A 573,503-nucleotide genomic window follows, 5' to 3' on the forward strand; every position below is an offset into this window, starting at 1 on the left:
TAAAAGATCTCAGTTTATTTAAAGGTATTCAAAATCTTTCTTTGGTATTTCAAATTCTTCCTGGTGACATAAATGATATCTTGGTGACTTAAGCCCCAGTCTCCTTCTCCTTTTTATTCACAGTTTTATGTGGGATGACGGTATACCCATGTAAGCATCTTTTTGTATGTAGTTATCTGTGATAATGCAAATATATTTATGAATAAGGTGTATTAACTAGTGAACAATTATTGCAGATAAGGAGCCTGTATTTTTGGTGTAGTTAAACCAGATAATATTTTTGAAATTAGTTCTCATTTGTTTCCTGAAAAATCTTCTTTTGTGACTATTAATTTGTTATTCCTACTATTTTTGCAGACTGTGAACCTGAAAGCATTTCTGATTGGACTTTTGATGAAAATTGTCTGTTCTGTTGCTTGAGAAGAGATAAAGTAAAGGTAACCAAGAAACTTGTGAAACTTGTCTAGTGTGGTATTTTATAGATTTTATTTTCCCAAAACTTGGTTACTTTGTTGGAGGATTTGTAGGAGTACGGATTCCATGTTCATTTATAAAGGATTTGATAGTAACTTGGTTTAGCAATTTAGACTGTTTCTAGTCTGTTGTTCAGTCTGTTGAGAAATCTGTATCCCAATATGCAATGCTCTATTTATGTAGTTCACTAGACAGAATAATTAACTAGGTTTCAAACTGTTGTGTTATTTTAAATATGAAATGTAATGGGAGTCATTTATACAGTAACAAGAACCTAGATCAAGTAGTTATTAATTCATGTAGACTTACGATGGACTATGTTTAGGCCGTCTCATGTTTCTTCATAATATTTGAGCATGGATGCTGTTTGTATTCAGGTGTAGAAACTGGCTGTACCTTAGGGTTTCTCTTGTTTTATTGCTTTGTGTTAAACATAAAAAGAATTTTGGTTTAGACGCTTCAGTTGTTGGAAATTATTTATAATGATTTACAGTCTTATGTTTCTTTTCATGGTATTTCTACTCCATGGAAATGTTTAAAACGTTGGAAACAGTTTTAATTCCTTCCTTTTCCTTGTACACTTCTGACTTCAAATCATTGACCAGGTTGTATCAGTTCTTGTTTGTATTGAATATCATTCTTTCTCTTTTCACAGTCATCACTGTAGTTCAGACCATTAGCATTTTTCTGGGCTACTGAAATGATTCCTCTCTCTGTTTTTGTCAGTGTGTTAAACACTGGTACAGGGTTATGGAAATGTTAACCTTCACTCAGTCTGGTGACTTTACAGTTGTCTTTGGGATTCATTAGCCTAATGCTCAGAGTCTCAGTACCCTCCCAGTTCCGTCCACTTCTCTTACCAATACTACTAGTCTTCTACACAAAATCGGTCTGATCATTTATAGTAAACAACATACTTTTACCATTTGGACTAGGCCATTGCACTTGTTCTTTAAAGCTTGAAATTCTGCTTGCTCTTACTCTTACCTTAACTCCCCTTTCTTATAAATGGTATACCTCTGCTCTTACTGCTGGTTCAACACTTCACACTGTTGTAGTAAATATTACACCAGTTATTTGTCAATTAATATTCTGCTTTCTGTTATTTATCCTTTTCTGTGTTTGAATCTTGTGTTCCTGACTACATTGTCAGCTTCTGAAGACCACAGACCATGACTTATGCTTTTTTGTACCCTTGCATATAGCCGCTCTACCATTATTTACTAATGTTGGCAAGTTGCTTTAAAATCAAAGCTAATTTAAGAGCATTTTAATGTTCTTTTTTTTATGGCATCTTTTTCTTGCTTAAGTTCGTGAAAAAATTATTGCTATGACTATCCAGGATGGTCTGTTTTTATTGAATTAATGAGTAAAGTGTTTTGAAATTTACTGTGGTTTGGAAAAGACCGGAAAATTAAACAGCTACCAATGAAGTTTAAGTTCATCATTTTAAACTATGTGTCTTTGTGTGTACATTCATATATGTTGTGACCAGTTATTGAGCAAGTTATTTAATAGGCATTTTGGACAGAAGGAGCCAATGATTGATTACCTCTTTTTTTCAGAAGAGGATTGGGAGGAAAGCTCTTCTGTGGTCAATAATAGAGTACAGTATATTCTTGTAATATGGTTGAGTTTCCCATTGCTATAGGAGGATAAAATATTTCATGAATATTTTAAGAAGAAGATACAGAAATAGCAAGGCATGGAACCATGTAGCATTTAACCACGTAGCAGCTGTTCTTACTGTTTGTAATTCTATAATTTTTAGTTAGTATTCTAGTTAGAATATTTGTTTGAAAGGCCAGCTAGATCTGGGAAAGCTAGTTTTCTCCATTAGACATGTCACTAACTGTCTTTGGCATTTGTTTTTATCAGAGACAGCCATAGTGTCTGTGTATTTGAAAATAGAGAGAGCCTGGAAAACATAACTTGTCAGATACATAGCTTTAGTTGTGTTAGATTGAAAGTGATTGTGTTGAAACTCTTCCAGACATTTGTGCATCTTATCTGAGGAGTAGATCCGGAAGTTAATTTTGCCTACGTTGGGTTGAGACTTGGCTGACTTTGGTGGTGGTGGTTTTAGTCGCTAAGTCGTGTCCTACTCTTATGACCCCATGGGCTGTAGCCTGCCAGGCTCCTCTGTTCATGGAATTTTTCAGGCAAGAATACTGGAATGGATTGCCATTTCCTTCGCCAGGGGAATCTTCAGGACCCGGGAATCGAACCCAGGTCTCCTGCATTGAAGGCAGATTCTTTACCGACTGAGCTATGAGGGAAGCCCGTAAGATTCCACAAATGAAAGAAGTACGGGAGAGAGTGGTTAACAGCCAAGAGGTGGCAGCATAGAGCACAATATTGGAATTTTGATTTTGAGGTTGGCCTGGTGAGATGTCAGATAATGTTTGAAAAAGCTGTTAGAAATACTAGTCTGATATTTAAGAATGAGATGCAGGTTATTCCTAATTGTTTTTAGTTAATTTGATTTTCATTGGATACTATTAGAATGGATAAAATAAATACCTGCCCTTTCCTGGTGACTGAGTTGGTCAAACAATCTGCCTGCAGTGCAGGAGATCTGGGTTTGATCGCTGGGTCGGTCAGGGAAATCCCCTGGAGAAGGGAAAGGCAACCTACTGTAGTGTTCTTGCCTGGAGAATTCCATGGACAGAGGAGCATGGTGGGGTACTGTCCATGAGGTTGCAAAGAGTCGGACACGACTGAGCAACTACTAACACTTTAAAAATATCTAGTGAAAAATATGAAGTTGCCTTTTTGGAAAGTATAACAGGGACTTAGCTAGAAATTAGTAAAATGATTGTTCATCTACACTTCAGCAGTTAGAAAATATATTTTGTATGGGAAAGACAAGTAACATTTTTTTGAGCACCTACTATGTGCCAGTTACTTTTATTTGTTCCCATTTAATTCTCACAACAACATCCCTATAAAGTTAGTTATAAAGTTGGCTAAAGTCATCCCAGTTTTACAGATAAAGAAATGGCAAGGATCAGAGTCTGAGTTATGGGCAAAGTCACATAACTGGGATTGGATCCATGTTTTTAGAGTACATGGATTTTGATTACAAAGCTAGAAACATGAATATGGAAAGTGGTAGAGTAAGAATTAAATAGTATTTGAAGTTACTCAGTTTGGAAGAGGAAGAGAATAAGAGTGTAAATGGGCATGAGTATATTTGAAATAGCCAGTCTCAGTTGTGGTAGGAGTCTGTTCATGGGTGACTGTCTACCTGCCTGCCTTACTAGGTTTCTCCCTTCTTTCCTTCCTTTCCTGTTTGTTCAGCATGTAGTAGATACTCTAAAATATGTACTAAGTGAATAACTAAGAAGAAGTCAGTGTACATAATAAAGTTGGAGAGTTATAATATTATAGCTGTTTTGACTGCTTACGTATGCCAAGTATATACACAAAAAGTTTTCTGTGTACTGTACACTTAAGAGGCTTTTATACTTTTCCTTAGCTTCTTTTTGAAATAATTTTAGATATATAAAACACTTGCAAAAATAATAAATTCCTCTATACCTTGATTTCCCAAATGATAATGTCTTATGTAACCACAATACAATGATAAAAATTAGGAGGTAAACACTGATAAAGTACTGTAACCTGCATGCCTTTCAGAATTCACCAGTTACCCCAGTTAAAGTCATGTTTCTGGCCCAGGAGTCCATCTAGGACCACACTTTGCTATATGGCTGTCATGTCTGCTTTGTCTCCTTTAGTCTAATAGTTCTGTTTCTTTGCCTTTCGTTACGTTGACACTTTGAAGAATGCTAGCAAATTGATTTGTCTGATGGTTTCTTATAATTGAATTCAGGTTATGCATATTTGGCAAGAATTGCACAGAATCGACGTGGTGTCACCCTTAGTGCACCATGTCAGGAAACACATGGTGATGTTTAATTTGATCACGTGGTTAAGACTGTGTCTGCCAAGTTTCCTCTACTGCGGGGTTTCTGTTTTTTTCCCTTTTGTGCTTGATAGGTATCTTGTGGAGACATACTTTGAGATTTTGTAAATATTTTTTTCCCATCATAATTTTAGCATCAATTGATTAATCTTGTCTGAAAAAAATACTAGCATGGTGTTTACCAAATGATGCTTTCCTAGTTCTATTATTTCTTCAAACTCTATTTGTTGAAATCTTACTGTAAGGAAGATGTTTCCGTTCTCTGTGTTTTTGTTGTTTACCTGTCAGTATTGACTCATGAATTCTTATTTTGTTCTTTGGATTATAATGTATTGCAATCATTATTTATTTTGTAGTTTGAGTTGTTTTCCATTTGTCCATTGAAAGCCCATTCTGGTTGGCTTTTCATCCTTTTTTTTTTTTAGCATGTTTCTATCAATCTTTACCTTTTGGCCCCAAAAACTGTTCCACACTTATCTTTCCTTTCTCTATCAGAACCCGCCAAAGAATCCTCATTTCTTTTTTTTTCTTTTAAACACCAAAAACATTTTGCTTTGGGGTATAGCTAGTTAACAGTGTTTTGATAGTTTCAGATGACCAGTGAAGAGACTCAGCCATAAATATACATGTATCCTGATGCTGGGAAAGATTGGGGCGGGAGGAGAAGGGGACGACAGGGGATGAGATGGTTGGATGGCATCACCGACGTGATGGACATGAGTTTGGGTAGACTCCAGGAGTTGTTGATGGACAGGGAGGCCCAGCGTAATGTCGTCCATGGGGTCGCAAAGAGTCGGACACGACTGAGCAACTGAACTGATCCATTCTTCCTTGTTTTTTTTTTTTTTTATTTGGAAAATTGTGTAAGAAAGCAAAGTACTCGGTATACTCATTGGTACTGGAACATCATTGCTTTTAGACCTCCTTAGTTGTCTGAGCTAGAAAAGATGTGTTAATACTTAAATATATGTACACATACACCTGTATTTCTATATCAGAAGCTATATTGTGATGCTTTTATTAATTGTAGGATTGTGTTGATAGCATGAAGAGCTGATCCAATAGTAGTGAAGGAGTACTGGAGAGAGAGAAAGAATTAAAAATTACTTTCAGTATTTCATATCCCTAAAAATGGGCTAATTTTAAGTGATGAATCAGTGTATGATAATGGATGTTCTTGTACTTGGCTGAGATGGAGATAGCTATTATAAAGAGTTACAGATGTTTTAATAACTAAGGGTAATGTGAGATGGGATTTCATATAAAAATATGAATTGTTTATGTTAAGTTTATTATAAGGCTATTATTAGTAAGTTTAGTATTTAACAATGAGAATGTTTTAAGAAGTTAGGACTTGTGGTACATGTTTGAAGAATATATAGGTCTGGATAGACAGATACAGGAGAGGCAGAGAATTTATTTTTGTAAGTAACCAGCAATAAGATTGGAGTAAGTCAGGAAGATCCCCTGGAGAGGGAAATGGCACCCACTCCAGTATCCTTGCCCAGAAAGTCCTGTGGATGGAGGAACCTGGCGGGCTACAGTCCATGAGGTCACACAGGGGTGGGCTAGACTGAGCGGCCTCACTCTGGCTTTTCACTTCCACGATCATACCTCTCTCAGGCCCATCTGTTCTCGGGACTCGTGTAACTAGGTGCTTCCCATGCCTGTCATTAGTCTGCCATGCTGTGCTTACTTTGAACATTCCATCATTTCCTCTTTTGTGAGTATGCACTAATTAGAAGTTTTAGAGATATCCATCTTACATTTTAATTTTTATTTCAATTTTAGCACATTGAAACTTATAGTAAGAGCAGATGCTAAATCTAAGTTATTATTTTCTCATTGTATTCTGCAGCATGTATTCATGTTGAATGTATCTGTTTGGGCATATTCAGCACTGCTGATAATGCCTTCTCTGTTATCTTGTCCTAGAGAACCACAACTCAATAAGTATTCACAGTACCTATTATGTAAATGGAACTGTGGAAGAAAAATGTATGAATATAGTGCCTGTCTGTTAGGACTGAGAAAGAAGAAACAAATCTGAGAAGTTTAAGAGTTACTTACTTAGGAGACGACTTAAATAAATACAGAATAAGTTGAATGAATCCCACACATTAGTACATAATTAATTACTTATGAAGTTAAGTGTACAAATCTAAATTGCAAGACCTAACCTTGTTGTATTTCCAGAGGCTTTTATACAGATTATTTTAAAAGATTAAGGAAAACCACTTGACACGGTAAATCAGTGCTCATCCAAGATTCAGTATCAGACAGTTTTTTTTCTGGCGGGGAGGAGGGTGATTTGTGTATGCATGTGTGTGTGTGTGTGTGTGTGTGTTGTGTTTTTTTAATATATACTCCCAGTCTGTGGACTTTTTTCCCCTAAGACAAACATACAGATTCAGAGAAACCATTATTGGAGATCAGTTCTATCCAATATTATGTGGTTAGAATTAAGCAGATACACTAGTTATTTGGCAAATTTGTTAAACGTCTGATTCTTGGTAAATCAGAGAGTATACCAGAGAAGTAAAAAATGGATCCCTCCTTGCGTATGGAATATTGGTGGCTGATGAAATTAAAGGAGATTTAAATCCTCCAACCTGCTTTGTTGCTGTTGCTTAGTCGCTTCAGTCGTGTCCGACTCTGTGTGACCCTATGGATTGTAGCCTGCCAGGCTCCTCTGTCCATGGGATTTTCAAGGCAAGAATACTGGAGTGGGTTGCCATTTCCTCCTCCAGGGGATCTTCCCAACCCAGGGATCAAACCCTGGCCTCCTGCATTGCAGGCAGATTCTTTACCACTGAGACACCAGGGAATACTGACAACCTGCTTGCCCAGAACCAAAGCTCTGTCATTGAGACTAAAGTTCCCTGCTTCATTCTCATGTAATGTTTAAAAGGTAGTAGTTAGCAAAAGAAAATAGTTTTTAAAACTATACATGTCTAACGGAGGAAAAACTAACAGCAAGTGCTGATTATAGATACTGGGGAATTGAATAAAATAGTAGTAAAAGACGCTTACTCCTTGGAAGGAAAGTTATGACCAACCTAGATGGCATATTCATAAGCAAAGACATTACTTTGCCAACAAATGTCCGTGTAGTCAAGGCTATGGTTTTACCAGTAGTCATGTATGGATATGAGAGTTGGACTGTGAAGAAAGCTGAATGCCAAAGAATTGATGCTTTTGAACTGTGGTGTTGGAGAAGACTCTTGAGAGTCCCTTGGACTGCAAGGAGATCCAACCACTCCATTCTGAAGGAGATCAGTCCTGGGATTTCTTTGGAAGGAATGATGCTAAAGCTGAAACTCCAGTACTTTGGCCACCTCATGTGAAGAGTTGGCTCATTGGAAAAGACCCTGATGCTGGGAGGGATTGGAGAAGGGGATGACAGAGGATGAGATGGCTGGATGGCATCACTGACTTGATGGACGTGAGTTTGCGTGAACTCCAGGAGTTGGTGATGGACAGGGAGGCCTGGCGTGCTGCGATTCATGGGGTCGCAAAGAGTTGGACACGACTGAGCGACTGAACTGAATAGTCATTTGCTACTACTTGCACTTTAGGCTTAATTTCCGTGTACAGTAATAACAGTTAGATATACTGATAAGAATCATTTGTGGTACGTTTATTGGACGTTTTTAATACTGTATTTAACTCTTGATATGTAGGCAGGCTTCAAACTTCATCATTTGCCTATTCTTTAACCTATTGGTCTGCTTAACAAAATTGAAAATAATGTTGAAAGTGAAAGTCACTCAGTTGTGTCCAACTCTTTGTGGCTCCATGGTCTATACAGTCCATGAAATTCTGGGCAGAATACTGAAGTGGGTAGCCATTCCCTTCTCCAGGGGATCTTCCCAACCCAGGTCTCCCACGTTGTTGGCGGATTCTTTAGCAGCTGAGCCACCAGAGAACCCCAAAGATAACATTGACATACAGTAAACATTGTGTTAGGACTTCCCTGGTGGCTCAGCCCAGCAATTCATATTTAGTCAATGTAAAAAGCAGTAATTTACACAAAATAAGAAGCTTTCTTTTCAGATAACTGACCTTAAAAAAAACAGGCATGTAAAATGGTGGAGTCATTTTCCCTAAGACTTGATGGCATTTAAAATAATAAACATAGGAGAGTGGCATTTAAATCAATGAGTTGCATCTTGTCAGCTCTTATTAGCTTATTGCTTGAAATGTCAGTAAGCCATTGGTAGCAGACATGGCTATAGCTGTAGACCCATGTTCTACTTGCATAGGTCTTTTTAAAATAATTATTACAAAACCTGCATGCATACATATACTTCTGTTTCCTAGATTTACTATGTGGTATGGATTTTTTTTTAAATACTGTTTAAATTTGGAGAAAGTGAGGAGGGACTAAAAAGCCTCTTGATGAAAGTAAAAGAGGAGAGTGAAAAAGTTGGCTTAAAGCTCAACATTCAGAAAACGAAGCTCATGGCATTCGGTCCCATCACTTCATGGGAAATAGATGGGGAAACACTGGAAACAGTGTCAGACTTTATTTTGGGGGGCTCCAAAATCACTGCAGATGGTGACTGCAGCCATGAAATTAAAAGATGCTTACTCCTTGGAAGAAAAGCTATGACCAACCTAGATAGCATATTCAAAAGCAGAGACATTACTTTGCCAACAAAGGTCCGTCTAGTCAAGGCTATGGTTTTTCCAGTGGTCATGTATGGATGTGAGAGTTGGACTGTGAAGAAAGCTGAGCACCGAAGAATTGATGCTTTTGAACTGTGGTGTTGGAGGACTCTTGAGAGTCCCTTGGACTGCAAGGAGATCCAACCAGTCCATTCCTGAAGGAGGTCGGCCCTGGGTGTTCTTTGGAAGGAATGATGCTAAAGCTGAAACTCCAGTACTTTGGCCACCTCGTGTGAAGAGTTGACTCATTGGAAAAGACTCTGATGCTGAGGGGGATTGGGGGCAGGAGGAAAAGGGGACGACCGAGGATGAGATGGCTGGATGGCATCACCGACTCGATGGACGTGAGTCTGAGTGAACTCCGGGAGTTGGTGGACAGGAATGCCTGGCATGCTGCGATTCATGGGGTTACAAAGAGTAGGACACGACTGAGTGACTGAACTGAACTGAACTGAAATTTGGAGAACTCCATTACAGCGTGGGAATGATCTTGAATTTTGACAGGAACAGCTCTAAAATGTCACCCCATCAGTTTTGTATCACACTTCTTAAGTCTAGGCCTTCTTAATCTTTCCCAAGTGAAACTTGTTATTTTTTCTGTCATTACTTTTCCTAAGATGTTATGTCTTGAAAATAAGCAGCTATGTAAGTGACCTCCCCCATTCTTATTCCCCCCACGCAAACTCAAAGGTGACAGACTTTAGAGTTACAAAAGAAACTTTAAGAAATGTTAAATCTTTAATTTTTGTTTAAAGTTTAACTTTATTAACTATTTATTGCCCTGACAACTAACTACCATGCTGATACAGTTTTGTTGCTTCATTTATTCAGTTATGTCCTTGCTGTTTCAGGGATCAGTAGAGCTACTTTTGTATAGTTCTTAGAGAACTTTAATATTCTGTCAGGGATCAGACAATCCAGCCCACAGTTGGTTTTTGTAATGCTTACAAGCTTAAAGAAGTAGTTTTGGAGGGGGAAGAACGAGATGTTACAGAGACTGTATGTGACTTGCAAAGCCTCAAGTATTTACTCTCTGGCCCTTGCCAAAACGTTTCATTCTATTTTGATTATCTTCCATCAGGTTGTTGGAATTAAGAGAATGCTGAAATTTATTAATTTCCATATCCTATTTACTGCTCTCTGTGTTTTTCTTCCTCTGTGTATCAGAGCAACAACACAAGCAAATATAATTTAATGGCAAGAGAGCTAGGATTATAGAGAAGCGGGTAGGAGAGAAACAAGGAAGACTTGGCTTGTGGAAGGAAAGTAGGGTTCAACATTTGTCCACCCGACTTTTTTAAACTTTTAACTTTCAATAATTGCACATTTATAAAAAAGTTAAAAGAATGGCACAACAATTTCCGTGTGCCCTGTACCTAGATTTGCCACTTACTTTGCCATATTTGCCTTGTTAACTCATTCTTCTTTCTCTTTCACAAATATTGCATATCACACACACCCGCATCTTCCTGAACCATGTGAAAATAAGTTGTAGACGTCATATCCCTCATACCCCTTTCCTCCTAAGTATTTTCATGTTTATTTCTCTATTTCCTAAGACTAAGGATATCTACTTACTTAACTACACAGTACAGTTACCCAAAGTTAGGAAAGTTAGCTTAGGTATACTGTCTAATCTACGAATCTCATTCAATTTTTCCCAGTTGTCCCGGTGACTTAATAGTTTTTTGCCCACTCCTTTAACCCAGAACCCAATTCAAGATTGCTCATTGACTTCGAGATTCATTATCCTTAGTCTCCTTTGATCTAGAATGGTTCCTGAGCCTTTTATTTCTGTATTTTTAATGACATTTACATTTTTGAAGAGTATAGGTCATTCATTTTGTAGAATGTCTCTTAATTTAGGTTTTCGATTTTTTTCTTTTAATTAAATTCAGGTCATGATCTTTTATCAGGAATATCCAGTGATATCCTTATCAGTCCATCACATCATGAAATACACACAGTGTCAGTTTAGTAAGTGATTTTAACTTTGACAAGGTTTATGCCCATTGGGTTTCTCCACTGAAATGTTAACTGTTTTCCCCCTTATAATTAATAAGTAATTTGTACATAGGTACTTTGAGTGACTGTAAATAGTTTTTCCTCACCAAACTTTTATCATTTCAGTTTTAGTATTGATGGTAGTTTCTTGCTGGATTAAGTCATTTTTCCAGTGATTTGAAAATAGTGATCTTTCTGACTCCATTATTTCTTCTATTAATAAATTGTTTAATTGGCTTTAAAAGCTGGCTTAAAACTCAACAGTCAAAAAACTAAGATCCAATCCCATCACCTCATGGCAAATAGATGGAAAAAGTGGAAACAGTAACAAATTTTATTTTCTTGGGCTCCAAAATCACTGCAGATGGTGACTGCAGCCACGAAATTAAGATGCTTACTCTTTGGAAGAGAAGCTATGACAAACCTAGATAGTGTATTAAAAAAGCAGAAATGTCACTTTGCCAACAAAAGTCTATATAGTCAAAACTATGGTTTTTCCAGTACTGTACCAATGTGAGCGCCAAAAAATTGATGCTTTCAAACTGTGGTGCTGGAGAAGACTCTTGAGAGTCCCTTGGACTGCAAGATAAACCAGTCAATCCTAAAGGAAATCGACCTTGAATATTCATTGGAAGGATTGATGCTGAAGCGGAAGCTCCAATACTTTGACCACCTGATGCAAAGAGCTAAGTCATTGGTAAAAACACTGATGCTGGGAAAGATTGAGGACAGAAAGAGAAGGTGGCAACAGAGGATAAAATGGTTGGATGGCATCACCAACTCAATGGACAAGTTTGAGTAAACTCCAGGAGACAGTGCAGGACAGGGAAGCCTGGTGTGCTGCAGTTCAAGAGATTGCAAAGAGTTGGACACTGCTTGGCGATGGAACAACACTGTGAGGAAGAGTTTTCTCTTTCCCTCTGCCAGTTTGGAGTCAAGATTCTTTCTCTATTCAGTAGGTTATCATGTAGTGTCCTAGATCTGGTTAGTCAGGGCCTCTTCAAGCTAACCTCCCGTGTCTTTTTGACATGTCCCCGTCATTTTTTTATCTCTTTTTTATCTACTTTCTATTACAGGATATTTGGTCTTTTCTGTGTTTCAAAACTGGTTTCTGTTTTTGTAGGGGGGATCTGGTTTCTTTGGTAAGGAATTGTTAATGTTTATGTCGTCTGTGGGGTCACACAGAGTCGGACACTACTGAAGCGACTTAGCAGCAGTAGCAGCAGCAGCATACCTCCTTTTTAGTCCAAATAATATAGGTTTATTGGCAAAGACCAAATGTTGTGCAGTAATCAGCCTTATCTTCATTTATATCTAAGGATATAGAAAAAAGTATCAAAATGCCACCGTTTCTTGGCCATTGACATACCTAGTCAGAATACTATGCAAAGAAGTGGATGGCAAGTAAAAGATACTGTTTTTTTTTTTTACCTCCAAGTATGCTTGCTTGAAGAGAAAGATACATGAGTTTTTGGAAATGTGTCACATTTCTTTATGACTCTGAAAATGTAAGTAAAGGTCATTTCTTTGATTTCAAGTGGTAGTTCAGAAGTCACAATTCAGTGATACATTCAGTATCTAGCATTTTTGATACCCTGAATCTATTTTGAATGATTTTTATTGAGGTAATATTTATACACAATGAAATAAAAAAATTCATTTTAGAGTACAGATTAATGGATTTCGATATGTGTATACAAATTGATAACTGCCAGCACAATCAAGGTACAAGACAGTTTCTTTACCTTAAAATGTTTCCTCCTGCCCTTTTGAAATCAGTCACTTTATTGGACCCACAGACGCAAGCAATCTTTATAATTTTATCTTTCCTAGAATTTTATGTTTTAAGAATTATAGGTATATAGTCTTTTATTTTTGACTTCTTTCACTTAGCATAACTTTTAAATATTTATTCCTGATTTTGTATATGACATTTCGTTTCTTTTTATTGCTAAATAAGTCTCTGGGGGCGTGATATGCTGTTATTTATCCATTTTTTCTTTTTAAGTAGAATTTGAATTGTTTTCAGATGTTGGCTATTAGGCTTATTCACATGTAAGTCTTTTGGCATATATTTTCATTTCTCAGGGATACAATACCTAGAATTGGAATTGCTGGGTAATATTGTAATTGCACATTTAACCTTATAAAATACTGTCAAAGTGACTGAAACATTTTTGTGTTTCTATCAGCAGTGTATGGGAATTCCACTGTTGCACATTTTGCCAACATTTTTATATAACTGATCTTTGAAACGTCACCTATTCTGGTAGGTCTGTAGTGGTACCTCATTGTGATTTTCATTTTCATTTCCCTGATGACTAGTGTGTTGAGTGTCTTTCTTTGTACCTATCTCTGTGAAACACAGTATAAATCTCTTGCTTTTCAAAAATACTTGCTAAGCTGTAATAGTTCTTTATATATCCTGTATAAAACCTCTCATCAGTTTTTTCTCTTAAAACTCAGGATTTATGTCCTTTCCAAGAAATGTTTGCCTAATCCAGTGTCAAGCACAAGAAAATTTCATATTTTCTTCTGGAAGTTTAGTGATGTTAACTCTTACATTTTGATTTGCTATTCATTTCTAGTAAATTTTTGTATATGTTGTATGAGGTAAATATTGAGGTTTATTGTATTCTGTAAGGTGATCCAGTTCCAGCATCATTTGTTGAAAAAATTTCCTCCCCTGCTCCAGATGGAATTATTTTGGCATCTTTAAGTCAGTTGATGCCTACATGGTATACCATGTGGGCGTATTTTTGAACTTTGTCCTGTGCCATTGAACTGTATATGTCTATCCTTACATCAATACTACAGTGTCTTTATTGCTAATCTTTATATCTTGGAATCAAGTAGTACGAATCCTGTTTGTTTTCTTTTTCAAACTTGCTGTAGATCCTATATGTTTTTAAATTAATTTATCAATTCTTAAAAAAGACCTATTAAGATTTTATTGTTGTGCCAAATCTGTGGATCAGTGTGGAGAGAATTAGCAGTATTAAACCTTCCAATTTATGATTACGGTTTATCTCATTTTTATGCACATCATGTCTTATTTCCCTTAGCAGTGTTTTGTAGTGTCAGTTTAGCCTGAAGAATTTTATGTGGCATTTTTAGTAGTGCAGAAAGATAGCACTTTTTAGTTGTAGAGAAATGTCACAGAGTAAACCTATTTGGAAACATTTTTAGATGTTTATTTCTTTGTCATTCCCCCAAATGTAATAAAGATAAAAGTAAATTATATGGATTATATATTTTTAGATAACCAGAAGCTTAATACAGAATTTGAGGGCTTTTCTGTTGAAGAAGATCCCGACCCGTTCAGCATATCTTTTTTTCTGCTTTTCGTGATGAGTCATAAGACCACAAAGTGTTGACAGCTTACTGCAGCTCCCTTTCCCTCTACCTCTCCCTACCACTCTCACAGCTCCCTTAAAAGGAATTTCCTTAGAAGGATGTTGGAAAAGTGATGTAAACTGGTGAAGCTACCAGAGAACATAGCAGCTGAAATTGATGACGTAGTTTTCCCTGAAAGCTGTATACAGAATTAAGTTTTACACGCACATACATGCACATTGTTCATTTTGCCAACACTAGCACTTAGAAAATAAACATTTCATAATACTAAAATGTAAAATAATAAATATGTGGGAACTACGTGAGTAAACAACAGAATTTTCAGTTCGGTTCAGTTGCTCAGTCGTGTCTGCTCTTTGCAACCCCATGGACTGCAGCATGCCAGGCCTCCCTTTCCTTCACCATCTCCCAGAGCTTGCTCAAACTCACGTCCATCGAGTTGCTGATGCCATCCAACCATCTCATCTTCTGTTGTCCCCTTCTTTTCCCGCCTTCAATCTTTCCCAGCATCAGGGTCTTTTCCAAGCAGTCAATTCTTTGCATCAGATAACCCAAAAGATTGGAGCTTCAGCTTCAGCATCAGTCCTTCCAGAGAATATTCAGGACTGATTTCCTTTAGGATTGACTGGTTTGATCTCCTGTAGTCCAGTAGAATTTTGAGATCCATTAAATTTTGAGATAAATGTAAAGCAGTTCCTGAAAAAGATGACTGGACATCTTTAAGGATATTGCTTTCTGAATTACTTTCTAAATACAGTACTAATCAGATCAAAACATGTCTTCTTTGGAGAAGTGGTGGTGGTGGGAACAGAATTGACTGAGTGATTTTAAATGCAGTCTGATGGAATAAAGGTTGAATAGCCAGGACATTTCGGAAAATATAAGTGACAAATGGAATTTGCCTTCCCAAATACAAAGTGTAACTATAAATATGTAATAGTTTTTAAAGTATGAACTGATGATGCTTTTTTACAGGTCCTTATTTAGGAGAGAGCTTTTAAAAAACATAATGACTACTCCCTACTCCAGATTTACAGAATCAAAAGCTCTGGGAGTATGTTCTAGGCATGTATGCCTTTAAGAAGCTCATAGTAGGTTCTGGTAGGACAGAATTACCTCTGATTATGAACCAACCAGTCTGCGTAGACTAATTCTTGAATTCTGAGGGAAGCAACTCATAGGTGATATAAATTCCAGTTCTGATCTCGTTTTATTCCTGTTTAGTTCTGGGCCAAGAATTTGTTTGGTAAGGAATGATAATAAATGCAAAGAACAGTGGGTTTTTGTTTATAGAAGAGTGTGTCATATCATTTTGTTGTTTTTGCCACACAATGCATAATGTTGCCTGTTAGAATTCATGTATGGGGTGGGGGGGGCGGATATCACATGAGTTAACCTCCTGTCTCCTGACTGTTGTGTTAGCTTTTTCAACTCTGTGTCATAGACACATTCTTGCTCTCGTTGGTCCGTTTAATTTTGGCATGCTTAGCTACAGTGAGGGAGGATGAGCTGCGCTTTGTTTATACGTCGCTGTGTAAATTTTTAGCTTCATGGCCAGATGCACTTGGAAAAAACACATGATTTTGTGCTGTATCTTTCATCTTTGGTTGTAATATGGTTAGGATTGTTTTAATTAAAACAACTATTTGGTGAAAATTATTTTAAAAGAACATATAAACTTGGAAAATAGTTATCGTAAGGGCACAAAGCAAATGGAGAATCATTTGTTCAAAAAAAAAATTAATCTATTTAATCTCTGTAAGAACAAGAGTCTAAGACATTTGAGCTATGACCCACTCCTACTCACTTCCCTGAGCTCAATCTGAGAGAAGCTCTACTCTGAACAGGAGGGGAAAACTGTGGGCATATTTTATACATTCGGGATTCTTATTGCAGAAACTTTCATCCAGACAGATCAAGTGAAAGGGCCCAGGACCCCCTTTCCTCACTCAGCCTTTATTGTGAGTGGAAGACTAGACATAGCAGGCTAAGAATACTAGGCCTCAGTTGCTGGGCCAGGCCTCATCCAAGAAGGGCAAGTTACCTGGCACCCCCACTCACAAAGCACAGATGTCACTCTGAGAGAAGTGAGTCACTCTCCCAGCCCCCAGTTCCTGTGCAGAGTGTCAGAAAGGTTATTCCTAAGGGAGAGGCAGGCCTTAAGAATAGAGACCTCTGTAGCTCTCCTAAGGAGACTAACTTTATTTGAAACAGAGCTTGCGACAAGTTGTTGAAAATTATGATCTTTGTGGTGAACAGTTAAAAGGAGGCTTATAGTTCCTTGTGCTAATAGCAACAAGTGAAATGGCAGACAAGTTAGAAGTTTAAAGAGAGAATCAGAAAAACAGCAAGAAAGTGCCCTCCTGGGGTTCGAACAAGCCTTAAAGACTGGCAACACCCTGCCCCTGCCACGAGGCTCCACTTTTATTGGATCAGACTGAGGTGCAGTTATTCTCCAGGGTGTGGCAAAAATAGTAGAACAGTTAGTAGAGACTGTTATCTGGGTTTGGGATACCGCTATAGGCAGATCAACCAGAATCTTATAAAGGAGAGATTCAAGAATAAAACTGCATAACGGAGCCAAGCCACACCCATAGTTACTCCTGGTGGACAGAGACTCTGCATGCTTAAGACGGCATCCTCTGAGAAGTGGTATCAGAGGCTACACACTGCCGGGGAATCAGAGATAAAGATGGACATTTTGAGAAAACAACAAAAGGGTCAATCTATAACTATATTCTCTCCTAACAGTAAACCCCCAGAATGCATGAAGCAAAATGCTACAGAATTGAAGGGAGAAATAGACAATTCAAAATAATAGGTGGACACATCAGTAGTCCACTTTCAATAATGGATAGAGTATCTAGGCAGACGATCAGCAAACCTGGAAGACTTCAACAACTCTATGAATCAACTAAATTTAGTAGATATCTATAGAACACTCCACCAAACAAGAGCAAAGTACTCATTCTTCTCAAGTGCACATGAAACATTCTCTAGGAGAGTATCTCCTGGGCCATTAAAAAAAATAATAAATTTTAAAGAATTGCAATCATATAAAGTATGTTTTCCAGTCACAGTGGAATGAAGTTGGAAATCAGTTACAGAGTAATGTAAAGAATTCACAAATCTGTGGAAATTAAAGCACTTCTAAGTAACCAGTGGATCACAGAAGAAATCACAAAGGAGTAGAAAATGGTTTGAGATAAATAAAAGCGAAACCAAAATATACCAAAACTTATGAGATATAGCTGTCAGTACTTAGAAGGCAATTTATAGCTACGAATGCCTACATTAAATGAAAAAGCTTTCAAATCATTATACTAACTGTCCACTTTGGGACTAGAAAAAGAAGAGCAAATTAAACCATAAGTAAGCAGAAATAAGGGCATGAGTAGAGCAGAAATAAATAGTAAAATAGAGAATATCATCATAACTAAAAGTTGGTTCTATGAAAATGTCGATAGTTGAGAAACCCTTATTTAACGCCGATCAGAGTAAAAAGAAGATTCAAATTACTAAATCACAAGTTGATACGGGGAAATCACCACTGACCTTACAGCAATAAAAAGGATTGTAAGAGGAGTACAATTGATAATATGTATGCCAGAAGATTAGATAATTTAGATAAAATAGGTACATGCTTACAAAGACACAGACTACTGAAACTGGCACGAGAAGAAATAGAATATCTGATCGGACATATGTTGCAGATTGAATTGTGTCCCCCTTCCCCCCAGAAAGAAAATGCTGAAGTTCCAATCCCTGGTACCTGTGAGGGTTAGTCACTCAGTCTTGTCCAATTCTTTGTGACTCCATGGACTATATAGCCCGCCAGGCTCCTCTATCCATGAAATTCTCCAGGCAGAAATACTGGAGTGGGTAAGCTATTCCCTTCTCCGAGGCATCTTCCTGACCCAGGGATTGAACCTGGGTTTCCTGTATTGCAGGCGGATTCTTTACCATTTAAGCAACCAGGGAAGCCTTAAGACATTTGGAAATGAGGTCTTTGCAGATGTAATGAAGTCAAGATGAAGTTTTACTGGATTTAGTTGGGCCATAAATCCAGTGACTGATATCCTTATAAAGAGAGTTGGAAAGACAGACACACATAACATAGGGAAGAAGGCGATGTAAAGATGGAGGAAGAAATTGGAGTTACGCTGTCACAAGCCAGGAAACACCAAGGATTGCTAGAAACTAACAGAAGCTAGAAAGAGGCAAGAAAGGATTCTCCTCTTGAGCCTTCAGAAGGAGCAGGCCCTGGAGACACCTTGATTTTAGACTTCTAGACTGCAGAGCTCTGAGACAAGTACCTTTCTACTGTTTTTAAGCCACCCAGTTTGTGATAGTAGTTACATTAATAATGTATATAATTAATAATATGTGTGTTAGTCACTCGGTTGTGTTTGAATCTTGGCAACCTCTGGACTGTAGCCCTCTAGGCTCCTTTGTCCATGGGATTCTTCAGGCAAGAATACTGAAGTGGGTTGCCATTCCCTTTTCCAGGAGATCTTCCCAACCCAAGGATTGAACATGGTATTCCCGCATTGCAGGCAGATCCTTTACCATCTGAGCTACCAGGGAAGCCCATATTAATGTAGCTCTAGGAAATTAATATGACCCAGAACAAGTAGAGATTGAATTAGTAATTTTAAAATATTCAGGAAAAAAAAGCATATGGCTAGTTCACTGATGATTTCTACCAGATATTTTTTTAAAAGAATTAATACCAATTCTTCACAAACTTGTCTAAGATATAAAGAAGGAACATTTCTTTATTCTGTGAGGCCAGTATTATTTGAAAACCAAAACCAAGCAAAGACATCATACAAAAAAAAAAAACTGCAGACCAGTAGCACTAGTGTGTAAAACTACACACTAGTATAATCACAAAAAATCCTTAACAAAATATTAGCAAACCAAATCTAACAATGTATAAAAACTGTTATATACCACCATTAAGTGAGATTTGTCTTAGGAATGCAAGGTTGGTGTAACACCACAAAATCAATTAATTTGTAATACAGTGTATTAATAAAATAAGTGACAGGAATCACATGGTCATCTCAGTAGATGCCTCCCAAATCCAATACCTGTTCATCATAAAAATGCCCTGCAAACTGGAATAGCAGGGCACTTCATCAGCCCTACCTACAGAAATGTACAGCTAATATATCTGTTGTTATTGTTTAGTCACTAGGTCATATCTGACGCTTTTGCAGCCCTATGGACTGTAGCCTGTCAGGCTCCTCTATCCATGATTTCCCAGGCAGGAATACTGGAGTGGGTTGCCATTTCCTTTCCAAGGGGATCTTCCTGATCCAGGGATTGAACCCACATCTCTTTCATTGGCAGACAAATTCTTTACAACCGAGCCCCCGGGGAAGCACAGCTCACATCACACCTAATAGTAAGACTGAACAGTTTCCCCTAAAATCAGGTGATCACTTCTCTGTTTGGTGTTTTACAACAGGTTCTAGCTTTGGAAGTTAAGTGATAAGAAGAAATGAAAATTACCCCGATTATTAAAGAGGAAATAAAAGTGTGTTTGCAAATGACATGATATTATATGTAGAAAATCCTAAGGAATCTATAAAACACTATTAGATTTAACCAGAATCAACAGAGTTGCAGAATACAGCTTTTTTTTTTAAAAAATAGTTGAATTTCTATACATTATCAGTGAACAGTCTAAACATGAAATTAAGAAAATTCCATTTACAATAGCATTAAAAATAAATATTAGAAAGAAATTTTAACAAGTGTAAGACTCATACACTGTAAGTGACAAAATATTGTTGAAAGAAAGATGTAGATTAATGAGAAGGCATGCCGTGTTCATGGATAGGAAGTCTCAATATTGTGAAGATGGCATTTCGCCCCAGATGATGTGCATGTTCCCTGTCAAGACCCTAGCTGGTTTCTTTGCAGGAATTGCCAAGTTAATGATAAATTTCATATGAAGATCCAAGGGACTCTGAATAGCCAAAACAATCTTAGAGCAAATTGACAGGTCTTGCACTTCCCAGTTTCAAAACTTACCACAAAACTGTAATGATAAACACAGTGTGTACTGGCATAAGAACAGGTATATAGAGATTGATGGTACAGAATTGAGATGCAGAAGTTAACTTTATTGCTGGTGATTTTTCACAAAGGAAGTTGGACCCCTTCCTTACACCATACAGAAAAATTTAGTCGAAATGGATTTTGGACCCAAAAGTAAGTCCTAAAATGGTAAAGCGACCCCATGGAGTAGCCCGCCAGACCCGTCCATTCTATGGAGAACGTCCATGGAATTCTCCAGGCAAGAGTACTAGAGTGAGTAGCCATTCTCTTCTCCAGGGGATCTTCTGAACCCAGGGAATGAACCCGTGTCTCCCGCGTTGCAGGCAGGTTATTTACTGTCTGAGCCACCAGGGAAGCCCTTTTAGAAGAAAATGTAGGAGTAACTATTCACAGTCTTGGGTTAACCACTAGATTTTTTAGATACAATAGCAAAAGCACAAATGGCCAAAAAGAAAAAAGACAAATTGGGATTCATTAAAATTTTAAAAGTTTTGTATTGTTAAAATAGTATCAGTGAAGGGTTGAGAAAGCACATGGATGGGAGAAAATATTTGCAAATTATATATCTGATAATGAACTTGTATCCAGAATATCAAAAATTCTTAGCTCAGCAAAAGATAAATGTGGTGGTGGTTTAGTTGCTAAGTCGTGTCCAACTCTTTGCAATCCCATGGACTGTAACCCTCCAGGCTCCTCTGTGCATGGCATTTCCCAGGCAAGAGTACTGGAGTGGGTTGCCATTTTCTTCTCCAGGGGATCTTGCTGACCCAAGGATCAAACCCACAAACCTGTGTATTCTACATCGCAGGCAGATTCTTTACCCCTGAGCCACCAGAGAAACCCCAAAAGATAAATAGCCCAGTTGAAAACCAAGCAAACTGTATGAGTATATATTTCTCTGAAGGAGGTATTTGAATGGCCAGTGGGCTTCCCTGGTGCCTCAGATAGTAAAGAGTCCACCTACAGTGCAGGAGATCCAGGTTCAATCCCTGGGTGGGGGACATCCCTCGGAGAAGGTGTGGCAGTGCACTCCAGTATTCTTGCCTGGAGAATTCCACAGACAGAAGCCTGGTGGGCTCCAGTCCAGGGAGTCACATAGAGTTGGACACAAGTGAGTGACTATCACTTTAATTTTCAAGCAAACAAAAAGATGCTTAACACCAGTAGTCATTAGGAAAATGCAAGTCTAAATCATGAGATATCACTTGTTACATATTAGGATGGGTGTAATCAAAAAATTACAAATATCCATGAGTATGTGGAGTGGAAACCCTCATTACTGTTGGAAATATCAAGTGGTACACAACTTCAGACATGATTTGACACTTCTTTAAAATGGTAAGATAGTTAACCACGTGATCCAGAAATTCCACTCCTACCAAGAGAAATTAAAATATATATCCACACAAAATTTGTACATGGATATTAAAAGCACCATTGTTCATATCACAGTAGGCGAAAGTAGAAACAACATAAAAGTTCATCAGCTGATGAATGGTTAAAATGTTTAGCCTTACAGTGGAATGTTATTTGGCAGTAAAAGGAAGTAGATATTGATACCTGCTACAACTTGAATGAACCTTGAAAACATTATTCTAGGGAAAAGAAGTCAGTCACCAAAACCCAAATATTGTTTAACTGTGTGAAATTTCCAGAACAGATAAGTCTGTTAGTGGTTGACTAAGATTGGGAAAATGGAGAGTGACTGTTACTGAATATAGGGTTTCCTTTGGGGGTACAAAAATGTTCTAAAGTTAGATTATGGTGATGGTTCTGCTATGGATATACTGAAACATTGAATTTTACTTTAAATGAGTGAATTGTATGGTGTGTGAATTACAAACAATGAAACTATTTACAAAACAAAATGAATAGATATGACTACAATTATTATGAACCAACTAAAAAGTAAGCTGTATATTTCAGAGTACAAATTGATAAAATTTGTAAATGTTTGAATCAAGAAAGGACATGTAGCAGTTGCCTTACTGAATTCTAGATTAGTTGCTCTGTGTTGATTTAGGTTAGAAAGTAGCCTGAATGCTACATTAAACATAAAGTGTAAATAATTCTGTTCAAAGTCAATTATACTGACTAAATATAGGGCTAAGGACCCTTAAATAGTTACTCCATGTAATGTCTGATTTTTAAAAATCAATAAACAATGAATGGCATTGAAGTGTAATAATGCAAATAAGGATTTTATCAAACTCTCTAATACCTGTTCCTGATACATTTTAAATGTTAAATTTATATCAAAATTAGATTGTGATTCATTTTTAAAAGATACTTTCTTAATAATTTCCTTCATCCATAGAAGAGAATGTTGGCAAAGAGAACTGTAATACAGGTTTTTATAATGATTTGTAACACTTAAAATATTTTAAGAAATTTTAAACTTATGTGGCAAACGTACAGTGTCGTACGGAAAATGTTAAGAAATCATTGTTTTAGTTTGAGTGTGCAAGAGAGTTCTTCATAGTGAACTATTTGTTTACGATGTATAATGTCCTTCCAAAAGCATAGTTTGAATTGCACTGTTGACACAGTTGAGTCATGGGGAAATCATGGAAAGTAGATGGCATATATCATTGGGTGTGTTTAAAATTTTTGAGGAAATCACTTGTGAATTGCAATGTGCCTTGAACGTTTACTTCCTTTTCACTGTGCCAAGGTATGTCCCGTTTTCTTTTAGTATTTAGAGCACTTTAAAGTTTTTCATGATGCAAGTAAGTGCATGTGTTGATGCATTGCAGTGAAGTAAATTATAAGCACTGGAACTAAAAATATGTACTTTGTTTTTCTTTATACTCTGTTTTCTGTCATCATAATTTACTATTTATTTATTAACTGCAAAGGTGGAAGTGAGTACAAAGCATTGTCAGCCTAGACCAGGTCTTCTGCCATCTGAGAGCATATTCTGAGAGGCATCTAGAATGGCATTTTGAAAGTTTGATCAGGACCCACATTTTTATATTACAAACATTCAAGCATATATATAGATATATATAATGTTGAAATGTTTACCCTTAAGATAGCGAAGTGTTTAACTCTTTTAATACAATGCATTCTATTTTTCAATTTTTTTTCCTAGTGCTAGTTTTGACCCATTAATTTCACGGCCCCCTAAAGATTTGAAAGCTACCATTTGTAAAATAGTACTCTAGGGACAGAATTATGAAGTCAAATACCTTATTTTTGAGTTTCTCTCGTAATGGCCCTTAAAAAAAGTGTTTTGTGTCTGGAGAAAACAGGTTATGCTGGTAGGGCGAACATGATTCTCAAATGAGATTTGGTGTTTAAGATACCTTTTCGTGTGAGTTAGATACCTTTTTGTGTGAGTTGGGTTGTCTGTAAACTGTTGCTATAAATGTAACAAGAACCAATGCATTTGAATGCTCAAAGAAATTTTCCTTTTGGTAATTAGAGTTTAATTAGAGTTAACCTACAAAATTAAGCAAAATTCATAATCAGAAAACACCCCGAATAATCTTTTATATTCATTTTGCTTTTATACTTTTGTGGCGATAAATACTATCCTGACTTGAAGTTCTAAAATATTTTAATTGTATTAAACTGATTTATCTGTTATTAACATTTGTCTTTGATTTTGGATCTCTGCTTTTGATATTGAATGGGGAAGGATTTTTGTGCAAACATTTCGTCAAATATTTTTGCAGGGACACTTAGTCGGTCTGGATGAGCCAGCTTCGGGAGCTGGGCAAGAAGCTCTGCTTAAACAAGAGCAAGCAAAAATCATTCGATTCGAGAGACAAGCAGAAGAGTTCCTCAATGCAGTCTTTTGTAGAAAAGGTTGGTTCCAGTGAAGAATGACATTTAGTATCTGCTTGTCTTATCTTAGTCTCCTTAATTTCAATGTCCGTTTTTAAAAGAGTTAATTTTAAACACATTTTTCTTTATTGATAGTATACTTTATAATTTTCTATATTCCTTTGGTCAAGGTAAATTGGAATGGGTAATGCAACCCTCTCCCTCCTTTTAGCTGTGCAGTGATGGTGCCGTGTAAGATTTAGTTAAATAATTCTTAAAATTATTATGAATGTGTGAAAATTGTAAGGTCTCAGTAGTTCTGTATTTGTTAGACAAATTTTCTTAGCTAAACAGTCACTGTTGGGAGTTCCTTGATAGTCTAGTGGTTAGGATTCCAGGCTTCCATTGCCATGGCCCAGGTTCATTCCCTAGTCAGAGAACTAAGAATCCCACAAGCTCACAATATGGCCAAAAAAAAAAAAGAAGTCACTATTTTAGTCACTGATAACCATAAAACTGTATAGAATTTTAATAATTCCTCATTGAAATTTCATTTGGAGGAAAAAGTTTTATCTTAAAATTAGATCTGCAAACTTTCTTTTCTCCTTGATACAACCTTGTTTTACTACAAAATTTAAGTATTAAAATTAAAGAAATTCTTTCTAAATGAATTTGTTTTCCTTATTTATGCCATGTCTCTAGTTCCTGCCATGTCTCTAGTTCCACAATGGTGATTACTATGATAGGCTCTAAAGTTTTTTTTTATTTAATCTTCAGCAGACTCAATGATTCTATTTTCTTTAATATTTCTCCATATGTTCTGGTTTACACCTCTCATTCCTTTGAAAGTAGCCTTCTCTTTTCCAAAATCTGAAGGGTAATGTTTGTCTATACAGTAGTTATAAGTCTGATAAGTGCAGATTCCAACGGGTTGGTTACATACACTTGGAGACTAGCTGAGCTTCTGTTTAATGTGATCGATATTTTCAAAAGGGAGTGTGAAGTAAAGTGACATACGAAATTAAGGAGTACAGAAGGGTTTTGTTTTCAGAGGCACTTTTTCCCTTTTTTTTTCCATCAGATCTCCAGATAAAATTAAACCTTTTACTACATCCTCACTTCCTTTAATATCCTCTAGTACCCTCTGACCTCGAGCTCCCAACCAAGGCCTCCATGCTCACCATTTCATTTCCATAAAATACCCTGATTCCAAAGCTATGTTCAAAACATTAGGTTTATAAACATTTGAGTGTTTTATTAAAGTAACTCACATTTAAAGTATAAATGACTGATATATCAGTTGTGAGTTTATTAACTAAATAAAATATCTTTCCAGCTTCTCTGCTGATCCTCTCCTTTAGGAAGTGTACATGGGTCTAATGCTGTAGGAAACGTCATTAACTGAAAAGAGGAACTCCTCTTCCTAATTTACATGGAGGAACCAACCACTTTCCTCTCTGCTTAGGGGGAGTTAGTGAGGTTAATCACAAGCAGATTCTTGAAGAGATTTCTAGCCTGCTTCTCTACTAATCCCATCCCTTTGTTGTATAGGAATAATGTAGGTTAAAGTTTTTGTGTTTTTACCCAAAAATTAAATTTAGGGGTACATACCCTTTAGAGGAGGAATTCTTACCTTGGAATAGGTCTTGAGAGATGAGAATCCTCTGAAATTGTAAAATTGTTTGTATATTTGTCTGTATACTGGCATATGATGCTTAGAAAAAGAAATACTGCTTTGCAGTTGGAAGTTTCCCCTTTATGTATTAATATTGTTACTTTTAGATTTTTTATTAATCCTCTTGGGAGTGTCTCAAAAATGGGCATTTGTAGGCTTAAAATTGATACCAAAAAATGTTCCAGAGATATAACAGGCAATTTAATCTAAGGCGAATATTTTGTTTTTAATAAATAAGATATTTGGATTTAGTTATTTGTTTCCAGAGTATTACAAATTGTTTAAATAATTGAGTATGAACAGGTTATCTGTAGCTAGGTAGGAACATTAGTTTAAATAAAAGTAGGTTTTTGTGGTATGGACTCTATATAATAAATTCCAATTTAAGGACAGTACAGCTGTCATAATCATTTCTTTTCATCTGGCTTTGTCACTTGTCTTAGAAAATTTAACAGTTTCCTAAAAGTTAGATTTGCATTTTAAAAACATAACAGGTGGCTATGATGTAGCATTCGCGTGCTTTTCTGTGGTTTTAACTTTGACCTGATATGTTGTTTTTATTTGACTCAGTTGTGCATGTTTCCCTGAGGGTGGCTAGGTTTATAGATGTTGTGTTTTAAGTAAATTAAAGAATGAAAAATTTTCAAGAGACATAGCAGGAAATGATCTTTGATCATAATCATGAACTGTTTCATGATTTTTTTTAAGAACTGTTTCATGATTATAGTAGTTCTTCAACAGAGAGGCAGAATATGCTACAGACATTTAAAGATCAAAAGTAGCAATTTATGGTTTTCATCCTAAAATCTTTGACTCTTTGCAAGTCTGTTTAATATTTATTAATCTAGTTAAACATAGAGATATCTCATAAATTCATTTTGCTTCCTGTTTGGAAGCTTTCTTCTTCATGTATTATTCTCCAGCTTTTCAGAGGATAAAAAGATATAGTAACATATTAAAACTTAAAATTATATACATTCAGAGGATTTTATGTTATGGAAGGAAAAAAAGTCAAATGACTTTCTGCTTCATAAGAAATTCTAATAAGAAAACCCAGAGTAGAGGTTGAAAAAAGCAATACATGGCTAAAATGGTCATTAGAGCATTTAAGGAACCACTGTCAGTGATGGTAGTAACTTCTGAACCTTAATGACCTAGTTGAATATGTTTATTCTTTAACCATCTAGCATACCCATAGTCTTTTTTATAGAGAGGAAACTTAAGATTGAAAATACTTTATAGTAGAACAGAAATGTTATTATTGATAGAACAAACTGTATTAAACTCCAGAGAATTAAATATTCTGACTTTAGGATATGACTGTCTTCTGATACTGAATATTGTCCTTCAGGAAAAAAATTTGTTCTTGGGAGTCCTGTTTGATTTTAATGATGTGTTTGGTTTTTAGATTTTAGTGATAAATTAATAGCAATTAGTCAGTTTTTCTGACTAATCAAGGTTCCTTACAGCTCCAAAATACTATAGGTAAAGTAACTGACCTTCTGTGGTTAATCTTTAAAAGAGTAAGGAAACTCAGGTTTTCTGAGACCCATCTTCTAAAGCCTAGGAAGTGTAGGAAGGAAGTATAAAATATGGGTGGAACATTTTAATCAAGGGTCTATCACTAGCCATCTGTACAAAATTGAACAGGCCATTTACTCTTTAGATCACAGTTATCGAATTTGTTGCTTTTTTTTTTAAGAACTGTTTGTTGACTGATTTGATATTGATCCATTTATTAGTCAACTAAATACAAATGCATACTTCGCACCAAGGTTAGGTGCTGAGAGTACAGGAGTAAACAGACATTAACTCTGCTTTTCTCAAACAACGTTTAATCTCCCTGATAGTGTGTTAGTGACAGAGACGTGATGATAATATATTTATGCAAAATGTTTTCCCTTTTATTTTACTTTCAGGGTCCCTTCCAGTCCTGAAGGTTTTATAAGTTAGTGAATTCATATGGTCTTTATTTTAAAATTAACATTGATTAGAAATTGATAACTTAGATGTTTATTACTTCCTTTTCTATTGTGTTCAGTGGTTGGTAGAGCATAAAGAACTTACTGAAAGTAACTTGGTCTTAAAGTTTTGACGTTTGACATTTAAACTCCTAGCCTAGAGATTCTAGAAGTGTAGTCCCCAGACCAGCAACATCTAGAACTGCTAAATCAGTAACTCTGGAGAAAGGACCCAGCAATCTCTTTTTACAAACCCTCTAAGTGGTTGTGATGAGTATTAAAATGTGACATCTGTTGCCCTGGCCTATCATGAATCTTAAGTACCAGATGTGATCGATAGGTGGTAAAGAGGGGAGTAATCATTTCATTAAAAAGGGGTTTTGGGATTTCTGTATCAGGTAAGTGATTCTTACCCATATGATATACTATTTGTTATCCCTTTATTTGACTTCATATTCGGGGGCGGGGGGTGGTATGTAGAAATAATTTTATTAAAAGTTTATTTTTAAAAATCAACTTTTATAAGCCTGCAGATTAAAAATATAGCTCTGAGGGAATACTATTTTTAGGATATTGCATTTTAAGAAAGAAAAATAAAATGAAATTTTGTTTGCTTGAAAGCTGTCTCTTTTTAGTACATTGTCCCACTTTAAAAGTAAATAAATCTTTGTTTACAGACAGTCCCTGGGTCTCCGACCCCAATATTCCCCTAGTGGCCCGTGAGATCATGCAGCGAATGATCCAACAATTTGCTGCTGAATATACCTCAAAAAATAGCTCTACTCAGGACCCCAGCCAGCCCAATAGCACAAAGAACCAAAGCCTGCCGAAAGCATCTCCAGTCACCACCTCTCCCACGGCTGCAACTGCTCAGAACCCTGTGCTCAGCAAGCTTCTCATGGCTGACCAAGACTCACCTCTGGACCTTACTGTCAGAAAGTCTCAGTCAGAACCTAGCGAACAAGGTACGGTTTGATGTCAAGATCTCCTCTGTCCAATAGAATACTTCTAGTTTGGGGAGAAAAAAAGGTATTGGCATGTAGAGCATCACTAATGTGATTTTTAAATTATTCTGGACTCTGCAGTGATAGAGAAGAAGTGGCTACCTTACCCATCAGTAGTTCATAGTCATGATTGATGTACCACCTGGGAACGTTAGGTGGTTATATTGTTACTTGATATTTATATAAGTATTGCATACTTTACAAAGCATTATCATATCCATTGTTTTTAAAATCCTTTTGAAAAATTAACTTTCCCCCCTTTCCATCAATGTTTAGGATTAGCACCTACCCGAGAAATAAATACATCTTGTTAGGTAGGAGTTAAACTCTGCATGTGAGATCATGAGGCAAAAATATATATTACTTGCATTTTTAAAAAACTCAGGGGATTAGAAATATTGAGAAGATAGTAGAAACACTTTGGGTTGTTAAAATATATTCAGTATTTTATAAATACACATACATACATTGTGTTATGAACTAGTTAGAATATTTTCAAAAGGTAGTCTGTTGGTGAGGGTGCCAATTAAGAGATTGAGAGGGTATCAGTTTTGCAGAGCAGCTATTTCTTGAGTCTTTGGAAAGGTACTCTCTTAAGTATATCTTTGTTGCTTTGTGATCTCATTTTACCTTTACTTTCACAAAGATGAAGTAAGCATTTCAACTTGGCCACTGTTTGAACCGCTACAAGTTATAAATTAGTGATACCTGTATTACTGAGATTTTATTGCCATAGATGTCTCATAAAAGTGTGAATTTAATGGTGAGAAATAGATTTATTTTTCAAAGTAAGTTTAATTCATGTAGGAATCTCTTTGAAAGAACTTTATTTTGCTCGTTTTAAGTAGTTTATGAAGTAATGACATATAATGGGCTGGCTTTAGTTGCTTATTAAAGAATATTTTTTTGAATAGCTTTCCTTTGCCTTCTTTCTCTTTCTGTGAGTGAACAGCAGTCAAAATCTCTAAAATTTCCTAGCAGGAGACCTTCTAGACCTCCTTTGGTTACCATGTTGTTTATAAAGTTATTCTTTTCCATTTTATAGAGAATTTTCTTTACCACAGATTGGTAGTTTTCATTAACAGTCTATTTACTCTAAACGTTGCATTTCAAACTTCAGGTTTACACTAGGAGAATGATGGCATAGAGGTTGTGTCTAAAATATTAATAATGGAGATTAACATACAAAGATACACATTAGTCTGATTTAACTTCTTATAGCAACTGTTATACTTGAAAGGTATGTTGTGTTGACAGCAGGAGAAATTTGCACTAGATGATAGGATTATAGTACATCAACTTCAAATGAAACCTTTCTAAAATTATTTTTCCTAACGAATTTTAATGTATTTTCAACTTAAATCACAATTTTTCAGTGGTAGATTTGAAGTATGTTGCCTATAATATGATTAGACTATGAAAATAATACTGTCTTTGGTTGGAAATATTTTAAGTAGTGCATTTTCTTGTTAGGAATCTAATTGGATTAGATCTCTAATGGAATACTTGGTTCTATAAGATTTCAGTTTATGTTTTTAGAAATATTAGTGGCTCTGAGAGACAACACGGTGTCCTTACTTTGTATGAGTTGTGGGCTTTTTTTGGTTTATAAACTGAGTTGCAGTGAAATAGGGAGTTACTTGACATAGGGAGTTACAGTGTCCTCAGACACAAGTCCCGAGAGAGTTCTGTATTGGCATGGTCTTTAATATAGCCAGATAGCAGGCCTCTCTGCCTACCAACTGAAAATCAGAGGCATTGAGTATTCCAGTTCTGAACAGAACAGCAGCCTTAAAAGTTATCCAGACTATGAGTTTTCTTTTCTAGACATGTCTACAGGGGAAAAAATGGCTTTTGGATAGAGTTAAAGTCTTCTATTTTATGTTCTAATAACATGAATTTGTGATTTTTATAGTAAAAGAAAAATGATTATTCCCCCAAGGCTCCCATCAGTATCAAGGCCGTGTTATTCTTCTTTCTTTTCTTAAACTTTGCCATCAATTTATAGTAGCTTATTAATTGAAAAACCTTGCCTTTGTAAATATGAGCAAGTAAATTTTGAATCTCTGCTGATTTTCCCCAAAAGCTTGAATCCAAATATACAGACTTTTGCAGATATGTCCCAAATAGTAATTTGAATATGTGCAAATTATAAACAGTTAACAACTGATTCATCTTGCATATTATCTTATACAGTATATGTCTACTATAACCATATAAATTTGTTTTTTAAATGAGTTTTGCATTTAAATTTTTCTAAATCTAACTTTTATGTACCCCTGATACTTCAGGTAGCCTTAGCTCTTGAGAAATTTGGTTTTATAATTTGTATGACGTTATCTCATTAATCTCATATACTTAGATCAAGGTAATTTAAAAAATGGCATGTCATAGTTCCATCACGGAGCCTCATATGATGTAAACTGCTGTTTCTAATATCTCACTGTATCTTAACATCTTTAGTGTTATGCTCTAACTTTTCTTTTGTCCTATTAATAAAATATTTAACCCTTGGAGATAGTAGATACAACAGACTTTGATAAGCTTATGTCTCTTTGGGAGAAAAAATATCCTGATTCTATTAATGAATTGGTTTTGTAACTGAAAACGTATGGCTAGTTTTATCTGTTTAGTTGAGTAAGCCTACTGCTTTGACACTTTTAGCCTATTCAGTTCACATTGCTCCCAGTTTTTAATATTCTCAGGTGTTTCTTTGTGTCTCTGCAGACGGTGTACTTGATCTGTCCACTAAGAAAAGTCCGTGTGCTGGCAGCACTTCCCTGAGCCATTCTCCAGGCTGCTCCAGTACTCAAGGGAACGGGTAAGGGAAAATATTTGTGGCCTTCCACAGTCTTATAGGGGACAGTTTATCAAAGATTGATGTCAGTCTCCCTTGTCTGCTTTGAAACAGTCCATTAGAGTAACACTCCTGTGGTGGGTTACAGTCCATGGGGTCACAAAGAGTCGGACACAACTAAGCGACTAACACTTATAGGTGGACCGTTAGTAAAATTACTTTTAGTCTGTCGATCAAGTAAAGGCACAATCTGTGAAATCTAGAATTGGCAAGTATAGTCAATTTTGCCCGTTTAGTACAAATAGTAAAGAATTAGGAATATGGCAAGAATGTCTTTGGGTTTTTTGTTGTTGAGTGTTGAGGAATATGAACCCAACCTAAATAATTCCAGAGTTCACATGTAAAGGCAGTGTTTTGTATGCTGAAGTTGTTGAATGAAAATTGGGTTCCAATCTTTAACTTGGTATTGCTAACGGAGTATAGGGGCTATTCGTTTTTTCCTTGCTTGGTTTGGTTTGGTTTGGTTTATTGACTTGAACTGCAGTTTTAACTCTTGTGTGGCAGTTCAGAAAATAATTGTGTGTATTTTTTGTTTTTGATTAGATAAGACTGGTTGTCGGTGTTGATAGATAACCATCTTATGCTTCCAAGACAGTATTACATGATCAGTTTTGAGAACTATTACCAGACTAAAGAGGATTTTCTAATCACCCAATTTTATAGTGTAAGAATTATCTAGTTCTCTCTGTATGTGTACATAGTAGCCATTTTTAAAAGTCATATATTAATGAAGATGCTTAGATGCCATATTGGGAAGGCATTTCATAAAACTGTGTTCTGACCAAAAATGAGCTTCATCTAGATATGAAACATAGTTAATTATTTAGGTTTATTTAACTCCTAGAATGTCGACATGGGGAAGATGCTTAGATATCGAAGGAGTAAGTAGGCACTAAAGGGACTAACCTGTTGCAACTTACTCTTAATTACCTTCACATTGAAGGATTCCTTTACTGACTTCTGAAAAGCTCCCTTTATTTTCTCTACAATTCCATCATCTTCTCTCCTCCTTTATTCAGTCTAAAAGTAACATTAATTTAATTCATTTTGCATAGTTTACTAATCATTTTTTTCTTAAGCCCTTTTTTCACTATAGTTCATTACTGTATATATATGTAAGTCATCATGGTCCCAAATCATTTGGTTCCATTTATATATCAGAAAACTTGAGTTGTGTAAATAAGGACACGTGTAGAAGCCTAAGTGCTGTTTGCATAAATACATCCCTTGTATAAGATTTTCTTTAAACTTGGCCACCAGATCTGTGTACTGTATGGTTGAAATTGCTGTGTTTGTCCCTCTGAATGGAAAGTAAATGCACTCATTGTGGTAGAGTTTTCTGGAAGACGAAAGCACCAACAGTACTGCCCACCTTTTAGTTGAATTGTCATCCCTACTATATTATTTACTGCTAACAGCAGAGTCCCTGTAGACTTTCGGAAAACATAATCTGATTTACCATTATTTCTGCAAAGTTCTGCTTTTGTGCCTAGTTAATGTAATTACTCCCCTTGGGCATGCCTTAGCAGTTACCAGTTTTATCACTGATAAATCCTTCTCTACTGTAAAAATGAAAACCTTATGAATTAACTTTATGTCAGTAGTTAATTTTTTTTAAGCATTATTTGAAAGTTACCCACTTAAAATTTGAAGATTAATGCTTGGTATTTTAAGAAGAAGGTTTCCTTCAACTAAGAAAATGCTAAAAAATTGTTTCTGTAACTCTGACAATAATTACTTTGAATAGAACTTAAGGAAAAAAGTTTTTGGGAAAATAAAGGACAGTTTCTTTAAAACTTGGATTATTTCAAATGGAAAAAATGAGTGGTATTCATGTATCTGCAACAAATAGTGTTTTAAATGAAGAAATGTGGTAAGTTATAATTTGATGGGTAAAAATTTCATTGTTTTGGTTTGGGGTTTCCCCCCACCATGGGGCTGGTAGCCATATTTTTTTTTTCCCAAGCAAAATAAGAAATGTCATTTGGAGTTACCTGATTTTTGATAAGAACATCAACTTGTTTGTGGGAATAAATGAGCAGTTATCTGTGGGTTCCACCAATGTAAATTGTTCAAGTTTTATAGCTGGTTGTCATGAATGTTGAATATGTTGCATTAAAATAAATAATTTGGCTTACTCTTTTATTACTGTACTTGTTTAGTGGTAACGTCACATTGGTAACACAATTCTTTGTAGTATGGAGACTTGATGATTACTTTGTAATTAGTAATTAAGGTGCTATTTTCAGACAGTTGCGCGAAACTTTTTCTCCGAATATTTGTGAACCCAACCAGAGACTAGCTGACAGGTTTAATTTTTCTTTGCCCAAAAGCTCCTGGTTTTTTTTTTTCTTTTTCTTTTTTTGTTTTTTGCTTTTGTTTTTGTTTTTTGTGAACAAGTTTAAAACTAACTGCTGAGACCTTTTTTTTTTTAAATTTTAGAGAAAATAAATAAATAACACAAAGTGATGTTACCCAAGCAAGGCGTTCTAATAAAGGAGTGGTCCCCTCACCCATCCCTCCCTACCTGTGCAAGTCCTGCTCACATCAGTTTCCTTCCATCCAATTAGGCGACCTGGGAGACCCAGCCAGTACCGCCCAGACGGACTTCGGAGTGGTGATGGGGTACCTCCAAGAAGCTTTCAGGATGGAACCAGGGAAGGCTTTGGACACTCCACATCACTCAGAGTTCCACTGGCTCGATCCCTGCAGATTAGTGAAGAACTACTGAGCAGAAACCAATTGTCCACAGCTGCCAGCCTTGGGCCGTCTGGATTGCAGAATCATGGACAGCACTTAATATTATCCAGGGAAGCCTCTTGGGCAAAACCACATTATGAGTTCAACCTCAGCCGTATGAAGTTCAGGGGAAATGGTGCACTCAACAACATCAGTGACCTTCCTTTTCTTGCAGAAAACTCTGCCTTTCCAAAAATGGCACTTCAAGCAAAACAAGATGGGAAAAAGGATGTGAGCCATTCATCTCCTGTAGATTTAAAGATACCACAAGTTCGAGGAATGGATCTTTCTTGGGAATCTCGCACTGGTGATCAGTACAGCTATAGCTCTTTGGTAATGGGTTCACAAACGGAGAGCGCGCTTAGTAAAAAATTAAGGGCTATTCTTCCAAAACAAAATAGAAAAAGCATGTTAGATGCTGGACCCGATTCTTGGGGCTCAGATGCTGAGCAGTCTACCTCTGGACAGCCATATCCCACATCGGATCAAGAAGGAGATCCTGGCTCCAAGCAGCCTCGGAAGAAAAGAGGGCGTTACAGACAGTACAACAGTGAGATACTGGAGGAAGCAATCTCAGTGGTTATGAGTGGAAAAATGAGTGTTTCCAAAGCTCAGAGTATTTATGGGATTCCCCACAGTACACTGGAGTACAAAGTAAAGGAGAGGCTGGGCACTTTGAAAAACCCTCCAAAGAAAAAGATGAAGTTAATGAGGTCGGAGGGGCCAGATGTTTCTGTAAAGATTGAATTAGATCCCCAGGGAGAGGCAGCACAAAGTGCAAATGAATCAAAAAATGAGTAGGAATACTGTAGAGTGCCAATTACTGTACAAACTGGGTGAGCACTACTGCATTGTTCAGCTGTCATTGCTGCACCTAACTTCATTTACTGTGACACTTGTTTCTTTGCAGACTTTGCATTGACCTGTGTGTACAGAGATGAAAGGTGCATTCTGAATGTTGCATATTTTAAATTTTTCATGTGCAGTATGGCTCGAGATATTGTTTGGCCTTTTTGCATGTTTCTCTACAAAAGAGAATTGAGTTACCTCACAGAGAACAGATACATGGAAGTGGACTCCTTGCCTGTAGAGCCTGCATGCGTTTCTTTCTTTTTTTTCCTTAAGTTATATTTGCCTTTATTTAAAAAGAAAAGAAAAAAGCCCCCTTTTAGAAACCACCTGTCGTTTTGGGAGCTTTATCACTGCAAATTGGAAAGCCATCTTATAAAATTATTCACATTTTTTTCTTCAGAGATTCAACTCATTTAAGGGTTAAACTAAAGAAACTAAGGACAATGAACCTTTGAATTTAAGAAATTTGACTGTTCACTGATAAATAATTCTTTGGCTCAATTAACATTTTTATGGTTTCCCTTCTCACTGCTAAATTTACTTAACAAATTAGCAATCTGTTTAGTGCTCACCCAGAGGGGAAGGAGGTGGACAATGTGCACACACTACCTTCAGAAACGCTTGGGTTGATTACGTTGTGACACTACCTTTGCTGTAATTTCATTTGGGATTTTCTAAGGGTAGAATTTGGTCTCACCCAACAAGTGAGGATATAGCCTTATCTCATGGAGGACGAGCTCCGTTCTTACTCAGGAGCAGTCAGGGTACATTACAGGAAACAATAGAGGATGCCTCATTTTAGCAAACTGAGTTTCTTTGTATTCTTAAATCTTTTTACAGATTTGATCATGTGCTAACTAATGACTGAATGTCAGTTGCAGCAACTATTTAAAAATTTTTAAGATCTGTTTGTTGGGGGGATGGGAGAAATAAGGGGGAAATGTGTGTGAGTAATTATAATAATGCGAAAGTGGTATCTAGATTTTACAGCCTCGGTAATCTGCTCAAATATCCACACAAGTGAAGAATCTGTGTTTGTGGTGAGAGAAAAAAACACAACCCCAAAGTAACCTAATGTGATTTAGGTTGCATTTCAGTTCTAACAATAATTCAATCAGAAATCAAGCTCCTTAGCAATTCTTTTTTAACTAATTCAAATACTAGTAGAAGGCGGGCAGGGATTTTTAGTTTTTAATTTAATTTGTTGTTTTGACTTTTTTTGGCATCCTACATACTATCCCTTTCTCAACTTTTCTGCTATTTAGCCGATTTTTATGGTTGTTTAGCACACTGTTAGCACAGGACCTTTCAGATTATGTTCTGTATAAGCACTCCTTAAAGAACATCTAAGCTTTTTTTTTTTTTGAGATGGGCTTTTAAAATCACACTGATAAGGCTTGTGACATTTATTTTCTACAATTTCTTTTGCAAGAATAAGAGGTAAATAAAGCCCATGAAATTTATTTCTGCATCATGACCAAATTAAAAATACTCTTTCTTCAAAATAAAATCTACCATACATGACCCTATATTCTTACCTACTGAAAAAGGTGATCAGGCCCTTCTAAATGCTTAACCAAAAACAAACCCCAAAAAAACATTGGATTTTTTTTTTGGTGAAATAAAATCAAACTGGGAGCGTTAAGTTGAGATTAATGATTTCTGATGGATACTAACAGTTTGAGGAGTAGGTCCAGATATTCCCAAGGCATAAATTCTTGCCTGGACACTTTGGAGCAGTTAATTAGGTTAACGATAGTTTTTCCTTGGCAGCCTGTGTGTTCAAAGGTTAGGCACACCATTGCTGTTATTAAAATACACACATTCTTGGCATAGCCTGGGCTTGGGTTCCTCTTTTGGTTTGGTTATTATGTGTAGCAGTTTGATCAGTGGATGACTGAGCCTGTTTCCTCTTAGTTTGCTAGTCTTCTCAGCAGAAAAAGCAGTTTGGGTTCGGTGCAGTGTATGACTCTGCGGTATTTTCTAGCCTAGCTGGAAGTTGCAATAAAAATACTTACTGAAATGTATGGTTTTCATCTGCAGTTGAAGGAAGTAGTAGAAGTTTTGCTAAAAGCAAAGGACTAAGCTTATGAAGGAACGCCTCCTTTGTTCCACACTCGATTTGTCACACACAATTAATTGTAACCATGGTGCCTTTTTGCATGATGTTTGGGGGCATTCTATAGCCCAGCATTGCTGCAAAAAGGTCCTTTGAGCAATTAATTTGTGCTTCTTTTTAATCCCCTCAGAAAGGCATCAATAAGGCCCATTAAAAAATCTGGCCCTAAAAGTTCAACTTTTGTAGAGTTTTACTGTTCAGAGAGGTTTTAATCCCATGTGGTAGTCTCTAAAGTGACGTATGAGTTGAGTTATGTAAATTTTGTCATTGTAGTGTAATGGAGTGATCATTTTACTAACATAAATATTTTCTATGTGTGTTTCAGTGGATGACAATCGAGCAGCAGAAGAATGGTGTGCCTACCCTTTAATGCTGCAGTTTAAATAAGAGAACTTGTATTGTGTCATTTCAGATTGTAGGCTGAGAGTTGTAAATAGTGAAAATTTGAGTACTTCTATTATTTGTTTTGGTTAGAAAGTGAATTTAAAAAACAAACCAAACTCTAAACTTTCTCAGATTAAAAGTCCTGAGACCTGAAGATTGTAATATTCATGTCTGTGAAGCTTTTAAACATTACACTTGAGATCAGTCATGACTTGATATTCAGGTAAATTTTCTTTTCCAAGAAGCTTTTGAATAAGCATATTTCCTCCAAAGGTCGGTTGGTCTCTCTTTTTCTTTTTGAGTGTAGATTATTTTAAAGCACTAATTGCATTACATTGGTAACTGCAATATAAAATAGCCATTATTGTTTTGTGAAGCATGGTTGAAATTAGATAGTGGTCCCTTTTAAATTTCATGAGCCTCTCAAAAAAAAAAAAACTTTAAAAAAAATACAGAAAGCTGCTGAATATTTCAAAAGATATATATTTTACCTTATTGTAGGTTTTGTAAAGTTAGTTTGTAATATTCAGGTGCACTTTTAATGTTAAATTTTGTGTTCAGAGTTCCATTATACCATGTGTTCCTTGGATGTGGCTCATCACATGGCTGGCTATCAGTCTTGGTGCCGCAGTGATCCCGTAATATTTGATTTCCCTCTTGATTTGCCACTATTCTGTATTGGCACTTTCAGTGTAGATATTCTAGTTTGGGGACATCCTCATAAATGTGTAATAGCGATTGGTCCATTCGCATGCTTAATTTCTGCTAATCAGAGTTTTGCATGGCCCAAACAACAGTTGACCATTTTTATGGTATGGGAAAGTATAGTTCACAACTATCTTTGTCACAAAAGCCTTTTCTCCTTTCATTTTCCAGTAGGCAGATGATGACATTACTTCAACTGTATGTTATTCAAACTAATGTTAGAAAGAGAGAGTGTATTTAAAATCAATTCCTACATTTTTTATGAGAAAACATAGATATAGAGTAGATAAGCTATGGCACTATAAAGTCAAAAAACACTAATTCTGTGGAAGGATTTCTAGCTGGTATTTTTATCATTAGCATTCTCAGTTCTGAAACAGAGTCATCAAGCTTGACAGTAATGTATTTATCACTTGTTCAGAAGGCTTACAAGTGACTGAACTGTGTTCGTGATGAGCTATACGCTTTTTTCTGTTCCCCAGATACCATGAAGGACAAGGTCTCTCTTTCAGGAAAAATAATTTATATTTGTGTATAATACTTTTTAATGTTAAGTTTGTTGTTACTCTGAAGTTTAGATGTTGCTTGACAAACCTTTGCTGCAGCAGATCTTGGATGTGAGTAAGGCTTTGTGTGATAATAGGGGTCCTTATGTGAAGTTAATTACTGTTCAGTTCTGGTGAGCAAGCTCAACAAGTGTAAAGTGTATATTAGCTTTATTTGGTACACTTTTACTTTACAATATTGAAGTGCTTTTAGAACTCTGGTTATCTTATATAAACCATTACCTCAATCAATTGGCATTTCCATTCCCCAGCATTTTACCTGAGCTATTTATAAGATGAGCTATATGGGATCAGATAGTAAAATAGTAAGGCACAATGAGAAGTTTAGTTCCCAATTTTCTGGAGAGAACTCTAAATTAGACTAAAAATGACTACCTGCAAAGGCTCATACCATAACTGCCTTTTGTCATTAGGCAGTACGTAGCAAGCTTGGCGCTGCTAGTGAGCTGTGTGTTCTCCCCCTGCCCCAAGGAAGCACATGGTGCGAGGCTTGGCTAAGCCTTTGTGACTCTTTATATTTCATTGACCCATAATAGTGACGCTTGGATTCAGTCAGTTATTTTTATAAAACAAATTATTGAGTCAGCCCAGTGTCAGAACCTGAAATTATTTTGAGTACTTACAGCTGATATGACAGCTCAGTGTCATTTTCTAAGAGCTGTTATCTCTGTAGATTTAGTTTTGAAACTACACATCTTTCTTTTGTAATTATTCTTTCTTTAACTAAATGCCAGAGTTTGTTTTTATGTGAACCACCCTTCTCTATGTATTCAGGTTGCTGTCGTTGGTGATGGAATATGGCAATAGACTGAATTGCTCTACTTAGTCTTTTATAGGAGACATTAAAAGTTATAGGTTAAATTTTGACCTTCATGAAGATATCAAAGATTCTTTTCCTTGTTACTTTCCATTATAATTAGGTCTTCATTAATACTATGGTCAGGCCAGTGTTATTAAACTTAATGGCTTTAACCAAACAGCCCATTTGGAAACTTGATTAAGCTATATAAGGATTTTTTTTTTTTAATCTAATTGCTTTCAAGCACTACTGAAAAGGAAAAAAGTATAATTGTGGTACAAGGAATGCAGACCTCCAAAGTTGTCTTAGTTTTTTTCTGGATACATTCTGTCCTTGAGACTTGAGTAGGATTTGTGAACACGGTGACTGAAGGGAAAATAGAGGAAATTCTTTTCATATTCTCTGTCTCTCATTCCCAGATAAACTCGCAGTTGCTTTTTAACGAAGCAGACATTGGCCCTGTAGCTGTGTGCCCTATGAAGGAGATTGGAAGAGGGAGTTGGGAAGTAGGGTAGGGGAAGTAAGTGGAGTTGAAGGAGGGATTCCGCCCTGCAACTAACTAAAGCTGAGTTGCGGGATAGAGCACATGGTGCAGCTGGGCCGCCTTCATTTGATAGTCAGAAAAATCTTTCAGATTATTTGAGAAGTGAGAATCAAGACAAAGTAATGTTGGCTTGACAGATAACAAAATTTGAGTTAATTCTGCAACTATTGGGGGGGTAATTTTAAGGTTTCCAGTTCACGTAGAGCTATATCAAAAGCTGAAAAGCAAGCACTTTTAGTTAATCGTAGATTTATTGGATGTAGCAAATATTATAATCATAATATTTAATCTTTATTGTTTGAATATGAAAATAAACTCTTTACCCCATCTTGAACTGTCACTGAGCAGGTTCAAGATGGTGTTTTCAACACTGGAAATGACCCTACACACATACCAAAAAAATCTAAAGCAGTAAGACATATTTTAAGATCCATACCTCTTAGACTTTTTAGATTTGTCTTGGGAAAGAATTTATGAACCTGTAACCAGTATTAGTGCAGTCTTGGGTTCCTTGTTCTGCATAATTGCACCCTTTCTCAGGTATGTCCTGAAAACATAAATCTTAAAATAATCTCTTTAGAGATTAGATTCTCAGTGGATAGTGTGTAAGGGGGCGGGGTGGGGGGTGGGAGGGTTGAACACAGGACACTGACACGGTGGAGCAGGGATCTTTAACATACAGTCGCCAAATAGAATTTCAACCTGGACTATTTCACCCCCTCGGAAGGAGCTGAATAACATCTGTTATTTGGTAACTACTCGGTGCTACACTCCTAAAAGTCTTTTCTTTCAATCCAGGTGACTTTTTTTCCTGCTTGGTGGAAGGGTATATGGTGAACTTTACCGTCACTTAGGAAAGCACTTGTCTGAAATGTTTAAAGTACTAGAAAAGGGATAATTCAGCACTTTTTCTGTTACAACACTAAAGTCTTAATTTATCTTCAGAGTCTTAGGTACTGTAAGTTTTAGGGTGATTATTTAAAAATATAAAACATACTACATATTATGGGATCAGATCACATTTATATAAATAATTCTTGTCTTAAAGATTTTTAAAAAGACAATAACATTTTGTACCTTTCAAGCAATTCCAAGTGATTGCCTCATTTTCCCCATTTCATTAAGCATTTCAGGCTGAGAATTTGGAATTTGAGAGGAGGTGAGGGGGAAATTCCCCAAAATGAAAAATTGTGTCAGACAGTTTTAGAAAAATAAATCACTAGGAAAATGGGTAGGGATTCTCTCTCCCTTTAAGTCTTCAGGGAATGAGCAGTATTTAGAATCTTTGGCTGAAATTCAAGCCTTTTTACTGTGTAAATTTTTAATATTAATTCACTGACATGCTTTTTACATCAGAGGACTGAAAATGGATCTTAATGTTTTTAAGTTGTGGAAGGGTATATTTCTAAAATGAGGGGGGGATAATTAACTAGGTTAGTATACCAGCATTAGTAAGTTTAAGGAATTTTAGTATGTAATAGCAAAGTGTTTGATTAAAAGTCTAATCCTATATTGCTAGTCGAAATTAGTTACATTCTGATCTAGGAAAGATATAGTCATTGGATATTGATACGCTGTGCTGTCAGAAAACCAGACTAAGATAGAAACCTTTATCTGACTCCCACATGTTGCTTGTTCTGATGGGATGTATACTTTACAGCAGCTTATTGCTGCTTTGAGAAGAAATGTATAAACTATACATTTGGAGTGTTTGCATATAATTCTTTATAACCTCCACTTTAAACTGTCAGACATTGGTATTTTATCAGTCCACACTGTTAAATAAAGCTAATGTTCTTAGGAATCCAACTTGTACACACTGTTTAAAAACCCTCAGGGACAGTTTACACACTATTCTCACTCAATTCAGGTACTTTGATGCTATTCTTAAACCTAACAGTGACTTGTATTTTTCTGTTTTGCTTTTATTTTGACGTGCTGGTAGCACATCCTTGATGAATGTCAACTTAAAAAACTCAGTTCAGGTATCCAGGTATAACTCAGCCAAACAGATTTTAAAGCTGCATAGAACTCTCCAGCACACGGTGCCTCACACTCTTATAGTGGCATTCTATATATTCAGTTATTACTACTGAGCAGATAATATGGGGGTTCCTGTTAACAGTGTATTTAAAGAAACAAAACTGCATAAATGTATAGCCAGCACATGCAACACACGTATACACAGTTAAACTATCTATTTTTAAATGCCACTAATAGCCAGCACAATTAAATGACATTCCTTGCTGCTTCTGTAAAATATGACAGATGCAGTCCTTCCTCAGTGTGGCTCTTGCTTCTTCACCATACTACTACTAAATTCAAGCACTGGTCCTTGGGTGTCTGACCTCTACATTCTAGTTTATGCAATGTCTTTAGAGAATTCTGTGCACTGGCCACTGTGATGGAACCGTTGGGCCAGGAGTGCTCTGAGTTTATTAGTAGTGATTCTGCCAAAGTTGGTGTTGTAACATGAGTATGTAAATGTCAAAAAATTAGCAGAGGTCTAGGACTACATATCAGCAGACAATTTTGTCAGTATATTTTGTAGCCTAGAAGCCCTCAATGACAAGTTTCTGATGTGAAGTTCTAATTCCAGCTTTAGCCCTTTGCATCTTCTAATGTTAAGACTTGTCTGCTAGAGATGTTTATTCTTTAAAACTACCTTTGTTTTCTGCAGTACTATCTGTGGTTAACAAAACAGATTATTCCTCTGCTTTAATATTTGATATCTTACATCTAAAAGGCATTCTCCACATATAAAACCTATAACCTTTGAAGATACAGAAAACGGCATCTTTCAGATTTCTAGAAGTTTGAGTGTCATGCAACAAAACAGGAACCCCCTTTACTCTTATGGACCTCATTTCAATATACTGTTTACAGTTTGACGGAATTGTATAATTTAATATTTCTCTTGTACTGTAGTTTATATTTATTTACAGATTTTTTTGTACGGTGTGATTTGAACTTTTTGTTCCTTGCTATGATCAATGTTTATGTAGTAGAGCACTTATGATCACAAATTAAGTTCTTTGGTTTGATTGCACTACATTAAATTTTTTTAATGCAGTTCTGATTTTTGACTGGACTAAAATAAGCTGTGTCTTAATGTATGTGATGAGTACTTAAAATTTTAATCCATGTGGTCCCCCCCCCTTTTTTTTTTGCATTGTATGTCAGACGCGCTAGTTCTTTCGTGCATGTGTAAGAGTTAATGGTTCCATTGTATTATTTGACCATGACATTTTGGAGAAACATTCCCAGCTGTAATGTTGTGTATGGTAGTTCTCACTGGATGCTAGACTTTTCAAAACCACTATTCTTCTAATAAATTTTGTTGTGAAAACTGTTTTAAAAGCTTGGTTTCTACTTCTTAAGGGTATAATACTCTTTAAAAAAAAATCCACAAAGGGGGTAAGATTTCGAGGTGCACTATAAATGCACGTGGTAACCAAAGGTTGTATTTTTTTTTTTCCCCTTGGTGATAATTTATTTCCATGAAATCTCTTAGATAACCAGAAATTGCTGCTTCAATATTTGGATTCGGTACTGCCTTGTAACTGTCTTTACTAATTTGATACTCCCCTATCTCAGTTCTCTGAATTGGATTATTCACTAACTGTTATTAATAATTTTCATAATACCTGCTTGCTGAACTTAATTTTTCATAATTTTCTTACAGTAAAACTCTAATCTGGAATTACCAAGAATAATGATTTACTCATTTTTGTTTGCTCTTTTCTAGAGGCATAAATATGAAAGCACTGTCAGTCAATTAAGGTTATTTTAGCAGTTCTGATTCTTGGGAGAATGCTGGTATTTTCTTTTATCAGCATGTAGTTGTTCAACATTTACATTGTGGTTTTAGAAACCAGGGATATTTAGAAGTTTTTTTATTACAGAATGATTTCCATTGTCAGATGGTTAAAGAACAGCTGAATTATAGTGATAAAGATAGAAATGGTACACCAAATGTTTTAGAAAGCTGCTTTTTCAAGCTTGTGATATTCATGTTGTATAAGCTGGTTGAAGTGATTTTCAGTCACTTCTAATGGCATTTTCTATTTTTTAATAATGTTATTGTTGGTCTAGGTTATCTTTTAGTTAATATTTTTTTTGTCTCATTTCTTTGGCTGCCTCACTAGCACTTTCCTACCTTTTGGCTTGATGTTTATAAAATTGGAAACTTTGCTGGCACTACAGGCTTGTTCGTTGGCTTCACTTGGTCCCCTTACTCAATTATGTCATGTGTCTATAGAATGCTTTTCTGAAAACCTAAGTATTATTTCTTTGTACAAAACTGTACCTACATGTTTCTTGTCATTATCCATTTTTAACTGGTGACCAGGTCAGTTGTGGTAGGATTTTAATCTGGCATCTCATCAATGAACTTATCCTAGTGATCCTATCTTCATGTTGATAGCTCTTCAATTATGACCTGATTTTTAAAAAGGACTTATTTCATCTAACGCAAAATTTTCTCCTCTGATTTTGCTGATACTTTCGAATTAATTCAAGAACTCTTAGGAATCAGAAATCACGTAAGGGAAATGGAGTGCAAAATGGTCTCTGCTTTCTGAGTTGTGGAGGTATTTTTTCCTCAAGGACTATGAATTTCTCTCCCCAGACATGTGTATTCAAATGTAAAAACATAACCCAAGTCATAAGATGTTAGATTTTGTAGCTGAAATGAGTGAAAATCCTTTTCTTAGCAATGTATAAAGTCACATAAGAGATAGCTGTTCTTATACTCGATTATCACTTAGTCATTATTTGCTTCTAAGTGGTAAACATTTAACACAGAATTTTATTCATCATATTCACCTTATAAGTTGGATGTTTTGCTGTTTAGGGAGAAGTGGTAGTGTTGGTATCAAGCTGTGTTTGTAACTAGAGTAGACAGGCTTGTTTTCAGAGGTTAGTGGAAAAGAACTGTTCTCAAAACATTTTTTATTTTGTTTATCTTTTTTCAAAAAATACTTTATTTACTTACTTATCGGGCACATGGAACGTGGAATCTTAGTTCCACAACCAGGGATCGAACCCTCGCCCCCTGCATTGGGAGCTCGGAGTCTTAACCACTGGGCCACCGGGGAAGTCCCCTGGAAACATTGTAAAAGATACATGAATATGTAATGAGTGGTTTAAGTCATAGTTTGGTTAGAGTTCAGCTTGGAAAGTAAGCTAAAGTGTATTAAAATCTATAGGTATGAAATCTTTATAGGCATGTTGTTGTCGACTGGTAGTTTTAAAATGTTAATTGTAGTGTTCTTGCCAGTTTTATTTGATCAGCAGTATGGAGTGATATGGAATTATTTGGTAATATAAATTCTTGCAACTTGGTATACTAGAAAGATCACTTGCTTTTACATCTGTAAAGTTGAGAATGCTGTCCTGAATGCCTTTTAGGCCCTATTTAAAACTCTGTGCCTATTAAAACTGCAATTGAATGTGAGACAGATACACCAATTGTATCTGTTCAAATATTGAATAATACAGTAGCAACCCTTTATTTAATACTAGGGTCTTGTAAACCTTAGGTCTTATCTTTGCGTTTGCAGCATTTTCAAAAAGAAAAAAGAATAGGTCTGAATATCATTTTAGATGACTTTCATTTAAAATAAGCCTGTTTTGTTACATTTTTGTTATGAACTGTATGAATGTGATGATCTTTTTGCAAAAATTAAGCAGTTACTTTTTATTCTGATTAATTTTAAAGTATTGATATGTTCATAATTTTTGTTTCTATTGTGTGCAGGCTAGTTCTGCTTTGAATGTTAGAGCACAAAGAGTTCTGGGGCTCATTGGATATAATTTGTCTCAATCAAAATCAGTCTTTTAACAGTACAGATGCTTGAATCAGTTTATAAGAGTGAGACGAACATGTTACATATTTTCAAATTGTAACACAGGTTTTTTTGGGGAGGTGTTGCATTTTTAAGTTCATTTATTCAGCAAATCTTTTTTTTTTTTCTAATTCTGTCAAAAGACATAAAGTTAGTTTTAACCATTTTTAAGCGTATAATTTAGTAGTGTTGTGTATATTCACATTGCTGTGACCACAGGAGGTATTTTATTAACCCACTGATTAAACACTGTTGGTTCCACCCTAATCTCTTATTTTTAAAGAAAAACATGGAACTTGGGGTCTTTGGGGGACTTGCCCGCTCTCCTAACATGTAATGAGTTGCCCTTAATATGATTGCAAACCATTATACTTACATTTATACCATTTTGGCACCCTTAACCTAGAATTAAAGTGAAGGATTTTATAATTTCCTTTTAGATTCACTTTTAACTAATTAAATCAGCTATTCATTGTTGAATAAATAAATTACATTGCTTTTTAGGAAGAGAGTTTAATCTGTGTTATGAAATTGCCAGTAAAGAAATGTGAGGTATTTAAAACTTCTTTGTTAAATAGAAATTAGCATTATTGACTCTGTGATGGACGAGGTGAATCTTGAGGAGTAGGTAGAGCATAGCAGAGTGGAGACCACCTCAAGTTTAAGAGAGAGAATCTGATGAGCCTGGCTTAGCCTTTGTACTTTGCCAGAACATGGTCTTGAAAAGTTTCTGAGCCTTTCTGAACCTCAGTTTTCGTCTGAGTAATAGGGGTTTATACCACCCACCTCAGAGATTTGCTTTGAGGCTGAAATAAAATTCTGTATGTACAATACTTAGCACTATGCCAGGCTCTTTGCAAGCGCTCAATAAACGAGCGTTAGAGAGATCACCTGGTAGGGGTTAATTTAGTGTGAGGGGTAAAAAGAGAAAATCAGTTTGAAAATTGTGGAGGACGTTGTTTACATTAATTAAAACTTTGAATGTGAGGCAGGTAAGTTTGTATTAGACCAGGGCATTGTTCGGCCATCTTGTTTTAACTTAAATCAGAGACATAGAAATGGTAGAACTGCAGTTGAAACACGAAATGCTGCTTTTCTGATTGCTTCGTCCTATTTCAGAGGAATGTTATCAAACTATCAATAATTTTTTGTTTCTTTTCAAAGATTAAGTGGAATAAAAGTTGTTTGGAAAGTAGATGTTTAAAAAGTATAAAGTTACGTAGAATTTATCTTCCTTTCCATTTTTTTTTTTTTTTTTTTTTTCATGGTTGAAATTTTACGTGCTTGGAATTTGTAGATTTTTCATGATGGTGGTTTGAAAAACACAGTGTAAGAGCTAGGTGGGATGGTGGAGATGTGTGTGTGCTTGTGTGTTTAATCATCAGACCTTTAGTTTTCCTGTAAAAGAATTTGGGGACTACACTGCCTTTTCAGTGAGATTCTAATTACACTCTTAGTGAATGGGAGTTCTCTGCATTTCAAACAGATCATAGCTAGCACAGTTTAGAAGTGTTCATTTCAGTGTCTGTTAAAATGACTTGAGATGTTTTCCCCAGGATAACCTAGTAGTGTAATTTTAGCTAGATAGAAATGGACTAAGAAGAAAATCAGGATAGCAGACTCTTGGGAGGGGCTAGGAATTGGTGAGTCTGTGTAAACCAGCTTTTCAAACTTTAATCAACTGGTTATAGCTTACTAGTAAATTATGAGATCAGGGAGTTATAAACACTTTAAAAATACATTAAAAAGAAGAAAAGCCAGTCAGAGAACATAGCATAATGCACATAAATACTGTTTTGTTGAATCTTACGTGTTACCATACACATCCAAACTAGAACGTGTGTATTGAGTCATTTATTTATTGTCCTTGGCTTCAGTCAGAAAGTCTAATTCTTCTGAAAGCCATTATGTAAACCATACCTTTCCACCTTTTTTTTTTTTTTCTCCTTTTGGTACTAGCAATCTCCTGCATGCCTACAGGTAGGAGCCTATCCTCTTGCTGTCTGGCATTCAAAATTCCTTCCATTCCCTGCCTCATCAATTAGATTTGAACTCATTTTCTTTGAAAACTTTTTCTTTTCCTTTCTGATTGTCAAAATATTTCCTCTTCCCTTTTTAGTTTCTCTGAAAAAGGAAAGAAGGAAAATGGCCTTTGAAAAAGGTCTTAGGAAAACTATTTTCACTACATAGTAATTTATTCCGTTAGCTTATTCATCACTTGTGCCTGAGATGAGCTAAGCCCCTGTTTGTAGGCAGCGAAACCACCATGTTAAAAAGGCCAAAGTCCTGGACCTGTAGGAAGATCTACAGTCTAGTGGAAGATGTAGCCATGTCAGCTACCGTGCTACATAAATGCTATTTAGGAAAGAGAGACAAACTGTGAGAGTAGAGTTAGGGATAACACAGCCCACGGGGAGAAGGTGCTAAAGGAGAATGGACTGAGCAGTGGGAAGTTGACTGAAATTTTATGCAGAAAAAGTGACAGGATCAGATTTGGGCTTTAAGAAGATAGCAATTCTGGGTGATGTACAGCAAACTCTAAAATGAGGAGAATTAGTTGCAGGGAGCTTACAATGTAGAGTTTTCCAAAGGAAGTCGAATCAGTATAGGTGAAGTGGATTGTATATTGGAAGCAAGAGGAGTGACAAAACTAGGGATAAACACTGAATAAACATTGAGATAGTGTTAAGTACCTAAGTTGAGTATACATGTGTGAAAATGTATATATGTTTGCTTATATTTTGTCTCCCAACCTTCCTAAATAAAACCTTGAATATACAGATGATTCTGTACAGTTCCCCTCACTCCAGTGTATCTCCGACAGTAGCCTTGAGTGTTTCCCAAGAAACATGGGGTAAGGGATGGTTATAAAGCACTATTTATTCCAAGAGCACACTCCAGAGAATGGCAGCTGAAAATAGTTTTCTTATGATACTTTAACTTCTAAAGTATATATACCTCCTCTAACAGTCATGAAGTGAACAAATAAGAAATAACACTAAAGTTTGTATAAGGTACCTTAGGAATCATTTTAAATCTTAAATCCTTTTACATTTTGCAGAGTTGTCTAGGTCCTTTGCATAATTGGTTAATACTTAGGAGTGCCATCATTGTGTCAATTTTAAGTGGTTTATTATATGACACCAAAAGTAGAACTTGCCACTTTTAAGGATTATACCACAGATTTATATGGTTTCAGGCGTGGAGACTAAGAACTGCAAGTGAAGATATAGACGATCCCATAAAAATCACAAAAATATACTAGACAACTGCTTATTCGGATATTTATGTAATCTGCTACTTCCTCCCTTCCTTTCACTCAAAAAGAAACCAGGAATATATGTTGAAAACTTACCACTTCATTTCTTCAGAGGGAAAAAGCATTTCTGCTGCAGGACTCTGTCTTGTCCTTCTGGTTTTTGTGTGTGCCAGTTCCCCATGCCTCCTTTAGTCCTCTCTCTGCATACACGCTGCCCTGCAAAGTGATCATTTGGGGATTTGTTAGAGGTTATTGGTATTAAAAAGAAATACATTCCAACAGTACTGGAAATCTTGTCTAGACTCCCTCCTCTCGGCTCCACTCCAGGGAAACCATACAGGGTTCTTGGTCACTGTTGGGTCTTGACAGATGTTTCTTGCCCCTCACCCCTCTTGAACAGAGAGTTGTGACACAGTGCCTTTTCTCTCACTTGGGGAGTGAGCATCTCTGCCTAAACAGTGGTACTTTTTTAGTCTGTCATCGTCCTAGTCATTTTAAGGGAGTTGAAGAGCAATTTCCCCCAAAGAACAACATAGATTTGAATCCCCTACGTGACAGATACAAAGACAAAAAAAAAATAGGCCAGACTTGCTGACTTGTCATGAGCTCTCATGTATCCTGACCTAAAATGTCAAGTATGCCTTTCAGATCAGATCTCTCTTTAATCTGGTTTCAGTAACTCCGTGAGTCTTGGGACAGACACTTTTTCAGTTCAGATCAGCCCTGGGCAAAGATCTGCCTTCTTTGTCTGTAATTACTGTATTATTTTCTGAAGTCTATTTTAAAGTGTCTTCTAAGAATTTGTAATTATAATACTCGTAATTAGGTTTGTGTTCTCATCAAATGAGTAGGTATATCATTTAGGGATATTTCTTCCCCTGTGTCCGGAAACTATCATTTTTAGAACATATGCCATCTCGTCCCAAGTCCCCTGTCTTTCACTGCCACTGGGCCCTCCCTTCTTTTGTTTATATTGATTAACAAAAGTTGGAGAAGGAAGTGGCACCCCACTCCAGTATTCTTGCCTAGAGAATCCCATGGATGGAGGAGCCTGGTGGGCTACAGTTCACGGGGTTGCAAAGAGTCAGACACGACTGAGCAACTTCACTTCACTCACTAACAAAAGTAATGTATTTAGTAATATATTTAGTCTTGCATGCAGAGCCTTACCTAGGATTATAGAAACAGAAATCAATATGATGGAGGGGGATGGCGGATAAAAATTTTTCAGAAGTAAGTAGATTGGTAGAACTGTTTATTTTTTGAGCCTGTTACATTCCTAGAGAGGAGATGGAGGCCTTGGACTATTGTGGCTAATGACACCTTGTTCTGACTTCTGACTCACCAATGTAACTTTCTGATTATATTTTGGCTTCCCAGGTACATTTGCCTCTAGGGTGAAATATGTTAAAGAGTGAACATTAGGATCTTGATAATTATATTTTTATTGTAATTTAATAAAGTTGACATTTACAGGACATAAAAGATACAATATATAAGCCTTTCATTCAGTCACTCAGTCGTGTCCCACTCTTTGCAACCCCATGAATTGCAGCACGCCAGGCCTCCCTGTCCATCACCAACTCCTGGAGTTCACTCAGACTCACATCCATCGAGTCAGTGATGCCATCCAGCCATCTCATCCTCTGCCATCCCCTTCTCCTCCTGCCCCTAATCCCTCCCAGCATCAGAGTCTTTTCCAATGAGTCAACTCTTCCCATGAGGTGGCCAGGGTACTGGAGTTTCAGCTTTAGCATCATTCCTTCCAAAGAAATCCCAGGGCTGAACTCCTTCAGAATGGACTGGTTGGATCTCCTTGCAGTCCAAGGGACTCTCAAGAGTCCTCTCCAACTGCTCCTATTAATATCATATATGTAGTCCAAATAATAGCCTTTTATTAACCCCTGAGATACAGAAAAACTAGCAAACTATCCAGTAACCACTCTCTGAATCGCCTCTTTTCCCTAGTTTACAATATTCATAATGTTTTGAGCCTCTGTTCTGCCCTGTTTTTAGTAAACTTGGTTAAGAACACAGTAAACTTAGCTATCAGAAAGGGATTGGATGTCTTTTGTTTTAAATCAATAATCCTCAACTATTTGTCCACTCCACACCTGAGCAAGATGCCGCATTGCCATCAGCAAGAATGACTCTGAGTACTCCTACAGGGTGAAGAGACACAGATACATCTTGGATTTGACCCCTCACCCAACACACACACCATCCCCCAAAATTCTGATCTCTGTTTAATGCCAAATTTGAAATCATTTTGTCTAAATCCATCTAAATTCTAAGTCCAAATTTAGATAATTAGGATTTCAGTTCAGTCACTCAGTTGTGTCCGACTCTTTGCAGCACACCAGGCTTCCTTGTCCATCACCAACTCCCAGAGTCCACTCAGACTCATGTCCATTGAGTCAGTGATGCTACCCAACCATCTCATCCTCTGTCGTCCTCTTCTCCCGTTTTCAATCTTTCCCAGCATCAGGGTATTTTCAAGTGAGTCAGCTCTTCGCATCAGGTGGCTAAAGTATTGGAGTTTCAGCGTCAACATCAGTCCTTCTAATGAACACCCAGGACTGATCTCCTTTAGGATGGACTGGTTGGATCTCCTTGCAATCCAGAGGACTCTCAAGAGTCCTCTCCAACACCACAGGTCAAAAGCATCCATTCTTCGGTGCTCAGCTTTCTTTCTAGTCCAACTCTCACATCCATACATGATTACTGGAAAAACCATAACCTTGGCTAGACGGACCTTTGTTGGCTAAGTAATGTCTCTGCTTTTTAATATGCTGTCTAGGCTGGTCATAACTTTCCTTCCAAGGAGTAAGTGTCTTTTAATTTCATAGGATTTCACCCACCTGGAAATCAGGTATTAAGCTGCCTGATTTTAAGAGGCCACTTTCTATGATCTTAAGAACTTTATTTCTCACTTAGCACTTTTACTGTTTCTTGCTTCAGTTCAATCGCTTAATCATGTCCGACTCTTTGCAACCCCAAGGACTGCAGCACACCAGGCTTATTAATTACCCTTTTACTTTTTATCCTAGTTCAGTTCTGGGAAAGAAAATTTGATTGTTCAGTAGTTTACACATACAACTGTACATGGCCTTTTAAATAGTGAAAAAGACCTCCATACCCCATGTTTTAGCTTCTCCACTACACACAGAAGCACACACAGTTTTGTCATAAACCTTAGTGTATTCCTGTATCCAGGTATGGAAGATACACAGGTGTGAAATAGCCAGAGGTAGATGCACTTCCCAGTAAAGGATGAGTACTTGTCAGCAGGCTTATCCAAGCCTTTGAACATACTTATATTTTCAGTGCTTGAAGGACTAGAAGTAAGGAATGAGGAAACATAATTTCAGACTATGGTCTGGCAAAAATTACAACTCTTTCAGCAGGGCTAACAGTGCATTTTGGTGTTTTCTTGTATTTAAAGAGAAAAATCAAGCCAACTTTACTTACAGCTCTTGACTGTTGGGTCACTCAGTCTAAACTGTTGTCTCAAGCTTTCTCTCCCCTTCTGGTTTCCTGGGATTATCTCTTTCTCCTTCTAAGATTAGTTCCCATCCAGACATCATTGACTCTCCCTCTTGGTCTTTTTTTCAGTCAGAAAGAACATATTTTGGTCATCAGTGATGTTGCATTTGCCATCGGTAGTTCTAGAGCAGATACTGAGAGGCTACCTGAATCCCTCAGTTCCACATTCTAGACTCTTAAAATTGTCATTTCAGCTCTCGGCCACATCTCTTGTTTATTTGACCTTTTACCCCAAGAGAACCTAGGCCTGGACCATCCACCATTTATATTAACCGCTGGAATGTTATCCTTTGTAAATTTAAGTGTGGTGGTATTGACAAAGGAGGCAAAGTCAGCTCTGTCTAATCTCTGATCTAGAAAAATATCATTGAGTAAATCATTAAAGATAAGATTGTGAAACAGCACATCATTCTTAAACTGTGCCTTTCAAAGTTTTTATGAATATTATCTTATCCTTCTGCCACACCCTTAAGAATCAGGCACTGAATTGGGCATAGAGAGACAAAGTGTTCGAGGTCACACAGGCCATCTCTCAGCAGGTAGAGAAACTCGGCACTAATCTCGGTCATCGTTGTCTTCTGTAGCCCTTCTTTCCATTTACCAGTCCCTAGGATCTCACTGCTCTTTCGTGGTGGTGGTGAAGTGTTTCTGACTGATGAAAAATTGACTTAACTGTTAGTATCCTGTTGTTGAACAGAAGAAATGTGAAATCAAGCAAGTGATTTCAAAATCTGTGATGACTTACTGTTATTTTAAAACTCTAATATAGTCAGATGTGATGAGCATACTATGATGTCAACTATAATCACTGAACTAATAATAAAACATAGTGCTTCTGCTTAGGTCGGGTTTGCATGAGTAGTCTGTAGGACAGAAGCTCAGCCCTCTCTGATTTCCTTATTTCCTCTTTAAAAAGTAATCAGGGCAAATGCTGTATTTAGGCTCTATTGAAGGCCTGAGACTATGGGAAGCATTGAATAGAAGCAAAGGTAGAGACCAGCTATTTGCTGCCAGGCAAAGCTGGCCAGCATCCATTTCTTTAAAATATGAAAAAAGAATAATAGAATTAAACTTCAGAAAGTTGATGTTAATTTTTAAAACAAAGTAGTTGAATGATATGAAAAGAAAAATCATCTAAACATAGATTTTATTGAAGAAGTTTCCAGAGAAAGTCAAATAAGGTAGGAAGCTGGATAGTTTAGAAGCACAGTCAAAAGTAATTTTATTACTATAGTTGTAAAGTTAGGTATTATAACAGGGCCCATTTAATGACACTTGGACAAAGGTTGGTATTAATGTGAAAGTTCTCAGATTCAGGTGAAGCTCCGTGGGCACATACCTGTGTGTCCCTGGTTGCCTACCAGACAGATTCAGAATCTTATAAACATTTCAACTCAGTGTGTACAGAACAGAACTCTTCAGACACATAAACCCCTACAGTCAGCAGTTGCCAGCTTTGTCGTTTGTGTTCCTATCTCAGTAAACGGTGCTGCCCAGGATGAAAACCCGGGAAGCATCCCTGATGCTCCCTTTCCCTCCCCTTCTTGTTTTGCTAAGAGGAAACAGAAAAACATGAAATGTGACCCCTGCCTACACTCAAGTAGTTTGCATCTTCTTGGAAAGCTAAGACGAAGAGAAGACTTAAGTCAGTAACAGATACAAATTGTGGGGTAAATGTACAAGACCGCTATCATTGCCAAAGAATTTTACAAACCACTGTAGCTTCAAATTTCAGGAAAGGACACAGTCACTCTAAGATGATACTTTCGAGGTGGCCAAGGATCCTTCCTGCTTACTCTGGTGACCTCTGCTTTACCAGTACATTGTCCCTGATCCTTTTTACCAGGAATGTACACACAAAACGACCCTTTGTTGACGTCTCTTTCTCACAAGCAAGGCTGCCATTTACAGTTTTAATGTTTGCATCGTCTCCTGAGCATCCCCAAACCAGTGTTGTAAATGCCTGTCAAGGTTGGGATGGTCTGTGTCTACCTCGCTGATGCTGTTTTTCAGCTTCCAAATGCGGTTCTGCGTTGTTCCAGGTTAGAGTTAAGTGGGTACTAACCATGTGTCTCCAGTATGCCTTAGTTGTGAAGACACCACTTCCACGTGCCATAATGCTGAGAAATAGCTAACACCAAGAGGTGGCTGGTTGTCTGCTTTGTCCTCGGGGACTAGCCACATTGCCATGGTCATTGCTTCAGAGCTGATTTGGAAGATCTTACATTAGTCAGGGGTAAATAAAATATTAAATCACTATTAAATTATTGAGACATGTGGGATAGCAGGAGATCCAAGTTTCACAACCATAAAGGAAGTTAAGTATCATCTGAAAATTAATCATTATTCAGTTTTTTATTCTCTCTGAGCATCGCTTTAGAAGCAAGTGTCTCCTCAGTTTTTCTTGAGAGCACTCTGTACTTTTATTGGGCACACACCTTGATTTCAAGAATCTCAAGGCCTATTGTTAACTCCGAACACAAATCCTGCTTCCAGAGCACTGCCGCAGGCATGAAGCAGTTGCAGAAGATTTTCACAGACTTTACCATTTATCTCTTCATTCTTTTCGACAATAAGATGCCAAGATATTTCTTAATCCTTCTCATAGATCTTTGTCAACTTTCCCCCCCTTTCTTGTATTGCTAAAATGTACCTAGGATATATTCTTTGATGCATTGAGAAGACAGTTAATATCTCACTCATTTGTAGCCACCTATCTCAGAAATAGCAGGAACACATCCTTGAAGTTGTCAAGAAATCTATGTGGCTTACTTACAAAACTCTTCCTGTAGCCTTCATTCAGAGCTTATTTGTTTTCACTTAAGGTACCAGTCTAGCACTTGAGATTTGAATTCACAGCTAGTGAGCAGAAGTACTCAACTAAAGGTGAAAATGAGACTCCTAAACATAGCTGCTCTTTTGGAAGCCAGTCAGAAGAAAGCTTTTTAAAAAAATACAGACTGCCACCTGACTTTTTTGCATTTAAGCAGTAGATTTACCTACTTGAGTGGCTCCCAGAGCTATCAATATATTTCAGTTCAGCATAATAAAAATAATAGCCAAGCTTCAATATTAGTGTACATGGTAATGACCCTTGAGTCATTAAGAAAGAACAAATTACGTTCACAGGAAGAGACCATTTTTTAAAGACTTCCACCAAAAATACTTAAAATTTTTAATGTTTTTTGCTTGAAGGATAAACTTTGATTATCTAGAAAATCCACTTTGTGGGGTTGTAAGAAAGTATTAATGTACATTTCTGGTCTCTGAGTTATTTTCACTGAAGCATGTTTAATGTGATTGGCTAACAATAATGGTGACTGGTATTTGTGTAAACTTTGTAGGTTTTCTTTTGCACCTGTCTTAAGTGATCGACGGGGCAGGTACTCTACTAAGATCTAAAATGGTTCAGTGTTTTGGCCAAAGTCACACAACTAGCAACGGGTAGACTGCTGTCCAGTGTCTCCCAGTCTACATCCTGTAACACATAGTAACAGTAGTTGGTAACACTAGGTGGACCTGGACACCAGGTACCTCCTGGGGGAGTCCTTCAGCAGGGACCTCCTGACTTCCCCGTGAGCTGCAGAGTCTGCAGCTTGCTGGAGGAGTTTGTCAAGTCCCCGTGTGTATCTCATTGAGCCTGAGAGTTGAAAATGATTTTGCAGTCACTTACCCAAGGGTGTCACAGGTGTCTCCCCTGCTCTAAAGGAAGGGAGGAACTTATGTTTTCATTGAGTAGATGCTCCTACTCTATTGAATAAAAAGCATATGGGCCCTGAGAAGCAGTTTTGGACAGAGAATAAAACATAAGTAACACTGATGAATTTCATAATGTAAAAATGGCTCTTTGGAGAATGATCATACTGATTTCTTCTTTCTCTTTGTCTGTCTAGTGAGAACTCAGCAGAGGCAATAGCAGTACACTCTAACCATCAGTCGAAGTCCCCACTGGAGAAGTTTATGGTCAAACTGTGCACACACCATCAGAAGCAGTTCATTCGTGTTCTGAACGATCTGTACACTGAGTCTCAGCCCGGCTCTGAGGACCTGCAGTCTTCTGATTCTGGAGCCATGGACGCCTCCACCTGCGATGCTGGCTGTGCCCAGCTCGGCACCAGACATACAGAAAAGGATGCTCTGTGTCTCAACATGAAGTCTTCTACTTCTGTAGACTTGCCCATAGACTCTGGAGGCTCCCACAGCCCTCCACATTTGACAGAGCAGGCCCTAAAGGAGCCTCCGCCTGAGATAAATTCTGTAGATGGAAGAGAGAAGACTCTGACTATTGTCCAAAAAGATTCCTCTGAACTTCCAACCACTAAACCTAATTCAATGGATAATTCCACTCTGGGATACCTCACTGCACCGAATTCTTCCTCATTAAACTTCCACCGCATCTCTAAGAACTCGGAGGGGCAGACCACTGAACAGGAGCCAGACACAGGTGTGAAAATATGTGAAGATGGTAAAGACCACGTGCAGAGCGCAGCTTTAGTAGAAAACCTAATTGCAGTAAAAGCGGCAGCTGAAAATAATGAGGAGAGCGACAGCTGTATTGTTTCTCAAAGAAATTCATTCAAAGCTTTATCAGAAGAGGCTTGGGACTCAGGGTTTATGGGGAATTCACCTAGAACTGCTGACAAAGAGAATGCTTTACAGTGTAGCTCAAAAACACCTTTACGCCAGGACTTAGAGGCATGTGAACAAGATTCAAGGCCAAAGCAAGAGAACCATCTTCACTCCCTAGGAAGAAATAAAATGGGTTACCATTTACAGCCCAATGATAAGAGCCAGTTTGATCATTCCAAAGATGGTTGGTTAGCCCCCAGCCCCATGCCACCTGTACACAAAGCATCGAATGGACACTCACGAACCAAGATGATATCCACCTCCATTAAGACAGCTCGGAAAAGTAAAAGGGCATCAGGGTTGAGGATAAATGATTATGATAACCAATGTGATGTCGTTTATATCAGCCAGCCAATAACAGAATGCCACTTTGAGAATCAAAGATCGATATTATCTTCTCGGAAAACAGCCAGGAAGAGTACTCGAGGATACTTTTTCAATGGCGATTGTTGTGAGCTGCCAACCGTTCGCACGCTGGCCAAGAATTTACACTCCCAAGAGAAAGCAAGCTGCTCAACTGTGGCATCAGAGGCAGTGGTCACTCCCAAGCGGACCCTTGTCACGTCAGCACCTCAACCTACAGTAGAAGTAGAGCATCCCAGAGAAGACAAGCCCGAAGAACCTAATAAAGAAACAGCCCCTCTCACGGAAGGAGACAGAGGTGCGTCACCTGAAAAGGAACCTCAAGAGCCAGAGGCTTGCCTCGTGACGAATAACGCAAACCCAAGTGGCTCCCCCACATCAAAAGAAACAGCAGCCTCCAGCCCGGTGTGTCCCCTCCCTGCTCATCTTCCTGAAGAGGACCCACCAGAAGGCAGCTCCATGGCCTCAGCTCCCCCGGGAAGTGAGATGTCTTCCCCTGAACGAGACCAGCAGCCAGCTGAACTGCTGAGTACAGAGGAGATGAGTGTACCCCAGGACTGTTCCCTACTTCCCTCCACAGAGAGCATTTCTGAGGGAGACAGTGACGATGTTGCCCCCAGGCCTGTTTCCCCTCCTGAAACAGCAGAGAGAGAGGAAAGCCCTCTGTGTTCAGAAAGTCAAAGTCCCTCCGCGGGCTTGGATCCTCCCATGAGCCCAGGAAAGGCCGAGGAAGAGCCAAGTGTCGCTACTGAGGCTGAGACCGAAGACACTCAGGAGCTAGATACCGACCCACTCTCGAAGGAGAGCAGCACTTTGACAAATGAAAACCCCAGTGAAATTGAGGACAGTGAGGCAGCAGGTGGTACAGAAAAATTAGAGGAAGAGGACGGTGATGTGAAACATCCTTCAGAAAAAGATGCATGCGATCAAAACACCGAGTCACCTGAAGAAAATCTGGACAAGAAGAAGAAAGGTAGAAAATTCCCGGAGGCCTCTGATAGGTGTCTCCGAAGTCAACTTGCAGATTCTTCCTCTGCCGAGAGGTGCCTAAAAAATCAAAGTTCAGATTCTTCCTCTCCTAGTGCTGACATCAAGGTTTCTAAAAGTTCTGGTGCAAAACGCTCTAAAAAAGAAGGGCACCCTGTTGGGACAACACCCGAGAGCTTCCTTACTGAAGGCTGCCAGGCAAAAGCTCCGGGAGACACTGAAAACCCAATTGTCAACGAAAAGACCCCTGAGAAAGACATTGAGCAGGAGGTTGAAGGGGGTCGGGTGATCACCAGGCAGACTTTTAAAAACATGCTGGTGAAAGAAGTCAAGGGGGAAGAAGGAAGTATTTTCCCCAGCAGTGATCCCTTAGCCGCAGTTGGCCAGCCCCAGCCTGGAGAGAAACTGGAAATCTATGTTCAGTCTAAATTAGATGAGAACAGTACTCAAGAGCCCTCTGAAAGCATTCCTTATACTTTCCCAGAACAATCACAGGGGAAGCCAGGACCTGTTCCTGCACAGGAGACGGAGGAGGCCGTGAATGAAATAGACAGTACTGACAGCCAGCATAAAGATGGTGATAGTGATGACGTGCCGCCTAGCACGCTGGGATCATCAAGTAGTGGAAATGATGACACAGCAGTGCCCCCAAAATGGGCCCCGAGGCTTACAAGACTGACCTCCTCCACCTACAACCTAAGACACACTCATTCTCTGGACTCTTTGAATACTATAAAAGTGACTTCCGAAAAGGAAGCAGCGCAAGGAAGCCCAATCCCAAAGGAAAATGCAGCTTCCGAGAGTGGAGACCCCATTGATGAGGGTGACGTGGACACCGTGGTGGATGAGCCGCCGAAGTTTGTGGAATGGTGTGCTGAGGAGGAGAACCAAGAGCTCATTGCCAACTTCAATGCCCAGTACATGAAAGTTCAGAAGGGCTGGATCCAGCTGGAGAAAGAAGCCCAGCCAACGCCAAGGGCAAGGAACAAGTCCGATAAGCTGAAGGAGATTTGGAAAAGCAAGAAAAGGTCACGGAAATGTCGGGGTTCACTGGAGGTTCAGAAGTTTTCTCCTATTCAGATGCTGTTTATGACAAACTTTAAATTATCTAATGTCTGTAAGTGGTTCCTAGAGACGACTGAAACCCGCTCTCTGGTCATTGTGAAGAAGCTCAATACTCGTCTCCCAGGCGACATCCCACCCGTCAAGCACCCTCTTCAGAAGTACCCTCCTTCCAGCCTGTACCCCAGTTCACTACAGGCTGAACGCTTGAAAAAACACTTGAAGAAATTTCCCGGAGCTACTCCTGCCAAGAACAATTGGAAAACACAGAAGCTCTGGGCTAAATTTCGAGAGAATCCTGACCAAGTGGAGCCAGAGGATGGCAGTGGCATGAGCCTCAGCTCCAGTCCTGCAGAGAGTGTAGAGGAGACCAAGGAAGGCAGAAGCAGCCATCCTCCCACCAGCTCACCGACCCCAGCCAGTACCCGCATCCTTAGGAAATACTCCAACATTCGAGGAAAGCTCCGAGCCCAGCAGCGTTTGATCAAGAACGAGAAAGTCGAAAGCCCACTTGGTCCGGCTGTGGAAAGCAAACAGAGTTGCAAGAGTGTGTGCATCAACCCTCTGATGTCCCCCAAGCTCGCCCTGCAAGTCGGTGCAGATGGGTTTCCCATTAAGCCCAAGAGCACCGATGGAACGAAGGCAAGGAAAGGGAAGCAGGTGCCTGAGGTCTTGCCAAAAGCCGAGGTTCAGAATAAACGCAAGAGGACAGAAGGCGGCAGCACTCAGGACAGGAAGGACAAAGGGCCTGCGATGAAGGCCAGCAAAGAAAAGCATGTTGATGGGTCCACCAGAATCTCCGCTGCCAAGAAGCCAGCCGCAAGGGACAGAAGCAGCCAGCTGCCCAAAAAGACATCTTCAAAAGAGAATAAAGTGAAGATCCCTAAAAAATCACCTGGGAAGAGCTGCCCGCCCTCCAGGAGAGAAAAAGAGAATGCAAACAAAAGGCCTACCCAGCCCTCTGCCTCCGATCCAGTGACAAAATCTGCCAAGCAAAAAGGGGCAGGTGAGTCCTCTTCCAGGCCACAGAAAACCACAAACAGAAAGCAGAGCAGTGGAAAGACTCGGGCCAGACCCTCAACAAAATCCCCAGAGAACAGTGCGGCCCAGAGAAAGCGAAAGCTGAAGGCGAAGCTGGACTCTTGCCACAGCAAACGGAGGCGGTTGGATGCAAAGTGATTCGCAGGGCGGTAGCCCAGAGTTAAAACTGTTCTATAGAAGTAACCCTTTATTTTGCATTAACTAAATCTGCTTTTATAAGCTTATCAAGCCTTTCAAATCTGCAGTTAATGGAGAACACCACAGTTTAAGATGTCAGAAAGTGCGTCTCAGATGGAGAAGGGAACTTGCAGAGTCTTTCTCTGAGGCTGAGTAAGGGAAGTTATATATTATATTCTGGTTGTTCCTTGGGTTTTAAACTTGGAACCAAGCAGTTTTAGTTTTTAAAAGTACAGTGCCTTATTTATCCTTTTTGTTTTTAAATTTACAAAAGCTAAAAAGCTGATCTATGTGATTAAAGGCTTGTATTTTATACTTGATGCACAAGCACTTGTACTGTAGCCAAGAAGACCACCATCATGCACATAAAAGTAGCTTTTCAGCAGCCACCCTGCAGTGTCAGTACACGAACAGATGCTCCTCTGCAAACCCCAGCAGTGAACTTCCCTCTGTCTTGTTTGTTTAAACGATATTTGAAAGCTAAACCAAATCATTTTTACAGTATGTGGAGAATGCAGAGGGAATTTATAATTATTATAAAAGGTTAATACTTCTGTTACCCCTTTTTAAAAATTCATATTCGTTGTTGGTCACTCATCTCTGATCTTTTGTCATTTGAGGAAATATATTCTAAAGTATGTGCTCATGGGACAAAAGGTGTGTCACAAGGTGTTAATATTGATATATGAGCTCTGAAAATTATTCACATCCCCCAAACTATTTGCATTACTGATTCTTCCCATCCTTTTCATTTTTGATCTTGCACACTTGCTAGCACACTAATGAGGTTTTCATCTTACTTTGGGAGAAAAAAAAAGCTAATGTCTTTTTGCTGTAGTTTGACAATTGGGATAAGAGTGACCATTCTAATTATTTTTCTTGTCTTGAGTACTTCTGTATTCAAAGAAAGCCAAAATGTTATTTTCAGTAATAGGAAAGTTTAAGAGAGTGTGTGTGTGTTTGGGGGTATTTGCATGTGGTTATAAAGCCACAAATGTCTCCCATTCCCCCAGTTAAATTCTTTCTTCTCCATGCAGCGTGATAGGGTGTTCATGAGCTGAGTAATTAGCATAGGCCAGATGGCTTAAATGAAGCCTAGGGTCTCTATGAGCATTCCCCAAATCACTATGGCACCAGACTCAGAATTATAAAAAGGTCAGACCAGCCTTTCAGTTGGAGAAAATCTCATTGTGTGCCCACACACATCCCAGTACCAGGAGCTGATGCTCAGCTGGTATTCCAGTGTGAAATGTACATGTTTAGAGTGGATGCCCTTTCTGATGGATTAACATCATACTAGTAGTTAATGCTTATAGAATCACAATGGCCTCTATCACATCGGGCTCTGTTCCATGGCTCAAAAGCGAGAGCTGCAATATTTGTAACTGATGTTGTTTGAGACCTGAAATAAGTGTATTGGCTTTACCTTGGTGCCTATAACATTGCTCCATTATAACACAGTGTGTACTCGGCATCTCCATTGGGCCACTCTGCCAATAAGTCTTGGTTGCTAAAGCTTCAGCCAGCTTCTCTAACATGCTCTGTCCCCAAAATAGGCTCGTATGGACAGCTGCTATTCCGTCCTTTTTATTAAAAGATTTTCCATCCCTATTGCTTGAAATCTGTTTGGATAAACCCAGATGTACCTGTTTTCATGCATTAGTTCATTCAGATCGTGATAAAACAAGTTTTCTACCCATTCTGTTAAAGTTTTGCTGTATATAATGAAAACTTCTGGGATAGGATTAGAAAACAGTGTTTGATTCATGGGAAACTGAGCACGGTGTTGAATTTTGCAGATAGTGAAGCTTACTATCTTCAAAGAAGCCTCCCCCCCCCCCCCCACCCGCCCAGTATCTCCTCTATCCCATGAGTCGTTTTCTCTTTTCTTTATCTTTGACCTTGGCCATTCCAGAGCTACCTATATTAATGAAACTGCTGAGTGTGTGTGTGTTGGCAACCTTCCTCAGCATTAAGTTGCACAGAAGCATTAACATGTTTTAAGTAGGTTCATTTAATCTATGTAAGTGGTTTTTAAGTTTTTAAAAAAATCTTCTCATAGAGTCGTCACTGGATATTGTTTTTGTGGTGACTTTAACAGTGGAGGCTTGCCCACATCAGGTGTGCTGATCTCGGTACATACGTTCAAGGCGCCCCTTAGCTGCATACAGACTACCTTGTAAGGGTGCTTGGGTTAGGTTAGGGAGAGATGCCAGGCTGGAGGTAGGTGGCACTTTTCCAGTTGCAGGTTATAATCCATTCCATTCCTTTTCTCATTTCTTTTTCATTTTTGAAAGCTTATCACTTCAAGATCATAGCCTTCTCTCCCATTCTAGACAGCATTGGGGAAAAGATATCAATGTGCATCTATTTATTTTATATACCTACTGATGCAATGGCTCATCTTTAAAATCAACTTACAGTTTATAACAGACTACACTTAAACAGACTAGGATTCTACATAAGTACGACACTTAAAAGTTTAGAATTATATTTGTTGAATCTCACTTTTGCTGATTCAGTTAACTTTACTAATAGAAGAAAGGGAAAAAGCAGACTTGAGGTCCAACTCTGGAAGGCCCATTTACACTTATAGCAGATGCTGGCAAGCCTGTCTCTCAGACATTTCCAAGCCTAGACTTGGTTCTGACTCAAGACTCCCCTTGATCTCCCCTCCTTGCCAGACCTTCCTGTAGCCGTCGTCCCAGTGTGGCTTGCACTGGATGCAAAGGCAGTCTGTCCCACTTTCTGGATTCCAAATTTAAAAGGAATACCGCTCCTGTACCTGTACTCAGAGAAGTAACTTTTGGAGCTGACGCTGATGAGAGAACATCAGTGTTCCCTCTGAGCTTCTGGGGAAGCTGGAAGACGCCTGGAAAGCAGTCACTGAAGCCCCACCATAGCTCCCCAGAGCTGGGGCCTCTTTAGGAGGCCCTTTTCCATCTCCCATTTTCTACTTTCTGAGGCTCCCCGGGTTTGGAGGAACCACCTGGAATCTGCGCCCTTGGTCAGGGTCCAGAACCTTGCCCCTGGCACTGGCACAGATATGTTAACAGTCTTGCAGCACAGCAGGAAGGCCATGAACCTTTGTTCTGCTTGTGAGGCTACGTATATAAAAATGTTAGTCATGTCTGTTAACCTGAAGTTGCTAGTCCCTTGGCTCCCTTTGGTAGACCAGTTCTGTTGTGTCTGCACTTCATTAAAGACTTCTACACAAGCCTTACTTTTAAAATAATCTTAGGCCGTTTCATGCCTCCTTGTTCCTGTGTAGTATAGATGGAAGAGGTGTAGTTAGTCATCACTTCGTAAACGTGGTTCTTCTAATGGGGTCCTCTGTGCATCGCAAGACTGTGCAGGTGAATTCCTCACAGTTCAGAACACATCACTTGATGATGGTCATTTTGAATTGAAGTTTGGACTCTTCTCCCTTGGGATGAATTCTGTAGTGAAGACTGAAGCTGCCACTGTCATTTGTGGGCAGCTTGCCTATTGGGCAGTGGGCCTAGGAGCCAAGAAGGAAAGGCCAACGTGCCATGTGAGGCGAGCTGGAGATGCTGTAGCGTCACCATTGGTGAGTGTGGTATCCGGTCGCTTTCCCTGGGGCAGAACTGGAATTTCCCCAGGTGCTGGCCAAGGGTACCCCAACCGCCTGCTCCTTATGGTTTCAGGTCAGCCCATGCAGGCCCTCATTTGGCCTACAGATGATCCTTCACTGCTCTGCAAACTGTGGGCTGGTCATGCTTTTGTAAATAAAAGTGTGTTGGAACACAGCCATACCCATTCATTTAGGTATTACCAGTGGCTGTATGTATTTACAGCAGAGTTGAATATCTGTAGCAGAGAACACATGCCCCACAAAGCCTAAAATATTTACTACTTGGATCTTTGAGAAAAAGTTTGTTGACCCATGCTTGAGAGAAGAATCTTTTTTCAGGAGGAAAAAAAAAAAAAAAACTTCACTGGTTTATCTTCTCCTTTCTTCTGCCTCTTTCTGTCCTCTTCTTCTTCCTCCTTATCTTACTTCAATTTTGTTCCTTTTATATCTTTATTTTTTCTTGCTACGAAAGAGACATGTTGCCACAGCACATCAAATACCATCTCCTGAAACCTGGACTGCCTTAGCCTCACATCCTATTAGAATCACCCATCACCTTTAGCCTCTAGAGTCAGAATACATGAGCAAATAGGAATTTGGAGTTGTAGAAGTATGTGGCCTTGACCTCTCCTTTCATTCAGTTTTTATCATAGACTTGACTCTGGCTTCACTTCATGTTTATTACTAATCAAGTAAGCGAAGATTTTATATCTTTCAAAGTTAATTGAGACTTCGTTAGGTGGATGTTCAGTTTTCTGAACCTTACGTTTAGATATGAAAAGCCTTTTCACAAAGGGGAAAAAAAAGTCCAGTCACAAACCCAAATTGTTGTTTATTATATCATAGTTCTGGCCAGCTTCTAGGAAAATTTATTGACACTGATTTTTTTTTCAGTCACACACTCTTCTTTCAAAATAATTATATTAAAAGCAAACCAACAACTGAAAAACAAGCTTGAAGTGCTTTAGAAAGACTAATAGAAAATTGGAGCATATTATAACCTGAATGTGACTGAGAAGTTATGGATGATATCTTTAGATTAAATCCAGTTAACTTCCAAGGTGGTGTCTTTTCCCTCCCCAGAACTCAAGGATCCGTTTCTGTGCTTTTTATCAAAATGAAGGATTGATAAAATTTTGTCAGTGGCTCTAAAACAATGACTGTTTTGTATGTTTTGAAACATAATTATCATTTGAATTGTTTACTATGAGTTTTTATCTTCTTATGGCTTGATATCCACTGAAATACTGAAATTTTTCCAAGTATGAAGTCATGTCTGTGTCAGGCATCCGCAAGGCAGTCCTCACATCCCAGCATTGCGTACTTTGCCACAGGCTTGCTCCCTAGTCCTTTTCAGAGAAAAAAGAACAAAAAGATTACTGTAGTTAAAACTAGCAGAGTTTTGGGAAGCCTGTTGAGACAGCCTTTGATACAGCTCATCCCTTGAAACATGAGAGCCAAGTGCTGTCATCTACAGTGGATGGGCTGCAGGACACAAAGTTCTGACCTTCCCTTAAAGATGTTAAGTCATGCTGAGGCAAAACCCCAGAGCTCTCTGATGCTGCTCCCAGCTCAGGCCTCACCACGCTGTACTGAGGACCCAGGGAATCACCTGGGGCACTTTGCAGGCATCCTTGCTCATGCTTTTTTGCCTCTGGTTTGAGCCAAAGCTGGCTATTCCTTGCAATACCTTCCCTTTGATCCTTTTCCCAGAGCCCTGGTGGTTTACGTCAGTGCTCAGAGGGGCCGGTGAGCACGGTGACAGAGGCTCTTTGACCTATGTGGGACCATTCCTTTTAACACGAAGTGCTCAGTAGGCAAGCCACATGGAAGTAGCTTTTTTCTCATTAAAAGCTACTCATTTTTTGCTCATTAAAAAAGATCCAACTTGCCCATGGTTGTATAATCTACCAGAGATTGGAGGAATGCATTAAACAAGGTTATGTTTTAAAGAAAAAGAGACCCTATGTGGCCCACATAGCCTAAAATGTAAACTACTTAATACCTGACCCTTTTCGGAAAAGGTTTACTGATCCTTGCCCAATCCTTGCAATATGTCATTCAAGATCAAATTGTGTGGTCAGTTAGGCACAAATATATTTTTTTCATGTAGTCCAGCACTGCAACATTTCTTTCCTTTTAGATTTTACCGTTTCTTGCCTTTTCATCTTAGCACACAGCTGCTATCCCACATTATTCCTAAACAATGTTCGTGTATTAAAGAACACATCTCCGTTTGTGGATTGAATGTGTGTTGAATTGTGGACATTGAATCTGATCTACCAGAATACCAAGTTAAAGTGAAAAGTACAAAGTCTTTTAAACTAAAAGTACTACAATTGTCTTCATGTTTATGAGTTAAGGTGAACTTGACTCTCATAGAACAACATTCCTCAACAGCAGTGCTCAACACAAACGGGTTTACTCATGAACTCAAAAGCCTAGAGTACAGCCCCTCCCAGCAGGTACAGGGTGTACTGGTTTCACCCCCCAGAAACCATACAGTGTATTTGTGTACAGTATGTTTGCAAGTTTATCACTTCCCAAGCTTTGGTCGTTACTTGTGAACATACATGGCTGGTCTTTGCTTGTTTGAACCTCATTCCAGATCCCCCATTCTCAACTCTCTTAAAAATACCAGCATGTCAATGGCACCTTGTCAGCACACCAGCAGCTTTAGACCGAAGTTCAGGGCTCTCCAGCCTGGGCAGCGAAACCCACTCCTGCCTGGTCAGGCCTAGCTCACCTCATTTTAAGGCCCCACCTTTAGCATCTTGCCTCTTCCCTCTTCTGCCCCCAGCCCCCTTCCAGGAGGCACCTTCTCCAGGAAGCCACCTACCTTTCGAGTGCTTCACTGAACATGTGTATGTCATATTAGAAGCATTTCATGACTTTTTCTTCTCATACTCAGCCATTGGGTCCAAATGCTATTCAGCCTATCAACTTTCTCACTCAAGTTGTTTTCTATAATCTACACTTCATGTCATCTTATAGCTAATGCTGTAGAATTTGGGAGCTAGTTTGTGGAAGAGAGTCTGTACAAACAAGATTTGCATAATTTTGTATATTTATACCACAGGTAGGGATGAGTTAGAGCCCTATAGCTTAAGGTTGTTAGTTTCACCAGTGATTTCTTCATTCTTAATAGCTCTAGGAGAGTGTGTGACTATGATTTCAAATATATATATATATAATACATATTTATACATACCACTGTGAAATTTATTTCACTGTGTAGATAGTGGTATTTTCCTGTTCAAATGCTTCTATAGAAAGTATTTATTTTAACAAACAAAAATTGTCAAAAGGGCTTTCCAAAAAAGTGTTCTTTCTAGAAAACCCATCCTCCCCAGCTCCCATGCTCAGCCATTGAACCCCCAAACTATATCATGAAGGCAGAAGGGTGAAACCTTGAAGCCCTCACTGTATTGGGGCAGACACAACTGCATCGGGAACCTGAACACATTCCCCACTGTCACCCCATCCCAGAACAAAGTGGGTCTCCCATGATGGGGTCAGCTGTGCCAGCCATGGCCTTGGGACTTGTCTCAAGCCACCCACTCCTTACATACGCAGTTGGCCCATTCTACTGTACATTTCAACAGCCTGTGCAGGGAGACGAGCAACCCCAAGGAAATCCAAACCTATACCTGTGGGATATGGAGAGACCACTGGTTGCCTAAAGAAAGCATTAAGATGTATTTTAGTCTTTCTCACCTTCAGGAAAGACACCTGTTCCCACTCTCTTAAACCAGGGGAGATAAGCTTGTTTCCTCCCTCACCTTGACAGTGCTGAGCACCTTAGCTCACAGCCGTTGCCTCCTCCTCCCCCACCCCCTATCTGTCTCACAAGCCTCGGCACAGATGTGGGTCAGCCCCACCTATAACCGATGGTACAGGATGAGGCCGTCTGCTCTAAGATGTATGCAGCGTTACTTCTCAGGAGTCCTGATCTGCAATTCAGTCCCCGTAGATGTAACGGAACCGATGCTTTCCCATCGTGTTCCTCTTCCCTGTGCCCCATTCCTGGGCACCCCTGTCTGAGCCACAGTTCTCTTTCTGTCCAGCTGGCTGGCTGGCCTGAGAACTGTAGCTCCATGCCTGCGGAGAGCTTGGGACTGGACACAGGGATTCGTGTCATCCATTTGAACCATAATTTGCCTATTTACTTATGGCCTCCCTTTGTCTTTTCTAAACAAATGAGGAAGACACTTGAACAGTAATGCTGGAGAATGTTTTTTCTAAGATACTGTTTGTAAGCAAATCTGATTTTAAGATGAAATGTGAATGGGTAACTAGGTGCCAGGGAATTTAGCACTGAACTAGACAGTTGAATCTTTTTTAACCTTTGCAGGAAAAAATAAACTGCTCTCATCTAAATGTTCACAAGAAATAATGTTGTAAATAGTTTTTTAAAAAAATATTTATTACATGTGCTGTATACAGATTCATGTTCTGAGTGATGTTGGTTTGCATTGTAGTATTGTAGAAGAATATATTTTGAGCAGTGGACTTCCTTTCATAACACAGTACACACATGGAGAAAGAACAAAAATGAGCAGGTTGAGAGCTGTTCGGGGCATTTGATCTGTAATGTTACATCAAATCCAAGCTTTAATTGCCCCCCTTCTCATCTGGTTATGGTATATATTATATATATATACACACATGTATGTATGATGAACTGGTCACTGGTCAGTCCCCAGAGCAGATTTCCAGGTGTTCTTTCTGATGTGTTGCCCGTAAGCAATAAGATTCTAGGTAATAACATTTATTCCGGGCTCTGCGTTAGCCCTTGTCTCAGAGGATAGGGTGGGGGGTAGGACAGCTCTTGCTAAGACCTCTTGCCTTTGCTGGAGAGGTTGCTGTACTTGAATTTTTGCTTCTGTTTGTCTGCACGCTCCTTCACATTATACAGTGCTAGCAATGGGTGAGAAATCTGCCAGGACCAGACACCTCAAAAATTGGACGTAGAGACTGAAAAATTACCAATTTTCCATGAATTTTTAGGGTTTACAGAATCTAGTTGAGGCAAAGCTCATTTGGTTATAGCCTAAATGTAAGAACTTTTTGCATTAAAAATGTAAATGGTCAATACAAAGTCCCTTGACTATATGTCTGACCTACCTTTAAGAGCTAGCCCATTTCCTGTATTCCTGTGTGCCTGGGTTTGAAATGTCCAAAGCCCCAGTGCATATCTGGGGTTAAACCCATTTAGGTTCGTGCAAAGAGGGCAGTTGCTCCTCCAAGTATCCCAGCGTGTCCAGTCCAACAGGTTTCTAAGCTGTTTAGCAACCTCTCCTTGTGACCGTCCTGAACTTTATGAAAAATACCCCACACCCAGAAAACCATGAATAGAATAATGTAGTTTTTTAGGCTTTTTGAAATATGTCTTCTCTTTTGTATTTATGATGGTGTTTGGAATTTTTCACTAGTGTTTTTTTAGATCAAAGTGGGTGCATTAGGATAAAACTTTCCATTGCTGCACCTGAAAGCAAGCAAGAGGAAAGAAATGGACCTATGTGTGTCATTGGGAAGGTGACTACTTCTTGTGGTGGGGGGAGGGGGGAGGGAGCATGGTAGATTATGTGGGGGTAAAATAGAATTCCGGCCTGAGGCTCCTCGAGTCTTATTACCTTGTAATAAATAATCCCTTTATTAGCCTCACTTAATCTCAATAGAAGCCTGCTGTTTACCCTCAGGGAACAAGTAGTTTTCAAAATTGAGCTCCTCCAAGGTCACTGGCCAATGCCTGCATGCAGGCATGGGTCCTCTTTGTGAACTCATGGCATTATTTTCCCATATGCATTATGATAGTATGAAATTCAACCCCAACCTGTATGAAAAGCACAGCCCAGGGTCCTCCTTTCAGGCTAGAGTTAATGCCTTTGAGAGGCCAGAGCGTCCTAGGAGGCCCATGCAATTTAACTGAAGCTCAGGTGCCGTGTTGGGATTTTTATTCTTTTTAGGCCACAACCTTCAGAATGAGTTTAGGGCAGGGCTGCTGATCCAGCTGTGGATCCAGGGAGCTCTCAGATGAATCTCTGCCGTTCCTGTAAAGGTCTTTCTGGTTCTTCCCAGTGTTGTCCTTGCCGAGGTCAGTCTCGTAGCTGTTCAGGTGTGCTGTCTTGTGAGTTGTAGCCAGCGATCCAGATGCCCAAGGACAGTCTCCAGAGGGCCTCGCTCCTTCCCGGTACCATGTGTGTGCTCCTGACCTGTGTGAAGATGGTCTTGTCAAAATTAGTGACATGAGCAATCCTGCAAATGGTAATCCGGTGATCAGCATGTTTCTCTTGGGCCTGGATTTCCACTATGTTAGTGAGTGTAGGAAAATACTGTGTCTGTTATGGATGAAAATTCAATGTATGCTGTGAATTTGTTGGTCTGAAACATTGAAAAATTTTCATTAGACAATGTTTACATACCTCACCTGAAGAACCTTTGAGAGTGTATATATGAAATTTAAAATATATTAAGTTGCTTTAAAAACAATATGTATAGCTATAAAAGTTGGAGTTATTTTAACTTTGAATATGTACCAAGTCTCAAATATTGAAATCTTGTGGACTCTGTGCTTCTGTGTTTTGCTTTGCTATTAGACTGTGTAGGAACCTGTGTTCTTGTTACTGGTAAAGGGGCCCTCAATGAAATCCAAGCTTGGAAGAATTTCCTAGGTTGTTTCAGATTTTCTTGTTTGGTTTTGAGGGATGGGGTATGAGCTGGAGGCTGTGTGGGAGGGATTTCTCTAACATTGACATCTATTCCATGAGCTTTTCCTAGGCGCTTATTTTATTGCAGTGTATTAAACTTCTTTGATATTAAAATGTGTTTGTGTAGTTACTGGAGAGGGTGCAGAACACATGGAAACCCAGCATTCAACTCGTAGACTGTGGCAAATGTGTTAAGTTGCCAGAGGGAACCAGAAAGCAATACTTCCTGGGACATCTCTCGTGGTCCACTGGTTAAGACTTCCGCCTTCCAGTGCAGGGAGTGCAGATTTGATCCCTGGTCGGGAAGCTGAGATCCCACATGCCTCGCAAGCAAGAAACCAGAACATAGAATAGAAACAATATTGTAACAAATTCAATAAAGATTATAAAAATGATCCACATTAAAAAAATCTTTAAACAACTCCAGAATACTTCATATGACTTTGGCCTGGGCCACCGATACCGATATTGGGACTTAAATCTGTTTGCTAGATCTCTGGCCATTTTGTGAGTTATGCCTGAGTTCAAGGAATAGGAAATCCAATGAATGGTCCTTGGGAATTCCCATGGCAGGACTGAGAAGGCACTGGTGCTTCATCTTGAGGTGCAGGGAGCACCTGAATCGGTGCTCCTGGCCTCATTGCTAAATCTAGGGGGTGAAGTGCACAGCATCCCAGCTCCCTAGCCCATGCTCAGTTGTGGCAGAAAGGTGGCAGGAAATCCTTCCATCTGCTTGCCTCATGACCTGTTCCATTATATTCTTTCAACTCTCCTGCGTGTGTGCTAAGTTGCTTCAGTCGTGTCCATCTCTGTGCGACCCTATGAACCATGGCCTGCCAGGTTCCTCTGTCCATGGGATTCTCCAGGCAAGAACACTGGAGTGGGTTGCAATGCCATCCTCCAGGGGATCTTCCCAACCCAGGGATTGAACCCACATCTCTTACCAGCTCCTGCATTGGCAGGTGGGTTATTTACCACTAGGGCCACCTGGGAAGTCCTTCAACTCTCCTGGAGATGGGCATGTGGATGGATCCAGTAGGCCAGTGATTCATGGAATCAACCATGGTTTCACTGACAGATTCATCTGACAGTGGCCACTGACACGCAGAAACCAGCGGAAACAATCCGGCAGCTGGCAGTCAGCCTGGAGACTTACCTTGGAGAATTACCTTGTTCAAGATTAGAACTTTCTATCGTTAAAATAGTTCTCTTTTCCTCCAGTATTCATCCTGTGGTAGAAGAACTGAAGTCTGACCTGAGAGGTGCAGACTAGCTTGGGATGAGGGGTCCTCTCTAACTCTGAGGGCTCAGGACATAGGGAGATTCATTATCACCAACAGCAGGGAAACTTGGCAACTCTGGGGCTTCCCTAGTGGCTCAGTTGGTAAAGAATCTGCCTGCAATGCAGGAGACCCAGGTTCAGTCCCTGGGTTGGGAAGATCCCCTGGAGAAGGGAATGGCAACCCACTCCAGTATTCTTGCCTGGTGAATTCCATGGGCAGAGAAGCCTGGTGGGCTACTGTCCATGGGGTTGCAAAGAGGCAGACACAACTGAGCAGCTAACACACTTTGGCAACTCTAGTTGAAAGCCTGGGCATTCCTTTGACTGCCTCCACCCTCCAACCAAGCACTGCTGTGCCCATTCCTCTAGCTGGGCATTTCCTTAAAACTGAAATCTGCCACTGGAACTCAGAGGTTGCGGACTGGTGACTGACAGTTGTGTTTTATTTAGCCCAGTGTTTAAAAAGCAACATCTAAAAACTGAGTGCTTACATAAAAATTGATTCCTGGCTTCTCTTTTTGAAAAAAAAGATCATGAAGACCTAACAATTAGCACATGGTAGGATCCGCTGAAGCTGGGTAGGTTGGAAAGCGTGCCTTTCAGGTCATTACAATCTCCATCAGTTACCGTTTGTCCCTTGCTCTTTATAGGAGGGAACGAGGTCCCTGCCCTGCTGCTGTAGCAGAAGTGGCAGTACAGTTGATGGGCAGGGGGCTCAGGTAACCTGCTGGCCTCCCCAAACTCGAGCTGGCAACGCTATTTGAACACTTTATCCCCTGAACCTGGTTCATTACATTTCCTCCCAAATCCTTGATTACTTTGAAGGCACTGCAGCTACCATCACCATCCACATCCAGGGTGACAGTGTGCTGTTTCCATGCCTTAAATGAACATCACCACGAATGGGAGATTGGTTAATGCATCAGGGGAGGGCCAGCTGGGTCCCCTTGGTGTCAGGGGCCTTGTCCAGCCTGACTGCCTGACTCAGCGGGCCCAATTGCCAGGGCCTGTCTCCCCCTAGACACACAGGTCATACATCCTACATAGTGCAATTCTGTGGTCTGAAATCATAGTAGAACTACTGCAGAAGAACGTTTGCCTCCTTTAGCCACCGATGCCTAAGAACCACTGTTCTGGCGCCTGACAGGTCAACCTTATGGGACAGTTTGAGAGGTCACACTGCTCTAATCTGTTGCCCTGATACTCTGAAACCTTCAGAGACAGGTTAAATATGGGTGTGGCTCAGTGCACAAACTTAACAGAAGGTGGGTGTGACACTTGAAGAGAAGATAGGATGGACAGTGTCCCCAGATTCATGTGTGCTGTGTCGTGCAGGGCCCTGACGCTGCCATCTCCAGGGAGCTGTGACCAAGCCACCCCCCAGACCTCCCCTCCCTTCTTCATGACAAACAGACCTTCTCTGCCACTTCAGGCAAACCAGAGAGTTACCAGGGCAGATGCCCCCACGTGTGCTGCTTCTGGGCTCCATCTCTCGATTGTGGCTGGGGATGGGCAGCCCAGAAACTCCTGCCTGTGTGAGGGCGTGTGTCAGCAGCCTTGGCCTCACCCGTGATGCAGAAAAAGACATCAGCAAGGCAGAACCCGTGTGAATCCATGTCATGTTCACATGAAGACAACAGACAGTATCCAACATGTTCTAAAACAGCTTCTCAGGAAAGGGCAGGTGGCTCCCCATGGGCTTGTTCTAAACCAGTCTCTTTAAAGAGTGATAGAAACAAGACTACAGAAACTCCCCCACCCCAAAACAGAACATCACAACTACGTAGCATCTGAAAATCAAAACAAGACACTGGATGTTGACTTTAACATATAAAAATACTATAACAAAATGAAATACAAATATATATTAGAATCTGTTAAGTATTCTGTATAAAGAGATACTTTCATGGTTAGGCTAACAGCAGGCAAAGAGAAGATAAAGTCCAGCCTTTTCCGTTTCCGACACCTGCAGGGGAAGCCCAGGCCACTGCCACTGACATTGCTGACCAAAAGCAGCAGCACCCACGGGACTGGCCCTGCTTGTGTCTCTTCAGTGGAATCAGCCAATGGCAACATCAGAGTGAACTGGAGGTCTTTACCAAAGGGGTGACAAGGCTTGGAAATGATTTCTCAGGTGATTTCGCAGGAGCTTTCTCCCGGGACTCAGTGGGCCCAAATGCAAATAGGCCAGATGTGTGGTGGTCCAGATCCTTAGCAACTTTTGGGTTGGTGGTTCAGTTGATGAAAAGTTGATCCTGGGGCACACAGGTCTCTTGGGCCCCCTTGCTGTACTCACTCTGTGACGTATCCCAGTCTTCCAGCTTGACAGAGGGTGAGAGTGGAGCTGGGCTGGGGTGGGGTGGGGTGTAGGGTTGGATGGGGACAGCAGCCAGCTCACAGAGTACTCCCTAACACTCCAAACAATCCGTCCTCTGCCCTCCCAACCCCAGGACTGCAGGACTCCTGACAGCCAGCACCTATCTGCAGATGTCCTTTCCACCTTCTGCAGAGTGAAGAGGCCGTGCCTGTCAGTGCCCCTCAAGCCCAGGGAGTGGCTTCTGCAAGTCAGCGGGCAATGGTGGTGGCTAGGGGAAGGTATGTGTCTCAGGGTTGGTGGGTTCCATGGAAAGGGGCAAGTTAGCTACACTTGAGCTTTCATGCTGACCCAGCCTGGTGCTGGCTGCTGTCCAGGGTCCCACAGTGGCCCAGAAAGTCTAGGTAAGACAGGGATACTATGCAGTCTTAGGAGAGGCCCAGGCTGCTGCCTATGGGTGTGAAGGGCGCTGTGTCCTTGTTCAGCATTTCGAGAAAATAGAGCCTGGCCCCTTTTGAGGGGCAGATCCAGCCATGAGGACACCTCCCCAAGTAGGCAGGGCAGGGTTCTTTTCCCATTGCAGGGCTCCCAGGACACAAACTCACTGGCCTGAGTCCCAGGGGAGTGGAATGTGCCAAGTTCAGTCAGTTGTAGGAGGCCCTGGAATACCCAATATCAAGGACTTTGCCCACTGCCCACGGGCACAAGGCCCACCTCAACACAACCCCCTAACCCTGCCTTCTGTTTGCAGATAGAAGGAGCCAAGAAAGGGACATGCTCACCCTCCTTGCCCATCAGGGGCCCCCAGGGGCACACACTCTTGGGGAGATACTGGGATGGGAGAGCATGACCTATCCTCCTTCCAGCCAGCTTGCTGTTGAGGTGAAAAGACCATTTTTCTGCATCTTCATTATGCACGGAAGAGAAACACTTGTAGTCACACGGCCATTTATTCGATGGCTCTTTAGATACTGAGTCCTTCCGTGCAAACACCTAGAGTGAGCAGCTCTGGCTGGGGCCAGGGTCTGTGGGTTGGAGCCCTCACTCAGCTCAGCTCTCTTCCCAGGCATCCTGGTCACTCCTGTGACGCTCAGTTCACGTCCGTCTGTGAGGGCAGAACACCCACAGTCCCCAGCCCTGGTTAGGCACATAAATACTTGCTGATGTGATTAATGAAAATAGATCTTCCAACTCCTCCAGGTTCTCTCCTGGAGCCACAGTGGGTCTACCTTGTCGCTCAGTCATCCCACCTCCCCATCAGCTGAGCAGACTGAGGCCCACGGGGAAGAAGTTTGCCTGGAGTGAGAGAGCCAGCAGAGGTTTCCTGATGTCTGAGCCACTGCTCCCAACAGGTCTGCAGTACAAGGAGCTCTGAGGCCAGTTTACACGGGAGGAGACCTCTCCCTGGGCCTTCAGCCTGGCCCAATCCCCCTACACCCCCAAGGACCCCTGCCAAGGGCTAGCCAGCAGCTGATGGCTGGCTCGTGGCTGGAGAAGCCCAGGACCAATGCCTCCTTGGTGGCTAATGTCTGGAGGTGGTGATGTTTATCCAGCTGGAACCAAGAACCCCTCTGTCCTCTTTGGTGGGGTCCACACCCTAAGCCATCCCAGCGGTCATTTCCCTCCACACGAGCACCCTCCTTGAAATTGTTAAGTCATTCCATAACTTTAGGATTCAGAGGTCTGGTCCTAAGATCTACCGCCACCCCGAGGCCCATTCCCAAGCAAGCTGTGGCTTCCATTCAGCCCCAGGGGACAGGGGTTGGTCCCGTCCTGGCCAGCAGGAGGGCACCCTTCCCCTCCGCAGCCCGGCCTACCACCGGCAGACGCGCAGCAAAAGCTAAGAGCCAGGCTGGCTGTCCCAGGGGAGGTTGGGAGTACTTCAAGGTTATCTGCAGTGGGCAAGGGGGCTTCTGGGGCCTGCCCGGGCCACAGGCGAGAGGGGACGTCTGGTTTGGGAAGGGGCAGTCCCTTCCTGAGACCCAGGAAGCAAGCAAAGAGGAGGTGTCACCATTCTGCACTTCTTGGCCTGACCTCACGCACACATTCATTCAACAAATATTTATTAAGCGCCTATTTGTGCAAGGCACTTCCGGAGAGGGCGGACTGCAGCCCGGGCCACGCCCACCCGCCCCGCCCCGCCCCGCCCCGCCCCGCCAGTTGCGGCGCCCTCGGCTTTAGAAAGGTGGTTCTGGCCCGGCCCGACACCGGAAGGCGGGGTGCCTAGGTCTCTCCGTGGTGATGACCAGCACCCCGGCCCAGATACCGGCCACTCGGTCTCTGCTGCGGCCGCGCCCCCTCTCCCGCCCTCTCCCCTCCCCGTGCACTCCAGGCGCTACGCGCAGAGGGCACAGCCACACTTGGAGGGCTTCTCCACCTCCTCGGCAAAAGAGGTCCCGTCGCTGCACTCAAAGGGGAACTTCCTCCGCTTCAGCCGCAGGCCCTGGCAGCAGCCCTGGCCCGGACATGAACCCCGGCACTCCACCCACGACAGAGGGCGCGTGGTCCGGCAGATGGCATAGCCCCTCTGGACCTGGTGAAAGTCCCGGACAGGGTACCCCCGGCATTCGGACTCTGGATGGGACAGACACCAAGAGAAATCCTCAGGGCACACCCGAGAGCCGGCACTGCCCTGGGGAGGCAGGAGGAAGAGGAGGAGGAAAAAACGAGCAGGAGTCGGGACAGCATCCTTGGACACAGCCCTCTAGCTCAAAGACCCCACCTCCATCCCCGCACCCTCCCCACCCGGCAAGCACATGCACATGCCTCCTCCTGGGCCCACAGTGAAGTCAGCGGAAAGGAGGAATATTCTAGCCGCCAAGAACCTCCAGGACAGATTGGGCTGGCCAGTAAGGTGGGTTCAAGAAGTGGCTAGAAGCCTGGGAGACAATGATGTCAGAGACGGGATTGGAGCCAGAGGGTCTGGTCTAGGGGACCTGAGGGTGCCTGAGTTCTGGATTTCTCAGGCTCCTCCCTCCCCCTTCAGTGGAAGCCCCTTGACCATCTTGGTCATGTGGGCCAGAAGGGCCTGGGAAGGAGTCCCCAACTCTCAGACCTCCTGCTGCTCTCTAGGTCCCAAAGTGATGGGCTAAGATGCTATTACCCTGGTGGTCTCTTCTGTAAGGAGAGACCCCAGCCAGAAGGGGCACTGAACCCAGATAAAGGGGCTGCAACACAAGCTGGGCCAGAGAGAGACAGAGCATTGGTCTGGGGGTGGGGCTCAGAGCCCAGAAGGTTGGGGGCACTACTGCCCAGAAGGAGGGGAGACAGGCACAGAGGGGCAGCTGAGGTTGGGAAAAAGAAAAGTCAAGTCGCTAAAGCCAGCTGTGGGGAGGGACCCTGGAGAGGGCATGTCAGGAGGGGGGCCCCTGACCTTGCTCACACAGCTCGCCCGAAAAGCCGGGGTCACACACACAGTGTGCCCCCTTGGTGGCTGAGGCCTGGCAGTGGCCACGCAGGCACCGCAGGCCCCCACAGGGGTCTGCAGGTGCCCCGGCCTGGTTGCACAGGGCCCCCGAGTACCCATCCTGGCACTGGCAGCTGTAGGAAAGAGCATCCAGAGGCACGCACTTCCCATGGACACACCTGGAGGGACAGAGAAGAAGCACTGTGAGGACAGGCCAGAGCCAATCCAAGCCCGCCCGAGGGGAGCCCTCCCCACACCCCGAACAGCCCCCCAGCCCTGGGCTTCATGGGATGTTATTCTGTTCCCAAAACTGAAACAAAGGGAGCAAAATGTCCTTCTGTGTTTGTCCCTAGGGTCCTTTGCCTGTTAATTAAAAACTGAAAACCAAGAAAAATTAATAAAACCCTGTGTTAGGCTACATGTTCCAATCTGGGGGTTTAAATGTATAGTCTTTCCTTACCATGGGGGCTTCCCTGGTGGCTCAGACAGTAAAGAATCTGCCTGCAATGCAGGAGACCTGAGTTCGATCCCTGGGGTCAGGAAGATCCCCTGGAGAAGGGAATGGCAACCCACTCCAGTGTTCTTGCCTGGAGAATTCCATGAACAGAGGAGCCTGGTGGGCCCCAGTCCATGGGGTCGCAAAGAGTCAGACACAAGTGAGTGACTAACACTTCCTCACCATGGGGAAGTGGAACTTTCGGGGGAGGGAAGGGAACCCACAGGTGGGCAGGGCTCACTTGTGGCCATGGCAGGGGCCGTCGGCTGGCTGGTCACAGTGCAAGCCCCCCCAGCCGGCCTCGCAGTGGCACATGGGCCCCGGGGTGGCATTGGGCTGACAGATGCCGTGCAGGCAGTAGAGTTTCCGGCAGGGCTCGCAGCCTGGCACCACGCCTGGCTTCATCCGTGTCTTGGTGAAGTCCTGCAACTCGTTGTTGATGTACAGGTTTCGGATGCAGCCGTGGAAGCTGGTGCCATTCAGGATCTGCCACAGGCGGAAGGCAGCCGAATTCACATCCACCGGCATCCCTGGGATGGAGGGGAGGGGTCAGAGCTGGGCTGAGCTGGGCTCAGACCATGCCCGGCACCCCACTCTGAGATCTGCTAGGCATCTCTACAGTGTCCCCTAGTGCCCTCAGCATCTGTCCCCCAGTCTGTGCAACCCAGAGCCAATGTTTCTTTTGCCACCTTAGAGGGGCCAGACTTCCTTCCCAGGAGAAATAGAAAAGTTCTTTTCCTTGTGATCAGCTGACAAGAGATGCTCTGGGTGCCTAAGCCTGGCCACCCTCATCCAAGGCTCCTGCCCAGAAGCTCAGCGTTTACCTCCCAGCAGCGAAGGACTCAGGCCTCACACTCATGCGTACAGCACTTTTTCACCCACTTTCGTGGTCATGACCTCACAGCAACCCTCTGACTTCAGAGCTGCTGAAACCCCTTTGATTTCTGTGCTCAGTGAAATTGCATGACTAGTAAACAGCAGAGCTGGGTTTAGCATCCAAGACCCCATCCCTCATACCTGTCCAGAGTCTCAGCAAGGCCCTGCATAGCACTGAGATGGCCCCGCTGCAGCTAGAAACCTGTCTCGTCTAGACCTAGAAACGTTCTCAGGTGCTGGGTGGGGTTATCTACCCCTGAAGCCTGTAAGCCCCGTTGGGAGGCCCCCAGCTGATGCAAGGAGTCTATGCATGGGACTCCCAAGGGCCCCGAGAATGGACCCTGAATGACCGCCAAGCCCCCTTCTGGCCTAAAGGCAAGAGGAAAGGTGGCTACCATGCAAAAGGTGGCTGGGAAAGGCCAAGCCCCCTTCCCCACCAGGCTTCAGGTCCAACCTACACTTCCATCCTTCTTGGTCAGTCTGGGGCGGGCAGCGAGCAGAGTGGGCTCCAGGCAAGGAGGACAATCCACCTGCAGCTTGGCCATTCACTAGGACCTCCCCACCCCTACTGCCACCTTGGAATGTCCCCCACAGGAGAGTCCTGATCTGGGCAAGAGAGGCCCCACCTGGAGTAATCACCACACAATGGAGAGGCCGGGGAGGGCCAGCTGCAGCCCCACCCAGGCCTGTAGGTCCTCACCTCCCACATAGAGGGGGGTGTCGCTGTTCAGTGTGTAGTGTTTGCCGAAGTTGTCCATGGTCATGGGGCTGCCGCCATCAATGGAGAGATTCACCATCTGGTCAAAGGTGACCAGCTCAACTGTGTGGAACTGCCCATCGTTGATTGTCTCAGTGCTGGAAGGAGACGAGGTGTTCCCACCCCAGGAATGGCCTTCGGTTTGACCCGTCCCTGCCCAGGCACTTCCCCAGAAAGGCCACTGGTGCAGCACCTGCTTCCCAAGAAACCAAATCTCCGAGAGAAAGGATTGTGGGAACTCGGTAGCCTCTGACCTGGTCCCTCCTGTTCCCCTTCGGGGGACTCTCTTGGGAAAGCTGAGGGGTTTGGGGCAGGGCTTTCCAACTAATCAGCCTCCCCTCCCCACTGTGGAGCCCCCGGTGAGGTGGTGGTGGGATGGGGAAGCTTGGGACCACAGCTCAGGCCCCAGATCCTCAGACCCAGTGTGGGACTGCACTCAGCGGTTTGAATGCCATTTCCACTTGGGCAGCCCAGATCTCTGGGGATCCTGATAACCACCTGCTCTTGGCCCAGAAGACCTCTCTGTGGCAGCAACGACTCCCCCACCCCCCCGCCCCCGCCACCAGCCCTTGAGGGCAGCTGGTGGGCAGGAGGAAGCACTACCTGTAGATGGCAGAGCTGGGGTAGCTCCCCGGGTCGTAACTGACACGCACATGGCCCTGGTAGAGCTCCACTGCAATGTGATCGTTGTCCCCATTGTACAGCAGGATTCCGTTGTCTTCTGCCGTGGAGACCTATGGCAATGGCACTTTCTCTCCCACCCCACCCCACACAGCAGCAGCACAGGCTGGCGGGTGGGGCAGAAGGAGGACCCACCATTAAAAGAGAAATGCGGGCGAAACCGTCCTCCCCTGCCTGTGTGAGTGACATAGCCTTCAGCGGGTGCTGACCCAGGCTGGAGTCCTCTCTCCCACTCCCCCTTCCCCCAACCCCACTAGAATCCCATCCACTGCCAGTCGGCCATGGCCAGGCAGGGAGGACAGATGGGCCAGCTGAGGCCTGGAAACTCTGTGCTGGGGGTATGTAAGAGCTTGGGACCACGTGCCCAGAGAGAACAGTTAGAGTAGCTGTGGGGTATCCTATTCTGTGCGCCTCAGGAAGCTGCCTTGGGACCAGGATGGAACCTATAGAAAGGACAGATTCAGAAAGACTCTCAAATAGCTAGAACAACCGTGGAAGCAAGCGCTTGTCACTGGAGCCGCGCAAGCAAAAGCTGGCGTTGTGCCTCGGGAGAGAGATTCTGCTGTGATGATGCTGCAGGAGCGGTGATGGTTTCCTCCTGCTCTGTCCCTCTTCTGGGAAAGATGCTGACCCCCTGGTCTGTAGAGCCGACACATGGGCTGGTCTGGTCCAATCATAGTACCCCGTCCCCCCTGGACTCAGTGATTGGTCCAGGGATGGGCAAGTAGCCTGAGACAGGCCAATCAGCGATCTTTCCTGAGGTTGCTGACTGTGGTCCAACTAGAGTTGGCAGGGGAGAGCCAGCAGCCGGAGAGCAGGCTAACTAAACCGAGCCTCTCCAAGGATGTGCCTGAAGCAACGGCTGAGCCGGGTTTCCATGAGCTTTATTTTGTTGAGCAGTTAAGTTAGCTGTGGTCTTGCATGTGGACAATGTGAGTGGACAGGATTTTGGAGAGGAGATCAGGGGATGGAGGGCAGAGTGAGCATGTTTGAAAGGCTAAAAGGTTCTGAGGAAAAGGAAAGGAAAGAGGACAAATGAAAGAGAGAAGAAAGGTGTGGAGGTTGGGATGTGTGTATGTTTAGCCGTGCAGTCATGTCTGACTGTGACACCATGGACTGTAGCGTGGCAGTAGGGACAGGGAATGAAATTTGGGGGAAAGCGATGACCAAAGAGGGGTTCATTTTTTTATCATGTGATATGCAATGCTCTCCCTCCTCCAAGAAATGTTTAGCAAATGGAAGTGGGACTTGCTTTTCTTTCCCTCAAATAATGATGTACTGAGTGGAATTTAAGACATAGAATGGCAAAATAAGGGAACACAGGGCTAGCTGTGGTCGTATTCCAGCCACATGGAGAAAGCCTGTCTGCAGCACTGGAGGCTGAAGCTGAGGAGTCATTGAGACAAGAGATGGTGGGAGGGGATCCTGGTAAGCTTGATTTTCTGGATCCAGTCACCCATGAGACCACCTCCACCCCTGCCCTTCTCTAAAACTGGTTTTGTGACCCAATAACCTTTCCAACTGTGCTTAAACTAGTTGAAGCTGAGATCTTGGTACCCGCATCCAAAGAATTTTGGCTAACAGAGTCCTCCCCACTGTCCTGATGATGCTCTGACCTGAGACCAGGGTCCCCTGTTGCTCTCTGACCACCCTCTATGACTGGGTGCCCTGGGCACGCACCTGCAGCGTGATGTTGGCCCGCGGCCAGTTCTGCAGGTCCGTGAACTGCAAGTAGGTGTCCCGATCCACGAAGTTAACACTGAGCAGCTTCTCACATTCAGGGCCGCCAAAGCCTGGGAGGCACTGGCACACGGGCCCGTTGCCCTGGTCCACACAGTTGGCCCCATTCTGGCACTCAGTCCCTTCACAGGGGCTCCTGGGGGCAGGTGGTCTGGGAGGGGTCTCACAGAGCTGACCACTGAGAGGGAAAGGACTCAGATCAGAGAGGGCAGGAGCAAGGGGGCATCTTCCTTTCCCACAGTGCTGGAGAGAAACTCATTAAACATCTTGGGACGCTTGCTTTAAAGCAATGGAAGATGCTCCTAATTGAACACTCCCTATGAGAACTAAGAGCCAGAAGGATGCTGGGAAATGAGGTGAGAAACAAGTGTGGTCCCTGGACCAGCAGCATCAACATCACCTGAGCACTTGCCAGGGATGGAAAGCCTATTGAATCTGGTTTTTAACAAGATCCCAGGTGACTTGTGTGCACATTAGCTTTAAGAAGCACTCAGTGCTCATATTAGCAAACTTTGGTAGCAGGTTTTACTATACCAACTTTGCAGAAAAGAAAACTGAGACTTAAGACACAAAAGAGAGAAGACTTTGTAGCATCAAATATGCACAATAACAAAAAAATAAAAGTAGAAACAACTCAAATGTCTATCAACAATGAATGGATAAACAAATGTGGTATATCCATACAGTGAAATATTACTCAGCCATGAAAAGAAATGACATTCTGATACATGATTCCACATGGAGAACCTCTAAAACATGATGCTAAGTGAAAGTCAATCACAAAGGACCACAGATTGTTGATTCCATTTATGTGAAATATTCAGAATAAACAAATCTATGGACACAGACATTAGTAGGTTGGTGGTTGCCTAAAGGTGAGATGGAAGAGGGTTGTAGTAACAGATAAGTGTGGAGTTTCTTCGGGGTAATGAAAATCTTCTAAAATTGATTGTGGCAATGGATGCCTAACTCGGAGATTATACAAAAAAGCACTGAATTCTACACTTTAACTGGGTGAATTATATGGTATATAAGTTATATCTCAATAAAACTGTTTTTTAAAAGAAGATACAAGCAGAACATGGGAGGTGGGTGACCAGAAGGAAGGCAGGTGCCTTTCCCTCCCAACCTCCCAGAGAGGCCAAGATGCAAAAGTAAGTGACCTTTAATGACCTTTAATGTCTTCAGGGATTCACTGGGCAGGTAAGTGATGGAGCGCTGCCAGTCATCTATGCCCACCTCCTGCTCCCTCCGTCAGTCAGGGCAGGCACCCTCTGCCCGTGCTCTGAGCCACTGAGTAACTCTCCCCAGGCCACACAGATGGTGACTGGCATAGCGACAGTTAACTCTCCCAGGCTCTGCCGTTACTCATGCCTGGGGGCTCCTGCCAGCCCCTGCGCTGACAGCTAGGAGAAATCAGTCACTCCTGGTGCCTCCAGAGGCCGCTCACCTGTAGCCCTGGGTACAGAGGCAGGAGTAGCCATTGACTTCGTCCACACACTGGGCCCCATTCCGGCAGCGGTGGTCCCTGCAGTCATCCTGGTTCTCAGTGCAGTTGCCACCCGTGTAACCTGGCGCACACTCACACCTGGGGTGGGCACAGGTGATGGACATCAGCCCCACATGCGGCTCTGGTCACATATGGCTCATCCATCCCCCTTCCCCAGCCTCCCAGCTGCACAGGCCCCGCCTCCTGGGCCTCAGTGGGGCTAGTGCTCGCCTCCCCGTGACCTTCTGGCTCCAGGCCAGTTCTCAGCTTCCCAGCTCACACTGTGGCTCACTCCTCTCCTGAGTCAGTCCACAGGTGCCAACTATTTGCCTATCAGACAGAGAGCATACCCTCCACCCTGTTCAAACATGACCTTGCCTGATGCTCCCCATCCTGCTTCCCCCATAACAAGCCACTCCGTGCTCATACCTGTCTCCACGGGCAGCAATCTGCACCCTGCTACACTTCTCTGCCTTCACACCTGTTGACTCTGGAATACCCTCCTCTCTCCCTGCCTCGATCCAGCCAGGCCAATAGTTCACCTCCTCCAGGAAGCCGCCAGTAAGCAACCCTTACCAGAAACCCTTCCAAACTACAGACTCCACAGCTCAACTACACAACCTGGCAAGTAAGTGCGCCTGTGTGATTTTTTTAAATCTCATTTCCAGTGTTTTTCAAGCAGTAAGAAATACCTTTTACCCAGTAAACACACACACACACACTCCTCTGAAACCAGTTTTATGCCACAATACACTCCTTACTATATAAAAGGGTATGATGCTGTCTGATGTTTTCTTTTTTTTTTTAGGTTAATCTTGGTCCACCCAACTGATCATAGTCCATTACTGGGTGGGTCTTGAGCTGCATTCTGAAAAGTGTGACAGTAGCTACGCTCCCAACCAACTAATTCATTGACATTTCACTTATCCATTCATTCAATGAATGAATGCATACTGAATACTTGGGAGGTTCCAGGCGGAGCTGAGTGTCTGGCAGTTCCCACCTTCCTCCAAGACAGGAGGTTGAGTAAATATGCACTGTACACCCACTGAGTGCTCCGTCTCTGCACTGTGAAGGACTGCCTCAGCAGTATCTGACTGACGATGCGCAGTCCTGCTTCAGTCCCCGAGGTCCAGTCTCTCCGAGGAGCAGGCATGCCACTTGCTCAGCCACTGCTGCTTGGTCTGCTCTGCCAAGCCCACCTGGCGGCTCCACGAGGAGTGCAGCATCTGTCCACTTTCTGGATAGAGGCTCCTGTGCAGCCCCTACATCTAATATCTGGGCCTCAGTGTCCCCCAGCTCTCACTTCCTGCCCATGAGGCTCTGGCAGCTCCTACTTGGCTAAGTTCCTGGGGGACTCCAGCCCCTGCCCTGGCCCGAGTGGCTGGGGTTTGGTCCCTTAGCCACAGACCTGAAGAAGCCCTCCCACTGTCCTGCCCTGACAGATGGAACAGGGTCCCAGAATTGAGACCTGCTTGCAAAACTGCAGATGGGAGCAACATCTGAAAAACCCATGATCTTCACATTGCAGTCTGCCGGTGACAAGTACTTCTACATAGGCCAGTAATAATGATGGTGACAACAGTCAAGGACCCCTTATCCAACCCTCCTGAGGCCAGACAGGTTTTGAAATTTGGGACTTTTTGGATTTGGGAATGGTAATACAGTGTTTCATTAGTGTTAGTCGCTCAGTCATGTCTGACTCTTTGCAACTCCATGGACTGTAGCCCACCAGGCTCCTCTGTCTGTGGAATTCTCCAGGCAAGAATACTGGAGTGGGTTGCCATTCCCTTCTCCAGGGGATCTTCCTGACCCAGGAATTGAACTCCGGTCTCCTGCATTGCAGACGGATTGTTTTTTCTTTTTACCATCTGAGCCACCAGGGAAGCCCCGGTACAATGTCTATAACTGTGTATTACGAAACATGCCAGTTGAATCTGGGGTGGCCCCTTAATTAAACATGCGCACATTCTACTGCAAACTCTACACATATTCCCTCTACATGGGATGAATGGTGACTGTAAGCAGCCTCCTATCAGTGCAGGTCAGTTTTTAATACCACATACATTGATTGGATCAAATTTTGCTACCAAACGGACATTTGGTTTTCAGAATTTTGTGCATTTTGCAATTGGCAATGAGAAATTGTGGACCTTGACTAGCTATTTATTGAGTACTTTTCAAATGTCATGCATTCGCTTATATAATCCTGCCAACCACCCAGGAGGAAGCTACTGGTGCACCCAGTCTGCAGATGAGACCACTCTGAGTGGTTAAGCCACCCATTCCAGGTCACGACGTAAACTCAGGTCTGTCGGACCACAAATACCACCACCCTGCCCCTGGCTCTGACTGTACAGCCAAAACCAACCCACCTGACAGGTAAGGAAACAGGCTGGGGAGGGCAGAGGGGAGGTGACGTGGTGGCCCATGCCCTTCCCTGGCCCCAGAAATGGGCAACACTGACCTGGGCCCATCGAGGGTGCCCACACACTGGGCCTCATGCTGACACGGGTTCAAATCTGGAGCGCAGAAGTCCACCAGCAGCTCACAGGCCCTTCCTGGGGAAAAGATGGGGGGAGCAGGAGAGAAGCTGCCCCTCGAGTCCCACCAGGCGGCCAGCCCAGCAGAAAGCTCCTGCAGGCACCGAGGCAGGGCCCTAGCCTTCTGCCCATAGAACCAGGCCTCAGGGCACTGGGTCTCAGCTTCCCTTGATCCTTGAGCCCTGCCAAGCTTACCCGAGTACTGCAGGGGGCACTGGCAGGTGTAGTTGCCCACGCCGTCCACACAAGTGCCCCCATTGGCACAGGAGTGCCCCATACAGTCATCCGTGTCTACCTCGCAGGTTGGCCCTTCAAAGCCGGTGGGGCAGGAGCACCTGTGGGGAGCAGGGAGAGGTGGGTGGGCCCACAGCCAGGGTGGCAGCCTTCCTGAGGCACTGGTGTAAGCCTGTGGCCAGTAGTCAGGAGCATCAACCCAGAGTTTCGGTCCCTACTCTGGATCAGGCCCTTGTTAGGTGCTGAGGGTTAGAGGTGACCAAGACTAGCCCTGTGCTCACGAGATCACTCAGTCTAGTGGGGGTGATGACAGGGAGACTGGCGACCAAAGGAGAGACTGAGGACCAGGGTGGTGCAAAACTGATGCTGGAGAAGGTGGACAAAGGGGCAGAGGTCACCTAGCTCCTCCCTGGGGGGAGTGGTCAGGGCAGGCTTCCTGGAGGAGGTGGTGAGTTAGCTAAGGACTCTGACAGGGGAGAACAGGAAGGAGAGGGAAGGCAGTGGGGGTAAAAGCCTGGGGGAGAAAGAGCCTTACAGTCCACCCCACAGTTTCCTCTATATAGTTCAGGACTTGAGGAGCACATATTTCAGGGATGGGGTAAGAAGACGGCTGGGGGGTAAGCAGGAGTCAGGTCCTGGATATCAGTCATCTTCAAACTGGGGTACACTCCCTCCTAGGGCAACTGTGGTTTTCCAAAGGATTTGCAGGTCACAGAGGTCTGAGCACTTAATTTCCACATTTTCAAGTTCTGCATGAACTCCTCCCTTAACTGACCTGCCCCAGAGCTCCCGAAAGGTGCACAGGTACCTATCCCAGCCTGAAGTCAAGGTGCGCCATGCCTGGGGCCTAAGATCCTCTGGTGCCAAATAAAGGGACAATTAGGAATATTGATGTTTCCAAAATGAAGGAACAAATGCTTTTGCAAGTCAAGAGGTTTCCAGTTCTGTGCATTAAAAAGTAATTGAAGGAAGACCTCATGGAACTATCAGCTGATAGAGCATTAAAAATAATTTTTGATAACCGATCACTCTGGGTTTTTGATGTATTAACTTGGAAGTGTTTCAAGTAATTGAGAGACATGGCTATAATAAAACTCCTAATCCCACTGGTTTACTTATGTGAACAAACATTCTCAGCATTTGAGAGAGAGAGAGAGAGAGGGCTATATATGTATTTTAAAAAGGAATAGATTGGCTGCTAAGCCCTCTGATATTCCATAATATTCATGCCTGGACATAGGAACCAATTAGGAGGAGAAAAGGAAGCACATCCACACACAAAGCTCCATCTGTCTCATTAAGAGATGCAGTCTAATAAAATGTTACTTTTATGTGTAATAATTAGCAATCAAATTTTGGAAAACAGTTATGTTATTCTAATCAACTGTGTATTATTGATCATTGTAATAATAATGCAAAAGAAACTTTCATCAGAGGTTTATGGGGACAAGAAAGGAGTGAAAAAACTTTCCATTTAAACTTAGATACCCATGTTGAGGCAGGAAGGTATGACAGGGCGCTCAAGAAAACCCTCTCTAACATGAAAACATATTATAGTAGAAGAAAAAGTCAGGGAGGGTGGTGGTGAGGGGAATAAAATAGAAATACTAGTTTGAGAAAAAACACAAATGACATGAGATGTTGCAGCTTGTTCAAGAGGAGCTCCTTCGTGTGATTTTAAAATGATTTTTCGCTGAATGAGAAAAGAGTGATTTAAAGAATGATAGCTTTATTTTTAAGTGTTAATAATATGTGCAGTATCCTGGAAATGACCTTCTTTGCAATGAAAAATTAAATTTACCATGAAAAATTTTAGCTGTCACTTAAGAATGCATGAAGCAGTTTGTAATTTAAAAAAAAATCTGTTTGGGGGAACAGGTATGTGAACAAAAAGGTGTGAAGCCTGTTGCAGGGTGTGTCCTGGAATTTCATTCCCCCTGCGAGACTGCGTGGGACACCAGAGAGGTCTGAAGCGGGTTAAGGGGATCTCAGCTAAGTCCCCTCCAGTAGGGCTGGGGGTGGATAACAGAAGAGACCCTTGTTAAGTCTCAGGGTTGGGAGGTAACTCAGGGAGGCACCCCTTTCTGCCAAAAGAACCCTTCCCACAGCTCCCCCTAGTCTGTAGGAATGCCAAGTGTGAGGGGCTACCCCCAGCTGCACCCCCTCCTCCATAGACATGCCCCCCAGTAGCCTAGCCAATGAAGTGGGGGCTTTGATGGAGCTGCTGCCAAGCCCAGAGGAGGTCAGAGCCTATTGTAAGGACGCTGTTTCCAAGGCGACGCTTGCCACGAGGTCATTTAGTGTTTTCTTTTTTACATCTGGTAATTTGGGTTTGCAGAGACACGTTGACCATTTCTGCCAGTAGACTTGACATCATTTTCTGAAGAGTCAGTTTGCTCAGCTGGCAATTTATTTTCAGCAAATAAATTGTGCTCCTTAGAAAAGCTCTGGGTACAGGAGAACTCTGGGAAGATGAGGGGCTCGAGAGACTCTGGGGGAGCAGGGTGAGTGGGGGGCTCACATGGCGATGTCAGCACCGGGAGGACTTGCAGGATGAGCTGTGGAGGATCTTGGTGAGGTCCAGCCCTTCACTGAGCAGTGGGAAACCCGTGCCCATGGTGCGACCAGAGTGACCCACGAGCTGGTGGGGGAGACCCCGGAGGCAGGACCAGGACTTGCTCCCACCTGTGGGCAGGCTTCCCCAGCCCTTCCCAGGGGCTCAGGTGGAGGTTTGATCCTGAGGAGCTGGCTCAGGACCCTCCCTTCAGACAACATTGGCCCAACAAGCAGGTGTTTGGCTTCAACTGGAGGTTAATAGAAACGACAGGCGTTTAAAATGTCCCCAAACTGCTTCTTGGCACTGCCACTGCATACGCCCCAGGGGACAGTTCCCAGTGCCATCGGAGGACTTGCCTGGTGCCTGGCAAGAGCAGGGAGAAGCCTGGAGCAGGAGCTCTAAGCCCAACGCCAACCCAGCCTGCTGGGTGACCTGGTCATCCCCCAGAGTCTCTGTGCTTCCACTGTCTGTGAGCATCGGGGGCTTGGCCTGTGGGGGCGAGGGGATGGTGTGTGGAGAGGCCTCTGGCTGTGATCTGGAGTGAATGATTGCTCCCCCTGAGCCTGTCCCCACCATCTCCCAGAGCGCAAGGGCCCTGGGCCATCCCATTCAGAGAAAGAAGGCTCCGAGGTCGGACCGATCAACACCCTGCCCACCAGGGTCCAGCCCTGGACCCCAAGTAACTCACGTGAAGCCAGCATCCTCGCCCTCCTGTGAGTGGCAGGTCCCACCATTTCCACAGGGGCTGCTGGAACAGCTGTCCAGGGACACCTCACAGTCTCGGCCCTGGGGAGGAGGTCAGTGATTGGGGGGTACCCCAGGGAGAACCAGGGGCCGGTGACTCAGCAGAGCCAGCCAGCCCCCTCAGCGACTCAGCCTGCCTGTCCCGGGAGTTAACTTGTCTACCCATCCACGTGTCAGGTCATGATGACACACCCACTGGGGCTCCCGCTCTGAGCCAGGAGCTGCCCTGGCCCCCGTGGGCTGAGTGATCATAGGATAGCCCCAAGCCTGCCATACTCGAGCAGGCCCCCAGCCTCCTACTTCAGCCCCCACGCACCTTGTAGCCACTGGGGCAGGCACACTTGTACACCTCAAGGGGGTCGTTGCGGCAGGTGCCCTGGTTCTGGCACGGGCTGGACAAGCAGGGATCACACTTGGCCTGGACAGTCAGGGTGGGGGGACCTAAGGCAAAGGGGAGCGTTAGTGCAGTGGGGAGGCAGGGGGAACAGGGCTGGGCAGAACTCCACGCCCCTACCCCGGCATCCTGGCATGCAGGGACGCGTGGTGGCAGCCCTCTCCCCAAGGTATTTCCTTTGTATTTCCTCTGGATCACGCTCACCCTCCCTCACATCCACCTCTCCAGCCTCCGGACCCTCCTCTGTAAAAACAGAGTTAAAAACAGCCCCTGCCTCATGGGGCTGGAAGGACTAAATGAGATAATCCCAAAAAAGAGCTTCGCAGGCGGGTGTTGGATAGTAAGGAGCTCCCACGTGGCGGGCAGAGCAGGGGCATCGGTGTGAGAAAGTCATGGTCGCTATCATAGAAATCAGCTGAGGTTTTCTCCATCCCCTCACACCCTTCCACAGCAGCCACCTCAGCCCGGTCACTTGCTGGCCTGGACAGCAAAGGTGGCCACTCCAGCAGAGAAGAGATCCGGCTCTGAGAGGAGGCCATGCTTAGGAGAGAAAAGGTCCATCGCCCAGAACTTGTTTCCAAGGCTGAATGGGGAAAGACCGTTTCCTGTCTCCTCTCTGGCCACAGGCATGACCTTCTCCAGCCCTTTCAGGACTCACTTGGTGGCCCTTCCTTGAAATGGGAGGTGGGTGAGGAGCCGGCAGCCAGACTGCCTGGGGTGACCCCCTATGAAGAGCATGAGGACCTCACAAGAATAAATAGTAAGACCAGCCAGTTAAGTTAGGTTTCCACTTCAGAGGGGCTTCCCTCATAGCTCCATTGGTAAAGAATCTGCCTGCAGTGCAGGAGACATGGGTTCGATCCCTGGGTTGGGAAGATCCCCTGGAGAAGGGAAAGGCTACCCAGGCCAGTATTCTGGCCTGGAGAATTGCATGGACTGTATACTCAATGGGGTCACAAAGAGCTGGACACGACTGAGAAACTTTCACTCACTCACTCACTCCACTTCAGACTCTTTCTAGAAGTAGAGAAACATGAGTTCCACTGAGAATGCGTGAGTTTGACTAGAAGGAGAAACACTTTCTAGTAATAACTGCAGGCGAATCCTCACGGGTTACAGGTGGGGCTCTGTTTCTTGATCCGGGTGCTGGATACCTCAGTCAGTCAGTTTAGTCGCTGAGTCGTGTCCGACTCTTTGTGACCCCATGGACTGCAGCACACCAGGCTTCCCTGTCCATCACCAACTCCCAGAGCTTGCTCAAACTCATGTCCATTGAGTCAGTGATGTCATCCAACCATCTCATCCTCTGTCATCCCCTTCTCCTCCTGCCTTCAATCTTTCCCAGCATCAGGGTCTTTTCCAATGACTCAGTTGTTCGCATCAAGTGGCCAAAGGATTGGAGTTTCTGCTTCAGCATCAGTCGTTCCAATGAATATTCAGGACTGAGTTCCTTTAGGTTGGCTGTCCTTGCAGTCCAAGGGACTCTCAAGAGTCTTCTCCAACACCACAGTCCAAAAGCATCAATTCTTCGGCGCTAACCTTTCTTTATAGTCCAACTCTCACATCCATACATGACCACTGGAAAAACCACAGCTTTGACTAGACGGATCTTTGTTGGTAAAGTAATGTCTCTGCTTTTTAATATGCTGTCTAGACTGGTCATAGCTTTTCTTCCAAGGAGCAAACATCTTTTAATTTCATGGCTGCAGTCACCATCTGCAGTGGTTCTGGAGCCCAGAAAATAAAGTCTGTCACTGTTTCCATTGTTTCCCCATCTATTTGCCATGAAGTGATGGGACTGGATGCCATGATCTTAGTTTTCTGAATGTTGAGTTTTAAGCCAACTTTTTCACTCTCCTCTTTCACTTTCATCAAGAGACTCTTTAGTTCTTCTTTGCTTTCTGCCATAAGGGTGGTGTCATCTGCATATCTGAGGTTATTGATTTTTCTCTCAGCAGTCTTGATTCCAGCTTGTGCTTCATCCAGCCTGGCATTTTGCATGATGTACTCTGCATAGAAGTTAAATAAGCAGGGTGACAATATACAGCCTTGACATACTCCTTTCCCGATTTGGAACCAGACTGTTGTTCCATGTCCAGTTCTAACTCTTACTTCTTGACCTGGATAGGTTCAATTTGTGAAAATTCACTGGGCCTTTCATTAACTATCTGTGTAACTTTCCATGATGCACGTTGTATTCCAATAAAAAAATTTTTAAGGAGCTTTCTTTTTATATATTATTTATTTACTTTTGGCTCTGTTTTGTCTTCATTGCTCCATGGGATTTTCTCCTGTTGCGGCAGCTGAGGGCCACTCTTCCTTGCTGTGCCCAGCTTCCTGCTGCAGCGGCGTCTCTTGTTGGGGAGCAGGGCTCTGGGGCACGCAGGCTTCAGTAGCTGCGGCACGTGGGCTCAGTAGTCATGGCTCTAGAGCACAGGCTCAGTAGTTGTGGTGCACGGGCTTAGTTGCTTCGCGGCACGTGGGATCTTCCCAGATCAAGGATCAAACCTGTGTCTCCTACATTCGCAGCCGGATTCTTTACCACTGAGCCACCAGGGAAGCCCCCAGTTAAATTTAAACACACACACACACACACACACACACACACACACACAAACCTCTCATCAAGTACCAGTCCCACCCCATTAAATAAATACTGAGCAAATATTTCAACATAAATTGGCCTGCTCCCAACAGCTGCCAGCCAGGCCACAGACCGGACCCTTCTGAAGTGTTGCTCCTGTGATAGCATCCTGCACACAGGGTGGCCTGGGGCTTCCTCATTAACCTCTGGCTGTCAGCTTCATTTGCACTGGTGGTCTGTGAGCTTGTGGAGGGCAGGAGCCGTGCCCCACGGCCTCCAGGGCCCTTCTGCAGCTGTACCCCTGCATACAAGCCAAGCCTGGAGCAGCCACTCGGCCACTGCCTTCTGCTCGGCTGGGTTCCCTTGGCCTTCAGTCAATCAGTCAATCAATCTCCGAGCCTGTGTTTACAAACGCCCAGGGTGAGACGCCACCAATCACACCAAGCCCTGGATTTCTAGAGATGTCAGGAGGGTAGCAGCTGGGTCCAGTGCTCAGGGGTTTAAGCTAATTGCTGAGCACAATTCCTACCAAAGGGAGGCCTGAGTGCCTGTACTGCTAGGAGGCTTGGAGCTTCCAGAAACACTGCTGCTATTTTTATTTTCCTTACATAACCCCAGGGAGGGATTAGAGCCCTTATGGCCTGAGATTTTCCGCCTGGCTTTTTTTATTTTTTTGCTTGCTGTATGTCAGGACAAGAGGGCAGTCATGCTAACAAGCAGCAGGGGCCACATTCTTGCCATCTTCCCCCCCTCCCCCCAGCCAGTCACCACAGGGACACAGAAATGTCTGGAAGGCCCTGCCACGGTTAATGGGGAAGCACGAAGTGGGGGATGCAACCCAGTACCCGCCATCCCTTCTAGCGCTCCTGGGCTCACCTTGGCATTCAAACTTCTTGGCAGGCGTGGTGAGGAGCAGTTTGCCTTCCATGTCCGGGGGCCCAGCGCAGCGGGCAATGCCCGGTTCCTTGTAGCCTGTCTTCACCCAGCTGGACAACCAGCGCAGGTGGCAGTCACAGTACAGGGGGTTGGCACCGATGGCCCTGGGTGAGAGAGGAGAGAGGACAGACGTTACAGCTTCATGGAGTTCCTCACCCATTGGGTACCAGGTATCAGACATTATGCCCAGAGCTGGCAGAACCCTAACAATCCCCATTCAGTGAGCACTAACCATGCAGCCAAGATAGATTTAAGTACTTTGTACCTGTTATCTCTCTTAGTCCTCATCACACCCTACTAATCCCGTTTTACATGTTGAAACTGAAACTCGAAAGGTGAAGACACTTGCCCAAGATGCGCAGAGAAAGGGGGGAGGTAGGATTTGAACTCAGGCTGTTGAGGCCAGAGCTTCTGTCGGCACCGCCTCCAGGGTGTACCCGGGAGAGAGGAACCAACATTTGCTGCTGTGACGAACCAGCTTCTCCCACGTTAGTGCATCTAATCCTCTCATCAGCCCCACAGTATAAGCTTTCTCTTCTCCATCTCAAAGATGTGGGAACTGAGCCTCTCATGGAATAAGTCATTTTCCTGTGGTCACACAATCAGTGAAGCACAGCCCCCGATCCAGACCTAGAGCTGTCTGACTTCAAAGCCTGTGTTATTTTTTTAAAATATTAATTAAATAGTTATTTGACTCCATCAGGTCTTAGTTGCGGCACGTGGAATTTAGATCCCTGACGAGGGATGGATCCCTGGCCCCTGGCATGAGGAGCAGAATGTTAGCCACTGGACAACCAGGGAGGTTCCCTCTTTTTTTTTTTTATAAGCCTATACTCTTAATTTTTCTCTTCATTTTCAATTAAACAAGAAGCACATAAGCACATTCTCACTGTAAATCATTTTCAGACATGGCACACAACAGTCTCACTTTAAACGACATTGTGAGAGTCCTCAATACCACTAAATTGTATTCATTAAGATGGTTAATTTTCTATTCCTTGAATTTCACCTCGATTTTTTAAAAAAGGCACATTCCTATGTTACTGATGGGAATGCAAGATGGTAGAACTCCAACAGAGGGGTATTGCCTGATATGTATCTAGTCAGCAATGCAGTTGCCTTTTGACCCAGTAAATCTGTTTCTGGCACACCTCACAGATCTGTGCCTGCATACGTGTGTAAAGGGATCTGTGCAACAGTATTGATCCCAGCATTGTTTGTAATAGAAAGACTGGAAGCCTCCCGTGTTCATCAGTGGGGGAGTGGTTAAGTAAACCACAATACATCCACATTACAAAAAAGCCCACTGTCCCTGCCAAGCACAGGACCCATGGTCACGTGGTCATCATACTCCATGTGTAGCCTTCCAATCCTTTCCCATATTTACACATACGGTCGGTTCTTCATGAGAAAGAGATTATATCCATCCAGCACACATAGTCACTGAGCAGCCTGCTTCTTGTCACGAAACAGCATGCCTTGGAGATCTCTCCCAGTCAGCTACATGGATCCATCTCATTTTATCAAACTGCTTCAGAGCATCCCAAAGAATGGACACTTCATAGCTTTCACTGCCAGACACTCCAGTTGTTTCCAGAGGCAGTGAACACTTTGTCCAAGCCTCTCTGCAAGGAGAGGCCACTTCTCTAGAACAGATGCCTAGAAGCAGGATTCATGTCGCAGAGGAAGTGCATGTAAAATGTTCACAGTGAAGTGAAAGTTGCTCAGTCGTGTCCCCATGGACTATACTGCTGCTGCTGCTAAGTCACCTCAGTCGTGTCCGACTCTGTGTGACCCCATAGACAGCAGCCCACCAGGCTCCCCCGTCCCTGGGATTCTCCAGGCAAGAACACTGGAGTGGGTTGCCATTTCCTCCTCCAATGCGTGAAAAGTGAAAAGTGAAAGGGAAGTCGCTCAGTCGTGTCCGACTCTTCGCGACCCCATGGACTGCAGCCTACCAGGCTCCTCCGTCCATGGGATTTGCCAGGCAAGAGTACTGGAGTGGGATGCCATTGCCTTCTCTGATGGACTATACAGTCAATGGAATTCTCCAGGCCAGAATACTGGAGTGGGTAGCCTTTCCCTTCTCCAAGGCATCTTCCCAAGCCAGGGATCAAACCCAGGTCTCCTTCATTGTAGGCAGATTTTTTTACCAGCTGAGCCACAAGGGAAGCCCAAGAATACTGGAGTGGGTAGCTTATCCCTTCTTCAGGGGATCTTCCCACCCCAGGAATTGAACCAGGGTCTCCTGCATTGCAGGCAGATTCTTTACCAACGGAGCTAACAGGGAAGCCCACAATGTTCACAGCCAGCCTCCAAAAAAGGTTGTAACGACTTAAACTTGCTGGCAGGGTGAGGGTGTGCCCACTCCCTCGCATCCCCACACTGACACTGACATGGTGCACTGCCAACCTCTTAGGCTTTGGCCAGGCTGGTGGGCAAGCTCCTAACCCTCTCACTAAACCACACTGAGAGATTCAGAGATGAACAAGACATGGATTTGGGGGAACGGAGGTTGCCAGTGGTCTTTGAGCCAGCAAATAGAAAAACCAGAGCCTCGTATCTGAAGCTCATTTATATTGACATTATTGTGAAAACATAAGGCTATATACTGTTCAGGAGAATGAGCACATTTATTAAGCACCAAATGGATGCATTGTCGTTTTCTGCCTGTGTCTGGGCAACACAGAGGAAGCGGTTCCCCTGGCAATGTGTTGGGTCTGATAAAAGCAGCAGTGACTCTGAGCAGGAATTCCCCCAAATAGCACAGCTGATGACGGCCCATCTTATAAAGCAGGCTCAACACTCTTGGACTCCGGCCTCTGGCGCAGCTGCTCACTGCCCGGGTGACCTTGAGCGGCTCACTTAACATCTCTGGGGCTCACTTTATGATTCGATAAAGAGCCTGCAATCTGGAAGGGGGAGAAAGACAAGCACATCAAGCCTGAAATGGGTGCCAAGGGAATAACGCAGCTTGGAAAAAGAAAGCCAGTTCAGCCTTGATGTGTATTTCACTTTTTCTGTCCTGATCTGCTGACAGCATCCATCCTGGCTAATGGGACAAGGCAACACCTTCCTCTTTTCCCTGAACACTGCCAGGGCTTCTCAAAGGTAGAGGCAGTTCAGACACTTCGATCTTCTGAAGCTCCATTGCGTTAAAAAAAATAATAATAAAGACTTAGAAAAATAACAGGACTACAAAACAGTGGTATATTTAAAACATCTATATTCACCAGACTGATATTTTTAACATAGTATGAGGTAATGTAATTATGCTATTCAAAAGATAAATATATAATTTATTGAAAGTATTTTTGTACCACACTGCAGAAGTGTGTTCTGCTAATGAGCCACGAGTAAGTAGAGAGTTTATTCTGAAGGGCTTCTTCGCTCAGTCTTGTAACTCATTTAGAGAAAAAGTCCAAAAGACTAAATCTAAAGCTGTTGTAAATGTGGGGGCTCTTGACACATCTTAGGATGTCACAGTTCCTAATTCCTGCATAAAGCCTCCCCATAAATGGCAACAAAGTCATGCCATGCCCTTTTCAATTTTTCATATATATTATATAATATATATGTTATTCTCTATTTATATATATATTAATTATTCTCTATTATATATATATACAATATAGAAATAATAAAAGCTACCAAAGTCACACACAAAGCTATTGAAGATTAGGCATTCTGGCTTGACCAACACGTTTTACTTGGTATACAGAGCAGATGGAGAGCGACTCCTGATTTCAACATTTCAAGCTTTTATTTCTCCAAACACTATTTTTTTTCTGACTACTTTATTAGTTTGAGTAGTTCACTTTCACCTGGAGTCCATTTCTCCCGATAAAATGACCATGAACTCCCAGCGCGTGGACAGCCACAGGCCCTGCTGAGACCAGTGATGGGGACAGCCAGGCCACTCATCAATCCAAAAGGACTGTGGAGTCAAGTTCCTCCTCCGACAAAAGTATAAATAATCCTGTGTTGTTGATATTTGGTATAACTTGGAAATAGATGAAACAGTAGCTATTTCATCTGTTTGTGCCAAGGCCCGCTGGGCTTCTTCTACTAACATAACCAAGCCAGAAATAGACCTCCTATGACAGAAGTGCCAACTATAGAGTTTAGCATATACTAAAACTTCAAAATCTCTTCACCTGAGCTATTCCTCCTCCCAGGCAATTTATTCATGTGCATCCCTGCCTCCTTCTACTGGAATGAAGCTCCCTGAGAGCACGTGTCACCAATCCCACATGGTGCCTGAACCAGCAGAACCCCCCCGTTTGCCAAATGAACCCCTGCCTACAAGCAGGAGAAATGCACAAACCTCAGTATGAAATCAAAAGAAACTAAAAAATAGAGGAATCCTCTACCACTCCATAAATGTGACTAATTTAATTTTCATCTATTCCTTTCTAGTTCTTGTGCTCATGTGTATATACACACATCACTGAAATCAGAGTATACCATCTTCTTCATTCTGCGTTTTCATCAAATAATAAAGTACAGTGTCATAAATATTATAACTAACTACTTTTTATTTTGTCATATGGGCATCCCATGATTTACCTAATCATTTCATATTCACTTTTCACAATGAATTTTTAATGAACACAGAAGTATAGTGTTCCCGCAGGCAACAGATTAGGGGCAACAAAATGCCAGATTATAGACATGAAGGATGACCCTGGGGAGCCTTGCCACAGGATTTGGCACATAGCAAATACTGGCTGATGGAAGGATGGATGGATAGACAAACGGAGGAAAGACGAGTTAACTGCAAATACCCAAGTGGACAGCAGCAGAGATGTGCAGGCAGTGAGCAGTGCTCGTACTCATGATGGCCTGATTATGGCATGTAGTTAGAACTCTAGTGGACATGATAAATAACCTGTGTACAGACGAGGAAAGAACCCGAAGAGCTGAATGAATTGTCTGAGGTCCTGCTGCAAGTTGATGGCAAGACAAACACCTAAGGCCACATCCTGATTCCTACTCTAGAGTTCAAGGGGTTTAAATATGGTGGACCTCACCCCCCCACACACACCCTCAACCCACCCACCCACTTCGCGTGTTGCCAGTGACGAAGAGAGGCCCAGGTCAGAGTCACACCAAGAACAGGGGGCACGTCTGGGAGCCAGGAACACTGGGCGCTCACTCTTGGGCAACCCCTGACTTGGGACAAAGCCACGGGCACCTCCTTCCCTTCAGACGGCCTGTGGCCTCCGCGAAGCCCAGAGAGAATGCAGTGAGTCTGCACTATCATTTCGCATTCCTGACCCCTTGTACTTGCTGAGGGAATACTTAAGAAATAGGTGCAGCTTCTCACGCAGAAGAAATAATAGCTACATGTGTGCACAGGCACACATATCCCATCAGCATTAGATGGGCACACACCTGAATACACACATATGCACACTTCTCAGGCTGCTGCCTCGTTCCATCTGAAACCCCGGGTATAAAGGGAAGAATGTATTCACAAGGTTGCTTCATAATAATGGAAGATTTCTTGCACATAGATGCTATTTTAGGGAGAAACAGGGCAACTAGCAAACATATCTAATTGGCAGTGCTAATGCCCTGTTCTACAATTACCACTTCCACTGAGCTCTACCAATTACCACTGAGCTCTACTTACTGTTTTTTGTTTTGTTTTGTTTTTTCTAACAAGTTAGATCTGGATCTGGCTTCTAGCCTGATATCACTGTTCTCCTAACATCTGAATTTATAGATAGGCATGGGCTCAAAATCTGGCTTTGCAGCTTCAGGTTTTTGTTCACACGAAACATATGTTGTCTTCCTCTTGAACCCCCCTTCCACCTCCCTCCTCACTCCATCCCTCCAGGTTGTCACAAAGCACTGGCACTGGGTGTCTTGCATCCATATCAAACTCCCACTGGCTATCTATTTTACATATGGTCATGTGTATGTATTAAAAAGCAGAGACATTACTTTGCCAACAAAGGTGCATCTAGTCAAGGCTATGATTTTTCCAGTGGTCATTATGGATGTGAGAGTTGGACTGTGAAGAAAGCTGAGCACCGAAGAACTGATGCTTTTGAAATGTGGTGTTGGAGAAGAGTTTTGAGAGTCCCTTGGACCGCAAGGAGGTCCAACCAGTCCATCCTAAAGATCAGTCCTGAGTGTTCACTGGAAGGACTGATGTTGAAGCTGAAACTCCAGTAGTTTGGCCACCTGATGTAAAGAACCAACTCATTTGAAAAGACCCTGATGCTGGGAAAGACTGAAGGTGGGAGGAGAAGGGGATGATAAAGGATGAGATGGTTGGATGGCATCACTGACTCAATGGACATGAGTTTGAGTAAACTCCAGGAGTCAATGATGGACAGGGAGGCCTGGTGTGCTGCAGTCCATGGGGTTGCAAAGAGTCGGACACGACTGAGTGACTGAACTGAACTGAACTGATGTTTCAATGCTATTCTCTCAAAGATTGTTTGAATCAGTAAATTTCACTTGAAAATGGAATTGAGAGTTTGATATATCATTTCAAAAGACACATTTTGTTCTTTCTCTATCCATAAATATGTCACAACGTCTGAATGTTCTTTTTCAACAGGAGAGAGGGGACATACGTACACCTCCAGCCGATTCATGTTGATGGATGCAAAAACCATCATAGTACTGTAAAGTAATTACCCTCCAATTAAAATAAATAAACTTTTAAGAGGAAAAACAATGTTGTTTATTTCCCTTTTGAAAAGCAAAGCCTCTAGATTTTGAGCTGAGAGCAAGATCAGAACATCCTTGGGCATCATGCAGTTTTCACAGCGAAGGAGGAGAGGTAAAGCCCAGGCTAAAGAGATGGCGTTCCCAGGCGGTGCTAGCAGTAAAGAACCAGCCTGCCAAAGCAGGAGACAAGAGACGCAGGTTTGATCCCTGGGTCGGAAGGTCCCTTGGAGGACATCATGGCAACCCGCCCCACTATTCTTCCCTGGAAAATCCCATGGACAGAGGAGCTTGGCAGGTTACAGTCCATAGAGTCACACAGAGTCAGGCTTGACCGACGCGACCTAGCACGCACACATGCAAGCAGGCGAGACACACGGAGGAGGAAGAGATGGGCCAGATGCTTGGAAAGGCCCTTCCTGGCAAGGGGGAGAGCTGGAGCAGACGGTCAGCACAGCCCACGGGTAAGCAAGGGAGGAGAGCAGCATGGGCCCAGAGCAGCAGCAGAGCTGGCCCGGCAAGACACACACGTGAACTCACTAGAGAGAAGCATTTCCAGTTCAGGTCCTCAGAATTCCTAACATCAGCAAACAATGAGCTCACAACCAAAATTTACTAAACTTAGATAGAATCAAGGCCCTGTGAGTGGCATTCATCAAGAACAATGAGCAACACGGCCCCTGCCTGGTCTTCGTCCAGAGCCACCGTCTCCAGCCAGGCTCCCTCCTGACTCTTCCCATCCCATCCAGCTTCCATATGTCACCATGGCTTTCCAGGAGTTTCCACAACTTAATTCTTCCTTGATTCCCTTCTATCTACAGACCAAAACTCAAACTTCTCAGCAGAGAGACCTTTTACAACAGAATGGCAGGGTCCGTTTCTATACTCCTGTCTTCCTACCCCAAATTTCTTACCTAACCCAACTCCCTCTATCCACATATTACACGCACAGTAAGCGTGTGTGTGTGCATTCATTCAGTCATGTCTGAGTCTTTGTGATTCTATGGACTGTAGCCCACCAGGCTCCTCTGTCCACGGGATTCTCCAGGTAAGAATACTGGAGTGGGTTGCCATGCCCTCCTCCAGGGGGTCTTCCCGACCCAATAACTGAACCTGCTCCTCCTACACTGCAGGTGGATTCTTTACCCCCACTGAGCCGCCTGGGAAGCACGCTGGACAGTATAGCCTCCCTGAATATGTCATTTACACTTTCTTGCCTCCGTGCCTTTGCACAAGCTATTCCCTCTTCCTAGAATGTCTTTCCCTATCTTCTCCAAATGGCAAATTCCTCGTGCCTTTTCAAAGGCAGTAAAGATGGCACCGCCTCTCTGAAGGTCATCTGACTTCCCCAGAGTTAGTCACTGCTTTCTTTGAATTTGTTTTGTAATATCCCAGATGGTCACAGAAGGCAGCAACCTTGTGTTAGTAAATTCTTCAGCATTTGACTCACTGTGGTTCCTTGGGACATATTTATTGAGGCAATAAAGAATAAATAAAGAGCTTTGGAATCACACACACCTATGTTCAAATCCTGTCTCTGTCATTCCCTAGCTTTATGACCTAGGAAATCTGTTTGACTGAACCTGAGACTATAAAATGGATATAATAAACCCTGCCACAGAGGACAGAACCTCTTATCTCTTCCACTCCCACGGCAGACATCACTAATCAATCATTGCACTCTGCCCACCAAGTCCTAGAACCTTCAGTGTGGATTCAAGGCAGCCCCTGTCTTTATGAAGCTGGCACAAAAGCTACTTTCCATCTGGAAGTAAAGCCCTTGTCCCAAGCAAACTCACAATGAGTGGCACTTATTGCTATTTTATTTCCTCAAGTCTAACGTTGTTAGATGCCTGCTATGGGAAAGGTAGAGAAATGTTACCATATTAAGTACCCACAGATTATCTGTCTGATCTCACAGATTAAAATTTGGAAATGATGAGTCCTAAAGCTGAGAAAATCCAGGGAGATTGTTGAGTGAATGAACGTCAAGCAGAGATGCTGGGGATCCCAAAAGGCTCTCTGATCTGGATTTGCCTGCCTACTTGGGCCCTGGCTGCTTGGCTGTGAGGCAGTGAGCATGAGGATGTGGTAATGCCCAGGGTCCCAGCTGCATCTGTCTGGCTGAACATGACCTTGACCTATAGATGAGACGATAGGAAAGGACATATTTGCTCTGTGCCTGGCCCCACCTTCAGAATTAGAATGACCCTAATTAATCATAATTCATGGCCTACTGCTTTTATACTCCCTCATTTTAAAATTATGGTAAAATACCTATCACATAAAATTTGCCATTTTGACCATTTTAAGTGTACATCTCGGTGGCATCAATTACACTCACAATATTATGTAACCATCACCACTATCTGGAGAAGGAAATGGCAACCCACTCCAGTTTTTCATGGACAGGGAGGATTTCACGGACAGGGGGGATTTCACGGACAGGGGAGATTTCACGGACGGGGGCATTTCATGGACGGGGGGATTTCATGGACAGGGGGATTTCATGGACGGGGGGATTTCATGGACGGGGGGATTTCATGGACAGGGGGCATTTCATGGACAGGGGGGATTTCACGGACAGGGGGATTTCATGGACAGGGGGGATTTCATGGATGGGGGGATTTCACGGATAGGGAGGATTTCATGGACGGGAGGATTTCATGGGTGGGAGGATTTCATGGACGGGGGATTTCATGGACAGGGAGGATTTCATGGACAGGGGGGATTTCACGGATAGGGGGTATTTCACGGACAGGGAGGATTTCATGGACGGGGGATTTCACGGACAGGGAGGATTTCACGGACGGGGGGATTTCACGGACAGGGGAGATTTCATGGACGGGGGGATTTCACGGATAGGGGAGATTTCACGGACAGGGGGGATTTCACGGACAGGGGGGATTTCACGGATAGGGGAGATTTCAGGGACAGGGGGCATTTCACGGACAAGGGGATTTCATGGACAGGGAGGATTTCATGGACAGGGGGGATTTCATGCACAGGGAGGATTTCGTGGACAGGGGGGATTTCATGGACAGGGCAGCTCAGTGGGCTACGGTCCGTGGGATCACAAAGAGTTGGACATGACTGAGTACACAGCACCACTATCTGGTTCCAAAACTTTTTTTATCACCTTGAACGGAAACTGTTTACCCATTAAACACAAATTCCCTTTTCCTCTTCCTCCTAGCTCATGGCAGCCACCATTCTTCATTCTGTAGCTACAAATTTGACTAGTCTGGGTCCCTCATTTCAGTGGAATCACACAATATTTGTCCTTTTATGTCTTATCTATTTCACATATTTTAAAGGTCTGCTCACGTGTCAGAACTTCATTCCTTTTTATGGCTGAATAATATCCCACTGTCCCATATTTTTTTCCATTCATCTGTCAGTGGATACTTGGGTTGTTTCTGCTGTATAGTTATTGTGTGAACAATGCTGCTATAAACAGGGTGTACAGGTATCTCTTTGAGTCTTTGCTTTCAATTCTTTGGGATTCATATTTAGGAGTGGAATTGCTGGGTTATATGATACTACACTCAGCCTTTTGAGGCACTGAGCATACTGGGTTTTAAGAATGCTCTTGGTGTTGCCAGCTAAATGGTTTTGGAAGCCCTTCTGCATTCAATGAAAGTGAAAGTCGCTCAGTTGGCTCCGCCTGCAATGCAGGAGACCTGGCTTCGATCCCTGGGTTGGGAAGATCCCTGGAGAAGAGAACAGCTACCCATTCCAGTATTCTGGCCTGGAGAATTCCATGGACTGTATGGTCCATGGGTCACAAAGTGTCGGACATGATTGAGCAACTTGCACTTTCATTTGCATTTCATTTCAGCATCCAATTACACCAATTACACTCCTTGGCGGTACTAAATTTCCAGAGCTTATCACCTACCATGTGAAGTCAGAGGCACAATACTGGCATCGTGCTTCAGAGAACAGGCTTTGAGACTGAAGACTCAGCCCCTATTGTTGCCCTATGCAACTTTGGGTGAGCGTGTCAAGTTTCTGGACCTGCCTCCTCATGTGGAAGATGAGAATAATGGTAGCTATGTTGTAGGAGTGCTGGGGGGTTGCATTAGCTGATGGAGGTGCAGGGCTCGGCAGTCAACACAAGGTCATGACTACTTTTATTATTGTTCGTGAGGAACTGTTCTCAATCCCATTGTTACAACTGATGGTGCACTGAATGTGTAAGAGTCTGAAACAGGGAGCATTTGAAGCTCATGAGCTAAATTAAAAGTAATAATCTCAAGAGGCAACATCTTTCTTGGAATCCAAGTTCCATTTAAATATAAAGAGGTGCTGAAGACTGGGTCAGAGTTACTTACAGGTGAGACAGGGAAGTCACGTCTGCAAAGATGCCCTCTTGGAGGGTGGAGATGTCATTGCCATGCAAGGACCTGAAGAGAGAAGAGGCCGTCAGGACTCAGCCTGAGACAGGGACTCAGGAGGGGTGTGTTTGGGGGAGAGGGCCCCTGAGTGAGAGATTCTGCGAGGATGGCCACAGGCCAGGAGAGGCTAGCACAGACTCTGTGACTATCACAGACCACGCCAACCCTCAGCCTCTCTGGAGGCCCCTGCTTATGCTGTCAAAACTAACCCACGCACCACGCCTGTTCACAGGACAAATGGACACGTGCCCTCCCAAGCTCAGCCAGGGAGCCCGAGGGGGACAGGCTTCTTCCCGATAGGGAAGCTACTAGTGGACCCTGGTTGAGGGTAAAGAATGCCCCCCTGCCCCTGGTGGCTGCCAGAGGACTTGGGGCAGGGATATTCCAGAGGCCGTGCTGTGAGCATGGGGCTGTGAGCAGAGGCCACACCTCGCAGTGGGAATCCCTTAGAGCAGGTTCAACATTCACCATTTGACAGGAGGCTCACATGCCAGCAAGGGGCTACCTTATCTTGAATGCCTAGGAACCTGCCCCCGCACACATACGGCAAACACAGCTTGGGGCCAGCAGCAGCCCCTGGTTGCTGGATTCTCTGAGACAGAAGATTAAGCCCCTACTGTCTATGCAATTTTGGGTGAGCGTTCCCCAAAGTTTCCCATGTATTCCTGGGCCTCCGTTAGGGGCTCTAACGAGAGTGGACTGGCCTTCCACTTCAGACGCAGTTGGCCCTGCTGGGGCCCTGGACGTGGGGATATTCCTGCCCAGCAGGGCGGTGAGGAGGGACGCAGGGACATTCCTGTCCACCAGGGGATGAGGAGGCCCCTCGTGGGGCAGATTTCCCCGGAGGAATGGAGAATGGGAAGACTCACAGCAGGCGCAGGGAGCGAAGCCCCTGGAAGGCCAGAGGAGGGATACACTGCAGGGCGTTGTAGCTGAGGATCCTGGGGGAAGGAAGAGCGAGGAAGGGTGGGGGTAAGGGGGAAGAGTTATCAAGGGTGCACTTCTGGTGCTGATGCAGATGGCCACCATCTTGACCGTGGTGATGATTCCAGGGGCATGAACGTAAATCAAAATGTGTCGACTTTTACACTTTGAGAATATACTATTAGATATTAATTATACTTCACTAGAGCTATTTTTAAAATAACAACAAGAGAAATGAGACATTTTTATCACAGGAAAGGGCTGTTTCTCCTTACAGCTGCCAGGATCGCCTGGCCCAGGATTTCTCAGCCTCAGCACTGCTGACAATTCCTTGTTGGCGGGGAGGGGGGCTGCCCTGTGTGCTGCAGGGGTGCTGAGCAGCATCTCTGGCCTCTGAAGATGAAATGCCAGGGGTTTCCCCTGCCCTCCGCCAGCTGTGACAGCCAAAAATTCTCAACTATTCCCAAGTGCCCCCTGGGGGGCAGAGCCGCCCCTGGTTGAGAGCCACAGGCCAGGGCAGCTTCACACAGGCTCATAAAGAAAAAAAATTGCCTGCTAATCCCGTTCCACGAGGACGGTGCACCCTGAGGGGAATTCAGAGAGGAGAGATGGAAAACATTCTGTGCTTTGAATATACTGGCCTTTAGAGAGTTAACACGCAAATCTAAGGAAAAAAATTCAAATGACCCCAGACTCTTAGATCTTCGCATAGGTAGAAAAGCACTAAAGTCATTCACTTGAGATATGTTCTTGGTGATTAGCAGTAACCTTTTGATGTGTGACTCCATGTTTTTCTCAGAAAAAGCGGTCCTCTGTATCCTGGCCCCTCCCTTACCTCTTCAGAGCAGTTCCTCAGACCCATCTGAGAGGCTTTCTCTGGGCTAAACTCAACTTCTATGTTATGTATTTTGCTTTCAGTCAATAGGCTCATGAAGACTTTGAAGTGGGAACCCAGGGCAGGAAAGTGCAGCGTTTCATGGCCTCAGGCCCACATTTTGTTCCTGGGGGCCTGCCTGGGTCAGGAACCTGTCTTTTTGAGATACTGGCTCTGCTATTTGACCACAGTAGGACCTAAGGGGAAGTTCTTAAGTTCTCGGCACATCATCTGTAAAATGAGGTGTTGGGAAGGTGAACAGAATACATTCTTAAGCAGGCAAATAAAAGCGATGCTCATTACTACTTTCCAACGAATTGCTTGGAATATAAGTAAAGCAATCATTAAAATATCTTAGAACATAGGCACAAAAATGTTCAGAGTCACCATTCACAACAGTCCAAACTGGAAACAATCCAAATATCAATAGTAGAATGGATGAGGAAAGTGTGGCATATTCCTACAAAGGAATACTATATAGCGATGAAAATGAAGACACAATGGTAAATAAAAGAAGACAGACGTATAAGACTATATCCTATGTGATTCAATTCATATAAGGCTCAAAAATGGGCAAAATTAACTTCATTGTGTAGAAAAAGCTATGTAGATGGCACTATGAGACCAAAGAAGAGATCACTGCGGAAGTCTGAGTAGGGACCGCCTCAGGTGCAGGGAGAGAGAAGAAGAACCAGGAAGCCACAGGGGGACTCTTGGGGTGCTAGCCGTGTTCCGGTTTTTGCCTTAGGTATTTATACATGTGCTAGTTTTATGACTATATGTTAAACTATATGTTTATGTTTTTTGCACCTTTCCATATATATGCTGCATTTCACAATTAAAAAAAAAATGTTTCTGAAAAGTCTTTTTGGCCAGCAGGCCCTGGCACCCTCCCTGGAGGCTGAGGAGGCTACATGGGGACACCTGCTCATGACCGAGGCTTGGGGAGAGTCCCGGTAACCAGGAGCGCCCCCCCCCCCCCCCGCCCCCCGCGGGACTCACAGAGTGGTCAGCTGGCTCATGTTGGTGAAGGACGAATTGCTTAAGGAACTGATCTTATTGTTACTCAGGTCCCTGGAAAAGACAAAAGAAAAAAAAGTATCATCATTTAGAAAGAAAGGACTCCTCCCCTTCCCCACTCTGGCCACAGCCATCCCCCAGCCAGGTGGGCAAGCGGTTCTAACCACTGGCAGCTGGGAGCTGATGGAAGAGGCATTGGGTTCACAACCAGTTACAGCTCCCCAGCTCTGATCCCTGCACTCCCTCTCTGTCCCCAGGGTTCCGGGTCTCCATTTCTTCATCCTGCACCCTGGCGTCGCCCCTGCCCACCATGGAAATACTCCCACCAAGGGCATCCGGGTCTCTCAACTGCCAGGTGTGAGGGGCTCTCTTCCTCTCTCTCTCACTAGCACCTCACGTGGGTTTGTTCACTCCCCCTCCCTATAATCCTGCGGGAGAGGTAGAAAACCCATTCTACAAAAGAAGGGGCAGGGTCTCGGGGTGATGAGGTGACCCACCCAGGGTCACACAGCTAGGAGGAGGTTCAGCCAGAGTCAGACCCTCGTCCATTGGCCCCGAAGGCCCTGGTCACTAAATGTGCTCTGAGTGACCCTGCAGTGCTGACCCTATTGACCACCCTCTTCTCAAGTCTCTTCTCCGACTCCAGTCTTCACGCACTCCCCCTTACCGCTCAGCTGCACTGCTTTCTCACCCACCCCTAAGGGATGGTCGTCACTAAGCCCTGTTCTTGCTCTTCCTCTTCCTTTAGTCCTTCAGCCCTGCCGGGTGTTCCTGGATTCCCTCCCCATCGGGCACAGACGGTGTCCTCCTCTGTGGTCCCAGCCAGACTTCTCTTTCCCCGTGATAAGGACGTGCTGGTATTTCAGACCCAACAGGCAGTTTCATAGTACTAACTGCCTTGACATTAGTCCCCTCTCCCTCCCTTCCTCTTCAAGCATATCCACATCACTAGTGAAGCTGCCTCAAATTAGACCAAAAAGTGTTGTCTCTCTCTGTCAGCCACTGCTGCTGCTGCTGCTAAATAGCTTCAGTTGTGTCAGACTCTGGGCAACCCCACGGACGGCAGCCCACCAGGCTCCCCCGTCCCTGGGATTCTCCAGGCAAGAACACTGGAGTGGGTTGCCATTTCCTTCTCCAGTGAATGAAAGTGAAAAGTGAAAGTGAAGTTGCTCAGTTGTGTCCGACTCTTCACAACCCCACGGACGGCAGCCTATCAGGCTCCTCCATCCCTGGGATTTTCCAGGCAAGAGTGCTGGAGTGGGGCACCATCGCCTTCTCTGTTGTCAGCCACAAAGCACTCTACCTATCATCTTCACCTCGCCACTGGAACAGTCACTCAAAACACAATGGCTAGGTCATTAGCAAAGACAGAAAAACGGGAGTGTCAAAATTCTGTTAAGCCAGTGCTACTCCATGTGAACTGAATGTCCCCAAATAAGGGGCCTGTGCCAAAATGCAATCACCTGTGGGCCTTCCTCGTGGCTCACACGGTAAAGAATTGGCCTGCAATGTGGGAGACCTGGGTTTGACCCCTGGGTTGGGAAGATTCCCTGGAGGAGGGCATGGCAATCCACTCCAGTACTCTTGCCTGGAGAATCCCCAAGGACAGAGGAGCCTGGCAGGCTACAGTTCACGGGGTTGTAAAGACTCAGATGTGACTAAGCACAACACGATACTAAACACACAATTTAGCTAACATTTTTTCCATAGCAATGCTTTCCCAATGAAGGAAGAAACTGTGTTGATAAAAATGCTGATGCAAGTTCTTTATCTAATTGCAGGCACATTACAAAGAGCTCTCAAGCTGCCATTGACCCACAGACAACACTTTGAGTAGCAGTGCTCCAAGGCACTTAAGATGAAATATTCTCTGGGCTTCTTTTTGACGGAATCTGGCCAATGGGCAGACAAAGACAATTGAAGTGAGCTGTTAATCAAGCTGGAAGGCTAAGAGGAGCTAAACTTATTCTGAGGCTTACTTTGTACATTTTCATGAAGTAGAAAAGTCAAAGGTGGAAATAACAGAATAGTAGATGTTAGCCTAAAGAAAAAGCTAGTTACAGATGCGTATTTGAGGCTGCTGTATCTCATATTTGGTTTGGAAGCCAAGGTTGGATTAAGAAGTTTCCCATAACTCTCTACTTCTGCTCTGGCTCCTACCTTTGCAAGGATAACCCTCATTAATAGTAATTATCAGCTTCAAGGGGCACTTCGGGGGATGGTGTGGGCAGAAGCAGACCCAGTCCAACTCCAGCCAGGGACAATGCAATTCCCAAGAATGGCCACTAGGTGGCAAAACAGGTCTATGCACAGATGTTCCCAAGAGGATGCTGTGAAATTAAAAAACGGATCAGTACCAGACAGGGAACATAGCCAAGGTTTATAATAACTATAAATAGTGTATATTCTTTAAAAATTGTGAATCACTATATTGTACACCTGTAACATATACTATTGTACATAAACTATGTGAAGTGAAGTGAAGTGAAAGTCGTTCAGTCGTATTCGACTCTTTGCAGCCCCATGGCCTATACAGTCCATGGAATTCTCCAGGCCAGAACCCTGGAGTGGGTAGGATTTCCCTTCTCCAGGGGATCTTCCCAACCCAGGTTTGGGAGATCAAACCCAGGTCTCCCACATTGCAAGCGGGTTCTTTACCAGCTGAGCCACAAGGGAAAGCCAAGAATACATGAACTATACTTCAACTAAAAAAGAAAAAATGGGTCAACCAGAATGGAGTCTGTAGGGAATTCCAGGAAAGCTGGAGCAATAATAGCTAGATTCCAATGGCCCTCCTGTCCTCTGAGATGGGCCAGGATACTCACACAAGCTGCAGGTACTTGAAGGTGGACAGCTGTGCTGGAACCAGCGTGAACTGGTTCCCGTCCAGGTAGCTACAGGAGAGAACAGCAAAGTTAGTGCAGCCACCTCAGCCTCAAGCAGAGTCCAGCACTGCAAGAACCTTCCCCTGCAGCCAGGGCCTTCTCACCCATGCCCTTTCCTACCTATGGACTACACAATTGGCCCTGAATCATTAACTGGAGGAGAAAATACAGGCCATCAGGGAAGGTGCCACCAAAAAACGGTAAAAGCCATGGACACATGAAGCCTCCTGTGGCTTCCTTCCTGAGCCCCTGCCTGGCCCCCTCAGCATCCTCCCTGTCAGTGGGCACCACAGGCTCAATCTGGGACCCTCTGCCCTTCGCTCTCTCCTCTCCAATCTTTCCAGCCAAATAGGTCTGACTGGCATGTTAATACCCACCTGCCAGCCCGCAGCAGCACGCAGGTCCCTCCCTCTGTCTGCTGGTGAGGTGCCTGAAGCTGGTCCCAGACCCCAACACTCCCAGACCTGAGTTCTGTGTTTTCACAACCACCTGGGCTTCCCCTGACTCCATCAGCGCCACACTGCATGCTCCTAAACCATCCAAGTGCAGGACGCTAACGGGAACCTCCACCTCCCTCTGCAGCCAGTTCTGTGACTGACTGAGCTTCTCCCACCCCCTGGTCTCTCATCGTTCCCTTTTGTTCCATTTTCACATGCCCCTCCCTGACTGCACCAGCCCCCAGGCCTGGGCTCCTGCAGCAGCTTTCTTCTGTTCTCCGCATCTGGGCCTCCACTCTGCTTCTTACTACATACACCACCACCAATCACTGTCCTTAAAGCCCAGGCACTAAACTCCTTGTCAAGTTTCCCAGGGCTCCCCTTATCTACAGGGCAGAGCTTGGGATTCAAGATGCTGTGACCTGCCCTCCCACCCCCATGACCACCAGCCATCGAAAAGCTGACCTGAGCTCCTGGAGCTGCAGCCCCACCAAGAGCAGCCCTTAGGATGCCTTGTCTACCCTCCAGAGGTCCTGGTCACCCTCTCCTCCTGCCAGCAGGCGGGGGCTACTCACAGCTCTGTGACATTCTTGGGGATGCCCTTGGGCAGGGTCTGGAGGTGCTTGTTGCTGCATCGAACCACAGTGTCCAGGCAGGCGCACTCCTGGGGGCACTGTGGGCGGGGCAGGCAGCCCCCCTCCTCCTGGCCTGGGGAGGAAGGTGAGAAGCCACATCAGGGAGGGGACAGGCCTCCTCAGGGCCTCATGCAGCCAGCGCCCCGCTTCAGGGCGCCTCGGAACAGAGGCCTCTTGCTGATACTGCGTTGTGCACCAATCAGTCCTCTCTTGGCTGCAGCCCTCCTCCACCACGGCCAAAGCCCCTTGGATCTGTTTTGAGGTTGGAATTGGTCTTGGGTTCACCGCTTCCACCTCAGACCTAAGATGGACCCGGGCATAGCAGCGAAGGAGGATGGTAGCCACATCATTTCTTGAGCACCTACTGTGTGCCAGACACTGTACCAATATAATTTCTTTAATGATGCAGTAAACGGGGACCACCATTGCTCCTAGAATGTGAGCATCGTGGGGACGGAGACCTGTGTCCCTTTCTTCTTCTCTAGTCACTGAAGGGGCCCAGCACTGAGAGCAGGGCCTGGCCCATATCAGCCTCCAGACAGGTCAGTTGAATGAAGGAATGAAGGACTTTCTACCTTACTGCGATTGGGAGAGGTTAAATAGCTTGCTCAGGTCAGGAGGTTGATCAGAGGCAACATGGAGTCTGTACCCAGGTCTGGCTGGCCCAGAATCTCAGCCCCTTCTATCCCAACATCCTTCACAGATTCATTCATGTATTGAATAAACAGTACTGAGCACCCTCTGTGTTCCTTCCTTCCTTCTGCTTGAGTGTAGGACGGACGATAAGGACACCAGGGTCCCAGGAAGCAGACTGGAAAGGGGATAGGAGGTGCTGAGAAAGGTGGGGAGAAGCCAGGAGGCTGAAGCTGAAGGCAGGCGGAGAAATCGCCAGTGCCGGGGCTCCTGAACACAGACAGCTGGGCCAAGACAAGACCTTGCCCTGTCACTTTGGGTAAAAATCTGCTTCCTACAGTTGCCTCTGTATATGATGCTCTGGAGGGGGAGGCGGGGGATGGAGGGATAGGCTGGATTCTGTGCGTTTAGAGAAAGAAGGACATGACCCCGGGAGAGAGATCGAGGACTCAGGGAAAAGACAATACTGACACAGGAAGTGACCCAAGTGTGGAGGGTGGGGCCCCTAGAGAGTCCAGGTGGGTGCTGCACAAGCTGAAGCCACGGTCTGGAGCCCTCAGGAACAGCTAGGAGGCAGGTCTCTGGGTTAAACTTACTTTAAGAAATTACACTAAGATGTTAACTATGATTTTCTCTGAGTGACGAGCTAATAGGTAACATTTATGCCCTTCCTTTGTCTGTATTTCCCCATTTTTTAAAAACAGCAAGCCCACCATTGTTCTTACAATCACACCGGAGACCCCACCAGGCCGAGGCAGGTGTAGGACTGAGTGGGTGTCCATGCTCCTCGCCCCTCCCCTCCCCAGGGGACCCCTCCTCTCTGGGGCATGACCACGCCCTATCCCCCCACCACCCGGGGGGGTGCCCACGCATTACCTTCTTCACACCTGAAGTCGGGGGAGGCCACGTCCTGCAGGGGAATCTGCCGCAAGAAGTCTGGGTTCTGGCACCGCGGGTTCCCCGTCACGATCTTCCTCTTGCGCAGCCAGTCGCCCAGCCACGCCAGCTGGCAGTTGCAGTTGAAAGGGTTGGCCAGAAGGTTTCTGGAAGAAGCCAGCGATGTGACCACAAAAGCCCCCCCGCGAGACTCAGTTGTCCCGGCACAGCCGGCTCCCGCCTGCCACTTGCTGGCCACACAGTCGCCCACCACTCCAGGACCACCAGCAGCGACTGGGAGGTGGCATGTTAACGCGTAAAGACCCAAACGCCTGAGTCCTTCACAGTAACCACAGAAGACCGTCCACGTCCTGCAGACAGGACGAGTGGCCGGGGCTCCAGGGTTCAGCCCCGCCCGCGCCGGCCCTGCGCCCTCCGAGCCGCACTTACAGCGTGGAGAGGGCCTGGAGCGTGTCGAAAGCTCCCGGGGAGATGGTGGCGATCTGGTTGTCGTAGAGCGAGAGGAGGCGCACGTTGCGCAGGCCCGTGAAGCTGTCGTTGTGGATGCAGCTGATGCGGTTGTTCCTTAGCATCCTAGGGCCGGGAGAGGTGGGGGAGCCGGCGCTGTGCCGCACGGCCATCCGCCTGCCCTGTGCTTGGGCCACCAGCGGCCAGTTCACAAGTTCTCTTCCGGGGACGCTGAGCCACAGAGAGGAGAGCCCGGGGCCACACCAGCGCTCCTCTCCCTGCCTGCCTGCCTCTGAGATGCCTGCCTCTCCACCCTGCCCACACGGGCCCTCTATGCTGACGACCATCACCTTCATCCCTGGGTGCCCACAGCCTCCCCAACCTCCAGGCCACGCACCATGGTCAACACCTGAGACTTGCCTGAAACTTAAACCCGGCCATGTCACTCTCCAGCCTAAAGCCCACAGCAGCCTCTAAACTGTGCACAGAATCCTGTTTAAACTCTTTACTACCCAGCCCCAGACCAGCACCTGCCCACCTCCCCAGGGATGGTCACACTCTCCACCTCTCTGTCCTCCAGGCTTGCTGCCCAGGCCGGCATCCCCACACCTTTCCCCAGCTATGCTCTCCTTCCGAAACGACCTTCTCCTCATTTATAGCTGCAAAAGTCTCTGTTTGTCCTTGAACACCTGACTCTATTCCCTTTCCCACACAAAAAACTAAAATCAAGCCTGACATAAAATAGGCAATTCACAAAAGAAGTTGAATGGTTTAAATTAAAATGGATGTACTAGGTGAGGGAGATTAAAAGGCACAAACTTCTGCTATAAAATAAATGAATCATGAGCATGAATGGACAGAAATAAAGTTTATGAACATTCATTGAAAAATGTTCAAACTTACTAGTAATCAAGGACATTTAACTGATATTGCATCTTTGCCTGCCAAATTATAAAATCATTAAAAACATAATAATAATAACAATAAGGCCCAGGCTGGCAAGAGGGTACGAGGATGGGCACCTTCATGACAGCTGGCAGGAGAACTACTGGGGACCTCCTGGAAGTGTGCCTGGTGAGATGTACCAGGAACCCTAGCCTGGCCCTCTGTGCTTTCACCCAGCAGGTCTAGCTTTAGGGATTTATCTCTAAGGTAATAATTCCTAATGGGCATAGAATTTCATGACGAAGACATTAATCACAGCATTGCTTGTAATAAAATTAGAATTAGCCTTAATCTCTAATAATTATGCAGAAACTCCTTTGTCCATGGGGATTCTCCAGGAAAGAAAACTGGAGTGGATTGCCATGCCTTTCTCCAGAGGATCTTCCAGACCCAGGGATCGAACCCAGGTCTCCTACATTGCAGGCAGAGTCTTTACCGTCTGAGCCACGAGGGACGCCCTATGTAATATATATAATCATTCAAAAGAAATCACAACAATGCTCACATTATGTTTAAGGGAAAAAAAAGATTACTAAATAAAATGTATTCAAGGATTTCATTAAGATATATCTGTATGTTTGCATGCATGTATGTGGGTGTATGTGTGTATGCATGTACGTACACGTGTATGTGTGTATGCATGTATGTACACGTGTGTGTGTGTCAATAATTACCCGTGACCAGTGGAGGGGTTATGGGCACTCCTTTTCCTGTGCAGCACCATTCCTGCAGGCACCAGCCCTTCCTCTCTCCTCTGTCTACTCCAAGTCTTCCTTGGAAAAAACTCAAGTGACTGGTTGAACGCCCACAGCACCCTGTCTCAAGGAATACTGCATGCGTGTTCAGTTGTTCAGTTGTGTCCAACTCTTTGCGACCCCATGGACTGTGGCCCACCAGGCTCCTCTGTCCACAGGATTTCCCAGGCCAGAGTACTGGAGTGGATGCCATTTCCTACTCCGGGGGATATTCCTGACCCATGTATTGAACCTGTGTCTCCTGGAACTCCTGCATTAGCAGGCAGATTCTTTACCACTGAGCCATGTGGGCCCTTTAAGAATTTGTAGGCACGTACAAAAAAGAATGAGGCAGCCATCTATGAAGAACCTGCCACACCAGTGGGAAAAAAAAAGCTGCAGAACACAGTGCAGAATAAAACCTTTTGTAAAACAGACAAAAATCCACAGGGAATCCTCTCATGTATTTGTTCACCTTACATAAACTCCATGACACGTGCTCAGAAAACAAATCTATAGCCTTACTGCCATCTGAGATTTAAATCCAGGCAGGTGGCTTCTAGAGGTGTTGTCCACATGGTAGACATTACCCACATGCGACCATTTAGATTTAAATTAATTAAAATGAAATGAAATTCAAAAGTCAGTGCCTCCATAGCCGTGTCCACGTGTCAAGTGCTCCCCAGACACTTGTGGCTCCCAGACTGGACGGGGCAGATATAGGACACGTCTGTCCCTGTGGCAAGTCTGACAAGACAGCACTGTCTCTCGGACGCGCTAAAGGGCCACACGATCACCTGAAGAGCTGCTGCTGCCTGGACCGAGATAGGCGCTCCCTGCAGAGTCTTGGGGGAGTGGCTGGTTCCCGACGTCTGGAGAGCTCTGCCTGGGCTCTGAGTCATGGGGTCCCAGACTCCCACCTACACCCGCTTGAGTCACCTCTGTGCCATGTCCCTGCCTCTGTAGCACCGGCCACTCCTGAACTAAACAGATGTGCTGTGATATCGCAGCCTGACTGCAGGGCAATCACAGGACGTCCCCATTCCCTCACCTGCCATGAACCCCACACCCCAGGGAACAAGAAGACAGGCCTCGTGCCACAGTGACCGGCATCTGATGACTTGGTACACATCAGCCAGGGTCCCGGCCACAGCCCCTCAACTGCTGCAACCTGGGGCTAGGGTAGAGACACGCCCTCGCTCTTCCCTGCCCTTTAACGCAGGTGCCCACGCTGTGACTTGGCCTCCGATCCTGCCCCCCTGCTCCCTGGCTGCACACTCACAGCGTTCTCAGGCCGTCCAAGCCCCGGAACATGCCGCTCCGGATGGACTCCAGTTGGTTGGCGGTCAGGTGCAGCTCGCTCACTGAGGCTGCGCCCTCAAAGGCCCCATCTTCAATCTCCGACACCTTGTTGTTGCTCAGATTGCTGGGAGAGGATTGTGGAGTTCAGGACTCCCCTCCCTGCACCCAGTCCCCATGCATAGAGCCCTGACCCCCACGAGGTCTGAGGATTTCCCTTCCCCATCCTGCCCAGCCTCCTGACTGCACCTTCCCGCCAAAGGGTAACTCACATTTTCTTCAGATGGGTGAGTTTTTTAAACATCCCTGTGGCCTCCAGGATGGAAATCTCATTGTTGTTTAACCGTCTGTAAGAGGCAACGAAGGGAACTTTATACATCCATAAAGGACAGACATTAAAGTATCTTCCAAACTGAGATTATTTGGGACTCAAACAAAGGGGACTCCTGGAAGAATTTCTCTGGCCGAGCGAATTGATCCTATTTCAAAGGAAGTTTGGGCCAAGTGCTGGGGGGTACAAGGGGGATAATTTTAACATGAAGAATGCCATGAAATGTACATATGTAAATAACAGGCGTGTATAGGTATCCACACACATGCATAGACATGTGCACAGATCTATATTTTTAAAGAAAGAACAATAAAGGAATGGCTTAGACTACAACTTGAGCTAACGGAATCAGGTCCCCACAAAGAAAGCAAAAGCATGACTGAGAGAAGCTGCCCTGGCTCAGGCTGGTGACCTGCTCTGGGGCCCAGAGACTGCCCTGGGCGGGGGTGGGGGGAGTGTGTAGGACTGGGAATCAGGGCTCAGGGGCCACCCGCTGCCGGAGCCAGCAGCTGGCATGCTCCTGGGGTGGGGTCTCCAGTGGTCCCCAAATAAAGCTGCAGCAGAGGAAAACCCAGAAAAGGCCCAGGAGGGTCAGTGGGAGCTGGGGGGCAGCTGAGGGTGTGGGGCGGCTGGAGACCCTCACAGCTCAGCCGTGGCCTGGGGTACGCGCTCAGGGATCTTGGTGAGCTTCAGGCTGGAGCACTCCACCATGCTGGCCTCGCAGCGGCACTTGTGGGGACAGACCACGTCGCTATTGCACTCGCTGTTCAGCTGGTAATCCTCAGTGCCTGCGGTGAGAGGGCGGAGGCCGGGGGCAGAGGGGCTGCCAGCAGCCCTGCCCTGCCCACCCTGGCCTGCCCGCCCCAGCCCCCTGCCCACCCACTGGCACCATCCCACCCGGGCTGGCCTTGGTGCCCCCTCCTACCTGGAATGAAGTACTGCTCTTTGGCTGAAGAGAGAAGGAGAAACACTATGATGCTGGGATTGTCCAGGACATGCAGGAACAGCCCAGGCCCCCACCCTGCTGCCCAGCAGAAGCCATCCCAGGAACCAGGCTAGGGTCGCAAATCAAGGCCCTGGAGCCCACCCACCCAGCTCCTGTGTGCAGGTCTTGCTGCTGAGCACGGATGTTCCTTGCCCAGACTGATGGGAATGGGGATGGTACCGTCCCCAAGTAAACCCCCCCCCAGGGAGCCCCAAAACCACGACAATGTTCACAGGTGTAAATGGATAGCATTTGGGCTCAGAGGCTGACCCCCTGCCACCCCAGAGCCTGGACGAGGCAGCCATCTCTCTGAGGAGAGTTCCCAGGCCTCCTGGGTGTTTCCTAAGTCTTGAAAGAGCCCTGTCCTGGGAGTAGAGCAACCTAGGTTCTTGCCAGTCCTCCCTGGGGGACCTGCAGCCAGCTCCACCTCCTCCCCCGGCCTCAGTATGACAAGGGCTGAGAACCTGTAGATCCAAGGCCACAATGTGGGTCCTACACCCTCCAGCATGGGTCCAGAGAGGTCCAGTCACCCTTGTTGGAATCACCCAGGAAACACCTCAGGGTCCCTGAGCAGACTGAAGGCGGGTGGATGACTACCTGAGCACCGGAACTTCTTGCTTTTGATCTGGCTGATGCGCTTGTTGGCGAGGCGTCGGGGGCTGGCACAGCGGGCCCCACTGGTCTCGATGGGGTTGGAGCGTAGGAAGTCTGCCAGCCACTTGAGGTTACAGTCGCAGATGAAGGGGTTCTGGGCCAGATGCCTGTCCAGAGGGAGCGGATTGGGGATGAAAGACAAAGCTGCTTGCTTGTGTTGGTGGCCACCTGGATGGGGCCTTGCTAGCTCATGGCGGGGCCCACCTGGCCCCAGCGGAGAAATGCACCTCCTGGGGATACCACCTGGGGGCGCCCACCCTCTGCCAGAGCCTCACAGTGGGGCCAGACCTCCATCCCCCTGGACCTTCCAGCTGTCCCTTCAAGCCTCACTCTGTCCCCTCTCCTACTCACGTGTCCCTCCCTCTGTGCTGTGACAGGAGAAAGAGACCGGCCAGGGTACCCCTGTCCTTGCAAGAGCGAGATGATGGAAAGGACGTTAGAACCCAAGACAGTCAGCATTCAAGGGCCTTTGGGCCCCCGGAGCTATGCATCCTGGACTGTCCCCTCCCGGTGGCCCCAGGCAGCAGCAGTGTCTCCCCCACAGCCTCGGTCAGGAGGGGGTGGTGACCGGGCTGGCAAGGCTGCGCCTGCAGCTGGGATGGGAGGTCTCCAAGTACCTGCTGCAGGTCCCTCAGCTTTCAGTGGAATCTCCATTCCCAGCCCAGGCCATGGGGCTGCCTCCCCTTGACTGTTTTACAGGACGTCTCTTGACATAGGAAATTCAGAAAGCATTGCTGAGTAGCTACTTACTGGGGAGCCACTCACATCTTCTCACTGGCTCCCTGCGTTATCAGCAGGATACATGTGGGGAGGGGGCAGCTGACAGGTGACACCAGCTAAGAGCACCCGGGTCACTGTAAGTGACCACAGGGGGGCCTTTCCCTTTGGCCCTAAAGACTCTGCAGGGCTTCCCTGGTGGCTCAGAGGGTAAAGTATCCACCTGCAGTGTGGGAGACCTGGGTCCGATCCCTGTGTGGGAAGATCCTCTGGAGGAGGACATGGCAACCCACTCCTGTATTTTTGCTTGGAGAATCACCATGGACAGAGGAGCCCAGCTGGCCACAGCCCATGGTGTTACAGAGAATCGGACATGGCTGAGCACGCATCCTGCAGGCTCAGATCAGCCACTTCTGAACCTCCCAGCAGCCGGCTTGCCCACCTGTGTCGGGGCCAGTGGAGCAGTGCACACCCTGCTATCTACACCGAGACAGCCAGGAGGAAAGAACCCAGCCCTTGTCCTGGCTCCTGTGCCCAAGAGCCAACGCCTCTGCAGTGACCAGCTCAGAGGACGCACCATGCCGCGGCCACTCTCCCTCCATGTATTGCCATCAGTTCCAGTGGTCTACGTATTGGTCCCTGCTGGGGTGCAGAGCTTTCCAAGCAGAGAGGCGAGCCCTTGCCTAGAATCTGCACCCAACTCAGCTCAGAACTTGGCCACTCTCTCTCCACCCCTCCCTTCCCGGACTCCAGCCTCTGGTCACTGGTCAGGATGCATGGTGACAGCCTTCCCTGCCAGGTTGTCCCTTCACTCTTCTTTGCAGTGCCCGCCCCCCTTTCCTGCCTGAGTCCTGCCAGACCGCTCCCACGCCTTCTGCCTTCTGCTGGATAGTTTGTTTCCTGATTTGAACTGCCAATTTACCCAGAGATGTGCTTGCTGACTCCCCGGGGCAGAACTTGTAGTTAATCTGAAACACACTAGGATTCCGGGGTTACTCTGGGATTGTTCCTGCTGCCAGTCACATCTGTCTGTACCTTAGTACCCAGCCTCTGCCTGAAAGAATTGCTTGCCTCTATCACAATCTTGGCAGAAAACTCTGTTTAAAATCAACTCAATTATGTTATTCAAGCATGTATTAAAAATGTCCAAGGGGTGCAGAGTAGAATACATACTTTTTAAAAGACAGGCTATTTGTGTCAAAGGCAGCCTATAAAAATGCAACCACCCACCAAGGCAAGTGACTTCTGTATAAAGCTAAGTATTTGACATAAAGTCAAATTTTTAGCAGGTGTAAAGAGAGGGCAACTGGGGAAAGAAAATGCTCAAGAGGATAAAAGCGTGTTTGGGAAAAAACAATCTCGTTAAAGGCACACTCAGAAATAGGCTGCACAAGCTACCCAACAGTTCTTTTCATGGACATTTCTGAAAGTGGAAGATAAAGGGGAAAACTGATTCCCGGTCTCTTTCTTGGATTATGCATTAAGGTGTCACAACTAAAAATCTTTGGGGCAGACACTCAATATCATTAGTCAAATTAAACCCACAATGAACTACCATTTCACACCTACTAGAATGGCTATAATCATAAAGAAAATCAATACCAAGTGTGGGCAAGGATGTAGAGAAATGGGAACCTTCATAACGTTGCTGGTGGGAATGGAAAATATGTATAGCCACTTTGGAAAACAGTGGCAGTTTCTTCAAAAGTTAAACATAAATTTCCCACGCCATCCAGAAATTCCAAGAGAAATGAAACCTTCTGTCTTCACAAAGATGTGTGAGCAAATATTCACAGCAGCATTATTCAAAATGGCCCCAAAGTGGAAATGACCCAGATGTTCATAAACTGGGAAGGAAAGACAGAATGTGCATAAATGGAAAATTATTTGGCAACAAAAAAGAACAAGTACTGACACATGCTTAAAATATGGAGGAACCTCAAAAACATTATGCTATGCAGGCCAGGAGGCAGCAGTTAGGACTGGACATGGAACAACAGGCTGGTTCCAAATAGGAAAAGGAGTCCGTCAAGGCTATATATTGTCACCTGCTTATTTAACTTCTATGCAGAGTACATCATGAGAAACGCTGGGCTGGAAGAAGCACAAGCTGGAATCAAGATTGCCAGGAGAAATATCAAGAACCTCAGATATGCAGATGACACCATCCTTATGGCAGAAAGTGAGGAAGAACTAAAAAGCCTCTTGATAAAAGTGAAAGTGGAGAGTGAAAAGTTGGCTTAAAGCTCAACATTCAGAAAACTAAGATCATGGCATCTGGTCCCATCACTTCATGGCAAATAGATGGGGAAACAGTGGAAAGAGTGTCAGACTTTATTTTTTGGGGCTCCAAAATCACTGCAGATGGTGACTGCAGCCATGAAATTAAAAGATGCTTACTCTTTGGAAGGAAAGTTATGACCAACCTAGATAGCATATTCACAGCAGCATTATTCAAAATGGCCTGGTTTTTCCAGTGGCTATGGTTTTCCCAGTGATTGTGTATGGATGTAAGAGTTGGACTGTGAAGAAAGCTGAGCGCCAAAGAATTGATGCTTTTGAACTGTGGTGTTGGAGAAGACTCTTGAGAGTCCCTTGGACTGCAAGGAGATCCAACCAGTCCATTCTAAAGGAGATCAGTCCTGGGTGTTCTTTGGAAGGAATGATGCTGAAGCTGAAACTCCAGTACTTTGGCCACCTCATGCGAAGAGTTGACTCATTGGAGAAGACTCTGATGCTGGGAGGGATTAGGGGCAGGAGGAGAAGGGGACGACAGAGGATGAGATGGCTGGATGGCATCACTCTCTTGATGGACGTGAGTGTGAGTGAATTCCGGGAGTTGGTGATGGACAGGGAGGCCTGGCGTGCTTCAGTTCATAGGGTTGCAAGGAGTCAGACATGACTGAGTGACTGAACTGAACTGAAGCAAAAGAATTCAATCACAAAAGATGATATATCATATGAGTCCATTTTTGTGAACTATCTAGAAAAGACAAATCTATGAGACAGAAATTAGATTAGTGATTGCCTGGGGATGGGCTGGAAATAGGAATTGATTGCAAATGGGCACAAGGGATTTTGGGGGGTAATGGAAATGTTTTAAAATTGAATTGTAGTGATAGTTGAACAACTGTAAATTTACTAAAAAATCATTAGACTGTACACCCAGAACAGGTCAATTTTATGGTATGTAAGTTATACCTCATCCAAGCTTTAAAAAAAAATTTTTTTTTAATCTCTTGGGGCAAGTAAAACTACAAAATCAATACTGTGACACAGGGCCCTCAGCCACTGATATCAGAGCTATCGACAAATCCAGCAAGATTTGGTGAGTTTAAATCTGCTTGGTTCTGACATAAGACTCTGCCAAGGGTTTAACTAACCAAGGCTATAATAAGACTATCTGATTGTACCTTGGGTTTGCATTTCTTTCACTCTTGTTCTGAACTGTACTTCAGTTGTTAATATGTAATAGTTGTTCGTGGAAGTTCAGTTTTGTTTTACAGCCTTGAATAATGAGACGGTAAAGAATCCACTTGCAATGCAGGAGATACGGGTTCAATCCCTGGGTTGGGAAGATCCTCTGGAGAAGGGAATGGCTACCCACTCCAGTATTCTTGCCTAGAGAACTCCATGGACAGAGGAGCCTGGGGGGCTACAGTCCACTGGGTCACAAAGAGTCAGACATGATTGAGCAACTAACACACACATTCTTAGGGAAAAAGCACAATCTGGGGGCAAGCTACTTAATTTCTCAGTGCTGGTGAAGAGATACCCAAAGACAAATGCCTGCTCTACTAGGTGTTAGGTGACCTTGGGTCGGTCTATCTCTGCCTCAGTTTCTTAGAAGTAAGGCACCTACTCCATAGGTTATTGTGTTAAGATAATACACACAAAGAATAGTGGCCTGGGGTGGCCAGGGGTGATTAATAAACAGTGATTAATTATCAGTAATGTGATCAATATTAATACTGCTATCACCTCTACCTATGGGAAACCTTCCTCTTCTAACACGCAGCTCCAGCTCTGTGCCTTCATGGCAGTGGCCAAGATCTCAGGTACAGTGTCCAGGAGGGCAGAAGCCCCCTTGAAATCCAGCCAGGTAAATGGACACAGACAGAATCCACTTCCCGTGAGCACAATCTATTTGATGAAACACTTCCACCTTGAAAGCGAGACAGCACTTCACAGGAGATCCTCAGTCCCATTCCCTATCTGCAAGCCTTTCCCGTGCGTGGGTCCCCAGCCCTGAGATCTCCTTACTGCATTGCTCTCGGATGTTCTGCCAGCTTTGTAAAATAACCCATCTTGCCCATGTCTCTCCACGGCCTCTAATTTCACATGCTTGGCAAGATTTCCTCATGGTGTTCCTTCCCTCTCTCCCTGGCTATACATAAGTTAATTAGCAGGAGTGGGCTGCAGGCGGGTGCCTGAGCTCTAATGAGTCTGTCTTTGTGGCCGACATCCCTGCTGACATGCAGGGTCCCCAGGGAGCAGGAGCTGTGTCTTCTACTTGGTCTGTTTCCCAGCCTCCATGCAGATCTTAGCTGATGGAGAGCACTGCCCAGGGGGTGAACAGTGGTGGGGGTGAGAACGACAACAGCGGCTGTGGTAATATGAATAAGTGCCCAGCAGGCACACATCAAGGACCCATGGGTCAGCACGCCAAGTCAAGCTGCAGGCTCACAGCTAAAGATGTGGAATGCAGTGCCTGAGTCTAACCAAAGAGTAGAAGTTTCCCTGTACAGAAGCGTTCCACCTAAAAGATAAGAACTTTTTGTAAAGGCACAACTGCACCAGCATTATCAAATGGAGAAAGAATGTTAAAATTATCATATCACCACTTCAGGACCCCTAATAAAAGAGTGGGTCTAGAAACTGAAATCAGTGGCGGTGTTTATTAAAAAAGAAAGAAAATCAGATATCGTGAGCCTCCTGATGAAAGTACACAATACAATGAGGTCATCTTGCCAGAAAAAGAAAAAACAGCCGAGCCTCATGCAAGCTCCGAGATGAAACTTTCTATTTGCAGACATAGAACAGAGAAACATGTGAAATGACACCATAGGGGATGAAGTCAGCAAGTCCAGACTGTGGGGAACTCTACAAATCCAGAAAAGCCGTGTCTTCAAAAAACAAGTGCAAGGGAAAAGGAGATGGAGAGGATACCTATAGGTTAGAAACAATTTAAGCGGTACACCAACAAATATCAGTCAATTATATCGCATAGACCTTATTTATTTATTCATAAGGGAGAGGATTTTAAAATGCTCTTTATTTAAAATTTTATTTTTATACAGTTCTTAAATGTTACTTTCCATAGTTACCACAAAATATTGGCTATATTCCCTGTGTTGGCATCCTCAGTTTGTGCCTCCCTCTCCCCTATCCCTGCGTTTCCCCTCCCCTCTGCCCCCGGTGGTAACCATTAGTTTGTTCTCTGTATCTGTGAGCCTACTTCTTGTTCATTATAACCACTAATTTGTTGTGTTCTTTAGTCTCCACATGTACGTGATATCACAGAATATTTGTCTTTCTCTGACTTATTTCACTTAGGATAGTGCTCTTTAAGTCCACCTGTGGTTGCTGCAAAGGGTAAAATTTCATTCTTTTTTGTGGCTGAGTAGTATTCCATTGTGTTTATAGCATATCTTCTTTAGCCATTCATGTTCTCTTGGACACTTAGGTTGCTTCCATATCTTGGGTATTATAAACAGTGCTGCTATGAACATCGGGGTGTAACGTATTGCATTAGTGTTTTTGGTTCTTTTGGATATACACCCAGAGTTGAACTGCTGAGTGATATGGGAGTTCTATTTTTAGCTTTTTGAGAAACCTCCATGCTGTTCTCCACCATGGACATACCCATTTACCCTTCCACCAACGGGGCATGTATAGGCCTTATATACATCCTGACAGAAACAAATTATTTTTAAAATTGTATAATATGTAGGAGACATTTGGAAATTTGAACATTAATTAGATAGTTGATGATTTTAAAGAATTGTTGTATTTTTAGATATAACAAGAGTGTTGTGTGTTTTTAGAGTTCTTGACTTTTATAAATATGTATGAATTTTGTGTTGATGATAAATGATGTCTGGGAGGCATGAAAGGAGAGACATATAGATGAAGCAAGATTGACTGGCTGTGAGTTAAAGCTGGGAGACAAGCACTGGGAGGTCTGCTGTGCTACTTTTAAATACTTTTAGTTTTCTATAATAAAAGATTAAAGCTAACTCTTAGAATTTCTGCTCTCTAACTTTAATTTATAATTATCACTGCTGCCACTGTCTTTCACTTAAGACATTATCAATTGCAAGATGTACTAATATTAATATTTTACGTATCATCAAGAAAGAACAAAATGCTGCCAATTAAATAAGCCATCAAGTATAATATGCAATCCAATTCCACAGCTGTTACTGTGGAGACAACGCATGTCTTAGAATCAATGGGTAGTAATAATAATAAAAATTGTAGCCAACATTTAAGAAGCATTTGAAATGAGCTAAGCTCTGTACAAACATCCCTTTTTATCTCATAACATCCCTGTGAAGATGATGTTCTCATTTTATGAATGAGTAAACTGAGCCCCAGAGAAGCTAACTAACTTGCTTAGGGCCACACAGCCAATAAGAGGCATAGCTGGAATTTGAATACCTGCCTGTACCTAGAGGCTGTTATCTGCCTGAGATCCACCTGCTGGGGTGCGGGAGGGGCAAGAGGGCACTCACAGGGTCTGGATGGCCCGCAGGGAGGTGAAGGTGCCCTTAGCAAGACTCTGGATCTTGTTGTCATACAGGGAGAGCAGTGAGAGGTTCTGCAGATCCTGGAAGGCGTCGAGCCGGATGCAGTTGATCTTGTTGGCATTCAGGAGCCTGTGGGCAGAGCCAGGCAGGTGGTGAGGGGAGGGCCACAGACGTGGACACCTCGCGTCTTGGGCTCCTTCCTAGGCACCGACCATGCGTTAGGTCAGGAAGGAGTCCGCAGCAGCAGGCGCAGGGGATCTGGCCCTCTGGATGTCCACTCCATGCAGAGGAGCTGAGAACTCCGACTGCCTTCTCTATGCACAGGGACCATTCAGTCCCATGTGTCTCTCTTTCAAGGTACTGCTAGAGGTGCCTGCCCCATGGGATTCTGGGACAGCTGCGAGCACAGTGGCCAGGCCACCTCCCAAAGGCATTTGGGGGATCCTCCGCCTTCCCTTCTGCTGGGTTTCCCAGGCAGCTGAGAGGGAGTGTCTGGCTTCTGGGCGTCTCGGGTCCTGGGAGAGAACCTTGCCTGAACGTTCATGGTTCAAAGAGCCTGGCCAGGGTCTGGGTGTCCCCCAGAGGAGACAACTCCGTCCCCAGCAACAGTGAGCATTCAGGAACGCAGGCTGCATCTCAGGGACCTCTCCACTCAGGCATCCTGCGATCAGCTCTGAATCCACCTCTCTGGCCCCTCACAGCCCTGCCAGGCCTGCCGTCCCCCAAGCTCCTTGCCTCCAGTGAGTCCCACACCCCAAAGAGGCCGAAAGGGCCAGGCTGAGAGGCTGGAGGAATACTGCACCCCTCTATCGGTCCCACCCAAGGTCACTCGCATTTAGGTCCTTACAGGAGCTGTAGGGTGAACAGGCCTCCAAACACGCCCTGGGGGAGGTCTGTGATCTTGTTCCCGTAGAGGACCCTGGAAAGAAGGCAGTGGAAAGGGAGAGTTAGAGGACTGTCCCGCACAGCTCTCCAAGCCCTGCCCGCACGATGGTACCATCCCTAAGCCTTTCACACTACTGGTCCCGCCGGTGCAGGCTTGTCCAAGCAGCGGGCAGTAGATGGCAGTAAAGTGCACTGGGAAGGGGCCATGGCCCCTAATCAGCACAAAGGTGACCTGCGGCAGCTGCGACCCCCATTTCGAGAGCACTCCCTCACTCACTCTCTACCCTCACGCACGGATCCCATGGAAGCCTGCGAAAGGGCCCTTCCGGGGACGTTCATGGGAAATTAACCTGGTTAGGGATCCGAAAGGAGATTTTTCAGAGAGAAGAAAATCCCAAGGGCAGGAAAAAGCATTTTTTCAGAGAATTACAGGCAAAAACTGGGATCCCAGACAGCACATGCGGTATATGAGCTCCAGAACATCAAGCGACACTTTCCAGCACAGATGAAATATTATCACAAGAAGGAAACAGACCAAAGTGTTAGCTGGGCTTTGAATTGGTGGCAGAATTGCAAATGGGTTGTTTTATGCCTTAGAATTTACCAAGTTTCCTTCATGGAACATGAATTACACATATACTCAGAAAAAAATACAAATGTTCAAAAAAGACACACAGGCAGGAATGCGGTCAGACAGACGGTGGAAGTGTCATGGAGACCTGGAGGCACCCTCCCACCCCTCCAGGCACTCCTGGAAACACTCCATCTGAGTAGGAGCAGTGTGCTCTCTCTTTGAGATCTCTCTTGGAGGAGGGCACAGTGGGAGCTAAGCAGGTTCCAGGCTGGCCCGAGTGGACAGCTTCAGTATGGTTTGGGTGAAGGAAACAAAGTGCACTGTAGCTCGAATCTTAGCCAGTCAGCACCAGGAGGCCTCTGAGACATGATCTGATTTGGAAAGCTCCCTCCATCTGCTGGGTGGGGAATGGAATGGGTGGGAATTGAGGCAGGGAGACAGGTCAGGGCCTGCAAGGTGGACATTATCAAGGGGATCTTTTTGCATGACCTCAGCGTGAAAGTTCCTATATAGTGAGGAGGCGTGAGAGGAACCCACTTAGATGGCTTAGATGTCATGTTCCAATTTAGGAGGTGATTTATTCACTTTTCTGAAGAAGACCCTGCATTTTAGCAGCCATCTTCAGGATCTGATCTCAGCCAGTGATAGTGACCCATCACCAGGCTGTCAAGTACAGCTGTGCAGGCTGCACACTGCACAACTTTGTGTGACTCACAATGGCCCCACTCACTACCTTGGATTCTATTCCAAGAGAAGAGGGTGCACAGGGAAGGCACTGAACTGACAGCCTCCTGTAGTACCCTGGAGGGAGTCCCATTCTGTTCCACTTCCCAGGCCCCAAATCAATGCCAAGCATGTGTCCAGTTTTGCCAAGGAACAGGTTAAAATACTCATTTCCAAGAGTGATGAACAACCCCCATCAACAGGGAGCTTGCTTCACTACAGGGCACCCTGAGTTCACTCTCTGGAGACAATGTACCATGGGACCTCAGGGAGTGAGAGGCTAGGTGAACCGGGGAGTGCAAGCAAGGGTTCTTGGAAGAAGAAAGATGAAGCAACATTTCCTAGACTAATTTTCAATGCCACACAGTGTTTTGTAGATTGATGGGTCCCCAATAAACTGTTGAGGGAAGGGAAATACTGGACAGGGTTAGGGAACAGGTAGGCAGGAAACACGGTCTTCACCATCACCCACCACAGCCTGAGATCAGAGAACGTCTGGGACAAAAGATAAGCTGTGGCAGATTTCACAACTAGAGCTGGTGGTTGCTGCCATTCCCTAACCCAGGGAATGCTTAGGAGAAGAGTGCTGGGCCTCTGTGTGGAGGCAGGGCCAACATGAAGGTTGGACTGAGTCAGATGACTGCCACAAAGAATGCTGGGAAAATCCCCACTGCAAAAGGAAGAGCATCACCGTTGCCAGGGGCAACAGCTCTGCCTAGCTTTTCCATGCACTCAGCCCTTGATTCCCTCCTCCCCCTCCCAGCTGCAGATGGTCCACAAAGAGGAAGGGAAAGCTGAGCACAACAACCCTGGGCACTGCAGCCAGAGGGAGACCCACTGAGGCTGGATGGGTGGTGACATGTTCCTTCTCTCACAGCCACCAGAGGTGCCCTGGGGCGATGCCCTGGACCACTGCAGAGCCTTGGCACTGCTACTCACAGCGAGTTCAGGGACCGGAGGCCCTGGAAGGCATCAGGAGCAATCTCCGAGATCTGGTTGTTGCTCAAGTCTCTGCAAGGTGAGCAAAGGAGAGAGGGTGGCTGAATCCCTCAATGGCCAACGAGCCCTGCCTGCCCCCTGCCTCCCAGATACTATGGGAGGGCAGAAGTTTCTTTGACATTAGGAAAGAGAAGGGCCATATCCATCACAGGGGGCAACCCAACACACACCCCTCACAGCCTCAATTGCTCCTATTGGTGCCCAAGCTGAAATGGGAGCATGACAGTCAGTTCTGGTCATGTGCCAGACTCGGACTCAGCATCCTCTTAGGCCTCATGACAACCCTTCAAGCAGGTGGCACCACCACCATCGCTACGTCACAGATGAGCCTGGGAGGAAGGCCAGGTGATGGCTTGGCCCTGCGCACAGCCATGGGAGGCAGAGTCAGCACCTGCCCAGGGCAGTGGCATGCTTTGTCTGGGCTCTGCCCCATGCTGACCCCCAGGAAACAGCAGAAGGCACTCACATCCTCCGCAGCTTTCTGTAGGGAGAGAAGGCCCCCGGGGGGATGGACTTGATCCCATTGAGCTCCAGCCGGCTGCAGAGAGAAAACACAGAAGAAGGACTAGGGCAGGTCGCCCCATCCAAGTTGTTGAAACCAGGCCCTTTACCCATCAGTCCCTGCTCCCATCCTCATCTGGAGTAGGGGGGCTATAGCAGAGAAAAGGAGCTGGTTTTGAGTGCCATTATCCCAAGCTGGTGTGGCTGAAAGGGGCTCATGTGTGATGTTAATACTAAGAAACCAATTCTACAGACTGGCCCAGCTGGGCTGGACAGATGAACCACAGAGGGACACCCCTCCCCAACCTTCCAGAGTGCCAGCCTTGGGCAGAGAGCTCAGCCCAACTGAGGCAAAGTGTAGAGGGGCCTTGGGGTAGTGCCTGCTCTGGCTCCTCCCTGGACCACCAGAGCCTGGCCGGCCCTGCCTGTACTCACATCTCTGTCATGGCCTCGGGCAGATTGGCGGGGATGGCGGTCAGGCCTTTGCCACGACAATCCACGATGCCGTTGCTGCAGGCGCACATGGCCGGACAGGAGCCGGAGGAGAGGGTGCAGGAAGGCGCGCGCCCCGCCTCCCCCTGGCCTGCGGAAACAGCGCCCAACGTTTGCTGAACTTGACTCTGAACCTAACTCTGCCGCGTGAGGGTGTGAATTGCACACTAAGAAATCCTAGCCTCAGTTCTGAAGCTCTGGGCTCTAGTCCGAGTCAGTGGACACTTCTGGCTTGAATATAAGAAGGACCATATTTTTCCAGTGCATACTCTGTGCCACATGTTGTGATAAGGGTTGTGTGTGTAACATCTCATTGACTCCTACTGCACAACCCTGCAAAGAGCATGATCTCATCGTGGCCACTTTCCAGGTAAGAAGATGGAGTCCTCGATATCAGTCTGTGCAAGTGACACCGCTAATGAGTGGTGCGTTCAGGGTGAAGCCCGGTGTCTGATGTAAGGGCCCATGTGTTTTAACACTGCTATATCACTCATACCGAGTGTACCGTCTTTAGTGTAGAACTGATCCAATTCCCGCATATGGATACGGTCACAGAGCCACCCCCTCAACATGGAATATTTCTATCACTCAAGAAGTTTCCCTCATGTGCCTTCCCCGAGGTAGCTAGTGTTCTGAGATCTCTCACCAAAGATTTGTTCTGCTTGTCTGTGGACCTGAGCAAAACCAGACCGCAGGCTCTCTTACATCTGGTTTCTTTTCACTCAAGGTAAAATTTTTGAGATTCGCCGATTATACTGTATGAGTACACAGTTGTTTCTTTTTCATTGCTGAGTCGTGGTCTGCTGTATGGCTCTGCCATCACTGGCTAATCCAGTCTCTTGCTGGTGGACATGCAGGTGATCTCCAACTTTGGGATATCAGGAAAGAAACTGCTTGGCTATTCTCAGCCCTGTGTTTTGCATAACACACGCACATCCCCAGCCTGGAGCTGCAGGGTCGTGTCTCACACACACAGCAGCCCTGAGCACAGGGGCACCGGTGCTGAGGAGGAGGAGACAGCCACCCCACCCCATCCCCAGCTTCATGCTGAGGACAGGACGCCAACCTCTGTGTGACTGGTGGGCTCGGGTCCACAGGCTCGGGAGAAATGGGCAGCATCTGATCCCCTGTCATGAATCTGTGAGCTGGTCACTTACTCAGTGAACATTCCCTGAGCATCTATCTCTGTGTCGAGCGTGAGCAAAGCGCTAAGAAATGACCAGAGAATATGGCGCAGGCTCCCATGTGCTCATGCACCTTGCAACCAGCCCACAGAAGTCCCACCTGGGGCTCTGCAGGGTGAGGACCAGGCAGGGCAGCAAGGCGGGGAGGGAGTACCCAGCAGGGGAGCAGCCTGCCAGGAGGCCAAGGTGGGAGGCACCTGCTCCCGGGAAGGGCGGAGATGAGTCCCCGGGGATGGAAGAGCGAGGAGGCCACTAGATGGAGGAGGCAGAGATGGCCTGGCCCAGCCTCGAGGAGCCGGAGGCCAGCTTGGACTCTACTAGGAGCACCAGGAGGCCGGGTTAGGATGAAGCAACAGTAACCAGTCCAGATTTGTCCGTCCCTTTAGGTTTTTCTGGTTGCAGTGTGGAGACTGGAAGGACCAGACAGGAGGCGAGGTGGCCGGAAAGGAGGCCCTCACAGGACCCCCAGTGGAAGATGGAGGTACAGGCTCTGGAGTCTGCTGCTGCTACTGAGTCGCTTCAGTTGTGTCCGACTCTGTGCGACCCCGTAGACGGCAGCTCCCAGGTTCCCCCGTCCCTGGGATTCTCCAGGCAAGAACACTGGAGTGGGTTGCCATTTCCTTCTCCAATGCATGAAAGTGAAAAGTGAAAGTGAAGTCGCTCAGTCGTGTCCAACTCTTAGCGACCCCATGGACTGCAGCCCACCAGAGTCCTCCGACCATGGGATTTTCCCAGCAATCTCGCCTCAAACCGAGGCTTTAGGTCCAATTCAATGACTTTTCAAAGTAGCACAATGAGGGAAGAGAGAGGCAGGAATAGGAGGGGGCAAGGAGTGGAGGAAGTGAGGGGTGGGGGTTGATGGGCTGGAGGTGGGGGAGGGAGGAAAGGGCTGGCAGCACTGGGAAGAAGCAAAAGCGAGGCATTGAGTAGAAGGGATGGGGCAGAGGGACAAGGGGCAGGCAATAGGAAAGGACTGCTGGTGGGGACCAGAGGGGAAACACAGTGGAGGCGGGAGGTGATGCGTGGAGACAAAGGCAATGCTTGAGAGAAGGAGGTGACTGAGGACAGGAGGCAGTGAGTCTGGACAGGAGAGAGTGGGTGAGCGTAGCAGATGGCGTGTGGTCCAAGAGGCGTCCACGGATGAGGACAGGGGATCTTGGGTGGCCCAGATGGGAATGCGTGGTGACAGGAGGCCCTGGGCGGGAACAGGAGGCGGGCAGGAGGCAGGGGATGGGGGTCTGAGAGCCCCAGCAGGGCCGGCACCCACCTGAGCAGCTGAACTCACTCTTCTGGACCTCGGCCACGTTGAGGCCGCGCAGGCCAGCGGGGCCCGAGCACTGGGTGAAGAGCCCGATGGTTGGCCGCTGCCTCAGCCACTGGGATAGCCAGGCCAGGTGGCAGTCACAGAACAGGTGGTTGGAGTGCAGGCGGCTGCAGGGGATGGGCGAGGACAGGGAGGCTCACAACCAACCTGGGTCCCCAGCCCCTGGAAACACTGAGGCGGAGCCCCTCCACTCAGCAGGGGTAGGGGGTCAAGCCCCTGGCACTCCACTCGGTTGGGGTACAGCCTACACCCAGCCAGCTTCGCAGCTCAGGCCCCAGCTTGGAGATTATTTGGGCAGGGGGAAGCCTCCCTCCTCTCCCAGCACTGGGGGCAGCCCTTTGGCTAGAGTGTGCCCCATGAGGACACGCTCACTGAGCTCACAGACACCCTCCCCCATATCACTTAACTCACCTTCAAACCCCAAAACAAATTATCTGCTGTCCGAGGGAAACATCAAACGTAAAAGACATTCAATGTCCTTCCCTTTTAGATCACTCCCCCTCCCCCAGCTCCACTCAGCCCCCGCCCTGGGGTGACCTCTGGGGTGGCAGAGGAGGCTGAGCTCTCCCCACCCCCACCCCGAGCCCCAACACCTTCCCAGCTGGGCGTTGTGCTCTCGGGCGCCTCGGGCTGACTCACAAGGTCCGCAGCTTGGGCATGTGGTTGAAGCTGGACACCGGGATGGTGGTGATGTTGTTGTTGTTCAGGGTCCTGAGTGGGGGAGGCGGGAACCAAGGTCACTTAGCATCAGCCCAGCAGGAAGCTGTGTGGGAATGGGGGGACCTGGCTTCTCTCTCACACTGCGCTCACGGTTCACCCGCAAGGGACCAGCGCTGGGCTGGACCCCAGGGGTTATGCCAGAGAGCCACATTCAGAGGAAAACCCTGAGCTGGGACAGTGACAAAGAGGCAGCTGTGCCATAAACTCTGAGGCTGGTAGGAAGGGGGCGGGGAGCCAGGAGGGGAGGATGGGTGCAGGCTCTGGCTGGCTTGGAAGAAAGCGTGGGGCTCACACAGACAGAGGGAGGAAGAGGAGCCATTCCGGCCTTGTGTGTTAGAAACTCTGGAGAGACATAGCCACTCACGCTGGGGCTTCATCACAAGCAGTTTAAGCCTGGGTCATGCTGCCACAGGCAGGCTCCCACGAGCACGAGCCCTTCTGTCCGCGGGCAGCAAGTCCTGGCCTAGAGCCCACCCCCCAGGTACCCCCGCCTTCCGCGCAGCTGCTGGGTCCCTGAGGCCTATGTCAGCTTGCTCTCCTCCCTTTGCCACCCTTCCTAGGCTTTACTTACAGCACCTCTAACCCCCGCAGAGCCCGGAAAGCGCCTTCCTCAATGCAGCCAATCTGGTTCTTGTCTAGCTGTCTGTGAAGCAAAGGAACGTGGTAGAGAGGACAGCATGTTACCTATGGCAGGGATGACCCAGCATTCCACCCAGCGCTCCACTAGTTCCAAACACAGAGGCCTGACCCCAATCGTTTGTCCAGTACACACACAGCGATCCAACTGGTAATCGTTAATAAAAGCTTAAAGTCTTTCTTATTTTTAAAACAGTAAGTATAAGCAAGAGTTATATTATTTCCCTCTACCCAACCTTGCACATCTCCTGGAGACCACATCTCCTGGTCTCCTCCACTTTAGAGACCACCTAGAGGGAGCTGGCAGCTGTAAAACGAGAGTCTATCATAGGAGCCGTCGCAGCCAGAGCTGGCAAACAGATTTCAGCCTGAGGGCTGAGAGATACCGACTCAAGGCAGCTACCTGGCCTGCTGTGTCCAGAATAAACTTAAGATGTGATTGGGCTCCTTGGGGAAGAATGCAGTGATCGATTACCAATGTCTACTACAGGCACCAGGAGTAGGAGGAGGGTGACAAGCATGCCAGGCATTTGCTATCACTACAGCAGTCAGACCTGGGGTGGGGTGGAGTTTTAAACTTGGACTAGAATAAATACAAATAATAGGAATAAACCATTACATTTACACAGCATTCAACAGAGTGTATTCATCTCCAGGTCTCGTTTCAAACTCAGAGCAAGCTTGTGACATAAATATGATGCCCCCATTTTGCAGAACAATATATAGAGGCTCAGTGAAATTAACTGACTTGCAACAGCTTATACAATTTAGACTGCCAAAAAAAAAAGGGGACAGTCAAACCCAACTCTCCCCACCCGCCGAAGGGCAAGGGCACAGAGACTGTTCATTTCAATGTAACAAGAATCCCACCGTTGATGACACTCCTTTTAACTGGGTCCCCCAAGGCTGATGAAATGCCTTCAATATGGGCATCTCCCACCCCAGATTGTTCCAGAAAACCATGCTGGCATGAGCCATCTCAGAGCCCAGACCAGCTCCCTGGCTGCCTGGGCTCAGGAAGACCCATCAGGATGCTGCCAGGGGTGGCCCTGCAGCCCCAAGCCCCCTTCCCTCTCAGGCTTATACTCACAAATTTTTGAGATCTGTAGCTCCACGGAAAGCCTTTCTGGGGATGGCCTGGATGGTGTTCTCACTTAGGTCCCTGTGAGGACAAAGCCAGAGGGAGAAAAAAATAATCAGAAACATTTCTCCAGAGCACCCTGAAGAGCCAGGGAGGTCAAGCGAGCCAGACATTACCCAGACCAGACAGAGCTGTGTCCTGGCACGTGGGACAGTGCTCAGCACACAAAGATCACTGGCAAACATTTGTCAAATGAATGAATGAACGACTCAGAGCTCAGGCCCCCACCACTGCCTCTTTTCTGGGCAGAGGGTTTGCAGCTGGAGGGTGCAGCCTGGGGCAGTGGTCAGAGATCAGCTCCACCAGCTCCCAACCCTTTACGCCAGATCCGCGGGAGTCAACTTGGCCCCGAGGCATCCTCCAGGGCTGCAAAGGAAAGAGCAGGGGCTTCTCGACAGAGCCCCCAGCGGCCCCAGACCTGTAGAGAGTCTTCTGATAGCTCTCTCTGTGTTTTACTGAGCAGGAACGGAAGCTCCAGAAGAAGGCACAGCTGGACCCCAGGTAACCCAGCGGTAGGGAGCCCACCTAGGTCATGAACTCCAGGCTGGAGCTGACTCCAGGTGCTGCGGTCTTGGGGTCGGCGGTGACCAGGGCTGCTATTAAGCCTGGGCCCACCTGGGGACTAAGCATGCCCACCTAGGGAACGCAGGACTGCATCCTAGCCCTGAGGCGTGGAGGGCAGGGACCATCCAGGACTTCATCACCTTCCCCTTATTAACATCCTGAAGTGAGAGAGAAGGCACTGCATAGACTTAGCAAACCAGCCTCCCCTTCCATGGCAGGACTGGGCCTCAGGCTCCTGTCCACTTGCCTCTCCTCCCTCTCTCAAGCCTCACTGCAGACTTTATAAATGCCCCTTTGCTTCCCACAGTGGGGATAACAACCGCCCCCAACCCCTGCCCCGCCCAGCACATCACAGTGTGGGCCAAATACGATCACCATCCCCATTGCAGGAAGTGGGAGAGGGAGGCTCAGAGAAGTTAGGCAGCTTCTTTAAGGGAAAAAAGCTGGTGGAGGTGGGGTGGGGGTAGGGGGAGTGCTCCAGAAGCTGAACCTAGCAGCCAGGTCCCAGAACCTCCCTAGCCACTGCAGCTGATTTCTGACAATCTCTGATGGCCTGGGCTGCTGGTCCCAATTCAGGACCCTATGTGGGACAGTTCGGCAGACCTCAGACCCTCCTTTTGGGCTAGATCCATGGGGCTTTGACCATTTCCTTCCTTTCAGCCATTCAACCCATGAGCCTCAGGGTTTACCTTGAGCCCCAAGAACTCAGCCCACAGGGCTCCTCATTGGGAATTCCCTAAGCTGTGGGAACTACTCCCCTTGGCCTGAGTTTTTCTGGCTGAGACAATGAAACAGAAGTGCTGAAGCAGAGTGCACGGGGTCCTGACCTCAGAAAGGCTGGTTCGAATCCCATCTCCCCACTTCCTGGCTTTGAATCTGGGTCTACCCTTTTTCCTCCTGAGCCCTAGTTTCCTGTGTGCAAAGTGGGGGAACAGCTGCCCCTAAAACCCTGCCCCCCCAGACAGAGTGTGAGCCAACATCTCTGAGCTCCCTTCTCTCAAAACCCCAGCCCCTTCTGCCCCCAGCCGCCTAACCCGCCCCAAGCACCTGCGGTCTCAAGGAGCTTTGTCACCATCACACCCCACCTTCCCTGCTCACTTTCTCCTTGAAAGAAGGCATCTCAAGCCTGCAACATAGACTCTCCTCTCCTCCCTAACTACATTTCAGTTGTGTCTGGCTTCATCTAACCAGCCTGTCTCTGTCCCAGGTAGCAGTTCGCCCTTCAGCCAAGCCTGGCAGGGAACTCTGGGCTGAACTCCCCACCATTATTCCATTTAATCCTCACTACAGCCCTGCAAGGAAGGTTTTTTATTTGTATTGATCAGTGTATTGATTTAGGCCAACCTTGTTCCAGAAAGGCTTGCAGGTGGCTTATAGGGATTTATAAAACAGCAAGAGTGCAGAAGTAAAAAGTAGGGCAAAGGGAAGACAAATCAATGGTGGACACCGAGCATGCAACATCACATGACCCATATAGCTGCCGGGTCCGGGACTGAGGGTGAGTGTGAAGCTTTCTGAGAGCCCACGCGTAAAGGGAAAACTGGTCAGTTAATTGCATCCTCGATACATGTATAAACTCAAAAGAATCAATTTCTCAGGAGGATAGCTGTTTGGGGCACTAAGATGCGACAAGAATTTCTCCAGGGGTCTTTGTAAAAAATGACTGAGTGTCCTAATCAATAACGTTAGATCCATATAATAAATGGGTTTCATGTGTCTGTTTCTTAGAGTAGCATCGCATCAAAGTATGATTCGGGCAGAGCAGTTCTGTAAGGATGCACACCAGGAGCTAAGTGGGGAGAGGAGGGGCAAGAATGGTCTGTCAGAGGCAGGAGGCACAAGCCTGGCTTGATCCAGGAACAGCTGGGAGCAGGAGGGGGTGGGTGGAGGGTGTTGAAAGGAAAAAGCCTTGCCAAGCAGAGGAGGTGACAGTTACACCAGAGAGGGGTGTGATCTGATGGCCTTTTAGACATGGCTCTGGGGCACCAAAGCCTGTAGAGAAAAAATTCTGCCCCCAGTGGAAGCCAAGCACCCCTTAACGAGATGAGAGTCCAAGGCTGGCAGTGGGGATGGTGCTCATGCTGTTAGAAAGATTAAAGGAAACTGAATTTGAGACCCTGGGAGAGGCCAACGTCTAGACCTCAGGGAAACAGCTGAGCCTCGGCAAGTCGAGGACATGCAGAGCGCTAGCAGAAAGGGCGGCGCAGAGACTCCAACCTCTGCAATGGAAGGGTCCAAACGCAGCTCCGGCTTCTGCCATTTACAGCCGTGGGCCCCGGAAGCTACACAGTTGGGAGCTTCAGTTTCCCTATTTGTAGTATTAGAGTTAAACTATCTACTCTACAGGGCTCTGAAGAAGATTAAGAGAGTTCATGTATTTTCGCTTCTGTTCGAGTCCCTCCGTTTGGCAGTTTTTAAGAAATGTTGGCTTTGTCCCAACTGAAGCACGGCCCCCTAATCCCTTTGCTAAGGTTCTGTTGTTTCCAATTTTCTCACTAGTCACTAGGGGGCGCCAGAAGCCACCCCTGGACCTGGATGCCTGCTCAGCCATTTGGCAAACCCCAAACCATTCTTTCCTTTTTTGCCCCAGCCGATCTCCTACCTGGTCAACAACTATTTTGTCTTTCCCAAGCCTCTGGGAAATAAAGTTCCTCATCTCCATTTTCACACGTTGGCACGCAAACTCCAAAGGTCCCACCTACGACTCTCCTCATCGTATTTCCCCAGGTCCAGAGCCTCCTTCTCCCTGAAAGTTGGTCGTTGTTGCTCCCATTCTCCTGTCTCGGTGACCTTATCAGAGACCCTGAAGTGAGGTGCATGCGTGGCCCCAGGTGTGTCAGAGCAGGAAGCGATATACTGAGAGGGGCCATCCTGGAAGAAGAGGGCTCTGAACAGCTGGTACCCCGATCCTGGCCAAAGGAGGCCCAGGGCACACAGCCACAGGGCAGACAGCAGCTCAGAAGGCAGCCGCAGGCCAGACAGCAAGAATCAGATTACCAGAGCAAGGACGCAGCAACCAGACCAGGGACTGGTCTACACGTAAGAGTGAGGTCCTGGATTTCCGACAGGCTCCCAGAGATACAGATGCTGCCGGTCCAGGAAGCACACACTGAGAAGCCAAGGAGTAGCGGCCACTGGCTGAGAGCCACAACCAAGTGTCACCACGGTGACTTGAGGTCAAGGAGCCCTGTCTCACTCACTCAAATCGTGTTGTCCTGGTGAGTCACCTAACCTCTCTGGCCTCAGTTTTCTCATCTGCAAAATGGGGCTAAGAAGTGGCACCTACCTTGTAGGATCTGATGTGACAGGCACTGGGTGCTCTCCACACAGGCTGCCGTCCCCTCAAATCCCTTCCGCCACAGGACCTTTGCCCTTCCGTTTCCTCTGCCAAAACTACTCTCCTCCACTCTTCCCCTGGTAACCCCTATTCATCCTTCATATCTCAGTCTACAGACATCTCCCTGCATAGCTCCCCCTGCTACAGGTTCCCAAGGCCCCTGTGATTTTCCTTCTCAGCACAAATCCAGGCTTATAATGAAATATTTGTGTAATGAATGTAATAAAATATTGATTTTTTTTTTTTTTTTTTTAATTTAGCCTCCAATCTCTGGCTCCAGACCGTTGTATCCCTCCCTAGATGTAGTGCACGGCAGGGGCTCAGTAACATTTAGCTGAATAAAGTGGTTCCCTCCATGAGTCTCTTGCAGCAATTCCTCTGCATTTTCCTGACTAAACAAGGAGTTAGGACAGGCCTTGGGGTTGAGAGGGGAAAGCAGGGACCTGGGGCAGGACGGCTGGTTCTGTGTCAGTTTTGTGGGACCAAACCTCTTCCCGGACACAGGGTATGGTTGTCCTTTCTCTGCCTGACACCCAGCTACGGAGAGGTCTGAAGCGGGGGCGGGGCGTTGCGCTGGAGAAGCACCTGTGGCCACTGGGGTTAGAATCAACTTGCCCTTCCCACATCCTGACATAACTCCAGTCACCACCCTCCATGGCTCTGAGGTGGTCCCAGCTGCATGAGCAGAGGGGTTGAGGAGCCTCTGACGAAGATGACTGAGTAACTCTCGTGGGACCCAGAGGAGGAGGGGGAACTGGACCCCTGGAGTCCATGGAGGGGGTGGGTCTCAAACTCAGGGTGCAAATATTCCCTGCCTGAACACCACCCCCCAAGATGAGGGGCCCTGAGAGGCAGGCTGCGGCTAATAGCACCTTCCTGGAGTCTGGGACACCCCAGTGAGCCCAGCTGGGTCCCTTCTCTGCAGGGAGGCCCGCACCCTGGCTCAGGCACCCCAGTGAGCCCGGCTGGGTCCCTTCCCTGAAGAGAAGGGGCAGCAGGCCCACACCCTGGCTCAGGCACCCTCCCAGAAGCCCTTGCTCCTGCTGCCCTCCTCCCGCCAATCCCTCCAGCCTCCGCCAGGGCTGGGAAGGCGGGGGCTGGGAAGCAGAGGTTGAGACCCCATGTTCTCACTGCTAATCCCCCTTCACGCTCTAAGTAGATTGGATCCTGCCGGCAGCCTGGCCTCTGAGGGAATCAGTGGGGGGCCCAGCCAAAGCCAGACTTGGCCTGGGTTCCTGCCCCCACCCGACGGCCCCACTGCAGAGCTCGGGGCCTGCTTGGTCTGCCTCTCAAGACACGCGGAGTCTCTGGGCAAACTGGCCTGTCCTCTCGTCTGGCTGGTTATCCTGAGCTCACCCAGTGTGGAGCCTGGAGGAAACCAGCACAGCCTGACTACTCCAAGCCACCCAGCACGGGGCTCCTTTATCAGATTAAGGACCTAAGCCTTGGAGCAAATGAAGGCAGCTGAGCACCTACCCACTGAGGGACCTCATGCCGGTTTCCAAACCTCTAGAGCCTCTGTCTCCTCCTCTGTAAAGCGGGAATGATCATGGGGCCATGGCCTTAAACTGAGGCTGTGTGTGTGTGTGTGGTACTCTTGACTGGGGCGGGCAGTCGACTGCCACTGCTAATTGCCTTTACGGGCCTTGGGGCTGGGGGTGTGGGGGGAGTCAGGGCTGACAATTCTAGGACTTGGAATCTGGGACAGGGGTGAGGCTGGAGGCTGGCCTGCCGCGTGACCTCAGGCACAGCCTTCAGTTAGTTCCCAGCACCTTGGTCTCCACTTCCGAAAGTACCAGCCTTCCCAAGAGGTCAGGAGAATGGAATGACACTTGGGTGGGCCCAGCTCGGAGCAGCTTCCCTCACGCTGCTGCTGCTGGTGTAAGTGCCACCCAAGACCCCTTGGCGGGTGACAGCACCCACGTCTCTGGCACCTGGACCAGCAGCAGCGGAGCCACCTGGGAGATTCAGAAAGATGGACCTTCTGGCCCCACCTACTGAATCCGAATCTGCATGTTAGCCAGACCCCCAGTGATTCACATGTATATGAAAGTTTGAAACGTGCTGCCTCTGACGAGGGAAAAGTTTAAACCTGTCCCTGCTCTGTGCGTGCATGCTCAATCGTGTCCAACTCTGGGCGACCCCAGAACCTGCCAGGCTCCTCTGTCCATGGAATTTTCCAGGCGAGAATACTGCAGTGGGTAGCCGTGTCCTTCTCCAGGAGAGCTTCCCAACCCAGGGACTGAACCCAGGTCTCCTGCACTGCAGGCAGATTCTTTACTGTCCGAGCCACCAGAGGTTCCTATCCCAGCTGAGGCTAAAGGCTAGGGGTCATAGCCCCTGTGCCTGCCAGCATTTCATAGCCAGGAACAGAAGTGACAACTCCTATTTTTAGGGGTGCTGGGTTGGGGGAGGCTTGGACACAAACACCCCCACTGGGTAGAGAGAGGGAAGAGCAGCCTCATGCCACTGCCCACCTTCACAGGGAACAGAGGAGGCGCTCACCAGCCACGACATTAGTACCACTGTCCTCCCTGCATCCCTGCTGAGGTCGGGGCAGGGCGACACTTGCTAAGAGGGCGTTGGCATGGAGGAAGTAATCCGCTCCTTTGAGAAGGTCAAGAGCCACTGCTCCAGGTCAGGGCTCAGGCAAGGGGCTGGAGACAGAGTCCCAGGGGTCTGCTCGGCACCCCAAGTCCCTGCCGCAGGAGGACTCCAGGGGAAAGGTTCATGGTGCCCCAGGCTCATGACCACATCTAAGGTGTGCCTGGGACCTGGCAGGACCATCCCTCCTTTGTCTCTGCCTGTCCTTCAAGTCTCCCCTCAAATCCTACCCTTCTTACCCAGGAGGGAAATTAATTCTGCAATTATTCCTCCCTGCCCAGTCTCCCCAGCCTAGGGACAACATTCAGGTGCCCCAGAGTTACCCTTGGTGGGTATGTGGTATGTGTGCACACCTGTCTCCAGGTGACACTCAAAGCAGGTTCTTGAGAGACATTTGCTGATAAAGACAGGTAGAGAGACATTTGCCTGACTCCAGCCTCAAGGCAGGGACTGGAACTTTATCATTCATACATCTCAGGTGCTCCTAGAAGAGCAAACTGAAAGCTTATCAGAGGCTGATTCTCAACATGGATGGATTTGTTTTGTCTCCAGAAGTCAAGTTTGGGTTGAGGGAAGGGGGCAGAATGCAGAAGAGAGCAGGGAGTGGGATCAAAGGGCACGCTGCTGCAGCTGGTAGCGTGAAGGCGGAAGTGGCCCTGCCATCCACAGTCTAGTTTCCTTTGATTTTGGGCCCCACCCCGTCTGCTGTTGTCAAAACAAAGGAAGACACCCCACCCCACCTGGGAGCTACCTGGGCCTCCTCCTAAGGGTCCCGGCTGCACTAAGTGGCCAGTTCCCCTAGCCAATCTCTGTGCTCCCCAGATCCCCTTTCCTCTGCTCCCCTGGGGGCCTGAGTCAGGCCAGCTGGAATAAATGGCTGGGCCATTAGCTAAACTCATATCCCCCAAAAAAGCCTCACTGGGAGGAGGATGAAGTGCTGGCCAGGCAGTAGCTGGTCTAGGAGGAGAGCCAGGCAAATTGGATTCAAAAGCAAGTTCAGAATCAACTGACTGCCCCTTTGCACCTGTTTCCTCATCTGTAACATAAGCTTATAAGATAAATAGACAAAGGCATTTGAGCATATCCCAAAGACTATCTGGCACACAGTAGGTGACAACTGTGTTGCCAATAAGGCTTCGAAATGACCCCTACTAAATTGCTGGTGGTCCAGCTCTGACCCCCTCTCGTTCTCCACCTTCTCCTCCTCAGATGCTGATAACATTCATGGAATTAAAGCTCTCACATGCTCTGCGAAGACTTAAGATCTGTTAAAGCATCGAGCACCCAATATTTTCCCAGGGAACTCCTGATGTCCAGACTCCTGTAGGTGGTTTTGGAGGCTGACACCATGGATGGCGGGGCTGGACCTTTGCAGAATAAATAGGCGGCTCTGAGTGACAAGTGCGTGCCAGGCACTGTTGGCAGGAGAGACACTTTCCCTCTCATGCCCACAACCCCACCCCGAAGTCACACATCCTCCTGTGGCCAGCTGCCCTCTCCCTCCAGCCTCACTGAGTTAATGTTGCAGAAAACTCATTAAGAAGAGACATTAAACAGCCCTGGATCATGGCACTGTAAAACCAGCCTGGGTAACATTTCTGTGAACTGGGCTGTTTGTTATGCAGCTACCAAGCATCATTGCAATCAATTCCCACAAGAGATTTCAGAGGAGAGGCGCACACCCCCAGAAAGCAACCACAGAGCCCTGCCAAGGAAATCTGCTCAGAGGCTAGAGTCCCATTCAGGAGTGAGTGGCTCCAGGACAAGCAGGAAACAAACCAGCAGGCATAGGTCCCAGCCACCATGGCAAGGACACAGTAATGGCAATCGGGCAAATGAAGATGGCCGGCATAATGTAAGCCTCCCTTAATTCTTCCCCGAACTCAACCATTATGCACCAAGCCCCCAGGAAGCCCCAGGCATGCTGCTGAGTCCTAAGCAGGGATGCACTGGGGGAGATAATGCTCTTGTTCCAGACATCTTTGAGTAGCTAGGACCAATGACTTCACAGATTCCCAGTCCAGGCACAGGGAACAGTGAGACAGAAGGAGGAAAGAGACAGGGTGGGGCTTCAGCAGGAGAAAAATTTAAGACATAGGGGAAAGAACACGAACTTTGGAGCCAGATTCCAAAACTGGGTTTGATTCCAAGTTTCACCATTTACTATCTGTGTGACCTTTGGGAAGTTACTCAACCTCTCTGAATCTGGTTGTTCATGTGTAAAGGGGAGTTCATCACAGCTCCCTCTTACCAGGTTATAGCAAGGATTAGATACCACATGTGCCTTTCATATAAAGCACAAAAATAGGCATGATGAGTCTATGCTGTGGGGAGCAGGATCACGGTTACCCCATGCAGGGGGATTAATGACTGGAAGGAGGTACAAGAGGCTCCTGGGTGCTCATGATATTTTCCTTCTTGATCTGTTTGCTGTTGGTTATGTGAATGTGTTCAATTTGTGGAAGGTGAAAGTGAAGTTGCTCAGTTGTGCCTGACTCTTCGCGACCCCATGGACTGTAGTCTACCACACTCCTCCGTCCATGGGATTTTCCAGGCAAGGGTACTGGAGTGGGTTGCCACTGCCTTCTCCATCAATTTGTGGAAACTCGGGAGCAAATAAGCTCGTGCACCACGACTACTGAGCCTGCACTCTAGGGCCCAGGGGCAGCAACTACTGAAACCTGTGTGCCCGAGAGCCTGTGCTCCACAACGAGAGAAGCCACCACAATGAGACGCCCAGCACCACTGGAGAGTAACCCCTGCTCTCCACAACTAGAGAAAAATCTGTGCAGCAGTGAAGACCTGGCACAGCCAAAAATATAAATAAAGAAAATGATTTTTAAAATGAGTAAACATATCAAATGAGAGGGCGAAGCACGCCCTATAAAAGCCTTTGCATGTGTTATACATGGGCCTGGACTTTCTCCAGACTCTGAGGACATGGAGATTGCTATGCATACTGTTTGCCAAGACCAGAGATGAAAGCGAGCTTGGGAGAGGTGTGGCCTTTCCTGGTTCTAAAACCAAGCATAAAGGCCTCGTACGGGTCACATAAAGCAGCCGGATATTTAAAAAAAAAAAAAAAAGGGACACTTACCAACATCCCCAAAGGAGGCTCGAGGACATTAAGTTGCCCCCTTCTGAGTCACTTGCCTAGAAGCCAAGTCACAGATCAGCCAGTTCTCCAAAAGGCAGTTTGCTAAATTTCTTTGTTTCCTTTACCAGTTTCATTTTAGTTGGGTTGTTTCCCATTTGTCTTCACAAAGGCCTTTCAGGGGCTATTGGTTTTTTCCTGCCCCGGCTCCCTGCAGTCAAAGGAAGAGATTCGGGAGGCATTCACCATAGTTCAAACACCTGGAGTGTGGCCAGCGGCAAATGGATCAGTCCTTAAAGTACCATCATAAATGCAAAACGCAAACCAGTCAACTCACACCGAGGAGTTAAAGAAAGTAAGTCATTTTGATGAATTGGTCATTTGACAAATTGGCCATTCAGTGAATTGGCTTTGGGCAAATTGGCTTTTAGCAAAATGACATTTGGTAAATTGGTCTGCTTCTGACACAGCAATGTGTTTCACAGGGCAATGAGTTATAGACTGCCAGTCCAGGCTCACAGCCTGAAACCAGACCTCAGGAGAAGTCATTCTGCAGACAGGTCAGCCCCATGCCATGCACTGCTTTCCACTGGCCTGCCTTGAGCCAGGGTGGGTTTTAGAATATTCTGAGGGATGCATGCATGTAGGCCATCCTTCATTCATATCATTTTTCTCAGTGAAGTTTATGTAGACTCTGACGGCATATTCTTTGGGTTGTTCCCTCAAAAGGACCTGGGAAAGGTATAGGCAGGACCCAGTGAAGTTTGGGGAAAGAGAACCAAGCACAGGGACTACAGAACTGAGCAAGCAGAATCTAAGTTGTGCTGGAGGAGGGGCCTCCACTCAGGACAAGTGATCAAGTTGCTAGTCTGAGCTTCCCCAGGGAGAACTTGGAGGCCCAGCCAATGCAGCAGGGTAGCTAATGCCAGAACAGATGTTTGATTGAAGCCCATGGCAGCACTGGCCCACCAAGGAGGCCAATAGGGCATCACTGAGGCCCTGGGGCATTTCCGGTCTTCTCTCCCCTGGTCCATAAGGAGAAAATGGGGCCCATTTCTTTTACCCAAGACCTCACCCACTATCTCTCTATCTCCTTCACAGCAGCTTAAGCTCTGTCTTAGGAGTTTCTCAGAAGAAAAGGGGAGCTTGGGAGACTGGAACAGCACAAGGCCAGCCTCCCCAGAATATTTGCAGCCCCTCACTTCTTCTCCACGTACACTCCACATACACTCCCCTCCACATGCCCCAAGGGCAGGAGACCCTTAACTACCTCCAAGACAGGCAAAAAGACAGAGCTTTGCCATGTTATTGGGCAAGGAAGAGGTCTAATTGGCTGAGTGTGTTCTGCAAGTGGCAAGAGCGAGAAAGCCCAGAAAAGCCAGGATCTGCGGTTGATTTGAGGCAGCTGTCCATGGTGCTGAACCCTCACAGCAGCCCTTCCTTTGATCAAGATTATTCTACCTAGCCTTCACACCAAAACTTGTATAGTAAAGTTTTTTTCATAAGCCCACAGAGAGTCTGGTTCATAGCATACACGCAGAGGGTAGGGAGAGCACTGTTATGAGGATCAAAGGACCCATTCCTAGACTCAGGAGAGGCAAGTGCTGAGCACAGTCCACATCACTAAGCAACTTCTAGACAGAAGTAAAGCTTCTACCCCCACTTCTCCAGAAGTAAAGATCCTGCCCCACTTCCCCAGGAGTAGACCTCTCACTTCCTGGACACGGAGCAAAGCACAGAGAAGGGCTGAGAAACTGCCTGGCCATGCTGGAAATAACTTCCCCCAGATCCTTTCACAAAAGCCACTCATTTTATTTATTTTTTTATTTTTTATTTTTTAGGTACACAGAGAGACAGTGGTGAGAGCGTGCCACTGGTTTCTTTTTCTTTTTTTTTAATAAATGTAACTTTTTTTTTTCATTTTTTTTTTAAATTTTAAAATCTTTAATTCTTACATGTGTTCCCAAACATGAACCCCCCTCCCACCTCCCTCCCCATAACATCTCTGTGGGTCATCCCCATGCACCAGCCCCAAGCATGCTGTATCCTGCGTCAGACATAGACTGGCGATTCAATTCTTACATGATAGTATACATGATAGAATGCCATTCTCCCAAATCATCCCACCCTCTCCCTCTCCCTCTGAGTCCAAAAGTCCGTTATACACAGCTGTGTCTTTTTTCCTGTCTTGCATACAGGGTCGTCATTGCCATCTTTCTAAATTCCATATATATGTGTTAGTATACTGTATTGGTGTTTTTCTTTCTGGCTTACTTCACTCTGTATAATTGGCTTCAGTTTCATCCATCTCATCAGAACTGATTCAAATGAATTCTTTTTAATGGCTGAGTAATACTCCATTGTGTATATGTACCACAGCTTTCTTATCCATTCATCTGCTGATGGACATCTAGGTTGTTTCTATGTCCTGGCTATTATAAACAGTGCTGTGATGAACATTGGGGTACATGTGTCTCTTTCAATTCTGGTTTCCTCAGTGTGTATGCCCAGCAGTGGGATTGCTGGGTCATAAGGTAGTTCTATTTGCAATTTTTTAAGGAATCTCCACACTGTTCTCCATAGTGGCTGTACTAGTTTGCATTCCCACCAACAGTGTAGGAGGGTTCCCTTTTCTCCACACCCTCTCCAGCATTTATTGCTTGCAGATTTTTGGATCGCAGCCATTCTGACTGGTGTGAAGTGGTACCTCATTGTGGTCTTGATTTGCATTTCTCTGATAATGAAAAGCCACTCATTTTAATCCCTAGAACCTTAATGATCATCACTTATTCTTGTGGTTAACACACATTTACTGTTATTGATGATGATAGCTACATATACTAAGCATTAAGCCTGGCACTGCATTAGGCATTTTATATGTTTTAAATATATTATCTCACTTAGTCCTCAAAACAGCTTTCAGAAATCAATACTCTCACCACTCTGGTGTGGATATTGATGGTGGGAGAGGTTAGGGCATGGGATAGGGGAGTGTGGGTAGAGATGATATGCAAACACTCCATGCTTTCTACTCAATTTTTATCTGGACCTAAAATTGCTCTAAAATATAGTCTATTTTTAAAAAAGCAACCTCTCACCATATCTGTTTTCCAGGTAGCATAACTGAGGTGTTTCCCCGGCTGTCTGACTGCAGAGCCCACAAGCTAACCCACTATGCTACACTGGCTCAGCACATTAGAATCATCAAAGTGACAGACAGGTGGGTGGGGAGGTATCTAGGAGCATACACATGTCAGCAGTGACATTTGATACATGAACTTGGAGAGAAGAGGTGAAAGCCTAGAAAGCAGAGTATGATAATGAACATTCATAATGTTGACAGTGAGCCATCAAGAAAAGGTTAAATTATGTTCAGGACCCTCTGTTTTAGAACTTAGATAATCGTATAATAAATTTCAGATACAAGTCATCAAAAATGACACGATATCTTCCCAGAGAAGCCAGGCCCTGGGGAGAGCAGGATGCCAGCCCCTGCTGGGATAAGCATTGCCCAGGGACCTCTCCTTATACCTGGATTCCTACAAATATCTCAGAATCTGTCATTTCTTTCAAACCCCTGTAGACCTGAAAGACAAAGAGGTGAGCGTAGGAATCCTCTGGTGAGGGGCTTCAATCACAAGTCAGTGCAGGCATGCAGCATCCCCTGGGCCTCTGAGGAGGAAAGAGATCTGGAGCAGGGAAGCCTGGAGGGAGGATCCAAGGCCACCAGCCGCTGGCTTCTCACAGAGTCTCTGGCACACTCCCTGGCAGAATAAATGATGACCAGGGCTCCTGCCCTCCCCCATCTTCACCTAGGTGTGGGAAATGAGGTTAACTGCAAAACCTAGAACTCACAGGGCATCAAGACCTTCTGATGCAGTGGCTATGGCCAGCTTCCAGGAGAGACAGACAGAGGGTGGCAGGCTCTGACCAGCAGTATAAACACTAGAAACTGACGTCTACGCTCAGAAACTATCGTTTCAGCATCCCAGTTTACTCAATTCCCCATTCTCTAGGAGGGGTGTAAATACCCTCCAACTTTTAGGAGGCTCTTGCAGTCCTGCCCTCCCCCAGGGAATGGCTGGGGCGGCCAGGTACCCTGCTATCCTGCCTCATCCACTCCACACCCCAGACCAGGAGTCCCCCACCTGTGGGGCTACAGAGCCTCAAGGGCCCTACAGTTGTTGCTGCATCTGGGCATCCTCGCTCACCCCAGCACCACCTGCAGACTGAATGAGAGTTACGTAGGACCCTGGGCTCCACCTCTCTGAGCCTTCTTTTCCACAACTGTAAAATGGAAAGAGTAAGAGTGCTTAGCTCAAAGAAGTGCCATGAGGATTTGGTAGGTCAGTTTGCAGCTTAAAACTCAATAAATGGTTATTGCTCTTCTTATTTCTCTCACATAGGTTGTGATAAATAAGATAGATATCCAGTTAAAAGAACTGATGGATTCATAAGATCCTCTTCAAAGACACGATGTATTTTCTCAGCCACCTCTTAACCATATCCATGTTTTTCTTCTTAGCACTTAGCATAGTTTTAATCAATTGATTGTTCATAGTATTATTTAATGTTTATCTCCTCAATTAAATCATGCATTCCATGAGGCAAGGGCCATGTCTGTTTACTGCCTGTCTAGCAGAAAGGTGGGATTCAATAAATATTTGATGACGATTGTGGCTACTCAAAGATCAGACTAGCATTTGAGAGGTCCATGACATCGTGACATCAAAAACAGGTCCCCTCCAGGATGAGGCACGAGGCCCGCCACTGTGATCCCACACATGGCTATTGTTCCTCTGTGGAGCCTGTTGTCCAGCAAAGGGCAAAGGCTCTGAGATGGATTCACACCTCCTTGGTGACAGCTTCAGGTGGGAAGGGCCACAGCCCCTAGGGAGGAAAGCTGAACAGCCTCTCCAGCCCCGATTCTGACCATGGTCCACTCTCTGTTGGCCCACCTCGCCGTTCCGTCATCCCCCCCACTTACCCACTCCTCCACATCTCACAACACCCTCTGCTCTTTCCATCCCTGCACCTGTCACATTGCATGTCTGCGAGTCTCTCGCCTCCTGATAATAATAATGACAGCACAGATGTCGGGAAAGATACATCTGCCCTCTGCCTGCCTCCTGGAGGAAGGCTCACCAAGGCGAGGGGACAGGCTATCACTTGAGCCACATCAACAAGGGGGCACAACCACACCGCGACAGAGCAGGTACACAGACACACCCCACCCCATCACTCCCCACACACCTGCCTAAGTTCACCTTTCATTGCTTTCACCTCCTGCACCAAGCGCACATCCAGAGGCAGAAGCACTCCAGGTCTGATTTCAGCTTGGGGAGCCCAAGGCCTCTGGTCTAACTCTGTACTCCAACTCAAGATGACCAGAGCTCTGTACGGGGGTGGGGGTGGGGAGTCAACCTGGCCAATAGTCCCCATTTTTCATCTTTTATTGTTTGAGAACAAAGCCAGTTTGGAGAAAGAGCAATGGAAATGAGAGCCTTGCTTTTCAAAGTGGGATCAGAGAGGTGTAGGGTTGGTATTGATAGAAATACAGAATCTCAGGTCCCACACCAGACCTGCAGAAAAAGATCCTACATTTAATAAGGTGATTTATTCACACATTCAAACTGCAAAGCGCTGGATAGAGCCGTGGTTCTCAAACTTGGCTGCCTACTGGAACCATCTGGGGAGGTTTAAAAAATCCTAATACCTGGGCCCCACACCCCAGAGATTCTGATTTCATTAGTTGTGGGTGGAGCCTGGGCACTAGAATATTCCAAAGCTCCCCAGGAGATTCTTAAGTGCAGCCAGTTGCAGAATCCTTTCTACACAAGTGGCCTCTAACACTGTAACCCTCACTCCCCTCACCTGGCCTCCCTGACCCAGGACACCCCTCCCTTACAATGCCACCTCTTTCTCCAGTCCTTTCTCTCCCAGTATTTCCAGTCCCACTGAATGACTGGTGCTAATCAATACGGACGAAAGTGAGCCTGGTAATGACTGACAGCCTCAGTCCTCGAAGTACGCGCATTTTAAAAAGATTCCTGACTCAGCCTTCATCAGTGGTGACATCCTATGTGTTTGAGGAACATAAAGGAAACACTTTGAACAAAGACAACCTTCCTGGTCACCCTAAAATTATTAGCCTTCTCTGTTCAGCCAAACTTACTACTCAGGAAAAGAGCTATTTATAGCATGGGTGAAAGTTTGCTACTAAACTTAGCTGGTTGAGCAAAGTTACCTGTGTATGTATTTATCTGTGTGTATGTATCCAACTTTCTATCTCCTTCTGATACTGGGCTGTTCAGGACGTTTTAGGTTGGAAGGAGAAAGAAGAAAAGGGAAAAGGAGGGTTATGGAGAGAAGAGAGTTGAGCAGTGTGGGACTGACATGTACATTGCTATATTTTAAATGAATAACCAACAAGGATCTACTGTATAGCACAGGAACGCTGCTCAATATTCTGTAATAACCTACGTGAGAAAAGAATCTGGAAAAGAATAGATGTATGCAAAACTGAATCGCTTTGCTGTACATCTGAAGCTATGTACACTGTTAATCAGCTGTGCTCTGATATAAGATAGACATTTTTTTAAAGGGAGAGAGGGAGAGGGCATCTCAGGGGCCAGAAGCAGGTGCTGGGGGCAATGCTGGGGGTGGCAGCATCCAAAGGTGACCACCTCCATGAAAGGAAAGAAGTGCCATATCTTATACTTCAAGGTGGCTCTAGTATTTGTCCCTGCACAAATATACTACCGTCATCTCATGAGAGGCCATGGGAAGGGTTTAGACACCAAGGGAGGGAGGGGCTGCACCAAGTTTATTTATCAGATGAGCGGTAGAAGCCAGACCAGAAGCTGGAATCCCACAGGCTCCGAGCCTGCCAGTGCACCTTGGGCTGTATCCTGGAGGGAGAAAGTGCAGGAAAGCAATGGGTAGCAACCCTGCGAGAGCAGAGACCAACTCCCAGGCTCAGGTTCCGTGCAGAGCCATCTATGGAAAAGCAAGGGCACCAGAGACAGAAAGACAAGAGTTTAATAAAAAAAAAAAAAAAATGGGCAAGAAGAGAAAGAAGTGAAAGAAGCTAGATGAGAGAAAAAGACAAGGAAAGAGAGAGGCCAAGACCCCCAGACTGGGGATGAGGCTCTGAGGTGGAGATGGAGCCAGTGCTCGGCTCTGCAGAACAGCGAGAAGTGGCACTGAGTCCGCGTTGCGCCTGACAACCAGCTAAGGTGCAAATGAAAAGAGCTCAGTATGAGAGCCTGCTGGGGCTCCTTGCGAGTGCCGGGCTCTGCCACCTGGCCTCTCTCAGGCAGACCTGCGGCCCGGGGATAATTTGCCCATGGCTGGAGGTGTCAGGCTTGGATGATGAGTGTGAAGCCTGCAGGTGACCTGTCCAGGGGGACACATCCTACGTGACTAATCACCAGGCAGAGGTGGGAATGGAGTCCTGGCCACTGCAACCGTTTCCTGGCAGAATCAGATCTTGACTGGAGGGCTGAAGGGAAGGGCTGTCCTCACTCATGGCTGGGGAGAGAAGGGTTTTGGAGTGAGAAGGACCTGCAGCTTGGATGGCTGCAGGCTAGGGGACAAGACACTTGGAGGTGCAGGCTGCCATCATGGAGGGACAGGGTCACAGGGAATGGTGGTGTACAGAGTGCATAGTTCGTGTTCTCTCGTGCACACCACAAATCCAGCAAATTCCACATGTGAGTTAAGAGTAGAAACTCTGCAGCCAGACTGTTTGGCTTTGAAACCTGGCTCTGCCTCTTACTAACTGGGTGTCTCTGAGCTTGCTACCCAACCTCTCTATGCCTTGCTTTCTTCTTCTGTAGAGTGAGAATCATAAACAACTGTTCTATGTAGCTCACAGGCTGTCGTGAAGGCTCAATGAGTAAATATGTGTAGAGAGTTCTGATCAGTCCCTCTGGAACGTGGTTAAGTGCCGGGTTATGTGAGCTGGCATCACCCTTGCCACTGCTGTTCAGGCAGCTGCTGTGGATGCTGGGCTCTGGGCTGGGGGCTCAGGCCACAGTGACTGGGACGAAAGAAGTTCATGCTTCTGTGGGTTTCCATTCTGCTGGGGGAGAGAGAAAATGTGTAGTACAACCCCACACCCGCCAAGCTGATTTCAGAGTCAGATGAGGGCTTTTAAGGGGACAGAACAAGGTCCCACACTGGTGAGTGACTGGGAAAGAAGGAGCAGTCTGTGGTCAGGGTGGTCCGGGTCTGCGACGGGCAGGGGAGTCAAATGGTCAAATGGCGAGTAGGAGGGAGCCAGGCAGAGTGTTGGGGAAGAGCGCTCCAAGCAGAGGCAGCACTTCCCGTGAGGTGGGAAGGAGTGTGAAATGTCCAGGAACGGAAGGAAGGGCAGCACAGCCGGCTCGCCAAGCAGGAGCAAGGATCCGTGCTGGGAACGCAGGCAGGGACCAGCGATGAGGGCGTTGAGGGCGTGGCCGGGGGATGGGCTGGGCTCTGCAAGAGGTAAAGAGGGTCAGACTGGAGAGGCGTAAGATCTGATTAGCATTTTTCAAAGAGACCTAGCTGCCAGGTGACTGAATTATGGAGGAGCTGGGTAGAGGCAGGGAAAGCAAGCATCGGGCCCTCTCGACAACTGGGAAGTAGATTCTTCGTGGTGAGGAAACTGAGGCTCAAACAGCCGCTGCAAGGTGAAAGGGGTTCAGAGAGGGACCAGAGCGGCCACCGTTTATTGAGTATTCACACCTGGCAGGCTCTGTGCCCAGGTACTTGCCCTGTTGCCATTTACAGAAGAGTTTCAGTTGGGAGTCCGAGACCACGCAAATGGTATTGCAACATGGTTAGGCCCTCAGGTCAGGCTGACTTCAAAGCCCATGCCCTTGGCCCCTGAAGTTGCCCTCTCCTGTTGCTGGGGCTTGGGAGAAGACCCTCGAGGGGCCTCAGGTTCTGAACACATCCTCAGGGCTCTGTCCTGCTCCAACCCTAGGATGCCTGTCTACTTCACAGATGGAAACTCCCCACTGTGATGAGAGAAGGGTCATTCAATGTCAGAGGTGGGGCTGGAGGCAGAAAACCTTTATAGTGTATTTAGATCATTGACCTAAGTCGAGAAGATATCTACAAATTGTGCTCCTATCAAAAGTTCACTCTGGCTTGATATAATTCTACCATGTAGCCCCAGAACTCAGAATCTGTCTCTTGCAGAAGGCGAGCACTATAGATTCAAACCACAACTTTGAGGGTTTTTTTCCTACCTAACAGTAACTTTGCAGCTGCGTGAGAAAACCCATCACTGTAGGCCTGTTCAGACATGTTCCCTGAATCATTTCCACTGTCTTCTCCCTGAAAGGGAGCCTTTCCTGATGTCTCTCCATGAAGTTGGCTAGGCCCCCCAGAGACTTTACCTTGGTTTGAGTCATTACTACTGATCAGGGCCTATGCGCTGTGAAGCAGCTCGGGAACCTGTGGATTTTTGTGTGGTAGAGTAGCAAATTACTGCTGTCTGGTAGAAAAGATAATGTCAAGGGTTAGTTACTGCCTGTAAGATGTTAATCAGTTTTCTATCTAACTTTGTAATTTTATTTCAATGCTCTCTGTCTTTCACTGATTATAAGCTCTCAGCGCCTTAAATGCTCCTTGGAACAACTTTACCGTCCTGCTGGTTTTCTCATTAATGAGTTAAATAATCACAATCACTTTCTATTTGTATGAGAGGCATGTTTCTAACTTTTTTACAGTCATGCTTTGGCAGCAATTTTATCTTCATCTTGCAGATGAGACCCCTGGGGCTGAGAGGAGCTGGTGAACGAGCTCAGTGCACGGAGTCAGCAGGTGTGGAGGTAGGATTTGGATGCCCCTCGGTCTGATGCCAAAACCCCTGCAGGTCTCATAGGGCATCTGAGCTGACAAGTGCCTTCTTAGAATGATCTGATAAAACCCCTGCATTTTACAGGAGACCCTGAGACCAAAGGGAGAGAGAAGACTTGCTCGCAATCAGGCACTGCTAAGGAGAAAGGGCACCTTCAGCCGAAAAGATGTTTCTCCTTTAACTGCTGCCTCATCATCTTTCATGTGCTCCATCCTGGCCACCCACAGGGAGCAAGAAAGAGTGCCTGCCCCACAAGGGACTCACCCAGCTGCGGGACCACTGAGGCATCTCCAGCACAGAGCCAGTCCTCAGAGTGTCAGGCAGGGCTCTGACCCGAGTCCATAAGGGCCCCAAGGACCAGAGAGGGGCTGCCAAGGTTTGTGCACCCCTGGAATTGAGAGCAAGTTTCACCTATGTGCACAGTGCATCAGATTCTCAAAGGGATAGGGCTCCAAATAGATTATGAATCCTGCTTTAAGACTATCTGTAGAAGGTCCCTATTGGAGAAGGCAATGGCACCCCACTCCAGTACTCTTGCCTGGAAAATCCCATGGACGGAGGAGCCTGGTAGGCTGCAGTCCATGGGGTCGCGAAGAGTCGGACATGACTAAGCAACTTCCTTTTCCCTTTTCACTTTCATGCACTGGAGAAGGAAATGGCAACCCACTCCAGTGTTCTTGCCTGGAGAATCCCGGGGACGGGGGAGCCTGGTGGGCTGCCGTCTATGGGGTTGCACAGAGTCAGACACGACTGAAGTGACTTAGCAGCAGCAGCAGAAGGTCCCTGTGAGAAGCAACAGAGCTACCCGAAGGAAAACACATCAACCTCTACGCGTGTGTACAGTTAGCTGGTGGCCATGAGAACAATGCAGTTCAAAAGTTATATTTTGGGGGTGGCCATTCTCACATTTCATTCTTTTTAATATAAATTTATTTATTTGAATTGGGGCATTTCATAGGTCAAGCGCCTGAAAGGCTCAGAATCTCTACAATTGCATGTGAGAGTCTCAGGCCTAGAGACACATGGATGCCACTCTGATGGCTCAAGAGCAGCCAAGGCCCAGAGGGTCTTGCCCAGCACAACGGGACATCAGCTCCCTGAAGTGGGGGTTCTGGTCTGTTTGTTGATCAGTTATCCTAGCGTCCAGAAGAGAGCTGATATATTCTCAGTAAATATGTATTGTTCAATACATATTTGAACAGGCCTTGTGCAAAGCCCCAAAATAATAAGATTAAGCCAAGCCAAGTGCAAGACCCCAAAATAGCAAGATTAAGAGCAACTAACACTTAGTGAGCCCTTTGCTATCTTTCAGGCTTTACCTACCCCCTCTCATTCATTCCCACAATGACTCCCCACGGTTGCTGTTCTATGGGAGCTCTGTTTCACACATGAGGAAAGTGAGGTTCAAAGAGGTTTGGTGATTTTCCCAAGGTCATGTAGTTGGGGAGCCCACCCCACAACCTGAATCAGATGTGTCTTAATCCAGATCTTAACCAACACACAAAGACTACTGCCCTTCCTGGATTCATGGGAGAACTGGCAGAGGAAAGAACCAAAGCAAAGAGAAAGAAAACCATTAATTGGAGACTTCCCTGGGGTAGTCCAGTGGCTAAGACTCTGAGATCCTAATTCAGGGGGTCTAGGTTCTATCCCTAGTCAGGGAACTAGCCCCTGTATGCTGCAACTAAAGGTCCCACAACTAAGACCCAAAGCAGCCAAGTAAATAAAATAAATACTTTTGAAAAACAATATGAACCATAAGATCCCAATTAAAAACAGAAAACTGTTATGTGGAGTGAGGAGAGGGCAGTGCAGCGGTCAGAAGACATGATCTGTTTTGCAAAGCTCTGCTGGGACACAGTTTACAAGACCCCGGAAGGCAGTAGTAGAAAGGGAAGGGGGACTAGCAGCAAGATGTGGCAGAGGCTGCCGTGGTCTCCAGCCAAAACCCATTCTCCCCCTTTTCCTTCTGTTAAAACTGATTTTGGGGGGCATCAATGTGCCAAGAAAAAAACATACATTTCCTTCTTCCCCTGCAAGCAGGGATGGCCAAGAAGAGGTAAGCAGAAGTTGTTTAATGAAAAAGCTTCCAGAAAATCTCTGTAAAGAAGGCTGACTCATTTGGTAAAGGTTGCCTTTGTACCCTTGCTTCCCCTCTTTTCTGCTTTTCTCTGCCTCGAAGCCATATGAGATGAATAGAGCTTCCGCAGCCATACTGAACAATGAGGTGACCTTAAGGACGGAGGACAAAGCCCAAGAATGTTGGCACAAAAGACAGAAGGACCCTTGGACCTTGACTCCTAGCCGACTCTGTGCTGCCATAGTTTTATATGAGAAACCTCTATATCTAATTTAACCCATTGTTTCCTTTTCTTTCTTTTTTTTAAAAAAATTTTTCTGTTCTGATGAGCCAAACCCAATCCTTCCAACTGGTACAGAAATCCAGTTGACCTTTGAGGAGGTCAGGAGAGGTGTGAAGCGCTCGGCATCACATCTGTAGAAAAGATCAGATGGAGAGTCTGCAGAGCTGACCACAGCAAAGAAGCCAAGTCCTGAGATGAGGGGAACACGCCTCCTTCCCACCCCAGACTCTCTCAGGGCGGGAAACAAGGGAGGATGGGAACGCACGCGCAAAAGGTGACGCTGAAACAGCAGTGATGCCAGAGACTCAGAGACGAAGATTTCCAGAAGGTGACAAAAACCACCCAGGGCAGACTGTCCCAGCACCGAGACAGTCAGTCACTGTGCTTCCTCAGAAGAGGCAGCTGGGTGGGGCGCAATGCCCCAGAGGGTCCTCTTCTTTCTAGCTGAAAGAAAGGCCAAAGCTCCAGGGCACATTGACCTGTGGGACTATTTCTAAGCAGCAAAGATCTAGGGCTGGTGCTGGAGTCAGAATCTCCAGGACTACAGCCAGGTCAGAATTAGAAAAAGATGCCCCTTCTTCAAGACACTTCCATTTACTTGGAAATTGTCAAGATAAATACACTAATTTACATCTATGATGTGGATGTGTCCCTTAGAGATGGCACCCTTGAGCAGTGTACAGCCTGTACAACTGTGCACAATGATTTTACATACATATCTATCTGGTCCCACTGCACCTGCCTGTACTGACCTGCTGAATGTTATGCTCCTAAGGATGTCCCAGGCTTATTGAGCGATGATTGCATGAGACCATGTGGACCTCAGGTAAGAAAGCAGGAGAGATTCCACGCTAAAAAAATGGCATAATGCCAAATTCAGGTGCCTTTGTTAAATGTCATTCGTAAGGAAAACACAGCTGTGTGGAGCTGGTAACAGCTACACTAAGAACCAGAAATCATCGTATTTCTTGTCCACGACTGTGATAAAGACCAAGCACAGGCCCTAGGCAGAAATCATAGTCTAATAAGAATTTGTGGGCTGCGTAAATGTATAACAAAATAAATGGGGGTGTGACTACCTCAGAATTTTATTATAATTAATTAAAGCTACTTTGTGTCATTTTATTGGCTTATTTTTTCCCATGGAGGAAGAACTTTTACAATTTATGGAACTATTGTAAATAAACAAATAAATATATTTCCATAAATAAATTATTCAAACCTTAATTCCCTGTCCCACCTGCCAAAAAATAAAACTCCAAATTAAACTGCAACCGGGCTTTCCAGCCAGGGTCCAGCTTAACACACTTTAACGCTGTTCTCATGCCAATCACTATTCCCCACAGAAGGTCCCTCTGCTGGAGTCCCCTTGCTCTCCATACCCCGTTGCCCCTTGTGTCGTCTCACACCTTCCGATGCCAACTCTGGGACCAGAGAGGAGAGGTTAGCATGTCCGGGACGGAGGAGAGGCGGGACTGAATCAAGTGCCGCTGAGATTCGTAGCAAGCAGCAGGGTGTCCCCAGACAGTACTAAGTGGCTCCTGACAGCAGCACCCAGGACAGAGGCAAGACACCGTCCCATGGCAGGAAGGGAAGCTACAGCAGTACTTGGCGAACTGGCGCTTGTTCTGGGCATGATATTGGACATGAAGCTGAAATGATCCCGATTCGGAGGCCTTTTTTAATAGAGACCACATTAGCTGTGAGACCTGGGGTGAGTCCCTCTGCCGCTCTGGGTCTCAGTGTCCCCACCGGCCAAATGAGGGTCCTGACTAATCTGTGGGTAATGCTTCTCCAGCCGCAGTTCCCTGGGGTCTTGGTCACAGGTGGCCCCCGTGGGTCTGGGGTGGGCATGAGAGTCTGCATTGCTGACAAGCTCAGACATCTCTCCTGGACCTGGCCTGGAGCTTCTGCTTCATTCCTAGAGGCCAAGCACAAAAAGAACCCCTCACCCTCAGTGAAGCTGGCCACTGACCCCTCTCCGGTCACTACCCCAGTGCCCATTAGATTTCATCCAGCAGACAAAACAGCCAGCTGTGGACGGAACCCAGGGACCCAGCCAGCTGCCTTCTGCTTCTTCTTTTCCAAACAAAATTTGATCCGTCAGTGTTTTTTAAAGTCACAGAACAGAAAAGAAGTATTTTCTTCATATCCATCTCTGCTTCCCACTCACCACTTGCCAGAAACTAGCCTTGAAGTCTTCCTGTCGTTTTCCCCCACCCCCCGCACCTGTCACCCGAGGCTGACAGGGTCCCTCCAGCTCCCCCTGCCCTCCCCACTGCTCTCCAGCTCACCTCTGGCGGAGCCAGCTTGCCAGGCTTATTTTTAACAGCTCTGATTGAAGCTGGGATCCCGCTGACATTTACACTCCCTCATCATTATCAGCTCCAAGCTTCCAGCAGCCAAGCTAAAAAAGCTTCGCAGAGCGCAGAGCGGGAGGGGCCGGGAATGAAATGTCAGCGGCTCTGCACTGGCACCACCACCTCTTGGGGAGCTGTCCCCCACCTGCCCGCTGCACGGCCCACTCTCCCCAGTTTGACCGTGATGGGCAGGGGAGGGGGTGGGGGTGGAGAGACGGAGAGCCTCTGCCCCACACCAGCCCAGCACAAGGCACCAGAGATCTCTTGTTCTGGTGACCACATTTTCTCTCCCAAGAATCAGGCCACGTGGTGTGACTTAGAAATGCACAGAGGTGAAAAGATGCACAGAGGCAGAAAAATTAAATCCCATTTAGTTGTGTGTTTAATGAGAGCCACCAACAAGCTGGGTGGTTTTATCCTCATTCAGACAAAAGCTGAACTTACAGCCTCTGTGCTTCTCTCTTGAGTTCTGGAATACTCGGAGCTCTGTTTTCTCATCTCCAAAAGGGGATAATCCTTCCCGCTCATAGGGTTCCTGGGAGGATTAAATGAGAACAGGCAGTGGTGGCCGCAGCCAGGCTCCACCCCAGCATCCCACCTCCCACAGCCGGTCCTCTCCCCGAGGAGTCGCCCTCAGCCTACATATCAGACATCAAACACTACAGCCACAACTCATCCTTCAAGCTGCTGAACTGTTGAGCCTCAGAAAGAAGAGATGTGAGAGCGGGGAGTGCCTTGATTCTCCCTCATCTCTGAAGAAATCCATGGTTGTGTTTAATGTCTGCTCAGCAAGGTCAGAGTTCATGGAAACGTGTCTGACTCACCACTAAATAATTTACTCCTGGGTCATAACAGCAATAATTTTTACAGAGAAAGCATTTCCAACTCAATGCACTAAAATGCCAGTTGATTAAGATGGTGGGGGTGGGGAGGGGTTAGGAGGTGAGAACCAGGATCGTGCCGATGCTTTCACTGGGAGGAGAAATTAACTGTTAAAAGCACTGGAAGGACACACACCACTTAGATTTCTTTTCAGTTAGTTTGTTTGTCAGTAATGTCTTGCCCCTATGGACTAATAAAAAAGCAAACCTGGAAGATTTTGATACTGGATATCTTAAAATACTAAAATACTTTCTGTCCATCTCAAGGAGCTGCCTCCAGGAAGTCTTCCTAGATTTACCTTACTCTGAGCATCCAAGATAACATTGCAATCTTGAAGTACTTTGCTGTATGTATGATCTGGCCTGCAATCCACTGCCTCTCAAGCCAAACATTAAACTTCTTATTGTTTCTAGCATTTGAGGAGGGCCTTTGCCAGACACTGTCCATGGGCAGCCACTGGCCTTGTCCCTCTCTGTCATTCCCTTGAAGAGAGCTGCCAGGCTGTACTTGGCTTGTTCAAAGCACTGCCTTCCAACCACTTCCAGACACACAGCTGCGATCACCAGCCTAACAATTTTGTTAAATTGTCATTTTAATATTACCATTTCAAGCGAATCAGGCAGCCCAGTTTATAGTTCAATTTGCAAAATTCTGTTCACACTGCCAGCTATCAAGCAAAGCCAAAAGCCCTGAATTGTCATAGCTAGAACAACTATTCCCGGAGTGCCTTCCACATGAAAACAGTGATATTCCCAGTACCTAGGAAAGCCGGATCGCTCCCTGGGTGCCGTCATCGTCATGTCGCATCCTCAGGAGAGCCCTACAGTTAATTCAATGCCAGGACTGTCCCACAGAGCTGGTGTGTGATGAGGAGCACGCCTGGTACCCAGGGACCCTCTTGAACGCCAGCGTGCGGAAGGTGGACTCGAGCCAACAGCAATGAGGAAAGCTGGGGAGTTCTGAAAACGAGTGAGTGGATGGGAATGACGCCTTTGGAAGGTGATGCCTTGAAAGGATGGCTGTGGGTAGCAGAGGGCCCAAGAGGGAGGGACCACCTGGGAAGCCACAGTGGTCCTTAAAGAACGAGGATGGGGATCCCAGCTTGGAGGACCTGATTTCTCCTGGATGTGAAAGCTTTCTGGGCGGCAGATCAACCCAGCCATGAGCTCTGGAACTGGCTTCACTGAGTGGCCCTGGGAAAGCAGTTCATGTCTCCGGTTTCCTGAGCACTGAGACAAGGGCTCTTGCTACAGCCCCAGGAAGGGGCTGCCAAGGGACTGAATAAGCTCTTGTGTGTGCAGCACGGAGCCCAGCGCCTAGCTCGCAGAACCACTGGCTCATCGCACGTTACCAGAAACAGGCGGGCAGGCGGTCCTGGCAGCGCAGCGACTGCCCCTCCACCAGGCAGCAGGATATGTGTGACGGGGCTAAGGCGAGGAGTCTGGGTGAGCAGGCCTGATCTGGGGGTGACCGGGGGAAAGGAAAGGCAAACGTCAGGGGAGGCCATGAGATCTCCCAGGAGGACTCATGGAGGGAAGCAGAGTACAGGCATCGCCGCATAAGTTAGGTATTCGGAGTGGGTGCTTCAACCTTGTCTTTAACGTCTCCTTTTCAAGCAAATTTGAACACTCCTTGGGCTGCTGCCCTGACCCCGGAGTGGGGAAGGCAAGCTCAGAAGGCGAGGGGAACTCTGGCAACCCCTTGCCTGGAGGAAGCAAGACCTTGGGCGGTGGCCCTGCAGCCTCTGGTTGCCAGGAAATGGAATTTATACATGGAAATCAGGAGAGGAGCAGCCCTGGGCACCTCAGTCACGGCTCTGACAGAACTCACAGCTAATTTGAAAGCTCTGTTGGAGTCTTAGGTTGAAAAGCCATTTAATAATTAAATGCCTTATCTGTATTTAAATTCTTCTGACAATGTATACTTAGAGTATGGCCAGAGAACCAATTTTCTCACTTCTATCATCCTATAAGACACAATATTTGAATCCAGGCATCTCCCCCATTGACGATAAGTGAGATTCTGTCACTCAATTTGTATTGGGAGTATTTCAGCATCAGGGGGACTCTTCATCCAGGTTCTTGGATTGGATGCATCACCGAGACCCCGACTCAAAAATAAGGTGATGTGAACACGGCCCTTCACAAATCACTGAGTTGGGGCAGGGCGGGCAGGGAGTGGGGGAAGGAAGCCCTCAGCCTAGTGGGGTGGTCTGGGGAGGGGCAGTGGGATCTGCTCCCCTGAATGGAGCCAGAAGGTGTACAAGATCTGCAGAGCAAGAATAAAATTCTATAAATAATAAAGTATGTATTTAAATAATAATAAGAGAAAGTGAAAATGAAATGAAAGTTGCTCAGTCGTGTCCGACTCTTTGTGACCCAATGGGCTATACAGTCTATGGAATTCTCCAGGCCAGAATACTGGAGTGGGTAGCCTTTCCCTTCTCCAGGGGATCGTCCCAAACCAAGGATCAAATTCAGGTCTCCCGCATGGCAGGCAGATTTTTTTACCAGCTGAGCCAAAGCCCAAGAATACTGGAGTGGGTAGCCTATTCCTTCTCCAGCAGATCTTCCTGACCCAGGAATCAACCCGGGGTCTCAGGTGGATTCTTTACCAACTGAGCTATCAGGGAAGCCCAATAATAAGAGAAATCATAATGAAAGATGGTCTGCTTTTCATTTCTGCAATTCTAAAGAATTGCAGTTCTAAAGAATGTCAGTGATAACAGACCTCTCCCCACTAAGGCAGCTCCTGCTACCACCCGCTCGGCATGCACTGACTTGGCCTTAGGGACCATGAGCCCACGTGGCCTGGAAGCCACAGGGCTCCCGGGCTGCTCAGGGAGGGGAGAGGGGACTACCGGTTTCGAGGGAAGAAGGGAACTGTGCTGCTGTGTGTTTCAAGGATGGACAGACACGGGCTGGGTTTGGTCCTGTGAGTGTGTTCCGCCCACCCTGCAGGAGCAGTGGACTGTTAAAGGAGGTGACCTCGGGGCTCCCCTGGTGGCTCAAATGATAAAGACAGTCCCCAACACTCTTTCCCCAGCAGCAGCTTCCCAGGAGGTCCCACCAGGTAACCAAACAAGAAAGACACCACGGGTCTCCTTAGGAACCACTTCCAAGGCCCCCCAGTAATCATTCTAACAAGCTTCCAACTCTTCCCTGCAAACTGCTTCATTTTCACAATAATCATGCTCTTCTTTTCTCCTCTAAACCTTCATTTTAGCGCATCTGACCAGAAGAGTGTGATCTCCAAAGCAAGGCAGACAGTGATTTCCTCACAAAGTGCAACCAACGCCCTCGATTAATGAACCCTCTGGGAATGAAGTTCCTCCTAACAAAGACACCATTAAAATCAAAGCTGACTCACACGGCCCCTATGTGTTTGTCACCCACTCATAACCAGTTAAGGGGTGTGCACAGTGGGGGTGACGTGGGCATCTCAGAGAGGGGCAGGCTCTAGCCACTCCTGGCTGCTGAAGGAAGGAAAGGAGCAAGCTGAGGGTGAATCTGCAAGAGTAAGTATTCCAGGCAGCGGGAACGGCTGGTGCAAGAGCCCTGAGGCAGGAGCACCCTTGCTGTTCAAGGGAAAGCAAGGAGGTGAGGGTGGCGGAAGTGGGAAAGGGGGAGGGTGGTTGGAGGGTAGAGACTTTGGCTATCAGGCTAAAGGAAGTAGGAAGCCCTCAGAGGGTTCTCGACCAAAGAGCAACTTTGATTTAGAAAGTGATGCACTTAAGGTACTACCAACAGTACCTTGCAGAGAGTTCAGTAAACATCACCCTCTAAATTTCTACCTGGTTACCAAACATCTACAAACATATATACCACTTAAAGCCCTTCAGTGTCACCCCTCTGGCTACTGATGTGTCCCAGATCCTCCTGTCTGGGACTCCAGTCTTCAATAAGGCCCAGTGCACATACCACCCACCACCCCAACACACCTGCCCAGCTGCAAACTCACTCCCCCTAAACCTGCACACCTTTCTTCTTCTTTGCTTTCACCTTTCTATGCCATTTCCTTCCTCCAGGAGGCCCTCTCCTCTCAGCATCTCCTAACACCCTCCTCAATGTCACATCCATCTCAAAGGACACCTCCTCCATGAAGGCTTCCCAGATGAATGTCATGTCCCCAGCATCAGCCAAGCACGCCATGCCACTCACGGACCTTTTCATCTTTGGTTCTGCTCTCATCCTCCCACCGAAGGCCACCTCCAGCCCCTGCCACCACTCATAAGAAAGTTACTTACTAAGTTCTCTGCAGGGTTCAACCAAGGCACTGAATATACCATTACAGAAGTCAGCGGGTAATACAACAAAAGCCCAGCCCCTATTTGCCCTCCTCCTCTTGACAGAGACACGTCCAAAACTCAGCCAGGCTGTGCAGGGAGCAGAGTTGGCCTCTCCTGGCCTGTCCAAGGGGCTCGTGTAATTTCAAATGGAAATGGGGCAGGTGGGGGCATTCCTCTTTCTTAACACACAAACGCTCAATAGACAAAATAAATCTAACAACTGCTCAGTTCTGTTTGCCAGTCAAGCCCGAAGGCTTTGGCCCCTCTGTGACCACAGACGCAGGTATGTCACAAGATAAAAACAGCCACAGTAAAGAGGAGGAGATCAAAGACCCTGCTCAACACCACGCACACACAAAAGTCGAGCATGGCTACCTGGCCACATTCACGCTCTTGTGTCTGGAGAAAGGGCCGCCTTCACACCCAGGGGTCGAGGAGCAGGTGAGAACCCGCTGCTGTCCTTGCAAGGTCAGCAGTGGGAGCCCTTTGGCCACCAGCAGAGGCCTCCAGCGACTGAGGGGAGTGAAGGCGGGGGACATGGCTTGCCGCCCCCGCCTTTATCAGACTTACTGAAGAGCCTTGAACTCCCACGCGGTTTGCTGCCGCAGGCGGGAGAGATGTCAGATTAAACGGGGGTCAGGGTCTTCTAGATGACTGCTTACCCAGAGGCAGATAAATCACAGGCCATACAGCAGCAGCAGGGTCTGACGTCAGGGACTCAGGGTGAGAACAGCGTCAGGACTGCTGAAGTGTCGTCACCCAGGCCTCTCTGGGAGGCTCCCACTCCTCTCTCTCAAGCCATCTCACCAGCTTAGTTCCTGAGGGGGGCCAAGAACACAACAGACAACCAGCCAGGGAGGCAACGAGCACCCAGAATCTGATCCAAGACAAGGACACACGCAGATGGCTCCCAGGTCCCATAACTGGCACCTATGATGGACACCCAGTGGGTTTTCTTCTGCCCTGGCTTTGTCCACAGCATCAGCTCACCCTGCTTCCCAGTGATAATCCCAATTTTTTTGCCTGGGGATCCACCTTTCACGGTCAGTCAGAGATGAACCCACTCCCAACTCCAGGGTTGCCCTGTTATTTCTCTGTCAAGGTGGCCAGTTTGAGATGACTATGAAACACTTCACAGCCAACATGACAGATTAGATGAGACTTCTGGGACAGAAGCTATCGTTCTCTCTTGGTGGACCTGGAACTAAAGGCAGGAGCTTCTGCAGCCATCTCGGAACATGAATGGAGAAAGTGCTGAGAACGGGGTTAATGTGAAAGAGATTAGGGGAGGGAGGGAGAAAGACAAAGAGTGAATGAAGGGATGGGGCCCCCAATTCAAACTGAAGTCTTCTGACTCCAAAGAAGGGAAAGAAGTTCAAAGGCATTGAGTGGGACTTCCCTGGGGGTCCAGTTGTTAAGAATCTGCCTGCTAATGCAGGGTTCGATCCTTAGTCCAGGAAGACTCCACATGCCAAGGGGCAACTAAGCCTGGGCGCCACAACTGAAGCCTGCATGCTCTAGAGCTCGTGCTCTGCAACAAGAGAAGCCCCTACTACGAGACCCCCTGCACCACAACTAGAGAGCAGATCCCACGCGTCACAACTAGAGAAAGCCCTCGTGAAGCAACAAAGATCCAGAGCAGTCAAATAAACACACAAAATTTTAAAAAGAAAACTTATCACTCAAAAAAAAAAATAAAGGCATTGAGTATTTATTGCTGGGCACAGTGCAAATTTTATTGCATTTAATATCCATAATAACTCTGTGAGGTAAGCCTTATTTCCCTCTTTATTTGTAAACAAGTAAACTTGTAAAGAGGTTTTTAAACTGGCCAAGGTCAGCCAATTCACAAGAAGCAAAACCAGAGGGCACCCTCTCAAGCTTTGTGCTTTGGGTTCCACCTCAGGGCAAACAGGCCAGAGCTCAGAAGCAGCTGCAGTCCTCGGGAGTTCACATTTTGATAATGGAGCCGGAATAAGGCTGCCAATGAAATGTCTGCTCCAGGGGCTAAAACGGGCAGACAAACACTCCGGGAGAGAAATGCCAGGTCTGCTGGGATATGCCTCAGAAAGATCTCTCGGGGCTGTGGAAACCTGCAGAAGAGCAGCTGATATATGTCGCGCGCGCAGCCATCCTGGGGAAGCATGCAGAGTGGCAGGAATCTAAACTTTCCAAGCAGCAGTGACTCTGAGCCATCAGTTACCATGCAGGGGGGAGCCCTGAGAGTCCTCCAGGGCGACTGCCAAGGACACAGGTCTAAAGCCGGAAAAGGCTCAAAGCAGTGACACCACCGCAAAGGTGCCAGAAACAAAAGGCACAGCAGGTTACGGAGGGGAGAAAGCATCCCCCTGCTCCAGGGGTATGTGTACCTTCCCCCGGCTGGCACTGAGCTCTGAGGCTGCACAAGTTCCAGCAAGAACAACGTGTCCTAAAGCAGGAAGCCGTGGCTGCGTGTCAGCTCCATGCCTACTTTGTGAAGACTTGTTCTCCTTTGTTACATGAGTCCTGGGCTTTCCCCAGGGAGGGCAGGGCAGCTTGTCTAGGATGCCAGCTCCACTCCCTGGCCCTCTTCTCTTGGGCACCTGTATCCTGACTGTACCACGCACACCCCCAAAGGTCTGCTGATTGCTCCAGACTGTTTGGCCACGAACCAGCTCCTGTCCTCCAAGACATCACTCTTCACCGCCCAAAAAGGAATATCTGAAGGGGCAGGAAATACTAAAGAAGAAATTTGTTTTCCTCTTTGGAGATAACCAGGCAACACACCAAGGTCTGGTTAGAAAAGCTCAGTGCCCCCGCCCCGACCACCCTGCTGAGACCCTGCCAAAGGCTGGAAGACCCTGCCCCGCCCCAGGGGCAGACATCCCAGCTAAGAGCAGGGTGAGATGATGGAGGACACAGGGCCCACTGGGGACAGGGAGGTGGCAGGGCACTGCAGAGGGGGCCTGTGTCCCAACTTGGCCCATTTCACCCAGGAAAGAGGAGGAGGGTCACTAGCATGAGGGGAAGGCCAGAGGCCACAGTGTGAAGAGAGATCAAAGAGTGAGACTGCGGTTTCTGGGTGAAAACAAAAGTCCTTATTGAGCTATATACATGTGTACCTGGGTCTTTCCAGGCCGGGGCACTGCCATCCCCTCATCTGCCCAGGAGACTCCTCCTTCAGGAATTCCTCATGACTCCTCCCCTCCTCTTCTCTCCACCTACTGTGCCCCTTCACAGACCAACCTGGGCACACCCTCCCCTGGGACTACTCAGCACCTTGTAGGTACCTGTGTGAAGCACTTTCTGGAAAATAAGAAGTGGAGGAAGTGAAGTTAAGAGGGTAGGTCTCCATACCTATGTAAACCTATAGCTGCCTGGGTTTACATCCTGGCTCTGGCACTTTGTCACTTTAACCAAGTCACTTAACCTCCCTGTACCTCCATTTCCTCATCTGTAAAACGGGAAGAAAATTACTGTTGAGGGTTAAATAATCCTTGGAAAGCAACTGGCCTGGCCAGTACCTTACTTGTGCAAAAATATGAATTTTCATATCTCTAACTTGTCCTTTTTGTCCACAGAATTAAAAGCTTCTCAGGGTCCCAGGCTCTGTTCACCCCTGTTTGTGTCCCCAGCATCTCCTCAGTGGTAGCAGGAACAGCCATTCCTCGGGGTCATCACCAAGGGTTTGAAATGGAGTGAGGGATGCAGGTGAAGGCTGGCAGCTGTGCTCTGGAGCCAGCAGTCCTGGGTTCAAGTGTGGGGCCAGGGTCAGGGTGCAGTGACAAAGGATTAGTTCAATTCAGTCGCTCAGTTGTGTCCGATTCTCTGCGACCCCATGGACTGCAGCACGCCAGGCTTCCCTGTCCATTGCCAACTCCCAGAGCTTGCTCAAATTCATGTCCATGGAGCTGGTGATGCCATCCAACCATCTCACCCTCTGTTGTCAAAGGATAGGCCACTTAACTTATCTGAGCCTCTGTTTCCCCATCTGTAAACCCAAGATACAAATGACTCCTCATTATAAAGAGGAAATGAGAAGATATATTTAAGGAGCTTAGCACAGTCCCTGGCCCACGATAAGCCTTAATAAATGTAATGGTTCTATTGTTTTTCATAATAACAGTGCCGGCCTCACTATCAACACTGCACAGTGGGTACCCTGAGGCTGTTTACAGCCATGGCCTCTCTCTCAAGAGATGCTTCAAGGAAGAAAGCAGAGCAGAAGGACTGCTTCTGAGATGCTGGGGGAGGAGAAGTGCCTTCCCACTCATAGGTCTGATCAGAAGAAGGTTCTGGAAACCTCCGGGCAGGGACCCTTCCCAGTGAGAAGCTGCACGCCCCCGCTACTCTCCGCGTCTCTCCTCTCTCCAGCTCTGCTGGTTCCCTCCTCACTCAGCCGAGTCAATCAGAGAGAGGACAGCATGAAAGGATGGAGTCTGCAAATTAACATTTCAAAGTCAGTGTTGGAGGAGGGCCGCCCTGAGCTTCCTGAGTGGTCTGCTGGAGACCCCCGCCCCCGGAGGAGGAGGGCGGGCAGCGGTCGGGTGCTGTGATCCCCGCCTGATTAGTCATTTTGAATTTTCCTTCTGCGGCACATGAGAGAGAAACAACGGCAACCAACCTGCCCCAGCGACACTGAACCCGCGTTCAAACACAGCCCTGCGTTCCCTGCTCTGGCAGAAAAAGCCGTTTGGCTCCCCTCCTCTATCAGACCCCCATCAGGCTGGGTGTCTGAGATTCAGAAAGGGCATGCTGGATTCAGCCCGGTTTACTCAGACACCCACTTAAGCAGTGATTAGGCCAGACAGCTACTCACTTTCCAGACGAAGCACAGAAAGGCACCAGTCACTTACCATCGATCCACCATCCATCCAACAACTGCTGAAATTAGATTTTACTTGTGAAGTGTTTTCTGGCTCTTTCTCTGCCTGTCAGGGAATCACGCCTGGGGGTGCGGTAGGGGACGGGGGTAGACACAGAGACAGCCTCATGGCCCAGAAACACACAAAGGTACCAGCAGCCCCTCGCTCAGCACACAGTCAAAACAGCCACAGTGACAGAGATTATCCCGAGAGCCTCCAGAATGACACCAGGGAGAGCGGTGCAACCGTTTTGTAAACCAATTTGCTAACTGTTTTACACATGGCAGCGCACATATGTCAAGCCCGAACTCCCAGTTCATCCCACCACTTGAGGGACGGGATAGGGGAGGGAGCGGATGTATGTATACATATAAGCTGATTCAATTTGTTGTACAGCAGAAACTAACACAACTTTGTAAAGCAACAACACCCCAACAAAAACAACTATTTGCTAAGAGCCAGTAAAGCTGACAACACAAACGCCCATGACCTAGCCATCATATCCTCTAAGAATTCACCTACAAAACACTCCCAAACGTGGAGTTTGCATAAGGATGTTCTCAGCAGAACTGTCTGAAAAAACAAAATCCCAAACAAGAAAATGGAGACATTGTGGGAATTCCACACAATAGTGAAAATGCATGAGCCATAGCCACCCATGTCGTCATGGACAAATTTCAGAGACATACGCTGAATTTAAAAAATTTTTTGCAGAAGGATATGTATATATATATAGTTTGGTTCCTTTTATATAAAGTTAAAGAATAAGCAAAACTTTACTGCTTATATACACATACGTATATAGCAATACAACGAGAAAATCAAGGAAATTAAAAACAAAAAGCAGCACAGTGGCTCTCTCTGGGGCTGGGGGCTGGGGTGTGGAAGCAGGGGGACTTAGGATAGCACGGCAAGGCTTTTGGCTTAAATTAAAACCACTGACTCCATGGACACTCCTTTCATTATTTTGCTTTGCCACTAATATACATTAGTCATAATATATTGTAAACATGCTTTTGTATTGTCAAAAATTCTCTTTAAAATATTTTCGAAAAGAGGGCTGGCAAAAACATTGGTAGGGATATCTGAAGGCAAATAGTGGCTGGAACTCTGAGGAATGCTGAAGTTGAACCAGAAAACCACCAACGTACTGCCTGCTATGAACTGGGGTTATTAAAATCCACAGAGACAAATGAAGAATAATAAAAGCTGCTTTGACTGGGTGCCCATCGTGCCATCGGCACATGCAAGACTCTAGACGTAGGTTATCCTAAATCTCATCTGTGCAAGATGGGGGTCACGATAGCCACAGTAAGCGTGGCTCTGAGTGGGGAAGGGACAAGGCCAGGGTCGCCTCACGAGTCCTGCTGCCGAGTGCAAAAACAAACGCAGCCCGTCTGTCCGCGCCTGCAAAGACTGCGTCTTTCCACGATGCCAAGCAGCCTCTCAAATATTTATAGACATAAATGGTGAATGAACCAAAGCGCAATTCAATCCAACACATATTTATAAATATTTATAACCAAATGTTTTGCTTTGATAAGGCCTATTCTCTGAAGTGCCTGGCGTCAGACAAACAGGGCTTTTTCCGTGGGAGCAGTCTGCAGCTCACCTGGGAACATTCGCTTGTTTCCATGAACACACACTTCCGTCTGTGCTCACATCCGCACCCAGATGGCCCACCATCCCATTACTCATTGTCATCAATTTAACACACCGTGAAAATAAGCCTTGGTGCTCAGGGACCACAGGGTGCTATGTTTGTGAGGGAATTCATGCCTTTCTGATGCCCAAAATCTGCCAGAGGTTCCCCACTGCTTTCGGGATGAAATCCAAACCCCTCGGCAGAATGGCACATCCTGGCTGAACCCTCCCAGCTCACATCTGCCCTCACACCCACACCCTGACCAGCAGGTTGGGCTCCAGGGCCAGTTCTCAAAGGCATTGTGCTCCCGTGGCTGCCTGCCCTGCACAGGCTCACAGCCTCTCGCCTTCTCCCCCTCTCCCCTCTGCCTCTTCACCTCCCTCCCGGCCTGGCTAATGCCCACTGGCCACTCAGAGCCCAGCGGTGGTGCCTCCTCCTCCAGGGAGATGGGCTGAGCCTCCCTGCTAGCTCTCATCACTCCCACACAAACCACCCCCAACATCCACCTCTGCACCAGTGCTGTTTGCTTTTCTGGTCTGTCCTCCCCAGGACCCTGAGCTTCTCTCTCTGCATCTCTGACCCGTAGGCTGGGGAGACACGAATTCAGAGCTCACTCTACATAAATGCATGTTGTCACCTGCATTTCCTGTCCCAGGCTCGCATAAAACAACAGTGGGTGGCGAAAGACTGAGAGATGGTCCATTTGATGTGCGTGTGCCAGCTCTGCTGAGTCTTATCCAGTTTAATCCTCATAACCACACCATGAGGCACCCCTGTACCCATTTCACAGATGAGGAAACTGAGCTTTAGAAAAGCCCAGTGACCAGAACAAAATCGTGCAGCCAGTCACCTGCACCTATCAGACCCCAAAGCCCATGATCTTTAATTTTTTGCATAAGCAATTGAATGCCCTCAGAATCCAAAAATCAGAAGACAGTAGGCCTGAAAATCATCTTGGGAAGCAGTAACAACTTTTAGTAGTCGTTTCTCTGCCCCTGAGAGATTTTTAATCATCTGCAAAGATGCATTCGTGACAACACCTTAGATTTTTGTACTGCACGTTGTAATGTCAGAGGATTCTCCATGAATCAGCTTTTCTGAAAATTTCCTTTTAGGACTTTAAAGGTGGGTTTAATGGGTGGTCCCAAGGGTATCATGACCTCATATAAAGACCCTACCAGCAAGGAGGCCCTCAGCACTGCCATCTCTCGCTGCGACCTTCTTGGCAAGGTACCAGGTAAAGGTGAGTGACCCCCAAAGCAACACCGTCTGCCCGGTTCCTGACCACGCCCCCACGTGGCGGCAGCATTAAAAGCCAGGGGACCCACAGCACAGGCAAGAACAAATTACTCTAACCCTCGGAGCTAACACGGGGGCAGCCAAGAGGCTTCAAGTCCCCCACAGAATGAACGGCACTGGGCTCAGAGTGCATTAGGGCCAAGGAGGTGACAGGGTATTCTGGGGTCTGCCCAAGGGGGGCCACCCAGTCTAAAGAGGGGCCGAAGTGAGCCCAGAAACAGAAAGAGAGTCGCAGTGTACACTCTGAATTCTTTCCAATAAGGATGCAGAAGGCCCTCCGAGTACTATTCCTGGACACCAGGAGTAAGGCTGCAGCGCAGGCAGGGGCCGGGAGGCTTGTCTCCCCAGCCTCCTCCGAGCTCTCGTCAGCTACGGATTTTAATCAACCCCTGGCTACTCTGAGCCTCAGTTTTCTCCTCTCTAAAATGGAGATGCTGATAATTTCCACCTCATAAGGCTGTGGAGAGGATTAAACAAGACAAAGCACACAAATGCTTCAGCACAGAGGAGGCACCTGACGTATACATCTCTTGCCATTCGATGTGCGATACTCAGCCTCGTGTTACACGGCGACCGGGAGCGTGTCTATCTTGTCACCATCAGAGCCTAGTCACAAAGCGGGTGCTCAGCCAACAGCAGCTCACTGAGTGAACCATGAACCATCCAGGCATCAGAGGCCATTCTGGCGGGGCAGAAAGAGATGGACAACAGTGTGGGGCTGCCCAGCTCAGGAGCCCCTTTCCGCCTTCCCTGACCACCCACGCTCTGCTTGAACACACCCAGGGCCAGAGCACTCACCATTGCTGGAGGCCAGCATCAGCTCCCAGGCCGCCCTTCTTCAGAAGTGACCTAACCCACCTGGCCGCACTGATCCTACTCCTGGAGACCCGCTCCTGCGCACGCTCTCAGCGGCTCTGGCAACAGCATCGCCTCAGCCTTCTCTTCACTGACTGAAGCCTCTCCAGTTCCTTCACTGACCCTCACAGGTCAATGCTGGGTACTCATGGGTTTGGCAAACTTGCTGTCAAGGTGAAGAGTGTGGACGCTGGCACCACATTCCAGGGAAGGTTTCCACAGCAGCCCTCAGCCCCGCTGCTGGCCCCCTGAACTCCCAGTCACAGGCTGGGAAGACCCTGGGAATCCTGAAACCGGAGTCTCCCCCATCCTTCTGTGATGCGGAGGTCATTGCTGAGGCAAGGGTCAATAAACAAGCCTGGGTGTGATGTGCTTCTCCCCAGCAATCCAGTCCCTACTACTCAGGACACTATGGAACAGCATTTCTCTGCCCTTCCTAAGGAACCAGCACTCAGAAAGTAGCCTGTGTCGGATTCCAAATCTTCTGAAAATTAAGAAAACATATATTGCTCCTACAAGGACTGGGGAAAAGGGTGCTTTCCCACAAGGTCAGAGGTCTCTGTCCTTGTCAGGCAGAGTACAAGAGGCATTGGCTGTGTCAACTCACCTGCTGTGTGACCTTGGGAAAATTGCCTGACCTCTCTGAGCTTCAGTGTGAAAGGAGAATCAATAAGACATACCTCACAGGACCGTCATAAGAATACAATGAAATAATGTATGGAGAATCACTGGCTGGCCTGGGTCAGGGGAGGTATTGAATAATAGTCTTCAGTGATGATGCTGATGATGAACTAAAGGGATTGGGAGAGGAGGAGAATACTGATTCATCACCATCCCACCCCACCTCTTCCTCCCCTCCCCCACCAGAGAGGGGGACCGTTTCCTGAACTGTTGAAAACCCACTGCAAGCTTCCTGGTTCTTCCTTCCTATGAGGGGTCCTGAGGCCTGGGGTCAACAACCCTGTCCCACTTGATAGACCCGGGGAGAGTGGAAACCATTAACAGTGGGGCACCCCCAGCCCACAGGACTGGCCTGGCCTCCTCACCCTCCCCAGTGCTGATGACCAGGAGCCTGTCCTTGCTCCCCTATGCAAGTGGGAGCGATGAAGTCTCTCGCTGTCCCAGCTTGTTTCTAGAGACAGTGAGGCTGGGGGGTGGGCGCCTGCTCAATTAACACTCAAGAATGCCAGCGGAGCAGCTGTGGTGGCAGCCAGACTCCCCAGGGAGAGGGGCCCAGGTGTTCCTGCCTCCTCTTTGGTGCAGGCTTGGGGAAGGGGGAGGCCCAGGAGCTGCAAAGAGTCAGCAAGGCAGGTGCCTGCCTGCCAAGAGCCTGCCACCAGGCCCAAGCCCCGCCCCACGGCATCTGGGCTTTCTCTGCAGCAGAGGGGTAGGGGGAAGCAGCTGGCAGCCCATGGCCGCTCTGTGACCTCTGCCAAGAGGGTGGCAGCCTCTGGAACCAGAGATCCGGGGCTCACTGGTCACCCCCAGCTTATCACCTGTCTGGAAAATGACAACACACTCTGCCCCACACTGTTGCAAAGTAACATGAGAGCATGTGGCTTGGAACTGGGTCTACAGTTGGAACCCAATAACATGCTGGTTTTCTCTCTTGCCCTCCCACTCCTATTTAGAGTGGGTAGCAAAAAACACGCCAATACCTTGCTTTACAAACAGAGAAGATGGAATCAGAAACACACACACAAAAGTGATTTTATCTGCGTGCTTCTGAGAGACAAACTTGAAAGAAAGATGCCTGATGCAAAAAAAAAAAAAATTAAAAGAGGCTCCGACATCGAGAAACTGTACCCTGGTGATCTGAGAATAAAACACATGAACGATGTGTACATAAAATGAAGTAGATAAAAAGAACCAAATGTTGGGAATAAAGAACTTAGGGATAGTATCTACTTAAAAATCATAAGGAAAGACAGCTTCTTGCCTCTAATAATTTATTTGCTTATAAAACTTGCTCCAAACATATTATTCACTTCAATTTTGATTGATGTTTGCTTGCATTTAGTTAGTTTAATAAAGCTATTTATCTTTGTGCTTTAAAAAAAAAAAAAAGGATGTGACTATTCAAGGTGTAAATCCATGAAGCTGTGGATTTCTAGTAACATAACCCATAAGGGTCCGTGACACCCTCCTGCCACTTCATTACAGGGCACTTACATCGGAGGGATCAACTGGTATACGCATCTCCTTCGTTGCTGAAAAGGGCAGTGCGCCTTTGGCCATATCACCCACATGCAGCTTACCCCTCAGTCACCAGCCACTGTTTTTAAAAGTCAGAGAACAGAGATTCCCTTCTCAGCCCTCCTTGAAGGCAGCTCATTTCCAAGTTGCAACCTAACATTTCCCTTCTCTCTAAAATGAAAGTAGGGAGCCTAAAAGTGCTCTGAAGCCACTGCTGACACTGACATTTGAAAGTTCTCTGAATGCATTTCAGAACCCCCAGGCTGTCTGCCAAGGTGCAGATTTCCGGTTCCAGCCTCAGATTCTAAATTAGAGTTCTGGGGAAGGGCTCTGAAATCCACATTTTTAAAAATTAATTAATTTATTTTTTGGCTGAGCAGCATGTGGGGTCATAGTTCCTCAACCAGGAATGGAACCTGCGCCCGCAGCAGTGGAAGCATGGAGTCTTAACCAGTGGATCACCAGCAAAGTTTGAAATCCACACTTTGAACAAACAGAATTCCATCTCTAGTTTGAGAATGGCTATCTCAGTCCTTGGATGTAATATTTAAGATGTTGCTTTATTACATCTAGAAGTTTTGAGGTGTCTGGGCCCACGTGGTACCCTAACATTAAAGGCTTGAATATCACATAATACCCAAGGCAGCTCCACAAGGTCCTCGTGGTGCAAGAAGGTTTAAGGCCCATTTTGCTGATGGGGAAATGGAGGCTCAAAGCGGTGACACAAACAGCCCCAGACCACAGGAGGCGTGAGATGGGTCTGAACCTTCAGTTGTGCAATGTCCATCAGCATCTCAAAGACTCTGGAGCATTCCTAAGTAAGCAATGGTGCTCTCAAGGGCTTTCTTCAGCCTTGTGTGATACACTTCAAACTCCAGCTCAGGCTAACAGAAGATCAGCGTCCGCGGCATCCACCAAGGTGCTCCTCGAGCTCCAAGGTGGTCATTGTGGGTTCTGACAGTCAACCAAGAAAAACAAGCTGCAGCCACAACCTGTGCTCATCTTGTCTGCCCAGGAGAACACACATTTCTTAAAGAGAAAGAAAAGCTGGCTAGTCTTTCCTACAACTTTAATAAACAAGAAGCAATGATTCAAACCCCAGCTTTGTCACACACCTGCTGTGCAACCTTGACAAACTACTTATCCTCTCTGAGCCAATTTCCTCATCTGAATAATGGGGATTAAAAAAATTCTCACCTCATAGGGTTGCTGTGAGGATCTGTTATTTAGTCGCTCAGTCGTGTCTAACTCTTGGCGACCCCATGGACTGAAGCCCCCCAGGCTCCTCTGCCCATGGAATTCTCCAGGCAAGAATACTGGAGTGGGTTGCCATTTCCTACTCCAGGGGATCTTCCCGACTCAGGGATTGAACCTGAGTCTCCTGCTTGGCAGGTGGATTCTTTACCACTGAGTCACCCGGGAAGGCCAAATGAAATAATACATATAAGGTGTTACCATGGTGACTGGGATATAGTGAGTCCTCAATGATAGTTTAGAAAAAGGTATTTAGATACACTGACAACATATGACTTAGAAAGAAAAATAACTCTCTCTCTGACCTGCCTGTTTCACACTGACAGGCCTGCCCAGAGGCTGGCGGGGTGCAGAGGCAATAGTGTCTCGTCAAGGACTGCTAGGGGCAGGCGCGGTGCTAGACCCCGTCTGCTGTCCTAAAGGGCCAGTCTCCTCCACCGGGAAAAGTGTTTCTGGCTAAGTTAAGATTAAAAAGAGCTCCCCTTCCTCACTGCCTCTCCCACCTTGTTGTAAACCTGTAGGAAACTTCTCCGGGGAACCACCTTCAATGTGAAGGTCAGGGTGTCAGCTCATCACCTTCCTTATTACTACACAGACAGCAGGCAAATCCCGTTTCCGTGATCCTTGGAGGCAGGGGACGGGGGTGTCTATTTATCTTTTAATGGAAGGGGGAGAAGGAAAGTGAGCCTTCCTGGCCAACCTAACCACTGCTTCTGTGTTCTTCAATTACTGGTACAAAATGATTTGATGAGAGGAACCAAGCCGACATCTGGGTTTCAGTTAGCATCTGACATGGGGCCTCGCTAATTAATGTGGAAACATGAATTGACAAAGGCTTAGATCCGAGCGCAGTCAGGGAGAAAGCTGGCTGACGGGCCGTGAACAGAAGGTGGTGCGTGGCGGGCGGCACCGAGGTCACCGGGAGTGTCCAGGAGGACTCGGAGATGGCGCCTTGTGCTCACCCCTCCTTCCCGGCTTTGTCATCTGACCCCCAGAGGACGGGCAGGAGGCGGCCCAGCGGCAGCTGGAAGGGGCACAGCTGACACCGTCTCTGTGCTGGCAGCCAACTAGACAGACAAAGGGACCCAAACATTTCAGCCAGAGCAGTCGTGTGTTCACCCTGCCCAGAACTGGCACACTGTTACAGCTTCTCAGCTTCAAACCTTCCCCGTACAATCTTAAGAGTAAAAAACAAACAACATATATATATATATATACACACACACACATACATGTATACATATATAAATGTATATATATATGCACATATATAACACATGGAAATACATACACATTTAACAATCATTTATCAACTGATCACACACTAGGCACCATGCACGAAGTTAAGAGCTTTACACATTACATTATGACATTTAATCCCTATGCCAAACTGGTAAAGCTTTATCTCCACTTTACAATTGAGCCAAATGAGGCCCAGAGAAGTTAAGCTAGTTGCCAAGTACTGCACAGCAAGCAAGTACAAAGCCAGACTCCAGCCTAGGTTTGGTCAGAGAAGGAACGTGTGCCAGGCCCCCTGTTAGCACAGATCGCTCTCCACACCCTCCTCTTTCCCCTCCCCATCCCTACAATTGTCAATGTGACTTTTTTGCAGGGAGGGAGTATTGGAGACACAGAATCTCTGAAAATTAAGGCTGAGGAAGCCCCCAGATCATTGGTGGAGGTCCATGCGTATCCACATGGCTTTGGAGGCAGGCCTGAGCCCAAGGGGCAGTGAGCAAGTGGATGGGACCCCCACCCTCCCCACAAGATCTTTTTGGTATCACAGAGTTTTCTGTGAGATTTGGCTTTAGTTTTTCTAAAAATCTGTCACCTGTAAATTTTATGGCCTGCTGATTCAAATCCACCACCTACATTCTATAGCTAGAGCAACGAAAACCCAGGCAGGTTTTGTGACTGGAGCCAAAACGCAGGTTTCCAGACTCCAACACTTCCTGCTTCACACTGTGTCCAGTGGGCAGCTCCGAATGGAGGAACAGTCCCTTCCTGGCACTGCGCTTTCTCGGGCCCTGCATCCTGCTAAGAGCACGGGCAAGTGCCTCCTGCCTGGGGTGTTTGGGCTTGGAAAGCAACAGCACCTAGAGAGTGCTTGGCGCACAGCAAGTGCTCCATCAGTGAGAACTATTATCACCGTTTTGCTTCACTGCTCCATGATGCTCAGATAAAGGCTCCCATCAGCCGCTGGATGCTGGTCCTCCCTCCCCACCTCCCATCTCCACCCAGTGCGGGCAGTTGCCCATCTGAAATGAGAGCTGATTCAGACAAAATGCTTCCTTCATACGGTCCCTGGCTTGCAGAAGAACTCCATCAAGGTTGCTTAGTATTGTGGCGACCATTATTGTATTACCTATGAGTCTTCTCCCTCCCCTCCTTCCCTCCATGACTTACGAGACATCAAGACCCGTTTCACTGGCCTGAAAGTGCCAGCATCTCACACCTTTCTCCCAGCTGACAGTTGGCACTACTCTGCATTCTCTCCTTCTGTAGACATATTCATCGCTCCCCTGTTCCCTTTGGCTTTTGAAAATTAATTATCAGTGATTTGTTAAGTTCATTAGCTCTGCCTCTCAACAGCATGGAAGGCCTGCCATCTGGACCCGCATATTCATTTTTTATGCAAGTTGTTCCATAATTACACAATAAGCGGTGTAACCCTGCGAAGCCATGCTGAACACACTCAGCTTACCCCTCCTCTCTCCAGACTTACACAGTCTCTCCCCAGGACGAGCAGATCTTCCCGCCCTGCTCTTGGGGCTGCCCTCCCTTCAGACGCAGGGCCCCCTCCATCTTCCTCTTCTTAAACATTTACTGAGCACACATGAGGCCCAGATCTAGTGGAGGTGCTGTCTGAGGTTGCCATCATTAACCCATTAGCAGATGAGGAAACAGAGGCTCAGACAGATGAAGCAACTTGCTCACAATAAAGCATAATTTTCAAGTAGTTGAGCCAAGACCTGAACCCAGGTCCTAAATAAACACCAGAAAAACCATGACTGTAGCATGATCCTGCAAGCTCATCCCCTGCCTTTTGCCAAATCCGGTTTCCCTCCTGCTTTCCACTATAGGACCTCTCTAATGTGTAGCCCTTCCTGACTTCTATTTCGTCCACCCATTCTTGCCTGATCAGCTGTGGTCCAGCTCAGTTCCACTGCTTTATAGATGCCAGATTCTTGACATGGTAGACGCATGTGAAACCACATGAAGAATGGATTCTATGTATTGAGCACTCACTACATGAAAGTACTAAATGCCTGGGTTATCTCATTTAACCCACTCAAGAATCCTACAGGCAAACAACTACAGGAGTTGTCATACCCATTTTACAGAAGATAGACTTAGATCTAGAGAGATGAAGTCAGTGCCCTGCTGCTGCTGCTATTGCCAAGTTGCTTCAGTCGTGTCCGACTCTTCGCGACCCCACGGACTGTAGCCTACCAGGCTCCTCCATCCATGGGATTTCCCAGGCAAGAGTCCTGGAGTAGGCTGCCATTGCCTTCAGAACCAAGATGTGAACCGAGGCACTCTGGCCTCAGAGTCTGTCACACCAATCTCCCTCCCAAGGAAAGAGTCCACTACATGTCTGAGAGGCTGCTACATACAGAAGGACGCTGACCATAGGGAAGACAGGTGTAGCATGTCGTAGGCGAGTGCAGGCGACTCCCACAACTCCATTTTAGGCAAATTAAAAGCCATTTTCATGTAAACAATCAGTAGAGAAGACGATTCTTAGAACACTCATTCAACATTTACTAAACACCCACTAGACAGCAAGGGCCACGTCAGGTGCTGGGGACGCTGAGAACACCATAAATGTGTACCCCGTCCTCCCAAGATCCTGCACAGATCATTACAACATGCAAGGGCCAGATGCATGTCACAAAGAGGTAAAGTCAAGGGCATCAAGGGAGCACGTGGCAGAGGAACCCCATCCAGTCCACAAGGTGATGAGGGAAGGCTTTGCCAGGGAAGCAGTGTCCAGGCTGAGACCCAGAGGATGGCAGAAATTGTCCCAGTGATGTGTACATGAGCACGAGTGTGAGTGTGCCTGCACACCTGTGTATACAGGTTCGCACACCTCTCCAGGGAGGGGCGTGTTCCAGGTACAGAGGACAGAATATGTGCAAGTCCAGGGTCAAGCATGAGGATGGCACACCCGAGGAATGCTCAGAGGCTGGCACCACCTGGAAAGCAGCAGGTGATTCATTCCTTCCACAAACGTCTATTGCTCGCCAGCTATGCTCCCTGGGATTCCCTTGTCTGGCAGTTGCTTTGCCAGCAAACTTGGTCCAGCTTTGGAAGTCAGCCCTTCTAAAATGAGCTGCCTTGTTTTCTCAGTTTCTTGAACAATCTTTTAGCTTGGGCTTCACCAACTCTCCTGAAAATCTCCCTAAAGTCAAGCAGGTTCTCCCTAAAAACCTGGCATCTTTTACCAGCATGCCACATTTCAGCAAAACAAATAGATTCCTTCAAAAGTTCCATGGACTATAAAAGAGTGAGCCAGAGTGAGCCACCAGCAGAAGGGAAGGGGAATGATTGCCTTTCACTTGGCAAAGAATGTAACCCAGGGAGAGACTGGACAATTAGATTTCTCAGGAACATCTGGACTGTGCCCAGACAATCCAGAAAAGGCACCCACCATGTGCCAGTCCCAGTGGCAGGCATGTGTAGACAGAACAGAAATCCAGCGCAGGTGCCTGGAGTGAACCAGGTCATGAGGAGTGAACAGCTAGCATCGGAAATGCAAGGCACACTTAAGTGCCAAAGCAAAGCCCTAAAGCTGGGTTCTCAGCCAGAGCCTTGCCTACCTTTGGGCAGCACAGGGTGTATTTTTCCAAGGAGTCCTGAGAATCCACCATCAGGTACTGTCACCTGAATAAACAGTATGTCTCTCACATGTCTATAGACTCAGGGGGATGAGTGAAAAACACATGCTCTTAAAAGCAGGCCTGCAGTGGAAGCCTCACGGCTGAGGCCACACGTGATTTCACTTTCTATGTGATACGGTTCCAGGATATTTGAATCTGTATGACAAATATGCATAACCTTTATAAAACTTAAATAATCTAAGTAAAAATAGCACTGCATTCATGATAGCTATGTCCATGTCTATTTTCTGAAATGATACCTGTTCCAAAGTCCAGTAATGACCTGGCAGGGCAGTGGAGGGTGGCTAGGGCGTCTTTTGACATTCAGAAGCGACCACTGGCCTTGGGAAGGTTAGGCCCCAGGGCAGGGGCCTTTCAGCCCTGAGCTCCCCTCACATAGTCCTGCCCTCCCTCGAGCCCTGCTATTCCAAGGCTGAGGCCATTTCATGCCTTATCAATAATTCACGGGGACAAACAATAGTGCCAGCTGGGTAGCCTTGGTGGGTGGAAGAGGGGCCCCTGAGGAGGCTGGTGGAATAAAGCTCTAATCCTCTAGAAGCAAACAGCTTTGGAAACACTCTCAAAGCCCCCCACCCCAACATTCTTCTCAAAGTCAGTGGGATTCCCAGGAATACCCAGCATGATGCCCATTTACCCCCTAGGAGCACTAGGCATGGCCAGTCCAGCCCTCAGGCAGGGAGGCAGCATGGGCACTAGAAGGACCATTAGACCAAGAATCAGAAGGGTAGATTCTGGTCCTAGCTCTGCTATGTGCCTGCTGTGTGACCTTAGGTAAATGGCTTAACCGCTCTGAACTTCAACATCCTCCTGAACAAAACGGAGATGGAATAGAAAAATGGGCAAAGGACTCTAACAGGTGGTTTAACAACAACAACAAAAAAGAACACAACCTTATAAACTTTAAAAAGCGTGCTCAAGCACACTCATAATTTAAGAAATATTAAGTTTGACCCATTATACTTGTTCAAAAACAAAAAAACTCAAAGAAAAAGAGGTCAATCTGTGTACCAGAATCAAGCGGTAGGGGAGTGGGAGCGGGACCTGGATGAAGATAGACAATCACTTCATGGCAAATAAAAGGGGAAAAAGTGGAAACAGTGGCAGATTTTACTTTCTTGGGTTTCAAAAATCACTGTGGACAGTGACTGCAGCCATGAAATTAAAAGATGCTTGCTCCTTGGAAGGAAAGCTATGACAAACCTAGATAGCATATTAAGAAGCAGAGACATCACTTTGCCCACAAAAGTTCATATTGTCAGAGCTATAGTATTTCCAGTAGTCATGTATGGATATGAGAGTTGGACCACAAAGAAGTCTGAGCACCAAGGAATTGATGCTTTTGAAGTATGGTGTTGGAGAAGACTCTTGAGAGGCCCTTGGACTGCAAGGAGATAAAGCCAGCCAATCCTACAGGAAATCAACCCTGAATATTCACTGAAGGACTGATGCTGAAGCTCCAATACTTTAACCACCTGATGCAAAGAGACAACTCATAGGAAAAGACCCTGATGCTGGGAAAGATTGAAGGCAGGAGAAGAAGAGGGCAGCAAAAGATGAGAGGGTTAGATAGCATCACTGACTCCATGGACATGAATTGAGATATAATGGATGACATGTGAGCCTGGCATGCTGCAGTTCATGGGGTCACAGAGTCGGACATGACTTAGCAGCTGAACAACAAAAAACCAAAAGGCACAAACTTACGGTTAAATGAATACTAAGGATGTAATGATACGTATTTGTTGTTCAGTCATTCAGTTATGTCCGATTCTTTGCAACCCCATGGACCACAGCATGCCAGGCTTCCCTGCCCGGCTTTCTGCAACTAGAGAACAGCCCACGCAGCAACGAAGACCCAGCACAGCCAAAAATACATAAAACTATGTAAAAACTAAAACGGAAAAAGAAGAAAAATGAATTTGAAAGTAGCAAAAAAAAAAAAAAGTTAAAACCAGATGCTTTTTTACCCCATTAAATTGGCAAAAATTAAAACATTAACATTGCCCAAAACTGAAAAAGGTGTAAAAACAGATTTTTATATATTGTAAAGAGGGTATAACCTTTCTGAACAGCAATTTGGCAGAAGCCATCAGAAAAGAAAAGGCATCTCGACTCAGCATTTCCAGTTCTAGAAGTTTCTCCTATAGGCTTAAGTGCTGAAACAGAGAGGATACACCTGCGATTTACGTGCAGAAAATATTTCTGTAAGTCTGGATCATATGAAACTGTGTCAGTAGCTGCATCTGGCAAGGTGGCCAGGAGACTTGGAATCGGACATAGATTTCTTTTCACTTTATATGCCTTTGTCTTAATTTTTTCAAATAAGGTATTAAATTTTCAACAACTTTAAGACATTGAGTGAGTGAGTGAAGTCACTCAGTCGTGTCCAACTCTTTGCAACCCCATGGACGAGCCTACCAGGCTCCTCTTTCCATAGGATTTTCCAGGCAAGAGTACTGGAGTGGGTTGCCATTTCCTTCTCCAGGAGCTCTTCCCAACCCAGGAATCGAACCCAGGTCTCCCACATCGTAGGCAAACGCTTTACCATCTGAGCCACCAGGGATTTTGTTTTGCTTAGGTGGAGAACACCAGCATTTTGTAAACTGTAGAAGATCACACACATGCAAATTGCTATTAGTTTGCACACATGTACAAATTTCCACAGGCAGCATGGGCATTTCTTAAAAAAGTAAATCACTTTTAGGTCTAGGGGAGCAATGAATTGGGATGGAGTGCTCACTGCTTACTTGGGGTCACATCACATTCATCCCCAGGTTTTAATGGTTTGCCAAGCCATTAAAAGGACAGGGTCCGAAATGGCCTTTACCTAGGAGGTTCAGGGTAGGGTGGAGGTGAGGATAAACACCTCTTCATGGGCCTATTTCATCTGATGAACCCACTTCAAGGCCAGAGGCTGGCTCTCAAAGACCAGGGCTAAGGGATGCCTGAGGGCTCCATCTTGTTGTATAGTCACTCAGTTGTATCCGACTTTTTGCAACCCTATGGATTGTAGCTCGCCAGACTCCTCTGTCCATGGGATTTTCCAGACAGGAATATTAGAGTGGATTGCCATTTCCTTCTCCAGGGGATCTTTCCAACTCAGGGATCAAACTCGTGTCTCCTACCTTGGCAGGCAGATTCTTTACCACCGAACCAGCCACCAGGGAAGCCCATGAGGGCTTCATTTTACCATTTGACAAATGCCAACACCAGGCTGCCTGTGAGTGCCACCTGACAGCTGGAACTGGCCTGAAACCCAGTCTCCCCAACAGCTCGTTTGGTGCCAGGCACTCAGGACCCACTCAGAGAACACGTGTGGAGTTGGGTGGGTGAATGCACATCCATGACTAGGCGACCTGCTAGGAGCTCACACACTGTAGGACCTGGAAGGACTTTCTGGAAGCCTACGAGCCCCTCTCCTGCACAGTTTGAACTTGCCTAAGACCCACTGCAAGGAGAGACGGGGGTAGACTCATACCCAAGACCTGTGAGCTTACTTGGCGCTCCCTGCCCTGCCCTGAGTGTGCATGGAAGCCACACTGCTCTGGGCCCAACAGGCTGCCAAATACTCCTTCCACTGGCACCATGCTCAGGCTTTAAAGGTTTATTAAGTTGGTCTACAGTCTGACAGTCTTGTAAAGCATTCAGACCAGAGCCATCAAGTCAGCCGTATAATTCAAAACAGGAAAGGAAATGCCTGTCCCTACCACGTGCTGCATAATCTATACTGTCCCTACAAGATGCCAGGAGGGCGCAGCTCACTGGCCCCCTAGAAGAGGGACTCAAGGAATCTCCCCAGTGGGGTCAGAGCATTCCAGATGTACAGAAGCAACTCTGCAAAGGCCCCCTCAGCAACCACAGCCTCAGGGTATGAAGACGAGCTCCCTAGGCTCTCCCAGCTCACTCATCTGTATTCGAGCTCCACTCTACAAAGAACCATGCACCGAAGGGGGGCCTGCCACCAAAGGGGACCTGCTCCCCCCTGCCCCCCGGCTGGGCAGTGAACTCTTGCCACCTCTCTGGGCCTCAGTTTCCTCATCTGTTAAGTCAGGAAGTGCTTTAGCCCCTCTCTCAGCTTCTTTCCAGTTCATATGAGGCTAAAGCAATGATTCCTCGGGGATGAGAAGTGGAAAGACCCCAAAGACTGATTTTCAACGAACTGACAAGCAATAGCCCCAGACTGACCAGCTCCCGCACCAGCCTCCTACACAAGCTGAACAAAGACGCCCTGGGAAGCCACCACACCGTGTCAGAAAGAGCCGTGCGCTCTGGACCCCCTGCCCCTCCGCTCCACCACCTCACTCGAGAAAAGCCAGCCTCAGATTCCGCCGTTCTTTCAGTCCCCGCCATCTCTCAAGCAGATCTCTAGTCTCAGGACTCCATCCTTTCCCTTCCACGCAAAGCCTGAGCCAGAGTCCCCATGGGCGCTTCACGGCTTTTGAGGTGCAAACCTTTTGAACAAACATGTGTAATCGCAAAGATGAGCCCAGCAGGATAAGCAAGAGTGTTCATCTCACCTGGCACAATGCCTGCCTCAGGCAGCCCAGGCCCACTGTGACTACACACACACACATACACAAACACACACACTCCCCAGTCCTGCTCCCCTTCAGCAGCTCACCTCACCTAAAGCTCTTCCCTCAAACTCCCCAGAGCTGGCCCTCCCTTCTCCCCCTGACTCGGGGAGCTGGGGAGCCAGAGGTTAACACAACCCCTCCTCCCCAAAGCCCACAGCCTGCATTGTGTGTGGAGGAGCCACAGAAAGTATTGCAGCAAAGAAAGGCACGCCTGGAGCCAGGAGCCCAGAGCCTGGGGTTGCTGGTGGTTGCTAAGAGACAGAGGATGCCCAGCTGGAATCGTGACTGAGGTTTCTTGTTTATGCCAGAGCAACATGAAGAGGGAAGGAGAGGACGTGTTTGCTGTGATGAATTTCAGCCTCTATCAGATCCTGCCAGACGGAAAAAAAAGATCTCACTTAGGATTATACCCAATGACATTCTGTCTCTCCAGGCTTCTGGCAGCAGAAAATGCTATAAGCCCCATTCCTTAAATACATGCCCTGAAAAACTAAGCCTATAAATATATATATATATATATATATATATATATATATATATACACACACACACACATACACACACACATACACATCCTAGGAGAGGGTAAAAAGTGAGGCATTCTGTTTTGTAAGATACAGTGCTGAAAAAAAGTAGTTCAGCCTCAATCTGTAGACTCAGCCAGTCTCCATTCAATCCTGGCTTCCCTGCTGTGTGTCTTTGGACAAATCGCTTAACCCATCTGTGCCTCAGTTTTCACAAAGGTAGAATGGAGTTAATATACGTCCTTCATAATGTATTGTGAGCACTAACTCCAGGAACCCATGTAAAGCCCACGGCACAGTTCCTGTTCCCAGGCCCCAAAGATGCTCATAGTTTACTAAACATGGATTGCCAGAGCAACACCATCCATGGCTCCTTATTCCAAGATGAGGAATTTGAGGTGCAGAATGGTCAGACCAGGAGTCCTGTGACTGCCTGGAGTCCATGAGGGAAGAGAGGGTCATTTCCCTGCCACTCCACCATCCCTCTCTTCCGTCCCCTGGGAGAGGCAGCAGCCCATCCCCCCAGTCTCCCAAGAAGGCAACCCCGAGCCCCGGTCACCACAGCCCACTCCTGTCTTCATTCCTTCACTCAACACACGGGTCCTGAGCGCCTCCACCTGCAGAACCCAGTCAGGCCCTGAGCATCGCCTGAAAGAACATGACACCCCCCGCTCCCCAACAGATGCGGACTCAGCCCCTTCCAGGCACCCCTCCAGGTCCCTGACTAGGACCAAGGCCCTTCTCTCCTCAAAACCCCAGAACCTCTTCTCCTTACCAGGACCCTGTGGCCGATCCCCATGCCTTGCCTGGCCCTGGCATGGCCTCTAGATCCCAAAGAGGGTGAGGGTAACAAGAAGAGGGAAAGCAAACTCTCCCAGAAGGGCAGGAGGCAGGTTCAGGGAAAGGGGACTTGGGGAAAAAGAGAGAGGTTTTGGAAAGCATCCCCAGAGGGTAGATGAGCAACGTTTCTAAATCCTAAGCCAGGTGTGTGCTCTGGTGCCTGGATTTATTTGTGTAAAAATATGATGTTTCTTCAGGAAAAAAAATTAAACACAGAATTACCATTTGATCCAACAACCCCATGTCTGAATACATTCTTAGCAGCTTTCTTCACAATGGCTGAAAGGCAGAAACAACCCAGATGTCCACTGACAGATGAATGGGTAAACAAATTGTGCCATATCCATGCAATGAAATATTATCCAGTCTTAAAAAGGAAGGAAATCCCGTTGCGTACTACAACATAGAACCTTGAGGACATTACGCTAAGTGAAATAAGTCAAATACAAAAAGATAAATACTGTATCACTCCCTTTATATGAGGTGGTAAATCCTTGGAGACAGACAAGAGACTGGTGATTGCCAGAAGCTAGGGGTCTGGGGGAAAGAGGAAGTTGTTCTTTAATGGGTACAGGATTTCTATTTGGAAAGAAGAGAAAGTCCTGGTGATGGATGGTGGTGACAGTCGTACAACTATGTGAATGCATTTAATGCACCCAACCACACACTTAAAACATTCAGATGGTAAGTTTATATTATACGTATTTACCTCATACACACACACGCACAGGTGTCTGACATAATCGCATTCAGTCGCACACTTAACACAGTGCGTGCGTGTGCACTAAGTCGCTTCAGTCTGGTCCGACTGTGTGCAGCCCTACTGACTGTAGCCCACCAGGCTCCTCTGTCCAGGGAATTCTCCAGGCAAGAATACTGGAGTGGGTTGCCATTTCCTCCTCCAAAGGATCTTCCAGATCCAGGGGTCAAACCCGAGTCTCTTGCGTCTCCGGCATTGGCAGGTGGGTTCTTTGCCACTAGCCCCATCTAGGAAGCTCACTTAGTACAGACCCTCCTTGAAAAAAAACTGAAATTACAGGACATTCGGGAGCAACACAGAAAATCTGAGGGTGAGTTGTCACCTGGGAGGTGGAAACTTCCAGAAAACAGCATTTGAATAAAGCTCACAGAGCGCCAGTCCTGAGACCCACATGCCCCAGAGCAGCTGAGTCCAGGGAACCTGCAACCTTGGCTACTGGCGAGCGTGAGATGTGGAAGCAGGCGGAGGTCACAGGTCACTCACTGGGAGAGCAGCGTGGGCGCCGGGGCACAGCTGCCACCATCAGGTCTAATGCAGACGGGGCTCCAAGGGCCCTGCAGAAGGAGTCGGTGCCGAGGCTCACCTCCCACCCGGCCGGTGACCTCACACATCAGCTACCCGTGGGCTCAGTGTCCCCACTAGAAAAACTCAGGCCGATGTTCTCAACTCTACAGAAGTGTTAAGATTAAAGAAAAAAGGAGAGAAAACACAATGTAACAGAGAAGAGCATGAACTCCGGAGCCAGACTGCCTGGGTTCAGATCCTGGCTCTTTTAGTTTCTAGCTGTATGACCTTGGGCAAGTTACTTAACATCTCTGTGTGACAGTTTCCCCACTTATGAAATACGTGTAACTGCACTGACTTTGGATGGTGCTTGGGAGGATTAAATGAGTTGTTATAAGTTGGGTGGCTCAGACGGTAAAGAATCTGTCTGCAGTGCGGGAGATCCCAGTTCAATCCCTGGGTCGTGAAGATTCCCTGGAGAAGGGAACAGCAACCCACTCCAGTGTTTTCGCCTGGAGAATCCCATGGACAGAGGAGCCTGGCGGGCTAAGTCCATGGGGTTGAAAAGAGTTGGACACGACTGAGCAGCTAACACTTTCACTCATTTTCAAGCATCTGGAACAACGCGCAGCACATGGAAACGGCACTTCCGCACTGCTGCTACGACTGGTGGTAATGGTACCGTGGTGGCCGTCCTGTCCTGAGTTGAGGTGTCTGTCTTCTTTTCCTCTTACTCAGATTTGCTCAAGAAACACCCCCTGTGGTCTGGACCCCCAAGAAGCCCAAGTTCCCTGAGTGGGTAGGACCCGGGCCATGTGAACAAACCTTGTGCTCAAATCATGGGCGGCTGGGACGTTGAGCAGAGTCTGTGGGGCCAGGCGGACCTGAGGAGTGAGGCGGGCAGCGTGCAGCAGGCTCAGCGAGGCATGCGGACGATCATGACCTTGGCTATCAGTCGGCACCCGCGCCGGGCACTCCCTCCTGCCCGAGGGACGCCCAGCCTCTCCGTCTCTGTGCAGCTGTCCATCCAGGGCCCAGGAGGAGCTCCAAACGCCCTTTTCAAATCCTGCCAACCTCTCTTACCACACACGCTCTTGCCACAAACAGACCCGCTCAAGCAGCTAATTCAAACAAATTCCGCCTGGGCGCTGGCTGCACGCAAGGCCTCCCTTTCGGGCTGCGCCCACCAGCCCCATGCTGGTTGGAGGGGTAGGTGGTGGCTCTGGGCACACAGGCCCAGGCCAGCCGGCCGGTCATGGGCCAATGACACCATCACCACATTCCTCGCTACCCCCAAGAGGTGCCAGGCCCTGCAGAACCCTGCCAGCAACAGAGGCTAGTCCTGTGCTCTGGAGCCTGTGCCATGCCCCAAAGGGTTCCACCAAAGTGCCCTAAACGCCGAGTGCAGCCGCAGGTACTGAACTAGGAGGTCTCTTGTTCTATTTGACACATTCTGGTACATCTTGCATTCTCCTTAACGTCCCAGTTTTGGTTTGACCAACACTCATGATGACGGCCACTATGTTCAGAACTGCACTGTTCCAAGCTCTTTATATTCATTGCTTCATTTGTTGTAACAGGCCTCTGAGGCATCAACAGGTCCGATTAGTACCTAAACTAGGGCAAGGAAAGGTCAAGTAACGTTCCCAAGGTTACACATCCTATAAATGCAGGACTGAGATCAGAAATCCAGCCTGGGCCTCGGCTGCCCTCCACTAACACCATCTAAATGCAGTGTCCAAAACTGTTTTCAAACACTTAACTGTCCATTTCCCCCAAAACTGCAAGTGAATCTGAAGCTCGAGGACAAGAGCCCCATTTAGGCCCAGACTGGCTCACTGACTTGGCCCCTGAGGCAACCAAACTCTTCAAAGTTCAGGTTCCAGGTACTGAAAACTGAAGTACCCCTCTGCCAACCACATCCGCTGCCTCTGGCTCCCCGGACACTGCCCTCCACAGGCTCAGGTGATCCCAGTTCCCAGACTACGCTGACTTAGATGCCCCTGCAGTATCTGCCCCCTCTTCCTCCTCACGGTGAAAGAATTTACAGTGATAGCATGCTTTGATTTGCTGCCCTCTTAGGAGTCCCAGAACTGACCCCTACATTTCTCAGCCGAGACCAGACCCCTGGGAGTCCCCGTGGTTCCCTGAGCCTCAGGCCATATAATAGGCACCTGTGCCACAGATCCATAGCCGAAATCTTGGACCCAAATTCTGTCCATCTGAACTCCACCTTGGGCCTTCTTTGTGGCTCAGCTGGTGAAGAATCCGCCTGCAATGTGGGAGACCTGGGTTTGATCCCTGGGTTGGGAAGATCCCCTGGAAGGGGAAAGGCTACCCTCTCCACCTTGGCTCCCACCCCAGGCTACAAATCCAGGCCACAACCCCTCTCCCCTGTCCCAGTTCCGGGTACTATCTTTAGACTCCAAACTACAACTGGACAGAACCTAAAATGACAACTGCCCACTCACTGTATTTCCAAGGGCCACACACCCCAACTTTTCACTGTGCACTCCCCTACTTAACAGGAGTCCAGCTACCACTGGGCTCCCCAGAACCCACCAGAATGTGCTGGAAAGGACCGTGCCTCTGAGATGCTGTACCTTGTCAACCCAACTACATCCCCAGCGTCGACTGGGCCAGTACTCCCAGCTCCCAGCCCCCAGCCCACCCCTTCCCTGCCCAAATTAAGATCTTCCTTGTGCAGGAGAAAGGCCACGTTGCTAAGCAGCAGGAAAGATGAGCATCCACAATGGGTATGAAATAAATCACTGACAGTCCCGCTTCCGGAAGGCCTTGAGCGTTTGGATGAGGAGCAAGAAAAACAGTCACCAGTTGATGTCTGCAGGTCATACAGGAAATTGGAATGGAGAGAGGCATGTTCATAGCAGCGTTACTCACAATAGTCAAAAGGTGGAAGCAACCCACCCAGGGATGAATGGATAAACAGAAGGTGGTGCAGACACACAATAGGATATTATTCTGCTTGAAAAGGAAGGAGAGTCTGACACAAGCTACAACATGGATGAACCTTGAGGACACTCCACTGAATGAAATACGCTGGTCACAGAAGAACAAATATCGCGCGATTCCACCTACAGGCACCCAGCGTAGTCAGCTTCATAGACAACAGAGCGGTAGTTGCCAGGAAGTGGGGCAGAAGAAAATGGGGAGTTGCCTAAGGGGTACAGGGTTTCCGTTCTGTGAAATGAAAAAATTCTGGAGATGGGCTGCAAAATAATGTGACTATACTTAATATTAGTGAACTGTTCACTTAAAAATGGTCCAGATGGTAAGTTGCATCTTATACATACTGTACCACAATTAAAAATCTAAAAAATAGCATAAACTGAAAGTGGGGGAGGACGATTTTGAAGTAGATTACACACTCTCTATTTCACCTCTATTCAATAAATTGTGTGTATGAGAAGCTGTGCATCGAGGTTTGGGGAAGGAAAGATCTGGATACATCATGAACCTACTATCCTGTGACACCCCCACTCTGTCCTCAAGGGTCCTGGCTGCTGGGCCCCCTGGGTCACTCTGACTTGCCATCACTTGGGACAGCCTTGTGTCCTCGCTGTGCTCAATGTGGACAGTCTCTTTGCTCTGACCATGCTCTCGGGCTGTCTGGTCTGGAAGCAGACGTCCCTCCAAGTTCACTGAGTACTTCCTGGAACATCATAGCTCCATCAAGCCTGGGAGGCCCCCAGCTCCCAACAGGCAGCCCTGAACCTTGGTCAGGCCCATCACAGGCCTTCTGACATCCCCAAGAGGCTGTGGCAGCCTCACTTCCTCTCCCCAAAGGGGTGTGTTGGCTCTGCTCTGGTGGGGCAACCATTAGCCGGCCCCATCGAATGCCCCTTGCCCTGTCCTGTCCACCCAACTCCTCCCTCCAAGGCCCCGCGTCTCCACTGTCATTGGGAGCCACAGTTGTGTGACAAACGACTGAGGAGGTCCTGGGGCTGCCATTTCATTCTGCAGGCGTCATTGTGCCTGACCTAAACCCGAATACCCAGGCCCCAGTCTCCCGGGTGACACCTGAAGGCTTCAGTTTCCTGGCAACCAGGAACAATGGCCCCTGGGAAAAGCACACACAGTTAGGGAAAGGGGAGCCTTTCTTCTCTGCGCCCCTGGGTGTGATGGGGAACTCTCCTCCACCAAAGGCAGCGTCTGGAGGGAAATTCAAGCCGTGAGGGCGTTGGGGGCCTTCTGTGCCCAGCTCCCCACGATACCCTAGGCTGCAGGAAGTCTCCCAGTGCCCGGGGCTCCCCCACCTGGGGCTTTATGAGCCGCCTCTTAATAGAACAAAAACCCCCTTTAAGCAGACCCGCTGCCCCTCCTTCCCCTCGGCAGCCCTTCACTCCACGTCCCCTATGCTGACTTACGGCGTTCAGACTTCTGTTCTGATGGCCCCCAGTGTCACTTTTGCCTGAAGAAGTGACATTCACTTTCCCCTTTGGGCACCCTCAAAGGTCACTGGGAGGATTAGCTAGAGCTTATGTGATATACATAGCAGGTGCCCAATACATAGAAGCTGTTATCAAGGCCATGTTCTGGGGTGCAGAGTGTCACCTATTTCCTAGTGGAAGCAGAGGAGCTCAGGGACCAGAAAGAGCCTAGGCAGGTCCCTGGGCTGACCTGTGCCCTTCACCATACACCCTGAAACCACAGACATTCAGGAGGCCTGAACTTCCTGGGTGCAGAATCACTGCCTCTGGTTCCCCACAGACACAGCAGGCTCCCAGGAGGATCTCAAACACCTCTCAAAACCAGGAACTCTACAGTGAATTCTCCTGTCATAAGGTTGCTTCTCTGAGATAACTCTCGCCTACGTGCTAGGGAAAGGGGATGGCCCTTTTATAACTCACTCAGGTCCTGCTCATCTAAAAAATTCCTTCTGGCTAAAACCACAAGGCATCTCCTGCAAAATCAAGCAAGTGGATTTTGAAGAAAGGTGAAGAAATGGCTCTTCTTCTCCAGCCTTTTTGCTCTAGCTCTGGGGACTCCATGTTGTCTCTCATCCCCAGGAGGAGAGGAAGGGAGGAAACAAGCGACTCTGATTTGAAAGATGGGACACCGGAGTCGGGATATTCAAGGTCACAGCATTACCAAGGGGTAACGTCTCCACTGGGACCCATAGACAGCCAGGCGCACAGAACTCAGCCATCATGTTGCCAACCCTGTCCCAGGAGCAGAGGCAGGAGTCCAGAGCACAGGTTAGGGGGCAAAGGCAGCTGGTCCAGAGAAGCGAGCCCCTCTCCAAACCACAGACACAGGCAGAAGGGAGCAACAGAAATGCTCTGGGCTGAAGCCTCCACAACCAAGACTGTCGCGAAGCAGGAGGGCTGCAGGCTACCTGCAGTGCTGGTGAAGTTGGACGAGACCTCAGGTGTCACAGATGTGATCTTCTGAGCCTGGACGGGCACCAAGTCAGGCAGAGCCACTCCGGCGAGCCAGAGGGCAGAGAGCTGGGCTCCAGCAGCCCAGCGTTGGTGGCCTCCTGACTTTCCCTCCAGCCTTGCCCCACCGGGCGCCAGGGCCTGTGCTGGAGCTCCCGGAGCCGCGTCCTTCCCTTCCTGGTTTGACTGCCCTTCATGGCACAGGGCAGTGCACCGTCGGGGCCTGAAGTTTTGAATAAACCTCTAACTCGTGATGACTCCCACCCTCAACCGTGACCTACCAACAATGGAAGTTAAGACCACATCTTTCCCTTCTCACCCACAAACTGGACTGAGGTAGGCACAGAAATTTGGTGCTAGTGTTAAGTCGCTTCAGTCATGTCCGACTCTTTGCGACCCTATGGACTACAGCCTGCCAGGCTCCTCTGTTCATGGGATTTCCCAGGCAACAATACTGGAGTGGGTTGCCATTTCCTATGTCAGGGGATCTCTCCAAGCCAGGGATCAAACTCAGGTTTTCTTGTGTCTCCTGCACTGGCAGACAGGCTCTTTACCACTAGTGCCACCTGGGAAGCCCAGGCTGAAACATGGGATTCCCTTAGGAGGTGGAGACAGAGAAGCTGAGAACCATGCCAACCTGGAATCAGCAAGGGGGTGCTGTGAGGTTTATGCCCCGGGAACGGGAGCAACAGTGAGGATGCCCAGGTGGCAGTGGTTTCTTGCTGGGCAGCAGTAAAGCCTTGAGAGGCAGAGGCCACAAACCTGAAACCTGAGGAAGAGTTCAGTCCAGGTGGGATGCAATTGGTACCTTAGCTCAGAAGGGTCTCCAGCCTCTTGGCAGCTCTCGCTGGATGCTGTGCTCCAGGTCTCACACTGACAGGCTCTTTCCCCAGGGCAGCTGCTTGTCCAAGCAGAGGGAAGACTGCAGAAGGTATTTAAACACCACTGATGTGCGCTGCCTCCTGTTTCCAAAAATGGCGATGGTGTGGGGACCATTTTTCAGCTCAAAATGTTTCCCTTAGGCATTATAAGATACAATCCTGTTTTGCCTGCCCTTAAGAAAAACAACCACGAGTTGACATGCCAAGCCCTGGAAGAGGCAAGAAGCGATGGTGGCTGGTGAGGCCCCTCCAGACCCGAGTAAGCTCCTGAATTTCTGGGGTTCTTTGGGTGACTACGGAATTTAATATTGGACTGCAGTGCTAGGGCTGGCTATCCTAATGTGTCAGCTTCTGCACTTGGCAATGGTGGTGAAGAATGTAGACACACCAATAAAACCATATTTTGAATAAACAACCCTTCTAGTTAAATGAAAATGAGAACCGTTTCTGCCAGGCTTTTTACAGAGTGCTGGCGGGCGTGATTTGCTCACCGTGAAGGGCTGCTAAAACTTTGAAAAGAGCAGAAGGAAAGAAGTGATGCTCCCATGTGAACAAAGCCCTAATCTGAGAGCTTGTAAGATCTAGGGGCCCCATTCTTGGTGTGTAAAAGGCAACACGACCTCCTCAGGGCATGAGGTGACACGCCTGGGGGCAGCAGCTACATCACAGGGAGGCATCTCATCCCCCTCCTTTCTGGGTGTGAAAGTGAAAGTGAAGTTGCTCAGTCATGTCTAGCTCTTTGCGACCCGTGGACTGTAGCCCACCAAGCTCCTCCATCCATGGGATTCTCCAGGCAAGAATACTGGAGTGGGTTGCCATTCTGGGTGTGAGCTGATACTAATAATGGGGAATGGGCACAGATTGAACAGGGCCAAGTCCTTCCTGTTAGAGTAAAAACAGATGACTATCAATGCCTACACTTCAACAAAGCCGGATGCTCTTGGAGTTAAATGAACTGTGAAGGCCAGCATCCTTCTAACCTGAACCAAGTGGATGCCCAGCAAAGTCAAATAAGAGACAAAGGAATCTTTCTGCCAATTTAGCTCCAGCCCCTTGGTCAGCACTAAAAAAAAAACAACTGCATTTTTATTTCTTGAAAAATAATGTTTTTCTCTTTCTGAATAATCAAGGAAATCCTCCACAGAGCCTGTCTATCAGAAAACAGTAGGTGTTAATGGATGCACTTTGGAAAGAGGCATCATCTTCACGACTCATTTCTTTCTTGCTGGAGAGAGAATTTTCAGAATCTAGACATAATCTTCAGAATCTCAACTCGCATTTGGTTGAGAATCTCAATCAATTATCTTTGTTCAAAACAAACGAAAAAAATTACAAATCATCAAAAAACACCTTTGGAACATTTTGCTGTCATATATTCTAAGCAGAGAAATGAGGATAAGATGCTGATTGATTCTTGTGTCATCTTCATTTCCTACTGTTAGGAAGACTAGGATTTACCTATCAAGAAAAACACAGGCTTAACATTTCTTGCTGATCTACCACATGCAAAATGTGGCCTGGAATCCCAGACCCTGTCACTGGCATCACTTTCTTTTATCCCTGCTCAACAGTTTTGGCTAGGTCTTTATTATGTTCTTTTTCCAGATGAGAAAACAGTCTAAGCAAGATGAAGCAACTTGCCTGGGTAAACCAGGTAATAAGCAGCAGAGCTGTTGAATTCCTGAATCCAAACTCTTAACTTCCGTGTTATGCCTAGTCCTCAGCCCTGGTTATTTTGGCAGCATCAGATTATATACGTAGAAAGTTCAAACGGAAAGTGCCCCATGGCTTCCCCAAGTCAGGGTCTCTGGGACACCCGCACCTGCTTGTACCTCCACCACCAACAGATGGCGCTTATCAGCAAGCGACGCACTCCTGCTGGGAGCCCAGGGCCAGAGCCATTTGCAGTCTGCGGTCAATGTCCAAATGACCAGTTGTCCACAGCTTTCCCTTAGGGACAAGTGAGGTCTCAAGCCATCTCCAGCTGGCTGTGAAAGATGCTATTAAAAATCACTGATAAATGTGTTCCAGCTTTTGCTCACACAGTTTACTGTAAGGACCTGTCAAAAGTGATTTCTGGTCCTCTTTCCTACCAATGGATCTGATGACTTATAGCAAACGGGTTTGTTTTTTCCAGTTGCCTTTAGAAGAATAAGATATTTGGATGCCCAGGTGTGGCAACCACATTTCCATATATCTGACACAGAAGCATGGAAGTTTATTGTTCGAACACTGTAATTGACACATGTGTGTTTATCCCTGTGAAACTTTTTTTTCTCATTTCACTGTGAGGGGCTCTGTGAGGGGAAAAGCCAGGCTACCCACCATCCATCAAATTCTTTTGGTTTATACCCGCCACCTACTTATAAAATCAGCAACCACAAAAACACCAGTCAATACTCCTGCCAAGCCCAAGACCATAATCTAATTCATCTGATATTCCCCACACCCCAAATCACAGTAGGCTTGTAATAAGTTGGTTGGGTGAATGAATCTATCCATCCATTCATCCAGAGGGGGAAGCCAAGCCCAAGCTGGGAAAGTGAAAGTTGCTCAGTCGTGTCTCTTTGCAATCCCATGGACGATACAGTCCATGGAATTCTCCAGGCCAGAATGCTGGGGTGGGTTGCCTTTCCCTTCTCCAGGGGATCTTCCCAACCCAGGGATTGAACCCAGGTCTCCTGCATTGCAGGTGGATTTTTTACCAACTGAGCTATCAGGGAAGCTGGGAAAGGGGGCTGCCTATCAGCAAGGCAGCAAGGTGAGGAGCCATCTCCAGAATCACCATGTCCTTCAGGAGGGACACTCACCATGGGAGGACGTGTCCTGCAAGTCCTCGGGAGCCTGAGACCAGCTGCTGCTTTCCAAACATCGACCAGGAATCACACTAAGGATTCTCACCCACAGCCTGGGTGCAGAGCCTCTCACAGGTGAGGGCCCCATGGTACAGACCTCGGGGATGCTCCCACCTGACGAGCCGCCCTTCAGTAACGCTCCAGACCTGCCACTGTGGACAGATGTGCCCCCTTCCTCTTCTTCCCTAAATGGTCCCTAAAGATTATGAAGAGAGCTGGCCACACACACACAGATAAAAAGTCACTTTGCCGTTCTGTTTTCTAAGGCAAGAGTACTGACATGATCAAAAACAGTTGGTCTGTGACAGAAAACTAAAATCTCTACCCACAAACCACTGTTCTGGACTCCAGGGTACCCCTGGTTGTTTGGGGGAACCTTGTGGAAGTCATGAAGGTCCAAATACCAACTGCTAAGTGGCTTCCTCCAAAAGACTCCAGGTGATAAACACTGTCTCCTTTGAGAGCTGACATGTTCAAGGATTCTCTGAGAAAAGGTGGGCAGAGTTCCCATTGGAATGGTGAGTCAGTGTCTGTGTACTTACGGGGCATGAGGCCTTTGGCTCCCACTGGTCAGCTGAGGACTCCCAGGAATCAGCCTGGGTACCAAGTCTCTCAGAGGCGAGGGCCCCGGGTCTCAGCGCCCTCCACTATGCGACAGTGATGGGAACCTTCTCTCCCTTCGTTCCTGGCACTCAGCCTCAGGCTCTGGCTCCTGCAGAGAAGTGCTCGCCTCTTCCTCTCCACCCTTTCCGGGGCCCTGCAGGGCAACGGAACCCGAGCGTGGCTTTTACCCTTCCAGCCATCCCTCACCCCGGCCTCATTTCTTGAGAGTGGGAACATCTCTGGCGCTGGCTTTGGGGAGGTGATGGAGTGGCCGCTGTCCCCCTGCCAAGGGGAATGTCACGCCACCAGAATTTATGTGCCAGCTTTCCTTGCACCAGCTTTTCCCAGGTTACCTCCCCACCCATTACTACCCCATCAGTTGCCATGTGTTTTCCCCTAACTGTCACCAGCCCACACTGCCTCTTTGTTACCCTGCAGCTCTGAGGCCAGCCCCTTCCCAAGCAAGGGGCTGAGCTTAAACTCCACATTGTGAAATAGTTCCTCCCTCTCTCCTGTCCCCCCTTGCTGGCCTCCCCTGGGCCCCAGAGCCTTTAGTAAAACAAACCCGCCAAAAGGCATTCTCTGCTCTGTTTGCACAGCACGAGTGGGCCCCTGAGTTGCCTGGCGCCCCTCACCTTCCACGAACACACTTCCCCTCCTTATTGGTATTCAGTCAATACTTTCCTTTCCTGACCCTTCCCTGCTTGGCCTCTGAAATCTGCCGACAGAAGGGCCTTTGTTGAAGGAGCAGAGGGGTGCAAACACCAGGGTTCCAGAGACGCCGTGTGGACTCCAAAGGGGAAATGAGTCGTTGCTCAGGAGGTCGGCAGGGGCACCCAGGATAGCGGTTCCTCTGAGCATCTCCGGAAGCAGACTCTCCTGAAGACAAACGTTTCGTGTCTTCTTACAGACCCGACACCATCTCCAGAGCTAACTCATTGATTTTTATTGTTCCAAATTTGATTCCAAAACGTGGGCCAGAATCTGGGGTCTGGTAAATATTTTGTTACACAATTCGCTGGAAGCACTTAGCTATAAAGCATGGCTTCCAACACTGAGGTTTAGGCAAGGGGCCTCTCAGGCTCCCACCATCTGCCAATTCCATGCATCTGCAAGCAAACACCATTAGAACCAGGCCTCTCCCCTGCTCACGAGTCCTTCATGTGCCCCTGGTTAGGTTGCTCTGCATCTATAAGCACCCCAAGGCCTTCACAGCCAGGCGCCCCAGAGTCTCAGGCATGCTGTCCTGTCCTGGCAGGCGTGGATTCAGCCCCTTCTGGAACTCTCAGGGAATGAGGCGACAGGCCGAGCAGCCCACCCCCTGGCAGCCCACTCTTTAGGAAGGCTGCCTGATACAGAACAAAACCTACTTCTTCATCCTAGGTGTCCACTTCTGAAAGTCATGCTTCTGGAACAAATCGGTCCCTTGTCCTCATGACCATCTGCCCTGTAGATTTTTAAATGATTCTCAGGGTTCATCTATATTTGTTTTCATCACACCAAACAGCCTCGGTCCCTTGACTCTATCTCATATGAAACAGTTTCCAGATGACCCTTGATGTCAGCCCCCCTCCTCCAGAATATATCTCGTTTTCTCCCTGCAGCCTCCCACAAGAAAACACAAATAAATAAATAAATACACAATTTTACACAAGAAAATCCAAATCTTAGTTACGAACACTGTTCTCTGGATGCGCTCAAATCAGCATAGATTAAAACAGGCCTATCCCCTCCCCTGAAGAGGCTGTTTTGCCTCTATTAGTTCAACCTAAGACCGCTTTCACTCTTTTAGCCACCTTACCGCACTCCTGACTGATGTTCAGCTTGAAATCACAGTCCCTTTTCATAACAAGGGCTGCTAAGTCAGGTCCCCTCACCACCCCTCTTCAATGCTTTAACAGTCATCTTCATATTTATCAGCATTTCATTTCACCTCATTGATTCCCACCTAGTTCATGGAGCTCTTTTTCAGTCTTACTTCCATCATCTTGGGTATAATGGCAATCCCTTGCTGCTCTGAGTCACTTGTGCATCTGTTGAGCATCCTTTTTGTATGTTCACCCAATCCATTAATAAGAATGACAGAGCAGGGTCCAGAGATACTAATGACTTGTCTAAGGTTGTAGAGCCAGATAAGGACGGGACAGAGCCAGGTCTAGAACACAAGCCTCCTGGCTCCCAGTTCAGTGCTCATTTCTATCACACTCTACCAAAGTCCCCAGCTGAGACCCCTCAGACAGCTCTCACCCTGGCTATCTACCAGGCCTATATCCTTACTGGTCCATCCTGATTATAGACAGGAAAGTCTGGTAAAGCTGGGTTCCTTGAAAGAAGATGGGAAACTGTCCCCTGGCTGAAGGATCCTACTTAGTCAAACCATGCAGCTTCCTGCAGGGAGCCTCTGGAATAGACTCCCCTCTCCTCCACCAACAAACCTGAAAAGGCAAGGGGCTCTCAGGGAACTCCTTCACAAAGATGCCCATAAATGAAACAGAACAAGGGAGACCACTGAGCTTCTGGGGATCGTTCCGAACTTTGGAAAGAATCTGTACAATGACAGTTACTTACAGAAAGCTTCAGCCCTCTTACAAACAATTCTCATTGATCTGTCCTAGAAACATGACTGTTCCCTTTAAAAATCTGCCAAAGATAATGGCCAATTAAAGAGCTGACCCTTGGCTTGCATTCTTGCTCTGAGTATAACTCTAGAGAGCGCAGAAAGATCACTGGGCAAATATGCCAGGAAAACAAGTCAAGGTGAGCACAAGGATTCCTAATGATTCACCAAGACGAGCTGTCTTGTGAAATAGAGCACTCCCCTTCACCAACGTGTTTAAGTAAAGGCTGGAGTAGATTACTTTTATCCTACCTGGATCCAAAGATCAAAGCTCCCATTCCCTCTCTTCTACTGTGACAGGTTCCTTGTGATTCCAAGTAAAAAGCCATCACTGGGCCCAAAGAGCCAAAACAATTTGGAAAAAGAAGAGCAAAGTTGGAGGACTCACATGTCTTGATTTCAAAACATATTTAAACGATACAGTAACCACTTCCAGTGACCAAGAGTCCAGTGAGTACACTGGAGTCCACTGATCAAAACACCACCCTTTCACTGCAGGGGATGTGGGTTCGATCCCTAGTTGGGGAACTAGGATCCCACATGCCACAAGGCACAGTCAAAAAATAGAAGAAAAAAAAGATACAGTAATCAAAAGAGTGTGGTACGAAGATAAAGACAGACAGAAGGACCAATAGAATAGAACAGAAAGGTCAAGAATAAACCCTTACTTATGCGGTCAAATGATCTTTGACAAAGGTGCCAAGACCATCCAATGTTATTAATAAAAGGACAGTCTCTTCAACAACTGAGGTCCAGAACACAGGATATCCACATGCAAAAGAATGATATTGAACCCTCATCTCACACCATATTTTAAAATTAGCTCAAAATAGATCAAAGACCTAACATAAGACTCAGAACTATAAAAGTCCTGGAAGAAAACATATGGAGAAAGCTTCATGAAATTGGGCTTGGCAATTATTTCTTGGGTATGACATAGGCAAGAAAAGCAAAAATAGAAAAATGGGACTACACCAAACTTTTAAACTTCTGAGCATCAGAAGACACATCAGGGGCTGCCCTGGTGGTCCAGTGGTTAAGACTGCACACTTCCCCTGCAGGGGCATGGGTTTGATCCCTGATTGGGGAACTAAGATCCCTAGCATGCCAGACTAAGGCAGCAAAAAGGAAAGACAGTCAATAGAATGAAAAGACAAACTGTGGAATGGGAGAAAGTATTCAAAATAATATATCTGATAAAGAGTTAATACTTAGAATGTTTAAAGAACTCCTACAACTCAATAACAGCAACAACCCCCCAAAAAAGCAAAAAAAAAAAAAAAAACTAATTTAAAAATGGACAAAAGAAATTGCCCAAAAGCTTTGGGCATTTTTCCAAAGATGATATATAAATGGCCAAAAAGCATATGAAAAGATGCTTGACATCGCTAATCATCAGAAAATGCAATCAAATCACAGTGACATGTCACCTCACACCCATTAGGATGGCTGTCATACAAAACAACAGAGAACAGCAAGAGCTGGTGAAATGGTGCAACCACTGTGGAAAAGGGTATGCTGATTCCTCAAAAATTTAAAACTAGAACTACTATACGACCCAACAAGCCCACTTCTGGTCATATAGTCTAAAGAACCAAAAGCAGGCTCTTAAGGAGACATTTGCACACCCATATTCATAGCGGCACTATTCACAATAGCCAAGAGGTAGAAGCAACCCAAATGTCTTTCAGTGTCTGAGTGTATAAGCAAAACTGTAGTGCATATACATATGATGGCATATTATTCAGTCTTAAAAAGGAAAGAAATTCTTACCCATGTGATAACATAGATAAATCTTGAGGACATTATGCTAAGTGAACTAACTCAGTCACAAAAAGACAAATACTGTATGATTTCACTTACAAGGCATCTAGTGGTCAAATTCATAGAAACAGAAAGTGGAACAGCGGTTACCAGGAATTGAGGGTAGGGGACCCAGATAATCACGATGGTGTGATCACTCACCTACAGCCAGACATCCTGGAATGTGAAGACAAGTGGGCCTTAGGAAGCATCTCTATGAACAAAGCTAGTGGAGGTGATGGAATTCCAGTTGAGCTATTTCAAAGCCTGAAAGATGACGCTGTGAAAGATGATGCTGTGAAAGTGCTGCACTCAATATGCCAGCAAATTTGGAAAACTCAGCAGTGGCCACAGGACTGGAAAAGGTCAGTTTTCATTCCTATCCCAATGAAAGGCAATGCCAAAGAATGCTCACACTATCACACAATTGCACTCATCTCACATGCTAGTAAAGTAATGCTCAAAATTCTCCAAGCCAGGCTTCAGCAATACATGAACTGTGAACTTCCAGATGTTCAAGTCGGTTTTAGAAAAGGCAGAGGAACCAGAGATCAAATTGCCAACATCTGCTGGATCATCAAAAAGCAAGAGAGTTCCAGAAAAACATCTATTTCTGCTTTATTGACTATGCCAAAGCCTTTGACTGTGTGGATCACAAGAAACTGGAAAATTCTGAAAGAGATGGGAATACCAGACCACCTGACCTGCCTCTTGAGAAACCTGTATGGAGGTCAAGAAGCAACATTTAGAACTGGACATGGAACAACAGACTGGTTCCAAATAGGAAAAGGAGTATGTCAAGGCTGTATATTGTCACCCTGCTCATTTAACTTATATGCAGAGTACATCATGAGAAACACTGGACTGGAAGAAACACAAGCTGGAATCAAGATTGCCGGGAGAAATATCAATCACCTCAGATATGCAGATGACACCACCGTTATGGCAGAAAGTGAAGAGGAACTAAAAAGCCTCTTGAGGAAAGTGAAGGAGGAGAGTGAAAAAGTTGGCTTAAAGCTCAACATTCAGAAAACGAAGATCATGGCATCCGGTCCCATCACTTCATGGCAAATAGATGGGGAAACAGTGGAAACAGTGTCAGACTTTATTTTTCTGGACTCCAAAATCACTGCAGATGGTGACTGCAGCCATGAAATTAAAAGATGCTTACTCCTTGGAAGGAAAGTTATGACCAACCTAGACAACATATTAAAAAGCAGAGACATTACTTTGCCAACAAAGGTCTGTCTAGTCAAGGCTATGGTTTTTCCAGTAGTCATGTATGGATGTGAAAGTTGGACTATAAAGAAAGCTGAGCACTGAAAAATTGATGCTTTTGAACTGTGGTATTGGAGAAGACTCTTGAGAGTCCCTTGGACCGCAAGGAGATCCAACCAGTCCCTCCTAAAGGATATCAGCCCTGGGTGTTCATTGGAAGGACTGATGCTGAAGCTGAAACGCCAATACTTTGGCCACCTGATGTGAAGAATAACTCATTTGAAAAGACCCGGATGCTGGGAAAGCTTGAAGGTGGGAGGAGAAGGGGACAACAGAGGATGAGATTGTTGGATGGCATCACCGACTCGATGGACATGAGTTTGAGTCAACTCTGGGAGTTGGTGATGGACAGGGAGGTCTGGTGTGCTGTGGTCCATGGGGTTGCAAAGAGTCAGACACAATTGAGGAACTGAAGTGAAATAAGCCAGTCACAATGGCAAATACTCTATGATTCCACTTCAGTTCAGTCCCTCAGTCATGTCCGACTCTTTGTGACCCCATGGACCGCAGCATGCCAGGCCTCCCTGTCCATCACCAACTCCCAGAGTTGACTCAAACGCATGTCCATTGAGTCAGTGATGCCATCCAACCTTCTCATCCTCTGTCGTCCCCTTCTCCTCCCGCCTTCAATCATTCCCAGCATCAGGGTCTTTTCCAATGAGTCAGGTCTTCGCATCAGGTGGCCAAAGTATTGGAGTTTCAGCTTCAGCATCAGTTCCCCCAATGAATATTCAGGACTGATCTCCTTTAGGATGGACTGGTTGGATCTCCTTGCTGTCCAAGTGACTCTCAGGAGTCTTCTCCAACACCACAGTTCAAAAACATCAATTTTTCAGTGCTCAGCTTTCTTTATAGTCCAACTCTCACATCCATACATGACTACTGGAAAAACCAAAGCTTTGACTAGATGGACCTTTGTTGGCAAAGTAATATCTTCACTTACATGAGGCAAATTAGAATAGGCAATTCAAAGAGACAGATGGTAGACTAGAGGTTACCAGGACTAGGGGGAGAGGGAGGAAAGAGGAGCTACTATTTAACAGGTACAGAGTTTCTCTCAAGGATGGTGAGAACTTTTGGGGATAGATAGTGGTGATAGTCACCCAGCATTGTGAATGTAGTTAGTGTCACTAAATTGTGCAGTTGCTAGTGGTTAAAATGGTAGCTACTGTATGTGTGCACGTGTGTGCTCAGTCTTGTCCAATTCTCTGCAACCCTGTGGACTATAGCCTGCCAGGCTCCTCTGCCCATGGGATTTCCTAAGCAAGAATACTGGAGTGGATTGCCATTTCCTTCTCCAGGGGATCTTCCTCACCCAGGGATTGAACCTGAGTCTCTTACGTCTGGTGTGTTAACAGGCAGATTCTTTACCACTGGCACCGCCTGGGAAGTACCAAAATGGTAAGTATTAAGTTGTATATATTTTACTGCAAAAAAAAAAAAAAAGTTATAAAGGGAAAAAAATAGGGCATTAAGAGGCAACACTCGGTTTTGCCTGGGGAGGGAAGAACTGTGACAGGGAGGTAGCATTTCAGACAAACTAAGGGAGAAATGTGGGCCCATCTGTCCCTCGTGCTCAGGTGCAGACAGTAGAGGAGAGGAGAATCCTCTATGGTCCTCTGGCTATCACTCATTCCAGACTCCTCATTCTAAAAGACATAGCCCACCCACAACCTCCTCCCAGGTGGACATCCACAAAACACTCTACAATTGCGGGGCCCCTGCTAGGGGGGCAACTGCACCCCCTCCACCCACCTATGTCTGCCACACCCTTCAATACCTGACTTTAAACCTACTTTTCCAAAAGACTCCTGAGTGATCTCTCTCTTCTTTCTGTTTCTCTATTTTCTAAAATTTTCTATTACGAAAGGCAGTACAGCATGGTGGGTAACAACTAGCTATGTGACCAATTTACTTAACTCAACCATGCCTCAATTCTCAACTGTAAAATGGGGATAATCATCGCTTATTGACTGCAACAATTAAAAAGAGAAAATGCCCAGAAATTATTTGGCACATAAGTGCTTAACCAATGGTATTCAACTCTCTTTAAAAAAAGATTGGAATGATGGCTCAAGCATTTTTAAATGCCTTGTTTAACTGGAAAAAAAATAAATCTCTTCTCTCTTATCTTTCTTTGCTTTTCTCTATTTTCCAAATGATCAATATCACAGCAGAATTATTTATATAATGTTTGAGATAGTTTTTTAAAAATCCCCACACCCCTAGAAGTGATTCACAATTGCCCCTTCCTGTGTGCACTCCCCTCTGTTCTGAATCTTCTCGATGCTTATGAATTGTTTATTCCTTACCGATTTTATCAAGCTGTTTAGGAGAGAACTGACTGCTTTTCATTCCTTTGAGCCCCTCTAAAAGGTCCCCAGCAGGACATAATCCCTAAGGATGACCTATCCACAGCTCTTGCCTCCAGCTCTGCCCCAGGCCCTGGGTTCCCTGACTACCCTTATTTGTGAAGGCTCACAAAAGTATGGCTGTGAGGCAGTTGGGGGTAGAGGGGGGTGGGGCAGTGAGGGGGGCCAAGGCCGAGGCTGTGCTAAGGACATCCTTCCATGCTGGGCCATGTCAGCCACTCTGGCGTGCTGGTTGCCAATCTCACGCTGGCCGCCCTCTTCGATAGAGGCTCTGGGGCCGGCCCAGTGGGACGTGTGCATTTTCACTTGAGCCTTGACAGCAGGCAGAGATTTAATGATTGGAAAGCACTTTGAGAGCCCAGAGTGCTCCATAATTGTCAACTCATAATCCCCAAATCGCTCTCTGCATGGCAGCAAGAGGTGAAGCGTCTGCCCTTGGGAGGGTCTCTGTTCTTGGGGCTCTCACTCTAGAACCAACCCGTGCAGAGGCAGACAGGGGCTCTGCCCAAAGAGCGGTCCCCACCTAAGACTCAGCAAGCATGCTGGGGAACAAGGCTTCTCAGAGTGTGGAGCAGACCAGACTTACTAACAATGCAGATCCTTGGGCCCTTCCACACCCGTTAACTTGGGGTCTTTGATGACAGTGCTGATTCCCACACTAATTTAAGTGCTGATGGTTTAGAGATAAGAATGTGGGTCTGGGATCAGGGGGACCTGTTTTCAAATCTCAGCTCTGTCTTTTACAGTTATGGTTTTCTCAGGCAATCCCAGTAGTGGGTTGCTGGCCCATATGGTAGTTTTATTCCTAGTTTTTAAAGGAATCTCCATACTGTTCTCCATCATGGCTGCATCAGTTTACATTCCCACCAACAGTGCAAGAGGGTTCCCTCTTCTCCACACCCTCTCCAGCATTTACTGTTTGCAGATTTCTTTAGATGGTGTGAGGTGATATCCCATTGTATGTTAATGTTCATTGTAGCACTGTTTACAATAGCTAGGACACGGAAGCAACCCAGATGTCCACACACAGATGAATGAATAAAGCTGTGGTACACGCAATGGAATATTACCCGGCCATAAAAAGGAACACATTTGAGTCAGTTCTAGTGAGGTGGATGAACCTAGAGCATGTTATACAGAATGAAGTAAATCAGAAAGAGGAAAACAAAAATCATATATTAACATATATATATATATATGGAATCTGGAAAAATGGTACTGATGAACCTATTTGTGGGGCAGGAGTGGGGACGCAGACCTAGAGAACAAACTTTGGATACAGCAGGGAAAGGAGAAGAGGGCGATGAATTGAGAGATAGCACTGAAACAGAAGCATTACCATATGCAAGACAGACAACTATTGGGAAGCTGCTGTGTAACCCAGGGAGTTCAACTGAGGTGCTCTGTGACAGCCGGGATGGGTGGGGAGTTGAAGGGAGGTGCAAGACGAAGGGGACATATGTACACTTATGGCTGATTCACACTGTTGTAGGGAAGAAGCTGACACAACATTGTACAACAATTATCCTCCAATTAAAAATTTAAAAAAAAAATCTCAGCTCTCATCCTTACTGACTGTGGCCTCAGCAAGTTACCTGACACTAGACTCACAGATCTAGTTTTTCCCTAAAAATAAAACTTCGAAGAGTTTTGCAATCAGATCAGTTCAGCAACACCCTACATGTCCCCTACAAGTGGACTAAAGGGGCTGAAAGTAATTCCCAGAGAACCTTATTTGACCCAAAACTTCCCCAAACATTTTCAATGATCCAACAGATGTTGGCAATTTGATCTCTGGTTCCTCTGCCTTTTCTAAATCCAGCTTGAACATTTGGAAGTTCATGGTTTACATACTTTTGAAGCCTGGCTTGGAGAATTTTGAGCATTACTTTGCTAGTGTGTGAGATGAGTGCAATTGTGCAGTAGTTTGAGCATTCTTTGGCATTGCCTTTCTTTGGGATTGGAATGAAAACTGACCTTTTCCAGTCCTGTGGCCACTGCTGAGTTTTCCAAATTTGCTGGCATATTGAGTGCAGCACTTTCAACAAAGCTCCATCTAGTTAAAGCTATGGTTTTTCCAGTGGTCGTGTATGGACATGAGAGTTGGACTATAAAGAAAGCTGAGCACCGAAGAATTGATGCATTTGAACTGTAGTGTTGGAGAAGACTCTTGAGAGTCCCTTGGACTGCAAGGAGATCCAATCAGTCCATCCTAAAGGAAATCAGTCCTGAATATTCATAGGAAGGACTGATGTTGAAGCTGAAACTCCAATACTTTGGCCACCTGATGCGAAGAACTGACTCATTTGAAAAGACCCTGATGCTGGGAAAGATTGAGGGCAGGAGGAGAAGGGGACAACAGAGGATGAGATGGTTGGATGGCATCACCGACTCAATGGATATGAGTTTGAGTCAACTCTGGGAGTTGGTGATGGACAGGGAGGCCTGGCGTGGGGTCACAAAGAGTCGGACACGACTGAGCAACTGAACTGAACTTCCCCAAACCTTCCTACCTGTGCCAGAAACACCTCACTGACTTAACACCTCACAGACAAAGCTCATGAAATTCCTTTCTGGGAAAGGGAGAGTCTAGGGGTGAGGGATGGTGTGTTAAGGCAGCTCTGACAGGAGGGAGCCCTGTTCCTCATGCTCAGGGTCCGGGGCCGGTTCAGTCCCGCAGATCTGCTGCCTGGAGTGGGCGTGTCACAAAAGCGAGGTCACCTTCCTGCTTCGGGTAATTTCCCTCGGAGGCAAGACAGATCCATATTTAACAGTTCTTCATTTCAGCAGAGAATGCCCCCTGCCTCTGATGGGGGCTGGCGACCAGGACGGGGAGGGAGGCTTTGTTCTTCTGACCAGTGCTGACAGTTTAATTAAACCCAGCTCGAGACAGGGTCAGCGGGGTCAGGCATTCTTCAACAGGGCTCCAGCAGGACATCACAGAGGCGCCTCGCCAGCCACCACGGCCCTGGTAATGAGTTATCCTGGCCCTCACGGCGGGGATATAAATAAGGGGGAATAAATACCCCAGGCTGCCCTTAATCACCCACCCTTACTGCCTCCAGGCCCAGCAGAGACACAAAAGGTCAATCTTGTCAAGGCTAAAAAGAAGCCCAGAGGAGCTGGGTTTCCAGGAGCGGCCTCTGAATGAGGATGGGGATGAAACTGGCAAGAGGAGGATGGCAAGGCAGCAGGAGCGACTCCTCTCCAAATCCCAGATCTGGGAGTTCACAGGCAGTTGACACACACGGTGCTCCCCCAGCCAAAGTGGGTGAAGACTCGGTTTTGCTGCTCTGAGAGAAAGTTATTGTCGTTTAGCCGCTCAGTCCTGTCCGACTCTTTGCAACCCCATGGACTGTAGCCCACCCGGCTCCTCTGTCTATGAGATTTCCCAGGCAGGAATACTGGAGGGGGTTGCCATCTCCTTCTCCAGGGGATCTTCCTGACCCAGGGATTGAACCTGAGTCTCCTGTATTGGCAGGCAGATCCTTTACTACTGAGACACCAGGGAAGCCCCAGAAGAGAAGGAAGAAGGTTCAAATCTCTCTCTCTAACCCTAATCTTAACCCCTGCATGCATTTGTGAAACAACATCTCCGCATATTCGCGTGGAGGCTGTCAGGTGAGGAAGCTGATCTTAAATCTAGTTAACCTGCCACCAGGGTAGACACAGGTCCAGCCAGTTAAGCATCTGCTCCCTCCACCCAACACTGACACATCAAACTGCTGTCAGGTCAGAGGATGCAGGCTGCTTTCAAAGAGACTAGTGAGAAATCCTCACCTCTGGAGACACAGCGCCTACCCACTCCCAGCTGTCTCACACAGCCGTCAAGTGTTCTCAGCGCTGACAACAGTGCCTGGCCCATAACAGGTCCTCTGTAAATGCTGGGTGAGTGGGTCAGGGGTGGATGGGCCAGAAGATGGAAGGTGAGAGGGAAGTTGGATGCGGTGAGGGGAGGACAAGGGAGGGTGAGTGAGGCATGGGGGAATAGATGGGTGTGTGGTAGGTTATGGCTATGTTGGTAGACGGGTAAGTGCAGAGTGAATGGGTGGGTTTGGTGGGTAAATGAGTGAGAGACTGGATGGGCAGGCAGATGGATAGGTGAGTGGGAGGGTGTTAGATGGGAGGACCAGTGGAAGGAGATAGAGGATGGAGAGCTGGTCGAATTGACGATGGGTTGGTAGATGGGTAAATGGGAGCACAGAGGAGAGGAAGGCTGGAAGGGCTGTGGTAGATGATTAGGTGAGAGGTGGGTGGGGTACCAGCAGGTGGATGGGTGGGTGAGTAGGTGGGTGAGCAGGTAGGTGAGCATAGAAGGCGGTAGAGAGGGTGTGGGTGGGGCATGAGAAAGGACGAGCTTCAGCATCAGACAGAGCAGGGTTCAAATTTGACTCAACCCCTTGAACAAGTCACAAACCCTCTGAGTTTGCACTGCTTCATCAATAAAAGGGAAATTCACTGATTTTCTGAGCACCTACAATGTTCTATGAGCTTACACCTGATATGAGAGGAAGTTACACCTTTCTTTAATCTCCATAACAGCCTGTGAGGCAGACATTATCTGGTAGAAGAACCTCAGGTTCAACGGGGTTCAAGGAAGTACCCCAACATTATTTATCTAGTGTTGACTTTAATTCAGACAACAGAGGTTTTCCACTGCATACAAAAATGGGGAAATCTCCTATCATAAAAATAATGTACTCTGGGACTTCCCTGGGCATCCAGTGGCTAGGACTTGGTGCTCACGATGCAGGGGGGCCAGATTCCACCCCTGGTCGGGGAACTGCCTCAACTAAAGGATCCTAAACACCGCAGCTAGGACTCAGTGCAGCCAAATAAATAAATAAACATTTTTTAACATATATACTCCTTTTATTGAACACCTGGGAAATATAAATAAGAAAAAGTCACCCAGAGGTAACCCCTGTTGGCATTTTGTAGTCATTTTCCTGTGCACCCTTTGGAGTGATTTGTTTAGTGATCTTAGTCAAAACAAGTTTGCATCCTGGCCTCGGTATCACAAACATTTATCTGCATCACTCTACGCCTTTCATAAAGGCCATTTCTGACAAGGATATAAATATTCCACCAAGTAGATATACCAAAGTTTACTTAATCATTTCCCCAAGGTTGGACATTTTGGTTGTTATATTCTTTTCAATGTTCTACATTTCAACATTCTAAATTATGCTGCAGTGAACATGTTTGTAATCATATTTTATTGACCTTAGGGTCAATCCCCAAACGCTAGATTTCTACATCAAGGTTTAAGCCCATTTTCAGAGATTTCATGGTCCCTTCAAGGCCTGGTGTCTATTTCCAACCCAATTACCAAACTGCTCTGGGTCCAAACCAATCATCTCTCTGGTCCTGAACGTGGAAAGAAATGGGCTGACTAACCCACCAACTGGAGAAATGTTAGTGAGGAATAACCAGCCACAGGATTTTAACTGCTGGAAGCTTCACAGACAAAATCCGTTGTAATGTGGGCCACATACCACTTTGTGACATCACCTTACCCTGCACACCTGGTCTCTCGTTTTCATGCTGATATAGCATAATGACCCCTAAAAAAAAAAAAAAATCCGTGACTTGTTCCAGTTGAAAAGGATTAGTAACGGATCCCTCAAAGGAGAAGAAACGTCACCAGATGAGAGACCAGAAGCATCAAGCCCTGCCTCCCCTCTTACCCTCCTCCTAAGGGGGGCCCAGAGTGTGACTTCGCCAGACAGTCCCACTGCCCCCAACTCATCCCCTTGGCCCAGGGGTGAATGCCTGACTGAAGATGGGCCAATCGGATTCTTTCCCTAGAAATCTGGGCTGGGACCACTGACACAAGGGGATCTGAGCTCCAAGGTCACAGGAAGTAGGAGAGGAGTGAACATGGTGGTCAACCAAAGTCACAGTGGAACTGAGATGTTGCTGGTAAACTGAGGACACTGGTCTGCCGGGAGAAGTGGGACAATAAAGTAGACGGTCAGAAAGAACTAGAAATACCCCTCACACCTCTGGTCCCCACTGTGCCTCGCTTCCTGTCAAGAGGAGCCCATGAGTCTGCTGCTGATGCCCTTACAATAATACCCCAGCCCACCCTACCCCACCCCACCAGCCTGCAGGTCCTATTTCTGGAAGCAGGCATGCCCAAGTGCTCCTCAGCCAGACTACTGGGAGAGTAAACAGAGATGTTTGGAATGCCAGATGCTCAAGTCAGTGGATTGGGGATGAGAAGGATAGAAAAGAACATTAGCAAGTAAGTCTTTCGGCACTTGCTCCTGTGTCCTTCCCTATAACCATCACCAGGGGAAAAAATACAGGGTCCAGACACCAGGGACAAACATCCAGATCAATAAAAAGTCTTGTTTAATCATTTCCTCTCAGCATGTACCCTTTTTGAGATGACCTGAGCTGGAGAGGCATCAGGAAGTACTGTCCCTGGTCATGAGTTCAAGCTCTAGGCTGATCTACATGGGGAGTGCTGCACAGCAGTCCTTCCCAAAGACCCATCGGCCTGCACACCTGTGCTCACAGGTGGGCTTAAGAAATATCAAGAGGAAACAAAATGACAGTCTACAGACTGGGAGAAAATATTTGCAGATGATGCTACTGAAAGAGATTAATTTCCAAGGTATACAAACCGTTCATCCAGCTTAATATAAAAAAAGCCCAATCAAAAAATGAGCAGAAGCCCTAAATAGACTTTTTTCCAAAGAAGATATCCAGATGGCCAACAGGCACATGAAAAGATGTTCAATATTGCTAATTATCAGAGAAATGCAAATCAAAACTACTGTGGGGTATCACTTCACACAGTTAGAATGGCCATCATTAAAGAGTCTATAAATAATAAATGCTGGAGAGGACATGGAGAAAAAGGAACCCTCCTCCTACCCTGTTGGTGGGAATGTAAATTGGTATAGTCACTATGAAGAAGAGTATGGAGGTTCCTTTAAAAAAAAATACTAAAAATAGTGTTACCATATGATCCAGAGCAAACTCTAATTCAAAAAGATACATGTACCCCAATGTTCATAGCAGCAGTATATACAGTAGCCAAGACATGGAAGCAACCTAAAATGCCCATCAGTAGATGAATGGATAAAGATGTGTATATATAGTTAGCTAGTGTTAGTCGCTCGGTCTGACTCTTTGTGACCCCATGGACTGTACCCTGCCAGGCTTCTCTGTCCATGGGACTTTTTAAGCAAGAACACTGGAGTGGGTTGCCATTTCCTTCTCCAGGGAATCTTCCTGACCCAGGGGTAGAACTCAGGTGTCCTGCATTGCAGGCAGATGCTTTATCATCTGAGCCACCAGGATATACAACAGAATACTACTCACTTATTAAAAAAGAAATGAAATAATGCCTTTTGCGGCAACATGGATGGACCTAGAGATTATCATATTAGGTGAAGCAAGTCAGAAAGAGAAAGACAAACATGCTATGATATCATTTATATGTGAAATCCAAAGAAAATTATATAAATGAACTTATTTACAAAACAGACTCACAGACACAGAAAACAAACTTATGGTTAATTACTTAAGAGGAAAGCAGGGGGCAGGAGGAGATATAAATTAGGAGTTTAGAATTAACATATACACACTATTATATAAAAACAAATAACAAGGACCTTCTATATTAAATATCCTATGATAAACCATTATGAAAAAGAATGTATATATATATATATATATATATATGGGTATAACTGAATCACTTGGCTATACAGTAGAAAGTAACATTGTAAATTGACTATACTTGAATTTTTCGATGGTTAAAAAAGAGAGGAGAGCTAGAGAAAACAGTCTCCCTTCATCCAGGCCAGCTATGCTCTGCATAATGACTGGCTTAGTTAGGGACTAGATAGATAGATAGAAAGATAGATTGACATACACAGTATCCACACACACAGTAGAATATAACTCAGCCATGAGAAAGAAGGAAATCCTTCCATCTGTGACAGCATGGGGGGACCCCAAGGGATTATGCTAAGTGAAATAAGCCAAAGACAAATACTGCATGGTATCACTTACGTGTGTGCGTGTAAGTTGCTCAGTGTCTGACTCTTTGCAACCCCACAGACTGTAGCCCACCAGGCTTCTATGTTCATGGGATTTCCCAGGCAGTGGGTTGCCGCTTCCTCCTCCAGGGGATCTTCCCAACCTAGGGATTGAACCTGGGTCTCCTAGGCAGATTCTCTGCCATCTGAGCCACCAGGGAAGCCTGCTATCACTTACATGAGGAATCTAAAAAAGTCAAATTCACAGAAGCAGAGGAGAAAAGTGGTTGCCAGAGGCTGTGGGATGGACAATAGGAGAGGTTGGTAATAGAGTACAGTCTAATGTATGACATGATGACTATTGTTGATAACACAGTCCTAACATAATTGGAATTTACTGATAAGTAAAACTTGAATGCCTTCAATAAAAAGATAAATATGTGAGATAATGGATATGTTAAAGAACTAGATGGAAGCAGGGGACCCTTTTATCATGCATATGTATATCAAATTTTCACAGTACACACTTTAAGTAATTTCAAGTTTGTTAATTATACCTTAGCAAAGCTGAAATTTAAAAATAAATTTTAAAGTTTTTAAAAATAAAATAAATGATGGAGGATCAAAGCAGTGTCCAGAACTTAACAGCAACAAGGGCCTTGCTCCAGATCCTAGATGGTGAAGGGCATCCATGTGACCGAAGGGAAGAAAGTCAAAGCAGGTGAATAATGCTGGGAGAGTAGGGGCCAATGTGCAAAGGGCTAAGAGGGCTTAAGAGAAGGGGAAAGAAAAGCACAGAAGGAGACCAGGAGAAAAGATGTTCAGGATGAATTTTTGCAGAGAGTTAACAGAAGCAGAAGATATTAAGAAGAGGTGGCAAGAATACACAGAACTGTACAAAAAAGATCTTCACGATCCAGATAATCACAATGGTGTCATCACTCACCTAGAGTCAGACATCTTGGAATGTGAAGTCAAGTGGGCCTTAGAAAGCATTACTATGAACAAAGCTAGTGGAGGTGATGGAGTTCCAGTTGAACTATTTCAAATCCTGAAAGATGATGCTGTAAAAGTGCTGCACTCAATATGCCAGCAAATTTGGAAAACTCAGCAGTGGCCACAGGACTGGAAAATGTCAGTTTTCATTCCTATCCCAATGAAAGGCAATGCCAAAGTATGCTCAAACTACCACACAATTGCACTCATCTCACACACTAGTAAAGTAATGCTCAAAATTCTCCAAGCCAGGCTTCAGCAATATGTGAACCGTGAACTTCCAAATGTTCAAGCTGGTTTTAGAAAAGGCAGAGGAACGAGAGATCAAATTGCCAACATCCACTGGATCACTGAAAAAGCAAGAGAGTTCCAGAAAAACATCTATTTCTGCTTTATTGACTATGCCAAAGCCTTTGACTGTGTGGATCACAAGAAACTGTGGAAAATTCTGAAACAGATGGGAATACCAGACCACCTGACCTGCCTCTTGAGAAACCTGTATGCAGGTCAGGAAGCAACAGTTAGAACTGGACATGGAACAACAGACTGGTCCCAAATAGGAAAAGGAGTATGCCAAGGCTGTATATTGTCACCCTGCTTATTTAACTTCTATGCAGAGTACATCATGAGAAATGCTGGACTGGAAGAAACACAAGCTGGAATCAAGATTGCCAGGAGAAATATCAATCACCTCAGATATGCAGATGACACCACCCTTATGGCAGAAAGTGAACTAAAAAGCCTCTTGAGGAAAGTGAAAGAGGAGAGTGAAAAAGTTGGCTTAAAGCTCAACATTCAGAAAACTAAGATCATGACATCTGGTCCCATCACTTCATGGCAAATAGATGGGGAAACAGTGGAAACAGTGTCAGACTATTTTTGGGGACTCCAAAATCACTGCAGATGGTGATTGCAGCCATGAAATTAAAAGACGCTTACTCCTTGGAAGGAAAGTTATGACCAACCTAGACAGCATATTAAAAAGCAGAGACAGTACTTTGCCAACAAAGGTCCGTCTAGTCAAGGCTATGGTTTTTCCAGTGGTCATGTATGGATGTGAGAGTTGGACTGCGAAGAAAGCTGAGCGCCGAAGAATTGATGCTTTTGAACTGTGGTGTTGGAGAAGACTCTTGAGAATCCCTTGGACTGCAAGGAGATCCAACCAGTCCATTCTAAAGGAGATCAGTCCTGGGTGTTCATTGGAAGGACTGATGTTGAAGCTGAAACTCCAATACTTTGGCCACCTGATGAGAAGACCTGACTCATTGGAAAAGACCCTGATGCTGGGAGGGATTGGGGGCAGGAGGAGAAGGGGACTACGGAGGATGAAAAGGCTGGATGGCATCACTGACTCGATGGACATGAGTTTGGGTACACTCTGGGAGTTGGTGATGAACAGAGAGGCCTGGTGTGCTGCAGTTCATGGGGTCGCAAAGAGTCGGACACGACTGAGTGACTGAACTGAACTGAAAGTTGTGATAACTCCCGTAAGAAGCAGCTCGGAGAAAGGACAGAACAAGAGGAAACGAAAGCTGCTGGGGCTCAGTCAGGACAAGGCCAGCTGCCCACCAGGGACCAGTAGCAGCACGGACTTTGTGTGCAAGAGCTGGCCCCCAGGCTAAGGGGTTGCCTAGGCTGCTGGGAAGGATCTTGTGCCTTCAGCCATCAAGGAAAGAAAAGTCAAGCCACCCTGTATGTGCCTGGCACCAAAGGGCCAGCCTAGCAGTTATAAGGGGGCTGACAGAGAAGACCTAGCTCAAGCCCAAGGGTGGCAAAGGCCAGCAGAAGAGATCCTCACTGAGAGATCATCTCCATCTCTGTGGAGAGACCTCCAGGTCAGAAGAAGGACACAGGAAGTGACCAGAGAGACAGAACTGAAAGGGACAGTTTTGAAACTGGGGGACAGAACTGAAAGTTAGAGCTCTACCCTAAAACAAAACCTGGAAAGCAGGATCCATGAGAAATTCTGTGGCTGCCTCCAGACCATTGGGCTTACCAAGAAGTGGCAATCAGGACAGAGGTGGAAAGAACCAGCCATATTTAATAAGAGGAGAGAGATCAAGCTCCAGGCTCCCCAGGCACACCTCTCAGCACTCTGCAGCCCCATAGTGCCGACCCCCACCCAGCCCCCACCCCTTGTCTTACCCATTGCATCTCCAGACTTACCAATGGGGTCCTATAAGCTTCTTTAGGGAAGAACCGGCAGGCCAGTATCTCACACAGTGCTCTGCTGGGCATGCAGAAGGTCCAAACCAGTGGTTTTTCAGGTTTGTTAATGATAACTAAACCTCCCAGTTCAAAATTAGAAAACCTGAAAACTCCTCAAAATTGAACAAAAGTACTGTACTTGATTGTTCTAGATACTTACAGAAAGCAAAGCTAGAAAAATCAAAAATTATTAAAAACTGATTCAGGGCTCAAAATTAAGAAAATGTTTCTAATATGCAGATGTGTCCAACAATGGAATTGGCTGCCCAAGGAGGTGATGAACTCCCCACTGGAAGTAGCCAAGCAAAGATTAAAAGACTATACATACACTAAGAGGCTGCAGAAGAGATGCCTTAGGTAATCTCTAAGGTCCTGTCCAACCCAAGATCCCACAAGATGACATGTACAGAACAAATACAGACATATCTGGTAAATCATGAAGGCACAGAATTGGCCACTACATTTTAAACTTGAAAGAAGCACATTTACAACAAATAAAAGCATGACTTCGTGCCATGGTTAACAAGCTAGCAGACCTCATTACTCTGAGTTGAAAATAGATCCAAGAAGGGCTTATTTGAATGAATAAACATTCCACCCAAGGCAAGTTATCAAAGGCAGCAAGAGACGGATGAGAACGGTCCTCCCTATAAAGTCTGGCATCACGACTGGCAAGCGTGCCCACCCCAAGAACATCACCACACCACACTGTCAGGGGCAGCACACAGAACTGGACAGACTACCAATTCTATCAAGTGCTTGCCATGGAGAAACGTCCCGAAAAGCACTGCAGAAAGATGGCCTTAGATCACCTGGATGATGCCTGCCAGGTGAGGAGTGTGGGGGTCACGGTCATGGGAATGTCCAGGCTCCACTGACCACACACTGCTCGCCCACCCCCAACAGGGCACGGGATAAGACCACAGAGAGAGCTTTCATCCATGGAGCGCCACTCACAGCCTTGACAGAGCCTGGTTATTCTGGAACAGCAGCTCTGGTAACGTGTGCAGCAGGTTCCGGTTGAGTCGTCTGAAAAAGAAAAGAGTGGAGAGGTTGGAAGTGGCCAAGCTGTCCAGGAAACCCAAAAGACTTTTCAAAAAGCACAGGATTCAGCAGAGGGCCCAGCATTCAAATCCTAATGTGTCACTGTGTAATCCCAGGGAGTCACCTTCTCTGAGCCTCAGTTTCTTCATCTGTAAAGTGGGAAATCCACCATCCAACTTTGGGGAGGATAAGAATAGAACATCTGAAAGCCCCTCAGTGGAGGACCTGACATGTCCTGGGCAGTCAGTAAAAAGAGCATCTTTCCTTCCATTATTCCCTCCATGCCCATCATTATCTTCACTTTAGATTTCCAAGTCCCTGTATAATGTATCAGGCACTGATTCAAATGTTATCTGTTTGTGAACTGGATACCTGACTACCCTTGAAATGTGAGATATACCCTAATGGGACAGGACTGACCACAGGGTTCTGATTCTTTATTGCTTTCATCCACATTTGGCTCAAGAATGATTCAACAGTTTTATTGCTTTAGGTATTTTTTTCAAATTGAAAATATCACTATAGATTTTTTAATTATTTATGAAAATGCATGCTTAATATCTTTTAAAAGCCTCAAATAATAGAAGAGAAAGCATTAAGCCACCTGAATTTTTCTTACTCAACAATTTGCAGATGTCTTTCCGTGCCCTACAGGCTTCCCTGGTGGCTCAGACTGTAAAGAATCTGCCTGCACAAGAATATACAGTGGAGAAAAGACAAGCTCTTTAACCAGTGGTGCTGGGAAAATTGGTCAACCACTTGTAAAAGAATGAAACTAGAACACTTTCTAACACCATACACAAAAATAAACTCAAAATGGATTAAAGATCTAAACGTAAGACTGGAAACTATAAAACTCCTAGAGGAACACATAGGCAAAACACTCTCTGACATAAATCACAGCAGGATCCTCTATGACCCACCTCCTAGAGTAATGGAAATAAAAGCAAAAAAAAAAGGGGGGGACCTAATTAAACTTAAAAGCTTTTGCACAACGAAGGAAACTATAAGCAAGGTGAAAAGACAGCCTTCAGAAAGGGAGAAAATAATAGCAAATGAAGCAACTGACAAAGAATTAATCTCAAAAATATACAAGCAGCTCCTGCAGCTCAATTCCAAAAAAATAAACGACCCAATCAAAAAATGGGCCAAAGAACTAAATAGACATTTCTCCAAAGAAGACATACAGAGAGCTAACAAAAACATGAAAAGATGCTTAACATCACTCATTATCAGAGAAATGCAAATCAAGACCACAATGAGGTACCATCTCACACCAGTCAGAATGGCTGCAATCCAAAAGTCTACAAGCAATAAATGCTGGAGAGGGTATGGAGAAAAGGGAACCCTCTTACACTGTTGGTGGGAATGCAAACTAGTACAGCCACTATGAAGAACAGTGTGGAGATTCCTTAAAAAACTGGAAATAGAACTGCCATATGACCCAGCAATCCCACTGCTGGGCATACACACCAAGGAAACCAGAATTGAAAGAGACACATGTACCCCAATGTTAATCGCAGCACTATTTACAATAGCCAGGACATGGAAGCAACCTAGATGTCCATTGGCACACAAAGGGATAAGAAAGCTGTGGTACATATACACAATGGAATATTACTCAGCCGTTAAAAAGAATGCATTTGAATCAGTTCTAATAAAGTGGATGAAACTGAAGCCTATTATACAGAGTGAAGTAAGTCAGAAAGGAAAACACCAATACAGTATACTAACGCATATATATGAAATTTAGAAAGATGGTAACAATAACCCTGTATGCGAGACAGCAAAAGAGACACAGATGTATACAAGTCTTTTGGACTCTGTGGGAGAAGACGAGGGTGGGATAATTTGAGAGAATAGCACTGAAACATGTATATTATCATATGTGAAAAAGATCGCCAGTCTAGGTTCAATGCATGAGACAGGGTGCTCAGGGCCGGTGCATTGGGATGATTCAGAGGGATGGGATGGGGAGGGAGGTGAGGGGGGTTCAGGATGGGGAACACATGTAAACCCACGGCTGATTCATGTCAATGTATGGCAAAAACCACTACAATGCTGAAAGGTAATTAGCCTCCAATTAAAATAAATTAATTAATTTTTTAAAAAGAATCTGCAAAATAGGAGACCCAGGTTCGATTCCTTGATCGGGAAGATCCCTTGGAGAATGAAACGGCTACCCACTCAAGTATTCCTGGAGAATTCCATGGGCAGAGGAGCCCGGCTGGCTACAGTCCATGGGGTCGCAGAGAGTTAGACACAACTGAGTGACTTAACACTTTCACACTTTCGCTTTCTTTTCCAGGCCAGACAATAGAGGATGACAAATCTATTTTTAATTATGTTACTTTTAGTATGTCTGTCATTTCTAATTCTTCTATAGCTGGAAGATTATTTAGTACTATAGACATAGGCAGGAGTAAGAAGTTTGGTTCTGGAATGTGGCCTTATTGAGACTTGTGTGAGGAAGGCAGTGAAGTTTAACCTGACTCATCTTGACACCTTTGGTGACCAATTCTCTGAGACCGGAGTGCAGGATTCCTGCCCAACAGCAGGGGCTGTGGGAGGTGGGGGGGATGACACCTATAAAGTATGAACCTTCGGCACTCACACTGTGTCCGTGGACCACCTGCAGGGGCATCACCTAGGACGCTGGTGAGAGAGGCGTGTTCCAGGCTACCCCAGACCTGTTGATTCGGGCTCTGCATCTCAACCAGATCCCCAAGGGATCTGAGTGCACATCAAGGCTGAGAAGCACTGGTGTCAAATGCAGCCCCCGTCCTCTAGTCTACTGTGTGTGGGCGCTCAGTCGTGTCTGACTCTTTTCAACCCCATGGACTGTAGCCCACCAGGCTCCTCTGTCCATGGGATTTCCAGGCAAGGATACTGGAATGAGTTGACATTCCCTCTTCCAGGGGATCGTCCTGACCCAGGGATCAAGCCAGAGTCTCCTGCCTCTCCTGCATTGGCAGGTGGATTCTTTAGCACTGAACCACCAGGGAGCCCCTAGTTTACCATCTATTTTGAATTTCCCACAACCATCTCCTTTAATAGCTCTAGAGGATGATAAACCAACTGGGCCAAAGCTTTCTTCTGCTGGGAGGGAGGAGGAAATATAATTTGATGAGCTCAGTCTCATTGGTCTGTGGTTACCTCCTAGGAGGTCACCTTTCATCTGACATGTGAGAAAGGTACCATTTTCCAACACAGGACAGTTAGAGTTACAATCTTAGACCAGCTGGAAGAAGTTTACTCTAAAGGGCAGGCTCCTAGGGAAACACATCATTGCCTTGGGGGGAATAAAGGACCACCAATGTAATCCTTAAAGCAACAGGAGTAGATATCAGATCGCTCCAATTTCCTTAAGCTCGTCCAATAAATTAATCCTATATTTACACTGCATGGTAATCACTGGGTTTGGTTTGGTTTTGTTTTCCCCCAAGACTTGCTCACTTTCCTGGCTTCAGTTTCTGAAAAACACTTAAAAGGAAAAGACATTCAACTGCTAAAGTGGAAAATCAAAGGACACCAAAGGAGGGACCTAGCATGCGGAGTGACCTGCAGAAAGCTAAGAAAAATGACAGTGTAGTAAGGCCCCGACCAGCCTCATTTTGTGCCAGGCACTGGGATAAATGCATTGTAGGCACCACCTCAGCATCGGAGGGGAGGCAGAAGGAAAGGGTGACTTTCTCTCTTTGGAGTACAAAGCGTGCACGTAACCTCCCATCTCCTCCCTGAAATGACCCCGGAGAAGGTTTGACCATCGCCATCTCACCACGTGGCTGGGCTCTCAGGTTCTGAGAATATGTTTGTAGGCCTGGCTGAGCTGTCTCTTTGATAGCTAAGGAAAGTGGGATGTGAATGACTCCCCCAAGTCACCACCGAGTGGGAGAAGTGGGTTCTGAAGCCCACCTTTCCGTGGCCCCCACCCCACGTTACACATGCTCCTCCCCCTCAGCCCACTCGGAGTGACTGAGTGCTCTGCCCCCTTCAACATCAAACAACCAAACCCAGTGACCCATCCATCCTCACGGCCGGCAGCACCACCCGCGTCTGCTTCTGCGCTCAAGTCTGTAACTACTTAAAAGAACCAATCGTATCTGTTCCTGAACCTGCTTATGCCAGAGGTACTTATAATTATATAAATGAATGATGATTACATAGATGAATGAAACACTAGTGTGAAAAGAGAGTCATCTCTAGAAAAGCTGGTTGGCTGCCTTGGAAAGAATCACTATAATGAAAGATGCTAATTAAAGAGTTGTTGGGTAAAAGACTGGGGGAGATGGCAGGAGGAGGTCATAAAAGAAATTCACAATTTTCCAACCAGATTGCTTCCAAGGGCCCTCACTCTTCCTTAAAGAAACTAAAAAGTAAGACATTGGCAAAAATTGAAAATAAAAAGGGAGCCAGGTCACTAAATGCACATTTATAAGTTTTCACATCAAATAGATAGTTTCCATGACTCCCTACTTTATCCAGCTTTTATGATTAACTGATCCACCACTGGTCTCCAACAAGTCAGAGGAGAGGGTGTGGGCCATCCATAGCCGGCACTGGACTCCCCAGGGACAGAGCTGTCACACACCGCAGGAACAGCCCGCCCTGCAGCTGCTGGTGACTCACCCAGGAAAAAAGAATAGGAGAAGGAGAGAAGGGACAAAGGTCTCCAGCTACACGTCATGACTCGAAAAAGAGGCTCCTGCCCGCCCTCGGGTGTCAGCCGCAGTGTGGCGTGGGCCACCAGTCCTGCCTAGATTCCCGCCCACCTCTTCTCCCCCTGCAGGGCATGGCAGCTGAAATGGGTAAGGACCAAATCACCCCACATAGAAAGGCCATGAGCATGTCTTTTGTTCTGAGCCTTGGAAAGAAAATAAACCTGGGACGAAATATCTGTTGTAGCTCTGGGTTCCTTATGGCTCGGGTTTAGACCTGGATAAGAAAAAGTTCAGCTTGGTTTTTCTCCAGGCTACAGGAAAGCAATGAGACAATCACCTTCTTTCCATTTACTTAATACCTCATTTTCTTTGAAGTAAAAGAGGAAAGTGAGGTGTTAAATTACAGCCATTAAGAGCTCAGGCTTTGGCGGCAAAATGATCTGGATTCTAATCCCCTCTTCTGCATTTAATCACTTAATAATCATTTAATAAGGCAAGTGCCTTAACTTTTGTGCACCTCCGCTTCTCATCTGAATGACACCGCTGACCACAGTGTTGTTTTAAGGATTAAATGAGCTATTGGAGGACAAAGTATTTATCTTGGTGCCTGGCATAGAGTAAGGCAATCGATAAAAGCTATAATTATCATCATAAACTCATTGGGGGAAAAAAATCCACAAAAAAGGAAAGCACAAAGAATAAAATTAAAGTTAGCTGTTATCCCACCACTTAAAGTACCGAGAGTTAACAATCTCAATCATTTTCTTCCTCTTGTATTCTGCACACATACAAGTTGATTTCATTTAAATAAAAGTCACTTCCTCCCTTTCCCACTTAACATTATATTAAGTGTAGACACATTCCTATGGCCTTAACATTTCTTCAAAAATGTGATTTTATACCTTACATCTCCACCAGAATGGCTGTTTCCAACTTTTATTATATTTAAATAATGTGCAGTGAATACCCTGATATACATATTTTTAGTCCTGTTTCTGATTATTTCCTTAAAATAAAATGGACTCTCTGATTCAAAAGGCATGAACTCTTGACACTTGCCGCCAAACCAAAGCAGAAAAATGAGGCCAGTGGCCAACTTCACCTCATCCATACAACATTCCTTTTTTTTTTTCTCATTATTGTCAATCTGAAATGCAAAAATTGATCAAGAACTATTTTCAAACTCAAAAGCCCCCAAAGGAACAATGGATGCAAATCAGAGAATACCACCTTCAATTCTGTGCTGTGGCCCCAAGCACCCCAGACACTGCTCCTGGGGCATCCCTGCAGTTGGTCCCCTGGGCACCAGTGCTTCCTTTAAAGCCACACAGTCAATGACTGGTTACGTCTGGGGTATAAGATTATAGGAAGGAATTTTGCTTCCTCTATATTGTGTGGATGTTTTGCCATGATGTATTTTCAGGGAAAAACAACAGAGATCACTGTGTTTAGAATGTGGGGTGGGGACCTCTCCAGCTGTCTTTGCCATCATCTCACAGTGACGCTGCGACCCCTTCCACGCTGCCGCTGCCCCTAGCCCCCATCTGCAGGCAGAAGGCAGGCTGGGCGTGCAGCACTGGCTCCTCCCACCAGGCTCAGCCTGCTGCAGTCCCCTCTGCCAGCCCCCACCACCCTCCTGAGCCAGCACCCATGGATACTCACAGCCGCTCCAGCTCCTTCATGTCATCAAAAGCCCCCCGTTCCACCACTCCAATCTGGTTCTCCATCAGCTGCCTGGGGAAGCAAAGAGACAAGGACAGCTCCAGGGTGGTGGACAAGGACTCCTAGAAATAGCTGGCACGAGGGAGTGAAATAGGAACAGTGCCGGAGACCACACATTCCTGAGCTCTGGCCTGAGTTAACACTTCTCCCCAGCTCCACAAATTTCCAACACAGGCTCCTCAGCACTCAGCCCCAGCAGCAATTTGTGCTTCCAGCCCTGACCAGTACTGACCCTCTGAAGCTGTTAGCATGGCAGAAGGCCATGGGGAACCAGGGCAGAAGGCCATGGGGAACCAGATCATTAGGCCATTGCTCCAAAGGTAAGCTCAGGGAAGCTGGCACCCAGACAGCAGGGGCTAGCTCTGCACTCCTGGTGTGTACGCCCTTCTCTGGCCCAGAGGGCACACGTCCACAGGGCAGAGCAGGGGGAACCAACCAGTAGCGGGGGGAAGGGAACTTGTGCCAACTGGGCACAGCCCACACATGCAGCACTCTCTGCAGTTGGCAGATGACTCCCCCTCTGCCAGCGCCCCCACTCCGCCTGGCCACATCTGCTGCCAACTGAACCACCTGGCTCGGGGGAACTCTTCCCCTCCTCACCGCCAACGCGCCCTGAAACCCAGAGCATCTGGCTGACAGGGCAGCATTTTTCACCAGCAGATCACTTGCTGCACGGTAATTTCTGAGCTCATCGAGTATGTCTTTCTCCCATGTTTTCCCCTCCCTCCCCTCAAGCAGGTGGCTTATGGGGTCCCACAAGGGCCTCAGATGAGGTTTGGGGCAGGGCAGGGGCAGAAGCTGCTACCAGACGCTTCTCTTCCTCTGCTTTGTGTCCAAACACCTGGGCTGTTGAGGAGGTTATGCTGGAGGCTGGGGGTGGGGTGGAGGGGAGGGGTAACACCAAGATGGAAAGGGGGCTTCCCTAGACTCAGAGGAGGTTCCTGGAGCCTGGAAGGTTCCTGGGAAGGGGTCAGAGTCAGGGGTTCTGGAGAACCAGAAACCCTTTCCACAGTGATAGATAGCTATGATCCCAGAGAGGATCAACCGCAGGCTCACCAGCTCCTCCAAAGATCTCCGAAGCCACAAAGTCAATCGCTCTGAAAGAGCTAGGGCCAGGACCCCTGCATCACCCCGGGAGTAGAGAATGAGGGACCCTGGGACCATAATGAATTTCCTTGCCAGCCAGGTGGGATGTTGAAACTGGCTCAAAGCAGAAACTGAGTTGAAGTAGAGAAAATAAAGAACTGCAGTTCTCTGCACACCTGCGTTTGCAGGCTGAGACATTCAGAGCAGGAGAGGTAAAGAGATCCACCCCTTCCCCTCACTCCTCACCCCTGCCCAGCCTGACAAGGCAGGTGTCATGGATAACTCCTTTGCTGGCTGGTGGCCAAGCCCAACACAGCCATACCTGCCACCTCCAATGTCTGCCACTGCCAGCCACCTGAAGGGGTCGCCTCTGTCCTCAGCTGCCCCCCTGTAACTTCCTCCTCAAATCAAGGGGTCTGTGGCCTCGCTGGGAAGTTTTTCTAGGGCACAAGTTCAAAAGAGCTGCGGAGACTGTTATAGACTGCATACGGCCATTCTCCTCCCCAGAATTCACACACGGAAGTTCTTGGGATTCTGTTTAGAGGAAAGGCATTCAGGTACAGAATGAACGCTTAATGAGGTCCTAAGGGTGAGGGCCTAGTCTGCCAGGACTGGTGTCTTCATAAGAAGAGACATGGAGATGTCTGTGTGCACACACACAGGGAAGGCCACTTGAGGACACAGCAAGAAGGTGGCCAGGAGCAGAGGCCTCCCCAAACCAACCCCGATGGCATCCTGGCCTTAGACTTCTAAGCCCCTAGAACTGTGAGAAAATTAATTTCTCTTGTTTAACCACCCAGTCTGTGGCCTTCTGCTATGGCAGCTTGAGCAGACCTGGTCTTGCCTCACCCCAGCAGCCAGCCAATGGACAAGGCAGACCCATCTGCACAGGCCCTGCCAGGCAGTGACCACTGGTACCCGCTCCTCAGCCAGTTTTCTCAGCTATGTGTGAGGCAGTGGCCACTCTGGGTCAGGACTTGGCAGCACCTCGACCTCTTGCTCCCGTCACCCCAAGGCTGACTACGCAGGGGCGGGGCCCAGCTGGCCTACAGCCCTTCAGTCCACAGCCAGGGCTCTACCGTGAGACCACTACTAGCGGGGAGGGCAGGAGAAAGGCTACAAGGGGCGGCATCTCAGACTCACAGCACCCGCAGCTGCTTGAGTCCCACGAAGTCGTTCCTGTGGATCCGAGTGATGTTGTTGCCATTGAGTTCCCTGGTGGAGGAGAGGAGAGAAGGAGAGGGTGAGCTGCCCACGGTGGGCCTCAGGCCGGCGCTCAGCTCCAGGCTGCCTCTCCACGCGGCTCAAGTCAGTCATCTCACCAATGAGACTGCGTGCTTTCCTGCCAAGCTCCGGGACCCCAAGTCTATGCTGTCCTAGCAAGCTGGGGGGCTTCCCTGGTGGTCTAGTGGTTACGAGTCTGCATTTCCACTGCTGGGGGCATGGGTTCAATCCCTGGTCAGGGAACTAAGGTCCCTCATGCTGAGTAGGGCAGCCAAAAAATAAATAAATAAATTAATTAATTAAAAAAAATTAACTAAGACCTCTTTGCAGCAGGTGTTCAACCAACAGGAACACTCAGGGCCCAGGCTCACTACTGGGAGTGCTCCAGAACCCCAAAACATGGCTTTTGCCTTGAAATAGCTCAGTCTCACTGAAAAGACATTCACACAGGAAAGAACTTGGAAATTAGCTAGTTAGAGAGGCTCTTCAGGCAGAATTGCCACTGAGCCTCAGTTTCCTCATCTATAAACTGGGGATAACAACTGTTTACCTCACAGGATTAAAATAAGGCATAAACAAATAAAGAGCGTGGCCCACATGTGGAAAGGGCCCTTTTGGGGGTACTACTACCATCACCTGGCGGGCCTGGCCCCCACGAGTCATCCATATTCAGAGCAGGAGACAGCAGAGAGGGCCCTGACACTAAAGGAGCTGAGCAAGTGGGACTCAAGCTGAGGCCCCAAAGACAAGGCTGAGCCGCCGCAAGACAGACGGAGCGAACATTCCAGGGAAGGCGAAATCCGGAATGGGCTGTCAGGGGAGGAGACGCTGAAGGCTGGGAGCCCTGGGAAGCAGGATGGGGGGAAGGTGGGTCCCGATTGAAGCGGGCCTGAGAAAGCAAGCAGAGGACAGACAGGGAGCCAGCGTGGCTCCGGACAGGAGCTGCTTGAGACCAGTCCTGCAGAGGGGACAGGAGGACAAGGCCCAGGCAGGGGCCCCGATCCCAGGACTACAGTGTCTCCTCCCCTCACACCGTCCTGGCCTCCAGCTCTTCCTCCCTCCCAAGGCCATGCTCCTCCCTCGGCCCCCCAATCACGCCCTGGGCACCCTGGACATGGACCCCACCTCAGAGGCCGGCTGGCCTCACCTCCTTCCCCCTGTCACCCAGCCTCCCAGGAAAGCTCACTCAGCCTCTGCAGGCCATTCCTCTTCACGGGAACCCGGTCCAGCATCGGAAAGGAAGGCCACTCCAGGGGTCAGGCACTCCACTCCTAAGAGAGTTCGTCCACGGAGCCACACACAACAGACTCTCACTCAGGCCCAGCCCCAAACCCAGCTGTCACTTTCACACCTAACCTGTCTTCCTGTGCAGCTCCGTGCTCCCAGTCACATGGCCTCCTCCTCTTTCTCACCATCATCATGGTCCCTGACACACTTAACAACCCAAGAGCACCCATCCCGACGCACGTGCACGCATGTGCGCACAAACACACACACACACACAGAGTTACCCGCAGCTCAGTCTCCTCATTTACCAACTTTGATCAAAGGTTCCAGCTGTAGCCACTGTCCCAACCCAAGTCCAAGCTACTTTGGAAAACACCAAGTTCCCTTTCCTAAAAGTGTTTTGGAAGTGTGATGTTCTAGAGTTGCTTCCACCAAAAAGAAGGTGATATTGGTTTCCACACACTTCAGGAGCTGGGCTTTGTGCGCACCCTCAGAAGACGCTGGAAGGCAGTCACTGTGTCTTACAGATGAGAAGAGAGAGTCTCAGGTGCGGTACCTTCTCGAGGTCACACCTGGTGATGGAAGAGCAGGGATCCCCACCCGTGGTCATTGGACCCTGGAGCCCGGGCTTCTTCCTCCCACCAGGCCAGGGTCTCTCCCCAGGTTGACAAGCCGGTAATTCATTCAACCCATTGCTCTCTCTGCCCTTCCCCTGAGCCTGGCTCCTGATCCTTCAGAGCAGCTGGAAAAGCTCGTTCCCTGCTCCTTACCTCTTTTCTAACAGGATCTCTCTGAGGGGCTGGAGGCCTGTCCAAGGTACCCTTCCCGCTCTAAATGCTAGGGATGCCTTCTCCACTCGAGCCAAGTTCTTTGGAAAGTAAAAGACTTTTTGTTGAACTAACCACCCTCCCCTGAAACAGCCACCTCTGAGCCTCTCTTTGCTGCTCTTTCTGTAACATGACTCTGCTTCAAACAATGAGAATGTCTTCTTGAAGCCCTGAAACCTGGTCCCCTCCTTTAAGCGGGGGGAACTGTTGAAACTTTCATCCCTGAACCCCAAACCTCAAGGTTTTTGATTATAAACTTATGTTAGCTTTGATTATAAGCACAAAAATATGAAATTTAAGTGGAGGGTGACAGAGCAGCACTTCGTTAAGTTTCAGTGCCTCTGTGAAACTGAATGCCCTGCAGCCACTGAAAATGGTAGAGATTCCTTTGTGTTGACCAGGGAAGTCCCCTTGATGCGGCACTTGGGAAAAGGGCTTCAATACAGCTTGCACGCCCTGAGCCCCCTTATGTAAAAACTCACAGGCTATACGTAGAGGTAGATATGAGAGAATGAGTTTGCTGGGGGCAATTTGCCACATTCCTTTTTTCTACATTGTTTGAATTTTTAAGAGATCTATATTTTTTTAAGCCAACAAAATAGGCAAGTTATGGCACTGAAAAATAAGAGCAATATGTGTACTTTATTGAATTTTTTCCATTTCCTGAAGAATAAAGAAAAAATTCAAATCATACATAAGCTCATCAGCCAGAAAGAACCCCCTGTTAATATTCTGGAATATTTTCCCTCAAGCCTTTGGATATAAGTTTTATATTGTGGAGATAATTTGATAAATTTTTTTTGAAGACTTGCTATTCACAAAGCATTTTGCAAGGTTCTAAAGACACAACAGTGAGTGAGACGTAAATGGTGTACACATCTTCTACAATGTCATTCCCTGCTCAATCTCCACTTATGATTTTGATCGAAACGAAGGATCCCCTTCATTGGACATATCAAGTAAAGTACTTGTTACTGGAACACATGGGCTGTTTCGATATTGCTCAATAATAAATAATACCACATAAAGTTCAGTGGGCATTTGGGAGGAATACGTTCCTGGAAACGGAATTACTCAGCCAAAGGTCACGAGAAATCTGTTGAATTTTACAATCATTCACTCATTCCTCCTCATGGCAACCATGGTTCATCAGGCAATTGACTACAATAATTATTCAATTCACAGACGGCAAAATGAAGCAAAGACAGATGTTAAGACGTGTCTGAACCAGGCAGAGCCCAAATGGAGCTTAGAATCCCTGAGGACGGAATTCCCACACGCAGGCAGGCTGTGGAGGAGGATCGAAGGGGACTGGTGATGCTGGCATCTGTCTGCCTCTCTGCTCGCCTTCGCCACCAGGCTCCACTGAGCAGACTCTGGGGCGCCTTCCTCAGCCATCAGTGGACTCCAGCCTCTCCTCCTCACTTCCTGCACCCCCCCTCCACTCCCAGTCCAGAAAAGACCTGGGGCAGGCAGAGGACAGTGGTGCAGACAGCAGAGCAGACAGCGCCTCTCTCTGGAGGCCCTGCTGGGGGCTTCCAGGCAAGACCGTGGACAGAGGCCCGCCCACCCCTCCCGGCCTCCCCCATCAGCCTCGCTCTCTAACCCAGAGTCAAACTGAGCACCTCTTCTCAAGGGAGAGCCCTCAAGAAGGCAGCCTGTGAGGCAGGCGCGGCTCTCATCAGGCTCCAGGTCCCAGGCTGCAGCCTAAGAAGTTATAATGGCCACTTAGCCTGACAGAATGGCCTCCACTGTCCCCATTCTCTCCCCTCAACCGGGCGGCCCACCAGGATTGAGTTTTCAACCTGGCAAGGCCACGTCCCCTGGAACCCTCCACACAGGCTGCTGGAATGAGGCAAGGAGGTCATTTTTTGCCAGTGCCTGATTCCTATAACAGGTGGTCCTTGAGTGTTGCCATGGAGACCCCTCCCCAGCAAGCTGCCTGGGAAAAAACGGAGAAGCTACTGTGACCTTCAGACCTTTGCATCCAGAGCAGCCAAATGGGGCGAGCCCTCTGGGGGCAATTCCCAGCCTCGCTTCTCAGGAAGAAGTTAGGATGCAGCGCTACCCTGGGCTCCGCAAGGTTCCGGCCACCAGAGCCCACATCCAGCACTTCTCTCTACTGGGCACCTCTGTGTGCAGGCTCTGAGCCACCTCTAAGCATACTTCATTTCATCTCACCACACAGAGTAGCCTACGAGATGAATCATGTTTTCTCCATCTTGCTGATGAGGAAACTGAGGCAGAAATTGGTGATGAAATTTCCCCTGTGCCACGCAGCTCATAAGCAGTGGGGCTGGGACCATATCACACCTAGGCCTCTGCACGTCCAGCTCTTTCCCCTTCATCACAACGTTTTGCGTTGCTGGATTCTGTCTATCCCACTCCTCACCTTGAGCAACCGTGCCTTGGACAGAGCTGAGAACAACTTAGATAGGACATCTTGGGGCCCTATGATAAGACCATGGGCTCTACCCAAGCAACACTGTCAGGTGGCTAAGAGCTCGGGCTTCAAAGCCAGATTATCCAGCTTCAAATTCCTGCTCTACCATCGCTAGCTGTGTGACCCTGGGCACAAAGTTCAACTTTTCTGTGCCTCAGGTTTCCCATTTGTAAAATGAAGACAATGATAACACCCACCTCCTAGAGATGTGGTGAGGTTTAAATGAATGACTTGACTACTTCTAAAGCACCAAGAGCAGTGCCTGGTGTACATAAATGCTCTCTCCATCAATGTTGCCTGATGTGATTACTCTTACTACTACTGTTGGTGTTGTTTTCTTTCCCACAAGGACCATAGCCCCACTAGAAGGCTGGTGCTGGCCTAGCTGGACCACGCTGAGCAGGGAAGAGCCAGCTGCTCCTGCCCTGCAGACCCCCAGATGCTGCAGATGCCCTGAGATGGTCCTCCCTCTTCCAAAAGTAATGAGTCTGCATCCATCCTCCTCCCCGATCCTTCTCACCAGGAAGAAAGACACTCCAGTGGCAAATGGCCCTGATTCCCATCTGTTCCTGTGTGGTCTCAACCTGAAAGGAAAACCTCGGTGGGAAAAGATTTTGGAGAAAATCCTCTAAAGCAAAATTACCGAGGAAAAAACAAAAACACACCAGGATTTCTTGAATCCTCTCAGGAAACAAGAATCTGATCCCCAGCGTCTGGGTGTTTGTGATAAACCAAAAGAAACCCTTGGATTTCCTAAAGCTGCAGGAATAAACACCCTGGGCCCCTCTTGGGGTGTTCTGGGGGCTCCTCGAACTTCACAAGCATTTCTCACGGCGCCGGGGATGGGGGGTGGGGGTGGGGACAGCCACTCCTGGAGCTGGTTCTCCCACCAAGGGCCAAAATCTACAGTGGTGATGGGGAGGCTCAGCGCCCTCTAAGTTCCCTTCCTGCCAGGTCTCCAAAATCTGAACACACACACTCTGTGAACGAGACAAGCCTCGAGGCTGGGGGACTGTATTCCTTAGTTCCTTTGAAATCCTACCCTGGCCAAATCCATAGCCCTGAGTGTCTGTATAGTCAAATGGGAGAACCCAGGGAAGGAAGAACTTCGCTGCCCAGCTGCTGCCCCCACAGCAGCGGAGGGGCCCCCCACCCCCACCTGCGGGGGGATGGGCTGCATGGAGCGCCCAGGGTCACACAAGCAGGCTCCCCTCATTCCCTCTGGCTCCCTTCCAATCTGTTCTCCAGGCCACAGCCAGAGTGATCTTTTCAAGATGCAAATCTGATCATGTCACTCCCCACTTAAGCCCTTCAATGAACCCCCATTGCTCTTGGAATCAAGACAAAATCTCCTTAACATGGACTTCAAGCTCCCATGTGGCTGCCCCCATGTTCCCTATTCCGACTGGTGCCCTCGGATGGCAGGGCCTTTGAATTTGCTGTTCTCTCTGCCTACACACTCCCTCCTTCCTCTTTGACTAACTAAATCCTCCCAATTGGTCCAGCCTCCCCACACATGCCCACAGGGCACTCCCTCTGCTCTGCAGCCCCCATCAGGGGCAATTTTACATGGATTTGGGGGGGTTCCTTGACTGATGTCTCTACCCCCACCCCACCCCCGCCATGAGGGTATAAGCTTCCTGAGGACACAGGCGGTCAGTGTTTCCTCATTATTATCTCCAGGGCCTAACACAGTACATGCACCTGATATCTGAGAGATGTCTCAGTAGGTATTTCTTGAATCCAAGAATAAATCTGCATTAAAACAGACATATCCCAATAGCATTGGGTTGGGTGGGTTTTCCATGTTTCTCAACTGCTTGACTCAAAAAAAAAAAAGAAAAAGAAAACTGACACTAATTATGAAATACTCTCCCCAGATGGGCATCCAGCAAGGAAAGCTTTACACACAGAGAACACTGCTGTTTCACCAACAACCGTTCCATAGCCCACAGGTTAAAAGGCTGATTTTCCCTCAGTCCACTTGTTAGAAAAATACCAGCCCCCTGGCTTCAGCCACCCTGCTCCTCCACTTTCAATAACCAGCCCTTCTGTCTCAGGGCCTTTGCTCTCCTCCTCGCCACCAACACCCACAGCAAGCTCAGCCCTTATGTCCTACAGGCCTCAATTCAAATGTCCCTTCCTCTCTACCACCTCCTCAAAGACACTCACTTAGCTCCTCCTCCAGATCTAGACATGTGTTTAATATGAGGCTCCTCCCTGACAGGAGCCTCCTCTGACAGGCTATGAGAGGCAGAGGCCACATCTGTAAGTCATCACCTCTGAGGGTGCCTGGCACACAGTAGGTGTTCACTAAGTAGAAGCCAGAAGAACAATCCTGCCCAAGGAGCCTGGCTGCTGCCCACACATCGCAGGTAAGGCCTGGCACATACTCCCATCAGCTCCCAGCCTTCCCATAGTCCTCAAGCCTCAGTGGATCATGACCCAGAGGCTCCTCCACCCCCTCAGTGGAGCCCACGGACCTGGCGCTAACACCAGGACTGGGGCCGCCCTCCACCGTGTGACGAATCAAGAAACCCCAAAGATGAGAAGTCAGGGGCCCTGCACCGGAGCTGATCTGCTACACATCCTGGTCTGCCCAGACTCCTGGACTCCCATCTTGTTTCCTTGGCTTGAGGACTAGTGATATCTATGCTGTCACAAGCAAGGGGCTCATTTAAGCCTCATAATAGCACCTGGCTGTGACATAAAGCATTTAAGTAACGGCTCAAGATCAGCTAGCTGGTAAGGAGGTTGAGAACGTAAGACTTTGAACCCTAGCATGTCTGACTCCAGGGTCTGGGTTTTGGGTTTTTGTTGTTTTTCTTTTTAACTTTAATTGCTATAAAATACATATAACAAGATTTGTCATTTAACCATTTTTAAGTGCACAGTTCAGTAATGTTAAGTACATTTGCACTGTTGTACGACAGACCTCCAGAACTTTTTCATTCAGTGAAACTGAAACTCTACACCTGTTAAACACGAACTCCCTGCTCCTGACAACCACTTTTGTCTGAGAATTTGACTACTCTGGGTATCTCAGATAAGGAGACCTGGCTTATTTCACAGTGTCCTCGGGGTTCATCCATGGCATAGCATATGTCAGAACTTCGTTCCTTTTTAAGGCTGAATAATATTCCATTGCATGTCTACAGGTTTTGTTTATCTATTCATCCATCAGTGGACACTTGGGTTACTTTCACTCTATTGTGAATAATCCAGCTATGAACATGGGTGCACAAATATCTTTGAGACCCTGCTCTCAATTCTTTTGGGTATATACCCAGACACAAACTTGCTGGATTGTATGGTAATTCTATGTTTAACTTCTTGAGGAATCATCATACTGTTATCCACAGCAATTGCCCTGTTTTAAATTCCCAGAAACAACTCAAAAGGGTTCCAGGTTCTCCACATCCTCGCTGCCCCTTGTCATTTCCTGGTTTTTTATAGTAGCTGCCCTAATGGGTGGGAGGTGATCAGGGCTCAGCAATTAATCCCAACTCCATGGTGTATTCTGTTCTGAGGCCCAAAGTGCACCCCAGTGCCTTCACTACTGAGGTCCAATTTTCTTCTTGCCAATGCCATTCTCAGGTCTGTGGCCTGCCCCGAAACCACAACCCTAGAGCCAGGCCCCACTTCCAGCCACCAAGCCTCCACGTCCAGCACCTACAAGCCCCGTCTCCCCCCTCTCCCCAGGCCCCTGAGAGGGTACCCACCAGCTAACTCCCTGACCCTGACCTTCACCTGCAGCACCAACTGCCGGCATTCCCCAGCCCCTAAGCGGAACACCCCTCCCTATGCCAGCTTGCAACTTGGCTCCAGCCAGTAAACACATGCAGGCACGAATCAGTCTTGGCCCCTTTATGCCCTAGGGCTAAGCCCTGACAGAGGTTTGGTAGGTGCTAAATGAATGTCTGATGAATGAAAGAATAAAGCCAGGCTTTATCAAGATGGACTGTCAAATTTAAAAATTAAACACAGGATTTCCCTGATGGCACAGTGGATAAGAATCCGACGCCAGTGCAGGAGACACAGGTTCAAAGGCTGATCCAGGAAGACTCCACTTGCAGTGGAATAGCCAAGCCCTTGTGCCACAGCCACTGAGCTCGAGAGCTGCAACAGCTGGAGCCCGTGGACCGCAACAAAAGAAGCCACTGCAGTGAGAAGCTCACACACCACAGCGAAGAGTAACCCCACTCGCCACAGCTAGAGAAAGCCTGCACCCAGCAACGAAGACCCAACACAACCAAAAAAATAAACAAAGTTCAAAAAAACATTAACTACAAGCACATCTCAGAGCCTCGAGTCTCAGAGCCCCACTTACCAGCTGGCTGTTCGACCCAGGACAGATGGCTCCACCTCTCTGAACCTTCTCATCTAGTAAGCAGTGGTTAAGTGCAGCCTGCTTTCATTCCCCTTTTCTGGGGGTTCCAACTCCACAAAATCAACCAACTGCAGATCAAAAGTATTCAAAACAAAAAAAATTCCAGAAAGTTCCGAAAAGCAATGTCATTTACATTTTTATTTACAACTATTTACATCGTATTTATCTCACATTAGGTGTGATAAGTAATCTAGAGATGATTTAAAGTACAGGAGAGGATGTGAGTAGGTGATATGCAGAGAGTACACCATTTTACACAAGGGACTTGAGCGTGGGGGGTTTTGGAACCTTGGTGGTGGTGGGTGGGTGTATGTACTGGAACCAGTCCCTCGGGATACTGAGGGAAAATTGTAATGCCTTCCTCCCAGGAAGGTTATGAGTGAAAGTGGATGCTGAGTAAAGCATCTGGGTCGGAGCCTGCGCACAAAGTAAGGGCTGTGGATGGTGACCACCAGCACCATCACAACTCCCTCCCTGATGCCCTCCACCGCTGCTCTCTGGCCTGGCATAGGTCGATCCCGCCCCTCTCCCGAGGGCTCGGCCTCCTTTCCACAGTCGCCTGCCGCTCCCTCTCCCCGCGGCGGGACTCCCATCCACCAACCTCTCTGCAAACATCTCTGAGCGGCTTCCTGCGGAGCGCCTGAGCTTGTTCTCTGCTCCCGCAGACTTCCTCACCACCTACTCGCTCCCCACCATCTGCTTCCGCCTTCCACTTCTCCCGGGAAACCGTTCTGCCCAGCTTTGCCAGTGACCCCCAGCCCCAGCCCCAGAGCGTTCCTTGGCCCTCGTCCTCAGACAGGCTGGCTGCTCTCCACACGGTTAGCCCTCTCCCCCGCCCCATCTCCAAACGCCTTCTTCAGCTTTGGCAGTAGCTGCGCCGCCCAGGTGGGAATCACAAACGTTGAGCCAGGACCCCTGCATTAAATCCAGAATGAAAGCTCCTCTTGCTCCTCCCCAGCTCCTCCCTGGTGGCTCTCCCTTCCAGCTGCCCTTTGGGCGGTCCTCCTGCCTTCAACGGATGCACTTTCTTTACCAGGAAACCCCTGCACCGATTAGTGTTTCACAGCTCCTCCCACCGCCGAATCACCAAAATGGCCTTTGCCTTTAAGACCTGCTGACTCAACACCTCTGGGACAGGCCTGGGAATCTGCATTTACACCAGCTTCCCAGGAGATTCTTTTTTCCTCTGATGTCTCTGTCCCACTGCCCTCATGGACTCCACCACTTCCCCAGGAAACCCTCCCAACTGTCTCTCCATTCTGAACACTCAACAGAGTCACCTTCCCCTGTTCCTACCTCTAGGGTTATTTTTTTCACATAGTTTTTATTGGCAATTCAAACAAAAGAAGAGAAGCCAATTTCACGGCTTCTCCTCAAGGGTCAGTCACCCTCCCCAACTTTACTCTGCAAGGCTTGGGCCATGGGGTCACTCATGATGGTCCCATTTGCTCTTTCTGCACTCTCAGCCTCAGCCCAGTTCTGCCTCCTCTCATTCCCTGGCCTCTACAGTGCCTTCCACACCCTTTGAGGACTATAGTAGATGCCTGCTGCTGTAGCAAAGTGAAGTGAAGTCGCTCAGTCGTGGCCGACTCTTTGCGACCCCATGGATTGTAGCCTACCAGGCTTCTCCATCCATGGGATTTTCCAGGCAAGAATACTGGAATGGGTTGCCTTTTTCTTCTCCAGGAGATCTTCCCAACCCAGGGACTGAACCCGGGTCTCCTGCATTGTAGGCAGACGCTTTACCGTCTGAGCCACCAGGGAAGTCCACTTAAACACAAGACAAATGTATTCTCTTACAGTTCTGGGGATTGGAAGTCCAAAATCAATCTCGCTGGGTTAAAGTCAAGAGGCTCCCAGGGCTGCAGTCCTTTCTGGAGGCTTTAGGGGAAAATCGACCCCCTCTCCTTTCTCATCTAGAGGCCGCCTGTATTCTCGGGCTCGTGGCCCCTTCTTCACATCAGTCCAACCGCTAGCTTCCATCGTCACATTTCTCCCACTACTGACTCTGACCCTCCTGCCTCTCTTTAGGAACACTTGCGATTTTGCTGCATGTGTGTGCTCAGTGGCTCAGTCACGTCTGACCCTTTGTGACCCTGTGTACTGCAGCCCTCCAAGCTCCGCTGTCCATAGGATTCTCCAGGTAAGAATACTGGAGTGGGTTGCCATTTTCTCTTCCATGGGGTCTTCCCAACCCAGGGATCAAAAGCACATCTCTTTTGTCTCCAGCATGGGCAGGCAGATTCTTAACCACTGTGCCACCTGGGAAGTCCATGATTTTGTTGAGCCCTGTCAAATAATCTAAAGTCATCTCTTATCTCAAGATCTTCAAGTTAATCACATCTGCCCAGTTCCTTTGGCCCAGTAAGGTAACATATTCATAGGTTCCAGTGATTAGAATGTGGACATCTTAGAGGATTATTATTCAGCCTACCACAATGACCACATTTCCTAAAGTAAAGATCAGGATCATGAAATATCCTACCACAGGTTTTAAAAAAATTCATTAAACACATTTTTTGGAATAACTACGATGCACCAGGAGATGGAAATACAAAGATACATGAGACACAGTCCCTGCCCTCAGGAAACTCAAAACCCAAGGCACCCATCAAGAAAACCACCTTCTTAAAAAGAAATAAGATTTTTCTTCCCTACAGAAGAATTACAATTAATAAATGTAGAAGGAATGAGGGAAATAGAAAAGCAAAATTGGATAGTAATGGTTGCAGGCAACATCCATTAATGGATGCTAAAATTAGTAGGTGAGAATTTGAGGACAAAAAGGATATTACATACTCTCAAAGTATCTCCTCCCAAGTATTTAATAATTGCAAATGTAAAAATCACGTTATAGTGGTTAAACCTGGCAGACACCATCTTAACCAAAAGATCGAGATCAGCATCACCAGCAATGACACAGATCGAAGTCACCCACCTCTGACAGGATGCTGTGGGAAGAATACATCACCTTGGTAGCATTCTTGACAAAACAGAAAACACCAAACGCAAACTGAAGAGCAGTCTACAAAATAAATAACTAGTTATTTTTATAAGTGTCAAGATCATAAAGAACAATGAAAGACTTAGGAATTATCACAGGTTGAAGGGGACTAAGGAGAAATGACAATTAGATGCCATGCGGGATCCTGGATTGATCCTGTAATAGAAAAAGACATTGGTGGGGAAACTAACGGAATACAAATAAAGCCTATACCTGAGCTAACTGTAGTGTACCAATGTCAATTTCTTGGTTTTGATCAGGGAATTATGATTAAGAAAGATGTTAACCTGGGAAGCTGGATAAAGGGTATATGGGAATTCTCTCTACTATTTTTGCAAATTTTCTAACAGTCTAAAATTGCTTTGTTTTCTTCTTTTGTTTTGTTTTATTTTATTATTCGGATGCGCCAGGTCTTAGCTGTGGCAGGCAGGCTCTTTAGCTGCAGCGCTCGGGTCTAGTTCCCTGACCAGGGATCGAATCCAGGCCCCTTGCATTGAGAGCACAGAATCTTAAGCACTGGACCACAAGGAAAGCCCCTAAGATTGTTTTAAAAATAAAAGTGTTTTTTAAAAGAATAAAAACACAACAGTGATAGAAAATCCACTGTCAGAAATCGCAGTCACCATAACCAACTGGTGGGCTGCTGTCTATGGGGTCGCACAGAGTTGGACATGACTGAAGTGACTTAGCAGCAGCAGTAGCAGCTAAACATCAAAATAATGTACTAACATTATTACAAATTATAACCCAATGAATAAAAGAATAATCTGCAGTCCATACTATTATAAATAAATAACAAACAGATGGAGAAGTTGCAGTTCTTCCTTACAGTAGAATGCCAGGTAATACATAGAGAGAAAATGATGGAGTCAGAAATTCCTCATCAGTGGTACTAACACTAGTGAATGAAAGTTTGATGAGCAGGATATTTACATGTATAAGTATCTGCTGGCAAATTAATTATTAATAACAAAAGAGAAATAGTAACTTTTGAGCAGAGAAGCCAAGAAGACACAGAATTACCAAGTAATCTAAAGCTAAAATCACCAGTATTGGGACAAATTGACATCATGTATCTTCCGACATCACCCACTGAGAAGGGCACAACATTGCTTGTTTAGCATTCCAGGCAAAAATGTGTAACCTGAATGCAGTCATGAGAAAAGAGCAGACGAAGCCAAACTGAGGGGCATTCTACAAAATAACTGGCCAGTATTCTTCCAAAATGTCAAGGTCGAAAAAAATAAAGGCTAAGGAACTGGTCCAAATTAAAGGAAACTAAAGAACCATGACAAGCAGATGCCCTGTGTGATCCTGGACAGGATTCTGAACCTGGACAAAAAAAAAGCTACAAAAGACATTATTAGTACAATTGATGAAATTCTAACATGAGCCACGGAGTAGATTATAATATCGTACCAATGTTAAATTTTCTGATTTTCATAGCCTTACTGTCCTTAGAAAAATACACACTGAAATATTTGGAGGAAAAAAGTTATGTCTCCAATCTACTCTTAAATGGTTCAGGAAAAACAGTGTGTGTGTCTGTGTGTGTAACATATGATAAAGCTAAGTGGGCAAAGTACAAACAACTGAGTCTGGATAAGGGATATTCTTTTGTTGCAACTCTTTGGTGTCTGAAATTATAACAAAATAAAAAATTACAATGAACCAAGGAATCTTTTTGGGTGATGGAAATATTTTAAAACTGGGCCATGGTGATTTATTAAACATCACTGAATAGTAAAAAATAATAATAATAACCTCCAATGGCTCCCCATTCCTGTGGCCTGTGCCCACCTGTTACTTCAGTCTCCCCTCTCAGAACTCACCAACACAAACGTTCACCCCATCAGCTGGGTCTGCTCCTCATTCTCCTTCCCAAACGTACGGCACTCCTCTGGATGCCCCCAGACTCCCTTGCCTGGCTTCACCACTCGCCCACCTAATTCCTGCCCAACCTTCAAGGCCCGGTTCAAATCCCACCACCCACAGGGCTTCATCTTCTCCTCTATGTCTCACTTCCATCTCCTCATCTCTAACATCCATGGAGTACTTTCTACATGCCAACATTATTCTAACCATCTTACGTGCACTATTTCATCTGAAGTCACAGCCCTAAAAGGTAAATGCTCCCGTTTTACGGATGAGGAAACTGAGTCACTCGTGAACCGGCTGAGTTTTCTCAAGTGGTAGCTGACAAAGCCAAGATTCAAACCAGACCATTCTCACACCCAAGGCTGCCCTGGTCGCCCGCTGTGCTCTGCGTCCTGCATCCCTGTGAGCATCCCTACACATCTGTTCTTTCACAGACAGACCCTTCTCCAGCCTCCAGGCTGTAAGCTCCCAGAGGAGCGAGTCCGTACCCTGGACCACTCCAGACACTCTGCACACGGCAGGTGCCCAACAGCTGTTTGTCCGCCGCAGGCTGGGATCCAGAAAGAAGAGGAGGGGGTCTCGAGCTCAAAAAGAGGAGCCAATTCTCCACCCCGAGCACATCCCAGCTCCCTGGCTACTGCCCAAAGCCCGGCCGTCATCTGCTCTGGGTAATAAGTATTTGTATAGTGATAATTACAGCATTTGGGAAGAAAATCCCATTAAGCAAGAGCCCTGCCGAGCTGCTAATGCCGGCACAGAACTGGAGGCGGCAACTCCGCCAAGCTCCCGTCTGCTCCCAATAATGTGGGGGCTGCCTGTCCCCGCCTGCCGCCCATCAGCCAGCCCCCAAAGAGCATGGCCACCCCTGCTGGCAGCCTCGGGCAGCCTGGGCCACCACAGCCAGCCTCCTGCCTCAGGGAGGGGACACCACAGAAGGGGCAGCCCGGTCTCCATGTCCATCAGTGTTCCCTGGGGATCCAGAGCCCCCGGAGGATCCCTGGCGAGAGGGTAGGGCTGTGCTGGGATCCAGCATTGAGTGGTGCCCGAGTTCCTTTCACAGCCCTGCAATTCTCTGTCACCCTAATAACAATAATACCACTAACCGTTTATTGGGCACTTGCTGTCTGCCAGGCCCAGTGCAAAGTGCTTCTCCCAGCATCACCACATTCAACCCTCAGGACCACCCTCTGAAGCAGGTCCTGTCATCACCCCCATCTTACGGGCGAGGAAATGGGAGTCTCAGAAGCCACACTTATCCCAGTTTGCGATTACGTGATTCTTCTCATATTGTGTCATTCATCTCCATCTCCCCTGCTGGACTAAATTCGGAGAGAAAGGGGTGGTTTCAATTTCCAGCCGGGACTATTCATTCGGCACCATGCGGACACTCAAGAGACAGCTATCTGTTGAGTGAGTGAATTAAACCCCATAACCTGCCCATGGTCCCCACAGCTGCTGAATGGCAGAGAGGGGCTAAACAGCTAAGCAATCTGGCCTCAGAGCTGTCCACCTTGCAGAGAGGCCCTGCAGAACACTGACCTGCGCCCCAGATCCTCAGGGACGTGGGGTGGCCCAGGGAAGGAGCACTCTGAGAGCCAGAATCCAGCGTGCAGCCTGGCCAACACTCAAATGTTTGTCTCCTCCTACACTCTCTCCTGCCCCACCTGAACCCTCAAGCCTTCAGCGTGAGCTTCTCCAGTAATAAAAATAACAATCACCTCACCTAATGTTTGAATTACAAAGCATTTTCACACACGTAGAGTAAAAGTCTGGTAAAAACTCAGAGCTAGCAGGTGTCACTCTCCCCAGAGGGAGAAGGACGGCAAGACACCCAACATGTGCCAAGTGAGCCTCCAGGTCCTCTACATGCATGCCCTCACTTAATCCCCACCATCAACCCGCAGCCGTCACCCCTTCTACAGGTGGGGGAAGTGAGTCTCGGGTCCGATGGAGTGGCAACACCGGGCAGCACCACCCGCCACTCGGAGCCCAGCAATAAGCCCAGCACACCTGCTACTGGAGACACGAGCCTCACCAGAAGCCGACATCCCTGCGGCTCTCCAGTGCAGGAGACCAGAGTCCTGCCCAGAGAGCCCAGGCCCTGGCGGCAGACATGGCTCCTGTCTGGCCCCCTGAGCCCTCTCACTGCAGCCACCACCCAATCACTATTTGGAATTCCAAATAGGCTCCCAGACAATAAGCCTGAGGGTGCCCTGGGCAGTCTTCCTTAGTCACAACCACCCGCCCCCATTGAAGGAGGCTCCAGACACAGGCGACTAAACTGGGAGAAGGCAAGGGCCTCCCAGGCCTTGGCAACTGGCAGGGAGCTAGGGCAGAGGATGGACTGGCTAGGAGGCAAGGGAACTTATCAAGGAGGCAGGAACGTAGATCCCCAGGGCCCAAAGAGCAGGGAAAAGTGCTGGACCTGGAGGAAAACAGAAGCCAGCAGGCCTTCCCAGGGCCCTCTCACCATCCTCAAGCCTCTCTCTCCTCTCTGCATCCTACACCCACAAGGAGCATCAGTGGCAAGCCTGGAATACAAGTGTCCAGGGTCGAGGGGAGAAGTGGGGTCCACGTGCACTGCACACTGTCTGAAACACTCTAGTCCAAAAGATTTTTTTAATAAAAAAAAAAAACCAACTGAAAGCCAAGGTCCTTGAGTGGAAGAAAAAACAATATTGGCCGTGACGGGGTCCCCTGAGTCTGGCCTACAAAGAGACGAGCTCCCAGGCCTCCTCCATCACACTCCCAACCTTGCCCTGGATTTCAATTGTTCCTCTGCAGTGAATTATTCAGCATCCCTTCCCCACCAGCCCAACCAGCCCACAGACCCTCTGGGTGAACCCATTTCCTCAACAGCTCTGGAGCCTGCTCAGCCTCTTCCCAGAAGTCCCTGCAGCAAACCAATGACAATTTCTTCCCACATGAGGAGACGGGCTGGACCCTGAGGTATGGAATACATGATCATAAAGTTGCTGGGCTGCACAGGCTGCGAGAGAAACTGCCCGGAGGACAAAAGACAAACGAATGCACAGCTGCGGTCTATAAAAATTTCACAGCCTCGAAGAAGCCGCTGTTTCGGGCTCTGATACTGCATGACACCCATATTGATTAGACAGAGCATTTGCCACAGTTATTTTGAGTCTGCCCAAGGCCTCTTTTCAGGATGTGCTTTTCCTCTTCAAATGGCTCTTTCGCGGCCTGTCTGTTGAAAATACAGACTCCCTCGGCTTTCACAGCCTTTCCCACTCTGAGAAGTCATGCACATAGCAAGGTTCAGACCTGACAACTCCCTCCTGGGTCCCAACCCTGAAGTCTCTAAAGAAAAAATCCAGATAGGCCTTCCTGACCCTTCCCAACCTCAAGTCCCATCACATCCCCCTGGACGCGGCATGTTTCAGCCCTGGAGCAAACTGGTCCATTTGCCCAGCAAGCCGGGCATACTCACATTTGTAGGCCTTTCTCTCATGCATTCCCTGTCCGGGCCACCTGCCCCTCCCCTTGGCAAAATCTGACCCAATCACTGATGGGTCCCAAGGTACCCTCATAGAACAGTCTATTCTCTGAGAACTTCCTTCACCTGAGAAAAGGCCTTCTAGTCCCAAAGCTTCCCCCATGACCCCACTCTGCTGCCAGAGTTTACAGTTCCGTGTCCCCTGCCCCATCCTCTCAATGGTACATTCCTTGAGAGCGGGGCTTGCTCACTCCCAGGTGGAGCCTCAACACCCAGGGCAGCTACTGGCTCCCTAAATGTTTGCTGACTTCAGTAACAAGACTCTTCTCCTGATCCTATCATAATGAAGATGGCGCTCATTTAGCAGGCCTCACAATGTACTAAGCACTTCCCATACATTATCTTCAGTCCTCACAAGAACCAGAGACCTTATGTATCAACAGCCTCCTTTTCCTAATAGAAAACAACAATGGCTCAGAGAAGTTAACTAATTTGCCCAAGGTCACACAGCAAATGACTGACTTTACACCAGGAAATTTCACTTACATCACATTCTGATTTGCAAGAATTCAAGAGTTCATAAAAGTTAAAACAGACCTTGTCCTCAAATCTAAAGGTGGAGAGAGAGCAAGAAAGGAGATGACTTCAAGACTCAGACCCAAAAGCAAAGGAGAGGAGCTAAAATTCTCAGACCTAGGCTGCTACCAGGACAACAGCTACAGGAGAAATGCCCGAAGGACAAGGCAAAGGAACAGAGAGGAGGTCCAGAGGGAACAGGTGTGGAGGGTGACCCTGCAGCCTTGGGGATCCTCTAGAGAGATTTTTGACCTTCTGTTCCTCTCCAGGACCACACAGGATCCCCAAGGAATGTCAGTTTGTTCTAGCCTCTGCTGATGCAGCATCTTTCCCCAGCATCACAACACACACACACACACACACACACACACACACACACACACACACTTGCCTCGATTCCCATCTAGATTGCATCTAGATTGCAAATTCTCTGAACCCTCCACGGGAATTTTTCAGTCTCAGCCAATGTGCTCATTGCTGACCTTGGTACAGAGTTTGATCCAGGAGACCGTTCTCCCCAAGGTCAGATTTCTGCCTCTGACCAGCTGGGAGTCATGAAAATACACTCAAAAGTTCTCAAGAGCCACTGCAGGGGCCCAGGAGTGTGAGAAGGAGAAGGTGGGTTTCAAAGGGGCTGGCAGCCTCCTCCCAAGTCCAGTTCAAAAATCTCCCAAGGCAGCCACCTCTACAAGCAGCACAAAGGCCCCGCATGAGACCAAAAATCTACACACACAGCCCGTGGACAAGGAGATTCTCCCAGCTTTGTGCGAATGACTGAGGTGACCCCACAGATCCCAGGAATTCACACACACATATTCTGCAAGATAATTGGGGAAAACAAATTATATAGATCTATAAACACACAGGCAAGCTAACCACATACACACATGCTAACCACTCACACGCTACAAAGCTTAGCCAGTCTAGAAAGGGCTGAGTTTTCTCAAGAATTTAGAAGTGGGAGACAACAGGCTAAGAGAAATAATGTTTTTTTATGACTTGTCATGGTCAATGTCTTTAACCTCGTGTCTCCCACTCCTAGTTCCTGACCTCTCAGCATTATTCACAGACTCCTGGTCCAGGTCACATCTACCCCACTCTGGGTGCTGAATATAACATATTCCAAGCCTCAAACCCCAGTTCCTCAAGTCCATTGTCTGGGTTGGGGATGGCTGGATGTGTGGTGGGGGACCATGCCTCCCACCTGCAAGGGAAAAATTCTAAAGGCTCTGGGGCAAACAATGGGGAGCAACCTGGGTGTGGGGGGAGGAGGACCAGAAACTTCAACTCCATCCCCTCCTGCTGCCCATCAGCAACCTGCAAGCCCTCAGAGCCCAAAGGCACACCTTCCACTCAGAACACAGACCAAGCTCCATGTGCCCAGAAGGAGCCACGGTGCCTGGTGAGCAGGAGGCACGTCCCTCCTGGGGCCAGCTAGGCTTTCTGGCACCAAATCATAGGCGCCCTGGAGAAACCAAGTGCTGGCCCAGTGGGAAGGCCTGCGATACCGAGCGCAGGGTGCAGGTGTGAGGATGAGAGCTGACAGCCCCCCAAGGGCCCTTCGAATCCCAAGAAAGGGAAAGGGCAGCGCTCCTGGCTCCTGGCCCCTGGCAGGCACTGACTCCTTTATTCGCTGCAGAGCCCAGGCCCCCACGGTCCTGCCCCCATCTTTGGCCCTGAATTGCGTCGGGGTGGGAAGGCAACCTCCGGGCTCCCCGCGGGCTAAGGATGGGGGCCATACTCACAGGCGCTCCGTGTTCCGCGGGATGTTCTTGGGAACGGCCCGCAGCCCGGTGCCGTGGCAATCCACCGTGGTGCCAGCGCAGGTGCAGAGGGCGGGGCACCCCGTGGCACCCAGGCGCCACGAGGCTGCCCACAGCAGCAGCCAGAGCGCGGGCCGGACGAGCAGCGCCGAGGGCCCCCTCAGGGGTGTCAGCGCCATGGTGCCCTCACCGCGTCCCGCTTCCGTGCCAGACGGCGGCAGCCGCTCACCATCCCCGTCCGGGGTGGCCTCCAGGTGCAGTCCCGGGGCAGAGCCACCGAGAGACCGTGAGCTTGTACGCTGCACCCTTGCGGGCTGGGTGGCACCTTGCTCCTCCAAGCGCCGGCGCCTGTGCGCGGACGGAGGGAGCGCGCCTTGGGCGGAGGGCGCTCGGCTTCTCTCCGTTTCTCGCTGGCTGCGTCTCCCTCCCTCCCTCCAGCTCCCAACTGACTGCTGCGAGGAGGAAAATGGGCAGGCCCCGCGCGCGCACGCACCCCGCGCACACACACATACACACACACACTCACACCCGCACGCTCGCTCCCACCCGGCAGTCATCCATCAATCGAAAAGCACATAACCAGAGCCAGACTCCTCCCCGCCCTCCCCCCACGCCCCCTCCCCGCCCCCGCCTCCCGACGACCACTCGCCCGCCGCTGCCGCTGCGAGCGGGCTTACAGTTTCAAAGGTGGAACATCCGAGAGCGGGCAAGGGCTGCGGGGGAGTGGGGGGCCCACTGTCACGTCCCGACCTTCGCCAGCTTTACACACACACACATACACACAGACACCGAGGATGCACACACTTGGACGCAGGCACCCGGCACCCACAACCGCAGCTGCTGGTCCAGAGTAGGGGGAGGGGATCTTCTTTTGAAGCCTGGACCCTCTTCCCCAGGCGACAGCCCAGCTTTCCCGAAGGCAGAAACGGCTCTAGGGCCCCACCAGACTTGCTTTTTCAGTTCATGGTGAAGGGACGCTCCCGAGCCCCCGGTGACCTCTTTGAGTCACCTACATCACTTAGCCTGGGACTTTAAGGGTGGAAAAGGAGAACCAGGCTCTGTGTGTGTCTGTGGCAGGGGGTGGGGGTGGGGGCGGGGGGTGGCAAGGCACAAAGGCCAAAGGCCAAGCAAGTTTCCCCCCCTCCCTCAACACATTCTCTGACAAGATGGCAGCAACCCCACTTCTCCAAAGGGAGTGCAGAAGTTAACTCCCCCCAGAATGAGAGTGACTCTGGAAGATGATATTTCTGCCCATTAGGCGATGCTGGCTTCCCAGAATATCAATAGGGGTTGGAAATCCTGCAAATATCTTAGTGGGTTCACACCAGGTTCCTCCATTGTGAAGACAGATGAAAATGATCCTGTCATAGAAGGATCGCTGTTAAGACCAGTGTGGACCCAGGTGTGAACAGGAAATCCAAGTGGAGAGAGAATTCACCTCAACTCAGAAAAGATAAGGACCTCCCCCAAATCAAGGAGAGCTGTTGATATCTCCTAGAAAACCCAGAAGTTGTCTGTCTGTGAGCTGGGGGCCCTGATTCAAGGTTGCCTGGGGCCCAAGAAGAAGAAGCAGTTGAACAGGTCAAGAATCACCTCCCTTCACTGGAGTTGGCTACCCATGTTTCTGCTTGAGAGAAACCAGAAAGAAAAGGTGAATGATCCAAGAGGTGCCAGGGGTAGGTACAGCAGGGTACAGTTTATCAGAGTGTATCGATAGACTCCACAAGATTAAACCGCATCACTCACTGTGTACCAAGGCTCAAGGGTTTTCTTTTTCTTTTCTATCTTGATGAAAAATGTCCAGTATCTCTACTGTCATAGACAGAACTGGGACCAGTGTGTCACAACTACTGTGACTGATTCTATTGGCTATTGACGGTTCTTTTGAGTTTTCGCACAGTCCTGCCTGTGACCTCTAACTAGGGCCATGGGTCCTGGAGCACCAATTCGGTGACAGTTCAGGGGGAAGGGATTTTCTCAGGATCCCTGTGTGGTGTGATCTTAGAGAAAGTAGTGAAGTGAAAGGGTTAGTTGCTCAGTTGTGTCCAACTCTTCGTGACCCCACGGGCTGTAGCCCGCCAGGCTCCTCTGTCCATGGAATTCTCCAGGCAAGAATTCTGGAATGAGTTGCCATTACTTTCTCCAGGGGATCGTCCCAATCCAGGGATCGAACCTGAGTCTCCTGCATTACAGGTAGATTCTTTACCTTCTGAGCCACCAGGAAAGCCCTCTTTCTCGAGGGTCCCTGTGTGGTATGATCTTAGAACCTTCCCACAAGTCAGGCCAGAGCTTGCTGTCTGCAAGGGCCTTTTCTCTCTTCTCCTTCACAAAAATTCCTTCTCCTCCACAGGCCCTCAGCCCCTTTCCTCTTCTCAGACCTCCCCCCCTGCCTCAGGCAGAGAGAAATCCTCATTCCTCCGTTTTATCCCCTCAGCTGGATCTCTGTTTACACATGTGGCTCCTCCTCTGACACCCCTCCTGGGACAGAGGCACCCCTCTTCTTCCCCCGCCCCTCTGCAGCTTCCTCATTTACTCGCTTTGGCACTTAACCCAGCACCTGGCACTTAGTAGGCCTTTCACAGACGTCTGGTCTCCAACTTTCTGCTCCAGCGGTGCCTCCCTGGGCCCCTGACTTCAGAAGACTCCTCAGAAGCCAGGACCCATGTGGGGAGGATGAGAGTGTTGATTAACGGGCAACATGCCCTGGGAGCTTCAGAGTGGCAGGGTGGAGAAGCAGGCAGAGGGGTGAGAGCAGGCGGGAGGCTGCAGCATTGGCCCTGCCAGTGGCTCCTGAGAGTCAGCCACAGCCTTAGAAGCTTTCAGACCAGCCTGGACAGCGAATCCCAAGCAGGCCTTAAGCCAAACTGTCACTGCCTGGCAAGGCCTGGCCTTTCCTTTAAAGGGGAGAAGGAAAGAGGGCCCCTCAGACCCAGGACAAAGACTCCCCCTGCCAGCCCATCATGGGAGGCCCTGCCCCAGTGGCAAGGCAGCTCCCCAACTTGGCTCCCATCCCCAGTTCCTCCACCCTAGAACCTGGCTGGCTCCCCGATTCTGGAAGCAGCTCACCATGAATGAACGCAGCTCATTAATGTTCCCAGCACATTTACTCATTAAACAACCGCCTGGCCAGCCGCACACCCCCTACCCCACCCGTTTGCTCTTTCAGCTTCCTCTCCCATGCTCCTCCCTCTGTCGGATCTCCCTACCCCCTCCCTACAGTCGGGCCACCTGCTCCCTCTGCATGGCTGGGGAGGAGGCAGGCCTGTCACACTGCTCCTGCCAGGAAGGCTCCTCCAAGCCCCTCTCTGCCCACTGGCCGCCAGCAGGGCAAGCCCCCAGGGGATGCTTGGGGCTGGGTCTTTGTAGTCCAGCGGTGTGAGCCTCCTGGGCATCCCCTCAGCCTCACGTGCTCTGGACTTGAGGGCCACCTCCTGCCTGTAACTCTGGGAGAAAGTGCCTCCTTCTGGCTTTCTGCACCACCAGCCCCTCTGAAGCACAAGAAGGTGGGGAGCCTGGATGAGGCTCACTGTGGTTTGGATTTCCAAACTGCAAAAGGCAAGAATGAGACAGAAAGCCTGCTACTTAGGCATTGATTAGACACCATTTATTGACTACGTGTGTACTATGTGCATTGTACTGGAAGTCAGCAATTCAACAAGGAATACAAATGGCCCTGGCCCTCAGGGATCTGACAGTCCAGCAGGAGAATAGAAAGAAAAACCCACTCAGCGTGATAGGTGGCATACTCAGGGAATGTGGAATTGCTAGAGAAGCTAGAGTGTGAGACCTGGGGTAAGGCCAGAAGACTTCCTGGAAGAGGAGGCAATTGAGCTGATTTTTGAAGGATAAATAGACATTAACTATATATATATGTATGGATCTTAAGAATTGTTGTACTATGCTTAGTCCCTCAATTGTGTCCAACTCTTTGCAACCCCATGGACTGTAGCCCACCAGGCTCCTCTGTCCATGGGATTCTCCAGGCAAACATATTGGAATGGGTTGTCATCTCCATCTCCAGGGGATCTTCCCAACCCAGGGATCGAACCCAGGTCTCCCACATTGTGGGCAGATTCTTTACCACCTGAGCCACCAGGGAAGCCCGAAAATACTGGAGTGGGTAGCCTATCCCTTCTCCAGGGGAACTTCCCGACCCAGGAATCAGAAAAGGGTTTCCTGCCTTGCAAGCAGATTCTTTACCAGCTGAGCTACACTGGTGAACAGCAGAAGAGGAAGGAAGACTTTCTGCCCAAAGAGAACTGCATGAGGTAAGGCACACAGACAGCAGCAGCATCCTCAGTGGCTGAGCTGTGGCAAGTTCCATTAGGCTGGTACCTGCCAGGGGGTTCAGGTGGGGAGTACTGGCAGAGGTCTGGTGCAGCCATTCTCTCTGGTTTATTGGGCTTTCAGAATCTCATGGCCTGTCCCTGTGCCCAAGACATGCCTATATGAGTGTATGCTTGCAATGTCCCTTGAACCAGTGACAGTGGCCTCCAAGGAGGGGACTCAGTGGTGGCAGGGGCAACTTGAGCACATGTTGTTGTCGTTTTCCACTGTTTGGATTTGTTTACCTGTGTAGTATGACATCATCCTCTATTACCACCTAAACATTTTTTTTTTAAATTCCCAGGGATGCTTATTACAAATACCTATCCCTAGGACCCACCCAAGACCTTAATCAGAACCTTCACTGTTAGTAAACTGGAGCATGAAGAAGTGCAATTCTGACGCAGGTGGTTCCAGAGACAGTGATCTAAGAATCAAGGCCGAGTGTGCTGAGTTAATGAGTTTGAACTTGGCCCTGAAAACTCTGGGGAGTCATTGAAGGAAGGGGGCCTGGCAGGAACAAAGGGTCTGAGGCCTGCCTGCCTCCCTCCTCTCCAGTTTCCACACCCTTTTAGCCAGGATGAGACACATCAAAGAGAAAGATAGTCACGGGGGAGTGGAAGGGGAGGGGCGGGGCAGGAGCCTTGTGACAGTGGTCAGAGTAGCTCAATCACAAGATGTCAGAGCTGGAAAGGGATTCATAAGTGATCAGATCCAAACAGCACTGACCAGTTGGCGGCCCAGAGAAGAGAAGCAGCTGAACCTCACAAAGGAGTTGCAGGGGTGAGCCATGGACGAGGCTGCATCTTGCTCCACTAGACCCACACCTGGGTGGAACCCAGCATCAGTACTCCATCCCAGACTCTCCTCCTGACCCTGTCACCCTCACTGGGACTGAGAAATCAGGAGTCCCTGGAAGGTTGTGGTGGCAGAACCCAGGATATTTTGGCTTTAATCTCTAACCTCCTCGGTATACTCAAGTTTGAAGGAGGCTGGACCATTTGAGGCTGTCAATGACAAAGCCTGGAGCACACTCCTAAGGTTACTGGCCTTTATAGAAGCCTCCATTGCATCCGGAGCAACTCTGGCAGATGAAGCTGATATGAACGCCAACTCTGTGGGTGCTTCAGTGATGATTCTGCCCTGGCAGTGGGATGAGGCACCCCAGGGAAGAACTATTTGGAAATCCCTGGCCACTCTCTCTGTGTGCAGCAATTTTCTCTCCTCTCTCCCCTGAGACCGCTAGCCCCCTTAGCCTCCCAAACTCTCACCTTTGACTCTGAAACTCAGCTTCACACCAGATTCCGCCTGGGTGCCCCTTTGGCTCTATGGTCTGGAAACTCTCTCCAGACTACAAGCTGGAGGCAATTACAGTTCTCACCACCTTTGTTTTCCCTCTTAAAGGAATCATTGTCCCATATGACCAGTTGTCCAATGTCCAAAAACGATTGTTTCATATCTTTTTTTTTTTCCTTCTGGCTTTTTAGTTGTTTAAGACAGGATGGTAAAGTTGGCCCATTGCTCCTTCTTGGCCAGAAACAGAAGTTTGTGAGAGATTTTTTAGCAATCCTCTGTACCCTAAAAACACTCCCAGGGTGCTGCGGAGAAAGAAGCAATTACATGATTCCGACAAGTATCCTGAACTTGCCAGAGAGGAAGTGCCTCAGCCTTGCTGGGGGCGGTGGGGGGGAGCTGATTCTCTCAGTTGAAGAAGCTCCTCCCACTCTCTGTGCATGAAGGTCCCCAAGCCAGATCCCCAATCATCCTTATCCTAAACAGCATCTTCTCAGGGCAGCCTTCTCTGACCCGCTTAGGGGTTAAGTCAGCCTCCTGGCCTGTTGCGTGATCTCCTGGCTCACCATGCCTCCCCCGGAGCATGGAATCGTCATTTGTAATTACTTGTTTATCCATCTCTCTTCCCCTCTAAGCTGAAGCGACAGGTTTGCAGCTATCTTGTTCCCTCTTGCCTGTTCAGGGCCCTGCACTTGGGAGATGCGGGGAAATAAGTATATTTTACTGAATTGTAGGGAGGTCATTCTGGAGAGAAGGAATCTTGAGAATAAAGGCACAGAAAAGGCAGGCCTCCAGTCAGAGTGGAAGCAATGAAGAGGCACATTTGGGTAGAGAGAGAATTCCTTGAGGAACAATGAGATTGAATCGGGGTGTGAGAGAGCAGGCTGCTGAGGGACCGGAGGGCAGGCTGAAATCCTCTATGGGAGCCAGGCTGCAGGCCTCCAAAGTCCAAGAAAATGACAAAAACTGGCGTCTGGGAGCTCATTAATTCCCTTGTATCTTGAAGTTTTCATCTGTAAAGAATAATCCTGACAGCTAATATTTCCATTGTGCCTGTAAATTCTAAGGGCTTATACTATTTCAAGAGTTTTGCACAAATCATTTAATTCTCCCAATAAGCTTATGAGGTGGATGTTATTTTTACAAATGAGTATGTTCAAAGCACAGAGAGATTCGGTAACTTCCCCAAGGTCACACAGCACAAAGGTAGCAGAGGTGTGGTGTAAAATAGGGATAAGATCAACCTCCTAAAGAGGGTGTGAGATTGAATGGAAAGTACATATGAAAGTGCCTTATGCTGTCCTGGCATGTGGAAAATGTGTTCATTTCAAAAACACCCAAAACTGGTAAGAGTTTTAGGTTAGGGGAAAGGTCTGTCTAGAGATAATTTCTTCTGACAAACACTGTATTATTAATTTTGCAGCACTTTCTTCTCTCCTTTTTCTTCAGCTCCTTCTGCAAATGATGCTTTCTGTGTCTGCCTAGCAATGTAACTGACACAGAGTCCAGATATTCTTCAAGCTTTCCTTATCTTCATGGACCATGCACTGGGTCTTCCAACCTCAAAGGTAGTAATCATTCTCAAACTGAACAAAAACCTAAGTTCAGCAGCTCATAGCCTAAAAACATTGAATGTATTTCATTGTAAATCTAATTTTTTTTTTAAAGCATCAAAACAATAACATCATTGAAATTGTAGGTGATTTTTAGCCTCTTATTTTATACTCTTCTCTATTTCCCATATTTTCTATAATACACAGGCTATAATCAAAAATTTAAACATTATTATAGACATAAAAATGTAGTTACTAAATCTGTGATTATTGCCTGAATACAATTACCATTAAATTTAATATACCAAATCTAATGATTTTATGAGCAAATAAATGTGCTAAATAATACATTTTACATTCCTGCACTTTCAGAGCTGCTATAGATCTGCAGAGGGGGCTTAAAAAAGTGATGACTTGTATGAAAAATCTAGAACATACAAATTCATAGAAACAGAGAGCAGACTAGAGGTTATTAAGGGCCAGAGGGAGAGAGGAGGGGAAGTTACTACCTACTGAGTAAAGTTTCCATTTGGAGTGATAGAAGTTTTGGAAATAGTGGTGACAGTTGTGTAACACTGTAAATGTATTTAATGCCACTGAATCATATGTTTTAAACAAAGGTTAAGGGACTTCCCTGGTAGACCAGTGATTAAGACACCACACTTCCACTGCAAGGGGCATAGGTTCGATCCCTGGTCAGAGAACTAAGATCCCACATGGTATGGCAAAAAGAAAAAAAGAAAAAAAAATTTTAAATTTTAAATGGTTTGAATGGCATTTTTAAATAGATGTATAATTGAAAGTGAAATTCGCTCAGCTGTATCCGACTCTTTGTGACCCCAAGGAATTCTCCAGGCCAAAATATTGGAGTGGGTAGCCTTTTCTTTCTCCAGGGGATCCTCCCAACCCAGGAATTGAACCCAGGTCTCCTGCATTGCAGGCAGATTCTTTACCAGCTGAGCCACAAGGGAAGCCCATATGTGTAATTACCACAACAAAAAATAAGTGATGGCTCAGTTAAGGGAGTAGATATGGCTTAAAAAACCTTCTCCTCCCAAAGGTCCTTGTCTCCTGCTGCCCAGGAAGGGCTCGATCAATGATGAAAACAATAGTGATCACAAACGAGGACCACTGCCTGGAGAAACTTGCTCACCATGGACCACCGGCAGGGACAGGGGACTTGGACGTGAATGCACGCGGTCTGACTCCAGATGTCACAGCTGTAACCACTTCACTGCACGCCACCGTGACAGCGCTGTCGCTATAGATTTTCTCCAAGACATGAATCATCTGCAGGTAACCTGCGGGGAGGTGCTGTTATCCCTAGGCACAGACAGAATCAGAATGAGCTGGCTGCTGGTGTATGCAGCCAGGTGGGGAACCCGGGAAAGCTTTATTCTCAGACCCAGGCTGAAAGGTGGGCTGGTGTCTGCAAAGCCCAGTCAATGAAAGCGATTGGAAACAATTTGCACAGTATTGAAATTGAGTCGAAGGACCGGGGAGGAGTTTTCAGAGAGGGCAGGAAGAATTTTTTTAAAGCAATTGTTAGGCTGCTTTGGGCTTCTGCCAAGCCAGTCTGATTCCTTGGAGGGTCTCTCAGCATCTTCAGTGAACATTCATCAACTGGCCTGGGCTAGCTGGGGCAACAGCCTGGAACCTAGCGTTCTGGGATAGTGTCTGTTCACAGACACTTGCCCCCTTCTGACTTCCCCTTGACTGGTCGCAGATGGGGCATCGGGGGGGTTCCCAGGAGAGAGAGCAGGGCAAGGGTGCCCGGAGGACAGGGTGGGGCCATCTGGACCCGCTGTCTGCATCTGCTAAGAGGGGCTCGGAGTTTTTGTTGGATCCTCAGAACAACGTCTGTGGACAATTAGGGGTGGGGGCCGGTGGGACAGAGCCCCTTTGGGAGGATTCAGGCGCCATCTGCCTGGGACTGAGGGCAGATTTGCACCCAGGCGAGCAGGTCCAGCTCTGGGAATAAGTCTAGAAGCCCAGCCACTCTGTCCTCAGCTTCCCTTGGTGGGGACAGATACACAGTGCCCCAGCAAAGCACAGTATAAGGCTTTTGCTTCTCCGGAAACAAGTACTGCAATGCCCAGATTTTATAGATAAGGAGATAGAACCCCTAGAGGAGAAGTAAGACACCCAGGGTCAGGAGCTGATGGGGACAGAGCAGAGTGCCCTCTGTTTACCTCATCACCATGATGTGTACATTTAGACTATGTGTCTGCCTGCCTGCCTATCACATCAGCTTCCACACCATTCACGTTTACAGGCTAACACTCGCTCCAGTACCTGGAACTTAGTAAATACTCAATGAATGTTTGTGAAACAGAGATGAACTGGGATAGGAAGCCCAGGTCCTCAATCTTTGAGGAAAGACAAAATTTAGAAATCCAGGAATAGTAAGCTGTTCCCCACCAGAGTGGCTAGAGTGTGGATAAACAGAGCCAACCCAGCCATCTGGGGAGGGGTACCCAGGCAACTCTACTCCTTTCTGCAGTCAAAGTCGGTTCTGCTGATTCCCTGGAGAAGGAATTGGCAACCCACTCCAGTGTTCTTGCCTGGGAAATCCCATGGACAGAGGAGCCTGGAGAGCTACAGTCCATGGGGTCACAGAGTCAGACACAGCTGAGCATGCACACACGTAAACATTCAGTCCATAACAGTACCTAGCAGAACTGAGGGGTTTAGCTCCCCAAACCACATGTACAAGAATATTTATAGCAGCCTCATTCATAAAAGCCCAAGTTTGGAAATGACTCAAACGTTCAGCAACAGAAATGGATAAATATATTGTGGTGGATCATTATAATGGAATAATGAGCAAGAACAAACCACAAGCAACATGAATGAATCACACAGGCATTATGCTGAGTGAATGAAGCTAGATATGAAAATACATAACGTTTAATTCAATTTATATGAAGTAAAACATAAGCAAAAGTAATCTAAAGTGATAGAAATCAAAATAATTGTTGCATTTGAGAAAACAGTGATGAAAAGGAGCATAATGGAGACCCTGGGCTTCCAGAAATATTCTGTATTTTTATCTAGGTGATAGTTGTGTGTGTGTGTGTTTGTAAAATATACCAAGTTGTACACTTAAAATTGTGCTCTTTGTGAAGGCTATATCCTAATGAAAAAAGAAAAAAGTAATTTTTATCAGGGATGACATGTATGTGGTGGGCTTGCTACCAAGGTCCCCTCCCTTGCCTATTAATTGCCCATTACTATTAATTAACCACCACTGCTTTTTGTTGAGTTCAGCATCAGAACCATTCTCAATTCGGCACTCCAGCCAGTCTGCTTTGAGAAGAAAACAATTGATGTTTCTTCATGTATATACAAGTATCTTAATTAAGAGAGAAACTATGATGCTATCATCTTCGATTTGTTTCTCTATGCTTTGAGAAAGCCTGGTGGCAGGCTCCCTGAATATTATGTTCATTTCCCAGGAGAAAGTGGCTTGGGAAGAGTGTACTTGGAAGCTGGAGGATGAGGGCGTGAGGGGCACACACTGGGAGGGAGTCCCCTGACCAAGGGCTGGGGAAGTAACTCAGTATCACAGATAACAGAGTGTGCTCAGTCATTCAGTTGTGTCTGACCCTTGTGACCCCATGGACTGGAGCCTGCCAGGCTCCTCCATCCATGGGATTTCACAGGTACGAATACTGGCGTGGGTTTCCATTCCCTCCTCCAGAGTATCTTCCCCACCCAGGGACTGAACCCGCGTCTCCTGGCCTGGCAGGCAGATTCTTTACAACTGAGCACCTAGGAAGCCCCACAGATAACAGTAAGGCCCAGCATAGGCAAGAACTGACAGTACCACGTAAAACAAACTGATCTTGCTCTACTAGCAGAGAATGGGGAAGCAAGAGGAGGGAAGGAAAGGCTGGGCTGCAGGAGATGACACCTCTCGATTTGACCAAGGTCCTCTGGCAGCTGGAAACACAGCCACACTGCGAGCAGTCACCCCAGCTCCTGGTGTATTATCAGGGGTGCTAATTCTCCCTGTTCATTCTTCACAACTTACAAAACCTTCTAACGAATACCTTCTTTGCCGTACAACCACTTGATCTGAACAAAGTGGAAATACCTTTCCTCCATTTGAAATTTTAAAACTGAGGTTTAAAATGCTGGAAAAGGTATGGAGAAAAGAGAAGCCTCTTACACTGTTGGTGGGAATGTAAATTCGTCCAGCCACTATGATGATCGGTGTGGAAGTTCTTAAAAAAAAATAAACAATGCCTGTCATGCGCAGCACATGTGTGGGGCACCTGGATTCTTAGACGACCTGCTTCTGGGTCCAGGTTTCATACCTAGCAGAGCAGTTCCCTCACTGTGATCTATTGCAAGTCAGCCCTTGACCCAAGGGTTGGTAAAATTTTTTAAAAAGGGGGAGAGGGATTTTTTTTACTAAAAAATAGAGCTGGGATCCAGCAACCTCACTTTTGTACATAAATTAATAGAAAAACTGTAACTCGAAAAGACAGAGGCACCCCAATGTTCGTAGCAGCACTGTTTACAATAGCCAAGACATGGAAATAACTAAAATCTCCATCAACAGATAAATGGAGGAAGAAGATGTGGTACACGTGTGCAGTGGAATATTACTCAGCCATAAAAAAGAATGAAATAAAGCCACTTGCTGCAATATGGATATACCTAGAGATTATCAAATGAAGTGAAGTAAGTCAGAAAGAGAAAGGTAGATGTCATATGATATTCCTCATGTGTGGAATGAACTATTTATGAAAATTCTAATATTTATGTAACAGAAACAGACTCACAGACATAGAAAACAAACGTATAGTTACCAAAGAGGAAGGGTAAGCGAGAGATAAATTAGGAGTTTGGGATTAGCAGATACGAACTGCTATATATAAAACAGATAAACAACAAAATCTTACAGTACAGCACAGGGAACTGTATTCAATACCCTGTAATAAATCATAACAGGAAAGAAAAGAAAATACTATATATATATACACATATCCAAATCACTTTGCTGTACACCAGAAGCTAACACAACATTGTAAATCAACAATGCTTCCATGTTTAAAAATTAATTAATTAATTAACTAAAAGAAAAATGATAAAGACAAAAAACCCTGAAACTTACAGATATCATGTAATTCATAGAGACTTTGTTAACGAAGTTAACAATTCAAGATTCAAACCCAAGCCTGCTTTACTCCCAATAAAGGCTCCTTCTTTGTCTTTTCCTTTAGTTTGAGTTTTTATTTTTACATCAAAGCTATACATGCAGAAAAATGGCCAAATCATTCTATAAGATATCATGTAAGAATCGAATCGCCAGTCTATGTCCGATGCAGGATACAGCAGGCTTGGGGCTGGTGCACGGGGATGACCCAGAGGGATGTTGTGGGGAGGGAGGTGGGAGGGGGGTTCATGTTTGGGAACGCATGTACACCCGTGGTGGATTCATGTCAATGTATGGCAAAACCAATACAGTATTGTAAAGTAAAATAAAGTAAAAATTAAAATTAAAAAAAAAAAAGAATAACAACAGCAAAAAATAAAAATAAAAATAACAGGGCCCCCAACCCCCAGCCCTTTTGCTTTCCTCAGAGTCAACAACTTTGACCTCTTTAAACTGATTAATTTATAATTGATCTCCACCATATATAGAAAATAAACCCACACCAAAGTTGGATCACTGTGGGGTTTCAGCATACTAAGAGCACAAAAAAGATGCTACAAGCTTCCAGAAAGAGTAGAAATCATGTCACCTGCAAAGAGTTGGAAATTCTAATGGCCTTGATCCTCTCAACAGCAACACTGGAATACAGAAAGCAGTGAAATAATACCTTCAAAATTCTCAGTGAAAATGATCCTCAACTTAGAATTCTATACACAGCCAAACTATCAATCAACTGTGAGGGTAAAATAAAGATATTTTCAGATATTCAAGGTCTCAAAATATTGACTTCTCCCATCCCTTTTCCCAAGAAATTCATAGAGGATGCTCAATCCTTCCCAACTCACCCAACATTTTGTTACCATCAGCCCTTTTCTGTTATCCCTATTCTTGTAGATCTTACACCTTTAAAAAAAATCCTTTTTCTGTTAGTTTAATAGAACTCTAAGGGAGAAAAACAGAGAAGGCAATGGCACCCCACTCCAGTACTCTTGCCTGGAAAATCCCATGGATGGAGGAGCCTGGTAGGCTGCAGTCCATGAGGTCGCTAAGAGTCTGACATGACTGAGCGACTTCACTTTGACTTTTCACTTTCATGCATTGGAGAAGGAAATGGCGACCCACTCCAGTATTCTTGCCTGGAGAATCCCAGGGACAGGGGAGCCTGGTGAGCTGCCGTCTAGGGGGTTGCACAGAGTTGGACACAACTGAAGTGACTTAGCAGCAGCAGCAGCCAGGGAGAAAAAGCAGACCAACTCCATCAGTTATCATTACCCAGAAGTTATCTGCTTTTATTCATTTTCATAAGCCATGGACACTTTCCTCAAACAAAAGAAAGTGAAGTCGTTCAGTCGTGTCCAACTCTTTGCGACCCGTGGATGGTAGCCCACCAAGCTCCTCCATCCATGGGATTCTCCGGGCAAGAGTACTGGAGTGGGTTGCCATTTCCTTCTCCAAAATCTTATGTGAAAGACAAATATCGAAGACACACGAAGGTCGTGCGTATTGCACTGCCTGAAGCACAGTTTCTCCCCATTGGCTCACAGCTAAGAAAGTTGCTGCAGCTATTTAATGGGAAAGAAATTATCAAATTAGAACAACACCATTTTGTGCCCATAAGTTAATTAATGGATCTAGGCACTGAGTATCAGCTGCTGTTAACACCCCCTACAGCACTCACACAAAATGAGAATGGGACATTATATGTACTTTATGATGAGAGAACATGCTACCACCCAGAGTTGCCAAAGAATCAAAACCTGAAAAGTCTGGATCCAGCTCTCAATTTACTGGAATGACAGAAGGACAGAAGGACATGCTGAACTGCATCATCAGTGCACAGTCTGCAAAACCCAGACTGGGCAAGGCCAACTGTTCCTCCAAATATAAATTAAAAGAGGAGGAAAGAGGAATAGAGGGAGAATCTTGGATTAAAAGAGATTTAAAAGATACATCGAATCAGAAAGAGGGCAAATGCACACCCGTGTTCATAGCAGCACTATTCACCAAAGCCAAGAGGCGGCGACTACTCAGATGTCCGTCGAGGGATGAACGGGTAAATAAAATGTGGTGTAGAAGTGCAATAGAATGTTATTCAGCCTTCAAAAGGAGGGAAATTCTAATACATGCTACAGCATGGATGAGCCCTGAGGACTTTATACTACGTGAAATAGGACAGTCACAAAAGGACAGACACTGGATGGTTCCTCTTATATGAGATATCCAGAATAGTCAGATTCAGAGAACTCAGAGAATGGAGGTTACCAAGGGAAAGTGGAATAGGAGCTTGTTGTCTAGAGAGTTTCAGTTTTGCAAGATGAAAAACTCTAGAGACTTGTTGCTGAACAACGTGCCTACGCTTAACACAAGTGAACTGTACACCTGAAGACAGTTAAGAGAGCAAATTTTATGTTATGGGTTTTACTATAGTTAAATTTGTAAATTTAACTTTCAAAAGTGGGTAAGACTAAATGGAAGATTGAAGAAGGTGCCCGCGGTTGATCACATTGTATAGAAATGGAGGGAGGTGATCATCATGAAGGCTGGGATGGAATGAAGAAGGTGATCATCATGAAGGGTGGGATGGAGCCACTGGGAGAGGGGAAAGGAGTGGCATGTTGGGACAGGCCATGAAGAGGCTCCTGGAGCTCCTGACCTAAGTGCTAACTGACTAAAGTGGTCACCCAATAATCACCATCATGTTATGTATAACGTGCGTTTCCTGCAGGTTTCTGTATCTGTTTTGAATGCAATTAAAAAGCAAGACAAACATACTAAAGAAAAGAAAGAAAGTTGCTGCCATCCTGTCAGCATATTCTGGCCAAATAACTCTTTCATCTGAACGAGGAGAGTCTGGGAGCGAGGCGACTGGAATCTGGGTCTACCTCACCTCCCCATTGCTGAGCACTTTTGCAAAGCCCTGTGTCTCCCCACTGCCTTCAAAGCCCCAGTCCTGCACACACACAGCCGCCATCCACCCACAAGGGACATTCTCACAAAGCTACAACAGCTGAGCTCTGCCTGGGGTCACAGAGGGAAATAGGACTGGGCAGTGTGACAAGCCAGGGTTTCGCCCACATGAATGCAGAAAATAAGACTCGGACTCTTTTGTTGTCAGCTGTCAAATTTCATTTTCTGGTTCCCAAATTCTCTGATGTGAATTCTGCTGAAATCCTTGTACCACCGTAATGTGCCATCACAGGGTCACGACTGCACCAGCTTTCTGTCAGTCTGCACCATGAGGGTCCCAACACGGAGTCCTTGATGCTTACACAGCCTGCAGCATGCATGGGAGGCTGCTGGGGGTGTAGCTGAGAGGACAGCTCTGGCTCAAGCTGCCCAGCTTTAAGTCTGGCTTAGGTGACAGCTGCTTATGGTCTCAGGGCCTCTGTCTCCCCGCACATTAAGTGGGGCTTGTAAGTATTTCATAAGGTTGTTATGGGGCCTCAATAAGCTAAAATACATCAAGTCTTCAAAAAGAGAGCCTGGCTCAGGGTAAGGAAATGGTGCTTAGTAGTAGAGGTAGTGGTTATTGTTCCATTTAAAGGATGTAACCCTACAGAAGGCCTAAATAGACATTTCTCCAAAGAAGACACAAATGGGCAATAGGCACATGGAAAGATCTCCTCATGGCTAATTGTTAGAGAAATACAAATCAAAACTATAATAAGGGACTTCCCTGGTGGTCCAGTAGTTAAGAGTCTGCCTTGCAGTGCAGGGAACACAAGTTCAATCCCTGGTCAGGGAACTAAGATCCCACATGCAACGGGGCAGCTAAGCCCACACACCACAACCACTGAGCCCACGTGTCACAACTCGAGAGAAACTACATTCAATACTGTGTGATAAACTATAACGGAAAAGAATGTGAAAAAGAATGTTTATATATAACACTGAGTCACTTTGCTGAAGAGCAGAAATTAACAACATTATAAATCAACTTCAGTGCAGTTCAGTCGCTCAGTCGTGTCCGACTCTTTGCGACCCCATGGACTGCAGCACTCCAGGCTTCCCTGTCCATCACCAACTCCCGGAGCTTGCTCAAACTCATGCCCATCAAGTCGGTGATGCCATCCAACCATCTGATTCTCTGTTGTCCCCTTCTCCTGCAGCCTTCAATCTTCCCCAGCATTGGGGTCTTTTCAAATGAGTCAGTTTTTCGCATCAGGTGGCCAAAGTATTGGAGTTTCAGCTTCAGCATCAGTCAATGAATATTCATGAATATCCAATGAATATTCAGAACTTATTTCCTTTAGGATTGATTGTTTTGATCTCCTTACAGTCCAAGGGACTCTCTCAAGAGTCTTCTCCAATACCACAGTTGAACTATACATTAATAAAATTTTCAAAAATAATAATAATGCTGCAAGGTACAGGGGGTGTATTTATCTTTTTAAGTTAGTGCTTTCATTTCCTCCAGATAAATTTTCAGAATCATAAGTAACTCTATTTTAATTTTTTTGAGGAAACTCCATACTGTTTTACACTGCTTAAGCTGACCCTGGACGAGTCTTCTGTTACATTAAAAGCCACCTACAAAGACTAGGCAGGCAGCTGACACTTGCAAGCAAATGCTGATACCAAGCACCAAATCCCAAACCTTAAATCTCTTTCAGTACCACCACTTTCACCCTAAGATTTGGGAATGATTTTGCTCATTTTACAGTGAAGGGAGCTGAGAGCCAGAGATGGAAAGGAACTCGCTCTGTCACCCGCTAAGAGCCTGGTAGACTTAGAACTGAAACCTCTTTCTACACCTACAGTGTGGAAGAGTTTGGCCATCATGTTCAGGGGAGCTCGCCATCACAAGAACAAGAGACGTAAGCAGGGCCAGCCTCAACTTCAGATGGCATGTATTGGTTCTCCTCTCTCTCTTCTTTGCTTCTCTGTGACATCTTGCCCTCAGACCAGCTGCTCCTCTAGGCTAGACTCACCAGCAGCCTTAGTCTCACATCCCAGTAGCCAAAGGCCAAAAAGGACAAAGGTCTCATTTTTCCCAGCCTGAGTTTTATTGGCCAAATAAAACTTGGGCCACAATTCACCCTTGGGTTGCTCCTTGTATGAGTCTGAATCCTGGTTCTGTGGCTTGAGTAACCCAATCTCTCTATGCCTCAGTTTGCCCATTCTGAAATGAAGAAAATAACTGTATTTGCTTCACTGGGCTGCTATGAGACTGATTCTTCCATTAAAAACAAAAAACAAAAACACATTCCAACTACATGTTAGGCAATGCTTAGGTACTGGAGCCACGGTAGAGGACAAAGAGACCCCTCTCTGCCCTCATGGGATGTATGAGTGCGTGAGAGTGAAAGTCGCTCAGTCGTGTCCGACTCTTTGCGACCCCATGGACTGTACAGTCCATGGAATTCTCCAGGCCAGAATCCTGGAGTATGTGGCCTTTCCCTTCTCCAGGGGATCCTCGCAACCCAGGGATCAAACCCAGGTCTCCCGCATTGCAGGCATATTCTTTACCAGCTGAGCCACCAGGGAAGCCCCATGGGGTGTACAGTCTAACAGTAAAGACAGACATGAAATAGACAAATGCATGAACAAATATCATTACAAGTCTTGTACAGGACAAGAATAGAGCTCTGTGGGAGAGAAAGAAAGGGGACCTAGCTCCGATTAAACAAGCCTGACTCTGGGTGTGGTGTGGAATAAACAGTCTATGGTAGCTGTAACACAGGTTCTTGTTCAGCATCTTCTCAACCATCTGGCCTCCCCACAGCGACATCCCTCAAGGAGAAGAGCTGGTGATTTGGCTGCCCTGCTCTCCATCTCTGCGACCAATTTCGAGTCTCCTAGGGAGTGGAGAGAAAGCGCAACGCTTGTGCTGGGACAGCAGAAGTGCGGTGGGTCCCAGGCGGCTGTTCCTGGTGGGTAGCACTCACCCACCTCATCCGCAGCGGCAGCCCCTTCTGGCTCCAATGGAGGCCCCAACCGGGAAGCCTGCAGAGGCCCCGGTGGCTTCTAAGGCTGCAGGGTCTCCCCAGCTCCTTCCCCGGGCCCCAAGTCAAGCCCTAAATGAAGGCGTGCTGGAGAGAGATTTTCTGCATAACCAGCCAGCTCTCCACTCAGCAGTGCCAAGCTCTGCTGTCGCTGCAGCTCCTGGCCAGAGGGACGAGGGCCCTGCCTGGCCCCAAGCCATGGGGTTGTCTCAGTGTTTCCTGGTGACTGCCTCTGGAGGGACCATTTGCAAAACTTTTCATGATCCAGGATGTGTCTGTGGACATGCTGTGCCCTGACCGGGCTTCTCTGGGGCTGTCTTCCCATCCCTCTTGTGCAGACATGCTGTTTCTTCAGGGAAGAAGAGCCAAGATTCGCTGGGTTGGATTAATTGTCTCAGACTCTGACTCTGACTCTGTTCCTGTTCCTCTGATCACTGTCACCACCGCCCTGATCTCGGCTCAAGGACCCAGGACCCTAATCAGGACCCCAGGGGCAGCCCATCCAGTCCGGCCTCCTCCCCTTGTCCACCACAGATGGCCAAAGGGGCTGCCTGGAGCACACGTCACTCCATTTGCCACCCTTTGATGGTGTCTGGATCCGAATAATCTGACCCAGTCCCCTTGATGGAGCCAGCAGGGAGTTCTCAGCAAGTCGAGTGTATCATGCAGGGTTTGCCTGGAACGTCATACACTCTTTTCATCCAAGATTTTCCCAAAATGTGCCCTCATGCATTAACTTATCCATCGTGCAGTAATTTATCCATTAAATAATGACAGCCTTCTATATGCAAGCTCCTTTGCTGGGCCCAGGGATGTGATGGTAAGCCACACAGCCACTCCCCAGGAGTTCATGGTCCAGCGAAGGAGGCAGACATCACTGAAAAATCGAGAATCACCAGTTTATAGGAATCACCCAGTGTAGTGAGAGCTGAAGGAACCATGTGGATGCTGAGAAATTAACAGAAAAGCGTGACTCTGCTGGGAGTCAGAAATGAAGCTCACCCTGACATGGGATAAAGGGTAGGCACCATGCGAGGGAAGACTAGGGGGAGGGGGAGAGCTTCCGGACAAAAGCCCTGAGGCCAGAGGCCACCTGCAGCCTCTGGGGTCTGAGGACCTGGGTGGCAGGTGGGCAGAAAGCGCAGTGGTAGGCTGGAGAAGGAAGTGGTTACAGCCAGATAGGTGAGTCAGGAGATTGCTCTTGATCCAGAGGGCCCGGAACCCCTGAGAGCTCAGAGGAGCTCAAACAAGGCTTGAGCCCACTTGAGCAGGAGGGGTAAGAATGAAAACAGAAAATTTGGTGAGATATGACACAGGCTGGACTGATATCACCACAACACAAATGCTGGTTCAAGAGGACTTTATTTTTTACCTTTGTATTATGGGAAAAAATTTAAATATATCATTGTAGATATAACAGTATAATGAACTGCCCTGAAGCCCTCATCCAGCCGCTTCAGCAATAATCAACCCAAGCTTGCTTCAGCTACACCCCCCACACATCCCTCATCCCCACTGGATTGTATTGAAGCAAATCCCAGCTGTATATTTCACCATTAATATTTCAGTATGTACCTGTAAAACAAAAGACATTTTTGGTGGGGAGATCTTTTTTTTTTTAGTTGAGGCATGAGGAATCTTTATCGTCACCCTGCTTATTTAACTTATATGCAGAGTACATTGTGCAAAAATAATGAAGCACGAGCTGGAATCAAGATTGCAGGGAGAAATATCAATAACCTCAGATAGGCAGACGACACCACCCTTATGGCAGACAGCAAAGAGGAACTAAAGAGCCTTTTGATGAAAGTGAAAGAGCAGATTGAAAAAGCTGGCTTGAAACTCAACATTCAAAAGACAAAGATCACGGCATCCAGTCCCATCACTTCATGGCAAATAGATGAGAAAACAGTGGAAACAGTGAGAGACTTTATTTTCTTGGGCTCCAAAATCACTGCAGATGGTGATTGCAGCCATGATATTAAAAGACGCTTACCCCTTGGAAGAAAAGCTATGAGCAACCTAGACAACATATTAAAAACCAGAGACATTACTTTGCCCACAAAGGTCCATGTAGTCAAAACTATGGTTTTTCCAGTAGTCATGTATGGATGTGAGAGTTGGACTATAAAGAAAGCTGAGCACTGAAGAATTGATGCTTTTGAACTGTGGTGTTGGAGAAGACTCTTGAGAGTCCCTTGGACTGCAAGGAGATCCAACCAGTCTATCCTAAGGAAAATCAATCCTGAATATTTATTGGAAGGACTGATGCTGAAGCTGAAACTCCAATCCTTTGGCCACCTGACGTGAAGAACTGAGTCACTGGAAAAGACCCTGATGCTGGGAAAGATTGAAGGCAGGAGAAGGGGATGAGCGGATGGGATGGTCGGATGGCATCACCAGCTCGATGGACACGAGTTTGAGCAGGCTCCGGGAGCTGGTGATGGAGAGGGAAGCCTGGCGTGCTGCAGTCCAGGGGGTTGCAAAGAGTCGGACACGACTGAGCACCTGAACTGAACTGACTGCACTGAGGGATCTTCAGTTGCAGCATGTATACTCTTAGCTTCGGCTTATGGGATCTAGTTCCCTCACCAGGATCAAAGCTGGGCTCCCAGCACCGGGAGCTCAGAGTCTTACCCACCAGACCACTAGTGAAGTTCCATCTAAAAACAATGAAAATACAAAGGGAAATTTTTAAGGCTTGATGTGGTGATGGTTTAGTTGTTCAGTCATATCCAACTCTTACGACCTGTAGCCTGCCAGGCTCTTCTGTCCGTGGGATTCTCCAGGCAAGAACACTGGAGTGGGTTGCCCTTTCCTTCTCCAGGGGATCTTCCCAACCCAGGGATCGAACTTGGGTCTCTGCTTTGCAGGCAAATTCTTTACTAACTGAGCTGCAAGGGATGCCCTACTTATAATCAAACTACCACTCAGAAAAAGTCATCCCTCTCACTATTTCCTTGCACCGATGCCAGCACTTTCTTAGAAAAAAGAGATTTCCCCAAGTGCCTCATCCTAAAACATTAAAGAGAGCTAAACCTTAAATCCAGGTTCATTTCATGAAAGGAAGCAGCTACATTACTAAGTCTGTGGAAATCTAATGGACACCCCCAGGTGATACCATGTGCCCAGCAAGCAGGGTGCTCAGGACAGGAGGAGGTGGGCCCCTACACTCCCCACTGGCTTCCCGGGCAGGCCCTGGGTCAATGGGGCAGATGGAGAAAGGGCTTCCATAGCAGTGAGAGGCTCCAGAAACAACCCAGAGGAAACCGAGAGGGAAGGATGGTCAGGCGCTTCCTCCACGGTCAGGCCTAGGTGCCAACACCTCCCCACTTAGGCCTGCAAGTGTCTCCTGTTTGAGCTAAAACCTGGGGACTCTCTGTCTTGCCAGTCCTCAGGTGTGTTCTCCTGCCTCACAGGGAATCATTGGCCCCACGGTCACACAAATATACAGCCTGCACCCACGGGATTCCAGGTTCAGAGAGCAGTTCCCGTCTTCTGCGGTGAGAGGACAGCATCCGCAGTTCCAGAATCCTCTAGTTCCCAGAGCAGCGTGAGCCCTGGCATTACCCAGTTAGGATGGCCCTCCTAATACAGTCGTCTATTCTCAGGCCTCGAAAGAGGCAGCTTCCCTTCTTCCACGCCGTCCGTCATTTACAGAGCCTACTGTGCTCCGTGCATTAGGCCAAGCCTGGGAGACACAAAGGTGAATTAGACTCGGGCCCTTCGCGGAAGGAGCTCACCATCTCCAAGAGAGACAGGCATATGAACACGGTGTAATTGGTTGAGAGAGAGAATGCAGTCAAGAAGCTGCAGGAATTCAGCCCGTGGAACAAAGAGCTCTGCTTGTGAGAGCAAGGCTTCTTGGGGGACGTATCTTTTAAGCTGGGTCTTTTTGGGTCGGGGGTTCCACACCTCACAGCATGTGGGACCTTAGTTCCCCTACCAGGGATTGAACCCATACCCCCTGCATTGGAAGGTGAAGTCTTGACCACTGGACCACCAGGGAAGTCTCTAAGCTGGGTCTTGAATGACACTGGGGAAAGTCGGGGAGGGGGACTTGCCCCACGGATCCAAAGTGAATCCATGCTCCTTGGACCTGGGCAACAGAACTGAATTACACAAAGGACATTGTGTTTCTTTGGTCCTGCAATTCCACCTCTACAATTTATCTGATAGATTTACTCATCCACATGCGAAATGACATATGTTCAAGGAAACGTACTACAGCAGGATTTGCAAAGCAAAAGATTAGGAATAATCTGAATATCCATCAGCATGAAGATTTGCTTCCTGTAGCTGCTATAACAAAAACTGCCAACTTGGAGGCTTACCTCCACAGAAATGGATTCTCCCATAGTTCTGGGGGCCAGAGGTCTGAATCTAGCATTGCTGGGCTGAGGTCAACGTAATGGCAGGGTTGCGATCCCTCCAGAGGCTCTAAGAATTCTTTCCTCCCTGTTCCAGTTTTTGGTGGGGTGGCTGCTGGTATTCCTTGGCTAGTGGCCATATCACTCCGATCTTTGCCTCAGTGATCTCACCGCCTTCTCCTCTTTTCTGTGTCAAGTCTTCGACCTCTCCATTAACAAGGACACGTGTGATTATATTTAGGGCCCGCACAGATAATCCAGGACAATCCCCCCTCTCGGAGCCTTAATTTAATCATATCTGCAAAGCCCTTTTTTTTCCATAAAGGTAACATTCACAGGTTCCAGGGATTGCTGCTGCTGCTAAGTCGCTTCAGTCGTGTCCAACTCTGTGCGACCCCATAGACGGCAGCCCACCAGGCTCCCCCGTCCCTGGGATTCTCCAGGCAAGAGCACTGGCGTGGGTTGCCATTTCCTTCTCCAATGCATGAAAGTGAAAAGGGAAAGGGAAGTCGCTCAGCCGTGTCTGACTCTTCGCGACCCCATGGACTGCAGCCCACCAGGCTCCCCTGTCCCTGGGATTCTCCAGGCAAGAGCGCTGGCGTGGGGTGCATCGCCTTCTCCTCCAGGGATTAGATGTGCTCTCTTTTTCAGAAGCTATTATTCAGCCAACCACAGGATGCATCCACACGGGGGAATATTGTGCAGACATTAAAAAGAATGAGGTATCTGTACTGATATGAAATGGACCCCAAGGTATATTAAAAGCTTTAACATTTATATAATTTAAATTATATAAAATTTAAATAATTTTTTAAATTAAGTGAGAAAAGCAATGAATTCAAAGGCTTGTGAGCAGCTCCTAGAATGGGAAAAAGAAAAGCAAATAAAGAAAGTTGGTATCTTGTGCTACCAACCTATGTAAAAATTATACTATATATGTGTGTGTGTTTATATGTCATCTCCGGAAGCACACACAATAAACTGATAATAATGTGTGAAGGGAATGTGGAAGTGGGGGACCAAGAAACAGCTTTATTGAGATATAATTTACATACCGTGCATGACACCCATTCAAAGAGTACAATTCCATGGCTTTTAGCGTATTTGCAGAATTGTGCAACCATAAGCACAGTCAATTTTAGAATATTTTCATCAGCCCCAAAGAAACCTTCAGGCCAACTGGTAACATAACCAAAACTTCAAGAGACCATCCCATAGTTCTAACAGGCCAGCTGCTTCCAGGTTATATGACAAGTGCTGGGACTCGTGAATTCCTAAGAGAACAAATCCGTTGCTGCACTCACATTGCTCTGAAATGAGTTCCCTGGCCAGAAGCAATATCATATAGAAAGAATCCCGGGACAGTAATGAGGTTTTCTGTGAGCACAGATGGTTGGGCTGGCAGAAGAATTTCTGGAAGGGATAGCAAATTCATATCCAGAACAAGTATCTATTCCAATGAGGACTAAATCAATGCCCCACCAGGATGGAAGAGGTCCAGTGTAATCAATCTGCCCCCAGACGGCCAACTGACTGGTCCCCCCACCTCCAGCAGTGTAAACTTCTAAACTGGTCTGGAGGGCACTTTGTTTCTTCTGTTCTTCATTTGCTAAATAATTTTCTGAGGCCCCCTGGGCCCAGGCTTTATGCAGCATTGCAGGGGCTGGGCTCTCAGCCACTGTGTCTAGCTTGGGGCTTTTATACCCAGGGGCATGAGAAACAGTATGGCTGCAACTGCCACCATGTCTCAAACAGAGAGGCATGCTGAGCAGAGCAGTGAACTGGGGGTCCAGAGCGTCTGATTGCTAGTTCTAGGCTGGCCGTCAATACCATGGGATGCAAATGGAAGCAAGTTGCCTAACCAGGCCCCATGCTTGAAACAGAATGGAAGCCCCAGGATAGCAAGTACCACTGGTGGACCACGGGTGGATGCACAAGGGAGTCAGTTGTCCCTGGAGGATTTTTATAAATTATTAACTAATAGTTGGTCTGCTTTTTATTATTACCATATACCTTCAGTTCTAAAGAATGTCAGTGATAGTATGCCTCACCAAAAAAGTCTTTTCAGTTCTAAACAATTGCTACTGTTCTTATTGTTTTACTAACATAAGTAAGCTTTAAATTTACATGCTTTTACTACTTATCCTTTAATAAACATTAAATTTTATATGGATATTAACTTGAAGAACTCCCAGTTATTCAATTGGCCCAGATACACATGAACCCAGTTACATGTGTTTACGTCTAGTGTAGGTTTATCATGGAATCTTTTAAGCTTGCATGCATGCTAAGTCACTTCAGTTGTGCCCAACTCTTTGTGGCCCCATGAACTGTAGCCTTCCATGCTCCTCTGTCCGTGGGATTCTCCAGGCAAGAATACTGGAGTGGGTTGCCACGCCCTCCTCCAGGGGACCTTCCAGACCCAATGATTGGTCTCCTGCAGCTTCTGCATTGCAGGCAGATTCTTTACCGCTGAGCCACCAGGAAATCCCTCTTCTAAGCTTGAGTGAGTAAGTGATAGTAGCTCAGTCATGTCCGTCTCTGCGACCCCATGGACTGGAGCCCACCAGGCTCCTCTGTCCATGGAATTCTCCAGGAAAGAATACTGGAGTGGGTTGCCATTTCCTTATCCATCTTCTAAGCTTACTTCTGGATAAATTTAAAGAGAGATTGAAGAGAGGTCCCCATCCACCCAATCGCTAACTCCTAATGCTCTAAGCAGGGGGATGGGGTAGGTCGCCTGCGCCATCTAGTGGCCGAGATGGTGATTATCAGCACCTGTACCTGGACATTCTCATCCCAGAAGGCCGCTCAATGGAATAGGGTAGTGAGATGTGGAGGCTATTGAGTTCTTGAAATGTGGTTTATCTACATTGAGATGTGCTGTAGGTGTAAATTACATATTGGGTCTTGAAGACTTCATGCAAAAAAAAAAAAAGAAAGTAAAAGAACTTCCCTAGGGGTCCGTTAAGACTGCACTTCCACTGCAGGGGGCATAGGTTCCACCCATGGTCCCGGAACTAAGATCCAGATGACCTGCAGCAAGGTCAAAAAAAAAAGGTAAAATATTTCACAATTGTGCATAATGGTTAAATATTGGTTTTATAGTTATTTCATGTTAAAATGGTAGTCCTGGAGCAGGGGGGGCAGCAAAGGAGCTTAATCAGACAAAGCCAGCTCCAGGGCTGGTTGCCTCCCCTGTCTATCTAGACAGCAGTGCCCACAGACGTTCCTGCACCTCTCAGGGCCTTGGTTTCCTCCTCCTTAAAATGGATTAATGATACCACTATCATGGGATTTTGATGATTAAATGTGATAGGGCTTATTAAAAACTCCTCAGACAGAGTGGGTGTTCAGTGGAACTGGTTTCCTTCCTCTCAGAGCTGATAAAAATGCCAGGAAAACTATAGAGGAGGTGGCCTACCCCAGGCACTGTCAGAGGCACTCGAAGAGCTTCTCTTCTCGCACATTATTGCTAAGTTGCAGATACCTTAGCTGAGTCATCGGGTTCCCTCATTGTGGAGGATCAGCTCCAGCTGTGGGCCTCCTGGATGCTCCCCCCAACAACCATCAGCACCAACTGTGCACCCAGCACCAGGCACCAGCTCGCTCTGCACCCTGCCAGGCAAGGCTGAGTCTGCGGTTCTGCCTGGGTGTCTCCCAGTCCGCACACTTGCTCCTCCCCTTCCGCAGTGAGCCACGCCTCCCCCGCAGCCCCTGCATCCACACCCACGACTGGGCACACACTGCTCACCCACTGCCACCTCTACATCAGCAGTTCTCAGTGTTGCCCCTGGTCCAGCAACAGCAGTATCGCCTGGGAACTTAGAAATGCAGATTCCAGGACCCCGATCACCGCAATCAGAAACCCCAGGGGGCAGAGCTCAGCCACCAGGCCAGTTCTTCTCAGCTCCTATAGCCAGGTCTCGCCTTCTCCCCGCCACCTCCTCTGTCCTGTGACCCCCCTGACACCATCCTGTTCTCTCCGCCTTGCCCACATTGCCCACAGTGATCCTGACCACACTTCAGTCATAGCAAACCTGTGTTTTCTGTCACACGAGCCAGCCACTTTTCTATTTCTTACTCAACAGTTTTAAGTCTGACACTAGTTCAAATATGCATGTTAGCCTGGCCCTAAAGAACCTATAAATTCAGACGATATACAAGTTATATTTTTCCTTTGCACATTAAAATAAACCCTATTAAAATATGGAGTTCATCCAAAGCAGCACCTAAAAGTTATTTTGGGGAAACAGAGCCTTAAGTGTGGCCTGGCTCCCCCAGAACACACTCCACCCCCTGCCCATCCCCCAAAGCCTCAATTTCTCCTTCGTCTCTCATCTCACTTCACGCTTCTATCAATGCCCCCTTCCTGGACCACTGAGTTAGCTACCCTCTCATTCACCCGTCCGTGACTCTGATATCCCTGTGGACTCCCCATGAAACGTCACCAGCCCAATAAGTACATATGGGATGACTGAACTCTGGGCCACCAAGATGTGGCCAGAGCACCCCAGACCCCCTCCTTACACCCTCTGCTCTCTGCATTATCTCCAGAAAGTGTCCCTGGGCCTCCCCACCCGTCTTTGCACCTTCTCTCCAAGAGCTAAACCTTAAATCATTAGTACCCAGTCAAAAATAGCCTCCTTCATGCCCCTCAAAATCTAGTCCAGGCTGGTCTAGACTAGACACACACATACAGACAGACTTTCTGTTGGGGTATAGTGTATATTGAGAAAAGTACACATATAAGTTCTCAGTTCAATTAATTTTCAAAAACTGAACACACCTCTTTAAGCAGCACCTCAGAAGTTCTTGCTCACTTACTTGCCGTTAATCACTGCCCACTGTCCACCCCTATCCAAGAGTAAGCAGTCTATTTTCTAATAGCAAAGATTCATTTTGCCCATTTTTGTACTTGAATGAGATCAAACGGTATGCAGTTTTATGTCTGATTTTCAGCCATATTCTTACATGCAATTATAGATCACGTGTTCTCACGGCTGTGTACTATTCAAAACTCCGCTGTATTACTTTCCTATTCCTGCTGTGACAAAGTACCACAGATTTAGTGGCTTAAAACAACAGCTTCATTATCTTACGGTTCTGATGGTCAGAGGTGAGAATTAGATCTCCTTGGGCTAAAATCAAGGTGTTGTCAAGGCTACATTTTTTTCTGAAGGCTCGAGGGAGGAATCTACTTCCTTGCCTTCTCCCGTTTCTAGAGGCCACCCATACTGCTTGGCTTATGGCCCCCTCCATCCTCAAAGCCAGCAACGGCTGGTTGACTTTCATGTCACATACTCCAACTCTGACACTCCTGCCTCCCTCTTCCACACCTACAGGACCTTATGACATTTGCCCACCCTGGTAACCCAATACAATCTCTTTAAGGTGATGAAACTCTTAATCCATCTGCAACCTTATTCCACCTTGCTATGTAAGATAACACACTCACACAATGTGGACACCTGAGTGTTTGCCTTATTCTGCCTACCACACCCACCACATATCCGGCTACTGTACTGCTGATGGGCCCTTAGGTTGTTCCAGTACAAGAGTGTTGGTGAGCATATTTCTGTTGAGTATAGACACATCAGGGGACTCCTCAGGTGGCTCATGGTAAAGAATCCACCTGCCAGTGCAGGAGATGTAGGTTCGATCCTTGGGTTGGGAAGAGCCTCTGGAGAAGGAAATGGCAACCCACTCCATTGTTCTTGCCTGGGAAGTCCCATGGACAGGAGGCTGGCAGGCTACAGTCCATGGAGTTGCAAAAGATTTAGACGCAACTTGGCGACCCACTCCAGTATCCTTGCCTGGAAAATCCCGTGGACTGAGGAGCCTGGTGGGCTGCAGTCCATAGGGTGGCAGAGTCAAGCACGACTGAGCGACTACGAGACAGACTAGAAACTAAACAATATAACCGACCTACAGGCTAGGTGGCCAGCTTTAGCAAACTCTGCTGATTCTCCCTAAAGTGGCTGAGCAAATATAACACTCCCACAGCCACATGACGGCTGTTGGTAAAGAACCCATCTGCAATGCAAGAGATGACCTGCAATCCCGGAGACCTGGGTTCGATCCCTGGGTCGGGAAGATGCCCTGGAGAAGGAAATGGCAACTTACTCCACTATTCTTGCCTAGGAAATCTCATGGACAGAGGAGCCTGGTGGGCTACACTCTGTGGTGTCACAAGTCAGACACGGCAGTGCTAACCCACCACTCCAGCACATGTAAGCTCCCCTTGTGCTCTGTGCTGCAACACTTGGAGTTTTCCGTGGCTCTCACGGACACCACATGCTTCCTTGCCCCTATGCCTCTCTTCATGTCTGCAGTGCCCAAAATGTTTCACCCAGCCATCCACTCATTTCCATTGCGGTTCCCCAAAAGCAAAACACAGTCGGACAAAATCAGGCCATTTTCTGACCCAAATCATGAATTTGTGTGGCTATCCAAGGGCACTTTCAGTTCAGTTCAGTTCAGTTCTCTCGCTCAGTCGTGTCCGACTCTTTGCGACCCCATGGACCACAGCATGCCAGGCCTCCCTGTCCATCACCAACTCCGAGAGTTTATTCAAACTCATGTCCATTGAGTCAGTGATGCCATCCAACCATCTCATCCTCTGTCGACCCCTTCTCCTCCTGCCTTCAATCTTTCCCAGCATCAGGGTCTTTTCCAATGACTCAGTTCTTTGCATCAAGTGGCCAAAGGATTGGAGTTTCAGCTTCAGCATCAGTCCTTCCAATGAATATTCAGGACCGATTTCCTTTAGGATGGACTGGCTGGATCTCCTTGCAGTCCAAGGGACTCTTAAGAGTCTTCTCCAACACCACTGTTCAAAAGCATCAATTCTTCAGCGCTCAGCTTTCTTTATACTCCAACTCTCATATCCATACATGACCACTGGAAAAACCATAGCCTTGACTAGACAGACTTTTGTTTGTAAAGTAATGCCTCTGCTTTTTAATATGCTGTCTAGGTTGACCATAACTTTTCTTCCAAGGAGCAAGCATCTTTTAATTTCATGGCTGCAGTAACCATCTGCAGTGATTTTGGAGCCCAAAAAGATAAAGTCTGTCACTGTTTCCACTGTTTCCCCATCTATTTGCCATGAAGTGATGGGACCAGATGCCATGATCTTAATTTTCTGAATGTTGAGTTTTAAGCCAACTTTTTCACTCTCCTCTTTCACTTTCATCAAGAAGCTCTTTAATTCTTCTTTGCTTTCTGCCAGAAGGGTGGTGTCATCTGCATATCAACAAACCTATTACTTACAGAATCTTATGATAACAGCAATTTCAGGGGCCACATAAACTCCCTCCTCCCACTCAGAGCCATTAAGTCACAGGCACCACAGTTGGTCTAGCATGTGCCCTCCAGAAAAGCTTCCCCAGATCTCTCAGTTAGACCCTGCGCCCCCGTCTCTGCTTTGACAGCACTCAGCTCTACCTTGCCACTTCCTGGGTCATGTTAGAATCCACTGTCTCTCCCACTGCACTGCATCACAGGGGCAGAACCAGGAAGACTGGATGTAGCTCCAGCCAAGCCCAGGTCCTCCTGTGTTCCTCAGTGACAGGCACCAGCACCCTCCGCACATTTCCATCCAGGAAGGAACAGCTTCCCTGACAGATGATCCTTCTATTATTGGACAGGTCTGATCCAGTTCAGTACATTTACTAAGAGCCTTCTCTGTGCCAGGCACCATATGAAGCATCGTGGGAACAGAATATGAAGAACAGCTCCTGCCTTCAAGGAACTCAGGTCTCCAAAAGCCCAGAATCAGTCCTCTCCTTTCCTGCCATGGGTCCCAGAAATACAGAAACAAGGGCCCTCCCTCCTCCACCTCGAAACAGGTACAGTCAGCCAAGGAGTGAAAGGAGATATTGTCAACACACTCACTACAAATTAGGAGATGGGATTCGTGACATAAATAATCTCCAGTGACAGAAATGAGATGGCAGCCTGGGGCAGGCATGTGGGGGACTGACTGTTGAGTGGCAGGAGAGAACTTTCTGGAGTGATAGGGATGTCATACATCTTAATTGGGGTGTGAGCTTCAGGGATGTAGAAATCTGTCAAAGCCTATCAAACGGTACACTTGGTAGAGTTGACCTGAAGAGAGACACAGACTCAAGTGTCCCCACTGCCTCTCACTGCCGCTCACTCACTTGCTGGCTCATCTCAGCCCCAAGCCACCATCTTTCCAAATCTCTGTTTCTGCCAGTAAGAGTAAAACTCTTACTCTAAGCCAGAGACAGGGGAGCTCCCTGGCTGAAGCAGGCGTGGGAAAGCTGGTGTCCTCAGAGCCCGTCCCCTGTTCACAAGGACCCCAAGGTGCCACCACTACTGCTGAGGCCCAGACAGCTCTGACTGGCTCTGACTACATCTATCTCTGCTTGAGACTAAATATATCCTCCCTTTCCTCCAAACCAGATGGTTTCTAGACTCGTCTGGAAAGAGGAGGCTGGGGAAAGCGAAGCAGAGACCAGGAGGAGGGCCATGTCTCTCCTCTTCGCCCTAGTTCATTCAATGCAGCACACACAGCGAGCGTTCAAGGCTGCCATACAAGACCCCTCATTCAAGTGCTTAATAAAGCCTGGATGAGGCATGAGGTTTCCACTAAGTCCCAAGGGCTTTTCACCAGCAAGAGGCAGAAGGCCCTGGACCCAGACTTCCAAGCTGTACGGTATGCCTAATGGGTCCTTATGCCCAGGAGATGGGGAATGGGGGAGGGAGGTTACATGTTTAATGTTTCCTCTCCTCTGACCAGGCCAGCTTCCATCTCTGCTTTCAGTAGTCGCCTGCATCTAGGAAGAACCTTTTTAATACACACACGTTCCAGTCTCCGCAGTTTATAGCAACATTTTCATCCACATGGGAAATTCAGGACACATGCTCCCTACTGTGAATTCATTCAGTTAAAATATCTTGATGGATCACAGCATGGACAAACCCCAAAGGGCAGCGCCCCCTCTGGGAGAGGCAGGCAGCGCTTGACACACACCCTGAGCAAAGTCCCCTGGTAGGAACCTCACCGCCCCAGGGCTGCAGCCCATAGGTACTGGTGAGCTGGACCACGCTGAGGATTCCCAGAGCCAGCCATGAAAGGCAGGAGCCAAGCCCAGAGAAGCCAAACGATAAACCTGTCATTGCCTTTTTCTGCCCTCCCCTCCACTCCCCATGGTGGTCTCAGGACTAAAAGAAAAGAGGTGATGTGACCACAGGAACTGATGGAGTTGAGGAATAGGTTCTGGGGAAGAAAGAAGAGCCTCGGATTAGAGCCCCAGGAGCTGTGGGGGAAAAAGCAACATAAGTCACATATATAATTTAATATTTTCTAGCAATCACGTTAAAAAGATAAAAAGAAACAGGTAAGATTAATTTTAATGATATAATTAATCCAATATACTAAAATACCAAGGAATCAATATAAAATTAGAGACATTTTTATATTCTTTTTCTTATAAGTCTTTGAATTCTGGGGTGTATTTCACACTTAGAGAACATCTTAATTTAGACTGGACACATTTCGAGTGCTCAGTATCCACATGTGGCCAGAGGCTACCATATTGGGCAATGCATGTGGGAGAGCAACAAATGAGGACAGACTTTCTGGTGGGGAGTATGGTGTGTTTCAGTGGGCACCAACCCTCCTGGGTCTGAACACCGTTCCTGGAGGGCACACCACGCTATCATCCCAGAGCCAGCACTGGGCATCACTGGAGAAAGTCCTATGCAGACCTGGGTCCTAGCTAGGAGCAGCACAGCATCGTGCAAAAGATGCCACATGGGGCTTGAGAGCCAAAGCCAGACTGTGGAGGACTTGTGTTTGGCTCCCATGAGTTTTGGGGTTTTTTTTTAAGTGTCATTGTATTTTTATTTTCCTTTATACTTGGCCCTGTTCTTCCCAATTCACCCCTCCCCCAGTTTTGTGGACCTATTAGTTTTCCCCTCATGTGATAGCTCCCCTTTATTCTCATCTGTTTGGCTGTTCATTTGAAGATAGCCAGTGGGAGGAACTTGTATTACGATCTGTTTTTAATATTTATCTATTTATTTGGTTACAGGTCTTAGTTGAAGCATACAGGGTCTTCAATATTCGTTGCAACACGCTGGATCTTTAGTTGCAGCACGTCGGATCTAGTTTCCTGACCAGGGATTAAATCCAGGCCCCCTGCATCGGGAGCTCAGAGTCTTTGCCACTAAACCACCAGGGAAGTCCCCCCCATGGTGTTTTTAAATCTCTCAAAGCTGTTGTTGTTTTCATGACTTTACACTTCCTTCCTGGCTCCTATAGACACTGGGGTGTGTGACCCTGCTTAAGACCACAGTTCTTAAAGCCCTGGATGTTAACCTTGACTCCACCACTTTTTAGTTGACAATGGACAACATTAAACTCTTCATATGTATCTTTTACTATAAAATTGGGGTTAAGAATACTTCACAGAGATGTATGACTTTAACAAGAAAAGGAATTAATTGGCCAGCACAAAGCTTAGTACATAAGCACTCAAAAAATTGTGGTATTAATTCTTCATTCAGACGTGAATTCCTTACGGCCCCTATTATATTCCTCTTCCAGTATTGGAAAACTGGCAAGCACACGGGCAGGAGGAGCTCTTAAAAGCATCCCCGACTTTGGTGCAGAGGAATGGCTTCCGCACTTAAAACAGTCTGTTTCTGTTCTTTGTTGCCCACGGATATGGCTCTACTGAATTAAACATTCCTTGGGGCCGGAGCATCGAAAATTTTAAAAGACTGACTTCCAGTAATAAAAGGAGAAAGCTAACAATGACACCAAGGGCCCCTCCTACTAATGTGCATACTGGTTCCAAGGCTGAAGACTGGGGATCCGGGCACTGGATGCTTCCAATAAAGGATAAGATATTCATATCAACTAGGATCAAGACCTGGCCACTGCTCAACCCCAGTTTTTGGTTTTGCTTTTTATAGGGAACTGAAGAGGCTAGGACATAAAAGCAGCACCTATCAAACCTGATGGTCCCACCCCAACCCTCTAGCCTAGGTCTCAGGCCTCTTCACCATTCCCACTCTCTGTGCTTCTAATTCAGGAATCTAGGGGGGGCAAACATGGGCCACCTGCCATGGGGCACAAAGGCCCTGGCGGGGGAGAGAGCCGGCAGACTCTTCCCAGTTCCCTCTCTTCCCGCCGTGTGATGCACATCTCCTCCTTCTCTCCGTTCTGTTAGTGATTGATGCTCACGTGCTCATCACTGGACTAGACATCTTGAGCCTCTTCCTGTTTTTCAGAGTCACTCCTGTCCCTCTACCCCTTTTCCTTTCGCATTACTGAGTTTCCCATGTGCTGTTAAGAGTCCCTCCACACTTTAAAGGAACAGAACTAGCTCCTTTTTCTATTGCAAATAATGTGAACTGGTCCTTGGGGGATGAGGAGAGAGTGACAGACGGTCTGAGCAGCCCCTTAGGGAGCTAACACAGCTCAAGAGGAACACAGAGGCAGGTAATGGAGCAAAAACAAGAGTTTTTTATTTCTATTCTGGATGGAACTCATTTGTTATCAAAAATAACCATGTCAGCATCAGTAAGCCGCTGATTATAAAATGTGTCCTTGGCAGAGACAGAGAAAGTTAACATTTAATGACTACCTGCCATCTGCCAGGCACTAAGTAAGGCTAGTGGAGCTCAGTATTCAGCGGTCAAGGACTCCTCTGGGATTCTTATGGAGGCTCTGAAATCTCTTCCTTAGAAAAATTCAAACACACACAAAATTTTACATAGAATTACAGGAGCAAAAGGTTCCTGAAATCACAAACTCCAGATGAAAACCTTTGTGCTAAGCCCTTACATGTGCCTCTTGAGCATGGCATCGTTGAGATGGCATCGCCACCCACTACTCCCTTACAGAGTGGGGAACATGCCCAAGCCCACATACGTAAGTGACAGAAACAACATCTCAACCAGAGTTGTCTAAACACTGCAGCTTGCTGGCCTAGATGAAAATGTCACTTGGTTTTTACTGTTACTATAACCATCACTCCTTATTTTTAAGTGAGGAAATAAAGATTATGTGAGAAACTGAAATCTGGGCAAAGCATTCTAGACTCAGCCAAGGGAAATCAGGAAACTCAAAATTCCCAGAGGTTCCAATCCCATTTCCAATCAGCCAAAAAAGCCCCACTCCCCCTGAACCCACCCACCCAGCTGGAGAGCAAGCCAAAGACACACTGTTCTTAGGTGTCACAGTCCTCAGAACAAGAGGCCACCTCTGTCATAACAGCTCAGTCAAACTTGAAACAAACCATTTTTTTAAGAGGCAACCTCTCTTTAAAATAATCCATCAGTCAAATGTAAATGAAGAGACTGATCAAAGCCTATAGATATGAAACAAAAGAAATTTAATTTCAGAATATTACATGAATATAAAAGAAAAACAATACATGTTTCTTTACAGTTACATATATATATAGGATATAGCTGAATAAGAATGAAAAAATTAAAAATGGTTAGACAGTTAAGAAACCTTGCTTCTCTTGTTGAACGAGCTTGGGGGTAGTGAAAAGGCAAGCCTTGCTATGAAGAAAGGACCCTGGGGCAGGAGTGTTTTTCCCAACCAGTTCTGCTGGTCCCCAAACGTGTCTGGGGGAGTGCTCAATGGCACTTTAGCATCTGCTGTGGCAGCGCACACTCCAGTTTCCATGGTAACCCGAGCACTCAGGCTATCAAGTCTTAACTCCACCTCCTCGCCAGCCCTCCCATCCACTCTCCACCTGTAGAAACAGCTCAGCATGACCTGCGGAGGAAAGCCAGCTTTCCCACAGTGAGTTTTAGATCGGATTAATTACCACTGGTCTGGAAAGCTTGTGTATCTTATAAACCTGAATCTTCCCCAATTTCTACAGCAATCCTGCCAACTGCTGGTATCCAGCTTTGGATCCAGGTCCTGTCTTCAGTACCAAGGCTTCCAGATGGATGCGGGTCTCTCCTGGGGAAAGGAATTCTACTCAGAAAAGACTTCAGAATGAGAGCCAGCCTCAAGCATCTGTGTGAGGCTCTGCAGGAAGTAAGGAAGCAGATGAAGTCGAGACCACTCTGCTACCACAGGATGTCCTTGAAGGCAGTGTTTTAAACCGTATCCTAACAGAGGTTTCTATGAGGAAAGCTGAACAGAAACACTGCTGTTCCAGAGGAGAGAATGGCTCTGCTCTGACACTCTGCAACCACTGGCTTTCTTACAAGCCAACAAAACAGCCACCGCTGGAACATCCAGTGATCACTGCAGTTAACCCCAAATTGCTCTGTTTCCCAAGGTAGCCCACTGTCATTCCTGACTACGGAAGAATCGTTAGGGGTAATGAGCTGGTGGAGGGTCAACTACAGTTTCAGTTGATTCATGAGGTACCACCTCCTTGACTGTGTTTGGCACTCAGGTACAATCAGTATCATCTAATCCTCTTTCATTGCTGCAGTGGAGTCTTTCCAAGCAGGTGCGCTGCACCACCGTACCAAGTTGGAAAGTTAGAAAGTCCAGCGCCCAAGGTTTTCACTGACTCAACCAGGATGGCTCACCCAGTGCCAACTGATCTGAATTAAGGAAGTGGTCTGCATTTTTTATGCTTGACCCCACATAAGATATACTGCCCCCATTAATATTACATCAAAATCTACTGCAACTGACCCCAGAAAGAAAGGAAAATTTAAAAACAAGAGGCATTTCCAAAGAAATTGTTTCAACATGAAAAACAAACAAAAAACAGATTTATTAAATATTACATATTTTTAAAATTGTTTAATACTGGCTCAAAAATGCCTGCCCACCAAGTTAGAAGGGCAACAGTATCCTCCTGTAGCAAATGCTTAAAGGGTCTTTTTGTTCTCCCTAAGATTCCACAGGATTAGAACAGTTACATATTATAAGGCAGAAGAAGGTTATACTGTTTATTTCTCAATCTGGATTCCAACTAGATCACAGCTTCTGTTAAAAAACAAACAAGAAAAGACCTATCATACCCTTACAGCAAGGGAAATCATATTTAATAAATACTTTAATGAAACACACATACCCAAATACCTACATAAACTGCCCAAAGGGGCAAGCTATATAGAAGCACATGACAGAATCTCTCACCACCCCAGCCCCAGAGCACTAGCCTAGATTACTAAGTGCACTCAACCAACTAAATCTCAAATAGAACCTCCCTCAGACAGAACCACAGAAGCACCTCAATGACAAGGAGGTATGAGGCCACGGCTCGGCTCCCTCCACCTGTGCCAGACCACGTTTGGCAGACCACACCACTCCAGAATGAGACGCTTAGACAAACTAAGCGAGCAAGTATTGAGTTAAGGGAGGACACCATTTTCACCTGGTCATACCAAAAGGGGTCTGTTTGAATTCACTAATAGCTGGTGCAAGAAATTTTAAAAGGAAAAAAGTCAAATAGAACCCTACATGTATGAACTTGCTAATAAGTATTTTTTAAGAATGACATAAAACTACTGTAGAGAAAGGGACTTCTGAGCAGCGTTATACTCCTAACCATATATTATTCACAATCTATCAAGTTGGATGGCCAAATTTTCCATTTTTCTCCACTACTGTTGTTACAGTGGCAGAAGAAACAGAAAATGCAGCAGACAAGACTGACTTCCAGATACAAGCAAACTGTGCTCCCCAGAATCACGTTCTGTTTCCGCAATAACACACCAACAGTTTATAGACAGGGCAGAAGTCATTTGCTGGGCAACTGCCTTTGCCCTGAGGCCTGACTCAGCTCCGGCACGTGGGGTGAGAATGGTTACACGTCTAACAGAGCAAGCATAAGCTCCCTCCTGCCCCTGCTGCTCTCTGGACAGTGACGCCTCACACTGGATCAGAGCCTTGCCACTCTCCTCAAACACATGTGAACATCCCCAACGCAGTCAAAGCGCCAGCCCATCTCCAAACTACTCCCGGTGCCCGCTGTGACAAGGAAAGGGGCGGGCCAGCAGCCACTCCTGAACACAGGTGATAAACCACAGCTGCTTCCAAACAAGAACACTCTTTCCTTTAAATCTCTCAGTCCTGCAGAGAAAGATGCTCGCTTCCTTCCTCTGACTCCAGCTTGCTCTCAGGAGACGGATCAGCCTGCACACCTGATCCCTTAGAAGGATGTAGTATCATCTCATCCATCAGGAGTCATCCTGGCCATAAAGCCAGCTCCAGCCTAATCCTACTCCAGAGCTTCCACTACATACAGGTATTTCAGCAAGCCTCACGTAAACTGTTGGTGTCATGCCTTGAGTCACCGTGACTGGGCACAGAAGGCACCACATTGGCACCAGAGATGTTTTAGGTGAGAAGAATCTGAATGAAGGAAGGAGTTCAGCAACCACACGACTATTCTGACATCACTGAGAAAAGAGGAAGACAGGGAGGGAGACAGAAAGGAAGGAGGGAAGAAAGGACACAGTTTAACATCATTTGTTAAGATATTGCATCATTCTGAATTATTCAATACTGCAGGCCAAACACCTATAATCTCAGGCCCAAGAAATCATTAAAAAAAAAAAAAAATTCCCAGGAAAGCGATAAATTCTTTGGACACAAATAGGTACTGAGGAGTACAGCCTCATAAGACAAAGAGCTTAAGGTGAAAAAGAGACAAGACATCTGGCTTAGAGCCCATTTTAATTACCTATCCAAAATATGGCTTTTTTAAAAATAAGAAAAAACAAATAAACAAAAACAATACCCAACATATCCCCCAATACTATCAAAACAGAGAAAAGTCCAAACTATCAGTTAAAAATAACATCAATCCACTAGGATTGACTGCACTTTTTTAAAAAAATCACTGGAGCTGAGCACAAACTTCAAATTTTCAGAAAACAGAACCTGCCTAAACAAACACATGGAATAGGCGGAGGAGTCTGCCTAGTTCTGCTCATTGATTGTGCTGTGTGTAAGCTGGTTTGGCTGTTTAGTGGTTTCCCCAGAACATTTTTTTTAAAGAGAGAGAGAGTCGCTAGGACCGGTTTAGTAGGCAGAATCTGCAGACATCTCCGCTGAGTGAGGTTAGAGGTATCAGCTGAGTCACAGGATTAGTTGGCTTTCACAATTCAACACGCAGCAAGCGAGCTGCAAGTCCCAGCTTTTCTGTGGGTGGTCACGGCCCGTGGCCCACAGAAGAAAGAATTCTGGGTGGACAACAGGAAAACTCTGGATCCTTCAGAAGAATCCTAGGCTGAAAGAGAAAAAGGAACATTAAACACATTGGTAAATATTTCTTTCTGCAAATATCCCACCTAAAAGCTAGAGAAATCTATACTTAGTATTTTCTACAACCTGAGGGTTAGAGATCAATCCGTTGGATCACTGAAAAAGCAAGAGAAACAGAGAAAAACATCTACTTCTGTTTTATTGACTATGCCAAAGCCTTTGACTGTGTGGATCACAACAAACTGTGGAAAATTAAAGAGATGGGAATACAAGACCACCTGACCTGCCTCTTGAGAAACCTGTATGCAGGTCAGGAAGCAACAGTTAGAACTGGACATGGAACAACAGACTGGTTCCAAATAGGGAAAGGAGTACATCAAGGCTATATATTGTCACCCTGCTTATTTAACTTATCTGCAGAGCACATCATGAGAAATGCTGAGCTGGATGAAGCACAAGCTGGAATCAAGACTGCTGGGAGAAATATCAATAACCTCAGATATGCAGATGACACCACCCTTATAGCAGAAAGCAAAGAAGAACTAAAGAGCTTCTAGATGAAAGTGAAAGAAAAGAGTGAATAAGTTGGCTTAAAACTCAGCATTCAGAAAATTAAGATCATGGCATCTGGTCCCATCACTTCATGTGATGGGATACCAATGTATCCTTCAAAAATAACTTATGCTTGGGGAACAGAAGGGGAAACAGTGGAAATAGTGACAGACTTTATTTTGGGGGGCTCCAAAATCACTGCAAATGATGATTGCATCCATGAAATTAAAAGACGCTTACTCCTGGAAGAAAAGTTATGACCAACCTACACAGCATATTAAAAAGCAGAGACATTACTTTGCCAACAAAGGTCCGTCTAGTCATGGCTATGGTTTTTCCAGTGGTCATGTATGGATGTGAAAGATGGACTATAAAGAAAGCTGAACGCCAAAAAATTGATGCTTTTGAACTGCGGTGTTGGAGAAGACTCTTGAGAGTCCCTTGCACTTCACGGAGATCCAGCCAGTCCATCCTAAAGGAGATCAGCCCTGGGTGTTCATTGGAAGGACTGATGTTGAAGTTGAAACTCCAATATTTTGGCCACCTGATGGGAAGAGCTGACTCACTTGAAAAGACCCTGATGCTGGGAAAGATTGAAGGCGGGAGGAAAAGGGCATGACAGATGAGATGGCTGGATGGCATCACTGACTCGATGGATGTGAGTTTGGGTGGACTCCGGGAGTTGGTGATGGACAGGGAGGCCTGGCGTGCTGCGGTCCATGGACAGAGGGAAGGGGAGGCAGACGACAGTAAAGCACTGCAGAGATGGAAAAAAACTAAAGGGGAAGGAGGAGGAGAACAGTGTGAAGAGTCGGACATGACTGAGCGACTGAACTGAACTGAACTGCGGGTTAGAGAGTCTAATTGGGAAGTGTTTACTCTCTACCAAGTAAGCATCATTTTGTTCTCTTGCCCTAATCTCACTTTATTAAATCATGTTAATGGCAATAACACTACCTTTACTGAGTGCGTATTTTGTGCCAGGCATTGCTGAATTCTTTATGTATACTGTCTCATTCACCCTCACAAAAAACTGCATGAAGTAATGTTCTTGCCATTTTATAGGTAAAGAATCTGAAGCCTATACCAATGAACTTGCCCTAAGATATATAGCTACTAAGGCTGAGGACTAAAACCAAGTCTAACTGAACTCAAAGCTCATATTCTTACCACCACTACGTGTCTCACCAGCAAATGTTTACTAAATGCCTACTGGATGCCAGGTAGTCATTACAGTGCAGAAGAGAAGGGCAGGGGGTCACAAACATATCAAGTTTGGCCTTTGTCTTCCAGAAGAGAAACTAGTTAAAGAAGTAAGACAAAACATATGAAGTAAATAACTAAGATAAATCACATTAAATGTCAACATTTTAGCAATGTCAATAAGAGTTCAAAGGAAAAAGTACATTTGTCTGAGATAGCCAAAGAAGATTTTGCAGAGGAGGTAGGGTTTAGGCTGGCTAGAATTCTGACTGCTGAAAAGAATGCCCATTAATACATGGGTGCTAAATCAGCAGTTCTCATCCGGGAGTGATTCTGCCCCCTTCCCTGAAGGGGATATTTGGCAATGTCAGGGAGCAGACACTGGTTGTTACAACAGGAAGAAGGGTACTGGCATCCAGTGGGTAGAGACCAGGAATGCTATGAACTCTCACACAATGCACAGGACAACTCCCCACAGCAAAGGATTATCTGGCTTAAAATGTCAATAGTGCCACCTGAGAAACTTCAGGCTAAATACATGTCTTTGGGAATACACTATTGATTATGATAATAAAATTGCATTATCTTCTTCAAAAAAAAATGTGTTCCTTTAATAAAATCAACATCAAAAAAAAATCTAGTACTGTATTCATTGTGTAAAAGAAAGAGATGGCAGGTACTTGGATCTGTGGACCTGGAGACTAGACAGAGTTCAGATCTGGAGCTGCAGGCTGGGAAAGGGCATCAAACAGAGAACAGAACTGAGCTGCAGAAGTAGACCAGACTGCTAAGGGGACAGGCACGGAGGGGAGGGCAGGGACAGGCAGAGCCTTAAGACAGAGCACTGAAAAAAACATGAAGAGAGGGAAGGGGAGGCAGACGACAGAAAGGCACTGCAGAGATGGAAAAAAATTAAAGAGGAAGGAGGAGGAGGAGAACAGTGTGAAGTCATGACACCCACAGGTGTTCCCAGACAGAGCAAGCGAGCAGGGAGGTGAAGCGAAAATACCACTGCCTAGGCTGCAGACGGTGCGTGCAGCCACTAAAGACGCTTGCTCCTTGGAAGCAAAGTTATGACCAACCTAGACAGCAGATTCAAAAGCAGAGACATTACTTTGCCGACTAAGGTCCGTCTAGTCAAGGCTATGTTTTTTCCTGTGGTCATGTATGGATGTGAGAGTTGGACTGTGAAGAAGACTGAGCGCGGAAGAATTGATGCGTCTGAACTGTGGTGTTGGAGAAGACTCTTGAGAGTCCCTTGGACTGCAAGGAGATCCAACCAGTCCATTCTGAAGGAGATCAGCCCTGGGATTTCTTTGGAAGGAATGATGCTGAAGCTGAAACTCCAGTACTTTGGCCACCTCATGCGAAGACTTGACTCATTGGAAAAGACTCTGATGCTGGGAGGGACTGGGGGCAGGAGAAGAAGGGGGCAACAGAGGATGAGATGGCTGGATGGCATCACTGACTCCATGGACGCCAGTCTGAGTGAACTCTGGGAGTTGGTGATGGACAGGGAGGATTGGCGTGCTGCGATTCATGGGGTTGCAAAGAGTCGGACACGACTGAGCGACTGAACTGAACTGAACTGAACTGAAGCCAGTAGGAGGTCATTCATTATCTGTGCGCCTCCACTTTTCTGAACCACTAACATTTTTGAGAATCTTATAAAAACTATATATTCTCTCTTAAAACTCCATCAATAAAACTCCATCAATAATACCAGGAACTTTATTAGAGCCCTTAGAAAGTCCACAGTAAACAGGAAGAATCTTTGCTCTAAAACTTCTTGGTAAAATATCAAACTAGCTTATTTTTTAATGCATTTCTTTCTTCCAAAAGTAGAGCTGTCGACATAGACAGTATTTCTTGATTATCTTCAAAAATGAAAGCAATAAAAGGTGTAACTACTACAAACAAATGTATCCTTCAAAAATAACTTATGCTTGGTTTGGACTTGGATGATACAAGTAGACATCTTTAGACACATACACTCCAAACCCTGAACTTGGCTCAGTCAGTCAATTGAGCCTACAAGTCAGAGGCAACAAGGAAAGAAGAGAGAGTTCAGATCATTCATTCAAGGATAAGTAAGAAGACCATACTGAAATCTAATTTCGTAGAAAAGAATAAAGATTCATCTGTAAGGACTGGGCTTTTGTTCTCCTTCTATTGCTTATATCTCAAACAGTAAGTATGCTTGTATTTCAATGGTAAAATGAGCATATCAAACCAGAAATTACTTCATCTGCCATGCAAGCCTTATAGAACCAGACCACGTCTTGCCCAGTTTTCCTTAGTAACAATTACTACTGTCTGTTAATGCTTTAACAATCACAATGTGCTTTCAAAACATTCTTTTAATTGAGACTCACTAGAAATCTAAGAAGTAGATACAACTGTTAATATTATCTCCATTTTTGGAGGAGAAAGTGGGTTGAGAGGGAGTGGCTGGTCCTAACCACAGATCCCCTGGCCTTTCCAGTGAGCCATGTGGCTTCCTCAGAGAAAAGCGCAGCAGTCGGTGCCCTCCATCGGCTGAGCCTTGGGCCATCAGCAGTCTCGGCACTAAATTATCCTTTTTACCCTAAATATCCTTAAAAACATGTTGTATGATCTGATTTCCGAGTCCTTTAGCACAAGCTCTTTATTTGGAAATCCTAATTGAATAAACAAAGCTAAAGTCTACACAGAAAAATAACACAATTGTTCCATGTTTGCTGAGCACCTTCTCAGCACTCCTGTACTTGGTTTCACAAGTTAGTTTACACTTGCTTTTAATCTGCTTAACAAGTACTCTTAAAATATCCTTCCCATGTGTCCTGTCTGTCTGAGGATTCAGGAACCCTGTGGGTCTGTGTTCACAGCTCTGCCCTCAGCACCTGGGACAGTTCTGAGTAGATGTTCAGGAACCATCTGCTACATGAACTCCAGGGTAAGGACCCAGCCTTGTAATTTTTACATCACTTCTAACTACCACCATACCACACTAGGAATTCAAAACCTGCTACTGATTGACTAGATGCAGAAAGGAACTACATTCACTGGGACATGCAGAATAAGTACAACTAGTACCTTTTTTCCCCTCTTTCTTCCCCTCAGGCCATTTCAGTCTTGTTGGTGTCATCATGACAGCTGGAGAGCCAGAAAATAACTGTAACAAGAAAATTTCAGAGTGGCTTAAATGTCCTAATGTCATTCCTATAAACAGATTTTGCTAACAGAGGAATTATTTACTTGTTCAATTTCAATATGAAGAGTTTTACCAACATATTCATATCTCATTAATCTAACTGTTTTATTGCTGGCTTAATGAAGTAGCCATTCCTGGAGGGATGACTCCATGGCTAATGCAGCGCCAAGCAGGCCTGACTCAAATGTTGCCCACCCTGTGGAGCCTCCCAGTAAGCACTGCTCCCTCCAGGACTGTGTGTGCGGAGCTATTTCACTGCACTGGTCATTTCTGCCTATAGCTGGCTATGTCCTCCCTGAACTTGAAATGTGTTTGTTGAATGAATCAATGAAAGCCTACAGAAAGAAGACAATCAGCATAAATGAAAAGATCGAGAAAAAAGGCTGAAAGGCCCAAAGAAACACAGTAAAACAAATGACGGCATGTTAATTTTCTTCTGTTCCACAGATGAACACATACAAAGAAAAAGTACAAACAGCTGTATCTTACTAAGTCCATATTTTCTTTGCTGGCTCTCTTCAATTCACCAATGGCTACAGAATCCGGAGTAGGGTACTTGTTTTTCTTTTCTGACATCATCTGATTTCCCAGGACCTTCCGCTGATTTAGGAAAAGAAAATATTTGATTTATAAACAGCTACTATATCTATATTATATATACCTATACTGGCCTTCAAAACTACAGTTTCTTAAGTTAAAAAATCTCAGCTCTCTGATAAAGTCCCACAGGAATCTTACACGAGAGGTCAAAGCATGTTACTAAAATTCCCTTTCTTTAGGTGATCACTATTCCTTTAGTCCTCTATCTAAAGGACCGAAATGTTAAAAGAAACTTTATAGTCGATTTAAACCAACCAATATGGGCCAATTACAATGTTTCTGAGGCCATAAAAGAAATGCCAGTTACCTACCAGTATAATTTTTTCCCTAAAGACATGTCTCTGGCAGCTTTTAAGAGTCCCTCCTCCCCTCCCTACTAAGAGACACTTAACACAGGGCCCACTCTAAGATTTTGCTTCCCTGTCATGTCTTCCTCACACAGGATTGGAAAATTCAGAAAAATTCTCTAAGAGCTCCTATTATAACCACAAGAGGATACGGGCCTTCTTAAAAAGGTCCTGCGACTATACTGACATTCAACGCAAGACTAAAAACCCTTTGATCTCTGAACAGCTTAGAAGCTGATGTAACCTACTGTAACAGCTGACAGTGACAATTCTACCATCTTTGAAGAAATCCTCTCTTTCTTCTCCTTAGAGAATAAATCTGAATTCCAAAAAAAGAACATATCAAAACTAGAACATTAAACTTTACAATATAAACATCAGTAGGAATATTCTGATGCAATAAATCAGAGGAATTTTGGAGGAAAAAAGTCTAGCCAAAAAAAGGTATCAAAGCAGGAAAGAAATCAAATAGCTAAAACACAGAAATGCTGGAAAAATAAGGCCAGTCCATCTTCCTTTCAGAAGTCAGATAAGCTGAATAGGGGAGGCCAGGAGTCATAGGACTAGCTATAAAGCTTCCACTGAATTTTTAACAGACCTTTCACTATTCCTTTGCTGTCAAGCAGAAACCTACATCGTTTATTAGCTTGAAAGTCTCCTCATTTACAACGAAAACACTTAATCCTTCTGTCCTACAAAACTTGTTAACACTGTGTCTAAATTATTGTTCTGAAATGTTATCTCCTGATAGAATTATAAGCTCTTTTATAATTCTAAAGTTTTAAATTCTCTCTCAGTAAAGAAGAGGGCAGATGCCAAGAGAATATTATATTCTTACCTTTCAAGCAACAATTAGCAATACTTCTAGAACCAACAGCAGAAGAGCTCACTATGAAGAAAAAACTATACCCATCTAACTTCAGTTAAAGGAACATTTGTTTGACTAACACAGAGAAACATTTATTTAACTATTACTTTTCTCAGTACAACCATCTCTACAGCCAAGAAGAATGACAGACCTTCCTTGGCTTCTTTACGCCTGGAGATCTGAACCCCCATAACCAGCTATCTACTCCCACCTGCTGGTAATATCCCTTAGTTACAAGTTCAGATCATCCACGAAGACTGGAGTAAACTGAATATACAATCATGGCAGCAACAGCACAGAAGTATATGTTGCATTTGTTTTAAAAACAAGATTTTTAATGAAGTTTTAGACGAAGAAAAGAAAACAACTGATTAAAATTTGAGGTTTACCTAAAAGCCACTAGGCTATCAGAAAATCTATTTCTAGTGTCGGTCAACTTTTTCACTTCTCCTTAACTTCAGCAACCTGCACAGTAAATCAGGAAATGTCTGTCCTTAGCCCCAGAAGACAGCAAAGGACCTTTATTTCTCTTACCCCTTACTTCTCAAATCACAGAGTCCCTTCTCTGATTTGAAACACAGCAGAACGCTTTGAAAATTAAAAGCATTTCCAAATTCTATCCTTTTCTCTTTATAAGTGAACCCTTTACAGAACCCCAAGGAATGGAGTAAAACTGTTTATGCCTAAGAAGAGCCAGACTGTTAGACTTTCTCACGATCGATGCTGAAAATGCCAGCACAGCACGCCTACCTTGATGAGGCCACTGAAGGACCGAGAGCGAGCCCTTTTCCGCGCCGGGGGAGTAGAAGGCTCGCGTCCCGGTGTCTGGGTCCCAGAATGCTTATTAAACTAGAAGCAAACATCGAGAACATTCTGTTACAGTCTCCCATCAAGAGACAGCATTCTGTGACAATTAATAACTAAATGCAAATACCCAGAGACGTCCAGGAATAAGTGAATGTGTACATACATGGATTAGCAGGCTGGCAAGCAAATCACAAAGGCAGAAATTATGCCACCAAGAAGTCAAATTTTATTAAATTAGCCTGAGGGTAAGTTAAATACTACATACCCCAAAGCAATCAAATTGGAATCAGATCAAGCTTCTAGAATTAGATCTAACCACCAGTTTACAGCAAATACAGAGGACTAAGGAACATCTTAAATAATACCACAGGAATGCAATCAGCAAAATCCTGACTGTGGGAGACAAAACAATCTGCTTTCTTTCACAAATAAAGTGCAAAGAGAGCGGGAGGATGTGTGTCTGTGTATTTAAATGCAATGTGGTATCTGGACTGGCCTCTAGAACAGAAAAAGGATGTTAGTGTTAAAACTGGTAACATCCAAATAAAGTCTGCAATGTTAATAGTAATGTACTAATGTTAACTGCTTAGTTTTGACAACTAAGGCGGAACATTAGTTAACATTAGAAGGAACTAGGTGAAAGGTATGTGGGAATTCTGTACTATCTTTGCAATTTTTCTCCAAATCTAAATTATTTCAAATTTAAAAGTTTAGTCAAACAAACAAGCTTCAGCAGTTTTTAGGGAAAAAAAAAACAGGAAGGGGAGAGAAAGGACCTATGTATTAAAAGAAACCTAGTAGCTGTATCAGCTTCCCCCAGAGCATGCATACCCTTTGGTCATGCCACTTCTAGGAAATAATCTGTAAAGAGAATATTTATGAACAAAAATGTATAAAGTTAAAAAATGCCTAACTTCCCCAATATGTGCAGCAGAGGACAAACTATATATGTATCAGGTTACAGACAATGAAATACACAAGCATTAAAAATGCTCATAGACTTTTAATGACACGGGAAATGTTCTGATATAATGTTACATGAAAAGGGTAGGGTATTTTAAAAACGGAATATATGTTTTTACTTCAACTAAGCAAAAAAAATGTGAAACATATATTCATGGAAAGAAATACAAGAAGGAAATACTCCAAAATGTCACCAGTAGATTATAGATGATTTTTAACTTCTTCTTGACACTCTTCTGGAGACTGCAATATTTCTGCAAGTGAGTATTCATTATTTTTATAATGATGGAGAATAGTAAAATTATAGTTTTTTTCCAAAAATAAATGGCACTATTTTAAATGCAGGCAGGGAGTTTACAAGCATGCATGAGAAAACACTTATGCTATAATGGTTAATGAAAAAGGGAGAAATGAAAGTATATGATATGATCATAACTATGTCAAAATATATCCATAGGAAACAGACTGAAAGAATATCCAATATGTAAACACCGGTAGGATGAGTGATTTATTTTCTTTTAATCCTTCTCTATAATCTTCCAGTTTTCTAAGAAGAGCAAAACTAATGCTAGCTTTTCCCTTTGTATTATCTTTGACCTCAGTCTTCTTGATGAGAGAAGTCATTTACACTTGTCCTACCTGAATTACTGGCTTAGTTTCTACCAAGAATTAAACCACAAAACTGCTTCAAATCTGTAGTATTACTCAGCCATAAAATTCCAGTCACAGCACAATTTGCTAGATCTCAAAGTAACTTCAAACAGAGTGACAGAAAAATTTCTCTTAAAGGACTTTGTCAACTGTTAAGAACAGCTCAGTTAAACATTTTTGGAGCACTTGTTTTTGTCTGGCCCCATGCTTGAGATAAACTATAAAAAATAAAAATAAAAACACAGACTCATCCCTCAAGAAGGTCCCAGTTGAATAAGAATTCAAGAGGCTGACCTTACCTGTTTAGCTAAAATTCAAGAAGGTTGAGACAAAATAAATTTCCTGAGAAAGAAACTAACCATGCCATCAGTATTTACACTGTGAGACTCAAGATGGCAAATAAGAGACCTAATTTTGCTCCCACGGCTCTAAAATAAACAAACTTAGCCACTTGAACTTCTATTTTTAGTATCAGACTAGGCTCTTGATTTCATGTTTTCTAACTGCAAACAACTTACTGGCGAGAGCTACCACTTCTGTCCTGCTACGCCAGCCACTTTACATAGATTCTCTCTAATCTGTACAACCAAGGAACAGGGGCATTACAATTACCAATAAGAAGACTGAAATTCAGAAAGACTGGGTTATTTGCCAGACTTAAATGTCGTATATGACCAAGTTAGAAAAACCAACCACACTGGATCCTTCTGTTTACTCAAGAAATCCAAGAGCCTGCACCTCTTTCCCTAGTGGGGCAGCAGACAGAGATCACCACGGAGGTTCCATAGACAAGTCTGTTTTCTTGACTAAACCAAAGCTTGGACCAGTAAAAGACAAAAATTAAATGAAATTGTTCATGCTATTCCCTAGTGATTCTACAGGCAAAAATCACATCCCTAAAGCCCCGTCACTATCTCCCTGCCTTTGGTACCTGTCTAATGAGCTGTTTCTTCTTTGCCGACTCTGGCATATTGTGAACGTGTTGGAACAATTCTCTTAGTGCCTCTTCCGTACGCTGGTGGGTCTCCTCCTGATGAGAGCAGAAATCTACCCGGTTCCATTTTTGAGATCTTGCCAGTTGGAAAGACCTGGTATGACATGAAGCTATCAGATCAAGATCATCCTATGGAAAATTTAAAAGAAAAGTGAATTAATATATCTTGCCAGACATATTTGTTTCCAGATTCCCACAACCCTGGAAGAAAAAAAAAAGGGAGGGTGAGATGTGGGGTACATCTCAGATGTAGGAACAAGAAAAACCTAAATACTATCATCAGATAAAGAGAAACCTACAGTTAAAGACTGTATCAATAGCCTACTCCCATGACCTGCCCAGAAAACCTAAATCCATTTAGAATACTGCCATCAAAAAATATATTTATATAATAGTCCACTATTCAGAGCATCTTTTCATCTCATATTTCTCACTGTTATCCTATGGGTTAAGCAGGGAAAGTGTCATTATTACCATTTCACTGAAGTAAAAACTGAAGTTAAGTTGTAGGCTTAAAGTCATCTAGATACTAAAGTGACAGACCCATCCTGGAGACCAGATTCACTGGGTCTTGGCTGGCGCTCTTTCCCACACACGACAATATGTGATAACTACACAGCAATAGTAGAGAAGTAAAAACAACTTTCTAAGAAAAACCACACTCCAGTTAAACTAGTTAAAATAGAATACTGTTTTCCTGGTCACACCAAATATTTGCTGAATGAGAGGTAGAAACCAACAGGAGCAGGAAAAAAAACATAAGATGACAGCTGAAGTTTCTAATCAAGACAGACTAAACAGAAATTATCAAAAAGTGCTTGTAACATTTTTTTAACTTCTCACTTTTAAAGCTCAATAATCATATGTCGTCTTGTTAATAGGAGAAGGCAATGGCACCCCACTCCAGTACTCTTGCCTGGAAAATCCCATGGACAGAGGAGCCTGGTGGGCTGCAGTCCATGGGGTTGCAAAGAGTCGGAAATGAGAGCGAATTCACTTTCACTTTTCACTTTCATGCATTGGAGAAGGAAATGGTAGCCCACTCCAGTGTTTTTGCCTGGAGAATCTCAGGGACTGCGGAGCCTGGTGGGCTGCTGTCTCTGGGGTCACACAGAGTCGGACACGACTAAAGCAACTTAGCAGCAGCACCAACAGCAATATTGTTAATAAGCATCACACATTTGCTTTCTAACCTCATACAGTCTTAGGTCTTTTAGACATTTCAGTGTTACCTTACCAAGGAACTTGAAAGAATGTCTTAAATAAAAATGCACTTTTGTAGCTAAAAATATTTAAGACATTTGCTATTTACAAACTTTTCTTATACATTTTATTTTCCTATGTCTTCACATTGATTCTGTGCTTTGTTTTAAATCTCCACTTATCTTAATTGGCTCTCTCCTTGTTTGGGCCAAGAGCAATTTTCTATTCTTACCTTTGATGCTTGAGTTCTGGAACCCAAATAGTGCAATCTGGCACATTCCCGAATATAAGCAGGAGCCTGGGCAGGACATAAAAGAAAATCAAGAACAAATGGTTAGCAGTATCTAAAATTCTTGCAGATCATGAGGACAGTGGTTCTTAAAATGATCTGACTGATAGATTACTCTAGAAAAACGAAAGATCCTCAAAATGCCCTATTTCATAGTGTCACTTCTCTTGCGACCAAAAAGATAGCTCAAGAAATCTAACAGGAACATTGTGAGAAGACACGGCCATAGTTTTAAAAATCATATATGGCACCTATGTGTGTGTATAATTTTTTTCAAATGAACCAAAACAGACATCTATAGTAATGTATATACTTACAAAAACTACCCCCAAATCCTTACAAATTTCAAGTGGTCCCTAAATCACATTTTAGAAACACTGTATAGAAAATACCATTTTGAATTACTGTGGCGTACAACAGAAAAGGAATAATTTAGCTTACTGATATACTACTCAGAATCCTCTGATAAGTACCCTGAAACGGTGCTAGTAGAAGAATAAATAATATAACCACAACAGAAGAGAATCTGGCAGCATCTAAAAAAATTACGTTTTCATTTATCCTTTAAAACCAGAAATTTCACTTCTGAAAACCTATCCTGAAGATATAACCCCAAAAATACAAAACATACTTGCATAAAATTAATAGACACAACCAGATGTCTATTAATAGGAAGTTGGTTGAATAAGCTTTTATTAATATAATCCATACAATGAAGTGCTATGCAGTAGTTAAAAAGGAGAGAAGGGAGGGAGGGAAGAAACACTTTATGAACTGATATGAGTCTTTCCAGGACGTGCTGTTGAGTGGAAAAGTTACCCAGCAGTGTATAAAGTACTTGAGTGAGAAAGAAGAGGAAACAAGAGTACACACACATATATACAGTAGAGTCAGACACCACTGAGCGACTAAACTGAACTGATATAGTAATACGTTTTTACAAAACGAAACACTAAGAAAATTAACCAGAAAATAATGAAAATGGTTAGGAAAAGAACTCAAATTTCTCTAAATATACTTTTCTAAGAAGTTTTGAATTTTGAACCATGTAAACATACCACAGTTTCAAAAAAATAAATCCAAAAGAAAAAAAAGCAAACCCTAACAATAACCCTACTCAACCCTGTTTTGAGTAACAACAAAATAAGCATATCTGTACATCAAATTGACAATGTAAGCATAGCCAGACATCCTGGAATGTGAAGTTAATGGGCCTTAGAAAGCATCACTACAAACAAAGCTAGTGGAGGTGATGGAATTCCAGTTGAGCCATTTCAAATCCTGAAAGATGATGCTGTGAAAGTGCTGCACTCAATATGTCAGCATATTTGGGAAACTCAGCAGTGGCCAGGACTCAGGACTGGAAAAGGTCAGTTCTCATTCCAATCCCAAAGAAAGGCAATGTCAAAGAACACTCAAACTACCGCACAATTGCACTCATCTCACATGCTAGTAAAGTAATACTCAAAATTCTCCAAGCCAGGCTTCAGCAATACATGAACCGTGAACTTCCAGATGTTCAAGCTGGATTTAGAAAAGGCAGAGGAACCGGAGATCAAATTGCCAACATCTGCTGGATCATGGAAAAAGCAAAAGAGTTCCAGAAAAACATCTCCTTCTGCTTTATTGACTATGCCAAAGCCTTTGACTGTGTGGATCACAATAAACTGTGGAAAATTCTGAAAGAGATGGGAATACCAGACCACCTGACCTACCTCTTGAGAAACCTATATCCAGGTCAGGAAGCAACAGTTAGAACTGGACATGGAACAACAGACTGGTTCCAAATAGGAAAAGGAGTATGTCAAGGCTGTATATCGTCACCCTGCTTATTTAACTTCTATGCAGAGTATACATCATGAGAAATGCTGGGCTGGAAGAAACACAAGCTGGAATCAAGATTGCCAGGAGAAATATCAATAACCTCAGATATGCAGATGACACCACCCTTATGGCAGAAAGTGAAGAGGAACTAAAAAGCCTCTTGATGAAAGTGAAAGAGGGGAGTGAAAAAGTTGGCTTAAAGCTCAACATTCAGAAAACGAAGATCATGGCATCCAGTCCCATCACTTCATGGGAACAGATGGGGGAACAGTGGAAACAGTGGCTGACTTGTGACTGCAGCCATGAAATTAAAAGACGCTTACTCCTTGGAAGAAAAGTTATGACCAACCTAGATAGCATATTCAAAATCAGAGACATTACTTTTCCAACAAAGGTCCATCTAGTCAAGGCTATGGTTTTTCCAGTAGTCATGTATGGATGTGAGAGTTGGACTGTGAAGAAAGCTGAGTGCCAAAGAATTGATGCTTTTGAACTGTGGTGTTGGAAAAGACTCTTGAGAGTCCCTTGGACTGCAAGAAGATCCAACCAGTCCATTCTGAAGGAGATCAGTCCTGGGTGTTCTTTGGAAGGAATGATGCTAAAGCTGAAACTCCAGTACTTTGGCCACCTCATGCAAAAACTTGACTCATTGCAAAAGACTCTGATGCTGGGAGGGATTGGGGGCAAGAGGAAAAGGGGACGACAGAGGATGAGATGGCTGGATGGCATCACCAACTCGATGGATGTGAGTTTGAGTGAACTCCAGGAACTGGTGATGGACAGGGAGGCCTGGCATGCTGCAATTCATGGGGTTGCAAAGAGTTGGACACGACTGAGCGACTGAACTGAACTGAACTGAAGCATAGAGAAAGGAACTATTCCACCAACTTTTAAAACCTGTATTCTGACTATACAGTATACAGCCTAGTGAGATATATTCAAGGGAAACGGAACTGTAAGGAAATCTTAAACTTCAATCAGCAGATATACAGAAGTTTATTATTAGTAGTGATAGTTGCATTATTTTGAAACTAATTTGTTATATTGCAGGATAAAACAAATAACATATATAAATGCTATTAAAATCTGGAATTTGCAATGTAAAAATTTATGTAAGTATAAAGTAAAAGAAGTCAAAGAAAAAAAAAGCTCTCTAGTGTTAAATCTGAATTGGAAATACTACTGTGAACTAGGGCTTCCCTGGTGGCTCAGAGGTTAAAGCGTTTGCCTGCAATGCGGGAGACCCAAGTTCAATCCCTGGGTCAGGGAGATCCCTAGGAGAAGAAAATGGCAACCCACTCCAATATTCTTGCCTGGAGAATCCCATGCAGGGAGGAGCCTGGCAGGCTACAATCCACAGGGTCGCAAAGAGTCGGACACAACTGAGCTACTTCACTTTCACTATGAAATAATGATTTCCTTTTTAAAAAATTTTTGATCTACTTCCTTGCCTTCAAAGAGCCTAGAAGCAATGTCACCCAAGAAACAATAAGTAGGTACCCCCAGTATCAGTGGAATAATCTAAGACTCCCTGAAGAAAATAACTGATTCCAGGCCCAGGGCAGAGCAAGTACAAAGTAAGCTGGGGACATTCATGCCAGAATGGAAACACTCAAAGACTAATGGAGTCCTGTCAAAAAGACACAGCAGGAAGCAGCTTACAAGGGCTATTATGGGCCAAATTCAGTACAATTAGAATATCAAATTAACAATAGAAATTGACTAACACTTTGAATAACTAAAAATCCATGAGTCTACAGAGACTCATAAAAACAGAAAATAAGAGGGGACTTCCCTGGAGGTCCAGTGCCAGGGACACGGGTTCAATCCCTAGTTGGGGAACTAACACCCCACATGCCACATGCTGTGGCCAAAAAATAAAATTAATTTTTTTAAATAAGAAAGAAGAAAAGCTCTTGTCCAAAGATGAAAGTCAGCTAATAAAAGATTAAATAACACATTTAGAATATCACTATTTTGTAATACCCAATATAGTTACAGATGCCAGCAGGATTATCAGTGGATGCTAAAACCATTACACTCGGTGATCACCCTGCAGGTGACTTACTAACTGCCAAGGGGAAAATGCACCCTGATAATTGAGATGTGGCAGCAATTAGCAGAACTAGCACCACTAAGACAATCTGACATTCTGCGCCTCCTAATGTGATGCAATGTGATGCAGTATGTTGTACACAAGTATCACCTGTGAATCTTTGCCAAAAATGCTTAATCTGAATCTAATCAAGCCTCTAGACCCAACTTGTGGTTTATAGGAGCCACGGAGAAAGGGATAAAGGATAAAGGAACAAGCTAAACAACCCTGAGAAAACAATAAGACAAATTTAGAATACGGAATATTCTGTAACACAATAGGCCTGAATACTTCAATAAATCAATGACATAAAGAAAAAGGGCAGTGATTATTCTAGATTAAAAGTGACATAATAAAGCAAAACATAAGCCTTGATTAGTTTATGTTTTTAAAAAAAGGAACTATGAAATACATTTTTAGGACAGCTGGTGAAATTTGAATATGAATTGAATATTAGCTGATATGAAATTGTTATAAATTCTCTTAGATGTGATAATGATACTGTGAATATTAGGAGAATATTCATATTCTTAGGAGATGCATGCCTTTTCTTAATTGGTACTTCTGTATTACTATTTGACTTTTTTCTTTGTTTTTTATTTTTTGAATTATGAAAAAATGATAATATATTTATATACTTAGAAAACAGAGCAAAGTTACATATAGTTCTACTATATATTACAATTATTTGGGGGTGTTAGATAAATTAAGATTCTCAGTTGGAGTTTCAATAGCAAACGCTCAAAATTTTTTTTTTTTTCAAAATTTAATACAATGAATAGACAGAAGAGTAGTGGGATATAGTCATGCTTAAGTTTTAAAGGACAAAATACCATGTCAGTGATTCAGCCAAAAAATAAAAAGCATGAAATAAAGAGATAAAGCAAACATGCCAAATGGTGACATTCATTGAATCTGAGAGTTTTATTTCAATCTTTCAACTTTTCTCTATATTTGAAAAACTTCATAATGAAGTTTTCAAAAAAAAGAGTCTCACAACAAAGACATTATGTTATCTAGTTTAATTTTTCCCTTGGTAAACTACAGAAGAGAGCCAAAGGAAATTTCCTCCAAACAAGACTATGATAGCCCACATCACCTATTTTAAAACTTCATTAAAAAAAAAAAAAAAAAAAACAGGACTTCCCTGATGGCCTGGTGGTTAAGAATCCAACTGCCAATGCAGGGGACAGGGGTTTGAACCCTGCCCCAGGAAGAGTCTACGTGCCATGGAACAGCTAAGCCTGAGTGCCACAACTATTGCACCTGGGCCCTCGGGCCTGGCAGCTGCAGCCACTGAGCCTGTGCGCCGCCACTGCTGAGGCCCGAGTGCCCGTGGTCCTGTGCGCTGCAACGAGAGAAGCCATCACAACGAGAAGCCAGGGCACCCCAATGAAAAGCAGTTCCTGCTCACCACAAATAGAGAAAAACCCACACAGAGCAGCAAAGATATGGCAGAGCCAAAAATAAACAGATAATTTAAAAATCTTAAGAAACATAAAAACCATTGCCCCAAAAGGATACTATGAGCTGAAGGGATACTCAGAAAGCAAATCAAAAGTAATCAAAAGTAGATGGGTTTAAATGAAAATCTGAGGGTCTGAAGTATTTTACAGTTCACAGGAAAACAACAAAAGGCCAGTTCATATAAAATGGGGATTGGCCTTAACTGTGTGTGTGTGTGTGTGTGTGTGTGTGCGTGTGCACGTGCGTGTGTATATATCATATAATTTCCAAGAAAAGATGTGGTGACTCCTATTGAGAAGAGAGAAAATCAGACTGGGTCAGATGGACTTATAATAGTAGAAGACAGAACTTCAAGTAGTTAGGAATAATTTTAGGTGAAAAAATACAAAGTACACAGAATGAAATAACAAAGAATCTGAGGATTAAGAGATAAACAGTCCACCCAAGGAACCTGAGAACAAAAAGACAGAAAAACAGAAGATGAACAATCTGGGGTAAAGCAAGACCTCTCAGAATATAGAGCACACAGAACAATCAACCATTTCTTATCCAGGGAAAAGCTCAAGGAAGAACCTACTGAGCCGAAGCAGTGAAGCAGGTGCCCACAAGGACAACAGTTCTGACTCAAATCCAAAGATAAAAGTTCTAAGACCAAAACAAATCACACACACAAAAAAGAAAGACAGAAAGAAAAGACAGTCTTTGTCTCCTTTAGAGATCAACAGAGGCTCAAAGAGTGCTCACACTAGCCTAGAAACAAAGATAAATAGTGAATAAGAATCAAAATCCCAAGGATGAGAAGCTGAACGAGAGATCTACAGAAAGGAAAAGCAAAACTAGACACTGTTTGAAAGAATGCAATAATTAGAACTTGTACCAAGCCAAAGAGTCCAAAATGCAGTACTGGGATGCAACCTCAAAAACAACAGAATGATCTCTGTTCGTTTCTAAGGCAAACCATTCAATGTCACAGTAATCCAAGTCTATGCACTGACCAGTAATGCTGAAGAAGATGATGTTGAACAGTTCTACGAGACCTACAAGACCTTTTAGAACTAACATCCAAAAAAGATGTCCTTCTCATTATAGGGGACTGGAATGCAAAAGTAGGAAGTCAAGAAACACCTGGAGTAACAGGCAAATTTGGCCTTGGAGTACAGAATGAAGCATGGCAAAGTCTAACAGAGTTTTGCCAAGAGAACACACTGGTCGTAGCAAACACCCTCTTCCAGCAACACAAGAGGAGAGTCTACACATGGACATCACCAGATGGTCAACACTGAAATTAAACTGATCATATTTTTTGCAGCCAAAGATGGAAAAGCTCTATACAGTCAGCAAAAACAAGACCGGGAGCTGACTGTGGCTCAGGTCATGAACTCCTTATTGCCAAATTCAGACTTAGATTGAAGAAGGTAGGAAAAACCACTAGACCATTCAGGTATGACCTAAATCAAATCCCTTATGATTATACAGTGGAAGCGAGAAATAGATTTAAGGGACTAGATCTGGTAGACAGAGTACCTGATGAACTATGGACAGAGGTTTGTGACATTGTACAGGAGACAGGGATCAAGACCATCCCCAAGAAAAAGAAATGCAAAAACACAAAATGGCTGTCTGAGGAGGCCTTACAAATAGCTGTGAAAAGAAGACAAGCGAAAAGCAAAGGAGAAAAGGAAAGATAAAAGCATCTGAATGCAGAGTTCCAAAGAATAGCAAGGAGAGATAAGAAAGCCTTTCTCAGTGATCAGTGCAAAGAAATAGAGGAAAACAATAGAATGGGAAAGACTAAAGATCTCTTCAAGAAAATTAGAGATACTAAGGGAACATGTCATGCAAAGATGGGCTCAATAAAAGACAGAAAAGGTATGGACCTAACAGAAGCTGAAGATATTAAGAACAGGTGGCAAGAATACACAGAAGAACTATACAAAAAAGATCTTCATGACCCAGATGGTGTGATCACTCACCTAGAGCCAGACATCCTGGAATGTGAAGTCAAGTGGGCCTTAGGAAGCATCACTACAAACAAAGCTAATCGAAGTGATGGAATTCCAACTGAGCTATCTCAAATCCTAAAAGCTGATGCTGTGAAAGTGCTACACTCAATACGTCAGCAAATTTGGGAAACTCAGCAGTGGCCACAGGACTGGAAAAGGTCAGTTTTCATTCCAATCCCAAAGAAAGGCAATGCCAAAGAATGTTGAAACTAACACACAATTGCACTTATCTCACACACTAGTAAAGTAATGCTCAAAATTCTCCAAGCCAGGCTTCAACAATATGTTAACTGTGAACATCCAGATGTTCAAGCTGGTTTTAGAAAAGGCAGAGGAACGAGAGATCAAATTGCCAACATCCACTGGATCATCAAAAAGCAAGAGAGTTCCAGAAAAACATCTCTTTCTGCTTTATTGATTATGCCAAAGCCTTTAACTGTGTGGATCACAATAAACTGTGGAAAATTCTGAAAGAGATGGGAATACCAGACCACCTGACCTGCCTCTTGAGAAATCTGTATGCAGGTCAGGAAGCAACAGTTAGAACTGGACATGAAACAACAGACTGGTTCCAAATAGGAAAAGGAGTTTGTCAAGGCTGTATATTGTCAGCCTGCTTATTTAACTTCTATGCAGAGAACATCATGAGAAATGCTGGGCTGGAAGAAACACAAGCTGGAATCAAGATTGCCAGGAGAAATATCAATAACCTCAGATATGCAGATGACACCACCCTTATGGCAGAAAGAGCCTCTTGATGAAAGTAAAAGAGGAGAGTGAAAAAGTTGGCTTAAAGCTCAACATTCAGAAAACTAAGATCATGGGCATCCAGCCCCATCACTTCATAGCAAATAGATGGGGCAACAGTGGAAACAGTGACAGACTTTATTTTGGGGGGCTCCAAAATCGCTGCAGATGGTGACACCTTAGCAGGAAAGTTATGACCAATCTAGACAGCATAATCAAAAGCAGAGACATTACTTTGCCAAAAAGGTCTGTCTAGTCAAAGCTATGGTTTTTCTAGTAGTCATGTATGGATATGAGAGTTGGACTATCAAGAAAGCTAAGCACCAAGGAATTAATGTTTTTGAACTGTAGTGTTAGAGAAGACTCTTGAGGGTCCCTTGGACAGCAAGAATATCCAAGCAGTCAATCCTAAAGGAAATCAGTCCTGAATATTCACTGGAAGGACTGATGCTAAAGCTGAAACTCCAATCCTTTGGCCACCTGATGCAAAGAACTGAGTCATTGGAAAAGACCCTGATACCGGTAAAGATTGAAGGTAGGAGAAGGGGACAACAGAGGATGAGATGGTTGGATGGCATCACCGACTCAATGGACATGAGTTTGGGTAAACTCTGGGAGCTGGTGATGGACAGGGAGGCCTGGTGTGCTGCAGTCCATAGGGTAGCAAAGAGTCGGACACGACTGAGCAACTGAACTAAACCGAACTGAACCAAGCCAAATACTGTACTCATGTTTTGTCTCTAGGATTTGTATAATCTGTATTCTATGATGCTCCACAGTGACATGTTACCTGACACAGTAAAGTAACAGAGACTTTGCTGGTGTGATGAAGTTAGAGACCTTGCAGTGGGAGAGCATCCCAGGTTATCCAAGCAGGGTCACTTATAACCATAATAATCACACGGGTTCTTAGAAGCAGAGAGCTTTTCCCAGCTGTGGTTAGAAGGAAACATGACTATAGAGGAAGGATCAGAGAGACACAACATTGCTAGCCTTGAAGATGGAGAAGGGGGACTACAAGCCAAGGAATATGGGCGATCTCCAGGAGCTGGAAAAGACAAGGAAACAGATTCTCTGCTAGAACATCCAGAAAGGAATGCATCCCTGCCAGCACCTTAGTTTTAGCCCAGTGAGATTCCTGCCAGACTTCTGACCTATAGAAATGTAAGATAATAAATCTGTGTTGTTTTAAGTCACTAAAAAAAAATCCTTCACAGTGAAGTACAACTTCATTGTATACTTGAATTGTGTACGCTGGACCAAGGGCAAGAGAATGGACTCCACAGATAACAGATCAGAAGGTGGGAAAGCTAAACTGTGAGATGCAATGAGATCTCTGTGATCCCATCTCTCTTTCAACTTATGAGTGGCGGGCCACAAAAAGTTAACCCCATGGCAATGGTAGCAAGAGAATGCAAAAGAATGAGAGTTCTATTAGGAAGTGCACCTAGAAATCCCCCATTCTGATTCACAACTACGGCCTTACTCTTCATATTCACAACTCCTCTCAACTTATTCCCATAAAATCATGCTTTGGAATTAGTTCTTCCTCTAAATGAGGCATATAAGAACTGATTTGAGAGACCTTTGCTCACCATTAAAAACTGTTCTTTCTCCAGTTGTCCTCTGACTACTGCTCTAATTCACTTATCTAGATCTTGACTTCTAATTGATCATTATCTTTGACTTGGGCACCTAAGCCTCCAATACAGCCCTGACCCTTTGTGTTCCAGGCTACTAAGCCAAAGATTCTGACCTGTGTTTTCTATACTCTGAACTTTGGATCACACCATCCTGAATGGGTAAATTCTAGGGTGGCCTCCATGTTTTCATTCTGCATAACTCCCTCTTCCTAAGTGTGAATGGACTTGTGACTTGTTGCTAACCAATAGAATATTGGTGACTGAGTGTTACTCCCGTGATGATTGGGTTACATGATATAGCTAAACAATTGTGATTAAATTATGAGATTATATTTATAATACATGATATATGTAATATATTTTATATATATGTATAAAATACATCTCAATCTCCATCTTATTAGCACACACTAGAGAGACTCTCCTGTTGGCCTTGCAGACTATAAAGTGAGAAGAGAGACAAACTGAAGGAAAAACTGTTAAATAAAAAGGAACTAAAACTAGCCAGAGCAACTAGGCAAGCAAAAGAAGTAAAAGACAACCAAATTTGAAAGGAGTAAAATTATCTCTGTTCATAGATGATATGATCTCATATGTAGAAAACCCTAAATATTTCATAGAAAAATTGTTAGAACTGGTAAATTCAGCAAAGTAACAGGATACAAAGTCAACACACAAAAATCAGTTGTACTTCCATATACCAACAATGAACAATCCACAAAGGAAATTAAGAAGACAACTTCATTTACATATACCATCAAAAAGAATGAAGTACTTAGAAGTTAACCAAGGAGGTAAAAGATTGGTACAATAAAAACTATAAAAATTCACTGAAAAAAATTAAAGTCAACATAAATAAATGGAAAGACATCCCAGATTCATGGATTGGAAGACTTATTACTGTTAAAATGTCAATACTACCCAAAATAATCTACAGCACTTTCTATCAAGATTCCAATGATAGTTTTTGTAGAAATAGAAAAATCCATCCTAAAATTTATACAGAGTCAAAGGGAACCCAAATAGCTAAAACAATATTGAAAAAGAACAATGCTAGAGGACTCACATTTCCTTATTTCAAAACTTACTACAAAGCTACAGTAATCAAAACAGTATGATATTGGCATAAAGACAAACATACAGACCAACTGAACAGAAGAGGCTCCAGAAATAAACCGTCATATGTATGGATTTTCAATAAGAGTGACAAACAAGACTATTCAATGGGGAAAGGCAGTTTTTTTAACAAATGATGATGGGAAAACTGGATATCCACACGCAAAAGGATGAAACTGAACCATTACCTAATACCATATACAAAAAATTACCGAAAATAAATAAACGTAAGACATAAAACAATAAAACTGCTCAAGCATAGGGCAAAAGCTTCAGAGCATTGGATCTGGCAATGATTTCTTGCATATGCCACTAAAGGCATAGGCAACAACAGAAAAAATGGACAAATGGGACTTCATAAAAATTTTTTTAATTTTGTGCAGCAAGACACTATTAACAAAGTAAAAGCAATCCACTCAGTGGAAAGAAATATTTTCACATCATATGTCTGATAAGTGATTAATATCTAGAATATATAAAGAATACCTACAACTCAGTAACAAAAAATAACAACCAATTCAAAAATGGGCAGGAATTCTCTGGTAGTCCAATGGTTAGGACTTTCACTCCTGTGGCATGGGTTCAATTCCTAGTCAGGATAATAAGATCCCACAAGCCACGCAGCATGGCCAAAAAAGAAAAAAAAGAAATGGGCAAAGGACTTGAATAGACATTTCCCCAAAGAAGATATGCAAATCAGCAATAAAGACATGATAAGATGTTCAACATCACTAATCATTAGGAAAATGCAAATCAAAACTACAATGAGTTGCCACCTCATACCCAATAACACAGTTACAATCAAAAAAATCCCCAAAACAAAATAACAAGTGTTGTTGAAGAAGCAAAGAAATGGGAATTCTTGTGTACTGCTGGTGAGAAGGTAAAATGGTGCATCAACTATGGAAAACAGTACGGCAGTTCTGTTAGGCCATATGATCCAACAATTCCATCTCTGGTACGGAGTCGCGCCTCAGAATCCAAAGAGTACTGGTTCTAGGATTTCCCCATAGATACCAAAATCCATAGATACTCAAGTTCCTTATATAAAATGGTGTAAGCGACATAATCTTCCTGTATACTTTAAATCATCTGTAGATTACTTATAATACCTAATACAATATAAATGCCATGTAGTTGTAAATACAATGTAAATGATATGCCCAGGTTCAGAAAAGCATCATTCACAAGAGTTAAACATGAAGGCAACCCAAGTGCCCTCAACAGATAAGCAGAATGTGGTCGATGCAGTGAGTGAAATGTCAGCCTTAAAAAGGAAGGAGATTCTGGCAAATGTTGCAGCATAGGTGAACCCTGAAGCCATGCAAAGGAAGCAAGCCAGTCACTAAAAGACAAATATTGCATGGCTGATCCCACTTCCATGACGCACTTAAAGTGGTCAGAATCACAGACAGAAAGCAGAATGGTGGTTGCCAGGGCCAAGGGGAAGGGGTGAATGGGGGAGTTATGGTTTAACGAGTTTTAGTTTTTCAACTAAACTAACTTTATTGTTTAATGGCATTCTAGTTTAGGAAGATGAAAGGATGGTTCAAGAGACGGATGGTGGTGATGGTTTGTACAACAGTATGAATGTAATTAATACCACTGGCCTGCACACATATAGTAAATGTTGTCATATGTATTCTACCACTTTTTTTTAACAAATGCAAAACAAGGAACCAGAATAGAGGGGTCTTAAAAATTCTCAGCTTTTCCAGATGGCAAAAGACACTAAAATTAAGAAATTCACCATCAGGAAAGTACACTCTAAAGAAAAGACCAAGGATGTGACTGCAAAACCTTTTGCTAAAATACTGGAAACATCAAAAGGTCAAAAACATTCAGTTACACAAAGAGCCCTTTCAAAAGGGTAAAGGCGTGCCTCCAGAGCCTCTCAATACAACCAGAGGGCCTCCAGGAAGCTGAAAGGTACTGTCCCTCAGCCTTCTCAGCAGGAGTCCATGGAAGAGAAGGGTTTATCTTCAAATTTATCTTCTGAGTGAACTCACTAAAATCCACAGAGACCCACAAAGTTATTAAGAAAATTACGTTGGCAGAAACACTGCTAGTTTGTACTAAAAATGACTATGAATACAAGATAAAAGGAGGCTGTCAAATTTCAACTGGCAGGAAGCAAGCAGGATAAAACTACTACTTTGCTTCCAACATCTGCTGTTTTTCATGAAAAAGGAAGGATGACTCAAAGGGCAGAGCCAACAGTCCAGGAGGTGGAGCCCTGCTCAGCTCCCAGGTACCTTCATATTCTTCCCTACCTAGGTCATTCCCTCTCAGTTTTACCACTGTCTAATTTGGTTTCCAGTTCCAGTCAGGGCCTTTCTTACTTAGCCATATTTACAGCCCTCTCAGGATCCCACCTTGCTCCATCTCTTTAACTTCTCACTATCCAAATCCCATTTATTACCTACCTTAAAAAGTTTCTGAGAGTGTTTAATCATAAAAGCCATCCCATCATTTAATTTTGAGATATTCTCTTGAAGGTCATTTGCAGTGGCCTATTCAGAGCAAAAGAAAACAAAAAAGAGAGATGAAGAACTGGGAAGTGGAAGGCAGATACTCCCATATACTTATTAATAAGCTAATTCTTTCAAATGTATGATAGCATCTATCACCAAGAAAGTTGACTCTAATACAGTGCTTAATTCTGGAAAGACTTTTTGGTTCAGCAGGTTTCCACTTGAAATGATATAACCTAGGAAGAACCATGTGTCCCTGAAGTGACCAGGAAATCCAAGAGAACCAATTTTCCTTTTCTAATTCTGCCTGAGAATTAGACATGTATGCTGAAGATCATCTTTCCTGGGAAAAGGGACAAGAAGAACAGAATCCGTAGCAGTTACCAAGAACATTGCTCTCCAGAGAAACTAGTTTCTCCAAAGACAAAAGAGAACTGTCACTATGAATTGATGTTAAAGGTGATCCGTTTCTTAAAAATAGTCAAACGTCACTGACTCCCTTCTGTTTCCCCTGCCTCTTTTTTAAGCACTTCAGCGTCTCTACTATCCCAAAGCCCGCATTCTCAACATGCATCTTTGTTACTTAATGTTTGCTTGTTCTAAGACCTCTTAACTTTATAGTCATAGATCACTTGTTTATTTTCAGTCTCATTGAGCTGGTTCTAAAACTCTTTTAGTTATGAGGTTTTATCCCCTTAACATGGACAAATCTTGGTATGTAGTCTTTTTCCTCTCATATCCCTCCCCACATCAACCTTCCTCTGGGCAGAAGCTCTGTTTTATGAATGGACAGGAATATGAAACTACGGGCTTCCAGGTCAAGAATTAGTTCAATCTTTCCGCCATCTTTCCATGCCGCCAGAATGTCCTGGCTGACGCTCTCAAGAGTATCAACAATGCCAAAAAGAGAGGCAAACACCAGGTCCTTATTAGGCTGTGCTCCAAAGTCATTGTCAGGCTTCTAACAGTGATGATGAAGCATGGTTACACTGGTGAATTTGAAATCACTGATGATCACAGGCTTGGGAAAATTGTTGTGAACCTCACAGGCAGGCTAAATAAGTGTGGAGTGATCAGCCCCAGATTTGATCTTTATGCAACTCAAAGATCTAGAAAAATGGCAGAATAACCTGGTCCCATCCCGTCAGTTTGGTTTCATTGTACTGACAACCTCAGGGGGCATCATGGACCCTGAAGAAGCAAGACGAAAACATACAGGAGGGAAAATCCTTGGATTCTTTTTCTAGGGATGTAATACATACAAATAAAATGCCTCAGCGGGGAAAAAAAAGAATTAGTTCAAAAGACTATATAATTTACTTCTCATGTAAGTCACTAGGAAGGCCGTGGTCTCAGTTAAAGCACATTCAGGATATATATATATATATCTCTATGGCTGAGTCCCTTCACTGTTCACCTGAAACTACCACAACATTGTTAATCGGCTATACCTCAATACAAAATAAAAAGTTGAAAGTTGAAAAAAAAGAAAAAAAGAAGGACATTCAGCTTTATCTAAGGAGAGTATATCTACAGGATATAGAAAAGTTAGGACAAGGCAGTATCGCTCTATCTGAAAGCTCTTATCTAAAAGCTCAGTGATACTATCCTGTAAGATCATACAGCTCTGGTTTAAATTCATACCATCTGATCTTCAGAAATCAATTTGATTTCCCAAGAAGGCTTTCATGTTAAGAAGGAGTTTACACTGACCATCCAATATGAGTATTCTGGTATATTTAGTAGCTATAATCTTCCACTAAGAGTTTCCACTAAAATTATAATTCAGGTTTATCAGATTTATTTATAAGCAAGATTAACAGGAATTGGCGGTTTGATAACTCTTAAATGATCTAACAAAGTAAGTTCCTAACCTTATAAAGCTGAAGACCAGAACTTGGACCCTTGATAACCACACGAAGTACAGCTATAAGATGAGACCCAGCTCAAGAAAACCAAGCAGTCTTTCTGTTCCCCCCGACACTTACATTTTTTGGCCATAAGACATGAGGTGCAAACATAAGGGCAAGGTTATGGGCGGACATCTTATTCTTGTCTTGTTTCTTTGCTGTCTGGTACAGGAGATCAAGCAGTAACTTCAGCAAGTTACGATTGGGTGGAGGGAGAATGAGGAAGAGCAACTGAAGAGCCTCGATTTGCCGTTCCTTATCTGGTACATTGGTCTTGTTTCCTTTATCATCAAACTGCATCAAATCTTGAGGATAAAAGAGATGATTGTAAGGGATGGAAAATATACAAGAAAGAAAAAAAATCAATGTTCCTACTATGTTTCATCCTCCAATAAGAGAAAGAAAAAAAAGAATCACGTATAAACACAGATTTTGGCAAAATATAATAACAAAATCATATCAATATAATTTAATAATAAAAAGACAAAAACCCAGTCAAAAATAGGCAAAAGACTTAAACATTCCTTCAAATAAGATATACAAGCGGCCAATAAGCATTTGTATACTTGGTATCATTTGCTATCAAGGAAATGTAAATCAAAACCCCAATGAGATACTACTTCATAATCAGTGGTGTGAGTGAAGTCGCTCAGTTGTGTCCAACTCTTTGCAACCCCGTGGACTGTAGCCCACCAGGCTCCTCCGTCCATAGGATTCTCCAGGCAAGAATACTGGAGCAGGTTGCCATTTCCTTCTCCAGGGGATCTTCCGGACCCAGGGATTGAACCCAGGTCTCCCACATTGCAGGCAGACGCCTTAACCTCTGAGCCACCAGGGCAAAGGTGTGGCTATAGTCAAAAAAACTGACAATAACAAGTGCTGGCAAGAATGCTGAGAAAATTAAACTCTTCTACAAGGACTTCCCTGGCAGTCCAGTGGTTAAGACTCTGAGCTTTCACTGTAGGGGGTGCAAGTTTGATCACTGGTTAGGGAACTAAGATTCCACATGCCATACAGTGGAGCCAAAAAAAACCCCACCACTCTCCTACACTGCTGGTGGGAATGTAAAAAATGGTGTGACCACTGTGGAAAACAGCTTGGCAGTTCCTCAAAAAGTTAAACATAGAGTTATCACATGACTTAGTAATTCCATTCCCAGTTATATACTCAAGAGAAATTAATAATAGTCCACACACATCTCTGATAATGCCACCCCCTTCACACTTTCTCAACAAGATATTTTACTGCTAAAATACTATGAGAGTGAATCATGACCTGATACCAGGATGATCCAGGCAGCTCCTTACAGAGTCAGAATCATGGCTTCTTCTCTCACAGGCTATACAGGCTATCAATTAAAAACTGTCCCTGTTGCTGCTGCTGCTAAGTCGCTTCAGTCGTGTCCGACTCTGTGCGACTCCGTAGATGGCAGCCGCCCACCAGGCTCCCCCATCCCTGGAATTCTCCAGGCAAGAACACTGGAGTGGGTTGCCATTTCCTTCTCCAATGCATGAAAGTGAAAAGTGAAAGTGAAGTCACTCAGTCGTGTCAGACTCTTAGCGACCTCATGGACTACAGCCTACCAGGCTCCTCCGTCCATGGGATTCTCCAGGCAAGAGCACCGGAGTGGGTTTCCATTGCCTTCTCCCCTAGATCATCAGAATTTCAAAAGACACTGAAAAACATTTGGGTATAATTCATATAGACCTGAATATGATTACAGTGTGTTATTGAAGATGTTTAACTTCAATTATAATTCCAGGTTTAGGAAAGGCAAATAATATCTCTAGAAACTGTCTCCTGTTAATATGAAATTGAAAACAAAAATCCCTCCCTGTTATCAGTAAGGCATATCAAATGCTACACCTGTGCCACACCTTAGTGTGATCTCAAAGACCAGTGAATCATGGGGTGGTGGAGGGGAAGTTTCAGATAACTGTACTAAATTAACTCAACAGGAAAGCAAACAGAACAGGCATTATTCATGTTAACTCTTATAAAAAGAACTTATCAATATTTTCCATATCTTTTTCAAGGATCTAAAAACTTTTATTTCTCCCAAAAAAAACTGTAATGATATCGAGTGTTAGTCGTTCTGTCGTGCCCAAATCTTTGCAACCCCATGGACCGCAGCCCACCAGGCTCCTCTGTCCATAGGATTTTCCAGGCAAGAACACTGGAATAGGTTGCCATTTCCTTCTCCAGGGGATCTTCCCAACCCAGGGATCGAACCCGGATCTCCTGCACTGCAGGCAGATTCTTTACCGACTGAGCTGCGAGGGAAGCCAAAAGAAACTATAAAGCTGTATAATATTCTGGTAATATTTTCTCATTTGAATCATCTAAATTGTTCTTGGAAGTGCTAACAAAATCTAATCTTACTTTAGAAATTCAAAACCTATTTTTTTCTAAGCGGTAAAAATTATTCAAAAGAAAAAAATCTTCTATTTATTTTCCTTAAGATTAGAAGCAAGAGAGAAAGGCTCAAGGGTAGAAAACTAAGTAAATACAGTATGGATGTTGATGCTGTGTGCACTTAGAGCCTATAGCGGCGCAACTGCTGTGCAATTTAAGAATGAATTCCTTGCCACACAGGCATGAAAGGAAAAGAGGAAACTACTTATGAGATGAAAATGGAACATTCTCCAAGACACATTAAATAAAAAAAGCAAACCACAGAACCATGTGTATAACACCCTACCATTACATAAAAAGAGAGAAAAGAAATATATGCAGGTGTTTGTAAGTGTCTAAAACATCTCTGTAAGGACATATTAGAAATCAATAGTACTGGTTCTCTCTTGGAAGAAAAACTGAGTGCCAGGGAACAGAGATGGAAAAGAGGCTTTTCACTGGATACTCTTGGAACCTTTTGAATTTTAATTCGTGAGAACGTATTGTCGATTTAGAAAACAAACAAAATTACTTTTTAAAGAGCAAATTTCCAACAATAGAGATGATCTCAACTGAGGCATATTAATACTTAGCAAAAGTTCCAAACCAAGGCAAGTACATCAAAACTGTGACCATTGATTTGGGTGTGTCAATCAATCCAGTGAAAAGCAGACATTAATTAAACAACTAAAATGTTTAAAGCACAATGCTAGGACCCATCAGAAACACAAAAATAAACAAAACCCAGACTGTATCTTCAAAGAGGTTTATTCGACAAAAAAATTTGACTAAATCAAACGTAACTAGCCAATGCTTATGAGTATTCAGAGAGCCCAGAAATATCATGAAGTGTTAACCAATATTAGCAGAAGTTACAAACAATACAATATTGTTGTTTACAAACAACAGAATATTCCAGATGACTTTACTAAATTGAAATAAATGTACCTACAGCCCCTTCTCACCTCCGATACTCACCAGCAATTTTGAGGTGTGCGTGAAAATGTTTATGTGTCAGCAGGGGCTCAGGTAACTCTCCTAGAAACATCTTCAGCAAGGTAGCAACGTCATTTGAGTGAAACTCCCCTGATTCCAAGTCAATATCAGTTCCATTATTGAGAGCATCTCTTAAAATCTGCTGCCGGACACTATTCCCTGGTACTCTAAACAAACCCTCTACTCGTAAGTCTGTTTGGCATGGAAGAAGAACAGAGGACAGGAAAAAAGAAACAGAGAATTATGATTAAAATAAGTCATCTGTAAGACCACTTTATACTTGAAAGACCCTTCCAAAGACCCTGAAGGAGGAGTTAAGACCTACTGGTCCCTGGGGAAACTTATCTGAACATCCCTGAGCACCCAGAGATCTTCCAGGCTGAGAGATGGCCCACCCAGGAGTCACTGAACCTCCTTGAGGCACATCTGGAGACTGAATTTTATCCAGTCTTTTTTTAAACTCTTATTGAAATATAGTTGATTTAAAATGTTGTGTTAGCTTCAAGTATACAGCAAAGTGAGATATATATATATATGTGAACGTTGCTCAGTCATGTCCGACTCTTTGCGACCCCATGGACTATACAGTCCATGGAATTCTCCAGGCCAGGATACTGGAGTGGGTAGCCTTTCCCTCCTCCAGGGAATCTTCCCAACCCAGGGATTGAACTCAGGTCTCCCACATTGCAGGTGGATTCTTTACTAGCTGACCACAAGGGAAACCCATATATATATATATATATATATATATATATATATACACATATAAGATTATTTTGCATTATAGGTTATTACAAAATATTAAGCACAGTTCCCTGTGCTATGCAGTAGGTCCTTGTTGGTTATCTATTTTATATACAATAGAGCTTGAAAAATAAGCTGGAAGGAAAGCCACGTCTTCCTGAAGTCCCCTTCCCATGAGCCATCCCAGAATTTGTTGAAGGGGCTGAGTTCATCTGTGGAGGTTCATTGCTTCTATAAACAGTTTCCCAGCCTAAAATGAATCGAGGGTCTCTGCACTACCCCAGGAATTAGAACTCTAATCGGTCAGATCACCTTTCCATCTAAGAGACTTCCAGAAGCTCAGAGTCATTCCAACTAAACCATTCTTCCCTTCAACCTAGATTCTAAACTAATCTAAGGGTTAAAAAAGATGAGACACATTGTTTCAGTTTGATCTGGTAGAAGTATGAAAGTTCCTGTTTTCAGCTTAGGTATGTATTTCTTTGACTAGCTCCTTAATTCAGGTTTCCAAGTTGAAATGCCCACCAGCCACTCTGGCAACAGTAAATGAATGAACAGGAACCCTAACAAACTGGTAAGCACCTACCTGTGCTCCAGATGACTGCACCCCAGAGGCCACAGGGCTCAAGTATGCTAGATCTTCCTGTTATCCAAAGAAGGCGGGAAACCTGGACTTCTCCCATTTTAAAAGACTGGAAACTAGTTTTATTTTTAACTTAATCCTTTGCCAAACAAAACATGAAAGTAGATAACTTAAGCCCTTAGGCTGTCAGTTGGTAACCTCTGCTGTAGCTCCCAGCACAATGTCCCAGGTAGGGCAAGCCAAAAATAACCATTAGTGTTGAATTCATCATGGCATCACATAAAGCCACACATTTCATACACACTCAGCTGTGCCAAGTACTTAAAGCAATGACATAACCAGTATGACTACTAAAAAAGGGAAAAGGGAATTAAGTTGAGTGTATTTTAATCAGAGAATTTTAGAGTTGAAAGGTCTCTTTGGTGATAAATTATTATCCCTGGAATAAATGTTGAGACTCTTTAGAAGCAATGTATTTCTGCCAGAAGAAATGCCTCTCTTAATCGAGGGTGAAATGTGATTTCACAGACACTATCTAATGTGTGTGTGTGTGTATGTGTGTGTGTGTGTGTTTGAGAGTATAAAGCAAATCAATACATGAGATGAAATTTATAAGGAAATTTATCGAGAAACATGCCACCTGAAATTATCATTGATTAATGTCTTTGTTAACGGTTAACTGACACCTACTGACTCAAGGATATTAAGCTCCCAACAGAAAACTGACAACTGTTCATTAACAAAGAATGAAAACATTTCAAGTAGTCTTACTCTTGTGTAGATATTCAATTAGTTGGTATATCTGGGCAATGCCTTCCTCTGTCAGTGGGGATCCAAATACTACTCCTTTTTCTGAAAAAAGCCATACAATAGAACAAGGCTATATTTTCCACAAACAGTACAAAATCAGCATACTTAAAATCATTATACCCCTCAAGCATCCTATGTTACAGTTGAGCAAGTATGTTCACATGGTCAGTACAAAAAAACTTTAGAGTTGGAAGTGCATCAGAAAATGCAATCAGAACACCTTTCAATCAACTCTCTGCAAGTTTAATCTTAGATAGTAGGTTCCCTGAAGGCAAAGACCATCTTCTTCTTTAATTAACAATACTTGGAATATTGATATTTAATTTAAAAACAAACAAAAAATAGAACTTAGACCCATGAGTATCAGAACATGATAGATTATCCACTAGAGTTGGTATAGGGTCTAATCTGTTATGTTTAAACTTTTTTGCTGCCCTCGGGATTTCCTTATATTTAATAAAACAAAATAGAATCTCTTTCACATCTTATCAAAAACAGTATAATCATAATTTATGTATATAAAACTAATAACTTATTTCTGAGAAGGTTTTTTGAGTGATTCATAAGTATTAATATTTGCCTTATCAAAGCATTCTATGGAATGAAAACATTAGAGAACTACTGCAATTAAAAAATGGTCTAACTTTCTTTACTGCATTCACCAGCTGTATAACTTTGTTCTTTTAATATTGTTTTAGTATAGTATTAATAGAGCATGAAAATCAAGGTGCTCCTGATAACTATGTAAACTAATCATGCTATTTTCTGGAGACTGATATATATGCTTTAATTAATCTAGGTAATTTTTATAATTTTTATCAATATTACTTAAAGTTTTACTCTTCATGTAATGAAGAAAAATGACTAAAAAAAATGCTGTACAATAATAGTAACTCCTCCACGAATGTGCAAATGTTCAGAGTAGAGCCCAGGAAGCAACTGAGACCTGCCCCCTTCACAAACACAATTCCTACCCTTTCGCTTGAGAGACATTAGAGACCGGAAGAATCCTGATGCTGGGCCCGCCCCGCCAGGCAACTTAAGGTCTACTTCTCCCATCAGCTGAGCCAGCTCGGTTCCAGGCAGATCGATAAGTCTTGTAATATTGCTGACCACCAGCTCAGTGAACACCTCGGGTTTCTCATGCCGGAGCTTCTCCACAAAAAAGTCAGGATTGAAGATAATGGGCTGACTTTGAAGGGAAGAGTCATTGCAGATAACAAAATTGCAGATAGCTTCACTGAAAACAATGAAACAGAAGAATCTTTGAGAGGATCATTTTTATATGCGTTTTTCATTCCCCCTCAACAACACAATCATTCATTCTTTCTGTGGGCTCATCTACATATACCAGTCTTTTGAAAACCTAATATTTAATCTGTTGACTGCACAAAGGAGACAAGTGGGACTTGCTGCTGTTTAGGTTATACCCACACAGATACTCAGAAATTTAAAGAAAAGACATCAGATAACCTCTATGATATGACCTGAATTTGCCTCTTAATTTTACACATTCAGTTTACAAGAAGATAAGACCCGTACAGCCTCCTGAGTCTAACAGTATTTTAGAATTGGCAGCCATGTAGACCACATTTCCTTATTAAAAGTTAAACCCTAAACCATCATCATTGATAAATACTTTTAAAACATCAGACCTGCAGCTGTTCCCCCTAACATGGCAATGGGCAATTATTAAATTAAGGCCTTCTTAGATGTACATGCTCAGTCGTTTCAGTCACATCTGACTCTGTGTGACCCTATGGACTGTAGCCTGCCAGGCTCCTCTCTCCATGGGATTCTCCAGGCAAGAGTACTGGAGTGCGTTGCCAAGCCCTCTTCCAGATCTTCTCAACCCAGGTATTGAAACTGTGTCTCCTGGGTCTCCTGCATTGCAGGCAGATTCTTTACCACTGAGCCACCGGGGAAGCCCCCTCTTGGGAGTACAGCCAACACTATATGGTATTTCCCATCCACTGATCAACTGCTGATAGTACCACAGTCGGGCTACTGGCAAATGCCACAGAAACCACGTGACAGTAAGGATGAGGCTACTGAAGAGATAAAACTATATCTAGTGTAACAGACATTTTGAAGACATTTACTCTACCCTTAGGGTTTTTTGGTTCCTAGGTCCCTACACAGACAGGTGTTTCCTTATAATCAGTCCCTTTCAGTTGAGCCAAGTATCCCTGGATTCTGTTCCTCATAACCAAAAGCCTTCACTAGAATGGAAGGCACTTACAGGTATACAAAACAGATATTCATTCAGCCTTGCCCAGGTTCAGAAATAGGTTTTATTTTAAAATCCTTCGTTCTGGATGTCTCTGGCCCATCGTCTAAGTCCAAAGTTTGCTCAAGATCCTTCCACTCTAAGGCACTTGGAAAAAAATTCATATTTTGCTTCTTCTATCTCTTCTGTCACTGAGTAATAGCAGATATGTTCTGTTGGCCCCTGATCTTACCTGGTTTTCCACTCCTACATTATCTGGGCTATACTTCTGGAAAAGCTCCTTTGACTCTCAGAAATACTTTCTTCCTTATTGTTTTCTAATACATAATTACTAAATTCTTTTTACTTTTAGCATTATTCCATCTCTTGTAGCAGAGATATCACCGCCTGTTTGTATCTATTATCAATTATCTCTAATGGCTTGTTCTAATTCTCATTGTATAAACAGTCATCTATTATACAACCAATGAGCAGATGTAACACAAGCTAGAAAGAACAACTGATAACATCTGTCAGGCAAAGCTGAAATTTACCTGACTCAATCAAATAGTCCCACAATAAAACAATCACAACTTACAAGTTTCCACAACACCCTAGCTACCAAACCTCTGTTCCAGGAAAAATGATACCTCTACATATTAAATACAACTAATCTCTAAGACACTTTACCAATACTACCTGGATCTCTCTTTTTTTTTTTTTCCCGCACAGCATGTTTGGATCCTAGTTTCCCTGCAGTGGAAGCACACAGTCTTAACCGCTGGACAGCTAGGGAAATTTTACAAAGATCATTTTTAATTTGTATAATGAAAACAAGGTGTGGTTAAACTTCAGAGTTCATCTCTACGTCCTTGAAAAGTTATCACCTAATTTTAATCAACAGCCCAAGTCTTCAGTTGGTGACTACTAAATTTCTTTCTTTTCTCTAAAATGATAATATAAGAATTCACATAAAACTTAAAAATTATAAATATGTGTTCTCAAGCCAAAGTCTTAAGAAAGAGAACTAAAAATGCTCTTTCCTCAACCTTTTTACATACTAAGGCTAAAGATGCCAGTGATTTAAAGATGCCAATGATTATGATATGAGCCAATTAAAATTAAAAAGAATATTCATCCTAAGTCATTGACAAAGCCTCTTTTTATTTTAACTGTTGGCTTATTTCAGTCACGATATGAGTCAATAGATTATTATTTATAATCACTGCCAATGAGAAGTTACTGCTGTACTGAGAGTGCCAGAAAACCATGAAATGGATCAGCACCAAGAGTCTTACAATTTATCAAATCTAAGCTTTTACGGCCGTCACATCTCTCTTAATTCTGAAAAGAAATTTAGATCAAATTAATTCTACATATAAATGAACATTAACAGCATCTATTATATTCCTAAAGAAGAAATACATACATACATATAACCTCCAGATCTTCAGTTTATTAATATCCAGAGTAAGACTCGGTTGAGATTCAAAAACTTACATCAGAGTTGACCTTCAGGCACTAAACTGGATCAAATACACTAGCAGAAAGGAGCCAGAAGCACAAAACCCTACGTACAGTGTTTCTCAACAGAATCCTTGCTGACTCGCAGTCTGTTCCCGCACAGTTAGAAGAGGTGGGAGAGTGAGTAAGCTCAAGGCTGCCCCTACCTATTTACAAGGAGTACAAGAAAAAGATCCCTAAGGAGTCCTAACCCAGAAGTAACCAGTGAGCAAGCTCAGTTTCTTTTCCCCTTCCGCTTTTTCTCCCTTTCCTTCCCATAATCATTCACTTTTGTTCTGTCTCACTTTAATTTCTTTAACCTAATTCTTTTTTGTCCTCTTCCTCACTTTTTCTGAGTGGAGTATGTGGTAAGACAAAACTGGAGAGAAATGGTTAAGAAAGAAGTAAAATGGAAGATAAGAGGAGGAAAAGACAGTTATAGTAGGTTATGGTTTTAAATTATCCCCATATCACAAAGTCCAATAATGTCTTTCCATAGAATACATAGTACCACAATGTAAAGCTAAGAATATCAAGGAACATGGTCAAGAACTTAAGAGAAGGGCTAAAGAAAATAAATAAATAAATAAATACTATTATTAAGCAAAAACCACTTCCTCCCTCTACAGGAACTAATTTTAAAATGAACTGTAAAGTTTGTTCAAGTTTAAGAAAAAAATTAATTTCTTACATAAGTGCTGAAAGCTTCTGATGAGGCATTGGTAAATCGAAGAGACAGGAAAAAAACTTTCTCCTTGTTTGCTGTAACAAAGAAACCCTCCTTTCCTTGCCCTATCACAGCCTACACAAATTCCAGATAAGTTAGAGGACACAAGGCACATTATGTGGCCTGAAAGGCAGCATTTCTTAGGACTCTTAAGCATTCATCTGCAAGTAGGAACAAAATAGAAATTAAAAACTGGACCAGTTAATTACATTTGCCAACACGTAGATGAAGCTCAACAACAGTCTCCCATCACATTGAACACTGTATTAGACAAAACAATCACACAATATAAGAGTATAAGGACAAGCATATAAAGGGAAGAGAGATCCCTACACAAAAAATAAATTCCAGACAGGATAAACATCTAAATATAAAAAGTCAAACTTGGAAAAAAATAAATTAATGAGGCAGAGGAAAGCATTCCTAAACACAACATAAAATGCACAATCCACAAACAAAAGACTGAAACATTTAACTACATCAAAATTTTAAATGTCTGTTCAACAAATGATATTATAAACAAAGTTCTTAAAAAATGAAGTCACAGTACCTCTAGAGAGGGGAACTGGATGAAAGGACAGGAGTGGGAGAGAAACTTTTCACTGTATGTTGTTTTGCATTTTCTGGATTTTTGATTCAAGTGAACATATTAACACTACTCACTCATAATAAATAAATAAATTTAAATTTTTTAAGTATTAATAAGAGATAAGCCATAAGCTGAAAAAAAACTTTTATTCATATAAAAGGATTAGTATTCAGAACTTATCAATATGACTAAAATTTATAAGAAAAACACTCCAAGAAAATTAGTCAAAAGATATGACCAAAAATAAATAAATAAATAAATAAAAAATTTAAAAAAATATATGACCAATTCATAGAAGAGGGGTCTAAATAACTAATAAATATGAAAATAATCTTAACTTTAGAAGTTAAAAAGGTAAAGCAAATTGAAAAATGGTGTCTTCCCCCATCTATCATTTTGGCATAAACTATCAGATTCAGTAAAAGTGAAAGTCACTCACTCATGTCCGACTCTTTGCAACCCCCTGGACTGAACAGTCCATGGAATTCTCCAGGCCAGGATACTGGAGTGGGTAGCCGTTCCCCTCTCCTGATGTTCCCAACCCAGGGATCGAACCCAGGTCTCCCACTTTACAGGCAAATTCTTTACCAGCTGAGCCACCAGGGAAGCCTATCAGATTCAGGTGATACCAGATTAGGGTAGTATCTTCTTATTAGTTTGCTTAGGGTTATTTATTTATTATCCTAAGTCTGTGCTTCAGTTCAGTCACTCAGTGATGTCCAACTCTTTGTGACCCCATAGACTGCAGCACACCAGGCTTTCCTATCCATCACCAACTCCCAGAGCTTACTCAAACTCATGTCCATTGAGTCAGTGATGCCATCCAACCTTCTCATCCTCTGTCTTCCCCTTCTCCTCCTGCCTTCAATCTTTCCCAGCATCACGGTCTTTTCTAGTGAGTCTGTTCTTCGCATCAGGTGGCCAAAGATTAGGAGTTGTAGCTTCAGCATCAGTCCTTCCAATGAATATTCAGGACTGATTTCCTTTAGAATGGACTGGTTGGATCCCCTTGCAGTCCAAGGGACTCCAAGAGTCTTCTCCAACACCACAGTTCAAAAGCATCAATTCTTCGGTGCTCAGCTTTCTTCACAGTCCAACTCTCACATCCATACATGACTACTGGAAAAACCATAGCTTTGACTAGACAGACCTTTGTTGGCAAAATAATATTTCTGTTTTTTAATATGCTGTCTAGGTTGATCATAGCTTTCCTGCCAATGAGAAAGTGTCTTTTAATTTCATGGCTACAGTCACCATCTGCAGTGATTTTGGAGCCCAAAAAAATTAAATCTGTCACTGTTTCCATTGTCTGTCCCATCTATTTGCCATGAAGTGATGGGACCAGATGCCATGATCTTAGTTTTCTCAATGTTGAGTTTTAAGCCAACTTTTTCACTCTCATCTTTTGCTTTGATCAAGAGGCTCTTTAGTTCTTCTTCACTTTCTGCTGTAAGGGTGGTGTCATCTGCATATCTGAGGTGATTGATATTTCTCCCTACAATCTTGATTCCAGCTTGTGCTTCATCCAGCCCAGCATTTCACATGAGTATGTGCTTAGTACTATGAAAATTTGTTGATAATCATATAATTTTTCTCCTTTGTTTATGTAGTGAATGGCACTAATTAATGTTAAACCAACTGGGTATTTCTAGAAGAAACCCAATATTGTAATGATGTTTTATCATTTTTATATACTGCTGAGTTTGGTTTGCTAATTGTTTGTTTAGGTTTCTCCATATATGTCCCAAGTGAGATTATCATGGAATTGTCCTTTCTTATATTTTTCTCCATTGGGTTTTATACCAAGTTTGTGCTGGCCTACCAAAGTGAGTTGGGGACTGTGTCCTATTTTTCTATTTTCTGAAAAAGTTTAAGTGCTATTGTCATTTCTTCCTTAAGTGATGGAATTGGCTGATGAAGTCATGTGGACCTAGAGTTTTCTTTGTAAGGTTTTTAATTATATTATATATATTCAATTTATTCTGTGTTACAGAACTATTCAAATTTTCTATTTCTTTTTGCATTAATTTTGATAAGTTGTATATTTCTTTACTGGCATAAACTTGTTTGTAATAGTCTCTGAGGAACTTATTAACATGTCCAGGTTCCGTAGTGATCTGCTCATCCTTGTTCCTGATACTGGTATTTTTTTAAATTTATGGATCTTATTAGAGATTTATCAATTTTTATTACCACTGTCAAGGTTCTAGTTTGGGGGTTTGCTGAATTCCTCTATTACATGCTTGGTATTTATTCACTAACTTCTGTTCTGATCTTTATTACTTCCTTTCTTCTTTACTGGACTCAGGATAAGGTGCTACAAATCAGTGGGGAATGAGTGACCTTTTCATTGAATGGTGCTGAGACATCTGGACAACTATAGGGGGAAAAAGTGAAAATTGACACCTATGTCACTATGCTGCTGCTGCTAAGTCGCTTCAGTAGTGTCCGACTCTGTGCGACCCCACAGACAGCAGCCCACCAGGCTCCCCCGTCCCTGGGATTCTCCAGGCAAGAACACTGGAGGGGATTGCCATTTCCTTCTCCAATGCATGAAAGTGAAGTTGCTCAGTCGTGTCCGACACTTAGCGATCCCATGGATTGCAGCCCACCAGGCTCCTCCGTCCATGGGATTTCCAGGCAAGAGTACTGGAGTGGGGTGACATTGCCTTCTCCAAAACAGTTCCATATGTCCACCTAATGAATTACAGCTATCTTTCTTCAGTTCAGTTCAGTCACTCAGTCGTGTCCGACTCATTGCGACCCCATGAATCGCACCACGCCGGGCCTCCCTGTCCATCATCAACTCCTGGAGTTCACTCAGACTCACGTCCATCGAGTCAGTGATGCTATCCAACCTTCTCATCCTCTGTTGTCCCCTTCTCCTCCTGCCCCCACTCCCTCCCAGCATCAGAGTCTTTTCCAATGAGTCAAGTCTTCGCATGAGGTGGCCAAAGTACTGGAGTTTCAGCTTTAGCATCAGTCCTTCCAAAGAAATCCCAGGGCTGAGCTCCTTTAGAATGGACTGGCTGGATCTCCTTGCAGTCCAAGGGACTCTCAAGAGTCTTCTCCAACACCACAGTTCAAAAGCATCAATTCTTCAGTGCTCAGCTTTCTTCACAGTCCAACTCTCACATCCATACATGACCACTGGAAAAACCATAGCCTTGACTAGACGGACCTTAGTCGGCAAAGTAATGTCTCTGATTTTGAATATGCTATCTAGGTTGGTCATAACTTTCCTTCCAAGGAGTAAGTGCCTTTTAATTTCATGGCTGCAATCACCATCTGCAGTGATTTTGGAGCCCAAAAAAATAAAGTCTGACACTGTTTCCACTGTTTTCCCATCTATTTGCCATGAAGTGATGGGACCGTATGCCATGATCTTCGTTTTCTGAATGTTGAGCTTTAAGCCAACTTTTTCACTCTCCTCTTTCACTTTCATCAAGAGGCTTTTTAGCTCCTCTTCACTTTCTGCCATAAGGGTGGTGTCATCTGCATATCTGAGGTGACTGATATTTCTCCTGGCAATCTTAATTCCAGCTTGTGCTTCATCCTGTCCAGCGTTTCTCATGATGTACTCTGCATATAAGTTAAACAGGGTGACAATATACAGCCTTGACGTACTCCTTTTCCTATTTGGAACCAGTCTGTTGTTCCATGTCCAGTTCTAACTGTTGCTTCCTGACCTGCATATTGGTTTCTCAAGAGGCAGGTCAGGTGGTCTGGTATGCCCATCTCTTTCAGAATTTTCCACACTTTATTGTGATCCACACAGTTAAAGGCTTTGGCATAGTCAATAAAGCAGAAATAATGTTTTTCTGGAACTCTCTTGCTTTTTCGATGATCCAGTGGATGTTGGCAATTTGATCTCTGGTTCCTCTGCCTTTTCTAAAACCAGCTTGAACATCTGGAAGTTCATGATTCATGTATTGCTAAAGCCTGGCTTGGAGAATTTTGAGCATTACTTTACTAGTGCGTGAGATGAGTGCAATTGTGCGGTAGTTTGAGCATTCTCTGGCATTGCCTTTCTTTGAGATTAGAATGAAAACTGACCTTTTCCAATCCTGTGGGCATTGCTGAGTTTTCCAAATTTGCTGGCATATTGAATGCAGCACTTTCACAGCATCATCTTCCAGGATTTGAAATAGCTCAACTGGAATTCCATCACCTCCACTAGCTTTGTTCCTAGTGATGCTTTCTAAGGCCCACTTGACTTCACATTCCAGGATGTCTGGCTCTAGGTGAGTGATCACACCATCGTGATTATCTGGGTCATGAAGATCTTTTTTGTATAGTTCTTCTGTGTATTCTTGCCACCTCTTCTTAATATCTTCTGCTTCTGTTAGGTCCATACCATTTCTGTCCTTTATCAAGCCCATCTTTGCATGAAATGTTCCCTTGGTATCTCTAATTTTCTCAAAGAGATCTCTAGTCTTTCCCTTTCTGTTGTTTTTCTCTATTTCTTTGCATTGATTGCTGAGGAAGGCTTTCCTATGTCTTCTTGCTATTCTTTGGAACTCTGCATTCAGATGCTTATATCTTTCCTCTTCTCCTTTGCTTTTTGCTTCTCTTCTTTTCACAGCTATTTGTAAGGCCTCCCCAGACAGCCATTTTACTGTTTTGCATTTCTTTTCCATGGGGATGGTCTTGATCCCTGTCTCCTGTACAATGTCACAAACCTCAGTCCATAGTTCATCAGGCACTCTATCTATCAGATCTAGTCCCTTAAATCTATTTCTCACTTCCACTGTATAATCATAAGGGATTTGATTTAGGTCATATCTGAATGGTCTAGTGGTTTTCTCTACTTTCTTCAATTTCAGTCTGAATTTGACAATAAGGAGTTCATGATCTGAGCCACAGTCAGCTCCTGGTCTTGTTTTTGTTGACTGTATAGAGCTTCTCTATCTATGGCTGCAAAGAACATAATCAGTCTGATTTCGGTGTTGACCATCTGGTGATGTCCATGTGTAGAGTCTTCTCTTGTGTTGTTGGAAGAGGGTGTTTGCTATGACCAGTGCATTTTCTGGCAAAACTCTATTAGTCTTTGCCCTGCTTCATTCCGTATTCCAAGGCCAAATTTGCCTGTTACTCCAGGTGTTTCTTGACTTCCTACTTTTGCATTCCAGTCCCCTATAATGAAAGGGACATCTTTTTGAGGTGTTAATTCTAAAAGGTCTTGTAGGTCTTCCTAGAACCGTTCAACTTCAGCTTCTTCAGCGTTGCTGAATAAGCAACCACAAAGAAAAAGTTCAATACATTTGAGTTCATTAAAATAAGAACTATGTTATCAAAAGACACCATTAAGAAAGTGAAAAATATATCTACAAAATATATGGTGGGAAAATATATCTACAATATATATGGTCAAAAAAGGCTCATACCCTGAATATATACAGACTTTGTGTAATCAAAATGAAAAAATAAATAAATAACCAACAGAAAAACAAGCATGAGATTTCAAGAAACTCTCATTTTAAAAACTACTCAATACCACTAGACATCAAAGAACTGCAAATTAAAAATCAATGACATACTATCATCCAACAGAATGGCTAAAATAGACAATACCAAGGATTAGAGAAAATAATTCTAACTATAAAGTAACTCTAACCATAAAGTAACTCTTTTAATACAGATAGTGGGGCTATAACTATTTCATCTTATCTATAATATTAATGAACATGTATACCCTATGAGCAACAATTCTAAAAACATGCCTAGCATGTGCATGCAGCAACATGGGCACCAAAAATCCCAAGCAAGAATGTTCGCTGATACATTAATTTCTAAGCAGCCAAAACTGGAAGCAAAATGTCCAGCAGAATGGTTTTTAAAATGTGGCATATATAATAGCAATTTTTAAAAATTTTTATTTATGTATTGATTTATTTTTGGCTGTACTGGGTCTTCCGTGTACTGGACTTTTCTCTAGTTGTAGCAAGCAAGGGCTACTCTTCATTGCAGTGCATAGGTTTCTCACTGCAGTTTCTCCTCTTGTTCCGGAGCACAGGCTCCCCGGCTTCAGTAGCTGCAGAGCAAGGGCTCAGTAGTTGCTGCTCCTGGACTCTAGAGCACAGGTTCAATAGTTGCGGCCCATGAGCTTAGTTACTCCGCAGCATGTGAGATCTTCCTGGATCAGGGATCAAACCCGTGTCTCCTGCACTGGCAGGCAGATTCTTCAATAATGGCAGATTTTATAGCAATGAAAAAGGACAAAGTCCAGTTACATACACAATCATGAATGAATCTCACAGATAACTGAGCAAAAGATGTCCTTCTCTCTCTCTCTCTCATACACACACACAGACACACAAACTACTTACTATATAGTGCTATTCATATCAAGTTTTAAAAACAGGCAAAAAATATAGTTTCTAGAGATAAGTCTCCAATTTACAATGGTTCAACTTACAATTGTTAACTCTATGATGGTGTGAAAGCAATATGCATTCACTAGAAACTCTACTTCAAATTTTTGAATTCTGATCTTTTCCTGGGCTAGTGATATGTAGTACAATACTGTTTCGTGATGCTGGACAGCAGCAACAAGCCACAGCTCCCAGGTAGCCACGAGGTCATGAGAGTAAACCAAAACATTTACAACCATTCTGGTTTTTGACTTTCAATACAGTATTCAACATAGTACATGAGATATTCAATACTTTATTATAAAATAGTCTTTGTGTTAAATGATTCTGGCCACAGGCTAATATGAGTGGTCTGAGCATGTTTAAGTTAGGCTAGGCTAAGCTATCATGTTCAACAGGTTGGGTGTATTAAATGAATTTTCAACTCTATTGTAAAGCAAGGAAGAATTATACTTGCTTAAGTAGCAAATTGTAGAGAGAAGCAAAGATGTATTTACCATTCAGGATAATGGTTACCTTTGGGGGTTAGTGATTATGAGAAGACAAGAGGGCATAAGGAGAGTTTCTAGGGTGCTAGCACTGTTTTGGGAAAAAAGTATTAGGCTGTGGGGAAACAGGAGTGATTCATTTGAAGTAAATATGAAAAATGCTGAGATTTGTTGAAGCTGGGTATTAGATAGAGTATTGATTATATTGTACGTATAACCAATATCTTTCATGACAATTTTTTAAAATACCAAGTATAGATTTGACCTAAATCTTGCTACAATTTGATGTAAATATCATAGAAAATCAAAATACAGTATATACTAAAGGTTAATTTTCTCATCATAAAAGTTTTTGCATAGATGGCTAGTACCAGGAGAATTAGTAGTTAAGTATAAAGGCAAACAGAGATAGCAAAGACTTCAGTATTTAAGAGCATATACCAGGGCATTCAAAGCCAGTGCTCTGGGACAAAGCAGAGGGATAGGATGGGGAAGAAGGTGGGAGGGGGGTTCAGCATGGGGGTACACATGTACACCTGTGGCTAATCCATGTCGATGTATGGCAAAAACCACCACAATATTGTAAGGTAATTAGCCTCCAATTAAAATAAATAAATTTTTTTTAATTAAAATAAAGGACTATAAGAATAGAAGAAAAAAAAAAGCATATACTAAGCAACCATCCCATAGAGTAACAGAGGCAAGACTTATCCCTTAAAAAGGGTATTTTTTAATACCAATAGTCTGCAATGATTACTTTTACCACTAGATGGAACTCTACATGTAAGGTGATATGCTTAGTGAAGGACTGGAAACAAAATCCACAGCAGAAAAATCAATTACATAAAAATGAAATGCAAGTGCTTTTGAGGCATTTTGAACCCATGAATCTGTAAAATTCAAGGCAGTGGGGGAAAAAAAACCCCTGTATCCTACAGATGTATCTTTTGGCTGACTACTACCAAAAATGCATACCCACAAAACTAAATGTTTCCTCCCTAGTGAATTGCTTAACTTGATTTGTTCTCCAAGAACCACAATCTTGGCAACATCTTTCAAAATATGAGCTATATTTAAAGTTGTTTAAACCTGACTTACCACCCTGAGAGAAGTATGCACTCTCTTACTATGTTTTCAACCTTAGCTGTGAAACATGGCTTTAAATGTGTCACTTTATTGAAGACCTGTTAGATGTGAATACATACAAGTATTAAACAAGAGGCTATTATTTCTCCCTTTTTCTACCTGCCAAAGTTAAACTGGTACGACGAAAGTTGTACATAAACAAAAAGGATAAAGCAGGCTCCAGGTGTTCAAGCCGGCAGGTTTTTTATAACACAGGTTAAGGTTGATAAGTAGTACCACAGTTTTTCAGGAAATAATATTCAATTCCTTAAACAAAAATTTTGAAACACTTACATCCCAAGATCTGCCCTTAAGAGTAGCTGTCCAGGGTTTAGTAATATGGACCTCTTATCACTAATTTAGACTTCAGTAGTCTACAAAAATATATTTGGCCCCTTTATTTGATCCCAACTTGAACTAATTTCAGAGTATTAGAGCAACTTTATCTGAATTAAAGTGGCACATGGAGGAATTCCTGATCGTTTACCCTCTTAACCTAAACATTCTGCAAATGTGGTCAAGATTTTAACCCTATGAAATGACAATGGAAAGTTCTCAGTCTAAAAGACTAATTTGTCTTCCTCTGAGTACCAATAATGCAAGTTAATTAACATATATTTAATTTGTCAATTTTTATCCCTTTGGGTGTCACAGAATTGGTATTAATTCTGTTGCTGCCACTTCACTTACTTTTTCTCATCAAGACTGGCGAACAATTGGAAGAAAGTTTACTTGTACTGGAAAAGTAACATAAAAATTCCCTATTTATTTGGAGAAAGTTCTTAGGGTGCTTCACTGACAAAAGAGTATCTCTCTTATCATTACATAAAAGCTGTTTACCCCTCAAAAAAGTACAGTCAAAGCTTCAGGAGACTCTTTTCCTATGGACTTTAAATGCCATGAGTCTCAGGCAATTAAAACCAAAGGATTTCTACCTATGATCAGATTACCTTTCAAAAGACTACTTATAAATCCACTTCTTTCAAAGTCCAGAATGATACTATCCAAGAGACTACTAATGTTTTTGCTCTGGCACATGACTGTTCATATCTATACAACTTCACATATTGAAAATTCTTAAGAGTTTTAATCTCTTAGTCAGTACTCAGTGAACCTAATAGTAAGTCTCTTCATCAGCTAGCATAAGAAAGTGAGTTGCTTTTCTGAGGCACATATTAGCCAAACAAGAAATCAGTTACTCACGTGTCATTTAAATTCAAACTGTGATCTACCTGCTGCCGCTACTGCTAAGTCGCTTCAGTCGTGTCCGACTCTGTGCGACCCCATAGACGGCAGCCCACCAGGCTCCCCAGTCCCTGGGATTCTCTGGGCAAGAACACTGGAGTGGGTTGCCATTTCCTTCTCCAATGCATGAAAGTGAAAAGTGAAAGTGAAGTCGCTCAGTCGTGTCCGACTCTTCGCGACCACATGGACTGCAGCCTACCAGGCTCCTCCGTCCATGGGATTTTCCAGGCAAGAGTACTGGAGTGGGGTGCCATTGCCTTCTCCAGTGATCTACCTAGTGCTTTGTAATTTTAAGAAGCTGTAAGGTACAGGAACAAACTAAAACAAACTAAACTAAGTCTGTGGCGCCCAAAAGGTTAAATTTCACTGAATACTATAAGATGCTATTTTGTTTTCCACTATCTCTGTTTTCAAAAATACAAATGGTCAGCTATAGGTGCAGTTAGCACACAGGCACCCAGAAGCCCCTGTCAGAGGTCTTGAAAATTAGGTTGCAAACAATTTTTCTTTCACTGCATTTGCACATAGATGCTAGTCCTTTAACTGTTATTATTTTAAAGAGATCTTTGGGTATTTGCTAAAACTCCTTTGAAATTGGAAGTAATTATGAGGCTTTTTCCACTGTGGTAAATCTTAAGCAACCACCACTTTGGGTTTTCTCACTCAACACTTTCTGAATGACACCAACTGTTGAGATATGTGATATTGAAAAGATGGATTCTAATATATGAAATTTTATGGTGCATGAAATTTTTTAAATTTAAATATCCCAATTTCTTTTAATTGGGATATCCCAACACTTTTAAAAAGTTTTCTTTTTTTTTGGCCATATCTCGGGGCTTAAGAGATCTTAGTTCCCCAACCAGGGATTGAACCTGGGACCTTGGCAGTGAAAGCAGAGACCTAAGATCCATGCTGTTGTTGCTGTTCTGTCAATATATGGTGTCTGACTCTGCGACCCCATGGACTGCAGCACATCAAGCTTCCCTGTTCTTCACTATCTCCCAGAGTTTGCTCAACCTCATGTACATGGAACAGTAATGCTATCTAACTATCTCATCCTCTGCCACCCCCTGCTCCTCCCGCCTTCAATCTTTCCCAGCATCAGGGCCTTTTCCAGAGAGTCAGCTCTACACATCAGGTGGCCAAAGTATTGGAGCTTCAGCATCAGTCCTTCCAATGAATATTTAAGAGTGCTTTCCTTTAGGATTGACTGGTTAGATCTCCCTACAATCCAAGGGACTCCCAAGAGTCTTCTCCAACACCACAGTTCAAAAGCACCAATTTTTCAGCGCTCAACTTTCTTTATAGTCGAACTCTCCCATCCATACATGAGTACTGGACAAACCACAGCTTTGACTAGACGGACCTTTGTTGGCAAAGTAATGTCTCTGCTTTTATAATATGCTGTCTAGGTTGATCATGGCTTTTCTTCCAAGGAGTGTCTTTTAATTTCATGGCTGCAGTCACCATCTGCAGTGATTTTGGAGCCCAAAAAAAAACAGTCTCTCACCGTTTCCATCGTTTTCTCATATATTTGGGAATAGGTTATAAATATTACATAGATTTTTATACAGATTCTGTATATTAATATTAATATTATATTATATTATATTATATTGGAAAAGGCAATGGCACCCCACTCCAGTACTCTTGCCTGGAACATCCCATGGACGGAGGAGCCTGGTGGGCTGCCATCTATGGGGTCACACAGAGTCGGACATGACTGAAGCAACTTAGCAGCAGTAGCAGCAGCATTATATTTTATAATTATAGATATAATATTATATATAAATATGCATTTTAAATTATATATTATATAATTATATAACATATAATGTATAATCTTTTATATTATAAATATATAGATTATATAGATTAAGGACTTCCCTGGTGGCTCAGACGATAAAGCATCTGCCTACAATGCCTACAATGCAGGAGACCTGGGTTCAATCCCCGAGTCGGGAAGATCCCCTGAAGAAGGAAATAGCAACCCACTCCAGTATTCTTGCCTGGAAAATCCCATGGACAGAGGAGCCTGGTAGGCTACAATCCATGGGGTCGCAGAGTCGGACACAACTGACGGACTTCACTTGCCATTATATAGATTTCTCATCTATTCCCAAGCCATGAAGTGATGGGACCAGATGCCATGATCTTAGTTTTCTCAATGTTGCGTTTTAAGCCATCTTTTTCACTCTCCTCTTTCACTTTCATCAAGAGGCTCTTTAGTACTTCTTCACTTTCTGCCGTTAAGGGTGGTGTCATCTGCATATCTGAGGTGACTGATACTTCTCCTGCAATCTTCACTGCAGCTTGTGCTTCATCCAGCCCAGCATGTTGCATGATGTACTCTGCATATAAGCTAAATAAGCAGGGTGACAATATACAGCCTTGACATACTCCTTTCTGGATTTGGAACCACTCTGTTCTTCCATGTCCAGTTCCAACTGTTGCTTCTTGGCTTGCGTAGGTAGGCCAAGATTTCTCAGGAGGCAGGTAAGGTGGTCTGGTATTCCCATCTCTTTCAGATTTTTCCACAGTTTGTTGTGAACCACATAGTCAAAAGCTTTGGCATAGTCAATAAAGCAGAAGTTTTTCTGGAACTCTCTTGCTTTTGCAATGATCCAACAGATATTGGCAATTTGATCTCTGGTTCCTCAGCCTTTTCTAAATCCAGCTTGAATATCTGGAAGTTCACAGTTCACAGTTCACATACTGTTGAAGCCTGGCTTAGAGAATTTTGAGTATTACTTTACTAGAGTGTGAGATGAGTGCAATTGTGCGGTAGTTTCAACATTCTTTGGCATTGCCTTTCTTTGAGATTGGAATGAAAACTGACTTTCTCCAGTCCTGTGGCCACTGCTGAGTTTTCCAAACTTGCTGGCATATTGAATGCAGCACTTTCACAGCATCATCTTTCAGGATTTCAAATAGCTCAACTGGAATTCCATCACCTCCACTAGCTTTGTTCATAGTGATGCTTCCTAAGCATCTTGACTTGACTTCACATTCCAGGATGTCTGGCTCTAAGTGAGTGATCACACCGTCGTGATTATCTGGGTCATGAAAATCATTTTGTACAGTTCTGTGTATTCTTGCCACCTCTTCTTCTGCCTCTGTTAGGTCCATACCCTTTCTGTCCTTTATTGTGCCCATCTTTGCATGAAACGTTCCCTTGCCCATCTTTGCATGAAACGTTCCCTTGGTATCTCTAATTTTCTTGAAGAGATCTCTAGCCTTTCCCATTCTATTGTTTTCCTCTATTTTTTTGCATTAATCACTGAGGAAGGCTTTCTTGTCTCTCCTTGCTATTCTTTGGAACTCTGCATTCAAATGGGTATATCTTTCCTTTTCTCCTTTGCTTTCTGCTTCTCTTCTTTTCTCAGCTATTTGTAAGGCCTCCTCAGACAGTCATTTTGCCTTTCTTTTTCTTGAGGATGGTCTTAATCATTGCCTCCTGTACAGTGTCATGAACCTCCATCCACAGTTTTCAGGCACTCTGTCTCTCAGATCTAATCCCTTGAATCTGTTTGTCACTTCCACTGTATAATTGTAAGAGATTTCATTTAGGTCATACCTGAATGGTCTGGTGGGTTTCCCTATTTTCTTCAATTTAAGTCTGAATTTGGCAATAAGGAGTTCATGATCTGAGCCACAGTCAGCTCCCGGTCTTGTTTTTGTTGACTGTATAGAGCTTCTCCATCTTTGGCTGCAAAGAATATGATCAGTCTAATTTCAGTGTTGACCATCTGGTGATGCCCACGCTATGGTATTCTCTTGTGTTGTTGGAAGAGGGTGTTTGCTATGACCAGTGCGTTCTCTTGGCAAAACTCTATTAGCCTTTGCCCTGTTTCATGCTGTACTCCAAGGCCAAATTTGCCTGTTACTCCAGGTATCTCTTGACTTCCTCCTTTTGCATTCCAGTCCCCTATAATAAAAAGGATATCTTTTTTGGCTGTTAGTTCTAGAAGGCTTGTAGGTCTTCACAGAACCATTCAACTTCAGCTTCCTCAGCATTAGTAGTTGGGGCATAGACTTGGATTACCGTGATATTGAATGATTTGCCTTGGAAACAAACAGAGATTATTCTGTCGTTTTTGAGATTGCATCCAAGTACTGCATTTCGGACTCTTCTGTTGACTATGATAGCTACTCCATTTCTTCTAAGAGATTCCTGCTCACAGTAGTACATATAATGGTCATCTGAGTTAAATTCACCCATTCCTGTCCATTTTAGTTCACTGATTATTAAAATGTCGATGTTCACTCTTGCCATCTCCTGTTTGACCACTTCCAATTTGCCTTGATTCATGGACCTAATATTCCAGGTTCCTATGCAATATTGCTCTTTACAGCATAGGACTTTACTTCCATCACCAGTCACATCTACAACTGGGTGTTGTTTTTGCTTTGGCTCTGTCTCTTCATTCTTTCTGGAGTTATTTCTCCACTGTTCTCCAGTAGCATATTGGGTACTTACCGACCTGGGGAATTCACCTTTCAGTGTCCTATCTTTTTGCCTTTTCATACTGTTCATGGAGTTCTCAAGGCAAGAATACAGAAGTGGTTGGCCATTCCCTTCTCTAGTGGACCACATTTTGTCAGACCTCTCCAGCATGACCCCATCCATCTTGGGTGGTCCTACATGGCATGGCTCATAGTCTCATTGAGTTAGACAAGGTTGTGGTCCATGTGATCAGTTTGATTAGTTTTCTGTGATTGTGGTTTTCATTCCGTCTGCCCTCTGATGGATAAGGATAAGAGGCTTATGGAAGCTTCCACCTCATACTTCTCTATAGAATAGACCTAGGTAGTGTTGCAGCAAGGGAAACCAGGAACTTGGAGATAAGATGATTTTCCATGTGCCAGTCACCAACTTATTGCCTCTCATCCATCACTGCCTACTCTGCAAAAATGGAGCCAGAGCCTCTAAGTATACTTCCTTTTCTAGCTGGTATAATATTCAGCATTACTGATAAAGAACACTGCAGAGACAGAGCAGGAGGCAGGGCCTTTCCCTTTAGGATTTCAGGCTGCTCCTCTAGGCAAGCTCCTGTAGTGTGCACAACTTCTCCACTGACAGGCTCCAGGTTATAGCAGCCAGCTGCTTTCTACCCCCACACCCCCCCCATCCCTGAGACATCTCCCTATGAACAGCTTTCCCAAGTATCCTACAGTGGTGGGTTTCGGGAAGGTTCCTGAAGGTGAATTTCCAACAAGTTCTACCACATTATTTCTTTGCTATTCTGTGGCTCCAACGTGGGATCTCTGGCCTAGGGTATCTATCCCTTCTTGGCACATTCTATCTCAGCCCTAAGAATTATAGTGGATTCTTTTTATCCAGCTTTATCAACGTATAATTAACAGACAAAATGATAAGATATAGTATTTATAAAGTGTACACCATTATGATTTGATATACATATGCAGTGCATAGTTGACGCTGGTTTCTATCTGTAATTCTTTAGAGATCTCTTTATTTATTAGCCAATCCCTTGTTACTCCAATTTCCTGTTAGAATCAACAACTCTTTATACTAAACTTTCTTTGTTCAAATTACTGTATAGTTTCTGTGTCCTAGCTGAACCCTGACTGATATTATCAGGTAAAACTAGCAAAAAATCAGCACAAAATAGATGGACTCTGGCATTTCTAGAAACATGGTTAAAAAAATGTAATTAATAGGGTTTACTCAAGGTAGCCAGAAGGTATCTTCAGGAAGAAAGTACTGATAAGTGCTGATTAAATAACAAAAGAAAGCAATAATCTAATTAATCAACTGTAATAAGTCTCTTTCAAACATAAAATGGGACAACCTGACATACAGATCAGGTATATTCATTTTTTTCTTTTTACTGAAGCATAGTTGATTTACAATGTTTCAAAGTGTTTCAGTTATATATGTGTGTATGCGTATTTTTTTTTCAGATTCTTTTCCACTACAGATTATTAGAAGATGTTGGAGATAGCTCCCTGTGCTATTGACAGATAAGTCCTTGTTGTTTATTTTAGATATATTATGTGTTCTTTCTCCTTTGGTAAACATAAGCTTGTTTTCTATGAATCTACTTCTAGTTTGTAAATAAGTTCATTTATATACTTTATGCAAATTACCTAAATTGCCTTATCAATCAGCTTATGAACCTGAATGGAATCAGTCCTTAAATCTGTTTAACAGATAAAAGTTTTTTGAACTTGCAGTAACAAAAGACTGCTGCTCTCTGAGGACCTTCCACACAACCACCCAGAAACCTCCTTCTTCAACACTGTTTAACCTTACAAACTCTAAAGCTAAAGGTTAGAGGCAAAGAAAGGTAGGCCATTGACCAGTTTATAAAGATTAACTTTAAAATTCTATTTTCTTCTTCCCCTCTCCTTCCATCAAGAGTGCCCTTGCCTGTAAATAAACTCTCTAAGCCAGATAAACTGATAAAAATACAAAATAAAAAGATTCTGATTCAAGAAACATCCCTAAAGAACCTATTCCTCATTTCGGTTCACAGAATTTGACAGTACAAATAAAAAATTGGATTCAGGGAGTTCTCTGGTGGTCAAGTGGTTAGGACTCGGGGCTCTTGCTGCCATGGGCCCAGGTTTAATCCCTGTTCAGGAAACTAAGATCTCAAACACCTCACAGCTCAGCGGCCAAAAAAACTGGATTCAACATTTAAACCATGTTTTCTACTTTTACAAGTGAGAATAGAAAATTCTTCCTAAGATCAACAGGTTCTGTCTATCACTTTTCTTGAAGGGCCACACTGCTGTCTTCTAAGAGAAAAGAACAATGTAATTTTAAAAAGGGACTTTACAAAGTCTACACTGTAGTCATTCAGCAGGATCCAGGGCACTTTCCCCACCTTCAGACACCTTCCTTATCCTCCAAAAACATTTCCAAACTGGGATGTAACTATCCCAAAGTCTGTTCCAAAGTTTCCTACTATTCCTAAGTCCCAAGGGCAGGGCTACAAAACTCAGACACTGCTGGTATATTAACTATCTCCAACTTTTCATAAATGCTATCACTTCCATGACTTGCTCTGCCTCCCTCCACTCGTGTATGTTCTTGTTTGCTTTTTCTGGTTCACAGTGGGTTTCTTTTTTCAGGGAATATTGAGGTTAAAAAGCCTGTGACTCTTTGTTATCAATTTCCCCTCTTCATCTAATAATAGTTAGGACTTTCTTTTTATGCCTCTTTTCAACTAAAAAAATACTGAGCCATATTTCCCTACTGCCAATTATGTGGGTAGGTGGCTATAATTCTTCTCCTGCTTTTGTTTTTTTCTCTTTGGCCCTTGAGAGCCACTACTTTTTTTTCCTATTATTTTTATACTGCTACTGGTAGAATAGATAGCTTCAATTTGTGGATTTCCCTCATTAGATGCAGGCTTAAAATAATAATGAAGAAATAGAACTAGAAAGCTAAACAGTTCTAAACAGATGATCATATATTCTCCATTCAACTTGCAAATATATATTGATTTGTGCAAATCAGACAATTCTTTCCTCTTCTTTATAGACTACAAGGGACCATACCACCAACAGAAGATTAGAAAGGTTAATATCTGTAGAGCATAAAGTAATTTGCACAGCATTTATCACAAGGTAATATTTTTGTCTTAAAAATACCGAAAACTATTATTCATTCACTACTGACCACCTTGTTATTGTTGTTCAGTCAGTAAGTCATGTCCGACTTTTTGTGAACCCATGGACTGCAGGACACCAGGCCTCCCTGTCCCCACTATCTCCTGTAGTTTGCTCAAGTTCATGTCCACTGAGTTGGTGATGCTGTCCAACCATCTCATCCTCTGCTGCCCTCCTTTCCTTTTGTCTTCAATCTTTCAAAATCATCAGGGTCTTTTCCAATGAGTCAGCTGTTTGCATCAAGTGGCCAAAGTATTGGCCAGTAAACTGTAGCCTACCTACACAAACCTAATTGTTGGGAATACATAATAAAAATATACACGTTCAGTTCAGTTCCGTCGCTCAGTCGTGTTCGACTCTTTGTGACCCCATGAATCACAGCATGCCAGGCTTCCCTGTCCATCACCAGCTCCCGGAGTTCACTCAAACTCACGTCCATCGAGTCAGTGATGCCATCCAGCCATCTCATCCTCTGTCGTCCCCTTCTCCTCCTGCCCCCAATCCCTCCCAGCATCATTGCCTTTTCCAATGAGTCAGCTCTTCTCATGAGGTGGCCAAAGTACTGGAGTTTCAGCTTCAGCATCATTCCCTCCAAAGAAATCCCAGAGCTGATCTCCTTCAGAATGGACTGGTTGGATCTCCTTGCAGCCCAAGGGACTCTCAAGGGTCTTCTCCAACACCACAGTTCAAAAGCATCAATTCTTCGGTGCACAGCTTTCTTCACAGTCCAACTGTCACATCCATACATGACCTGCCCTCAAAAAGACCTTAGAAAACTCAACTTCTCTATGAATTACTTCAGGTTCAGATAACAGTCTGTGAATAGACTGATTATGTAACTAATACTATTGCCCCAAATTTAAATTCAAATAGCAATATCCTTTAAAGAAATTCAAACTATTCCTGCTGTCGAATGGTATTTTTTCTTCAGATTTTCATCACAATTCAAGATTTTAGAGCAGGCTAAAGGATGATCTAATCAAACTCATCAATTCCCTCTACAGTTTCTAGGGGAGGAAAGGACCCAACCATTTATAGGCAGCTCCAAGAGGGGAAAATTCTTCCCTATAAAATATGAAATATGGAATATCAACCACTCCCATCTGTGCTAAGTAAGGAGTCCAGGTCCTACCCACAAACCCAGCTTTCTGGGATGTGGATTCTCCTATTCAATACAAACAGCACCAACAGATACCAACCAAAAGTTTTACTTACTCATTTACACTGGGGCAATGTATACAACACAGGCCTGGCGGGCTAAAGCCCATAGGGTTGCAAAAAAGTCAGACTCCCATATGTAAAATAGATAGCTAAAAGGAATTTGCTGTGTATGGCTCAGGAAACTCAAACAAGGGCTCTATATCAACCTAGAGGGGTGGGGTGGGGAGGGAGATGGGAGGGAGGTCCAGAAGGGAGGGGACATATGTATACCTATGGCAGATTCATGTTGAGGTTTGACAGAAAACAACAAAATTTTGTACAGCAATTATCCTTCAATAAAAAAATAAATTTTTTTTTTAAAAAGAGTCAGACTTGACTTAGAGACTCAACAAACAACACTGTAAATAAGCTCACTCTACAGAATTCCAGAATGAATTAAGACTTCCCTGGTGGCTCAGACGGTAAAGCGGTAAAGCGTCTGCCTACAATGTGGGAGACCCAGGTTAGATTCCTGGGCTGGGAAGATCCTCTGGAGAAGGAAATGACAACCCACTCCAGTACTCAGAATATCCCATGGATGGAGGGGTGTGGTAGTCTACAGTCCATGGGGTCACAGAGTCAAACACAACTGAATGACCTCACTTTTTCTTTCACTGAATTTCAATATACATTTTCTCAATTAAGACAACTAAGTTCTTAAAGCTGGGGTAAAACCACCTAGAAATTCTTTCTAGGAAAAGCTAACTTGGGAGTGTGCTAACTTGGGAGAAAACACTCTGTAGAAACAAAGCAATGATTTCCTAAACTGATTCCTCTGATCTGTTCTTTAGTTCCTCTACTAGAAGAACAAAAAGCTATTAAGTATGGAGTGGTTATTAACTACTAGGTTCAGCACTGACAGCTTTAAAAGGATTGTCTGGTTTAATACTGACATTCTCTGGACTAGACATCATTATGTCCGTTTACAAATGAAGAAACTGAAGCTGAGAGAAGTTTAAAAATTAGCACAAGTATTTTATTCTTTTTAGCGCTCCTATAATTATGATTCTTTTCCTAATTTCCTTTTCAGATAGTTCATTCTTAGTGTATAGACTCATAACTGATTTTTGTATGTTAATTTTGTATCCTGCAACTTGAACCTGTTTATAAATTCTAATCGTTTTTTTTTTGTTAGCATCTTAAGGATTTCCTACATACAAAATCATGTCTTCAAAGAGGAATAACTTCATTCTTCCTTTTCTTATCTCAATCCCTCCTTGTTTCTTTTTCTTGCCTAATTGCTCTGGCTAGGACTTCCAATACTACGTTGAGCAGAAGTGGCAAGAGTGGGCAGCCTTGTCTTGTTCCTCGCCACAGTGGGTATCATCTCACACCTGTCAGGATGGCTATGATTAAAAAAAAAAAAGTATTGGTGAGGACCTGGAGAAACTGGAACCTTTGTACACTGTTGGTAGGAAAATAAAATAGGGCAGTGCATAGCTCAGTGGTAAAGAATCCACCTATCAATGCAGGAGACACCAGTTTGATCCCTAGGTCAGGAAGATCTCCTGGCAACCCACTCCAGTATCCCTGCCTGGGAAATCCCATGGACAGAGGAGCCTGGCGGGCTACAGGGTTGCAAAAGAGTCAGACACAACTGAAGAGACTAAACAACAGCAGCAGGTAGCCTAGAAGTTCAAAAAAAAAAAAAATTAAAATAGAACTACCTAGGACCCAGCAATCTTTTCTTTGTATTTATCCAAAAGTATGAAATTAGGATCTCAAAGAATTATTAGCAGTCTCATGTTCACTGAGGCACAATTAACAATAGCCAAGATGTGGCAACAACCTAAATGTCCATGGACATATGAATAGATACAGGCAAACTATGGTATATGCATAGAGTGGAATATTACTCGCCTTTACAAAAGAAAATTCTGCAGTATGTGACAGTATGGATGAAACTTCAGGACATTATGCTAACTGAAATAAGCCAGTTGCAGAAAGGCAAATGATTCCACTTATATGAGGTATCCACTTACACGAGGTGTCTAAAATAGTCAAAGTCACAGAATTACAGAATGGAATGGGGCTTGCTAGCAGCTGGGAGAAGAGCAACGGGAAGTTACTCTTTACTTAAAGTTTCAGTTAAACAAAATGAATAAGCTCTTGAGATTTGCTGCACAACACTACCTACAGTCGACAGCACTCACTATACTCTTAAAATTTTACCAGCAGGGCAGATCTCATGCTAAGTGTTTTCACTACTATAAAATTTTTCAAATGTTTAACTGGTCCAAGGACTCATATCCATATCTAAACGACACTCAAATCTGTGCTCCGAATTAATCATATAAACTGCCTCGGAAGAGATTAAAAAGTACTGACAGCGTTCTCTCCCAACGCTGTGCGAGGTTGGGGAATTCGCTTAACAGCTCTGGGCTTGTTTCCTCACCATCGAGATGAGTCTCAGTGCAAAGGCACGCAGCGTTGCCACCACAAACAGGTCGATTTGCAGCCAACCCCGCTAGTGGACCTCCCAATAACATCGGCAGGATCAAGCAGGGTCCTGGCTGTGGCCAGCGCCGGCGCCAGACCACCGAGCCTCAGTCCCTGCAGCCGCAAAGATGAGAAACGCCGCAGAAAAAAAGGAACAAAGCCTGGCCCCCTGGGTCACCATGACCCAAGAGAAAGGCGTCAGTACGACCAGCCCACGGCCTCGTTTCCTAGGCAGCTGGACCAAGAACTGGGCTCACCTCCGGCCAGGCTCCCGGGCTGGCACCTCCCCTTCACTCTGCGCCTCAGTCGCCATCTTAGTCAGCAAACTTCTTTCACCGCCCCCCAACCCTGGCCCCGCCCTCATGCCTCTGGATTGGCTAAAGTGTTACCCCCTTTTTTATACGATTGGATAACTTGCCCGCCCCTCCTCTACCCGAATAGCTTCACGATATTATTGGTCTATTCAAAAAACTAACCGTCATTAGTGGCCCCCTGTCGTGGCGGAAAAGAAAGGGGTGAGGGGCCAAGGAGGGGGCGTTGGGAAACCCAGCCCCGTGGCCTGCAGGGAGTTGTAGTTTCTTATTTTGATTAACTCCGGATTCCACCGACTTTTAGCTTCAAGTCAGAAATATACAGCTTACGCTCAAATTCTGTCCTGATGTGTAAGTCTCAGAATTACAGAATTGTCGAACTTGAAAGTGACTTCAAGAGTCACTCTCTAAACTGGCAAGATGAGTTTTCTGTCCTAATACAGAGGTACAGAGTGGCAGCCAAGAAGTACTTACTAAATTTGTTTCACAGCCTGCTTTCTTCAGACGGCATACCAGTGGGTCACTTCTTCATTCCACCCGCTCCCTTCTGGCTTCCCAGGGAAGCCACAGTTTGCCTCTCTGATCTGAATCATGGAGCCAAAACCTGCATAATTTTGTCCCTGGCTGAGCTTTAATCCTCAAAGAGAGAAAGAACCATAATTATGCTTTCCCTCCCTGCCTCACAGGCTTCTGGTGAGGATTAACTGAGGCAATAGATGCTAGACCATTGTAAACTTAAAGCATTAATTTCTTTCTCTGTGTTAGTTTCCTCTGCTGGGGTTTTCTATGGATATTTTTCCTGTTGTTCTCTCTGACAACCTTTCACCTGAAGATCACCCAGCACTCTCCTTTTCTTTCACTAAGTTCTATCCACATACATTTCAGTTTCTCAAAAGCCTTTGCTCTGTTGCTTTTCCTGGGTGGCCTGCCGTATTGCTTTTCACATCTCAGTTTAAAAGTCACTGGTTCAGGGAATTCCCAGGTACTCTAGTAGTTAGGACTCGCATATCCACTGTGGGGGGCCTGGTTTGATCTCTGGTTAGGGAACTAAGATCCCCACAAGATGAGTGGTGCAGCCAAAATAAACAAAAGACACTTATTCAGATGCCTTCCATGGCCCCCTCTGAATAAATCAGTTCCCCTACTAAACTTTCACATAGCACTTGAACTCTTCCTTCATACCTCTCACCACAACTTGTATAGTTTATGTGACCATTTCATGTGAGGGTTCCCAACTAGACTTCCCACCACACGTGAGTAGAGGCTACATCTGTTTTGCTCCCTGGGGCATATGGCACATAGTGGCCTTTTGTTAAATTTTTTTTGGAAAAATGCATAAGCAAATCCTCAGACTCTGTTATCCAAACCAAAAATTGAATCAATCATGTTTTCTAATAGATTGTTTCAATTGATGAATTTTGGCTAAAAGTGTCTAAATAAAATTGCATTTAGTTTTATGTTTAACAAAATGTCCTTATTGTGCAAATGCATGAAAAGAAAGGCAAAATTCAACAAACAGTGAAAATTTTCACTGAACTCCAGGCAGCCTTGGAAAATCCAGGTTGTATAATTTCTGCATATACGAAGAAGGGAACCCAAGGCTCAAATCCTGCCATTTCCCTGACGTGTGAACAAGTTTTTTAGGTTTTATTCCTGGTCCCATTACACCCAGGACATCAATTAATTGACTGAATTAAATTGATGGTTTCACACAAATGAAATGTTCAAAACTAAACTATTACCACTGCAACTAGAAGAATACCATACAACTGTATTTCTGGTTCATCTGTTTTGATGATTTTTTTTTTACACAATGTCCTTAATATTTGGGGAACTACAGCACTATAGTTAAGAGTTAGGCTGTAAAGTTAGTGAGCCTAGTTTCAATTTTTGGCTCCATCACTTCGAGTTGTGTGACCCCAGACAAGTTACTTGATTTTCTGATTCTGTTTCCTTTTCTGTGAAGTGAGGACAATAATAATCCTCAGATGGGTATTGTGAAGATTAAATGAGATCACCTCTGAAGAGCTGCTTCACAGCAGAGTGCCTAGCGCACACTAGGTCTAGATAAATGTTCAAGATGAGACGGTAAGTATTAAGAATGCTAAACTCCACAGGAATTCCCTGGTGATCCAGTAGTTAAGACTCTACCCTTCCACTTCAGGGGGCGTGGGTTCAATTCCTGGTCAGGGAACTAAGATCTGGCATGCTGCATCATGCGGCCAAAAAAAAAAATAGCTGAACTCCCTTCTCAGATAGCCCTTCTATCTCCATTACTGTGTGATAAGGACCATACATTGCACTTGTAGTTACAGTTTAATCGGTTACCCTGAAAAAGGGAGGGTTCCTCCTCAAAACCAACTGTTATTCTGTGACTTCTGATTAAAAGCAAGTATCATTGCTGACTGAGTGCTGTAAAAGTAGCCCGCAGTTGACAAGCCTGCACACCCTGTTTCTGCAAGGATGTCACGGCTCTCCTGAAATCATCCTTGCCCTGTTGAGTTATTGATTGTCAGCATGATGATAAGCACAGCTGTACAGCAAGCATTCATGAAAGTTCAGAAAGTCATCTTGTTTCCAACTGCTTGGCTGAACAAAAGGTCACAGAAAAGTGGCCCCAGGCCTCAAGGAGATTACAGTAAACTTAGGGAGACAAATAAACACATGAGTCATATACAACAGAACACAGTTTAGAATTATGAAGGTCTAAATATCGGAGTTGGAGAAGGAAATGGCAACCCTCTCCAGTTTTCTTGCCTGGAAAATCCCATGGATGGAGGAGCCTGGTAGGCTATAGTCCATGGGGTCGCAAAGAGTCGGACATGAGTGAGCGACTTCACTTTCAAATATCGAAGTAGAGAACAGATTGGCAGGAATTCAGAAATGTGGAGAAAGGAAGAAAGCCAGGGATCTAAAGGATGGTTGAAGAGCAGAGACGTGGACTTGAGTCCACCACAAATATGACTGCAAATCCATCTACCTATCCCAACAGATCTGGAGTTTGAAGACAGAGAGGTTATTTGAATCATCTTTGTGTTTCCAGGCCCTTGCCTCAAGGGAAGGGGGAGAAAAAGAAGGAGGAAATACAGGAGGAAAGTAAAAGAAGGAACAAGGTGGAAGAGAAAGAGGAGGAGGATCTGCCCATGATCCAACATTGTCCAGCAGTTCCAACATCGTCCTCTCCACTCCCACCCTCCAACAAGCAAGTGACTTGGAATTCCCTGATGCAACTTTCTGTTTTCCACTTTTGCTCCTGCTGTTCATTCTCCTTGAATTAAAGCGGGACATTTTGATGCCTAGGTCAAAATATAAAAATATCATGTGTACAATAAGCTTTTCTGAGTCTTGCATCAATATTGAGCCTGGTTAGGGAAGGGATGAGGCTGCTTATTGAACATTTGAAAAAAAGGAAAAAGGCCTAAAAAATGTAATGATTAGTTCTCTTGTCAAACAGGCCAGCAACTTTACCAAAATATCATGTACTCATCTGGAATACCCATTCTCTCCCCCTTTCCTTGCCAACTAACTTTTATTTGTTATGATAGTCTTTGAAATCAACATTTTAATGGCTTTTTAATCACCTGTTCATATTTAGTTCTTTTATTTTTATATTGTTTAACAATACAAATAATACATGAAGACATAGTCCTTGTTTTAAAAAAATACAAATAATTCTTGTCCCTCCTTTAAGGAACCCCTATTTTCTGTTTGATGTGTGTTCATTCAGATCTTCTGCTATGCAATACATTTACTCAACAAATATTTATTGAGTGCCTACAATGTGCTAGCCACTACTGTAGGCCTGAAAAGACAGGATAACAAAACAACATCACTCTCATGATTTCTCATTCTACTGGTAACACATACATACACAGAGAAATACATAATTTTTAAGTTTTAGATAAATGGTGAAATGCTGTACATATGGTACTTAGACTTGCATCTTAGAGATTTTTCCTTGTCAGAACACCTAGATCTGCCATAACTTTTTCAACTTTTTTTATGGTCGCATCTCGAAGCTTATGGGATCCTAGTTCCTGGACCAGAAATCAAACCCACATCCTCTAAAGTAAAAGCCTGGAGTCCTAACCTCTGGACCGCCAGGGAATTCCCTGCCATTGATCTTTTTAACTGCTATGTAGTATTCCATCTTATAGACGTTCCCTGGTTTATTTAAACCATCCCCTGCAGATGTACATTCAGATTTATGTCAAGCTTCCAGATTGGAAGCTCTGGAAACTAACTTTGGCTAACATAACAGAAACTGGATTCATTGGAATGAAACTAGGTTGAAGAGCTGGCAAGAAGGAAGGGGGCTAAGGAACAGGAAACCCAGCCACGGTCAGTCCACTTAGTGTCACTTGATTCTCAGCAGTCAACCCTCTGCTGATTTCCCACCTGTCCATGTGTCTCCAAGTCACCACTTGGAGAGGCAGAGTCATCAGAAGAAGAGGTCATTTGCCTCTACCTTTCTTCCTGGGGGAGAGCTCTGTCTCCCAACAAAGCTCACCCAGTGGGGGATCACCGGCAAAAATGGGGAAAAATTAAAGGACAAATGTGTGCTACAAATCATTCCCAATAGTTTACTTCCTGGGGCACATGGTTACTCTGGGCTGGGGCAAAGCTTAACTCTTGTCTCCTTCAGACACACTAAAGACTAACATCTACATATTTCACATGTTGAAAAAAAAAAACAAAACTGTCCAGCTTTGCTATGGAATCCTCTTCAAAACTGGCCACAGGGCCAGAAATCTGGGGAGGGAACTCAGTGAGGGGAAGGAGAGGAACCGGTTCTATACAGCTAAAAACAAGTTCGGGGCTGGAACCCAGAGTGAAAGTTCTGAGGGTCGTTTTCCCTAGCCAGGACTATAAGGTCAGAGGTAAGAAGCTGGCAGAGAAGAGGACTGGAAGCTTGCACAGTCCTAAAGCATTACTCACTGGGAGTCACCATCTGGGGCTACAGTGCTGAATAAGCCATGGATCCTACTCTCCAAAAACTCAGACTGTAGCTGGAAGGCAAGAGGGCCAGGCTGTCTGGGCCACAGCAGAGGCAAAGACCAAACTCTCTGAAAGCCTGAAAGTATTACAAGCAGCCAGGCTTGGCGTGGGGCAGAGTTGAGGGAGGTGGCAGCGGTCCTCAGTCTTGCAGGGTGAGTTGGAAGACCTGCAAACCGAGTGAATCATTTTGAATTAGAATCTCTCTGGTGCTCTAATCAAAAACACCCCAGTCCTCAGGTGAGGAGGCCCCAGGTGCTGATGGTAAGTTTCAAAGGAGTAACATGTATGTGATGTTCAGAAATGGACCAGTACATTATGAACTCTCTGTGCTGGATGTTATCTCCACCGTCATGTGAGCTGAAGCTGGGAGGGATCCTTTCTTCCTGCCATTATAACCCATTCTTGTGCAGGTTGTTTCAGTACACAGATAAATTTTGCACATGAAGCTTCTATAGCTACTAAGAAGAGTGAAGGTCAGCAAAGGCCTTATGACTTCCACACCTCTCCTGTCGTCTAGACAGGATCCTTCAGAGCCAGCTTCCAAGTGTCCCTCAGTCAAAATCAGAAAGTAAAGGAAACTGTTCTCTAGCCTCCTTAGGCCTCTGCAGTCATCCTCAACCACAGGATCCATCTTCTTTCAAGGATTTAGGAAGAGAGGGCTGCCTTGCTCATTCACACTTCAGCGTGAATTAAATCCAAAGGTACCTCTTCTGGAACATATAAATTTAAAGGACCAGTTTAACTGTGAAATAAAAGGCTCGTCACCCAGCTAAAATAATTTACAGGATCGTGTGAATTAGAAAACCTGAAAACCTTCTCGAGATTCAATCACTATGTCTCAGGTTACCATTTTGCAGCATTTCTAGGTTTCCTTTTATTATTGATTAGTTTTGGCTTCTCCCACTAGACTGTAAGTTCTATGAGTTAAGGACTATATTTGGTTTTTGCTTATGTAACTATTTTTGAATGAATAAAGGAACACGTGAACCAAATATATCAAAAAGGTATTAAGTAAAATAGTGAGGTTACAGAGGTCTTATGGAAAAGGTACATCCCACCTATACTTGGACATAGGTCTTTGTTTCAATGCACCCAGCATCTCTTTAGGGGTTCTATGCTCCCCTATTCTCTGTGTGTTTTGGGTGGCACTGATGCTGTCTCTGTCTAAAGAGAGTGGGCAAATTTCTCTGGTCGGGCAATCAAAGGACTCTCTGGATTTTACAGTCTGGACCAACCCAAGTTAATACAGAAAGCATGTAGTAAGAGCCCCACTGGGTGAGCTGAATGGGGTGAGAAGGCAGAGGCCAGGAGGAACCACCCGCTGTTGGAGGAGGTTTATAGCTGGACCAAGTAAGATTTAGACAGATAGAAATTTGGGGGAATAGTACTCTCTGCAGAAAGAACAGGACCAAATACGGGGAGACAGGATCATGTTAGATACATGTGGAAGCTGGCAAGGACCCAGTGTGATAGGAGCAAAGGGCTTCTGTGAGGTCAAGAGAAGGTTGGAAGAGTGGACCAGGACCAGGCCTCTGAGTTCTGGATATGATGTTAAGAAGCTAAGGGTTTTATTCAGGAGGCACTGTGGACCTATTCAGAGTGGGGGTGGTGGGTAATCTGAGCAAGACTGGGCATTAGGAAGTTGATCTGCCACAAGAGTGGATTCAAGGGAAAGAGGGTAGAGCCCAGAAGCAACTTGCAGGAACCCAGGCAAGGGAACATGAAGGGTATGGCTGGTGGGACCAGAAACAGGACATGACAATTAGCAGAAGCCCTGAGGGCAAGAAACAGGCCTTAGGGAGTAAGAACCAGGCAGAGTTAGAAGAACAGATTACAGAACCTGGGTAATGGTTTAAGAAGGGCACCCTCTGGCATCAACCAAAACCAAGTTTGAATCCTGGCTCTGGCACTGGCAGTTTGTGTTATCTTGCACAAGTTTTTCTTAACTCTGGGCCTTAGTTTTCTTGTCCATGAAAGAGGATAATACTAAATGAAGAAGTTATTGGAAGACTAAAGAAAATAATCTCTTTAAAGTGCTCTTGGGACTTCCCTGGTGGCCCAGTGGCTAAGACTCCCAGCTCCCAATGCAGGGCACCCAGGGTCGATCCCTGGTCAGGGAACTTGATCCCACATGCTGCAGCCACAAGTAAGACCCAGTTCAACCAAATAAATAAATAAATATTTTTTAAAATAAAAATTAAAATAAAGTGTTTAGCTAATGGGTACAAAATTTCTTTTTAGAATGCAGCAAATATTCTAAAATTAGGTTTTGGTGCTGGTTGCTGCTGCTGCTGCTGCTAAGTTGCTTCAGTCGTGTCCGACTCTGTGCAACCCCAGAGACGGAAGCCCACCAGACTCCCCCATCCCTGGGGTTCTCTGGGCAAGAACACTGGAGTGGGTTGCCATTTCCTTCTCCAGTGCATGAAAGTGAAAAGTGAAAGTGCAGTCGCTCAGTCGTGTCCGACTCTTAGCGACCCCATGGACTGCAGTCTACCAGGCTCCTCCATCCATGGGATTTTCCAGGCAAGAGTACTGGAGTGGGGTGCCATTGCCTTCTCCAGGTACTGGTTACACAACTGTTAAAAATACTAAAAAACACTGAATTGTACATTTTAAATGTGTGAATTGTATGATATCTAAATAAAACTGATAAAAATATAATCAATATGTGGTAGTTACTATTATCTGTCTCATTTCCTGATCTGAGTACATCTCATAGGCCTTGCCTGACTGGCATTGCCCGCCAAACCACCCTTGCAGGTTTTATTTAAATTGTATTCATTTATTCACATTTGGCTGCGCTGGATCTTCATTGCTGTGCAGGCTTTCCTCTAGTTGTGGTGAGTTGGGGCTACTCTCTGTTGCAGTGCACTAGCTTCTCATTGCGGTGGCTTCTCTTGTTGGGGAGCACGGGCTGCAGGGCACGTGGGCTCCAGTAGTTGCTGTATGCAGGCTCTAGAGTACAGACTTAGCAGTTGTGGTGCACGGACTCAGTTGCTCCACCACATGTGCAGTCCTCCCAGACCAGGAACTGAACCCTTCATTGGCAGGCAGTTTCTTAACCACTGGACCAGCAGAGAAGTCCTAAGGTCTTTTTCTGAAATACTGAACTATGCTACCCTGTGTCTTCTGATTTTCAATGTTGTTGACACCCGGGCATCCAGACACACACACAAAGCCTCTGCAGGTCTGAGACTGCCTTCCTCTGACACCTGCAGCCAGTCATCCTGCGAGTTCGAGTATCTACTTTTCTATTCTCACTGCCAGGGTTTGGCAAGGGCAGTACTGCCCTTTCTGCAGTCCCAGAAACAGGAGCACATGCATCAGCCTATGTAGGATCACCCTAACAGTCCCTGTAGAGATGTGTTCCTACATGGCCACTTTTTACCTATGATCAAAATACAATGAGAGTGTAATGGCTCCTTGTCATCTCTTCATTCTTTACATATTTTTAAAAATTTACTTAGATTGCACAACTCATAGCATGTAGGATCTTAGCTCCCCGATGAGGGATCAAACCCATGCACCCTGCACTGGAAGTAGAGAGTCTTAACCACTGGACTGCCAGAGCAGTTCCCCCCTCCCCGCCACTGACTTTTTTTTTAACTGTGCCCTCACAGCAGCCCTATTCTTAGGACAGCCCTCCTAAACTACTGAGAGGGAGACTGCTGTGTATCCTGACAGCCTCCCAGGTTAAAACTGAGCACAGGGAAGCAGCGAAAGCATAAGCCAGGATCACATCTCTCTATTCTTTATTTCTATTCTGATGGCAGACCTGACTGGGCCAAGCATAACCCAAAATCCATCAGAGACACTCATAGACCTTCAGTTTTTTCCACTGAGTCTCAGAACTACCCCCAGGAATCTTCAGTAAATTTCTCCATAGCTTACACATTCTAAACAATTCCTCGAAATGATTTGCGCTAGTTTCCTAGGGCTGTTGTGATAAATTATCTCGAACTTGGTGACTTAAGACAACAGAAACTTGTTTTCTGACAGGTTTGGAGTCCAAAGTCTGATGTAAATAAGGTGCCGGTTCCTTCTTAGGGACTCGGGGGAGAAGCTACTCCATGCTCTCTCTCGGCTTCTGGCAGTTGCTGGCAGTCCTCGGCGTTCCTTGGCTTGTGGTAGCATCCCTCTAATCTCTGCCTCTGTCCGTACGTGGCATCCACCTGCGTGTCTCTGTGTCCAAATTTCCCTCTTTTTAAAACATTTATTTGTTTGTTTGTGGTTGTGCTGGATCTTCATTGCTGCGGGGAGGCTTTCTCTCGTTGCGGTGAGTGGGGGTTACTCTAGTCGCGGTGTTCAGGTTTCTCATTGCTACGGCTTCTCTTGTTGTGGATGGAGCACAGGTTCTAGGTGCTCGGGCTTCAGCAGCTGCAGCTCACTGGCTCTAGCGCAAGGGCTCAGTAGCTATGGTGTGTGGGCTTAGATGCTCCGCAGCAGGTGGCATCTTCCCAGACCAGGGATCGAACCCATGTCCCCTGCATTGGCAGGCGGATTGCTAGCCACTGTACCACCAAGGAAGTCCCCAAACTTCCCTTTTTTCAAAGGATACCAGTCACTAGATGAGGGCTCACCCTAATCCAATTTGACCTCATCTTAAACTGATTACATCTTCAAGGACCCTGTTTCCAAGGAAAGCTCACATTTACAGATTGTCAATGGACACAAATTTGGTGGTAGCTGTTGTTTAGTCGCTAAGTCATGTCCTACTCTTTTTCGACCCCCATCAACTGTACCCATTAGACTTCTGTTCATGGAATTTTCCAGGCAAGAATACTAGAGTGGGTTGCCATTTGCTACTCTAGGGGATCTTCCTGACCCAGGTCAAACCCACATCTTTCGTGTCTCTTGCATTGGCAGGCAAATTCTTTAACACTGCACCATCTGGGAAGCCCGATGAATTCGGAGGGGATCCTATTCAACTCAGTACATTATTCAAGTCTCTACCTCTGGGGCCACATCCCTCAAAACCTTTCCAATCCTGAGTCCTTTATACTTTTATAAATGGCAAAATATTCCACATTACTGCATCACTGTTAGCCCAATCTTTTAATCCATTTTAACTACCGAGTTACAGATCTAACTGTTCCTAGCACCCTGTTTAACCTGTGGGCAGTTATCTTTCCCACCCTATGAGCAGCCTCTAAGACATTTTCAAATTTTGCCTTCCCTGGTGTTTCCAGCTTTCTCAGCTGCTACTCTACAGAGAGGTGTTTAATAACTCATTAGTACCTTTTCGCATCTCAATGTGAGTCCCTAAATCTCTTAAATTTTCTCTGTACCAATTCCTCCTCCCTGACCAACCCAGCTTCTAGAGCCGCCGGTTTGGGAGGCAATGAAAGGAGGGGTATAGGAGCAAGCCTGTGCCTGCTTTCCTGTTTCTGAGGCCCATTGCTCAAGGGTGCTGCTGGCCTCTAAAACAGCAGCAAGTCTCATTCCTGCCATATCGTTTGAAATCCTCCACAGTGGGCAAGAATGTAGTCAACCCGCAGTAGGCTGTGTACATCTTTTTAACACTGGATTGTGAATCTACACCATTGCCCTGTCAGGCATTAGGCAACATGCTGGCAGGGTGTACACTTCCTCCTGCCTTCCTTCCCAACAGTCAGCCCAGCGCCCCCTGTGCCCTAGCTAATTCTAAAAGAAGTCACAAAAATAGTTGCTCCCTTTCGGTGGCTTATTGTTTTTTTCCCCTCTAACATTTTACTCTAAAACATTCCAAACTGTCAATAAATTGGAAGGAATTTAATAGTGAACAACCCTATTACTCAGCACCTAGATTCTACCATTAATATTTCTTAGCATTTAAAAAATTGAGCTATACTTCACATAACAGAAAATTCACTTTAAAGTGGCTTTTGAGGTATACACTTTGGGGGACTCTCTGGTAGTCCAGTGGTTAGGACTCCATGCTTCCACTGCAAGGTCTGAGGTTCGATCCCTGGTCGGGAAACTAAGATCCCAAAGTTGCACAGCAAAATAAATAAATAAAATCAAGCGTAAACTTTTGAATTGTGCGCTTTAGTGGTTTTAAGTGTATTCACTATGTAGTACAAACATCACCACTAATTCCAGAACATTTTTGTCACCTCAAAAGAAATCTCATGCCCATTATCAATTAGTCTTAATTCCCCTCTCTTCCCAACCTCTGACAACTACTAATCCACTTTCTGTCTCTACAGATCTGTTTATTCTGGAAATTTCATATAAACGGAATCATACAATAGGTGGCCTTTTGTGTCTAGTTTCTTTCACTTTCAGGGTTCACCCATCAGTCAGTTCACTCGCTCAGTCATGTCCAACTCTTTCACTTATACTGTATACAGGTTCACCATACTGTAGCATATAACAGTATTTCATACCTTGTTTAATAAATTATTTTCCATTATATGAATAGATAAATTTTATTCATCCATTCATTAGCTACTTAACATTTAGGTTGTTCTACTTTGAGGCTATTATGAATAATGCTGCTGTGTAAACACTTGGGTACAACTTTTTGAATGACTATGTTCTCAAATTTCCCACGTATATACCTAGGAGTGGAATTGCTCGATTATACAGTGACATTAGCATGTCACTATACATGCTTTATCATATACCTACCTGTCCTAACCATCCTTCTATCTATGTATCAATCCATCTCATGGTTTTGGGCACTTGAGAATAAACTGCAAACATCAGTATACTTCACTCAGTGTGTCTATTAACTAGAAATCAATATTTGTGAACAGTTTTTTTCTTTTCACGTAAAATTCTAAGTGTAGGATTCAATGACTTTCCTGGGAAACCTGGAATCAAGATATCAAGATACAGAACATTCCCACCATGCCCTGAATCTCCTTCAGGGCTCTTCCAAGTCAGTCCCTGCTACTGCCCCAACCTCTCCAAAGGCAATCAGTTTTCATAAATTGATTTTACTTTTCTGGAACTTCAAATAAGGAGGATTAAGCCATATATGCTCTTTTTTGTCTGGCTTCTTTCAGTTAGCATACTCTTTTTGTTTTTTAAACATTTATTTATTTGGCTGCACTGGAGTTTGGTTGCAGCACTCAGGATCTTCAATCTTCATTGTGGCTTGCAGAATCTTTAGTTGTGGTATGCGGAATCTAGTTCCCTAACCAAAGATCAAACCCAGGACCCCCTGCATTGGGAGCATGGCACCTTAGCCACTGGACCACCAGGGAAGTCCAATTACCATCCTGTTTTGGAGGTTCATTCATGTTACTGCCTGTGGCGATGCTCCAGCCCTTTTTGCTGCTGAAGAGTATGTTGTCACCAACATCATGTGAATGTGCTATAGTTTATCCATTTACCTGTTGATAAATCACTTATGCACTTTCCAATTTATGGCTTTTATGAATAAAGCTGCTATATTCATCTGCCTATAGGCCTTGACATGGACCTATGATTTCATTTCTCTTCGGTAAATATCTAGCTTTGGAGTTATATCATAGGGCAGGTGTATGTTTAGATTTGTAAGAAACTGCCAGACCTTTTCCCAAAGTAGTTGTACCATTTTCACATACAGAACGATGCATGAGACTTACAATATTTTGAACCAAAAAAATCAAAACAAAAATTCTAAACTGCTGCTAATTATTTCCATTTTAAAATTTTAATTAAGTTCAGAATATTCTAGCTAATAACTGGCTGCGTTGACCACTCTCAAATGACTAATAATTACAAATGAAGGAATGTCTTCAATTTACATAAGGTATACATCAACTATAACTCAAGTAAAGATAAAGAGAAATGACCCATTCATAATAAAAAATGCTCAACAAACGAGAAAAAGAAGGGAACATCCCCAACCTGAGAAAAGGCCATTTATGAAAACCTAGAGCCAACATCATACTTAATAGTAAAGACTGAATACTTTCCCTGAAGATCAGGAACAAGACAAGGATGTCTGCCCTCACCACTTCTCTTCAATCTTGTTCTAGAGGTTTCAGCCAGAGAGTTAGGCAGGAAGAACAAACCCCATCCAGATTAGAAAGAGAGAAATAAACCTTCATCTGTCTGCAGATATGATCTTGTACACAGAAAATCCTAAGAAATCCACTAAAATAAGGTGATGATTTTTAAGACACCCTGTAGAAGTCCAGAATTCCAAGATTTAAAAATTCATTCGCTTTCTTCATACTGCCTCTTCCTTTATTCTCACATTCTTCCCTCCAAACTTGACAAAACTTCCCACCTCTTCCCTCCATGCCACTCCTCCCTAAAGGTTTGCTCCTGTTATTAGCATCTTGGAACTGCCCACCAAGACCCTTGTTTCTACTTACCTGGATCCCCAGGCTCCAGTTTCTTTCCAAATAATGCTAGTCCCCTGCTCCATATTGTAAAGTAGCTCTCTACTGCCTGGCTTCTGTGTTTGTATGTGTGTACTTTGTGGCTAATTGTTAAAACAGCTTTATTGACATGTAATTTACATGCCAATTAAATGAGTTTTTACCCTCAGAATGGGAGAAAATAATAGAAACGGAAACAATTGAAAAAGGATTAATCTCCAAAATATACAAGCAGCTCATGCAACTCAATGCCAGAAAAACAAACAACCTAATGAAAAAGTGGAAGTGAAGTCGCTCAGCTGTGTCCGACTCTTCCAGGCAAGAATACTGGAGTGGGCTGCCATTTCTTTCTCCAAGGGATCTTCCCAACCCAGGGCTCGAACCTGGGTCTCCTGCATTGCAGACAGATGCTTTACCATTTGAGCCACCAGGGAAACTCAATCAAAGAGTGGGCAGAAGACCTAAACAGACATTTCTCCAAAGACACACAGATGGCTAAAAAACACATGAAAAGAAACTCAGCATCACTCATTATCAGAGAAAAGCAAATCAAAACTACCATGAGGTATCACCTCACAGCGGTCAGAATGGCCATCATTTAAAAGTTTACAAACAATAAAAGCTGAAGAGGGTGTGGAGAAAAGGGAAACCTCTTGCACTGTTGGTGGGAATGAAAATTGATACACCCACTAATAGAACAGTATGGAGATTCCTTAAAAGACTAGGAATAAAACTACCATATGACCCAGCAATCCCACTACTGGGCATATATCCTGAGGAAACCATAACTGAAAAACATACATGTACCCCAACGTTCACTGCAGCACTATTTACAATAGCTAGGACATAGAAGCAACACAGAAGCAATCTAGGTGTCCACTGACAGACGAATGAATAAAGAAGTTGTGGAATGCACACACAATGGAATATTACTCACCTATAAAAAGGAATGCATTTGAGTCCATTCTAATGAGGCGGACGAACCTAAAGCCCATTATAAAAAGTGAAGTAAGTCAGAAAGAGAAAAATAAATATTGTATATTAACACATACATATGGAATCTAGAAAAATGGTACTGATGAATCTATTTGTAGGGCAGCAATGGAAATGCATACATAGAGAACAGACTTTGGACCCATGGAGTAAGGAGAGAGTGGGATAAATGGAGAGAGTAGCATGAAAACATACACATTACCATATATAAAACAGCCATTGGGAATTTTCTGTAGGACCCAGGGAACTCAAATCACTCTGTGATAATGTAGAGCAGTGAGATGGGGTGGGAAGCGGGAGACAGGTTCAAGAGGGAAGGGACATATGGGCCGCTCAGATGGTAAAGTGTCTGCCTACAATGCGGGAGACCCCGGTTCAAACGGAGAAGGCAATGGCAATCCACTCCAGTACTCTTGCCTGGAAAATCCCATGGATGGAGGAGCCTGGTAGGCTACAGTCCATGGTGTCACGAGTCGGACACGACTGAGCGACTTCACTCCACTCACTCCATGGATGACTCATGTTGATGTATGGTAGAAACCAACACAATATTGTAAAGCAATTATTCTTCAAAGAGAAATTGTTCAGTCGCTAAGTTATGTCCCACTCGTTGCAACCCCATGAACTCCAGAACACCAGGCTTCCCTGTCCTTCACTGTCTCCTGGAATTTGCTCAAACTCATGTCCATTGAGTCAATGATTAAATTAAAAATAAAATTTTTTTCAATAAATGATTTTTAGAAAATTTACCGAGTTGTGCAACCCTTACCATAATCCCGTTTTGGAATATTTCAATCACCCTGCTATTATCCCTCCCCTATAAAGGTTGGTCCACCAAAAATCTACCTACAAGGATAATTAATGTTCAGAAGTTAGGCCTGAGGGGTTTGGGATTTTTAATACAGGTTTTAAAATTCCAAACAATACGATGATAAAGAATCTTTTTCTATCTCTCTTTCTTTTAAAAAATGAAGTCTTGGTTAATCATTAAACCAACCAGGATATCTTGGAGGGTTACCATGGCCGTGTCTCCATTTCCATCCAAATAGCTGACCGTTTTCCTCTCCTGCTACCCATTTCAGAAAGGATACTCCCCTACTGGGTTGAGTCATTCTTCTTAAAAGAACTTTCTAGCTCGCCGCTCCTCCCAAGACGAGCAACCTCCTCTACAGTCCCTGTCCAGGTCCCCACATACCCACGCTCCCGATCAAAAAAACACGAATCAGTGGCTTTTCTTTACTAATTTCCAATCCGCCACCCCCCATCGCACCACAGGGTCCCCTTCCTTTTCATCTGTCAGCCTCGTTTCCCTAATCTCCAGACAGATCGCTAGCCTGACGCCTTCTCTCCATCACTCGCCTCACTCACGCTGCCATCACTTCCCAAATGCCGGCATCCCTAACCTCAAAAGCGTAAATGCCAAAACCAGACACGTTGACGCGCCTAAAGAAGTGTGTGGGTGTGTGGGTGTAAGTGTCTGTGCTTGTGTGTGGAAGAAACCAACAGAGGCCACGCCGGTGTCCATCTTCTGGAAATGTCAATCATGCCAGGCTCAGAGAGCGAAGATCGGCTCCCCAGTTTCCCCCGCAGACAGCATTCAGGGCTGTAAAGCTCAGAGGCAGCAAGGCTTCACCCAGGACTCTTGCCCAGAGGTTGCCCCGGCCCCCAAATGTACGGAGCACCCCTCCTCGGCGCGGTGGTAGGGCCCGGCGGCGACGTCACCCATTGTTTACAAATCAACCCGAGCCGGTAGGATTCCGGCTCCCGCGGCTGCAGGCGCGCGGCGCGAGTGCCTGGCGGGCTCCGGCTTCCGCGTCCGCCCGGGCTCCGGCTTTGGCCTCGGCACCGCGCCCGGCTTCGCCGCGGCCCATCGAGCCCCCGGGACAGCCGAGCCGCCAGCGACCCCCGCACAGCTCCGGGTGCCGGCGCGGGGGGCCATGCCGTGCCGGAGGGAGGAGGAAGAGGAAGCCGGCGAGGAAGAGGAGGAGGAGGAGGAGGACAGCTTCCTACTGCTGGAACAGTCGGTGACTGTGGGCGGCTCGGTTGAGGTGGACCGGCTGGTGGCCCAGATCGGCGAGACGCTGCAGCTGGACGCGGCGCAGGACCGCCCTGCCTCCGCGTGCGCGCCCCCGGGGCCGCCACTGCAGCCCCCGCGGCCCCCGGCGGCGGTGAGAGCGGACAAGGCCCGGGCGCCAGCGCAGCCGCTGCTTCTACCGGCCGTGTCGGTCGAGGCTGGGGGCCCGGCGCCCCCGGGGGCCTTGCGCTGCGCCCTCGGGGACCGCGGCCGCGTGCGGGGCCGGGCTGCGCCCTACTTTGTGGCGGAGCTCGCCGCAGGCCCCAGCGCGCTGTCCCCATTGCCCCCTCAGCCCAGCCTTGATGGGCCTTTGGGAGCAGACAAACGGGGTTCCCCGCAGCCCCTGTCGGGCCCTTGCCGGCGAGGTTGGCTGCGGGACGCCGCTGCCTCCCGCCGCCTCCAGCACCGACGCGGGCTACAGCCTACAGCCCGCAACGGCGACGACGACCCGCACCGGCTCCTGCAGCAGCTCGTGCTCTCGGGAAACCTCATCAAGGAGGCGGTGCGGAGGCTTCATTCGCGACGTCTGCAATTGCACGCAAAGCTCCCCCAGCGCCAGCTCCTGGGCCCTCTGTCGGCCCCAGTGCATGAACCCCCTTCGCCCCGCAGCCCTCGCGCGGCCTGCAGCGACCCCGGCGCGTCCGGGAGGAGGGCGCAGCTCAGAACAGGCGACAGCGTTATAGTCCCTGGCAGCTAACACCTCGAGAGTGGCCACTGCGCGAGCCTCTGCCTGAAGGGCAAGGGGTTCCCCTGAGGGCTATATCTCTACTCAAACTGGTGAAGTCGCACTTCCGGAAGCGGGAAAATAACTTACATGAAGATGAGGAATCGAAAAATTGAGAATGTGTTCGCGGGAACTGAGGTCTAGGGCCCCGACGTGGTTGACTTCGTTGGTGCCACTGAAGGCAGATTACAGAGTGCACCCCAAGCTCGCAGTCAGTAGGACTCCACACTGGTGTGACCAGCCCTGGTGGCGCAGCGTGCGGTTCCACGCAGCCTCTGGGGTACTCTAACCTGGCAACCACGTGGCCGGAGTCCATGCTTCTCAGGATCGCGGAGCGCCCAAAGGACAAGGATGACCCCAGTTACTTGCTTTACCTTTCCAAGGCTGGTTCCTGATTCACTTTAGGAGAGGGGAACATTTGTAGATCATTTAAGGGAGTACCTCAAACTGCCAGACTTGAAATTTTACGACACTTTAAAAAAAAAAAACCTATCTCGTGTATTTTGAGGTGCTTGTTCTTGGTATAAAACACGCGGCACCGTGAAAGGACATTTTGGAGGAGAACTGAATGGAAGTAACCTTTTCTCTGCGCACCCCCACCCCCACCCGCTTTGCCACTGTCCGCGTTTCTCAGAGCGGTGGGGAAAGGCGGAGCACCTGGGATGCTAATTGGACGTGGGGGTGAGAAGTCCTGGGGAAAGGTGAGGGCGCGGCGCGGAGTGAACCCGCGGTCCTCTTGAATGTGTATTTTCACAGCCTGTCCGCCCCTCCTCGGGTTCAAGGTCACCATTTCCTGGGCGCAAACGAGATTGCGGGGCTCTAGCAGGGCAGAGTCACCCGGTTCTGCCTGTACTCGGAGTAGTACGCGGTGTTTTGCAAGTGCTGGAGTCTTCTGAGGACACGGGCACCGCTGCCACCGCGGGTTGAGGGAGGTGGCGACGTGCTAGGCGCCGGTGCCTCCTGCGGGCGGCCGCGCCCTGGACTTTGACGGAAACTGCCCGGAGAACTGGCCTCGAGTCCCTCCTCTTCCCCTCCGCTCTGCTGTCCAACTCTAGCTGGTGGCGCTGCCGCTCCTGGGGGCCCAGGCTGGGGGCTGGGAGACACCACGTGATGGGGCACTCCAGGGACACACAGCCTAGCGCAGCAGCTTATAATGGGCTCTCCGGGGCCATTTGCAATAACAGCTGCAATTCCCTGGATAGATGGAGTTGATTTCCTCCTTCTGCCCCTCCCCCCAGCCGTGCCAGCTTGCCTTTGTAAGTGAAGGAAACCGAGTAAAAAAATGTGACCCTCCGAATGGAGAAGCTGCAGAATTTGCCATTGTGAACCTGGTGAAGTGCTCGTAACAATGTTAACGCAGTCTAAAGGCTCTAAGACGGTATTGTTGATGTTTTAGTTTTATAAGATTCAATGGCATGTTCGTCATCCAGATGTGGCTATTGACATACCTACACTTCGCACCGGAGTGTCTGGAATTGTGGCTATCCTGATTATAGGATGTTAACTTAATTGAAATATCTGTTTTTAATAAATGTGTTGGTTTTTTTGTTTGGTTTTATTTTATACTTGTCGGCGGTGGGAAAGATGCACAGAACACATTTCTCTGATCTCCATAAACATGAAAACACTTGAAATCCTTGTCAGGCCTGGCTTGTGGATGGTAATTAGAGCGCCTTTGTGTCTGAGCAGCTCCCTAGTTAGGGTCTGCGCCGGCTGGGTGTGTATTGGTGCTGGCATGAAATTAAATGAAAGTGAGGTCAGGATTTGGACCAGTCCCATTCACTAAAACCTTAGAGCTTCTGGATTACTAGTCAGTGCTGGAGAAGGACTGTATTAGCAAAGGACATCAGATCAGTCAGTCACTGCAGATTGGGAAGCTTATCGCTTTTTTCTTTCTACTGTGGTTATTAAGTGGACTTGTTCCACAAGGTGGCCCTTTAAGAGCTGGGGTCAGCTCTTGGTTAGGGGGTACTCAGGGTGCAAATGTGCAGTGGGAAAGCTGCCTGGGGGTGGGGCGGCAGGTATGAAGGGACTCCTCTCTTTGCCCTTGGCACATTTACTCCCAGTTTCACCCCAACAGCCCATCTCTATCCCTCCGGTTCTCAGTTATTTCAGTCTGTTTCCTCCAGGAAGAAGCCATGCTGGACAACAGGACATCCACAGTTCAAGTCCCCTTATTAAATGGGAACCTTGGACAAGTTGCTTAACCTCTATGGGCTTCAGTTGCCCCATTTGTATAAAAGATGAGAAATGAGATGATAAGGAAACGAGTTCCTTGTGCCTGGCACATCCTGGAGATAAAATAGTCTAGTCCCTACCCCTTCCTTCCCAGGACTGTCCCTTGGTAGCCAATCGACTGGATCCTTGGTTTGTCGTGAAACAAAGGCACACCATGACCCGAAGAGTGCTTTCCAGATAGAATGCTGTTTGATTTAGAACCCTGATTTCCTAACTCCCTTTTGGACTCAATGCCTTTTGTTTATACCTCCTCATTCTCTCCCTCCAAATGCACACACAGACCCTAATGGTAACTGCAGAGTACACCAAGGCAGCCATCTCCCTCAACCTCCCCAGGAAGGGTTGTGGGGGAGTCAGTCACGAGCTACCTAGCAAGGGAATGGTGACTCTGGAGGCTCTAATACAAACTGAAGAGGGATGGGGGGCGGGCTCCAATAATGCAGTGGGCTATCACCTCCAGGCACTGAGCAAGAGCAAACTGATCAGGTGTCAAATTCCCCCGGTATTGCTTCTACCCCTAAGGTCCTTGCTTCTTAACCTGGGTGGTATTCCTGGAGGTCAAGGAGTTAGGAGCAATCCAGGATCAAGTTGGCTGTGATTCAATGCTACTGTCCAAACCATGCTGGCTTCTTGTAAAGCTGGTTAAGGCTAGATTCAACTATAGGGTTCACGTAATACAACCCCCTTCTTCAAAAAGGAATACTGGAGAAAACAATGCTTACCATGAGGTACTTTAACTGCACTGTGCTTAGTGGCTCAGCCTATCTGTCTCTTTGTGACCTCATGGGCTGTAGCCTGCCTGCCTCCTCGGTCCATAGGGATTCTCTAGGCAAGAATACTGGAGTGGGTTGCCATGCCCTCCTCCAGGGGATCTTCCCAACCCAGGAATTGAACTGGGGTCTCTTACTTTGTAGGCGGATTCTTCACCAGCTGAGCTACTGGGGAAGCCTTAACTGCACTACAACCTTATAATCGTCACTGTCCATTTTTAAAAATGCTGCAAGGTCTTACTAGTCACCCCCAAGACCTTTTTTGGGATAAGTCAGGGTTTACATAATTTTTTTTAATTAGACCATTTTATACATAGAAAAGGGCTTCCCAGGTGGCACAGTGGTAAAGAATCCACCTGCCAATACAGGAGACACAAGAGACTCGGGTTCAATCTCTGGGTCAGGAAGATCCACTGGAGAAGGAAATTGGCAACTCACTCCAGTATTCTTGCCTAGGAAATCCCATGGCCAGAGGAGCCTGACAGGTTACAGTCCATGGGGTCACAAAGAGTCAGACACAACTGAGCGGCATAGGTGGAAAAATAGTTGGAAGGGGGCAAGGCAGAATGGCCTAGAAAGTCATTTACAAAGTCAAATATCTGACAGAATCTAGAAACCAGGTCTTTGGGTTCCCAGTTCAGTCCTCTTTCCAGTAGCCTGATGCCATCACACACAGTCCGATACTGCTCCCTGCACAACTGCTTACATATACTATAACGTGACTGACACCCCTGCAGCTGTCCAAAGGGATGATCCTGCCATTGGAACCACGGAAAACCATGCCCCAGATACCTAGGCTGAGCTAGGGAAAGCTAGGTATGCTGCAACCATTTTCTCACCTTCAGCATCCTATGAAGACAGCTGTCCACAGAAAACGGTCTGGGTAAGCTAAAAGACCAAAGCTATAAACTCAATGAAAAAAAAAAAAAACCTAAATAAACAAAAACACAGAAATTGACAAGTGATTTGGAGAAAAGAAAGCCATACTTCACAAATAACTCCAAAGTCTGCCACCCCAAGATTTCATTCTAAATTAGGCATAAATGCTACAATATTTGAATTCAATTTTACCATTTTTTTGCTCTTTCCTTTTCCAGCTCAGAAGCAGAAACATGGAGAGTACATCAGACACCACTTTCCTATCCAGCAAAGTCTGTGTCAAACCCTGTGATCCCTTCCTTCCAATCAGGAAAGAGTTACCCTGGCAACCAAATTACTAACTCACTCAATTAGCTCCCCCCAACACACCCTTCCACAATGCTCAGTAATCACAGAATGTCAGCCCGGGGAGAGCTCAGCCTTCAGTGGTCTAGTGCTAAAGCCTCATTTAGAGATGGAAGCAGAGAGAGGTTTCCACTCAGAGGTGCACTCCATTTCAACACCGAGGACGCTGGTGCAGGCAAAGCAGCAAAACTCTCCCATGCAGCGCTTCCTCCTGGTTTTCCAGCCATAACTGAAGACAGAACAAATGACCTGCCCATAACAGTGTTTCCCAGGAGGTGTAATGGATAAGAACGTGGGCTGTGCAGGCAGCTCTGCATTGCTAGTGTGTGATTTCAGGCAGGATCCTTAACCTCAATCATCTCCATTAACTCATCTGCAAAATGGGGTAAGAAGAGCACCTACCCTGGGATGTCCCTGATGGTCCGCAACTCCCAGTGCAGGGAGCCTGGGTTCGATCCCTGGTCAGGGAACTAGATCCCATGTGCTGCAATTAAAAGATCCTGTGTGCTGCAACTAAGACCCAGTGCAGCCAAATAAATAAAAAAAGTTAAAAAAAAAATAGCCCCTGCCTTGAAAAACTGAGTGAAGGTGAAATTAGATCTCTAATTTCACTCTAACAGCAAAACAAAACATCATTCCTGGAAGCTACTCCATTAAGATTACTACTTTAAGTCTTTTGTGGAAAAATCTTGCCTCTTAGTGACCTCTTCAATCTGTTTCTTCAAAGGCATTAACCTGTTTGCTCCAAGGATAACACATTTCTTAAACATGCACTCCTGTTGTATAAAGTGCTAAGGGAAGTGTAGGTAGGTAGGTTAGGTGGGTAGGTTTAGTCACTCAGTTGTGTCTGACTCTGCGTCCCTGCGGACAGTAGCTTGCCAAGCTCCTCTGTCCATGGGATTTCCCAGGCAAGAAGACTGGAATGGGTTGCCATTTCCTTCACCAGGGATCTTCCCAATCCAAGGATTGAAACCGGGGCAGGGTAGAGGAAGGGAATACTTTGCTGCTGCTGCTAAGTCACTTCAGTCGTGTCCGACACTGTGCGAGCCCATAGATGGCAGCCCACCAGGCTCCCCCATCCCTGGGATTCTCCAGGCAAGAACACTGGAGTGGGTTGCCATTTCCTTCTCCAATGCATGAAAGGAAAAATGAAACTGCAGTCGCTCAGTCATGTCCGACTCTTAGCGACCCCATGGACTGCAGCCTACCAGGCTCCTCCATCCATGGGATTTTCCAGGCGAGAGTACTGGAGTGGGTTGCCATTGCCTAGAAGAGATTTAATAGGAAGAGGGTTGAGGTCTTCAAATGGAAACTTGAAAACAGCTCACGACTGAGACTTGTACAGTAGGGGCAGTAGGGAATGTTAACAAAAGAAAGGGTTTGTGGGCAGAGCAACTGGAGGACACAGCTCTTAAATCCTCCATTCCCATCAGTGAAAGTGTTAGTTGCTCAGCCCTGTCCAAATCTCTGCCACCCCATGGACTGTAGCCTGCCAGGCTCCTCTGTCCATGGGACTTTCCAGGCAAGACTACTGGAGTGGATAGCCCTTCCCTTCTCAACCTTCCCTTCCCAACCATTCCTATCAGAAACCCTTCTAATTCGAATTCAGCACTCAGCTGAAGGTCTTCATGCCTGCCCTGTCCACCCCCATCTATAATTTGTACTGAGAAAACTGCAATGTCTTCACAGGAGGTGATCTTCAAGTTCATCTTGTTCTCACTCTTCATTTTATTTGCTGTCATTATAGGGTTATCTCAGGGGCTCATATGTGAATGTCTTCTTTTTCCAAAGAGATTATTTTATTCTTTGACAGCAGGAGTGACAAGTTTCAGGCAGATTATCAGGCGACACAGTGTAGGGGATGGACTGGGGTGGAGAGGGAGCCTTTACAGTCGGTTGGATGCCTATATAGCATCCAGGCAACAAGAGATAAGGGTCTGGGCTCAGAGAGAAAGGAAAGGACAAGAAGGGACACATTTCGGAAAGAAAACGCATAGCCTTCAGCACAGTAGCAGGTAGTTGTTAAAATGATGTCTCCGCCTGGGTCACAATCCTAGTTTGTTTGTTTTTTTTTTTTAAAGCTTCTTCTTGTGACTGTGGGCAGATTACTTCACCTCTCTCACCTCCAAGTCTGATAATAATAAAGTCCCTGCCTCATCGGGTTGGGAGGATTCATTGAGTTAATGATAGCAAAAATGTTTAGGCCACTGCCTGAAACATAGGTTGCATTTAGTAACAACACCTGGGTATTGGCATTTAGTAAATATTTGCAAAGCAAACAAATGGGCAGTTTCAACAGACTTGTGGAGGCTAAGAGAGTACTTGGGGCACAGGCGATGAATTGTGGTGTCTGGAGTTTGGAGAGGATGAAGTAAGAGAGACAGCAACTAAAAAGGGAAATGAGAATCAAGGGAAGGTTTGCTCAAGCGGGAGAGACCTGCACTCGTCCAAATGTGGATAGAGGACATGGAAAGGAAGGAACTAAAGGGAAGATGCTATAAAGGATGAGGCTCCTAAAGGAGATAGGAAGGGATGGGGCGCTTAGGGGGACCTTAGAGGTGGATGTCCCCTGTGATAGCACTCTAAGTCACACACTATCCTACCACAGAGACTGGGGACCAGTTGGCTGTTGAAACAACTTTGTATAACCCTTCATGCCTGAGATGGCTGGATATGTTTTTGTGTGAACGAGTCTTTCTTCTCTGTACCATACTCCACGGCATAATGAAATCTAAATCTGAAATCAAGGAGCTTATTAACTACTCCCCCTCCTCAATTGATTCACAAGAGGTAAAATTCACCACCCCCCATTGATATGCTGTTCAGGGAGTTTGTTTGACTTATTGATTTGCATGGGTTAAAAAAGAATCACAAGCTGGTTATCACCTTGTTACCTTTGCCCTACCTTTTGCCCATTTCTGTTTTACTGTCTGAATTAGATTCGGTTTCCTAGGTTTTCCTGAAAATCTTCCCTGGACACCAGAGACACCACCACCTTTCTCCAAATTCACCATAAATAGGACTTCTCTTCAGCAGGGTTAAGCAGGGCAAGGATTCAGTGTAGATGTTCAAAACACACTGCTTAATGGTGCTGATAAAGAGAAGTGGAAGAACTTCAGGATTAAAGAAAGATAGTGAAGGTCACTGAGCAAGATCTGATTCCATATACCCTGGACCTGACCACGGAGGTTATAGAGATCACGTACCTGTAGCTCTGCGTGTGCTTGTATGTGTGCACCTGTGCATGTATGTAGATAACACACACCCAACCATCCCTTACAGTTCACCCTTTAGCCTCCCTTGGCCTCTGGGTTCTACTCTTCGTCTTTGTAAAGTGCTTAGAACAGAGTCTGGCACTTGGTAAGTGCTATGTATACTGGTTGGTGTTCTTCCTTCCCAACCAACAGTGTCTCCCAGGCTCCATCCACTCATCCTAGCGCTAAGCACCTAGTCTTTATCTTCAGCCCTGATCGCTCTTCCAACTCCTAATCATAGATGAGGCAGCAGGCCGCTGTTGCTGTAACTTCCCACATGAAACGCCTGATCAACCCCAACCCCCCACCACCACACAACCAGCTTCTTACAACTTCCCTATTGCCCTTGTCCTTCTGGACTGAAGACTTGCAGAATGTTACCAGGGAAACCTAGGCCTCGGCTCAGATAGAATTGTCTCAGCTCTGCCCATGTCCATGTCCTTAGTTCTACCTATTCCTAGGGACTGGGAATATGCCAGCCACAATCAACCCTGGGCCAAGTGCTAGGAATGGGCTAGCCCAAGCTGCAGCACGTGAAACGGCCATTGCCTCCTTTGCACAGAGACCGTTTCCCAGGCCCAGGGCCAGGACTCGGCTCTCTACAGCCTTTGCAAATGGTTGATCAGTAGCTGGGGCTGAGGTTCAGGAGGAAAAGTGTGGGTAGGCTCAAAAAGGAGGTTAAGAGATTTGCCTCAAGAGCCATGAGCTCAGATTCTGTTCTACCACCCCCAGTTCCTACCTCTCCCCAGCGTCAACAGTGAAGGGCCATCTTGTTAAAGGTCCCTGGCAGAGTTCTGCATGAATGGGGCTGTTTCCTTCTCTACCTTGCTTTGTCAAGGGCTGTAGATCTTCAGGTCCTTTGGTCCAGTCACCATTCTAACTTCATTCCAGGCCATGCTGCAGATGTAGAAGACGTTTGCATTGGGTGAGACCTCAACATCTTGGCCTTATGCCCTCATCTTACAGAAGGCACAAGGTTCTAAAAGGAGCAGCCATTTACCATTGGTTATCTGTGCCTCTCTTAACACAATTCCTATTAACTTATGTGAAGGTCTCAGCCCCAAACCTGTTTGCAGGCTCTTCCAGGATGTCTGAAACCTTGTCTCATCCCAGATCCCCAGCACCTTGCATGTATGCAGCTAGCCTGCAAGAAAACTTTGTGAGAATGGTGATGCTACAGGGTTGAGGTATTTATTGGGTCAAGGTTTTTAAGGCTTAAATTCTCAAGGCTCTTAAGAATTTAATAAATCCAACATGGGAGAAAATGCCGTCAAAAACACCTTGTGGAGGTAGTACACAGCATGACTGGACGCTCTGATTAAGAACAGCAGGAGAACCTAGAGCCAGAGGGCCTAGGTTCAAACCCCAGCTCCTTATTAAAAGGTGGTGACTTCAGCAGCAAATCACTTAATCTCCTGGACCTCAGAGTCTTCATTTATTAAATGGGGAAAATAGTGCCTACATCATAACGAATGATAAAGCCATGATGGAATGAACAGTACCTGGCACATGTGTCAAGTGCCAACCCCTGTAATGATAACAGCAGAGACAGATCATTTGGAAGGTGTGTGGAGGTGGCCTTCTGGAAGGCGTTCAGGAAAAGGGACTTATAGAATACGGACGCAAAAGAGGTGGCAATGACTGTGATCACGGTGGAGATCAAGGGGTGTCTGAAGTGTTAGGACATGTGGAGCACATTGAAGAGACAAATAGGGGCCTGCTGAAAGAAGAGGGCGCAGTGGTGATGGTAAGAATCCACAGTTATTTTTTCAGCCCTAAAGTGTCCTGGACATCTCAGATCCTCATTACACTTGGCAGTATTGTTTTATAAATGAGAGAAAAATGCAGAGCTGTCACTTGCCTGGTATGACACACATGGTGAGCAGCAGGGCTGAGTCAAACTGAGTCACTGAGCACTAGCCTTCCCCTGCAGCCCATGTGGGAAGGTGCTGTGCAGGACAGGTGCCCCTGGGGCGAGTTACCAGAGCTGGGCTGTACCAAGTAAGGCTTCCTTGGGGGAAGGGGGCCCATGCCAGGGGAAGATGGGATGGAGAGCAGGGGACCCAGGAGGGCCACCTTCATGAACTGAACTCTGCCTGCTCAAACCACGCCAACTACCAGCAACATTGCTATAAAACCCTATTGTCCTTTCTCTAGGCCACAGCTCAAGACTGGGTCAAGTGTCCAAGATCAAAATAGTGAGGCTCTGTCTATACCCTCCCCATTCTTCAAACACAAAAAATTCAGCAAACTCACCTTCCTCCATCCTCTTCCAGGTATAGCAAATCACTTGGCCTCTGTCCTCCCTCCAGCCTAGAAAGTTTCTGGAATATGTTTTGATTCCACAAAGGGAGCTGAAAGCCCACCTAGCATGTTTTCTAAAACCTGGACTGAATTTTTCTATCTTGTGGAATATCGACCCAGAAACACTCTTGGACCACAGCTCCACCAGTCTCCACCTCCCACCTCGACCCCCCCAAGGGCCCTCTCCATTATAACTTCATTATGAAAGGTGTCACCTATGTGCTTTTCTTTCCCCCGCCTTCCACCAAAAAGCCAAACCAGGCTCCAAAACAAAAACCCAATTTATTCAGCAGACATTTTAATTAAGAAATCCTAGAAATCAGGACCACCACAATTTCAGACACTCCGGTGCGAAGTGTACCTCAACAGCTACATCTGAAGGATGAGCAAGCCATTGAATCTTTTTTAAAAAAGTTAGTTTAGCTCCCTTAAAGTTTGGAGGTGGCACCTTATTTAAAGCGCCCTCAAGTTTCCTAAGTTTCACATGGGTAAAACCAGCAGTTTCTCCTCTTGGAGAGTCACATTTAAAACACGGTTTCTGTCACTCACAAAGAGCTGGTGCCTAGAGGAAACAGAGAGGTGAGGACCCTCAGAGACTCAGGCTCATGGCTCCATGGAGGGCCAAAATAGAGCAGACAAACAGCCAGGGTCTCATCCATGCAGTGCAGACATCAGAAAGGGTCGAATAAGAAAGGCCAGGCAGGAGGACAGGAGAGACTCAAGGGATTGTTTATGACCGTTTCTGAGAAAGCTCAGGGTATGGCCAAGAGTGGCCTCACCGGAGGAGTTCTGGATAGAAAGAAAGCACGGAAAAAACAAGTAATTCTCCTTTCATCTATATGTCCACTCCAAGAGGTAGCAAAGCATAAACAGGACTCTTCTTGGAACAAGAGAAAAGACAAGACACAGGGGTGAGTTAGCTTTCCCAGGAACCCCACAGCCTTCCACCTACAGCACACTATGACCTTGAATCACAGGTGGCAAGGTCAAGGCATTTAAAAGTCCACATCCAAGTCGACCCACCTTCAAAATTCTCCACCTCCCTGCCCCAGACAACTGGAGTTCCCATCTCCCACCTCGATCAGTCATCGGATGAGGTGGGAGAGTAAGGGGGCTGGCATCCCAACCCACCCACCACCAAGCTTTTACATTCTTCTTCTCCCTGGAATTTCTTTGCACAGCGATTGTAGCACCATTTTCACTAAGCTCCTCCACCGGAAAATAAAGAAAATGTATTCGAGTCATCAGTTTTCAAGTATTGTTATAAAGCCCTCACGATTCTCGCCCCTTGAAGCCGAATCTTTAAACAATCCTAGCACACGACATCCCCAAGGGTTAAGTCAGGTACAAGTTGATGCAAATAGCTGCCATAGTTCTCCCAGTTTTGTCCCAGGTCCCTGGGGCCGGGGTTAATTCTCACGCGACACGAACGCGCCCAGGCCCGCGTATTTCTCCACGCTCAAGTTTTCTCCGACAGTCTCGCCGGGGCCACTAACTTCTCGGCTTGAGGTCTCTCTCCACGCGCCTCCTTGCAGTCTAGGCGGTCGCTCCAAGAACGGCAACGGCGGCTTCAGCTCAAGATTGGGGTAAGTAGGACGCCGCAGGGTCGGCGCAGCAGCTTCTTTTCCTCCCTCCAGGGGCCCCGGGTCAGTGCAAAGCGCCGGAGGGTTGAAGGGAGACAGGATCCAGTCGGCTGCGGCTAGCCCCCGGTCCGGGAGGACCCGCGGGGCCTGTGGCTGCCACCGCGGCGACTGCTCGCTGGAGCCTCCGCACGGCCTCCTTGATGAGGTTCCCCGAGAGCACCAACTGCTGCAGAAGCCGGTGCGGGTCGTCGTCGTTGGCGCGCGCCGCAGCTGCGGGCCATCGTCGCTGTTGCAAGCGGCGGGAGGTGACAGCGCCCCGCAGCCATCCTCGCCGGCACGGCCCGGGTAATGTGCTGGCTCCAGCGGCGAGCTCAGCCACAAAGTAGGGCGCAGCCCGGCCCCGCACGCGGCCGCGGTCCCCGAGGGCGCAGCGCAAGGCCCCCGGGGGCGCCGGGCCCCCAGCCTCGACCGACGCGGCCGGTAGAAGCAGCGGCTGCGCTGGCGCCCGGGCCTTGTCCGCTCTCACCGCCGCCGGGGGCCGCGGGGGCTGCAGTGGCGGCCCCGAGGGCGCACACGCGGAGGCAGGGCGGTCCTGCGCCGCGTCCAGCTGCAGCGTCTCGCCGATCTGGGCCACCAGCCGGTCCACCTCAACCGAGCCGCCCACAGTCACCGACTGTTCCAGCAGTAGGAAGCTGTCCTCCTCCTCCTCCTCTTCCTCGCCGGCTTCCTCTTCCTCCTCCCTCCGGCACGGCATGGCCCCCCGCGCCGGCACCCGGCGCTGTGCGGGGGTCGCTGGCGGCTCGGCTGTCCCGGGGGCTCGGTGGGCCGCGGCGAAGCCGGGCGCGGTGCCGAGGCCAAAGCCGAGGCGGTAACGGGAGCCCGCCAGGCACTCGCGCCGCGCGCCTGCAGCCGCGGGAGCCGGAATCCTACTGGCTCAGGTTGATTTGTAAACAATGGGTGACGTCGCCGCCGGGCCCTACCACCGCGCCGGGGACCGGGGGGACACGCGAGGAGGCGGCGCGGCGCGGGCAGTCGCGGGAAGGGCAGGGACGCAGCCGGAGCCTTTTTGTGTCTGCGCTCGGTGTCTGCCTAGGAGTGGATTCCGGGAGTGGGGAGAACTTCGTACTTCCCCGGCCCGATCAGCAGCACAAGAAAATGAAGACTCTTGAGGAGGCGTGTATTGGATTCTCCCACTCACGGACACACCTACCCACATACCCAAGCCCTCCTCCTCGGACGTTTCCTCCCTCCCCACGTGTCAGCACGGCTAGGGCCGGCCCTGCTCTACCGCCGCGCACCCGCAGTCACCCGAACCCGGAGTGGTGGGGGAGGGGCGGGCCCTGCGACCGGCCGGCTCGGAAAGGGTGGGGCTGGGGAAATTGGGGCTGGGGAGGGCGACGTCGCATTGGCGGGCCTAATCGACCTGAGGTGGGGTCTGTGAGCTTACCCCCTCCGCCCAGGCTTCCGGCCCTCAGGCCCAGCGCGAGAGAAGGACGCGCCACCGTATGGCTAAAGAAGAGCTGACTTTGTTCATTAAAAAAAAAAAAAAAAGATTTAAATAGAAATATAGGGCAATGGAAAAAAAAACTCTAATTATAGAACTCAAACATGGTTTACATATTAGAATTTTTCTTTTCCAGCCTTATTCTATTAAAAGTGTTATGCAAACAGCCATTCGTATACAACGTAATTCACTTTCCCACTAGCATTATACCATAAGTGGTGTTCGCGTTATTGCTTGCGCTTTGAGAACATTTAATGATTACGTAAGTACCCATGAAATGACTGTGCCATGAATTATTAAACAGCTCTTTTAACGTTTGCTGTTTACCTTCTTTCACCGTTGTAAATAAGTATATGATTAACATTTTTGTGCGCAGAAATTTTTTCCGTGTTGATTCTTTCCTAAGAACATATTGCCAGGAATGGAAATTCAGGTCACAGGATATGGATATTTTAAGTTTCTGATAAATGTACCAAATTGCTTTCCTTCCAACAGTTGGGTAAATTTATTCTCCCGTCATTCATGTGTAAGCATATGGTATTCACTGTGCCTTCAGGAGTACTTGAGTATTACAGTTACTTTTTTTTCTGGTTTTGTAAGTGATATGGATAACTCATTTCCATATTTATTTATTTGATCTTACTTAGGTAGAGGAGTTTTCTAAACGTTTATTAACCAATGTACTTCTTATTGGGGGGAATAGTTGTCTCATAATATTTTCCTATTGAGTTTTTTTTTTTTTTGTATTTGCATAACTCCTCTACATACCAGAAGCTAACTCTTCTCTTTCATATTTTGCTGTGACTCTTTCTTCCATTTTTGTTGGCCCTGTGCAGTTTTTTATTTTTCACTAAAACTTAAACTTCTAAAATAGTCATATCTATATAAAGTCCCTTCCTATGAAACTTTTAATACAAAGCTAAATTTAGAGTCTGGCCTCCAGAAAGTTATTAAATATTCAGTTATATTTTCCTGAGACTTTCCTAGTGTCTTGACTTTCTTCAAATACATCTGGATTAATTTTGGTCAATAGTGCAGGGAGATAATATGATGCCACACCCTCCCACCCCGAGGCTGCAGGCACAGCGGAATACAGGAAGGGCTGTATTTCTTCGCTGGCCCAGAGGTGTGTGGGTACTATAGACACAAGCTCTTCCCTGATGAGCTCCCAGCTGCTGGGTAAGCTGAAGGCTGTAAGGTCTGGGTGTGACTGGGAATATTATGATCAATTGAAAAAAAAGATCTGAACAGGTTGTACAAAGACCTAAACAGATTCACGTCTCATTCCTGCCACGTCTGGGTGTGTGGCTTCTGGCAAATCAGTTTACAAGTGAAAACACTTGTAAAATGGAAAAAAATAATCCTGGCCCTGCCTCCCCCTGAGGATTGCTTTCAGGATCAAATGAGATAATGAGAACAGGCTTTGTCAGGCATTACCAAAGTAATGTGGGATTAGGTCCAGTGGTTTACTAACAGAGGTCTGGCTTAACTCCAGCCCTTCCCTCAGGGTAACAGCTAATACATTCACGTTAAATTCTCCCCCCACCCCCCCTTGCAGCCCACTAAGTAAAATGTACCCCCAAGGCATTACTTCCTTGAACTTGACTGGTCCCTGAATTCTGCCTTCTGCTTATGGGACCTGGGATTGCTTGAAGTCAGTCCAAAGCCTCCCAGATTCCAAGGGGTGACCCCACAACTAGTTCTGCAGGTTTTGGTGACAGATCCTTTCCCAACGTGCAGACTTCCTCCTGCATCTCTGTGGAGGGCTCTTCACATACTTTATGGATGTGAACTGAAAGCCGTTGACCTCAGAGAGAGAGGAGTCTCATTTTCATTCTGATGACACTTACTAGAGAGAATTTCAAGGGGAATGAAAATTAGGGGAGGTCTTATGGATTTCAGCAGAGTTAAATGGTTAATTTTTTTCCTCTCCTCTCTGTAAGATGATGCCTGCCTGTAAGTAGAGAAAAGCAGTTTTATGCTCCATTGACTTTAAACATTAATGGGGTTGGTGTAGCTATTGTCTCTAACCCCGCATCCCTGGAAGTCGTTTTTTGTCTTCTTGTCAGGGTAATTCCCACAGTGCTCTTAGTACTATAGGAAATAGAGCTGAGATGGCATTCTTTTAAAAATCTTCCCTTTGTAATGTTGCTTTTGTGTGGAGATTGCTATGTAAATATGTGGGGACTTGGATATTATACTATTCATTATAGAGAGGAATTCATTACTGGAGACCAACTCCATTTTCCTGGGGGCACTTCTCTGGAGAGCTCTGAGAGAGGAAAGTGCAGTGCTGGACCAGTGGGAGGCAGAGAAGTGCCCTGGATTAGGAATCAAAATACAAGATGCTAGAGAGACTCAGATGCAATTAAAAGTAATGAGAGGGTATCAGAAAGGGAAACGATGAGAGCTGTGTGCCTGGCACGCTGGCCGTCTGCCTGGAAAGAGACATGGAGGGTATTCAGGATCACCCGTGGAAGGACACAGAATCCAAGGATTTTCTCCATTTGTTTAGACTGCATTGAAATTCTTCACAAGGAGTTTGCTTTCCACATGGACTTTGTTTTCAGTCGTCTGCATTCAGAGACGCCAGCAGGGATGAAGAGAGAGACTATAGGCTTGGAATCCCACCTGCATCCAGCCACTTCATCCTTCTGTCCCTCAGATTCTGAATCTGTAAAACGGAGGGTGATCCCTTCTTTACACAATTGTTATATTGCATAAGAATATGTATGGGAAAACTCATCGCATGACCCTGGGGGTGATGTTGGAATGAAGCTCTGAGAAGCAGAAATAGTCTTAGAGATGTTTAAGCCTGAAAAAAGGCAAGTTCTGTGCTGTGGTCCATTAATGGATGACTAGATAAACAGTGTAGCCACACAATAGAATATTACTCAGCCATAAGAAGAAAGGAAGTGATGGTGTGCTACATGATGCTCAAAAACATTGCACGAAGTGAGAGAAGCCAGAAACACAAGGTCGTGTATTGGGATTCCACTTACAGGAAATATCCAGAAGAGGTAAGCCCACAGAGGCAGAAAGCAGGTTGGTGGTTGCTTAGGCCTGGGGAGTGAGAATGGTGGGGGTGGGGGAAGACTGCTCAAGGGAGCGAGGTTTCCTTTCGGAGTGTTGAAAAGATTTTGGAACTTGATAGTAGTGGTTGCACAACTCTGTGGGTATATTCAATGTCACTGAATTGTATGCTTCGAAATAGCTAATTTTATGTTCTATGCATATCACCTCAATAAGACAAATCCTATGCTGCATCTGGTGTTTGATCTAGTTCTTTCTCTGTAATTGTAGCCGCAACCTACTAGCGGATGTGAAGTCGTCGCATCTTCACCATCCTTCCAGTGCAGGCCACAGATCTTTTTCAACTTTGAAGTCCATTGAAAATGCCAAATCGGCTGATTCCCTCACTCCTGCTGTGTGATTTCCTGACTGAGGTAAACTGGGTCATTGTCTTCCTTTGGCAAGCAAGCAAAAACTAGTCCAGCGGCAGCCAGGGGACCCCGATAGTCCTGATGAAGATCTTCAGTCATCTTTTCCAGCCTCCCTTCTTTGTGCTAAGGGCATAGGTTGGCATAGGTTGCAATTATTTTTAATAAAATGTCTACCTAGGTAACCATGATTAGAAATTGCCTTGGGCAAAACCATAGGATCAGATAGTGGATCAGTGATTGCCAAAGGTTAAGTTGGTAGAGGGAAGGCTGTAACTACAAAAGCAAACACAGGGAAATTTGGGGGGCCGATGGAACTGCTCAATGTCCTGATTGCAGTAATGGTCACACACATCTGCACAGATCTTAAAACTTAGAACTGTATACCAAAACAGCAAAACAAACTGTAAACACACATACCATATATTAATTATGGTGGTGGTTGCATGGGTATATATATATTTGTCAAAATTCAATGGACAGGGACTTCCCTGGTGGTCCAGTTATTAAGACTTTGCGTTTCCACTGCAGGGGCCACGGGTTCAATCCTGGTAGGGGAACAAAGATTCCCACATGCCATGGTGTGGGGGAAAAAAGAAACCCAGTGGAGTTTTTAAATGAATGAACGAATTATAGTATAGGGCTTCGCTGATGGCTCAGCAGTAAAGAATCCACCTACAATGCAGGAGACACAGGAGGCCAAGGTTTGATCCCTGGGTTGGGAAAATCCCCTGGAGAAGGAAATGGTAACCCATTCCAGTATTCTTGCCTGGAAAATCCCATGGACAGAGGAGCCCGGCTGGATACAGTCCTTAGGGTTACAAAGAGTTGGACACAACTGAGCAACTGAGCATGTACGCACACACGATTATATTATACCACAATAAAAAATTAATGTTCAAAAATTTGCCTTGGGACATGAAAGACATGCCCTGTACATTCTCTGTAAATCACAGATGGGGAAGTAGGAAAGATGATGGTTGGGCTGCTGGTTGTGTGACAGACCAGCAGGGAGTGGGTTGAGGGAGATCCTGTCAGGGTCATCGCAACGTGGAGCTCAGCTTGAGAGGCTGTGACTTCTGTTCATTCCATCACCCGGCACATCGAAGAGTACCTACATAGTGTCCTTACAGAGCCTAACAGTCTGTAGTGGGAAAAATAATGGTGCTACAAAAATGTCCATGGACTGAGCTCTGGAGCCTGTGAATATGTTATCTTATGAGGCCAAAGGGACTCTGCAGATGGGATTAAGGGACTCTTGAGTTGGGCAGTTTATCCTGGATTGTCCAGATGGGCCCAGTGTAATCACAAGAGGGAGACAGGACTTCCCTGGTGGTCCAGTGGTTAGACCAAGAATCTGCCTGCCAATGCAGGGGACATGGGTTTGATCCCTGGTCCCGGGAGATTCTACATGCCATGGGGCTACTAAGCCCATGAGCCAAAACTACTGAGCCCAAGTGCCCTAGAGCTGTGCTCCATAACAAGAGAAGCAACTGTAGTGTGAAGCCTGAGCACTTCAGCTAGAGAGTAGCCCCTGCTCACTGCAGCTAGAGAATGTCCATGCCCAGCTACCATAAATGAAAAAAACTTTTTTTTTTTTAAAGAAGAGGGAAGCAGGTGGATCAGAGAAGATGTAATGGTAGAATTAGAGGTAGAATGCTGTGATTCCTTTGAAGATGGAAGGGGCCATAGGCCAAGGAATGTAGGCAGCCCCTAGAAGCTGGAAAAGGAGAGGAGACAGTTCCTCCCCTACAACCTCCAGAGAGGAACACAGCCCTGATGACACCTTGACTTTAACCCAGTAAGACCCACTTCAGGCTCCTGACCTCTAGACAGTAAGATAATAAGTGTGTGTTGTTTTAAGCTTCTAAATTTATGGTAATTTGTTAAGAAACAATAGGAAACTAATGCACTGTTTAATGCAGAAAATGTATAAATAAACAATTTTCATACCCTACCCTAAACATGGGTCATAAAAGGATTGAGTACCAAGTGTGATGGTTCAAGCAAGAAGCCACTCAACCCACTCAATGAGTTAGGAATTACTTTCTACAAAAGTGACCCAGACTGATGCCTCAAGGATGGTGTTGCAACATGTTCATGAAAACCCATTCTTTCTTCCCTGGGAACACAGCTAGAATATGTTTTCCAGACTCGCTTGCAGCTAACTGTGGCCACGTGGCTGAGTTCTAGTCAGTGAAACCTGAGCAGAAATGACGTGTGCTGATCCATAGAAACCTCTTCATGTGCTCATCCAATGCTCTTTCCCACTGTGCTCACAGCGGTGTCAATGCCCAGGGCAATCTTGGAAGCCACACATGGAAAATGGCAACCCTGCCCCCAACCCGATCACCCAACATCTAGAAACACCAGATGTTTAGCTTTTCATGAGAATTTGAAAACAAATTTTTGTGTTAAGTGCTGAAAAGTTTGAGATTTGTGACAGCATCCAGCATGACACGAAGTAACAGGGATGGGGAAAGGGTAACAGGGATGGGGAAAGGGTAACAGGGAAGAGAGACGAGAAGAGAGTAGCACCTCTAAGCAACTTGGAAAAGCTCAAATATGGCTGGACCAGTGTCTAGAGGAGAAACAAAAGGGGGTATGTGAAGGATGGGGTGCAAGTTGAGCTGCACAGGTAAACACTGGGTGGGTTGTGAGCACAGGAGGGCCATGAGACCTGATTTGCATTTTAGAAAGAGCAATCTGGTAAATTCCCTGGTAGTTCAGAGGTTAGGACTCGGCGCTTTCACGGCTGGGGCCCTGGTGGTGGAATCACGCCATGCAGCACAACCGAAATAAATAAATGCATCAGTTCAGTTCAGTTCAGTTCAGTTCAGTCGCTCAGTCGTGTCCTACTCTTTGCAACCCCATGAATCGCAGCACGCCAGGCCTTCCTGTCCATCACCAACTCCTGGAGTTCACTCAGACTCACATCCATCGAGTCAGTGATGCCATCCAGCCATACATGTATACAAAAAATAAAAACAAGAAATAAAAGGAGCAATCTGCCTATAGGTGCCAGAGCCCAGAGGGAGTAAACCCCAAAGAAGTAAATATAAAGGCCAGATGCCAGTTTCGGATGATGGTGAAATGGAGGCCTTCCTGCTCAAGGAAGCGCTCTGATCTTATCGTGCGCAGCCCAGATGAGCTTCCGATGAGCCGCAGCCAGGCTGGGTTCCCATCCCTGTCCTGCAGGCCAGGCCAAGCATTTCACCATCTTACAGAATTTGTCCTATAGAGGGAAATTCACTTCTAGTAGGCCACTCTGGATTTTCCTGCCGGAGCAGCTTTGCTTCTAGTATCTTGAGGTGAGGGAAGAGACTGGTGAGTTCAGCATCTGGACTCACCTGTGGACCTCGACACGCAGGTGCGCTGAAGCCGTCTCTTTCCTGTTTCAGACTCCTGCAGGCAGACAGCGGACTGCCTCAGAGTCAGTGCTGGTCTCCACAGAAAAACCACACAACTTCACGTGGGAAAACAAGCCCATTTGGAAATGCAGACTTGAGGACGTTGTCTAAATTCATTCTTGCCCATTGCAGGCCTGTGTCCCTAGGTCAGGGACCGCAGTCTGTCTGGTCCTGACCAATGTTAGAGGGGACACCTCGTTGGGAGTGGGGTGACTTGGGTTCTTCTCCAGTAGCTGGATGCTGGGGACAGCAGTTCCAGCTCTGGGCCTCACGGTTCCATTTGTAAAGCCAGGGGTTAGACCCAACTCCTAAAGGCTCCCTTGATTCTGGGATGCTGGGCAAGCAGCTGGGCTATGATATCTAAGCTTGTGATTTCTAACTCTTCCTCATGGTCCTCTAGCAAAATTAGGATGGCTAGCAGCTAGTGCCAGAAAAGCTGACAAGGGCGCTGGGAGACTGTGCTTTTTACTGTTTCCAATTGTGTAAAATGAGTGTAATAAAATCATCTAATTTAGGATCTACTCTAAACAGGGAAGGAGGAGCCATCTGCACCCAGGGCTCAGCTTGCCAGCCCCAAGGAAACCATGACCCCACCCTCTTAATCCAGGCCCCAGGAAAGCACACTTTTAGAAATCTATTGGCCTTGATTTGAAGGGGCTCTTTCAGTCTCGCTGTATCTTTGGCTTTTATTATATAAATTTGTGAATGTCGATGGACTGTACATTTAAACAAATAAAAATTGCTCCCCCAAACAACAAACCTTACAAGATTAAATTAGATAAGAATTTAGGAGTGGAAGGGAGGCTTCAGAGGGAGGGGATGTATGTGTACAAATAGCGGATTCACATTGTTGTATAGCAGAAACAAACACAATGTTGAAAAGCAGTTATGCTCCAATTAAAAATAAAGCTATTGGGTCTTTCAGCAGCAAAAAAAAAAAAAATAATAATTTAGGTAATAATTCCTAACATGTATTTGTAGCTATTACTGTGCCATATACTGGGCTTAATGCTTTATGCATAGATTTTATTTTATCCTCAAAACAAATGTGTGAGCTAGATATAATTGTCTCTGAGGATATTATCTCTAGGGAAACAGGCTAGAGAAGTAAAGGAACCAGCCCAGGGTTGCGCAACTAGGAAGTGGGGGACTAGCCTTTGGGTGAATCACCACCCCAGTTTGCCTGAGACTGTCTGTTTTAGCACCGAAAATCTGCTGTCCTAGGAAGCCACCCTTATCTCAGCCCAACCAGGACAGCTGGTCTCGGTAACTCAGTGGTCCTCATGGGGGGCAACATTGCTGCTCAAAGGCATTCTGCAGTGGTTGTGATATTAATGGTAGCTATTATTATTTGTGTCACTATTACTACCACATGTAATTTTTTAACTTCTCATCCTCCCTCTCCTTACCACCACAATATACTGACAAAAGTACAATATTATCCACTCCCCCAAACCCCTTCCCATACTTCCAGAAAGAGGAAGGCATTGATTGGGAGTACCCAAGGTAAAAGGCAAGTACTTTTATTTTTTTTTTTACTTTTTTTACAGCTTTTAATCAGAGCCCACTTTTCTGGTTCAGCCAGAGCTTGGATGAGAGCTCTGAGCCTGCCCCATCCTATGCAGCCTTCGATCAGGAGAAAAAGCTTGGCTGAAGAGAAGAGCAAAGTGAGCCAAATGCATCGGTGAGTAACCCCCGCCCTGAGCTGTTGCTGCTGGTTGGGTGCTTCCCTCCATTAATCCTTATGAATCCTTAAAGGGGACTTTCTTATTTTCTTTTCTGAACAATGAAAGTCCATTGTAAATAAAATCACTTCAAAACATGGTTGAGTCATGGTTTCCACACAAAGGGAAAACCCTCTAAAAGGTAAACAGACCAATCAAACGTAAGGTAGTTCAAGGGCCAAGGGTCCTTAACTAGTGGCCCTTGTCCTATAGAAGTGGCTCTAAGCCTCAAAAAGTTAAACAGAAATACCATATGATCCAGCAATTCCATTTCTGGCTATATACCCTAAATTGAAAGCACCACATTCATAGCAGCAGTATTCTCAACAGCCAAAAAATGGAAGCAACCCAAATGTCCATCCAGATTTATGAATAGATAAACAAAAGTGATATAGCGATACAATGGGCTATCATTCCTCCTTAAAAAGGAAGGGAATTCTGACACATACAACAATGTGGATGAAACTTGAGGACATTACGCTAAGTGAAACAAACAAGTCACAAAAGAATAAATATTTAATGATTCCAGTCATATGAAATATCTGAAGTAGCCAAATTCATAGGGACAAAAAGTATAATGGTGGCTTCCAGAGACTGGGGGGAGAAGGGAAATGGGAGTTAACAGATATGGAGTTCCAGACTGGGATGATGAAAATTTTCTGGAGATGAATGGTGTTGATAAATGTTGCATAACAATGTGAATGTGAATGTACTTTATGCTACTGAACTATACACTTAAAATTGCTAAAATGCTAAATTTTAAGCTATGTAATTATTTTATCACAATGAAAAAAGAAGTACCAGTTGCCTGTAAAAAGGAAAAAAGACAGATGTTAACAAGTGTTGGCAAAGATATGGAGAAATTGGAGCCCCAATACATTTTTTTTTTTCCCCAATACATTGTTGATGAGAATGTGAAACAGTACAACATTTTGGCAGTTCCTCAAAAAGTTAAACATGGGCTTAGCATGAAAAGAGTGAAAGTGTTAGTTGCTCAGTTGTGTCCCACTCTTTGTGACTCTATGAACTGTAGCTTCTCTGTCCATGGAATTCTCCAAGCAAAAATACTGGAGTGGGTAGCCATTCCCTTCTCCAGGGGATCTTCCCTACCCATTCTGGTCTCCTACGTTGAAGTCAGATTCTTTACCATCTGAGCCACCAGAGAAGCCTATAACCCAGCAGTTTCACTCCTGGGCATATACTTGAGAGAACTAAAAGCATATGTCCGTATAAACACTTGTACAGAAATATTCATAGCAGCATTATTCATAGTAACCAAAAAGTAGAAATTACCCAAACGTCTATCAACTAATGGATATGAATAAATGAAATATGGTATACCAACTCAATGGACATGAATCTGAGCAAACTCCTGGAGACAGTGAAGGACAGGGATGCCTGGAGTGCTGCAGTCCATGGGATCGCAAAGTCAGACACGACTTAGTGACCGAACAACAACATCTATACATGGGGTGTTATTTAGCCTTAATAAGGAATGAGGTGGCTTGGCTTCCCCAGGAGCTCCTGGTAAAGAATCCCCCTACGATGCAGGAGAATTGCAGGAGACGTGGGTTTGATTTTTGTGTCAGGAAGATCCCCTTGAGGAGGAAATGGCTAGCTACTCTGGTATTCTTGCCTGGGAAATCCCATGGACAGAAGAGCGTGATGGCCTACAGTCCATGGGATTGCAAAGAGTCAGACAAAATTGAGCCACTAACAACAACAAACAAAAGGAATAAAGTACTAATACATGCTAAACATGGGTAAAACTTGAAAATGTTACATTCAATGGAAGAAGCCAGATGCAAAATGCCACATGTTACATAATTCCATTTATATAAAATGTCCAGAATAGGCAAATCCATAAAGACAGAAAGTAGACTTCCAAGGAGTTGGGAAAGGAAGTAAGGCATGAGGAATGACCACTTAACGGGTGTAGATTTTCTTTTTAGAGTGGTGGAAATGTTCTGGAATTAGTGGTGATAGTTGTAAGACATTGAATTATGTGCTTTGAAAGAGTGAGTTTTGGGAATTCCCTGGTGGTGGAGTAGTTAGGACTCCATGCTCTCAGTGCTGAGGGCCCTGGTTCAATCCCTGGTCCGGGAAATAAGACCCTGGGGGAAGCTACCAGGTGAGGCCAGAAAGAAAGAAGTCTGGCAGTTTCTTAACAGGTTAAATATAAACTTAGCATATGACCCAGGAATTCCACTCCTAAGACTCTATCAAGAGAAATAGAAACACATCCATAAAAAGGCTTGGACAAGAATGTTCCTAGCTGCTTTAGTCATAATCACCCACAGGTGGAAACATTCCTGATGTCTATCAACTGGTGAATGGATAAACACAATGGATGTCCATACATTAGAATATTATTGAGCAATAGAAAGAAATGTACTGCATTATGCTAAAACATGGAGGAACCTCAAAAACACGAACTACATTAAGTTAAAGAAGCCAGAGGCAAAACCCTACATATTACTTGATTCCCTTTATATGAAATTCCAGAAAAGGCAAATGTACAGAAAGAAAGTAGAGCAGCCTGGGGCTGTGGATGGGAGCAGAGGGTGACACCAAAGGGGCACAAGGGAAATTCTGCGGTTGATGGCGATGTTCTAAAACTGGAGGCTGGTAGTGGTTGCACAACTTTTGTTCTATTAAAAAGCCTAGAACCGTACATTTACAGTGGATGAATTTAATGGTATATAAATTATACATCAACAAAGCAGTTAAGGGCTTCCCAGGTGGTGCTAGTGGTAAAGAACCTGCCTGCCAATGCAGGAGACATAAAAAACATGGGTTCAATCTGTGGGTTGGGAAGATCCCTTGGAGGAGGGCATGACTACCCACTCCAGTATTCTTGCTTGGAGAGTCCCATGGACAGAGGAGCGTGGCAGGCTACAGTCCATAGGGTCACAAAGAGTTGAACACAACTGAAGCGACTTTAGCAAGCATGCATGCACAAAGCAGTTAAACCTTGCTCTAAGGATATATATTGATTCAATAAAAGAAAATTCTAGAGCTCTTTGATGGTCCCCAGCTACAAGACTATTCAGCACTTGAAATATACCCCGTCTGAATTGAGATGTGCTGTTTAGTGTAATACATACTAGATTTCATGGACTTAGCATGAATAACAGAATGTAAGCTAGTTATTAGTAATTATTTACATTATTACATATGTTAAATGATAGTATTTGGATATATTAAGTTAAATAAACTATATTACTGAAATGAATTTCACCTTTTTCTTTTTTTTGGCAATGCCATGTGGCTTGTAGGATTTTAGTTGCCCGACCAGGCCTCAAACTGGGGCCCCCCTGCTTTGAGAGCATAGAGTGTTAACCACTGGAGCACCAGGGAAATCTTCTTACTTTTTAGATGTGGCCACTAGAAAATTTCACAGGTGACTTGCATTATATTTCTATTGGTCAGTGCTGCTCCAGAAGCAGGTCTAGCTACAGGTGAACCTTGGTCTAGTAGCTTCACAATGTTACTCAAGATCTGATTTCTTTCTAGTTTGATCTTCCACAGCCCTGATTTCAACCTGGAGCTAGCTACTCTCAGTGTTGCAGCCAGCAGCTCTTAGAGGGACATGCTTCTCTATTCAAGAGTAGAGTCTGTGTATCAGCATTTTCTCCCAGACAGGCTGGGATTCACCTACTGGACTGTCTTAATTCATGTGCTCACCCCTGAGTCAATCCTGCGGACAGGAAGAGAGATTCCGCGGATAGTTCATGCGCCCTACTCCTACAGCTGGTGAGAGGGTCAACCTCTCCAGTATCACAGTATAATCAGAACTGAAATCAAGAGTGTACGGAAGGGAAAAGAATGGAATAATTGCTGGGGAAGAAACCAGGAAGTATTCCCACTGAGAAAGAAAGGTAAATAATAACAACACAGTGTGATGAGTGAAGTCACAGCGGTATAAACAGATTGCCTGTGGTCTGTTCTTGCTGTTGTTTCTGCTTTCTCTTTCTCATACTTTTTCTCCTTGTATGCCGGGTTATTGTTGATAGAATCCTGGACATTGCATTTGAAAAATTTTTTGTACAATAGAAATAATTTGGGAGCTAAGATGATGTTGTCATCCTCCACGTAAGATTTTTGTTTCTTTCTATCAAATTCATGAGGACACGAGCAGTCTGAAACCACCTTACTCCAAGTCCTAGCCTCAAGATTCCCTGGGCCACCCAGACTACTTGATGGTAATTTTCAAGTGTATGTGATACACCTCAGATTTACCCTTACTCCAAGACTGTAATCCATTAAGGTCCCAGCTGAAGATGTGTGTGTGATTTATTTGGGTCTCCATTCTTAGTGATTCCTAAACTCAAACTTTTATCCGCTTAACCTCACAAGACCCCTAAAAGTGCATTTCAGCCACACAGTTTGTACTCCACTCATCCACTCACACATAAGGTTGCCTTTTGCTGGACTCTCTGAGTCCTATTGGCTCCTGAGGCTTGGTCAGGTAATTCCTTGCTATGATGTTAGCTCTTTGTTGCTTTTAAAAAGCTGTGTTTGTCTTTTTAAAGGGTTCATCCTACTTCCTTTTTCATTTTTAGCAATAAAGTACTTTAAATTAAGGTATAGACTTTTTTTAACTTAAAAAAATTCATTTATTTATTTGGCTGTGCCAGATCTTAGTTGTATCACGCAGGATCTTTGATCTTCATTGTGATTGTGGCATGCAGAGTCTTTAGCTGTGGCATGAGATTCTTGCAGCATCAGTTCAGTTCAGTTCAGTCACTCAGTTGTGTCTGACTCTTTGCAACCCCATGGACTGCAGCATGCCAGGCCTCCCTGTCCATCACCAATTCCCAGAGTTTACTCAAACTTATGTCCCTTGAGTCGGTGATGCCATCCAACCATCTCATCCTCTGTTGTCTTCTTCAATCTTTCCCAGCGTCAGGGTCTTTTCAAATGAGTCAGCTCTTCACATCAGGTGGCCAAAGTATTGGAGTTTCAGCTTCAGCATCAGTCCTTCCAATGAATATTCAGGACTGATTTCCTTTCGGATGGACTGGTTGGATCTCCTTGCAGTCCAAGGGACCCTCAAGAGTCTTCTCCATCACCACAGTTCAAAAGCATCAATTCTTCGGTGCTCAGCTTTCTTTATAGTCCAACTCTCACATCCATACATGACCATTGGAAAGACCATAGCTTTGACTAGACAGACCTTTCTTGGCAAAGTAATGTCTCTACTTTTTAATATGCTGTCTAGGTTGGTTATAACTTTTCTTCCAAGTTTGGCAGCATGTGGGATCTAATTCCCTGATCAGGGATTGAACCTGGGCCCCCTGCATTGGGAACATGGGATCTTAACCACTGGACCACCAAGGAAATCCCTCGACATTGGTGTTTTTTTAGATATGACAGTAATGCACACTTAGCATAAACACAGCGTAACTTAAACATAACTCTTATGTGTGCGGAAACCAAAACATTCATGTTACTCCCCTGCCACCCTGTTTATTTTTTGGCCCCACCCACAGTTTGTGGGATCTTAATTCCCTGACCAGCAATTGAACTTGGACCCTCAGCATTGAGAGTGTGGAGCCCTAACCTCTGGACTGCCAGGGAATTCCCCTTGTGTTACCTGCTTTATTGTAATAGTATTTGCTTTTTGTGGTGGTCTGGAACCAAACTTGCAATATCTCCAAGGTATACCTATAATGTGCTTGACAGATTTTGAAATCAGAGTCATGCTAGCCTCATAAAATGGGTAGGAATGTTCCCTTTTATCTACAGTATGAAGGAATCTGTGCAAGATTGATGCAGTTTTATTCTTAAACATGTGCTGGTGAAGCTATTTGGACCAGGAGTTTTCTTTTTGAAGTTCAACTTTTTAAATAGTCAGAGGGTTACTCAGAATTTTTTTTTTTTACAATTCAAAATTTTTATAGATGATACTCCATTTAAGTTATTATGAAATATTGACTATATTCCCTGTGCTGCACAAGATGTCCTTGTAGCTCATTCTTTTTTTTTTTTTTTTTTTTGATGTTGGATGTTTCTGAATATTTCTTTTAAGTCTTTTATTTTTTAAAGTTTTTCTTTCTTTTTTTTTTATTTTTGGCTGTGCTGGGTCTTTGTTGCTACACTCGGGCGTTCTCTAGTTGTGGCAAGTAGGGGCTACTTCTCGCTGTGGTGCACAGGCCTCTTACTGCAGCGGCTTCTTTTGTTGTGGACCCCGGCTCTAGAGCGTATGGGCTTCAACAGTTGTGGCGCACAGGCTTAGTTGCCCCAGGGCATGTACAATCTTCCCAGCCCAGGGGTCAAACTTGTGTCCCCTGTGTTGGCAGGCAGATTCTTAACCACTGGACCACGAGGGATACCCTAGCTCATTCATTTCACAATGCATTCTAACTTTTTTTTTAGTTGAACGCCAGATAATTTTGAGCTGAATTGCCACAGAACTCCTCACCGATGACCTTCATGTTACTAAATTCGATAATCCTCAGTTTACTTGAACTTTAAACAGGTTTGATGCAGCGGATAACCTCTATCTTCTTGAAGTTTCCAGGATACCATGTTCTCCTGTTTTGTGTTTTATCAGTTTTTTTTTTCTTCCTCACTGGCTGTTCTTATCTGCCCTTAATGTTGGAGTGTCCCAAGCTCAGTCTTAGATGTGTTTTCTCTATCTACACTCACATACTTGTTGATATCCCAGTCTATTTACTTGAAACACACACACACATAGGCTCCCAAATGAATACATCTACCCTGGAAGCTCTCCTCTGAGTTCCAGGTTCATAGACCCAGTTGCTCTAGGGGCTCAGTCTTCCTTTGGATGTCTAATGGTCATCTCAAACTCAACATGTCTAAAACCGAACTCCAGACTCTCCAGCTCCCAAATGCTTCATCTGCGGTGTTTTCCCATCCCGACTGATGGTCACTTTGCATCAGGTGACCCCTAGATTCACAGTCGCCCAACGACTCCCCTTTCCACTGGGAGGAAAAAGTCAAAGTCCTTATAGTGGCCTATAACCCTATGCCAACTCATCTCCCTCTTACTGTCTCAGCTCCAGCTACTTTTCTTTGACTAACCTGAGCACATGCCTACGCCAGGGTCTTTGCACTTGCTGCTTCCTCCAGCTACAGGAGTTATCTAAGGGCTCACTTCTTCAAATCTTTAGCCAATTTAAAGTTGAAACCACCCCTCCCTCCCATCCAGTACTCCCTGTCCCCTTTTCTGCTTTACAATTCACTGTAAAACTTATCGTTTGCTAATGTATTGAATTCCATATTTATTTTGTTTCATTACCCCATGGAGGCTGGGTGTTTTGTTTGTTTTGTTCTTGATGTATCCCTAGTGCCTAGGGCAGTACCAGACATGCAGGGAGCAAGGATAAAAAAAAAAAATCCTATCTAGCCTGCATAGTCCAAAAACCCAGGGGCCCAGCTTCCCTCTCCTGAAGCTAAAGATCCCTCCGTGAACAGCACTGGACTTCAAGTTGCAGTTTCCAAGCCACTTCCAGCCACTTCTCACCATCTCCACCACTGAAACTACCGCTTCCCATCCCAGCCTAATGTACCATCACCCTCTTGTCTGGATTGTTAAGAGCAGGTTCCCAGCAGGTCTGCTCATTTCCTCCAGCCTGTTCTAATCTATGACTCACACAACAGCCAGTAATCCCTTTTTTTTTTTTCAAATGCAAGTCAAATCAGGTCGCCCCTGTGTATCCTCCACCCGCACCCTATTTTTGTTGGGCTAATCCAAGGCCCTGTAAAACACCCCCATCCAGCAGCTTCTCTGGTCTTCAGCTGCCCCACTCTGCACATGGCCCCCCTGGCCCAGCAACCTTGGCCTCTTGTCCGTTCTTAAGGGGCCATGTGTGCGTGTGTGCATGCTTGCTAAGTCGCTTCAGTCATGTCCAACTCTTTGACACCCCATGGACTGTAGCCTGCCAGGTTCCTCTGTCCATGGGGATTCTCCAGGCAAGAATACTGGAGTGGGTTGCCATGGCCTTCTGCAGAGGAGCTTCCCAACCCAGGGATCAAACCCATGTCTCTTAGGTCTTCTGTACTGGCAAGCAGGTTCTTCATCACCAGCACCCCCTGGGAAGCCTGAAGAGGCCATACTCCTGATTCCAGGGTCTCTGCACATGCCATGCTTAGTTTGGAGCATGGCCCAAAAGTGGGTGACAGGGGCTTTAGCAGCTCTGCCCCGGAACCCAACCACATACGCACACACAAACATACAACCTAAGCAAAAAAAAAGGCCTCGTCTGCAACAGCGCTTCATGACAGAACCCAGAAACCAGAATATGTTGTCACTTTGGTTGTTTACGCAAACAATCTAACCTAAAGCCTGCTCCACCCCAGGTCTTAGATAAACATCGTTCACTTCAAGGGGCCTCCCCCACCAAATCAAGTCCAACTCCCCACCTTGTTCAAATCCATCCCTTCATGGCCACACTTAGACTTCATGGCTAGTCCAATCATGTCTTTACTGATTTATTTTTAATTTATTTTGTCTGTCTCCACCTCAGAAATTTCATGAAGGCCAAGTTCCTATCTGCTTTACACACTGCTGAATCTCCCATGCCTCCCAAAATCTTTTTGTGGAAAGAAGTCCTTTTTTCAGAATAAATGCACAATGCCAGTGTGTGAAGAAAATGTTGAAAAAAGAAAAGATTTGCAGGCCAACTCCATCCCCCTCCTTGAAAGGGGAGGAGGAAGAAGAAAGAATACCATACATGCCCCGCCCCCCCACCCTACCCCTCCTGGCCCTCCCAGTTCTCAAGAAAGTCAGTTCTGGTCCAGCTCCACCCTTCTCTCACCAAGTACAGAAACCTGTTCTGTAATTAGTTTCAGTCTGAGTCGCCGGGCTTTGGGGGTGAAGAGCATTCAAGATGATGAACGGGAACAAACTCTGTTGAGACTCTGGTGTCCCAGCAACACCATGTTCCCCCAGGAGCTAAGTTACTTCTGTGGCAGGCAGCGTGGGCTAGAACTCTAAAGGCCTGGGTGGTCCCTAACGCCACCTGCTTAAGTTGCCTGTGGGGTCTCAGCTATGAAGTGGGATGATCATGAAAGTGAAAGTTGCTGAGTTGTGTCTGACTCTTTGCGACCCCCTGGACTATACAATCCACGGAATTCAGGCCAGAATACTGGAGTGGGTAGCTGTTCCCTTCTCCAGGGGATCTTCCTAACCCAGGGATCGAACCCAGGTCTCCTGCACTTCAGGCAGATTCTTTACCAGCTGAGCCACCAGGGATGATCACGAAGGTGAGCATCTTACCACAATGAGGCTCTCTACAGCTCGAGTTGTAGTTGCCTCTGTACACCTGTGCAGGTAACAGTGGATCAGGTGTGACTGTGCCCTGTGTGGCGTCCTAAGGGAAGGGATTCACATAACCCCTGTGATGACCCTCCTGTGGGCAGGGAAGGGTTTTCTGCAGAATAAATACTAGATGTCAGCTTTGCTAGCTGATTATTATTTGTCTTGGAGGTATACTCTACCCACTCAGAAGGAGTTGAACTACCTGCCAGAATGATTAAGGAAGGCCATTTTTAGATAAGTATTATCACACAGCGACCCAATCAATACACGCATACAGGCAGCCGCGTAAAAATCTGCTGGGGTAACACTGTGCCTCGTCATTTTTATGATTGTTTTATAACAGAGGGTTATTGGCCATGGATGTACTTCAGGTTCAATTGCCTCAAGTCCGAGATCTATGGCAGAGCAACCATTCTAGGGCAAAACAAGACTTTTCAAGATCTTGCAAGACCTCCAGAGGAGCCACTGGACCGTACAAGCTGTTTCTAGCATGGTTCATAAATCCATCTGCCTATAAACAGTGCCTCAGACCCTCTCTGAATGTCTGGATAAAAATTGTGTCAGCTCTGTAATTGGAACCTGCAGGTCTGCAGGGTGACATCCCTGGAATCTGGAAATCAGGCTGCCCTCTAGAATTCAAACCCTTCAGTCTGCACCGAAGTGAAGAAGGCAGGAGGCAAATCAAATCTCAGAAAAGCTTCTGGACAGAAGGTAAGTGGGTCCAAAGAGCCTAGAGGATACCAGAGAGGAAGGACTGGGCCTGTTGTGCAGTGGTACACAGATCCGAGAGGCACCCAATGGGCAGTATTTATATCCCATACACCAAGGACAGCAATGACCTTAGTAACATATCACTCACGTGATTCCCTTGCCTGTTTCACGCTCACAGAAGCCTCTGATTTTGACTCCTTTTTCAGGGGACAGTATGTCCAGAGCGGTCACCATGACACCAAGTCTCCGGCCCTGTAGCAGTTATTCTCGTTATGAGTTAATAAGTGGCAATTCTGACTAGGACTCTTGTGAGTCTGTTTTTACTTCACTGAACCTATCAACTCTGATTTTACTTCCTTTATTGTTTTAATCAACGCTGATTTTAAATTTATTTATTTTTATAAATAAACATTCGGACCTTCCCTCATGACTCAGTTGGTAGAGAATCTGCCTGCAATAGAAGAGGACCGCCTGCAATGCAGGAGGTGCGGGTTCGATCCCTGGGTCAGGAAGATTCCCCTGCAGAAGGAAACGGCAACCCACTCCAGTGTTCTTGCCTGGGAAGTCCCATGGACAGAGGAGCCTGGTGGGCTACAGTCCGTGGGGTCACAGAGAGTCGGCCACAGCTTAGTGGCTGAGCCACGTTTCTATCTTTGGCTGTGCTGGGTCTTTGCTGCTGTGTGCGCGCTTTCTCTGGTAGCAGCGAGCAGGGGGCTCCTCTTCCTTGTGGTGCGCGGCCTTCTCACTGCAGTGGCTTCCCTTGTTGTAGAGCCCAGGCTCTAGGGCTCTCGGGCTCCAGCAGTTGCGACCCGAGGGCTGTAGAGCAGACTCAGCAGTCATGGCACATGGACTTCGTTGCTCTTCGGCATGTGGGATCTCCCCAGAGCAAGGGTCTAGCTAGTGTGCCCTGCATATGCAGGCAGATTCCCGACCACTGGACCACCAGGGAAGTCCCAAGGCTGATTTTAGATTGCAAAGCTGATATCCAGAACTCAACGGGGATGAACATGCAGCCTGCGTATGCAGTGGCAAGCCACTATACCCTCACCCACTTTCTTAATCAACATTTACTCATTACTGACTACAGCTATAAATGGGATAAAACCTTCCTGGACCTGGATGACTTGGCCAGGCTCTAACACCCTGGTGAGTATTTCTAATGGCAGCAGTGACATTAAGCATGATTTCAGGAAATGGCAAGCCAGCTCACATTGCTCCAAATCAGGGTAATTTTCTGGAGCACAGTCATCTATCCATTCATAATAATGTCTAGCAAAAAATAGAACAAGGAGCAGTCATCGTGTCACTTTCTAAATATTGCTTTGCACATGACCCAGCGTCTAGTGAGGGCACTGTGCTGTGTGCTTAGTTGCTCAGTCTGTCCAGCTCTTTGTGACCCTACGGGCTATGGGCGAGCAGGCTCCTCTGTCCGTGGCATTTCTCTAGGCAAGAATACTGAGTGGTTTGCCATGCCCTTCCCCAGGGGATCTTCCCAAACCAGAGATCGAACCCAGGTCTCCGACATTGCAGTTGGATTCTTTACCATCTGAGCCACCCGAGAAGCCCAAGAATACTGGAGTGGGTAGCCTATCCCTTCTCCAGGGGAACTTCCCAACCCAGGAATTGAACCGAGGTCTCCTACATTGCAAGCAGACTCTTTACCAGCTGGGCTACCAGGGAAGTCCAGTGAGGGCATCAAGGAACAACATACTTATGGACTCAAAGACCATTTCTAAGTACATTGAGCTACATCTACCAGGCAGATATTTAAGCCAGGACATTGAAAACATGCTTATGAAATGTTTATACCTCAGTAGGGTAAAAATTTTGTGATAGCCAAGTGCAAGCTTAGAATATAAACTTGTAATTTAAAACTCTATTTTTGTGAAAAAAGCCCTGTGTTTAGAAACAAATGAAATATACTAGGATTAACAGTGAGAATTTGGTAGAAGGATTCTAGCCCATTTTTCACCTTTCTGTTTTTTCCATACTGGTTTTCATAACTTCTGTGACTCTTTACTTTTTTTGGCCGAGCTGTAAAACTTGTAGGATCTTTGTTCCTCAACTACGAGCCCTCAAGATTGAAAGTAAGGAGTCCTAACCACTGGCCTGCTGGGGAATTCCCAAATCTTTATTAATACTTATAAGTGAAATACAGAATACACTCCAATTTTCTAAGTTGCCTTTTGAAGAAACATATGCAATGAAGATAAATGAAAACAGGGGCTACTTTAATTCCTTAAGTAATTTTCTCACTTGTAAACAACAGAGAAAAACACAGGACCAAGCATGTGGACAGATGTAGGCTTGCAAAAGCACCAAAGACCTAATAAGATAACCTATGCCAGGGATGAACTGTGGGCAGAGCCACTACCACACCTGCTGAGGCCATCTTGAGATACATCATCTCCCAAGAAGGGGGAGGGTCGCTTTAACCTGACCCACCTGTGTCCAGAACGTTGTTAATAGGGGATACGAGCGGACTGCCTTTGCAAATCCCCAGAATGATGCCAAATTCATGGCCAGCACAAGCATTGCTGTTTCGGTGCAGTCAGGGTGGGTATGTTTTGTCTTCCGTTTCTTTTTTATTTTTTTATGTTTCATCATAGCTTAATTTAAATTGGAGTATGCTTGCTTTACAACGTTGTGATAGTTTCTTCTGTACAACAAAGCGAATGAGCTACATGTATACAAAGATCTCCGCAGCCTTGAGCCTCCCTCCCAACCCCGACCCCCATTTTACCCCTCCAGGTCATCACAGAGCAGAGCTGAGCGCCCTGTGCTAAACAGAAGCTTCCTGCTAGCTAGCTATTTTACTCATGGTAGTGTATATACATCAGTGTTTCACTCCCAATTTGTCCCACCCTCCCCTTCCCCCACTATGTCCAGATGTCTGTTCTCTGAATCTGCTTTTCTATCCTGCCCTGCAAATAGGCTCATCTGTACCATTTTTCTAGATTCCATATATTTGCATAAATAAATATACAGTATTTGGGCTTCCCGGGTGGCACTGGTGGTAAAGAACTTGCCTGCCATCACAGGAGACAAGAGATGCAGGCTCGATCCCTGGGTCAGGAAGATCCCCTGGATAAGGGCATGGTAACCCACTCTAGTATTCTTGCCTGGAGAATCACATGGACAGGCTACAGATCACAGATGGACATGACTGAATCAACTTACACCATATTTATTTTCCTGATTTATTTCACTCTGTATGACAGACTCTAGGTCCATCCACATCACTGCAAATGAGCTAATTTTGTTTAAGGCTGAATAAGATTCCATCGTATTTAGATGTATCACGGCTTTATCCATTCATCTGTCAATAGACATGTAGGTAGGTTGCTTCCATGTCCTGGCTAGTGCTGCAGTGAACACTGGGGTACCTGTGTCTCTTTGAATTATGGTTTTCTCAGAGTATATGCCCAGTAGTGGGATTGCTGGGCCATATGGGGGTTCTATTTTTATTTTTTCAGGAATCTCCATACTGTTCTCCACCGTGGCTGTATCAAATTACATTCCCACCAACAGAGCAATAGGGTTCCCTTTTCTTCAGTCTCTCCAGCACTTGTTGTTTGCAGATTTTTTTAACTTTTTGTGTTGGGATATAGCTGATTTGTTTGTAGATTTTGATGATGGCCATTCTGACTGGTGTGCAGTGATGCTTCATTGTAGTTTTGATTTGCATTTCTCCAATAATTAATGATTATTGAACACCTTTTCATGTGTTTGTTGAGCATCTTTTCATCTGTTATGTCTTCTTTGGATAAACGTCTACTCAGATCTTCCATTTTTTGGATTGTTTTGTTTTATATTGAATTGCATGAGCTGCTTGTATAGAGATTAATCCTTTGTCAGTTACCTCACTTGCAAATATTCTCTCCCATTCCGAGGGTTGTCTTTTCATTTTATGGTTTCTTTTGCTGTGCCAAAGCTTTTAAATTACTAGGTCTCATTTATTTTTATTACTTTAGGAGGTGGGTCAAAAAGGGTCTTGGAGTATTCTGTCTGTTTTCTTCTAAGAATTTTAGAGCGACTAGCCTTATATTTAGTTCTTTAATTCATTTTATTTTTGTGTATGGTGTTAGGGAATGTTCTAATTTCATTCTCTTACACGTAGCTGTCCAGTTTTTCCAGCACCACTTATTGAAGAAACTGTCTTTTCTCCACTATGCATTCTTGCCTCCCTTGCCGAAGACTTGGTGACCGTAGGTGTTGGGTTTATCTCTGGGCTTTCTGTCCTGTTCCATTGGTCTATATTTCTGTTTTTGTGCCAGTACCATACTGTCTTAATTACTGTAGCTTTGTAGTATAGTCGGAAGTCAGAGTTGTCTTCCATTTCTGAGGATGGACCCCAGAAAATAAAGCCCAAAGTCTCAGATTCTGACACTGCCAAAAGCAGAACAAAATTAACGTAGTAAATCTGAATTTGGGGGGGATGGCCTCCACTGTTCCAGTTGCCCTGGAATCAAATGAGCCTTGCACTGATGAATATGCCCAATTCTCCTTCTCCCCATAGACAGAGAAAAGCAGCACTGCCTTTCCTAACAGATGTTTCAAGCACCTGAAGTTTCTGAAGCAAGATTAATTCTTGCCTCTGCATCAAGATAATTTGCATTTGAAGCGTACTTCCCAAAGGATATGGAGTTTAACATATCACTAACATCTACCTTTCTAGGCCACCTGTTCTTTCCACTTTTGAAAGAAACAAAGCTCCTAGGAAAATACACCATGGTAAGCAAGTTGCTTCAAATTTTAAGACATCAATCCCGGGCAGCTGGGCAATCCTACCCATACTTATTTCACGTGACACTTTCTACTGCATGTGCTTGCATTCCTGAGAATGGAAACAGAAAAGGGCTGGGCCGGCTTAATTTGGCCCACCTTGTGTCCAGAAGTGTAACAAAGGGTGTCACGGTTAGACCACCTTTGCAAACCTAATAGCCACCTCTTTTGACCTTCCTTCCTCTCCAATTCCAGACTTTCTGTGAACAAGACATGTCAACAGCGCCACCTCTGGGCAGCGTGTGATTCCTCTCAGCTTCCTGGCCCCAAATCAGAAGAAAGGCCCTAATTTGGGGACAGTGGATCAAATTGACATGAGTTCCCTGAGAGGATGAGAGGAATGGTGCACAGGGTCTCCTGGGAGCCATTTCCAATGTGGAGACTTTGAGATAAGAAAAACTGTCAATCCAATGCCAGGGGACAAGCATAGTTCCTTATACCTGGGGGTGGGAAAGAGCGTGTGCTTCTTTGCATCTTGATTCCTACTGGGAAAGCACAAGGAGTATCCTGGGCTGACGGGATATACGGTCTTAGGAGCAATGGGAGCCCTGCACCACTCCCTTCTCTGCTCCAAACCAACAAAAGCTGGACAGTGGGAAACACACTGCGCTTCATACCACAGCTTGATCCATTTGTCTGGGGAAAAAGAATGTGAGGATGAGGAGGGTAGGTGATCAGGCTGTGCTTGGCACACAAGGGCTCAGTAAACACCCTACTGAGTCAGTGAACAAAGCTGCTGGGAGCAACCTGTACCCTGGGGCAGGCTGGGGCAGCCAGTGCTACAACTCCTCCTTTAGTCTGAGTCCTTGGTGCTCGAGCACGGCTCTGCAGACCAAGTTCAGACCGTTCACTGCCACTCTGGACGCTCCAAATGTCACCTTCTAACTGGGACGTTAGTTGGAAGTTGGGAAGATCTCAAACAGGTGGGTCAAGATCCAAAGCCTGACCCAGGGCTATCATGCTATGCCCCAGACTGGGTACCAAAACTGGTAGGGAAGCAGTCAAGCCAACTGGTGCCAATGACTAGGCACTGTTCTTATACCTGAGGGAGACAGGAGATAAAACACGGCGTTTCTAGGGACCACACATGGTGTTGCATCTTTATTCTATGTCTGGTCAAAGCAAACTTCACACGCTCAGAACTGCAGCCAGGCTGAGTGCCACAGGGCTACAAGCAGGTGGAGGAAAGGAAGACCATCTATCTACTCTGTTGTTTGCAAACACTCTGGATGGAAAGCACAGATGCCCCACTAGCCACTCGGCGATGACAAAGCCACATTCCCATCTCCAGACCCCAGGGGCATCTCTGAAGGGAGATAGATTCTCATTTGGAGCTTCCAAAATCCAGGGCACCTCTGGGACCCAAGCCTGGTTCCAACAAGTCACTCAGTCCAGGCTCCACTGCTGACAGGAGCATCTGGAGCTGGTGTCAAGGCAGCCTGGGGGCTGAAAAGGGCCTCAGGCTGGACCACAGAGCAGCTTGGGGAGGAGGGGGCCCTGGGGCTCAGGGCCGACGATCCTTCCTGCGGAGCTTGTGTCCCACGTGGGAGCCCCGCTGAGCAGCTCTCACCAGGCCCTTGAACTGCCCCTGTAGCTTCATCTTCTTCCTGGCAAGAACGAGGAATAGGAGGGTCACGTCTCCCTGAGACCAGGGAGTCCCCCTTCCCTTAATGTCAAGAGATAACCCCGACCCTGACCAGCTTGAACAGGGAGAAGGGGCACTGCCAGGAGGTGGGCAGCATGTGATCAGCACAGACCATGCCCTTTGTGTTTAATAGAGCAGTTCAAGTCAATAATACTTGAAGGTGCCCGTGAACAAGTAAAAATAGAAAACTGGAAGAGACCTGAGCAATTGAGTGGACAGTGTAACGAGCACGTGCCACCCCAGCCTGCACACACCGTACCTGCGGTTGAGCTTGGTTCTGTTGAGGGGGATGTAGGCGTAGGGGTCGAGCCGACCCTTCTTCTTCACGTCACCCTTTGCTTTCTGCTCACCCAGAGAAACAGAGTCAATCGGGAGTGTGGGTTTCCCTTTCCACCCTTGCCCCTGATGTGACAGGCCGTGTCCTCCCTTTCCATCATTCTCTGCCTCAGGTGGTGCCCAAGAACTCCTGCACCCCGAGATGGCCACCCAGCAAAGGCCTGGACCACAAGACGTCTGTGTGCCCCTCGGTGTGGCCTCCTGCTGGCTCCACAAAAGCTGCCTCTTGGGGTGATGATGGGCATTCGTCCCCAAGCCCCTAGCAGGGGAGCCCTTCCCCTGCCCCCAGCTCTTACCTTTGCCTTGTACTCAGCCCCGGGGATAGTCTTCTTGGCCACAGGGCGATGGATGCCAGAGCCTCCCGCTAAAGGGGGAACACAGAGGCCATGAGTCAGGCAAGGCCCGGGCACCTCCTCCTGGGAGAAGGCGACAGGCACCTTCTCAGAACGCTGCTGGTGAGATAAGTCACAGCCAGGACCGGATGGCTGTCCCCTAGCAAGAGGACGAAGACCATCCTCGAGAAAGGACTGTCTGGTGACTTGACAATCAGACCACTGGGCTCCTCAGACTGATTCGAATCCACATAAACCTACCAGTGACCTCTGGGAAATATATATATTCTCGACTAACATAAATTAGTGCATACTCTCCAAACTGGACCTTCTCCATGTTTTCTAGAAGAAAGATCACAGGCTTTGAAATCAGGCAGACTGGGCTTCAACTCCAGGCAAGACTCTTAACTTCCTGGAGCCTCTTAGGCTTATCTGTAAAATGAGGCGCTAAGGCTGGATCTCAGTGCAGCTTCCCATCGACACCGTGAGGTAGAGAGGCAGCTCTCATCCCATCGTACAGACATGAAAACTGAGGCTTCAGGACTGAAGTGCTTCCAGGGTCGGTGTCATTTCCAGTCCGGGCTTCCACACAGTCACGGATGGAATCCCAGAGTGCTGACTGAGGACACCTCTCTGAGATGACCCAGATGATCCTCCTTTACAGGTAAGAAGCCAGAAGCTCAGAGAGGTAGCGTGACCAGGCCAAGGTCACACAGCTGAGAGCAGCTGGGCAGGCAGTCTTGAACCCAGGCTCCTGCTGCGCTGTATGCTACTACTACTTCTGCACACACCTTCTTAGAGCAGAGGAGGTGAGCTGGGATGTGGCCTGTCGGGCCAAGAAGTGGAAGGAGCCTCGGCATTCTTCTACTGGTTGATGCCATGGGGCTGTGAGCAAACATCTGCTACTGGGATTGGGGACCTCCCACACCAGCCCTTAGACCTCCAGATGCAGAGCAAGGGTCTGGGAGCAGGGACCCTGCAGGGGCTGCCTGGCGGGAAGGAGGCAGAGGTGAGACCTCCTCTGGCTTTGGGCAGCCACCTTGGTACCTCTAGTACCTACTCCAGGAGCTCAGGAACAACTGTACAGAGCGACTCCCTGGGCAGGCCTCTCAACTGCCACCCTCAGCACAGGACTAATCTGGCCTGACTCAAGGCCATATAGGAGACACGCCCCAGGAGAAGGGTGGGCTGCAAGTCTCAGAAAACCTTGGGTGGGTGGGGAAGGGATGAGGCTAAGGGGCTTCCCAGAAGGGCTGGGGGTTCTGCACACAGATCTCCTAACCCCCAGGCCCCCTGGTCCTCAGCCCAGTCTTAGGTGACGTATCAGGCAAACTTTGCTGGTGTCACCTGAGTGCAACCAGGCCCTGCAATCTCTTGGCTCTGCCTGCAACACACTCAGCCTCGTGCAGATGACAGGGTACCTGCTCCAACAGAGAAGAGAGGAAGCCTCACCTTGGTACTGAGGGGGCATCTCCAGCTCCTCGTCATCAGCCTCTTTCTGCTTAAGCTTCTGGCGCTTTTTCTATAAAGAAGCAACAAGCAAAGTTCATGAACAAGGGGACGTGATCATACTCGCTAATGGCAGCAGTAAAAGCACTCGTAACGTGCATTAGCAGAAAAGGTTCCCTGCCAAGCACTCGACCCCCACTTACAGGTAAGGACACTGAAGCTCAGAGAGGGCAAGTAACCAGGCAAGGTCACACAGCTAGGCGGCGCAGACGTGGGGTTACACTTTTAACAACCCCTGTGACCTTGGGCAGGCTGCTTGCCTACTGTAGCCCCCTCTGGAAACAGGAATGGTAGCGTCCCCACCTCCTGGGAGGATCGAGGTGACACGTGGGGCTCTCGGCACTCCCCAGAGGTAGGTACCCGACCCCACAAGGAGCCGGCCCGTGGCAGCATGGAGGCCGGCTACTGCCCCTGCTGCCTGCACAGTATATGCCCTCAGGGGAGCGATAAGGGACCGTCTCTCTTCCTTCGGCTGGACAGCGCAGCCAACCCCGAAGGAAGCACGGGGTGCTTCGGGGGACCCAAACACCCCCCATGCCCTGCAAAGGGGTTGGCCGTGCCATCGCACACTCCAGACTGCCCGCTGTGCGCACCCCCAGTGCTCCACTGAGAAGTCAGGGAGCAAGGAGGCTGATTCTGTGGAGCAGGGAGATGGCGAGAAGCTATGAGGCCCAAGGCTTAGGGCTTAGGGCCCCGGCCCTCTAGCACCAGGAATTACTACTCACACTCTTGACGCCTATGTCTTCCATGAGGTCAGCCATCTCCTCATCCTCCCCTGGAGCCAAAAAGAGAGAGGTCTGTGATCACGCAGGGACCTCCCTACTCCATCTTCCCAAAGCCCACAGATCTCAACCTGCTTCCTCCCGGCTCGTCAGGCCGCAGGGGCTGCCAACTGCAGCCCCAGGAGACATCCTGTGGAGGACCAGATCCTGACTCCCGCCCCTTCCTCCTCCCCATCCTGGGACCCCTGGACAAGAGCCCCTCTAGGAAGTGGTGACCTGACTTCTAAAGTAAATACAGCTTTTGTTTTGGATACTCTAAGAAAGTGCCAGGTTTCCTGGGGAGCCGGGCACTACTGCGTACACTCCACTTCGCAAGGAAGACTGCCAGTTCCCCTACTTGAGAATCTTTCTCCTCCTCACGTGTGGGCACATAAAGAGGCATGAACCAACAAAAAGCACAGGCAACAAAAATAAAGATAAATAAATTAAACTCCATTAAAAATGTTAAACTTGTGTGTGTCAAAGATGAAGGTCCCAGGATGAAAAGGCAGCCTGGAGGATATGAAAGTATTTACAAATCATACATCTGATAAACGGTTACTCTCCACGATAGTGTAAGATTGTGAAAAGAAGAGAAGCGAAAAGCAAGGAAAGGTAGACCCATTTGAATACAGCGTTCCAAAGAATAGCAAGGAGAGATAAGAAAGCCTTCCTCAGCGATCAATGCAAAGAAATAGAGGAAAACAACAGAATAGGAAAGACTAGAGGTCTCTTCAAGAAATTAGAGATACCAAGGGAACATTTCATGCAAAGATGGGCTCAATAAAGGACAGAAATCGTATGGACCTAACAGAAGCAGAAGATACTAAGAAAAGGCGGCAAGAATACACAGAAGAACTGTACAAAAAAGATCTTCATGATCCAGATAACCACGATGGTGTGATCACTCACCTAGAGCCAGACATCCTGGAATGAGAAGTCAAGTGGGCCTTAGAAAGCATCACTACGAACAAAGCTAGTGGAGGTGATGGAATTCCAGTGGAGCTATTTCAAATCCTGGAAGATGATGCTGTGAAAGTGCTGCACTCAATATGCCAGCAAATTTGGAAAACTCAGCAGTGGTCACAGAACTGGAAAAGGTCAGTTTTCATTCCAATCCCAAAGAAAGACAATGCCAAAGAATGCTCAAACTACTGCACAATTGCACTCATCTCACATGCTAGTAAAGTAATGCTCAAAATTCTCCAGGCCAGGCTTCAGCAATACATGAATCGTGGACTTCCAGATGTTCAAGCTGGTTCTAGAAAAGGCAGAGGAACCAGAGATCAAATTGCCAACATCCACTAGATCATTGAAAAAGCAAGAGAGTTCCAGGAAAACATCTATTTCTGTTTTATTGACTATGCCAAAGCCTTTGACTGTGTGGATCACAAGAAACTGTGGAAAATTCTGAAAGAGATGGGAATACCAGACCACCTGACCTGCCTCTTGAGAAACCTGTATGCAGGTCAGGAAGCAACAGTTAGAACTGGACATGGAACAACAGACTGGTTCCAAATAGGAAAAGGAGTATGTCAAGGCTGTATATTATCACTCTGCTTATTTAACTTCTATGCAGAATACATCATGAGAAACGCTGGACAGGATGAAGCACAAGCTGGAATCAAGATTGCTGGGAGAAATATCAATAACCTCAGATATGCAGATGACACCACCCTTATGGCAGAAAGTGAAGAAGAACTTAAAGAGCCTCTTGATGAAAGTGAAAGAGGAGAGTGAAAAAGTTGGCTTAAAGCTCAACATTCAGAAAACTAAGATCATGGCATCCGGTCCCATCACTTCATGGCAAGTAGATGGAGAAACAGTGGAAACAGTGGCTGACTTTATCTTTTTTGGCTCCAAAATCACTGCAGATGGTGATTGCAGCCATGAAATTAAAAGACGCTTACTCCTTGGCAGGGAAGTTATGACCAACCTAGATAGCATATTCAAAAGCAGAGACAAGACTTTGTCAACAAAGGTCCGTCTAGTCAAGGCTATGGTTTTTCCAGTGGTCATGTATGGATGTGACAGTTGGACTGTAAAGAAAACTGAGTGCCGAAAAATTGATGCTTTTGAACCGTGGTGTTGGAGAAGACTCTTGAGAGTCCCTTGGACTGCAAGGAGATCCAACCAGTCCATCCTAAAGGAGATCAGTCCTGGGTGTTCATTGGAAGGGCTGATGTTGAAGCTGAATCTCCAATATTTTAGCCACCCGATGCGAAGAGCTGACTCATTTGAAAAGACCCTGATGTTGGAAAAGATTGAAGGCAGGAGGAGAAGGGGACGACAGAGGATGAGACGGTTGGATGGCATCACTGACTCAATGGACATGAGTTTGGGTAAACTCTGGGCGTTGGTGATGGACAGGGAGGCCTGGTGTGCTGCAGTTCATGGGGTCACAAAGAGTTGGACATGACTGAGCGACTGAACTGAACTGAACTCCACGATAGACAAAGAACTTCTTATAACTCAATAAGAAACAAACAACCCAATTAAAAAATGGTCGAAGGACTCGAGTAGACGTTTCTCCGAAAAAATAAATGGACAATAAACATGAAAAGATGCTAAACATCATTAATCATTAAGGAAATACAAATCAAAACTACCATGAGATACCACTTCAAACACTCCAGGATGTATACTATCAACAAAATACAAAACAGCAAGTTTTGGTGAGGATGTGAAGAAATTGAAACCCTTGAACACTGTTAGCAGGAATGTAAAATGGTACAGTTGTTGAAGAAAACAGTATGGCAGTTCCTCAAAAAATTAAAGACAGAAACCACATGATCCACTTCTGGGCATGTACCCAAGCGAATTGAAAGCAGGATCCTGAAGGGCTATTTGTACATTTATGATCATAGCAGCACTATTTACAATAGTCAGAAAGTGGAAGCATTGCTTATGTCCACTACTGGAAGATGAACAAACAAAATGCAGTCTAGATGTACAACAGAACGGGAAAGGAAAGGAAAGTGAAGTCGCTCAGTCGTGTCCGACTCTTTGCGACCCCATGGACTGTAGCCTACCAGGCTCCTTTGTCCATGGGATTTTCCAGGCAAGAGTACCGGAGTGGGTTGCCATTTCCTTCTCCAGGGGATCTTCCCGACCCAGGGATTGAACCTGGGTCTCCGCATTGTAGACAGATGCTTTACCATCTGAGCCACCAGGGAAGTACAACAGAACAAGGGCAGACTTAAAAAGGAAGGAAATTCTAACACAAGCTATGACGCGGACAAACCTTGAGGACATTATGCGAAGTGAAATGAGCCAGTCACAAAAGCACAAACATTGAATGATTCCCCTTATATGAGGTACCACAGCTCATATTCAAATTCACATTAATACAGACAAAAAACAGAATGGTGGCTGTCAGGGACTAGGGGAGGGGGAAGCGAAGAGTTGCTATTTCATGTGAACAAGAGTTTCAGTTTTGCCAGATGAAGAGTTCTGGAGATGGGCTGTACAACAATGTGAGTGAACAGTCCTTCTAAAAAATGGTTAGACAGGGAACTCCCTGGTGGTCCAGCGGTTAGAACTCCATGCCTCCACCACAAGGGGCATGGGTTCCATCTCTGGTTGGGGAACTCAGATCCTGCATGCCACGTGGTGCAGCCAGGAAGAAAAAAAAAGAAAGAAAAACACAAGAAGCAGAACGTTGAGACTGATCGGCTGGAGGGAAGAGAGTGAAGTGAGTCCAATGTCACAGGAAGTGTGTGACCCAAGTATAGAACCTGGGTGGTCCCTGGGCTTGTGGGGAGTTCTGAGGAAACACAGCTAAGGCCGAGGGACTGTGGAAAGGCCACATGAAGGGCTTGCACTGGATCTTAGAGTGCAGAGGGTCTGGGAAGATGGAGGGGGGGCCGGGGCAGGGCACACTTAGTGTCAGGATTCCATGCAAGATAGGAGCAAGGAGATGGGATATAGAGATGAGAAGGGGGCAGTGAGAGGCCAGAGCAGGAGAGAATTAGTGTCGCCACCCCCACCCCCAGCAAGCCTACCATTTCATCTTTACAACCACCCTCTGAAGTTGGTGCTGGTGTTACACCCACTGTGGGGCGAGGAAACCGAGGCACAGAGAGGTTACGGGACTGTCCAGCGTCCCAGAGCTGGCTGGTCCAGCTGCCTAGGCAGCAGTGGCCGTGCTAGCTGAGAGGCTGCAGTGCTGGTGGTGAGAACCAAACTAAAGAGGAAGACGCACATTTTAGAAGACCTAGGCTTTTGTGATCTTACATGACATGGAGAGATACATGTGCAGAGAGGGAACAGGGAAAATGAAACATGACTCGGAGGTGTTACACCTGAGCAGCCCCTGGACAACAGGAGACAGTGACGTGGGAAGTTGGGAGGGGCTGGCTCTCTTCAAGCTCTAGATGAGCTTCCAGACCTCATCCAAGTTTACACTTGGAATTAAAAAAAAAAATTTTTTTTTTAAAGGAGGAGGAGAAGCAAATAGAACAGACAGAAGAGAGATCAAGAGAGCGCATGACACAGGGTGAGAGGAAGTACTGCCTTTTGAAAGTTTTGTTTGAATTATGGAAGTATTGAATAAGTAGCTGAGTTACAACATAAAAAGATTTCTTAATGTGGTCAGCAAAGTTTGAGAAACTCAAAAAAAAGTTGCCTGAGATATAAGCTCCTTCTATCTGTTTTCACCTATGCTTCCCCAAAGGTGGTCACCGACTGAAGGACCAGATGAGTGGATGGCTGCATAAGCAAATTCACGCAGCCTTGGCCCCTCCTGCGGGGGCAGGTGGCCCCACCTTTGGTGCCCTCCTCTTCCTCTGTCTTGGTGTTGGCATCCTCCTCCTCTCGGATGATTAGCCGGCCGTCAGCGCTCACCTTGAAGCCATGGTCCTTCTTCTTGCCGCGGCCTGGCCCAGGCTGCGTGGCTGGTGGGGCAGAGTCAGGTGGTGAGGAGGTGGCAGGCCAGTCCTTACCTGCTCACACCCTCATCACAACTCTCCAGGCCCAGGTCTGCGCCTTGGATGGGAACCCGCAGCACAACCATGTGTGTATGTGAGAGGTGAGAGTGCCTGCTGGCCTCCATAGAGGCCATCCTACTTCCGAACTTGGCCCGAGGCAAGCCTGTCCTCTGTGCCCATGGGCCAGCCGTTTCTTGCTCACCCAGGACTCGTTGGGACACCTTGGGGTCCAGGAAGTTGAGGGGCTCGTCCCCGCCCCCCTCCTTCAGCCACGCCCGGCTCCTCTGGCGGGCCAGTCTCCGCTGCTCCTTGCCCCGACTCCGCTCCTCCTCCTCGTCCTCCTCATCCTCTGAGTCGGCCAAAATCTCCTCGATGCTAAGGACAGAGAAGCCCCAAGTCAGGGAGCTCCGGGAGAGGTGGGGTGGCTGGGCACGGCCTGGGCAGGCTTCCAGTAGGGGGAGACCAGGTCCCCAGGACCTGGCCTCGGGGCTCACCTGTCGCCTTTGCCCTGGACGGGCTCCTCCTCCTCCTCTTCTTCCTCTTCCACGGCGGTCTGGTGGAGGGCCCGCTGTTTCTTGGCCCGGGACTCTGCTTTCCGGATGTTTACCAGGACTTTGTGGTATTCCTCCGGCAGCAGTTTCTTCACCAGCTCAAACCTGGGGGGTAAGGGGGGCACACAGGTGAGCAGTGAGGTGCTGGGGACAGACAGTGTGTTCCAGAGTGAGGGGTCCAACCGGAGCCCTTCCAGTGCCCTGGCTCAGGGCTTTCTTGGCAGCGGCCCTGGTGGGACGGAAGCCCCTCCACTCCTCCCTTGCTCCCTCCCAGTCAGGGTACAGACCCAAACTTGCGGATAAACTTGGTGAACAGGTTCCGAAGCTTCATGCGGAAGTGCCGTCGCATGTCGTCCGAGAGCTTTCCAATGGCGCCCATCTGCAGGACAGAGTGCAGGCTTGAGGGGAGGAGGCACCCTGCCCTGTCTGCCCCGCACCCCACGGGGTTCCCCTGGTTCCACGCGTCCTGTCTGCTTCCCTGTATTAATCTCTGGCTGGACCTCTCTCCAGCCTTCATGAGGCCTGGACTGAGAACCGTGTGGCCAGCAGGTGTCATCTGCGGTGTCCCTCTGGGGGCTCCTCTGAAGGCTTGTACTGACCCCCGTCACTCAGGGACAAGTCACCGCCTAGGCCGTTCTGCTGATCCATGGCCCCAGTTAGGTGGCAGGCTTTAGCAGGAGAGGGTAGGCTGTCCTGCCTCTCATCTGCCCCTTCTTGCCTTGACCCAACCCAAGGCCAGATGCAAAGGCAATCAAGAGCCCTGATGCGACTCAACCCCGCTGCAAGTGGGAAAGTGAGGTGGCGGGCGCAGTGGACCGTGGGCTCAGAAGACAGTCCCGGCTTGCTGCACCCCTTGTGCCCAGCAGGAGGGTGCCAGGGACCCAGCACCAGAGGGTTCTTCAGGGACCTGAAACCAGCAGGGGCATCCAAAGGAGTCTTCTCAAACCCAGAAGATCACAGTGAAGAGGGAAAATGCAAAGGGAGCTTGGGGGCTGCCCAGGGCAAGCCCAGGCTGCAGCTCTGTTCCAGGACCACTCTCACCTGCGCTGTGGTCAGGGGAAACCTGGCCTTGGGGTGGCCCCACCCACTGGCCCTGCCCTGCAGAGCCCCTGCTGCTGTGGGAGGGCCGTGGGGGGATGACAAGAGGTGGCCTGGGCGCTGTGCCCCTTAGCCTCCACCAGCCCCTCCAGGGATCCTGCACAACCTTCTGCTGCACCAGACAGCATGTGGCTAAAAAAGCGTTTGAAGCCGCCTGACCTCAAGGCCCCACTGGGTCTCTGCTGGCAGCTCTCGGGCCATGTTGCCACCGGCCGAGGGGAAGGGGACGCTCACCACCAGCTGCACGTGCTTGGCCAGGTGCACCACGTCCATGACGACCACTGCCACCTTGATGAAGCCCAGTGCCGACTTCACCACATCACGGGTGCGCGAGGCCAGGAGCAGACACACGTTCTCCAGCAGCTGCTCCACCGTGCTGGTCCCCATCAGACCTGTGGGGGGCAGAGGGCCACTGTCAGGGACACCGGGAAACCTGCCCAGACCCCAGGCCCCAGCTGGGCCAGAAGAGTGGGAGTTGACCCCTGAGGGGCTTCTGTGTGCCTGGCCAAGGACTAGACCCTTTCCACGAGTATCTCCTCCAGTCCCTCGGCCACCCTATGAGCAGGGGCTATGCTTTTCCCGTTTGAGAGATAAGAGAGTAAGGTTCCAGGAGGATCCTGAGTTTGTTCAGGATTGATAAGCAATGGTTGATATGAAGCAGAACCCTAACTAAGATCTGGGCAAGGGATCTAACCTCCCCCCGCCCCTACCCTCGGGGACTCTGGCCCCTGCGGAAGGAGGAAGGCTGAGCTAGGCAGCAGGGAAGGTGGGAGGCAGTTGGGCTCAGGTCCAGCTCTTCGTCCTCCCTCCCAGGACCACTCTACATTCTGGTAGCCACCCTGTCCTGACCTCCTGGGCATTGTCCGACCCCGAGGGCTTTCCAGGCCTTCAAGGAAATAGCGTTTACCTTTAAACTCGAAGAGGAGGTGGGTCAGGGCCAGGATGCTGCAGCTGACCATGGTCACTGCACCCACCAGGCCAGGGTAAATGAGGACGAGGTAACGCTGCAGGGCCTCTGGGGGCAGAGAGCAGGAGGAGTTGCCCGGGGCAGAGCCCTCTGTGTGCGCTGCTTCGTGGGCCCACCAGGAAGGCGGAACTCCAGCCAGAGAGGAGCAGCCTGCCTGGGGCCAGGGCCAGACAGCTCACACTACCCCAGCTCTCCGACTAGTGGCTGAGGGGTGCCTCCTCCCCGAGCTGGGAGCAGAGCATCCATCCCAGCCCCAGGCTCTCCAGGCTGGGAGCAGACCATCCATCCCAGCCCCAGGCTCCCCAGGTTGGGAGCAGAGCATCCACCCCAGCCCCAGGCTCCCCAGGCTGAGATCAGAGCATCCATCCCAGCCCCAGGTCACCCAGGCCTCACCTTCCTGGTTTGGGCCAAACCGAAGGAAAGCATGGCCCATCTCCACCAGCAGCGCGAAAGCATTTTTCCGAGCTCCCACCGAGACCTCCTTGGTGCAGAGGATCACCTGCCGGGACAGCCCCGTTTAGCATGCGCTCCCCAAGCTGGCCACCCCAGGGCTGGCAGCCTGGGGCAAAGGGGCCAGGTAAGGGCGCTCACGCTCCCCGGCCACCCCCACTCCCAAAGCTGTGCTCCCGGATCCCGGCAGACCTTCAGGAGCCACATTCACACATGCGCCCCATCTCCCCACCCCCCGCACCCTGCACCTCTGGGACAAGGGCACTGATGAACTCCTCGTGCTCGGCCGAGAGCTTCTTCACAATATGTATGAGGCACTTCAGACGGGGCTGCGGGACAGGGCGACAACAGTCAGGACCCTCAGTGCCACCTTCGCCCCGGAAGCCCCCTAAAGCGCCTCCAGGCAGGTCCTCTCCCGGTGTTGCCTGTCCACGCTCAGGCAGAGTGGGGGCCCTGGAGTCCGCACCCTCTTGGCGGGCGAGGAGGTGCTCCGCAGCGAGTCCAGCAGGGTCTTCTTCAGGTCATCCAGGTGGCTCTGCACGAAGCGGGCCCCGGGGCCCTGGGGGCTGGCACACACCTCCTCCAGCACACGGTAGGCCTTCTTCTGTATCCCGTGGGCCTTGCTCTGGGAAGGGGTATGATGGACAGGGTGAGAAAGGAGGCTGGGGAGGCCTACCCATCCACCACCCGCCTCAACTGTCACTCAGGCCAGTAACATCCACAGAGCAGCCACATGAGCTGTGACCAGCCCTGGAGGGGACCCAACAAAGCCTGTCCTCTGGAGCTTGCGACACCTGACCAGAGGGTAGGGAGACCACAGGTGGTGAGAGGTTGACTCTGGGCCGGGCAGGGGAAGCTGAGAGGAGTGAAGCCCCCTCCCTCCCTTCTGCTCTTCCAGGGCCACCTCTCTGGAGGTTGGGTGACCCTGCCCTGGACTTGTGTGACCGCCTGCATGTTCTACCCAGGGCACTGCTCACGCTGCTGGGTAACTGCTTATTACAAGTAGTGGTGGGGACAGTTTTCAGGAGGTCACGCTGGCCTGACTCTTGCCTGGTGGTTAGCCACAGCAAGTAGGGGACGGGCTAAGGCCCACAAGGGCTGCTGTGTCTGGAACTCTTAAAGCTGCCTAATGAGGCCCGAGTGGCAGCAGGGGGATGAGGTTGGGTGGGGTGAAGGTCAGGGCAGGCAGGGATGGGCCCAGTGAGTGAGTTAGGTCTCAGCTCTGTAAGAGGCATCTTCGAGCAGCTGAGGCCTCAACATGGCATCCACGTGACAAGAGTCCAGGACTAGACAGGTACAGAGGGCAGCCATGCCACAAGAAAGCAGACCAAGACATCCCCCTAACACACACAGCGCAAGGAGCCCCCACTTGCCCCAGGAGTGGTTGTGCGGGGCTCCCGGCCTCCGTGGCTCACCTCTAGGTAGGGCCGGATGGTGGAGTAGAGCTTGCTGATGGCGGCTTCATCAGCATGGGGAGCCAAGGCCACAACCAGGTCCAGGACAGACAACCTGCTCGGGGACAAGAGACCAAGGAGGGGCTTAGCAGAGGCTGGGGAAGGGCGTAGACTATCTGTGTCCTCATGACTACTGGGGACAGAGGAGGTGGGAAAGGTCAGGGGGAGGAGAACAAGAGGCCTCGAAGGAGCCCATGAATAATCAATGTCTGTACCTAATTCAGCACTCATAAGATCCCAGCTACTGTTCCTGACCCTTGACATGTGTCAACACCTTCAATCCTCATAGCAACTCTCTTGCAAGTATTATCATTATGCCCATTTTACAGATGAGAGCTCAGAGTAGATAAATAACTTGTCCAAGGTCACAGCTCGTAAGTGGCAAAGCTGGGATTTGAACCTGTGCAGCACATCTCCACGGTCCTGGCCCATCCCTAGCAGACTACAGTGCCACTCTGGGAAGGAGGAGCCGGTCAGGCCTCATGGAGGACCTGGGTCATTCAGTACCTCAAGACATTCGTAAATAATTCCAGAGAGAAACACAGGGCTTCTGCCAGCACACCCTCTGGTTCCCTGGGTTGCCCCAGCTCAAGTGGGGTACTCACCTGGTGAAGTCAGAGCTAGAGGGGTCCAGCACCTTCTCACTGGCTTTTTCCAGAAAACCATTCACCAGCTGACAGCCCAAAGACATAAGGAGATGGTTGTTCAAGAAAACATACAAAACACACATACACAAAAGAGAAAATACAAAACGGCAGCAGGTCACAGGACTACCCCCTTGTGCCTTCCTCCCCCTCTCCTCCCTATTTAGGGCCCCAAGCCCAGGGCACTGCGGACATCAGTCCCTGTTCTTCTTGGGGCAAAGGTCCAAGTGAGCCACGGTGGGTGGCATCTCGACCTTTCCAACACCGCCAACCAACCCTCACCTACTGGAGACTGTTCCTCCCCCTCCTCCACCAGCTCACCTGAGGCTCAGTAACGGTGAGGTAAGTTTTGATGGTTTCCAGCACAGCCCGCCGAGGAGCTGGGGTATCTCCGGCTGCAGCAGGCTGCCCGTATAGGTTGAATAGGATGGGCAGAAAGTTCTTGGCAAAGCGGCTCACTTCGGCACGATCAGCCTCTGGCAGGAAGATCAAAGTTTGCACAAAAGGGGCAGAACATGACCCCTCAACAGCCACTGGGGCTGCAGCCCAGAGCCATTCTTTTGGGGGACCTGTGATGGGACCAGAGGTCTGGGGGCCGCTGGGACAGGAGAGGCTGAGGCCAGAGCACAGAGAATGGGGCCACCCTAGTCTATGGGACCAGCGAAGGACCAGGCCCACATAAAGGCTGGACAACTGCCAGCACGTTGAGAATAAAGAGAGAAAGGGGACAGTTTTCAGCGTCCCATCAACTCCTCGGGTCCCCAGCAGACACTCAGGCCCTTGCAAAGGCTGAGTGATAGCTCAGGCAACGAGCAGGTCAGACAGGGTCAAGGACTCACGCCACAGCAGCCACCTTCTGCCAGGCCTGACCCCACACGTACCTGCCTCACAGCCCTTGGTGATGAGAGTGCGCAGGGCCTGGCATACGGTGACCCTCAGGTCTGGGCGCTCGCTGATGGCCGTGCCTAGAGTCCGTGCCAGCCCTTTGAAGGCGGCGGCCACGTCTGTGGGCCTCGTGCAGAACCCAGGCAGGAGGGTCCAGATCTGGAGAGGGAGGGGATGACTGAGGAAGGTGACGCCCAGCAACCCTGTGCCCACCTGTCCTCCCCACATCCCCCAGCGGACCCCTTACCTGCCACTGTAGCGTGTCATAGATCTTGGACTCCACTGTGCTGCCTGCCTGGGCCAGGTCCATTGCTAGAGTGACACAGGACACAGTCTGACCCTGGGCACACTCCGGGCCAACAGGCCTCATCTTTACCCAAACCAAAAGCCCACTGCTGAGGAAGGAATCTGGGTGATTCCTCCGCTCCATAGATGAAACACTTATTAAACAAACATCTGTTTGTTTGAAAAAACTAAAAAGGCCCGTGTGAAATAGAAAGCAGCGTCTGCCCACACTCCTTCCCTGCCCACCTTCCTCCTCTCTTGTTTTCGTCACATTTCTCCAAACACATGCACACTTTTAAACCACAGAAGGACTGGACCATCCATATACTGTTCTGAAACCTTGTTTCAGTAGACAATGAAGTTGGCAACATTTGTTGAATAACTTCTACAAGGCAGGCTGAGTACCGTGCGCTTTCATGACTATTCATTTAATCCTCACACCATCGCAATTACTGTCCTCATTTCGCAGATGAGGCGCAGACCCAAGCGGGGAGGATAAACCTGCCTGACGTCACCAAACTGTGGAGTGGCTGAACTGAGATCTGAATATAATCTGTTCAGCTCACCAGGGACTACACAGGTCCATGCCCACATCGGGTCTTTCTTTCTTTCTTTACAGCGAGCACTCTGTGTCCCATGGGGGGCTTTGCCATGACTGACTTCATTGGAGCCCCACTGAGGGACGTGGGGGCTGTCAGGACTTGTACTGGGAATACACACGAGTACACACCACATGTGTACATCGGTGTGTACTCGTCTCCCTTGGTAGAAGAGGCCCCTCTCTGCCTGTCTCAGGGCAGGGTCCTGTAACGGGGGAGCCTGGCCATGCCTCGGACCCCACTGACGATGGCGCTCTAGCACTGGCCAAGCAGCCACTTGGCCCAGGGAGGCTGCCGCACATCCTAAGGCTGAGATGCTGGAGCAGGAGCCCTTCCCGACCCCTCCAGCACTGCGGTGGGCCCACGGTACCTTTCCTCTTCAGGGTGGTGGCCAGAGGCAGGAAGTAAGCGGTAAAGAAACCAAGTCGCGTTTCCCGGACGTGGTCTCGGATGACGGGCAGCAGCCAGCTCCGGGGGAAATCCAGAGTCTCTCTGGGAGGAGTGGGGGAACGCCCAATGAGAGAGAGGTGATGGCCTGGAGCCGAGGAGCAGCGCGGGCCCTGTTCCGCCCTCTCCTATGGACCAGCGCTGCACACAGAGCTGTCACCCCAGGGCGTGGACACCCTCCCAGGGGACAACAAGCCATGTGGCTCTCCTGGGGCTAGTATGGAAGCCGGGCAGGGCCGCACTTACTCAGAGCCGTCGATTTCCAAAGGCACGGCCTCTAAAACCACCTCGGGGCCCATGCTGGCCACCGCAGCACCCACCGCGCGGTCCAGAGCTGCCGTGTGGGGGAAGTGGGGGGAGAGGCGCAGGTCACACAGCGACTGGAGGCACTAGAGAAGAGTCAAGGGACCAGAAGTGAGATGGGCATGCAGGGCAGGGACCATGGCTGAGTCTGGGCCAAGAGGATGAGGTCAGGAGCGCGAGCCCAGGTTATGCTCCCTCAGAGGTCAAGGACCAACGACCAAAGTAACCTGTCCTTGACCCCTCCTCAATGCCTCAGGATTTTGTAAAAAGTTCTGTATTTGTTAGTAACATGTAAAACTCAGGTGATTTCACATACAAATGTAGAGTTCTAGTTTATCTAGAAAAATGTGAAAGTCTGGGAAGCGCAGACCCACACGGACTATTAGCAAATTAATAGGTGCTGTGGAGTGGCTGCCCCCCGACCTGCACCTTCTGGCTCTCCATAGCCCCCCAGAGCCCCACTGCAAGCCTCACTCCTTGGGGACCTCTCCTAGGGGTCTGATTTGCCAACCTAATCTGGCAGCGCCCAGACCAGCCTTCTCAAGGCAGCCCCCGCCCTCCCAAGGTGGCTCCTTTCGTCCCACCAGCATCAGGGGGAGATAGGAGGGCCCCATGAGGCCTGGAGCCTCCACTGCTGGAGAGGGGTCTGCAGCCTGTCCTCGGGCCCCCACCTGCTGCTGGAGCTGAGGAGTGATCCTGAGGTTTCATGATCCCATGGTTTCCTCTGGGCCCTAGTAACCTCCTCGGGACTTAAGGCTGCTTAAAATGCTATGCTCACTTGTTACAGGAAATTTGAAGAATTAAAACATAACAGATAGAGGTGAGGAAGAATCATACTAATTCCCTGTGAGTTTTGAAACCATCACCTCTAGCCAAGACTAGCAAGCAGGCATTAGGGGTGGGGGTGGGGGGTTCTGTCCCTCTTCTCGTTCCTTCCACACTGGCCCAGTCACGTTCCTGGGGACACAGTACTGAGCTCCTGCTGCGGGCCCTTGGTGTGGGTGAAGGTGGGGTGGAAGCATGGATAAGCGCAGACGTAACAGAGACACATGCCCCTCCAAGAGGCCCTGGTCTAACAGCCCAGCACCACCTCCTGCCCTGGCCCACTCACCTTCTTCATCACAGGATGGGCCTGTCTCCCACAGGCTTCGAAGAAGACACACAGCAGCTGCAGCACAGAGCTCCATGCTGCATGGAATCTGTATGTCAGGCCCTCCTCCACCGCCCTGCCAAGGGAGTGGGCAGTCAGGGTCACGAAAGTCCATGGCTGGCACCAGGAACTACTGACCACAGTGAGGGTAGGGCTCCAGGGAAGGCCAAGGGGGGAGAACTAGTATTTATCAAGTGCCCTCTGGGCTAAGAATCTCATTTATATAATCTTCACACTTCCAGAAAAGGCTGTGAGGTTATCTGTTCCATCCTCAGATGCTGGGAAAGATTGAGGGCAGGAGAAGGGGTTGACAGAGGATGAGATGGTTGGATGGCCTCATTGACATGCGTTTGAGCAAGCTCGGGAGACAGTGAAGGACAGGGAAGCCTGGCATGCTGCAGTCCATGGGGTCACAAAGAGTTAGACACAACTTAGCGACTGAACAACAAGAACAGATGGGGAAACTGAGGCTCAGAGGGACTAAATACCCTTCACTGAGCAATGAAGTCACTGTCCCATGCTTTCTTGGTCTGACCAGAGGTAGGAAGCTGGGGTACGAACAGGTGGTCTGGACAAGAGGGAGGAAAGCCACAGCAGCGGGGGTGGGCAGGGCACTAGCCCTTTCTGGCCTGTGCACACTGCGGCCAGTTCATCTCTCAAGGCTGAGCTTCAGAGGCTTTAGGCAAGAATGGCTAACAGGGATCAGTGTGGGGAAAGAGGTGAGTTGGGGGGTGGGGTGGGGGTGTAGAACAGCTCTACTCGGTCTTCCAGAAACTTCACTCCAGGTCTTCGCAAGGAACAGAGCCCAAAGCACACCCCAGAGCTGAGCAGACAGACCCATAGGCGACACCAGCATCCGGGCCCCTTGGTGCTCCGAGGCTCCTCGTGGTGGCGGGGAGGGCGAGGTGGCCACATCTGTGACCGGCCCTCTCACAGTGGTGTAGACGGCAGCCCAGCACGTGAGTGGCCTCTGCAGGCAGGCTGCCACCTGGCAGCTCAGCCTCCCCAAGCTGTAAACGGGGCCAGCACCTATCTCCTAGAACCACAGAACTACCACTAGTTTCCATTTATTGGTGCTTACCTACACAGCAGGCACTATTCTGCGGACTTTACATTTAAGACCTCATCTATCCTCACCTCCGTTAGCCTGATGAGGACCCTGAGGTACTGAGAGGTAGAGGACGGGCCGCAAGCTCACACTCACGAGCACAATGACACAACAGCACCTGGAATGTGACCAGCACGCACACGGCAGCCGCTGCTCTGGCGGTGTGCGCAAGGCCCGCCACGCTGACAAGAGGAATGCCTGTCACCACGAGGAGCTTTCGACAGGCACACCTTACTCCCTCCTAACGCAGAGGCTGCATTCTCACCTGAACATCTTGGCAATGTACTGGGAAGGGCCTGAGGCCGAGGAGGTCACGGAGCCAATGTCGGCCATGTGGGGAGCGACACACCCTTTCAGGATCTCCTGCAAAAGAGGCGACGGCCATTTGGGCCTAAGCTAGCCCCGCAGTGCCACGCCGTCTTCCCGGGTGACTGCTCCCTGAAGCTTCCAGGAAGTCTGCCTCCACTCTGAGAACCTCTTCCCCAGCACGCAGCCAGAGACTGTGGGCGAGCTCTAGGGGAGACAGGGCGGCAGGAGCCCCCTTCAGACTCTCTGCTCCCCTCGCTGAAGCTGGGGCTGGGGGCAGCGGTACCTGGAGGCACTGGGTGGCAGCTGTTACAACTGGCAAGTGGGGGGAGAGAAGGCAGGTCGTCGCAGTTCCAAAAAAGCGAGGGAGGTGGCCCAGCCCCAGATCCCGGTGCAGCCTGTCAAGACAAAAGGCTTCTGTGGTGCCCGGCCCGAGGCCTAGGGGACTCAGATGGCCCAGGTCTGACAGCAGCCACAGATCTAAGGGGCACCAAAAGGCTCTTCCGGTGGGCAACTGTACAGAGTGCTGTGAGGCAGGTAACAGCTACACGTGGTAAAAGGTTCACACAGGTCTCCAGGGTACAAAACCAAGAGCACGCCTACCTCCCCACACTGTCTCCCAGACTGACTCAGATGCACTTCCCTGGGGAAAATCAAGGCAAAGTTTCTCAAATACTCTTCCAGAGGATTTTATGCTCATACCAGCACACAAAATAATAAATGCCAACACTTATGGAACAATTATCACATGCCAAGTTCTGGTGTAACAACATTAATTCACTTAAACTTTGTAAAAAATAAAAACAACAACTGAGATTAAACCCTATCACAATTCCCATTTCAGAGATGAGGAAACTGAGGCACAGAGAAGTCAAATAACTTGTCCAAGGCCACCCAGCTAGTGGGGGGGTGGGTGGGGGTGGTCTAGGTTCACACCCTGGTAGTTTGGCTCAAGAATACAAACTATTACACATCTTGCTTTTTCTCAATATATCTTGGAGATCTCCCCATATCAGCATGCACCCATCTACCTCAGTTATTTCCAACAGCTGCCTAGTATTCCACTGTTTGCACCTAAGCAGTATGCCCCTGGGACACATCCAGCTTGCTCCTAGGTGTTTCTGCCATAGGGTCACAAAGAGTTGGACATGACTGAAGCAACTTAGCACACATGGGAAAAAAAACATCCTACAATTACAGGAGTCCTCCTGCAGGATAAACCCTGAAAAGTGGAGAACAAAATGATCCAGCCACTTTCTGGCACCTCCAGCTAAAAAGCAGTTTGGTGCAGGAAAAGAACATGAGCCTGGCGGACCCAGCACTGCTCCCCCACAGCTGCGAGACACGCTCACACACAGTGCTTCAGTTTCTGGCTTATGAAATGGGCTGAGGCCTTCCTCGTGGGGTGGTAAGATCAGCGAGATGAAATATGGATGCGGAGTACCCAGCACAGCCTTCTGAGGGCCAACCAGAAGCCTTCAGAGGAGAGAGGATGACATAGGGGTTGAACCGTCGGGGACTCGACCCTGGCTCCAGGCAAAATGCAATCACCAACTGACACTGTTTTATTCTCAGTCTTGTTTGGGATAAGTGGAGCTATCCAGTGGCTACTACAAGAGTGAGTGTTTTGTGTGCATGCCAAGTCATTTTAGTCATGTTCAACTCTTTGCAACCTTATGGGCCAGGTTCATGGAATTCTCCAGGCAAGAATACTGGAGTGGGTTGCCAGGCCCTCCTCCAGGGGGTCTTTCCAACCCAGGGATCAAACTCACGTCTCCTGCATTGGCAGGCCAGTTCTTTACCACTAGCACCACCTGGGAAGCCCGATAAGTGTTATGACAGAGACACAAAACAGAAACTGGGTTCGAACGACTGAGAATCCCAGAGAAGGGGACCATTAACCCAGGTGGGAAGTAGGGTGGAGCTGCAGAAAGCAGATGACACCCTCTGAGAAGTAGCCGACTGCACAGGGCGACAGCCGGGGGTGACAAGAACAGCCCTTGGCCTCCACCCTTCAGTGGGGAAGATGCTCTCAGACGGCCTTGCTGCTCCTCACAGCTGATTGGTAATCGCTCCGGCAGGAGAGGCGACAGCCCTGGCTAACCCAGGCTGTGCTCCCCAGCCCTGCCTTCACGAACTCAAGAGCTGGTGCACACACACTCAACACAGAACTGCCGCCACCCCCAGAAAAGCTGAACCCCTCCAACTTCTAGCTCATGGCCCTCCTGTCTGCAATGCAGGGTGGGGAGCCTGGCTGGCGGCTGCAGGACCGCCCTCTACCATGACCTTACCTGACCAGGTTGATATGGGCTTTCTCCATGACCTTCAGCCAGGCCAGCAGGGGCTGTAAATCATTCTCGCTGGGAACGTAGTCGTACAAGGCCTAGGCGAGGGACCAGGAACAAGCAGGTGACTGAGCAAAGTGTTTCAGCAGCAGCCCAGTGACAACACCCCTTCCTATCACTACACGACAGCCTGCACATGGGGCCCTAGAACTCTCAGCCCCCTTGGCCTTCCTTTCCCCGACCCATGAAGCCCTTCTGCTTCCGCTTCTAGCGGAGAACCGTCTTTAGGAGCAGTCGAGAATAACAGGTCACATGACCCTTTGTGAACCTGACAAAGACCAGAACACTTCTCTGGAAAAATGCATGTGAGCACACACACACATTTTTACAATTTTTTGGAGGGGTTGGGGGGAGGGTTGTGCTCCCTTCCCCAAATCCACTTAGAGATCCCTGTTTGAGGTACCAGCTACCATGAGATCATGCTGAATGGGTTACTGTGTTAACTACCACAAGGTCAAGGGTCAGGGCCCCGCCTGTGGACACTCATGTGGCTTTGGTGGATGGTCTCCTGGCTGTCTACCCGCCTCCTATGCCGGGACAGCCCAGTCTGGCCTATCCAACCTCACTCTGCAGACAAGTAACAGGGCTGCCCCCCAGCACAGCCATGTCCCCCGTTTCCCCATCCCTCCGTTAGGTCTCACTGTGATGATCTGGGCGTTGAGCTCTGCCGGCAGGGTACGCACACCGGGCTTAGCATGGAAGAGGCTGTGAAAGGCCTGCATGGCACAGGCTGTCACCAGCTGCAAAGGACGTGGAGGTTAGTGGGAAACCCACTGCGGAGGCCAAGGCAGCCCTGGGCTCCTCCACTTCCCACTCCAGCTGGTGGGTTGCAGGGGAGACCTGGGCCCCCTGAATCTCAAACATGCCCCAGACGCCTAGACACTCAGACACAACTGTTGCTTTAGGAAGTCTTGGCAGCCACCGGGAAATTTTTTTAATGATTTAAACGACATCAGAGAAATGTGAACAAAATGTTTTTAAAATTATGGACTAAAAAAACAGGCTACAAATGGTCGGCATACTATAATTAAAACAGTATTTTTATGTGTTTGCTTATCTAAAAAGAAAATGTTTAAAAGGATACACAGCAAGCTGCCTGTACTATATATCTTTAGGAAATGAGACTTGGCGGGAAAAAGAGACATCTATTTTTTACTTTATATACTTTGGAGGTTTTTTTTTCCTTTCTAAGCAACGATCATGTTATTCATATAATGAATATTTTAAAATATGTATGTGAACAAACACTGTATGAGAACATATAAAGATTAACAGAATTGTGCTAGGATAGCAGAATTGCAAGGCATCGCTTTTATGTGTCTTTAGAGTCTCATACTGATCTTACTAAATTACTATAAGCAAAAAAAGAAGGTGAGAGACAGAAAAATATAACCATAAGCATGGGTAGGGCAGAGCTCAGGCAGGGCAGGACTGCTGCCTCATCAGTCCCACACAATTCCACGCCCCCGCCAAGCTCATCTCCCAGCTGAGGCTGACCCGTCTGCCCCACCCCAGGGATGAGATGTGTCCTCAGGTGTAGCCAAGAGCAGGGTCGGGGCCAGGAGGCCCCAACTCCCGCTTTTGGCCTGAACAGCGAGCTTCCCGAGTGCCAGCACACAGGCCTGGGGTGTGAAGCTCTGCCCGCCCCCGCCTCGGTGCACCCCCATACACTGGGGCACGAGCTCACCACATGGTTCAAGGTCATGACCCGCAGGAGAGTCTCGCTGCAGCTCTTCACCAGGCCTTCTGGGAAGCAGGGCAGTAGGTCCTTCAGCAGGGTCAGCATGTGCAGCATGGTGGTGGCCTCCTTGGAGCCTGGCAGACAGAGGGGCAGCTGAGACTCCAGCCCACTCTCTGCAGCTGGCCCCAGCCCCACCCCACCCACTCCATCGCGCTGCCCCACCTCCGGACTTCTCAATCTCCTGGATGCAGAACTTGGCGGCAGAAATGGCAGCAGGGTGATGGGCAGGGGCCTTTTCACCAAACATGAACTCGCTGCCCTTGAGGATGGAGCACACCCCATGCTGGGCAGCCTTCCTGATCTGAGGGGCAAGAAAAGGGGACAGGGCCGGGTCAGCACTCAACCAGCAACGTGGGTGGTTGTCATGACCACCGGCAATGAGCAACGATCACAGACCCATGCTAGGGGCATCCTTCGCGTGGACTCCCGGGCTGATAAGTAAGACAAACCTGGGTTTCAGTTTCTGCTCTTCTACTAACTCACCAACCAACCTTGAGCAAACCAAACTACTTAGTCTCTGAGCTTCAGTGTCTCATCTTTACAACACGGATTCCTCTCTTCATGCCATCATCCAACAATACAGAGTGCTAACCAGTTCAGCAGTGAACCAGCAACTCTTCAGGAGATAGGAAGTAAAGAAATGTATGCCAGAAGATAAAAGTACTTTGCAGACAATAAAACTGGGGCTGCTACTTTTTTATGCAATGATCAGGTAAGTGTCACTCCAGTGATGTGACGTTCCAGCAGAGACCTGAAGCAAGTGAGAGGACCGCCATGGGGAATCGCAGGGAAGGAGGCACGGGCCTGCCTGGGATCAGAGTGCTCAGCACCAGGAGTGATTCTTAGGACTGTTTTGACTGATACATGCCCCTCAGTTCTAAATTTCAGGAGGAAGCAACGTGGCCGAGTACCACTTACTGGGCGCTGGCTACAAGCCAGGACCTGGACCAGGTCTGAGGAAAACTCCCGAGTGTCGCCATGACCTTGCAGCAAAGTTGATTTTATTATCCCTCTTTACAGCTTAAAAAACCAAGACTCAGAGAGATTAGGTAACTTGTCCACGGTCCCAGCACAGTGAGTCAAATATTCAACTCAGTTCTATGTGACTCCAAAGCTCCCTCCAGCCCCCTCTCCTTCCACTGTAATTAAATACATCACTGACCAGTGAGGCAGCAGAAATTCAAACAGGCCTGACTGTGACCATCCCTCCTGCAGGAGTGAGTAGACAGGGCTTCAGGCAGGAGCAGAAACTCCGGATGGGAGTCCAGCACTCAGGGTGACCTCCCCGGGCCACTCAGGAAGCCAGCACCAGCCAGCTTACTGGAATGGGAGCGGCCGCCTCCGCCCACGCCAGGGTCCCACAGCCTCACCTTGGGCTTGGTGTGCACGGTGAAGCTCAGCAGCCCGTGGTACACCTGCATGGTCACAGGGAGGCTCCAGGCCTCGAGGCTCTGCTTCCGCAGAAGGGTGGCCAGACAGGAGAGGACCTGGTAGAGAGGCAGAGACCCTCAGCTCCACCCGCTTCAGCCAGGTGGGAGACAGCCCGGGTTCTCAGGGACTCCGGAAAATGCCAAAGGGCTTTCTGAGCGTCCACAGAGTGCCTATACCCCTCCCAGGAAGCGTGCAAGCTTTAGCCAAATCAGGTGGGCTCTGGAAGATGGCAGGGGGACACCCAGACCCAGACACTGACCCATCGGAGGGCAGAGGTGGAGCCACTGATGGCCTGGGCTGACATGATATCCATGAAGGCTTTGGAGGTATCGGAGAACTTCTTAATGAGCACAGGACTGGGCACGCTGTGGGGGAGAGAACAGAGACACTGAGAAGCCCAGAGGGGTCTCCGAGAGCTGCTGGTCTGGAGGAGAAGCTGGACAGAGTGGGGCAGCGCGGGCCCCGTCACTCAGCTGGCTCCCCTGTCGTGATACCCAGTTCAGTGCGTTTCGACGGCCCCTGAGCTCCCCGCCTCCCTCATATTTTCCACCACTACCGACCCAACGGGCCCTTATAAGCTCCCCCTAGTCCTCTCCCCACGTGTCCCCTGGCTGCAGGTCCCCAGACAAGCGGGCCCAACATTCCACCTCATCCCTCCTGCCCCGCTGGCCGTGCGGGGCTGTCCCTGCCCAGCCACCCCAGTCACACTCTGTCCTGCTACCATCCCAGGCCACCCGGAGCCTGAGCCGGGAGACTGCCACTGGATGCTTAGCACCTCTTTGTTCTTTTGAATAAGTCCTGTGTTCCTCCCTACCCCCCAGCCCCTCTCCCTTCTTCCGTCACGAGGAGCCAGGACTCACCGCTTGAGGACAAGGTTCAGCAGGTAAGCGACAGCCGCCAGAGACTCCGCGGACTCCACCGCTTCCATGGTTGTCATCTGACCAGGCCGCGGGGTGGAAATGCGGGAAGCACGTCACGCTGGGCAACTGGGGTACTGGGGCCCCGGGCACCCACGGGGATGGGTAGGACCAAGAACCCTGGTGTCAGAGGCTGAAATCCCAGCCCTGTCACTGCGACTCTGGACTAGCAACTTAACTTTTCTGTGACTCAGGTTTCCTCACTTGTAAAGCAGGGATAATTAAGTTGATATGAGGTTTAACTGAATTAACACACAGCACACTTAGAACACTGCCTGACGTGTGACGAAAACCATTACATTGCTGTTTAATTTACTTCATTATTCTAGAGCAGAGGGTAAAAAGCATTCTCTGCAAAGAGCAGCCAGATAATAAATATTTCAGGCTTTGCAGGCCACATGTGGTCTCTGCTGCAAATTCTTCTTTGTGTGTTTTAACTACCTTATAAAAATGTAAAATCCATCCTTAGCCCTCAGGCTATACAAAAACAGGCCATGGGTCAGATGATGCCCATGGGCTATAGTTTGCCTCTTCTCCACAGTGGTGCTTTTCATACTTTCAAACCCTTAAAAATTATTGAGGATTTCCTCAAAGAGATTTTGTTTATGGAAATTATACCTATTGATATTTATCATATTAAAAATTAAAATGGAGACTTTTTTTTAAACATAAGAATATGCAAGCACAATTCCACGAGCTGTTAAAATGTCATCAGACATTACATAACTTCTGGAAAACTCTAAGGTATACTCATGACACAGAAAAAGGTAAATGATGTTCTAGTAGTACTATGGAAATAATTTTGACCTAGCCAAGCCCCCAAAGGGCTTCCCCAGTTGGTCTGAGGTAAAGAATCTGCCTGCAATGCAGGAGATGTGGGTTCAATCCCTGGGTCGGGAAGATCCCCTGGAGAACGAAATGGCAACCCACTCCAGTATTCTTGCCTGGAGAATCCCATGGACAGAGGAGCCTGGCGGGCTACAGTCCATGGGGTCGCAAAAGAATCGGACATGACCTAGAGACTAAACAACAGCAAATCCCCTGGAAAGGTGTTGGGAACCCCCAGACTACACTCTAAAAACAATTTTACTAGAGAATCCCCTGGGTGTAACCCAGCTTTATCAACTAGGGAAAGAAAAAAAAGAGAGGACTGGATTTTGCTTTACAAGAATCACATAGGAAATCCCACCAGCCTTACGAAGCCCTTTGAGAATAACTGAAGCCCTTTCACCTGTTCAAGGCTGTCTCTCTCCACCCCTGCACGCAGGGGTCCCTGTCTTGTCTCTACAGCCTGAAGAACCTGCCACCCCAAACGCCCACCGGAAAGCTGCACTCACTCACCAGCGCAGCGAAGTACTCAGTCTCACTCTCCTTCCCACCCTGGGAGCGAATCACCTCTGTGACAGCAGCCAGGACAGCGCAGATCTGCACGCAAGGGAGAAGCCACCTGCGACGTCTATTTCCCATCAAATCCCACCCCAGGGCAGCCTCTTCTCCTTCCTCCGTCACAAGTTAATGTCCTGACAAAGCCCAGAGCAGACAAGATGAACCCCACTGAGCCAGCGGAACACATCACAGGGCCCAGCAAACTGGAAGACATACACATTTGCCCCAAAACCCACCTCTACCCCTACCCCTTATAGAAATACCCAAACAAATGTGCAAACATTTGTGCACAAGTGTGTTCACTGCAGCAACCAATTAGAACAATAAAGCAGCCATCAACAGGGGATTAATAATGTAGTACCATATAATAATGACAGATTTGAATACTATGTAACTATTGAAAAGAATGATGACCAACTATATAGAAGAATTCAGAAATGCTGATCAATGGGGAAAAAGTTGCAAAACAGTGTATATAAAATATAATGATGCTTCAGTAAACCTAGACAAAGTCTGGGTAAAAAAGTCTAGAATAGTATTAATAACTTGATAAGAGGCTGTTGAGAACTTGAGATCTGGCTAGGATGACTGAGAAACTGCATCTTTAAACATCTGAATTATTTATATTTAAAAACAAATACTTTAGCAAATACTTATGGAGAAACAGATTTAGAACTACTTGGGTGTAAGAATCTACTTTTGCAACTGTAAGTTTCATGAACTTTAAATACTAATCAAGTACTGCCAATGAAAATTTAGCATCCAAATGGAGATGTCAGACTAGATTCTGAAAACTCAGTACAATAAGTATAATGCAAAAATACCTCACTTTTAAAAATATTCATTATAAGTTGAAATGACAATATTTGGAGTATACCAGGTTACATGAGAGATATATAATTAAGGTTACTTTCACCTGCATCTTTTTTTTAACTTTTATTTAACATAGCTACTAGAGAACTTAAAATCCTGTGTGTGGCTCACATTACCTTTCTGTTGGACAGCACCAGTCTAGAAAAGTACAGTGACTTGTCAACAGTAACTACCACAAAGAAGTCAAGCTGGGAGGCCAACTTCCATATTTTTTTCTACTCATCTCACTTTGTTACCATTTATAGTTTTGACACTTCTCATCTAAACAATGAAAAAATACAAAATATATATAATTTAAAATTATAAACAAAAAAATTATAAAATTTAAAGTTATTTAAAAAATTATAAACAAAAAATTATCCTATTAGATAAAACGTTTTCTAACCACTGTTATTCAGTATTAATTTATTTAACAAATGTTTTCTGAAAACATTCTATATAAAAAGGCCTGTGTCAGGTATAGTTGAAGAGAAAAAAACGTTTGCAAAATATTTTTTGGACGTTTGGAAATTGTCTGGAAAATACACTGAGGAACTTTACACTTGAAATGAGAAGATACTCTTAGAAAAAGCAGAGTGGAACCTGCCCTAGGAGATTCAATAGGTCAGGGACACAGAGGGTAGGAAGGGTGACCATCACCCAGAGATTCCACCTTTTGTCACCAGACAGCAGTCAGTTCTGTCCCCCCTCCAACTAGCCTCAGGCTGTCCTGAGCATCCCCCCTACCTCCTTGTGGGCAGCGGAGTTGGACTCCCAGAAGCGCTGCACTTTGCTGAAGGTGACGTTTGTGCAGTCAGACAGGCCGCTCAGGAAGGTGCCAGAAGACTTCTCGGTGAAAGCCGGCGTCACCTCTTCTTCCATGGCCGTCTCAGGGGCTTCGCTTTTGCCCAGGCGCAGGGACCCCGACTGCAGTTCATTATGCAGCTTCACCGCATCAACTGTCAAGTCGCTCTTTCCTGAGAACCAGCGAGAGACAGTAAGGCCCCCACCTCTACTCGAAACTCCTTGGCCAAGAACACAAGAACCATCCCTAGGAAACAAACCGACAGAGTCTGGGCTCCTAATCTGAGAGGCTAAATTCTGAACGCAGTCCGCCTCAGCAGCCCACGGTACTTATCAGACCCAGAAAGGGAACCCTCCAGCTAACGGTTTCGCTTGTGTGAGTCGGCTGGGGGCTGCAGTGAGGGGCCTGGGAAAGAGAAGAGGGTGAGAGCGCTCTGTGAAGAGCCAGATTAATCACAGGCATGATTACAGACGCAGACACTCGTGGTACCCGAGCCAAGTTATCTCCCTCCTGCGAACTCAGTTTCTGCATCTGTTAAATGGGGAGGGTGGGCCCTTACAGCAGCTTCGAGATTGGACATTTTAAGAGACGAAGCGTCTGGTGCCTGGGGCCCAGAGCAGCTTAGATTCATCGAGGCTCAGGCCGACCCAGAACCCCGCCGCCCGGCTGCGCCTTGATCGCGACCCTGCTACCTGAAGGCCTGCTGAAGAAGCGGCTGCGGGCGGCCTGCCGGTGGCGGCAGATGACCGGGTTGCTGTCGCTGCTGTGGCCTTTCTTCCAGCGTTTCAACTTGGCCGAGACCCCGGAGGGCAACTTCCCCGAGCGACCCATGCCTAGTAGGCAGGGAGAGAGTTTAAAGGACTGGGTTCGGGGAACTAAAATACACGCAGGACCCACGTGGGTTCACAGCCGCTCCACTTCCTCTTCCTCTGGCGTAACTTCCTTATTCGCGTCCGTTTCCATGGCAAAAGAATCAACATCCGGTTTCACGTAGTCTCCAGGTTCTAGACTGTTGAAGGAGAGGTTGGAGGGAGACTCCATTCCTAGGAAGGAAGCTCTGGTGGTAGAGTGTAGCTGGGGCTCTTATTCCACGGCTACTGCTTCTTGGCCACAGGAGTGAACCTTATTAAACTGGAATTCCTTTGCAGGTTTAAACACAAACGTACATCTATATTATTTTTTTAAATCTAATTTCAGGGAATTCCCTGGTGGTCCAGTGGCTAAGACTCTGCACCCTCTATACAGGGGGCCTGAGTTCGATTCCTGGTCAGGGAACTAGATCCCACGTGCTGCAACTAAGACGTTATGCAGCCAAATAAGTAAAAATAATTTTTTAAAAAAATCTAATTTCAAAAGGTAAGCATAGAAACCAGGTGGTGCCAGTGGTCAAGAATCTGCCTGCCAATGCAGACGACACAGCAGACAAGGGTTCAGTCCCTGGGTTAGGAAAATCCCCTGGAGAAGGAAATGGCAACCCACTCCAGTATTCTTCCTCCGGGAATCCCATGGACAGAGGAGCCTGGTGGACTGCAGTCCATGGGGTTGCATGCAAAGAGTCTGTCACGACTGAGCACACACACAGAGTCCTGTATACCACAAGGAACTATATCCAATCTCCTGAGATAAGCCACACTGGAAACATGGGAAAGAATATATATATAAAACAATGTGTATGTGTGTATAACTGAGTCACTGCTGTACAGCGGAGATTTGAACAGCATTGTAAATCAACTGTACTTCAATTGAGGGAAAAAAAGAAAGAGTTAAAACCTGGCCAGATCTGAATGAAAACCAGTTCAGGATGGAAAAAGAGAAAAGCAGTCAGTGATGCTCTTAACCCACTAAGCTATTTTCATTTATTACTGGGGATATGCACTTGCTAAACCACTCTTGCCTCATTATTATTGCTATTCAGTTGCTAAGTCTTGTCTGACTCTTTTTGACCTCATGAACAGCAACACACCAGGCTTCCCTGTCCTTCACTATCTCTCGGAGTTTGCTCAGACTCATGGCCATTGAATCAGTGATGCCATCCAACCATCTCATCCTCTTACCTCATGATAGCACTCAATTCCCGCTTGCTTAATCTCGTCTTCTCCTAATTTCATTTCGGAAAATGAAAGTGAAGTCGCTTAGTCATGTCCAACTCTTTGGGACCCCATGGATTACAGCCTACCAGGCTTCTCCATGGGATTTTCCCAGCAAGGGTACTGGAGTGGGTTGCCATTGCCTTCTCCAGGGGATCTTCCCAGCCCAAGAATTGAACCCAGGTCTCCCACATTGCAGGCAGATGCTTTACCCTCTGAGCCACCAGGGAAGTCCAAAACGGCATGTGCAGCCTGGGAAACAAACCCAGCTCGCAAGAATGGGAATCTTGCATGAAACCACTACACCGGAACTGATTGGATTCCATTGCAATCCACTCCCCTGAGCCCCTCCCCAAAATCCTTTAGCCAGAACACAAAGTTTACAAAAGAGCTTCCCTCCCCTCTCTTGCAGAGCAGCATTCCAGGATTCCTCCAGAATTCTCTTCCTCAGTTCAAATCAATAAATCTGATTTTGTCAGACTAAAGCTTGATCTGGGGTTTTAGGCTGATTAGGCTTTCAGTTCAGTTCAGTTCAGTCGCTCAGTCGTGTCCGACTCTTTGCGATTAGGCTTTAAACATTCATTTTTTCAACTTTTGTTTCTTGGCTTCCACTAAAATAAGACCCTTCAATGAGTCAGTCTTAATGTACCAGAACTTGACACCCATTTTGCATCCTTCTTCTTTCACTTGATACAATGTGAATTTCCCCCATGTGTTACAAACTGTGTCCTCTGCTACTGCTGCTAAGTCGCTTCAGTCGTGTCCGACTCTGTGTGACCCCATAGATGGCAGCCCACCAGGCTCGCCCGTCCCTGGGATTCTCCAGGCAAGAACACTGGAGTGGGTTGCCATTTCCTTTTCCAGTGCATGAAAGTGAAAAGTGAAAGTTTTGTCCGACTCTTCGTGACCCCATGGACTGCAGCCTACCAGGCTCCTCCATCCATGGGATTTTCCAGGCAAGTGCCCATATTCAAATGTTAAAAATCCTAATTCCCATAGCTGATGGTATTAGCAGATGGGGCTTTTGGGTGGTGTTTAACTCGTAAGGATGGACCCTCATGAAAGGAACTGGCAGAGCTTCCCAACCTTTTCCCACCATGTTTCCACAAAGCGAGAAGGGCCCTCACCAACCACACCCACCCCCCGAAGTTTAAAACCAGACATAACTAATCTACAGTATTAGAAGTCAGGATAGCAGTGTTCATGGTGGCAGTAGCTGAGAGTGGGCACAAAGGGAATAGTAACATTCTAATTATTTCTGAGTAAGGAGTTTAGATGGATGTTATCACTGTGTGCTAACTCACTGAACTGTACATTGACAATTGGTGCACTTTTCTGTGTATATATTACACTTCATTGTTTGACTAAAAATCAGAAGTCATCCTTGCACACAGGGCAGAGAGAGCATGAAGACTGTTGACATGAGAAAGCACCACTGCAGTGAAGGCGGTGAAGGCAGCTGAGTGCTGACTCCGGGCCCCGAGCCTCCAGCCACAGGAATCACCACCAGCTCCTCTGGTCAGGCCCACTTCTGGCACAGAGGCTGAGTTTTAGGTCTGAGAAAAAGGAACTAGTGGCCTGAGGAGGAAAAGGGAACCAAACTTGGAAATTACTGTAAGCAAGCCAGTGCTCATGACCAGTGGAGAAGGCAATGGCACCCTACTCCAGTACTCTTGCCTGGAAAATCCCATGGATGGAAGAGCCTGGTAGGCTGCAGTCCATGGGGTCGCTAAGAGTCGGACACGACTGAGTGACTTTGCTTTCACTTTTCAATTTCTTGCACTGGAGAAGGAAATGGCAACCCACTCCAGTGTTCTTGCCTGGAGCATCCCAGGGACCACTTGAGAGAAGACAGAAAAAGTGTTGGGCTCAAGTCTCGACTTACTTTCTGCATCACACAGAGCAAGAATTTAACCTCTTTGAGTCTGCATTTCATAAGGTGGTAAAAATAATACTGAACCCGCTGGTCTACTCTGAAGATTGTGTCAAAATGATTACAACGCAGTTTAAGTGTTGTTAGTGGTACCATGTGAGGGGTGCTATGGTGCCCTTTTGCCACCAGAGGGAGCACCGCAAACAAACTGTTAAAGCCAAAACCCCACAGAGATCGCAACGACTAAGCCACCTGGGGTTTTGCAAATCAGATGGGGAGATGAAGAGGCCCAGGCTAGCGGCAGCCTTCAGATCCTTTTCCTAGAGAGCAGGCACTGTGGGCCGGCCAACTGAGTCTGCACCGTGACTGGATACAGCCCCTGGATGCTCAAGAGCAAGCACTGGAGGGGCCGCAGGCTCCCTGGTGGCCCTCCATCCTGAGGCATCTGCTCAGAGTCTCCTCTGGAAGGCATGTCGGGCCAGGAGAGGGGAAGGAGACATCCAGATGGCCTGGGCACACTATAGCTCACTCTTCCCCACCCTGCACCCCAGGGCTCACCTTATTGCTGAAGGACTAAACTCCTCCACCCTGAATTCCACCAACGCCTTCCACCCAGAGGCATTAACTGTCTCCATGACTAGCCACGTATATATGGCTCGTAAAGATGACTCTTTGCATCAGGTGGCCAAAGTACTGGAGCTTCAGCTTCAGCATCAGAAGAGCCGACTCATTGGAAAAGACCCTGATGCTAGGAAAGATTGAGGGCAGAAGAAAAAGGGGCAACAGAGGATGAGATGGTTGGATGGCATCACCAACTCAATGTACATGAGTTGGAGCAAACTCCAGGAGATAGGGAAGGACAGGGAAGCTTGGCGTGCTGCAGTCCATCGGGTCGCGAATAGTTGGACCTGACTGAGAGCCTAAACAGCAACAAAGGACCACTCACGTCTGTAGGATGGATCCTCTAGTCAAACCCTCAGGGTTAGAATTCAAGTACCACCACTTGCTGTCTGACCTTGAGCAAGTCGCCTTACTCTCTGAGCTTGTTTCTTTCATCTGTAAAATGGAGATAAGAATGTCCACCCATAGCATTTTTGAGAACTAAATAAGATAACACATGTAAAAGTGCTTAACCCTATCTGGCACATAGTGAGAAGGCAATAACTATGAGCTGACTCATTGGAAAAGACCCTGAAGCTGGGGAAAATTGAGGGCAGGAGAAGGGGTGACAGAGGGTGAGATGGTTGGATGGCATCACTGACTCCATGGATATGAGTTTGATGGCTATCTCCATCACTAATTCTAGGATATAGTGAAGGACAGAGAATCCTGGCATGCTGCAGTCTATGGGGTTGCAAAGAGTTGGCCATGACTTAGCAACTTAACAACATTATTATTATCCAAAATAAAAATCTTCTTGAGTTACAAAGCACCTTTTCACCCACTATCTAAGTGAGGAGGAAAGAGAGAGCACATGTCCTCATTTCACAGACGGGTAAATATGGTTCCAAGGAGTCGAGTGACACCACTAAGGTCATACAGTCGGTCAGTGGGCAAAAGCCAGGAGCTCCAACTCTTAGCTGAGGAGCCCCCTCTGTAGTCACTGCTCTTAAAACTCTCTTTAAGGCTTATGTGGAAGTAACAGGGCTGCTGCACCCAAAGCACTGAGCCCAGGGCCACAGGAAGGCCTTTTTTAGATTTGTGGGGTTGTAATCTCTTATGACGCTAGGCAGGAGGAAAGGGAAGTTGAGGTTTAGCCTCTTGCCCTAAACAAAGAGGAAGCGATGGTTTGGATGTTTGAAATAGGGCTCAAGCCCTGAGGGTAGGAGAAGGGCTTTGTCACCCTGGGCAGCCCATCATGATCAAGCAATGGGGTTGCAACTCCAGAGTGTGTTCCTAACTGCTGCAGTTGTGTTAACCACCAGACTTTGGGCTTAGGCAAGCTTGCATTTGGAGCCACATCCTAGGTATGTGACTGGTGACTGGACTTTATAAGCCACAGTTTGATCATCTGAAAATGGAGCTGCTCTTTGGAGGCAGAAATGAGATAGCACATGCCAAGCGCTTAGCACCACGCCTGGCACGTCACTGTTGCAGAAGGCCGAGTGAATGGGGCAGTGACATTCGTTTGGCAAAGAAGAGCTTTTAGGAAGAAGAGCTTACTTCCTAGAGTAAGTCTGAGGGGGTAAGTGAATGGCCTGGTGTACTAAAAATGACAGAGAGGACCAGTATCTGGGCATGGCAGGTGTGATCTTCCACAAAAGGAGAACTGTCTTCCAAGGTGGAGTCCACCCTTTCTTCCCACCTGGCAGTATGTGTCCATGGCTAGCTGAAGGGAGCCTGGGTAAGGAGAGAGCGTGATCGCCACTATAACCTGGCGTCCTGATTCCCCCAAATCAGCCTTACTCCAAAATGAAATCTTTGCCACTTACTACTTTGAATACCACCCCCCTCACCCCACCCCCCTTTTTATTTTTTTTGCCATGAAGCGTACAAGATCTTAGTTCCCCGACCAGAGATCGAACCCATGCCCCCTGCAGGGGAAGCACTGTATCTTAACCTCTGAAGGGCCAAAGAAGTTCCACGAGGTGGGTTTTTGAAAATGAAACTGGCAAAGTAGATTGGGAGCATATCCTAATGGGCTTTGAGGGCCAGGCTAAGGGGTCTGGATTCTAATAGGGAGTTTCGGAAGCACATTGCACTCACGCTCCTACTGAGTCCTCACAGCTGTGCTGTGCAGTAGGTGCCATTATCATCAGCCCAACAACAAGCACTCACACACACAGAAGGCTGCAAATAAGAAAAGAGTTTATTTTGTTCTTAAGAATGGTAATTCTGGAGAAACAAATTTGGGTGAAAACTAAAGAGTGTTCCAAGGAAGAGTCAGAGGGTTATAAAGACAAAAGCCATCAGAATACATTCTAGAGCAAGAAAGGAAATGTATGCCCTTAAGGGACAGGCTGTGACAAGTGTTTTAGGGTAAGAGTCTGATACAAATCTTGAGTTTCTGGAACACTGGGCAGATACTCTGGATGCGTTCATTAAGGCAATAAATGCTCAAAAGGTCAGATTTCCATCCAGGCAGAAAACCACATAAGTCACACTTCCTTAAAGACCTCCCAGCTCCATTTAATTTTTAATTTGTATTTTTAAAACTTTTATTTTTATTTATCTCTTTGGCTGCCCTGGGTCTTAGTTGCAGCAGGTGGAATCTAGTTTTCTGACCAGGGATCAAACCTGGGCTCCCTGCACTGGGAGCATGGTGTCTTAGCCACTGAGTTCAGTTCAGGTCAGTTGCTCAGTCGTGTCCAATTCTTTGTGACTCCATGAATCGCAGCATGCCAGGCCTCCCTGTCCATCACCAACTCCCAGAGTTTACTCAAATTCATGTCCATCAAGTCGGTGATGCCATCCAGCCATCTCATCCTCTGTCGTCCCCTTCTCCTCCTGCCCCCAATCTCTCCCAGCATCAGGGTCTTTTCCAGTGAGTCAACTCTTCGCATCAGGTGGCCAAAGTATTGGAGTTGCAGCCTCAGCATCAGTCCTTCGAATGAATACCCAGGACTGATCTCCTTTAGGATGGACTGGTTGGATCTCCTTGCAGTCCGAGGGATTCTCAAGAGTCTTCTTCAACTCCACAGTTCAAAAGAATCAATTCTTCGGCGCTTAGCTTTCTTCACAGTCCAACTCTCACATCCATACATGACCACAGAAAAGACCATATCCTTGACTAGACGGACCTTAGTCGGCAAAGTAATGTCTCTGCTTTTGAATATGCTATCTATGTTGGTCATAACTTTCCTTCCAAGGAGTAAGCATTTTTTAATTTCATAGCTGCAGTCACCATCTGCAGTGATTTTGGAGCCCCCCCAAAATAAAGTCTGATACTCTTTCCACTGTTTCCCCATCTATTTCCCATGAAGTGATGGGACCAGATGCCATGATCTTAGTTTTCTGAATGTTGAGCTTTAAGCCAACTTTTTCACTTTCCTCTTTCACTTTCAACAAGAGGCTTTTTAGTTCCTCTTCACTTTCTGCGATAAGGGTGGTGTCACCTGCATATCTGAGGTGATTGACATTTCTCCCAGCAATCTTGGTTCCAACTTGTACTTCTTCCAGCCCAGCATTTCTCATGATGTACTCTGCATAGAAGTTAAATAAGCAGGGTGACAATATACAGCCTTGACGTACTCCTTTTCCTATTTGGAACCAGTCTGTTGTTCCATGTCCAGTTCTAACTGTTGCTTCCTGACCTGGATATAGGTTTCTCAAGAGGCAGGTCAGGTGATCTGGTATTCCCATCTCAGAATTTTCCAAAGTTTATTGTGATCCACACAGTCAAAGGCTTTGGCATAGTCAATAAAGCAGAAATAGATGTTTTTCTGGAACTCTCTTGCTTTTTTGATGATCCAGCAGATGTTGGCAATTTGATCTCCGGTTCCTCTGCCTTTTCTAAAACCAGCTTGAACATCTGGAAGTTCACGGTTCACGTACTGCTGAAGCCTGGCTTGGAGAATTTTGAGCATTACTTTACTAGCGTGTGAGATGAGTGCAATTGTGCGGTAGTTTGAGCATTTTTTGGCATTGCCTTTCTTTGGGATGGAATGAAAACTGACCTTTTCCAGTCCTGTGGCCACTGCCGAGTTTTCAGCCACTGAACCACCAGGGAAATCTTTCCCAGCTTCATTTTAGAGCATTTTGTTAGCAATATTGACTCCATTTTTAACTTTCTTTTCACATCATTATCCATAATATACACATGGAGAAACCAAAGCTGGAGAAAGTCGAGTACTTGCTTAGGTTCCCAACAGCATTAAATGATAGAGTTGGCATTTTAAACATACTTTTCTCTCAAGTCCTTTTCTTCATGATCAGCTGATTACAAAGACATCAAAGTGGCCTAGTTCTCGGGTACAGTGCTCACAGGCTGGTTGGCGTGGCGGTGAAGAAACCATGGTGATGATATGATCCACGCCATCATCCAGGTATGCCTAGGAGTCAGGGAGCCTTGAGCTTGGCAGGGTGTGGGCAGGTCTAGGAGGCAGATTCAGTGTCAGGTGAGGATTGCTTTCTGATCCATAGGCTGCTGTCTACTTGCTGAGTCCCCACATGGCAAAAAGGGCAAGAGAACTCTGTGAGCTCACTCTCTCTCTTTTTAAAAATAAATGTGTTCATTTCTTTTTTCTTCAATTTGGCTGCACACACGGTATCTTCGATCCCGGTTGAAGTATGCGGGATCTCTGGCTGCAGCATGTGGGATCCAGCTCCCCGATCAGGAATTGAGCCCCAGGCACCTGCATTGGAAGGGTGGAGTTTTAGCCACTGGATCATCAGGAAAGTCGTTGGGCTTTCTTTCATAAGATACTAATCCCATGAGCCCTCATGGTCTAAGTACCTCCCATAGTCTGCACCTCCTAATACCATCACATCAGGGTTATGATGTTTTTTTGCATTTTTAAAACATTTATTTATTTTTAATTGAGAGACAATTGCTTTACAATATTGTGTTGGTTTCTGTCACACATCAACATGAATCAGCCATAGGTATACATATGTCCCCTCCCTCTTGAACTTCTTTCTCACCTCCCACATCCCACCCCCCTAGGTTGTTACAGAACCCTGGTTTGAGTTTCCCGAGTCATAGAGCACATTCCCACTGGCTATCTATTTTACGTATGGTAGTGCCTATGTTTCCATGGCACTCTCTCCTTTCATCCCACCCTCTCCTTCCTCCCCACCCCCACCACCCACCTGTGCCCAGATGCCTGTTCTTTATCTCTGCCTCTCCATTGCTGCCCTGCAAATATGTTCATCAGTACCATCTTTCTAGATTCCATATATGTGCATTAATAGATGATGTTTATTATTCTCTTTCTGACTTACTTCACTCTGTATAATAGGCTCTAGGTTCATCCGGTTATGGTTTCTTTTGTATTTTTCATTTTGAAGGTTAAGATTTCAACATATGAGTTTGGGGACATAAACGTTCAGTCCACTGCCGTGACACTGGAGCTGCATGGTGAATTGAAATTGATCAGAAAGGAAAGGTGGAGGTGTGGGCCAGGGCGAGGGAACAGCAGCTACAAAGACACAGAGGCTAGAGGTAATATGACATGTTTGCCCTAGAGGCAGGATGCTAATTAAAGACTACTGGACCAGTACAGGCAAGAAACAATGAGGTCTGACACCAAGGCTGTGGCAGTGGGAGCAAAAAGGAGAAGATAGATGGGAAAATGTATTTAGGAGGTGGAATGGGCAGCACTCACTGACTGACCAGTTATGAGGAATGAGCTAGATTGCAATGTGCAGTTATGGAGACTGTGGACTGCTCAATTTCCCACCTGAGGGATCTGAACTCCCATTCTCATTGGAACTGGTCTTTTTCTAAGTAACCAAGATACTGTAGAGACTAGCAATAGCCCTAGAGGAAAAATTACTCCCAGGGAGGCAAGCAGTTCCAGACTAGATGTGGAGGGTGTCTATGGAAGACACCACCTCTAAATAGCTGAAACAAAAAGCTGAATCTCTGATTTACTTTGGGAGTACACAGCACTGCCTGTGGGGCAGTCTCTGAGTGGAGCAGGGAAGTGATTGTCCATGAGGTGCTGGGAGGTGTGAAGGTCAGGGATGGGCACACTTACAGGAGGGAGAGTTTAGGGACTGGCTGGTGACTGTTTCTGATTGCCCTACAGAAGTGTGGTCACCAAGGCAAACTGTCATCGTTCCATTACAGGGGGATGAGTTGTCATTGCTGATATGGTTTAAAACCCTTTGGAAAAAGAAAAAAGAAAAAAAAAAACACCCTTTGGGGTTGTTACTTGTTGCCTTGGCAACAGGACAGTCTTTGGGGTATGAGAACTTTTCTTCATGAGACAGCTAGCTTAAACCGTTCACCTCCTTCCCCTCAGGAGCATTTTACTTTAACAGTGGACCATGTTTCTCAAAGGGTTAAATCTCCAGAGGGATTTAGGACCTGTTGGGGGCTTAGACACCTGCCTGGTCCAGGCAGTGGCAATAAGATCCAGTTTCTGTCCTTTCCTTCCAAATCCTGGACCTGGGGTGGTCCTAAAACAGGGATCACGGAAATTAGTTACACAGTAGGGGAAGGTCCTGGCCCAGGGCTGGGAGTCATATATCAAGTCAAAACTAGGACCTAGGAGTGAATGAAAGTTTTATCTGGGGACCTTCTGAGAACTACAGCCAGGAGGACCGCCTCTCAGATAGCTCTGAGGAGCTGCCCTGGAATTGGCCAAGGACAAAGTCTCCACGGGTATATGAAATAGAGATGCAGTGCCCATCCTCAAGGAGTTTCTAGTTGAGTTGATCTGATATAAATAGATACATTAAAAAATCTTTCATAATCTAAGGTAGATATCCTGTGAGTGAGTTCGAGTTCCTCAGAATTCCAAGGAGGTGAGAGATTCCTTCTGGAAGCACAGCAAATGGATGAAAGCAATAAATTAGGATTCCCGGGCTCTCTCCCAAGGCTGGTGGCACAGACACCCTTGGCCTCCTGCCCAAAGTATCCCACTTACATGCTCAGTTCCAATCCCAGTCTTGATCGCATGGGTAATAGCATTTGTTATCAATATGTTAATAATAACATTATTATTATTTATGACTATTTGCTAGTCTGAAAAGGCAAGGTTAAGGCTGGGAGTGTATGCGCATCAGTACTGCAGTGACCAAGCAGAAGGAATGGCCAGAGGGAGAATTTCCAAAGAGGGAGTCTTCCAAGGTCCCCACATGGGCCATGCCAGGAGCTTGAACAAGGAAACCTTCCGGGGCAGGTCTTGCTTTGCAGCCCTGGAAGTCCAGAAACTCCAAGTGCAGCTTTTAGTGCTGGACCTCATTCCAGTGACCTCTCTGGTCACTGAGTCCCATCTTCTCCCAGCTGCAGAGGAAGGAGGCAATGGAACATTGTGGTTAGAGTGCACACTCGGCCACTGACTGTTTGGGTTTGAGTCCTGGGTTCTTTTTCACTTCTGCCCGCAGTTGTGACTTTGGACTAATTATATCCCCAGGCCTCAGTTTCTTCATCTGCAGAATGGAGAACCTACATTATATGAATTGCGAGAAGGTTGAGATAATATAATAAGTTAAAACACTGGACATGGTAAACTTTTGTTACCAAGTCCAAGTAAGGTCTGCTTGTCTCATGACAGGCCAGTGAATCCAAGAGACGAGGTGTTGAGGCAAGCAATACGACTTTGTTCAGAGAACCGACTGATCGAGAAGATGGTAGGCTAATGTCTCAAAATCATCTTCCCTGGGTCTGGATGCCAGCTTCTCTTATGAATCAGAGGTTGAGGGGCAGGGGAGGGAGCAAAATAAAAAGGCCATTAGTTCAAATATCTCCTAAAATAGCAAGCTTTAGACAGGGAGATGTGTTCATTTCTTTCTTCCTGCTATCTGCAGATGGACAGAGTTCTTTCTGAACAAAGGCCCTTTAGTTTAACAGTCTGGCAGGGGGGCAGGATTCTCTGAGGCAGGCTATTACGTGATTATAATAACAAAAGCAATGGAAAGCAAGTCAAAGAAACAGTTTCAACATGGAGTCAGAATTGACTTCTCCCTGCAACACTTTCACGGACAGTAGATGACATATCTAAAAACCAGTATTACGTGCTTTGATTCACGTTTTTAACAAAGTGCCTTTTCTCTGCCTATCAAACCCTTCCCACTCTTTAAAGTCAATAAGTGCCCTAAATGCAACATTTATGTGGAGCCCACAGAGAATATTAGGTTAGATATACACGGACTTGGGAGGCAGCGAGCCTAGGCTTGAGTCCTGGTTCCTGCAACCCTGAGCAAATTGCTTCATCCCTCAGTTTCCTCTTCAATAAATAGGGAATCAATAGTACTAGACTCCTAAGAGGGCTTCCCTGGTGGCTCAGACAGTAAAGCGTCTGCCTGCAATGCGGGAGAGCCGGGTTCGATTCCTGGGTTGGGAAGATCCCCTGGAGAAGGAAATGGCAATCCACTCCAGCACCCTTGCCTGGAAAATCCCATGGACGGAGGAGCCTGATAGGCTACAGTCCATGGGGTCGCAAAGAGTCGGACACGACTGAGGGACTTCACTTCACTTCAGGCTCCTAAGACCATCATGAGGATGTGAGGAGTGAATGAGCTAATGTTTGTAAAGTACTTAAAACACTGCCTGATACATAGTAGGTGCTTTATGAGTGAGTGTTAAAAACTTTTGTATAATTTGTCAAAGTATAACACACAGCACAATTTCTTAGGTGTTTTACACATGGGCCTTATTTGCACTCCACCTGCTATGAAGGCCAGAAAACACATTCTACCCATCTTTGACCCTAGTCCACTGCCTGACTCATGTTTGGTGCTCAATAAAGTGGCAAGGTTGAAATAAACCAGGACATAGTGGCATGGGCACTGGAAAGCTGTCTAGATAAACAGCAGATAAGCTGTCTACTTAAACTGCTGATTAGGTGTAGGGGAGGGACAAGCAGTAATCCTTCTCTTTCTGGAGTGTTTGATCGGCCTAGAGTTTGCTTCACTGTTGGTCCAGGAGGCATTGACCAGAGGCTGTGAGAGACTAGAAAAGTTGGGACAAACAGCTCTGTGTTAAATGAAGAGCAAGTCTTTCAAACTAGCAGTCAGAACCAGCGTCCTTATGGAGATCATTGTCCATGGAAATGAGATAGAAACAACCATTATTTACTGAGCACCTTCCAGGTAGATATACTCATGCTCGGCCACTTCAGTCTGTCCCACTCTTTGCGACCCCATGCACTGTAGCCCGCCAGGCTCCTCTGTCCAATGGACTTCTCCAGGCGTGAATACTGGAGTGGGTTGTCAGGCCCTTCTCCAGGGGATCTTCCTAACCCAGGGATAGAACCCGCGTTTCCTGTGTCTCCTGCTTTGCAGGCGGATTCTTTACCCATTGAGCCACCTGGGAAACCCTCCTGGTAGATAGCCACCCGCTGAATATTTACCCTCGTTTACAGACGAGGGTGAGCGAGGTTAAGCAGTGTCCACATAGCGAGTAAAATGGAAGAGTGAAGACTGGAACTCAGGCGTGTGAATCACAATCTGTGTTCGGATGGGAAAGTGATCTGGGCAAGCCAAGCGCGATTGGAATAATAAAGAACATTTTATTACAACGAAGGGCTTATGAATGACTGCAATTCAATTCGATGACACTCCGGCTGGTATGCACTTCTGAGCACCGCCCAAAGATTCCACCGCCTTTGGGCGCTTACGTGCGCTCCGTGACCGCCGCGGCGGACGGGGGTAGGCGGCGGAGACCGCATGCGCCCTGTCTTCCTGGGAGAGCGCCTCCTCCGCCAGGCGGCTGCGGCGCCCGCACGGAGCGCATGCGTACACCCGGCGGGAGGAGGGTGGCCGCGAGCTAGTGGAGAGATTCGGCGGTGCAAGTGAAAGGGAGCTGACGGGTGGGGCGCAAGCGCGCAGGCGCAGCCGGGGGCCGGGCAGCGACTCCGGAATCTCGGTGATCCCCAGTCTGCGCCGCATCCCGAACCGCAGCCATGGCCGCCTACAAGCTGGTGCTGATCCGGCACGGCGAGAGCACATGGAACCTGGAGAACCGTTTCAGCGGCTGGTACGACGCGGACCTGAGCCCAGCAGGGCACGAGGAGGCGAAGCGAGGCGGGCAGGCGCTGAGAGGTGCGTAGCGGGCCGGGGCGGTGGATGTGGGCTGCGAAGGCCGGGGCTGGCGCCTCTGGGTCACGGCCGCCTGGCCTCACCCCCTCCCGGAGAACGTCTAGACCTTAGGCTTCTTCTTTCTAGCAGTGTATTTTGCAGTTGAGAAAATGAGCCGGGGTTGCGGGATCGACTTGCTCAAGGTCACCCAGCCAAGAAGAGGACCCGGGCGGTCACCGCGCAGTTTTATTGCGCTCTCCACACCGCCTTGCGAAATCGCTCTCGTCTTAGTCTGAGCATTTAGTAACTCGGGGACGGGTCACTAAATTGGATGCCCAGTGTCTTCCACTGGCTACAACCAAACCTACTCTAGGCTAGGGAGGCTGATGAAGTGGCAGGCCACATGCTTCTCCCCGCCGTGGGGGAGTGAAGCGGCGCTGCGGAGACCAGAGACATCCACGTGCTGCTGTAGGATGCTGTTTAGCAGCATTCCACAAACCCTGTGTCCACAGTGCATCCACAAATGTAAATGAGTGGTTGAATGAATGAAGGATTTGAGTTAATCCTCTTCACAACGCCATAAAGTATACAGATTTCACTCCCTTCCTTCCCAACTCTCCCTGGCCCTCTTTCACAGTTGGGAAAGTGAGAGTTGGAAAGAGAACTTGACCAAGGCTACATCTTATTCCTAGTCCACCACGCTGGCCTCTGTTCTGGGGATGAGTAAACAGGTAGGTGCTAGGGAACTGGTAGGCTGTTGCAGGCAAAGGTGGAAGTGGAAGTGAGATAAGCTTGCCTACTCAGGCTGGCCCCCTCTGGCAGACGGCTCTCTGTGATTTTGAAATGCTAATAAGGAAGCATTCCCTGCTGCCAGCAATTCAAAGTATCTCAGGACTGAGGAGGTGCTTCCATTGATCCTGCTCTGCTCCCTTTTAACCTCGACAAAGCAGCAGCTGTTGAAATAGGTCATTGATGCCTGGTTGATGTGAATCAGGTATTTGGCCCAAATTTGCTCTCTCTAGGTTCTTGCCTCCACTGTAGATCTTTTAGAAATGAAGCAAAGGCTTGGAAACAAGTCTGGGAAATGTAATCCTGCTGAGGATGTGTGTGAATAATTGGGGATGGCCTGGTATGACCTCATACCGGTTAGGAGAGGCCAGGATGGGGAAAGTGCTGGTAAAGGAGGCCATTTTCTCTCCTGTCTGGCAGGAAGAACTGAATGGGTCTGTGGTGGTTTGCTGATGACTGACCCAGGACAAAGCAAAGTGCAGCTGTCCCCTAAGACTGGTCAAATGCCTTAACTTGTAATCTCTTAAAATAACAGACCCAAGTTCAGTTTTTAAGTAAATGTTAGTAGCATTAGTTTAAAAAGAAAGCCCATTAAAATTTTAAAATAACTGTTTAGGGGCATCACAGATGATTAAATAAAAAGTCAATGACTAAAAGCAAAAATTCTGAATGATGAAGACCATATGAATAATCTAATAATATAAAAGGCCTAAAATAAAGTATTAATTTCACCAGGACTTTAAGTACTGTAGGGCTTATAAAATCTTGCATGATTTCAGGAGCAAATTAGCAAGAACTGAGTTTCACCACGCCATATTATTAAGGGAGGATGGAGGCCACATGGCACACCAGCTAACCCCATCCCTGGGAGCGTCCTAAACTCTGCTTTTGTTTCATGGCCAAGTTAAAGGAAGAGGCTTTAGAGTTTGTTGAGAGTTATAAGGGGAACTGCTCTTTTTCTCTGGGATCTATTTGTGTATCTAATGTGCAGCACTCCACTGCAATTAGAAAACTCAGTGAAAAAACCACAGCTTTTCAGCATGGCAGCTGAGCCTTGCACTGAGGATGCTGCTTCCCAGTGACTCAGCCTTTTACTGGGGAATCATTCTTCCCCATAAAGTTAGGGAGGAGATTGTAAGTGAGTCTACTAGGACTGGTCCTGAGGCTCAGCGATGAGATGTGTCTTTTCCCTCGTGGGTGCTGGTGCGTCTCCTGGTGACTAATCCTCCCTTCCCCCATCAGTGTAGTTCTTACTGGCCTTATTCTCAGTTGAATGACTGGCAGAAAATTCACTTCATTAATTACTGTTGGTGGTTTCAATACGAAGCAACACACAGTAAAGTTTGTGCTGAATTTCAATGAGGGCCTTATAGCCTCACTGAAGAAAACAGGAATGTTTTCCTGGCTCACTGCATAAGGAAAGGGCCATCTCCCCATTAAAGTGGGAGGGAGAATAATGGTTTGTGAAACATAAATGAAGATACATATGGTTGTAACTTACTGGTTGGGCCAACGTAACTCTTGATACCACCCCTCATAACTGCTGTGTGTAGAGGAGAGGTCTGCTCTTTCTCCAGTGAGTGGCTTCTCTTAAACTTGGTGTACCAGTTGATGTAGGCAGGTGGATATATAGGGTAGTCAAGTCATTCGACTAGCAGAAAGGAGCTGTGGACGAAGAGATTGTGATGTGATCTCCGTACGCTAGGGAAGACACAGCTTCATGTAACAGACTGGCTTTATCAGCATCCTCTACGAGCTCCTGCTGTGCCCTAACTGTAGAATTCAAAGTCCCATGTCTCCTGGACCAGAAATTAGAGAGGACTGAAATGCATTAGTGATTATCAATCAGAAGTGACAGTTCTACCTAAAATACAAACATCAGAATCCTTAGAAGTTAGGAAGCTATGGAGATAGCTAGAGATGGTGGTTATGAGTTGGATTATAGAGTCATACAACCTGGGTTTTTAACCTGTCATGTAATATCTGTGACCTCAGATAATTTGCTTAACTCCTGCAGTTTCTATTTCCCCCACCCAGTAAGATGGATTGTAATGACGTAACCTCATTAGATTGTTATGAAGACTAAATAAAATACATACAAAGTACTTACTAGTCCAGTGCCTGACAGATGGTAAACCCTCTATAAATATTAACTATTTATAAATATTAACTGTTTATTAAGTGACTCCAAGTTTTTAATATTATGTTAAAAGAATTAAAGCAAATAAAAAATTAAAATGTGCTTAAGCACAGCACTCTGGGGATTAGCGCAGATCTCAGGTTAGCTCGTTGACAGTACATTTGGGCCTTTAGTTAGATGAATTATTGGGAAGCTGCTGGGAAGTATATTGTCAATTGCAACATAAATCAACAAATGTTACCTTCCCCAAAGGCAAAATATTGTTTTTCCTGTATGCAAAATAAAATATTTAGGGTATACAAAATATTTAGCCAAATAATTTTCATTTGGGTTGTCCATACCTGAGATTTATATAAGAAAATTCTGGCTCTAGGGAATTTCCTGGCAGTCTAGTAGTTAGAACTCCTTGCCCTCACTGCCAAGGGCCCAGGTTTAATCCCTGGTGGGGAACTAAGATCCCACAAGTCGTGTGGCATGGCTAAAGAAAAGAAAAAAGAAATTCTGGCTCTAGAGTGGACCTCATTAGCTTATCACTTTTAACTTAAATTTTCAGATGCTGGCTATGAGTTTGACATCTGCTTCACCTCAGTGCAGAAGAGGGCAATCCGGACCCTCTGGACAGTGCTGGATGCCATTGACCAAATGTGGCTGCCAGTGGTGAGGACTTGGCGCCTTAATGAGCGACACTATGGGGGTCTGACTGGCCTCAATAAGGCAGAAACTGCTGCCAAGCATGGTGAGGCCCAGGTAAAGATCTGGAGGCGCTCCTATGATGTCCCGCCACCTCCCATGGAGCCTGACCATCCCTTCTACAGCAACATCAGTAAGGTATGGACAAACTGAGGTTTGGCTCGCTGCACACAGGACCAGGGGATCAGAATCTGGACTTCTCTCTTTTAGCTTTTATTAGTATCTGCCTAGATCACTGAGTTTCTAATTTATGATAAAATAAATACCCCCTTGTAATCCCTCTTCTCCAAGGAAAGACCATCGCTTGTTAAAAGATTTAGTTAAGAGTTTATGTGGTTTATCTATAAAGAATTTCTATCTTTTTTACATGTATTGCCATATTTTTTAAAACTGCACCGTAGCTGATAGGGCCTTCCTAAACCAATTGCAAGGTAAAGTGAGTTGGGAAGGCCTTGAGGCCTACCTTTCCTAAGTTGTGTTTCTTTTGGACTATTCAATCTTCCCTGTCGTGGGTAATGGGGGAGGGAGGGCAGGATAGTAATAATCCCCCTTCTCAAGCTCTCAGTGCCCTGGTGAGAGACTTTTACCTATCACTGTGATCCCTTAGGGGATGAGGAATAGGCAGAACAGATGCAACTGGTAATAACTGTTAAGCTGGGATTTTTTGTTTAGGATCGCAGGTACGCAGACCTCACTGAAGACCAGCTGCCCTCCTGTGAGAGTCTGAAGGACACAATTGCCAGAGCTCTGCCCTTTTGGAATGAAGAAATTGTCCCCCAGATCAAGGAGGGGAAACGGGTACTAATTGCGGCCCATGGCAACAGCCTTCGGGGCATCGTCAAGCATCTGGAGGGTATGTATGCTTTTCAGAGGGGCCCTTGGGGAAGGGTAAAGCAGAACTGCCAGTACTCTGGACTGATTTAGTATGAAGGAGACCTTCAGGAAAGGGTTGGATGTACTGAGAGCCTTAGAGACAGTCCAGATTATCTCCTAGTAGAAACATGATCCTTGCTTCTCAAAGCATCATCTGCAGAACCAGAGGCTGCCACACCCCACTGGGTGCTTGTTAACACGTTAGAACCTCAGGTCCCACTTCAGACCTGATTTGGAAGCTGCATCTGTCATCTAGGTGCATCTGTCATTGCTCCATTACAGCAGAGTGATCACCCAAGGAATGCCCCCAGTATTCTTTCTTAGCCACTGAACAGCAAGAAAAAAAGGGATGGAAAGTATCTCTCCCCAGAGGAGATACACACGAAAGTTTGAGATGCCTACCTCTAGACTGGGTCGGGAAGACCCCCTAGAGAAGGAAATGGCAATCCACTCCAGTACTATTGCCTGGAAAATCCCATGGACAGAGGAGCCTGGTAGGATACAGTCCATGGGGTCACAGAGTTGGACACAACTGAGCGACTTCACTTTCACTTTCACCTCTGGACTAGGACTGCTAGTTGAAATTGCTGATAAAAATCCTTAACCACAGCCTGATTACAACTCCCCACGTGAGTGTCAATTTGTATCCTAAGTTTCACTCGAGGGCCTAGAGGCCCAGATGCGCCACGTTTTGGCAACTGTATGGACAACATAGGACATTTGAGATACTAAGATGTATAGTCCTGCTTCACTGTGGGCTTCCAGATCCCCCTTGGGGAGGGATACCTTTCATCCCTTTTTTCTTGCTGTTCAGTGGCTGAGAAAGAATATTGGGGGCATTCCTTGGGTGATCACTCTACCCTAATACAGATCCTTACTCTTACGACAAGTATCAAAAAGGGTGTCTTGTTTTAATTCCTGCCAGAGTCCTTGGAGGACCCATTTCCTCACCTGGAGGATGAACAGAAAAGCTGGAGAGGTGTATTCTTATCTTGCTTGACTGATCATGAGGAGGGGGTATATTTTCAGGTCTCTCTGAAGAGGCTATCATGGAGCTGAACCTGCCGACTGGCATTCCCATGGTCTATGAATTGGACAAGAACTTGAAGCCCATCAAGCCCATGCAGTTCCTGGGGGATGAGGAGACCGTGCGTAAAGCTATGGAGGCTGTGGCTGCCCAGGGCAAGGCCAAGAAGTGAGGGCAAGCAGCAAATTGCTTTCCCAGGGATTACCCTCCTCCCCTGCCCTGGCCCACCCTTCTCCTCTGCACCTCTCCCTGGCGCATGTCCCACTGATGACATCTGTAGGCATCATAAGTTGTAGCTGCAGGTGGGGACCAGCGGCTCCCAATTCCACATTAGCCATTTTATCTCTTGCACCCACTCCCTTCATACAGTCTAGTCAGAATGGCACGTCTGGGGCATGGTCCTCGGTCCAAGCCGAGGGAAGACTTATCCAGAAGTGTTGAGAGGTTATCACTGGGGGGGTTGATAGTGGTTTATTACTAAGGAGCTGCTTGCGTAGGGGTCAGGGAGAAAACCATGCTGAGGTGTGACCAGTGAGAAGAGCCTGTTCATGTCCCCAGAGGCCAGCTGGGCGCTATTGTTAGGTGACTCGGGGCTCTAGTCATTCCAGTGGAAGATGAATGTAACCTGCATGGTGACCCAATCAAATATTCCTCCCTGACTCTAAAAGGCTGGATCAATCCTGAATGTTTTTGTGTTGCATTTACTTAAAAAAAAAAAAAAATTATATATAAATACCAAAAAAACCCCACAAACAAACCCTTCTGGGGTTTTTAGTGGCGGTTGAAATACTCCCACATGTGGTCATCAGCAAATAAGTCATTCCTTACACCATCATGGGATAAGCTCCTTGACTTCTAAGGCGTAGGAGTTCATCCTGTTGTGTGCTTTAGAATCCCTCCCCGGCCTTACTGTTTTGTGGCAGTGGAATGCCTCTTGATCATGTCCAAGTGTGTCTCTCACTGTGCCTGACTTCTGAACCATGTTCCAGTTGCTTGGCCTAGCACTTGGGCCCAGTACTCATTTGAGCATAACTGTACTAAAAATATCTTTTTTCCAGATCAGTATAAAATAAAGGAGTGATGTGCAATATTTTCTGTGTGATATGTCTTACCTGAGGAAATCAACTCGAACATTCAACTCGAAATGTCTCTCACTGCCCAAGTTCGTGTATGACTAAGCTTTAGGACAGCCAGTCACAACTTTACACAGCCATTTTATCTCTTGCACCCACTCCCTTCATACAGTCTAGTCAGAATGGCACATCTGGGGCATGGTCCTCAGTCCAAGCCGAGGGAAGACTTATCCAGAAGTGTTGAGAGGTCATCACTGGGGGGTTCCCAATACCATGTATCTCACTGGGTTCTCCACTACAGGTTGAAGAGCTGAACTGTTGCCTCTCTACAGCTCTTGCTCAATGCTACTGGTTACTAAAATCAAATTTTGAAACTATTATACCTTCTTTCAGTTCAGTTCAGTTCAGTTGCTCAGTCGTGTCCGACTCTGCGACCCCATGAATCACAGCACGCCAGGCCTCCCTGTCCAGCACCATCTCCCGGAGTTCACTCAGACTCATGTCCATCAAGTCCGTGATGCCATCCAGCCATCTCATCCTCTGTCGTCCCCTTCTCCTGCCCTCAATCCCTCCCAGCATCAGAGTCTTTTCCAATGAGTCAACTCTTCGCATGAGGTGGCCAAAGTATACCTTCTTTAGAAAGGTAAAAGTTTGTTTACTAGACTTAAAAAAGCCAGTCCCTTTCTATTAGTAAACTGTAAACTTGATTCACACCTTTCCTTTTGGCTCCTGAAGTTTTATCCCTGTCAGTTACCTAACCTCCTCAGAAATTATACTTGCAGGAGAAAATGAATCTACAGTCATCCCTTATCTGCAGAGGGGAGACTGATTCCAGGACTCCTCTGGATACTGAAATTAACAGATGCTAGGGACTTCCTTGGTGGTCCAGGGGCTAAGACTCAGCTCCCAATGCAGGAGGCTAGGGTTGGATCCCTGGTCAGGGAACAGGATCCCACATGCACGCAGCTGAGTCTGCATGCTGCAGTGAAGAGCAACTAAGACCCAGCACAGCCAAAATAAACATTTCAAAATTAACAGATGCTGAAGTGCCTAATACAAGGTGGCATAGTACAGATGGCTCTCTCTCCATGGGTTTCCCATCCATGGACGGGGAGGACTGACTGCAGTTGTCTACATAATTGGGGAGGGGCATTGCTCACACTTGCCTTTTCTCTGAGGCCTCTGAGAAGATCACTGGAATATGAGAAAGCCCATAATGCCGTCCTCTTCTAGTAGGAACAAGTGCATCTAGAAAATTCTTAAGCGCTCTGTGCTAGCCATCGGGTGAGACATGTATACATAATCTTCAATCCTGATAACCTCTGAAAGGGCTAGTGCCGTTTACAGAAGAGGAAGCACGCTGAAAACAGAAACGGGCCAGAAGGTACACTACTGAGTACTGGGACCCAGTATGAATGAACGGGCCAGAAGGTACACTACTGAGTACTGGGACCCTTATTCTAAAATTTAAGCATCTTGCTTTCCAAGTTAGCTGTTTATCTGATGTGCACAGTAATCCTAGGAAGACTTTTAGTACTTTAAGTCTAAAGTAGCCTGATGGGATGTTAGTTTCCTTAGCTTGTACTGAATCTTAGAACAAAAGTTGGTAATTTTGTGCTCAACCCATGCCTGACACATAGCAAGTACTCAAAAGTATGTAGCACGTAAAAAACACAAAGAGGTGGTTGGGCATTGTCTACAAAGACTCTGCTCCAGATGTCATGTCAGTTTAGATTCTTTACCCTACTTGAGACAACAGAAACTAAAATTCTTTTCATAAAAATGTTTTCTTTGTCATAGCAAAAGCACACATTTGCAACACTCAAAGAACAGGCTATAATCTACCATCATACAGGTTGTTTGCTGGTGCCTCCAAAAGAAATTACTCCAGAGAAAAAAACCCACTGAAAGGTTCACAAGAAAAATGTTCCACCTACAGGAAAGATTTTTCTAAAGGTGGCTGCTGACGAACCCCTGGTGTCTGAATAAAGACAATAGCCTCCTGATGTCACTCACACATGTACTCTTGGAAAACAGCTTCCCCTCTGCGTGGGGAAAGTGGCTTAGGTCTGCAGGAACTCAGGCTGCACTCGGGCCACCTTCCGGAATTCTTTGGTGTGGGTCTTCGGGCACTGCATCTCACACCAGCTGATGGGGACCATCTGGACACCTGCAAGGGGAAAGGTGGTGTAGGAGCTGGGACCCCAGATACTTGCTCGAGACATTTCTCTTTTCAGCTGGGTGTGAACTGATGTCACCAAGCTGCCTAGTGAACCTCTCACCTCATACAGAAAAAAGCCTTGTTTATTCCACTGATTTAAGGAGTGAGTGGCTCTTTTCCTTAGATTATATAAGGAGAATCATTCTAATCCCAGTAGTCAGTATCTACACTCACACTGCTTCTAAGATAATTAAAAAACGAGGGAAAACAGTGGACGAATCCCAACCTTAGCTCTCAGGAAAAGGTAAGCACATGGTAGCATGGACAAACTCACCTGATTCGCTGTGGGCCACCACCACTCCCAGCTCATTTTCGGCAGTGGTTAGCAGGTAGTTGGACTGCGCATCACCTAGGGAGATCTAGTCACATCACGTTGGTAAAGGAAAACAAAGACTTACAAGTCTTCCCTCTCATAGCTACCTGAGTGGTTTCTCTACTTCCATTTCTTCCTTTGACAAAGGACCACAAGTCTTCAGGGAATAAAGGATACCACTTTGGCCAAGACGATGTCCCCTGGGCGGAAACTCTTATAAATTTCAACCTGTAAAGAAAGAAGTGTTAAGTAAAAACTCCGATCAGGTCTATAATGAAACTATTAACCCCACTGGGTTGAGCTAATTTACTTCTAACCCCAGAGGGTAGAACCCCAATGGCAGATCTACCATTACTCAAGTAGATCAACAACTTCTATTGATTCTGCGGCATCATCACAAAAATGAAAGATCTGAACTCAGTAACCTGATCAGGAATCTGACTTAGACAAAAGGTACTATGGTTGCCCTGAAAGGGTCCAGAATAAGTCTGAGAGAACAGCCATGAATAAATACCTGGCTTCAAAGACAAAGCGTAAACTAGCTCCTCTCTGGTCAACAGAAGAAAAATCACACAAAGAGGAAAGGAATAGTGAGGTGAATTCCACACCTTCCAGTAAAGAACACCTTAAAATTCCTTGGACTCCACATTCCCACAGACTTTTGAAATTCACTGGAATAATCTCAAAGGACTGAGATTCCTAAAGCCATGAAGAAAAAAAAGAACCAACCAACAACCTTGTCTTTTTCAGTAGCTCGGATGTCTTCTTTGCTATAAAGAAAAGAAGTAACAGAAAGATTAATTATCTGTGAGAAAGAATTATCCGGCAGACTCCCAGCAGAGAAAGAGCTATAAGAGCAAAGAGAACAAGTCCTGATCAGGACCCTGCTGCCACCCAGAGGAGCAGGTGGAGAAATATTTCCCGTCCTAACCCCGAGGAGAAAATCACAGTTCCCATTCTTGGATCAAACAGAACAGGAGTATCAATACCTCCCACTAGAGGAAAGTGGATCCGATTTGGCAGAGGATAAGGAACTCTGCTGCCTTAGGAGAGCTTGAATGGCAGCATCACAGAACCACACAGAATCCTGAGGGTGGAAAGAGCCTCAGATGTTAAATTATCTAGCTCACAAGAACTGTCTGTCCCTTCTCAAAGAATCCATAGTGGGGAAAAAATACCACTTTACCCACTACCCTTTTTATTGTCTTATAATGCTTGGGTTATTTGAAATTAAACACAAGAAAAAAAGGTACTTCCTAAAATGCCTTCTACTTTGGTATGAATCATACCCACAATGCACCTCCAGCTTATTCAATTCTTTTTTGTTCTATTTAAAGTCCTATCTCATTAATGTCTTCCTTCTGTTTTAACTCACATACTATAATATTTTCTTTAGATACTACCTGGGGAGAATCAAAGCACAAAGAGGTAAGACAGGGCAGGAGTAGACTGTTAATTGTTCTTAAAAATTCCAGTCTCCCATCCTATCCTAATCTCATTCCAGGCGCTGAGGCGAATATGAAGACAAAAATACTCCTTACCGGATGGTTCCTCGAAAAGAGTTCTTAAGTGGCGTGGACCCCACATATAGGATGTGTACTTTGGCAAAGCGTGAATTGATGCTGGAGACCTGTGGAACAGAGGAAAGGGCAACATTATAGAGTATTAGCAGTTGTCAGCTGAAGGAGGCAGGAATCAACTAGGAAAGACTAGGATTTTAGTCCAAGCATCCCTACTAAGCATAGAATTTCAGATAAGTTAACTCGTATTTATCCCTGCATAAGTGATGTTCATAAAGTGGAGTAAGAGCCACTCTGGCCACCTAAAATAGAGTTACCGAGGGAATCAAATGAAATAATATGGCAGAGATTTTTAAAAATGTGCAAGTCTAACATAAATACACAAGGGAAGCATAGCAACTCTAACTAGACCTGTAGCAGATCTCACCAAGAGGCCTGTAGTGTGAATGGAACTTACGTCTCCATTTCAGCTGCTGGATAATATTTGGATCACTGTGCCTGTCCAGTTATTTTCAAAATAATGCATAGATTTTCTCTTTTTTCCCTTTTTTAAATTTGGCCACGCTGTGTGGCTTGCAGGATCTTAGTTCCCTGACCAGGGACTGAACATACACCTTTGGCACTGAAAGTGCAGAGTCCTAACCACTGGACTGCCAAGGAATTTCCCATATAGATTTTCTGTTGGAGAAATTATTTATAGAGGAAAACTAAGAGCTACAAGTCAACTGGCAGAGGGTGGGGATGGGCAGGAAATACGGATGTCTTATAGTTACTAATTGGTACAGCACTAATTTGCACTTGCCCTCAAAGACTTTATAAAAATCTTTGATTTCTCTGCAGAAAAAGTTTCTCTTTAGATGTTCAAAAATACACCTCCTTATGACTTTCTGGTACTCCTGTTTCCCAGACAGAAATAAAAAATTACATACTGAGGAAACCAGCTCTGTGAAAGGACTACATAAGCTTGAACTTGACCACACTGATCATTATCCTAGAAATCTCTAGACCGAGCACAGTCCAGTAAAACTTTCTGTGATGATAGAAAAATTCTGTTGACCAACATGGCAACCACCATTCACCTGTGGCTACTGACTACTTGAAATGGAGCTAGCAGAACTGAGGAAATAAATGTTAAATTTGTTTAATTTTATTGAAATTTAAATGACCTTATGTGACTATTGGTTACCATATTGGACAGTGCAGTTCTATAATGATCATGATTTCAACACTGGACGGTATCCTAAGCAGGGAGGTTAGGACCAACTTACCTTGCAGGTTACAATAGCTCCTACATCTGGCAGTAATTGGGACTCTGTTTCTCTCATCACAGATATGACAGGAAGCTACAGAGAGAAAAATAAAACATGAATATCCTGGCTAAGCCTTGGATAAAGGTATTTGTGGCTTGACAGTAAAATGGGATACCTTGGGCCACAGTAGACGTCACATGGGCAGGTGGACGACAGATTCATTTGTAGCCCAGAGCAGAAAGCCTTAGAAATTTTAGGATACAGGAGGGCCAAGGGGCCACAGAAAGAAAGGTGCAAGAAGATATAATCTTACCACTTCAGATGAGTTTTGAGTTTTTTTATGATTTTCTTAAGAGTTTTTCCACATACAACTACATTGCCTGTAATCATGGATAATTTGACTCTTTCCTCCAAAGTTATATCTTTCTTTTGGTTTGTCATTTTATTGGACAGGCTAGAATTTTCAGATAAATGTTATATAACAGTGGCCATACTTGTTTACTTCTATTTAACACTTGTCGAGTTTCCTCTTTGAGCATGGTACTGGCTGTTGGTGTAGGAAAGATATTTTTGAGCCTGATCTTTTCTTAACCTTTCCCTTGTTCAATATGCTTCAGCTCTCCTGGTCTTTTTTCAGTTTCACCAGTTCACTAAATTTTTTCCCATCTCAGGATCTCTTTCCAACCTGCTCTTTCTGCTCACTCACTCAACTCTTATTTATCCTTTAGATTCAGACTAAATATCACTTCTGACTACGCTGGATTTACCTATTACATGTTCTCATGGTACTCTGTAATATTCTTTCAGAGCAGCCATCATATGTAAGTATACATTCATTTGAGCATTTATTTGCTTACAGTTTGTATCTGTACCCCTTGACAGCAGAGACCACATATATTTGGCTCATTATCACATCCCACAGCTATAAAATGAACAAACTTTCAAATCCTAGGGAAATTCCCAAAATTGATCAAATACAAAAGTCTCTCATTTTATAGGTAAGAACCTATAAAGGGAGTGTAAGTTTCTTACCTAAGGCAGAATTAAGGTTTAGTCAATACTGAATCCTCTTTCTACTATGCTCCCAGTCTCTAGGGCTTTCCTGGTGGCTCAGCTGATAAAGAATAATCTGCCTGCAATGTCAGAGACCTGGGTTCGATCCCTGGGTTGGAAAGATCCCCTGGAGAAGGGAATGGCTACCCGCTCCAGTATTCTGGCCTGGAGAATTCCACGGACTGTATAGAGATTTGGGCTTCCCTCATAGCTCAGTCAGTAAAGAATCTGCCTGTAATGCAGGAGACCTGGGTTCAATTCCTGCGTTGGGAAGATCCCCTGGAGAAGGAAATGGCAATCCACTCCAGTATTCTTGTCTGGAAAATCCCATGGACAGAGGAGCCTGGTGGGCTACAGTCCATGAGGTCACAAGTGTCGGACACGAGTTAGCAACTAAACCCATGCCCCCCACCACTTCCAGTCTTTAAGCTGCTCCTCCAAGAACTGCTTATCTGATCCCAAGCTAATCATGGATCAGCCTCTGGAACCAGGGAGAATAATATTATTCATACATTCAGTAAACATCTACTGAGCATTTACCTTGCACTACGTGCATAGTAGTGGAAGGGTCTAATGGGGAACTTATAACTGAGTGTTAAACTGCATGCTGAACTAAGTGCTTAGAAAGGGACTAACAGCTCTTGGGACCTCCCTGGTGGTCCCATGGTTAAGACTCTGACCTTTCACTGCAGGGAGGATGGGTTCCTTCCAAGATCCTGCATGCTGCCTGGCAAAACAAACAGGCAAACTGACCCCAACAGTTCTTTGTGAGTGTTAAAACAAACAAAAAACAAAACTCCCTTTTTTGACTAGTGGTGTCTATAGGGCTTCTCTGAGAAAGTGATACTAGTGAGGTTATCTAAAGGGTGGTGGCGGTTTAGTCGCTCAGTCGTGTCCGACTCTTGCGACCCCATGAACTGTAACCCGCCAGGTTCCTCTGTCCATGGGATTTTCCAGGCAAGAATACTGAAATGTGTTGCCATTCCCTTCTCCTGGGTCTTTCCGACCCAGGGATCGAGCCCGCGTCTCCTGCAATGGTGGTGGATTCTCTTCCGCTGAGTAAGTAGGATTTAATCGGGCTAAGGAAGAGAGGAGCGTGTTCCAGACAGACGGCGTGTGTACAAAGACTCTGTGGTCCACTGGCGATATTGAAAAAGACAGTAGGACTTCTGCAAAGAGTGAGGCGCGGGTAGCGGAGCGAGATGAAGCCGGAGAAGCAGGCGACATTCGGCCAGGATTCAGCTCACAGCACGGCTGAGCTCGCCTCCGTTCTTTCCCCAGCTTGCTTCCCGGAGGGTTAGCAACGCAGCCAAGCCAGACAACACAACTAATTTGTGATGGCTAAGTGTCCAGCAGCGGGGATCCCAGCTGTCAGAAACTTAGAGACTAACTCCTTCTCCTGAACCAGGCACTAAAGACGCGCTCGTAGGACCCTGCCTAAAGACAGTGAAATCAAAGGCAGCGTAAGACAAAGAGACAGAGGAGAAGGGAAGCTGCCCCATTTACCGCGCCGTTCTCGCTGGTCTTTGTCAAGCAGCCAGCAAGCGACGAAAAGATGTAGCCGTGCCGGGTGTAGGTGCCGCTGCCCGGGCTGCCCTCCTCCAAGTTACACAGACGTTCGCCTGCGGAAAAAACGCTGCATCAGCCACGGGTCCGCTGAAGCTGTTGGTCGTCTGGCCTTCTTGCCCCTGTCCCTGCCCAAGATTTGCTCTAGATACCGCTGACTTACCGGGGACGCAGTACCTCACGGGTGGCGCCATGACTGCCACTGTTCCAAATCCCGAGGAAAATGAGGCCGACCTCTCATTGGTCAATATCCAGGTGCAGTTACGCAGTAAGAAACGCGCTAATTGGTGTGCTCTATCTGTAATCTCCGGAAGCGCTTCCGGAAGACGTAAACTCCATTTCCCAGGTTGCATCGGGACGAATTCGGGGGCGGGGCTTCGGAACTCTTGCGCTTGCGCCTGTGGACAAGGATGGGCGGGCGGTGGGTCCGGATCTGCAGGCTGGACCTGTGGGCGGTGGGCCATGGTTGGTTGGATTGAGCAGGGCCGGTGGACGCCGAGCTGGAGGGGGTGGCAGTGAGCGGCGGCGGAGGCTGCGGAGTTCGACTTGGCTGATTGAGGAATCGGCCGGCGGCAGGTAAGAGCGAAGCTGCGGCCTTTTCTGCCCAGTCCTGTCGCTTTTTATAGGGTCGGGCCCTGTTCCCGGGCCTTGTGAGCCCGAGTTCCTGCTCTGCACGGCCGTGCCCTCGAACCGGACGGAACACACCCTCCGGGCAGCCCTGAGGCGTGGAGCTGGAAGGTCAGCCCAGCCAACTCGCCCATTTCACAGATTTGGAAATTCATCCCCAGGGATAGGATTAGAATTGTACAGTATCTCTAAGATAGTTCAAGATAGAGACCGAACGGGTACTCAAGTTAGTTTTTACTTTCAGTCTATCATTCTTTGACCATGCCAGCCTTGTTGAGAAATAAAACGTTTCCTCAGTTTCTGTAACTGCAGTCTCCAATCTTGCGGAAGCGTGCTAGTCTGGAAGGAAAGTCTGCATGAATTAGTGTTGCTTTTACTGATGATTGACACTTGCTGCTTCAGACAGTAAACACCCTGAAAACAGCATCTTTGTTCAAATGAGTTATGTCGACTTTGTTTCCTCTGCCCTTTGGTGTCTTTGGAATCTATGTGTGTCCTCCCACCCCTAATAGCCCCCATGTCCAGTTTCCCCTTGGGAAAGAGTTGGTGACTGAGAGCCTTGGGGAGAGGAGAGTGCTGTGACCTACACTCCCCTCTGAACTGGTGGCACGTGTCACTATGTTGGTAGGACTGAGGGATCAGAGTGTTCAAGGCTTGAGTTGGGGGTGATGCTGCTGCTGCTGCTAAGTTGGTTCAGTCGTGTCTGACTCTGCGACCCCATAGACAGCAGCCTAGCAGGCTCCCGCGTCCCTGGGATTCTCCAGGCAAGAACACTGGAGTGGGTTGCCACTTCCTTCTCCCATGCAGGAAAGTGAAAAGTGAAAGTAAAGTCGCTCAGTCTGTCTGACTCTTAGCTACCCCATGTACTGCAGCCTACCAGGCTCCTCCGCCCATGGGATTTTCCAGGCAAGAGTACTGGAGTGGGGTGCCATTGCCTTCTCTGTTTGGAGTGATAGGGAAACTCTTATTTCCTGCCCTGTTCACTTCCATCACCACCCTTCACCCCCAACACACAGTTTTTTGAGTTCTGCTTTATCTCAGTTTCCTGAGATGAAAACATATGTTCACTTGTGGTCCCATGGACTACATATTTCTTTCCTGGCATTCCCATACCCCCCTAAACCTCATTAAGTAAAATAAGGGAAGGGGGCCTTGGTCTCAGACTTCTTTTACATAATCTGGTCTTAAGCTCTGTACCTACAAGCTTTCAGCTTACATGTTTGTGTTGATTACTGGTTGGATAGTTTTCTAGAATGATTTCTAACTCTGAAGTGCAATGATTCCACCAGTGGTTTTCATTTCTGTCTTTATTGATCATGAAGAATGTAGCAGTTTACACTTATTTTGTGTTATCACATTGGCAGGAGTGTCCTTGCTGTTATTTGTAGGACAGATGGACATCTGACCAGCCTTTCCACTTTGGCATCCCTCCAGTTCGTTCATTCAACAAGTATTTATTGAGTACATCCATGATCCAGGTATTGTGCTAAGCACTTTATAAACATTTCTTTTGTATCTTACCAACTGTATATGTAGTCATAAAGTGGGTAGAGCAGAAAGGTGCCTTAGTATTTAATCCGACTCTCTTATTAATGGGAACACAAGAAAACTGAGTCCCAACAGAATTTGGTGCTTTGCCCAAGGTCACAGATCTACTTCAGGGCAGAACTGAATCCTAAGTAGTCAAGTTATGGGGCAGGTAAGAGTTGGTAAGTCTGGTCTTTGAGGCATTTCCTGTAGAGTTCAGTAATTCCAGAAGTAGCTGAGACAATCTAAAAAGTTGAGAATCAGAAAATGAAGGTTTTTTTTCTTTTAAACAGGAGAGATGGCATATAATTTTTGTTTATTACAGATGAGGCACACATCTTATTTGCATGCTGTTGCTGTTAGGACAGGGGAGCCTGGTGGACTGCTGTCTATGGGGTCGCACAGAGTTGGACACGACTGAAGCGACTTAGCAGCAGCAGCTGTTAGGACAGGGGAGCCTGGTGGACTGCCGTCTATGGGGTCGCACAGAGTCGGACACGACTGAGCGACTTAGCAGCAGCAGCAGCAGCAGCAGCAGCAGCTGCTAAAAATATTTTGGTAAATAGGAACTCTCCATTAGCTGTAGTAAGGGAGTGAACGATGGTGTGGATAACCTAAGTCACTTGGATTTGTTTTGGGGTAAAATGTTTCGTTCCACTGTTACATTAGATTGTGGCTGTACACTATTTGAAGATTCATGCTTCAAGCCAAATCATTATTCCACACAATAGGAGTCCAAGTCGAAGGAGGTAGGAAGTTTGAGCTTTTCCTTTTCCTCTTTTCTGCACTGTCCCTTTGTTCTCTTAGCTGCTCGGAGATGATGGAAATGGCCAACTTACTTTATCCTGCTACAGAAGTAGGGCCCTACTGAATTGTCTGTCTTCTCCTTGCTGGTTTTATCTGCTGGCTTTGTTTTTGCCTTAAGTCGTCAGAGGGCTTATGGAAGGAGGTAATTAAGTTTTCTTTGCAAGGCCTCTTGTGGGGATATCAGGGTAGTAAGGAGAGTACCTTGCTCCAGTTACTGAAATGACACCATCCCTACAGTGGAGCAGCTTCCTCCAGTTTCTGCTGGGCTTTGAGCTGCCTGTTAAATAAGTCATTGGAGTTGCAGAGGACAAAGTAGCCATAGGGGAAAATCAGATAATTTCCTCTCTGATAAGACCTTTTGTCTGCAGAATTGATGAGAATATCATCAAAATAATCCGTATGGTCTGTTCTGGGCATTGCCTGGGTAGCTGACCTCCCGTGGCTGTTAGCTGAGGTAAAAATCACATGGAGGAGGTTAAGGCACTTTCAGAGGAGCCATGCACAGCACTAAAGAGCTGGACAGGCTGGTTGGGACACCTGGGGCCAGGGCAGCAGCTGCAGAGAAAGCTCTCAAGTGTCCAGCTAGAACAGAGCAAGGGAAACTCATTACGCAGAGGGCGGGTCCTGTGGTCTTCCGCCGTCCTCCATACCGCCATGTCTCCTGCTTGGTGGTGGTCTGCTCAGGACCCGAGTTGTTTTGCTCATGCTTGGAGTGGGACTGGGACTAGAATTGGAGACAGAGCATCTTATGTCATGCAAGGGGGAGGTGAGCTGTCCCCACAGGAGACAGGGATTCTCATGCCCCCAGGCTGGTAATGGCAGTAGAACAGATAAGTGTCTTTTGCCTGGATAGCACCAGGGAAGATCTAGGTGCAGGATTCGCATGGTGTGAACTCACTCCCTCACTACTGTTCCTGGTGAAGACAGTTGTTAGGAGGTAGGGGCTTCCCTTGTGGCTCAGACAGTAAAGAATCCGCTTGCAATGCAGGAGACCTGGGTTCAATCCCTGGATTGGGAAGATCCCTTGGAGGAGAGCATGGCGACCACTCCAGTATTCTTGCCTGGAGAATCCCCATGGACATAGGAGCTTGGCGGGTTACCATCCATGGGGTCGCAAAGAGTCAGACACAGCTGAGCAGCTAAGCACAGCTCAGGGCAGGCAGGAGACCCCGGACACCTCTGCTACAGTGGCCAGGCCCACAGGACCACGTGGATAGCTTTGTGCACATTGGTTGGGCTCTTCCAATGGTCTGTCCACGTAGACAGTTCCAGAGACCCTGCTTGAGCTTGGAGCTGCCTCCCTGTTTCCCAGCTGGTGACTGGCCCAGCAGGCCTCAGCCTTAGGTCTCTGCCTCCAAGCCGCCCACTGGTGGGGCAGAGAGGGACAGGATCCAGGCTGGCCCCTCACGGTGTTGTGCTTTCCTAGGAGCCATGCGGGGCCAGTGGAGCCTGCTGCTGGGCCCTGCCCGCCTCTGCCTGCGCCTGCTTCTGCTCCTGGGCTACAGGCGCCGCCGCCCACCTCTGCTCCGCGGCCTGGTGCAGCGCTGGCGCTACGGCAAGGTCTGCCTGCGCTCCCTGCTCTACAACTCCTTCGGGGGCAGTGACACCGCCGTGGACGCTGCCTTTGAGCCCATCTACTGGCTGGTGGACAACGTGATCCGCTGGTGTGGGGTGGTGAGTGATGCCCGGGGGCAAGAAAAGGGTTGTTTGGGGAGCGCATGTGTCTGGCGAACCTACCCTGGGTCAGGACCCACACTGGCCTCCTACCCTCGGGAAGCTCCTGAGTCTGCTCTGGGCATTGCCGAGCTCTCTCACGGCATCTTCCTGACCTCCCCGGTGTTGGCAGGTGTTCGTGGTGCTGGTGATTGTGCTGACCAGCTCCATCGTGGCCATCGCCTACCTGTGTGTCCTGCCCCTCATCCTCCAAACCTACTCCGTGCCCCGGCTCTGCTGGCATTTCTTCTATAGTCACTGGAATCTGATTCTCATCGTCTTCCATTACTACCAGGCTATCACCACCCCACCTGGATACCCACCCCAGGTGGGTACCCCCCTCCAGGGGCATGGGGGTGGAAGAGAACTGCAGGCCCCAGGAGCCAATCCCAGGAATGGGGAAGGAGAGTGCCTTGGTGTTTTTGAGGTGCGAAACCGGTGCTGCCGCAGTCGTCACGTTGCTTTTCTCCCTCTGCACAGGGCAGGAATGATATGACAACAGTCTCCATCTGTAAGAAGTGCATTAACCCCAAGCCAGCCCGAACGCACCACTGCAGCATCTGCAATAGGTAGGTCTCCGGGAACCCCAGCCCTGGCCCTTTTGCTGTAGCCCCAGGGTAAAACCTAGACCTGGCATTTGCCTGGACATTCACAGGGTACCCTGTCATGTGCCAGGCCATGTGTCCTGAGGACATGGGCCCCAGGATGGTCCTGCGAGTTATGTGTTATCACCGCTTGGGGAAAGTGAGGTTCAGAGAGAGGGGTCAGGGTAGGCAAGAGACCCAAGTTACCTTGTCCAGTGTCGTGTAGCCGGTGAAGCAGGGTTTGAAGCAAGGCCTGGCTGTCCTCAAAGTCTGTGCCCTTTCCACCTCAGCAGGATGCTGGTCCTTGTAGGAAAGGATTGGCACTGACATCTCAAGAACCTTGGCCACCGTAACAGAGCCTGTGTCCCTCCCTCACAGGTGTGTGCTGAAGATGGATCATCACTGCCGTATCCTTTTGCTATCTCCTCTGCCTGAAACCTCCTCCTTTAGCTCCAGAGCACTGCACAGGTTTAAGGGCCACAGACCCAAGGCTTCTAGCTTCACCCTGCAGAGAGCGCTGGGCTCAGAAGTTAGTAGAAGAGCAAGTTGTGGGGACCAGCCATCTCCTGGGAATAACAGGAGGCTTATGTGCTGTCTGGGACAGATCTTCTGGGAGCAAGGCCTCTCTCCCTAACAGCTCTCTCTTTTGTAGACTTTCATGCTAACATCTATCGGATGGAAAGAGAGGTCTTGTTCAGAGGGTTTGTCCAGTGGGGGTCCAGATAGAACCATCAGTCCCTTTCTGCTGTCCCACACAGATGTCTGGTAAACCCGTTTGTCTGACTATTGGCAGACTCATTTTACTGAAGGATTTCAGCTTTCATGATCTCCTGGTGGGACTCGTGAGGGCTTTGAAAAGCTTTAACCCTTTCGCCTCAACTTCAGGGAAGTCCCATATTTTCCTGCCTTTGGTGATGGAATCCTTGGGCTTGGATGATATTGTGAGGAACCACAGATAAACCAGAGAAACCAGGACATCCCCTGAAGTTGTGTGTTTGGTCTTGTCCTTAATCCTTTCCCCACCAGCCTGGCTAAACAACTGTGTGGGCCACTATAACCATCGGTACTTCTTCTCTTTCTGCTTTTTCATGACTCTGGGCTGTGTCTACTGCAGCTATGGAAGCTGGGACCTTTTCCGGGAGGCTTATGCTGCCATCGAGGTGAGCCCATAGTTAGGAAAAAGGACAGCTCAGTAGAGAGCACTCCGGGGTGTGGAATTTGTCCCGAAGAAGGGGCTGGTAGCACCCCCCCTCTCCTAGAGGCTTGAGAGTATAACCAGCACTGTTTTCCATCCCCTTAGAAAATGAAACAGCTCGACAAGAACAAACTACAGGCGGTTGCCAACCAGGTGGGCTCTCCCCACCCCACTGCCTCCTCCTGCTCAGGCCAGGGGTATAGAGTTGCTGAGGCAACTGGGGCCCACCTGTTAGTCGAGTTGTAGAGACTGGGCTGAGGCCAGTCGAGACTGGATCAGGGGTGTTCTGGGGGCTGCCTGCCACAAGTAGGCCAAGTGGCCTGGGGACCAGCTGGGAGTCCCTGGTATGTGAGTTTTTGGCTCTCTACCCCATTTCACCTTCTTTGGGCTGAGCAAGGGCTCTGCCTTGGTGATGGCCTGAGCAGTGAGGAGTCCATGTCGGTCTGTGTGATGGGGTTCCAGGGGACAGAGGCCGGGCCAGGCCAGTCTGGCGATCCTTTGCTCCTGGTCTGTCTGCATCTGCATCAGGATCCCCGGGCCTCTTAGGACTCCTTGCTCTGAGCAGACTGTCGGCTTGAGCTTGTGCCTCTGCTGCCGTTTTGGTCCCTAGTGGGGCTCCCCGTTCTCTCCCTCCGTTCTATTCTGGGTGTGATCTGGTCCCCTCTCTAGGGGATTACAGCCACACAGTTCCAACTGGGAAGTGGAGTGGCTTCCCCTGGAGCCCCGTTTGTGTTGTCACAGCTAAAGGCCCAGGGTTGGTCCCTCCTGTGCTTTACCATCCTGTCCAGACCCGCTCTGCCCAGTGTATGTCCACACGACGATGCCACCGGCTTGGTCCACCCATCTGGCTGCTGCCCTGACTCCTCTGTGGCTTAACCCCCTCACTTCTCCCCCTGGGCCTGGATCACTTCCCTGCCTGGAGGTGCTGGGTTCTGGTGGAGACCAGCAGAGTCAATGAGCCAGACTGCTGTTTTCTTTTTCTAGACTTACCATCAGACCCCACCACCCACCTTCTCCTTCCGAGAAAGAGTGACTCACAAGAGTCTTGTCTACCTCTGGTTCCTGTGCAGGTATCTTAACTCTCATTTTTGACAGTTTAAGGGGGGAGGGCCAGCTTCAGAAAGCCTTTTACAGAGCCCACACAGGCAGGAACCCCTCCCTGTATGAACTGTTGCTGTTCTTAGTCTCACTTAGGTTGGCCAAGAGTAGAGCTTAATTTTCTCCAGCATTCTGGGGGAGGGAACACAGAGGACTTGGCACTGAGGGTTTGGTATGTGCCAAGGGAAGTTCAACTCCTTTTAAGAGCAGATGCATTTTGTAGAGGAGGAAAATTGCAGATGTGAGGGGGTGAGGTGATCTGTTCCATGATACGCAAGTAGAGACGGTAGAGCTGGAATCTGATGTGCCATTTTACTTTGATCCTTGGTGCTTTCACTCCCCTTTCTTGTCTCCCAAGCACGGGTATTTTAGGAAATATATAACATTTTCATTAGTAATAGACTTATTTCCCTATTCTTCTTGCCTCATGATTTATTCTTAGCCCATATAGATGCTTTTTCATGGATGCTGTTTTTATCAGTAGATGCAGTGAAGTAAAAGTTCATTTAGGACCCCTCAGCTGGGAGAGAAGGCAGAAGTCCCTCACCAGTCACTGTTGCTCAGTGCAATTTCAGACCTACTCATGGCCTCTAACCCTCTCCGTGCTGCCCCCCAATCTTTTGCCCTTCTCTTCTCAGTTCTGTGGCACTGGCCCTGGGTGCCCTGACTGCATGGCACGCCGTGCTCATCAGTCGAGGTGAGACGAGCATCGAAAGGCACATCAACAGGAAGGAGCGTCAGCGGCTGCAGGCCAAGGGCAGAGTGAGTAGGGCTGGGACTGGGGTGCTGGGCGAGTGGGAAAACCAAACCTGCTGCTGTGACGAGCTGGTTTTTCCCCCATGGTCAGGGCCAACTAGGGCAGGCCTGAAGCCCAGAACTTGCCTAGCCAATTTAGGCTCAAAATTGGTTTAAGGAAAAGGGTTCCTAGAAACGTTTTTCTTTGCTTTAGGTTTTTAGGAATCATTACAACTATGGCTGCTTGGACAACTGGAAGGTATTCCTGGGTGTGGACACAGGAAGGTAAAGTAAAACCTGTAGCTCAGCGCCGCCCATTGCACCTTCTGTGCTGGGAAGAACATCCTACACCTGTGTTGCCCAAGACATGGGCCACTAGTCACACATGGCTTCTGAGTGCTCGAAACGTGGCTCATGTATTAGTGGATTGAATTTTAATTTGATTTTCACCCATTTCATTAGGCACATGTGGCTAATGGCTACTATATTTGTACAGCAGCAGATGACTACAGTAGAATCCTGAAAGCTGTTCTCAGGAAGGGACCTCTAGCTAGGGTCTGTTGGCCACCGGTGACCTCCCATTTGTATGGCAGTGTTGGATTTCAAGCAGACAACTTGTGGGACTGAAGTTATTTGTGACAGAGGTCCTAAGACAATAAATGAAGCTAGTTCCCTCAGCCCAAGCGACAAAGATAAATCATTTTCTAGATTGCAACTACTGAGGCAGTAATAAGTAGGTGACCATTAAGCACCTGCCCTCCTCCCTTTTCTATCCTCATCATTGCTGCCTGTCACTATGCTCACAGTGCCCATTATAGCTCAAAACCTCTAAAGGCCTTCAAGGCACCAGAGGGTGTATTTCTTGGACTAAATTGGAACTTATGTTACTTTTGTGATGAATGCCAAGGTAGCTTCAGACTGCCTTGAGCTATCTTTGCTGCGGCCTGAGGATCAGGGAGGAAGACTGGGAACGCCTGGATCTCAGGAGTATTTGTCTTCTCTTACAGGCACTGGCTTACTCGGGTGTTGTTACCTTCCAGTCACTTGCCCCATGGGAACGGAATAAGCTGGGATCCCCCGCCCTGGGTGACTGCTCACTCAGCCTCTGTGATGGCAGTGTGAGCGTGTAAGCTGGAGTGTGTCAGCCACAACTTGAACACCACCCTGCTTCCTGCGTTGCCTCAAGGGCCTCCAAGGATAGCTTCTTGGGATCCTTGAGCCAAAAGAGCCAGTGGGCCTGCCCCCAAGGTACCATGCAGGGACAACTCAAGGACTGATCTCCTGGCTGCTGCAGAAGCAAGGCACGACGTGGAGAAATCCTAGGACTGATGTCTCTTTACTCAGGCAAACAGAAGTTCCAGCCCCAGACTGGAGATCAGGCAGCTAGCAACCTTGCCAGGTTGACCCCGACCTCCGCCAGGTTGACCCCGACCTCCTCCAGGTTACAGCACTGGGGTTGGCCACCACCTCTTCCACTTGCCGTCAACAGCTGAATGGTAGAGATGAGATTCTGGCTTCTCAACAGGGCAAAGATACCAGGCCTGCTGCTGAGGTCACTGCCACTTCTCATGTGCTGCTGAAGGGAGCAAAAATAAAGGTATTTGATTTTGTAAGGACTGTAGCTTTTCACTCTTTGCCTTTCCTGTGGGATGGGGAAGGGGGAATCGGGGTCAGGGCCTAGTGAGCAGATGTTCTGGTCCTGCCACCCGTGCCTCACTTGGAGGGGCTGGATGTCCTCAACAATTCCTATCATTTCTCTTCTAGGTCAAGCAGTGATGCTTCTGAGGCATAAGTGGAAGAGGGGAATAACTGACAGCCCCGTTACCAAAAAAATCTTTATTCTCCAGCAGGTACACACACACATCCCACCCTCCCTGGTCCTCAGGGCCACACACATCTGCATTCACCCTCAGCAGCATAGCTCCTTTTTTCTGACATATAAATGGAAGAGCCCCAAGACCAAGGATCATTCTTCAAACACAAGTAGTCTCACACGCAGTTACTCCCCAAATCCATTAGAAATCAGGATTCCTGTATTTCTTGTATAGCCATGCGGCAGAGGCCTGGCATTTGTGTTGTGTCTGTGGGAAAGGCAGTCACGGGCCAGCGGTCTCCCTGCCTGGGCAAGGCGGCTCGATGGTTAGTAACTTCAGGTTAGGCTGTCAGTCAGTGTAGGCCAGGGATGGGGGCTCAGCTGCCAGGGCTCCCCAGCAGAAACCTGGAGGCAAAAAGAAAGTTGACAGCACTGGCGGTGAGGCTCACTTCAGTCCTGTCTCTCCCCGTGACCTAGAAACTCACCATTCTCCCCTGGCTGACACTGCTTCCTTGCGCACCAGCCTCTTCTTATCATCCAGGGGTTTGGCTAAGGCCCGGATCACCTGTGGTTTGTATGGCAGCAGCTGTGGAGTTAGAGGACTTCATCTTAGCCTTGTTTAACGAAGGTAACCAAAAAAGTTGCTCTGACTCTAAGTCTAATATTCTTCCTATTCTTGTACTGACTCCAGACAGTCAGTACAGCCTGCTGTGTGGCAGGCTGGCCATTCTATTTTCAGGGACTCAGGAAATCCTTGCCTATCTGTACTATATAGTGCATACCTCAGTAGCACAGCTGGGTGGCCAGTCCTGTCTGCTTAAGGCAGAAAGGGGCCCTTGGCTCTTCTAGGAAGTTTCCGGGCCAGAGAGGGACACCTGTGGTACTCACCACGGGGGTGGGCAGGCGAGTGAGAGCGTGCATGCACTGCAGTGCAGCGATCCGGACCGCCTAGAACACAACCATAAGGAGGTGAGGGGAAGCCCACGAAGGGGAGACGTACAGACCGAAGAGTAGTCCAGGCTCAACGCACCATGGAAGGGCTGGCACTGAGGGTCAGGAACTTGGTGACGAGGGTGTCGACGTGGAGACTCATGACCTGGGGCGCTTCCAGTAGAAGAGGCTGAAGGCAGCTGAGGGTTGAGAGCTGCACCACCGAGTCAGGGCAGGACAGGGCCTCCAGCAGCAGGGAGAGCAGCTAAGGGGTCACAGGAAAGGGCGGGGTGACCACATCTTTGATAAGCCTGCTTCTCCTCCCCTTTCCAGACCCAGCATGGGGAGGACAATGGCTTCGTCCCTGTTCAGAGGCTGTGACGGCAAGGCTTACCGTGGGCAGCTCTGGCAAGAGCACAGGCTTTGGTAGCCTGTTAAGTACATGAGACAGACCCTTCAGGTAGTTTGGCTTCACATCTGCAAAAAATGGAAAAGCTTAGGGGAAAACTGGGGCTCAGAGCTTGGGATTTCAATTCCAATCTCTGGTGAAGCTGGGACATCAGCCTACAGAGATTTTTATTTTTTCTTTAAAAAGAAAAAAAAACAAAAAGCCCCTCAGGCTCAGAATAGGCAAGGTATACCCATCAAAGGAAAAGAGTGGGTCAAGAATCTAGATGTTCTGCCCTCCGATAGAGGCCTACTATGCTCTAAAGAAGCACTCAGGTCCTAAATTCTGACTGTGGCCTGAACAAAGGAGAGGTCTATATATTTGAGGGCCTTCCTCTAACCTCTCCTCACCTTGCGGAGCAGCATGGAAGCCCCGGACCAAAGCGGGCACGTTATCCGTGAAGAACCGCTGGCGGAACATGATCCGCACTTCAGCATGGCCAGCACGAGTTAGCACGTCAGTGCAGTCGGACATGAGCAGAGAGAAGCCATCAGCTGCTGCCGGGCCTAGTTCTGGATCACTCAGGAGGCCCATGAGCTGGAGGAAAGAGAGCTTTTGAGGTACATCAGTGGGGAAGGATCTTAAATACTAAGAAGAGGACAGCAGTCATTTTGGGGAGGAAGGGGATCAAGAGCGAAGTTGCTGTTTAGATTCTAGGTTCTGCTTGTTCAGCAAAGACTTACCCGCTCTGTAAGGCAGGAACTGAGAGGATGGTATCTAAGCACTAAGGCCTTTGTGACCTGTCACCAGAGAAAGAAAAGTCAGGGCAAGATGCCCAAACCCTGAGAAGCACGCAGGGTTCAATGGAGAGATTTTATTTAACCAGATTAACTGCTCTAACGAACTGCATTCCGACTCCTTACCCAGAGAAGCAGTGTGAAGGCCTGACTACGACAGGGCCCAGAGCTCAGCCCAGCCTCCACTTTGTCCACAGCCAGCTGCAGAAATTCATCCAGCTCTTGCCCTAAAAAGGAGGTAGGAAATGCGGACGCATATGTGTCTGTTTTGACAACAAAGGCTGTAAATCCTTTAAATGCAGAAGCCGTTAGAAAAGAACCCATGTCATTTTAGCTGTGGACTTGGCCCACTTAGCTCTAGGACACCATCATGAGCCTGGGATTCTCATAATGTTGGGGTGCTGGCATAGAAAAGTCCACGTCTAATAAAAAGTCTTTTTTTCGAAAAGAGCTGTCCACTTCTAATAAAGAATTAGCCCTGATAGCCCCCTGCAGGGAACAGGAGGGACGGAACCAGACAGAGCACTCTGGTTGAAACCCTCATCTTCTATAAAGCTTTGCCCAGCTCTGGTCTTGACTCCTGTCCCAAGGGCTGTCCCATGGAAAGCCTGATTATATTAGCAAACTCCTTTTAAAAAGAGAATGAGTGACTACTAAACTTCAAGACTGCATCAGAAGTTGATTCTCCCTCCAGTACCTGCAGGGTGCTTGTTTAGGAGTCCTGCGAAGCACTTGGCGGCTGCAGTAGAGGAGAAGGGGCAGCTCTGGCAGCAGCTCAGCTCTAAAAGCTCCTGCATGAGTCGGTTCAGCTGTGGGATTTCCACCTGTGGAAAACCTGGTCGTGTCATGGACCCACAGAACACTTGAACTCTAAGCGACAACCAGGAGAGAGTGGCAGCAGGGGCCAGGGTGAAGGAGAAGTGAATTCTCCAGTGGGAAAAACAGAAAATCAGCTTAGCTGCGACAAATTTCAGCCCAGAAGTCACCTGGGCTCCAGCTCCCCTGGTCAGGATTAAACTGGGGTATTCCCCAAAGGTTGTGGTCACTTACGTTTCGAGGCAGGGAGCAGACAAAGGCCATAAGCAGTGCGACCAGTCGTCTCTGCCCTGAGGAGCCATCCTGTAAGGAAGAAGAGTCCTATCAAGCCTGTCCCACCAGCAAGAGACTTGTGACCCTGATGACACCCATCCCAGATTTGCCAGAAAGATATGAAGGGCAGATGTCCCAAGACTGTTCCCCGTCTGGGTCTGATCCATCGGACCCTCACCTGGAATGGCTGGAATCTGCCAGAGAAGCTGTTTTCAGGCAGGAAGGAGATGTTGCCGTCCAAGAAGAGGGGCACGATGAGGGCGACACTCTGGGCGGCTAAGCTAGGGGGTACACCTAGTGTCACCAAGGAGCCAGGGTTCTACAGCAGCCCTGGGGTTCCCGGGACTCACTGAGTCCAGGGACCAGAGCATGCTCGCTCACACCTTCAACAAACACTAACTCAGCACGTACTATATGCCAGGAACCATTCCTGTCCTAGGCCTTGGTGCTACAGCAGTGACCCAGCCAGATCAAATCCCTGTTCCCTTGGAGCTTATAATCTAGCAAGAGGACTCTGTATATGTCAAAAATGCTTCACAGGTGACTCCTATCTGTAGCTAAGAGCCATCGGTCCATGGCTCCCCAGAACCTCATCCCCAGTCCATGGTGCTAAAAGAGCCCTTCTTTCTTTGCCAGTAAGACTTACAAAACAAATAACCGGCTTCACATTTACATCTGGGTGAGAGGACAGCTCAGAAGGAAATCATCTGCTACTTCTTCCCAAGAATGCTAGCCTCCCCGGGATCAAGTCGCATGCACGATTACACTCACTCAGGGCTCAAGTGGGTGGTGGCAGTGGCAATGACCGACGCCATAGTGGCCAAGACCTCATCCTCCAACAGGACTTTTTTCAGAACTGAGTGCTCCTTCTCTGCCAAATCAGAACACACACAAGCACAGGCCATGACTGTGGCTCACACGGTTAGGTCCTGTCCCCCTCGTGACTCTGGGCCTTGGCTCTCGTTACAGCAGGAGCAGTTTGTAACCTGTCCTCTAGCAGAGCTGTAGCCCTGGGAACCAGCAAGGCACCAGAAGCAGGAATGTCTGATGCGGGCCACAGGGGGTTCCCGAGGATTGCCTCTGACTAGACAACAGTGGGAAACAAGGCTAGCTAATAGGAATATTCTTAACATCAGAACTGTTAGTCTTTTCAAAAACTTAAAGGTAATGTGGATTTATCTTTGTGGCTCCTTTTACACAGCAGCTACCATACACACATATGTTACTGTTGCTAAACATTACGAATTAACTTATTTAATCTTATTTACCAACTACCCTGTGATATATAGGTATTACTCTCCAGCTCCTTTGCCCAGAGCTTAGAAAGGCTAGATATCTTCACCTAAGTTACCAGCTGGTGGCTTCCCTGGTGGCTCATACGGTAAAGACTCCACCTGCAACGTGGAAGACCTGGGTTCTATCCCTGGGTTGGGAAGATCCCCTGGGGAAGGGCATGGCAACCCACTCCAGTATTCTTGCCTAGAGAATTCCCATGGACAGAGGAGCCTGACAGGCTACAGTCCGTGGGGTCGCAAAGAGTCGGGCATGACTGAGTGACTAAGCACGTAAGTGAGCAAGTGGTAGAGTTGACCATGAGACCCAACCAGGTCTGCTAAACTCCAGAGCCTAATTCTAACTAATCTAATTACACAGCAATTGAAGGGGAGGGGGGGAAAGTGTGCATCCTTTTGAGTGTTGCTAACACTAGTAGATTTTGGTTCTTTCCAGAGGTCAGCTTGGCACCTTTTGATTAAAGTGAAATCTCATTATGTGGACACAGAATTCGAAAGACACCTCTGCTGGTTCAAGATGCAATACCAGTGAAACCCTGCAGGTGGCAGTGCTGTTCACCACTAGTGCACAGGCTGGGGTGAAAGGAGGGAGGGGTGAGAAGGGGAAAGTTACCTGGTGTGGAAGCCTGCACAGCCAAGGCAAGCAGGCAGGGGACAGCTGTCTGATGGAAGTACCAGCAGCTCTCGGGGTCTTGCTGGCATTTTTCTGCCACCTGCTGGAGGCTCTGACAGACAGCAATAACTTCACTGGTTCCTGGACTCACACTCCCTGTGTGGTGAGAAAGTTTTCTGTAAGGTTTTCTTAAAAGCACTCCCAGGCCTGTCAGATATGGGATATAGGAAGAATAATCAAAGATAAGTATCTTATTAATATAAAGAGCCAAGTCATTTTATCCAGGAACGGAGAACTGCCCTGCCAGCTCTGCAACAGAAGCACTGATACACAGCGTGGGGGTGAGGGGAGCTACCCTCTTGTACAGTCAGAGATACATGTGTCAGTTATAATCCTCCTTGAAGCGGTTCTTCCATATCTGCAGTTCTGCATCTGTGGACTCAACCAACTGCGATCATGCTGTACTATAGTTTTTCCCAGTGAAAAGAAATCTGTGTGTGCTGTACAAACTTGCTTTAAGGGTCAAACACACATCCTCCTTTAGTTTTCATAACAACCCCCTCAGCAGTATCATTTCCCCCATTTTATAGAGGAGGATGTGAAAGCTCAATAAACTAGCAGTGGTTTTCCCAGGGTCACACACCCAGGCAGTGCTCTGAATCCAGCGTTCTTTCTATTCTGTATCAGGGGCTGGAACATCCTCTGCTGATTGGATCACCTGCAGAGGACGGGGCAGTACAGAGTGGGGAGCTTGGGGAATTAGCGAGGGCCCATGGTGGGCATGCACAGGTTCCTAACAGCCACAGCTGCTGTCGCTTGTGAGGAGCAGTGCTCCTCACACTCCAGGGTGTGTACAACTCACCGGGAGATCCTGCTAAAACGCAGATTCTGACCAGTGGGGCCTGAGATTGTGCATTTTTTTTTTCAGCTGGAACGCTGTTTAAGTCTACATAATGCCTTGTCGCACAGAGAATACTGGAATAGGTTAGACTTTCTTTCTATAGCAAGCTCAAATTGTGTCAGACAATTTTATCTGCTACAGAGTGCTGCTTGCATGAGATTCTGCTTTTCTAATGAGCTCCCAGATCATGCCCATGCTCCTGGTTGATGAACTCTATTCTGAGTAGCATAGCCTTACAGTGGTGCTTTTCAATGGATTCCACACTGAAATTATTGAGGCATTCTTAATAATCGTTGCCCAAATCCCATCCCTCCTTAGAGACTGAATCAGTTGGACTGCATGAGGCCCAGGCTGGCAGCATTTTTTCAAGTTTCTATGTGACTCTTGCTAGAGCCATCACTGGAACCACTGTTTTAGACACATCAACTCCAAAGCTGACTGCAGCTCCCCCTCCAGCCCAGCTCCTCAGTGACTGTTTCCTGTAGTCACCTCTGTTCATCTGGCACAGATGCTGCAGCAGAAGAGGCAGCGTCTCCTTGACGATGCTGGGATGTGTGGATACAGCTGATAAGGCTTGCAGACAGCGTGGATGTCGGGAGCACCTGGTGGGCCCATCCCCTCTAGCCAAATCTGACTCCTCTGAAAAGCAACCCAGGAGATCAGGTTTCACTGTGTGATGGCAAGCATCCAGGAAGCCCCCCCACCCCCGCCCCACCAACTTCCCTGGGAAGGAGCAAGCCACAGAAGGTCAGAGACACGTACCTGAACACAGATCCTCAGCAAGCTTGGGCACTAGGTGGCTGCTGAAGGCCACGGGGTAGAGAGTGGCCAGGCTTCCTGATGCCTCCAGTGCTGCCACCCTGCTGGGGCACAGGGCAGGTGAGCATTAGCTGAGCTGGCTCCATGGCTCTCTTGCCTAGGCCTCCCATTCGGCAGATTCAGGAGTGTGGGCTTCTGAGACCACCTTTCTAAAAAAGCAGGATTCGAGTACCTATACCACTAAGTTGGACAGGGCTTCTTAATGCCCCCCAAAAGAGAACATTCCCACAACAATTGCTCCAACCAGTTAGCAGTCAGAGCCAAGCACAGACTCCATGTCCTCTGGGAAAGCCAAGGGTCAGGAGCACAGCGGCCTGGAATAGCTGGCTCTATCTTGCTGTCTTATATTCTCACCAACTCTGGGAATCCTCCTCCAGGAAGCTCAGTCTGTACAGGTGACCCACTGCTAGCTCCAAATCCCCAGAAGACAGGAGATCTGTAATAGAAGAAGACATAAACCTCATCTTTCTTCCCCAGCCGCCACCACCATCCTTCCCAAAGTCCTATTAGAAATCCCAAATCATACAGAATTGTGAGAACCAGGGAATAAAGACTGCTCTTTATTTAAGACAGAAAACCACAGGAAAGGGACCAAAAGCTCCCATCTTTTCTCTTTCCTTTAAGTGTACCTGGGTGAGCACCCAACACTGTGAGTGTGCGAATGCCAACAAGCTGAAGCTGGGTGTTGGGGTCTGCCAGGGCCATGAACATCAGTGAGCACAGCTGGTCCTTGAAGCCACTCAGAGGTCTTTCATCTGGGGAGAAATAAGAGTCCAGGTTAGAGGGAAACCTCATTCAGCACTGATACAAAGATAACTTGGGGCAGATGTGTTTTTTTTTTGGCTGTGCAACATGGAACATGGGATCTTACTTCCCCAACCAGGCATCAAACCAATGCCCCCTGCAGAGGAAGCATGGAATCCTAACCACTGGACCAGGGAACTGCTGGGACAGATTTAAAGAATTTAATCCATTGGATATCCAGGAAGTACACTAGGAAAAAAAATGAACAGGGCTCATTTCTTAAGTGTTCTCTTGTGCTACAACTTGAGAACAACAGGTCGGCTGTTCTAGGCTCCTTCTCTATAGCACTCCCGGCCTGCCCTCGTTTACAGGGCTGCAGTGCTCAGCACCCCCAGGACAGCACATCTAGAAGGCAGCCTCACCCTTGTCTTCATAGCTCCATTTCTGCTGCAGCTTCAGGAAACCCAGGATCATTTCAAGGATTGTCCTCCGCTGATTGCTCTGTAACGTTTTAAGGGGTTATGGGGGTCAAAGACTACCTTTTAATGGATTTCAGTCTTGCTACTATGGAAGTGGGGAGAATTATCGTTGTACCTAAGAGTGTGAGGAAAAGAGTGAACAAGGGAACCAGCAGCAGCTAATGGGAGCAAAACCCAAGATCTATATCTAGGCCCAAGCGCAACATAGCTTTCTCTATGAGAGCCCAGGGTCCCATCACTTCCTAAAGAGATTCTGCCTCCTTACCTGGCTGTGCCTGTGGAACTGTTCCAGCAGCAGAGGCAGCACGTCGCTGGTGATGTGGTCGCAGGCCCGGGCAGATGCACCTGCAGCCGCCTGCAGCAGTTTGGCGCTAGGCCACACCAGTTTCATGTCCGGTTCACACAGATGGTGCCTGCAGTCTAGAAAGGTAGCCCATCACAGACCTGGGGAGTAGGCTGAATGCTGCCCGGTTCCCCTGCAGGTCACAGAAGCTGGAGGCTCAGCCCCAGGACTAGCAGTTATCACTTAAATTTCTTTCAATTCAAAGCAGGGCTCCAGAATGCAAATCACTGAACTTGGGGGCACTCGTGAAAGGTCACTGGCCTTAAGGAATTTCCCTCTGTTGTGTGCACTCCCCTTTCTAGCTGCCATGCCCCATTACCCTGTAGAATGTTGCTAAGGAAGGAGTCAAGGAGGTCCTCAGCATCGGCCCTCAGCACAGAGCGAGACAAACACGCAGTCAGGGAGTTGAGGGCCGCCAGGCCCTCGGCCTCTACCCGCTCACTTGCCGTCTGGAACACCTGTCAGGGAGGGATCCCATGGCTACTGAGGTGAGCCTGCACCAGGTGAGACCCTACCCACCTGCTGCCTATTTCCTTTTGGGGAGAGGGTGGTGAGAACCTTTAGGGCACAACAATGGAAATTAACCCCTCACATGAATTTCATCTCAATTGATGTATTCTCACTAGGTCCTTAGTCCCACTAGGATATTGATACACATAGTTCTTTTTTTTCCTTTTCAATTCTGATTATGCTGCACAGCATGTGGGTGATGTTTCCCGACGAGGGACTGAACCCATGCACCCTGCACTGAGAGCATGGAGTCCTAATCACTGGATCGCCAGGGACGTCCCCACGTACTTTTTGAGAAACTGAATACCGACCTTGAGTGGTGGTTGTTGGGATCCCTTTCCCCAAGTCTCTTCCTCTCCCCCTCTACTCAGAGTGACCTATGCCCTTTACCAAGGAAAGACAGGAAGTGGGCACTATGGGAGACTGATCACGTCATCAGGAAGCAGCTGGCCCTACCCATTTCATTCAACTGAAGTATGCCCCTTGGCTCTCCTGCTGAATAACCAGGCACAGCAACAGAGGGAAAAGGACAGGGTGTGTTATCTCCCCTCATGCCTGACCTGACAACTAGGAGTTAAGAGTAGTCAGTTTATCTAAGTGACACTCACCTCTCTGCGGATAGAAGCCCAGAGGCTGGGAAGGAAGTCCTTTAGTTCTTTCTGTCCGTACACGGCACAGCAAGCATTCTGCCAGGGAAAGCAGAGGTTAATAGCGGTCTATACTCTCAGGCTTCCTGGGACGTGCAGCCCCCTCAGCATAATGGCACCTGAAAGAGGCGGCTCTCAGCAGTAAAACCAGCAGGGTTTCATAACCATCCTACCCAGATCACTGAAAAGCAGGATCTCGCCCCAACTGATGAAAACAAGCATGAAGAGGGAGCCCTGGTCAGCCTTTCCTCAGCTGCCACTCTGCTACTACAGAACAGGGCAAAACGCAGCTGCGGGCTGTAGGTCAACCTACAGGCTGAGACCCTGGGTATCCCTCTCCTGAGGCCCAGGGAACAGCTCCCCGGCTCTCTAAGAATCAGTCCATAATCCTGTAGCATTGCTAAATTGTCTAAAGACAGCTGGGTCCTCAAAACAGAAGAATCACTCACCAGAGTCTGCAGAGAATCCAGCTTGGCACTCAGAATCTCGGAGTCCACTTTCTCAATCAGCAGGGGCAGCAGGAACTGTGGGAGAGAAGGAAGAACCGAGCACGGGATGTGGCTGGCGCTGCAGCCGCACCCAGCCCACCATGTCCTCGCTGCCACCAGCCCCCGGGGTAGGTGCTACGTCACCGAGCTGCACTGAGTCAGGAGTTGTGACTGTAAGCCAATCTCCCTCCCAAGCCATGGCTGGACTCCTAGTGACCTGAAAAGTGGGCTAGCTGGCAAAGCTAAAGAATCTCAAAAGAGTGCACCATACCGGGACGGGATTACTATCTTAAATGAAGAGATGGTCAAGTTTTCTACTTTGAAGGTCTGAAGACACTTGCAGGATGCCATACCTTAGAGTGTATACTGGATCTTTCTTTTCCTCCATGCCTTTAACTGTTCTTTCTTCAGACCCTTCTGAGGCCTGAGGCTACATGCCCTAACTCTGGCCAGACCCACCTCAGCAAAGCGTGGTGTAGAAGCCAGCACAGCTCGAAGACTCAGGATGAGATCTTCTCTCTGGATGCCATGGGGATCATTAGGTGGCTGCAAAAGGGAGAAGAGGCGTGGCCTTGTGTATCTCTTTAGACCATGCCTGGACACAGGACCGAACCTACCAACCCTGCAGAACAGGGTGAGATTTACAGCCAAATTGCCAGACAAGTGGTACAAGGCCCCAGAAGGAAGACAGCTTGCTCTTTCGTGTTGTTCCTTGGGAAATTTCTGTCTGTTGGGGCTTTATTTTCTATCTGATCATGCAGTTTTCATCTGATCTATCATCTCACCACTCAGAGATAAGCACCCTTAACTTTCTGGTGCAACTTTCTTCTCTGTATATAGAGTATGATGACTATGTGATTGGTAGACACTTTCCCTTTAAAACATATATAGCTTTAGAAACCGTGATTCTTTTGAACATATGGTTTGCCATCTATTTTTTCACTTAATACATTAGGTACATTTTTTTCATGTTATTCTTCTTTCATAGCATTTGTTTTAGTGGCTGATACTATTTCATTGTGTGGTTGAGCCACAATTTATTTGGATAATCTCCCTTTGACAGACAATTCTATTTTTCCACCCTTATAAAAAGCTGTAATCCTAGCAATATAAAAGCATTGATGATTTCAGTATCAAGAAGGCAGATTTTTTTTAAATTGAAGTATACAGTTGACTTATAATATTGTGTTAGTTTCAGGTGTACAGCAAAGTGGTTCAGTTATATACATTTATATATATATTTTAGATTCTTTTCCATTATAGGTTATTATAATGTATTAAATATAGTTCCCTGTTTTATACAGTAAACCTTTGTTGTTTATCTGTTTTATATATAGTGATATGTATTTGTTAATCCTGTTCAGTTCAGTTGCTAAGTAGTATCCAACTCTTTGCAACCCCATGGACTGCAGCATGCCAGGCTTCCCTGTCCATCACCAACTCCTGGAGTTTACTCAAACTCATGTCCATAGAGTTGGTGATGCCATCCAACCATCTCATCTTCTGTCATCCCCTTCTCCTCCTGCCTTCAATCTTTCCCAGCATCAGGGTCTTTTTCAATGACTCAGTTCTTCACATCACATGGCCAAAGTAGTTTCAGCTTCAGCATCAGTCCTTCCAATGAATATTTAGGACTGAACTCCTATATATCCTGTTAATCCTATATTCCTGATTTATTCCTCCTCAACCTCTTTTTAAACCCTTTGGTAACTGTAAAGTTTGTTTCCTACGTCTGTGAGTCTGTTTCTGCTTTGTAAATGAATTAATTTGTATTATTTTTTAGAGTCCACATATAAATGGTAACATATAATTGTCTTTTTGTGTCTTACTTAGTATGAAAATCTCTAGGTCCTCTACTTTGTTGCATGTATCTTTTAAAATTAGAGTTTTCCTCATTTCCAGATATATACCAGAGGAGTGGGACTGCTGGGTCATATGGTAATTCCATTCTGTTTTCCATAGCAGCTGCTGAATTTACATTCCCACTAACAGTGCAGGAGTGTTCCCTTTTCTCCACACCCTATCCAGCATTTATTATTTGTAGACTTCTTGATAATGGCCATTCTGACTAGGGGCTTCCCTGGTGGTTCAGATGGTAAAGAATCCACCTGCAATATGGGAGATCTGGGTTTGATCCCTGGGTTGGGAAGATCCCCTGGAGAAGGGAAAGGCTACCCACTCCAGTATTCTGGCCTGGAGAATTCCATGGACTGTATAGTCCACGGGGTTGCAAAGAGTCAGACACGACTGAAAGACTTTCACTTCACTACACTTCATTCTGACAGGTGTGAGGCGATACCTCTTTGTAGTTGTAATTTGCATTTCTTGAAAAACTACAAAGTTAAGGATCTTTTCATGTGCCTATTAGCCACGTGTATGTCAAGAAGGCAGACTGAAAACATGAATCAGATTTTCCTTTTCCTCTTTAGAAATCCCACCAAAAATGCAGTAAGGGGATTTTCTTTTCTTTCTTTTTTTTTAAGATATAAAGCTGAAGGGTGAACAGGACAAGAGATATTAGCAACAAAATTGTAAAAGCAGACGGGTAAGAAGAAAATGACTTAGAGCCAAGACAACAGAATCCTCAGTAGGCTTGGGGAAAGCTTAGTAACTCTCCATACACACCACACAGTCTCCTCAGAAAGCTTTGCAACCAGCAGTACCAGGCACCTTTGGAACTGGGAGTGGGGTTAGAGGAGCAGTCTGACCTCCCAGATTGATCCTCAAGTCCTTCCTAGCTGCAGCAGAATCTGGGGTTTAATTCTTGGAGAAGGTGAGACAGAGCTGAGACAAAAATGCAGTTGAGGGCCTGGGTGCTGAATCAAAAGAGGTCTAAGTGGGAATTCCTTGGATGTCCAGTGGTTAGGACTCAGCGCTTTCACTGCCAAAGTCCTGGATGGGGAATAAAGATCCTGCAACCTGAGGGTTCCCAAACTGTCCATGTAAGCCACTCTACAGGGAAGTTCATCCTCAATCAGCCCACTCTATGTGCTCAGAGCTCCCACTCAACTTTATAATCCTCACTTTGAAACACGTGCAAACTCCCAAGGATTACTAGATATCTGGAGAAAGCCTCTAACCTGGAAATAGAGAACAACATAAACTGAATAAGAAACTTGGATGAAACAAAGACCACACATGTGGGGAGAGTTTTCAAGAATGGTAAGAAAGTAATTCATTCATGGGTTAAATAAGAATAGAATGCTATTAAAAGAAAAATCAAAAAACATTCAAGAAATCATCAAAAATGACAATAAAAGGCCCTGGGAAATTCAAAGCATGAGTGCAGAAATGAAAAACAAAATCAGCTGCTGGGAGATGTGCTGGTCCTGGGCCTTTCTGCCCTCGGATCCCTTCCTCAGGCTGACCACCGTAGGCTGCATTCTCCCGGTTCCCACAATGGCCGAGGTTCAGTCAATGAGAAGCACTTGCAGATGAATGCAGGTTAGAAGGAAAGGAAAACCCAGGACACTTCTTCCCATCTCTATTTAGTGGGCACTTTCACCACTGGTAGCATCTCCTCCTTGGCTCCAGGTCCCACTGAAGGCCTATGTTTTGTCATACGCTGGCCCCTGAGGTCCAGTAACATCAACTTTTCTCTCTGTCCCTCCAGCCTCAGGGTGGTAATGGTTTTCTGCTATTGATAGGTTGCCTCACTATCCCTTGTTTGGCTTCTCGGCTCTCCTATAACTTGTACAAACAATTTCCAGCATTAAATTATTTGTTTTAAATACCAAAGTGGTTTCTGTTTTTCATGCCTGGACTCTGACTGACAGAAAAGATAAAAAATAAAAATTTCTTATAAAGTAACAAGAAGGTAAAGGAAGGAAATATGAAAGAAAAGGTAACAGACTGACAGGAGTTCCCAAAGGAAGGAGCAGAGAGCTAACAGAGGGAAAGACAGCAGCAACGGAGAATGCCAAGAAGTCCTCCCAGGCCGGAGGACACGGGCTTCCAGACCGACAGGACCTCAAAGCACCCAGTACAATGCGTGGAAACAGACCTGTACTAAGGCACATCACTGTGAATTTTCAAAATATTGGGGGGAAATAATCAACGCTTAAAAGCTTCCCAAGAAGAGGGAAGAAAAGTGAACACAGAAGTTTTGCAGAGCAGAAAGAATTCAGACTTCTTCACAGCAACTGAAAATTAGAAGTAAATACAGCAATGCCTTCAATTTTATACCCATATTATCAATAAGTGTGAGCAAAGAATGAAGAGATTCTAGATTTACAAAAATGAAAACATTTTATACTCTTTTTACACCCACGGGAAGCTCATAAGGGACGAGCACCACCAAAATGAGGGAATAAACCATAAAATGAGGAATATGTAAACACAGAAAATGGAGATCTGATCCAAGAGAAAAAATAAAGGAATCCCTAGATGATGGGAAAGAAAGATTCAGTATTGACTCTGCATTAAGAGTAGGAAGCAACCAGCTAAGACTGTATGGCTAAGTTAAGACTGGTTTTTACATTTTTAAAAGGTTGAAAAACAAATCAAATAATATCTTGTGGCACATAAAAATTACATGAAATGTGAATTCCCAAGTCCATAAATATATTTATTGCAATACAGCCAGTGTACCACATTCCAGCGGCGAGGGAATTTCTGTGCTAGAACAGCAGAGCTGAAGAGTTTCAATAGGGAACATAAGGCTCACAAAGTCTAAAACAGCAGCTATCTGGCCCTAACTTATACTGCTGTGATCCATGATGGTGATGGCAAGTGGCCTATACAGACTGGTAAGACCGTGAAGAATATTATTAACACAAATTTAACACTGAAACCCAGGTGTCCCTATTTTAACTAACAAGAGCTTTCTGCTTCCCATAGACCACACTGTGGAAAAAAACACACAACTCTGCTCAAATAAAAGAAAATTTCCAATTATTATCTATAAACTTGTTTTTCCTAGAACATCTCTGAGAAAATATATAAGCAGTTGGGAGCAATGATTATCTCTGAAAGGAAAATGGTTGGTGGCAGTAAAGAGGCTTAATTCTCTAAATGTTGCATCATATTCACTGTACTATCTTTCAAAAAAAAAAAATTCTTGCCCACCCTAAAATGTTAAGTGCATATATTCCAGCACATATTCCTAAATTTTAGGAATTTATCCTAGTGTTACACCCATATACCCACATATGTGTGAAACGATACATGTACAGGCAGGGTATGTTAAGTGGCAGCATTGCTTGTAACAGCAAAAGATTAGCAAAAACCTTTGTCCCGCGGAGGACAAGTAAAATTAACTAGGTATGTCCATGCAAAGGAAAATCACAGTCATAAAGAATAAAGAGCTAATTTATATACTGTTATGGAACCCTCTCCAAGATATACTGCTAAGTAAAAATGGCAAAGTAGAGGAAAAATGTGTAAATCCACTCCCATTTTTATGGGGAAAGGGAAGAGCATTTTTTAATACATGGATGAGAAAGCTCTGTAAGATTCAGACGTAATTGATAAAACTGATTGACAATGGAGAAATAAACTTGATGGTATGTAGATTTTTCACCTATTTGTACCTTCTGTATTTTGAATCCTGTGAAGGTGTTATCTTTTCAAAACAAACACAAAATAAAGAAAGTAAAAACAGAGAAATCCGGCAGCCTAACCAAGAGCTTTCAAGAGTTCAAAGGCTTAAATACTTCTGAGCAGAAATAGTGATACTGATTACAAAAGCAATGAGAAGGATATTAGGAGAAAGGTGGCCCCAGCAACATGATGTCAGCTAAAATAAGCTGCTAAGAAATTCCCTATGGCAAAAATGGCTTTTTATCTTAAAGGCAGGGAAAGTCAATAGTGAAAGGCACTCAAGTCATGTCCAACTCTTGGAGACCCCATGTACTATACAGTCCATGGAATTCTCTAGGCCAGAATACTGGAATGGATAGCCTTTCCCTTCTCCAGGGGATCTTCCCAATGCAGGGATTGAACTCAGGTCTCCTGTATTGCAGGTGGATTCTTTACCAGCTGAGCCACAATGGAAGCCCAAGAATACTGGAGTGGGTAGCCTATCCCTTCTCCAGTGGATCTTCCCGACCCAGGAATCGAACTGGGGTCTCCTGCATTGCAGGTAGATTCTTTACCAACTGAGCTCTGATGTAAATTTGATGTGTGTGGTATAATTCCTTTCATTTCATCTACATACCATGCATACCCATATAGTGCTGAGACCCTGAGTATTTGGAAAGAGAAGGTAAATCAAGATGCAGAGTGGGAGAAGGGCTGAGGCTTGAGAGCAAACACCTCCTGTGCATGCTATGCTCAACTGTGTCCTCTTTGTTTCTATTGCCTGAGATGTGCCCTCAGAATCCAGGATCATATGCTACACATCCTTCAGAAACCAACTGAAATCCTATTTTATCTGTGAGTCAGTTCCTGCCTACTCTAGCTCACACTGAACTGTCTTTGAACAACTGTAACACCACTTGTTTTGGTCCATAATCTCTTACTGTTACTTAAATGTTTCAACTTTCAAGGACATGAATCATGTTCTACAATCCTGTAGTTCTAAGCACTAAGTACATTTTTAGGAAGTTTTTTTTCCACTTCCCAGTTTACTGACATGTTAAGTTCTTGAGGGCAGGGATCGTTTCTTTTGTTCAGTGCTGTAACCTCAGTGCCTAGAACTGGGCCTGGCACACAACAGACACTCAATATTTGAATGAATGAATGAAAGGTACTACTTACAGGAGTAAAATCAATAGGGAAGTAACAAGATGTCACTTCAAACAACTCCTCCACAAAAGGTCCTAAAGGCAACAGAGAAAGAATGAGGACTTAGAAGCCTTTCATCTGACAAGCCCCAACCAGCTAATCCAAAACTGCAAGGACGTACCCAGGCTATAGTCTCTGGAGATGAGGTCATAGACAATGCGGAAGGCCACCAGAAGATTACGGGGATCCTTTTCCCCATCCATCACCTGGATGAAGCCAAAGGTGAAATCAGCTCCTAGGCCCTTCAGCTCTGGGGAGGAGAGAACAAGGTCACTACTGTCCCACAAGATAGAAAGTGGGGCTTTCTTCTGGCCTGCGCTTTCCCTCTCTCACTGCCTCCCTCTTCACGCCTCCCAGAGCTGACCATTTCTGCTTTCCTATTCCAAGAGAGTTCTCAGTGAAGAGAAGATGTGCCACAATATATAATGGTTATGGAGGTAGGAGTTTAACACTTCAGCTCAAACCCCACCCTTTCTTTCTTTTACTGGGGAGTGAGTGACTCCCAGTTTCCCTTTATCTTCCTCTCAAAGTACTGGCTCTTTTATATCACTCTGGGCTAAAATCAGTCCTGGTAAAGGGGGAAGAAAAGTTGCGTTCACTTTTTAGGTCTCCTGAAAGCCTGCCTCTTACCTTCTTCCCGGGTTCGCATGAAGTTGGTGATGATACTGTAGACTGTGTGTCGGTCCACCTGCGGCAGGGACTTGGTAGGAGAGACAAGAAAGTAAAGTAAGTGCCCAAAGAATACCTCAGCTGACAAAACTATTTCCTGCTTCACCGTCTCTAACTGGGTAATTCTCTTTATACCAGGATAAGATGACCCTCAGAGGAAATGCAGAGAAAAGGTATGGGTCTGGTCCAGCAGTCTAGCAGAGGAACCAATAACCAAAACCTGTCTCCTACGTGCCTCACTTTCTTTAGGTGTAAGAGGACACAGGTCAGATGTAATTGCATGCCTCCCTCTCCTTATACAGTAGCAAGGGACAGCAGGCAAATATGGTCAAAGGCCTGTAAGAGTTCAGAACTCTTAGAAGGCAATTTTTTTTTGCCATGTAATTCTAGTTATGTCAAGGGCTGGAAGATAGAAAATACTGAGGTGACTGTTATCACTCACCTGTACGTGGACCTCCTGGAAGATGGCTTTAAGCACAGAGACTGCCAGCCCTGGGGGCAGGGCCACACACAGGCTCTGGGGGAGAAGAGAAGTGTGAACACAGAGGGAAGTCTGGAAATTTTAGTGTAGCCTTCAAGCCTAAAACGGGCCTATCTAACTGCAGTGGGAATTACAACATCCAGGCTGGGGAAGACATGCTGACGGTGAGAAACACGGTCCCTTTTCTCAAGCTGATTAGGTCTCTACAGCTCCTTCCAGGCTGACACTGAATTCCAGTCCCCAAAGGACACTTTTACTCTCCAGACTAAAAACAGAAGTGGAGCTGGCTGAGACTAGTTTAGCCCCATATCTAGGCATCTGCTTTGAAGTACCCAAAGTCTCACCCACTAAGGGGAAGGAGACAATTCACTGGAAATAGATTCCTATAAACATGGTATGTAACACAGAGAAGGAGAACTCACAAGTGCCCTCAAACCCTGCAGGACAGACGGGATCACGAGATGATGATCCTTCAGCCGGTTCTCATAGAACAGGATCAGGTGGACCACTGAACAGACCAGAAATTCAGGCATTAGTTTCCACAGGCTGGAGAAGGGCCCGCTGGCATCGCTTCTTCCCAAAGTTTCTAAGGGCTGTTCCTGCCTGGGCTTCACTACAAATCGCCTCCTTCACCTAGGTATGTCCCAAGCCCTCCCATTTGAGGGGTTCCTTCCTTATCTGTCAAGAAAACAGGTGAACATCTTGGGTCATCCATTCACATAGAGGTCACAATCAAACCCATTCTCAACCTGAGAACTGCCTTTCTACAGAACTTGGGCTGGCCCGTTTCTCACAGGGCCACACGGGAAACATTTTAGGTGTTTGGACACAGTATGTCACAGCTGCTTAGCTGGGCCACTGTAGCATACAAGCAGCATAAACAGCAGGTTCATAAGCGGATGTGGCTATATGCTTATAAAAGTTTATTCATGAAAACAGGCTGTAGCTTGCCCACCCCTGCTATGGAAGATAAATAAGCTGCGGGTTTTTTCCCTCAGGACTTCAAAGCATTTTGATATTTCATTACTCTTCTGCTCCATCTATGAAACACTACTTTGTCCATTTTACAGACAGAAGACATACTGGGGGGAAAAAAAAAAAACTGTCTAAGGCTACATTTGAAATCTATGTGTCTTGTGGCTCAATTCTTATCTTCTTTGCCACATATACTAGTGCGGTGTGAAGACCCTGAGTTAGGAGTGCGAAGATACCTTATGTCCCTCCCTCCCTCCCGGGTAAACCGGCCTGATAGACAAGGAAGGCTCAGCACGCCTACCAGTTACCTTCCTTCTCCAGGAGCAAGGAATGACACTGGAGGAGCACCTGTGACAAAAGCTGGATTCCACGTGCCCGAGTTTGGGGTTCTGGATTCTCTAGAGAAGACCTGGGGGAAAGTAAGATAGAGAGCCTGATTTATCACCCAGTTCAAACTTCGGAAGTAAATATTTTGCAATTAGTCGCACTCAGCCCCTGGGCATGGAAGCTGGCCCAGGAAGGTACTCTGGAGGCGCTCAGCATTACAAACAACAGTAAGGCCAATCCCCAGATTGGCCTGGAGGTGTCATCAGGGGCATAAGTGACACCACAGCCAACAGAAGTGTCCGTCTCCAGGCACTGACTGGGTGTGGGGTTTACTCTTTCTCCTCAGTGATACAACTGTGACTTTCCTCTGAAAGAGAGCTTAGCAGTTACCCACAGGGCTCAAGAGATGGCAACTTCTACCAAAACAGGAGAAGAATAAATATATCACTATTAAAGCAACCATTATAGTCTTTACAACTGGAAGTGTACTAAGTAAGATGGTCAGAATAAAGGCTTTAACTATTTAGGATTATTGATATGGGAGGACCCAGGCTGAAGCAACAACAAGGTGATTTATCTTCAAAACAAATCACAGAGATTACATTTAAACATACCACAAGGAATCTAAGCAAATGAAGGAGGCAGAAGACTTCTGAAGGAGAGGTGGCCAGGGTACCTTAACGAAACAAGGATAAGAGTACCTATGCTGAGCTCAGTCGTCCAGTAGTGTCCGACTCTTTGCTACCCCATAGACTGTAGCCCCCTAGTCTCCTCTGTCCATGGAATTTTACAGGCAAGAATACTGTTGCCATTTCCTCATTTCCTCCTCCAGGGGATCTTCCCAACCCACGAACCCTCATCTCCTGCATTGCAGGTGGATTCTCTACCACTGAACCACCGGCGAAGTCTCAAGAGTATCTATACTAGAGGAGCTGGGGCAGAAAAGATCAGTCTTGACAAGATACCTGGGATAGGAGCTTACGGAAAGGGCCCCACTCAGAAGCAGAAAGCTGTACATTTAAAAATGGACCAAGGCACACAGATGCTCACAGAAGCATTATTCAGAATAGTCAAAATGTGACAACAACTCAGATATCCCTCAACTGATGAATGGGTAAACAAACGGTGGTATATCCGTATAACAGAATATTACTCAGCAAGCAATGAAGTACTGATACAAGCTACAACAGGAATGAATCTTGAAAACATTATTGCAAATGAAAGAAGCCAATCATAAAGATTATATATTATTGCATGATTTCATTTATCTGAAATTTTCAGCATAGGTAAATCCACAGAAACAAAGTAGATTAGCGGTTACCAGGTGCAAGGAAGAGAAAGGAATGGGGAGTGACTGTTAATAGGTGTGGGGTTTCTTTTTGGGGTGATGAAAATGTCCTAAAATTGACTGTGGTAACTAATGGCTACACAAATCTGTGAATACACACTTTATTATTTATTTTTTTAATACACACTTATAAATGGTGAATTTATGATAGGTAAATTATATCTCAATAAAGCTGTTACTTTAAAAAAATGAACCAAGGCCACAACAACATATGGGAGAAATGCATAATAGTGACCTACTCTCCCATCTTCTCCCCAATTTTCTATTTTTCTCTGTTTTAGGAGACACACTAGCTATGACAGTTAACAACCTTTGCTACTAAGACTTTCCAATTTAAATGGTCTTCCAAGTACAAAATATGAGAAGAGCAGGCATTAGACTATAAGCACATGCCTTCTCTGGAGCTTGGAATATCTGGTTTGAACAGTGGTCTTCCAGCTGTTGTTCCAAGCCTTTTCCTACAGTGGGGAATCCCGTGCCAGGTCAGCCTCCCAGGTGGGGCCCACAGGGGTCTGAGTCAGATGCAGGCTGACTAGGATGCCACGGGGGAGGGTGGGGCTAAAGAAGCATTAACATTTGATGGCTTTCAACCACCCACCTTCACCTAAACCTGCGGGCTGATGCGAGAGCTACTGCGGCCCACAGGCTGTGCTCTCAACACCTCTTCAAGGGTCTCAATAAGTTTTTTCAAGAGAAACATAGGCTTAGCCTGAGGTACTAATATGGAAGGGGAGGGAGGAACTGGGCTACAGTGGAAGAAACTGAGGACAAAATAACTGTTTTCAGAGTGTACTGCCAGGGCTGATGAGAGTTGTTCTGGAGCACGTAGCTTACCCAAGGGCTTCCACCACTTGTAACACTGTATAGCTTCCAGACTTCACATCTAGAGGAAAGAAAAAAAAAAACAAAACATGAAACAACAGTAACAACAAAAAACTCCATCCTAGGGTTTAATGTCTCTATTGCCGATGTTTCTGCCTATCCTGGGTTCACACCTGGGGGTCCACTGTGCTTGCCAAGAGTCCCTCCACACTAGAGGCATTTCGTAATACTTCAAATATGCAGCTCCAAGTATAAAAACTGAAAAGAAAGTAAATATATCATTTGTAGGTAACCTGATTGTTTACCTAGGAAAATTCAAGAGAAATACATGAAAAAATATTACAAGCAAAACAACTCATTAGGATGGCTTGGTACAAAATTAATATGAAATTAAGAACTTCCACATATATGTACACTAGCCTGTAAAATCATATAAAGGAAAAAAGTAATAGCAACAAATAAAATTTAAAAAAGAGAGAGAAAAATACCTCAATATAAACTGAACAGAAAAATGTGAATATCTGAATGGTGAAAACTTTAAAGCACAAGTGAGAAAGTTGAGCGCAGAAAATAATACATAATCAGGCAAATTCTGAAAAAGAGTAATGAGGGCGGAAAGGCGGTTCTTCCAGATAGTAAAAGATTTTTATAAATAAGTTTTACAATAATTAAAACACTGTATACTTCTGAATATACTTTATATTCTCCATAATAAAAGTATAAACAAAAAATAACAGTGTAGTATGAGTTCATAGTCAAAGAAATCAATGGTACAAAAATGGAACAGAAAATCCAGAAAGAGACACAAATACATGAGAATATGATTTAAAAATTATTATTTCAATTAAAGAAAAACAGATTATTCAATAAATGATGTTGTAGTGATTGGATATTTGGGGGAAAAGAACAAAAACAAAAAAACCAATGGCTCTGAATTTTTCACCAAAGTAAATTTCAAATGGATTAAAGAAAAAAAAAAACACAAAAAACAGGAGAACATTTCTAAGTATAATATAAAGTTATACTTTAACCATAAAAGAAAAGATTAGTTAAAATTAGCTACATTAAAAAAAAAAAACCCGGATTTTCTGCAAGGCAAGAAAAGAAATCATAAGACAAACTAGGAAAAAATATATGTAATTCTTATAACAAAAGGCTATTTTGCTAATATAAAAAGAGCTTCTACAAATCAATGAGAAAAAGACCAACAACCAACTTAAAAATCGGCAAGACCAGAAGATGCTCAACTATATTAACAACAGGAATGCAAACAGACTGGCAAAGATCAAACATTTTGTGTAACTCTATGTTCAGTGATGGTAGGCAGAAATAAGGCACTCAAATGCTGCAGGTGCCATGTGAGTTGGTACAGCCTTTTTATAGAGGGCATTTTTTCCCTGGCCCATCCACTTGGCATGAGGGATCTGAATGCCTGGCCAGGCTGTGGACCGTGCCCCCTGCTTTGGAAGCACAGAGTCTTAGCCACTGGACCACCAGAGAAATCCCTAGGAAGAGCAACTTGAGAGTATCTTCTAAGTTACAAGTGTATCAATACATATGCTCTAACCCAGGGAATCTTCTCAAAATTTACCCTACCTACTTTTAAAAGTGCAAAATAATGCATGTACAGATTTTCTCACTTCAGAGTAGTTTATAATAGCAAATGACTGTAAATAACAAATGGCCATCAATGATAAGAAACCAGTTAAATCAGTTATAGTACACCCATACGATGGAATTCTCCGTAGCTAACTTAGGAAAAGAAATTGAAAAAAGGCTGAGGAACCTATATATTTCTACTAGTAATGGAACAAGATTTAAAAGCAGAACATAGAGTGTACATAAATAGTATTAATATATAGTATGTGCATGGCATTGTTTTTAAAGGGGGGGAATGATTTCTACTTGTATTTATTTATATCTCTAGAAGATAAAAGGAGTTAGTAACACTGTCTCCAGGGAAGGAGACTGGTAGCTAGGGGAATGAGTGTGTGTGTGTTCAGTCACTAAGTCCTGTACAACTCTTTATGAGCCCAGAGCCTACAGCACGCCAGGATTCCCTGTCCTTCACAATCTCCCAGAGTTTGCTCAAATTCATGTCCATTGAGTCGGTGATGCTATCTAACCACCTCATCCTCTGCCACCCGCCTTTCCTTTTGCCTTCAATCTTTCCCAGCGTCAGGGTCTTTTCCAGTGAATAAGCTCTTTGCATCAGGTGGCCAAAGTACTGGAGCTTCAGCTTCAGCATCAGTCCTTACAATGAATATTTAAGATTGATTTCCTTTAGGATTGATTGATTTGATCTGCTTGCAATCCAGTGGGGTTGAGAGGTAGACTTAAAAAAAGGTTTTACTTTGGAATAACTTTAGGTTTAAAGAAAAAAGGTCGTAAAGGTAGTACAGAGTTCCTATATACTCCTTGCCCAGTTCCCCGAAGGTTAACATCTTACACAGTACATTTGTCAAAACTAACAGAGATGAGCATTTGTATATTACTTTTAACTGAACTCGAGACTTTATCAGATTTTACCAACTTTTCCACTAATGTAATTTTTCTGTTTCAGGATCCAGTTAAGGATATCACACTGCAACTAGCCATAACGAATCCCTCAACCTTCCTTGTTTTTCACGACTTTGGTATTTTTAAAAAGTATCAATATTTTCATAAAACGTCTTTTGATGAATTTTTTTTTTTAATGTTTTCCTCGTGTTTATCCTGGGGCTATGGAGTTGGGTAAGAATAACAGCACAGAGGTAAAGTGCCTTCCTCATCGCATCCTATCACAGGTACAATGTATCAACACGACTTACCACTGGTGATTTTAACTCTGACCACTTGGTTAAGGTAGTGCCAGCAGGTCTCTGCACCACGCATACAGTTATTATTTTTCCTTTCCCCGGATTCTTTCCTTTGGAAGGGAGTCACTAAGTCCAGAGTCCACACTTAGTGACTTAGGACAAAGGGGAGATTAAGCTCCGTTTCTTAGAAGAAGGGGTACTTATCTATGTTATTTGGAGTTATTCTAAGGAAGATTCATCTCTTCCCTTCATTTATTTAGTTATTTATATCAGCATAGGCTCATGCATATTTTATGCCTTGGGTTATAATCCAATACTAGGCTATTTCATTGCTCAATTTTCTATCTTTAGCCATCAGGAGTTTTTTTTACACTGGTTGGCACCAGCATCCCTTTGACATACCCTATCCTTTTATTTTTTTACAGTGCTTTCTTACCTTTTGGCACTACAAAATACTAAAGGTTCATGTTGTAATTTCCCTGCCCCAACCCTTAAATCAGCCTTTGCCCCAAGAAGTCCTGGTTCTTTTTATTGGAGAATGGTATTAAAAACCAACATATGGAAGTAGCTGCACTCGTTGCTACTGTGATATCACTGCTTCTAGGCCCTTCTCGGCAGAGAGAGCTGGGAAATATATGTACGTATTCTAACTTATGTGTATACACACATTATCATTATTTCTGTATCTATCCATATATATCAAACTAAATAAAAGATTATACTAGAGTCTCCACTCTAATATAGTACCACAGGGTCCATTCTAGCCTTCCCCTTTGCTTATTTATAATTTGTTTCTTGGACAGTGAGGAACTTGGCTCCCATTATCTACCATTTTTTATTCTTTTCAACCCTAGTGTAGCTATAAATTACTTTTGGAATTGTCAACCTCTGTGAGAAACAAATTCATAAGCAGAGCACAGTACTTATGGGCAGTTTTGCCTTCAGCCTGAAACAGTTTCCAGACAAAATATTGTTTTTCAAACACTGAATCAGCTTGCCCTCCATGTCCCCTTTCAGCTCAGTTCAGTCACTCAGTTGTGTCCGACTCTTCGCGACCCCATGAACCGCAGCACGCCAGGTCTCCCTGTCCATCACCAACTCCCGAAGTCTACCCAAACCCATGTCCATTGAGTCGGTGATGCCACCCAACCATCTCATCCTCTGCCATTCCCTTCTTCTCCTGCCCTCAATCTTTCCCAGCATCAGGGTCTTTTCAGATGAGTCAGCTCTCCGCATCAGGTGGCCAAAGTACTGGAGTTTCAGCTTCAGTCCTTCCAATGAACACCCAGGACTGATCTCCTTTAGGATGGACTGGTTGGATCTCCTTGCAGTCCAAGGAACTCTCAAGAGTCTTCTCCAACACCACAGTTCAAAAGCATCAATTCTTTGGTGCTCAGCTTTCTTTATAGTCCAACTCTCATATCCACACATATCCACAACATAGCCTTGACTAGATGGACCTTTGTTGGCAAAGTAATGTCTCTGCTTTTTAATATGCTGTCTAGGTTGGTCATAACTTTCCTTCCAAGAAGTAAGCGTCTTTTAATTTCATGGCTGCAATCACCATCTGCAGTGATTTTGGAGCCCAAAAATATAAAGTCAGCCACTGTTTCCACTCTTTCCCCATCTATTTGCCATGAAGTGATGGGACCGGATGCCATGATCTTAGTTTTCTGAATGTTGAGCTATAAGCCAACTTTTTCATTCTCCTCTTTCACTTTCATCAAAAGGCTCCCTTTAGTGAGGATATATCATACAAGAGTAGTATAATAATACAGACTAGTTCCAAATTGGGAAAGGAGTACGTCAAGGCTGTATAGTCACCCTGCTTATTTAACTTATATGTCGAGTATATCATGAGAAATGCTGGACTGGATGAAGCACAAGCTGGAATTAAGACTGCCGGGAGAAATACCAATAACCTCAGGTATGCAGATGACATTACCCTCATGGCAGAAAGAGAAGAAGAACTAAAGGGCATCTTCATGAAAGTGAAAGAGGAGAGTGAAAAACTTGTATTAAAGCTCAACGTTCAGAAAACTAGGATTAGGGCATCTGGTCCTATCACGTCATGGCAAATAGATGGGGAAACAGTGGAAACAGTGACAGACTTTATTTTGGGGGGCTCCAAAATCACTGCAGATGGTGATTGCAGCCATGAAATTAAAAGACACTTGCTCTGTGGAAGAAAAATTATGGCCAACCTAGACAGCATATTAAAAAGCAGAGACGTTACTTTGCCAACAAAGGTCCGTCTAGTCAAAGCTGGGGTTTTTCCAGTTGTCATGTATGGATGTGAGAGCTGGACTATAAAGAAAGCTGAGCACCGAAAAATTGATGCTTTTGAACTGTGGTGTTGGAGAAGACTCTTGAGAGTCCCTTGGACTGCAAAGAGATCCAACCAGTCCATCCTAAAGGAGATCAATCCTGGGTGTTCACTGGAAGGACTGATGTTGAAGCTGAAACTCCAATACTTTGGCCACCTAATGCAAAGAACTGACTTATTTGAAAAGATCCTGATGCTAGGAAAAATTGAAGGCAGGAGGAGAAGGGGACGACAGAAGATGAGATGGTTGGATGGCATCACAGACTCAATGGATATGAGTTTGAGTAAACTCCAGGAGTTGGTGATGGCAGGGAAGCCTGGCATGCTGCAGTCCATGGGGTCACAGAGTCAGACATGACTGAGTGACTGAACTGAACTGAGTAATACAGGTAATTCATCTGCCACAACCTGCATGCCATCCTGGGATGAAAGGAAGACTTCTCACGGTGGGTCTTTTTGCACCTTTTGAATGTTGTACCACGTGAGTATATTACGTGAGTCTATTTTTGAAAATGCAATTTTAACAGCACAATGGTAATTCACTTAGATCTAACAGAATTATTATAGGAGAAATTTTCAAAGGAGCAACTAAGAGTGAAAGGTTAGCAATCTTCTACGTGTTTGATTAATGCAGAGGAGTTTTAGCTCAATAAAGTGTGGCAATCAGGGAATTACTTCCACAGTCTGTTCTGGGTCCTTAACCCACCTACCTTTAAACACAAGACCTAATTAGTCAGTTCTCGCCAAGACCAGACTTTGGCTAAGTGAAGAAGAGGCTTGAGAAAACGAAACTCCAGTTCCCCTTAAGTGTGTGGTCTCTGAACAATAGCTGTGAGCTGAGCTGGGCAGAAGCGTAATCTGGTACTAGAGTAAGAAGCCCAATCTGACTGAGGAAGGGAGTGCTCTAGTTGGGATTCACAGCTCGTGACTGGCACCAATTTAGACATCAGGCACTCTTAGCCTTACTCGTGCCAGGATGTGGAAGGCCCAGCTGCTGCCCCTGCTCCTGAGAAAGAGCCAAGGGACAAAATCTGCAAGCAGTGGGGTGGGGGAAGGGGCAGCAGCTGGACTAACAGGACAAACCAAGGCACTGAGACTTAGGTTCCACACCCCATCCTGTGATGGCAATACTTAAGAGACAGACCCATTCCCGGGTTACAAATTACAGTACCACTTGGGAGGGTGGAAAAGGGTACTTTTCTGGAATCTCCTGGACAGAACCCAGGAAGCTCTGCTGAAAAACCCATCTGAAAACAAATTTCAGTAGCAGCCACAAGGGTTAGCATGCAGGAAGCCACAGGGGCCTGATAGCCCTTACTAGCAAAGAATATCACGGAACAGAAGCGTTCTTTTCCAGCAAGACCGTCAGAGCCTCTGTGGATGCTCGGCTAGAGTCTCTCTTCGGAAATACCTCAAATGCTATAGGACAAACACTTGACTCCTAGGCCCCATTCAGTCACCTCTAATTGTTTCATTAAAAAAATATTGAGGTAAACTTTATACACAGTGAAATGTATAATTTGATTAGTTTTAACATACCTAGAGTAACCAACACCCAAACTAAGACACAGAATATTTCCATCACCAGACAGAGCTCCCCTCATGCTCCCTATAGTCAATCTCACTCTTATAGCCTGCCTCACATTTTATAAATGAAAAAGACCTCTTCAGCATTCAGTATATATTATTACAACACTGGCTGCTTTATATCAGTAATTACAAAGAAACGTCCATATGCATGTGATCTCTTGAATCCCAGTATACGGGCAAATCCTCCTAGCACAGCCCTTCAGTCTTCATCCTTTCACAAAGACTTCATGTTGAATTAATGCAGCAGCAACATAAAAGAGAAGTACAAAAGTCATACAAAATAAGGAAAAAAATGGGGACTTCCCTGGCGGTCCAATGGTTAAGACTCCGAGTCTCCATGATAGGGGGAACGGGTTTGATCCCCAGTCTGAGAACCTAAGATCCCACATGCCATGTGGTACAGCCCAAAGGAAAAAAAAAATAAGGAAAAAAAATGAAGAGACAGTAAAGCTGTTGCAACAGTAAATAATAGTAAGAGAAATGTAAGTAAGGTGGCAAAAAACTAGAATCAGTATTTTGAGGATGCTTTCAAAAAGCTGACTAAAACTAACATTTTATTCTAGTCTTGTTGAGCCTATGTTAGAAATGTCTTTCAAAGTTTCATCTTTTTTTCCTTGTCATCCCTATGACCAGACTATCAGGGACAGCTGTCAAAATACCCTTCCACTTTTAGTGGAATGAAAATGTTCTGGAATTTTTAGGGAGTGCTGATAGTTGTGGAACATTGTGAATATACTAAGCCACTTATTTCTTAAAGTGGTTACTGTGAATTTTATTTCTTATCTCATTTTTATCTCACTTTTTACAGTGAATTTTATCTCACTATTTCACTTTTTAAAAAGCCTTCTGATCCATTCCTAATCTAGCTAAAATGCACAATTAATTGTCTGTTCACCAATCTCCATTTGCTCCTCACTGCCTGAGACCTAACTCCTTGGCTTGATGTCATTCACGATTTAGCCCTCAGTCTCCTCCAGCCTCACCTTTCATCATAGCTCCTATCATTCAGTCACATGAGTTCTCAACATGAGAAGCTCTTCCATATCCTCAAGACTGAAGACATGCTCCCTTGGTTTGGAATGCCTCTTTCTTACCCTTGTCAGTCTGAGGAACTTCAACTCTTCAAGATCCAGCTCAAATTGCAACTCCTCCTGTGAAGGCTTCCTTGATTTCCAAAACAAAATTACTCCCTTTTACATGTCCCTTTAACCATTCTTTAGGAGTAAAATTCTTAAGTGTATACTGGAGTAGGAGCCGTTCCCTCCTCCAGGGGATCTTCCCAACCCAGAGATCGAACCCAGGTCTTCTGCATTGCTGGCAGATTCTCTGCCATCTGAGCCACCAGGGAAGCCCATGTGGGACCATCTATCACTAACTTTATTTACTTTTAAATTTAAAAAAAATGTAATTCTATTTACTTGGCTGTGCTGCGTCTTCACGGCTGCATGAGCTTTTCTCTAGCTGTAGAGAGCGGGCGGCTGCTCTTCTGTTGCACTGCACGAGCTTCTCGTTTTGGTGGCCTCTCCTGTTGGTGGGCTTCCCTGATGGCTCAGACGGTAAAGAATCTGCTTGCAGTGCAGGAGACCCAGGTTCATACCTGGGTCAGGAAGATCCCTTGAAGAAGCAAATGGTAACCCACTGCAGTATTCTCGCCTAGAGAATCCCATGGACAGAAGAGCCTGGCAGGCTACAGTCCACGGGGTTGCAAAGAGCTGGATACAACAGCGACTAACACTCTTGTTGTGGAACACAGGGTCTAGGGCACGCAGGATTCAGGAGTTGTGGTCCCTGCGCTCTGGAGGACAGGCTCAATAGCTGTGGTGCACGGGCTCAGTTGCTCCATGGCGTGTGGGGTCTTCCAGGACCAGGGACGGAACCCCCCATCACTGACTTTAAGTGATTAGTTCTTCCAAATGAAAAACACCTGAATACCTGGAAGTTAAATATGCACTTGAACTCCGGGAATGAAAGAAGCCAGTAAGTTAATTTTCCTAACGGCAGTCTCACAGGCATAAGGAAAAATAAATGTAAGTTTCTCTCCCTATTTAGGTAGATCTAAGTTTTTCCAATGTGTTCAAGATCTGTTCTCTAAAAATGAACCTACTAGCACCTGCTAACTACCCACTCTTTCCTTAGCGGGGCACCAGTTCATGTGGTGTGCTGAGGAGTCGTCAAAGGAGTATTTACATGAGCACTGACATAGAATGCACAATCACACTTCTGTCTGATGGAGGTGCAGCCTCTTGAGTAGCAGCCAAGGGGGCAGGGGGGAGGATGTAAAGGAACAGGAGAGAGAAATCCCAGTCGGTACTCAGTTCCAATCAAGTTCTCAAAATTCCCTTTCTGCTGAAGATGCCACACTTTTCTCAGAACGATATTTATTTTTCCTTAACAGCCTTCTGATTTCAAGAATAGTGGTCTCCTCATGGAACCACAAAGGTGGGAAAATACAATGAAGACTGAAATGAAAGCAAATCCAAATAAGAGGAAGAAATTTTATATCCATCACCTGTAAGGCCAACGTGTTCAAAATCTCTTTTCCCAATTTTTGGACATAGTACTTTTCTTTTGCTCATCCTCAGGCTCAAATTCTTGAGATCATCTTAAGAGTCCTCTCTCACCCTGTAACTAGTTAGGCCTCAAACTCCATAAATTCTTCCTTCAACATCTCTTACTCATTTATTCATCTCTTATACTACCTACTTTTGCTAGTCTCCAGAGGGGCTCTACAGTAGGGTATGATATGGAGACGTGTACAGAAGTAGCTACTAAAGTCAGGTAAAAAGTATGAGTGGTTGAGAAATAAGTTTCACAAAGATTCTGAAGTATGAGATGATGTCTGCCTAGAGGATAAGGAGACACTTGGGGGCAGACGCTGAGCACTCAAACTGGGCCTTTAATCCCAGGTCTAACTTGAATTAGATGGAGCTAGTGGAGGGATCTGGGAAGGAAAGCACTTAGGGGAACAGCAAATCAAGGTTGCTGCCTGGAACTAAAGATCCAGGAGGGAAGTGGCAGCCACTGAATGCCTGGCTGAGAAGTCTTTAACCCTTAGGCTGCCAAGTCATTTCTCTTCCATCATTTGCACCCTCTGCATCTGACACCTACTTTCATCAGGAACTCAAATGCAAAACAAAGTTGGTGGTAACTACCTTTGTAATCACAGGGTGTTCCTTCTGCAGTTACAATTTGTAGGGGACGCTGCTGCTGTGAGTAGCTGAATAGAAAGTTGGTCCCTTTCAGCAATCACAAAGCTTGACTTAGGCTGGAGGATTAGAAAGCATATCTTATTCTGCTGCTGCTGCTGCTAAGTCACTTCAGTCGTGTCCGACTCTGTGCAACCCCATAGACGGCAGCCCACCAGGTTCCCCCATCCCTGGGATTCTCCAGGCAAGAACACTGGAGTGGGTTGCCATTTCCTTCTCCAATGCATGAAAGTGAAAAGTGAAAGTGAAGCCGCTCAGTCGTGTCTGATTCTTCGAGACCCCATGGACTGAGGCTACCAGGCTCCTCTGTCCGTGGGATTTTCCAGGCAAGAATACTGGAGTGGGATCTTATTCTGGGGATGCTTCAAAACTGTCACCCTTCAACAACTCTAACTAAACCTGTGATATAAGATTAAGAATACCAACTTAATCCTTCTCAAATTCACCTTCACTATATGACTCTCTTGCTCAAGGATCTACACTGACTCCAATTGCCTACAATAGGTCATTCAAATCCCTCTGCTTAGAATCCAAGATTAGGCATCATTCAACGCCACCAAACCTTTTCAAGCTTATCTATTATAACCCCTTGGTTAGTTATCTGTTATTACTAACCTCCTTTCCTAATCAGGAGGGTTAAATTACAACAGGGCTAGTATTACAGACCTAGCTGAGCTGAGTTAAATTTAAACTAGACAATAGTTTAGGCCACTTTTTTTCAGGCATAAAAAATACAAATTTTACAAAAACATTTTAAGAACTTGGCAGTCCTTATTCATGCTGGCTTCTCAAATGTGTTCTGAATTTGAAAACCCTAAATTACTTTGTTCATAATGTATAAGCGGGAAAGGAAAGAGTTACAAATAACACTTTTTATAGTAATGTTCTTTACCTTGGTAACTGGTAGGTGTATGCATTTTTCAAAATCAATGAATGTATGCTTGAGAGTTGTACACTTCACTGAACACAAACTTTATACCAAAATAAACTAAACAAACCCTAGTTAATGACATGCATACCAAAGCAGTCAGAGGGAGGTGTACTCATAGCTGCAATTTAAATGATGGACAGATACATGATAAAGCAAATTATATTAAAATGTTAATTGTAGAATCTAGGCAGTGGGTGTGTGTCTTTGAAAAAATTATTAAGACTTTGCTGGATGTTTGAAAATTTTAATAATAAAACATTGGGGGAAATGACACTGATAACACCGTGCAGTTGTTAATTATAAGCACTGACAACACACCACAGTGCACAAAGCTGTAAGAAGTTTAGCTTAGTGGAATGACTGCATCAGGGATTCATTTGCGCCTTGATGTTTCCATGTCACCCTGCAAATACCTCCTGCAGTCCTCTTCATGGTGTATTGTACTGTTTACATGACTGCCTCTCCCACTACACTGTAAGTCCCTGCCAGTCACAGACCTAGTGTAATTTGTATTTATATATAACTTTGCATCATGTTTGAAAAATGTGTTAGATAACTGTGGAAGCATTGAGTGAAAGTGGGATATCACTAAGGATCAATGGTTTGTGCTTCTGACAAATTCACTTTGTTCATTTTTCACACATCCTGAAAGTGATTATGTTCAGTTTTCAAGAGAAATGTATCTTTACTTCTCCCTAAAACATGCAAAATTTCCAAAAATAAAAGTCATCTGTACTGACAATATTACTTTGTATTCTATTACTTAAATGTCAGGTCTGAAGGCCTTCTAACATTCAATAACTACTGAGGGTTTTTTTTTCCCCCCCTAAAAGAGTGAAGTCTCAGAATTCCAAGGAAATCTGTAATTTGTTTTATTCAAATCTTAGATAAGCTGCCAGAACTAAGAGATTCCTAAACTAATCACAAGCGGGAAACAGGAGTTCTGGGGAAAAGATAAAAACAAGCACCACTTGCACCACATTAAAATGTCACAAAGCAAATTAATCAAGAACTTTAACAAGAAACGGAGGGTAAGCCTTAAGAGGGATACGCAGAACATCTCAAACTCCTCCTAAACAGGTGTCTCTCCTCCTCTCTGCAACTACAGCCAGTCAGAGATCCGGCCGCCCGGCCACTCCCAACATGCCACGCGACTCGAGCCGATGCCGCTGAAGATGCTTCTTCTTACGTCAACTTCATAGAAACAACGTGCTTTCGCGGCACGAGCCCCTGGTTCTAAACTGGAGGACCTGGGTCCGAATCCCAGCTCCTCCACCGGCCTCATCTGAAAGTCTCATGCCCTCGCTGGGCAGCAGTTTCCTCATCTCTGAAACCGTACTGATTCTCCTAACCGCGGCCGGCGCACAGAGTGGCAATAAACCGAGACGAGGGGCGTAAGGGCGTTTTAAGGAAGACTACAAGCGACTCGCAATTTGTTATGGCTCTCAAGCATGCGGTGCTCACAACCAGCCCCGGACCAATCTCTCAAAGTCACCGCCGTCCCTTACTGCCTTCCCTCCAGGCGCCTCTGCTGAGGCCTCTCCCTCCTGGATGTCCCAAAGCGGAAGCCGTGCGGCGCCGTCTGCCGTACCTGCAGCCACTTGGTCAGCGGGGCCCTCCTGCTGACCCATGACGAAGTCTTGCACGAGGCCCCACAGGGCGCCCAGAGGCGCCACCGCCTCCAGAGCCGCGGCGGCGGCCATGACGCGAACTGGAGACCGCGGGAGGGGAAGTGGGCGGTGGCACCGGCCGGGTCTCTCAGCGCACGCGCCTCCCCGAGCCAATCGCCTGGCGAAGGCTGAGGGGCGGGGCGCCCCCTGGATCACGTGTCTGCCGGCTCTAGGCCGGGCAGTTCCCGGGAGGGATGGGGACGGTCCCTCCCAAGGGGCGGGGTCTGGGGTCGGGGCGGTGGCTCAGGGAAGGGAAGGCTGCTGCCGGGCACGCAGCCGGGGGCCATTGAGGGCGAATAATTCCCGGCCCAGCTCCCCGGGAGACGGGCGGCGGGGCGGGCACCTGGCTGGGTGGGGCCGAGGGGGCGGTCCGCACCCTGGGGGAAACCAATGAGAAAACCAGGCCCGGCCCAAGGGGGCGGTGCCGTCGGTCACATGCGCACCTGGGGCGGGCGGCGGCGGCGGCGCGGGCACCGCGAGCCGGCGGCAGGCAGCGGGGCTGGGCTGGGGCGGGGTTAGGCAGGTGAGTGACAGGCTGCGGGGGGCCGGCCCCAGTTGGGAGCCCCGAGCTAGCCGGGAGTAGCTGCGGCGGTGCCCGCCCCCTCTCTCCGCCCCTCCAGCGGAGCTGGTCTTCGCCAGGGCACCGTCGCGGGCCCCCCTGGCCCGGCCACCTGGGACTGTGCTGGAGAGTCGGCCACCTCCCCTCTCTCCCCTCGCCCGCAAAGTTTGTGGCGAAGCCGGTGCCGGGGTAGAGCGCGCCCGGGGGGAGATTGGTGAGCGTCCGATGCCGGGCAGCAGGAGCCGTTGACCCGGGACGTCGCCGTCCGGGGCAGGAGCGCGGAGCAGCCGATCAGTCCGCCGCCTCCGGTGCATGGGGCCCGGCTGAAGAGCCAGCATGGGCAACTGCGTGGGGAGACAGCGCCGGGAGAGGCCGACCGCCCCAGGACACCCCCGCAAGCGAGCAGGTAAGACGGGGAAGGGAGCAGGGTCGTCGGCGCCCAGCTAGTTTTCCTCCTCCTTGCGGGAGACCTGGGCTTCCCGAGGGACCTCCCGCAGCTCCTGGCGCCTGGGTTTCCCCGATGGCTGCTCCCGAGCCAGGCGGGACCCCCCCGCCCTTCCCAGCCCCCGTGGCCGGGGAAGCTGAGTTGGGGCAACCGCGAGCCCTGACCCGTCTGCGAGCCCAACTCGCTCCAACTGGGAAGCTCCGGATGGGGGTTGGGGCAGGGGCAGGAAATGTTTGCAGACCGCTGAGGGGCCGACGGAGGGAAGGAGGGCCCCGGGCTGGGGCGCAGCTGGCCTGGCCGCGGGGCCGTGGTCGGAAGCCCGCACGTCGGGGCACGGCGCGGGCGCCCAGGCGTCCTCAGAACTCTGAGCGAGCGAGACGAGCACAGTCTCTCCTTCCAAAGACTGTGTCATTATCAGGGTGCAGATCATGTCTGCTGGAATCCGACTTGCAAAAAGCAGCGCAGGACTCTGGGAAAGAAATCTTTATTTTTCCCGCAGGGCTTTTTAGAGCCTCCGGGCCGGCTGGGAGTCTAGGAAAGGTGGGGTGCGGGGTGGGAATCGCGCTCGGGTTGTTGGGATCCTTCCCAACCTTGGGGATGGGATCTGCTCGCTGGTGATCCGCGAGGGCCGGCAGCGCCTTCTCACTTTCTGGGTACACTCCTCCTATCCTGGCGCTCCGCCTGGGTAAGAGGTCTGGCGGTCGTTTCCCCGGGTCAGGTACTCACTTCACTTCCTTCTTAGAGTGTTGCAAGGACCTTCTGAGAATGATAAAATCGCACACTTTAGAGCTCAAGGAGACCTTCGAAACTTGTCTAGAGTCCAGATAGACCTACCTCTTCATGGCTATATTAAAAGCCCAGATCCAGAGAATTTGAGCAGCTTGTCCTCAGCCACTCAGCTAGTTAGTAGTGCAGCTGGGATTAGAACGCAGTCTCTTACTCAGTTGCCACATATCCCTTTATGTAAGAGGAGCCACAGGCAGAGTTATTAATGAAGTAGAAACTCTGCTTGCTGTTTCCTGTCTCCTTTGACACCACAGGTTTGTGCTGCTTGAGTTTCGGAAACTGGGAATGAAAATGAGGGGAAACAAGGGGAAAGCGGGAAAGGATGTCTGTGTGTTGGACAGGATGACTTGTGCAAGAAGCAACATGTTTTTTATAGGGAGGATGACATAAAATTTAGCATTGAAATCCATTTGTCTGAGGGCAACACAAGCCATTCTTCTGACGTGGAAAGAGGGTTCTCAAATCCAAGGGCTTTCTTTCATTCATTTATTCAACAAATACTTATTATTTATGTGCTCAGTGTATGTAATTGATTAGTAGGGTGTTTTTTTTTTTTTTTTTTTACTGTTGACAACCCTCTCCCCTTTGAAACTACCCTCCCGGCAAAAACTTTTCCTTCCTTGGCATTTTGGTTTTTCTCTGATCACTCAGGCCCACCATCACCTCCCAGTGTGGGACACCATGGTTCTGTTTTTTTTTTTTTTTAATTTATTTATGTATTTATTTATTTTTTGCTGTGCTGGGTTTTCCTGGTTGCAGGGAGTAGGGGGCTACTCTTTTGTGATGTGAGGGCTTCCCATTGCAAGGGATTCTCTTGTTGTGGGGCACAGGCTCTAGGGCTCAGGAGCTTCAGTAGTTGCAGCTCACCGGCTCTAGAGCGCAGGCTCCATAATTGTGGTGCAGAGCTTAGTTGCTCTGAGGTATGTGGACTCTTCCCAGACCAGGGATGGAACCCATGTCCCCTGCATTGGCAGGCAGATTCTTATCCACTGCACCACCTGGGAAATTCCCAAGGTTCAGTTTTACATTCTTTTTTTTTTCTCGTCTCCCTCCCAGAGAAATCTTAGACCCACAACTCTTTGTCCATTGGAAAGACACCTACACTCTATCTTCAGCTATTGCCTCTCCAACTCCAGACTCATGTACTGGACACTGATGTAACTAACTTCAGAGTCAATGCTTCTAAACCAGCTCTGTGTCTCCCCGCCTTCAACTAGCTTCCCTATACGCTTCCATTCTTCCAGCTGTCTAAACTTATACTTTGAGGAACCCTCTCTGCTAACTTTCTTTGCCTCCATGACCTGGAGGAGTCATTCATTGGGACCTGCTAGTTCTTCACTCAGCAGGTCTTACAGACCCGCTCCTTGTTACCTCAAAGCCAGCTCATCTCCCAGGCTGAAGTTAGTTTCCCAGCAGAGACAAGTACATCTTCAGTCATTCATCCAATGCCTACACATGCTGGTATCCCAGAAAACGTCTGTGAAATTCACCTATTCCAGTCCCTGAGGTTCTATGTTCAGAAATCTTTCTGCACCTCCCACTCCTGCAAGAACTTTAACTTCCAAGGCTGTTCAGGTCTGGTCCAGTCCTTCCTTTTATGACACAATTTCTTTCTCTTCTTTGACATTAAGGTCACCTGTGTTTGCTCATGCCCTTTCCCCTTTCTTATCAAGAGCCTTTCTTGTCTTCAAGGTCCACCTCCAATCCCTTATCTTTCTAGAAGCACCTTGCCTGTCAAATCCCCCAGATCCCCCAGCAGATAGAGTTGCTGTTTCTGAGTTGCCTTATGCCACTTACTTAACAGTGATCCACTCCATATTATTAGACAGTTCTTTGATGTTATAGTCTTCTATTAGCAACGGCACTACAAGCCTTCAAGACCTTGTATGTGTGTGTGTTTGCCTCTCTCACTCATTCATAGTGTCATACACACACACACTAGGCACTTAGCACAATGACTTGTACAGAGGAAGCACTCAGTTTTTGTTGATTTTAAAAACTTGCACGGGAATTCCCTGGTGATCCAGTGGTTAGAACTCAGCACGTTCACTGCTGTGACTCAGGTTCAATCTCTGGGAACTAAGATCCCATGAGCTTCACAGCTCAGCCCCCCAAAATTAGATATAAATAAATAAAAATTTCATCTTAACATTTTACTGAGGTATATATCTGCATTAAAAAAAGAAAATCTGCTGGTGTATATTTATTTTACTTTTGTGGGTCCTGCTGTGAACAGCTTTATTCGTGAAGTCCAAAGCCAAGCAGAACCCTGGAGGATGACAAATTTGGTACAAGCGAAGGAACCATTCTTAACTTCACAGCGTGTACCTGGTGTTTCCTATGACACCTGTAGTTTCCGTGTTGACTAGGACATAATTTTATGTTATAAGACTAATGCCTAAAACTCTCACTGTAACTCTTACCCCTCCTTTGTCATTGAAGAAGCTCTCAACAGAAGGCTAAAACCCTCCTTCTAGTCCTGGGCCTGTAGCTGGGTAACCCTGAGCGAGTCATCAACCATCTTAGGGTTGTACTTGCATTATATCAGAAAGGGAGGGGACTACAGAGCTGTTTTTAATCATCTCCACAAAGGTAGCGATTCTAAACTGGGAAGTTAATGAGCTGAAATCTTAGGCCTGGTTATGTCACTCATTGGCCATAGTTATCTCTTCCTGGTCATTTGGTGGGTGAAGCAGAGACACGATGCCCATGGTCAGGGAGTCTTGCTTTAGCTAGAGGGATTAGGCAGTGCTCTCATCTCATCAAGATTTGGGGTTGTCACTTTTTTTTTTTCTCTCACCTATTACTTGCAATAGGTTCCCAGAAGGTCTGTGTTCTCGCCTTCAGGTGCTGAGTGGTCTTTTCAAACTTCGGAGAATACATGAAGGAGGGGAATGACCCCTCTGGGGGGCTCTCATCAGCCTGTGCTTGTGCCCTGGATAGATGCAATCTCTCTGCCTGTTAGTGGGCGAGGGAGCCCCTCCCCTGCCCATCCCAGGGAGAAGTCGATGTGGTAGAACAGGCAGGTCTCTTGCCCAGCTCCACCCTTTGAGAATGTGGCAAGGCTGAAACCCAGATATCTGTGATGTGCCAAGCATATCCACTTACATTCTGGAATCTCAAGCTCGGGGTGGACAGACCCAAGGCCCTGTTTTGGGCTGGCTGGGCTTGGCGCTGTGCTTACAAGAGAGTGTACTTCTCGTTGTGTGGGCTGCTGTGACTATTCTTAAGGGAGTAATTGGGCAACTTCTCCATTTGCTCAGTAAATATTTACCGAGTGCCAGGTACCTTGCTGGGTGTGAACTGACATGGTCCTTGGCCTCATGGAGCTTATAGTTTGGGGTGGGGGGGGGGCAGAGAGTAAACAATCTGACCATACATGGAGATCCTGTATGATAATACATACAATTATGTATTATTATATGTGCTGGTGATTCCCACATATATCATTTCAACCCATTTGGTCTAACTCCAGCCATGTATATTCTGCTGCCTACTCAACACATCTTATGTCTAAAAGTCTTCTCAGTTTAATGTGTCCAAAACAGAATGAACCCTCCCACCCTCACCGCCTGCCCCCATTCTCCCAGTCTTTACCATCTCAGCTGATGATGATTTCATTCTTCCAGTTGCTCAGACCCCCCAAAATTCTATCATCATCCCTGGCTCCTCCCTTTCTCTCAATCCCACATCCATTTAATCAATAAATCCTGTTGACTTCACCTTAAATATATCCAGCACTTGACTCTCACCATCATTACTACTTTCATCCTGGTCTAAGCTACCCATCGGCCTTTTAACTGACCTCCCTGCTTCCTCCCTTGTCTCCCGACAGACTATTTTCATCATAGCAGCCAGAGAGATGCTGCAAACTGTAAGTCAGATTCTGTTACTCCTTTGTTCCCCATCTCATCCTGAGTCCTTGTGTTGGCCTCCAAGGCATGAGAGGATGTTCACCACCTTGCCTTTCCTCAGCCTTCTCTGGCTCTTCATTCCCCTGCCACCCTCTAATAGCTAAATGGGTTTCCCCCTCTCCCCCTCCAAGACTCGCCACGTCTCATCAGTCACGCCCTCCCAGGCCATCCTTTTTAAAATTGATCCCCTTCCCTCCACTGCCTGCTCTCAGCATTATCTCCACCTTTTCCCTATTTTATTTTTCTCCCTGTCACTTCCCGCCACCTGACATTGGCTATCTCCCCTACTCTGTGCAATCCGAGATTCTTATTTGTTCTATGGCACCTAGATCCATGCCTGTCATGGAGTAGGTACCTAATAAATATTTATTGGATGAAGTTAGTGTGTAGAACAGACTTGTAAGGTCTGTGGAAGAGCAGGAGGGAGCAGTCCTGATTGCTGTCTCATCTTAGGTGGGTGTTAGGTAGATGGGTGTATCCTAATGAACAGATTTAACTGCAGCCTCAAAGTGGTATTCTGTTCCTGGGACTGGCTTCTGTCTTGACCCAGGCCTGGAGAAGCTCTCAGATACCTAGGATATAATTCCCCACTGTTTGGGGGCCTCTTGCAAGGAGATCCTGGGGCTGAAGGAGGAGGACAGGATGAAGCCACTTACCACAGTCCCAGCCAAGCAGTAACACTTTCCTGTCATTTTGTGTGCGCATCTATGTAGGAGTGGGCTCTTCTCTGAGGCACACGTTTTTTGCGGCCATTAACTCAAGGGTGGACATGGGGAGGTCTGATAGAGTGTGAGGCCAGAAGGCGGGTGAAGTGGATTCCAGGCCTCTCTACACATTGAATTGACTTGCTGGGGAATTTTTAGAATCATAAAATTTTAGAGCTGAAAAGGAACTTAAAGATTTCTTTAACCTTTTTTCTTTTCCCCAGCCATTAAAAAGAGAATAAAGGTATGTCTACTCCCTGCCAAGTTCACAGAAATATGGTGCAACCTATATAAAAACTGCATGGGCTCCTTGAAGTTTTGAGTATGCAAAGGTCAAGAAATTGTGGACAGGGGACTTCCCTGGCCATCTGGCGACTCTGAGCTTCCACTGCAGGTGGCGTGGGTTTGATCCCTGGTCCGGAAACTAAGATGCCACATGCTAAGTGTGGCATGGCCAAAAAAAAAAAAGAGAAATTGTGGATTGTGGGCAAGGTTAAGTTTGTAAGGGAAGTGGTCAAGGTCAAGTGCATTCAATGGGAGGGGCTATAGTGTCTTTGCCACTTTCTTGAATGGTGCACTTGGGCAAGTCATTTGTTTTTTGCTCAGTTGATCATCTGTTAAAAAAAAAAATGATATTTCCAGTTTATTTCAGAGATGCTGTGGGGATCAAACAATCAAACATTGTTTTTAAAATTACTTTCATGGCTAAATGGTCTGCTCAAATGTGAGGTTCTAATCCAGAGTGTCATCTGGCATCCAAGGGAAATGAGGTCTTAGTTCTCTGCTCCTTCCTAGCTGTGTGTGCTGCTTTGGAAAGGCCTCTTGATCTGTTTGAGCCTCAGTTTCCTCATTTGTACCATGGGATAACTGCTGCCCTGCTCAGCTCCCAGAGACATTGTAAGAATCAAGTGAGATCCTGTATGAAAAGAGACTTTGTGAATGTATGAAGTTCCTATTATTCAAAGCTATAGGATTTTTACACACAAAAACCATAGCCAGTGATTTTCCCCAGATCACTGAAGCTTACTCTTTTTTAAAGAGCAAAACTATAAAAGAAATGTTTAAAAACTATTTTTGGATGGGAATCTTTCTGAAACGGATGATACCCTTCTAAGCAAAGTATGCTGAGCATGAATAACCTCCTCTTTGCAACTCAGGGGAGTAGGGTGCATACCTGTATGTACAAAGCACCTGCTTGGTAGAAGGGAGGGACCACAAAAGCCTCTTTCTCTGAAGAGCCTTTATCTCTGAAAGAAGATAGGGGTGAACTGGTGGCGAGTGGAAGGTAGATTGACAAGGGAGAGCCCCTTACACAGTGGTCTGCCTCAAGGGCCCAAGCACTGTTGGTGTGGGGAGGCTCCTGAATCCTGTTCTGGGCTCTGAAGGAGAAGAGTGAGTCCTGCAGATCAGTTGCTGTGTTCATGACAGTGCGCGGCCCCCAGGTTTCTGAGACGATAGGGCAGTGGGCCCCAAACGATATGGTGGTTCCCAGCTGCTGTGCTTTTGGGGTTCATGTTCCCGTCCAAAACTGTTGCTCTGTCTTCTCCCTGGTAATCAGTGTCACTTCTCCTCCTCCACCCCGCCCACAGTAAAATAGATTGTGGTTAAATATACGCAACATAAAATATCCCGTTGTAACAACTTTTAAGTGTACAGTTCTATAGCGTTAAGCACTTGGCATTACGGTACAGCCTTCACCACCATCCATCTTCACAACTTTTTCATCTTCCCCAGCTGAAAATCTGTACCCGTCAAACACAGACTCACCATTCACCCCTTCCCCAGCCCCTGGCAATCACCATTCTGCTTTCTGCCTCTATGAAATTTCACAGCTCTGGGTACAACTTAGAAGTGGAATCATTCACTGTTACTCCTTTTGTGTCACTCCGCGTTATACCTTCAAGGTTTATCCACATTGTACTTCCACTGCTTTTTAGGGCTGAACTCCACTGTATGTCTATGCCGCATTTTCCTTATCTGTTGTCTGCTGATGGACACTTGGGCTGTTTCTGCCTTTTGACTGTTGGGAATAATGCTCCTGTGAACATGGGTTGTACAAGTATCTGTTCGATACTGTCAGTTTTCTTGTGTAATATCTAGAAGTGGAACTGCTGGATTGAATGTTAACTCCATGTTTAGTTTTTTGAGGAACTGCTGTCCTGTTTTGCTGAGCCACTGCATCAGTTTATATTCCCACCAAGATTCCCACAGAGATTGCAAGTTCTCCCCATGCTCACCAATACTTGTTATTTTCCATCTTTTTAGTAGTCACCGTCCCAGTGGGTGTGCAGTGGCGTCTCCGCGTAGTGGTCACTTCTTGAGATAGCGTCTCCCAGGCTCACATAGCAGCCCCTCTGGCTTCCTGGGGAAACAGAGGGCAGAGATGGTTAGAACTGTACGCAGAGAGTTAGTCAGTGTCAGTCGCTCAGTCGTGTCCAACTGTTTGCAACCCCACAGACTGTAGCCCACCAGGCTTCTTTGTCTAAGGAATTCTCCAGGCAAGAATACTGGAGTGGGCTGTCTTTCCCTTCTCTGGGGGAATCTTCCCAACGCGGGGATCAAACCTGGCAGATTCTTTACCATCTGAGCCATCTGGAAAGCCCCATAGTAGACGGGCTCAAAGAGAAGCCTGAGGGCCCCTCCAGAGAGGGAAGTCCAGGAGCTTGGGTGGGTAGATTTTGTGACATCTTTTCTGGTCACTCAGAATGTCACTTGCTTTTGGGTTTCTAATAATGTGGTCAGTGGCTGGGATAGGTGAATAGTGGCTTCCGATTAAGCAAAGCAGTTCTGGGTTGTTACAATTCACGTGGCTCCCAAAGAACATTGATGCTGTCTTCCTCATGGAGTGTTCCCTTTTGCGCAGAGATGCAGGACTGTGGTTCAGATGGGAGCACTTGGGATGGGTGGAAGGGAGAAGGTCTTTTAGAGACATGGCATCCTGATGTGTTTGTCAGCTGCTCCAGGCCACGTGCTTTTCTCTAAGCTGTTGGGGGCAAGATCTCTCTGCTTTCTGAGCCCACAGGAATGGGGAACCGAACTCAAGGTGTCCCCACACCTTTACCCAGCCACAGCCCCTCAACTTGTGGCCTTGGTTGCCCTGGGAAAGGGGGACCTGTTGGGAAAAAGGGTGGGGTGTGGTGTGGAGACAGTAGGGGGTGGGGATGGCGCTTCACTGGTGCCTGTTTCCTCTGGGAGGCTGGCACTAGAGCTGAAGCCTAGGCAGCCAGGCCCGTACCAGGCAGCCTGGATCTTAGAGGTGAGCCTGTGGACTTGAAATTCTGTTGTTTTAAGGAGAGGGGTGATTAGCAACAGCTCACCTTTGCTGGGTGTGTACCATGTGCTAGCAGCATCAAGTGCAGTATGTTGGTTAATCCTCACAACCCTCCTGTGGGTGGATACTACTATCACCTTTTTACAGAGGAAGAAATTGAGTCTTAGAAAGGTAATGTCCCCTCCCTAAGGCCATTCAGCTTGTAAACTGCAGGGCCTGATTTGAGAGCCTGAGCTTCAGCCCCTATATAGTTCAAGATTGGGAGGAAGGGAGCAAGATTTTGTGTTGTTTTGTAAATAAGAGCTTCTTATTGAGCACTTTCAGGCACCCTGCTTAGCAGGGTCAGTCAGTCATGCATTTGATTCTTCTCATTTTGCCTATGGGAACATTCCTACCCAACATAAAGGAAAGCCACCACAGTCAGGAATGTAAGTTGATTTCTGGTGGTCACGAGGCTGAGCAGACACAGAACTGGAACTCAGTTTAAGTACTTTGACTTGAAAATTTCGGTGCCCTGAGCTCACTCCATGTGCTGCCACGCCACCCCACCCCTCCAGCCTGCCCCCACCGGGACAGGAATCTGGGAGGGGACTGTGAAGTCTGCAGAGCTCCAGGACTGTGGTCACTCTGCTCCCTCCCCATGGCTTTTGCCTCCTCCTTTCATTTCCTGAGGGGCCCCATGCATCCATCGGATCTAGTGCTTGGCACACAGTAGGTGCCTAGTAAATGCGTTGAATGTTTTTTGACAGTGGAAGCAGTAGAACCTCAACCATTGTAGTGTTCCTGGAGAAAAACATTAGCAGAATGCAAACAACGTTGTTTCCTCCCTCTCCTCTCAGAAGGAACCTCTACTTCCCAGCACCCAGATGCCAAGGACTTGCAGAAAAGAGTGCCCCGGCTCTGCAGGCTCTGAATTATCCCCAAATTCCCAAGGGAAAAGAGGCAGCAGAGAGTCACTTTAGCAAAGTGCTTGCTGGATCAGGTGTTACTCTTTGTAATTAATAAGACTAATGATCCCTTGCTATGTTCAGCAGTTTGCCGTTTTCAAAGTGCTTTCTCAAATGTTATGTCTCATTTGATCCTCACAACAATTCTGTTAGGTAGTCAGAGCAGGAATCATTTTTCCAGCTTTATGGATGAGGTTACGGAGACTTGGGATGTTAAGAGCTATCCAAAGTTGTTGACAAATAAATGGCAGAGAGGCAGAAGCCGTGGGAGGTAGTGGTTCCTCTGCTGTCTCACTGTGGTGAGGAAGCCTGAGATCAGAGCCTCGTTTTTTGCATCTGTGAAATGGGGAAAAGAGTAGACTGCTTAGGTAGTCAGGGATTAAAGGTGATGATGTGTATGGAGTGATGACCACTGTGCTTATGTATAGCAGATGCTTAGCCAATGATGGCAGTGGGTCATTAATGACAGTAACCAAGGCCAAGTTCATTGTTCCTTTGGGGGCTTGTATTCTGCTGACTCTTGTTCAGCTCAGAGTGTTGGGAAGAGCAGAGTGTAGTCTTCTCTACCCCAACATGGGAAGTCTGATTCTGGTGCACCCTCTGGCCCTTCCTCTGCACTGAGTGTATAGCAAGCGCTGACCATGAATTTCTTTTCTTTTTTTAAAATATCTATTTATTTGGCTGTACTGGGTCTTAGTTGCAGCATGTGGGATCCAGTTCCCTGACCAAGAATTGAACCCCAGTCCCCTGCATTGGGAATGTGGAGTCTTAGCCACTGGACCGCCAGGGAAGTCCCCATGAATATCTTTTGATGTGCAAAATATGAGATCTTTCAAAGAAGGCATTGATGAGATGGAGATTTTCTTTTGATAACAGGTAATTATCACAGTTGTGACAAATATTTTATTCATTTTGTATCCACTTGCATTCTATTATCCTAGCTCCTCCAGCTCATTAGCTGTGTAACCTGGGCAAGTTATTTTGGATTTGGGAGCCTTACCTTTCTCATCTGTCAAATGGAGATAACAGTACCTATTCCACAGGACTGTCATGAGGATCAAATGAGTTAAAACACATAAAAACCCTGAGAGTGGTAGCTGGGACATGTTAAAATATTCAGTTAATGGTAGTTGTTATTTTATTACTATCACCATGCTTGGCACTGTGTTTAAGCCAGCTGTCCCCAGTCTTCTTCTCCCTCCACCAGTTGAGATATATGGCCAGTGAAGCTCATATACAAAACCTACCTTCTGCTGTGTACCCTGCCTATTTACCATTCTTATAACTCCACTCACTCATTCAGGAAAGCAAAATCGGAAGCAAGTTGCACAAGAGTGATTATTATAGAGGCAGCCTTGAATCTAGCCTCATTTTTTAAAAATGTGAAGCATTCACGGAAACCCAAGGACTTCCACTCTTGTAAGTTACAGATCTCTTGCAGCTTCCAGCATACTCTTGCTAATTCCAGCAACAACCAGTGGCTACTTTTCTGGCCTCTCTGGAACAGATAGGAACTTGTTGCCAGGTGCGTCAAGGCTCAGGAGTGCCCTCAGGTGCTGTGACCCAGCTTCAGCTTGGCAGAACCTGTCTGGGTCCACTGGGGCTTACTTCCGGGACCCTGGCACCTCCTCCATGAATTTCCAAGAAGGTGGTGATAGGCATCCACAGCAGGCCCACTTTTCCACATTTGGTAAACACCCCCCTGCAACTGGCTTCAAAAGCAGCTGTTCTGTAGTTATTATACCCTGCTGTTTATCGAGCGCCAGCTGCGCGGCAAGCACCACAGTAGGTGCTTCATGCACATCTCCAGTCCTCCTGGTAATTCGCCGGGAGTGACACTGTCCTCGTATTAGGGGAGTGGCTCCATGGCATTAACTGTCATGCCCAGGGTCACATGGTGAAACGTGAAGGGATTCAGATGCCAGACTTGTGTTTTCAGTGCTCAGCCCTGCCTTCCTTCCATGCGACACCTGCCTCACCGTCAGTTTCAACTGAGGGCTCACGAAGCCCTAAACAGGTATAGCTGGTTTACTGACATCACTTCCGCCCATGACTCTCAAACAGTCCGCTTCTGCCAGTTCTTGCACTGCGTATCCTGAGTATGCCAGAAAGAGCACTTTGCAACAGCCTTCATGGGTTTTCCCCTCCTTTCATCTCTCCCTGCCCCCCATACTCCCAGTGTCTGCCTCCGTACTGCGGGATATGGCACATGGCATTGGATTTTTTGCTTAGTCAGTGTGTTCTGTTCCCCCCAGATAGACTAAATAGACTGTTAAATGGCCTGAGCACTTCCTTTCATGAGCGCTCACGGCAGCTCCAGGAACCATCCCTCCCCGGAACCAGTCCTCTGTGCGTGGTAATCTCCATGTGTGTTAGGCACCCTACTGTGGGTTTGACCTCACTGTCTTCAATTTCCCCATCAGCCCCTGGAGGTGGACATAATTACCTCCATTTTACAGACGACGAAGCTGAGGCTCAGGGAGGTTAAGACCCTTTCCACGAAAGTGCTGCAGCTTCTATTTGAATCCTAGCAGTTATACCCTGGGTACCCGTATCATAACTGCTGTGGGAAACTGCCTCTAAAGAGTTACCCCATCTGCCTTGTCCATGGTGTTTGCACAGGAAGCATTGCGAAGAGTTCCTTTCTTCTAGGAGTTCACAGTGTGATGGGCTGAACAGTATCGAGCTCCTGTGATCTTTTTTTATTTATCCCAAGCCCATTTCCACAGGCATACCTGGGTGGGCAGATTCATGCCAAGCACACCAAGGAGGCAGGACGAGCTGAGGGGACAGCCCCCGGGAGCTGATGATGCCCTGCACGGCCGTGTTTACACCCCAGGTTGACTGCTCTGTTTGCTCTTTGCCTTTCTTCCTTCTGGCCTCTCATATCAAGTTCTTAGAGCCCAGAGGTCATCTGGCTCTGGCCCTGTGTGATATTCCTGTTTGTGGCCCAGTGCTAGGCTGGCGGACATGGAGAAGGGAGGCCTTATTTCACTGGAAACCTGCTGCTTTTGTGGCTTTTTAGAAGGCCCCAAATGATTTTTGGGAAACATCCACATGCTGTATGCACTGTTATTTGGTCCTGCTCCCTGAGGAACAGAATGGGCTAGTCTTTAGAGTCCGCAGGCAGAAGGAAAGCTGCATTGGGCCCTTTAATCTGCAGCTGACCCCTCCTCTCTAACGCCTAGCTCTGCCCTGCTTTGAGATATGTTCCACGGAAGATCCAGGACCTGGATGTCTAATCCGTTGTTGGCCCTCAAGCAAATTTTCCTGAAGCCCCGGACAGAGATGCTCAGTCGGCTCCTTTGACAGCACCACTTCTTGCGCGTTCAGGGGCTGAGGCCCAGGGGAAACATTCAAGGAGAGACTCCAGCCTGCGAACCCTGCTGCCCTGGTGTCTGGCTCACCAGCTGATGCTGGTTTGATTATGAATTGATGGGGACCCCTTTTGTAGTCTGGGTCTGGGGCCTCTGTTTTAGAGGTGAAATGATCCAAAAGCTGTGGGGTGGCCAGGCTTGCTCAGAATCCACCCTTACCCTTTAGAAGGGAATTGGCATTAATAGGGAATTCAGCTGGAGGAACTGGTTCAGAAAGGGCAAGCCACTGATCTGTGGCCTGTCCTGCCACAGTCAGAAGTGGTGGAGCTAGTACCTGACCCAGGCAACCTGACTCTTATTTCCCATGTCTTTTCTGTACGTGTGTGCCCAGTCGTGTCTGACTGTCTCTGAACCCATTCTGTACATCCTGCCTCCTTCCTGTGTACACGTGTTATATATGTATGTCTCATCGCCCATGGTGGCTTACAGTCCGGGGAATGGAGCGAAGACAAATAGAGGTGTGATACAATTTCAGGCAAGATAATGTGTAGACAGGTGGTAAATCATGCCGTGTAGACAAGCAGAGACAAAGGCAATATGTAGACATTTTAGAAAGAGTTGAGGTTGGATAGGGCAGGGTAAGTGAGGAGAGATTACTAAAGGGTTAGTGATCTGAGTAAGGGGTTCAGGTTAGGGAGAAGGAAGCAATACAGTTTTCTTTGTTGTAAAAGTAGGATGTGGTTAGGTAATAAATGTGGACAATATCATCAAGTCCAAAGAAGAAAATCTCCTTCATATTCCCACCACCCAGAGAGTCCCCATTCCTGTTTGGTATTTATTTTTCTAGCCTTTCTTTTTGTTTTTCAGGCAATAGAATCAAATCGGCTGTGTACACCAAGGTCAGGGGAAGGTCTCGAATAGTAGATGGGGAGTTTAGGTCAGAGAGAACCTTTGCTGGTTCCTTCCACGGGGGTGCAATGAATGAAGTGGTTCAGGAAGAGGGACCCAACACCTGCGAGCGGATGGGACCAGAGCCTGGGGCGAAGCAGGGGCTCCTCCACCGCGGACCTGGGTCTCAAAGTTCATCCCCCACTGCACAAGAGTCTCAGGTTTACTCCTTCCTGCACCGCCCAGGAGGGTCAAAGGAAAGATTTTTGTCTCTAGCTGTGTCAACAGCTTGCTCCCCCGCCACCCCCACTCCCGCATCCCACAGACTCTCTTTCCTATTTACTATCCGGTGTCTCCAGTGGAGTTCTCCTCCCCTGGTGTTGGGGACACACGGCCGATTTTGCCACACCACAAAGCTTTGCTGCTGCCTGAGGTCATTTCAGGGGAGAAACTAAATATAGCGGAGGAGTAGCATCAGGACAACTCCATATTGTTTGGGCCGTTTAGCATTGCCCTTCCGCCGACAGACAGGGTCGCCTGGGACTCAGCGCCCATCTCCTGGACTCTGCCCTGTGTCTTCAGTTCTCTCTCTGGGTTCCCCAGCCGGGGCTCCCTCACACAGGACTGGGGTTCTGGCTCCGCCCAGGCCCAAGAGAAGCTTTAAAGGAGTTGCCTAGGGGAAGGGGCAGCAGGGAGAGTCCGGGCCCGGGGTTCTCCGCCAGCTCAGCCACTTGGCACCTGTGTGGTCTTATGCCTTTGAGTCGCTGGCTCTTCATCCGAATGATAGACGAGTCGATCTGAAACAGGAATTCTGCACTGTTGTGTTAAGGCCCTGGAACCCTTTCAGATGCACACTCGCAAGGTAGCCTGATGTGTACAACCAAATGGGCATTGCGCTGGTAGAGGCTGGGGAGACTGGAGCCCCAAGAGGCTCCATCGGAGTCTCAGGGTCCTGCAGGTGCAGTTTGAAAACAACTAGGTGAAGTGACCCTGTGAGGTTTCTTCCAGCCTTAGGATTCAAGGGTCTGACCTTACGATGGCCTGTGGCATAAATGACCCATCAGTAGGGGTAGAAACTTTGTGACCTCTTGGAGTCCTTGATGGTCATCTTCACAAGGATAGGAGTGGCACAGGGACGGAAATCTCGGGGCAGAGGTTTCTGTAGTGGCCCCCCCCCCCCCCCCCCCCCGCCCCGGGAACACAGTGTGCAGATCAGTTGGACGTGCTGGCCCACACTCTCACAGGCTGTTTTCCCCTGGCCTGCTCCTGCTTGCCTTTCCTTTGAATGCTGGTTTGTCCCAAAGATGAGATGAAAGTGAGGATATAATGCACTTCAGGCAAGGAAAATGCATTTAACTCAAGTTGCCTGGGGCCAAGTTACATATTTGATATGTGCAGTATTTGTAGAGCATGGTGGTGCCTCTGGCAGAAATCAGAAAGCCAGGATCTGGGGCCCGTTTTTCTTCATTGAGCAAGTTTGTTTGTCAAGCACCTGCTTTGTATTCCTGGAGAAGCTTAGGGGAGATCCTGGCTTTATTAAGACCCCTCGATTTCGAGTAACAGAAACCAGCTGCATCTAACTTCAGCACAAGAGGTGATTAATTACAGGGTCTCAGGGATGTGCAGGAGCCCACAGCACAGTTGCAGCCTGGCCTTCAGCAGAGATTGGAAAAACCTTGTTAGATCTCCCTCCTCCTCTCAACTCTGCTGCCCTGCGGGCTTCCTCCTTACCTTGGCAGCCAGGCTTTCTCCTTCTTCAGCCCACACGGCCACAAATGTTCCTACTACAGCTCCAGCCATACCCAGAGGGGCTCAGCTCACGCAGCCCCATTCCAGACTCGCAGGGAAGTGGGTCTGATTGGCCCAACTTGGTCCACTCAGCTCCAGCTAGGAGGTGGGCTCATATACAACAAAACCCGTCTAGTGGTGCCACTTTGGACCCTGTGCCGATTGGAGGCAGCTCCAGCAGAAGGGCGCTGGTGAGCCACACAGACAACTCCCAAGCCCTCAGCCAGGAGCTCCAGGCCCAGGGCGGGAACAGGTGTACAGGGAACGCCTGCTTGCCACACAGGGAGACAAGAAAAGAAGCGACCCTTGGCAGGGGATGTTGTACACGGCTCCTCCAGTTGGGGCTGTCTGATGGAGGTGACGGGGCTCCCAGGCTCGGGTCAGCAGTGGTCCCCACAGAGCTGGGGCCCCTCCACGTCAGCTTAGGGGCAGAGGGTCTGTTGGCAAGATTACAGCAAAGCAGCTGGCCTTATGGGAGCCAGGACCGGAGAGTAGTCAGGGATGGAGGCGACTCTGTCTTTGAGCGGCTAGTGACCTCTTGACTTGTGTCTGAGCATCTGCTCCTGGCTACCTCTCTATAGACTCAGCTTTCTCTTCTTGTCGGCTGTTCCACGACCGAGCACACCAGTGCCAAGTTCTGGCAGCCAGTTTTCTGGGTGCAGGGACCACCCAGGTACAGGCAGCAGCAGCTGGGGGACCTGATTCTGCAGCCTGTGTGGCTGAGTCTTTCAGGACTCTGGGCAGGGCAGGTGCTAAGAAAGGGTCTCTTTCTCTCTCCTGCAGTCAGGGGAGTGCTTGTGGACACAGGTGAGGGGAGCCTGAAGATGGAAGAGAGAAGGGGGCTCGGGAACGGGGACCAGCCTGAGCTGAAGCAAGGGTGCACGGAGGGGCTGGAGGCAGGTGTGTGCTTCAAGGAGGGGGCAATAAGAGGCAAGGCCTGAAAGGCACCTTGCGAGCCAAGCTGTGGGCCAGGGGTGTGGAGGTGATGGGGAGCCACTGGGAGCATGTGGCTAGGTGGATGCCAGGGACTTGAAAGGGTACTCTGGACTCAAAGGCTGAGAAGGAGAGCTGGGGCAAGGCCAAAGCCAGTGAGGCTGGATAGGGGTAGGAGGGGAAAGCTCTGCACTGATGTCTTGGGAATGGAAGCCCCTTTGAAGAAGGAATCCACAAGGTCAGGTGACAGGTTAACCAAAGGAGAATGAGGGCCAGAGGTGTGGGAGACAGGGGTGGGAGCATCAGGGAGGGCCTGGCGACACCAGGGACTTGGGGAAGTTCGTCAAAGCAGAGAGACTGTCAGCCTTGCAGAGCAGAGGGCTGCTATACCGCTTGTTGTTTTAAGTTGGGAGAACTGAGTCAATGTGGAAAGGGAAGTAAGTCCCAGGCTAAAGAAAGGAGACTTCTGGAGAATGGGTCCTGTGCCCACCAGCTCTGCTTCTCAGAAACTGTGATCCTGCCTGAGTCGCTCAGCTTCCTCATCTTCAAAATGGGAACAGTATCTGCCCAGTCCTCTGCTAGCCATGTGGGGAGGGTCAAAGGTCACATACAGGACAGTGCTTCGTCACAGGAAAAGCTTGTGCAGCTGCAGGCAGCCTTGTTACCGCGGCTGCTGGTGTGCCTGCCTGCATGCTGACCCCTCTGCCGGGTCAGGGAGCCTTCCTTCCCGAGGCCACCCCTGACTCTCGGCTGTCCTCGCTGCTGATGCCCTGTCACCTGGGGTCACGTTGAGATCAGCACCCTTCTGGAACCAGAGCCTGGGGGTACCCAGAGGGCCAAATAGGTGTAAGATCAGTCCCCCTCGTTGACGACAAGCGTTCCCCTGGTGGGTGCTGGGTATGTGGAGCCCAGTGGGCAGGACTGAGGCTGAGCTGGCCCTCCAGGAGAAAGTGAAGAGGCAGTTGGGGAAGGACCAGATGTGCGCTGGCTTGCCCATCTGCATTTCAGAGTGGAGCTGGAAGGTGCTTTTTCCCCCGTGTGGGCCTCCTTGGCCTGTTCCCCACAGAGAACTATGGAGCACTTGAGTCAAAGTTCCCAGGAAAGGGGGAAATGATGAAACCCGCATCCTGTTTTGCCACCAGCCTCGGGAAGGGGACCCAGGTGGGGATAGTAGATGGTGGCAGGGGCAGAAGTTCCGGTGAAACCCTGGGGCCTGCAGAGTTGGGGGAGCAGAGACTTGAGGAGGGGACCGGGGTCAGGAAGAGCCGAGTATGTGGCCCTCCTTCCCATCCTGTCCCTGCCTGGCTCCGTGTTGTAGTATCCAGCAGCCTGGGAGCCTACTCCGTCCTCTCCGCCGCCCCTTCCTCAGGATGTGGCCTGGCTTTCCCTGGGTGCCCACGTCCTGGCTTCCTGCCGGTTCACCTGCAGCTTCCTGTCTCTGGAAAGGCCTGCTTCCTGTGCCCACCTGGCTTTGGTTTGGGTCTTCCCCTGGTGCTTTCTCTTCTTCCCCCTCCAGCTCCTTCGGCCGTTTCTGTCTGTTTCTCTCCCATGGAGCCTCTGCTCCCTGCTGCCAACTCCTTTCCAAGCCCGGGCCCCGAGGAGTATTACTTTTCCTCAATCACAGCAGCTGTGCATTTCGCTGGCTTACCCAGCTGTTCTTGTCCTTGACCGCAGAGGTCATGTCATCTGTTACGATAAATAGAAAATGAGAATGAGAGGGTTGCCTGGTGCCTCTGGGCTGCCCTTCCAGCTCCCTTCCTGCAATCCTACCGGGAAAACAGTGATAGTAACAAAAATAATAAGGTTAATGCTTATATTAATCCTTTGCATTTTCACTTATTGTTTTTCAGATGCTGTGCTAAATATTTTACATGTGTTATTTACAGTTAATCTTTACAACAACCCAGAGATATAGGTTTTATTGTCATCCTCTCACTGTTGAGGGGGACTGAGGCTTGAGAGGTTACGTAAATTGTCCGACATTACCTGTGAGTCCATGGCAGAATGAGACTGGAACTTGTGTGGGTCTGACTCCCACAGCAGTCTCCTAACTGCGGTGATGTATCTGCCTGCCCCAGAGGAGGAGAAGTTGCCACAGGGCCAACATCCCCTCAGCCCACAAAAGCTTCAAGTTCACCTTTCTACCAGTTGCCCGTTGGAACTAATAACTGCCCAGATAAGGAACCCTCGTGGTGTCCTTCTCAGAGCTGTGCTTTCTTTCTTCTCTTTTCTCTGTACCTGAAACAATCAGAGACCTTCCGATGGCTGCTGCTGCTAAGTCACTTCAGTTGTGTCCGACTCTGTGTGACCCCATAGACGGCAGCCCACCAGGCTCCCCCGTCCCTGGGATTCTCCAGGCAAGAACACTGGAGTGGGTTGCCATTTCCTTCTCCAATGCATGAAAGTGAAAAGTGAAAGTGAAGTCGCTCAGTCGTGTCCAACTCTTCGAGACCTCATGGACTGCAGCCGATCAGGCTCCTCCATCCATGGGATTTTCCAGGCAAGAGTACTGGAGTGGGGTGCCATCGCCTTCTCCGCTTCAGATGGCAGGGGTCATAGTATTTCTCTTTGCTGTGGACTCCCCCTGTACCAGCGTTCCATTTTACAGATGGGAAAGTGCCTCCTAGTCTTAAGAACTTCGTTTGACGTTATCCTGACAAAGGAGCTCCAGAACTTAAAATCGTAGTCTCATCTCTTCACAGGCATCTGGTACCCTTCCCACTGAGTCACGGTGCCATTCTGTTCTGAGTGTGCTGGAAATATGCCCCAGAGGTTGCCTCTTCCACACATTCCGTACTGACTTGGGATATGTCTGCGCTTTGCAGTCAGCCCGCTGTCTTCTTTTCTTATCTGTGAGTGTTGAATGTCACTGGGAGAGAGACGGAACGAAATCTCTGGGGACTGGGACATATAGGAAGTTTGAAAGAGTGTCTTCAGTATCATAATCACATCTTAGGTTTGGAAAAATATGTCGTTTCTAAAATGTAAACTCTCAAAGGTAGAGTTTGGCAAAAAAGTCTTGCCTAATGTTACAGTAATTCCCAAGTGGGGCATGATACAGTTATGTGTGTGTGTGTGTGTGTGTGTGTGTGTGTGTGTGTAAGTCTGTATTTATCAAAAGAGATGTGTGCTTAAAAAGGCTGGGAAACGTGGTTTCCCAGTAAGAGACTGTGTTATCCTGTGGCCCTACAGGTCATAAGGGGGGCCTGGAGGGGGTCTGGAGGGGCCTGTGGATGCCTTACACTGTGTGGGGGCATCTTGCCTGCTTTGTCTCAGCAGGACCAAATTCTCTTGGGGCTCTGGGCAGCCTACCTCATGGCTTTGTCGTGTGCCAGATGAAGGTCATGTCTAGGGTAGAGGCCCCATCCTGGAGTTGAAAGCTAATCTGAAGCGTATACCTTTGTAAAGCTAAGGTGTGCGCTGTTTCTGAGTGCCTGGCCCCGGCTTGGTCCTGGGTATGCAACTGAACAAAACCGGTATGGTCCTGCCCTCATAGAACCCGCAGAGAAGTGGAGAGAGAGTTTATACCCAAATCATCCAAATGCATACTACAAAGGAGAGAAGAGGGCGCTGGGAGAGCATCATGGGGTAGGGGGGTGGGTTATTTGGGGGTGGAGGGTCAAAATCACTTTCTTGACAGAGAGACCCAAGCTAACCGTGAAGGCTGAGACTGAGGGAGCCGTGTTTGTCTCATGTGGCCCCACTCCGGCCAAGGCTACTTGCTGGCCTGTGAGACACCTTTTGGATGAATGAGAAAAAGATGCCTGTTCTGTCCCTAGCCTTCCTGCTAGAGCCCACTGCTGATGCCTGAACATGAACTAGGTTTCAGCCTCTTCTGGCCCCAGGTCAGCTGATACAACCCAACGTGGGGTGAGGGCGAGGATGGTTACCCAAGCCAGATAGAAGGAACTGCACAGGTGAAGGCCCTTGGACAGCAAAGGGCTTGAGGCCTTCCAAGAAGGGGAAGAAGCATCAGAAGAAGCAAGCCACCACCTCAGCTTTTCTCCCCTCATATGGACGTATTTTCCCTTTCAAGGAGGAAGGAGAGAGGCTGTGTCAGGGGCATTGTCCAGAGCTGTGAGGCTGTCCAACAAGCCCTTGGAGTCTGGCTTCCATGGGGCCATAGTTAGTGAGTGTCTGCTCTGACCTTCTTCCCACAACAGATGTCCCTTCCACAGGGTCCTGCTGCTGCTGCTGCTAAGTCGCTTCAGTTGTGTCCGACTCTGTGCGACCCCATAGACGGCAGCCCACCAGGCTCCTCCGTCCCTGGGATTCTCCAGGCAAGAACACTGGAGTGGGTTGCCATTTCCTTCTCCAATGCATGAAAATGAAAAGTGAAAGTGAAGTTGCTCGGTCGTGTCCGACTCTTCGCGACCCCATGGACTGCAGCCTACCAGGCTCCTCCGCCAATGAGATTTTCCAGGCAAGAGTACTAGAGTGGGTTGCCATTGCCTTCTCCCCCACAGGGTCCTAGGAAGAGACAAAGACCCATAGGAGGGTGTTATAGGGAAGCCAGGACAGTGACCAAAGCCTGGGGCCTGTCCCTGCCAGCTTCCATTTAGCCACCCTAGGCCAAGTGCGTGCTTTCTGCCAAATTCTTTGCTAATCATGCCAGTTTGGAATGTCATGAACCTTTGACCATTTTCTTATTTTACCTGGGACACACCACCTTTCATTCCACAAGTAGGGATAACGGACTCAAATGTGAATGATGGCTGGTGCAGGGAGGCTCTGCTGCACGAAGGGCTCTGCTTGCCCTGGGGAAGGTGGCAGGGAGTGCTGGAGGAAGTGGCATTTGAGTCAGTCCTAGGTGCATTAATGCACGTGTGTGCATGCGTGTGCATGCTCAGTTGTGTTCGACTCTTTGCAACCCCATGGACCGTAGCCATCCAGTTCCTCTGGCCGTTTTCTTCTCCAGGATATCTTCCCCCACCCAGGGACTGAACCCAGGTCTCCTGCGTCTCCTGCCTTGGCAGGTGGATCCTTTACCACTGCTCCACCTGGGAAGCCCTCAGCACTGATGCCCTGGACCATTAATTTATGGAGGGGCTAAACTCTGAGCTCTTGGAAGGAGAGATAATGTGAAATGCAGAATGTTGACACCTGGCTCATGCAGGTTCTCGGTCTGGCTTAGAGATTCATTTGGAGATTCAGTGTCTCTTCAGGAAGACTCTCCAAATTCAAACCCAGGTTTTCTGTCTCTTTGCCCAAGGCCTGCCATTGTGCCAGCTGCCTAGTGACAGAACAACTAAGGAGTATTTGAGGAACTTGAAATCATGCCTTGGGGAACTGGGAGTGCTTAGCAAGAAAACACAAAGGCATAAGGAGAACAGGAAGGTGGTCTTTAAATCCTCTTAAGAACTGTTGTCAACTGAAATTATTACTTTTTGCTGAGCCCTTCCAATGTACTGGCTACTGTGCTAGGGGCTTCATATATATATACGTATATAACCTTATTTACGGAGAAGGCAATGGCACCCCACTCCAGTACTCTTGCCTGGAAAATCCCATGGACGGAGGAGCCTGGAAGGCTGCAGTCCATGGGGTCGCTGAGGGTCGGGCACGACTGAGCGACTTCACTTTCACTTTTCACTTTAATGCTTTGGAGAAGGAAATGGCAACCCACTCCAGTGTTCTTGCCTGGAGAATCCCAGGGATGGGGGAGCCTGGTGGGCTGCCCTCTGGGGTTGCACAGAGTAGCAGAACCTTATTTAATCTTCACAGTAATCCAAAGAAAAGAATATTAGTATCTGTATTTGATAAGGGAGGGACCTGGGGCTTAGATTAAATGACCCACCCAAGATCATCTCTCTGGGATTTGGGATGGGTCTCTGACTCTGCATGGTTGCTGAGAGATTTTAACCACCACACAGTGCTGCCTAGACATTCTGTCATGTGGTTTCAGAAACTGGAGCTGGCACTTGTGGGTAGGAGTTCCAGGAAGGTAGTTTTCTGTTCCCCATAAGGTGATTTCTCTTCCTAAAGGAAAACAGCCTGAAATTAGACTGGGCTCAGGGACGGTGGAACCTGGTGGGCTGCTGTCTATGGGGTCACACAGAGTTGGACACAACTGAAGCGACTTAGCAGCAGCAGCCTTCTGAGAGCCGAGCTTCTACTGCAGAAGATATCCTAGGATCTCCAGCTCCACTGGGATCTGGTTCCACAAAAGCTGAATCTCTCCTGCCCTAGCCTGGTAGGGCCTTTTTCTGAGCTGAGCAGTGAGGGCCACCTGCAGCCAACATGAGCAGCAGTACCCAGACTTCTTGAGTCCCAGTCTGGACTCTGTGTTCTGGTCTCTCTTCTCCCTGAAGCCCCAGTTACAGGGCTGAGTTTTGGTTTCTTCCAACAAGAGCTGGGCAGTAGTGTGTACCTGACCCCTTTGGAATGGGCCACACAACCACCTGGCCAGGTCTCCGGACCCTGGCACTTGTTTAGGCTGCAGGGCAGGGCAGATTGGTCGGGCACACGTGTTCTGGGCTCCTTGGGGCTACAGATGTTCACATGGGTGCACTGATTGTCTTTTGACGCTAGCTTTGCCTCACTGACTTGTGGTGGCCATGTGGCTAATCCTAGGATGCAGGAGGGTGTGGAATGGCTCTCAAGCCCCTGCCACACGTCATCGAGTGAGTTGATATCTCTGGGAGCCCTTTTGTAAACTCCAGGAGGCTGCAGGAGCAGGGGCCAACCAATTGGAATTTCAAGGCAGGCATGAGATTGCCTTTTCAACTGCAGAGCCAGATTTTAGATTACGGCCAGAAATTACAGTTGGGAAAGCACTAAAGGTGATATTATCTAGCTACCCCTCCAGTGGGGAGTTGCTTCACTCAGCACCCTGCCAGGCAGTCGGCCAGGCTTCCCTTCAATAGGGCTAACTTTGGGACTCTAAAGCGGGTAAGTCCTTCACATGGGCGCGGCCCTCTGCAGAGTGTGTCCCTGTGTGCTGCCTCGTTGGCCCTCACCGTGGCCTTGTTGGGGGTGGGAAACGTCTGTGCTCAGTGAGCTTGGGTGATCCTGGGTGGGCCTTCTTTGTGTCTCCCAGCCACTGGTTCTGCACGAGCAAGTCTGCTTCCCTTTGGTGAAGTTTTCCTGTTACTGCTCCTGGGATGGGAGTCCGGGGTAAGCATTGGTGACCTGTCTTACAACATGGTGAGGATCAAAGATAAGGCATGGGCCTTGCCCAGATCATTCCACACGTGTGACCAGGCAAGAGACACAATCCCTGAGATGCTCAGTCTTGTCCTTTGCTGCTCGGCCGCAGTCTGCCTCCTCCCTGATCTCTGGCGTGTTTTATGGGCAAGATTCAAAAAGCCCTTTCCAAACAGCAAGGACGAAGCTTTTAGCTTCTTTCGAGTGCACCTGGCTGGTGGGGTGAGTGTGGGGGTGGACACGTCGGAGCCACGTGGTACCAGGAACAGGACATAGCAGTGGGAGGAGGGATCTGGAGGGGGGCCAGGTGTGATGGCTGAGTGTTTCAGAGGAGAGTCGCTGTGTGAGAGGCTGGGGCTACCCTGGTAACTCCCTCCTGTTTCTCCTTTAGAGGTCTTTCACCTCCCTGCCTCCTTTTTCTTCCTGCTTTTCTCCCTTTTGTCTTCTTGTAAGGCAGCCTTGAGCTGTTCTGCTTTCCAGCTCTTTAGTGTCTTCTTTTCTGTCCACCTGGAGATTCCTGAGCTTAAGATATAGTGTCCTTGACACATCATATTTCTTTATAACTTCTTCCCCTGCCACTTGAGAGCAACTCCTGGACCTGGGAGCTTTAACGTTGAGCCTCTACCGGAGAGTCTGGATGCCTGCTGCCAGCCTACCTGGAGCATTTAGTTGCCCTGCAGGTGACATCTTATTCCACAGGGACATTTCACGACAGTGCCATAATTCTGAAGGACAGGGCAAGTGGTTGGAATCTGATGTGTTGTGGCAGGTCAGCAAGAGGACTCGAAGAGGAATAGAAGGAAACTAGTCATTTGTAGAGTATCTTCACGTGTCAGGAACAGAGCGAGCTTCTCTTTCCAGTGGGCCTTTGAAGTGGCATCTTTATCTCTGTTTTGCAGATTTGAGAACTCAAGCTTGCTGAGGGTCACACAGCCAATTCATGAGTGGGGTCAGAGTGTGAATCCCCTCCTGCTGACTCCAGAGCCCAAGCTCCCTCCTTTGCCTGGTCTGCGCTCCCTGTACTCGGGGCCTCTGTCTAAACTGTCCCCCACCAGCACTGAGCCCAGCACCTGGCATGAGCAACCATCATGGTGGGTGGAGAAGCTGGGCTCGGGCTGTCAGACAGGGGCCTGCTGAGCTGGGTAGATCTGGGACGATTGGGCAGACGTCTGAGGGTCCTGTGGGCTGGAGGAAGGCAGTGGCTGTCCTCTGTCCTTGGGCCTTCTGTGTGGGTGTGACTTGGTGGGCACCAGGTTCGCAGTTGAGAGCATCCAGAAGTGGACTGAGGCACGGTGGTGCTGAGGGTAAGAGAGACCCTGCATTCTGGCAGGACCTTTGATCTCAGCAGGCTCCCCAGGCTGACAGAGACCAGCTTCCTGGTACCACTGTGGGAGGTGGTATTGGGGAGGTTATGCCGCCTTCTTCCCCATTTCTCTCGTCCTCCCCACCTTCTGCCCCATGACAGCCCGCAGGCCGAGTGTGAGGAGACCAGCAAGGGGCTGGAATAAATGTTAGTGTGCGTATGGTTTTGCATCCCTTAACGCTTTCTCCAGGGAGAGCCGGGGCTTCAGACCATCAGATGTGTTTTCTTGTCGCCTCCATTGCCTTTGAGGCTGCATTTCTCTGCTTTCACCCAGTGTTCATCACCCCTGTTCGTGCCTCCTTATGGATTCCTCACGGAGCATTTGCTTTGACTTTTCAGCTCACCTCCTCCCATGACGCTCTTTGATCTTAGGGGCTGGGCTGAGGGTCAGGACTCACCCTTTCCCAGCAGGAACTGAGAAAGGTGTAGACAATGATGAAGACTTAGGTCCCACCGGTGCTCGGCTAACCCTGTGAAGGCAAGCGTATTTATTCATGTAGCACTCCCCTGCTGTATGAAAGTGGCCTAATGATACAAAGGCTTGAAGAGTGAAGTTTATCCTTCTGTCTCGTATAGTGGCCCCGATTCTCCCTGATGTGAACAGACCACGTGAGAGGGCGCCTCTGCTGCTTCTGCCATTCTGGGATCCAGTTCCTTTAGAGGTGTTGCTTTATCGCAGGACATCATTGTCCACATGGTTGAAGCTTGGATTCCAATCAGGGCAAGGGAAAAGAGGAGGTGGAGGAGGCAGACCTGCTGCCCTTAGACCCAGGTCCTAGAGCTCACTTCCCTACAGCTCACATCCCGTGGCCGCCCTGACTGCAAGGGAGGCTGGGAAACGTAGTCCAGCTGGACTGCCCCTTGCCAAGAAGGAAGGGAGAATGGATTTGGGTAGACAGCTGCCAGCCTCACCACAGACAGTGGAGAGTATTTTCATTTGCATGTGCTAATAAGAAGAACTTTCCCTGCCTGTAATGCGCCAGATCTCTCTGATAACTTGCACACATGCCTCCCTCCTTGGCAAACATCTGTGCACCAGACTCGGTGCTGCACAAACTCGATGAACCAGAAGCTGAGTAAGGCAGTTCCTGCCTTTTAGCAACTTGGTGTCCTCTGGAGAGGGCAAGTGTGGAGGCCAGTCTGTAAGTGCCAAGACAGAGGTTCTCTTGTTCTTGTGTGCAAGGCGCTGCAGATGCAAAGTTAAAGGACTATGCATGGCCTCCATATGCTCGCAGTCTTGTGGACTAGATGGAAGTGAAGTGCTGGGATCAGGGCTGGCTTGGGGAATGAAGAGGACTTCTCAGAAGGGGTGATGTTGGAGCCAGGCACAGGAGGGTTCAGTTTCAGCTGAAGGAAAGGGAGGGGAGGAGGAGGGGGTCTTCAAGAGTGAAGTCCAAGAGAGAAGGCATGCAGACTTGGAAACCCGGCAGGGTCACCGGCCTGGGGGTGGTGGTATGAGCATGGTGAGAAGACGGCTCACTCCTCGCTCCATGTTGGCCTCTGCACCTGTTCCTTGCACCTGCCCTCCCTGGGCACCCTTTATACAGTTGTGGCTCTTCTCCTGGCTTTATTCTTCTGCTTTATTTTGAGCATAACGCATATAAACGCCTGGCACATCTATACTGACCTGTGCATTGTGTCTCTCCCATTAAAGTGTAAGCCCCACAAGAGCAAGGATTTTGTTTTGTCTAGTCCCTGGCAAATAGCAGGTACTCAGATGTTTGTTGAATGAATAAATGAATGAACAGAAATGTGTGTTGAAGATTGCATTCCTGAGAAACCTTGATTTCCATGCTGAAGAGTTTGGAGGTGGTGAGAAGCAAAGGAAAGCTTTTGAGCAGGGGAATGACACAGCCACTGGAGAGAAGGTTACTGGCAGCGGGAAGAAGGGTTGGACCAAGGAGAGAGTGCCCCATCCCTGGTCCTGCCCCAGCTCCACGGCAATATACCCTTCAGCCTGTGCCCCATTGGTGCAGCCCAGAAACCTTGCCCTGCGCACAGTCATTTTTGTTCAGAGCTGAGCAGAAACCCAGTCTCTGGCAAGTCTTCATTCCTAGCAGCAGAATGGATGTGAGCTGACCTCTGCTTTTCTATTTTGAAGGCCAAAGAGGGTCTAATAAGCACTCTTGTGCACTTCACTGGTGGAAGTGAAAATTGATGCAGTCTTTCTGGAAAGCAGTTTGGCAAAAGGTAACCACGTACCTTAGAGATATCCCTACCTTTAACCTAGAAATTCCACAAGGACTTTGTATCATAGAAAAGGAAGCCAAAGTATGTGCAAAGCTTTATGTATGAAGACTCGTGCCAATGTGAAAAATAAGAAATTATCTGTATGTGTGACTTAAGTTCCTCTGAAATCCACCCTTCATCTCCATGTCACCAAGACTCTGCCTGTCACAGAACAGACCCTCCATAGAGCTGGAGCCCAGGCATTTGTTTTCTCTCATGAGCTAATACAGCGGCCTTCTTCCCCTCAAACCCACCCTATGCATGGATTCCAAGATGCATGTCCTCCTTCTCCAGCATCTCTTCTGGGTTCTTCTAGCTCTTGATGATAATGTCTGCACTGGCCTTAGACCTTCCATAGCTTGTCCTCACCTCTGCTGTGCCTTGCATGTCACCCTCAGGCAGCACTGCTTTTGCTTCCCCAAACCCTGCTCACCTCCAGGCCCTTGCTCCCCTTGCTTCCTCTGCCTCGCTCACTTCCGCAAACCCTGCTGACTCATACCTGGACTTGGACCCGACTTCGGGACCTTTCATTGACTGAGAGAGACCCCATCTCCTGTGTTCCCATGATCCTGTGTGATCACAATCCTTGCATTTGTGTTTACGTTGGTTTCTACTATCTCCTTACGTTTCTGTCTCCCTTACCAGCTCTGACCTTGAGAGCCTGTCTCGTCGACTTCATGTCTCTGCTCCCCAGCATGGGGTCTGGTACATAGGAGAAGCTCAATACATTTTCTTAAATGAGTGAATGAATGAATGAATGAATGGAGAATGATGTAAGTTTTTTGTTATGAAGAAACACATTCTGTACAGTGCTAAAAGTGTAGCAAATACCCCATAAGTCTTTATTGAATGATTCTATGTGAGACAAAAATGATGGGATTTTGGGGAAGTGTCTCATTAATTCTGGATTTCCTTTATTTCCTGAGTTGATCTCATGGGGTGGACCCCTGGGCATCTGCCTTTTTATAGAGCTTCCACAAGTAAATCTGGTGAGCAACAGGGGCTGCAAATCACTGGCTTTGTAGCTTAAAATAAAAACAGGACCAAGGATGTACTAATGGTGTGAGTTTGGGTTGTACATGCTGTGTGTCACTGCGATACGTGTGTGCACTGAGAGGAGCAGAGAGACAATTCCGCAGTGTGTCATTGCCAGTTATTGCTGGGTGTCAGGATCTGGGTGACTTTAAGTTTTTTTCTTTTTATGTTTTATTGTGTACTTTTTCTCTATGTAGCATATGTCACTTTTATTTAGAGTCATTTACTTTTTTAAATGTTTATATTTTACTCATTGATTTGGTTGCTTCCGGTGAGGGATCTCGTGCAGCAGCCTCTCTAGTTGTGGCGTGTGTAGTGACAGTGCACAGGCTTAGTTGCCCTGCGCCCTGTGAGGTCCCAGTTCCCCAACCAGGGATTGAGCCTGTGTCCCCTGCATTGGAAGCGGGATTTTTAACCACTGGACCCCGCCCCCACCCCGCCCAGGGAAGTTCTGCATATGTCATCTTTTAGACAACATAAGGAATGAGAAGAAGGGCAGTTAGACAAAGGAGTGCTGGTTGTGCTCACCGTGGCAGGTCCTGAGGTCCGTCCTGGTCTGCAGCATTCCTTGGGCTCCTGGGACCAATTCTGACTCTGGGTCTAGAACCTGACGCTTTAACCCTTTCTGAGCACCCGCTCCAGGGACCTTGGAAACTGCTGTAGACACTCCCTAGGTCTGGAGCAGGCTGCCTTGTCATTCCAGGTCTCCAGGTTGAGGAATGTGGTGGGATTTGGGGTGAGAATTGGCCACCACAAGGTAGTCTCCAAGTAGGTCCAGGACAGAAAAGCTGAGCTGGGCTAGGCCAGAGGTGAGGCCGTAGCCCTGGGGACCAAAGCCAGTAGGGGCATTGTGATACTGGGGGCTGGGTTGGGAGCCACTGATAAGTGTGAGGCAGGGAAGGGCAGCCAGGTGGGACTCTGAAGGCTAGGAAGGTGAGACAGTTGGGGAGCAGGTAGCCGGGGACCGACTGGGTCGAGGAAAGCAGCCAACTGGAGGGAATACCCTGACCCAAGAAGCTCTTGGTTTGTAATCTCTTGACTCTGGAGCTAACCTGGCTGCTGGGGTTGTCCACCGGGGTGGGGGTGGTGGTGAGGGGTGGTCTTTGCTTGTTTGTTATCTGATGCCATCTTCCTCCCAGAGCCTTTTTGCATCTTTTTCCCTGTATGTCCTCCATCAGGGTGAGCTCTTTCTTTCCTTTAAAGCCCTGGTGGTCCCACCCATGCCTCTCATGGCCCTGATCGCTCTCTGACTTTGTGCTCTTGTTTCTGGGCATGTCTTGTGTCCTCCTGAGGGAAGGATGAAGTCTCACGCATCTTTACACTCCACACAGGCCATGATCAGGTCCAGGGAAGGTGGAGAAGTGCTTCCAACCTGCTTTTCTAGTTGGAAAGGTCAAGGCCAGGCTACAGCAGGGAGGGCTCTGCTCCTGGCCTTGTGGCTGGCCTCCTGCCTGGTGCTTCCCTGGGTCACCACGGCGACAGGATGCTCACCCGCAAGCAAATAGCATCCCCCCACACAGGGCTGCCGGCCTCAGCAGTTCTTGACCCCAGCTGAGTTGAAACTGAGAGGATGCCTGTTCCAGCACCCGAGAGCCCAGCCCACAGGGCTCTCTCCCTGTCCCTTTAGTGACTGTGCTGAAAACAGATACCTCCCGCTGCCCCGGGTTTGCTGCCTCCTCTCCCCACTGCCACAGCCTGTCGGCATGATCCACGGCAGGGGGGAGGCTTGGGGCAAAACAGGTGGTCTCCTAGCACCCAGCTGCCAGCTGCATCCTGTATGCCAGGGAGCCTTCCCACGGCCCTGCTTTCTTCTGGTTATAGCTCCCCTGGGAGCCTGGCTTTCTCCTCTGCCCCTGGGGGGTGGTGGGTGGGGGTGGATGGAGGTGGGGAAAGGGACGAGGAGGCTATTCCTGGCCAGCCTAGGGATAGTGGAGCATACCTGAGGGAAGGAGGTCTGACCTGTCCCCTCAAGTCTGGGTCAGCTCTTGCTTGACAGAGCTCTGCAGTCCTCGTCAGACTGGTCTCAGGCAGGGCAGGTGCTGTGGGCCATGGCCCAGCTGCCAGAGATAGGTCAGGCCCTGCAGCCTTCTCCTCTGGGAAACCCTGCAGGCAGGGCCGGCTACAGCCCTCCTGGTCACCCAGCTGGCAGCCTTCACCTAAGACCAAGGCCTGAGGGTGGCTCCACTGGGAAGTTGGGTGTTTTCTGCCTTTGGGCAGATCCTCTCCGTTGTCCCCTCTCGCACTCTTACCCTCATCTCCTCCCAGAAGACCTCAGCTCTGTCCCACCTTCTCTCAGCCTTTATTGAGCTCCTGTTGTGTGCCAGGCACTGGGCTGGGCCCTGGAGCTCTTGAGATGGGTAAGGCCCAGCCCTGCCCTTATAGTTTGTTTGTAGTGCAACTCCTATGAACAAGAGCTTTATCGATACAGGACAGCGAGAAAGAATCTTTCCTTAGAGGTGCCTTGGGGCAGAAGACACCCTAACTCTTGACTGAACTGTTTCTGCCTTGTCATGACAAGGATCTTTTACTGCCTTTCCCCGTAAGGCTTCTACCAAACCACACTTAAAAGCTTAAAACACATAGACACACAACAAGAACCTTGTGTTTTGGTTTTTTTTTTTAAGAAAGTCAATGCATATACAAATATATATTCTAGAAAGTTAAAGGCCCATCACCACATCCCACTGGTGGAAAAATTGGTGTGTATCCCCCAGATATTTTTTGCCTGCCCATGCTAGTACTATCTTTATAAACTTGGGCTTATTTGAAGGTGCCTATTTCTTGGGAAGCACACAGCCTCTGAGGACCACCACCTACCCCTAGCAGTTATTCCAGCTCTAGACCTTTACCTGAAAAAATGGTGTCAAGCTCACAGTCTTCCTTGATTCCTGCTGCCCCCCCCCCGCCCCGCCCCCAACACACGCACCAATTTGCACCACTTTGCATAGAAGTCAGGGCTTCCCTGGTGGCTCTGTCAATAAAGAATCCGCCTGCAATGCAGGAGACCTGGGTTTGATCCCTGGGTTGGGAAGATCCTCTGGAGGAGGACATGACAACCCACTCTAGTGTTCTTGCCTGGAGAATCCCCATGGACAGAGAAGCCTGGCAGGCTATGGTCCACAGGGTCGTAAACACGACTGAGCGGCTAAGCACAGCACAGCCCAAGACCTAAAACTCTGTGTTGAAAGCCTTTGCTTGGCTAGAATTTCCTACTAGCCTTCCCTCCCAGTGTGTGCCCCAGGCTCCTCTTCCCTTGACTAGAACTGTGTGAGCAGTGAAGTCCCATCTGAATCTAACGGTGGGGCCTGTGGGTTTTTCTGCCCATTCTTCCTCTTTCTTACCCTGCCTCTCACCTCTTCTGTTCCTGGCCATCTCTCGACCTCAAATAACTGAGTCACAAAAGCATCACAACCTTCTAGAATTGAGCAAAGCATCTTTTCTGGGCTGGAATCCTATCAGCTCCATGAGCCACTCATTTACACATACAGATCAGAAGCTGTAATTGACAGCTGTCTTAGCATTTCCATTAGAAAAAATATAGTCTAAATGTAGTTGGAGAGAAATTCTTTGGAGGCTTGTGGGGGAGGGTAATAAGAGGTCTCTGTCATGACAAGGTTGGGAGTTGCTCCACAGTCCCCCAGTGGTGGCATGGCTGTGTAGAACCGGAACCAGTTAGCCAGGGGTGGGCACTAGAAAAGAAAGCCGGAGACGACAGCTAGAGTTTGTTTTAGAAATGACCCCTGCTTACCACACTGCAGCTGGTATTCAGATATTTCAGTCCTGACCTTGTCAACAAAGAGTGAAGAGCAGTGTTGAGTGGGAGGACTGTGGGCCCGGGAGAGGGCACCCATCAGGGCGTGGGTGGACTCATCAGACTTCAACCTGTCTTGCTGCCCAGCACTCACTATTCCGGCATGACTCCAGGCCTTTGTTGCTTCCGTGCCTTCCCCCTGGAACTCCTCCTCCGTCACCCACTTCAGGGCCAAGTTCACAGCACTGTATCTCCTCCCTGGAGCCTCTCGGATGTGCTCATTCTCTCCTTTGCCTCCCCACCGCCTTCTGAATCTGTGTTACTCCTGGCTTGTCTGGTGGTGTAGTCAGTCCGTCACTTGTTCACTCATTCATTCATTCAGCTAATTCCGAGGACCTGTACTGTGTGAGGTGCCAGGTGCCACTGTGAAGGAGAGACCAGGGCCCTGCCTATGAGTGGCTGGTGTTCTGATGGGAGACAGACAGAAAGAGAAGTACACTCACCACCAGAGAGCTGGGATCACACCACTTAGGAGAGGGCAGACTGGGACGGGGGAGGGCGTTGGAGGAAGCCCACCCTGGTTAGGGCAGCAGGGACAGCCTCTCCTAGGAGGTGCTGTTTAAACCTTAAGGTCATGAAAATATCATCCTCACAATCTCAGGTCCCTCAGTGTTGGGTAGGATCTTGACACGGTGGGTGTGCAGAATCGTGTTGAAATGAATCTAGGCCACGACCCGTTTGTCTGGGCCTCAGCGGCCTGGGAGCCAGTAACCGTTGCCCTCTCCCGCTTTAGGGCTCCCTAGCCCCACCTCCAGCTGTCACTTGACCGGGAAGAATTGGGTTACTTTGGGGGTGGGGTGGCAGGGTCCTGTGAACTTGGGTGTGGGCCAGCCAGGCTGCTCCCAGGCCAGGCTCGTCGCGTCAGGGGCCGGAGAGAAAGCACGCAAGAGCAGGGGCTGACAAGCTCCAGACAGCCTGGAGGCTGTCCATGTGGCCGGTTCTCTTGTATCTGGATCTTCCTTCAGGGACGGTTCGCAACCACCACCACCTGCACCACTACCACTGCCATAACCCCAGGGGGAAACTGAGGCCCAGAGCTTGGAAGCTGCCTCTTTCCCTGGCAGCAGTGGAGCTCAAAGGGGGTCTGTATATTCAGGGAGAAGAGATGGAAAGTCTGAAATGCAAGGATGAGGGTGAGACCTGCGCCCATCCTGACCTCCTAGCCCGCTGGGGCCTGCTTATTTCCAGAGTCCTTGTCACAGGGTCAGAGATGGAAGCGGCTGGCGTGTGAAAATGTTCTAACACAGCTCCTGCCCACCCCTTGGACAGATGCATAAACAGGGTCTGGTTGTCAGGGTGTGGGCTCTGGTATACACTGTCCACACACCTCTCTCTGCCCTAGTACGGAGCAGTTTGTCCTACGTGGGAGTCAGGATTTCTTTGAACGAAATTTGCGTGGATCAGTTATTTATCATGTATTTGTTTATATTTTTTAAATGTGCTGCAGAGTAGAAGTACTACAAGAGTTTCCTAAATTATGCATTCAAGTGTTTTCAAAATAAGGAATGTGAGCGTAACATGTCCCCAGACGAGGAAGGATCAGTGCACATCATTAGTGTGATTCAGCCCTGACCAGGAGGCGGCAGAAGCTCGCGTCCTGCTCCCCGGAGCTGCACACTGCCTGGCGCTGGCGGGTAGCCGTGTGCAAGCCTGAGCCATTTCCACTTCAGCGGGGGTCCCGTGGGTGTTTGAGAGTCTGTCTCTCCTGCCAGTCGTGCAGTATTTTGTGCACCGACTCTTGTAGCTCTTGTGTGCATGCGTGCACGATTGCACGTGTGGTTTGCTTTGCAGTGTTGGGTGGGAGCCATGAGTTTTTGGAGGGCCTGGCTCTTGCTTTAAGCTGTCTCTGTGCCCCTTGTGAGCCCTGCACAGGTCTGTCCACAAGTGGATTGGGTTGAGTCTTAGAGCCAGAAGTCCAGCTGCCTCGTTTTCCGGATAGGAGCCTGCAGGGAGATGACCTGCCCCAGGCCACAGTGGCTGAACCAGCCAGGTGGTCTTGGGGCCAAGGTGTGCAGCCTTCAGAGCCGAGTCGGGAGCTGCTCTGCAGGTGAAGGGGGTCTGTCCCCAAGAGGCCCTTGGGCGGTGAGGGTAGGAACTGGAGCCTGGGATTCCTGGGGGCTGTCGGGAGGGGTGGGCATGCGATGTTGTATCCGTGTTCTCCCCGACGTGTCCTCATCAGCTCCACTTTACCTGCCTCCCATAGTAAGTGAGCTTCTCTGAAAATCATTCACTCTTTTCTCTGAAATGAGGGTTTTGCCGCTTAGAGAAGAGCTTCCCTGGAGCTGGTTGAGGCGCCCTCTCCTTGTTTAACTTGGGGGCCTGCCCTTGCGGGCTGGCCAACGGCGGGCTGTGCTGTGTGGGAGGACGGGCCCTGCCTCTCCTGCACTCCAGACAGGCGCCAGGCCCACCCCTGGAGGCCCTCAGCCCCTGGGAGCTCCCTGCCCCCGACCCACTGCCTCCTCAGGTGTTGCCAAAACAAACAGCCGGAGGTGCCTGGGTGCCCAGAGGCCCTTCCACACAGCCACCCGCTGCGGCACCCTGGAGGCCACCACCGTCAGCACCTTCAGCCATTTCCGCCTTCTCTCCTCCTGAAGGGCTGGGGCCTTCCAACTGGAACCTTCTCTGAGGAAGGGGAGGGGCTGGGGGAACTTCCCGGGTTGGGCCCCTGCCTCTGACTCTGACAATCTGGATCCCATTACCCCCTCCTGAGAAGGGTGATGAGGCCTTGCTTTTAAAAAAAAAAAATTGTTTTTCTTTTTTTTACTTTATGTTTCACAGGAACTTCAAATAATTCAGCTTGGCTCTACACAGAATAGGACTCAGTAATAAATGTTTGTGGATGAAAGCGAAATTAGACCCAAGGAGGTTCGTTCATCGATTCGGCTCAGAAATGCTTTCTGAGCATCTGCTGGAGTAGCTCCCATGATGAACTTTCACAACCTCCCAAGCCCTCAACACTCAGGAGAAGGTTGAACCTTCCGGGAGTTTCAGAGTTGACCCACCACCTAGTTGTGTGACCTTTGGATTAGGTGACTTAGTACATGTAAAGGCTTAGAACAGTATCTGACATATGATAAGAAGTTAGTACATGTAAGCCATGATTATTAACCTCCTGGTATTTACCATAGCTCTCACAGTAATGCTGTAAGGGTAGCTGTTATTATCCCCATTTTCCAGATGAGGAAACTGAGGTTCTTAAAGGGTGAATAACATACCCAAGTCAAGCAAGTAAGTGGCAGAGCCAGGGTTCCATCTCAGACCTGGAGTCTGAGGCTTTTGGCAACCTGACTGAGCTGCTTAGCCGGCTCCGGGCTGGGCATTCAGATGCCAACACTAACGAGACCAGGTGCTGCCTTGAAGAGTTCTCAGCCTGGCATGGAGGCCAACACACACACGGTCATCAATGACTGAATTTCCGGAGGCACCACATGCGTTAGAGTCAAGCCAGGCGGAGTGGGAGGCAGGGCAGGGCTGGCAGCGATGCCGCACGGCACACAGGGCTGGTCAGTGTCCACCAGCTGGGCCTTCCCTCCTGGGCTGGAGGCAGAGCGGCTTCTGTGCCTGTCAGCTATGCGTGTCAGAGGAAAGAGGGGGTCACCTCCCCTTCCCCCTCCCAGCCCCAGCCAGGGCCGCCTTCTCACAGCCCTGGGGACGTGGCTTGCATGCAGAACAGGACAGGGTCTGGGACAGGCACTGGGCTGAAAGTGAAGGGCTCTAAAGCCACTCACTGGATTCCTACCACTGTTCCAGAGTCCCTGAACCTCCATGTTCTCATTTGTAAGATGGGAGTAATAATACTTGCCAGGCAAGGTTATTGTAAGGATTAATTAAAATGATGTTTTTAAAAAACTTTTTATATAAAAAAATCTCTTTATAACCCTAAATCAAGTACTTAACATGACTAATAATAATCACTGCCATTTTTTAGCTCCTCATACAACACTAGATTACACACAGTGCCTGCCTAATCCTTACACTGGCTCTTTAAGGTGGACATCATGGCTCCCATTCCATGGCTGTGGAAACTGGTCCAGAGGCTCAACTACCTGGGCTCACACAAGCCACCTCTCTATATTCCAGACCTTCTGAGCTCTCTCCCCTTCCCAGCCCTGCCCCTTGCTAGTACCGAACCAGCCACGGGAGGGTGTGGCTGTCAGGGGGCCAAGCCGAGCGAGGTACTCTTACCAAGCCAGCCACTCAGGCCTGGCAGCTGGCGGTGGGCAGGGGCAGAGGGACGGGCTTTACCTGCCCACGGCCCCCAGTTGTGGTGGGAGCAGCAAGCTCTTGTCCCTGCCCATCTGGCGAGTGAGTTTTGTCGGCCTGTGAGTCACGCAGCATTGATGAGTCAGGTTTTTCCCTCCTTCTTGCCCAGAGCAGCTGGGGAGAGGGTGGGGGGTTTGTTAGGAAACAGGACCTCCCTCCCTCTGCTCTCCCACTGTCCGCCAGTGCCTTGGAGCTACACGTTTTCTATCCAAAAGCCTGTGGCTCAGCCTGAGTCCCTACAGACGCGGGTATCTGGGTGCTGGTCACACAGGCGTGAGAGAGCAGGCCTCGGGCTGAGCAGAGTGGAGAGGAAGGGCCCTCCTTGTTAGTAAGGAGAGTGAGGCAGCTAGTCCAGGGCTATCTGACTCCAGAGCTCCACTCTGGGCCTCTCATTTTGGCTTACCCACTCCTTTCTGCAAAGAGAGGCTTGTGAAGCTGGGTTTCCCAAGGCACAGGGTCCCCTGAGCCCTCTGCTCCTTGCCTTATGGCCAGTTCTGGCTGTGAGCCTTCAAAGGACAGTCCAGATGGTCAGCTCAGGCAGGCCTGGGGTTCCCCCGAGCGCCCCCCTGCCAGGCCCTCTCAGAGGCCTCATTAAACAGTCAAAGCAGCCAGTCAGGCTGTCGGCCTAGTTCCAGATCGGTGCTTCTCAGCCCTGGTCACATATGAGAAGCGCCTGGAGAGCCTTTAAACCCCTCTGATGCTTGGGCCCTACCCCAGACAACTAAACCAGAATCCTGAGGCCCAGGCGCCAAGTTTTGGACTTGACGCGCTGTGTTGCTGCCTCTCGAGAGTCTGCCCTCCAGGAGCTGACAGCCAGGTTGCAAGGGGACAGGACAGCGTGCAGGGGACATGCACACAAGGAAGGCAGCCTGTGACTCAGGGCCGGTGTGGGATGCTCACACCCCGCAGGGCCAGGGGTGAGGTGCGTGTGGGCCCGGAGGGAAGCTCTGTCCTGTTGGATGGAGGTCAGGAGCAGGCAGAGCATGGGAAGGAAACCAGGGAGGATGCTGGCCTGACCCGGTCTGTGATTCACAGGCAGTAGAGGAGGAAGGGGAAACAATGAGTCAGGCCCAGCTAGTTGCCTACAAGGCCTGAGCCAGGCTCTGGAGGAGAACGAACGTGCTCAGATGAGGAGTCCTCTGTTGCTCCACAAGCAGAATGTTGTGGGCCCTGAGCTTCGCCGTGTGAGAAAGTGGGTGAGCCGGGAAAAGGTGGGTTTCCAGATCTCAGGGGTGTCCAGCATCTATGTGCACGTTACACTTGACCCAGGCACTTCTCGCCGAAGCTGCCCAGGGCATCTCAGCATCTCTGAGGTGCACAGAATCGGGCAGGTGTGCGCAGAGAGTGAAGGGCTAGCACAGGCCGGTGTGGAAACAGACCCAGGCCTTCTGACTCCAAGTTCACCCGCTTAAGACAGGCCTGAAAGGACAGGTGTGGACTGTAAATGAACACCAGACCTGGGAGAATACAGAGCCGCAGCCAGGGGAAGGGTTGTGGGGTCTCTTCTAGCTGCAGCCCCAGCAGTGCTGGGCAGACTTGCTGTTGTGTTTGCCGTGGAGGCGGTGGGACCGGTGCTCGGCAGAGGAAGCCAGCACCCCGGGGGCACCTGGCGCTGGGCACCACCTCCATGGGCTGTTAGGTGAACTGGTTAGCTGAGCGGAGGGTGGATGGAAAGATAAAGAAGCTGGAGTAACAGCAGAGGGAAGAGGGCTCTCGAGTCTGGAGAATAGCAGCTGTCACCCTGTGACGGGGTGGTGACTTACTCTGTGTCATTCTAGACTAGAGCTGGTGGCTTAGTAATCATAATGGCAAAACCAGCTTCAGTGACAGTAGTAATGCCTCCTCTAGCCAATATGGAGCTGGTGTGTCTTAGTCTTAGGTGGAGGGAGCCAGAGCTAGGGTCCTAGGAATATTGCACCTCGGGTGTGGGGGCTTAGGTCAGTTGATTTACTATGTATAATCTTCTTGAGCCTATTAGCTAATGAATGTATATGTATATATTTTCAGCCCTTCCAACCTCCCTAAGAAGTGGGCTGTAATTAACTCCCGGCCTTCCAAAAGGGGAGGCTAGAAAGTTTAAGGCGTTTACCCAAGGTCATGCCACTGATTTATGTCAGGGCTGATGTTTCAACCCCAGTCTCTCTGGTCCAGAATCTTGACCTCCACTCTGTGTCTCTCTGTCCTCCTGTCTTTCCTTAGTCGGTGCTCAGTGAAGGGTGACTATAACACTTAGCTTTCTGACCACTTGATCCATTTGACACTGGAATAGGTTTCCTCCTGGCAGTGAGTGTGTCCGGAAGTGCCCGCAGAGTCTGAATTGCCCCTAGTCTGCATCACTGAGCCCCAAACCCACCACGCAGACTTGGGGTAGTGCCCAAGTCTATGTTTCTGTCAAGCCTGGAGGAGATGTGGATGCCTGGTCAGGCCCTGGTGTCCTGGGAGGGCCCAGCTCTTAGAGGCCTTTCTTTCCTGGTGAGGACAGGAAAGGTCAGACCGCCTCTTAGCTCCTCCACTCTTGTTCCTGAAGGGTGTTCTGCTCGCTGCTTTTCCTATCAGAGTATTCATTATCTTTGGATCACACTCTCGATGTCTTCATGTTGTAGTTATAATTCAGCTTTCGCTGGCAGTGGAGTGGTTTGCTAGAAACAGTTTACCTACCCCTCGAACCCCCTACCCTGACATGCACACAGGCAAAGGCTGTGGGGGTCTGGAACAGGTCACATGACCCCCAGAGCTTCATCCTCACCTGTAGAATGAAGAGTCTTGGGTAAATGACTTTAAGGTCACTCCTGGCTTCAGGATTCTGCCAGGCTCAGGGGGACCTGGCCTGATGGAGTGGCGCAGGTGTGAGTGAAGCACCGGTGGCAGTTGACATCCAGGGCGACCAAGTCTTGGGTGTCAGAAGTCAGCCCTCTGGGCACCCGGCTGCCAAGCTGGTGCTGGTGTGGATCCTCGCTGCAGGGACCCTCCCTCCCTGACTGCGGGGCTGTGGAAAGCAGTGGCAGAGGTGACCTGTCTCTCCTCTCTAGAGCCCTGAGGTAGCAAGGGGAGCTGGCCAGACACTGGAGACCTTTCCAGCAACCTCTGGGGAGTTCCTGTTTTATTTATTGGCCGCCATCCTCACTCTTCTGCCCCAGGAAAAGTGCTGACCCTATGCTGTGCAGCCCCACAGGGAAGCGAGCATCCATCAAACCCTCTCTTTGTCCCTGTCAAACTTAACCTCATTTACCCCCCTGCATCCTCCTGCACAGGATGAGATAGACACCAGGAGTTTCCCAGAGCAGGGGTTTTCAAACTTTTCAAAATCACAGTAACTTTATAGAAAAAAAGAAAAAAAAGAGATGATAACATTTCATTCTGTTCATTGCATAAAGGAAATGAGCATTACTGACTTGGCTTGATTACTAGTTACAATAGTTACTGTCTTTTACTAAGTACCAGGCAGAGTGGTCTTTGTAATCCTTAGAGCAATCCCATGAGGTGGCAGTTACGTCGTCTTCACAGTTGGGAGCACTAAGGCTTAGAGTGATGAGGTGGGTCTCTGCACTCACACAGGTGGTCAGTAACCAAGGCTGCCCCCACCCCCACACCGTCCATCTCTGAAGCCCCATGCATACGTGAGTAGCCAGGTTGGGGAGGGAGTCTTTGCTAAAGTGTCTGATAACTCACAATCATCTGTAATTAGGTTCCTCCTAGAGCCAGTAATCCTGGGACTGTTCACATTCAGGCCAGGACTTTGTGACACCTGGGAGTAAAAATCAGCACGTGATGAGGATGGGAATATATTAACTCTAAGAAAGGAACAGGCTGGGTTTTGAGGTTTCGGTTTTTTCTTTTTTAATTCATATGAGCTTAAAACAAGCAGAACTACTCTCATTTCTGAAACACCTGGTGTGCTAACTCTGCTTATGAAATACATCATTCTTCCCCAGCCAGCCCCAGAAAAGGAGCTGTTGGTTGTATGGCAGCCTGAATCCCAGAGTAGGCCCTTGGGACTTGGGGGTTCTGTTTGTAGAGCTCAGAAAGGCCCATTTTTCCCTCGGGAAATGGGATGGGGGGCAGCTGGGGGAAGTCAGCTCAGGTCAGGGTGAGAGTTGATCCCAGCCCAACATGGGATGGTTCTTTCTGCCTTGCCTGGCCCTGCTGCCAGGGGCCCTGGGGCTGGGGGCACAGAGCGGAGAGCGGATGCAGGGCCTGCTCCCCTGAGCACGACCCAGTAAATGTGTGTGCTGTGGGCCAGCGCAGTGAAAGCACACACTGTCTCCACGGTTCTGTGTGCCCCCTTGTCCACACCCAAGCAGGGGGCCTCCGGGTAAGTGTATTTTCCTTGGTTGCACTTTGGTCTCTCCCGTTGCCACGAAGGTTCCAGGCCCTCACTGGGCATGGTTTCTGACATCCAGGCCCCCGTCCTCCAGTGGGTTTTCTCACCGTACACCTCAGGAACTGTTTTTGTCCCTCCTGGCCTGCCACCCCCTGTCTTTCACCTCTCTCCCTTCCTGGGATTTCTTCCAGCAGATTCCTTCTGCTCCCCCATCTCTGATCTGGCCTCTGCCTCCCCAGTTCCTCCCGTTTTTCCTCAACAGCTCTTTCACTTCATTCACTCGCTCATTGGGCAAACAGTGGCTGAGACCTGCTAGTGTGCCTGCCCCCAGGATCCCAGTGATGAACTTGAGGTGGTCCCAGCCTCATGGGGGAAGACTGGACCACCTCAGGGAACTGCAGTTCCCCAGGCAGGGTGCCATCACAGAGCTGAGTTCAGGGCTCCCAGAGGAGCCTTGAGTCCTTCAATCCTGCCCAGGACCCCTGAGACTAGACGTGTCCTAGGAAGGGTTGCCGTTTAGGAAACCTGGGCTGTCACATAGCACCTGGCCCCATCCTGTTCCCTCCCTGAAGCCTGGAGCTGGGCCTGAGGGAATGAATGGGAAGATGGGCCCAGGCTGTAAAGAGGCCACGTGGGGAGGCCCCAGCTGAGCGAAGCTGGGCCAGCACTTTCCTTTCGAAGGTTACCCAGGCTCTGAGGGTCATCCTGGGTTAAGGCTGACTATAAATACCGTGCTTCCTGAAGGGATTACCTGCACTTCCCCTGCCTGCACCCTCCTTGGCCAGGCTGATCCTTTTCTGGGCTCGCTGTTCTTTTGGGCCTCTTATCCCCTCTGCCAGGTGCGGCACTTCAGCCACGTCTCTACAGCCCCCTGCAGCCCTGCTCTGCCTGCCAGGGTGGAATAGGAAGGGAGGAGAGACTTGAGTCTGCATCCTGGTCAGAGGGCCATTGCAGCCCAGGCCATTGGAATGGGGAGGCCCTTGTCCCTTCTCCTTCTGCCTGGAGCCTCATCTCTCCCACCAGCCCAAGCACGCCCAGGCTTGTCACATAATCAGTGCCTCTGGAGAAAACACTGCTGGCCCCAGCCTTGGAGCAGGGACCTGGAGCTGGAGCTTGGTAAACGAGTGTGGAAATAGAGCTCGGAGATTGCCATAGGTATAAATAGGGCTGTTTCCCGGCTTGGGTGGACTGACTGTCTTGGGAAATCTCTGGTTCCCTTGGCTGGTCTCAGACTTGGTATCACTCCCAAGTGGCTCAGGTGTGCCAGTCCCCGAAGCCACAATAAGGATCTCTTGGAGTCTGAGATGAACGAGTGAAGGGACTGCCTGACTTTTCCCTCACAGCAGGCCTTTCTCCCAGTTCCCCCAGCTGCCCTCTGCTGATCTCAGCTATGATTCCTCCACTGCCCTCCCACCCCGTTCACTGTGCGTTAGTCAGTTCCATTTTCAACTCAGCAGACCCTTGCTGAGAACCTGGGCCACGATGGCTCAGAGGGAAGCAGCCAGGAAGCAGCCCCACTGTCCTTCCATGGGTTCTTGAGAACCCCCTCTTGTGTAGTTATTCTGAATTAAGCAGTGTGAATCTCACACACACACACATACACACATGCATGCACACACGCTCATAGAGGTAACTCCTGCTGCTGCTAAGTCACTTCAGTCGTGTCCGACTCTGTGTGACCCCATAGACAGCAGCCCACCAGGCTCCCCCGTCCCTGGGATTCTTCAGGCAAGAGCACTGGAGTGAGTTGCCATTTCCCTCTCCAATGCATGAAAGTAAAAAGTGAAAGTTGTGTCCGGCTCTTCGCAACCCCATGGACTGCAGCCTACCAGGCTCCTCCACCCATGGGACTTTCCAGGCAAGAGTACTGGAGTAGGGTGCCACAGCCTTATCCGAGAGGCACTCCAGCTCTATGCAAATTGTAAAGGACCTTTAATGTTCTCTCTCCCACTCTCCTTTCAGTACCCTCCCCTGGGGGTGATATATCACCAGACACCGTTCATTATCTGGCCAGACCACAGCGTCCACCATCATTATCCTCCCCTGACCCAGACATCGTGCCCTCTGTTTTCTTCTTTCTTTACCTTCTGAATCTGCTCTCAGCAGCGACTCTGGAGGCAATCTGTTGAACTTGCTGATGTTAGGGTGTAGATGAGCATGCCAGCTCCACTTCTGTTTTGCTGTGTTCAGTGTGGGGTTCATCAATCGGATTTGAGTGTGTACCCCAGCCTTACCCTCCAGCCCTGGTCCTGACACCGGTGGTGTTTCAGGCAACCCTGCAAGACCCCAGCTTTTGCCTCTACTGAGAAACTTACAATTCTCTTCTCAGTTCCCTGCCCACCACAATCACAGAAACCCAGCATTATCATGGGCATTTTGTCCCTCCCCAGACAAGCAGGTACCTTGATCTTTTGCTTTGTGATGTTTTTTAATCTCTCTTTTGTCAACTTCATGGGGGATAAGGACCATTTCTGTTACTCTGTCTTTGACCTGGAGCTTAACTAGGAGAGGTGGAGACATAAGTAGAGGCCTCTAGATGCTGCTGCTGCTGCTGCTGCTGAAACCAGCAAAGCCTGCCTGGCCCTGAACAGAGTCACCCAGAGCTGCCAGGAACTGAAATCCTAGAGGCCATGGTCCATTGGGTTCTCCAGTTCTCCACCACTCTCAAACCCTACCCCTTGGCATCCCAGACTCTTCCTACTTTTCTGTGGCTTCTCCTCGGAACTTTATGTACCCCTTATCCTTGTTAACAGCTTTCATTGTTAACAATTTTCATTAATCTTATTACTAAAGTATTAATGCTTATTGTTGGAAACTTGGAAAATAGAAGCAAAAAAAAAAAGAAAAAAATTGGTAACCACCAATCAGATAGAACCAAACATTTTTGTATAAGTCCTTCCAGTCTTTTAAATATATATATGTAATTTTACATATATTTTTAGAAATAAAAGCTGGAGCACAGAGCACTTGCTGTTCCCTAACCTGCGTCTCGCCGTATCAAGGACCTTTGCCCACACTGCTTAGCCTCCTTCTGCCCCATCATAGAGTGGCTGCCAGGGACGCACAGAAATGATGTGGCCTCTCTCCTGTGCACTGAGTTTATTTCTAGAAAACCAGTCTGAGCTAAACAGCTTTGTAGATGAATTTCTACCACACACTTGTGATTATTTTCTTTGAATATTTTCTTAGACACTAAGGACTTCCTTGGTAGCTCAGTTGGTAAAGAATTCACCTACAAAGCAGGAGACCCCAGTTCGATTCCTGGGTCCAGAAGATCCACTGGAGAAGGGATAGACTACCCACTCCAGTATTCTTGGGCTTCCCTTGCGGCTCAGCTGGTAAAGAATCCTCCTGCAGTGCGGGAGACCTGGGTTCAATCCCTGGGCTGGGAATATCCCCTGGAGAGAAGGGAAAGGCTACCCACTCCAGTATTCTGGCCTAAAGAATTCCATGGACTGTATAGCCCACATGGTCGCAAAGAGTCGGACACGACTGAGCCACTTTCACTTTAGAAACCAGATCACTGAGCCAAAGGGAAGCACACTTTTAAGTTCTTTTGAAACATAGCAAATGCCCTCCAGGAAGTTTGTATCAATTTGTACCACATATAAAAGTGTTCATAACCTTTCCATTGCCCAGTATTTTTAGTGATAAGACATTAGGGAAATGAAATTTAAAATACTAATCATCAGTTTGCTTCTATGTTTAGAGTAAAAGCTTTCTTTTCTGTTTTGTCTGTATCTCGTCTAACATTGTAAGCATTGGTGTTTAGGGATCCAGACATTTTTGTCACGTCTCTTACACCTGCTTCCCTTGGACCTGGAGAACTTTTCCTGGGTACTTTGTTGCTGTGTTTGATTCACTGCAAAGGGAGCCAGCCCCTGGCCCAGAGGCGCTGTGACTGCCCCCTGCTGGTGAAAAGGTGCAGTGCCGACTGAGAAGGCTGGGCTCCTGCTGCCCTTTCAACCCTCCCCCTTCCTACCACCGCCCCCCTATTCTAATATTTTCTAGTATTTTCAGTCTAAAAGGACCAGCGTGCAGGGTGAGGAACTTTTAAGCCTTTGTGTCTTGGGTGATGCAGATGCAGTTAATACCTGGGGAGGCTCACGGGTGTCGTGTCCATCCTGGGATGAGAAGTGTGTCTCTGACAGCACAGACAGGAAAGCATGCTGTTCTCTGCATGGAGGGGAGGGGACTCTGAGGGCCAGGTGTGCAAGCAAAGCCTCCTCCAGGCACGTGGGGCCTCCTCGGGTGACAGCTTTGGAAGGTGACACCATGGGGCTGTGTTTATATTAGAGTGAGATGAATGCATACGCAGTTACACTTCAGATATGCTGAGGTCATAACCTCAATTGTCAGGAACAAAATCAAAACCTGACCGTGTAAGTAAGGGTGGCAGGGGGTAGAGGATCTGAGCAGGAACAACAGATGTCCCAGACAAAGCCTAGTCTCTGTCTTCTTTAGGAAACCTCTTTCTTAGACCCAGATGCTCTCAATTTCGACAGTGCTGACAAAGCTTTCTCAACCCTCAGCAGATTAGGAGTGGCCCATTAGCTGGGCCTGACCTCTACCCAGAAGGAGGAGCACTTAGATAGAGACCAGGAAGAAGTGACTTCTGGCAAAGAGGAAGGAGACGGAAAAACTATAGAAATGCACTCAAGAAGTTAAAAGGTCCTGACATCTGGGTCCTTGGGTGGAGGGGCAGAAGCGCCATATGCGGGAGGTCCCAAGGGTATCGCTGCATAAAGCCTGTGAATCTGGAGGGATCAAAGCTCTTGTTAGGGAGACACCAGTGCTAAACGACCAAAGAGAAAAGGACTCAGTAATCATGAAGCAGGGGGATTTGATTGATCCAGGCAGAAACACCTCCAGGCCAAAACCCCACAACAAAACACATAAGCAATTCTGTCATCCTCTTTTTCTTTCTGCCTCCTTTCTGGCGTTCGTACTTAAGCCTTTGATCCACCTGGGCTTTGATTTTTGCGGCTGGTGTGAGGTAGGGATCCTGTTTCATGTTTTTCTATATGGAGAACCTGTAGTCCCCACACTGTCTATCAACAGCCCATTGTAAAGAAAAATCTCCAGTGTTTCCCCTCTGCTGCTCTCACAGAGTACTTCTGGTGATAGTTATGCGGGTGTTTTTCCCATGCCCTGTTCACATTTTTACGGCTCTCATTTCTTAAACTTGGTATTTCGTCCCTTGTGTTTGATAAGAGCCGTATCTGGGGGCTTTGTGCGTCTGGTTCTCTTGCCTGTTGTTTTTGCTGGCTCGGGCTCACACTGCCTTGTTTCTTTGTACGCTGTGATTTAAAAAAAACAAAAAACTATGACCTTATTATTTATTTTTCTTGGAACTTCATCTCGGGAATTCTTTGAGGCCTGGTTTGAAGTTGTTTGCCTACAAAGAGGATTTGCATTTCCTTGTGCTAAACCAGGAACACTTCAGATTAGACGTCTGGCATTAGAGTTTTCTGTCTGCACGGGGAGTGGCACGCCCACAGGAGGGCCGTGCGTGGATTCAGTGTGACCTGCGGTGGGACCTACACTCTGTCGTCACTTGCTTTGTGACTGCAGGCCAAGTCATTCGGTCTCTCTGCCTGGCCCACTATCTGTGAAATAGCAATAATAATACCTACCACCTAAAGCCATTGGAAGGGTGAAACCGGATGATGTATGTAGGTAAAGTGCTTCCACAAGTTTTCTTTCACACAGTTGGTAGACAGTGAATGTCTTCCTCTTCCCCTGAGGAACCCCTCTTCTGCTCCAGCCCAGGGGTCCTGCCCCAGCTTTAGTTCCCCATCTTTCCTAGGATCTGAGTTGTAACAGGAGCCGAGTGCTTTCGACCTCACCCGTGTGGCTCATTCTGCCTTCAGCTTTGAGATGACTGAGCTTCCTAAAGCCTTTGAGAGATGCTTCTGCCCTCAAGTCTTGACCTAGGTCCGGAGTTGTCTTGGGGGTCACTTGGGGCTGGGTAACAAGAATCGTGACATTTCACAGAATTGTTTTCTTCTTCCAGTGCTGCAGGGGTGTTTTGGTTGGTTGGTTACCATTCAGAAAACTTCTTTGTAACTTTATGGTGGAATATTAGTAACAAGACAGTATAAATGTTTATTATTTTTAGTCATGGGAATATACATGGACAGTAATATAAGTGTGAAATAAACAGCAGGTTGTGTATTGGCACAAAAACAGTTAAATCCTTTTCTATAACAAGGATTATTTTTAGCATAAATTGTTTTTTGTTTTTAAAACTCTATTTAGAACTCCAGCTCTACTGAGAAAGGTGAGGAAAGGGAGCTGAAAGGAAACATGTCTAAGTGTCAGCAGTGGTTGCTTCTTTTTTAAAAAAATCATATTTATTTATCTCTGGCTGTGCTGGGTCTTCGTTGCTGTGTGGGCTTTCTGTAGTTGCGGCGAGCAGGGGAAGCCCTCTTTAGTTGTGGCGGTCAGGCTTGCCCACTGCAGAGCCTGCGGGCGCTTAGGCTTCCGTGGTCGCAGCTCCTACCCTCTAGAACAGAGGCTCATTAGTTGTAGCCTGTTGGCTTAGTTGCTCCACAGCATGTGGGATCTTCTTGGATCAGGAACTGAACCCATGTCCCCTGCATTGGCAGGCAGGTTCTTTACTGGTGAGCCACCAGGGAAGCCCCAGCAATGGTCACTTCTAAATGGTGGGATTCTTGAGTAAGTTTTCTCCAATGGCAGCACGGTACAGACCGTGGTCAGAGAGTGACCTTCTGATTCAGAAAACCTGGCATTAAACTGGTACCTGTGGGGCTTTAGACCAATGACAGCAAGCTCTCTGGGTCTTACTTTCCCCATCTGTTGGGTTGTTTTGAGTCTAAAATGCCTAGCCTGTGATCTGGCACAAGCTGGGTCCGAAAATGGTCACAGTTGTTTTTTTGTTTTTTGACACAACTACATTTTTTCCAGATTTTTAAAATACTGAACACGTGCAATTTTATAATCAAAGAAAGAGAATAAAATTAAGACTTAACCAGCAGCAATAAAGGCAGTATATGCTTTGCTGACAAAAGGGGTTTTCACCCCCAGGTGGGGTTTGTGCAGTTTCCAGATTCTTCCCTGAGTCCAGGAAGGGGCCCAGAGACCCAAATGCTCAGGAACCACAGCAGTGAGGGCTGGGGAGGCTGGGCTGGGGAGGCTGGGCTGGGAGAGGGCGGACCGCAGTCCTGGCTTTTACACACGCAGAGCTTCTCCCTTCTGTCCTGCCCAGGACGCAACGAGCCCCTGAAGAAGGAGCGGCTGAAGTGGAAGAGCGACTACCCGATGACTGATGGCCAGCTGCGGAGCAAGAGGGATGAGTTCTGGGACACGGCGCCCGCCTTCGAGGGCCGCAAGGAGATCTGGGATGCCCTCAAGGCTGCTGCCTACGCGGCTGAGGCCAACGACCACGAGCTGGCTCAGGCCATCCTGGATGGAGCCAGCATCACCTTGCCCCATGGTCAGTGGGCGGGGCAGGGGCTATCTCCACCAGAGCAAGGGGGCTGTTGGTGGGAGAGAGCCAGTGGCCAGCCCCATGTCAGGCGCTTCCATGCAGGCTGTGGGTGGCAAGCGTGGCTAGTCATTTGTTCATTCAAGCAACCGTTACGAGCATAGACCACGAGCGGGACACCAAGAAAATGAGAACACAGTCCCTGCTTGCCTAGGGAGGGTGTGGAAAGACAGCACACCTCCAGGCAGTGTGATGCGAGCAAGTTAAAGATTACTTGGGGCCCTTTGGGATCCTAGCACACCTCAGGTACCAACCTTCTGTTGAGTAGTATTATATGCTGGGCACCGAGCTAGAAGCTTCTATTGCATCATTTCATTTAAGTTCATAACAGCCCCTGAGGCTGTGTAAAGCAGAGAATAACAGTGGAAACTATAGAGTCAGAAACTGGGTTTTAACCGTGTCTCTTTCCTAACTATGTTACCTTGAGCTTCTTGAATTTAAAGCCCAAGTGACTTATCAGTTATAAAGTGGGGATACCTACCTCATAGGATGGGTGTTAGGATTCAACAAGATACAGATAACATCATTTAGTCCAGTCTCAGCACGTAGTAGGTGCTTAAGATACAGGAAATATATTACTACGTGCAATACACTGTACCAGTAAGAAGATTGAAGCCCGCTAGGTATGAGTCATGAAGAGCAGGGCCTATACTATTTCAATCAGCCTTATAATGCCGGCACGTAGCACATATGCTCAGGAAGGGGTTGTTGAATGAACAAATGAAGAGTAGTTTGCTAGGGTTGAATGAGCCAGAACCTGGTGGAGCCAGAATGTCAGCCCAGGTCTTGCTGACTCTACCTCAGGCCCCCACCATCTGTATAAGGAAGACCTGACTGTGGGGTGGGTTTGAGGACTGTGGGGGGACCATGACGGGTATATTTGTCTGCTCAGTCTGCTATAGCAAAATACTGCAGACTGAGCGGCTCACTAAACAACAGAAATTTTGTCTGAGAAGCCCAAGATCAAAGTGGCAGCTGATTTGGGTTTTGGTGAGAAGTGTCTTCCTGGCTTGTAAATGCCACCTGCTCACTAAGTCCTCATCGTGGGAGGAGAGAGAGAGAGCTTTCTGGTAACTCTTCTTACAAGGGCACTAATCCCCCTGGATCAAGGCTCCACCTAAATGACCTCACTTAACCATAATTGCTCCCATATAGGCTCCTACCTCCAAATACAGTGGTGCTGAGGGTTAGGGCTTCAGTGTATGAATATGATGGAGGGGACACAAGTAAATCCATATCTGGGTCCCCAAGCCAACTCTGACCACCCTGCCTTTCCCACAGGCACCCTCTGTGAATGCTACGATGAGCTGGGCAATCGCTATCAACTCCCCATCTACTGCCTGTCGCCACCCGTGAACCTGCTTCTGGAGCACACCGAAGAGGAGAGCCTGGAGCCCCCTGAGCCCACCCCCAGCGTGCGGCGAGAGTTCCCGCTGAAGGTGCGCCTCTCCACGGGCAAGGACGTGAGGCTCAGTGCCAGCCTGCCCGACACGGTGGGGCAGCTCAAGAGGCAGCTGCACACCCAGGAGGGCATCGAGCCATCCTGGCAGCGATGGTTCTTCTCCGGAAAGCTGCTCACAGACCGCACGCGGCTCCAGGAAACCAAGATCCAGAAAGATTTTGTCATCCAGGTCATCATCAACCAGCCCCCGCCGCCCCAGGACTGAGGAGCCCATGGACCCCTGGGCAGAGAGGCCAGGGAGCTCTCTGCAGGGCCGAGAGGCCTCCCGCCTGGAGCACTAGGCCCCCCCACCCTGCCGCTGCCTTTGAGAGCTGTCCTGTTCTTCAGGGGCACCTCTTGTGTACGGCTGCTGGGCAAGCCCTGAGAGGACCCTGCTTCCCGGGGCCACCACGGGCCACCAGTGCACAGCACCCAGGAACCAGTGTGCTGCCACACACCAGCCTTGCCAACTTGGTCAGAGAAAAAGCAACCAGGGCCCTCCACTCGGTCTCTGTCTCCTGAGGCAGGTTCGAGCCAACGAGGGCCAGCCCGGAGGCCCCTGGAGCCCAGATCTGTCCTCTGGTGCTGATGGCTGTGCTCACTCCGGTTTTCTGCTCAGGGTCTGAAGCAGCTGCTGTCTCCCTCCCCTGACTCTGCCCTGGGCACAGGGCCAGTGCGCTGGAGGGGAGGAGACCATGCGTGAGCCCCAGGGGTCAGGAGCCTGAGGCTGGCCTCTGCCTCTCCCAGCCCCTGGCACAGTTGGCAGAGAGGAGGCAGTGGCTGGGCAGTGGTGGCCGGGGTCTGCACAGGGCCATCTCCTGGCTGTGACCCTGGCGGTGGGGGGTCTGCAGCCTGGTCATGGCCCCACGGCAGGTCCCTGTGTATAGACATATCTCCATATTTATCAATAAAGCCTTTTGCTCCTTCCTTCTTGCTTGCCTGGCGTTGACTCTAGGTTCTTGCGCAGCTCTGTGGAGCCTGGAGCCAGTTCAGGGGGGTGGAGCAGGTGGGTGTGCAGCCTGCCAGGCAGCTCCGGGCACCGCAGAGAGTATGGCGAAGCAAGCCGCGAACTGCTGGTGTTCAGGCCTGCGTTCTCGTGGGTCCTCAGGAAAACCCACGTAACCTCCGAGCCCGCTTTGATTATCTTTCAAGTGGAGGTGGTGCCACCTGCCCTGCCCCCTCCCTCCGTTGCTGGCAGGATTCAATGGGATAACGGACGTGAACTCACTTTGAAAGCCAAGGTGGCACCTCAGGCAGCATTAGTTAACCTGCTGCTCTGCTCCTGCAGCTCAAGGGTGCTGGCTTCCCTCTCCAGTCCGTGAGCCAGGCCCTTGGGACTGGGGGATGTGCAGTGTCCTGGAGAGAGTACCCTCGGTGACATGACAGTGAAATCTCTGACAACATTCCAATGATGAGCCTGTGTTGGCTTGCCACCAAGAGAAGCAGAGGGCAGAAGGAGCCAGGTCTTGTGCTTCCTTAAGGGAGAGCGTGCAGGTAAGCAGAGAGGGGCATCTTAGATAAGGTTGTTTGGCTTAGGGCAAGCCACGTGAGTATTGCGGAAGCACAGGGCTGTGGCGTCTTTGGTTCTCTGGTAGGTTAAACCTGGGTTGTGGTGACCCAGGGCTTGCTCCCACAGATCCAGGTGTGGAACTCAGCGAAGCAGGTCTGCCCTTCTCCAGTTGGGAGTAGTTTTCTTTCTCAGTGAGCATAACCACCAGTCAGGGCAGCCTGACGGAAACCAGGGAGGGAAGTATGATCAGCCAGAGCTGATGTCCTTGTCAGCAGGGCTTAGCCCTGCATTCTGGCCCTTTTGGTGGCTTCTTTTGAAGCAAGACTCTGTAAGTCCCCCAGAGGTCCCCTGAGACAGACAGACAGGTGAGGTTTCTCAGGGACTCATGGGTTTCCCAGGCGGCGCAGTGGCGAAGAATCCGCCTACCAATGCAGGAGACACGAAAGTTGAGGGTTCGATCCCTTGGAGAAGGATATGGCAACCCTCTGCAGTATTCTTGCTGCGAAGATTTCTTGGACTAAGGAACCTGGCGGGCTACAGTCCATGGGGTCGGAAAGAGTTGAACGCAACTGAGCACACAAGCATAGCATGGACTTGCAGCCAAATGCAGCGATGCTTCACTAGGGGGCGCTCTGGGACGCCAGAGACGCAAAGATCTGCGAGAGATACAGGCAGAGGGAGGCAACTCCCCTTCTCCCCACACCCCATCCAGCACTGCAGCCCAGAGGAGACGCTGTCTGCGCCTCCCCAGAGCCAGCGAGCCTGTTCTCAGACAGCCTGGGAATGTAGGCCTATCTTGGGTTTCCACATTTGGGTCCCCACACTGGGACTGGCTGGGCAGGATTTCTAGGCATCCAGCAGGTGGCACTGCCATCAGAGCTAAGAGCAGCCAGGGGTCCTTGGAGCAGCCTGGCTGCCCTGGCTGAGGCCCAGCTGGGCCTGAGCACTCAGGACAGGCGCCAGGCAGGCTCCTTCCTGCAATCCCCACTGTCAAGGCACTGGGCCTTCCAACTCTAATAGGCCAGGGGCTCGGGGTTGCAACTGTCCCATCCTTCCCCCTGCACTCTGGGGCTGCCTGGGGTGAAGGTGACAGGTGGGGGAGGCAGGTGGAGAATTGGGCCAGTGAGCTCATGACAAAAGCGCCTAGCAGGGCGGGGGTGGTGGCCCTGGTATATAAAGCCCCTGGGGCCTGCCGAGGCGGGTTGCAACGGCACCATGGCAGACTCTGAGGAGGTGCAGCGGGCCACGGCGCTTATTGAGGAGCGGCTGGCACAGGAGGAGGAGAATGAGGTAGGGCTGAGGTGGAGGGCCAAGGGGGTTCTGGGGACACCCAGCTCTGCTGTGAAGGGAAGGCAGAACCCGGCTGCCATACCTGGCAGGAAGGAAGACAGGTGTCCTCAAGGGCCCAGTTGGTGCTATTCCAGGGTGCTCCTGAGAGGGCGTTGTTGGTAGTGGGAAATGAAGGCTTTAGCCCCCAGATCTTGAGAGACAAGTGGTGAGCCAAGCTGGGTTCCCCGAGACCCTGTCTGCTCACTTGGGCCTTGAGAAGACGGGCTAAGCTACACAGAGCAGGACAGCCAGGATGTGGCCTGGGAGTGCGGGGCCCCGAGATCCCCCAGCTGCTGGGTGGGAGGCTGGGACAAAAGAAACTCCAGTGTTTGGTCCCTGAAGAAGGATAAAGACTGGGAGCAGAGTGAGGAAGGGATGCTGGCAAAGGAAACATGGGTTTTCTAGGACCATCAGCCACACCAGGGGAGGCTTCTGAGCACAGAGGCTCTGGACAGTTGCATTTTCTGTGGAATAAAGAAGCAAGGGAGGAAGGTGTGGGCTGGTCCCACTGTTCATTTGATGGAAACGAATACTTGACCTGGGGTTTCTCTGCCAAGCGCTGATGCTGGGAGGAATGAGGGGCTCAGTAAGGTCAGCCCCTGCCTCTCCCTTACCAACCCTGTGTTCATTTTAGCTGACATTTGTCAGGCACACAGTCAACTCAGAAATTGTTGGCAGAGTGGAGACGGTGAAATAGAGGTGTGACTCAGAATGAAGGAGCACAGAACGTGGGTGATCACGTTGACCACGGACCCTCTTGAGGACTTCTCTGCGGACAGGAGGGCACTGAGTCAGGCCTTCAGGGATGGCGAGTGGTGATCAGGATGGGGAGGGTATTCCAAGCTGAGGAAACCGCAGGTGCTAATTTCTAGGTGTGGAAATGTGACGTCAGGAGGGAGTCTGGCAGTAGGGGCTGAGGCTGGGAAGGCAGGCAGGGCACAAACCAGCAGGCAAGGGCCACATGAAAGATCCTCCATGGCAGTGGGAAGCCACTGCATGTTGTTGAGTGAGGCACAATGGTGCCATCTGACCTGTTTTAGGAAGGCATCTCTGACAGCCCTGAGAAAAACTTGGAGGGGGAGAGACTAGCCCTACCAGGAATGGGAGGGAGGAGATAAACTCGTTTAGAGGTTGTGTGTGTGTGTGTGTGTGTGTGCACTCAGCCGCTCAGTCATGTCTGTTTCTTTGAGACCCCATGGACTGTTGCCCACCAGGCTCCTCTGTCCATGGAATTTCCCAGGCAGGAATACTGGAGTGGGTTGCCATTTCCTCCTCCAGGGTATCTTCCCAAGCCAGGAATTGAACCTGGGTCTCCAGCATCTCCTATAGACCTCATTCATAAAAGGAAAAGTGAATGGGAGTGAGGAAGAGGGGAGGGTCAGGACTCCGGTGGAAGAAGACACGAGGCCTAGGGAAGGGAGGGCAGGTTTGTCTTAGAAGAGCTTGGACTGAGCCCACTGAGTCCCAGTCGGGGCATCCCTGGATCTCCAGGAATGCCATTTCTCACTCCCCCAAGGGCATGAGCACCAGGGCCAGGCAGGTGAGTCATGCTGCTGGACCATTTCTGGAATGCTGCCACTGGACACAGAGATCTTCAGCAAGAGGACAGGGAGCAGTCCTCATCCATTCATTCATCCAGTAAATATAGCGGCAAAGCTGTCAGGACTGTGCGTGCCCACAGAGCCAGCCTTGCCACCAGTGCCTCCTCCGTGCCACCCACTGTGCTGCAAGTGGGCGGGCATGCTCTCATTTCATCTATGCAACCACCTATGAAGTAAGGCGGGAGTTTTGTAGTGTTGTGTTTCATCGACGAACATCCAATTCAGGAAACATTTCTTGAGCACCTGCTGCATGCCAGTCCAGAGAGGCAAATCCGAAGCGAGGGGCTCTGCAGTCTGAGTAAGGCACGGGTGAGCAGTAGAGACCCAGTTGTTCCCACCAGGCCCCAGCCCAGCAGCATTCTTAGAGGAGAGCTTCCTGTCCAGCCTGCACCCCTTTCTTGGGGTGGGTGGGGAAGGAGGACCTCGGACACCAGCCCAAGGACTGGGGCTCTTCGATGGGGACTTTACTGGGCTAGGTCATCACTGAAGACTTGGAGTATGAAGAGCTGATGAGCCTGCCTGCCATCATCCATGAACTCATTCATTCATTTACTCTCCAAAAACTTGCTGAGCACCTACTGTGTGCTAGCCTCTGTCACAGGTGCTAGGGTTGCCAAGATGATTAAGACCAACCCATCCTCTAGATGCTTCAGGGGCTGGCCAAGATCCCACATGCAGTAGTAGCTGAAGCTCTAGGCAATCCCTCGTCCCCTGGTAAAGATGCAGTGTTTCAAGCGAGGCCAGTCCTGGGGCGACCTCAAACCATGTATACTTCATATGGAAGGGAGGCGCCAGTGGACTACAGAACATCTGGGAAAAAAGCCCTGGAAAATCAGCCCTCAAATAACCCTTGAAGAGTATAACCCTTGGAGTGCAAAAGGCAGCTGAGAACTCTGGAAGAGGGAGTCATTCCTCCCCAGCTGCCACCTGGACTTAGCACCCTCCAGCCTGAGTGAATATCCTGGCAAGGTGGGGACTTCAGAGGTAGGGGGCCCGCGCTTCATAAAGAGTGTTTTCCTTTAGAACAGAGGAGGAGGTGATCAGGAAGTAGTCCAGGCAAGTAGGAGCTACAAATGGGGAGGAGACCTTGACAGAGTTTCCACCCTGTATTATTACAATGAGAAGGTTAATACTTGGGGGCTTCCCTGGTGGCTCAGATGGTAAAGAATCCACCTGCTATGCAGGAGACTTGGGTTCGATCCCTGGGTCAGGAAGATTCCCTGGAGAAGGGAATCAGTATTCTTGCCTGGAGAATCCCACGGACAGAGGAGCCTGGCAGGCTACAGTCCACAGCGTCACGAAGAGTCAGACATGACTGAGCAGCTAACACACACCCAAGGTTAATACTTAGAGTTCACTTCAAGCTGAGAGCTGGAGAGCTGCAGGTCCTACCCCTCAGATATCCTGAGAGCAACAGTTTCCATGCCCTAGGATTTCACAGATCAGTAAAACCTGAGGGCAAGAAGTGGGTAGCTGACAGAGTTCCCAAAGTTGTACATTGTCAAATAAGCCCATTAAAAAATACTCATCATTTATCACAGTTATTTTATCAAAGTGAATTTTAAATGTCCCTAAACCTAACCCCCAAATAAATATTATAATAATATTGAATATATTTAATTTCATGAAAACGCATTCTGCTAGCCCTTAATCCTATTTTGCTGGAGACCCAGGGCGGTCAATAGGCAGGTGTGTGAACTGGAGTTGGGGTTGAGGCTGAGTTGGGGAGCCCAGCTCTGAGGTGAGGAGCGCAGCTCTGACCTGGGCCTCTCCTGGACCAGACAGGAGTGGAGCAGGTGAAGGGCTGTGAGGTCACACAGGAGGAAGACTTCTGGGGGTGTCCTTGAATTAGTTGTGGGGGAGGCTGTCAGGTCCCCTAGGCACAGCAGGCAGATCCCAGAACCTGTCCTCTCCCTGGTTCCCCAGAAACTCCGAGGAACCACCCATCAGAAGTTGCCCATGGAGATGCTGGTGTTGGAGGATGAGAAGCACCATAGGCCTGAGAGTCCGTCCTTACAAAAGGTTAAGGTAAGTGCTCGGAGAAGCCAGTGTCTGCCCTCAGCAGAGAGGCCAGGCAGTTACAGTCTTGCTCCTCCTAATATAGTCCATGAACCTGCAGCGCAGCACCGCAGGGAGGTGTGAGCGATGCAGCCTCCTGGCCCCACCCCACACTTGGAAGGGGAATATGCCACCCCCAAATATATCACTTTGGTATTCTGATTATTTTAAAAAGTCGTTTGAGAAAAAGCCAGTGCAAGAAGAAATACACTGACCTTCCTTTGCTCCCCAGAAAGCAGGAGATAAATCTCCCATGTGAAGTTACCCTTCTCCTATCAGGAAAGTAGAGAGCTTCCTTATCACCAAATATCAGGAATTCAGGGCTGAGAAGGCTGTATAAACAAAACTTGTTGTTTCTTCACTAATTAGCTCCTCCAAATCCAAACGCCTTTGTCTTTTCAGTGCTTCACGAATGTATTGTTTCCTCGCCTAAAAGGTATAAAAGCTGCCTGCTTCAGTCACTTCTTCGAGTCTCATATTTTTATGGACTACCATACACATGAAATTAAATTTGTTTCTCCTATTAATCAGTCTCACATCAATTTAATTATTCCACCAGCCAAAGAACTTAGAAGTGAAAAAGGGCGGGGTGGTGGTGGTAAAGTCTTCCTCTGCACACCTGCTGAGTCAGAATCTGCAGGTGTCCAGGATCCCAGGGGATCACTTTGGAAGCGGCAGTGATGAGGCTGCCATACAACAGGGCGTGTGGTAATAGGATGCGGGGAGGTTGTGTGTGCTGATAGGAGAGATCTCCATGCTGCTCACAGAAAAGCAGTTTCCAGACCACAACGTGGAGGGTGATCCTGTCGGAAAGGGCATCAGCTGAGCTGTGATAGAAGTTACCTCTGGGAGAGAAGGGCTTTCGTGTTTCTGTATTATTTTTATGACTAGAGAGAGGGGTGGAGGGAGGGAGAGAGGCGGAGAATTGCACGGAAAGATGAGATTCAGGAGCCGGTTCTGGAGGCCTGGGCTAAGAACTGCCCTTGAGATTTCCTCATCAACCCCCCAGCCTATGTGGAGCCTTGAAACTGGGCAACTCCCAGCCAGCCCCCTCAGGCCTGCCTGGTCCCTCGATCTGAGGCATCTGTGTCAGTTTCATTGGGCTTCACCTAGTCCTGGGCGGCAGTTAGATCTGGATTCTTTCTTCCTTGAGAGGAGCTCCCTGTCCTCCACCTCCGGCTCAGCTCAGAGGTCCCCAAGCCCCACACTCCGTGCCCCAGTGTGGAGTTGACGGGCTATCCCCACGCAGGGCCAAGAGCGCGTGCGGAAGACATCTCTAGACCTGCGGAGGGAGATCATCGACGTGGGCGGCATCCAGAACCTCATCCAGCTGCGCAAAATACGCAAGCAGAAGAAACGGGAAGCCCTGGCCGCCTCCCAGGAGCCACCTCCAGAGCCGGAGGAGATCGTAAGCGTTCCAGGGAGGACACTTGTGTGGAAAAGGGGAGCCGGTGGAGGGGAGGATGGTGCGGATCACCTCGGGGCGGCCCCCCCATGACTGCATTCACGCCCTCCAGACGGGCCCTGTGGACGAGGAGACATTCCTGAAAGCTGCGGTGGAGGGGAAGATGAAGGTCATCGAGAAGTTCCTGGCGGATGGAGGTTCCCCTGACACCTGCGATCAGGTGATGTTCTTTCCGGGCCCTGCACCTGTACCAGGCTCCTCTTAGAGCTGCGCCTTGTGAATTGAGAACAGGCATCGGTGTCCTTTGAGAGGGGGCCCCTCAGAAGATTTGGGATGCTCCCTTCCCTTCCCCACACAAGTCTCTAAGGAGACGCTTTCCAGCTTGAACCACCTCCAGAGTAATACATACCTGGATATTTAGGGGGAAAAGAGGAGGGAATCAAATACAGAGTTGAAGACCACGAGAAATGGGCTGGAATCCCACCTGCACCATGCCCTGGTTCAGCTTGTGTGCTTGGGGGGCAGTGAGAAGGTCCCCAGTGCATAGGAGGCCTCCAAGGCTGGTCCCACAGAGCATGAAGGAGCTGGCAGAATGTGGACCATATGGGGGCCCAGCACAGGGGTCAGAATCAGGCTGGGATAAGCCCTGGTCTCAACCTGGGTGGATGATGAGGACAGGCTGGGGCCCTGACTGTTTCTCTGGGGACAGTTTCGCCGTACTGCCCTGCACCGAGCTTCCCTGGAGGGCCACATGGAGATCCTTGAGAAGCTTCTGGAGAGTGGGGCCACTGTGGATTTCCAGGACCGGGTGAGCAAGAGGGCAGGTGTTGTGTGAGGGGCAGGAGGTAGGTCCAGCACTAATAGACTCCCTGTCCCTGCAGACCTCCCACCTGGGACATAAACAAACTGCCTCGGGGCCAGGCCCCACCGCTAGTGTGTTGTGTGAACTTGTGTGAGCACCACCTCCTCCCCAAGCCTTGTCTGTAAATCTGGCCTGGACTAATGGACCCGCCGAGGGTTCTCCGGCTCTACTCCACCCGCTGCCCAGCCACTGGAGTGTCACTGTCCTTCCCCGGACCCTTCCCCTGGATATCTCCCTGCCCTCTTGGCTGGGGTCCTTTCCCCGAGGGCACGCTCTTCCCTGAAGCTCTGCAATGAGGCTCCATCCTTCCTTCCTAGCTGGACTGCACAGCCATGCACTGGGCCTGTCGTGGGGGCCACTTGGAGGTGGTGAGACTCCTGCAGAGCCGAGGAGCAGACAGCAATGTGCGGGATAAGGTGAGGCAATAATGCTCACAGATGTCGGGGTGGCAGAGTGGAGGGGAGGGAAGCAGAGGGCAGAAAAGCAGAAAGCAGGTGGCTAGTGAGCTAGTTTGGTTTCTGGGGTGCCTTAGAGCCTGGGGATAGGTCTTGCCATCAGCAGCAAATCCTTGGAGACCACCATCTGGGAATGGGAGCAGGAAGAGCAGAGGAAATCCACTATCTTGGTGACTTTAGGACCATGCAAAAGATGCAGGATTTGTTCACCCCTGCAGTCATTCATTATCCTTCTGTTTGTCCATCCACCCAGCCAGCCAGCCAGCCAGCCAGCCACGGATTCATTCATCTGTTCACTTTCTTATCCATCCACCGTTTTGAATTCACTCAATCCTTTGTATGTAACCTTGAACAAGTGATGGCCTTTGAGCCTGTGTTGCTCATCTATGAAACATCTTTGCAGAGTTCTTATATGTATTGGATGGGGAAATGTATGTCACGTAGTTATTTATTTAACCTAAGACTGATGTTTTGTAAGCTTTTGCTGTGTATGTCACGTAGTCATCTCTTGATAAATGGCATCTATTATAATTGTTTAAAAGGGCAGAGGAGGGAGCAGTTGTTCACATCTGAGTGAGAGGGGAATCATAGAAGGCATCCCAGAAGAGGTGGCAGGTAATGCCTTAGAGTTAGACCATCAGATAGGATGATGGGAAATTACAGAGCTCCCTCCCCCTCCTTGGGAGAAGGCTGGAGTTGACAGCCCCTCCACCCTCAGAGGCACACCAGAGCCCAGGTCCCTTCAGCCAGCATGTTCTACTTCCTCCCACCCAGCTGCTGAGCACCCCCCTGCATGTGGCAGTCCGGACGGGGCAGGTGGAGATCGTGGAACATTTTCTATCCCTGGGCCTGGACATCAACGCCAAAGACAGAGTGAGTGTCTGGGTTCCCTCCTGCCCAGCCCTGCAGGGGTTCCCTGTGCCCTCCGAGGGCCCCCTGTGCCCCCGAGCGCTCCCTGTGCCCCGAGCACTCCCTGTGCCCCCAGCACTCCCTGTGCCCCCGAGCGCTCCCGGTGCCCCGAGTGCTCCCTGTGCCCTGCGGGCTCCCTGTGCCCCCGAGCGCTCCCTGTGCCCCTGAGCGCTTCCTGTGCCCCGAGCGCTCCCGGTGCCCCGAGTGCTCCCTGTGTCCCTGAGTGCTCCCTGTGCCCCCAGTGCTCCCTGTGCCCCAAGGGCTCCTGCGTGCTCCCGTGGACCATGCTGAGTGTCACATTGGTTCTAGGAAGGGGACAGCGCCCTGCATGACGCTGTGAGGCTCAATCGCTACAAAATCATCAAACTGCTGCTCCTGCATGGGGCTGACATGATGAGCAAGAACCTGGTAAGTTCCCTCCCTCCCTGATTCAGTAAACAGGGTGCACTGGTTTCCCAAGCCCTGTCCCAGGCACTTGGAGGAAAGACACAACTGAGCAAGACTTGGCCGGCCTGCTCTCGAGACACTGTCACAGTGGAGGGCTTCTCCGGGCCCCTGGGGATTGGGGCCCCCCTCAGCTTCCCAACTCTCTATGCTTTTCTACATCCAGAAAATCTAAGTGCAGAAAACAGCCAGGAGGGTAAGAGGACTTCCCAAAGCCCCCCCGAATAGAACACAGGGGGTCCTAAAGTCCAGGCTCAGGGAGGCCAGAGTTGTGGAGAAACAGAGCTGAAAGGAACCTAAGAACTTGGTACAATCATTCCTAGCACCCTGTATTGGCTCCTGTGGTCCCCTAGTTTCTTTAGGATCCTATGTCCCCTCGTCCAAGCTCTTCTCTGGGACCTAGAGCAATCACAAAAGGGAGGAGAATTGAGTAAGGGGGCATCATGACTCAAGAAAGGCTGGCAGGAGGGGGCACAGTGCAACATAGGGGTAGGAGATTAACAGGTACCAACTATTATGTATAAAATAAGCTACAAGGATATATTTGCAACAAGGGAATATAACCAATATTTTATAATAACTATAAGTGGGGTATAACCTTTAAAATTGTGAATCACGATATTGTACACCTGTAACTTATGTAATATTTTACATCAACTATACTTCATTAAAAAAAAAAAAAGAAGCTAGCTATATGAAAGAAAAGAGGAAGGTTGAGGGGATGGTGGGAAAATCAGGAAGATGAGGGGAAGGCGTAAATGAGGACTTAACCTGGGCATTACTCACATTTTGAAATGGAAATTTTCTGTTGTGGAGGGAGTCCTGTGCATTATAGGATGTTTGAGCAGCATCCCTGGCCTCTACTCAAGATGCCAGAAGTACCCCCGACCCCCAAGTTGTCATAACTAAAGATGCCTCCAGACATTGCCAGTTGCTCCCAGCTGGAGGCCACAGGTATAGGTGAAGCACCTTTCTGGGACAGACTTCTCAACAATGACCAGATCTCCTCTTGGTTCCCCCAGGCAGGAAAGACCCCCACGGACCTGGTGCAGCTGTGGCAAGCCGACACCCGGCACGCTCTGGAGAACCCTGAGCCGGGGTCAGAGCAGAATGGACTGGAGGGGTCCACCGAGAGTGGGCGGGAGACCCCCCAGCCTGTGGCAGCTGAGTAAACGCCTGTCCCAGCCTACCAGGCACCTGGCCTGTTCCCCTGCATACAGCCTGAGGGTCATAAAAATGGCCGTCAGAGCTGAGGACACCATTCCTCTGCATACACCCCAGGAGCACCCACAAGCTACTGAAATTAAAAAAAAAAAGTCATTTTTGCTATGTGTGATATTTGTTCTATTTGTGCCTGAAATATTTAGGAATGAAGGAAGACTGGGAGCAAGGATGGGCGCAGGCGAGAGGGGAACTTGGAGCCTTTCCACCCTCCTACCCGAGGCCTCTCCTTGCCTCTTCCCTCTCACCCCACTTCCTAAGACCCAGCGTGGATCAGCTGTGCAATGCACTCTTCCTGGGTCCCCCTCATGGTGACAGCTTTCCAGTGGGGCTGTGTACACCCAGTGCAGGCCTGTCATGTGGCAGGCTTGGCAGGAGGAGCTTGGCAGGGGTGTGGGGCAGTCAAGGGGCGGCAGATCCCAGGCAGCTTCTCATCCCGCTGGCAGCACCTCCCACAGGGCCGGGCCGGGCTCAGCCAGTCAGCTCAGCCAACCTCGAAACTGCCAAGCAGAAGACAGGAAGCCAGCCTGGCTCCTGGCTTTGGGGCTGGGAACTGTGGGAGGAGGGCCCAGGCCCCACTGGAGGCAACCTTTAGTGTCAAGACCCCAGGAACCAGTCCTCTGTCTGGCTACAGAGACACAGGCTTGTGGCATTTCTCCAGAGGCTCTCTGGGGGGAGGGAGGACCTCCCTGGAACCATAGGCCTAGCCTCTGACCCTGGAAACACCCAGCCTGGGCCTGCCTAAGGGCCAACAAGTCAGGGCAGGGGGCAGCAAATTTTTAACTCAGAACGTTGATCATTAACAGGGGTAGGAAAGAGTCCAAACCCAGCATCCCTCAAGGGCAGAGACCAGCTCGATCTCTAGCCTCCTGCGGAGATGCTGGTCCCCCGAGTCTGGTCCTCTGTGAGGCCGGGGCTGAGCAGGGTCTTGTCCAGGACCCTGGGAGGCTGGCCCTCAGGGGAGGGCAGGAGGATGGACCTCTCAGGCATCTACCCGCCTGTGACCACCCCTTTCACTGCCACGGCCGAGGTGGACTATGGGAAACTGGAGGAGAATCTGCATAAACTGGGCACCTTTCCCTTCCGAGGTAAGTGGGGTCTGTCCACTGCGGGAGTTGGAGGGGTGTGAATGACCCTGGTCTCCTCAACCAGCGACCAGAGGAGGGTACGCAGGCTCTGTGGAGCTGTTCACAGACAGTCGGGTACCCTGGGGGTCATTCCATTACAGGAAAGGAGCAGAGGGGCACTGGTCTGGGGTCAGGAGGCAGACAGGAAGCTAATTGCAGGCCTGTGATCTTGGAATAAAGATCATCTCCCCCAAAGCCTTGTCAGCACCCTCTTCTGGGCAAAGCCTTCTTTGGCCAGATTAATTCCTGCTCTGCACCCTCTGACTTGTTTCCCCCTTTACACAGAGGCCTCCCTTCTCTGAGATCAGGGACAGATCAACACGCAGCGCAGCCACAGGCACAATAAATGAAGATAGAAGGGGCAAGTCCCGCCCATCACCCCGCCCCGCCCACCCTCTTCCGGCACCCATGGTAGATAGCCGGCGCAGTGCCATCAGTCGCTCCATTTCACAGATGGGAAGCTGGAGCTCACGCTGATGAGATCACTTGCCCAAGGTCACTCCAGCTAATAAACGGCCGAGGTGGGATTTGAACTCAAGTCAGGCTGCACGGTCACATTTGGCTTACTCCACTGCCGACCGATGCATTTCCCCCACTAGACCAGATTCCAACAAATAGGCCCAGGTCAGCCCCAACTTCCCAGGGCTTCCCAGGTGGCGCTAGTGGTAAAGAACCTGCCTGCCAGTGCAGGAGACATAAGAGACACAGGTTCGATCCCCTGGAGGAGGGCCTGGCAATCCGCTCCAGTATTCTTGCCCGGAGAATCCCATGGACAGAGGAGCCTGGCCGGCTACAGTCCATGGAGTCACAAAGAGCTGGACACAACTAAAGTGACTTAGCACACACAGCACCAACTTGGGAATGGAGTGGTTCTGACTGGGGTGTTGCAGTGGAGCGGTTCAGAACATGGACTCTCGATTGAAACCACAGCTCAACCACTGACTTAGCTGTGAGATAAATCTCTCCAGACCTCAGTTGCCCCATCTGACACGTGGGAGTAATAATGGCCGCATCATAGGAGGGTTGGGAGGAAAATCTGAGAGAATGAAAGAGAGAGCATGCTGTAAACTGTGGAGGGTGATATTCATTAGCAGGTATGGGCTCCAATGATGGCACTGATTAGAATAACAGTATGATCGCCACTGTGGCAGAGATGCATTGTGACAGCACCCACTGGCCTAAAGGAGACCCTTTTCATATCTCTGTGCTCAGGCGATGTGACCCTTCCCTAGGACACAGTGAGTGCCCTGTGGATGCCCACATTGAGCAGTGACACAAAGGCTATTTCTGCTGGGGCCCAGCTCACAGGAGCCTGAAGGTTTCAGCTGAGGCCTGATTCTCTTGAAGCAAAGTAAGAAGCTCCTTGAATCTCTGAGAGAAGACTGGGCCTCACCTCCCAGGTTCAAGGACACTCTAGTGCAGGGGGTGGGGAGGGTGGACTTTGATCTGGGGTCTGTGTGCACCCAGACTCTTCTCTGTACCCTTGCTTCCCCTCCCCTACCCAACTCACTGCTGCAGGGGGGTACTGGGGTGCCTGGGAGCATGGCTGCTGTTACTTTGGCAGACTAGCCACCGGTCCATTTCCCATACAACATACGCAGGCGTCAGCTCCCACCTCAGCTCTCTCTTACCCCTACACACGTGGGAGCAAGGCACTGTATAGAAGAACCCAACATCCAGGGTTAGAAGACTTGTAGGAGTATATTTCTGCCTGTTACGACCTTGGAAAAACCACTGAAACTCTCTAATCCGGTTTCCTCATTTTAGAATGAGAACTGGGCCACAGTGTTCAACGCAGTTCTTCTAAGGAGCCCAGACCTGAGGCCCTGGCACAGAGAATATCGGTCTCTATGGCCCTGTCACAGCTCCCAGGATGCAGTCAGAATGCCTGGGAAAGGGGCAATGAGCCACTTTAGCTTGAAAATCTGTGTCTCTCTTGCTGGATCTTTGCCTCTTTTTGCAGCCCAGGTTTCAGGGGAACCATCACACATCCCACTGCCAGGGCGTCCTGCAATGAATTAAAGGTTCTCCAAACAGGAAATGATCAATAGGCTGCCTGGGTGGCTTAGATGGTAAAGAATCTGCCTGCATTGCTGGAGATCTGGCTTTGATCTCAGGGTCGGGAAGATCCCCTGGAGAAGGAAATGGCAGCCCACTCCAGTATTCTTGCCTGGAGAATCCCATGGACAGAGGAATCTGGCAGGATACAGTCTGTGGGGTTACACAGAGTTGGTCATGACTGAGCAAATATAGATAGGATTAAAAAAAAAGAGAGAGAGATGGGAATCTGTCTTTGAGGAATCAGTGAACAGTTAAGAGATTCTTCAGGAAGACATTGCCTGAAACTTTTTATTATTTATTTAGCATTATTAATTTGTATTAATTATTTGAATGAAGAACATTCATTTAAATAAAACTTATAACCAAAGGAAAAAAGGGAAGGGCTTTTGCGGGAGGGGCTTTTGCAGGAGGGCCATTTGTCCCTGAACTCACACCCACAAACAACCTCAAAGATGAACTTTGAGTTGTTATTTCCAAATGAGGTTGGTGGATTACCCCACAGCTACTCCAGCAGGAGCAGAGAGATGATGTTTCCCATAAAACTTGAAGCTTCTTATTTCCTTATTATGTAGGCAAGTCCATGGATTCTTGTGATGTGTCATATTAATATTTTGTGTATATTGAAGCCATTCATTTGTTATATGTTTAAAATATTACAATTTTTATAACTGTATTTTGGCATTTAAAAAAATGTGCTATATGCCCCTGGGAGTGACCCAGGCCTGTCTCTACCCTGAGAGGCCCTCGGTATAACTTGGGATTGAGGGCCAAACTCTCAATTGTCTTTAACTACAAGAGCCTGGCCAGCCAGCCCACCCATTCATCACCTGAGCTGTGTGCACTTACAGGGGAGTCAGGAGTAGGGGCAGGAGAAGGCAATGGCACCGCACTCCAGTACTCTTGCCTGGAAAATCCCATGGATGGAGGAGCCTGGTGGGCTGCAATCCATGGGGTCGCTAGGAGTCGGACACTACTGAGTGACTTCATTTTCACTTTTCGCTTTCATGCATTGGAGAAGGAAATGGCAACCCACTCCAGTGTTCTTCCCTGGAGAATCCCAGGGACGGGGGGGCTGCCGTCTATGGGGTCGCACAGAGTCGGACACGACTGACACGACTTGGCAGCAGCAGGAGTAGGCGCAAAGTCTGGGTTTGCAAGGGCATCACTAAGGCAAGAGGTAGCAGCCCCCATCCTGAAAGAGCCCCAGGGATCTGGGGCTGGGTGAAGTCGCCTATTCTGTGTTTTCTACCTTCTCAGCCCAATTGTGACCTCATGTTACTTCAGAATGAGCCCCTCCCTTTTTGTTCTGGGCCCTCTCTGTAATGGGGCTAGTGGCTGCAAGTGGAGATGGAGTGCTCTGAGCCGACAGTGCAGTAGGCCCTGCCCGGGGATGGGGGGTGGGGTGGGGGTGGGAGTGGGGAGACACGAGGCTTAGGCAACGAGGAATGGATGCCAGCCCAGTCAAGAAGGCCCTTCAACCATGGCCAGCTTGACCCAGCAGACTCTGTCCCTTGGGGACCACCAGATGAGGACGAAAAGAAACCAAAGACTAAAGGATAAGAAGGCCTGGTTTGCAGAATAGATCCCAAGCAGGAGGCGGAAGGGACTCAGAATTGGGGAAGCTACTCTTTTACTGACCTCAGGAACAGCTGTCAGAGTGGGAGAAAGGTCCTGGGCCTCAGGCCGTTCCTGTCAGGTTGGACATATAGGATTGTGTGGTCTCTCCCTACCCCGCCCCTCAACCACCTTCCTCACAATGAGGCTTATTGCTGAGGCGGGAGGGGCATCCTAGGGAGGGTGCAGTGGGGGGCCTGCCTGCCAGACGCCCTCAGAGAGCCTGTCCTTTCAAGCATGAACCAGACCATCTGGGCTCCCCCACGCCCAGTGTGCTCTTAGCTCTGCCCGCCTGGCGTGGGGTCCTGGAGCCCTTCTTGGAGCTCATCCAGCAACCATCATGCAGGGTGGTGCTGGGGACCGCCCTGTTACTGGGAGGTGGAGGCCTCGTGTTGTGGATGCAGAGGAAGAGGAAAAGGAAGACAGATTCTGAGACCACACAAGAGGTGCAGGAGCCAACAGAGAGCGAAAAATTGAATGATGAGAGTTGGATCAAATCGCACTTTAGCCGTCTTTCCGAGGAGAAGCTGGCCGCCAGCAGCACTGCTGGCCTCAACACCGCCGGGCCCAGCAGCTCCGCCGCTGCTCCGCAGCCGGACAGTGGCAGCGGGGAGGCCAGCACCACGGTTCGCGTGGAGACCTTCACCACGCGGCAAGGAGACGAGGGCATGGCCCTTCACCGGGAGACCTTCACCAGCAAGCAGAGAATGTCTGGGACTTCCGTGACCAAAGAGACCCACAAGGAGTCTGGGAAGTCCTCGTCCGCGGAGGAGGCCACGTGGGCCGCCGTGGCCGCCTGTACCAAGGAGATTGACACCAAGGGGCAGCAGCTGGCCAACTCCATGTTGCAACGGGCCACGGCCTGCCAGAACTCGGGCCACCTGGAGACCAAGGACATCAACCAGGAGGAGCTGAAGGCCCTCGAGGAGGTGGAGATGAAGCTGAAGGGGAATTTCCTCACCCAGCGGGAATCCACCGTAGCTGGCGCCAACCACACACACACCTACCACAGCCACTGCCACCACGGCCACCAGGGTTATCCAAACCACCAGTCCCACAGCCTGCCCAACCGCAACCCCCAGGGCTACCACCCCTTTAAAGCCACCTAACCACAGATGGAGATGCCCCTTCCCCCCGCAGGGCTGGCACAGAAGCATAGGCATCCTGTGTGGCCCATCTCTCTGATGGGGCAACCTATGTGGCCCAGAGTAAGATGCTGCTGCCCAAGTCCCTTCTTCCTCAGGCCCCCCACAAAGGGTCCCGAGCCCCTTCAGCTCCATGAGTGGGGTCTGCCCCTGATGGCCCCTGATGAGGGAGATTTGGGGAGAATTGAGGCAACTGAGGCAGACTCTCAGGCCCCTGAAGAACCCCCGAGAGAAAATGGGAGAGGCAGATCCCAGGAGCAGCCGAGAGCAACACACTGATGCCAAATGCCTGAGCTGAGCCAATAAAGCCTTGCATACCCTTACTCTTGAGTCTGGAGGCTCTGTGGCCAGCCCCGGGTCTGGGCCGGCCTCTGGGGAGAGTGTTCCTCCTGCCAAGTCCTCTTCTGGTAGGCTGATTCAAGGATCCCTAAATTAGCTTCTGGGGTCTTAGGTTCTGGGCATGGGAAATCTCCACAGGGCTCAACTCCCGTTTTTACCTGCTGCCGCCAGAGGAGAAGGAAGCAGCCAGGAGCTAGGGGGTGCGGGGAAGTCCAGTGTGGTGCGGGTTGGAAGTAAGTAGGGGTGGGATGTAGGTCTACAGTCCTCTTGGTGCTGCTCTCTCCCCTCCCCCACTGGGGTCGTGCTGGTGCCTCCCCACCAGCTGCCTTCAGAGCCACGGTATTGGGCTACGTACTCTCTCTCCTGGTTTATGCTGCTGTTGCTGGGGCTGGGGCTGCCACTGCTGCAGTACTACTAAGTAGGAGCATCACTCCTACTACAATCACTCGCCCTGCCTTTAAAAAATTTTTAATATTTATTTATTTAGGCTGTGCCAGGTCTTAGCTGCAGTATGTGGGATCTTTAGCTGCGGCATCTGGGCTCTAGTTTCTGATCAGGAATCAAACCTGGGCTCCCTGTATTAGGAGTGTGGCTGCTGCTGCTGCTGCTAAGTCGCTTCAGTCATGTCCGACTCCGTGCGACCCCATAGATGGCAGCCCATCAGGCTCCCCCGTCCCTGGGATTCTCCAGGCAAGAACACTGGAGTGGGTTGCCATTTCCTTCTCCAATGCATGAGAGTGGAAAAGTGAAAGCGAAGTCGCTCAGTCGTGCCCGACTCTTAGCTACCCCACGGACTGCAGCCTACCAGCCTCCTCCGTCCATGGGAAGTGTGGAGTCTTAGCCATTGGGCCACCAGGGAAATCCCTCCCTCCAACCACCACCTTTTTTTAAGTTTTTAGTACATGCCACGCTCTGTGTCATGTTACAGTACAGACCCAAGAGGAAGGTATTACATTATCTCCACTTTGCAGGTGAGGCTCAGAGGTGTAATCTTCTCAGAGGTGGCATAGACAGTAGGTGGATATTGCTGGGGTCAGAGCCCAGTGTGGCCTGACTCCAAAGCTCGTACCCCTAATCCCTGCCCTCTGCTGCTCCCTGGTCTGATGCCCACTGTCCCCTGAACTGTTGTCTCTCATAATTGTCCCTGTCCTCTTCCCACATGTCCTGACATGCTCTGTGCAAGAGACCCACAAGCCTGGGACTCTCCCTACCTCCTCTTTCTGGGTCCCAAGAAGCCATTTTTGGGGCAAATGATGACATCCCTGTTAAGCTGTTAAAGGGAGACAGCTGTCTTCCCCAGGAAACTTGAGAGAAGTCAGCTACACGGCACTGTCTAGCCCCCAGTGTCCCCTTTACATAGACATTTCTTACCATTTGTATCTATTATGGATTTACCAGTGGTTTCCAAACTGTGAGGAAAAGGCAATGGCACCCCACTCCTGTACTCTTGCCTGGAAAATCCCATGGATGGAGGAGCCTGGTAGGCTGCAGGCCATGGGGTCGCAAAGAGTCGGACACGACTGAGCGACTGTGGGCCTCAAACTCCAGGAAGGAGGTGCCTAGAATCATTGCAAAGAATGGATAAATCTATAAACACTCTAAATGTAGTCAATTGTGACTTTATGGAGCACAGTTAGGAGTATTTGAATATTTCTGACACTACTAATCAGTGACTATATAAACGTTGATATGTGTGTGTGTAAGGTACTTCATAATAAAAATCTTAATTGGGAAAAAAATGGAGCCAATCGTACTGGAAAATGTTGGAAGATGCTAATTAGACAGAAACCAAAAGCAGTTAGTTTTGGCTTCTGAAAATGATTGTTAAAATTTGTGCATTTATTTGAAAGACCTTAAATCCCTTATTTAAAACTTAATACATAAAATTTCAGATTAGCTAATTATGACTTTGGAATCTTAGCTTTTAAAAAGTTTCAAACTGGCAAAAATTTCAAATAAGGTCTGCAGTTAGCATTGTACTCATGTTCACTGTCTGGTTTTGATCACTGTTCTCTAATTAGGTATGATGACGGAGGGATGTATGGAAATCCTCTTTACCATTTTTGCAGCTTTCCTGTAAATCTGAAGGTAGTTCAAGTTAAAAGTCAAAAAATTATTGGACAATTCAGTTATGAGCTCATGTCAAAGTTTTACTACAGTTGTACTTCAAGGAAAATAGCTTCTAAGGAGCCAATTCAAGTATAAACTCTTGGTGAGGATATTTTTTATAAGAAAGGAGAATGGTTAAATCATTGTTAGACTAGATAGAAAAGTTAACAGTCACTCGCCTCTTGCCTGAGAGTCTACTGGGGGTTAGGGGGTGGCTGGTTTCCCAGATCAAGGCTTAATTCCATCAAAACTCATTAGGAAATTGCTTCAAGCATTTCATCAGGAACTTTCCTTTCTTCCTAGTGGGAGGTTATGAATTACATCATGCAGAAAAGTTCTGCCCCAGACCAGGTTTGGGATAATTTTTCTTTTATACTACCAATTGTCAACACATAGGTCAACAGGCAGTGTGCTAGGTGTCACAGAGGAGGCCAAAATGAGGCAGATGCCATCCTTGACCTAGATTCTTCTAGACTAGTGCTGAGCAAGGACAAAACACCGTGGAGTCCAGTGGGGAGGGGGTTTGAGGAAGGCTTCAAGGTCCTTGCAGCATGTGGGGGGGGTGCAACTAAGGCGGTGTTCTGGGCAGAGGGAAGAACAGGAGCAAAGGCGTACTGCAGGAAGATGGTCGTGTGTCTGGGGGCTCTGACAGTCAGTTTGGCTGGAAGGGAATGTTTAGAGATCAGCAACAGAGGAGGAGGAAAAGCCTGAAAAGTGACTCCAAAGCCTCAAGCCAAGGAGGACTTAGGAAAATGTCTGTTCAATTTCCTCATTTCACAGCAGAAGCCAGTTGGAGAAATTTTTCCTAGTCCCAACAGGTGGGGGTAAGGGAGGTTGAAGGATTCTGAGGATCTCCACTCAGTTTTGAGTAGACAGCAGGGAAGGACTAGGAACAGGCAAGAGAAGTTCAGAGGAAACATGCTCAGGGAAGACTAGATTCCAGGAAGACTTCTCGGAGGAGGTGGCAATGATGATGGGCCAAGGTGTATGATACTGACTGGAGAAGCTCCTTACATAAAAGAGATTGTGCTTCCTCTTGGCCACAGTAAGTCACCCTGTTGCTTGTGTGTCTTCAGCCTCCACCCAACTCCCCTTATCAGGCCACACTGGCTCCTAGAGGACCCAGAGTAACCATGTGGCAAGCGAGAGAAGCTTCTCACATGAGCCTCTTTCCTGTCAGAGCTGGAGGGGCTGAGAGGTCCCTGAATGCAGCCTCCCCTCCCATACCAGCCACCTTCCCCCTCCTCAGACTGAAAGTTGCCATGATCCAGTTTTAAGGTTTGAGCACTTCCTCTGACTCCATAATGACTATAGCTACTTCAGTGCTGGGTTCTATCTATTGTAGGCATTTGTAAATAGGAACTCATTTAAACTTCACATAACTTTAAAAAGGGCACTAAAATTACCCCCATTTTCCAGTTGAGGAAGCTGAAGTTTGATTAAGCTATTTGCTTAAGAGATCAGAGCTGGCAAGGGGCCACACTGGGAGTTAACCTGCTTCCCCAGCGCTCACTTTCCTCATCCGCTACCCATCCGGAGTTCTGGTCTTTCCTCTTCTTTAGCCCCGCCTCCACACCCAGCGGCATACTGGGCCTGAACCTGGACATCTAGTCAAGGAAAAGGAGGGGGTTCTTGGTGGTATCACTTCACAGACTTCAAAGTGCTTTTTTTCTCATACATTTTCTCATTTGAGCCTTTAAGACAGCTCTATAAGGTAGGCCTGAAGTGCCCTTATTGTCCGGAGTCTCGGAGAGCCATGTAACTTGCCCAAC

General features: G+C 46.7%; 14 protein-coding genes, 1 long non-coding RNA gene and 2 other non-coding genes across 27 annotated transcripts in view; 9 read left to right on the plus strand and 8 right to left on the minus strand.

Annotated features, from left to right (window-relative positions):
- Window positions 1–400: 400 nt before the first annotated feature.
- Window positions 401–61,443, plus strand: LCOR (ligand dependent nuclear receptor corepressor). Its single transcript, XM_052661070.1, has 5 exons — window positions 401–437; window positions 24,190–24,322; window positions 28,594–28,881; window positions 31,648–31,741; window positions 57,033–61,443. The coding sequence occupies exons 3-5, from the start codon at window positions 28,644–28,646 to the stop codon at window positions 61,357–61,359; spliced, it is 4,659 nt and encodes a 1,552-aa protein (XP_052517030.1). The 5' UTR covers window positions 401–437; window positions 24,190–24,322; window positions 28,594–28,643; the 3' UTR covers window positions 61,360–61,443.
- Window positions 61,444–77,634: 16,191 nt separating this feature from the next.
- On the minus strand, window positions 77,635–248,211 carry SLIT1 (slit guidance ligand 1). Its single transcript, XM_052660767.1, has 37 exons — window positions 248,015–248,211; window positions 228,390–228,461; window positions 226,101–226,172; window positions 219,691–219,762; window positions 136,121–136,192; window positions 134,966–135,037; window positions 134,314–134,385; window positions 133,618–133,781; window positions 131,110–131,257; window positions 130,640–130,711; window positions 130,114–130,185; window positions 127,840–127,911; window positions 126,978–127,121; window positions 119,467–119,630; window positions 118,810–118,833; window positions 118,528–118,672; window positions 117,826–117,900; window positions 117,537–117,680; window positions 114,558–114,701; window positions 114,108–114,274; window positions 112,539–112,671; window positions 111,467–111,535; window positions 108,624–108,695; window positions 106,693–106,764; window positions 105,761–105,832; window positions 94,677–94,840; window positions 91,139–91,263; window positions 90,767–90,864; window positions 87,483–87,622; window positions 87,212–87,305; window positions 84,706–84,843; window positions 83,196–83,433; window positions 81,438–81,568; window positions 80,778–80,932; window positions 79,443–79,731; window positions 78,673–78,884; window positions 77,635–77,873 (listed from the first exon to the last, which is right to left on the minus strand). The coding sequence occupies exons 1-37, from the start codon at window positions 248,209–248,211 to the stop codon at window positions 77,635–77,637; spliced, it is 4,605 nt and encodes a 1,534-aa protein (XP_052516727.1).
- Window positions 248,212–286,596: 38,385 nt separating this feature from the next.
- ARHGAP19 (Rho GTPase activating protein 19) lies at window positions 286,597–345,201 on the minus strand. Its single transcript, XM_052660970.1, has 12 exons — window positions 345,146–345,201; window positions 320,317–320,582; window positions 319,304–319,384; window positions 317,188–317,397; window positions 313,894–314,120; window positions 311,858–311,944; window positions 298,480–298,545; window positions 296,982–297,173; window positions 294,380–294,478; window positions 292,304–292,414; window positions 291,697–291,775; window positions 286,597–286,891 (listed from the first exon to the last, which is right to left on the minus strand). The coding sequence occupies exons 1-12, from the start codon at window positions 345,199–345,201 to the stop codon at window positions 286,887–286,889; spliced, it is 1,479 nt and encodes a 492-aa protein (XP_052516930.1). The 3' UTR covers window positions 286,597–286,886.
- An 8,601-nt stretch (window positions 345,202–353,802) lies between these two features.
- LOC128068113 (small Cajal body-specific RNA 11) lies at window positions 353,803–353,935 on the minus strand. The gene has a single exon (XR_008201461.1). It is a non-coding gene; the product is annotated as a small Cajal body-specific RNA 11 (non-coding RNA).
- Window positions 353,936–361,350: 7,415 nt separating this feature from the next.
- On the plus strand, window positions 361,351–363,774 carry FRAT1 (FRAT regulator of WNT signaling pathway 1). The gene has a single exon (XM_052660976.1). The coding sequence runs from the start codon at window positions 361,428–361,430 to the stop codon at window positions 362,259–362,261; it is 834 nt and encodes a 277-aa protein (XP_052516936.1). The 5' UTR covers window positions 361,351–361,427; the 3' UTR covers window positions 362,262–363,774.
- Window positions 363,775–372,362: 8,588 nt separating this feature from the next.
- FRAT2 (FRAT regulator of WNT signaling pathway 2) lies at window positions 372,363–374,415 on the minus strand. Its single transcript, XM_052660952.1, has one exon. It carries the CDS (start codon window positions 374,413–374,415, stop codon window positions 373,726–373,728), a length of 690 nt encoding a protein of 229 aa, XP_052516912.1. The 3' UTR covers window positions 372,363–373,725.
- Window positions 374,416–399,612: 25,197 nt separating this feature from the next.
- RRP12 (ribosomal RNA processing 12 homolog) lies at window positions 399,613–428,675 on the minus strand. Its single transcript, XM_052661223.1, has 34 exons — window positions 428,452–428,675; window positions 427,702–427,931; window positions 426,058–426,141; window positions 424,660–424,736; window positions 424,059–424,164; window positions 423,739–423,855; window positions 422,531–422,669; window positions 422,315–422,442; window positions 421,269–421,367; window positions 420,574–420,665; window positions 418,569–418,680; window positions 418,242–418,339; window positions 416,830–416,944; window positions 415,662–415,804; window positions 415,339–415,460; window positions 414,332–414,396; window positions 414,081–414,243; window positions 413,521–413,675; window positions 413,161–413,228; window positions 412,517–412,610; window positions 411,568–411,726; window positions 411,350–411,430; window positions 411,045–411,150; window positions 410,592–410,699; window positions 409,919–410,076; window positions 408,874–408,965; window positions 408,530–408,691; window positions 408,238–408,410; window positions 407,874–408,002; window positions 403,072–403,121; window positions 402,290–402,359; window positions 400,802–400,869; window positions 400,429–400,511; window positions 399,613–400,131 (listed from the first exon to the last, which is right to left on the minus strand). Exons 1-34 carry the CDS (start codon window positions 428,588–428,590, stop codon window positions 400,029–400,031), a joined length of 3,888 nt encoding a protein of 1,295 aa, XP_052517183.1. The 5' UTR covers window positions 428,591–428,675; the 3' UTR covers window positions 399,613–400,028.
- LOC128068078 (uncharacterized) lies at window positions 401,403–407,802 on the plus strand. Its single transcript, XR_008201437.1, has 3 exons — window positions 401,403–401,501; window positions 407,548–407,605; window positions 407,783–407,802. It is a non-coding gene; the product is annotated as an uncharacterized LOC128068078 (long non-coding RNA).
- Window positions 428,676–442,129: 13,454 nt separating the features above from the next.
- PGAM1 (phosphoglycerate mutase 1) lies at window positions 442,130–448,957 on the plus strand. The gene is made up of 4 exons (XM_052660709.1): window positions 442,130–442,372; window positions 445,831–446,105; window positions 446,640–446,820; window positions 447,870–448,957. Exons 1-4 carry the CDS (start codon window positions 442,234–442,236, stop codon window positions 448,037–448,039), a joined length of 765 nt encoding a protein of 254 aa, XP_052516669.1. The 5' UTR covers window positions 442,130–442,233; the 3' UTR covers window positions 448,040–448,957.
- A 1,770-nt stretch (window positions 448,958–450,727) lies between these two features.
- EXOSC1 (exosome component 1) lies at window positions 450,728–457,138 on the minus strand. Its single transcript, XM_052660942.1, has 8 exons — window positions 457,027–457,138; window positions 456,804–456,919; window positions 454,263–454,337; window positions 453,016–453,104; window positions 452,211–452,244; window positions 451,652–451,702; window positions 451,436–451,520; window positions 450,728–451,110 (listed from the first exon to the last, which is right to left on the minus strand). Exons 1-8 carry the CDS (start codon window positions 457,055–457,057, stop codon window positions 451,004–451,006), a joined length of 588 nt encoding a protein of 195 aa, XP_052516902.1. The 5' UTR covers window positions 457,058–457,138; the 3' UTR covers window positions 450,728–451,003.
- Window positions 457,139–457,277: 139 nt separating this feature from the next.
- On the plus strand, window positions 457,278–467,024 carry ZDHHC16 (zinc finger DHHC-type palmitoyltransferase 16). Of its 9 annotated transcripts, none has more exons than XR_008201438.1 (13): window positions 457,278–457,439; window positions 458,855–458,968; window positions 461,251–461,498; window positions 461,671–461,865; window positions 462,018–462,106; window positions 462,500–462,528; window positions 463,148–463,281; window positions 463,422–463,469; window positions 464,301–464,386; window positions 465,053–465,176; window positions 465,364–465,434; window positions 466,157–466,746; window positions 466,914–467,024. XR_008201438.1 is itself a non-coding variant. In XM_052661238.1 (12 exons), the coding sequence occupies exons 3-12, from the start codon at window positions 461,256–461,258 to the stop codon at window positions 466,269–466,271; spliced, it is 1,134 nt and encodes a 377-aa protein (XP_052517198.1). In that variant the 5' UTR covers window positions 457,278–457,439; window positions 458,855–458,968; window positions 461,251–461,255; the 3' UTR covers window positions 466,272–466,756. The 9 variants fall into 9 exon arrangements, 1 of the variants encoding a protein (XP_052517198.1); XR_008201441.1 differs by having other exon boundaries at window positions 465,364–465,408; XR_008201440.1 differs by having other exon boundaries at window positions 458,879–458,968.
- On the minus strand, window positions 466,775–500,914 carry MMS19 (MMS19 homolog, cytosolic iron-sulfur assembly component). Of its 2 annotated transcripts, none has more exons than XM_052661237.1 (31): window positions 500,793–500,914; window positions 488,363–488,411; window positions 486,162–486,262; window positions 485,301–485,386; window positions 484,840–484,914; window positions 484,359–484,428; window positions 483,850–483,978; window positions 483,702–483,763; window positions 477,462–477,548; window positions 476,964–477,038; window positions 476,476–476,553; window positions 475,677–475,815; window positions 475,280–475,434; window positions 474,958–475,036; window positions 474,421–474,546; window positions 474,146–474,227; window positions 473,735–473,832; window positions 473,462–473,611; window positions 472,072–472,227; window positions 470,938–471,037; window positions 470,345–470,447; window positions 470,128–470,196; window positions 469,775–469,901; window positions 469,204–469,304; window positions 469,024–469,080; window positions 468,691–468,877; window positions 468,287–468,369; window positions 467,993–468,157; window positions 467,851–467,910; window positions 467,448–467,548; window positions 466,775–467,367 (listed from the first exon to the last, which is right to left on the minus strand). In XM_052661237.1, the coding sequence occupies exons 1-31, from the start codon at window positions 500,902–500,904 to the stop codon at window positions 467,340–467,342; spliced, it is 3,090 nt and encodes a 1,029-aa protein (XP_052517197.1). In that variant the 5' UTR covers window positions 500,905–500,914; the 3' UTR covers window positions 466,775–467,339. The 2 variants fall into 2 exon arrangements, with proteins under 2 accessions (XP_052517197.1, XP_052517196.1); XM_052661236.1 differs by having other exon boundaries at window positions 473,735–473,835.
- LOC128068110 (small nucleolar RNA SNORA28) lies at window positions 473,007–473,123 on the minus strand. The gene has a single exon (XR_008201458.1). It is a non-coding gene; the product is annotated as a small nucleolar RNA SNORA28 (small nucleolar RNA).
- A 535-nt stretch (window positions 500,915–501,449) lies between the features above and the next one.
- On the plus strand, window positions 501,450–552,433 carry UBTD1 (ubiquitin domain containing 1). Its single transcript, XM_052660919.1, has 3 exons — window positions 501,450–501,836; window positions 549,823–550,050; window positions 551,383–552,433. The coding sequence occupies exons 1-3, from the start codon at window positions 501,767–501,769 to the stop codon at window positions 551,766–551,768; spliced, it is 684 nt and encodes a 227-aa protein (XP_052516879.1). The 5' UTR covers window positions 501,450–501,766; the 3' UTR covers window positions 551,769–552,433.
- A 1,763-nt stretch (window positions 552,434–554,196) lies between these two features.
- ANKRD2 (ankyrin repeat domain 2) lies at window positions 554,197–563,435 on the plus strand. Its single transcript, XM_052660689.1, has 9 exons — window positions 554,197–554,342; window positions 557,909–558,010; window positions 559,290–559,448; window positions 559,558–559,665; window positions 560,155–560,253; window positions 560,625–560,723; window positions 561,537–561,635; window positions 561,981–562,079; window positions 563,138–563,435. The coding sequence occupies exons 1-9, from the start codon at window positions 554,268–554,270 to the stop codon at window positions 563,285–563,287; spliced, it is 990 nt and encodes a 329-aa protein (XP_052516649.1). The 5' UTR covers window positions 554,197–554,267; the 3' UTR covers window positions 563,288–563,435.
- A 742-nt stretch (window positions 563,436–564,177) lies between these two features.
- HOGA1 (4-hydroxy-2-oxoglutarate aldolase 1) overlaps window positions 564,178–573,503 on the plus strand; it is a 26,598-nt gene continuing 17,272 nt past the window's right edge. For both annotated transcript variants that reach the window (XR_008201426.1, XM_052660789.1), the window contains exon 1: window positions 564,178–564,424. Coding sequence is in view for 1 of the 2 variants with exons in the window: in XM_052660789.1 (XP_052516749.1) it covers window positions 564,214–564,424 (211 nt within the window). In the remaining variant the exon portion in view is untranslated. The remainder of the gene's footprint in view (window positions 564,425–573,503) is intronic.
- Window positions 568,534–569,247, plus strand: C23H10orf62 (chromosome 23 C10orf62 homolog). Its single transcript, XM_052660793.1, has one exon. The coding sequence runs from the start codon at window positions 568,537–568,539 to the stop codon at window positions 569,245–569,247; it is 711 nt and encodes a 236-aa protein (XP_052516753.1). The 5' UTR covers window positions 568,534–568,536.

Source organism: Budorcas taxicolor, chromosome 23 (assembly GCF_023091745.1).
Source record: "Budorcas taxicolor isolate Tak-1 chromosome 23, Takin1.1, whole genome shotgun sequence".
NCBI classification, from domain to species: Eukaryota; Metazoa; Chordata; class Mammalia; order Artiodactyla; family Bovidae; genus Budorcas; species Budorcas taxicolor.

What these genes read in the sequence shown, in the direction of transcription:
- LCOR (XM_052661070.1), top strand. Translation starts at nt 28,644, where the DNA reads ATGCAGCGAATGATCCAACAATTTGCTGCTGAATATACCTCAAAAAAT. An exon ending in GTCAGAACCTAGCGAACAAG is followed by an intron (nt 28,882 to 31,647) that starts GTACGGTTTGAT and finishes GTGTCTCTGCAG; the next exon opens with ACGGTGTACTTGATCTGTCC. An exon ending in TCCAGTACTCAAGGGAACGG is followed by an intron (nt 31,742 to 57,032) that starts GTAAGGGAAAAT and finishes TTGTCTGTCTAG; the next exon opens with TGAGAACTCAGCAGAGGCAA.
- SLIT1 (XM_052660767.1), bottom strand. Translation starts at nt 248,211, where the DNA reads ATGGCGCTGACACCCCTGAGGGGGCCCTCGGCGCTGCTCGTCCGGCCC. An exon ending in CCCGAGGCCATGACAGAGAT is followed by an intron (nt 130,712 to 131,109) that starts GTGAGTACAGGC and finishes TTCTCTCTGCAG; the next exon opens with CCGGCTGGAGCTCAATGGGA. An exon ending in CTCCGGTCCCTGAACTCGCT is followed by an intron (nt 127,912 to 130,113) that starts GTGAGTAGCAGT and finishes CCTTCTTTCCAG; the next exon opens with GGTCCTCTACGGGAACAAGA.
- ARHGAP19 (XM_052660970.1), bottom strand. Translation starts at nt 345,201, where the DNA reads ATGGCGACTGAGGCGCAGAGTGAAGGGGAGGTGCCAGCCCGGGAGCCT. An exon ending in ACTCTCAGAAACTTTTTAAG is followed by an intron (nt 298,546 to 311,857) that starts GTAGGTAATAAA and finishes TGTCCTGCCCAG; the next exon opens with GCTCCTGCTTATATTCGGGA. An exon ending in CCAGAACTCAAGCATCAAAG is followed by an intron (nt 297,174 to 298,479) that starts GTAAGAATAGAA and finishes AATTTTCCATAG; the next exon opens with GATGATCTTGATCTGATAGC.
- FRAT1 (XM_052660976.1), top strand. Translation starts at nt 361,428, where the DNA reads ATGCCGTGCCGGAGGGAGGAGGAAGAGGAAGCCGGCGAGGAAGAGGAG.
- FRAT2 (XM_052660952.1), bottom strand. Translation starts at nt 374,415, where the DNA reads ATGCCGTGCCGGAGGGAGGAGGAAGAGGAAGCCGGCGAGGAAGAGGAG.
- RRP12 (XM_052661223.1), bottom strand. Translation starts at nt 428,590, where the DNA reads ATGGGTCGCTCGGGGAAGTTGCCCTCCGGGGTCTCGGCCAAGTTGAAA. An exon ending in GGAGATTGAGAAGTCCGGAG is followed by an intron (nt 422,443 to 422,530) that starts GTGGGGCAGCGC and finishes TCTGTCTGCCAG; the next exon opens with GCTCCAAGGAGGCCACCACC. An exon ending in GATGCCCCCTCAGTACCAAG is followed by an intron (nt 400,870 to 402,289) that starts GTGAGGCTTCCT and finishes TTCCCCCTTTAG; the next exon opens with CGGGAGGCTCTGGCATCCAT.
- PGAM1 (XM_052660709.1), top strand. Translation starts at nt 442,234, where the DNA reads ATGGCCGCCTACAAGCTGGTGCTGATCCGGCACGGCGAGAGCACATGG. An exon ending in AGGCGGGCAGGCGCTGAGAG is followed by an intron (nt 442,373 to 445,830) that starts GTGCGTAGCGGG and finishes TTAAATTTTCAG; the next exon opens with ATGCTGGCTATGAGTTTGAC. An exon ending in TCTACAGCAACATCAGTAAG is followed by an intron (nt 446,106 to 446,639) that starts GTATGGACAAAC and finishes TTTTTTGTTTAG; the next exon opens with GATCGCAGGTACGCAGACCT.
- EXOSC1 (XM_052660942.1), bottom strand. Translation starts at nt 457,057, where the DNA reads ATGGCGCCACCCGTGAGGTACTGCGTCCCCG. An exon ending in GAGCTATTGTAACCTGCAAG is followed by an intron (nt 453,105 to 454,262) that starts GTAAGTTGGTCC and finishes TCTGTTCCACAG; the next exon opens with GTCTCCAGCATCAATTCACG. An exon ending in ACATCGTCTTGGCCAAAGTG is followed by an intron (nt 451,521 to 451,651) that starts GTATCCTTTATT and finishes TGATGTGACTAG; the next exon opens with ATCTCCCTAGGTGATGCGCA.
- ZDHHC16 (XM_052661238.1), top strand. Translation starts at nt 461,256, where the DNA reads ATGCGGGGCCAGTGGAGCCTGCTGCTGGGCCCTGCCCGCCTCTGCCTG. An exon ending in GAAGATGGATCATCACTGCC is followed by an intron (nt 462,529 to 463,147) that starts GTATCCTTTTGC and finishes TTTCCCCACCAG; the next exon opens with CCTGGCTAAACAACTGTGTG. An exon ending in AGGCTTATGCTGCCATCGAG is followed by an intron (nt 463,282 to 463,421) that starts GTGAGCCCATAG and finishes CCATCCCCTTAG; the next exon opens with AAAATGAAACAGCTCGACAA.
- MMS19 (XM_052661236.1), bottom strand. Translation starts at nt 500,904, where the DNA reads ATGGCCGCCGCCGCGGCTCTGGAGGCGGTGGCGCCTCTGGGCGCCCTG. An exon ending in TCAGTGCCAGCCCTTCCATG is followed by an intron (nt 467,911 to 467,992) that starts GTGCGTTGAGCC and finishes GTTGTGTTCTAG; the next exon opens with GCGGTCCGGATCGCTGCACT. An exon ending in CTCGCCTGCCCACCCCCGTG is followed by an intron (nt 467,549 to 467,850) that starts GTGAGTACCACA and finishes CTAACTCCACAG; the next exon opens with CTGCTGCCATACAAACCACA.
- UBTD1 (XM_052660919.1), top strand. Translation starts at nt 501,767, where the DNA reads ATGGGCAACTGCGTGGGGAGACAGCGCCGGGAGAGGCCGACCGCCCCA. An exon ending in ACACCCCCGCAAGCGAGCAG is followed by an intron (nt 501,837 to 549,822) that starts GTAAGACGGGGA and finishes TGTCCTGCCCAG; the next exon opens with GACGCAACGAGCCCCTGAAG. An exon ending in CAGCATCACCTTGCCCCATG is followed by an intron (nt 550,051 to 551,382) that starts GTCAGTGGGCGG and finishes CCTTTCCCACAG; the next exon opens with GCACCCTCTGTGAATGCTAC.
- ANKRD2 (XM_052660689.1), top strand. Translation starts at nt 554,268, where the DNA reads ATGGCAGACTCTGAGGAGGTGCAGCGGGCCACGGCGCTTATTGAGGAG. An exon ending in CCCCTGACACCTGCGATCAG is followed by an intron (nt 559,666 to 560,154) that starts GTGATGTTCTTT and finishes CTCTGGGGACAG; the next exon opens with TTTCGCCGTACTGCCCTGCA. An exon ending in ACAGCAATGTGCGGGATAAG is followed by an intron (nt 560,724 to 561,536) that starts GTGAGGCAATAA and finishes CCTCCCACCCAG; the next exon opens with CTGCTGAGCACCCCCCTGCA.
- C23H10orf62 (XM_052660793.1), top strand. Translation starts at nt 568,537, where the DNA reads ATGCAGAGGAAGAGGAAAAGGAAGACAGATTCTGAGACCACACAAGAG.